General features: G+C 46.7%; 1 protein-coding gene and 2 long non-coding RNA genes across 9 annotated transcripts; all 3 read right to left on the reverse strand.

Annotated features, from left to right (window-relative positions):
- Positions 1-63,571: 63,571 nt before the first annotated feature.
- PLXNA4 (plexin A4) lies at positions 63,572-469,105 on the reverse strand. 5 transcript variants are annotated; one of them, XM_068670106.1, is made up of 32 exons: positions 468,833-469,094; positions 441,169-442,432; positions 421,639-421,821; positions 271,898-272,029; positions 210,085-210,185; positions 173,777-173,900; positions 170,322-170,475; positions 167,609-167,708; positions 164,294-164,408; positions 149,365-149,565; positions 141,301-141,397; positions 138,665-138,855; positions 132,987-133,138; positions 132,266-132,383; positions 127,082-127,218; positions 125,233-125,400; positions 119,503-119,596; positions 117,481-117,720; positions 116,510-116,656; positions 111,086-111,320; positions 110,532-110,674; positions 107,488-107,756; positions 104,949-105,015; positions 103,238-103,384; positions 98,020-98,179; positions 91,769-91,872; positions 89,004-89,103; positions 87,175-87,365; positions 83,658-83,827; positions 80,188-80,400; positions 70,061-70,211; positions 63,572-69,593 (listed from the first exon to the last, which is right to left on the reverse strand). In XM_068670106.1, the coding sequence occupies exons 2-32, from the start codon at positions 442,345-442,347 to the stop codon at positions 69,498-69,500; spliced, it is 5,679 nt and encodes a 1,892-aa protein (XP_068526207.1). In that variant the 5' UTR covers positions 442,348-442,432; positions 468,833-469,094; the 3' UTR covers positions 63,572-69,497. The 5 variants fall into 5 exon arrangements, with proteins under 5 accessions (XP_068526207.1, XP_068526208.1, XP_068526209.1 ...); XM_068670107.1 differs by lacking the exon at positions 468,833-469,094 and adding an exon at positions 467,613-467,904; XM_068670108.1 differs by lacking the exons at positions 63,572-69,593; positions 70,061-70,211; positions 80,188-80,400; ... (22 more) ...; positions 170,322-170,475; positions 173,777-173,900 and adding an exon at positions 207,991-209,714 and having other exon boundaries at positions 468,833-469,102.
- LOC137849938 (uncharacterized) lies at positions 248,893-251,427 on the reverse strand. Its single transcript, XR_011092187.1, has 3 exons — positions 249,854-251,427; positions 249,239-249,318; positions 248,893-249,121 (listed from the first exon to the last, which is right to left on the reverse strand). It is a non-coding gene; the product is annotated as an uncharacterized lncRNA (long non-coding RNA).
- Positions 469,106-511,794: 42,689 nt separating the features above from the next.
- LOC137849939 (uncharacterized) lies at positions 511,795-527,639 on the reverse strand. 3 transcript variants are annotated; one of them, XR_011092190.1, is made up of 4 exons: positions 527,272-527,639; positions 520,104-521,716; positions 516,224-516,638; positions 511,795-514,230 (listed from the first exon to the last, which is right to left on the reverse strand). It is a non-coding gene; the product is annotated as an uncharacterized lncRNA (long non-coding RNA). The 3 variants fall into 3 exon arrangements; XR_011092189.1 differs by lacking the exon at positions 520,104-521,716 and having other exon boundaries at positions 516,224-516,320; positions 516,505-516,638; positions 527,272-527,617; XR_011092188.1 differs by lacking the exon at positions 520,104-521,716 and having other exon boundaries at positions 527,272-527,626.
- Positions 527,640-564,691: the final 37,052 nt, after the last annotated feature.

A 564,691-nucleotide genomic window follows, 5' to 3' on the forward strand; every position in this document is an offset into this window, starting at 1 on the left:
TTGTCCAGATGGAGGAGCTTTTGAACTCTACTGAAGGAGACAACGACATTTCCTAGTTGTTCTTAAAAAAAAAATAAAAAAGAAGAAGGAAGAAGAAGATTGCTGATTAATCACATCTGGCCTGCAGGGTAACAATTATCATCATGTTAATTGGGGAAGATTCAATAGCGAGGAAATAAGGAGAAGCTAGCCTGGTCTTCTGCCGGCCAGTTTCCACCGTCTGTGGAGATTACTCTAGCCAGTTGTGTGGACAGAACTACATGCCAGCCATGGAAGGGGGAACAGGACTAGAGAAACCCCATCAGATTTGCTGGTGAGGGAAAGGAAAGCTTCAGTGGAATGTGTTGTATGTTGGGGCACCCTTTTTGCCCCCCAGGCTGTTGGTGAAGTTGGAAGTGACAGTGCTCAAACACCTCACTGCAGTGCATCAAGGGGGGTAGGGTGCTGACTCAGCATGGGTTCATGATGCTTTATCAGACGTTTCAGCTTGCTTTCTCCCAATATTTGACATCATGTATGTTAAGTCATGGGAGAAGGGTCTGTTATGCCTGGTCATTACACAAAGGAGCCATAGTGTTGGGTTATAATAAGAGAGGGAGAACACCATAGGATGGTATTTCTTTGACATCAAAGCCCACTTTTGGTGATTCTTAAAGTATCTGCAACTTCTGTTGCCTTTTTCTGCCAAGTTCCTTGTTCCCACTGTCTCCCATTCCCTTAGGAACACTTTCTTCAAGGGATTTGTTTATTCTCCTTGAAGGCATAAAGTCTTTTGATGGGGTTCAGGGTTACCCCAGTCTTCTCAAAACAGCCACTACGACTTTCTCCACACTGCAAGGTGAACCCCAAGCTTGCAAGCTGACAAGAACATACAAAACTTTATGAAAACTTCTGTCCTTAATTTTGGTTCCATCTCAGCCACAGAATGACCACTCTGCATTTAGGAAGGCAAGAAAATGGCACTGAGACACATCCGCCAGTCTCCCACCACAGAAAAAACAACAACAACCTTCTACGTCTTCGAGGATCCTTGAATATAATCCCCCATACTAAATCCATCCAGCATGAAGGGCTGAGTTGGATGTCAGTAGGGTGAGCTGCTGAGCATGTTCAGCACTGTCCTCAGACCCTTCTACCATTGATGGATTGTTGGGTTTTACCTCAAAAGTGACAACAAAGTGAGCAAGCAGACTGAGGAGGCCACGATCTGTAAGTTCAGAGGATATGAGCTTGTCCTGAGGGCAGAGCATTCATTTAGGAGGAAATAAAACTTCCCTGTGATCCAGCTCTGGCTTCCTCTGGGCCATGTGTGGGAGCAGCCTGTGACACTGACAAAATATTTGGTCCCAGTGAAGCTATGCTCTTTGGCAGCAATGAACTCCATGCCTCTCAGTGTGTTATTTTCAAAGCTTGATGCCAGGGTATGTGTTTTATGACCCGGAGCGTGGCAGAAACTAGCCTGAGTGAGCAAGGCCCGCAGGGACGAGGCTGGGCCTAGTTAGTGCAAGGCATGCATTGTGTCTCTCTGGACTGGATCCCAGTGAAATTATCCTGTCAACTTGCCCAGCTTCTGCCTGCTGTGAGCCACTGGTTTGCTCTGGAAGGCAGCCCAAGAGCACATGTGTAGGATGGAGGCCCAAGGGACCAGGGCCTTTGAGGAAGGGCCCACGCTTGGCTGCGTGCATACTCGTCTCAGGAAGAAAGGGGATGGAGCAGGTCCCTCTATCCCAAAACTCCCACAGTGAGCATCTCTTCAGATCCAGCAGATGGGTCCAGCCAGGAGCCAAAAGATCAGAAATAGCTTTGGTGCAGCTCCCTGGGTGATTTCAGACCGTGCCTTCTCTGGCGGTGTCACCAAGCTAGAGAAACTGCTGGAAAAAGTCAACCCTGAGCCTGCAGAGCCAAGATCTCATTAGGCATGGCAGAGAGGAGCAAGGCAAATAAATACCTGGCAGAGTGACTTCTCCTTAGCAAGAGGGCATAGATTCTGGTCTGGAGGCAAACACAGCTTTTGCAATGGGTCCTCCCACCTGTCATGCCCTTGTACTGATAGGAGGTCTCATTAAAGTAATCGGCTGTGTAGATGGCATTATTTTGTGCTCTTAGCTTGGGCTCTGAATTGGCATCGGGGGCTCTGAAATAGGCAGGCTGGTGAGGATGCTGCAGCATGCATGAGCAGTAAGAGGGGTCTCCTATTAGCATCGACCTTTGGGGAAATGAAAGTGGAGAGAGCAGAGGAGAAATACAAAAAATATATCAAGTCCAAAACAGTGGAATGTCTCTGCTTCACCCAGTTTATTCATTGCTGCCTGCTTCCTTATTTACTGTTTATTTATTTACTTGGAGGCGAGGTGACCTTCAAAAGCTGCTGCTTGTCACTAGCAGCCTTTTGGTTGCAAGTTGCATGTTAATTTTGGCTTGGATACTGAAACTGAATGTCCTAGGCATTCTGCGGTGGATTTAGTGCCCCTCATTTTCTATGCTATTTAAAAGCAGGAGTCCACACTGGGTAGTCAGGCTGGCTTTACAGGCCTAAATAATAAAAGGCTGTAGGGAACATGTGGCCCTGATGATGCAAACTCCCCTCATTTTTATTCCACTTCAGCCCACACATCTCAGGAATGGTAGGACTGGCAGCCATAGGGGGATTATTTGCAGGTCCCACGACAGATGTGGAAATGTTCTCTTTCTCCAAACTCCGTCTTTGCAGGGAACAATCATCTGTGTCCCACAGACTCAATGCGACAGATTTTATTTTCATTTTCAACAGTTTAAAACTAGGCATCTTTCCTCCCTTCTTTTTCACCTATCAGATAAGTCCAAACAGGTCTTCAAGGTGAGTTTATTGCCTCCAGGGCAGCAAGATCGCTACAATGACAACCACAAACGCATCCAAATTGTGTCTCTGGAGGCTAATCTATAGAGTGACTCTACTCATACTGGCATGATGAACAGAGGGACTTCCAGGGCAGAAGCCAAAGGAAAATATCGGATGTCTGTGGTATTTGTACCACTGCCAAGATGACAGCAATGATTTGTTGGCAGCCATATGCTTCAAGCCAGGACCCTGCAAGCCAGGCACCTTGTATGCCCTGGACATGTCCCATTTGGGATGCTTCCCTCTGCTTCTTTATTATTCCAAATAAATGTAGTGCTCTGTTTAGTATCCCAATTAAGGCAGCCAGGTCTGGAGTAGGGGCTGGCTCTGGACTGTTCTGAACAAATAATAACCTTCTCCTGTGCTGTTGTACAGATGCCACATTTCACAGTTTTACCCAGAGCTGGAGTTTTTTTCTTCTGGAAGTGAACACTTGTTGGGTTTCACTTGCACATATTGAAAATTTTGCTCTTTTGAAAAGCAGAGGAAATGAAAGTAGGAAATGAAGGCGGGCAAAATAAATAAATAAATAAATAAATAAATAACATTAATTTATTGAAGGAGGGAGGTGTGAATGGTATGAAGGCTTCTTTTTCTAACCTTCACAAAAAAAAAATAATTATCGTGAAAATTGCCCTGAACAGTGGAAATATTTCACTCAGAGGTGACTTTTGTGAGCACACAAGCTTAACTTGATGAATCCTGCCCTTAATTTAGGAGGAAGGGCCCTCTAGGAGGAGCTATTTCTTTCCCTTGGCAATACGGCCTGCTTCAAAGATAAGAACAGACAGCTGTAATAAGGGGAAAGGAGCTCTACACCAAACATTAGGGAGAAGCGTTACAACAAATGAGTGGCAGCACAGATACAGCCTGATTTTGGCTGAGCTCTGATTACTAACACAAATCTTGAGAGCCTACTGCCAGTACAGAGAAAGAGGGAATGTCCAGAAGAAAATTCAACCAGTTGGGGTGCCCCTGCAAGACTTACGGGGCAGTCCTAGTGATGGGGCTCCTGCCAGAGGCTCTTCAGCTCCATGTCTTGAGTCAGATCGATGATCCCAGGGCATAGAAAGAGCTTGCTGCAAAGGTTTGTTCTTCTAGACAAAGAAACCCAGGAGCATTGGCCATAAGCAGTCCAATGATTTGGAGCAAGGTCTCAAAAAAATGCCCTAAGTTTTCCAGAATAGCTAATGCAATCCTCAGATGTATAAGCTGGAGCGTGATGAGTTAGATGTGGCAAGTCATTTTATTTTTTTTTAATTTTTATTTTTCCTGGGTATGGAGGAAATGTCTGTGTCTGCAAGGGAACATCTGGTGCTTGCAGACACATCAGAAGAAAGTGACAAGAAGTCACTCAAGTGACTCTACCTAGTGGAAGATATCCCTGTTTCACTGTATTTATTTCCTCCAGCCTGACTTGAGTTATGCTTTTCTTCATTTCAATAACAGCTCCTGCTATTCCCTGCCTCTGAAGCTCTCATTTGGCTTAAAACCATTAACCCCTGTCCTATGGGCAGAGCGGTTGGTGTTGCAGTTTGCTCTCCTACACAACTGCCCCCATCACCTGTTCCTAGACATGGTCCTGGGACTCAAGAACTCAGCTTAGGTTTCACCCCCTACCTTCCCTAGATCTGAAATTGGGGCTTTTTAGCCTGTGTCTTCCTATATATATGTGCATATATATATATATTTAATTTTTATTTTTTTTGTACCAAATCACTAGCTCCTGTCTGCTTCCAGACACATATTCTCCCTGGCCCCCACCAGCTTGCAAAGATCTTGTCCTCCCTGCGCAGCCCTGCCAGGCTCATCTAAGGCCTCATGATCTGCTGTCAGAAATTATAAAGACGTTCCCAATTTCCAGGCTGAGCAGCCAGGATCACATTTGCAATCAGTTTTAATCACAAGTGTAACTGAGTGGATTGCAAGTGATAAGCCCTGTCTGCAGACAGCTGTGATGTAATGAATATGACAGTTCAGAATTGGGTCTGAAGGTTATTTTGGGGGAAGGCAGAGAACCACAAAATTAGACTTAGTGCAGGGGAAAAAGAGTAAGATAAAAAGAGAGCCAGGGCTTCAAACCCACACAGCTAAGAGATCCCCTCCCTGCCAGACAAGACAAGCTTAAATAATCAAAATTAATTTGCGGAGGAAGGCAGCCACTCAAAGAGAAATCAAACAGGTGACCACAGCTGGCATGAAATTTCACAGGATGAAAAGGCGAGAGGGCTGAAATGAAATAGCTACCAGCTGTCCCTGCCTTCGTGAGCCGGGAGGAATAGAGACTCCTGTTCTCAAAGTACTTGGCTGTTGAAACAGCCCTTTGGAAAAAGTCCAGGCAAAATCACCTGGGAGCAAACCTGGTGTCTTCAAATGCCTTGTTGGCTTTTGCCAAATGCAAATTACAGGCTAGCTGAGTGGCACATGTTGAGTGGCAGACACCATAGGCTCCTGCCTTGTGTTTCTCTTTTCCATGGACAAAGATCAGAGAAACACAGAACGGCTGAGGGTGGAAGGGACCTCTGGGTCCATCTGGTCCAATTCCCCTGCTCAAGCAGGGCCACACATAGCAGGGTGCCCAGGATGTTCACACAGAACCTCCTAAATTCTCAATAAAGCCTGAACCACCAGACAGAGCTTATTTCCTCTTCTTCATATACTTAAAGACATTAACAAGATCCCCTGAGCCTCCTCTCACCCAGGCTGAACAGTCCCAGCTTTCTCAACCTCTCTGCACACCTTGACAGTTCTTTTGGACTCTTTCCAGTATGCCCAGGTCTCTCATGTACTGGTGAGCCCAGAACTCGACACAGCACTGCAGGTGCAGCCTCACCAACGCTCAGTAGAGGAGAAGGATCGTCTCTTGACTTGTTGGCAATACTTCACCTAATGCAGCCAAGAATACCATTAGCCTTCTTACTGGCAAGGATCTACTGCTGACTCATGTTCAACTTGGTGCCCACCAGGACCCCCAGGTCCTTTTCTGCAGAGCTGCTTCCCAACTGGGTGCTCCCAGCACCCAAATTGTTCCTTCACAGGTGCAGGACTCTGTGCTTCTTCTTGTTGAACTTCATGAGCTTTTTGTCAGCCCACATCTCCAGATTGCTGAGGTCCCTCTGGATGGCAGCACAGCCCTCTGGTGAGCTACTTCCTCCAGTTTCATGTCATTTGTGAATTTACTGAGGGTGCACTCTACAGATTTACAGAGCAGAGTCCTTGCCACTGCTTCTCCCCTGCTCTGGTGGCCACATGCTAGATCCAACCTTGCCTACAGCCCACCAATGTCCTGCATCTCTATACAAAGCCTTATTGAGCAACAGATGTGCCACAGAGCAGTGCAGAGCACCTAGTTCCTGCTGGGGGATTTCTTTCCCATCACAAAGCCTGGCAAATTCACAGACTGAACCATCTCACCAGCTGTGCTCCACTGCCCTGCCCCAGAGATGATGTTATTCATGATGCCTGGGGTCATGGTATAAAAAATGTGCTTTGTGGGAGCAGAGATGGAGGCAACTGGAAGGAGTTGTCTGAGTTGCAACAGAGAGTAGGAGAGACATCAGTCCAACAGCTAAACACTGTCTTCTCATCACAGAATCTACAGATTTGGTAAAGGGAGAAACCTGATTCACGGTGCCACAAAATCTTACAAGATAAATCTGTGGTGACACTATAAGTTAAGGAAGATGCCATGGATGTGTCTAATTGAAATGTGGATACAGACCAAAGGTTTTCACTCCTGTACCTGCCCATGGGTCTTTCTATCCTGACCTTGCTGGGTCATTTCAGGCCATCGGTCCATCCACCCACTACTCTCCCCTTGTCACAAAGGATCATGGCATCACCCATTTGTGCATCCTGTGTCCTGCTGTACCACTGGTGTGCTACCTCCTGGCCTGTCAGATCAAATCAGGGGCTGCTCCTGCCTCTAGCCACTGCTAATATTCAATGAGTCAGAAAGGAGCTAAGATCAACTTGACCTTCATCAATAGGACGGTGTCACATGTTGAAAGAAATGACAATAAAGGTATAAGCAGGCAGCCTGTTCGGTCTTGTCTGACTTTTGTGTTCAGAGTTGTAAACCGTAATAAAAGTATCTAGTTCTAACTAGAATTCAGCTGCCTCTGCTGACCTCCATCTGCATGCTAGGAGATCAGAGACAGGCGTCATTGCAGAGAACAGAAATTCCAGAGAAGTGAAATCTTTCACAGACCCACCCCCTAAGTAAATTTGTCCATAAAGCAGAACTGAGTGAAGGTCTGTCTGAGTGGAGCAAAAGGAGAAAGGTGACCAACAAATTTTGATTAAATCAGCTTTTGTCAAAAATGTACCCAGTGCTTTTTTTTTTCTTTCTTTTTTTTTTTTCCTAAAATCCTTTGAGCTTGTGCGCTTGCTGTCATAGGGAAGTAAATCCAACTGAACTGTTAATGTGGATTAGCTGAACTGCAAGCAAGCACAGGAATTTTTATTCAGTTACACTATTCTTAGTCTGACTCATCCCGACCCCTTTGGGCAGAGTTCTTTTTCCCACAGAGGCTAATGCTGTTTAGATGAGATATTAGGAGAAAATTCTTCACTCAGAGGGTGCTGAGGCCCTGGCACAGGTTGCCCAGAGAGGTTATGGATGCCCCATCCCTGGAGGTGTTCAAAACCAGGTTAGATGAGGCCCTGAACAACCTGATCTAGTGGGTGGCATCCCCTGCCCAAGGCAGAAGGGTTTTGGATGGAACTGGATGGATTTGATTTTGGATTTGAAGGGAATTGGATGATCTTTAAGGTCCCTTCCAACCCAAGCTCTTCTATGATTCTATGATAATTCCTGGTCGCATTTAAAACCAATATAGATATGTTATCATTTTTAAGCCATTTATTTTTACTTCATCCTGAATGTTTGCCTCCGGCCAGATGTATTATGCCCTTTTTGTCAACTCTGACCATGGGGGGAGTGCAGGGTGAGTAGTTCACATGTTGACAGCTACCTTCCAGATGACTAAACTCTGGTGAGATATCCCTATCCCAACAGAGGTGAGACTGTTTGCTCCTACTCAAGATATGATTCATTACGGGGAGCTGCAAGTTCTTGTTGGCTGGAGTAGTGTCTGGGCTTAATGTGTCTTAATCAGATGCCTCAATAACATGACAAATATTGGCTGGGGTAAATTAAGAACTTACAATTTTCTTGACCAGTCCCGTTCCAAAAAGTGTTGTTTATTATTATTATTATTATTATTATTATTATTATTATTATTATTATTATTATTATTATTATTATTATTATTATTATTATTATATTTTTTATTTTTTTCTGAAACCACTGTTCTTTTGTCATGCAGTTACTCTGGAGGACTTATAAACCCACAAAAAGCCTGGGCTTCATCTGCACAGACAGCTTCATCTACTGACAGACTTCAGAAGGGGTCCTAAAGCCCATTACAGTAGCACACAAAATAGTCTCCAGCCCTCCAAGAATATCCATCTGGAATTGGAGACCAGAGCCCTGGCATGTCACCCTATGCCATATGGACTTTAAAAATGAGACCTCAAGCCACAAGCAAGGTCATCTCCATGTTCATGTGAATGCCTGGTCCAGAAGCTGAAGATCTGCCAGCAGATGTTTCTTCCCTATGTATAGAATATCTGCCCTGCACTATGCTATCATGTGCCTCTGAGTTTTTCTTCCTATAATATAGATCATACCCTTTGTGTCACTGCCTCCAGAGACCCAACAAAACCTTTTCCAGACTTGGCATCCATCAGACACTAATGCTGTGAATAAACCTTTGATGCCCACTGATCTAGTAGGACCTAGCTACTTAGTATTTTGAACTAGTTAGGACTGAAACTGAGAGTCTATAATGGTTGTCCCTGTGGGTATTATTAATATTGCATTTGACATGTGTGGAGTCGGTCAGCCATACTCAATGAAAAATGGTCATGACATTATCAGTTTGGGCAATCTTTTAACTCAATTCTCCTGAAAGAGAGGCAGCTTCACAGTAAATGGGGAAGCTTCTCTGTATATAGGGAAGCTGAAGAACAGGGAGGTGTTATGTCATGGAGAAGGTCATATAGAAAAGGCCCTTTCCTTTCCTTTCCTTTCCTTTCCTTTCCTTTCCTTTCCTTTCCTTTCCTTTCCTTTCCTTTCCTTTCCTTTCCTTTCCTTTCCTTTCCTTTCCTTTCCTTTCCTTTCCTTTCCTTTCCTTTCCTTTCCTTTCCTTTCCTTTCCTTTCCTTTCCTTTCCTTTCCTTTCCTTTCCTTTCCTTTCCTTTCCTTTCCTTTCCTTTCCTTTCCTTTCCTTTCCTTTCCTTTCCTTTCCTTTCCCTTTCCTTTCTTTCCTTTCCTTGGATTCCAAAAGGATCTGCTCTTTCCACTGTGACTGTGTCTCCCAGCGCTTTATATCGTTCCTTGTAGAGCTGTTTTCTGATGTGGTCAACACTTTTTGTACTGTTATATCCTTTTCTTCTCTTGACCTGACTGTAATACTGAAAGGCAATGTTCATTGCATAGCACAACTGCACAGCAGTGAGGTTTGATTCACAGTCATTTCAAAAACATGATGAAATTTATAGAAATTCAAATCTTGCATAATATCGTAAAGCAAATGTGAAGCATTATTGTAAAAATATAATAATAATAATTCTCCAGAAGACCTGAAACTAATCCAAAAAAAGAAGTTAGAATCCTTTCTTCCTGTGCCACTGTGATGTCCCAGTTCTTTAGCCACAACCATCAAGTTGCTGTCTAAGAGTCACAGCCACCAGATAGTGGAAAAAAGGGACACTAGGGAAGCACTCTGATATAATGATCTAGTACATGATGAGATGGAACATCCCAAGAAATTTGAGCTAGAAGGAAGATGGACATCTCATGGAATCACAAAATGGTTGAGGCGTGAACAGACCTCTGGGTCCATCTGGTCCAATTCCACTGCTCAAGCAGGGCCACACAAAGAAAGATGCCCAGGATCATGTCCAGGTGGCTTTTGAAAATCCCAAAGGAGGAGACTCCACAGCCTCCCTGGGCAACATATTCCAGTGCTCCATCAACTGTAAAGAAGTGCTTCCTCATGTTTGGACAGAACCTCCAGTTTGTGCCCATTGCCTCCTGTCCTGGCACTGGGCACCACTTAAAGAAGCATAGAAGAGCATCTCTGCAACTAGGATGTCAAAACTCTGACTCTGAGATGAGCACTCTTGGGAGAGTGGGGTTGGCCATGCCAAGGACAGAATGACATTTCCATCCTTTAGAGAACCTAGGAAATTAGCGTGATGGTCATTATCATAATACAAACACTGACAAGATCCATGGTAGATCACAATGTAGATCTACCTTGCTCAGTGTAGAAAAGACTGTAAAATCAAAGATAGCACAGAGAATGTTTTATATATTTTTACAGTCTCTGGAGACAGAGTGATAAATATTCCTAAGGTGTCTTTATGTTTCCTAGGATTTCCATGAATCTTTTTCCTGTCAAGTTGTTTAAAACTTTTAGATCAAGTAAACTTTTAGCACTTGCAATATCCCTTGTAAAGGAGGGATTAACTGCAGTCTAACTGCACATTTTGTGAATTTTTGTGAAGTGAGTTCTTTGTTCTGACCTGCTGTCATCTCAAGCATCCTTTTTTTTTTGTCTTTTCAAAGAAACAAAAAATAGGTTCTCCCTTTCATCCTCTTCATTCCACTCATAATTTGATAGACCATTATCATATCCTGCTTCTGTCATCTCTTATTCAAATTAAATATTCCTAGAGTACTTTGTTTTTCAATATTTCTGATCGGCCTGTGGCCCTTCTACATTTCTTTCCCAGTTCTGCTGTATCCTTTCTGGGATGGAGACACCAGAATGGTTCAAAATGTGCAAACAGGCACACATTGAGTTTTCCCAGGAACAAATTAATGCTATCTTATTATTATTTTTTTAATCTTTACTCATTTTCTTTTTATTCTTAACATTGAGTTTGCTTTTTGTCACTGGCATTGAGCACTGAGATGACATAGTCATATTATTAGAAACACCAATTCATTCCTGAGTGCATAATAGTCCATTCAAAGCACATCACTGTATGCAAAGTTAGGATTGCACTCTTTCGTTCTTTCTTTTTTTTTTCTTTTTCATGTGTACCACCCTATACTTACTTCCACCAAATTTTAGTTGCTATTTTATCATAAAATCACTCAGCAGTGTGATGTTCCTCTGCAATTCTTCCACATTGTCCCTCACCATTGCTACCTTGTATAGCATCATTGGAGGAGTTTGTTGCTTCATTCATTACATCACTCAACGTCACCACACCTGAGCCAGATCTCCTTTAGGGGAATTTTCCAACCTTTCCATATTGAGGACCAGAGCCTGTTGTAAGTAGCAGTAATGCAAACCCCTACAGAGAAGACACATGCTATTTTTTTTTTTTCTCCAAATTGTCTGGTATGGGTAAGTAGCACTAACAGAAGTAATGGCTTTGCCTGTATGTGATCTGTGAGTGATGAGTGCATGTGCTGAATTCAGAAGAAGCTATTTTGAATAGGCAGTGAAAGGAGAGCCTGTGTGTGTGTGCTTGCCTGTGTATCTTTTAATCTGCTTCTTTTTTTCCTAGTGCACATGTGACTTTGTGTGTGGCCTTCTTCTGAATTTATTTTACTTTCTTTTTGATTGCAATAATAATGCTACTGTTAAAAAGAAACCTTTCTCCTTTAAATTCCCCAATGCCAAGAAATGAACTTTGAAATATGAAGGTTAGCAAAGACTTTGGGAACAACTTTGAAAGCAGCTAAGCTGTAAGCGATCGCCTTGTCCTTTAATCAGGTGCTTGGCTTTGCAGCTCCAGCCATCTTCACGGATTAACTCCCATGAACTTTCTGAACTGCTTTTATGGAAAAGCACATCAAACAGATGACTCTGCTAGGAAGGAATTAATCAATTAAGCAGAAGCAGAGAAGTCTACTCTCTGCTGAGAAACTGTTCTACTGCCACCTTTCCCCTTCCCACCTCCTCCTTTCCACCTTGCTCAAAAATTTGTTTTCTTTATAGGAGGTGACACAGCTTCCCTTCTTGCCATTTTTTTTTTCTAAGATAAATACATCTTGTCTAGTCTGTAACTGTGAGCTCTGCAGGGATCAGCAGTCTCCAGTTGTGGAAATATCACTGGTGAGTAGTTCCCTGCACCTACGCTGATCAGACTGAATGAGCTTAGGGTGCCTTGGGTGATGCACGTTGGTCTCCCTGTGGTGAAGAGTCATAAGATTTCTCTCTGCACCTCCAAGAAGAGCTCTTTAGGATCTGAATTTTCCATATCTGGCTTAGAGGCTACCTGTGTGCCCCGGTAAATCTGTGAAGCAGTCTGGATGGTATCTCCTCATCCTGAGTGGGAACTACTTGCATGCTACAGGCACAGTGGGGTCTCCCAGCAGAGTACCAAACCCCATCTCTCTCTCAGGCTGAAACTCTCAAGGTTCCTATATGCAGTCATAAATACCTGTGCCTATTTATGACATCCACAATTGTTCTAGAATCGGTTTTAAGCTTTTATTTGCATGTCAGTGTAAAGAAAATAGGGATGCAAGCTCAGATTTCTTTCTTTATTTTTTTTTTTTTTTCCCATATTAATCTTCTTTTGACTTGAAAAGTGATGATCTTTCATGACAGAGAGAGTTACAAAATTATAGTGTTGCTGCAGACAGCATTTAGGGGAGGTTTCTCCCATCTGTTTTCTTTTAAGAGTGTTAAATTCCTGATGTTATGGATTTTTGTAAATGGCAAAGCATATTAACAATGAAGTCCTAGCTACAACATCAGTCTTCACAGCCACATGGACAATAAGCAAGGGGGAAGTGTGCAGAAACTTGGCTTTATGGTCAAGACAATTCTGCCTTTCTTCTGCAAAAGACATGCAAGTGGCATGCTCCTAGGGAAAATCTACCAACTGTTTCAGGAATAGTTGGAATCCAAGTCACAGCTGAACTACGTTGTTAATTGAAGAGCTGGAGTTTCTCTTGCAGAGATGAGATCATTCCCATAGTTCTTTATTAAATATTTCCAGTTTGGTAAGAACCTTTCAGTTTAGGCTAGGATAGACTGCTTCATTAAGCTCTTGTCTCATCCCTCACCTTCACTCCTTCATATAAAGTGATTAAGAGTCACCTTTATATTTATATTTCTTGTCCATACTGCTCCTACAGGCACCTTTATATTTATATTTCTTGTCCATACTGCTCCTACAGGGAGGCTGATCTGCAGGAGATGGTGAGAAGTTTGCTTTGCAATCCCACCCTAAAACAATTCCTGGTTTATTTACCCTCATTTTTATTCCTGTTAGCACTCTCTTTCTTAAATACCTCTTCATCCTCCCTGGCGCTTATCCCAGGTGTATTTAGAAGAGCACTTTTAAAAATTGAAAAGATCTGTTGGTTTTCAGCTTATTTCCAGCTGGGTAGGCATTTGAAGCATGGCAGTGCAAGTCTCCGGTGGTAGGAAGACAGAAACATATCAAAGAAGTAGTTAACATCAAAGCAACTCCTTCGCAGAGAGATCTTTCCTTCTTCCAAATAGTACCTAGTTAGATCCTATAAGATATCTCTTATTTCAGAATATTGCAAGAATATCAGCAGTCTAAGAACTTCTGCTAGCCGTGCATGGCTACTTTCCTGCTGCCAGCTCACTTCTGACAGAACCTTCCAGCACCAAGGAAAGATAACATAACCACAACGTGGTTGAGGTTGGAGGCACCTCTGGACATCACCTAATCCAACCCTCCTTCTTTAGCAGCAACAGCTGGAGCAGGTGGATCGGGCCCCTGGCTCATTGAGTTTTTAGTATCTCCACACATAGAGACTCCACAGCCTCTCTGAGTGACCTGCTCCTGTGTTCAATCACCCTCACAGGAGCTTTTATTTATTATTATTTTAAATAAAATTTATTGTATTTCAATTTGTGACCATTGTTGTCTGTTCACTGAGCACCAATGCAAAAAGTATGGTTCTGTCTTCTTTACCTCATCCCATCAGGCAATCACACATTGATAGGGTCACCTTCTGAAGATGAAGCCTTCTCTTCTCCAGGCTGAACATTTTCAGCTCTCCTCTTGTGTACAGATGCTCCAATCTCTTCATCATCTTTGTGGTCCTTTGCTGGACTCACTCCAGTATGTCCACATCCCTTTTCTACTGGAGAAATCAGGCTGGACACAGCTCTCCAGATGTGGCCTCACCAGACCTGGGCAGAGGGGAAGAATCCCCCTCCCCTCAACCTGTTGGCAGTGCTCTTCCTTAAAAAAAATCTGCTTTTTAAAAAAAATTGACATGAAGGCAAATTTGTGTTATCTGTTTGAGAGCTACAGCACAGCACTGAGTGGTTTCCATGCCTAGTACACGCAGTCCTCAGCTAAAATATTTTAGTAGTGGGGAATTCTGATAAAGTTAGGATATCTGTAGCATTTTTAAGATTTGTCAAGATCACTCTCACAGCAGTAAGGGCTGATATAATGGCTTGTGAAGAAATAAAATGGAGAGGAAAAGGCGCATTTTATTTCTGGATTGAGAGTTAAGACCTTTCAAACAGTGTTATTCCTTGACTTTAATGAGCAGGATATCTTGATCCAATCTTTTTCATTGCTTTTTTGTCCCCAAACATGGACTTTTTATTTTAAAGGACACAAACCTGCAAACATTGTACCCAACTCTGCTTGAGTTTTCTGGAAAATAAAATGCCAGTTTTGGAGGGGATTGCAAAGAGAAAATAGAAACAAGACTGGACTTGTGATTTTTATTTTCATGTCATTTAGAGAAACAGAAAGTAGCTGATCACAGAGAGGACACTGCAGCTTCAGAGCCCCTCCATTTTGTGGCACTCAAAATCTTGTTACCAACAAAAAGGACATGCTATATTTGTAGGAGAAAAACACACATGTACTGTTAGCCTAATTACAGTCTTAACAGTAGGATCAAAATATAACACATATTGTTAGCACAGTTACACTAATGCTAACACTCACACTCCAAAGCAACACAGAAAAGCATCATTAATAATAAAGGCAAAATCTTCTTACAAAACAACTTCCCTTTTCTCTGTTGTGACAGTCACCCTGCTAGCATCCCTCCAGTGAAAGCACCCGTCTCCTCCTTCAGAAACATGGGTGTTGTCACTATAATTATCATCATCCTGAGGTCTTCCCCAGGAGGAGTGCCTTGTTGGTGCTGAGGCTTCTTCCTCCTTGCTTTTGAGACCACCTGGGGGTATTTTCTCCTCACTCTACCCACCTCTTGCTTCCTTCCTCTGGTCCCCAGTGCCCGTGGCAGAGCTGCCCAGTGCCCACCCAGGCACATGAAGGGCTGCTGTCCCTTGGCCATGGGACACTTGTGTCACGGGGATGCCCAGCTCAGCCCGCAGAAAGCCCAGAGCCACCCGGAGACCCTGTGGTGCTGGGTCAGTGCATACCCTTTGGCCTTATCCTACTGATGTCCAAAATCATATTGACTGCTCCACAAGTTATTTGTGGCTTCAGGGAGAAAGCTGGATTAGGACCTTGGTAACACTGTGCAACAACTCAGAAGAAACGACTTGTATTGGAGACACTCTCATAGCTGCTAGTGTTATTAAGATGCACAGCTACCCAATATCATTCCCATTATTGACAGCAGGATGGAGTAGATGCCATCCTACAACTGGTAAAAATATTGGGTCAATAAAATTGAACACAGAAGAATCTCAAAAACATCATGTGCTTGTCTAGAAACACCCTTTCTCCATTTGAGCAGGGGGTTGGACTGGAAGACCTCTGGAACTCCTTTCCAGCCTAATGTATATATATTTTTTAATTCAATGAATGAAGCCTGTGTGCTTATTATATGGATGGCACCAATATCTAGGAAAGAGTGTGCACATGCCTGGAACAAGTGGGAAACCATCATTTCTGTAGGTATCAGTGCCAGGATCTGGACTGGCACACACAGACCTGGCAGAGAACAGCAGAGGGTTTAGAAATAAATAGATAACACACATTGCTAGCACAGCTGCAAGGCATTGCCATCCACAGCCAGATGCCCAGACTGGAGTAGCTCTGCTTGAGCCAATCCCACAGAGTAGAAAGGGCTGAAAGGACGAGTTCACTTTTGTCTTCAGCAGGCCGTTTAGTTTATCTGCACCATCCTTCCATCACATTTCAGTAGAGGGAAGTTCAGCTGCCTGTCCCAGTGCTCCGTCACCCTCACCGTGAAGAAGTTCTCTCCCATGTTGGTGCGGAACTTCCTGTCCTCCATTTTGTGGCCATTGCCCCTTGTCCTGTCCCCACAAACCACTGAAAAGGGGTTGGCTAAATCCCACTGTCTCCCACACTTAAGATATTTATAAACATTGATAAAGTCCCCTCTCAGTCTTCTTTTCTCCAGGCTGAACATACCCAGGTCTCTCAGCCTTTCTTCATAGGGAAGATGCTCCAGGCCTTGTATCATCTTTGTGGCCCTCTGCTGGGCTCTTCCCAGGAGATCCCTGTCTTTTTTGTATTGGGGAGCCCAGAACTGGACACAGTACTCTAGGTGAGGTCTGACCAGGGCAGAATAGAGGGGAAACCAGAGGGGATAGGGTCCAGTTGCCCACACAAACAGCGAGTACAATTTGTGATGCCCCATGGTGGCCTGCCTGGCCTCTGCTAGGCCAGAAGGACACAGCTCCCAGCCTGTCCCATGCCATATCCACCGATCTGTGGCTCCCTGGGCTTCTCAGGTGGTACTTGGTGACACCAAATGCATCATAGCTCCTCTGACCTCCAAGCCAGGTGGGCTGTCTGACATCCATTGCTTTTCTAAGCACGGGCAGCCTCTGGAGGAGACATCTGAACTCCGCAGCGTTGATCTCTCTCTAAACTGTTACAAAATCAGAAATTTAAAAAAAAAAAAAGTTCTTGCTAACTGCTGGGCACAGAGGCCTGTTCATCTCAGCTCCATGAGAACATAATTGAAAGCATGGCTGTTTTTCACTTCACTCTGTTTGTGCTCATCCCCTCTGCCACAACTTCCCACAGCCCTTTTTAATGATGAGCACAAAGCTTTTTTTTTCCCAAAGAACATCTTTTCCTGTGGCTTTGGTCCTATGATATCCTAAAGAAAGAAGGCACGGATTAGCAGAGAGCGTATCAGTCTTCCACACAGTAATGGCCTCCTCCTACTTTGGTCCTTAGTTTAAAAATTTCTTAAGCCTCCAATTCCTTTCAGATATCTTACAGAAGGAGGATAGTATTTAGGATCGGCACTCTGCAGAGTAGGCTCTGCAGAGGTTTGTAGTCGATGGATGTCACACGTCCTTACTGGCATGGATAGCTGAGTTCACACAACCAGAGCACAAGCTGCAGGCAGTCGTCAGTGGGGACTCTGCCTCTTAATGGAGGTGCAAGACCCCTGCACTTGTTTTTCAGCTGGTGGATGATATAAAGCCTTCTCTAACTACCCAGGGACCTCAGTACCACATTTGTTTTCTCTAGACTTTAGTCTCTTCTGAATAGTTTTCAGTTTTGTTTTGTTTTGTTTTTGTCCTGATCTTACCTTTTTTTTTCTTTTGCCTCTGACAGAGTTACACTTTCCCTCAGCAGTGTGGCATGCAAACGGGAAAGTTCAGAAAACAGCAAAGTCAACAGGAAAGTTCACCTTGTTTTAAGTTGCTAGAAGAAGTTTTCTGCTGAAAATAAAACTACACCTTAAAACATGCTGGCCTCATATTGCAATCCTGGACAAACCTTCTGTATCCATCCCCAGAGTGAAACCTGACGTTTCTGAGTCCACAAGTCTGCTTATTCCTTGAAAACTGCTCACGTGGGGCTAGTAGGTCCTGATCTTGGCGTTGCTGAGACAGCCTAGGAGTTCAGGAGTGGCACAGGTGAAGAGAAACCTCCTCTGCCCTAAGTCTGGTGGTGACCTGGCTTTGAAAGATGGCGCTTTGGACTGAGACTCCCTGCATCTTCCAATCCTCACGCCACTGGTTGCAGATGAAGCACTCACCTCGCTTTTCTACAGAAGCCTATTTGCACATGAAATGGGGAACCCTCCCAATGTCAACTGGATTAGAAAGATCTAATTATAGCATGTTTTTCACAGGCAGCTTTGTTCAAAGACTTCAGAAGCATGGGGGAAAATCTGTTGCATCACCTCATCTCTTGATAACCAGCTTTGCTTTGCTCTAGCCATTAGATCCTGCTGATGTGCAGTGTTCACAAACATGTTCTCCTAGCTGAAGCATGGCACACACCAGAGGTGGTGATGAGACTGCTTCCTGCACACCTGTGTCTAGTGGCATCAAAGCCAAGGGCTTGTTGCTTATTGGCAACTTCTCAGCCTGCTCTGGATGGATGAAGTGAAAGGCTGACATGGTTAAATGACACGAAGCCCAAAGCATAAAAATTAGGACCAAACCTGTGCAGAGGGGAGTTTCACAACCTCAGCTCCTTCTCTCAGCCCTGAGAAGATGTGACACAACTGCAGTTCCATGAGGCACTGGGTTAGGAACAAAAACACCTCAGTTTTATTCCATCTTGAAGTCTTTCAGCAAGCTTTTCTGTTTTTAATCTTGCAGGGCGTTGGTTCTGGTCTAATCCCATGCACCTCTCCCTGCCTCATCCTTGTTGACCCTCTTTTCACAAGCTGCATTCAGAGGCCGTCTCCCAGCCCCATGTCATGTTCCTGCACCAACAGCCTGGATTTCACCTTAAGAGCAATGGAGCCTACTGAGCAGATTTGGTGTGTGGGGATAAGGGACTGATGGGCTTTATTCCCTGAATAACTCCTCCCTACCTTCCAGATCCAGAGAACCACATCCTGGAGAAAGGGCTGGTGGGTTTGGCTTCTTTTTCCCTTCTCCCCTGCTTCATCCTCATCATGACAAGAGAAAGGAAGGAGCAGCAGAGAGTACACTCAGTTCCTTGTCTGACAGTACCTCTGGAAGGTCATGGAAACACCAAATTGTGATGAGACTGGCACATTTTTAATTCCCTCTCATTACAGCCCCTGTTAAAGCTACATTACAATAATTGCTTTAGTTCTGCTACGGTATTTTCAGGTCTCTTAATGTAGCTGTCAGCTCAGTGTGTAGGGAACTAACACCAGCCAATTTAAAAAAAAAAAAAAAAAAAAAAGAAACACTCAAATGAAAGCCTAGTAGATTAGCAGAGAGGGTTCAGGGGTGAGACAAAGTCTGGGTGAGGGGTTGGAGGTGGTGAAGTCTGGGCTTGCTGAGAGACCTGCTCAGGTCCTGCTGCTGAGGGACCACTATGTGCTGGAGACAAGGTTTGGATTCTCATATCTTACATGACAGTCTCCCACAAAACCATCTCTGGTGGGAGAAAAAGCTGCTTTTTACCTTCTGTAAGAACAGGCACTGTGAAGAGGAGATGCTGCAGTGGCATTCTGCATTTGCTTGTGATGCTTTGAAGCACCCCTCCATGCCCAGGCCACTATGGGACGCTCAGTCTGACAGCCATCTATTTTGGGCACCAGTTTGGGATTAAGACACTTTATGGATCTGGTGCTGGACAGATTTACAAAACAAACCCCACGTTCCAGTGCATGGAAAAGGAGGATTCATTATCCACCTTGAGATGCTCACTCAGCTCAGCAGCCCTCCCAGGAGCTCTGCTTAGCCTTGGTCCCTTTTGCAGCCACCCCTGGCTTTCTCATTGCCATCCTCACAGTGAACCATCTGTGAACCTGGCTGCAACTCTCCTGGCTTGCAATGCCTTGATCCTTCTGCAGCACCTCTCCTTGAAGACAGACAACCCTATCTCCCAACCCTTCATGCTTAGTCACCTCTGCATTAATCCTGCACCCTGACCTACAGATGTTCCTCTCTTTGAGCAAACCCTCCCTCCCACTGCAAGAGAATGCATCAACCTCCTTACAACCCCCAAAAAAGCTGGCCTAACCACTTCAGAAAACCACCAGCATGCCATAGGGACACCCTTTACAAAGTAGACACTCCTCCCTCCTATATGACCAGGGTACAGCTGCAGGCAGAGCACCTTTTGCTTCCAAGTGTGCTTTCCTCCCCCCATGTGCTGTGCACCCAAAAACATGCCCACCAGGAGGACATGCCCAGCCCAAACCCCTCCGCAGACAATACAAACACACAGTCTTGCACCTTCTCCATTCCCACAACCATCCCTTATTCATTAAGGTCTCCATGGGAATTTTTGACTATGTGAAGAATTGCTCATAATTAGTTAAAAAGAATAAAAAAGAAAAAAAAAAAGAAAAAAAAAGTCTCCTAAGCTGTCAGCAATCCTCCAGAAAACCAGCAACAGATCTGAGCACCATTTGGTCTAATTAGTCTCGATATTTCGCACAACATATTTCTCAATTTTCAGTAGAGAAAGGGATAAAAAAAATTCCCTCTGAGGAGAACAACAGGAGTATTTTTGTAGAAGGATACAGTGGCGTAGCCAAAGGGAACTCTTAATAAACAAATGTGCATTAATATTCCTTTACTGATTTCTTTCACAACAGTTGCCTTGTCTTCAGCTCCTATGGGTACGTGCACAGCCAGGGTGGGGCCGATCTGCAGCTGACATGAATCAAAAGACTTCTTCCCTCAAAAAAAATTATTTTTTTTCTTCTGCAGTGAGGTCAAAGATCATTGGCAATTAGTTTGCACTCTCCGTCCTACAGGCTGGTTGTTCTTTTGGTGGAAGGGTGCTGAGGTACATATCCACATCTTGCCCATCTCTATAAAATTGTTGACATCTGGGGACTGCAGAAAGAGTTGGTCTGAAATGTACCTGAGCAAAACTATACAGAATATGTGAAATTTTCCTTTTTAGAAAGGAGCTTCCCAACCCACCTATGGGATCTCCAGGGTTCCTCATAAAACTGCAGGAGCCATCGGTGGAAGGTCAGGTCTTGTGGTAGACCAGACCCTATGGACCACAATGATGCCTGTGTTCCTTGGCTTGAAGCAAAGCAGATTGTCTACATGAGATACACAAGAGAAGAGGGTCTCCATCCCTTCTGTGGCATTAAGAAGATGTGTGCCCTCTTGGTGTGAGATATCTAAGACAGAGTCATGGACTCACCCCCCATAAGTGCCAATCTCATCAGTGATTGTGAAAGGAGTCTAGACAATTATCTAGGGATGGGATCCAACAATTACAGTGCAGCATCTGCCTCTAAGCATGTCATCCTCAGCTCTCTTATCAGAAGAGACAGCCAGTGTGGGACATGAAATGTAGCGTGATTCATCTCTCCCAGAGATGACACCCACTTTTCATCAGCTGAATGACAGCTTAAACTCTTCTGATGTATTGACTCAATCTCAATTGTCTGCAAACGAAGCCGGAACACCTAGCTCAGGTGCAGACTGTACACTAAAAATACCAAAAGACGGGAACAGAAATTCTGCTGCATTAAAAAAAAAAAAAAAAAAAAAAAAAAAAGAGGCATTTGAGAGGCTGTAGACCAGCATGGATGTATGAATTATGGATGTATGAATTTGCCCACAAGTATGTTTGTGAAGCTCCCATCAGGACAGCCATTGGAGCCCAGAGTTCAACAAATCCTAAAGTCAACTGTAGGGTGAGATAAAACATTTTTTAGGATCCATGGCTCACAGACTCCAAAGCTTAAGTGTTTGCAGCTGGAGCTGACTCCCACCTTAGCAGTTAAATGAGGCAGAGCCAACCCACAGGAGATGCCCAAATTTTAGATGGAAAAAGTCATCTGAGCTCAACCCAGCACTCAATGTGCAAAACAGAGCACAGTGGAGGGTTAGAATCCAGACTCTGTGACATTTAAACACTGGTTGTAGGAATTTGATGGATGGTTTAGGAGATTACTTCACGAAGATATAATATGAGTATCCAAGCTGTCCTGGTGACAAACGTCCTAGCATCCCAAACATCCTAAGGTAGCTGATAGTTCTGATGAACTAAGAAATTGTATACAGGTTCCTCCAAAAACAATCTCTGCAGGACGTCCAAGTAAGACCTAAAAACCTCACAGCTTTTATTCTGAGAGCTTCACAAGGAATTGTGTTATATTCTCAAAATACTTTTAATTGATTTTTTTTTCCAGTGATTTAGAAAAAAAATATAAGGGAAAAAATCAAGCTGTGCTGCTAATAGACCCTTTGGCAGCTCCAGAAAAATTGTGGCATGGTTTATGCTGAACAGTGGAAAACCTGGGAGAAAATCAGCCCTGGATTTAACACTGCAACTTAGGCCTCTGCTGAATTAGGTCTGAAAGAAGTAATATACCTATGAGTAAGCAACAGGTAGCTTTATTTGATGTAACTGCAGAATAATAGGCCTTTTCCATCCTAGAAGGACAGTAGGTCTCATAGGGCTTTGAAAACAGATGTAACAAGAATTTCTCCCTCTGGAGCCCCAGAGAGGAGGGGCAGGTAATTTTCCATCCATGAAGAGAGATGTTGAGGTGTCTTCCCATCTTTTGGACACCTGATGAGCCCAGTACTTAGCATGCCAAGCTGAAGAAGCAGACAGGTCCTTAGCTAGTGACCACTCACGGGAGTCCTTTATTTGCCCATGAAACAAGCAGAATCATGCTGACACAGAAAAAAGGAGGGCATGGAGGAAAAAAGTGTGGTCTTTTGCCTTCAGGTCCTGTATCCTGATGGGATCATTGGATACCACTCTTTTGAGATGAGAGGTGAAAAAGTCAGAAGTTACAAACTGCCAAAGGCACATTTTCCAAAGTGACTTAAGTGATTTCAGTCCTATTTTTTAAGCACATTTCAATAGTTAAAAGTGAAGATAGCCACTCAGTGGTATTTTGAAGGTGTTTATATGGTTTTTAAAATATCAGCCTTAAGCTCTTAAGACTTATTATGACCTTAGAAGTCCACTGTCTCCTGATGGACTAATAATCATTAGTTCAAGCAGCACAGTCACATAACGTACGATGGGATTAATTTAAAGATTTCCCCATTTGAGCTTAAACAGAGGATAGCAAAAGAGCTGGGTGTTTTATTCAGAGCTTTCTGCATAGCAGCAGGGAGGGAGGAGGGGGTTTCATGGAAGCAGAAGCATGAGCAGGGGGAGACATTTGGCATCTGGGTTGGAACCTGACTGCAATTTTAGCAGCTGGTTTTACCGAATGGGAGCAAACCTCTCCCAGAACAAACCAGCCTTGGCAAATAGATTTCTAAATCCCCAGAAAATAAATAAATAAATTGGAAAACAATAGGTGAGATATAAAACTGGCCTGCTCTCACCCTCAGTGATACCACAGGGAAACTGGCAGCTTTGTTGGGAGGTTATCCTGGGTACTGCCTGTCCACCTGGCTCAGGTGGACAAAAAAACTTCTGTTGGACAAAAAAACTTCCATTTGCTGCCCTCAGGTATAGTATAGCACAGGTAGGGACTAGTAATGGGTCTCAGCTGCATTCATCTACTGCTTTATGGCTGGAAAGTCTGGCCTAAAATGCACAGGACAAACTGAATCCCTCCACACCCAGGCCCTTCATGACCCTCTCTATTTTTGGTAACTGTATGGAGCTAAATCAGAGAGTGGTGCCTCATTTTCTCTTCATTCTCATGAAGAGAAAAGCTCTTCACTTTGGTTTCTCACCTGCTTCTAAGAACAAGATCTCTACTGGAGCAGAAAGGATTTTTATTTTATTTTTTTATGGTTACACTTACCATTTTGGACAGCCTAGGTTCTAGAAAAAAGAATGACACACATTGAGCTGGGTTGGGGTACGGAAGGCCTGGCTATGGTAGGATCAGTCCCCACTCTAGTTTTGGGCACAACCACAAAACAAAACAAATAAACAACCAAACCAACCAACCAAAAAAAAAAAAAAAACACAACACTTGAACACAGGACTTCCAAAGACCCAGACGGTTTCCCAGTTCAGAATGCACACTCTCCTTTTTCTCCTCTTGCCCCCAGCTTGTTGTTTGCATGTGGAGAGCCCTCTTCCAGGGGGAGAAATATCAATACCTGCATAACCCCCAACCACAGCTGGCAGGCAGCATAAATTTTATGCCTCCTCTCCAACACAGCTGTGTCATACTTGGGTTGATCACCAAATAACATAAGGGTAGCAAGGAGGCAGGAGGGTATTGATATCTCCCGGTCTACTGCCTTGCTCTGTCTTTGATTTGCATTTAATGTTTTATTTTATTCAGTGAAAATAGTTGTTCTTCATAATTGCTGCAGGGAAATGTTAAGAAATATAATGATTAACAATATAGATGGGAAACAGTAAGAAGAGAAGAGAGAGAGAGAAGAGGAAGAAAGGAGAGGAAAAGAGGAGAGCAGAGGGTGAACAATGAATAAGGTTGGGAAAAAGAAGCCAGGCATTCCTAGGGGAGAATATGAATAGATTATATGTTTTTGTTTGTTTCTTTGTTGATTTTTTTTTCTTTTGCTTTCCAAGAATGTCTGAAAAAGGAAAACATCCATTCTTTTTGAATAAATTTATGCCCACAGGGTGTATGGGACAGAAGTCTCAGCCTAGGAAAGAGCAATTTTGCTGTCAGAGCTTCCTGGGGTGTTAAAGGCTGCTTGAGTCTCCTGCAGAGGAAAAAAAATCTTCCAGGAAGAAGAGGATGAGATAGAGAGGTCCTTCTGCTTGCCCATCTCTCTGGGGAATGCCCGTGATCCTCAGCAGATGGATCTCTGGCCAGAGCTGGGCTAAGCAAAGGGTTTGGCTGCCGAAGGCAGCGCAGGAGGGGACAGGGAGGAGGCGTGCATCCCACATGGCCGCGGGATGGTGTTGCTATCAGATGAGGAGCAAACACTGTGGGAACAGCCCGGGGCTCCAGGGAGTCTTGGAAGGGCTTCTCCACGTTTCTGCCATGCATCCAACAGCTATCATTCAATTCATACAAGGAGACAGCTTTGGGATTGAATCATTTCCTTCTGCGATCATCCAGAACTGTAAGAAACAAAACCATTGAACAGGGAGAAGTCTCTCTCTATTTATTTTTTTATTATTATTTTTGTTTTGTTCTTTCTTTCAGTTAACCTTTTTCTATCCCCTCTTTTCCTCAATCCTGAGGACAGCAGAACCGAGTGCTTTATGTGCCTTTGTCACCAGGGGATTAATGAAAGCTGGGAGGACAGAGGGGGGTCACGGCACGCTGAACCCTGACCGGATCCCATTGCCACCCACCCCAATAACACAGCGATGATTTCTAGCCCAATCTCTCACCCTGCCAAGACACACAACAAATGGTGGGGACTGGTGATAAAAATAACCCCCTGCATTAAATGAAGGGCTATCAGAGTCCACATACAGGAGGGGAACTCAATTCCCTGGGCTTTTGTGTTGTGGTGATGAGGAGGTTGGGTAAATTTTGAGCTATCCACACCTAATTGTATAGGACAGCACAGCCTGGCTTTATTTTGCAGCTCCTTTTGACAAAGTCTTTGAAAATCCATCTTCATTCCTATTAAGACAAGTATTATACATTTCCTTGCACATTTCTCTTGTGCCACTTGAGTTGCTCTAGGATATACAGGCTGCCACCGCCTCTGAGACTCTCAAACCCTTCAGAAATGGTTCTGGGGACAGGTAAAAAATGGGATGTCTAAAATGGCACCCAGCACCCGTCCAGAGACAGCCCAGGGGCCTGGCTGCTTCCATGCTCAGCAGGAGCTGTGTGAATTCTTCCCTGTGCTGGAAATACTTCTGATTTGTGCAACATTGCCTCAAATTTCACAGTGCCATGCAGGAGGGAGATGTGAACTCAGCCCTGAAAGTTTTCTTCACTGAATGAGTGACACCACCACGGCTGTCTTTAGGACTTTCTGGCAAGGAGGAAAGAAAAATATCAGCAAAAAAGTTATTCTAGATAATTAGGGTCCCCACCAATATGAAAATCTAGGATGAAGTCACAATGCTTCTTCAGTATCCCTAGCCTCAGTTTTGCTGCATCTCACGTACCTCTTTCCAGCATTTGTAGACTTAACCAAAAGTTACGCAGAAAAAAAAAAATAAAAAAAAAAGGAAAACTGGAGAGAAAGGAAGACAAATCTTGAAATTTGGGTAAAGTGGTCCTGTATTTGACTTTCCCCTGGAAATTTGCAATTTATTTTGTCAGTCCCAGCTGTTGGCTGTCTGGAAACCTCTCAGGCGGAGAAATTCTTTCTCAAAGAATTTGGGCATCTTTTGCCTGGAGGTCAGGTGGATTTTGGAAAGGGCAATGAGGTGGCTGAGGTGCTCCCAGGAGCAGCTGATGGCATGCTCCCAGGCTGAATTTTCACTGGCAACAGAAACAGTAGAGGGTCTGGAGAATGAGGAATTTCAAGAGAAATTAGACGAGGAGGAAAAAAACAAATCCCTGAAGACATTTCCACTTTGCACATCTGCTAGGAGGGAGCATGGAGAAGAAAATAACAATAAAAAGAAGACAAACGGAGAGGAGGTGATTTATTTCAAACTCTTCCCTTGGCACCAGGCGAGGATGCTGTTACCCAGAGCAGCCAAGCAGCTGTGGCTCCGTTGCCTTCTTGGCAATCTGGGGATCAGCATGCAGACAGAGCAGGCAACACTGTCCCCACCTCTCCTTGCTGGTGGCATCAGGAGCAGCAAACCCATCTCTCCTGCCCCCTGAATCCTGCTTTCTCTCCTGTCCCCCTGGCAGGAGTAACCTGGCTGAAGCTCTGCTCGGTTTCCCATCCCAAACTCTCTGAAAGGAAGGGGAAGATTCTGAGTGACTTGAGCAAGATTTGCAGAGCACACAGTCAAGGTGGTGGATGCAACAAGAGGTCTTGAAGGAGAAAGAGAAAAAAACAATTTGCTCAGCAGAGCATCAAAGGCAAATATTCCTTCGCCCCTCTCATTGATTCCACACCTTCTCCAGAAGTTAGTTACCGCTATTTAAATCACTTTATCCTGCTAATCCACCAAAGGCAGGTGGGATCAGGATGGGTTAGCAGAGAATTGCAAATATATTATTGGGATATTTTCTGTGAAGACAAATAGACCTTAAAATGCCTTAATGTCCAATGCCAGAATGCTGTGCTTAATTAAGCAGCTTCCAGGAGCCATTTACAAGTGTGATTTCTGGATTGATTATCTATAACTCTCCTTGCAGCCCCTATTAACAGCCTCCTATGAATAGGATTGTTTCCTATAAGCGTCTCATCCAGGAAGATGGGGTGGCTGCATTTGCCAGGCATCTTATTCCAGAGGATCAAGCTGAAAATATCGATTAATCTGCAGCAGGGGTTGATAGGGGCAGAGAAGGAGGTATAAATCTCCTCAGGGTCTTGCGGGGGGAGGATAGCAGTGATGAATCTGTAGATTAAAAGGCTGTTGCATTACTGTTGAGAAAGGTTTACAACATGTGTGTGCGTGTGTTAGGCTAGATCCAAAGCCTGCCCTGTATGTCTGTGTCTGAGGCTGGATAAAAAGCTCGTCCAAAGTAATGGGGTGAAATTCAGATGCCCTGTTGAAATGGTCCAAGTCATTAAAGTGTCCAAATGGGAGTCTGGAGCAGAGGAAGACATCAGAAGGAAGTGAGCCTGGTTATAAAACATTTCCTCTTGGTCTCAGAACAATATGCAAGATCTTCCAGTGTAACTGCAGAGATTTCCATGGACTTATTCTGCTATCAACCACCTGCTCTCCGTCCTTAAATAATCAAGTTTTATATGTCCCCTGTGAGGAGGGATAGCCAGAACAGAGCTTGTTCTTCGTCTTTCCATCAGTAACTGCTAGCTATCATTTTGAAGAACAAGAAATTTAGACAGAAAATCGTGCAAAGATTTGTTCCCAGCACGGCAAGAGCATCCAGCCAAAAGGAGAACCCAGCAGGTAGATCCCATGGGCACCTAGCCAAAGGATGTGACAATCCTGTAGCCATAGGGACCCAAATAACCAGGTTTTCTGTGGTTCTAGCTAGATGCACCCCACATTTCTAGAGTTTGCTCATAAAAACATACCAATTAGTGGGGTGACCGAAGTCCTAAGGTCTTGCAGCCCATCTTTAGCTGCCATTCTCAAACCTTTGCTCACCTGCAGTGCACGGACTGTTTGTAGCATGGGGCTGGGCAAGCTGTTAGTGGGGTTGGGGTGATGAGGTGCAGCAGCAGGTTGTATGGCAGAGGTAGATCAGCAGCATTAGGAGAAATTTCACAGCAATGTGACATTCAGGCTCTGTCCAGGATCCCATGTAACTGCTCCAGCTGGCTGTGTAAAGGATGTAAGCAAGAGGCCATGGCTCTGTGTGCATGCCACTTGGCTAACTGCACCTCTAGCAGTGAAAATATCACAAACAAGCGCAGAGAAAAACCTCCAGACCTCCACAGGAATTTTTCTGGTGGAAAAGGGACGTATCCTGCTCTGGAAGGAACAGGCTGCTGGTATCTCACGTAGCTGAAGCTGTTTTTTTTTTTTTCCATCCCTTTCCTTTGGTTCCCTCCTGGCTGCAGGACCTGCTCCCTGGAGGAGCATGGAGCGGTCTGGGGGACGAGGTCTGCAGCTCCCCACTTCCACGTATGCCCTGGGGAGAAGCAGCAGCACACACACTGACGCTCAGAAGAAAGAAATTCACAAAGAAAGAAGAAAAAAAAAAAAAAAAAAGCTGTCAATAATTTAAGAGACAAAGCCTCTGCTGCAAAACCCAATCTATTTCAGGTGCCTGCAGCAGGCTTTGGACACCTTGATTAATCATAACTTGCTACTTATTATTTCCCTATAAACAAACTACAATGTTACTCATATAAACAGCTTTATCTTGACAGCTGCAAAATGCCAGGATTTAATGTCGAACGAACAGAGTTTCACCATATGGTACCACTCCAGGCCTGAGACGTTATAATCCACAGCATATTGCCTTCCGGAAACAGCGATTACAAGAAAGGCCTGTCTCCCCTCTGCTTTTAATTGCATTTGTTGTCTCTAGTTCACATTGTCTCCTTTTTCTTTTTTTTCTTTATTTTTTTTTTTTCCCTGACAGCTTAGAATAAATCAGAGTTGCTCAGGGGGCTTGGGCTGGGTCAGGTTGTTTGCTGGGTTGTTTTATTCTCTCTGTCTCTTTTCTCGTGGCTTTGAAAAGAAGCTGGGAGGTTTGGGGAGCTCTTTGCAGGGCTCGGGGTTGCAACGTCCCCGCCAGATGATCCAATCTCCCAGCCCACTGCCCCACAGGCTGGCAGATCAGGAAGGGCTTCATGATTATATCTACATTAACTCAAATTGCCAGATGGCTCATGCGGCGGAGACTTCCCATCCCCTGCTTGCAAATCTCCTTTCTTTGATAAAATCACATGGGACATCAATATTAACTTTTGCTTTCTTCCTTCTTGCTATGAGAAGATAGTGGAATTAAGTTCTCCACTTCTGGGGACTTAATAAAAAAAATGTTTTGTTTGTTTGTTTGCTTGCTTTGTTTTGTTTTGTGTTTTCTGTAAGGAGATGTGAGAGTGTGAGTATAAACAGAGGGCAATGCCTGGGTGCAGGAAGAGGTAGGCTGTGATGCTCTGATCTGAACTCCTCCTTGGGCTCAGAAGAGGAGAAATTGGTTGTTTTATCCACGTCTCCACCATGGTAAGAGTCGTGCCTTAGTTCTTCTAGGCCCACACTTGTGCTCTGTCTCAAGACCTTGCTCCTTTAGTGGAGTGTGTGGAAAATGCAGCAGTGCTTCCTGGTCTTCCATGGGAATCAGATGATTCAGGCACCATCTGGTGTGCCAATGGGCAAGAAGTGAGGAAAATCCACTATATTCTTCTTTTTCAGCATCAGGTAAGACAAGAAATACTCAATCAATCCCAGCTTTGACAGAATATCCAGGGAACATGTGGCTATTCTAAAGTGACCCAAGCTAAGAGGAAACCAGCCATGTAGCCACTCTCCATGCACAATCTCTACCATGCCATTGACATGCCCCGATCCTAGACATTTCTGCCTGTTCAGTGCAGTTTCAGGTGGCCATCCTTAGTGATTGAAAGAGGGAAGAGGATTTTTTTTTTGGTGTTGTCTTTTTTGTTTTGTTTTGTTTTTAGTTTTGTGTTTTTTGCAAGGTTTTTTGTTTGTTATTTGGTTTTGGATGTATGATTGTCATTCGTGGCTGCTGGAAAGGAAGGAAGTTATTACAACTAAGCTACTACAACTCCTCCAGGCTCCCTGAAGATTTGGCTACAGTTTCTGGTTCTGTTGCAGAATCCCAGCGTGACCTAACTCATGTATTTTTCATATGTTTCAGTTTCTCCCAGCTGAAAAAGGAAGATAAACAAGATACCTGTTTTTCTCTCTGATCCATCTCTTTTCATGCATGCCTGTTCTGCTTTCCTACCTATCATTCTGGCAACAGCAAAGTGACATCCCTTGGGTGGATACAACCCCAGGTTCAGGACTCTTTTTCTGGCAGGGATGTTCATCTTGCAGTTCCCTTTGTTACCAGAAAGGAAGGATTCTGTATGGCCATCAGAGACAGGACAGGAAAGTCATGGGGTTAAATTGCAGCAGACAATATGCCTTGATATGAGGAAAAATTTGGTAAGTGTAAGGAGAAATGAGGAGGGTTGCTCTGATCCTTGCAGAAATGCTGGTTGCTGCTTTGGCAGGGAGCGTAGCCACTGCCCAGAACAGTGCATGGACAGGCAGGGGGAAAAACCCATCCTGATCCCTGCAAGTGAGCCAGTCAATAGCAATGAGTTTTAACCGGGAGCATCTTAGACATGAAACATAACTATGCATTCACAACGTGCACAGAATTCAAGAGATCATTGAGAATAGGGCTGACCCAGTGCCTTCATGCTGATGTCCCCCTTGACTCAAGCCATGCTTTTAATCACTATTTGTCCAATCTCTTCCCACATAGATCTCTGATGACTGAGGGTCCTTAGCACAGACCAAGACTCTGGTTCCCCCATCCTTCACTGGTCCTTCCTTCCTTGTGGGCTCCTCCTCTGATGCAATGTAACCTTGAACTTTGCTCTCTTGTCTCCGGTAGCCATGAAAAGGATCCACAATGCTCTCCATAAAGTGGCTGAAACATAGAATATTTCATAAGCAGGATACTCATTGCCACAAGTCAAATGATGGAAAGGCATTGATGGTGATACTTTGGGCTAAATAGTTTATATTAGTGTATGGTTTTCTTACCTGTTTTCACATATATATCCATAACTCAATCTTGAGAGGGGGAAAGAAGGTGAACTATCCAGTTGACCAAGTGAAATATCAATGGGATTAATTTTCCCCTCTTTTTGATGTCTATTGGAGATAGTAGCTCTGAAATACTTGTCTTTTATTAAAACCTATTACTGTGGAACAAGGACACAAACATAAAGAACTGGAAAATCACTGAGCCCATTTCCTAAATGACATCTTTCTATCCCCAGTGCCTCTTGGCATGGTGCAATGGCTTTGTCCGAGCCCAACTTGTGAGCTGCTGGGTGGGAGTTAGAGTAGCTCATAACTCAGTCCCTAATCAACACAGCAGTTAAGTGCCTACTTCAAGGTCTGTGAGATGCCTCCAGGAGTTGGTCCCACATGAGGAAACTCTACAAGATGGTAGGTGTGTGAGAGCAGCTGGTTCAAAGGTTCAACCAACTCAGGCTGCAGCCACAAAATTTGTGCTGGTGTACAACCAAAACATCAAGTTTATGGACAGCTATTACACTGGTTTTATGTTTTTTCCCCAGGATGGTGTGTTAGCATCCTGTCTGGACCATGGTCCAACACCGATGTTAAAAGCCTTCAAGCACTACAGAAGCTAGGGGCTTCATTGCTGTAGAGATACGTGCTGTTTTTCTCCTAATATTCTTAAAAAACCTTGAACAAAGCGGTCCTGCTTGGCTAAAGTCACCCTATATCACTGCAGTCTTCCTTCCTTCCTCATCTCTTTTGATCTAACTTAAAAAGGGTAATTAAAATTCACAGCCAAAGCATGAAATAGCTGGGGCAGGATCACATTCTTCCCATGGGGTGAAAGATGAGCAACTGAGCCTGATGCTGCAGATGGAGGACAGCAATGAGTACGGAGCCCAGTCACATCTTGATGAATTGCAGTTTGATGTCTCCAGGCCATCTGGAGCCGATCTCTTGACATGTTGCAGGATCCCAGGACCAAAAGGGGAAGGAGAGCTCATCACTGAGAGGGGAGCTCATCAGTGAGATGCAGTTAAATGGACCCAGGGTTGGTTGAAGTACGAGCAGGCAAATACAGGGTATGGGTATGAATAGCAAATAATCAATCCCACTAAAGTGCTAGGAGTTTGCTCTTGGGTAGGGATGGAAACTGGAGCTCATTTGGTGAATCTGGAAAAAAATAACCCCTATGAACAGAACAATTACAGACTAATTGCATGACAGCCACATGAGCTACCAGGTAAGAGCACAGAGCTGAGTGCTTGCTGGTGATACCACCTTGCCCGTATGCTTCGTAGCCCCTGCAGCTCACTCCTTACCCATCCCAAGCACTTGAAAACCCTGTTTTGATTCTCCCAAATACTTGTCTTGAAAGATTCTGAGCACCCAAATATCAACAGTCAATGGGATGACAGCTTCAAATCAGGAAAAAGCAAGCCCAGGGTATGGTTGTTTCTGAGCTACTTGGGGATCTTCCATTTGCCCATTGGTCCTGGTTTAATTAACAAACAACTCTCATAAAGCCAACCTTTGCCCATTTTTTTTAGACTACCATTATAAGCAGTGGGGGAAAGCAGCACTTCCAGACACCTTTCATCCTACAGTGACCGCCTCAAGGAGAAATTATGAATTGCACCTTATGTACTGGAAAGAGGTCTGAGGGTGATTGATTCAGACACAGGCTGTACTTTGAGGGCAGAAAATGTCTAAGGTTAGGCAAAATGAATTCCAGCTGTAATAACCACGCCAGGTCACATCCATTCTCAGCTGCCCTTGACACTGGAGCTGCTGCCGAGCCTCACCAGGCAGGTTGTGGATAATTGTCCAGGACTCTTTTCCACATTTTTTTCCTGCTTTTTTCACTCTTCCTGGAAATAGGTAAAGTTGATATCTTAAGCATAACGCATTTTCACACAAACAGAGATCCGTGTTATGAACAGCAAATCATGTCTTGGCTTAGCAAGAGTAAATGTACACACACCTTGTTACTGCTGTCCCTGGGGTATCCACAAATCAGCAGCTGCCAGCTATGTAAAAGTGCCTGCACACTGTGGAAAAAATACTGCCTGTGACCCACATGTAGGTAATTCTTGTTCAACAGCATGAAGCAATGTTCAGTAAAGTATAAACCCCGAATTCGATCGCTTTCAAACGATAAAACAATATTCTTCGCCATTATTGAGAATATTAAGAACCGCAGCAGCATATAGACTGCTAATCCTTAACTAAAACTGAAAAACTCATTTTTCTTCAAAATGCATAGGATTGTAAAAGTGGAATTCATAGATGTTATAAATTATAAAAAAATATTTTGCCTTTATATGTATGTTTAATAAAATACTATTAAAGCCAATTACCCCACAAATATTTTAACATCTCATTAAACAGGTGAACTATTTATACATTTTGCAAATAATATAACATTAATTTAACATAACACAATCTGTACACATGCCTTCAGATTTGCTTTCATTTGCATATGCTTGAATTTACACAGTAAGTTTTGCTAATTAATTTTTATCAAGAGCTCTATAAAGCTAAGCTGTATTCTCACTCCTCCAAGGATGGTTTTCACGGTCTTCCCCTCCCAGGGAATGATTTAATAAGGGAGAGGACTTTTCCTGGAGAAGTTAATGGGGATCATAAATTCAAAGCTAAGAGTCTTCCTTAAGGTTTGGGTGGCTTAAACAATGCAAAAGATGTTCTCTGGCCTTGACTTATGCAGAGGATAATGTAGCATTTGTAGCCCTGTAAAGAGCTACCTGTGAAGAACAGTATCTCATCTGATTTCAAAATCGCTGTGATCAAGTCTGAATTTTTATTCTTGTCTTTGGTAAAGCATTAACAACGGTATTAGTCCATGCAAAAGTCAAAACTCCTCCAAGTTCTTTGAATCCTTCAATTGCATTTGGAAACTCTTAGTTTGCAAACTTTCAGAAGTTAATAGACAAAAGAAGTTGCTTGTGTGTTAGTTTGTAGAGGCCAACATTGGAATCTGGTGGCATTCAGCTCCAAATCCATCATAAAATCTAAGAAGAAAACAAAAAAAGAAAATTTTAGCCAACAGAAGTTTTCCCATTATTCCCTTCATAACCAGTTATAATGCAGTTATGCAATGGCTTTATGCTTTAGTGCAAGCTTTTAATAGTAATTTCATCCTCAGAACTTTAGCAAAATCAGCTTAAATCCTTGCAAGTCAGAAACGTGTAGCTTTTGGAGAAGTGTTCTCCTGCCTTTATGATTGCAGTTAATTAATATAATGCACTTTCTGCCTTCCAAAATGTTAATTTTATCCACCCCCCTGAACTGCACAACAATTCACCGAAGATTAATCACTGAGTGCAGCATTTCTATTTAAAACCAAATAAACCAGTGACATTATAACTTCCCAAACGCTACTATTAATAGTCAATACGAGTTGATGAATCTTGAGCGGAGCCCCACCATGGGGCTCAATTCATAGATCCTTTAATGCAGGTAACTTGAGTTAAGCCCTGAATGTCAGCACCTCCATCTGAGCTAAATGCTCCTTTTGCAGGAAATGGAGTAAAATTACTTTATACCCTACTTTACCTACATGTACTTTTATACCCTACTTTTTACCTACTTTATAACTGCATCAGGGTGAGATACATCATGCTCTGAAAGTGCTGGGATCTCTCCAAAGACTTTAAAGGAAGTCTCGACAACAGGCTCACAAGTACACTAATCTACATTCAGCTAAGTGAATCCCACCCAGATCTCAAGTATTCAAAGGGTTTGCCTTTGTTTGTCCTCATTTTACCCTCGCAGCAGGCATGGGAGGACCTACCACTCTCGCAAGACTGTGGCTGAAGATGATGGGCACTCTGGGAGATCATTTTTGAGCAATTTTTGGCTGATAGATGGGGTGCAGTCAAGAATCCAGAATAAAAGGGAAGCAAAAAATCTGACCTGTCACAGTCCCTGATCAAGACAAAGCTGTGTGATGGTCCCTCTGCTGTGCTGAGCGTGGTCATGCTGTGAAACACCATGGTGTTTTCATTAGGACCATGCTCTGTAGTTGTCCAGAAGCATAAGCTTGACACCCTGATGCCTGCTCCTCCTTCCCAAACTCCTGCCTCCAAACCCTGCTCATTTCCATGCTGACTGTGGACCCTATGGCATTGCACCCTATGTGATGACCCATGGGGATTTTGTATCAGAGCTTTTTAATGAAGAGCACTCTGTGGAACAGCAGTGATTGACCCATTTTTGGCCGCAGTGGAACGATGGAGAGATGATACAAGAATTAAATTTGGACCGGGAAGCGGGAAGTAGAGGTTGTTTCTTTAGATGTCAGTAAGGAGAATGAATCGGTCACAATTACTTAAGGAACCTCGGGGAACAGTTCAAGCATATGTGATGCATGAAGGCAGACCTAATTGGTGTGATATTTTTTTTTTGGAAGAGGTTTGTAAAAATGTGCCTGTCTCCATGGTAACTGAACATGTTAGAGTGCACTTGGTCCGACTGACCACTGGAGTCCTCAGCATGTGTCTGTCCATCACTTAAATAAAGGCTAATTGGTGTTTCCGATCTTTTTTTCTGAGGCAGGCATCTGATTCCCTTCTACAAGCATTACATATGAATGACTTCCTCCACCAAAATTTACAAAAGCTGTGCTTTCCAGAACAGGTCCAGTCCACTGAAAGGACTGCGGTGGGGGAAAACTTATATGTTCAAAGCCCTGGTCTCCAAAGACATCTTTATCTCACACATTTATCATGCACTAAATCTTCTCCAGATGTGGTATATTTTCTAGAGATCACTGGACCAACACATACAGGGGATGGGACAAGCAAAGTAATCATGATCTCACATTGAATCTGAGTGCTACCTGTATGTTTTTCATTAGTTAATTGAATTATATCCCCGCATGGATCGTGACCATGACTGCATTAGTCTTCATCAATCACCAGGTCAAAACACACTCAGGCAGTACCTTATGAATGAAGAAATGGATCAATAGAGAAAGAAAAAGGCTAAAAAAAAAAAAAAAAAAAAAAAAAAAAAGCCTATTTGTTTGTGCAGATCCAGTCTCTCAGTCACTTGGAGCAGCAAATATGGGAAAGTATGGTGATTTAAAAATAATAATAAAAAAATAATAAAAAGTCTATTCAAGCTTCTAAAAACAAAACTCTTGAAACTTTTTGTTCTGAAGGAGTAACAGAGGTGCACTGCAGTGTTATTCATAGTTCTTCATATAGAACATCATGGATTGGAGTAGTTAATTATTTGTCAAGATCTGCCCATAGATAAAATCATACAGATTTAGAGGACAATGCTTTGTGTATTGCCAACAATGTATTAGTTCCTCTTTCAATTGATAAAATAATTAAGGGCTTGGTTGAAAAGGACATATTTCTTTCTGTGGCCAGTGGTGCCTGAAAGCATGAAATTTCAAAATGTTTCCAATAGTTGTTCATTGAAAGGGGAATAATCCATTTTCTGCCTAATTATTTTCAAGAGAGCAATAAAAACTGAATTAGGAATATTTAAAAATGTAAAGAGTGCACTACATTCAAATTGTTTGAACTTTGGCAATGTACCATCATTTGCAGATGATAATGAAAATGTTAACCTTGGGAGAAACCATTTTTGTCTACAAATTAATGACAAATAAGACGAATATTAGCTTCTGACTAATTGCTAAGTTCATATACTGCCTCGTACTGCAAAGTATGCTATATATAAGCAGTCATTTGGTCCTGCAGGTTATATAACTGTGTTTTAAATCGCTTTTCCTCATCTGGCAAAGGGTTTCAAGATGACAGAAGATACTTAATAGCTCTCGCTGTAGAATATATGAAAACATCAAGGAATGTCACCGTTAAGTGGATGGCTGTATAACCTGAGTGGGTCTTGAGATGTTTTCCAGTTATTAGAAATTAACTATTACAGCAGAACAGAAGAAGATTGCCCATTTATAATTTTCAAACTCCTGTAAGGTGATGAAGATGGAGACGTTACAGAGCCACTTTCGGGAACGGAAAGCTAACTGCTCTATTTCCTTTCACAAAAAGTTAAAACCGTTTCATTTTATTTATTTATTTATTTTAATGGCGCAGTCATAAAGTAAAGCAATCTGATCTTGTATGAGAAGTAATTTATGATATAATGAGTTCACTGATGAGTAAAGTTAAAACCAAGAAATGGTAAATCCTTTGGTCACACTAGTAACTCCTATCAGAAATTAGACCCTGAAGAAGTAGAAAATACCCAAAATGATTTCATTTCTCTAAAGCCTGACTTCCCAATTTGATTTCAGCAAGTAAAATCACATTAATCAGGAACCTATCTTTAAATCACCTTCCTCTGGAGCTATTTCCAAATCTCAGTACCCTCAATTTCTTAAATATACATGGAAATTCTGATATCCAAATATATCCTAAATACAGAAGTAAAAAGGACATTTTCTGAGCATACAAAGTCCTGCTGGGGGCTGAGCTGGGTGTCCCTGTGACACAAGTGTCCCCTGGCCGAGGGACCCAAGGACTCAGCCCAAGCTCAGTGCTGGGGACACACAAAAAACAGCAGCCCTGTGTGTGCCTGGTGGGCACTGGGCAACTCTGCCATGGGCACTGGGGACCAGGAAGGGGACAGTGGAGGCAGAAAGGATGGAGATAGCTCTGGGGGCCAAAGGGTGAGGAGGAAAAAAACCCACTGTGAACATCATACTCCTTCCAGGGAAGTGTTTGTTGCTTTTGATTAGAGTGTTAAGACTCTAGTTAGGCTAACAATAAGGCCGTGGTTCCAGATGTGTCCCTTTTGGCCATAACAAGATCTTGAGTGTAACACACTGAGTGTAACACACATTCTCTTCTGGACCACTCTGTCTTATTTTTTCCAAGGTTTTCTGTCTACTCTAGAGACAGCATTAATCAGTCTGATGTCCGTGCCACATTTCTGGGCACTGGAATTGATATTTTGGCTGTTTTTATTTATGAGCATAGATTTACAGCTCTCTGGATAAATTCATGGGTGCAGTGGGTTCTACACATCTGTCTTCCAGCTTGAATTTCACTTTTGCTGTGGTGGTAGTGTATACTGTGTATGCAACCCATCTCAATATATGGAGCAAGTGGACTACATGGTGGTCAACTACCAGGTGTCCCATGCATGCCAACACGAGGACTGATGATTTGAATGAACTGTGTGCTAGGGGTTAGCACAACCTAGGGCAGCCTGGCAGATCCCATCATGAGCTGTGTCAAACCATGGGGATCTTCTGTAGGTGTTTTTTTGTAGGGACTACATGGGAGCTGAAGCCCAGCAGCCTGGCAATGGGAATGCAAGGTGACAATTCAAGCTTGGATAAGATCAGCCCTGTTGGCAGCCCTGGCAGGGTGGACAACTTGCTTTCATTTCACTAGTCCTGCTCAGAAGTCAGCTCAACCCAGAACATTTTCGTAGCCTGAATCAGGAGTAACAGCCCTGTGCAGGAGAAAGTAAAATCATATCTATGGAGGAGACCTATCTGGCCATGGAAATAAACTTCTCTTGCCTAATGGGTAAAACCAATGGACTACAAATCCAGATTACAGCAAAAGAATAACAAAAACTATTGGAACTGATCTGTGGTGAATGATCAGCACAGGTACAGTAAGAGATGCCTCCAGCTGCTGATCTTGGGATCTTAGGATGTGAACTCAGCACCAAAAGGGAACCCAGAAGGGTTTTAGTCCCTTATCAGAGACTACGGGGATGTATTTCATAGCTGTTTATTTAGCAACAGAGGACTACCAAGGCTGCACCGTGAGTTGTTCTGCCACCAAATATTAGAGTATCTACTCCAGAGGGCTCCCTCTGCCTCCCTTATATTTAGGGGTTGATTCTCTGGTGTCAGATAAGTGCAATTGTGACTGACATGTCTTGTGTGGCTGGAGCATCAATCACTGTGCCCTTCATATGGACTGTATTCGAGGATCTCACAAGGGTCACGCTCGTATTGCTGTATTAGGGTCTCTCCTGACCATGCAGCGATGTGTTTCCACAAAACCATTCAAAATATAATGTGGCAGTACCTGACTGTTTGGGGCGAGGGCATTAGCATCTCCAAAACGAGACAAAGGTGAGTAGATTGATTGCTTCAGCTAATGAACAAAAGAGGTGTCAGTCTGTAGGAATGTTTGAATTTGAATATCCCCAGGGGTGGATATGGGCTCCGGTGCTAGACTCTTTTCTGTCAAGGCACCTCTGAGAAGTAGGAATTGTGTAGAAAGGCAACAAAATGTCTGTCCTCCTCCTAAACAAACCATTCAGAGAAAAGAAGAAAAAAAAGTCTTTCCACTTCATTAAAATTCCTTTTTTTTTTTTTTTTGTTTTGTTTTTTTTTTTGTTTGTTTTTTTTTTTAAAGCTGTATTGTTTAGTTCAGATTTCATAAATAAATACATGTTTTTATCTATCTTCTTCTGAAAGTTAGGGTAATTTTAAGACAGGATGTCAAAGCTATCTCCTTATAGGCACTGTGATCCTAACATAGGGTACAAACTCTGGGCCCAAAACCTTTCCACAGGCTATAAAATCCTTCAAAGGATAATAGGATATGCATTCACTTTCTCTGCATGAATGAGCCAGTACCGCAGAGGTCAGAAGAAGGAGAAATGTCTTCTAATAACCAGCAATAAGCAGAAAATCTCTCTGTCGCGTTGCAAGGTAGACAGGAGCACGCTTAAAATGTTAGGGTGCTGCGAAAAGGCTTGACAGGGAGGTGTCAAAGCACTTTTCCTCTTCAAGCAGAAAAGGGCAGCAGAAATGGTGCTGTGGCCAGGACTGGACGACGAATTCAGAGGCACAGCAAGAGAGCAGCTGACTCATAAAGTTAATTGATAGCCGGTCGCTTTGCCACTTACATTTTTCAGCCAGACCCCCTCACGGAAAGAAAGAAGGATTCTTCCTCTTATAGACGTTAAATGATTGTGAGATTAGTGGCCTAGGAATTATGAAGTCCTCCCTTTGACTCCCTCTAGCTCGAAGCATTAATCAGGTAATTGTCTGGGATGTGAGATAATTCCACCTGCTTCTTCCTCCCAGGCCCCAGTGCTAAATCTTGCCTCTGCGCTGGGCTGACTTCACCCAGGCTGTTTTAACCACTGTAGGTTTTTCTGCCTCCTTTATTTTGCATATTTGCATGGAAATAGAAGAAGGAACGGAGAGAAAAGGGTGGTTTTAGGAACACAAGACCAGATGAGATGCTTTTGTCCACTGCTGTTATCAGAGCATTATCATAATCTCTGAAATGAAGGAATCCAGCTCCAGGTACATTTTCTTTCTTGTCCCATTTCCTCCTTTTTGTCCCATGCTCCAGACATTCTGCTTCTGATGGTTTGACCCCTTTTTCCCTTAATTTTCAGCCTAAATTTTTGACAGGCTCTCTGAATTCTCTCATTTTTGTTCACCACCTCTTCTGTCCTCCCATCCCCGCCAGCCGGCTGAGGGAATTTTGCCACCTTCCCTAGTTTTCATGCAGTCCCGTGAATTTTTTTTCTGAGCGTTAATTTGTTTCAGGAAATGAAACGAGGTGAGTTTCTTCTCCTAAAATCAGCTTTGCTTCTCCTTTTTCATCTGATCATCCCTTTGTTGTGCTTGTTTTGAGATAAGTCAATTTACAGAACATGGTTGCACATTGCATTTGCCTCCCTACCTGCATGAGCTGAGATTGTACTGACCTGCAAAGAAACACAATTTTACATCAGTTATAGAGAAAGGAGCAGTTGTCAGGGCTTATATCGGAGTGGAAAGCAGGCAGAAAAGGTTGGATATTATTCCCAAGATCCGTGCATACGACAGGATCCCTCATTTCCGATAGCAGATTGAAGCGTCACCAGCACAACTTTCGCACGTAGAAGTCCCTTTTCTGCATTTTTAATCAGCATTGAAAAACAACCGGCAATCATGACATGTAACACAGCCTAAGAGTTAACAACCCCTCGAGATGAGTGAAGACAGCTGTGCTTCGGCGATGAGCATTCATGCCCTCTGCAGATGCTGCTCTCTCTGTTTTCATTTGCTTCATGATTGCGGGGGCTCTGAAATTTCTCTGACTGGAGGTGGGCATCTCTCTTCGAGCCAGTCACCCTCAGCTGCCTTCACAGATAGAGGAATGAAAAAGGCTTCTTTAGAGCACGACACACCTCCTCCCTGCATGCAATTAAAACAGAGTGCCTGAGTTATGACCTCTAAGTGCCTGCCATTGACTATACAAGGGTGAGATGCAGGCAGGGACCCTGGATCTGGTTAAAGGGATGTTGTATGAGTCCTGCTCCTATTTTCCTCTTTGAATGATATCTGATCAAACGCAAGGTAGCGACATCCACCAAAAAGCTTCGACTCCTAGAGGCCCAGCAAACAGGACTTGCTGCAGCCCTTGTGCTTCACAGCTGCTTTTCTGCATAGCTGTGTTTTACCCACAGATCCCAGAAATATTTTATATGCACATGACATTTCTCACGTCTCTCAGCCTTGCATGCCCAGTGCAGTGTGGGGAGCAATTTTTCTCATCATTGCCACGAAGATTTCAGCTCTGACAGTGGAATACACCTTGCTGGATGTAATCTAAGAAGCAGGAAGAATTTTGAGTGACTTTTTATCTGCTGAGCAGAGTTTGCAGCTCTGTAATGCCACATAAAAAAAAAACAAGTTCATCGCTGATTTGTAAACAGAGTGCATTGGGGTAGGAGGAGCTATAGGATTTTCCATTGAAAGCTCTTGACAGCAATGTCTGAATGCAGCTGGCAGACAAAGGCAAAATGAGATCCAGCAATTGGAAGGAGAAGGTGGAAGGATTTAAAATGAAAAATGTTTTTAGTGGGGTGGATCACTAGCAAAATGAATCATCTTGGACAGGGAAGCTTCTGCCCTTGAGATCTTTGTAGGTTGAAGGATCTAAAAACCTTGCTCTGCCCTTTTGTATGAGCTCCTGGGCCAGGAGTGAGTGGGCAGATGTCTCTGGAGGTCAGACAAGGTCAGAATGGTCCTTCTGCTCTTCACACCTAGCCTTGCAGGGGAGGATTAGCATCCGTCTTTATACACAGGGAAAGCAACACTGAGGAGCAGTAAGGGGCTTATTGAGAACTAACTCATCCTGCAGTGCTGGCCACTGTCACTTTCTAGGGAACAGCTTCTCCTCCCACCTCTTGCTTGGTGTTTGGTGATCATAAACCCTCAGTGGGCACAGAGCTGGCTCTCCTGCAGGCATTCAGCTACTGTAATGTCAGCAGGGGCCATGCGAGGAAAAATCCCCACTCGCCTGCCAGAGACAGAACTGACCACGAGCTCTCTGCTCTGCTGCAAAATTAAATCAGGGGTAGAGCACAGGTCCTTCATCTCCGTCCTCGTGCATCTGTCACATCGCATGGAGTGTGCTTCACTGAACGATTTCATACACCAGCTACAGGTCCTGGCACTCTGATATAACCTGCTGCTCCACTGGGAGGCTCCAGGTTGGGATCCTTGGAAAGGACAATGTTTTTTCCAACTCCCTGATCCACCCGAGTGACCTCTGGGCCAGAGTCAGCGTGTGATATGAGCACATCGCATCTCATAAAGAAGCCTTCCAGATAATATGCAGAATGTTCCAGAGGAGAAAAAAAAAATCAATCCAGCTGACACAGCCCTGGGAATCTGTGACTGTTATCATTACTTTCCTGGTAAGAAGTCAAGACCATGCGGGGATCTATCACTGCCAGGAGGCACTTGAACATCTGTTGCAACTGCAGCATCATCAAAATGAGTAGGAAAAGATTAATCATGCTCTGGACTTTACTGGCTAATGCATCTTCCCTGCTCGCCTGCAGTCAGTGACAGGGGTGTCCTGAACTATGGTTTGCAGCAGGCTCAGCAGGGACATCCAGACAGCTGGGAGCCACTGACCCTAAATGACTTCATCTAAAAGTTGCTCTCTGGTTAGATTGTTTTTAAATACTGCTAAATTCTCCTCTTTTTTCCTTTTTTTTTTTTTTTTTTTTTTTTTTTCTCCCTCTCAGTCTCAACTTCAAGAGGGAGGACTGAGCCTGGGAAGAGATGCAAACAAAGTCTGGAGCTGGAACCGAGGTTGGCTCCATCTGCCCAAAAGCGAGCAGCACAGCCTGTAGAGCTCCTGTGGCTCTCCAGAACAGAAACTGGGGGTGCAGGTGTGGTTCTGACACATCTAAAAGCCCTGTTTGGATAAAAGGTGAGGATAGAAAGCGGTTGCAGCAACCGTAAACTCTCCCACTGTTGGATCAAGCAAGGAGTGTTTGTTCAGGAGAACACATTTCTAGCATGATTTCTCCATGCCTTCAGGAGCTATCACGTAGCAGGGGGAGGCTGGCTGTGTGGTCAGGGATGCAAAGGTCTTCTGCTCACAGCAAGCTCAACTGCCACGCGTCTGCCTCTTCTGGCTGTTGCTCCTGCATCAGTGAAGGAAAGTGGAGGGGATGAACGAGGTCTGCCTGGGTTTCTTCTGCATGCAGGGTGTAGGTAGACACCATCAGGAAGATACCCAGGGCACTGGCTGCACGGATGAGAGCTTTACAGAGCTGTTTTCATACAAGGATTTATTGCTTATAGCTACATTTTGTTAGTGGTTAACAGGAATCTCCCGATCTCCTTTTCTGAGTTGGTGCATTACAGGATTTTAATGTCATCTTGAAGGTACTTGAGAGTCTTCTGTGCCTCAAAAGACCCAAATGGACAATTTCTTCATGGGCCTTCCTATGGAGTGGTTGCTGGCTACTGATGGTGATGGCTCCACGATGCAGGAGGCAGATCCAGTCCCATTCAGATAATTCTTATACTGGATCAGTTTTGTTTCAATAATCAGGAGCTTCCTGGAAGGCCAAAGTCGCCTCCACGGCTTCACCTCACACATGTAAGATGCTCTCAGTTCTTGGCATCCCTTAAAGCCTTCTCCTCTTTGAATTCTCTGAAGGGGATGCAATTGCAAAGGATCCATCCCAACCCCATGTTAGGAACAACCAATCTGCCTGTGCAGATGGGTTTTTACTCAGTTTTGACAAGAACAGCTCTCCATCTACAAGACAGGCTGTTTAGGAAATAAAACCTGTATAACTGCACTGATCTGAGAGTGGTGGAAGAAGGAAATGGAATAGAACAGAAACCTCTCTGTCTGGCTGTCCATGAAGACAAAGTACAGACAGCACAGACCAGATTCAGCCAGCCCCTACTTAGTCCTGTTGGTGTTTCCTACTGATGGATCAAAGCCTTCAAAAGCGAATAAGCATCCAGACTAGTGAAAAGTATTATAAGGCCTTCAACAGAAGTTAGGTCAATGAAGTCTGACCTCAAGGAGAAGAGATCTAGAGCAAGATCTAAGCAGTTTTATTCCAGATCCATATACCACACCTATATGCCATGCCTATACACCATGTCACCCCACCTTTTGGCCTTGTATTCAAACAGAATTAAATCATTTGAGGGATTCAGGTAGCTCTGACTTCCATGTAACCCAGTGACAGGTCCATTACCAAATATGACCACACAAGGTTTGTCTGAAAGCTGTTAATATACATATTTTTTCTACTGCAGTGGAAGAGTTTTCTACTCAGATATAGAAAATATTATTTGGAGTCAAAGTGAGATATTTTGTTTTGTTTTTAATTATTATTTATTTATTTGCAAAAGACCCTGAAAAGAAAGTAATGATGTGTTTTGCTTTTCCTTGTGGGAAACATAGTTCCTATAGCTCATTCTTCCCAACGTTTTTCCCATCATCTGGGATCCCTGCCTGCACCCCACCTCTGATGAGGAACCAGAGCAAAGAGATTGCCCAGCTGCTTGGCCATCCCGCAGCTGGAGAAGGGGGGTGAGGGAGTATGATCATCCAGCAAAATGCCCTGGGCTCTGGAGAGGAGCAGTTTCCCAAACCACAGTTCTTTAGGGCACAGGGTGAGGGATTTCAAAGCCATCTTGGTTGTGAAATGACGGAGTAGCGAGGAGAGGAAGGTGGTTCACTGCCACTAGGCATCCTGAGCTGGCTGGTGGCAGAGCTTTTGACCATGGTGTGGTGCACAAGAGGAGTCTGGGTGCCCTCAGCAAGGGCTGAAAAACATGATGTGATCTTTCCAGAAGACTCAGCACTGTGCTGCAGCATGAACTGCTCCTTTCCCTTCTCCTTTCAACAGTTTTTCTACCGAACCCACCATTAAATACCTCCCTGTTCCCTTGAACATCCTCTTCCCTTCCTTCACAGAGGCAGAGAGAACTGCAATTAGCATCTGTGCCCACTCTCCAGAGCAGGTTAGAGGGAGAGAGAGCGGCGTTTCAGGCCATTAGCCCTGGCGCTGTGCCACGAAACCCTTCCACGGTGTGTCTGCCGCTGTGATGGATGGTGGCAGGTTTCAGAGCTCGCCTCGTTCCCAGCTGGTGACTTACGGTAACTTTCTCTGGGGGGATGAGGATAAGGGAGGAGTAAATGGTCCATGAAGCATCAGTGGGGGAAGGAGACAGCTCCAGGGGGAAAATTCACCATCATGCAGATGTGCAGCATCTCTCCCCGACCACCCATGGACACCAGCTACATGCGTCCATGGAGCTAGGGGGTGATAATGAGGGATAGGAGCCAGGGGAGGGACTGTTTGCTAAAGGATGGAGGTGCAGACAGCTACTAAAGGTTCAGGACATGTGGGTGGAGTGGGGAAAAGGTGCCAGGGTGAGGTAGGGCTCTGGAAGTGCTTGCAGCCTGCTGGGTGGTGGGGATAGCACAAGGCAAGGAGAAAAGTGATGTTGAGGGAGAGCCCAAATGTTGACCCCGATGAGGGTCAGACCTCTGCCTCACATGAGGGTGAGACAAGCAGGTGAATAACCTGACTGGTAAGATCTGATTGTTACAAGATGCCAATTGCTTGCTAATAGAGAATCCCAAATAAATGCATCTGCCTTTGCAGTGCTGAAGGTATCTGTCCCAGGTGGGACAGTGGTGCAGAAAGGTCATATCCAGATTGGCTGGGGAAGCCTTTCCCATGTCTTCACCCAGCACAAAACTTGGTTGTGGCACTCTGTTGCCCTAAAACCTAATTATTATTTCTACTGTGTTTTGGGGGAGCTAAACCCAGGGAAATGTTGGCTCTAAATGTTCTCCCAAGCAAATAATTCCTATGGAGGCCCTTGGGTTTAAGCACAGGGAGATGCTTAAATGAAGAAACTGTGAGTGATCTAGTGTTTAGGGGACCAGGACCTATAAATGGTCTTAGTAAACATGGAAATGAAGCAATCCAAAATTTACTAATGCCAAGCTAACCTGCTTAAAACTAGCTAGGAAAATCCTGTGCTTCGATTGCTTCTTGAGCAGAGAGTGACAGCCCCGGTGGTGAGATGCGCTTGCATTGGTGTGTGAATCATTTTTCCTTCTCCTTCCTACGAGGCACCCTATAACAAGCAACCACAGCGCAACAACAGCCTCAAACGCCCCCGTTGCAGTGATCCTGATTGTTATTAATGATAATAACAGCACTTACAAGTCCTAATCAGGACTAGGATGAGATGTTGTATGCAGGGTGGCTCCTGACCTGAACACCATACAAATGGTTCATACACCTCATACACCTCCCTGTTGAGATCATAAGGGAGGTTTAATTAATCTAACATTGGGAAGAAAGCTGGTTCTTGCTACTTTCCCAAATTATTCCTTTTTCCAAACAAAGTGTGAGATTTGGCCTTAATTTCCTCTATGCCATGCAATTCTCTGGAGACCAAAGAGCTGTTACTCCCTTGAAATACTAGTAATGCCACTCTGACACCAGAAATTTTGTTTTTTGTCAACTTCTATAAATTGCTACCCAGTATTTCAGCACCCACATGGTTTATGTAATTCTATCAATTTTATTCCAGTGTAAGCCCCGTGAGTTAAAACAACAATTGCTCGTGATGTGCCATAAATTTGAAAGCACATGAAACATTTGTGCCCAATTTGAGAGCGCGATAAAAAATCAGAACGGTTTGCTGCATTGGAAACTCTAATGGCAGCTTCGCAGACTGCACTCAGACAGTGAAGAAAACTGTAAATGGAGAAATCACATATGCATTATAATTCTGCATATACATGGGGAGACATGCTTAAGAGATAAAGAGGATGCTTTGCAAAATTGTCAGAGGCTATGCAGTGTTGTCAAATTGTGCAATTTGGCAGACTGAGTCCTCTTGACTGCTGAAAATATTGTACAATTCAGCCTTTCCAGGCATCTGATGTCGCAGGGAATGAGCTCCATAGGCTGCCTGTGGTGAATAAGGACAAGTTAATGGCTGTGAACCCAGTGGCCCCCTGCTGACAGATGACATGGGAGCCTAATGAAGCTGTGTGAAAGATGCTCCCAGGTGACCAGAGAAATTAAAGCCCTCTGGATCCGCTGCTAGAAAATGGGTGAGTGCTCTGAACAAAGAGTCCTTCCCAATGGGTTTGGTAGTATACTTATACCCAAAATACCCAGCTTGTAGCATCCTAGAAACTATTGTTGGCCCAGCTCATGAAAACCACGTGGCATCCCATCACCTGAGCTGTGATTTCACCTCCCTCCTACCCAGCCTTGTCTCCCTCTGCCAGATCGGAGGATTCAAAGCCCACGAGCCCTGCCGATGTTCCCAAGAGCTAATGAACACGTTTCAGGCAATCAGTCATCACCAGCCTGTTTGCTTCCACTTCTGCTACAGCTGAGTCCGGGGTCCTTGGGGAAAATGCCTCGCTTGATTGCCACAGAGAGCATGGGTGTTATGTGACCTGGCTAATACTGTGGGCCAAGCCCAAAAGTGCATAATCATTCTGCAGGCAAACTTACTAGGCAATTTCCCAACAAACACTGAAAAATTTCTGTCTTGGTCCAGATTGCTTCCTCCCCTTTTCCCATCTGGGAAATAACCAGCTTTATTTTTTATTTTTTTCCTGATTGTGAGGGGAAAACAGTCTTTACTTTTTGAGGCTGAACCAAGAAGCCAAACATACCCTCTTCAGTATTACTGCTGTCTTCTCCTTTGTCCCCATGGGGTTTTTCTCAGCTGTCTCCTATTTCTGGCAAATTTTCTGAACTGCGAGCACTGGGCTAGGACAGCTCCCTTAGTACATGCAGGGCTTCCAGTATAGGAAATTATGCAGTACAAAAAAAAACAAGAGCCCTGCTGCAGTGCACATTCCCTGGACAGAGAGCGGAGCTGTCTACAAAGAAAAGGGGAGGACCTGGCAAAGTTTGAAGAACTTTTTACCATGAAATTTTGTGCTCTATAGCATCCCAGGTCCCATATATTTTAGTGTTTGTTCTGTTCCCAAAAGGCGCTGTTTTCCCCCATTTCTCAGCATATATAGGGCTGAGTATTATGAGCTATATCCACCTTATTTTTGTTATTCTCATGGAAGAGAAAGAGGGGAGGAACAATGCTTGGAATTCAATGCCTAAAACATTTTAACCCCCTGGATTATCTGCCTGGCCTCCAGGTGTGACTGCAAAGAGTCACAAGTGTCTGCTTCACATGTACCTGGTGCCACATTTACCAGCCCTTTGTGGGGCTGATGGCATTGAAAATGTCACTGTTGCTTTTGGGAATGCAGCTGAAAGCTCAGTCTTGCTGATGAACTGGACGTCATCGTTTCTTGTGTTAGGCATGAGGTGATCAGGGCTTCTGAGAAATCTGAGACCTCCTTGTTCATCGACAAGGGATTTGGAAATAGCGGTAATTCTCCAATAGCATGGGAGAAAAGCAGATAGCTTCATGATTGCCACAGTGCACCAAGACCTTATCCAGTATTTGACATGTGCTAACTGATTCTCTGTTCTCAGGCTGTATCACAAGAGGGAGGGTATGCTGCATTTCACTTTATGAGGGGATAAGGAGGCCAGAGAGCCAAGGAGATGGGGCCTCAGCTGGGAGAAAGAACAAGCAAACAGGAGGGGAAGTCTGAATTAGAGAAGGAAGTTTGAGGACAGTGCATGAAGCAATGCAAAACACACAGGCGTACAGCTGACTTCTTTGGGAGAAGACTACCAACATGGGAAAACCTCTCCTGCCTGTGCTCTCTGGGCACTTAGGGTGCTCATTGTAATTAGTTGCAGATGGAGGCTGCAAAATGAGGTGTGGAGGTTCCTCCAACCCCCCCCCCCCAAAAAAAAGATAAAAACAGCAGAGGCAATAGGATGTGCAGAAGAAGAAGGACTTTTCTCTTTCCCCCTTGCTGACCATATATCTGAAACTGTTCTGGTACAGATACTTCTTTGGAACAAGGAGCAGGCAAGTCATACCCTAGCTGACTGCAAGATGTTGGGTCAGGCTGGGACCAGGCTGCCGAGGGAACATCCCTTCCCCAGACCCCTGGAGGGGTATTACAAGTCATCTTCCAGCACCTCCTCTAAGGGGGCCAGGAAAAAGTGAATGGATCGGTTTAGAAGACAGGGAAGAGGAGAAAAAAGAAATCTGTCAGCATGTTGTGGGCTTTGAAAGTTTCAGCACAGGAAGAAGTAAGCCCTGGAGCAATACCTTAGCATAAGCTATTCCCATTTTTCTGTTCTTCTCCCTTTTTCTAATTTTCTTCCTTTTGATCTTGATTTGCTTCTTCTGAGACTTGCATAATCTCACCCTTGGGCAAGTGAAACAGATGCAAACCTTCTCTTTCCTTCCTCAAGACAAAACCTCCAGGCATTTTCCTGAATTTTGGTGCCTGGGAATTAGATTGTCCTCCATCATCAGGTCACCTCTGATCTTTCTTTTTCTCTTTTTTTCTTTTTCTTTTTCTTTTTTTTTTCCTGGGGTTGACTGAGGAATTTTCATCTGGTAAAGCTGCATCAATAGCAGCGGCCATGGCAGGCACCATGTGTCCATCCAGTAATTATTGTGGCCCTAAAACCCTGCTGCATTATAGGGTAGGCATCCTTGCAAGTCCAGAGGCCATGTGTAGTGCTGTTTCTTTATGATGTTGTTGGCCGGCACATCTGGGCTCCAAGATGAAGTCAATATAGGTACAGTGTGTGAGGTTTAAGGTCCTGTTTCAGCTCCTTTTTCATACACCTGAAAGATCTGCTGATGTCTTGGAGCAATATAATCCATCAAGGTTACTTGGGCTTGAAACGAACTGAGTCTGAGGTGTTTCCATGCATTGCTGAGCTCATGGCAGCAGGGAAAGGAGCAGAGCTGAGGTATTTTGGTTCTGCAAGGCTCATACTGCAGACAACCCACAGTGATTTCCATAAGAGATTTCTGGAGTGATCTCCAGGAAATATTAGTACAGATGGATAAATGCAGTCAGCAGGACTTCTTTGCTGGAATCATGCTGTGGCTGGAAGAGGAAATATTGTCCCATTAACACTTATTGGAGCTCCGATTTTAGAAAGAGTTTTGGCATTTTTCACCTCCTCTCGTGTCTCGTATAAAGGGCACAATGAGACTTGTTTCTCATAGACAGGAAGTTGAACAAAGATGATTGTGCTGGCCTCTTCTTGCAGCACCATAAGGGTTAATTCTGGGCTCAAGCCAACCCACAGACCCCAATAACCCACTCAGCAGGTCTATGGGTAACTCCAGATCTTCCTCGTCTTCAATCTTTCTCCTGCTGACAGCATCTCTCCAGATTTGTGCGTTCTCTGTGTGATAGAAGACAGTGGTTTCCTCTCCTTTGATGCCACTATTTTTAGGTACAGTTTGTCCCCACTCTTCTGATATGAAGATGAATTGGGATTCCTACCCCATCACCAGGAAATACCTGCTGTTCTGAGAAGAGCCCAGAAGTCGAATTGGAGAGAAAACTCAGGAAAAAAAGTTCATCCTTCAAAAACTGCTGCCAGCTTCATGCAAGCTTGAATTCTGTGATTACGCAGAATATTTTGGAAGTTTAATTTATCCCACAGGCTGAGCATTTGTCATTCTTTCTGTGAGTTATGTCGTATTCCTAACCAACTATTTGTTAGTCACACGCTTTCCAACACTTCTGCAAACACGCTTTTTAGGCTCTGAATGGCTTGGAAAAGTGATGACTGCCTGTTCTGCATTTTTTAATTATGATTGTTGTTTCTGCCTCCCAACTGGACAGACTTTTTTTTTTTTTTTTTTTTTTTTTTTCCTCTCTCTTCTGTTTATGAATACTGAAAGACACTGGCCAGGTGGCCAAAGCTGTGCATCCTTTTCTGTTACAGTTTATTCTTCCTGAAGATATTTAGCCATGGAGATACTGGCAATATACAAACATAAGAGTGAATACACACCCTCTCTCAAGGGCATTCACTAAATAAAGAAAAAGAAAAAGAGTATTTTGAATAACAGGAATAATGTCTTTGGTGTGAGAATGCTCATTCAGTTGCAACAGTGATAATTCAGAAAACAAGATTTTGAAGTCAAAATCTAAAATAAACTGGCCATGTAAGGTGTCTCACTATCAGACCACGATTTGAAAGCAAGCATAAATGTATTTTCTTTGCCACTTTTATCTAGACTTAGATGGCAAATGCTGTAAGGACAAACCCTGGTGGTGAATCAAGTATGCACAGAGTCCTGAAAAGCTGCAGTCCAGACCTCAAGTTCTACCTCCTAACAGCACATCACAAAAACATCCCTGTATTTTTGTAATATGCTCTAGGTGACCCAGCTTGAGCAGGGAGGTTAGACTAGATGATCTCTCAAGGTCTCTTCCAACCTCAACAATTCTGTGATTTTGTGATCTACTTTTCTTCTTTGGAGTGAAAGTCTGCAGCAGTGCCCTTGGAGAAAACCTTCAGCAGGGGTATCATGAATGGTATCAGCCCTCTCTCCTGGAATATTTGCTTCCTTCTGCCAGATATTTTGGCCAGGTGATGGCATCTTTTACTTAGCCTGGCCCAAGTTAATCTGAAAAATTCGCCAAAGGGTGTTTGTGGCTCCTTTGAATTTCTGGAATAGATTAGCAGGGGCCTTCACAGCATGTCCCTAACCCCAACACGGCTGAGGCCACTACGCAATTAGCCAGCAATTGTGCCGCAGCAGATTGCATTGAAGATAACCAGATGTGAGCAGATAAAGGAGCCGGTGGAATTTGGACCATGTGTGTCTTATCTCTGAAAGCTTTCAATAGCTTCTCCAGCCCTGAGTTCAAACAGCAGTCAGAGGCCTGCAGTGTCTCATGCCAGGATGTTTATTAGGCACCATTTCTGGTGATCTAAGCCCGTAAAACTTGCCAGGTGAATGAGGAAGGTCAACAGTTTGAAGGTGAAGGCAGAGTTGTGTACTGCCAGATCCTTCTGATCACAAGACGTCAACTCCTGCTCTCTCCTCTGAAGGGATCAAAGCACTCACAGCAGGACAGCCACGGCCTGAGATGAAGATCACAGCAGCCATCTTGGCCAATGATTGCATGCTCATTTGACTCTTTCCATAATAAAAAAGGTTTAGGAACAGATACAGCACTGCAAGGCAACACTGATGGGACCTTTACTTAGAAGATTTGTAGATTTTCAGTCCTCCTTGTTGAGGGGTGACACCAGCACTTGAGCCCTACTCATGTGGGTTGAGGCTAAAGGCAATGTTCCCTCATCCAGAGCTGATGAGAAATGGGATGGGAAATATGGCTGGTAAGAAACGGCCCCATTGCATCAATTCCCCAGACATTTTTATTTTAATATTCCTGACACCCTTCCCTAGGAAATATCCGTGCTCAAGACCACTAATACAACATATGGTGATTTTAACCTGCTAGGCAGCTGAACTCCACCCCAACCACTCTCTCATTCCCCCTCCTCAATGAAAAAAAGGTGAGAAAATACAATGACAAGGGCTCAAGGGTTGAGATAATGAGAGAAAGATCACTCAAAAATAATCACCACGGGCAAAACAAACTTGGCATAGGGAGATTAATGTAATTTATTGCCTATCACTAGCAGACTAAACAGAAACTAAAAGCAAACTAAAAACACCTTCCTCCCTCCACTTTCTTCTACATCCTCCCCACAAGAGGCACAGGGGAATGGGGAATGGGGGCTGCACTCAGCCCCTGAGGCTTTGTCCCTGCTGCTCTTTCTCAGCCCCTCTCTGCCCCTGCTCCATTTGGGGTCCCTCCCGAACTGATCCTTCAGGGCCCTCAAGAACTGCTCCCCCATGGCTCTGTCCCATGGGGTCCATCCCCCAGGAGCAAACTGCTCCAGCACAGGGCCCCCATGGGCTGCAGCTCCACCCAGCCCCCTGCTCCTGCGTGGGCTCCTCTCCATGGCTGCAGCTCCGGCCCGGGGCCTGCTCCTGCGGGGGCTCTCCATGGGCCGCAGCCTCCTCCAGGCCACATCCACCTGCTCCACCGGGGGCTCCTCCATGGGTTGCAGCGTGGAGATCTGCTCCATGTGGCACCCATGGGCTGCAGGGGGACAGCCTGCTCCACCAGGGGCCTCTCCACAGGCCGCAGGGGAACTGCTGCTGCCTGCCTGGAGCACCTCCTGCCCTCCTGCTGCACCCACCTTGGGGGCTGCAGGGCTGCTGCTCGCTCCTCACTCTCACTGATGCTGTTGCAAAGCAGGGTTTTTTCTCTGTCTTAAATTTACTCTCACAGAGGCCCAACCAATATCACTCACTGGCTCGACTCAGGGCAGCACCAGCTCCCCTTGGAGCCTGCTGGAGCTGGCTCTGATCTGCCATGGGGCAGCTGCTGGGTTCTTCTCACAGAGGCTACCCCTGCAGCCCCCCTGCTACCAAAACCTTGTAAACCCAGTATACATCTTGAACTCCTTACACTTTCAGGGATTTCAGGGAAATGGTCTTTTCCCCAGCCTCCTATACTGATAATATCAACAGTAGTATCAGAGATGCAGCACACTTCTGATTAACCCACAACACAAAGCCCAGCTTTTCAGTGAAAGGGATTTTTTATAAAGTAAAACTAAAATAAAGAACTGTCCAATATATCAAAAGGTTCAGAGGCATCAGGAGGAATTTCAAAACCCATGCACATTTTTAAAACTGTCCTCCTGTATCTAACTTTATATGTCCAGTCAGCCCGGGTGTATTTTATGTCTAACACCCTTCACAAGTGAATCATCAGCAGGGACAGATGCAGGAAGAGGGGAGGATGCTGCCTTACCGTAAAACCCCTGATTTTTAAAAACCAGAAAAGACGAAAAGAACAATTCTCTGTGCTCAGAGCTTGGCTGCTCCAGAGCACAGCTCAGTGCCCTCTACTCCACAGCTGTAACTCTGTAGCTGTAACTTCCAGTGGCCTCCTTCAACCCTCTTAGGAATGAAGGTTCAACAAGAAATTATTTCAGACATCTGATGAAAACTATACCTCAAGTTTATCTACACATTTTCTCCGTCAGATCCAGCAGTTTTGGTGTCCTTAATACAGTCTCTTTTCTTTTATCATCCTCTTTTGCAGCTGAACATAGCAATTCAATAATCAACCTCTTTTCTGCCCCTTTCATTCCCTCTCTGAAAGGCAAACATTATTATTATTATTTTAAGAGTAATCTAAGATTTACAGGACCTCTACTGTCAGGCTATTTCAGATATTCCATTGGCAACTTCCAGCTAGATTTATCTCCAAGGATATTCAATGCCTCCTGATAGCGTTATCCTTCTAATTGAAATTCTGTCCTAAGGAAGAAAAAAGGAAAGATTTCCAAAGGGGACAAGAAACAAGGCAAAATAAATAAATAAAAAAATAAACCAAGACAAGCCTCTGAGGCAATTCCCCAGGCTAGAAATCTGGAACAGTATTTTGTGCTTTTCTCTTACAATCAACTTCCCAAAGGAGTAGAATTATCAAACATTACATGGGACAATCATAATAATTAAAACATTTATACATACATGTGAAACACCATAATGCTGATCACAGGAAACAATACAGTTTGCAAAGTATTTTTCTGCTGGGATTCACCAAGACACTTGCTGTTTTATCATGGGTTGGCTTTTAAAAATGATTATTTTTAATCTACTTTTTCCAGATGTTTTGCCTCATAGCATTGCATGTTTTACTATATCATTTGCTGGCATAATCTGTTTCTCTCTCTGTGTCTCTCTTTTTCCTGCCTAGATTTTAGCATGTGATTTTGGAACATGCTTACAGGACTGCACAGTAGACCAAATAGACTTCAGTGCTTAGAGGAAAAATGAAGAAGCCTTGAGTGAAGACCATGAAGACTTTTGAGTTACTCACACAATACAGTTTTTAGAACCAGATTGAAAACAAAATCCAAACCAAACCAAACACAAGCTAACAATACCATCAATAAAACCCTCAAGGATTCAATTTGGTTAAGAAAGCAGAAGTTCAGATGACAAACCTTGCCTTCCTAGTTGGCCAAATCTGTAGGATGATATTTAAAAACAAGCAGTTAGAAGCTCTCTTTTCAATTATTGCTGAAAATCTCCCCTCTCGTGAAGCCCAGGAGACGTGTCATTCCCACATGGTCAGATCAGTAACCCGTGTTCCCATGAAAACTCTCTGAAGTTCAGAACTACATCCCTGACTTAAAGCCCACATATGACCTCGTGCATTTATGCACTGGAATATTTTTGACCTGGTGAAACAACCCTCACAGTGTGCTAAGTCTGTGTCAGTAGTTAGCATAAGATACCCTCAAAATTGGAACCACTTGTCTGAAAAAGGCTTTCCAAAGATTTTGGAGTCACTGCCTAAGTCAGAGGAGCATGAACCCTTTGGTCTTTAAGCTTTAAATTCACATAAAAATGTGAGCCATCTTGGCCTAATTGAACATGACATGAATGTTGCTGATTTCTCTATGGTTTGACAATAGTGCAACTCCCTCCTGACTTAAATGGAGTTTGTGATCCTTTATGTCATAACATATATGAAGGGTAATGAAAATGACAGATAAGGCACAGAGAACTGTGAGCCCCTGGGAAACAGTGCCCTGTCATTTCTCATATGTGGATGCCCAACACTTTCAGGGTGTGTTTCTTGATTAGGATAACTATCACATGACATTCCTAAATGCAGTAAGTTTTGATGGAAAGAGAAAAGGGGATGCTTTTATAATGTAAAGTGCTCAAGTAGTGTTTATTCTTATCTATGTGCACTGGCCAGCTGGCCCCTTAAAAGAGGTGGTGTGACCTAGCACATCACCCAACCTGTGGACCAGCAGGTTCTAGTCTCATCTCCATGTCTCACTTGAGCAAATCACTTTATTTTTGGATGATCCAGACTTTGACTCAGAGTAAGTTTCCTCTTTTCTGAACTCATGGTGAGGTTGTTTATCAACCACTGAAGGCAAGCTTTGTGAAGCATGGACCACCTCTGAAGTTCAGGCTGCCCAAAATGGTCCACGAGCAGACCCAGGTTGCAATATCTTAGTTTTGTTTAACTTGAAATGCTGAAATGTTCTGGACTGGCTTTTTGCTTTGTAGGTTGAATGTCTGAATGTAAATGATGGTAATAAATAAATAAATAAATAAATGAAAGGGGCGGGGTGCACCATTATCACTTAAACCATCAAAGAATGTAATTAAGGGAAACTACCTGGTTTGGTCAAACTTGAACCAGGATAGCTTTCGTTCGATAGCTTTCGTTCAAATAAATAAGTAAATAAATAAAATAATGTGGGTTAGATGTTTGCAATATGGCTTGTGCTAGACAATGTTTTGTAGATAAACAGAACTCAAAAGCAGACTGAGCGTTGCTCTCACTCTTCAAAAGGGAAGGGGACAGGATACAAGTAGTTGCCTGTTGGATTGGTCCATGGGACAGCAACTGCTTTTATGTCTCTATTGAGCAGGACAGGAAAGAGGGAGGAGATGAAAGGAAGAAGATAGGCTGGATGGGAGAAGACAAAAGGCAACTGAAGTGAAGTGACCTAGATACAGTCTGGAAGCATCATCCTGTGCAGTAGGGGATGGGGGAACGGCAGAAAAAAAGGATGGATTTACAGCCTAACACCCTCGCAGATGGCTCCTTGCATTTGTCCCCTTGCAGACAAACAGACCCCAGTTGAGTTATGGGGCTATAATTCTATATGTGGATGGTGGACGGGAAGAGGGGGGAGGTTGCCAGAGTCGTTCAGTGGTTTATGACCTCCCCAGAAGCCCTTGATGGAATTCCAGCCCCATAACTCACAGCTGCCTTTTCTGGATCTAATTCACTGGAGGTCTCTGATGTGGTAGTTGAGATCGAGTTCGGTGTTGTGTCTTGCCCCTGCTGGGGATTTAATCAGATTGCCTTTGCTAATCCAAAGCAGGACAGTTTTATGAGATAGTTTCCCTGGCGAATGCATTTTGATTTGGCTTGGGTACTGTGAAAGCAGAGAGCAGACTTAGGTACCGTTAACATAATTGGATCACTGTTTGCAGGCTTGTTTCTTTTATACTCATCCATCAAAAAGAAAACACAGGACAAGAGCCATGGCACGGCCATCAAGGCAACCCTGGTGTCCTGGATGCTAGAAGTTTTCCATTTGACTCTCAGAAATATCAAAGGCTGTGTGCTGCCTGCAGGTCTGCCCTAAACAGCAGCTGGTGGGTGAGGTTTAAGTCTGGGACATGAGATCTAACTCAAGACATGAGATCAAACTCATGTCCATGCCTGCAGACCTGCCCCATACCAAGACTTAGAAGCTCAGATCCTGACTGTGCCTTGCCTCAAACACAAACTGCAGCACCTGTAGGATCAACCAGGCACCAGCCAGGAGGGTCTGAAAGACAAAGGTGGGATGCCGTGGGAGGACATCACTTTCTCTGGCTGATGAATTCCTCTCTGCCATCATTCCAGCTCTCAAAAGGCCACATTTCTAAATTCAAATCCAGCTTCACAGCCAAGAACAAACATTTCTTAGGGCTCATTCTATGCCAGCACACAAGCCCAGAGCAGGTATGCGTCACAGTCGTAACAGGCTGAACCTCTTCAGCAGCTCCTTTTCCAAGATTTGATTACAAACATCTCCTGACTCAGAAGACCCCTTTTCCGACGTGTCTTTCTGTGATCTTCCTCTGTGTATTTGTCCAAGTGAAGCAACCGTGTCTAAAAGCACGCAGGGCAGAAGTGCGTGATCTGGTGCATCCCTGATGCATGCTGTTCCCAAAATGTGTCTGGGCATTGCCTGGCACTGCCCAAAATTGTGGTGGGGAGCACGCTGACAGCTCAGCATTGCAGACAATTTCAGCACAGTGCTTGATACTCTACCTTGGCCTTCTTTTATTTACTAGCACAGATGTAGCCAGGAAAAACATAATGCCTGGTGGTGTTATCTGCTTGTCATGTTCCTGCCCATAAAATGTTTGTGTGTCATGAATTGTGACTAACTGGTGATCTGCTTGCCTGTGTTGTAGGAACAAGGGCTGCATCCCATATGGCGCACTGAAAGAAAGCTGGCCTGTGGAGATATCTTGGCATAATGTTTGGATTTGGGAGTTGTAAGGTCAGCGAGTACACCTCCCATTAGAATTTATGAGAAGGCAGGAAACATAAAGCAGCAAATAATAATAATAAAAATAAAACAGTTATTCTCCTTTCAATTTTTTTTTTCTTTGAACGTCTTAGCTGAAGGCAAAAGACCAAACTGATTCCTGCTTTCCTCCCAAATGCTGGCTGGGCTGTGGGAACACAAAGCACAGCGCAGATGAGATCAGGGCTCTGCTGCATTTACAAAAGCAGCATTTTACATTCCCTTTCCTAAAACAATTACAGCAAGAGAGGTCAAAGCAGACCCCCTGGTGGGATTCATCCCACCTGGCTTCAGAACGGCACAATGTGGCCATCCACAGCTGGGCTCATTCCTCTCCATCCTCCCTAGGGACAGCAACAGGAAACAAGCATTTTCCTTTGTCATTCGCCAATCTGTTTTGGCCAACCAGTTGTAATGAGGCAAATTGCATCCTGAAGGACGTGCAGGGTTTTTTTTTGCTGGTGACTTTATGGGAAGACACCTACAGTCATTCATATGACTCCCAGGCATGAAGAGAGGTGATTTTGCAGACAGCAGATATAGCCTGCTTGAGGATGGCTCTGAATAGAACCTCATTGATCCCAGAAATGCTTCTTTTTTCTTTTTTTTTGCCATGCTGTGTGCTGGCACAGCTTGATCCTGAAGACAGCAGGTCTCTCCAGGACAAGAAGCTCAGATTTATGGTCCCCATCTCTCTCAGAGCCTTAGGAAAAATGATGAACCTGAGGCTGAACACGGGCGAGGAGCAGTCCTGCAGAGTTTTTGAGTTCCCTTGTACAAGTGATACGCAGTGGGCACGAGTGAGCTGATGCTGGAGTTGTACGCTGCTGGACCAAAAAACCCTCCAACAAGGAGACTGGTGGGGGGAAGAGTTTAATGCGATGCAGGCAGCTGAACCTGCGAAGTGTCAGAAAGCGGGCGAGGGAGTCGGGAAATAATAAAGGCAAATTGAATTCTCTCCAGGCTGCTGGAAGTGGTCCTTCTCAGCTGACATCTGGGATTGCTTTGGGAATCTGAGCTGTAGGCGAGCTCCCAGCTTTCCCCTGCCCTTTCCCCTGCCAGGTTTTTGGGGGCACCTGGGGGATGTCATTTACACTGGGGACGTCGCAGAGCTGAGGGAAGTGGTGACCATTTGCGCAGTGGAGGAGCTTGAAGGAAGAATGGAGTAAGATGCAGGAAATGAACATCACTTTTCGTAGACAATGTGAAATATTTTTTGTAGCTTGTGGGTGGGAGAATCCAGCATGGACGGAGAAACAACGATCTTAGTGAAGAGAAATATGGCATGATTTGCCATATCTGCTTTGCACATAACCTGTTTGGCCTTGGATATCTAGCTTAGATATTTGGAAGCTGACCAGGGACATTTCAGATCTTTTCAGGGAATCAGTAGGTGAATTCTCCACCAAGCAGTAGCAGGCTCACACATGTAATCCCTCTGAAAGCAAACATTTTGAGCTTGCAGCTGACAACAGGGAGTTACCACAAGCCTGGAATCTGCTTGTTTGGCTGTGCTAAGTAATCGCAGCCCCTTTTGGTGCTTGGAAGGGTGTTTTTGTGGGAATAGTCGGTGCTGTGCAGTTTCCTGGTCTTGGCACTGAAGGCAAGAAGAAGCTGTGTCCCAGTATGTACCACGCATGCCCTGAGATCTGGGTTGGATTCTTGCAAGCATGCAATACACTGAGATGTCCAACTGCAAAACTTGGTGGCTGGACTGACTCCTGCCTAGCAAAAACAGACTGCAGAGCCCCTAGCTCTGCCCCTGAGCTGCTAGCGTGACTGTGGGCAACTCATTTCACCTCCTCATGCCTCAGTTTCCTCCACACCTCTTCCTTTTCCTGTCTTGTCTCGCTGGCATGGAAGCTGCTATTTCTACAGGGATTTGCTGTGTTTGTACAACGCTTGGCAGGCGCTCAGCCTTACACTGCTCTTGTGCAAATGTTCAGTGCAGCCCTTGTGCCTTTGTGACATATTTTAGTTTATATTTAAAAAAGACCCTGAAAAAAAAAAAAAAAAAAGTAATCCTTTATAATTCTTTTCTTTTGAAATGTCATTTTATTTTATTTTTTTTTTTTCCAAGTGTGTGCTAGCAATTCAGAACAGCTGAAATCTGACTTTGCATGTGACAGTTTCTATCATCAGTTCCTGCAGTTCACCCTGCTTCCCTGACCGACTGACCAGCTGCTGGGATATGCTAGCAGGCTGATGTGAGTCCCTTTGGGTGACAAGGACTCTTCCTCTGCTGCGTCCCAAGGAGCAGCTGGCAGAGATGCCTGATTTCCATGGCCAGAAGTGGTTAATTCATTATCCTATGTATTGCTAGGTATTGCTCATCTGCAGGTACCCAGACTTTTCCTAAGTGGCATCACACTGAAGTCTACTGCAAAAGCTATCAGAGTTTCATCTGCCTTTATAGGAAGCCCGTTTTATTGCTTCCTTTCTATGCTTTCCATCGAGATGAGCCATGTAGACCCAAGTTCAGCAAAAAGGTGTTTGCTTTCCCCAAGTATTATAATGGCACCATGGCCTGCAAATCCCCTAAAACCTGCCAGCTGTCTCATTCCTCAGTGGGTGACACAGGCGTAGCAGTTTGGAGCATGGCAGGAGTCACGCCAGCTCCAGGTATGCAACCATAACACTGTTTCCCTCTCTGCTGAGTGAAACATGGGGCAGTGTTACAGGTCCAGGAGAAGGGGAGCAGTGGGAAATGCCCTGGAGAAGGGCAGGCAGAGGCAGAAGATGCTGGTGAGGATGCTGATGCCACACACACAGGCAACTCTTGGGATGCTATTGTCATACACCTGTTAAATTACGAAAGGTGGCAGTTTTGGGTGTCCCCATCATCTCACCCCCCTTTCACCTCCAAAGGGCTTTGTGTACATCTCTTTTCCTTCAAGAGCAGGGTGAAAAGAGCAGGTCAAAAGCACTTATGAAACTTTTATCTCTGGTTTGCTTTCAGTGGAGGTGTCTCAGGTCGTCTCCAGTCCCTTGGGGTACGAGATGATGCTGATATGTTAAATTCTGCAGACCCGTGTCAATGCAGCACAAACCCAACCCATGCTTGGCCAAGCCCATTCTCAGCCCCGGGGACTCAAACCTCCTTCATTACAGATTTACCCTTTGCAAAAGCCATTCAAAAGATGGCATCATAAGACAATAACCATGAGATAAGGGGACCACAGTGGTTGGCGAGTAGCTGTGGGAAAGGGAAAATGGATTTTCATTTATTGGTTTAAGCTGAGCTGTCTAGAAATCAGTGTCCAACAGCTGCTCCTTGTTCCCTACCTGGAGGACAGCAGGGGTAGGAGGCAGGGGAAGGAGGGAGGCTGCAATCCTCACTGCCTGGGGAGTGTTTTTAGCTCCAAACAGATCCTCTGAGACCATGCCTGGTGGTGAGAGGTCTACAGGTCTGCCCGTGAGGGCATCTGGTCCTTGGAGAGGGATGTGTCTTCTGCCAATAGCCAGAATACACAGAGAACACCTGAAGAAACATGATTTCTCTTTATTTCCGTGGCCAACCATGAGTGCTGGAAGCAGAGCTTACCCCAGCAGCAGCCTCAGACCTGGCATGACATCCTGGAGAAAAGAAGGACGTGGGCTGGGGTGTTTGCAAGCCCACCTAAGGCTGCCCACATCTCTTGCAGGTTTCAAACCTGGTGTGATGCCTCCTACTCTGCTGTAGAGGCTGGTTCTCATCAGGGACTTTCTTTTTAAGGCCACAGGATTTGGTTCCTTTTCTGGCATCCCTGACTTCAGCAGCTTGTCATCTGCCTTCAGAATGAACTCCTGAAGGCACCCCAAAGGCAGATGGAAAGAAATAACCTTTGAAAAAACAAAAAGTTTCAAGCTTTTCCTTGAAAACAAACAAAAAAATCAATCCAATGAGTTCTCGTGTGAGCAAGAAAAGGAGAGATGGAGGGACAGAGGGAGTGAAGAAATAAGGGAGGTTCAAAGGAAGGAAGGAAGAGAGGGAGGGAAAGAAAGAAAAACGGAAAGAAGGAGGAGTGGTGGCACACTTCAGCCAAGGCCAAAACGCCAACAGGAGCTGATTCCTTGGAGTGCTAAGGAAGCTCCAGAAATGCATCGTGGATGGTGGGAGAGCCTGATCTTGGGCTCCGATGGCATTGATGTGGACTGGCTTTAGGCACTTGCCTGCTCTCCAGTAATTCCCCTTTGATTGAATTCCTTTTCTCTGGCTCCGTTGGAAGCAGCAATCAGAGCCCAGGGCATTTTTATTTCTTTATTTTTTTTAATAAACTTTATTCTATATTACAAATATTTTTTTTTTCCTTTTTTTTTCTTGTTCTGGACTGCAAAATAGGAATGCCTTATATTTACATACACAGGTATACAATTAATTATAACAAAGGTACAGAAGCTTTGCCTTTACCAAGTAACAACGGGATTCCAATTTAAATAGTATAGATTTTATTTATTTCTTTAACTAGGATCAATTCAAAAGAAAAAATCAAACCAACAACAACAACAACCTAAAAAAAAAAAACAAAAAAAAAGGATCCCAACCTCCTTTCTAATGCTGTCTTGACATCTCTTTGAGGCTGTTAGTAACACTGTAGTGAAAGGATATGTCTTTACAATGATTTTGTACTTAAGGTGGAAGTTTTAGCAAAACAGAGTAAGACTTCTGGGCTCATGTGTATGTCCAAGACACAGGGTCAGACACTAGGAAGGGCCTGTCTTTGTGGCATTAAATAATCCAGTTGTCTCTTGATTTCGTGGGGAAGATGCTGGGAACATTTAGCTAGCACCTAACCTCTCTGCTTCCTTACCCCACTCTGGGCTGGAAAGTGTTTTTTTTTTCTTTTTTTCTTTTTTTTTTTTTTTCTCCAGGGAATGGGGAAAAAGCAGGGAAGAAATTTTTAAAAGTAACACCAAGTTTCTTTCAGATACTTCAGAAAGGACTTCAAGCTCGGATGTGCCTTGATTTCCCCGGCTGGTTCTTACGTTCCAGTCGATCTGGAAGTGAACAGCAGCCTCTCCTGCTCAGAAATACTGCCCTCAGATTCAGCCCACAGCAGCAAGAGGAGGGGATGCTGGAAGAGCCTAAACGTCCTCTTCCCCCGTTTTCCATAATCAGGTTCACTTCACTGAGCTTCCCTGCACACTGCTCTTAGTGTCTTTGAGGTGATCTGTTTCCAAGCAGAAAGAAACGTTTGAGGTAAACTCTCCATTTTTAGAACAGAAGATTAACAAACAAGCAAAAAAAAAGAGTAGCCAATGGACAAACAATGACGACGACAACAGAAATCACACATGTGACAGGTTGATTAGACTAAGCAGCTTTACATCCTCGCTATTTTTCTTTTTTTGGTGGTTTTATTCTTTCCAAGTGTAAATCTGTTTTCTTCTCTTTTTCTTTTCTCGACCAGCACATCAATTATCCCCCACAGGACAACACAGAGGGGAAGGGATTCTGCACAGTGGCAGAGGTGAGGGAGAAACTGCAGATCTCTCTGGACCCAATGGTACCCTGAAAAGGGGACAAAGCAAGAAAATTCGGGCGGTGAATGACCAGGAGGCTGAGGTTCACACCGTGATGTTGAGGTTGACTGGATTTATCACTTGCCTGCCCCACAGCACACCAAACGTGGATGGCAAGAGCTAGGACAGTCCAAGACCTCCATCTGCCCTGGAGGACTGTTCTTTTACTACTCATCATGTACACACAGCAAATTGTCCTGGCATCGCTGAGGTTATGCCAATACATCTTTATCCAGCAGCTGTCATAGCGAGGCCTCTGCCAACACAGAAACACGATTTACTGTGTAAATAATCAAAGCTCCCTAGCTTGCAGGAAGAACTCCATTCCTGGGCTCCCTATTCATCCCAGGAGAGGAGGTAACCAGGGGCTGGGCAGAGTTTAGACAGCATTGCTGGTTCAAGAGCTGGATTTTTGTACTGATTTGCTCATTCAAGGGTGGGAGATATATAAAATAGGGCTCCTGGCTGCAATTCCTGGTGAGCCACTGAAAAAGAAAACAAACCTGGTGGGGACAACATGCACATTTTTATGAGCATGAGGGACCTCTGACCAGGTCTTTCAGCTATGTGCTGAACCAAGGAGAAGAAAGGACTAAAACCACCTTTTGGGGACTGATGGGGTTATAGTTAAGTGCTTATCTGGTCATGGCATCTTCCCCTATCAGCAGTGGCCACTGCTCACCTGGAAAACAACAGGTTGCTATGGAGGAGCATTCCTGCTCACTAGATCCTACCCCAGGAATTTGGGAAACAGGACCAGTTTTCCACCTTTCCATCATTCCTTTTACAGCAGTGAAAAATGTCTGCAGGCTATCAGATACATCTGCTTCATGAGCTTCTACAGGCTGATGGGTGAAGCATGACTTGTTTTATAGATGCTGTGATGTGAGGGAGGAGTTTTGGTCATCTCCAGTAGCCCAAGCTTGTCTTTTTGGTATGAGATGGTCCTTGGACTTGAGGGTCCTTTGTGGAGCCAACTGGATGCCCCACTAAGAGGAGCCCTGGAACTCAGTCCTTGCAGGTTTCCAGACTTCCTTTGGAAGAGTCTTCCACGCAATGGTAAATGGTATCTCCTTTCAATGCTCTTCACGTCTTGTGGAAATACAGATCTGAATTTTGCGTTTTGGCTTACTTTAAACAATTTTGCTCTTGATATTAGCTGCTATTTTTTTTTCTTGGGTTGTTACATCATAGGTATCCCAGAATTTAGCAGATGTATGATCTTTGTGTTCGGTGACTCAGCAGTGAGAGTAGCACCCAAATTCCTAACTTTCTTTTTATCAGCTTTCGACAGAGTTATTAAAAGTAATAATAACAATAACATGATTTACTTGTCTTTTTCCCTCTAATGCAGACAATTCCCTGTGGACTAATGCACGAAATCTGGAAACTTCGGTAATCATATCCCAATTAAAACAGATACTATCTCCAGTTCTGTTTGTAAATCCTCTTTAAGTTATAAGAATTAGTTATGCTCTCCAGTGCTGAAGTGGCATGAAGACAACTGCAGTGGTGAAGCGATCAAACTACCACTGGAGAAAATTGGCTGAAGCCCTGTGACCCAATGGAACGAGGCTGGCGTATGACATGATGACCAAACCTTCAAATATATTTGGGGCAGAGTGAAGAGTGGAAAAATAGGACCGGTGTGTGTTAGGAAAGGAAGATGCCTTTGTGAGTCTACATTTCTCCTCTTCCCTAGTTCTCATGCGCTCTCTGTTCAAAAGTGCTATCAATCTCTAACACCTTCTTCCAGACAATACACAACTTTTCCCAAAATTCCATTTACCAGGAGAGTCAGTCTGCAAAAATATGTGACACGATGTATTCTGGCATGATGGGTTATGCCTCAGCTCAGTGTGACATTGATAGGTGAATACATTCATAAAGAGCATGTTGCAGCACGGCTGCTCACCTTTGCTCCTCAAATCCAGCCTCCAATCCCGGAGCAAACTCTACAATGGAGAAATAATCTCAGCTCTTTCAGCAGAACCACAAGGAGTCTTCACACATTCAATTTCCTTATTTCTTATTTCTGATGGTGCTGCAAGCATCAGCATTCATTGTGTTGATTGTAGTGTTCAAGAAAAAAACAACACAAAACAAAACAAAACACATGAAGATCAGCCTATCATTTGGTATGTTCTGAATATTAGGAGCCCGTCTGTTGACTACAAGGGACTTTGGCTCCTGTCCTCTCAGTGTAATTTGAAAAACAGTGAAATGCCACTCACAGAGCACTTTTGGTCAACTGTGGAACAGTGAGTAGTTGGGGGAAACAAGGGAAAATAAGAGGAAAAAAATTCATTCACGTCGTAGTAGGGCTCATTCTTCTGTTTGTGTCATTGTTTTTAATTATATTTTAATTGTACATGCACTTATAAAAATAGTTAGCTCAACAGGTGAGGCTGAGAAGAAAGATGCCAAGACCTCTCATAGACTGGGGGGGATGCTGGGACAGTGGATGGAAAGGGGAAGGACACCAAATGGGACAGGGGAGGAAGCCCACACATTGACATCACAATTCTGGCACATTTTTCCAAGTGAAAACCAAAACCAGCTCAAGCACCAAATTAAAAAATAATAATGAAGAAGGTAAAGAAAAAGGAAGAGGAGATGAAAGAGAATCAAAATATACATTTTCTTTCAAATCCTGGGGATGGGGGAGAGAAATGGGGACTTGGGAAGGGTTAAGACACCAATCTCATAGCACTTCCCATTTCCCCTAAGTGTTTCATTCTCAGTGTCTCTGAGGTGTTCAAGTTTTCCTTGAAATATATATATATATATATTTTACAGCTGAAAAACTCCGTACCAGCAAGAAGAAATAAAACAGTGACAATGGAAAACAACAATAATAATAAAACAAAAACACAGCCCTGAAAACATCAAAAAGAAACAGGGTGAGTCCCAGATTTCCCCTGTGGTGTTCCTTTGACTTCAGTAACAGTGCAGGATTACACCAGTTCACTTTGATACTTTTTTTTTTTCTTTTTTTTTAACAGCTTCTTCTTCCTTTCGTGTGCGCATGTCCAGGCAGTATAGCCCATCACTCATAACCACTTCCCTCCAAGCCAGCTATTTGTCCTCAGACTCCTACCATCCAGCTGCGAGTACAAGGCATGACAATAGGGTCCATATTTATCTCTTGTGGCACTTTGTTTGTCAAAACCTTTGGTTTCTTCCTTTTTTTAATTTTTTTTTTTCTTTTTATGTACTTATAAAAAATATTGTGTTTGTGTTGTTGTTGTAATTTCCTTACCGCTGGCTCTGGTGGGACTTCCACCCCACTTTCACAGCCATAATCAATGGATCTGGAACATGCGCCAACATTACAAAATGGGTCAACAAAACCACGGCAGAGCCAACCAAACCAAATCATCCCCATTGCGCAGGCCTCTTAAAAATGCTGAGATGTCCATAAGGTGCATGATGAGTCCGTCAGCTCAGCGATCAAACAGAAAGCAAGCAAAATCAAAAAGGAAACAACACGCACGCGCACACATATACACACACGCACACGCACAAAATAATAATAATTAGAATCAAGAGAGAAATGTCTGGGGTTTTAAAACCAAGACGTGTCCCTACGTTTTGCTGTTTCAACGTGACTCTTGTGATGTTCTCCCCGCACACGCACCGAATTTTGGACTGGTGTTCTTGAAATGGTTTTAGAAAGACTTGCTTACGTGTGTGTATCTGTTCAGCTGAACGAAACCCGCTTGCTAACTGACTGCTGTTTGCACCACGGCCCCCTTTACACACTCTCATGTGCCGTTGCTCAGAAGAGGTTCGGGTTTGCTAGCAAGAGGCATGAATAAAACCAAACACGCTCGTTCCATAATCAATTTACACACCCTGTCTTTACCCCTTCCGCCCTCCGGGTGCAAAGAAAATCCAGGCTGTGGCTTGGAGGATGGTGTAAGATGGATGAGGGTTAATTCTCCGTGGCATGAGGCCACTCCTCCACTTGCTAGTGAGCACCAATTATTCCTGGAGAGATGAACACAGACCTCCGTGGAGTACCAGACACAAGGTTCTCCAGTTCCCCTGAGGCTCTGCAGGGCTGATTCTCCCACTGTGCTGAACCACAGTGTTAAACAGGCTGGCAGCTGTACGAAAAAATAACCAGCCAAGTGCCCAGGAGATGCAGGAGCTCATTCCTATTTGAAACAGGTTGAGGCGTAGTTCTTCTGGAGGAGGTGAGCAGAGGAGAGAAAAGGGTGATGGCCCACCCTCGTCCCGTGGTGACAGTGATCTCTGGAGGGATGGGAAGTGCAAAAAGAGAGCAAATCCTTCCCAGTCGGCAACTGTGCCTTCAGCAAGGCTTTGCTGGCTCCAGGAAAGGATCAGAGCGAAGGCCAGGAGTTGGCACCAAAAGGCAAATGAGCTTACAATCGGTCAGGGTTCTCCAGAATACATGCAGTTTGACTGGGAGCATCTAGATAGAAGAATATTTTGAAGTGTTTCATTTGGGTTTCCTCCAAGATTTCCTTCCAAGGTGTGTGACGACATTTCCTCTTAGGAGTGGCGTTGAAGGAAGCTTCTACCATCAGTCCTATGCACCACCGTGCTTCACGGCAAGCCCTTTAGTATCCTTCTGATATTCCACCACAAGAAAACAACAGCTTTGTTTCAGTTGAGGAAACAAAATGGAAAGAACAAACATCTTAAAAAAAAATAATTAAAAAAATAAAAATAAAAAACACCCTCTGGCTGGTTTTTGAGGCCAAGCTCCTTGTCTGGAATAAACTGAGACTTGTGGCTCTTGCTTTCCAAGCTGAGGTGGGGACAAGGGAGATGCTGTGCTGTCCATTGCCAGAAGGAACAGAAACACCACCAACGGGATGCCACTGAGCAGAGAGAGCTTTTTTTTTTTTTTTTTTTTGCCGCAGTGCTACGACCAACAGGACACAATGGGAAAGACGGAGGGGAACACAGGTCTCTTTGAAAAATAAGAATAACCATATGAAACAAATGGGCGGGGGAGCGTCGGTCTCCTCCTCCCTTCTTGACCCTTCTCCTGCCCCGAGAGAGCAGCAACACCACTTTGCCCAGGCAGATGAGAGCCACAACATGAGGTCCCACCATGGACGGAGCTGTGGCATTTTGCGGGGAGCTTTGGGGTTCCTCTCCCAGTGGGGTTCCTATCAAGAGATAGAGTTGCAATGGCTCTGAAGGAGAGGGTCTTGATTTTCTCCTGCCCTCCAGGATCCCGGCAGGCAGGCTGCCTTCCCCCGGGGAGACTTTTCGTAATACTGAGTTCTTTTCCATGTCCACTCCAGAGGTTATATCCTTAGGAGGGCAGTTAAAGCAGCATGACAGAGGTGACCTCCCAGTTTCCCATCTGTAGAGTAATGATGCGATGTTGGGGGAGGGTTTTGTTTTGCTTTGTTTTGTTTTATTTCGTTTTGTGGAATATTTTTTTTTTTCTCTCTAGGGCAAAGGCAGAGGGGAAGCTGTGAAAACAAGAGCTCCACCTGAATGTCTCGATGTCCCCAGAGCCGAGATTCCTCTGCAGTCTTTTTCTTTTAACCCCTGGGGATTTGTCGCTTTGTCCACAGATTTCGAAAGAGAAAGAAATGAGAGAGAGAAAGAGAGAAAGAGAGAAAGAGAGAGAGGAGCGCTGTTCAGGTGACTCTGCTTACAGCCAATCTAAACTTGCACTTGGTAAAGATGATGATCTTGAGTGAGGCACGACTTGGTTTATCCCTCCCAGGGTGTCCCTGGCAGGACAGTTCTCAGCTGTCTATGCTCATGAGGGTTATGACTTGTTCAAGTTTGTAGGCAAGTTTCTGTTTCCCAGCCTGGTCGTCTTGATCAAGGGCTCCGAGGATCTGGAAAAAGAGAGAGAAAGAAGTGATGGGGCTCTATTTTTAAATTTATTTTCCAAAAAGATCAAGTGCAGCATCATACAGCAGCAGATAGGGGTCAGTTTTCCCTTCGGGTGGGCCCCAGACTTAGCTTAAATAAAAGGTCAGTCAGCCAGCAGGGAAAGACACAGGCAATTTGGGCTTGATGTGACTAAATGCAAACCCCTACATTGCAACAGATCAAGTGGTTTCTCATCTAGAACATCAGTTACTTGGTAGATGTATTTATTTCCTTGCCATATTTCATATGTCCTAAGGCATCTCACGTTGTCTTCAACACCCATGTTGGTCACTTTAACTCCTGTGTCATGTTTGCTGGACCATTCTTGGATGCTTTAGGGTGTTGCTATTATAAATGGCAGTGGGCACATATGCCTACACAACTTCTCCACAACCTACACAACTTCTCCTCGCCCTTCCAAGGCTCTTACCTCCTCGCTGTACTTGCCAACGTAGGAGTATATCTCTGAGAGCGCACTCATAGTGTTGAACTCGTTCATATGCATGCGAGACTGCTCAGCCAAATATGCATTCATGTCCTGGTCACTGATTGCTGGCATTTTGGCAATGTCTGAATAGTACCTGGAAGAGAGAATTACAGGTATTTCTTAAGGGGAGAGAGGAGAAAGTCAAAAACTAAGCCCATAAGGACAAAAGACACGCTTAGCACTCTCAGGCTCAATGATATACCCTGTCATGCTCTTCTTTTACAACAAAGGAGACAACTCAGCCAAAATACAAATTAGACTGAACCATTATTCCCGAATAACAGATGCATGTTGCAGGCAGTCAACCCTATTTTGAGAGCGAAAACCCAAAGAGCATCCAGTAAACATTTCCCGTGCTATCAATGAAATAGGCAGTACCTTTTGGTGCCAGATTCCCTTCTCAGGCATTCAAGGGCACTGCCTGAAGCCCCATGGAGAAGTCCCACTGATCTTGCTGCCCTCTGAGTGCTCTGGATTTTGCTCCCATACACCAAAACCCTTTCAGGCTTGCTTGTGCCCCCCACACATTTGCATCTGCATGCATTTTGAGATCATCCACCTCCTCCAGTCAATCCAGTCTATCCCAGCAACTCCTGTGCTGCTTGACAAATCCTTTTTGCCTCTAATTTTAAGCTAGCCCCTCATCATAGTTTGCATCAATAACATTCAATATCTTCATCCCCACTTTGGCTGGGGAAAAATCTGCTTCCCTTGAGTTCAGGAGGACTGGGGCTTTATCCAGAGGACATGGAGACCCCAGGACCACTGCCCAGGCTGATTTCATCAGCAGAGCAATGTCTCTTTAAGGAAGTTGCTATTTTCGATGTCCTTCGTCCCCTGGGTAAGGCAGGTCTTGGAGGACAAGGTTTGCAGAAGGTAATCAGTCACTGTCACTCGCAGCTGTGCTCCGCTGTCAACTGGTTAATTAGACGCCATCATTTACATTTTTAATTTCTGCAATTTGACATTTTGTGCACAAGGAAAAAAAAAAAAAAAAAAAAAGGAAAAGAAAAAAAGCCCATAGCTGCAGCAATCCACAATTTTATAATTAGGAGGCAGAGGGGACGGGGAGCCAAAAGAGCTGACAGGTGTCCTGTAAACAGCACTGAGACACCTGCTGAGATGGAGGCTGTCTTCCACTGCAGAGAAATTGGATGCTGAAGTGCTGTATGATAAGGATCCTTCAGACATACGAGTGGGAAAATACTCTCTACAACTGAGCAGGGTAGGCAGCTGTGGAAGTCTCCTGTGAAAAACAACACGGTGCAAGAGGGCTGGGAGGAAACTCCTTCACATCGGAAGGCTCCAGCGTCACTTCAGGCTGGTTTTGTGCCCCAAAGTCCTATCCTCATTGCCATGGGTTGGTCTCTTGTCTTCTGGACTCAGGAAAAGCCTCAAATCCTGGCTTAATTCCCATGCTCTAACTATTGCCCAGTGATGGGTGGTCTGAGCTTGATTTTGCTGGATAAACTGCCTAAACCCCAAACACCCAAGAAAACCCGAACAGTTGTCTAGGAGGGAAGGAGCCATCTGGAAACCCCATGAGAACCTGTCCTACAGAACCATCTCCAGGAGGAGGTGGTGAGCAGGATGAATAGATCTTCCTCAGCCTTTGCCAGTCCCAGAAAAGTCAAACTGCTCTCTGCATCACCAGCTGGACAAAATCAGATGTATTCTGCCTGCATTTCTGACAAGATAAAGTGTCAGGGACTGGTAGCACCCATGAGAATGCTGTTTCAGGTTCCTCAAGACCAAAGCACATTGTTGTGGACTGAGGAGTCCTACAGACAAAAAAATAAGGTGTGCCTTGGCACCCAAAGCAATTTACATCCATGTGCAATAGCACATTTCATAGACTTGTGGGCAAAAAAAAGAGCCTGCAATGCAGAGAAATGCATTGATTTATGGTGCCTGAGAAGAGCCCATGGAGAAGAGCCCAGCTCCTTATGAATATTGCATAGGCACCCTCCTGCTGGGTGAAATGAAAAGTGAAGGGGATTACATCACAACAAAAATAAATAAGGCTGGTGGAGGAAAGCAGCAGCACCGTGCTCTGTTTGTCACCCTGGCTCTGACAACCAGCTGAAATGCTCCATCAAATGGTGATGGGAGAGTGGGTGAGGGGATGGGACCTTTTTAAAAGTGAAACACAGGCACCCATTGTCTGCTTCTCCAAATTTCTCCTGTCTCCCTTTCACTTGGCAGCAGTGCTCTCCTGGGTCTGTGAGTCACAAGGGTCTGAAAGCTCCCCAGTCCTCCTCCCAGCTCTGCAGAAAGATGCTCCGAGCAGCATGAAATTTCCATCTGAACAACAAAAAGCAATGCACAGCGCTCCCCCGGAGGGAAGATCAGGATGCGATGACCTGAGTTTCAGGTCCTCCTGATCTCTCCAGCCATGACAAACTCTCAAGCTGTGATTTCGGCGTGCTGGGTTCACAGGCCATCATCCGCTGCTATATATACCAAAGTGTACCCGAGTCTGCCACATCATACACCTGAGCAGTCAGTTCCCATTAAGACTCTAAATCAAGATACTGTGGAAGTGTGTTTGGGAAAAATAAATAAATAAATGAAGGAAAACAAACAAAAAAAAAAAGCATGTACCAGTAATCAAACCTGGCTGCTAATACAGGAAGAAGACATATAATCTTCCACCAGAACTCTGCGATGGGCAAATGACTTATTTATACAGAAGTGCTCCTAATGAAGCCATCATTCTGCTATCTCAAGAAATTATAAATGTGTATGTTAAAGCATCCTGGCAGGGAGATGACAACATCCCTGCTGAGTCTTTATTTACCTTCTATTTGAGCCCGGATCCTCAGAGGTACTTAGGGCCTCTCTGCCATTTACATACCTCTAACGCCTTCAAAACCACCGTGAAGCTGTCACCAAACCCCAGAGGTCCTTGAATTTTCACTGCCAGCATTTGCAAGGCTGCCTGCGTGCTTGCTTGTGCCTTCGCCCTTGTGGCTGACAGCGCTCACTTACACTAAAGCTGAAATGTGACGGAAGATGCTCTTTAACCATGCTGCTCCTGGGAGCACAACTAAGCTGATGGCCACCAGATTGAGAAGGGAATTTGAAGAACATCCAGGTCCAACCCCCCTACCATGGGCAGGGGCACCTACCCCCAGCCTAGGCTGCCCCCCAGCCCCATCCAGCCTGGCCTAGGGCACTGCCACGGATGGGGCAGCCACAGCTCCTCTGGGCAGCCTGGGCCAGGGCCTCACTGTCCTCAGAGTGAAGAATTTCTTCCTTATATCTAACCTAAATCTACTCTTTTTTTAGTTTAAAACTGTTACCCTTTTGTCCTGTCACTACACTCACTGATACAGGGCTTGAGACCAAAGCAGATGATGACTACTTGGTCAAGGTGCACCACTTGCTGCCCTGGTGCTGCAGATTTTCTTCTTCTGTACTCCAGTTTTGGATAGCTTTGGTGGACCCTCACCCAGATGTTTCCAGGAGAGGCTTAGGTACTGTCTGGGGTTTATGTGGCAAGGATTTGGTGGTGGGGGGCTGCAGGGGTGGCCTCTGTGAGCAGAGTCCTGCAGCTGCCCCATGGCAGATCAGAGCCAGGACCCATCCTGGAGCAGTTTGCTCTTGGGGGACGGACCCCATGGTATGGAGCTGTGTGGGAGCAGTTCTTGAAGCCCCTGAAGGATCAGTTCGGGAGGGACCCCACTTGGAGCAAGGGCAGAGAGGGGCCAAGAAAGAGCATCAGGGACGAAGCATCAGGGACTGACCACAGCCCCCATTCCCCTGCACTCCTCGGGGGGAGGAGGTGGAAGAGGGTGGATGGAGGAAGGTGTTTTTAGTTTGCTTTTAGTTTCTCACTGTTTAGTCTGCTAGTGATAGGCAAGAAATTACATTAATCTCCCTATGCTGAGTCTGTTTTGTCTGTGATTTCCATGTCCTTTTCTCAAACTGTGAACCTTTTTTGTCATATTTTCTCCCCCTGTTCTTCTGTGGAGGGGGATTGAAAGACTGGTGTGGTGGAGCTCAGCTGTGAAACCACCACAGACACATACCTAAAGACCCTTCCTTACATACCAGAGCTTCTCCTGAATCACAGGGGAATCACAGGCTGCTTATCCTCTGATGTGCCGGGGAAATTTGTTCATCAGACATCAGAAACGATGAAACCCTTGAGAAATCTGGGGGAATTTGTATCAACCTTCTCTGAAGCACATCAGCAACTCAAATGGATGGTGCGAGGATTACTAGATCATAGGATGTTATTTTATAGGTATCACTAGCTCAGCAGCTCACCTCATCTTGGCTGGAGCAGGAGAACCTGAGACCATCCCCTGCCACCAACAGATGGGCAAGTACTGTGGCCACACTGGTGCATAGTAATGATCCCTTTTAGCCTCAGTTCTTGTTCCTTACACATCCTCAGCTTTCCCTGGGAAGTTCCTGTTTTGTTTCGTCTTGTTTTGTTTTCCTAAGGAAACAATACAGCAGTGACCTGGGAATACATCTTGCCCTCTGTTTAGTCAAGGGGCAGGGCGAATGTTCGTCTTCATTACCAGCCACACAAGGCTCCTTAGTGGGGCTGTTTCACAAGAATAACTGTGCCTGCTGCCACTCAGCAACTCATTAACTCATCAAAAGCACAGAGAAAAGCTGTGCTGCCAATGCTTCCTCTCCAGCCTGAAATTTTCCAGCACGGGCCATGGTTTAGGCGGCTTAGCATGGAGCTAATTGCCTTCCAAAAGATCTTTTTGTCATGGCTGTTGTTGTGCCGTCCTGGGTTGGGACTGCGCTCATTAATAATCTTTTTAGCATATGAAAAGCTTGTAACGAATCCATGTGCTGCAGACGGCAGACGCAATTACAGCAATAACATAATTAGTGTTATGCAATAGCCGGCTGTATCCGGACCACTGAAGGAGGAAGAAACGTATGAAAGGGATCCAGGGGACTGCTACAGCAGGGAAGGGCTGAAGGGAGGCTGGGGAGCATCCTAGCGGCCAGCCCTTTCACGGGATGAAGTGAAGCAGTGCAAGGACACGTTGTCGGTTCCTCTGTTGGCAGGGCAAGGCAGTTTGAGCTTGCTGGGAGGCGTCTGAGCTGCACCTTCCGTGTTTGTGCTGATTCAGCTGCAGGAGCCACAGGACCGCGTTACTCCAGATCGATCCCATTTCACAGAAAGGTTCGAGGCCAAGCTGCTGGACACTAATTGGACTTTGGCACGAACAGCATGACAGCTAGGCAAAAGGATTTTCTTTTGCATGCGCATGGCTTTTCCTGCAGGCTTTTTTTTTTGTCTCAGAATAAACGGCAGAGGATGGGTGGGCTGCACTGAGTCAATGGCTGAAGAATGAATCGGTGCACAGGTAGTTTTTCTGTGAGAAGAAACTGTCCATCATCTCAGTGCCGAGGCTGCAAGGGTCTGAGGTTGTATCCCCTGAGCACAGATGTGTTTTCATCTTTGCTGCTGAAAACTGCACTGTGTGAGAGCAGCGTGTTACTGCAGTAAGAAAATATCAGGGGTATTTTCGAGACAAAAAGTAGGGGAAGACAGGTGAACAGCCTTCAGGCACAACAAAAGCTGCTGCAGAGAGGCAGGGAACGAGCTGTACCCCATGCCTCTGAGGATACAATGAAGTCTATGGGTTTTAACTAAAGCCAGGAAGATTTCTGGCTGACCATCAGGGAAAATATCCTGATGGGAAGGAGAGGGGAGCACAGCAGTGGATTGCCCGAGGAAAGCAGAGGCTCAGTTGTGGGAGGACTTTAAGAAAACATCTGTCAGGAAGGCTTGAGACAGAGCTGATCCAGCCCTGAGGCAGGAGCCGGGCACCTTGACCTCTCGAGGCCTCTTCCAGCACCGTATTTTATTATCTCTACTGACAACACCCTCTCCCCTTGACCCTTGGCACGCTGTATCTTCAGCCCTCTTTCTGTCAGGGAAAGGAGATGAAAACTCTTGTTTTTGAAAGTACAGCCAGGATTTCCACCTGCCATTTGATGCTCTCTTTTAAAGCCCTTGGAGTTAAAAGGTCACCCCAATGTACCTGCTAAAAACCTCACTAACTTGGAATGTGCGCAATGTATAACCTTTATTCTACTAAACCAGTACATTTTGTCTTTAAAAATAGCTGTAAAATGGCCAACAGACAGCACAAACACTATTGGAGGACACCATCTATTGACTACAGAGCCCTGATACCACAGGCTGACAAGAGATGTAGGTTTTAGATGTCAAATGGAGACAGACTGTACATTTTGTGTCATCCAGACACGCTTTCACAATTTTCTAACAAGCTGAAGACCTTGACGTCAAGTGGTTAACACCATGCAAACCATGGTTGCTTAAAGGAAAGGAAGGAGAAGAGATCGCAAACCCAGGCTCTGGGTGCCAGTAGCGAGGGCAGGTAGTGTTTGTGCTCAGGTTAACAATAAACTGCAGATGGATGAAGTCACTTTAAATGCCCTTTAGTCTGAAACCTATCAAACCTATCAAGCCTATTTTGAACATTCTTGACTGGAAGATTCTCAAAGTCTTAATAGTATTTGCAACGTCTCCTCTGACTTCTAGCTTTTCTTAAAGGGGCTATTTTTAAGCCACATTAAGCAGCCAAAGCATGTCCGAGTACCCACAGGGATGAGAAAAAGCACTAGCTCCTCTCCTTGCAGCACTGCAGGTATTTTGGGCACACCTGTGCAATGGAAACTCTCTTTGGCTTCTGCTTTTTGTCCTCTGCCCCTTTTCAGTCTCCCACATTCCAGCCTCCATGCCAGGCTTTGGTAGAGAAGCTTGGTATTGATTGTGATGCAGGCAATTAAACGGTGTTAATGAAGTTCAAACAAGTGTTATCATAAGCCTGGCAGCATGGAGAGAAATGAAAGGTCAGCCACAGCCCTTTGTCATCTTTTCAGTGTGGTGTTGAATGCTAATGAGACAGCCCCAATTAGAACCGGCTCCCCTTTGTATTGCTTGGGGATTGCATCAAATGCTCCCAAGTTCTCCAGATTTCTAGGCTCAAAGGGGACATTTGAAGTAAACTTGAAAAGATGCAGATCTGAAGCAGCTCTAATGTAAATTCAGCAAGGCCTATGGAGTTTCACTAACAGAAGTCAAATGAGAATCTGGTCTATCATTCCCATTCTTTTCCTCTTCTTTCAAATTACGATATTTGAAAAGCTGCCACCTTGTTTTAGGACCACAGACTGACTCTTCGTGGCTTCAACAAAAGCCAAATAGCCTGTTCCCATTCCTGGGTTAATTCTTCTGCCTCTGTCAGGCCTCATCTTCTGCCACAGGACTCCCAAGTTGTGGCTACGTGCTGGTACTTTTTAGTCATGTGTTTTCACAGTGAAAGAGCCCTGACTTTGTATTTGAATGCTGAACTTGTTTTTTGCAAAAGTCAGGGTGTCTCAGTGGGTTTGCTTCAGCAGGCAGAGTCCAGCTCTGCTCCCAGCAGCATTTAAAAAAGACCAAAAGATTAAATTTAAATTTAAAAAAATAAAAATCAAACTTCTATTAACTCCTGTGCAAAGAAAGACCATTGGTGAGGCCAGAAACTGCATCTATGCCCTTCCCAACTTGGAGTTGGAGAGCTATTTTTTCTTGAATTGGAGATAGGTACTGTCACTCATGCCTGCTACTTTCTCTGCTACTTCTTATGTCAAGATAATCCCCAACAGTGAGTTTTGTGAGTCCTGAAGGCACACTCCACACTGAGAAACCAATAGTTGCAAAAAGATTGCTTGGAGCAGCCCAGCTCAGGTACCATCTCAACAGGCATGTTAAAAGAGAGGAGTTGGCTCTTACTCTGGAGTGCCTTCAAGTAGGGTTACAAACCACCACTGACTAATTGCCCTCTTACAGATTCTTCTTCATCAAAGGAGATCATTTGATTTCAAGTTCTTCTCATTTACTCAACCGCTTCTTAAACTCTCCAACAGAATATCTTTTTATCTTATGATTCAGTCTTTGAAGAAGTCTAGTGGTCTTGAATGATGCTGTCTCCAGGTGACGTTGACTACAGAAATAACTCAAACCAGTACTGGAAGCCATTGGAGTTGGAATAACTCCCTCAAAGCACAGTTGCAGAATGGAGAAAAGGAACTCATTAACTCAGAGTAGAATTGAAATTATATTCTGTTCATCTTTAATAAGTTTTTCTTTGATCTGCAACAGCATCCAGGTGCCTTGAGTCAGTGGCGTTGACACAGGAAAGTATTATTAGGGCAGAAGTTCTAACCATATTCCAAACCCCGCCATCTCCCCTTGGGCTTCAGCTCAAGCTTTCAGACATCAGTGCAGATAATAACTCAGCACATGCTGGGCCCAGAAATCCAGTGTTCTTTACTAGCAGCAGGAGGTGTTATGTACCTCGTTTGTTGTTCAGGAAAACTTCCAGAGAAATGCAATACATATTGCTGAAGATCACTGGGCAAACAGATTGAGCTCCAAAAAGTTTTAAAGCGAAATCGATACTGGAAAAATACATTTAAAACAAACAAACACCCACAAAACAAACAAACAGAAAACCCTGCCACTTTCTGTTTATCCAGGAGAAAAAAAAAAAAAAAAAAAAAAGGCTTTGCATGAGGAAATACCCTGTTCTTCACCCATGTACCTCAGTTCATCACTCAACTGTACCGTCTCCAAAGGTATAAAATCCAACAAAGTCATATGTAGGAAACTACCCACCAACAACACACACTTCACAGGTTGCTAAAGAATCTCTGGAGTATGATGCCATTGGGTCACTGTTAGTGCGAATTTATGGTTTCTAAACAAATTTCAAACATTTCTTTCCCCCTATCCAGGTCAATCCAGCAATCAACCTCAATACATATCAAGAAACTTGGACACGGTACCAGAAGTAGGTCATAATTAAGCAAGGTAGCTCATAAGAGCCTTACAGGTTGCCTAGAAACGACATTTGCAGACGTGTTTAACCACATCTAAAAATAATTGTCCGGACAAATCAGAGACCAATGGGAGCATTATTGTAAAAATTTCACCTCATGCTGACTAGGGTACAGAGCTCTTTGATCAGCCGTGCTCTGCTTTCACAGAATGAGAGAAAACCTTCTCCACCAAAGGAAATAGTCTGGTTTACAGCACAGTATGCCTGCAGCAGCAGAGGTCTTATATCACCCGCATGATGTGGTATCAATTTTAGACAGTGCCTATGAAGTCATCCAGACAAATCATTGCTGAAAACTGGATGCCATTGTGCAGAAATGATCTGTAAGATAAACCCATTATTGTATTTACAGAGCAGCAATCACTCTCCAGCTGTGCTGTTCCCAAACCTGTCCATAATACCAGGCAAATGTGGCATGTTGGAAAACAAAGCACAGATCAACTTCTACAAGGCTTGTTCCAGCAGACAGCATCCTGTTGAGTGGAGTACAAAACGTGCTATAGTTTATCCTGTAAAAAATCTTAGGGAAACTGAAGCCCCTGTGTATTGCAGAAATACTTGCCTTGGTTGTATTTTCTGTAAAGTAGGCCTGTCAGACCCTGCCCCTCTGTGCAGTAGTTTCTACAGGTTCTTGCAGATGTGGATAAAATGTTTAGAAGACCTCTGACCTTTCAGAAAGTACCTGCAGAGCTTCAGTCACCAGCCTGTCAACCCTCTGGCATCTCATCCAAAGCACAGAAGAGCTGCCATGGAAAGCTACTGAACTCAAACTAAGGGATGATAATTGTGTGATGCCTGGGATGCAGGCAGTGTGGGGACTCACAACAATGCTGGGAGAAATCAACCACTTCTTCTGGTCTGTGTGGGACGACTGAGAAGCCCACGTAGCTCACAGAGCTCAGGCACAGTCACCTCCCCTTCCTTCACCTCTCTCTCTTTCAACAGTTTCTCCTCAAGAGATGATGGCTTCAAATGATGGCAAACACCTTCAGTTCACACCTCTAATTAAATTTCTACCTCTGTTGTAAGGCACGTGGGAATAAATGTCTATCAGAGAGCTTTCTACTTGGGCAATAATCAAAGAGAAAAAGCCCAGAAGCAGCTAGGAAGCCCCAGAAGTAGGGCCTCATTTTACCACTTGCTTATGCCATTCGTGTTTCTAGAGCTAAAACTCACCTTTCCACCCAGTTCTTGTAGCTGGGGATATCCTTGGCATAGAGAAGCTTGTTGGAGGGTGAGTCTTTGCCCAGACGGTGTTCTGAGGTTGAACAGGAGTCCATGAACGTCTGAGCCACTACGGAGAGGCAGGCATCTGTGATGCTGTTCTTGTGGATGTCGAAGACAAACTGGGGGTTCTTGATCATGTTCACCCAGAACCGTAATGGCAAGCTGCAAGAGGGGTGGAAGAGGTGAGTCAGTAATGGTTCAAAAGCTTTGTCTTGCAGTGTTATAGTGCTGACTGGTGGATAGGAATCAAAGATCGAGGCATGGAGATACAGATTCTGGGATAAGTTTCAATTTTGTCATTTATTTACGATAAATTCCTCCCCTGAGGGCTCTTGAGATGGTGTTGGTCACCTCAGGAATGAGTTTTGTTGTCCTTGCAGACCTGATTTTGTCACTTCTAGTGTCAATGTCATCTTACTGGAGTTGCACATAAATTAATGAGATTAAATTAATGAAAGTATAACTGAGATGATGACATTACCTCCTAACTTCTCTATGCTAGGGTGCAAATGTAAGGTACTGTTAGCTAACAGCTAGAAATTGCATTCACACAACTTTGTGTGCCTAGACAATGGTACAATGTACACTAGGCATTTGTAGGCTTGGCTTTTGGCCTCATAGTAAATCCAGGGCAAGAAAAGGTAGGTACAACTGTCAGGCTGAGCCTGGGAATGTTAATGGCAGGCATTTTGTTCTGTGTATGCCATGCATTGTCATGCTGCACAGCTCAAGCCCAAGCCCCTGTATGATCCTAGCACCTTCTGCATGAAGCAGACTCCATGTGGCAGAGAAAACCCTGTTGCCTCAAGGAGAAAAAATAGGAATGGGGAACAAGTGTTGCAACCTTTGAAATGAAAATTTGTCTGTGGAAATGCTATTACAAGTGCAATTCAAAAGTCTTCCTCCCTCCCCACCCCTTATAAGAGCTGTTCATTTGTGTGAGTTGTCCTGAAGTGTCTACATCTAGACTCTGCCTCAAGGTTTTTGTGTGTGTGTGTGTGTGGGCAAAGTTATTCATACGGCTGTGGTCTAGGAGCTGAGATGTGTCACCAATATCAGAGTCCACTTGTCTCTCTGTCTTCCTGCCAGGCAGACTGTTAATCCTACCTTCGGTGTCTGCATCTTCCCAAGAAGGTTATTCAGTTAAAAACAAAACAAAACAAAACATAATAAACTTATGTTTAGGCTAAATTCCCCAGTTTCTCCATTTTTCTCATTACCCTCACCTGTACACAGCACCATAAACAACCCATTTCAATGTCTGATGCCTTTCAGGCATTTTAGCATGTCCTCACAAAGTGACAGTACCATATTCTCCTAAACAAATTGTGTTATCCTCAGCCACCAAAATCACAGACCAAAAGTAAGGAAAGCCTCACACGGATATTCTTCTCAGCCAAAAAACATCCTTTTGGGAAGGGTCTCTGGTTCAGGAGTGGGAGATGCTGGCAATGAGACCTGACGGGAGGAGTGGGAGGGAAGCTTTTTAGGTTGGGAGTGGAGGTTCATCTGCTGGAGGAAGAGCTGGATGAGTGAAGAACTTCTTCTGTAGTTTTTTGGATGATAAGTACAGCCACAGCGAGCACGAGCACAGGCTGCATGTATGTATGGCTGTGGGGAGGGGGTCGGGGGACGATATCCCTAGCTGGGAATAATGAAGCCCATGATGTGACTTGGAGTTAATTTAATCTGATTGAAAAGATTTCTTCATGCTGCCCCGATCCCCCCCTGCAACACATACAGACTCTGCCTTCGTCCCTCCCCCCTTAAGTAAACCTCCTGCTCATTTAGTCTGAGTGGCTGCAATCAGCCTTAGATTAGTGCCGCAGATAATGTTAATAATATGCTAATGTTTCATTAGTTGAAAGCCTCTTTGGTGCATGGGGTTTCTTTTTTTATGTCACTGCACTGTGACGATCTGCCATCAGCATGGCTGGTAAAAGGAAAAAATGCATGAGCTGGGAGCCCCATGGCTCTCCTCTGCTGTTCCTTTTATAGTCCCTGTGTTTGCACAGGGAAAGGGGAGGGAGCGATTCCCCAGGGGTCTCTTTCCAACAGGGAGACTCAGCAGAGAGGTGCTGCAAAGATCTTTTCTCTTCACCAGTGCTGGCTTTTCCCTGCTGTCCCATTACGTGTACAAAGAGGGACCGCTGCCTGGCAGCTAGAGCAGGGGGTTGATGTCAGCCTTTGTCACTCACTCAGAAGGGGATTCACATCCAACTTCAGGCCCTTCAAGTACTTAATACCTTTTAAAATTCTCTGAGGTATCTCTTCTGGCCCCCAGCTGCCAGCCCAGGAGGGCACAAGTCTCCTGTGGGTGTGCACATTCCCTGTGGTACACCTTAAAACACTGCAAATGGCTCCAGATGCCTCTCCGGGCAACCAAAAGGAGCTCCAGGCCCCCACTGACTACAGTGGGAGTTCAAACTCCCTGTGCAGATGAAGACAGCAATGCTGAATCCTCTCCCATGAATCCCTAGAGATCCCTGTGGGCCTTCACGCTAAAGCAATTAAATACTTGACAATTTTTCCTCCTATATCCTCATGAGGTCCCTCAGAAATAGCACTATCTCCATGCAATACTGGGATCTACAGCCGAAGCACTCCATCCTTGATGGCACCCTTTAGATTCTGGGTACGTCTGACTTCTCCATCGGCCTGGGATGATTGAACCTGGCATGATGAACCCCACACCAGCTTCCTCAGTTTCCCCAGCATCTAGAATCCTAGAATCATTAGGGTTGGAAAAGCCCTCCAAGATCATCTGGTCCAACCATGTACCACCAATGTCACCCACTAAGCCATGTCCCCAAGCACCACGTCCAACCTTTCCTTGAACACCCCCAGGGATGGTGACACCACCACCTCCCTGGGTAACCCGTCCCAGTGCCTGACTGCTCTTTCTGAGAAGAAATGGCTCCTCATTTCCACCCTGAACCTCACCTGGTGCAACATGAGGCCATTCCCTCTTGTCCTATCACTGTGAGAAGAGGCTGACCCCCAGCTCCCCACCCCTTCCTTTCAGGCAGTTGCAGAGAGCAATGAGGTCTCCCCTGAGCCCCCTCTTCTCCAGACCAAACAACCCCAGTGCCCTCAGCTGTTCCTCACCAGCTTCGTAGGTGAGGAGCTCCAGGACCTCCAGGCCCTTCACCAGCTTCGTAGCCCTTCTCTGGACACGCTCCAGGGCCTCGATGTCCTTCTGGTAGTGAGGGACCCAAAGCTGAACACAGCACTCAAGGTGCAGCCTCACCAGAGCTGAGCCCAGGGGGACGATCACCTCCCTGGTCCTGCTGGCTACACTATTCCTGATACAAGCCAGGATGCCCTTGGCTTTCTTGGATCCCAAATCTAGATCCTGAATCATATGTCCATCTCTTCCCATTCCAGTCCAGGATTTGGTACCAGGCTGTCCCACTCACCAGTTGCTTTTCCAGGTATGCCGCACGTGGGGGTCATGGATGTTGTGCTTGTCAGCTTGCTCATCCAGGAAGTCGAACATGTATTTGATGGCCAGGGGAAGCGCACTGCCACGGTGAGCAGTGCTGAAGATGGTCTCAAAGAGGTCGTCTACAAATTTCTGGAGAGTGCCCTGTTCGGAGAAGGAGAAAAGAATGTGAGATGCTAAGTAGCAAGAGGATGGTGAATTATGATGAAAATACAGTATATCTGTAAAACAGGCTCGGAAAATATATTGAAAAGCAGGAGCCATTTAACAGCTTTTAAATGTGACGTGAGTTGAAATTTCAACTCAGACGTCTTTAAGCAGACATCCGCATCTTCATAATATCCATTACTTATGTTTATCAGCTGAATGGGGTAGGTCAAGACATGTCCTCTCTGTTACTAGCACTCAGGGAGGGAGGCTGAGATGTGGTGGGATACCTCGCCCCATCTCAGGTATATGGTGATGGGCAGGTACTCATCTGTTCCCACTGAAATTTTTCTGCTCTGCATCCTATACTCAACTGCTTTGGTGTATACATGAGCCAAAAAATAGCCATTTTCTACACTGGTTTTCGTCCAGGGTCTGTTCTTAAGCTGAGAATAGAAGTCAGATGAATGTAGAGGAGAACAGAAAGTGTCATTGAGACAAATAGGACAACAGTGACTGGAGAAGATGGCTGTCCTGTATGTGTAAGTAGCATAATAAATAACAAGAATTTCATCTTAATTCCAATAGGCCTCCTTGCTTTTTACCATCCATCTTCATGGGACCAAGACAAGCCCTAGGAGCAATGCTCAAACCGGTCAAGTACTGCTCTGCAGTGATTGCAGCAGTGTCCTTAAGCTTCTCTGGGAGAAGAATTCCAGATCCAGAAGAACCACCCTAGCCAGATGATGAGGACAGTTGAGGACTGTGAAGAGCTGGAATAGCAAACGGTGACCAGACCTGGACAAGCGGGCTGTTGAGGAGCTGTGGTAGCCTGTGTAAAGCTCTACTCTGCCACCAGAGCTGCAGAGGCACTTGTATGTGAACAAACCACATGGCTGCTAAAATAACAAAAAATCAATCAAACCTCCAATAAACGTTTCCTGATACACAAATTTCCCTCAGCTGAAAAATAAAAACCTTCCCTTTCTCTGCAGATCCAAGAAATTCCTCCTTACTAGAAATGAAGCACCAGGTTCCACCAGAGCGACACACGTTTACATAGTGCTAACAAATACTTAATTAGAAAGCTGGTGTCTCTTGCTGATTCACCACTTGATTTATTCTTTGGGAAACAAACAGAGGTGCCTTTTGCTTGTGTGAACTCCTACAGGGTGAATAATCCCTGCAGTATGTCTGACTCAGAAAGGGCCCCTGAGGAGAAATCTTGTTGGTCTGACATGGAAGAACTTGCCCTCAGGTTCAGTTTCTGGAGGGAATTAGTTCTCTACATGCTCACCCACACAAATACAAAGAAAACCTCTGAGGCTTTTAGGCAAGAGACTCTAGGTCTCGGAGGTCAGGGATTTAACAGAATAAAAATCATTGTCAGTTTAACTAAGTATTCCCTGGGATTGTATTACTAGCAATTGGGCTCTCTCCTCTTTCCTCCCCCCTAAAATGGTCACGATGAGGAAAGAATATTGCTCAGCCCAAGAGGGGAAACAATAAACCCCCAGCCTTTTTGCTCTCTCTCTTGCTGTGCAAGTTTTGCAGCTGCTTTCCTGCTGTCTTCAGAGAAAAAAAAAAAAAAAGAAAAAAAAAAAGGTAAAAAAAAAAGTGTTGTTTGTGATCCGAAACAGAAAGCAAAAGCAATTCAGTGGTGGGGTAAGGGACATATCCCCAGACAGGATAGATCAGCACTGGTCCAATGGTTGCTCATTTACACCAGCTGGGGCCCTGGCCCTGGGGAGCATCATTTTCTTTTTACATTGTGTGATCCATAAAAGCATCTTAATGCCACGGAGCTGACAGTGTTCCAAGGCTAAAGGCAAAGCCATTTTATGTCTGAATCTCATTGCAACACAGAGAGACGGAGTGAGGCTGCAGGGAGAGTCAGAGACCATAGGCTGGAACAAATGAGTGGCTAAAACTTATGGTAGGACTTAAGCATGTAACGGAGAGCTGTCTGATGGGCAAACTCAGATTTGAGTGAATAAATGTAATTGTGTTTGTGCCTGTTGACAGGAAATGGTAATAGTCAAAACTTCAGAGAAAGGAAGAAGATCAGGCTGTTTGATTGCTGCTTGGTTTAACCCTGCTCAGAATGGGGTGAGATTACGCTGTGATGAGCCACACCTGAGCCACAGCTGCAGTTTTGACTTCTGAGATGCATCCAGATAACTCATGTGTCAGAGATTCAGGCACAGGGATGCTCTGCACTGCAGGAGGATGGCAGGATTGTAAAGGGACCCTGTTTGATTATAGTGCCTGCCTCCCCACCTGCCCTGGTCCCTGCTGGGGCACAAAAGAAGAACATTGCAGCCTCCTCATTAATGCAGGCTTTTCCAAGGAGAGCACCACCAATGATGGATCCACAGGGTGGAAGAGCAAATAGTTGTAAAATCACACGACTGCTTTTGCCCACATTTTTGTAGAGCCTTTAGAGAAGAGATAGGTGGAGAATAGTCTTGGTAAGAGATGAAAGAAGTTGAAAAGCCTGGGAGCAAGCCAACTGCAATGAGAGCCAGCCATTCCTCTCCTAGGGAAGGGACAGAATGGTGCTGACTGACAGTGAGCTGTTGCTGTGCAGACAGTGGCAATAAAACCACTTTCTGTAGCTGTCACAGACCCAATGTTCACTGCAGTAAGTTATAAGTCTATCCCCTTCAATGATCTCCACTTGTACAAGTGCCCTCGCATCAGTGCAGCATCCTTAGTTATGCTGAGCACTAACATGCTGCGTCCTTAGAGAATTTTTGCAGGCTGTGGCAGGCACCCACAGAGGAGGCTGATTTCTAGCATTTGGGGTAGTATGGATTGAACAGAAAGGATATGGGCACATTCAGACCCTGATTCTTTATTTGCTCAATTTTGATCCAAACTACAAGCCATCATCGACAACACCAGCACATACCTACCCCTGTTCACACTCTCCATCAGACTCATGGCCATGGCCACTCCTCATTGCTCTCCAAATCCCAGCTCTCTGTGAGCCCTTTCCTTCTGTTTTATTACTGTCACTGTTTATTCATGTGTTTATTGTCTATTTTTCACTGATCACTCCCATTGCTCGTGACATCCCCACCTCTCGATCCTCCTCAGTCGAGACACACCAGAAGTAGTACCCTTGAAGTTATCACATCTCTCTTTTCACCATTTGGCCTTCTCATGTCCCTTTCCTGACTTTGTTCTCTAAATTCTTTGCGTTCCTCTTGCTCTACTTTCCTTCTGTTTATTTCCCCTTTAGCATCCTCTGAGCAGACTCTTATATCTTGTCTGCAAGAAGTCCCACTGTAGCCTCTAGAAGCCCATTCCTCACCCTTTTCCCCGTCCCAACCATATACCTTGGTGGCAAGTAGCCTTGTCAGGTAGATCTCAGAAACCATCTTGCTGCCCCGATCACCCTCTTTTTGGTCGCCGTGCTCGTGGTTCTTCACCAAGTGCCACATCTTGACTCCACTCTCAAGGTCAGGGGTGATCATGGGTGTGCGGGAACGGAGGCTGTCCGGGCTGCCCGTGTAACGGATCATGTTTTCTGCAAAGAGAGGTGCATGCGTCTCAGGTTAATGGGTTTCACCAAGGAAACATGCTAATGATGCATCTCCTAATAGAAGTTCTTCATCAGGGAGTAGCACTGTTAGTGTCAGGCACTGCCCAGGACTGGTTCGGGGACAGCACCATCTACTCGTGGTAGCCAGTATGGGCGGGTTCAATTTGTTTTACCTGTAGGGTGTTAGCCATATCAGACTGAGCTTCTTGGCCCTATGGCCAGAGAACAGGTCATGGGTTATTTTATACAGTAGTATTGATGTAACTGATGTGACCTTTTGCCTATCTCTCCATCCCCAAGCTCAGGAGGAACTGCCTCCTATCCCTCCTATGGCATCAAAGCAACCCAAAAACTCCTACCCCACTATCTTCTGCAGTATCTGCTCCAAAATCTTGTTTTGACAGGAACTAGACTCTGTTTCCCTTTGCCTCTGAGTGATGGCATGAGGCATTCTCCTCCCCCTGACCTTCCACAAGGCTCCAGACTGAGTCTTTTCCAACCATAATTAACAGAAGAGTGTTGCACCTTTCTGTAGCAAGATCTGCATCAGCCTCATTAATGCATTACCAATCTCTACATATTAATTATTAGATGGAATATCCTTTTTTTCTCTCTGGATGCTGTTTTCTTAATTGCAATTAACAATCACTTCTGACCCACTACATCTTCTCCTCCCCCTGCATTCCTCCTCACACCCTCCTCCTGAAAAATCAAACAGCAAAAGAATTAAGGAAATCCAACAGAAATTAACCCCCCTTAAGTCTTCCTTTTCAAAGGTCACTGTGTCTTTCAGTAATTGCAACAACATGGCAAAGAGGATGAATATTAATAAGATCTGGTGGATTGCTTTATGCCCTTGGAGAAAGAGAAAGGGGGCTCCTTGGACATTGAGTAGCCATACTTTCCTTCAATCTGAAGTGACTATAAAGGATCAGAGATGCTTTCACACATAACGAAAAACACCAATGAACTGATATGATAGGTGCATCCAGGATAAGGGGTGGTTTTGCAGCACTCTGGTTGCGTGTTAGAGACATTTTTCTTTGCTGTCCCACACCATCATAGTGTCCTGGGTTTGCTTACAACTGTCTCATGGTATGACTGAAGTGGGAAAAACAGTGCACTGCTTTGAGATACACTGATAAAAGGTATCAGTAAGAGATTTTTCTTGTTCCAGGTGCAAATTCCCTTGGGATAATAACATAGCTGTGTGGGATACACAATACCCACACTACGCTATAGCAGTAGACAAGCAATGCCCTCTGTAGGTTGCTTTTTGTTCCAGAGGCCTCTCCTCTGGCACAACAGACCATTCTCCAAGGGCTTTGCCCACTAGAATGACTGAGCTTTTCCACATTGATCTAAAATGTTAATTATTTAGGCTCCTTCTTTCACTAATAGGGAAGGAGAGGTACTTCCAAGGGCAATCCAGTAACTTAGATTGACATCTTGGACCAGATGCCAAAGTTTTAAATGGCTAACTCCTCTCCTCCTGCCATCCATCAAGCAATCCTATCAACTTGCCATCTGCCTTTGTTTCTGGTGCTTGTCTTGTAACCACCTTGGTGTTTGGGATCTCTCCTTCAGTGCTCTCTTGAACCTTATCAGCACACCGGCTCTTACCGTACTTGCTGGCTGAGGTCCGGGACACCGTGGAGTTGTTGACTGCATTGTAGGCAGTGACTTGCTTGGAGACCAAAGCTACCACAGATCCATCTGGTACCTACAGAGAAAAATGGGCTCTGTCAACAAGCTTCTGCGAACTGGCTGAGGAGCGTGCCAAGGACAGCTGGAATTCAAGCAGCAGAGACTGAACCGTAAGCCTGTGTCACTGTAAGCAAGACAGAAATTTTGTACCAAAGCTTTCAATGTTTTCTTCAGTGGGTTTATTAACAAAAAGGGGAAAAAATCTGTTGTTGCATCACTAGAAGCTTGGACTTGGGCATTGGGACAACTGATGGCAAAGCAGAATGACCCACTAGGATCCTGAGCCCAGAGATGACAACGTGAATCTTTGCATTGACCTCTAAAACTGACCATAGGCTCTTCGTGAGGAGGCTTTCATGCAGGACAGGAGCATGAGTAGAATGAAACACCTTCTCTTCATCCATAACTGAAGTGATTAAGGTAGCTTGTGACCACAGCATTACTTCAGGAAAGGTTAGAGATACTACAAGGTCATTTTTCACAGAGGAGAACCATCCACTTACCTGGGAGCTAAGCTGATAAAAGGGCAGGACTATGATAGTGAAACAGGAATTAGAGATCCCAGGTCCCATGAGTACAGGGAAACTGGAGAATCTAGGTTAGGACTATGAGTTTGGTAAATGTTTTATACCAAGAGCTATCAGAATTTAAGGATCAGCTATCTAGGTCCCCAAATCTCACAAGTCATTCCTCTACTATTTCAGCTTCCAAGTGAAGGAAATTTGTCCAAATCAGCCACTCTTATATGGCCTGACATAAGCACAAGTATCAGCCTTACAGAGGTGTTGCCGAGATTTCCAGAGAAGCATATTTGATAATGAAGGGATAGGTGAAGGGAGGTTTCTATGTTATGTATATATTTAAGTCAAACTAGCAGTGGTGTCAGGGACCAGAAGAGATTACATCTTATTTAGTATCTTAGGAATTTGGATTTTTGTGATATAAAATTGGGAAAACTAATGTGAACTTTTCTATTCTTCCTAACTTGATTGCAGGTAGCATCTAGGTACTTGGGTCAGAGGGAAATACCTACATTTTCCACTTTGACTGACCCTGCCAACCTCTCCGTGCAATGACAAACGCACTGCTGGGCAGATCTGACCACCACGACTTCTTTCTTTTTGCTGTTTCAGAGGGTCTCAGCTTGGGGAAAGCAGCAGAGCTAGGGGGGTTGTGCTCTAGGATGTCATGGGATAGCATTTCAACAGAAAACGGCTTTCTGAAATGAGCCAGACTTTCCATTTCTACGGATAGGTGATTCACGTGGGTCCCATATCAGAAATGTTAACAAGCCATTGGCACAGAGGAGCCATATCAGGAATATCTGTGATAAATAAGACATCATAAAAAAGGAGATGGGTGAAAAAAAAATACTGCTAACAACTTTTAACTCTTGTCTGTGTAATAATAATAATTAGCACTTGCATGGAGTTTTTGATCTTCAAAGCACTGCGGAGGCTAATTAAATAGCCCCTCAGCAATCGTGGAAGGCAATTACAGGCTTTTTGTAGTTTTAGCCCCACACTCCAGATGGGGAAACTGAGGCAGCAAGAACATCAGTGTCTGTCCCAGAATGATCTGTCTGCCCTCAGGACAGCCAAGCTAAGCAATGCAGAGCTCAGCACCCCAGCGGTTGAGGACTTGTTCTGCCCCCGCTCATCCATAGACCTGGGAGCTCATTGCCTGGAGCAAACAACTGGAAAAAGCACAGAAAGGAAAGAAAATCATCCTTGGTTTGTTGGTGAAATAAAATAGAAACCCTGCCCTGTCCCCCTTGAAAAGTCTTGGGGAGTCAGCCAGCAATTCTCAGTCAACCTGAAGTGAAAAGTTTTGTTTCCTTTTCAAATTATTGCCTGCTGCTTCCTCAGGTCAGTTCTTAAATGAAAAAATATATATATAAAAATAAATCTTGTTTTAAAACACACATTGCTGAGGTGTGATTGAGGAAATGATAGAATTGTCAGCATCGGATTAAACTTAATGATTTTTTTTTTTGTTTTGGTCAAAGGAGGAAAGAACTGGGGGAGCTTTTGACCTAAACTCCATTGTTTTCATTAAATCTACCACTTGTGTGAGATATTTTTGGACACCTTTAGCCCTCTGTTATGGATCTCAGTGTAACGCACAGATGAAGAGAAGCCTTGTCCCAAGGCAAATCACACAGAGATTAAAACCAAGAGTTCCTATACCAGCGTCACCTCCATCGCACTTCTGTCTCTAGTCATGCTGCTTTCCTCCTCCTTCTTGCAGACAACAAGCCTCCTTCTCTTCCGTTTTGTCTTGTCCATCTTTCTGAACTCTGCTGGCATTACAAGGCCTTTGATGCAGTGGAAAAAAAGGAGGAGGGAAGAGCTTGTTTGCTGTCTGTCAACATAAGAAATGTTAACTCATGCTGTCCTCATGACTAACGCTTCTCTTCACATCCTTTGCTCACCAGGGCTGTCTCTCCTTGGGGAGAGACCATCTTATTTCTTCCCTTATCTTCATATTTCTTCCCTTATCTTCATCTCCAGTGAGGTTCACAATGGTTCCTACAGGATGGATGTGCTCATTTATAGGAGCTCTGCTCGTTTATTGCCCACTCAACCACTGTCTACCTCTGCATCTTGGAGAACAACATTTTACCTTCCTTTTCACTTTCCTGACTGATCTACCTGTTACTCATCCTCTCCCTCAGTTACCTGATAGTGTGCCAGCGTGTTGAGTCTCTTCCAGTCGTTCTCTATCTTGGTTGTGATGTCTTCGTCCTGCAGGATCATCCTTGCCCCGCTTGCTTGCCGCCACTCTGCAAGGAGAACAGGGACATGGAATGATTAAATTCTGCCCTTCAGAGCATCTCAGAGCCTTCTAAGTCCTGTGCTTACAACTCATGGTGTCACACGTGCAGGTTGCACCCATGTAGCACTGTATCAGTCATTGCCATTGTGCTATGACTGATACTTCCAACCATACACAACGTATAAATGTATAAATGTCCAGAGCCCACAAAGGAGGGAGAGAAGGGACAAAAGAATTATGAAAGGTTCAGATAGATGGTTCAGGGAGTACACAAAAATCATAGCCTTGTGGCAAAGTTCAGAGTCAAGTCCTCGGTTATTCAGACCGGTTTCTTTACCCTTAATAAAAAAAAATACTGCTATCACAAAGCCACTTTTGCACATGAAACAGCCACCCCTTTAAAGAGTGACACCGAACCATGCAGAGATCAGGACACAGAGCAGTTGCCTACAGAGATGAGGGGTCCGAGGCCACTGCACAGCAGCACACAGCGCTGAAGATCATACAGATAAATAAATCAGTGACCAGGGAGCTGTTGTTCCAATGGCACAGCCGAACAAAGCAAGTCCTGGTGCTTTGGCTCCCTGATTATCCCCAGTGCTTAACTCGTAGCTCAGTCCCTGGCTCAGTTTTTTCTCCAGCGTGGCTGCTTCCAATGCCCACCTGCCCTTGCATATTTTAGCCACCACCAAGTGACACAAGCAAATATCACTTGCCTCAGGGACAGAAATTACTCACCAGCCCTCTTTCATTTAACAGCATGGACATTGACTTTTTGGATATTTGAGATATAACTCCAAGACCTAGCCACAGACAGGGCTCCCCTGGGGCAGAGCAGAGTCTTGATCAGTGCAGCACCAGACCCTTTACTGGGACCAATTTGTCTCCATCGGGGCTCACAAAATACCTCTTGCCACTCAAGTCCAGAAGTGATGGAGAGCAGGAAGCCCTTAGCTTTGGAATTGGGACAAAAAGGGGGGAAATGTAACATATTTTTGTGATACCAGCCATTGTTGTTTTGGTTCACCACAACCCATCTGAACCATCCAAAGCTTCCTTTTTGGTGGTCACGTCTCAGTCACAGTGACCCAGCCACACATAGTTGAGCAAGAGCCCAAGCAGAAAGTCTATTCAACTGCTGGAGTTAATTAAAATGAACTCTTGGATACAGAGACATCACCTGCCACCCCTGCTTATTTCTCCTAATATAAAAATGCAAGGACCATTGCAAATTTCTTCTGGTTTCAGCAGTTTTCTTATCACATAATTAAAATGCATTGGGAAAGAAGCCCTTGCCTTTATTATTCATTTAAATTAGCAGGGAGAGGTCAGCTGCTCTGTTTATTGCTGGGTGTTACTTTGGCAGGAGATACTCCAAGAGTAAGCAAAGGTTACGTTGGCTAAGCACTGATCCTAAACTGCCCTTCATTTACTCCAGCTCCTTAGGACCTCACCGATATTATCCTTGTGATGTCTGAGGGCGATACTCTCTGTCCGTTGCCCTCTGGACAGGATCCACAGAAACTAACTGGTCCCAGTGTTGTTTGGAAGAGTAAAAAATGAAGTTTGAGCTGGGCTGGGAAATGGTGCTTTTACAAAGCGCTCTGCAGGGTGCCAAAACCACTTCTGCTGTCACAGTGTGTCCCTTGTGTGCCTTCCTCATGGTCCCCATGGTGCCTCTTTGACTTCTCTCCATCAGGTCCCTACATATTTCCGTAGTTCCCTTTTCTGACTCGTCTTTGGGGAGGGACACAAACCCACATAGCGTTTGGACCCCAGGTGTGGACCCCCAGCTCACCCTAACCTCACAGCTCTCCCCAGTCTCACAACTCCTCGTCTCTACAGGTGCCACCTTAGGTGGCCACGCAAGGATCTGCAAGGAAATGTGATGGCTGGGAGCAGATAAATGGGTAGGGAGGGCACGAAGGAGGGAAAGGTGACCCTGACATCCCTATTCACAGCACTGAGTGAAAAGTGTTAGCTTTGTCCTCGCTGGCAGCGCCCCGGCCCCTCTCTCATCAGATCTGCTCACTCCTCTGCGAGGCGGCACAAAGGAGAGACACACTCCAATCCAATTTGTTACACTTCCACCTTCCGGAGAGGGGGAGGGAGGTAAAAAATCCCATTATCTTTATCAAGCCTCCCAATCAGGAGCAGCGGTAAATGCAAACTCAGGAGACAGCTGCTGTGAAGCCTTTATATTTCATTCAGCAGATAGTGTATCTTTTTATTGCACGCAGGAATTACTTCTTTTTTTCCCCTTCTTCTTCTCTTCTTTTTTTTTCTTTTCTTTTTTTCCTTTTTTTCTTTTTTTTTTTTTCCTTTTTTTTCCTTTTTTTTTTTTCTTAAGGAACAACCTTTCTCTTCAACTTGACTGGGAAAAAAAAGGAAATTCCAGGGAAAACTGATGAAGAGGGGTTTGTCTGAGCTGTAGCAATGCCTGGCTAGGGAATGATTCTGTGGGGATGTGGGAGAGGGGGAGATGTCCTCCTGCACCCCATACCCTAAAGAAAATGCCCCACTTCCCTTGTGCCTTCTCTCTGATCCAGGTCACCCTGAAGATGCCCAGTGAACAAGGGAGAAAAGAGCAACAGAGATTTTTCAGGGGCAACTGAAACACCCATGGCTAGAAGACCTCTCAGCTTATTCCAGATGTCTTCTTCCGAGCTGGTCATCATCAGTTACCCTGCTTTTTACAGGCACTTGTGGGTCTTAGTGCATGCAACTCATTTTGGTCATCTGTATTAACTGCACAATGCTTCCCACACTTTTCCTAAAGACCTGAAATCTTATTTGAAGGGCTATGAAAACGTTTCTGGCTGTGCCTAGCAGTGGCAAGTGGAACAAATGCATCTAGCTTGTCCATGATTGAAGCCTAGTTCACGATCTCTTGTGCTCAGGAAGGATTTGTCTGAATAACCTGGCATGGGCTGCTTTTAGTCCTCCATTCCTAGGAGTATTTCATCACTTCCCTATAATTTCCACAAAAGATTGGGATTAGAAATATGAGAATAAAACATTTTGTTTCCTTGTTACGGGTTGGAATAAAACCAGCTGGGTGGGAAACAAAAGTGGGGAAGTGCCCAGTAGGTGATGACCTTGAGGAAAAGAGGAGAAACTCAGCTCTGCTTCTAGCATGGAGAAAAGACAATCATGGTTGCAAAGAAAAAGTTCATACCAGAACACATAGAGACATGGGAAATATTTCATCCTGTATACGCAAGTTCTCTGCTTTACCTTATATATCCTAGAGTTAGACTCAGTTTAAATGGCTCCTTGAGATTAAACTCAACACATAAGTACTGCACTGCTGGTGAGGCACTGAAAGCTTGTCCTGGCCTGAGCCAGCATCACTGAGAGCAAGGCACTCAACCAGCATCCCCCACCACCTCAGCAGCTCCTTCCAAAAGGCTCCGGGAAGAGTGAATGCCTCAGCGTGGAGCCAAATTTCTGTTTTGTGATCCTCACACCCTAACGCTTTCCCAAAGATGGGCTCTTTTCTTTGTGGAGAGGGCTTTAAAGGATAATAACAACAGAAATAGCCACGGTAGAAAGAAGCCTGTACTCCGAGGGCTGCGGTTTGGGTTTTGGACTAAAATGTAACCTCGGGGTGTCCAAAATGAGTGCTTTCAGCTGACAACCCCCTCCATGAGTTGTCTGGGTAACTGCAAAACATTATGACATTTGCCACACGTACAAGTCACTCTGCCTGCAGCTACCCTGCATTTAACAACTCCAAATAACTCATTAGCTTGTTTGCTTTCTTCATGTGAGCAATCTGGCCTTGGTACGGACAGAAAGCCAGGAAAATTGCAACGGTAATAGAAAACTGTGCTGGTGTGTAGGAAACCATCGATTTCAAAGGCAGATGATAATCATCTGCTCCGACCCACTGTTTAGCATGGGCTGGCGGGGCTGATCCAGCCACCTTTGACAATTCTGAGCATTCAGCCTGGGGCAGGTTGATCCCGAGAGCTCCGTGCTGCTGTCTTTTGTCACCGCTGCTTTCTGCTTCCCCCCTTTGTTGCCTTCACTGTCCCCAAAGGATGCCAGGTGCCAGCAAATAGCTTTTTCCTCTGAGGAGGCTGGGCAGGAGCTGTGGCTGGATGTACGTGTCCTCTTGTCCCTGCTTCACTCATGCCAGCCCTGCTCCTCCCACCTTATTAACTGCTGTGCTAAAGGAGCCTGCAAATATCATTGCTGGCAAGACTCTTCTCCTAGATGAGAAGATATTAGTTTCTTTTTTTTCCCCTAGTTATTTTTATATATGTATTTTACCAACTGCATCATCAGTGCTAGAGGCTAAACAGCTGCTCATCAAGCAGTCTCCCGTCTGTATGGACAAGTCTGTGTCCAGCCCTTCTGCTAGGGATGTAAATGCTCATAAACACTTTCTGGAACTTACTGGTCCTTGGAAGGTCAAAATAACTTACATCTGCCAAGCCCTGGATGCAAAATTGTCAGACTCCAGTTAAGACCCTGTTTGTGCACTGTTCTTTACCTCTCAGCTGCCAGAGCTGCAATAAAACTGTGGATTCCAAAGTCTTCCTTGTATTTGCAATATGCAGGGAAAACTCCTGCCTTCAAGTACATATTTATCCCAGCAGTGGAACAAACCACTCTCCACCCACAACCAGCCCGAGACTCAACCCTAATGGGCTCTGTGCTCACCATCCAGCATCAGCTAGGTCAATGGTTTTGGCTGTAAACCCCATTCCCCACATTTTTTGTGTTCTGGTTCCCTGCCCTACCTGGCCTGATGCTCACCCTTGCACTCAGTGTTCCCCTGCTGACTCACAGCAGCTCCAAAATCAACTCGGGTCCTTTTTTTTGATGATGTATATGATCTGCTCTTTATTACTGCTGGTTTTGGCAGCTCGTTTTGTTATTCTAACTGCCTTTCATGAGCAGGAATCTTGCTGCAATTTCTGTCAGGAATCCCTCCTCCCCTACACAAATGCACACACATAAACACACTTAACTTTAATCCCTGACCTCTCATTTCTGCCTCCGTTATTGCTGTGAATTGTTTCTTGGCATCAGTCCATTCCTCCTCCTTTTGGTTCCTCCTCTACTCTGCCGAGTTTTATAGACTCCATCATTTTCCACTCAAGTCCTTTCCACTGAAGGTCACTGAGGGCAAATTCTGGCTGATGGCCTCACACAATACAGCCCTGTGCCAGACTCCTCATTGGAGTCCTGAGCAGATTGCTCTGCATCCTCTCATACCAGCCTCCAGGTGTGGTATCAGATCTAACCCGGACTCTGCTTCAGATATCTCACTTCCCCCAGTGTCCTTGCACCAGATTTGGGGCAGAAACTGATTTTGGCCCTAAATGCATCCCTGTGCTAGGCTGTACAGCTCCTGTGTGCCCCAGAGCTTGAAATCCAAGTGAAGCTACTGCAGCTCTTTCCACTCCCCAAGCAGAGCATCTCACGAAGGAGCAAAAAAAAAGCCTGAATTCATAAACAGAGGGACTGATCTTTCCTTAAAACATGACTGCTGATCTCCTTGTCCTCTGCAAAAAAAGAAATGTCAGCAGCAGCTCCCAGCCCTGCTGTTGGTGGAGGGGTGCTGGCAGGAGAGGGAAGCAGTCAAGGGTGAGATGGATGCAGCCCACTGAACGGAGGATGCTTCATCCTCTTTCCTGTGCCCACATGATGAGAAATTAATACTGCTTGGGCTGTGACTGTCTCAGCAAGAAGACATGCATAATCCAAGCCCTCACTGCTCAGAGAAGAGCTAGGAATAAATCTGAGCTGCCTGAACACTTCTGACAACACCACCCTGTGTTTTCAGTGCTCTTCTTCCAGGGGATTTGGGCAGGACATGCTTTTTCCATACCCTTGATCAAGCCAAATTCTGGGCAGAAAATCAGGGTGGCTACTGATCGTTTCAAGTCCTCAAGGTCAGAGCAGTAGAGCTTTCATAAGCCAGGAGTGTGCGCATCAATTTAATCAGTTTCTTCTGCCCTCTCACTGTTGCTGATGCTCTGCCCAAGTACCAGGGTTACTCTGAGTCTGGAGAGGTGGCACTTGGCACAGCAAATTGTCTGGGTTGAGTTTGACTGTCTCTTCTCTCCCTTCTCCCCTCTCCCCTTTCACCTCTTCCCCCAGCCCTGGGGCATTCAGGGCCCATTGTGCACTCACGTACCCAGGTCCATATCGGCAGCTTTGGGCCGGTGGGAACAGGGCACATTCTTGAAGATGGCATCGAGGATCTTCTCCTTGACCTGGGTGATGGTGTCACAGTTCAGGATCTTCACCGGGATCTCGGGGCTGTTCACGTTGTCAGGGTTCACGCAGCTCAGGACCTGAGAAAGAGGCATGAGACACCATAAATTTCACAGCAACGCAGGTACCCTGTGCTCAAGCTTCCACAGCAACCTTCTGGCAGGTCCCCACATCCTACAAACCAGAGGGATCTAGGATGGATTAAGGGGAAAAATGTGTACCAGGAGTATTCCCTTTTCTGACACAGCAGGGATTTCACTGAGGGGTTTTTCATGCATCCAGTTTTCGGCTGCCCTCAATCCCTTGCCCTGGGGTCATTTCTTATCACTTATCTGTGCCCAGTGGATTAAGGGTAAGCCAGGACCTGCCTGCCAGCTACGAGCTGTGAGCTCCCAGATGCTACAGCCAGTGATCTGGGGGTAATTTGAGGGTTTTTCTGAACCTATATCTCATGCCATTTATCTCTCTGAGGTGAACCCATTATACTTGTGGGAGCAGTCCCTTAGATTTGAGCCTCATCTCCTTGGCATCTTCGCTATTATTAATAACAAAACACCCAAGAGTACCAGTTCAGGTTCTGGTGTGATCAGTAAAAATGGCACTCACCCAAGTGGTACCAGACATTTGTCATTGACACACTGTTTTCATAAAAAACATTTAAAAATGCTATCAGCCCAGGCTCTGGTTGAAACTGACCTGGTATCCAAAGGGTTTCTGCAGAGATTTCCTTAGCTTCTGACCCATTCCCTGCTCCCTAGAGATCTGGCAAGGTGACCTACTTCTATAGTAGTCTCCTTGCATTGTCACCTGCCTTTGACAATTTAGGTAAAAGTAATCTTCAGTCTCTCAGCTGTAAGTTGGGCCTTCTTCTGAGCAGTCATAGGACAACCCAAGACCCTTCTCATTAAAATGTTATTAATTTGAAATGCAGGGATTTAAAAAAATAGATATACAAAAGAAAAACAACAAAAAGTCTTATAGCTTCACATATAGAACAAGAAAATTGACCCAACTAGAGAGGCCTTTGATTTCTCAGAAGAATATAATTTTCTCTAAAGACTGTGTCCAAGAATAAATGCAAAGCATATGAGGTGGGGAGGGATGCTTTAAACAGAGTGTCTAACAACAATTTGCCCACTAACACTTGGCTCTGTCTATGTCAAGTGTTCTGCTCTCTTCAAGTTACAGGAGTGTGAAGTCTATAAACTTTTATAAACTTAGCACACCTTTGCACTTGGAGTGTTCAGTGGAGCTTCTGGCTACGTAGGGTCATTAAATTTTCCTGTGCAACTTTTACAAGTGCAAGCATGTTAGTTTTGGTGACCTGGATAAATTCTACCTTGACCATAAATTCCTGTCCGTAGTATGCAATAGGTTCTTAACCTACTGTGGGATCTGAAGGTGGCTTGAAAAGGGTGAAATCATATCAGTATAATTATGTATTGGCTCACTAGGCTCCCTTTGGTGCTGTTATGCTCAACTAAGAGGGACTTGTGAAGATACTGCTTACAAAGAGCTCTGTGATCTTTCTGGATGAAAGGGTAGATATAAATATGAGATATTGATTACATCATAATGCTATTATTTATATGTCACTTCCAGGAGTATTGAAGAAGCACCAATTCAGATAATAATGACAATGGCAGAGATTTACAGTTCTGTGGCATCTTTCATCTCAAAGGATCACAGAGCTATACATAAAAAGCACTGCTGAAATGCATTCAGTGTTGAGGTTATTAGTGGCCCCCCACCCACTACACATGTGTAGGGAAATGAAATGCTGATGAGAGCCTAGACCAGCTCTTTTGAGAGTGCCAAGGGGGTCACATATGGCTCTGGTGACCAGGTTACTCTGCAAGTCTCTGCCATTGATCTGAGCTCACCTGAAGTAGATTGAGCTGATGCCAGTCAGAACAAACTCTGTGGAGTGATTCAGCACCAATACCAACACCTTGGGTTCAGGTCAGTTGCCTGCATGAATGCAACTTATGCACTGAGGGCTGTGTCAGTGTAGCAAAACAATGGCGATAGTCATGGGGTCAACATGAAAAGATATGGGGCTGTGAGCAAGCGCAATAGTAATCTCTGAGCCCTGCTCTCCCTCTGACTCTTCATGACCTTGGGCCATGTCATCTCACTCGGTTTATGTTTATCAACCTTCTTCTACATCCTTGGGCTCTTTAATTTTTTGTCTGTCAGCCCTTCTAGCCATGAACTGTCTCTAAGTGTATATAAACATGCAATACTTAGCACAACTAAGCCCTGGTCTCTGCTGTGGATTACTGACATTTAAATTACAAATGCATGGTTTAGGATTAAAGGATTCAGGACCCTGGTCCTGAGCTCTTTGCAGTATTTGGGTGGATTGCCCAGGGACCAGGGTATCAATACAGTTTCTGTCCCAAAGAATCTTCCTTTCCCTTCTACATTATGGTAAGAAAGGTCCCATGGGGCTAGCACACAGCAAGTCTTGGCAGAGAGCAAGGAGAATAAGGAACCCCCAAAGAAGCCAAGCACAAGAAACCCCTCTGATATCTCGTTTGTGGCTTAACTCCCTGAAAGGCCTTAACCAAATGCAGCTCAAAACATATTTATCTACCCTGGAGTATGTTGTCAGAGGAGATGATCCGATTAGACTCAGCGCTGGAGCCACCGAGGTGTGCAGGGACCACGCCGAGCATGCCATTGCTCAAGATGCATTGGGCAGCTCCCTCCTGCCACCCCCGAGCACTAATTATCCAATCCTCTTGACAGCTTCCGACACACATCGAGGCCTTTGCTCCTCTGCATTATTTGTGTCAAGAGAAATGAAGCTGATGCAGGAGATGGATAGTCTTTCATCTCCCGGTGAGAGCGGAGCAGTGGCAGGAGGGAGCGAGGTTTTTACAGCTGGGCTCTGGTTTGGTGAATGGCTAAAAAATCACAGATTCTGGCAAAGGCAGATGGTAGCCAGCAGGGACGAAATCTTCTCGTCTTTCATAGGCGCGATAATCTAGCTGGGCTTTTAATAACACTGCCGACCAGAGATGATGGTCGCTGACTGTTAGAGAAGACATTAGCACCAGAGGGTGCTTCTCTGAGGTATACAGCTTGGGAAAAGACCTACTGCTTAGCTGCTGCACATTTATTCTAGCAAATCACATCTGTAACTACCTTAGTTTCCCCTGGACTGAAAAATCCCTTGTATGTACAGAAATTGCTATGCAAATATCAAAGACCTTAGCCCACTGAGGACTGCTTCTTTGGAGAACTCTAGGACCTGGCACACAGCAAATTGGAGCTATCTGGTCTGGAAAGAAATCAGATCAAAACAATCTAAACTTAGTGAATGAGGTGCATATTGTAAAATCAGTAATTCCAGATGTTTGAAATTGCTCTGTCTCCTTTTGTCTCCTTGGATAAGTCAATTTCTTTGGATTTGCTTTTCATTCAAACCATATTTGAAATCGTGCCTTAAAATATTTGGTCATGATTAATGAAAACTATAGAATAACCCCCTTCCAACGAAGCCCTGGTCTTGCCTTCCTGGAATAATGACAATAAACAGACTGTTTCAATGTGCCACGTTGCTAGACTTGTGATTTAACTCAATTCAGCAACCATCTAGCACTCATGAAACATGAACAACCCAATGAATTTTAGCTACATGCACTACAAATTCATAGTGGTGACCAGATGCTTGGGAGAGAACAGGAGACATTCAGGGGATTCTTATATTACAAACACTTGAATCAGTTCTTGCTTTATTTCATTACTATATATTTTTGACAAAAGATGACAGAATAATGCCTGCTTAAAAAAGGTAGGGGAAGATCAAATTATAAGAGAAATAAGTAGAAACAGAAAGGAAGAACAATCTTATTCATATTCTGTTTCTTCTTAATCTCCTTCACCGAAGCTGATCTCTGTAAATCTGCTAAGATTCCTATCGGGATATATTTGTCTGCTCTTGAGATGTAAGAGGGAGAGCTGATTAACATCAAACAACACAAAGCGAATGGAGGAGAGCTTTGTTCAGGCTGATGTATAATTACTACCCTTTGCTGGCTGCTTTATATCAAGCCTAAAAGGATCGGAGGGATTTCCTTCGGTGAAAGTGATCACTCTGTGCCTGCATTTTTCTCCCTTTTGCTCACTCTCTCCATGTAAGATCAGGCCTCCAAATTGCCAGACAACCACATCTAATAGAAAAGAAGCACTACCCTGGTGATTTAATAGGAAAGTCCCATTTTTAGAATGCAAATTAAATTGCAGTCTCACTTAAGAGTGAAGTCTACCCGCTCATTAGACTTGGATTCAACTGAAGCTAGGCTCTAGATCGTAGTCAGTGAAGAAAAAGACATTTGTAGAGTCAGCCCACCTGAGCTAAGACCCAAGGAAGGTCAAGGAAATTGTAATGGTGTGCCCAGGGTGGGCACTGTGCAGATCTGCCACTGGTGCTGGGGCCCAGGGAGAGGATGGAGAGAAGGGGGATGAAAATACCTCCAGGTGGTCTCAAGTGTGAGGTGGAAGAAACCCCACTGTGGACATCACAGTCCTCCTGCTGAAGATCTCAGGGTGATGACAATTGCAGAGACAACCCCATGCTTCTGCTGGAGGAAGACCGCTACCTTCAGCCTTAGGACTCAGAGGGATGGGCATCACTTCAGGGAAAAGGAGTAAATGTAGGAAATGGTTTGTCTACCAGAACAGAATAAACTGTTCATACCCATTGTCTACACTTTCACAGGCATTCACATGATGCAAGGTTCACACTTGTCTTCCAGTGCTCCTGAACCTCACCTAACCCAAAAAAATGGTACAGGATTGTCAGCCTAACCTGCAATGAGTGCAGACCTCTTCACCCAACAAACAATGCCCTTGGGGAACTGGAGATGGTCTGGGCATGGGATAGGGCACAGTGGAGGTAAATTGGAAGCTGTCATCTTTGCAAACATGCTTTGCAAACAGATACTTCAGCCACAAACTTTGCTGTGACAGGGGATGCAACTAGTGGATCCTCAGCAGGGTTATCCTGCTGGGTTGCAAGAAGAAATTGTCCAGGAGGTCAACGTGCCTTTCACTGACTCCTTTCCTCAAAATGATCTTTTTCTAGAAGAAGGTGGGACAAGCTCATAGAGCATGCTCAGAGCACTCACCAGTGTCTTGTAATCGATCTGCTGTCGGATAAGTTTGTCCTCACTCAGCGAGTACCGGGCCTCCCCAGTGATTGAGTCGATGGGACCCTTTTCCATCTGCTGCTTGATGGCACAGAAGAGGGAGAACAGAGGTTCACCGGCACATTCCTGCAGGGATGAGAGTTAACGACCAGGTCAACCAGGAGGTACAGAGGTGAAAACCTTTGGGCCAGAGCTTTGCACCAAAACAGGGAATGGGATGGGTCCTGGAGGACCTGGAGGCAGGGACTGGCAGGGGTTAGGACCACTGGTGCCCCATCCTGGGGCACTCTCACACTGGAGGCAAGCAGGGATGCTTGGGCAGCAGCAGCTCCTGGCCCAGGGGAGATGCACCCCTGGAGCTGTGTGGTTGCACCAGCGATTTTGGGTGTATAGGGACCAGCCTGGGACAGCAACAAGGAGCCCACAAAGCACCTGCTTTCCTCATGTCCCATTCCCTCCATTCACTCCCAATCCACCCTTCCCACACCTTTCCTGTCCTCTCCTCTTGCTGCCCTCCCTCTGCACACTCATGTCCATGCACCCCTCCTTGTTCTTTCCTCTCTTCCCTTCTCTTTCATGCCTCTGTCCTTTCTCCCCTCCTTCCCACCTTGCCCTCCCCTCTTGTGCTGTGCCCCAACTCACCGAGCGAGGTCATTTTCCTCTGGTGTAAATCCCAGCAACAACAAGTTAATAATCTGAAGCCAAGTGGCCCCTTTCTCAGTTCCTACACCTGTCTCCCTCTTAATTAGCTTATCTGCCAGCAACATATTGCTCGTGTGTGCCTGTCTCTTGCCCTTATCAGGCCACCGCTCAGGCTAAGGCAAGAAGACAAGTAGCTGAGTGGGGGGGAAGACTATTATAAAAGCAGTGCTTTAAAAAATCACCTCCTTGTATCCTTTCCTCTCAGCTGCAAGTGTGAATCTGATACTAAAGCCACTGAAATTACCTTCCAGGGACCTTCAAAACTTCCCCATGCATTCAGCCTGGTTGTTCCTGGGGTTTGGGACAGCTCAGGGGAATGGGACTGGTTTGTAAAGCTTTGAATTTCCAAGCAGAGGGTGGCTATCCTGTCCAAATGGTGTCATAGGGAGATCTAGCAACAGTGCTGAGAGTTAAGGCAAGGTGAAAAGTCACCTCCCTCCAAAAGGCTTGGTCTTAGTATGGCACAATAGCAATTATCATGGAATCCCAGAATGTTTTGGGTTGGAAGAGACCTCAAAACCCATCTCATTCCAACCCTTGCCATGGCAGGGACACCTCCCACCAGCCCAGGCTGCCCCCAGCCCCATCCAACCTGGTCTTGGGCACCCCCAGGGATGGGGCAGCCACAGCTCCTCAGGGAAGCGTACAACAGGGCCTCACTACCTTCACTCCAAGAATTTCTTAGACAAAAATCCAAGAATTTCTTCCTAATATGTAATCTAAACCTTCTCTTTTGTAGTTTAAAGTCTTTCCCCATCCTACCCCTACACCCCCCAACAAGGAGGTCTCAAAGGCTGAAAGCTTCCTTTTTATTACCTATCACCCAAAAGAGGCCTTCCAGAAGTAGTGGGAGGGCTCAGAGGTTGTCACAGCTGATTTCACTCATTTGCTGATTAGCATCCTGCAAAGTCAATGCTACCCCAGCTGAACCCTGTCAAGAAGCAATGCATTAAAGCAGCTGTTCAGCCAGGCCTGATGCTTCTCTTACCTTAAGGAACTTGTACAGGAGGAAGGTGAACCAGTTGGTGAGCATTTTCTCAGCCACGGACTCTGTCCTAAAATCAGACCAGGACAAAAAACAAATCAGAAATGAATTAGTCATGTTAGCCATATCAAAGGGCTGGTTGAAAGATTGGCATCTTGCATTTTACTGCCCCGATCTCTAGCCCCATGGAAAGTCAGGCATGACACCATCAGGATTAAGCACATCCCAGAATCTCTGTTTTAGCTTTGGAAACCTTCAGGCATGTCCTTACCGCCCTACTAATTCTCTTGTGACCAGGGAAGTCCCTGCACATCTGCTCTGCAGTTTGTCCATCAGTGAGAGAAATGACAAGTTAGGAAGCCTTCTCAGAGATGCTCAGGGAGGATAAATCTATCACATACAAGGAGCTTTTATCAGGTACTGATAATCTCCCTGGTATTTGGGAGTGATTATACTCCCCAATGTGCCAATGTAGCACATTCACAGAACTATTCCTGTAGCCCTTGAACTCTAACCTCAACCAAGGAAAAAATCCATCCTGAGTCTTCAGGGTGAACTTTTCCTACAGAATCACTACCTTGGACTTGCTAATTTGGTTTGGACACCAGGAGCACAGGATAAGCTTGTGTTGGCTCCAGTACATGCAATGATTTTGTTCAAGAAAAAACAAGAGTCTTTGCTTGAATGAGCAAAAGTGGGATTTGCTGGTTCCAGCTTTCACCAAGGCCACCCAAGGATTCTTGCTTAGGGCTGCAGCTTGCTTTTTAGGTTCCCTAGTCCTTCAGCATAAAGTTGGTCTCATTTCCTCTGCCTACAGCAATCATTGCTCTGTCTCTGTCCAAACCAGCCTGTTTGCCCTGTATTCCTCTCAGTCACGGTCACCTAGCCACTGTTCCCCATTGATCATGGCATGAACCTCAAGTCCAGCACTCTCCACACTTTATCATCCTCGCAGAGGATGTTAAATTATTGTTGCCCAGGCAACTTTGATCTTTTGGGGTCAGTGGATGTCATCTCTGACTTCTCCTTGTGCTTTCAAAGCTTGACACAGTGGAGGTGTCTTCAATGTTCACTGTCTCTCCTTCTAAAGGCCACGTTGCATTTCCAACAAATAGGAGTATAGTTAGAAAAGAGCTGGAAGAAGGGGAAAAAAAAAGGAAGAAGACAGGAGAAAACACAAATGAACAACCAGGAAAGACAAAGAGATGCAGAAAGGAAAAAAGAAAGGAGATCAAGTGAAGGCACAACTGGAAGAAGGCACTGCCATCCAGCATCAGAGGAGAAGCACAGAGAGGAGGCCTGAGGACAGCTTGGGGGAGGTTTCCAGCCAGGCTGTAGGACTCAGGGAGTTAACTGGCAGTAAAGTCTGGTCTCTGCCCCTGGCTTTGCTGCCCTGAATGCCAGGAAGTGCCTACTGCTCTTTTTTTTTTTTTTTCTTTCTGTTTTTTTCATGGTGGGCTGTGTGCCAGCAGAAAATCTCTCCATCAGGCTCCACAGACCTCTCTTCTGCCTGAGCCATCCATCGTCATCAGCTCAGGGCCTGTCAAACACAGCTTTGAGCAGTGGCAAAGGCCATTTGTACCCAGTAGACTCCCTCTGGTTTTACTTCAGGTGCTGGCTTGAATCAGAAGGGTTCATTCAGACCATGGAAAGGAGAGGATGAACGTCATCCTAAAAGGAGAAAGGGCTGAATTTCCCTAATCAGGGAAAGTACATTAATTGCAGAGCAGTAGGTTTGTAACTCAAGGTGTCCCACACAACCCTGGCCTTTAGACCTTGGATTTGGCCAGGAAGCACAAACCCAGACTCGTGCCATTTATGAAACCATTTCTGTTGTCCTGATTAGCTCTGCCTTCTGGTTTTAACCATCTCCCAAAGCCAATACCCAGGAAGGGACAGGAGATCCCATGATGCAGCTGAAGAAGACTCCACATGTGTCTGGAGACAACTCAGACACAAAAAGCACGGCAGGGCAGTCCAAATCTCAGGCAAGATAAAGCAACAGCCAATTTACTCACCTTAAAGACCAAGTATATTATATGGTCTGTTCTTTGTGATATAAGTAGAACACAAATCCAAAATAAGGATTATGAAACATGGGATCTTGCTGCCTTTATGAAGCTTTCCAGAAAATCCACATTAAAATCTATTGACAGTGGAGCAGTGAAACTTTAATTGTCGGCTGGTTTTTGGTTGCAGATGAAAAGGAGAGAGATCTACAGACACACTTACTGAAAAAGGGAAGGAACCCGCTGCTGGGAAGTCTTGAATGAAGCCAAAGAGCAGCAAACCAGTAAGGGAAAGCAGTTCAGCTTTCATTCAGCCCTACCTGCCTTATTCACACCTGCCTGCACGCAGCTTCATGGCAACCCTACAGGGCCACGTGAGCTGTGGCTGTACACCATCCTGATTTCACACCCTGCTGCAAAAAGCAAAATCAAGCAAATTTGTCTTTTTCCTCCAAAATGGACTATCATGCTCATGTTAGATAGTAGAGCACAGGTTGCCCTTCCCAGCTTGGTCTAGCCCCAGGTCTCTTTACCTCCGGAGCAGCAGCTTGGGGTGGTTCTTGCTCTCCAGATTTTTGTCTATGAGGTCAGCCAAGAGCTGTTTGAGGACATCAGTAGCGTACTCCAGCTTGCTCTGCAGCACTGTCATGATCAGCGAGGCCACATTGCCACGGTCCCTCATGGAGAAGCTGCGCTGGGACTCCAGCGTGCGGATGAAGGACAGCAGGAAAACCTTGTTGTTGATGAGCTGTGCAAAGAGCTTGAGGCCTTTCTCCACCCGTTCCTGCCTGTAGCCAGGGACCTGTATGAGAAGACAAGGAGTTTATATCTTCCCCTCACTGCCCACCGTCAGGCCATGCCCAAATGGGTTGTGCACCTGTTGATACTTCTCTGCCCTCAGCCCTCCATCTCCTCCAACCACACACTTCAACATCAAGCAGAAGGCAGATCTAAGGCAGGAAAAAGGAAAAGCTGCCTCAAACAGCAAAGACAATTTAAAATAAAAAAAAATATATATATATTTTTTATCTAAATGCAGGTAAGCACTTCCTTCTGTTCTACAGGATAGTCCTGTTAAAAGGAAGCGAGTCCATACATCATCTGAAGATTAGGGAGCCAAAGGGACCTCCTAACCACAGCCAGATGATTATTTTCCATCCCTGCATCCCTGAACATTTAGTGGAGATTGCTAATGCCTGGATGCTGTACCACAGCATATTGTGTTTTTATTGCAGTCAGACTGAAATCTCACTCTGTCCTCCCCTAACACCTCTTTTTATCTCTGCAAGAAGCCTGCTTACGGAGAAAAACAGCCTAAGTCAATGCTGGAAAGGTTATGTGGGTCTCCTGTTGGTCTGACCTGTCTAGGTCTCCTCACCACCACATCCCAGCAAGTACCCACACATCAGCTGCCCTTCAGTAGCTGCTTGGGTACAGGGAAGATGCAATGTGGGGACTACAGGACACGGGTTTGGGGTTCTTCTTCAGGGAAGTGGGGGAAGTAGTAAGAACGTGAGGGGAGAAAGAGGTCCATGAGTCATGTTTGGAGGAGATGAAGAGATGCAGTGGAGGGGGTGAGCATTTAGCTGGGTCTTGGTTTGAAAAACTAGATAGAGGACGATGTGAGAGGGCACAAAATCGGGGACCTATTTTGGAAGTCCTACTGTGGTGGGACCCCAGGGCTTGGTAGGTGAGGTAGTTCAGAGGCAGGGATGTTAATAAGTCTCTGATTTATTTCTCATTTGTGACAGACTAGTGAACTATCTTTTTATATACAATAATTTAGGACCTCAGCACTGGACCCTAGATCCTACAGTCTGCAGTGGGCACTACCCTTCCCTGCTCTTCTGCCTCTGGACCAAAATGAAGCCATACTCTGTGGGTATATACTACATCCCTTTATCTGCTGCACCAGTGTGGTCCTAAATAGAGAACTCCAAACTCATTCCTCCATGTCACTGAAGCTCTTTCAGCCCTTCATAAAGTTTCCCTAGAAGCTGGAGAGTCACATCTCAGAGAAACACATGCCACTAAGGCAAGTACTCATTAACCACCCAGTTTTGGCATTTTTAATCCAAAACAAGTTAGCATGCTTAAACAACCGAGTAATGCAAGTCCCCTTAAAGAATCATTACTTTTTTATTCTGGAAATTAAAGAGATCTTAACTCTTTTTGCATACAGCAAATAAATTACTTACTAAATAGCTTGAGACAACCAACCAACCAACCACCACCACCCATCCTGCTAGTAATTATTTTTAACTCACTTGCTTGAACATTTAATATTGTCTATCCCCGGGTTATTACGGAGAAATAAAAAAAATAACAAGAAAAGTATTTTGTAGTGCATCTGGAAGCAGTTAATTAGCAAATGAGCTGGAAATAAGTAAGACCTGCTCACTGCAGGATCTCTGTTGGGGCCTTTTCCCAATAAATATAAACTCCTTCTAGGTGCTACAGAGAAAGGAGCAGAATGGAAACTGTCTTCCCTTGTTTGTTGGTAGCCAAAGATGTTGACATCTAAAGAGCTACAGAAGCTTTAAACAGGATTAAGGGGAAAAAATACAATAAAATAATTAAAAAAAATGAAATCAAGGGAAGGGAAGATCAAAGGTGACAGATAGAAATATTGGCTGTGTCTCTCTGCATGTATATTCATATAGGAGCATCTATGGTAAAACCTCTGTAGGGTTCAGATGCTATTCTATGGTCAGCTGGCTGAGGCTGATGAATATAAGTTGAAACTGGCCATGGGTATGATGAAAGTATTTGTATGTGTGTATGTACACAGGGAAGAAATTCACCACCCCTCATCTTTTGTGCTCACTTGTTGCATTTGCTGAGCTGCTTTTCCAGAGGGAAAACAGCTCAAGGCTACTCTACCTGCATCCCAAAGGCAAATCTCTACAATAACCAATGTGTAATGCAGCCTCCCACCCATTCCCAACAGTCCTCATTGCTTCCAGATCATTTTTTTAATGGTTCTCACCATACAGTTTGATGAAGTTTGGCTCTCCTGAAGGGCAGGAGCAGGAACCTCTGATTACACAGACAGCCAAGCATGGTACTGCCTGCGCCAGCTTCTATTCCTCCTCCCTGCCAACTCACCCCAGTCTTGGCCTCCAGCAATCTCACCATGCCAGAGCCTCTCTGAAGCACAGAGCTTGCCAAAGACTTTGCAGAAAGCTCAGCCAAAGACCTCCCTGGCCTTGGCCGTAGTGTGTTACCCGCTTCTCTAGGCCAGGTATCCCTTGAGCAGATCCTTAGGACTGTTTTTCTGGACCCTGCACAGTCTGAAGAATAAACCCCAATAGGATGGAGACCAAGGAGGATCTTAAAGCAGCAGACCTAATGCACATAGATGTATGGGACTCTTCTAAGTAAATGAGTGATCAAACAGAATTTAACATCTAAGATAGGAAAAAATCATCCTCCCTTTTCAATTTGGACTTTTAATGAGGTGGTATTTTGTCCCTGGGAAGACACAGCATTGAAAGCCATAATGTCCCCACCACTGGCACATCTTTTGCATTCAGGGCATGAGAGGAGCTGGCAGCTGGTGATGTTGATTTCATACCTCCAGGTCTCTCAGGACTGGGTGATCTTCAATGCCAGGGAAAAGCACCCTCATGGTGTAGGTTCGGTAATCAAGGAAAGGGATCCCAGCTCCATCCAGGTCACTTGTCAGCTCATGAATATCCGTCTGCAGCTCCGCAAAGGCTGACACAAAAAAGGAACAAGGCATGCATCAATGACAGTCCAGCTCTCCCTCATCATAATGGGAAAGGCCTTCAGACCCATGTGTATGAGATTAGGGTATAAATGCAGAAGCAACAGATGGAGAGGAAGAAGGTGGACAAGAACAGGCTCACCCTTCCCACCACATAACCTTTCCTCAGGACCATATACCAAGGCTCCTTCAGGACAGTGAGTTAACCAGTGTAGGTAAGACAAGGTGGAGGAATAAAGGATTCAGGGAAAATGGGCAAAGTCAGATCAGCTCCAGGCCCAAGCCAACCCCACAACTCCCATTTCTTGGTGATATTTCAGCTCAAAGCTTTGTGGCTGGATCCCTGTCTCCTGACACTGTGTGTGTCTTCTCCCATATCACACCTTCTTCCCCCATCATACCTTCTTTGCACTCCAGTGCCACCCTGGACTCCAGGTTGTCCATCTGCATCTGCAGACGCTTGAGGGTCAAGTCACTTTCTCGGGACTTGCGCTTGTAGGCAATCAGCACAGCCACGATGAAGATGATGAGCAGGCCGCCAGCCACCGCAATGCTGACGATAGCTGGCAAGCTGAGGGGGCTGTCTGGAGAGATGTAGACCATCCCCGGGGAGAACTCCATCCCTCCTACACGAGCCTAGAGGGAAGGCAAGAGAAAGTTGTGTTGAAAATCCCATACAAGCAAGAACACAGAGGAACTTCACCATCACCCCAACTACAGCTGCTATGCAAGTCAAGCTCCCATGATAGTACATGAATGATGACCTCTCAGATTAAACAGGGCATTAAGTACTTGGACATAGAAAGGCTTTAACAACCTGAAATGTCATGTAGAAGCAGCTCTGTTGGTAGTGTCACCATCGTCCAAATCAGCAAAGGACTTCTGGTGAGACAAATCTTACCATGCCCAATGCCCTCCCTACATAATGGGTTCATTTAGGGTTTTCCATCCTATATCCTGAACAGCTATGCTCTGTTGCATTGCCTTGATGTCAGTTAATCCCAGAATGCATACACAGGACACATCACTCTTCATTATGGACTGATAGGTCCTAACTTCATTATGGGACAGGACACATTTGAACCAGACATCTGGGACAGGAGAGGCCAGAACATTGGGAATGCCAGAATTAGAGTCACAATTTGCTTTTGACTCTTCAAGTTGAGAAAAAAGTATCTGGAAACCACTCAAAATAGGAAAAAGAAAAAGAAAAAGCCCACAGAGCCTGGTCCATCCCCTTTACAGCCCTTCTCCTAGCCACGTGTTCTGCTTGATCACATTAGCTAATGGACTTCACCTGGACAGGGAGCCAAACAGAGCTTTCTGTTCTCCCTGCACTCTCAGAGGTTCTCAGGCCTCCGGGACACGTTTCTTTGTTAAACTTTGCTTTTAAAGGCCAGAAAGAAACCCTGCAAGTGGTGCTGTTGCATGCCCAACTAAACACTCTGCTCTGTTGGGAGCCCATTTATCCAACATGAACACTAATCCCAACAGCAATCCCACAAGATGCCATTTGTTCAAGGCTACTACAAAGCTGTTCAAGGCTATCTGTAAAACGGGACATGTTGGTGTGGCAGGGGGAAAAGCACTGCTGACTAGTCTGAGATATAAAAGGATGGCTTCTAGGACTGGGCTGTGGTAGGGGGACACTGGTTATGGATCCGCGTAAACCTAGGAAGATGTCATGCAAAGTGCTTGAAGAATTATGAAATGGTGAGCCCCATCACTTAATTCCAGCTGAGCTTTGTCCTGAAGAAAAAAAGCTGGTTCTGCACAAAGTGAAAAATCTGTCTGCCAGGCAAGAGCCAGGGCTATGTGCTTCCTCCTCCCACTGCAAGTGGGATGCCTGACAATTGAATCTTTACCTATCTCCTTTACGAGGAGCTCTGTCTCCTTCTCAGCACCCCTAGAAGTCAGTGCAAACAGCCTTCATCTCAGCCTAGTGTCCAGCCTTGCCCCACATCCCACTGGCTCTCAGTTAATCAGTCTGTTTCCAGCCTGCATGCATACTTGTTAATCCCAAATTTTCCATGCCTCAGCTCAGGCACTTACTCAGGTTTCTTCCCTAGGTTGCAGGAGGCTGCAGCCAGCAGAAAAGATTATGAAGCACAGAGCTGTGAATTAATGGAAAGCTGCTCTCACTCCTCACCACCACAGCCCTTGCTGGGGACAAGAATGTCTTCATCATCTAGAAATGATTTATGGAGCCACGTTACAACCACTGAGAAGGTGGCTGTTTTGCTTCACCACCAGCTGTAGGCTGTTCCACAGTGGGTCCTGGTCAAAACCACCTAACCAGAACCCTTATATCTTGCACAGAACAGAGGTGAATTTCTGGAAATATTTAATTTCCATCCACAAGGTCCTCTTATGACCTGAATACTCCTATACATTTGGAGATGGACTCTAGAAAGATAACGGTGTCCACAATGAGCAACTAAACCAAATGTAAGCTCATCTGACAAGGCAATGGAGTTTGATGACCCTATTGTAGCATGATATTGATGATTTGTAAAGCATCTTCAGTGGCCAAGGAACAACCTAGTAAGTCAAAGAACCATCAGTACATAGTTTTCCTGTCTATTCCAAGGTATAAGGCTCAACTCCACTTCAGAAAGCCTGCAGATGTTTGGTGTTGGCACGTGGCAAGCTCAGCTGAGAAGACAAGCTTCCAAAGTCAAAAGCTAATCTACTCACTCAAAACTATTGCCGTTTGACCTAGAGACCAGTGTCCCAAATCCTTCCAAGATGACAGCAAAATTGGCTCACCAGTTTGCACAATTTCCTTCCTGTCACAGTGGATCAATAAACTGAGTCATTATATTTCATTTTCTGCTTCCTACAGTGGCCCTTTTCGTCTGGGCCTGGCAGTGAAATGAGTCCATTGATGGAGTTTCAGACTCGAGTCAAAAAACCCCATCCTGGTCCCCAATGTAGGTCTGTCCTCAAAGCCCACCGAAAAGCCTGGCTCTGTGGGTGGGTTTCCTCTCACCAAACTTTTGACATTCGCATCTGAGTTGGACATTACAGCGTGCTTTTAGAGTCAAGGCAGAGAAAAGGCACTTTCAGCGTGTGATTCATGCCAGCTGCTTTTGACACCTGCTTTGACATTAGGATGAGACGCTTTATTCAGCAGAAGTTCCCATTTCTCTCCATTAGCTGTAAGAGAATTTGGACTCCTAGAGGGAGGCGTCTAGCAAAGTTCCTCTCTAAAGATGTTTTCAACACTGGAAAAGCCTCACAGTCCACAAATCAAACTGCCAGGATCTAATGGAATCTGTCTCTTGGAGAAGAAAGCCTGCAAGTTTTCAGTGCTATTTGTGAACGCTTCAATGAAAATAATAAAATATACAGATATGGCCCTACTTTTTTTCTTGGGCCCTGAATGTTTACCAAGGAAGCTAGTAACACCTCCCAGACATGAATTCCATATCATCAAACAACAGTTTGGCATTTGTTAGGCCTATTAACCTGGCATTTGCTCCAAACGGCACTACGTCAGAGCCCAATTTTCTCCAGCAAAGTTTTAGGGACAACTTGTAATGGTTCAAGAGAGATTTTCTTAGGTCCTCTTCTGTAAAGCTTGACTGTGGGTGGTGTCTTTCCTACTGCAAGTTTGCCCTGGCAAAACATAAATGTTTGCCTTAGGATAATATGATTTGTGCCCTGAATTTCAATTGCTAAATTTGACCATCTCTCCATACAAAGACATCAAGGTGACTTTCCACATGTAAGTGAATGCACAGAATACCAGCATCCCTTCGAGTGTACTCTGTCTCTTCATTGCAAACCTTCTCTACCATGGTTACACATGAATCTTCCTTATCTCTGTTTCTCTTACTTGGAAAAGAGCTTGCCTCTGCATCTTATACTATACTTATAAACCATTTTTCTAGCCTTGTTGTTCTTTTATATTTTTTTCAAGTATTTAGCTCATTTATTTTATAAAAGATAGCTGAACTACAGCAAAACCATCTTGACATCAACATGTGGCACTGTCATCATCCCTTCCCTTTGAAATAATCACAGCATTACACAGGTTAATTCATCCCCATGGTCTCCTCTCAGATCCAGGCCACTTCCATTTGCAGCAAAGGGTTTGTGGAGCAGTTTTCTCAACGTTGCACAGGAATTCGTGGGCAGAAGGAGAAGAAGGACCTGGGAGAGCTACCTGTCAATTGTCCTGACCCTCAGAGTGACTCTTATGTGAAACATGGGCAACAGAGCTGCTGTGCCATGCTGGAGGGGCATTTCCCAGCCCAGCTGTCCCCCAGGTAACTTCCAGATGCAAAGTCCATCCTTGAGCACTGGCCTCCATCAGAGGTGACCTTCCCTGTTTGGTTCCCAGCCCAGACACTGTCAAAGGTTTGTCTCAGTGTTGGCTTTTGACAGAGAAATCTGTAACTCGTCCCTAACAGTGATGCTCATTAAAAGGCTTCAAGAGGATCATCTTCCCACATTTCCAGCAGAATCTCTTGTTTGATCAGCATCCTCAGAAAGGGATTATTTTCTTCACTTAAGCTGTCCCAAGCTGCAGGAACAGGGGACACTTCCCAATTAGTAAGGCCCAGCCAGATGTTCATCCTCCCTGATCCCCAGGGGTTGATTATTGCTCACCTGACTTTGAGCTCTCTCTCTCTCTAGGGCTGTTTTTGTCCATCTCTGACTAACCATATGTTTAATTATATTCATGAAAATGACAGGGAACATATATTGTCATGTTCAAAAGCTTTGGTATTCACACAGAGAAAATCTCTCACTTCATTATTGCTCCTCTTGGAGTGTCTTAATGTGCTTTACAATGAATTGAGAGCCACAGCATATTTGCATGGCTGAAAAGGATTATTACCTCTATTTTCCAGATGATAAACTTCAGCACAGAGAAGTTAAATAGCCAGTGTGAGGTCTCCCAGCAGCAGTCACAACTGGGACCAAGGATGGTCACCATAAACTCTCTATTCTCTAAAAGACTGCAGAAAATTCTTTCATTTTATTTATACTTTTTAAGAGCCATACGGTGCATCTCCATCAAATTCTACAAATCTCACTGTATCAAATTAAATAAATACACGACAGATTTGGGAGGGCAGAAGAGAGGTGGAAAAAAAAAAAAGGTGATCCCAGGCAATGAAAAACATTGATCATCCACATGTCTGATGTCAGTTATTAGTCTTTGTTGTGTTTTCCACCCACAGCTCCGTACAAGTCAGATGAGTTTGCTGATGTGCTGTTTATCGAGCAACAGCACTGAGGCATGCAAATTGCTGAGAGGCAAGTAAAGGAGTGAATAAATCAGTGGATAGAGGAGGAAGCTCCCTCTGATGTAATCACCAGGCTCATTTTTCATAGGTTCTAGGAAGGATATGCAAGATTACACTAAGTTGTATAGATGTCAAAATCTCAAAGTCACACTGCAGTCCATATCCTGCACGTTTTTTTCTCCTACATTATGACAAATTTTAGCCACCAACATGCTGGTAATTGCTGAGGACTGTGATGAAGTTAAGTACATCATGTAGGGAATATGTTACATGTATGAACTCACATGTGCATCTGGGATTCTTACAGGCTGTATGAAGAAAGAAGAGAAGAAAACTTTCCTAAAGTGTTGATTGCAAAAGGTCCTTTACTGTCTATAAAGATTTCCAAGTCACTTTTCTAGGATTGATGGGGATATTATATCAAGAGGAGACTTTGATATTTGTAGGCTGTACATAAGGCAAATGATGATGCATACTCCTGGGAGACCTTTGCCAGCTCTTTAGCGTTTTTGTGCCCTCACAACTCACCCAGGGAAGAAAAGCTGACTTTCAGGCATCACTTACCATCACCTTGTGCCGTCCGATGAGGTTTGGGGACTCACACAGCAGCTGCACATCTGATACGGTCACCACACAGGGCTTCTCACCAACCAGGACAGTGTAGTTCAGCTTGGCATTCCCTCCTGCCACTGGAGGGATCAGGTTCTTGCCCTGGATAGAAAAGAATATCATCCCCCCCCAGAAAAAAAAAAACACATCAGAAAAGAGTTTTCCTCCCAGTTTTGTTTTGTTCCTGTTACACAAGTGTTAACATTGCAGTCAACATTTAAGCTTCACCGTTCACTAGCTTAGCAAGAAAAAGCCACTTAAAAAATCCTACAGAAGACAATAGGGATGGATAGACTGTCATCAATCAAAAAAGCTTGTCCTGTTTCTGTCTCTGGAACTAAAGCATTGCATACAAGCCGTGAACAAACAGGACCTCAGAAAACATTCAGGCAATATTGAAACATATTTCCAAATGTGCAAGCAGGTATTCTGTGTGCACAAATACTTCTTTGTGTATGTGCCACATTCCAGTGCTGATATGGAAATGTTCAAGCATAAAATTCCTTCTTTGTGTAGCTGCCCAGATTACAAAACTGACAGAGGACTGCTGTGGGATTTGCCCAGGAGTGAGAGGAAGGTCTCTAAAACCCAAGAAAGAAATAGGTTTGGGTATTTAACTGCCTGCCCTGCCACAGTGGTTGAAAATTTTCTTCCCTGGCAAACAACAGTGGTTGCAAATTTAGGTGGCACACATTTAGCTGCAGCAGGAATTTATATTTTGTAGTTTTGGGTATTGGAAGATGCTGAGCAGTGATTGGTGCAGTGTTTGCTGATGGTGACTCTGATCTGATGCAATAAGATGGGTGCAAAGAGTGAAGAAAATCTCTGGGGATGCCACTGTGATTAGTGGGGTGCTAGCAGACACAGAAAGACCACAGGCAGCATGTGTTTGCCCATCCTCATCCCGTCCTTGGTCCCCACCTCACCTTCAGTATGATCGGACTTCCTGGCTTCAGCTCCAGGATCCCCGAGGGATTGAAAACCTCAAAGACTGGGTTTGGGTAGTAGGTGAAGTTGGTTTTGTTGAGGATCAACAGGGACTGCACGTTGTCGAGAATGAAGCCGAACTCCTCTGGGCGCTCAGCTAGCTCAGACTGGTGATTGGGGTCAACAGCCAGTGCTGGAGCCTGGCAGGTCATCTCCGTGCTGTTCTGCACCTCGCAGTTCTGGGGAGAGAAACCCAACACAAGGAGAGTTTATGGACAATGCCTCCAGCTCTGCTGCAGGGCTGATATCTCCCAAGGAAATGCCAGCCTAGCAGAGGACACTGAGGAGCAGATCTCCATGGTTATCAAGAGGCCAACTGATGCTTTGCTGCTTCAAAGCACACCCCAAACCCATCAGCTAATCAAGGGAAAGATTAGGGAAGATTTGCTGGGACTGGTGTGTAGAACAGTTTTTATTGCAACTGGGCATCCTGTGCCTCTGCTCTGAGGGAGTTCAGCCTTTGGGGTTGCCAGTTTTTCTTTCCTTTTGAAATAAGTAGTTCCACTTTATTATTATTTATTTATTTATTTATCGGAAGGTGGAAGCTCATCAAAGCCCCACAACTGTCCTGCAGTTAACTCTCACCCTCTAAAGATCATTCCACAAATATATGTGCAATGCATGCTCATTTGTGTCCAGGATATTCCTGTTTACACAGCCAGCTACAAGAAATGATGCCCAACAAGCTGGAGTGCAGAAGACAGTGGGGTAACTTTCAGGACACACTGAAATTCAGTTCCAACCCTGACTACTAAAACCTACTTTTTTGTATATCTGATAAAGGGTAATGGATTGTGAAAGGCTATTATACCTGACTCCCATTTTAAGGCCCTAGAAATTAGGTCTGATTCATTTTCAGGATCTGAGCTTTCACCTTTCTATGACATGGTTCCTAGCACAGTGCATCCTGGTCTCACCAGACACCACCAGGCTTTGAGCACCAAAAGGCACCAGAGCACTTCCAGTGCCAAACTGGTGGGCAGTTCGTCACGAGCACGTGTAAGATGATGAATAGGCTTCATCAAGTGCACAATGGCTTAATTGTTCGACTCTGTTGTGCCATGTAAGAGCTGGAGTCTGCAGGAAGAATGTGATGAAGCCTTGCAGGCTTCTAATTCTGCAGCAAGCTTGAGAAGTGTTTGGCCGTGCTGTGCCCAGAAATACGACACATTACCAAAGCATACCTACATCCATACATAATAAACTGGACCGGGGTTTTCCCATAGTTCACAAGGGCCTGGAAGATTGCCCACTAAGATTTACATCAGACCAGAAACCAACATCAAAAGGCATTTCCTGAATCTGATGGGATGTGAGAGGTGACAAGATTGCTTTGGATTTGGCTTTATGAGGGGCGACACAACAGAGTTCACAGCAGAGCTGGGGTAAGACCACAATTTAAGTCTCTCCATTTGCAGACTGCAGGCTTTCTGCATTAATTTACCCTCTATTCCCGTATTTTCTTTTCGGATCTCCCACAGTTTCGCCATTGTTCATGAGGCAATTGGTCACCGAGAGTTGAGCTGGATTGTAAATGTAGCTGATTAACCCCGGATACACTTCTGCAGGGTGCCAAATGGGTCAGGGAAAGGACAGAGTAGTACTAAAGAGTACATCTATACACAGTCCCTTCTCCTCCCAGCACACCCTGAATTTGGGTCTGTGTATGAATAGGCATGGATAATAAATAGCATCAGATGTACGTAGGACAAGAGAGAGGACAGGTATCCTCGAGGCAACAGAAGAATCAGGCTCAGCAGAGACCAGGAGCTGAAGGACTCCTCTCTCTGTTCCTTCCTTGGTCCAGTGCTCCTTTGTAGAGAGGATGGGGTAATCTTAAAGGAAGCAATGCCCTTTTTTTTGGATGCAACAGCAGATTTCAGCCTCCACAGCTGTTCGGCAGCCTCTGCCACCACCCTGGACATTTCTCATGCAGTCCCCAGCCCAGCAGCAATACTCACGTTGACGTGTTCCTTTCCACCGTGCTTTGCCCGGATCTGGGGGTTCTGGATCAGGTCTAGGTGAGTTCCCCACACAGCAATGGGCGTGTTGCCACTAGAGGAGATGGAATGAAAGAAAAGCATAAACCCACCTAATACATGCCAGTCCTGATATTAAACCAGCAGTGGGCTGTCTGTTTTCCTAAATGTTTATTGCAAAGTGCCTGACCACATCTCACAGACCTCTAGGAAAGAACACTAAGCAAAGTGAAGCAAACCAAATAGGATTTTTTCATTAATTTATAGATGGAGAAAGAAGTAAAACTGCATGCTTGCCAAAACTGACACATCAATCAGCATCTGTGTGCTCCTCATTGTCAGGACTCAGCAACCACAACTTTGGCAATGAGGAGTAAATCTAGAAGAGGCTTTTCAGAATGGTCCATAGATGGTATTTTCTATACCATGTAAATAAAGGAGCTTAAAAAAAACCCTTATAGAAACCATCCAGTGCAAACAACCCTTGAGGATTCAGTTCTGCCTTGTTTGGGGTCTGTATCTCTGTCTTTCATATTAAACTTGCTACAGAAATCATCATTCTGAGTAAGGAAATGCCACTTCACGGAGCCACCTACTTCAGTCCCACCACGTCTAGAAGAAACGGAGCCAAAGTCTTCAGACTTGGTCTGAATAAGGCATTTGCTTGGCTTCATTTAGTGAACCAAGCAGATATGCTCTGCAAAGTGTGTAGCACCAACATTTGACAGAGTAGAGATTTCTAATCTCTCTGTCCTTTTGCTCAGCCAAAATGTGATTTCCTGAGAAAGTTGATTCATACAAGCCATGACCCTACATTTAGTTGATGTTATTGCTTTTATAACATCTCCCTCAGCCCAGCGTCAGAAGGGGAAATGGAGACAGAGCCTTTTTCATTCCCTGCAGTCAGCCTCACCAGAAGGAAACAGCTTTCAACCCTCTTTCCATTCCCTTGCCTCTTGCGTGTAGGAGAGGGAGGAAGGAAAGTGCAAAGGAGCATTCAGAGGCCTCAGTAGGAATAAATGTGTGGGTTGGCTTTGAACTCTGCATGGAGGGGAAGGGTTCACCACAGGCAGGTTTGGCCATCCCAAAGCAAAGCAGCCCATGGGTACCCGCTGCAGGGGGAAGGTGGTGCAAGGGCTGGATGGGGAAGAGTTATCTGAGAAAGAAAAACCTCAGCTCTTAGGGCTCAGACAGCCAAGGGAGGGTGAGGAAACATCATCAATGCCCAGTCTCTGCTACGGAGCTGAAGGTTTCCCAGGGATGAGGAGCATTCTCATCTGTTTCAGCACCTGCATCTGTAACTCCCCTTGGAAACCGTCCAGGCTTCAAATTATTTCCTGGAGCCCTTTGCTGAGAATGGGAGGGAAAGCCATGCAGAAATCAGCTGGATTTATGAGGGACTGGGAAAAGAAAGCCCAGCATCCCTTTCCTGCCTGTAGGTAAACCTCTACATGCATGAAATGTGAAACAAGTGCATTACAAATGAGACCGGAGAAAGCACCAGGGAATAAATAAACTGTAAGGCAGAAACCTAGGCTGGTCAACAAATCTCTCCCAGTTTTAACTTTTGTTTTGCATGTTCCCCGTTTATGTTTTATTATTAAACAGATGAGGTAGGTAGGAATTAAGGCAGATATACACCTCTGCTCAGCAGTGTGGCTATCAGGTGTCAGCAAGCTGGCTGCAGCTAGATGGGACTGTGCTTCAGCCATTCTATCTGCTTCCACCCCGATAACCCAAACAGGGCCAGGACACCAGCCAGGACACCATCATGGTGGCCATCCATGCTTTTAAGCTGTTAGCAGTACCCTGGCTTGGTTTAAACTGCCTTACTACCCTCCCAGGCAATGCCTGGTCATGTTCAAGGCATGGCAAAGGCCAGGGAGCACTCCAAATAATCAGAAAGGATGAAGCTATACTGCATTTCAAGGAGAAAGATTATTTGATGGTATGGACGGGGGCTATGCAAGCTAGCTGGCTGGCTTCAGGTCTGAGGATAGCCCTGAATTAAGTATTTACTAGTTTAAACATGATTTTGACCAAGAACCCTGTAAATTTGAAGTCATCTTAAGAACAGGTGCAGGAAGGGTGGTGTGAGGACAGCGACTTCATTGCAATAAAAGGTATAAAAAATAAAATAAATTCTTTTCAAGACAAGGAGACACTTTTTTTTCTAAACCCCAGCATAGCAAAGGTGTGATCATAGCTCTGACCACAAACCCCAAATCTTTCTCAATAGCTTGTGGTGAAGCCATGAGCTCTACCCACGAGCATTGTCACAACAGTAACTCCCTGCAGGTGCTCCTGTGATACTTCTCTGAGAGGTTCCTTATGGTCTTGCAAGAAAAGGCTGTACAGACTGATCCATGGACCATGCTTTGGGACCATGTTTTGAGTTCTGCAGAGTACCTCAAGTTCTTATTCATAAGAGAGCTTCCCATCCCTCCCTTACAGAGAAAAATACACCTTCCCGAAAATGCAACTTCACTCTAAGTGTTCCTGACATTATCCAGGGAGACCTGGCTTGTCAAGAACCAGACGAGAAGGGCATAAAGCAAATTTTTGTTTCTCCATTGTCCTGCTTCTTCTGGACTTTTGGCTGTGGGCCTTTATTATTTTAATTAGTATTTATTATTTTTATGAATCTCTGCTGATTCAGACTAGAAGGGATTTTGTATATTTACTCAACAGTTTTATGTGTTCCAGACATATCAAATGTGTGTGCATATATACATATCTATATATGAGTGTGTGTATATATAAATAAATCCTTTTATTTAATCAACCGAGTCTGTGCACACAGTTTTTAAACCACGTGTTAAAAATTCTGTATTTGTTTTGGAAATCGAGCTTGCAGGCTCCAACCACACTTAAAAAGCAAAGCTACAGCAGAGGAACAGAGAGGGGCCTTCTCTCTGAAATAAAAAATAATAATAATAATAAAAAAGCCAAAGCAATTCTGTTCACTGGAGACATCACCTGAAAATTCACTCTGGCTTGCAAATCCAGCAAATTCAGCTGCTGTTTGCCTTCATGTGAAAACTGGTAGCCATTGCCTTCTGTGGCTGTGGGTGAATGCCCAGCTGTAGCCACTTCTCACCCAGATCAGAGTAGTGACAGATGCTCCTCAGCAAAATGTCAGAGGTGCTAAGACTAAGAGCTTTCTTAATTTAACTCTTTTTTTTTTTCTTTTTTTGGTCCCAAAAGCTCTAAGCGTAATTTTCTCTCTGCAGACTTGGATAATTGCTGGACGTAATTCAAATCAAACCCAGATCAAATGTATTAATGGAGCCTTATAAAATTCCAGGTACCTGCCAGCCCAGCGTGACTCATTTTTTTTGGCTATGTGAGTAAATTAGCAGTAATCTTTTCTTTATTGTCTTGGAAAATGGCACTTGAGAAGGTTTTAAGCCAGTCTGGGTACATTCATTCACTAATTTTGCAAAGCTGGTTTAGTAGCAATCATCTATCCCTCAAAACAGCTTAGCCCCACAGCCAGGAGTGATGAATCAGAGATTTGCTGTAATGAATCATACTGCATAACAAATATAGCAAGGAAGAGCCTCCTCGGTCTATCTCCAGATCCACGTGTCTCTCGGCTAACTTATTTCTTGTTTGATTCCCAGTAGCTGAGCTGGCTGCACTTTTATCCAGCTCTCTGTGGATGCCTTGCTTTGTCTCCATTACAACCTCACTATGGAGCTCCGCGGCTTAAACAGTGACAGTCCAAAAAATGGTCTCAGACGCCCTGAACCACAGAGGGAATCCTGGATACTGCATCTTCTTTCTCTGCACCCCCCTCCAAGGTTATAATTCAAAATAATTCGAAAGTGCAAAAGAAAGGGCACAAAGGCAGAGGTGCGGTGGGTAGATCTGGTTAAAATTAGTCTCCTGCTAGTGATCAAGTGGATGCTTTCTATTTTAGAGATACCAAGGAGAATAAAAGCTAGAGGCTGTACCTGAACGATGAGACAGAGTCCCAGTCATCCACCCTAGCAGCTACACACCCTGCAAATAAGCTGGCACCTATGAAACAAGCACCTCTTGCTCTTAATTTGCTTTATGCTGGGAGGAGGATGGGAGATCTGTGGCAGAAAGCAATGGGATGCCCCTCAGGGCCAGGCAAAGCTTGGCCATTCCACCTCCAACCTCTCCTTGGCTGCTTCTTTGTCTCTTGCTGGGAGCTTCAGAAGAGAAACCAGGGAGCAAAAAGGCTCTGGAGAGCTTCTCCTCTCACCTCCCAGCCAGGCTCGAAGCCAGGCGAAGGAAGGGCCCCGTTCTGTAACTTTCCTGGGGATAAAAGGGGAATTCACTCTCCTGGGCTGTCAATCTTACACCTTTTAAGCAGCACTAAACTCACTTTAATAAGGAAGGGAGTAAAGCGATTTCTCATTTCACTGATAACCTGAACTCTGACTGAAAATAAAACCTCCAAATGGAAAATCCAGACACTAAAGCTCCGAGCCCAACGTGTAAAGATTCAATCCGGCTAAATCGGTAAATTCCCTCATGGTAATTAAAGGCACTAATTGATTTGTGAAAACATCTTCTGGAGGGGAGCTGAACTGAGGGGATTTACGAGTCCTGCTCCTAATCCCCAGATACTCCAATCAGTCCGGTTTGACAGGGGAGCAGAGAGCTAAAGTGGATGAATGAAGGGACACTAAGATTTCTTATTTTGTATCTTTTCAAGGAAATACCAGTGCATTTAATGTCTATTTCCTCTTTCTGAGACCATTTCTGCAGGATTTAGAGAGCATTTGGGTAACACTTTGATGCCTTCCACAACCAGAGCAAATGCTGTTCTCAGACACATCACAAAACTTCTGAATTCACCAAAAAAAGCATCAATGAGTCGAAGAGCAAAAGGGATGCCTAGCAAGGAGGAAGACCCTTTGATGGGGCAGGGATCTGGGCTCCCTTTGTATTTCATCTCAGGAGATGGCCTTGGGGTTTTCAGGCATGATAGCCAAACAAGCAATACTTATTCCTAAGCCAGCAGGTACACTAAAGCTGTGAGAAGGTGGGAATTGCTTTCAAACCCAAGGGCTATTCCCTTCTCTAAGCACAGTCATGATGTTTATGTCTGGGTCTAAGAGGCTAATGGATATTTGACTGGTCCTGTCACCATAAAAAAAAAGTGGACCCAGCCCAAAGGAACCCAAAACATAGCCATGACCAGGAAAAAAGAATTGCAGCCTTTAGGAACACAACAGCCCCAGGGGACTGTGATACCTCTGAGGGAGTATCTGGGTACTGGAGATGAACACCAAGCTGCAGTAAAGAGGGAGAAAGCTTCAACATCAGGCTGGAGACCTGCTGTACCTGCCTTTGTAATTAAAACATGAAGTCCCCAGGGCAAGCTTCTGGCGAGATTTTGCTGCATTAAGCCAGCAAGGAAGCTGTAGTCTGCTAATGAGGGTTCATTTAGCTTTGGACTGCACCAAGTTGATTTTGAGAAAGAACATGACTCCTGCCCATCCCTCACAAGGCTCTTTGGAAATTTTGTCCTAAGAGGCTATGGAAATCCAAGTTGCTACAGTGAATACAGAGAGCATTGTTGGCATTTATTGTCTTCCCAAGAGGCAAGTCCACCAGATCTGGAAGTGGGATCTTGGAAAGCACTTTCCTATATCAAAGACCATCACAAACACACCAGTGCTGCAGGAGAAAATGAGGGAAGCTGGTAGGGTGTGTTCCTGGGATGCTCACCTGAAGATGCTCCACTCAGGCTCAATCCTCAGGATGGTTGGATCCTCCACATACTCGTACTGCAGCTCCTGATGTATCTTGGCCTTGTCCACCCTCACAGACACCTTCACCTTCTCAAAGCCTTCGTCCGAGGCAGTGGTGTTACAGACAATGTGTTTGGTGGATCTCCTGTGAGCAGAAGTGAGTAAATGTAAACCAGGCTCTGCCAGCAGCAAATCAGTAGTGCCAATAACAGCCCAGCTTAAGTCCTCTGACCTTAGCCTATTCCCTGTGAAGTGGAGAAGCTCGCTGCTGCAGGAATATGCTGGGAACAGTGTGACACGTTCAGCTGAGGAAGTGACATTGCCTTTTCACTGGTTTAAACAAAACCACAAGAGCCACCTTTACTCAGGTCTCAGAATATAAACCGAATCCCAAGGGAAGTCCAAACCAGACCTCGCTCCAGAAATGTTTCTGTGCGATTAAACACATGATGGATGTTTCCTTCCTGCCTGCAGGCACATGCAGCAGCAGCTCGTAAAAGGGGGTGTTTGCACCTCAGCTATCCAGTCTGGGATAATAAAGTTGACTTTGCATTAGGACTGTAAGGCTTGTTTAACTGCAGTTTGCAACATGCCTGAGACTTCTGCATGGGAAGTGCTAATGTAGTGGGAAGAATTTTATGGTTTTACTTAAAATGGATTCCGCATAAAAGCCTTCCTTTGGGGACTGGCTCAAAACCAGCTCCAGGTCTGAATTTTGCAGTGGCATTGCCTTCCATAAAGAGCCAAAACTTCAGTCCCCAAACACCCCCAGCCTTCCCAGCACTGTGATTTGTGACACAGATTCATCTTATATCCCTAGAAAGATGAAGAAGGGTTCATCCTTCCCTTGCAGCATGGCATTCACCCTCCAGGTGCTCTTCAAATTTCATCAAAAGTCCAAGCATTGTCAATGCCTTCTAAAACTCCCCAGCCTCTTTAGTAAGCAACTCCAAGCAGCTGTGGTTCCCGCTTGGCCTTTTAAATCACAAGCTGTGACTTCACCCTCCTGAATTATAGATGTTAAATCACGCCACAGTCCTGACAGGCAGCTAAAGAGGATTCCAGCATCCTGGAGAGGGAAGCGCTTTGCCCCAAGACCTTGGTCCCAGGTCCCAGGTCCCCTCTGAATGGACCCTTCTTCTGCCAAGGAGAAGCAGGGAGAAATTGTGCCAGCTTTGTCTTGAGCTTCCACCAATACTGGCAGCAAAGTGCATTGCACTGGGTACTTTGGAGCTGCAGGAGCCCCTGGGAACTGGATTTAGGCTCATTCTCACAGGGATCAGGGAACATTCAGCAGGTAACACTGACATTAAGCCTCTCTGAACTGCAATTGAACAGGAGCCAACCCCGAGATGAAATGCTGCAAGTCATCCATTTCTTAGCACCATGGGACTATTCTAGGCTAACAGGGAGGTGTTTTAATACTTAAAATTGGTGTTGTCAGATTTTCTTTTTTTTTTGCCTCTTCTAAAGCAGGGACATGAAAATGAATCTTTTAAATTATGTACCCTCAGAGCAAGTAGCAAAACATGGGACCATGGAGAATTGCAGTGAAATTTGACAAGGGGCCATGGAAAAAGCCCATCAAATACCAATCAAAATAATGAAATAAATACTCTTCTCCCCCCCAAAAAAAAACATGCCAATTGCAGTTGTACCGATGGAGCACAGAGCAGAATGCTCTTTTCCATGGCAGAACAGACGTGGTTACAAGCAAAAGAGTCACTCGAAGGATGGGGTATTTGGGCTGCAGGAGAAGTCTCCTGTCTGCGATTGCTCACATCTTTCAGGTTGAGGTATATAAGGTAGGAAGGACTCCTCTGTACCTGTAGAAGAGGCAAGGTTGTCGCCCAAAGGTCACGATGACGTTGCTGCCTGCGTTGAGGTTGTTGCCCGTAATTGTCACCTGGGTGCCACCCGACACGGGTCCCCGCTTCGGCTTGAGATCAGAGAGCGTCAGAGTCTGTAAAAGCAAAGGGTGATGCTGAAAACACAGAATAACAAAGGTACTTTCCCTCTCTCTTTTTAGTGCTGGAGAAAGGTAGGCGCACCCAGGGGGTTAGCCACGTTAGGTGAACTTCAGAAGATGCCCATATTTTCCTGCTAAAAGAGGAGAGTTGAATGACTCCAGTCCTTTAATAGAAACTGCTTGAATGCTGACTTTGGTGAGATGAACTCAGACCTAACCCCAGTCTGGTTTCACTTTGCAAAATAAGGCCTGCTCTTATACCCACTAGGAAATACTGTGTGCTTCCAAAGTCATTTCCATGCCTGGATCAGCTGCAGCCACGACCTCCCATCTCCGCTGCCCATTTGATAGAGCTCAGGAGATTTTTTGCTATTATGCAACGCCACTTTTGCAAGATAAGCTGGATCTCAGACTGCCTTGTTTGATCTTAATGGTGGCCCTTTGCCTCTGGAGAAAACTGCAGAGCTCACAAGTGATAAAAGCCAGCAGGTGCTTAGGGACATGGCTCAGTGGTAGGCTTGGTAGTGCTAGGTGAACTGTTGGACTTGACGATCTTAGGTCTTTTCAATGATTTCTATGATTTTAAGATTACTCTAAAGGTTATTGATCTACCACGGGTAGAGGACCTGCTGTACAGCTTAGGAGGATGCCTAAAAATTTCCCCGTGCTCACAGCCTTTTCCCTGGGAAGGAAGAGAGCTGACCATCTTGTAGTCCCAAAGCTGGGAGCTTGTGTTCTGTCTCTCCCATGGGCACACCACACGACCCCAGGTCTTTCTCTTTCTCTCTCTTTGCAGACTTTGACTCTGAAACAGTCTTGTACTGCATTTGTGTCCTGCACTAATACTGCACAGCGTCACTCATGTTAAGGTGTGCTCTGAAATACTACAGCCATAAGAAAGAAGAGCATTGCCCATATGAACATTTTTTTTTCTGTTTCTGCTGATTGTCTCAGCCTCTTTTCCAAACATAACACAGTATTGCATTAATATATCAAAAAGAGGGCATAATTCCTTTAGAGGCCCCAAATCTCAAACCTTTTTCTTGCCTTCCTACTCTCTATTCTTCCCAAAAGCAAGATAAAATGCTTGTACTCTGAAGGCACAGATCACCCTGTTACCACAATGCAGAGAGGAGACATCCATTTTCAGGGAGAAATTTGGAGTTACAGTTTATTCTTTCATTTGCATTTTAATAGAAAAACTTTCCACTCAGTCCCAAGTGAAAAGCCACTATATGCATTTAAATGAAGGTGTTTTTTTCTTTTTTTTCTTTTTTTCCTCTCTAAGAATGATGACACAAATGCTTGAAGCTCTCCTCAACATCTCCGAATGAGCAGGTACATCATGCAGTCACCTTATTGAGCTTTGGAGACCATTAATCCCCGTTCATAAAACTGCCTGACACACACCAGAGCTCCCCCTTTCACACACACGGAGCTCTCTCCGTCCTTGTGCCCTTATGGCTAATCATTTTGAAAAACAGCGGCAAAGTTTCCACTTTGCTTTTGTTCAAAATGAAGTTACTGCTTGGAGACAGAGCTGAACTCCAAAATCAGAGATACTGACCAGTAGAAAAAAAAATATTGACAGAGCTGGACTTTTCTTGTGTTCACACTTGCCTGTTTCTGACATGGTGAATTTAAAACTGTTTTGCCTCGAGAAGTTGCTCACTTATCAGTTTCTGAAGGTTGGGAGGACATACAAGAAGAAAGAAACAAGAACTGCCCTAAGTGGTCACTGCACCGAGCCTGTCTGAATTTAAGAAGAGATTGGACTGTGCACTTAGTCACATGGTCTGAACTTTTGGGTAGACCTGTGAGGTGTGAAGAGTTGGACTTGATGATCCTTAAGGGTCCCTTTCAACTCAGGATATTCTATGATTCTATGATTCTATGATTCTATTTTTTACACTTGTCTAAGAATATTCTCCAGCAGATGTTATTGGGATACAAGGTGCAAAAAGAGCTGGGTCTTCAGTATGTTGTGCTTCTTTATCTTTAGGGTACTGCCTCGTGCTGTGATGGCAATTCCTCTTTCTCATTGATGGCCGTAACTCAAATACAAGTTGTGGCTGACCATGAGGTTTCTACTGGGAGATGACTTCCCATCCATAAAAAATGGGTTGAGAATTGCCAGCTTGGTGGCACACAACTGCCCAGCAGCAGTATTTACTTTATAAACCACAGCGGGACATTTGAGTTAAAGATCCAAAGCCCTTGTCCCAGTACTTGATGGGCACATCTGCCCTTCTCCTCAATAGCTGATAAAATGGTCATGCTCAATTCAGGGTTCTTGCAGACCCAAATTACATCAGTGATGCTCCTTGGCAAAGCACTGATGTATCTCATGCCGATCTTACAAAAGGCTTTGTGGCTGAGCTTTCCAAGTTGTGATAAACCATTAATTATTCACAGTGGCGTTCATAAATATTGCACAGTGTGTTTGCAGTTAAACTCAGCCTCCAGACTGTTCACCATCTCCTGGCTGGTGAAAGGTGATGGAAAATGCATGGGGGTCTAGTGGATCTGCAACAGGCCGAAGTGGGCAGTGACAGTGAGGGAAAGAGGAGTTCAGAAAATCTCCTATATCTTTCTAGGGATTTGACCACTTTCCTCTGCTCCCCAACCTTTTACTTGCCTCTTCTACCTCCTTGGCAAAAGCTGTCGGCAGAGAAGCTGCCCTCAGAGCTGTGTCTAAATTGACCTCATGGTGCACATCAAGACCTTGGTTCCCAGGTAATTCCTCCTGAGGACAAGGGCAGAGCAAGACATGGCCCACAGGCAGCTCATGCACCCCATTGTCCTTTCTATTAGGTCAATGGCAGCAGCAGGAGGGGCAGCATGCAGCCCCCTCTCAACCCAAAGTAGTAGGGAGATCTGCTCAAAATGCTCTCCTGGAACAAGGATTATAGGAGCAGGTCCAGAAGAAAAGCAACCAGATCACCCCACAGCACCTGCACTGAGCCAGAGACAGAATACAAACTCAATTTTGGGAAAAAAAAAAAAAAAAAAAAAAAGAAGAAAAAAAAAGGTAAAATTTCTTGGATTGAAAGACAACAGCAATAAAATCATAGCAACAAAATAAGTAACATGAAAAGAGGGAGAGGAAACAAAGAAATGATTTTCATTTAGATCATCATAAATTTCATTTCAGCCCGCAACCAAAAGCTTTGTTTCCCTTTTGGCTTACTGAACTCTCTAATGCAATTTGCATTTTTGATCACAGACCAGTTAAAAACAAGCTAACAGCATTTTGAATTCAAAAGTTCTGGTTAGAAATGTTGGGAAGAACGGTTCTAGCATCTCTAAATTAAACTGCCTCTTTTTTAAAGCACCGAAATTAAGGATTCTGTTGAATTCAAAGCATCAGCCTTTCCATTTCTCGCAGGAGAGGGGGAGGCTGAAACTATCGGCCAGGTTTGACCTTGCTTGGCTTCATACCTTTTGCAAAAGTAATTTCCAGAGGATTTGCTATGCGTCAGCAAGTGGCATTTAACTCCCGTGAGATGCCCTGCTGTAGCTCTCAAACATCTTCCTCCCTGTAAAGCTGCCACCCACCACTGCCAGATGCCAAGGTGTGCAGTGTGTGCAACAACATCTCTACTCTCCTGGCAGAATATGGGAGGGAGCCAAGCCACGCCAATGAACACAGCTCCTGCTATGAAAGCAGTGGACACGGGAGAGGGCGTATGATGGGCAGGCTGGGGAGCACCGGTGTTTTATTCTGTCTAGCACAAAGGTATCAAGGTATGCAGCAGAGAAAACCCTGTTGGCTTCATGCTCATGCACGGCTGGGAGAGCTGGCAGCCGGAAAGCCAGCAAGCAAAAGGAAAAGCTGTCACAGATGGACACGGATGATCAAAGTCAGACAGTAATTCCAAGAGTAGCAAAGGTGACGTGCTGAAGTGTAATGTCCTGGAAAGAGCCCTTCTGTCGGCATGGTGGGGGCCACCTCTTGAGGCATCTCTGTGCCCCAACCACTGTAGCACCTGAGTGACATTGGAAAATACAGAGATCCCTGTAGCTCAAGGGGGAAATCTGAGAGATTTGCATTCATTGCTAGTTCCCTTCACCATAAAAAGATACTTGGGCATGTGAATTATTTTAGAAAAGGCCCATTCCCTTGCAGGAGTTGAGAGATTTTGATGGGAACAAAGAGACCCTGTCATCTCAGACCTTCACAATCTGCACAGAGCAAGGCCAGTCAATGCTTGCCTGTCCCCAGCAAGGGGTGTTACAGGAATAAGCAGATCTCTTGGGCAAGAAAGATGGACAGAAAGGGAGAGAATGGAGCAAAACAAGTCGAATGCACAACATTTACTGAGAATGTATCACACCAGTCTATGAACCCCACCAGCATCTCTAAAAAGAGAAGGGTGGTTACAATTTGAGTGCTGTTTAAAAACAGAGCAGACTCCAGATGACCTGCTAAAGGTGGCCACTCACAATAGGAATCTTTCTCTGTTTTGGAAAATTTGGAAATTTTTAATATTTGGGGCTGGAGATGGCCCCAGTAATACCTTACAGCTCACTCGCAGCCTCACCTCGTCCCTCCTGATCTAGTGCTTCTAGCCCTGCTTCTCCTGGACACCTAGAAGACCACCTAACACAAGCACCCCTTGAATTGCACACCTTCAGGATGCTGGCAGGGCTAACATCCCACCAAGGAAAAGAGAGATACCAGAAAGGTTTTTTTTTTTTCCTTTTATTCTTTCCCCCCTTTTTTTATTTAATTTTCTATTCTATATAGCACTTTTAACTATTAATGAGGATTTTTTGTACTAATTTGGACCATGGCTGTATCTAACTGTAACTGGACTAATAATCTGGACTATTATTAGACTGTTAAAACATTAATTAAGCAAGCTATTTTTGCTCATGAAAAATTTTCAAAAGGAAATGAAAGGAACAACTTGGAGTGCTCAGGATGGCAGTGAAGGGCTCAGAGGCTGAATTTGGTCAAGGAGAACAGACGGACACAGAGAAACGAACCAGGTGTGAGGACCTTCAGGGCCCAGGATATCTTCCTGCAGGATCTTACCATGAAGTAGTAGAGCTGTGAAGACCTGGCCATGAACTCGGGTTTACATTCGGCCACACAGATCTCCACGAATCCAGCATGCTGGCTCGGCTTGGCCTCCCCCATCTCACATACTATCCTGTGAAGGAAACAGAACCAGAGGCAAGGTTTTAGAGATGGTTTTGCAGTCTGGGTGGGAAGAAAGCAGAGGAAACAGCCCACATTCTTGGGGAATGGGCTGTAGACTTAATCCATCTGCTGCTTTCTAGTCCAGGATCTAAACTGTGCACTAAGTTAGTCTTTAAAGAATGATGTTTTTTGTCTGTTGGCACTGAGCAGATACTTAGCTGGTGTAAACCACCATACCTTCACTTCATTGTATAGACAAATTCTGGGCAGAGGTCATGTCTGTGTATGGTGGACAGCTTTGCAGCTGTAGGACTTGATCATTTCTGCACGGAGAAAGCTGCTTTTTGGGGCTGCTGCCCCACAAACTGGGATTGAACACCCTTGTGGTGGCTGTTATTTGAAAAATAGATAACCACCCAAAGGTATCACCCAAAATATGCAATCTAAATACGGTAATAAATGGATTATTAGCTCCTGAGCTGTTAAGAGAGGAATGGTATCTTATTGGGATTTCAGGAAAAAGAAGGAGAATTAATTCCTCAAAGACCCTACACGTGATAATAACTGGTAGTAGGTGTGCTGTGGCCCAGTGTCTGCCACACACCCAACTTACTGCTCTGCTGGGATGTACCCTTCCACCAGTGGTTTGCACTCCACTCCAGCCACCTTGACGTGAGATGCGATGTCTCTGAACTCCAGCCCCAGATTCTCCCCCCGGATGGTCACTTTGGTCCCTCCTTCACGAGGGCCTGTCACTGGATTGATCTGGAGAAACAAGTCAAGAAATGGGAGAATAATCAGTCTACCTACGTAAAGATATCAGCATCCTGCTGGGTGAAAGAAGAGGCAGTATGAGGCTTCTTTGTGACCACTAGACATTCATAGTTATGAATATTGCTCAACTGAAGTAACCAACCTACTCCAGATATATCACTGGGTCCAGCTCCCTTGTAAATGCATTGTTTCAGACATGGTCCAGCCTCCTGCCTCATATCTCATTTCTTCTCTTTAGACTACTTGCAAAACAGCAAGAGAAAGAAATGTCTTTGAGATAGTACCAAGAGTTTCTAGTGTTGCAGCTGAGTTCCGCATTTTATAGACATAAATTGTAAAAAGTCAGGAGTGGGCCACAGTACAAAAAAATGTAAGAAAGAACAAGAAAAGGGCATAGTGAATTTATCTGGAAAGGACGTAAGTGGCTTTAGCCAGACACTGTACAAAAAGTACAAAAAACCCAAAGCACAAGGAGTTTTTGATTTGTTCTGGAACGAGATATTGAACATTGCTGACGAACTCAGCTAAAAATGTCCATCAGAAAACAACAACAACAACAAAACAGCTCAGACACAATGGAAACAGAGTGCCAGGTTAGGTATGGAGCAGGCAGACAGTGACAGGGTCAGTAGCAGCAGCTGCTATGTGCCAACACTTCTCCAAAAAAACCCAGCTGCCCTCATGGAAGAACTGGGTCCAGTGGAAGAGCAGTGATGGTAACATGGTGTTTGTGGGGTGGAGGACTCTTGGATCTTGGTCCCTGAGCCCCAGAATTAAATGGATGGATGTATTAAGAGTTGTGGTGGTTGGTGGCATGACATTTGCTCACCGGTCTGGACTTTCACCAGACTTTAAGAGGGGCAGGATCACTGCATCTCACTCAGCACACCACCCAAACTCCAGAGCTCACTTTTTCCCATAGCAGATCTCCAGCCTTCACCCCGAGCTATCTCCACGCAATATTTCCAGCCCATGCAGAGTGGGGGGTGTAAGTGGGAGAGCACTCTGCATTGCGTCTATCACCCTGGTTCAGAGGAGGGTGAAAATTAGCCTTGTCGATGTCTCCTCAACATTGAAACAGCACGGAAATCATGGGGCCGGCCCTTAATTATCTCGTTTCTGCCTTTCCAATTATTTACGGTGCCCAAATGTTTTGCCATATGACTGGCGAGCTGAAAGGATCCTCTAATGCTGCTTTCAAAGGGTATTTCCTGCCGCCCATTCGGGATGTCGTGGCTGCCATCTGCCAGCACTGGCAAGGTTCTCCCTGCAGTGAGGACGGGGGAATTCCCTTTCTGAGGTCAGTACCCGATGGCCAATGGCCCTGCCAACTGGGAATCCAGGTCTGGCAGCTAGACCTTTGCCTAGCAGTGTGACTGGCAGGCAAAGCTGAGGCATTGGCATGAGCAGGACTGCCCTTGACCGCTTCTCAGCCCTGAGTCTGGCACCACAGTTAGACTAATTTTGACCGAGAGGCTAATTTTTAGGCTGCAGAATCACAGAAGCATTGAATGGCTTGGGTTGGAAGGGACCTGAAAGCCCATCTAATTCCAGTCCTCCTCCCACTAAATCAGGTCACCCAAAGCCCCATCCAACCTGGCCTTGAACCTTCCAGGGATGGGGCAGCCACAGCTTCTGCAGGCAGCCTGTTCCTGTGTCCTGCCAAGTCCATCTTTAATAAATGGAGACAGGCCCTGGAACCTCTAGAGGATACTTTATTCTAGGGTATTTAATATTAGGTACCAAAAAACACCTCCCATATGACTATGTCTTTGCTTTGACTATACAGAGAGCCTACAGATGTCAACAATTTAATAACACGGATGATGACAAGGGCTGGATCCTCTAGGTTTGTCTGGTGTTGACACAACTTCTGCACCACAAGTCCTCTGCAACGGTCTGGGTAGGAAACCATGAAAGGAAGCATTAGCATAAAGCGAAATTCATCAAAATCTTTGCTTTTCATCCAAACTAGAGATGCTGAGGGATACTGCTTAAGCCTGAAAAGAAAATATCACAACATTCATAAAACAGACAGATGAGATTTATTTGGGTTGGCTGAAGGTTTCACCTTTGTGTGGCCTATGATGATGATAGACAAGCAGAAGATGGATAAAAAGAAACAGAAAAAGAGAGGCATTTGTGATTATCATCCAGAAAATGAGGAACATATCTTAAAAAAAAAAAAGAATAAAAATGGAATTTCTATTCGAGGATAAACTAATACCGATTGTCTCAGCTGGGGACTCAGAAATGAAAACTTGAGCTATTTCCCAAAAATGGCAATTCCAAAATATTTTGATTTTGAATCTTTAATAGGTATCTATTCAAGCAAAGTTTTATATTTGAAATATTTATTTCGCAGACATCAGTTAATCCCCTTCCGATAAAACAAAACACTTTATATGAATGATGATGAAAGGCTAGATAATACCTAGATAATGGTGCAGACCGCACCATATCATACAAAACCATCCTAAGATGTACTAAAAGTGAAAAGAGAAAGTTAAATCACAATTTCAAGGTTTTATTTTATTTCCTTATGTATTAGACTCTTTTTTCAGAAAAGAACTCAGTTCCCCATGAAATGTTTTGCTACCTTTTTATGGTTATTAAACTTGCTATCAAGTAGTTTTTACCTGTTCCAGTAAGGTAGGTGTCTAGTAAGGTAGGTCTGTGGCTAATTAGGGCTCACCTATCCTTGAAAGCACTTGCTAGTATGTGGAATGTATCCCACAGCATGTCAAGAGAGGATTTTTTGATGGTATAACTAATGTCATTACAAAGAATAAAAGGATGTGTAGTGTAAAAAGGAACATCTTGCTAGAAGAAGTCCTTTATTTTGTAGAACGAGGGGTGAGTTTGAGACAAAAGTCACAGAAACTCAGCGGAAACATTATGATCCTCCTTCCATGGGAATTTTAAAAAATTGTGATGAATCAAAAAGTGTCAACAGGAAACTTCCTAGATCGAAGTCAGCACAACACCCCTGAAAATCCCCAATTAAACAATGGATTATTTTTTTTTAATAATTTTTGAAGCTGCAAAGCCCACATATTTCCTTAAAACAGGTGGACTTGGGATTCTCCCAGGAGCGTACGGGAGATTTTTAACCCCAGCTCACTTCACTCCCACAGATGCCTACAACAAGAAGAAGGTGCTACTGCACTGTTTTCACAGCGAGGGAGAAAGAGCCTGTTCCTATCACAGGTGCAAAAATCTGGAATGAGACCTGTCAATTTTGCAGAGGGGAACGCAGCCAGGGATACGAAAGCTGCCAGGGAGCCTCAGCTTTCTCTCCGAGACCCAGAGCTATGACGCCGCATCACAATTTACGCCCCCTGCTAGCATCAGCCTAATGCCACCGCTTGTCACTCCGACGGAAGGTTTTCATGGCTGAGAGAGCCCCTAAGTCCTTTAATTTCACTGAGTGGCAATATAAATGCAGGAGCCAGGAAATAAGTGCAGGTTGTGGGAAGCTGTGTGCTGGGGTGCATGCGTGTGTGTGTGTGCCTGTGCAAGTGTGAGGACACGTGTTATTTCTCCTCCCTCGCCTCCACGGATATTTCCCTGGCTCCTGGCCAGACTACACTTGCTCTTACCAACCGCTCCAGACGTGCCATTAGCTGCAATATATATCCAGTCACTCGAGATTACTTCCATGCTAATGGCTCAGAAAAAAAGACTTTCCAAGAGCTACTTACGATCTCACCAGACAGTTGGAATATTTCATGAGTGAATATTGCAATGATCTGTGCGAGCTTTGGGAGCTGCTGGAGGAAATGCCAGCAGAATTAGAAGTGTATCCCTTCTGGAGCTGTAACATGGAGAATGAGTGGTTTTCACTTTGTAAAGAGACCGTAGGTGCAGGGTTTGGGTTCAAAGCATGGTGGAGAAATATGGATGGACCTTCAGAGCAGCACGTTACTGCACGGTCAAGCCCTTGTGGTTTGGACTTCAGCTTTGGTTGGCCATCTGACACCTCCCCAGTACTAAAATCTGTGAATCTCTATAACAATTCTGAACCTTTCCCAAGGTTTGAGAATTGGAAAAGATTCAGAAAAGGTTTCCCCTCAGCTCCCTATAATTCAAAAATGAACTTTCAAAGTAGCTGTTCATTCTGGCTGTCTCTGGGCTTAGCTTCACAGCTTCGGGTGGGTTCAGAAAGACCAGCTGCAGACAAATGCAGGTGTGGTGGGGATCTCCACCTTGGAAACACCATAATTAGTACAGTGCTTTGGCAATCCAACTCACTGGGTACTTTGAAGAGTGACAGACTGCAGGAAGATGGACAGAAACAAAATAAGAGGTGCTCCTTTCAATGGCATCTAGGAAAAACAGATCCTCCCCAGACTTTGCTCACACAAAACCTCCATCCATGGACACTATTTAGGGCAATAACACCCACATCTTTTGATTCTTAATTAAATACAATTGGAAAAACTTCTCTTAGTTTCTAGGAAAATAACCCATTTATTATTTTATATTAAAGCAGAGGCGCCATGGAGGCCAGATTTTCCTCATTGTTCTTTCTCTTCTCTGTCTCATTTTCTTCCTTGCTGTCCTCAGTTGCAAATAAAGCCTTATCCACTCTTAAAGTTTACTCATGTTAACTAAAGTACGGTGACTGGGAAATGCTTATGGCAAGGGGCAGTTGGTAAGGGTGTACTTCCCATTATCATTGCTCAGATATGTCAATCTGCATGGCTGTGACCTTGCAAATGCTGTCCATCATGATGGCAGAGGCATCCTAAGAGCAGATAAAATCACTTTAGTTTTCCCCCCTTGCTGTCTCTACCTTCGTTTCCTCTTTCTATCACCTTTTTATTCTCTTATCTCCCCTTTGCACCTTGCCCCTAACTCTTCCTTTGGCCCAGTCAGCACAATCAACAGGAAACCTTCTCAGGGACCTTGTTACCTTGCAAAGTCCACCTAGCCTTGCCCTCACTCTCCCTTTATCACTTAATAGGTGATTTCCAAATTTCCCTTAGACCTGGCCAGAGCCTGCCTTCTCCTTGAGCCTTCAGAAGGGAAGGTTGACAATCGCACAGGGCTTTGATTGATCAACAAGGCTGTCTTTCACCTTGCAAAGGCAGCCAAGCAAACAGAAGAGAGTTACTCTGCTGGAGTTAGTGGAGTCTTGTTTTTGTTTTTGTTTTTGTTTTTAATTTTATTTAATTTTATTTTTTTTTCTCCTGGACAGTGATGCTGTCTGCATCCTGCTCCCAGGAGGCATGAACTACACCCTGCCCTCTTCCTCGGCCTCCTGTCAGCAAAGCTCCAAACACTCTGGGATCGCTCAGCTTCTCCTCTCGACCAGTCTGGCCAGAGAGGCTTTTTCAGCCTTCATTTGATAACTCCCAAGTAGTCCATTTGAGATGCCCCCAGGCCTCCTAAAGGCCTCACGCGGTATCTGCCAGCCCTGCGTGGGCAGCTCGCAGGCTCTGTGTTACCCAGCACTGACCTTCCCCAAAGCCAAATCAGGAAAATAAACCGGCTTGCAGATCCGTGACTTACATCTGTGATCTTGGGGTTGGTGCATTTGCCCTTGGTGCTGGACAACTCCAGCCACTGGCTCTCCTGGGCCGGGCAGTGCTGCTTCAGCGTGCACTGGTTCTGCCCCTCACACCAGCCACACTCGAAGTCCGGGTCGGCTTTCAGGCACAAACCACAGCTGTCACGCATGGCCCCACACTTGTACAGGTGAACTGTGGGGATAGGAAAAGGGAGAGGACCTCAGAGATGCAGACAAGATGGGTGAGTGGTGGGATGTCGGGGGGCGTAGTGAGGTGAGAGGGGGGAAGGAGTTCTGGGATGCTCGTCCTACAGGCAGGGTGGGACTTCTCCAAAGGGGTAAATAATGGGGGATAAAATGCTTAAATTCTCAGTGAAATAAACTGTGCTTGTTGGAGTTCATCCCCCATGCAAGATGTTTTTGGGAGGTGAAAGCAGAAGGGGTGCTGCCCTCAGTAAGGCGATGGGCTGCAAGCAGGAGGTTGGGAAGAAAAGGGCTTGGGCAGTGATGTGGCCTTGGACCCATCCTTTTTCTTAGAATATGTGACCCTACCACCAATCTCAGCCTCAGCTCTCCATCTTCAAATGCTTTCCTAAACCTGCTCTACCCATAACCTAAACTTCACGCCGGGGAATTTTCCTGGAACACCTTACCCACCACTCACTGGCAAGGTACAGTCACTCAGGTTTCTCCCTTAACATAAATCCCAAGAAAGAATAATAAAAACCACAATGGTCTGGTATGAGGCTGAATCCAGGAATTCGCAATCAGCTTTTCCCCTTTCTTCTGCTCCAAAAATTCAGGCTGTTTTACACTTTGAAGTACTAAGTTGATCCTCCTCTAATACAGACAGTAAAGATTAGTGCTTAGCTCCGTCTCGGGCTGCTAATAAGTGATTAGAGGCAGTCAAAGCTTTTTTTTTTCCAAATAAAGCTTAACATTTTTGCAGTGCTATGACATAAGATCCTGCTATTTATCCTTTTTTTACAGATGTGTAAACTGAGGCCTGAGTTGCACAGGGGGCTGATAGCAAAAGTCTCCTCCCCGAGGCTGAAGATGGCAGAATTGAGGCTTTCAGGCCAGCTTATCTGTGTATTTGTGTGGGTGTTGATGGTTTTTGTTGTAAGATGGGGGATTTTCCCTTTGTACTTCTGTTTTGCCATGTCGGTAAGTGACTAAAGTCTTGTCTGTGGTTATTATTATGCACAGTTCAAAAGCTCGAAGGCTTTGGATATGTGTGCTGAAAAGCTTCAGCTCTCCATACCTGCACCCTGCTCTCCCAAAAATCAGCAGGTATTGGCGAAGGCAAGGAAAAAAAAACCTTTTTATTTCTCCAGGCTGGTTGCAAGAAAAGTTTTCAGAACATCTGTCAGTCGCCGTGTGCTGCAGGCCTCCTGGGATGCTGATGCTTCCTTATTTTTCTGTTACTTTCCCTCCTTGTTTTTGAGCTGATCTGCTCACAATTTTTGGGTGAGTTCAGCCTTTCAGCCCACCAGCCCAGCTTATGTGATGCTGGCTATAAAAGTGGTGAATGATCATTTTGCAACTGCACGGAGAAAGACACTGGATCTAATCCTGCCTCTGCCTCTCCCTCTTGATTTTCCAGAGAAGAAAGTTTGCTCATTTGCAGTGCTGTCAAAAATTCTGCTTTTAACCACTACTTTTGTGCTAGTAAATAAAGCTCTATGCCCATGTGGGGCTTCCACATGCATGTGGCTGTTGCCTTTCTGCCCCAAAACATGATGGTAGAATCCAGACTATCCCTTTGATGGAAAAGGGTCATGCAGCGGGGAAAGGGGTCAGCTCAGCTCAAGGATGGGTGCGAGATGGTGTGAGAGGAGCAGGGGTACACCTGATAGGGAGTGGGATGAGTAGTAGGAAGTGTCCAATAAAAAGGGAAGGTGAAGGGAGGGAGGGAGAAACTTCTGAGGGGTGGTAGTGTGAGGAGGAAAGACTGCAGGTCTGAGCTGTAAGAGGCTGAGCGGAGAGGCAGCCTGATGCAAACAGCTCCAGGTGGGTGAAGGTGAAGGACAAGAAGAAGAGGATATGGCTGGACCCTCCATCTCCAGCTAAAATCCCTGTTGGAGAAGCAATGACCCTCTGCGAGAGACACATCAACCCTGTGCCATCCATGGTAATTAAATAGAGCTGAGCTCTGGGCAGGAGGTGGGTCTGGGTCCTTTGCCATTGCGGTTTTGCTTTGTTCAACCTTTTCCCCCTGGCGAGGCTGCAGCCTTTCTCCTCCCCCTCGCCCTTGCCCTGTTCATTACCACATCACCTCTGAGCAGAGAGTGCCTGATCTCCTGGCGTGTTAACTCAAAGGGCATCATTGCAGGGGAAATAAAAGAGGGGGAGAAAGCACGAGAAGGAGGGGCAAAGACACGAGATACAAAAAAAGTGGGGAGAAGCGGAAAGAGGTGATGAAGGGGAAAGCCATGCGAGTGGGAGGGAGAGTTGTACTTCTCCAGGGGAAAAGCACAAAAAAAAATAATAAAAATTGGTAATTTGCAGGGTGCAGAGAACAAGTCTGCACCAGACAGCACGAGGAGATGGTGGCGGCTTTGTTAAGCGTAGGGAGCGATGAGGCCCGTTGCTAAGGTTACTGCTTCCAAGGACAAGTTGAAATAATTCTTTTTACCTTTGTTCTGTGCTGGGTTGTCGATGTTGAAATTCCCGTTCCACACAACCGTCAGCTCCACTGGCAGGCTGTTAATCTCCATCCCTTCGTACGAATACTAGAAGTGGGAGAGCAAAAGGTTAAAAAAAAAACAAAAAACAAAGCCAGCCTTACTTCATGCCCAAAGGTTGGGAAGGGTCCTGGGGTGGGCAAGAATTGATACCACAAGCTGTGAACAAGAGAAATGGAGCTGTCACCTACCTCCCTACCTGTCGTTACCTCCAAGAAGGCCACGGGAAGCTCTCAAAGTTGTGGTTCTCAATGGAGCAAGCCGTGTCCATCTCAACATAAGTCTTATCTATCTATTAGGTGAATATTCTGTGATTTCAGCATATCTGCACATTATAGGGTTGGCAAAGTACCTTCTGTCACAGCTGTGAGGAGTATTTTGCCAACTCTTGGGTGCACCTCTAAGGCACTGTGGATGTGCCATCGAAATATACCTCTGCTGTGTACTCTGTAGGTGCTGGGTTTGTAGCTAAGGTTATCTACACGAGTGTTAGTTTGAAGAGCTCTTGGGTGCTGAGTGAGGTCTTAGAAAGCAAGGAATGAGCGTAACTTGGAAATGCCTTAAAAAGGGGGAAGATGGAGGTTCTGTGTAATTATAGACCTGTCAGGCTAACTCGGCTTCTCAGAAAGAAAGTACATCAAATTATTAAACAATCAATTTATAAGCACCTGCAAGATGATAAGGTGATAAAAATCAGCCAGCATAGATTTGTCAAGAACAAATTGTGTCAGCCCCATCTAATTTCCTTTTTTGACAGGCTTAATGGCTTTGTGGATAAAGGGGTGGCAGCAGATGTGATTTATCTAGATTTCAGTAGAGTATTTGCTACTGTCCTGCAGGAGATTCCCATAAACAAGCTAGGGAAATATGATCTAAAAGAATCAACCATAAGGTATATGAACGGGCTGCCAAAAATGGTCCCAAATCAAATAATTCATTGTTGGGCTGGGAGGGTGTTTCAAACGGAGATTTGCTCTGGGTCTGGCATTATTCAGTATTTCCACTGCTGACTTGGTTGACGGACTGCAGACCATGCTAACAGCTTTGGTGAATGACTCTGTTCAGGGAGAAAGTGGAAGAACATCCAAAGGCAGGGTTAGGAATTGAAAACAAACTTGACAATTTGTAGAACGGGGCCAAAGTCAACAAAGTGAAATTCAGCACAGGCAAGCAGCGAGTAGTCTTCAGTAGGAGAAATCGATGCAAACAAATACGAAATTGGAGTGACTGGCCAGTGCTGCAGAAAATGGTCTGGGGACTGCTGGAGATCGCAAGCAGATTGTGAATCAACAGTGCCATATTGCTGCCAAAAAAACAAGCAAATCTCGTTTGGGGATGCACTAGACAGAGTTTCTTACACACACAAGCCCCAGGAGGCAATTATTTTTCCCTGTTCAGAACCAGAAAAGCTTCAGCTGGTGTAGAGGGTATCCAGTTTCCAGCAAAATGAATTAAGAAAAGCTTAGAAATCTTTTGAGAGAGTTAGACAGACTTAAACAAATACTTGTCAGGCACAGTCAAGGTACACGGATCTGGCCTTAATGAAGGAAATGGAAGCTGGTCTCTGGGGGCTGTTTCCAGCCCCCCACTTGGTGAACTCTCAGACACGTGGTACTTGGTGTGCTTTTTTTCAGCCAGATTTTGGTTTATCCTAAGTCAGTTCACACAGAGTTCACTTGGTTGCCCGTCAGACCCCACTGCTTGTCTCCACCAGCGGCTTCCACCCAGCACTTCACCCAAAGGCAAAAAGCCTCCTACAAGGGAGAGGATGCATCACAGTGATGGTTGCTTAAAGGACAGAATGGGAACAAGGCACAAAGGGAAGAGACACTGCTACCGACCCCAGTACTTGTAAGAATTTACTATCTTGAGATCAGGAATATCCCACAGAACTGGGATCTACAGCAGGACAAACTCCCTCTCCTAAATAAAGAAGCGTGTTCCCCACTATGAGACTAAATACAGTTCAATAAGTTGCCTGGTTTTCCTGGATATGTCCTAGGGACCACAAAAAAATCCCCGTCACTAAGGTCTCAGCATGGTTTTCCACAGAGATGTCAAAGCTCTGAACCTTCAGAGGCAGGTTTTCCTGTATCCACTAATTGCCATATAATTGCAGGGCAAATCATATATGGTGATTTCTGTCCATTACGGCAGAGTGAGTGCTAGTCGCACGGTAATTTCTGTTTGGACAAACTAAACACAATTAGCCGGTAATCCGCAGGCCCCTGTGATTATGATCTAGTTGTAGGGTATTTATGGACATGAGCTTTGTGGTTACCATGGAAGTAAAGAGCTGCCGCGGGTTATCCGAGTCCTGCGTGATAGGGCTGTGCCCGCCAGCCTCATCCAGTATTAGCATTTTTATGACACTCCTCGGTGTCACTGCCAGCAAGATGCAAGATGATGCGGAGCCGCTTGGACTCACAAGGCCGACTTTTCACAGCTTTACGGAGCGAGGAGCAAGGATGGGGAGGCTGGAGTGGGAAGGAGAGCGACTGAAAAGTAAAGAATAATTAATCTGCTGCCAGTCAGGAGCTTTGCTAACACCTGCTTTGCATGGCACTTGGCAAACGTTGATTGGAAATGGGAAGGAGCGTATGTGCAGAATGGCTGGTCACCCTTAAGTCGCAAGTTGAATCCGTAGGTGCATGAGAAAGCATTAATTTCTGCCTCGGAAGATCCTCATCTGTGTGCACTGGGATTTATCTGTTAGCAGAGCCTAGGCAGGGCTGCCAAGGGACAGGCAGCTGGAGTCCCCCCGAGCCTTTCATCCCACTGAGAATCCCAGTGCCAACAGCAGGAGCCCAGCTGGGATTTTACATCTTATCTGCCTGTGGCACTGGGGGCAAACACACATTAGGGTTGTTAACTCGGTAGAATTGATCCAGAACTGGAAACGGATGCGAGGGAATAAGCAACAAGATCCCCGTGGAAGAGCTCCAGGGATGAAACCAGCTGGGGGCTGGAAGGAGGACGCTCTCTCTGCCTTGCCTGGTCTGCTCAGACAGCTCGTGGGCTGCAGGGCAGCAAAACAGAGCAATTTGCAAAGTAACGGGGAGTAGATGCTCCGTCCTGCTCAGACCACAGGAGCTGCTAACTCATTGTGGTCTCTGTTCAAAGCCCGCTGAACTCGAGAGGAGTCTTTGAAAAGGATTTGCTCGGCTGTAACAATAAGATGGAAATATGTTTCAGAGGAGAGAAAAGGGCCGAGGCATCGATCTGCAGGACGCACAGCAGAGCTTCCTGGGCACTCCTGCTACGAGCGTTCATGCCACTAAGGCTTGTATGTACGTGTCGCCGTGCACAACTTTCTCCAGCACAGGCAAAAATTGCTCTAAAGACATAAATCTGACCCCGAAGTCTGCGAAATCTGGATCCCCACCATGCATATCAAATCAAAGTAGAAAATTACAGGCAATTTAGAGGCCCGAACTGAGAAAGAGAGGCTGCCCTCCCAGAAAGGCAGGCTGGCTCCCATCAGGAAATGCCAAAAAGCTGCTAGAAGGAGCTGCTGTAATTCACAGGAACAGCACATTGTGTTTTGAACTCTTGAGCACCGGGCTCTTTGTCTCTTAAACTCTTTGCTAGTATCAGATAGCCTTACAACAGGGGCTGAGCCCGTGGCACCGCTCGGCCCTTTCGCCGTGCTGTTAGCGGTTTAACATATTGTGCACAAGCCACCGTAAACAGGGTGCCTGATTGTCTCCTGGAGGTTTTCACCACTAAGTTCCCTGTCCTCAGGCTGCAAAAAAATCACAGCTCTCAGTTTTGTAACAGCCATGCAAACATTAGCTGACTGAGCGGCAAGATGATGGTTTATTTTTCAGTAATCTGCACGTTCCTGGCTCCTCTGGGCATCCTGTTAGTGACTACAAGCGCCCTGAATTAGAGGAACTCAGCTTTGCAGACCTCTGAGCCTTGTGGTTTGTGCAGAAGCAGAGGGATGTGACCTCTCGGTACATCCTCCTGAGATGCTGTGCAGCACAAAGACCTTTGGAGGTTTGTCCTGGGCACGCTTAGGACAATAAACCAAGCATGGTTACGTGATGCACCTCCAACATGTCCAATAGCAGGGAAACATTTGTAGACAAACAGCTTTTTGGTTTTATTTCAGTGTTAGTTTTCCTTGACAGCACAAAGACTGCTTCTGTGATTAGAGCTTGGGCCTGGGAACTGATTGCTGTATCTGGCTCTGCCACCAGTTCCTTGCGTGACCCCATGCAAAGCATTTAATCCCTCTTTGCATCAATTTTCCGGCCATAAACAGGAGGCAGAAACCTTCTTGCTCAAAGCCATCACCTTGACCTCTTTGCTTACTAGTGCTGGGACTGAACCTCTGTGTCTGTGTTATCACCCACGACAAAAGAACCCACATCATGACTGGGGTCCCTCTGCGATATTTGAACATAGATAAAATAATTTAATAATGTAGATAAATTAATTTAATAATTTAGCAATAATTGAGAGGCGTATGCATGACTCAGCCCTGGGCTCATCTGCCTGTGGCCTCCTGTTAAGTGTTTTCCCATCATGTTTGGGAATAGTTGCTCTTTTTTTTCTCTTCCAGCTCTGTTTTTGTTTTTGTTTTCTCACTCCCTCCCTGTGAGCCGTGCCACAGAGTCAAGTGCTTCTGAGATCTCTTGCTCAAGTGCAATAATGTGACAAATGCAACGTGTTTGCTTTTCCTATTCCTCTCTCACCCAGCGCTTTGAGCTGTCCCACCCCAGGTCTCGCAGCACACGGACCCGCGAAGGGCTTCAGGGCAAATTCTCAGGGATTTCACTGCTGGAAATCAGCGCGTGCTGCCTGCACGTGCCAAGACCAGGCACTGGGTCAGGCTGACAGAAAGCAAAACGTGTGCTTAGGTCTTTGAAGCTGGTGATGGCAGTGATCATGGCACGGTCAGGCAGGGCATTGCTCACCCATTTTCCTCTTCTTTTTTTGCTGAAGTTTGCTGACCCTGTTGGGCTGACTGCAAGTGCTGGGTCTCCCAGTGCTTCCCACTGGGGAGACTGCTCCCTGCGCTAATAGATCCATTCCAGCCGTTTCTGCTGACGTTTTTACTTACTTATTTATATGCCTCCTTAGCTCTCCTCCTTTTCATTTCCTCCCATCACTCTGTGTCCAGACTGTCGGCGGAGCTATCATAAGTGCAATAAGGAATGGCAGGCAGGGTCTCTCTGAGTGATAATTGTGTGCCTTGGGTGGTGTGATAGAGGACAAAGCCCAGAGCTGAGAGGCTCAAACCACTTGACAAGAACAATAATTGTCCCGAAGCGTGCTGCCTGCAGTGACTTATTGCTGTTATCAAATGAAATATCTCCAGGAAAGACAGGGAGAGAGACGGGGCCGGCTATTGACTGGACCAAGCACCTAGGCACCATCAGTGCTGAATATGACATTACTGACAGGCCATCAGATAGGCTGGCCCCACCTGGGTGTCCTTAAAACATCTCTTAATTGAACTTGGAGCCACTTAGCAAAGTGCCTGCCTAAGATGGATGGACCTGGTTCTCATCTTGGCTCCCCTGGTGTAGATCCTGAGGGACCAGGCAGCCAGAAGCAAGAGTTAAAGCTTCTTTTTTCCTGCTCCTATCCTGGGTAAAAGCAGGAAAACTCCTGCATTTTGCAGAAGGTGTTCTGCAGGAGCTGGATTTGAGCTCCTCGGTGCCTCCTGGACGACGGGAGGGGACAGAAGTGGAGGCTTACGTCGGAAAACAAGCCAAGAATGATTGCTTAGTCTAGCATGCATCGCCAACAGAAAGATCTGCTGGCAGGATAGCATCCCTTCAGGGACACACCATCACAACACATCCTCCCACCCTCCTTTGGACCTTCTCCAAGCCTGCAATGCAGGTGCTACGCTCAGCGCCTCATCCAGCTACTCTGCTGAATAAAAAAGCTCGGCTGAAGGGGGCTGATTCAATTTGCAAACAAGATCATACAGCTGTTCCTAAAGCCAGGTGACCCTCGGAGCAGGGGCTCATTGTATCACGGTGGCTCCAGGCGGAATGCTAATTTTGGCAGGAAAGGAAATAATCATGATGGAGACATACCTACAGCACTCCTTTCCCATTGTCTGTGTCCTCTGCCACCTGCTCAGAGCCTGGGCATCTCTGTTCCTTTTTTTTTTTTTTTTTTTTTTTTTTTTCGTATCTGTGTGAATGTTTCTTTCTTTTGTCTGGCTCTCCCTTGCACATCTCTTTCTCTTAGCATCTGGTAAATTCAGAGCAACAATGAAACAACATTTCTCATAGGGGAAAAAAAATAGCCTCAAATCAGAGAGCCAAAGTGCCTTTAAAAGAAGAGAGAAGAAAAGAGAAGAAAAGAGAGGAAAAAAAAAAAGAGAAAAGAAGAAAGGAGAAGAAAAGGAAGAGGTAGGATGCAGAAGAGGAAGGAGTAGAGATTATTCCAAAATAATCCTCTCCCCATGGAGATGCCAGAAGCCCACCTGAGCCACCACCAAATGTGGGGCAGGCGTGATACAGACCCTGCAAGGTTATGGAGTGCCCTGCCCATGTGAGCAGCTCAGGAGTAGCCTGCAGTGTCATGACATCAAATTAAATGTTAAAATCAAGTGTTGTCACAGCACTCAGGCATCACATGAGCAAATACACCCAGAGATTCATTGGAGCCCACTTTGTTGGTTGTAGGTACTACAGCTTCTTGAAGCATGCAGGTAACGTGAGAACAGTCACCATTACCTCTTCAAATCAGGCTCAGTTATTGAGTAACACAAACCAGGGGGCTAAGAGAGACTCTCCAGGGCTGCTGAGGCAGTCAGTCCCCCATTCAGCCCAACTGTGCTTAAAATTACCCTGAGATGCCCCATGCTGGTGCTTGTTTCTGCCAGATAATTTGTGACTCTGAAGGGTGGCTCCGCTCCTCCCTGCTAAGATGCTTTGGATAGACATGTAGACTCTGCCCAGGTGCATATAATATTCCTCCAGCCCCAGGCTTTCACTTTGTAACAGAAATTCGTTTTTAAGATAGCGTAATGCTTTCTTATTTTCTCAACCCTTTTTTTTTTTCTGTGAAATCTCGAATCCGGATGCTCACAATCCACTAACCAGTAATGAAAATCAGGGGGAGGGAGGGAAGGAAAAGAATAAATATGACAGTGTCATTGGGAAAGTTTTGTGTGTGTGTGTGTTTTTTTGTCTTTTTTTCTGACAGATCATGAAACGTGTGAACTGCCTGTAATCTCCAACACGCTGCTTAATGCAGCAGAATATGTTGTGATGGGTTTTAACAAGCCCTGCCCGGCATGGAGTGGCAGAGCTGCAGTGAAGTGGCTAAAGCCTGTAATTAGCTCTTTGACTAATAAATCATCTCATAACAGCAATGCGAATTACTCAAATGCATGTCTGGGAGACACAAATTTCGTGGAGAAGCCTCCAGAGGAGCTGTGCTAGGTGTCCACCACCATGTACCTGCATGGCTCCTGCCCCAAAACCTCACGGGGGCTACCTGGGGTTGGTGTCACCGGTCCTGCAGGTGGGGAAACAGAGGTGTGAGGAGGGCAGAGGGACGAAACAGAGCCTGGGGAAGGCTTGTCTCAAGCTTTTAGCATCTCAGCCTTCCTCGGACCCGTTGCTGGCATTTGTCAGACTGTTTTTATGCTGTTTGTGTCCCTTTGCTAATTCCCCCACATAATAAATTTAATTCTCAGTGCTGACAGGAACATTAGTCCCTTTGGAAACCCTTTTAGATGCAAACAAGGATGTGGCACTGTGAGGATACGGACATTTTAACTGGAAAATAATGTCTGTGGGTCACGGCTAAGGTGCTCCAGCATGGCCAAATGCTGGGACCCAAGGCTTTTTGGTAACACAACCCAGCCCTAAAGAGCAAAAGGGGCAGTTTGCAAGCTACCAACCCTGACTGTAGCTGAAATCAGGTATACAATAAAGTAAAAAGGGCTGTAGCACAGCTCTAGATCCCATCACTCATGGTCCTCCCTGGTCCCTGCAGCTCGCCTGGGGGTGCTGAGGGCAGCGGGGTTTGCTCACCGACGTGTTCTGGCACTGCACGCTGGAGCTGTTGAACCTCAAGGCAGGCACCCGCTGCTCATTGCCCTGGATGTTCAGGATGCACTCGTAGCCTCGCTGGCCAGATTGTGGCTGGGGCAGGTTCTTGGCCTTCAGGGTGATGGGCTTGATCACCTCCACTGGCACCAGGATCTTCTCCGCCTGCAGCAGCTGGGGACAGTCCTGGGGAGAGAGGAGGCAACACAACAAGTCAACCCATGAGTTTCCCCATCCTCTGATGCTCCTCAAACTTCTCACTTGATGCTCTGCAAAGCCTTTGTGTCTCCCTGAGACTCTGCTTGGTACAAGGGGATTCATGGGGCATTGCTGAGGAGGCTCAGATAAGTAGGTGAGTAAGGATTGCTTTTACAAGCCATCCTTTCCCACCTCCTTTTCTGCACTGCATGCAGTCCCTTGACCTTCAGGACTCAAAGAGGTCCTCTGGTGCCTCTTCCTACCTGCTCCATTAACCCCCAGGGTCTGAGCCTGGTTATGATGCCATGACCCAAGAAGTGAATAAAGCCAAATCCGAGCATAATTCCTTGCCTCCCCAGCAACCAATGCACCGGTGTGCAAAAGGCACGGCTGCAGCAAGACATATTGTAAGCCACAGAGCATGGGCTGCTAAAAAGAGAGTTTGGTTTGGCTTAGAAAGGGGCAGAATATTTATTGGAGATGGATTCAGATCTCAAGAAACAACTTTTGCATACTGTGTGGAGATCTCCAGGAAAGGCTTGCAACCAGTTTTGAAAAATGCTGAGTTGGCAATGGGTCCTGGGTTGGGGCTGTTGGTAATCCAGCCAGGTGTGGTGCATAATTTGGGTGTGGGCACCTAAATGGGCAATGCAGAAAGCTCTGTTCAAAGTCAGGTGAATTTTCACAGCTTTAGTTAGAGCAGCAGAGCACTGCTTCTTCATGGTGCAATCAGACAACTGCAAGCTGTGAAATCCGCGTATGCTAGGAAGTTATCAACAATTTAGGAAAATAGTACAGTGTTTGCCTTGCTAATCCAAGGCAGCTTGATATAAAATACACAGCCACTACACCAGGCTACAAACATAAGCATGCCATGTGCACCAACCATGCCATCTTGGTCACCTGTAAGAGCCTGACTGTCCTTTTTTTAAAGTCTTTCCAACTCCTGGATGTCAAGAGAAGACCTGTCCACTGTTTTTCTTCTCTGCACTGTTTGGCACTCTGCTTTCCTTCTTGAACACACTACTGGATCATGATGGCACAGCCACCTTATCCAGAGCAGAGAGCAACACCATTTCAGCTTGTCCTGCCCAATGTTACAGCAATTCCTTGAAGGGAATCCCTGGCCAGGTCCAACTGGTACAAACAGAGACAGGGAAATAACCTGAAGAGGTGAAAGCTTTACCTGAAGTTGTGGGTGAGGGACAAGAGAAGGAAAACAACAGATCCAGGGCTGGAGAATAAGGCAAGTGGAATTTATGGCTTATGAGAGCCTGGGAGCTTGTTAGAGCAGATGGTGGAAACATCTCAGTGAAGCAAATAGCTTAGGAAGATAAAGAAATGGATTCGACGTGTAACATCTGCAGTTACACCAGCCAGGGACAGAATTACAAGAGCCATCAGTCATGACACTGTGGGTGTCAGCCAGCCCATGGCCAGAGGCAGGAGGAAAATCCAGCACCCACCCAACGTGCAGCTGCAGTGAAGTCCTGAAGCCTTCCTCCGTGTCTGTCTGTGCCAGGGGGGATGCCAGATGAAAGAGCCCTCTGTGGCAACCTGATTTCTCATCTGTGCTTACAGGGTGATGCTGAAGGTGTAAGAAATTACTAAGTGCTGATGAAGTTCAATTAGCACAGCCCAGGTTAACACCAGAACCAAGACAGCCAAGCACGCAGTCACTGGAGCTGGATGGAGGCAAACCACCCTGGGTCTGGTTATCTGATGATGTTAACCTGACACAAGATCTTCTTTAATATGTGCTATCATGGTCTGAGGCTAAATGGACTATCACGTTAACTTGTACATGGATCAGAGGTGGCATGCCCACACAGTACTGCATTGCAGTGATGAGCTCTACCACTGCTATGCTGTTTTTCCTGGGGTCCTGGTGCTGTACAAGCACTTCACTGACCAGACACATCTGAGGAGGCCCCAAGAAGTTGAGTGTATGAGCAGTGGAAGGTGCCTTATGCTGCATTATGCTAAAGACAGAGCCAGTGGGGAAAGAGGCTTGAGGGTGCTGGACCCCCAGGTGTCCTCGAGGAGCTACACCTCATTCCAATACTCCCTCGTCTTTCTGTTGTCCTATTCCAAGATGAATTATCCCCAGGGAAATAGTAATGCTGAAATGCAATAGCTGAACTGGTGCAGAAATGTTTGTCTTAGAAAGAAGGCAAGGCTTGATGGTGCAGAAAGTCTTTCCCCCTTTCTGTTCGATGTTTTTGCTCTATCAAGGCACACCGGTGTTAGGGTTAGCCACAGGATTGAGTAGCTACTCAGCATGGAGAAGTGAGAAATAATCTAACCCCGTGTGATTTAGCCCTATAAAATCCTAAGGAAGGAGGGGAAACACCGCCCCAATAGTCTAAGCTATATTAAAATGAGTGAGAGTCCAGTTGTTATCCCTCCAGAGGATGCCACGCATAAATACCTTTTGGGACTGCATAGCTTCACCACCCCCCAGATTCTTCCCTTGCACAGGCTTCCCTACCTCACATGTCCTGGGGCCTCGAAATCAGCTTCCTCTCTCTCTTCTGGCATAAGAACAGACCTTGGCATCATCAACTTTATTATTTTCTTCTCCCGGTTGAGGAAGAGATGCGTTGGCAGCGCATCGTCGGGACAGAGGGGTGGCAAAGCCCTATCTGCCGCCGAGCAGCCTTTTCCCAGGAGTGGGCATTTTGCTTGATGTCTGTCAAACAGCAAAGCCTCCAAAGGGGGCTGGAGGATGGGGGTTGAAGATAGCCCACGACGGTACCTGCAGGCTGGTCTTGCCCAGCTTTATCCCGTGTCCCCCCCCCCCCCCAGCACCACTGGTGCTGTAACCTTTTCGATAACACTTGTTTCAAGTTCATTAACAAGCCGCGATTGTGGCAGCCCCAAAACAGGATTCGTTTGCATATAAAAAGCTTTGCAGGGCTGCGAGGAAGTTCATTATAGATAATTGAAGAGGCAAGCGCCATAAAGAGGAAATCCTCCCAATGTGGCTTTATCTGATTGACCTAATGTTCTTTCTAATTGAAACAGGGGGGGGCGGGGAGGTGGGGGAAGGCAATTTCCTTGCGTGATGTGCCACGGAAAACTGAAGAGCTTGGGCTAGGCTCTGGGTTCAAATTCAACCACAGTACTCATTTTGTAGCCTGTGTCAAGCCCTATCCAGCTTTCTGTGCTTGCTCAGGATTATGTTTTTGAGGTTATTTGAGAGTACAAAACCTGCTCAGAGCAGACTCCGCACCAGGACCCAAGCAGGAGGGTCCTTAAAAATTCTGGGTATTTTCTCTTTACCCTTCCTCTGTGATGTGCATCACCTAGGCTAGAAGAGCACTTTTGGCACAATGTAGGAGAAGCCAAAACACACACTGACAACAACTGGACCAAGGAAGAGCACAATCCCATCCCTTTTGTCTTTGGGATATAATAAATCAAACCTTACCCTTGACTTTAAGGGGAGCTGGTTCAGATTCCAGAGGAGCTAAAATCCAGTTTTATCTGTACCAGAGCAACTTATTTGAAAGCAGACTCTGGTCGATCCATTTTGTGTACGTATTTTCATTATATCCCTTAAATGCTTCCAAATGAGTCAGCCCCTTTAAAATAATATCCTCCACCCTTGCCAATTACTCGTATCAGCAGCAATGCACACCTCAAATCACCAAATTTTGCCAGCTTTCAAGTCGGAGAGCTTTTGTAGCGAAAACACCACATTAAATGGGCTGTGCTCATTGGGTCGATGGTAGTTTAATTTTCCTTATTTATAACTCCTCGTAGAGTGCCTGCAAATGTGTTTTGCTGCAGCCTGCAGAAATAATGAAGTCTCAGTAATACGAGAGCCCCCTTCTCTCCTCTTCTCTCATATATGTGTTATGGCTCTCATCACTGCCCCGAGTCCCTAGCGAGTGCCATCCTGAGGAGTCTGCTAAAAGAGGGGATGAAACCTCTCTGAGGCTACGTGGTCTTAGCCCTGAGCTAATTGCTTTGCTCCCTTTATGGTGCTCCACGCATACGGAGTTATGATTTCTTGGGGATTTTGTCCTGCTGTTTTCCAGGCCAAGCTGGAGACTGACCAGAAACCCTGAGTTATCTTCCTCTCCCAGGTACGAAGCATGTAGGAGTCTTTCATGGTGTGGTGATATTGCACGGGGTTTCTCCTAACCTTATTCTGTGCAGTTCCACACTCTGACATTATTTATGGCCAGGACCACGAGCCCAGGTCTCACCAAAGCTTTTTCCATTTCCCAAAGGAAAATGGGTTAGATTTACTTTGAATGGCAGGCATCCTACATGGAAACAGGTAAATCAGCTCTGAGTTTTAAACACAATGACCCTCCCGCCTACTAGCAGTCTAATACTGGGGTCCCAGTTCATTTATCCTTCCCTGTGCACCCCTTGTCACCCAGAACATTCACATGAGGGAAGCTTTCGTACTTTCCCTTTGTGCTGCTCCCTCGGGATCCCTGGCAGCATTGACAGGATCTCCACCTTATGGGGAGGAAAACTGGAGCTGATCTATTTCTGCCTGCTTTGTAGGTGTGTTTGGCAAGGCAACCACCTCCTGGCAGGAGTTTTTCATCCTTCTTTTCCCAGGAGAGTATTCTCTTCATTCAGAACCAGACACAGACACCAACACCAATTCCTTCACTGTTAGTCTCAATGCATCTAGCTCCCCTTTCCTCCTGCTGTCAGAGAATCGCAGAATCCCAGACTGGTTTGGGTTGGAAGGGACCTCAAATCCCATCTCATCCCAACCCCTGCCATGGGCAGGGACACCTCCCACCAGCCCAGGCTGCCCCCAGCCCCATCCAGCCTGGCCTTGGGCCCTGCCAGGGATGGGGCAGCCACAATTTCTTCTTTTTTGTTGTAGTTATTTTGTTTTTAAAAAATTTCTTTACATATCCCTTGTTCAATGGCCTTCTCTGCACTTGTCTAAGCCATCTTGCCCAGAAGGAACATGAGCACAAAGTACATCTAAGTGGGGACTGTTTCTTCCACACTCAAGCCCTTCTGGATCCCACAAGTAATGATACTCAGATTGTTATTTACCCATATATTATGTAAATAAAATACTTTTTAATGTTTTTTTGTCCATCTGCTCTGCTAAGCTGCAGTGAACTGTGGCTTTCTCACCCTCCCACTCTGTACTGTAACCAAGCCAAGAAGGTAAGATTTGAGACAGGGATTGGTTCTTCACAAAGATATCTAGACCACAGCCTCTGGATGTCCTGTTTTTTAGATAAGATTAAAAATCACTTTAAGAAAGAAAACAAAAACCACCGCCAACAACAACATAACAACAGGGAAAGAGAAAGAAAAGTACGGGAAAGAAGGAGTAAATAATGAAAGCGAGCAAACAAAAAAAGACAGATTTTTTTTTTTTTTTTTTTTTAAATCATTGACTTTAGAGGAATCAGATTTCCCCTGGATAAAAAAGCAGGAAAACAGTAAGATGAGAGGCAGCAGGGACTGCCTGAAACATGTTGCCTGAACTTCTCTCTCGCACCCTGGGTCGGGGCTGGGACAGCACCCGAGCAGCATCACCCCCTTGTTTAGCATCTCCATCTCTGCCACGGGGAGCTTCGGGCTCCGTGGGTGACAAACTGGGTCCTTCGTGAATCACTTTTAAACTCTGACACAACCTCCCAGGCCTGGGATAATTTGGAGAACAAAGCAGCCACGAGCCCGGCGTTCCCCGGCGCGGGAGGCTAGGGGGTGAGTTACAGTCCGCGCTGTGTTTACATTATTACACCACTAATTCTTAGCATCGTAAAATTATATTTAAAATTTACACAAACAGTGCTGGGGAACATTATTAGGTTATAAAGTGGATTCAGGTCAATGCTTCGCAGGCAGGCTTCCAAGCTTCATAAATTTCTGGATATACTTCCCCCAAATTTACATCAGCACCAGCAGCAATCAAACCGGCTACAAAAAGCTCACCCGGTCAAAGAATTTTTTAATGCACCATATATTTTATCTTCACTTCCTAAGTTTACAATGCTGTTAGCCTGATTGATGGCGTACTTACTTATTGGCACAGCAAAAGTAATAATACGCGGAGAAAATGCTCAGAACTTTAAAGGCAGCTGATGAGGAGAAAGCAACAGGATTTATGGGAAGTGTAAACATCTGCAGAGACAACAAAGGAGTAATTGAGTCCTTGCATCGCTGTCACTTCTGGTGGTTACTTTCTAGTTTAGAGCCTTCCATGCACTCAGGATCAAAAAAAAAGCTTTCTTTTGACAGATATTGCAAGAGATTCTGGGAAAAGGTGGAGGAGCTGTGGTCCTGTTTAAGCTCTGCCCTCTCTAGTACTACGTAGCTCGATGGTGGCTCGCACAGATTAGTGTACAGCCATCACTGCTGGAGCACGGGACACGATCAGATCACCAGCAGGTCATTAGCCCAGCTGCCACAGCCTCCTAGGTCCCTGGTTTCAGCAGTGTGAAGGTCAGTGGGCGATGACTGATGCTGGTCAGCAAAGGGTGGGAGCTCAAAAAAAAGAAGATAAATGAAGATGTAACCTCCTCGTGTGGCTCACGGCTCAGTCCCTTGATGGGGAGCAAAGTGGCACCCCTAGGCCATGCAGGCAGTGCTGGGAAGTGACCCAGGGCTGCCAAGAGCTGGATGCCGACCTAGGACAAGTCTGCCTCAGAAACCAGTCCACACATCTCTGCTGATCAATGTTAATGATTTTACCCTCCTTTAATTCTTTATTAATAGAGCCCTTCTCAGCTGTTCCATTACTTCGCTGTGATCAAGGTCAGGCTGCCATAATTAGCCAAGCTCTGCATTTATCCTTTTTAAATTGAGACACAACATTAGCTTTTCTTCAGCCCTTTGCCACTTTGACACATGCTCAGAAGGAAAAGTAATGATCCGGAGAGCAGGAGCCTTCTGGTCAGTGGATGGAGGGAGTGGACTGGCGAAAAAAAATGTAGATAATTGTGGTGTCATTGGGTACATCTGCTCAAAGGAGAGATGTGGAAGCAGTCTCTTTTCTGGTATTTCCTTCGTGAAAATTGTCTGGTTTTGAAATCGTAAGAAATATGAGTGTGTACATTGAAGAAGGTGATGTGTGTAAGGGAGACAAGATAACTTTGTGGGAAAAAAGTCCTGAATTCGTTAAATAAAACCCTGGTTAGGTAAGCCAGTCCTCTCAAGATATCACACAGTAAAATTGTATTGTGCAAAGCCATGGGAGGCATGGGGCAGAGAACAGCTGAGTACAACCAGCTTCTGATGCATTAATGAATTTCTTCTTTAATTAATATTCCATGACTCTGAATGCTTCTGCCTAGCCTGACTTCTTCTGTCCTTCTGCAAGGACTTAAATTTGAGGTTCTTGAGACCTTTCATGCATAATAAAGCATTGCATATCCATACCCTGCATTGTAATCCTAACAAGGCTGCAACATTTCAGCACTGCAATCGTACCTCTTACTGCTTATCTAATGGGTACCAATAACAACGACATGTAATTCTCCAACAAAGATAAGTTTTCAATATATTTGTGCCCACAAATGGGTTTTGCATCCCGAAGGAATATTCTCTAACCAAGGCTTCCTCAGAAGGAATGGGGAGACTACAGCTTTGAGGCCAAGCTGTAGTGTTTTCTTCATAAGAGAGGAGTGAAAGTCTCTAAGTTTTTAGGAACTTAGTACCTCTGGGAGCTCCACTCAAGGCTGGAAATGGCCATTGAGTTCAGAAGTCAACAGAAGGACAAGCAACAGATGGGTTGGACGTGCACACGCAGACCACGCTGACACTATCCTGCTTCCTTCGGAAACCAGGACATAAGTCCAAGGAATCATAACACCCCAGGCTGCACGCTGGGAAGGTCAGGACAATGATATCATGGCTCTTATCACCCTCCTCCTCACTGAGGTCTGTGACAGCATGAGATAACACCCAAGCCAAAGCAAATGGACTCGTACGCAAAGACGCAGCAGGAGAAGGAGGAACTGGGCTCAGCCTCCTGGAGATGCCCCAAGCAGAACAGGAGACACAGTCCAGCACTGCTGCTTATCTGTGGCTTCAACATCCTGAGAATGTTTCTCCTTGGCCAGATCCCAAAAGCTCCCAAGTTCCAAAGCAGTGAACACAATTGATGCTACAATGGAGAAAAGCAAAAACTTCCTGCTTGAGGGTCAGGCCACCACTCCACGCTAAGACCGAACAGGGAATTGTCTTTCCTCTTTGACAACAACTTTTCCCTCAAATTTCAAGGTGTTGCACAGATCCTAGCTGTCCTAACAGATGTTCAGATAGTCTGAAAGCCCTGTAGCCACTTGAGGCATCGCAATGACATTGGACTGAGTCAGGCTATCAAAACAGCATAAGCTCTTCCTGATGTTATTTCAAGGGTGCTGTGTTGGCGGGGACAGATGAATATTACCCTGTTGCATTCTGAGATCACTCTGTCCTGTGGGATAAATAATCTTACATTACATAGATGAACAGCCCAGCTGGTACGTACAGCATTTAGCAGGGACACGGTATTGAGTATCAGATGCTTCTTACATCTCCATTCAAAGTAATCTCCCTGAAGAAGCTAAAGCCTATGACCCAAGGAAAAAATGTGTGTATTAAGGGAAGATGAATTGCTCATAACGAGGCCTTTTTCCATCAGCTATCAGTTCCTGTTGTGGTCTGATTCCTGGTCTCAGCATGGACATGATGGAGCTGCCCTGCCCCAGGACAGATTTCCTGCAGATCCATCTCCATAATAACCAGAAAACCTAAAAGTAATTGCAACTGAACAAGTTACTAGCCTTTTCCCCTGCCAGCTGGAACACCGTGGGGCAAAAAATCTCAAGAGATGACAAAAGGTACCCCAAAATAACAAAACATGCCTTGTCACACACAGACCTTCCATCTTCTTCACCTAAGTTTAAGTCAGGGCAAATGCTGGCTTACCACAAAAGCAAATTGCTTAATTAGTTTGCAAAGACTCAGAAATTTCTTGTGAACAGACCCAGCTCCAGGTACTAAGCACTGCACAAGCACATATGATCAGAAAGTGCTTACCCAAAGCACAAGAGGCTGTGAGAGACACAGAGGCACAGAAACCTGAATGTGTCCAAGCCAACGCAGAGGTGGGAATAAAATTTTCACCTGCTGAAATAAAATCCGTGGCCCCATATAATGCCTGATAGTGTCTCTGAGCAGCTTTCTCTTATATTTCCATGCTCCAACATGCTTACATGAACAAGGGGAACACTTTCTGCCTGCTCTGCAGATGCTGCATTTAATTTCTTCTTATTATTGTGTAAACGACCACCTCTGGAGTGGAAGTATCCACAACAGGACACATCTCCATTTCTGAGAAAGGGCTTAAATGATGACCAAGGGCTGAAATTCCACAGCCTGGAATGCCAATCCACCGGGAGCCCTGAGCTACAGCTCAATCCAAACCATCAGCTATAACCCCCTCCTGGATCTCCCCACCATCCTCCGGACAGGATGCCAACAGGACAGGACACACGCTTGGAAACCCTCCTAAAGAATTAAGCAGCTGATAAACACCAACCCCCCCGCTGTTAAAATGGATTTGCCATGAAATGCCTGCACCACTATGCCCCATCCTATCCACATGGGGTGCAGACACTGTCTTTTAGGGTCTGCATGCTCTCTGCTGCCTGCCCGGAGCTGCTCCTGGTCCCCACGCCTCCCCTGCTGGTCCCCTGCCTGCTCACAGCACTTGGGTGCAGCAGGTTTTCTGCAGTTTCCATAGAAACTACACCTCACATCCTCCCCTTAATGATAGACAGGTGCCAGGATGAGTGAGAGGATGATCAACAAGCAGGGAAGGATTCACTCCTCTGGTACTGGCCTTGCTGACACTGTCATTAGCATCCCTGAGAAATAAGAGAGACATTAATTTGATTATTTTTTTTTTCTCCTCCCTGCACTGATGCTTCCAGCAGCTGCTTCTCTGGCCGGGTTAACGGGGGCTGGAAACAGGAGCAGGAGGGAAACTGAACAGTTGCCACAGCAACGACTGAAGAAGCATCATCAGAAGGTTTGTCCACGCAAGGGAGCGAGGAGGTCACCAAGCTCATCAGGTGTCCCTGGGGGTCCTCTGCCCTTCCCTGGTGAAGCCACACGGGTGTTTCTGCAGGGGTGCATTTGGAGGGAGCTGGCACCATGCCTTCCCTGTAAAGAGCATGAAGCAGGACATTTGGGGTCCCTGGAGACCTGCTTGCTCATCTGGAGCAAGCTGCCTGCCTAAAGCCTTCCCTGAGCCAAGCGGAGATGCACCAGCAGGGTGGCCAAGGGTGCTGAGTTTCCTACAAAGCCCGTGATAAGGAGACTTGGGCATTACTGGTGGCAAGCTGAGCTGCCCTTATCCCTCCCTGCCTTCTGTTTCACCCCTTTCTTCTCCCCAAAATCACCCCCAGGAAAAACAAGCAGCATACCATGGATAAATCAGTGCATTTCATTGCAGACCCTGCTCTCCATTCAGCAAGCACCGGGCGAAGCAGTGCTCTACTCAGCAGCTGCTTTCCAGCATGCAGCTCACACAGCTTTCTATCGCTTTTGACAAATTAATATTTGAAGCAGTCGTTGCTTTTATGTGGGTTTTACTGTCATTAGCACGTACAACTCGACATAAAACACTTTGGTGCGAGATCTTTTCTTCTCGTCTCTTTTTTCGGCGGCAGATGAAAATCCTTTTAATAAAAAGCTTGTTTGGGGGAGGAAGAAAAACACACACACACAAATCGGCTGAGCAGGGAAAGATGAAAACCTCCTTCAAGGTAATTAAATGATTATGTATCTTTTAAACCCAGCAGATAACAGATTTGTTATCTGGGCCTGCTTTTCGCTTTTGCCTTTTTTTTCCCTCTCTTTCCCCCCCACAAAGCTAAATTCCTTGCAAGGCCCAGAACAAGATAGTGTTCATCTTACAGAGGACAGCACAAAAGAAGCCTTAATCCTTTATCCCATCAGCTCAAGTAGGCTACCCCAGCTTATCCACCAGCCCAACATGTATAAAACTATGAGAACTATGTCCCTGGATCAGGTGTGTTGGGTAACAGACAGCAGGAGAGGTGGGTGAATATATCAGGAGAGAATAGGCATCAGGAGAGATGAGATCTCTTCATAACGGGACCCTCACATCAATTGATATATTCCTCCGTGCCTCAGTTTCCCTCCGCTATTGGCTGTTTTGTGCATTTACAGAAGAAAATGAGTGAGCTCTTACCCGGTGGTTGTGTCAAGAAAGGTTGATTTCACAGGGTATTAGGCTACAATGCAAGGCTTTGCAGGGTAACGTTAAACCTGCACCATGACTTTTGCAATAGTCAGCAACAAATGTCAAAATCAGAAAAAAAAAGGATGCCCAAGAAACACGTATAGACAAAGCCTGCTCCCCTCTGAACTGTAATTCTCTCCATTTTTTTTTGCCACCTGCTCTGTTCAGGAAAAAAAAAAAAAAAAAAAAAGACAAAACCACAAGCAAACAAACAATAAAAACAAAAATCCACTTAAGTATTAAAATATCTTCCTTTCATCCTTCTCCCCCTTCCCACCCTCAATAGCAATAATATCAGATCCCCTTTATAAAGCAAGAAGTCACTCGGTATATTTCAAGTGAGTGCACTTGGCTTTCAAAAACCTGCTGTAAAGGGAAATTATACGTCAAGGTGAAGCATTTCTGCCGCAAATCATCCAGAGACATCGTCAACCCTATTTGATTGAGTTCAGCACCATAATCATAAATACTCTTGCTTTATGGCCATGCTGGAGTTCTTAACCAGGAGCAAACACGGGCTTTCCCAAGGCTCCCAGACTGGTTGGTTCAGCCCCATTATGGGCCGAGCTGATTCACCAAGCACCTGACAAATGAGAAATATCAAGTCCTGGCTCCTTGCTGACAGCGAGGGATGTGTCTCTTCTGCCTTATCCTCACCTCTGGGTTGGTTTTGCTGGGTGATGCTAGGACAAGTGGCCTGCCCCAGCCCAGATGGACTGATCACTGCCGTCCACCGTGTGATTCAAAAGCCACCCTGGACACTAGATCACGGGCTGTACAGGGAAAAACAGCATTTTCCCTTCTGAACAGCATGGTTGATGGCCAAGGCCTTTCTGTTCTCCATCAGGGTCAGTCTCAAATTCATCCTGTGTTCCGCATTCACCAGCAACCCATACTTCAAGCAAAAATAAAAATCAGAAAAACACATTTATTATTATTATTTTTTTAAAGACTTGCAGGGCACCTGTAAGAAGGGCAAGCTGATCCCATGGGAATCCAGAAACCTGTGAGATATGCCAAGGAAATAACAGAGCCAGAAGTACACAAGGGCACAAAACCTGCCTTTAAAGTGCCCCAGGATGGCCCAGGGGTGATGGATATCAGCCCCACCGGTCCCTTTGCAGCCCTGGCCATCTGGAGAGTGGGAAGCCTCAACCCACATGGGGCCAAGATGCTGTACAGGCAAAAGGAGAAAAGAAACACCTGGAGGTGGGTGTACCAGCAAAGAGAGAGTGAAGACCACGGTGTGGAGGAGGGGGAGCAGGCTTCGCACGCCAGCAGTGATGATTACAGAGGGAGGGAGTTGCTGGCACCGGTCCATACGGCAAAGTAGCACTAATATTTGTTTGCTTGGCAGAGAGTCTCGTGGTGCAAGCAGACCATACGATCCTGGAAGCCGGCCACGCTAATCTGCTCAGCAGACTGATGGAAGGACTGCAAATGGGATGGTGCGACCATCCCACGCTGGGAGGACAGTTTCCCACCAGAACCTCCTGGAGACGTACAAAATTTAGGAGACAGCCATCCCCAGATGGTACCCAACACACCCTTCGTGCATCCTCGGGGAGCCGAAGTACTTGTGGAGGAAAGCAGAACTGCAGATGGAGATGAAAGGCCAGTAAAAATAGGCCCACTCAAGATGTTGGTAGGTTTGGGGCACTACTGAAGACAGCATTGGGAAGGCTGGAAGTGGACCTTGGACTTGTTGACCTGATTAGTTGAGTTGCATCATCGGGAACTGGGTGGAGGTCTGAAAAGGCAACGAGGAGCCAGGTACCAAATGGTTTCTATTGTTCAGGGATCCCACTCAATGAATAGGCCCGATACCGAACAGAAAATGAAACAACTAAAGGCAAAACCAAAAAACTGGAGATTTAAATGGAGGTAAGTCAGTGAGAAGACGGTTTCTCAATAGAAAGAAGGTGATGCCTTTAGGAATCCCAATGAGAGGTCATAAAGCAGTGATGGAAAAGGAGTGCTCAGATGGGGTGGTCTGGAGAGGACAGGGCCCACTGCCTCCTTCCCATTGCTTCAGATCAAAATCTTGGTGGGGATAGAGTGAGGATCAGGTGCTGTGTGATCCCCAGTCTCTTCTCAAAGGAGCTGGGATGATGCAGAGCGTCTCATGATCTCCTTTCTGATGGAAGCAAGTGTCAGAAATACCAGGGATATGATGGGACCCGAGGGAGGAGGAGATACACTGAGATTTGTAGGCCTTCCACTGTGCAGGGGCTGGGGGAGAGAAGAGATGGGAACTGGGAAGGTAATCCTGCACTGCCAGATGTGGCAGATGTGCCAGCAGGACTGACCAAATTCTGCCAAGGCTTCATGCAAAGCCATAGGTGTTGTGTGGTTGGGACAGGCTTACCAGAAGGGCTGGACCCTGGGCTGCCTTCCTGCACCACTTCACCCCCAGCACGGGGTGTCAAATGTCCTCTCTCCAAGTTCTCAGCAAGTTTTGCAGCAGAATAACAGCAGATGCTGAATCCTGCTAGACAAAGAGCTGGGAACCTCCCTGCTCATGAATTTTTATGGTTGTCCCAGTGCCTCTGCAGTTCAGGATGTCTGATCCGGGACATCTCAACCAGCACATATGTCAGGGGAGGATGGAGAGGGAACGGGGGATGCCATAGGGGTGTGAAACCACTCCACACGTGTTGTTTGGTGCCACAAAGCTGCTTCAGACAAGGACTGGGGTTCAGGCAGGGGGGCGTTTTAAAAACACCGGACCCAGCAGGCAGCTCTGGGAGCAGCGTGGATTTCAGCCTCCGAATGCAGCACACGTCGGCGGAGGTTTCAGCCGCCGCCTCCGTGCCCGGTGGTTCAGCAGATATCAGATCTCTTAATGGGTACTGGTCCCTTGGGCCAGGCAAACAACGAGCCATCTCAGGTCATTTAGCAGACAGGCCGGGATGCTTTCAGACCGTTCCTGACCAGGAAGTAATTAAGTGGCTTCCTATTTGTATTCTCCGGAGCTCCACTTGTCTGCAAGTGCTCGTTAGTTACAATACCAGCCAGACAGTGTTTGCAGCACAGCAGCCAGCTCTGTATTAAGCCCCAAGGTCCAGTTCAGCTCTAGCTCAGTGACTGGCAATGAGGCATTCCCCAGCCCCAGCTGGAAGCGGTTTGATATACTGGTCATTAGGCTCCAAACCCACAAAGCCACTGACAGGCTCAAAGCACTACCGAAATCCACTGCCGCCGTGAATGTAGCCCTAAATCCCCCCAAGATCTCAGCAGCTTGGAGTATTTGCTTAGAGGCAACCTCCCCTCCTTCTCTCCAGGTGGAGATGTACACCCAGCATTTCCCATCCTTCCCAGTCCCTCGGTGCCAGGAACTTGCCATCAACTGCTTGTAGCTCCGAGGTGGGACCAGGGCTGGAGAAGGCTTCATGGACTGTTGTTCTGACCCATATCAGCCTTGGAAAGCCTCCACACGCAGCACACACTCCTACCTACCTCAGGCAGCTTGACTCGTCCCTCCTGGAAGGAGCAGGAGCTGGGGTCGTGAGTGCAGACGTGGCGGTACTTGCACCAGTGGCACCGGTAAGGGCTCTCCACGCAGGACAGACACCTGGAGACAGAGATAAAGAGTGGTCACTTGGCCAACCCAGCCCCTTCAGCCAACAGGACAGACCACGAAAGTTTTTCCTGAAGGGAAAAATAGCCCAGCAAAGATTGCTGTAATGATAGGAGCAGAAGACCACGGGCTTTGAAGTGGTCTGATACTGTAAGGTCTCAGGAAGGCACTTGGCTTGCCATGGCCTGAGCTGGTTGTTGCTGTGACCCATGTGTCTTACATTAATTAGATAATTGAGACTGCTTTAATACTGATTTAACTAGACTACCAATATTTTTGTTGTGTTTTGGTTACCCTGTTACTACTTTTAGTTAGATTAACAAGCTCTTGGCTTCATGCATGTCGTGGTTCCGCTCGAGTGGGCAGCCGAGCTCCACCACAGCCGCTCTCTCACTCCCCCTCCTCAAAGAGGAATGGGGAGAAAATATGTGAAAGGGGCTCAAGGATTGAGATAAGGACGAGAAAATCACGCAATAATTAGTGTAACGGGCAAACCAGACTCAGCATAAGAAGACAAATAGTAAGATTTATTGCTCATTACTAACAAGCTAGAGAAGTGAGAAACAAAGGAAAGAAACCAAAAGCACCTTCCCCCCCATCCACCCTCTTCCACCTCCTCCCCCCGAGCGGCGCAGGGGAACGGGGGAATGGGGGTTATGGTCAGTCTACAGCACTTCTTCTCTGCCGCTCCTTCTCGGTCACTCTCGTCCCCTGTGCTGTGGGGTCCCACCCACGGGATGCAGTCCTTGACGAACTGATCCGGCGTGGGCTTCCCACAGGCAGCAGCTCTTCCAGAACTGCTCCAGATATGGGTCCGTACCACGGGGTCCATCCCTCAGGAGAAAACTGCTCCAACCTGGCTCCCCTACGGGCAGCAGCTCCTGCCAGATCACCTGCTCCTGCGTGGGCTCCTCTCCACGAGCTACAGGTCCGGCCCGGAATCTGCTCCGGCAGGGGTCTTCCACAGGCGGCAGCCTCCGTCGGTGCAGGGCCACCTGCTCCACCGTGGTCTCCTCCACGGGCTGCAGCGTGAAACCCTGCTCCACCGTGGTACTCCATGGGCTGCAGGGGGACATCCTGCTTCACCATGGTCCTCACCACAGGCCGCAGGGGACTTCTGCTCCGGCGCCTGGAGCACCTCTCCCCCTCCTTCTACACTGACCTTGGCACCTGCAAGGCTGTTTCTCACTCCCTTGACTCTCCCGGCTGCTGTGTGGCGCAGCGTTTTTTTCCCTGTCTTAAATATGCTCTCACAGAGGCGCAAAACAACATCGCTTATTGGCTCAGATCTGGAAAACAACGGGGCCCTTCCCAAACATGGGGCGGCTTCTAGATCTTTCTCACAGAAACCACCCCTATGGCCCCCTGCTACCAAACCTTGCCACGTAAACCCACTACAATGCACAAGGTGTGTTCCCCTTTTGATCGTAACAAGATTCGGAGTGTAACATGCTCAAAGCATGCTCAAGAAATTCAAGAACAGAAAAGGGGTCGAGGTCAGATGGGAAACTCCTGTGTTCTTGCTGCTGAACAGCATCAGTGCCTTGGGAGCTGCAAATGCATCATGAGAAGGTGCCCGAGGTAGGGGCTGGAGGGCAGCATGATGCCCATGGAGGGCATGGAGGGATGCAGATATGCTGACTGTACTCTTTTCCTCATCTCAGAAGAGATACAAAGACTATCACAGCACTTGGCTGGGAAGCAGAGGGCACGTGTAAGAAGTCACCTATTCAGCTTGTAGGAAAGAGCCATTCCCACCACCTGGGAAGGCTTTTTTCTCCCATACCCATAGACCCTGTAGAGTAAGAGCTACAGACACTTTTTGTGGCTGTTTTACAGCACTGACTTCTACCTACATCACACTTTTTTTTTTTTTTTTTATCTGATATGATGTCTGCTCACCAGGAACCAAACTGAGCCGTAACAAGCTCTTTACACAAAACAAGCACTGGATGGGAGCAACTCCTGGCTGCTCACACTGTCAGAAACCTTCATGTTGCTACAGTCTCTGAAGTACCTGGAAGGGACCTGGGGGGGAAATTCCCTGGCCTGTATGTGCTGCTGGCTTTTTAATAGGCAGGAGTGAAAAACCTGCCTCCAGTACATCTTGGCTCAACCCAGTAGGCAGACACACACCCCCTCTCCCCTGTCTTTGCATGAAATCTCGTTCATCTCCAATCCACTTTCAGCTCTGGTGCAGCGAGCTGTTCTTCAAATTGGTAACAAGTGCTTGCTCTGATACATCAAATTAAAAATGGATAGTGTATTATAGTTTGTCAAGTAGGAAACCAAAACATGCCATAAATATTTAACACCACCATCTCTCCTGCTCTCTACCCCCCCCACCCCCAACACTTGCTTTCTGACGCTGTTTGTCAAAGCAGCAGGAACATGGAAATAGGATTTGCCTTTCCTTGTGAATTGCTGAGCTGTGGTAATTATCTGCTTTTGGCACTTCTGATGGCTCAGTGGTGGTGACAGAGCTGCTCAGCCTTGCTCAGGGGTGGATCAACCTGCTGGAAGAACATCCTTCTGCTTTGGCAGACCTGTGCTAGTGGGGCAGATCCTATACAGCCCTGTGTGCCAGCTAAACCCCAGAAAAATGGGGTGCAGGGCAAGAAAGGAGCCTGCAGGATGGAAAAGATGGGCTTGAGGAAAACAGCTGGGTGTTCCCTGCTCGCTTCACATCGCACAGGAACCAACAACTCCCATCTTTTAAGATCTGAGGGCCCAATCCCATGCTAACCACCCTGGGACAGGCTCCAGCTGGTGGGACTGACAGCATGGAGGAGGGCTGGAGGTGCACGTAGCTCGGCAGGATCCAGCCATCCACAAACAACCTTTTACTAGGAAGATGCGGGGCCAATTTGCTGAGGTCATGGTTAGTTTTTTACTCACTTGACTGGCAAAATCCCACTGATGCTCCTCTACCTGAGGGACACATGAGGAGGTACCCTACTCAAGGCAATGCCTTCCTCCATAGCAGGCTCAGAAGCAGAATAAATGTTCACCGTACTACTTCTGGTCTTCCCAGAAGGGATTTCACCATGCTGACCATCACCCAAGTGACCCTGACTGCTGGCATCCTCCCAACTTGACCAACTTCCCAAGGGACACATTCCCCAGCCAGCAGTGGGTCCTGTGGCAGACCCAGGGGTGGGACAGAAAGCAGGTATCAAAGGAAACCAACGTACGAGTTGTGGACGCTGCAGTTGTAGAAGACGAAGCTGGTGCTGGCAAAGGTCATACCCGTTTCCTTGGACTTGAGCTGGAGCTGAACGATGTGATGGTCTCCTGAGGAAAAAACAGATACATCAGTGTGTGACTGCTTTGTTAACTGAGCCCCAATGGCCATGAAACCCACTACCTTGGCTAGTCTATCCTCAGTAGATGTAGGAAGTACAATAAAATCCTTCTAGAGCCCAGTTCTTCAACAAGTTCATCTCCCCCACTCATGGTGCTGGAGTGATGGATCAGGTCTTCACCACTAGAAATTATCCTACTTGGGAGCAGAGTCTGGGCTAGATGATACCAATAGGTCTAGGCCACATCTCCCTAATTACAAAACTATGATAAGTCACTCTGGCAAGTAAGAAAGTTAAGCTGAAAGAGAGGGTGGAGAAGGCTGGAATAAAAAAGCCGTTAAAATGGAATACTGTCCACATAGCTCTTCACTTTTGCAGGTTCATCTGAAGTCCCCAGGAGGAAGGGGCTGTAGAATATTTCACCCCAAGCATTGGTGGCCTGTGCATGCACTGCTTGAAGGATAAAGACACCTGCTTTCCTGAGGGGATTCAGAAAAATATACTTTCTTTTCACCATTACTTAGCATTTCTGACCCAATATCCAGGACAACCATGCCTTAAGAAGGCCACCTCCAGATCCTGTCCCCAAAGGGCAGTTATACCTTGAAAAAGCATAACGAAGAAATGAGCAAGGAGGACAGACACAATAACAGAGATAGGGTAGGGGTTCCCTGGCTGCACCAAAGGAAATGCTGATGGACAGAGAGGTTCTCATGTGAACATTTCCTCTGGGCTCCTTCACTCTACTCACCACAAAGTCCACAAGCTCCAGTTTTTGGCTACAAAAAACCGCAACTCAACATGAGAGACATCCACTACGCTTCCAGAAGGGCCAGTCCATCTCCACAGCAGACCCATCTGCAGCAAAACTTGACCCTCACCCCCTACATACCATCTCCCCTTTCCCACTTCTCCCATGCCAAGCAAATTGCTACCCCTTCCAACACCAAAGCCCCATTCAAAGCCCGTCAGCTGCTGGAAACAACCGGGTGGAGCAATTGCAGTAATTTGGTGGGGAAAGGACCCCATGTTTATTTCAAGACTTCGACTTGGCCAGCCCTTTCACCTCTATTATTTTCTTTCTCACCTGAAAGATTCATTAATCAATCAGGCCAAAGCAAACGTGACAACATGTGTGTGAGCCCGCAAGCACGCTCGCCCACCTCCGGGCACACACGTAGCCATGCACACACACACACACACATCACACACACCACGCACTTCACTAAACACATTTTGCTGCCAGTGCTCGACTCTGCTGCCCATCTGCCACCGCCGGCTTTGACAGCTCCGTTAACCACTTTGTATTTAACAACTTTGCCAGCGTCTTGCATATATTTTAAAACAGGATGTGAGGATTGGATGGCTCCGGGGATCAGATGTGCTGCAGAGCCACACATCCTCTGGTTCAAATCCAGTTTCTGGCACTGTGTGTGGAGGACTTGGTCTTTGCAGAGGTGCAGAGCACCAGCTGCTGAAGCTGATACAAGCCGCAGGTGCCCAGCATTTCTGAAAACCATGCTTCGTATAAATCTCTCCCTCTTGTCCTTCTCTGAGCTTCCATCGCTGTGTTTATTTGTTCATCATTTAGAGCCTGACAGATGTCCATACCAAGGAAATAGTTCCTGGCAGTTATCTCGGTAGGCAAACATGAGTGATGATTCAGTGGGACCTGAAAATGGGAAAGGCCCTTTGGGGGCTTGTTTTGGGTTCTCAGTGGAGAGCACATGCAGCTTGGGGAGAGCAGAGAGGGGATGGTGGTGACAGCTTGTGTAACTTCATTTCTGTGGCTTGAGAGGATCCTCAAAGACTTTCCAGTAAAATTTCACAAGAAGCTAAGGAATAAAACAAGAGTATCCTCTCTGAGCTGATCAACAGAGTTGTGTTTTTTATAGCAAATCTCTGTAAAACCCACGGGTGTTTTTGGAAGTACCAGAAAAGTGATTGGAAAAGGGAAGCCAAAAAGGGCATGAAGCTGAGGGTAAGGGGTCTGTCCCTGGAGACAAGGTATTAGACTGTTTTGGGAGAGAGCCAGTAACAAATCTGGGACAGATGAAGGGAATAAAAGCCAGGGGCAGAGACAAGGAACTGAGCATACAGAAGAAAAGTTGGGAGGAGCAGGATGAAAATATGTGAAGGATCATTCGTGTCTGCACGACTTTGTGGTTGCTGCGTGGGATGGGGTGTGCTGAGAGCATTTACAGGCATTCCCTGGGCTGTGTAACACCTGCCCGGGCAATAAATGAGTGGAGATCCTGCGTGTCTCTTGTCTTTGCTAGATATATGCAACTGCCACTCGGTGGCAGTCTGAAGACACACACTATCACACATATAAGCACATTAATGCAGGTACTGGTATTGCAGCTCAACGCTTACACATGTGCACACATAAACACACGCACATCCAGCTCACTCGTGCTAGGGGTATCTGCCACAGCAAGCAGCAGCACAGCATCCCACCTAGCCCTGTGTTGTGCCTGCCCTGTCCTCAGGCTCCCAAAAGCCAAATTCTGCTTGGAGAAAAATCAAAAGGAAAGAAGAAGGGTGAAAGGTGAGGAAGGAGGGAGCAATGGGACAGGTAGGGGGGATGTGGGGTACCCACCATTCTCAGTGATGATCTGGGGCACCTCTTTGGCAGCCGGTGAGATGCATTGGATCTGACTGCCCACCACCAAGCCATCCATCTCCGAAAGGTCCTCAAAGGTGCAGTTGACTCCTGCGGACAGCTCAGGGACGTTGTAGGTCTCCAAGACCAGCTGCAAGCAAAGAAGGAGGGAGGGGAGAAGAGACAGGAAAAAAAAAAAAAAAGGAGAAAATACTGAGCTGACCAACAGAGCTAGGCCAGCAGGAGAGAATTACACTGGAGAGGTCGGACAAAGAGCCTCTTGCTAGAGAGAGCATCCTCCTTCAACAGAAAGCAGCGATTCGGGAGAGGGATGTGTGTGCGGAGGGGGAGAGGGATGAGATGCCAATGCTGACACAAGTGATGTGTGGCTATGCGGGGACAACTGCACTGCGTTCCCAGTGCTGGTGGAGGGGAGGGAGTGCTCGCTATCTGTCATGCAAGTGTAAGGTTAGACAGGGAGCTTTTGGCTGTGAAGACCGGGCCTTTGGTGGCCCCACGGCACGCGGTTTCTGAGGAAGGTGACCACTACTCACAAGAGGCACTCTGCAGACTACAGAGAAACTGTAGCGCTCCAGTCTAACTCTCTACGGCCTGCTCTCCTAGCATCAGCAGATGGGGGAGCGCTCTTGTCACCATGTTCCTGCGTAAGGAGAGTCTAGTTACAGGCTTCAGTCCACCACACACGGCCTCTGTCCCTAGAGGCACAACCAACTTCTCCTGCCCATCCCACCGAGGAAGAGGTTGGCCTTGGGGACATGCTGTAACGGGGTACGGCACACAAACAAAGCTGTGAGGGAGGGATTGCCCACATTGTTGGAGGTCACAGCACCCACTGGGTTTGCCTGTGGTCACGAAAGAAAAGAACCACAAGGCTGTTGTCAAATGTAGTCGTGCTTTGGAGAAAGACCCTCTCGATCCTCCAACTTCCCACACAAACTGAGGTCCAGCACCACTTCTGTCCACCACCAAGAGTCCTGCCCAACCCACCCCAATCACAGTCAGGCCACATCCAGAGGCAGAGAAGCATGCCAGGGTACTTCTAGCACCTGCTAATTGACCTAGTAGTTAGCACAAATTTAGAGCTGTTGTGACCGATTGCTAAAGGAAACACTTGAGGCAGGCACAAACACTTGTTCCTCCTCTGTGAAGAGGATGAGGCCCCATCTGTGGTGGCAGCCACTGAAAGGAGGCAGGAATGCGTGCTGAAGTGTTTTTTTCTACCAACACAAAGAACAGAGGAGGTCAGTCCAGGTGATAAGGCAGGAGAGGATAATAGCATAACTCTTGTTTGCTGCCTCTCCATGCTGTGTTTTCCTCACTAAGGCCTGGGGGCCTGTTCACTAGGCACCATCAGGTAGAAAGGCCAAGCAGACAGGACTTTGTTCTGGATGACATAAAGACTGTGTGAGAGCATCTTTATATTCAGGAGGTGGGAATGGCAACAGGGAAGGAAATTTTGTCTTTGGGGAGTAGGAAAAAGGTATGGGTATCTGATGGAGTCATCACTCAAACTGAATCTGTTCTCACTGCTAGCAATGGAGAAGAGGAAACTTCTGCCTGAGGAATATAATTCTTTCAGCACAGAAGATGCAGAATGAAGATGTGCCATGCAGAAGATGATGCCAATGGACAGAGCAGTAGTGCTTGGCCACAAACCTCATCAGCCAGGGTTCACTCTGAACAAACAAGAAGTCCTACATCCTACAAGCCTGCTCTGGAGCTGCTGCACTGAGGGACGAACGGAGTCCCCAGCAACCTCTCTTCTCAGAGATCCCAGTTACAGACTGGACTGACACAGCCTCAGACACAACTTTGCAAGTCTCTGTCCATAGAATTACAGAATATCCCGAGTTGGAAGGGACTCATAAGGATCATCGAGTTCAGCTCCTACAACAAACTTCTGTTTGAAACAGAAGCTAGAAGACTGTCTGGCCACAAGGATACCTTCTCTGCTCCTGTGTGCAAGAACTCAACATCACCGATCCTTTGCTAGAACCCAAGTGAGACTCTATAAGGACACCACCAACCATTCATTCATTGGTACTTCCCCCTTAGATTGCTGTGGTGACTGTGGATGAGCTGGGACACCAGTCCATCAGGGACTGGGATGAGACTCCCATGGCAATGTTCATGCAGATGACTGGGCAACGGTCAGATGATGGCAACTTCTGATCCCAGCAGCTCTGGATTGACTTGCCATGCCAGAGCAACCCAGAGGTAAAGGTCTTTTATTCTGTTATCAGTTTCAATCGCCCTGAGCCAGCTGGTCCCGCAGGATTTATTCCAACATAAAAGAATTCAAAGACTACTGAGAGAATAAGAAAAAGAAACCTTGAACTCCCAGAAGAACAAAGGACTTAAGATGTCTCAGATCAGTTTTGTTTGAAGCCTAGGAAAGTAAAGTCATAGCAAAGTTAAGAGGCTGAAACAAAGCAGCAATGATTGGACATGCAGGCTTTGAAAGGCTGATTTAATTACCACTGAAGAGACCCCAGCACTCCAAAAGCTATCACCTGGAAGATGTCTGGCAGATACACCTTGAGCAACACCATGGAGACCATTCGGGGTGTGGGTCTAGCCACCAACTTATCAGAGATGGAGTTCTTTGGGTGTGAGTTATAATTTTGATTCCAGCCCAAACTACTACGGTGAAAAGGGCAGAGCCCTAGCCACCTGGATGAAACGGGTCTCTGCCTCCTTCTTAGGGCATGCTGTGTCTTCACCATGCAAGGTGTTGTTGTGTGTCAGGAGAGAAACCAGGAGCTGGATAGATCATCCATAGAAATTTCTTGCCACAGGTCTGGACAAAGATCAGGATCATCCGCTGCTCTGCCAGCACTCACTGTGTGCTGTGCTGGCTGCTGACTTGAGTAGCTCTAGGCCATAAAGGCTAAATATTGTGAGGATGAAAGTCACATAAGCAACCATAAACCTTGGCAGAGCAATTCCTCTGCATTGCATCCCGCCTCTCTGCTCTGCATACTCAGTGATGGAGCTACAGCAGGGTGGAGGTGGTGATGGAGACACTTCCAGCCCAGAAAAAAGCTTATCAAAATAATCCATGCTACCCCTCCCTCGTCCTCCTTCTGGTAGGTCATTTCTAACTTGCCTAAGCTCCATTCCCAGCCATTCGCAAATCCCTTTTCCATGGAAGTAAACAACCTCACTGTGTGTGCACAACACTCGCAGGGCATGGAGTCCCTTCAGACCTGCCCTCACAGCAAACAAAACCCAAATGCCCTCCCATGGTGAGTCTTTTTTTTGTGCCGGGGAAGATCAATGGACTAAGGAAGTCAATGGACTCTGGAGAACGTCTTGCACGGAGCTGCCAGTCCTTCCCACTCCTGTCGAATGCAGGTTGCACATATCTGGGTCTATCAGACAGCATGGGCAGGTTAAATGCGAGGGGGACAAGAATTAAGGTTCCTCACCAACACGTTGTACTGGGAGACAGAGATGTTGTTGGGATGCACGGTAAGGCGGACGCACTGCTTCATCTCCGAGGCGAATCTCCGAGGCTCACTGGAGCGCTCGCACCGCTCCTTCCTTGTGCACCTGAGCAAATGGGGACAGAGATGGATAGGGTTAAAATGCAGCCAGGATTAAACAGTGAGGACATAGGAGGAGCAATTACTTCTGATAGGATGTCAGCATTGTACCCTTTGGTGCTGCACAGGTGGGAAAGCCTTCACAATCATCCTTGAGCTCTCTTCACCTGGGGAAACCCACAGCGCTGAAAACTGCATTTTCCAGTGGAAGTGGGGCATCTAAGGGATGGATATTCTTATACAGTGGCTGTGCAGAGTCCATGCTCATTAGCCCTTCTGAGGAGACCACAAATCTGTGATACTTCTGGGTTCCTGGTACCTCCATGCGGGGAAGGAGCAGCCTCCAACCCATTACCCAGTAACTAGAGTAATCCTTACAGGTAGTTTTCTTTAGCATCTTGTTTGAAAGTGCCTGATTAGAAGTGCCCAGGGCTGAATTTTAAAAAGTTCCTGTATTCCCAAAGAGTGACAGCTCAGAGAAAGGGGTGGGCATGTGGCACCTGGGCAGCACAAGCCCCCAACCCTTCCACTGCTCACTCATGGCCATCGGTGCTTTCAGCACTCTCACCATCTCTTGTCTTCTCTGCCAGGTGTAAACACAAAGCAAAAATGTGAATCGGTAGCAATGCATCCTGGCTCAATCCAGGTTTGCATTCCCTTGGCACAAACACATTTGTATTTCACTTAACATGTGGTGCTGAGTCCACAGCTTCAAAGAGGACGTCCGCCTAGAAACCCACAGGGTTAATACAAAAGGACAGCTCCAACTGCATGCCAATTACCTTTTGCCATTAAGCTAATGTTATGGACTTGCACGGGGTGTCTTCAATGGATTTTGTTATTAGCAATGCTATTACCCCCCATTAAAATCAGCTATAAAGACTAAGTGCGGATGTTAAATTATTCACCCACTCCCAGACTTTGGAGCCTGAGTTGTGAGAACACACAGGGGCTGCTGGAGGGTTAGCTGCAAGATCACCCCTCAACGTCCTTGCTGCATACACACACACAGGGATTTGCAGACAGAAATACAAGGCAAGACACGCAAAAACAAACCCAATACATGGCTGAACCTGAGTGTTACAAAGCTTGCGGTCTGGACTGAAACTTTAGGGTTTGGCTTCTCTCTGGGGGCTGACACTAGATAAAATGAACACCCCAATTTAAAACTCAAATTGCTCCATTTTTCTGGTGCGGAAAAGTTCGGTGTTTCCAGCGGCAGGAATCATAAAGGGAGATCTCTGCTGTTCTCAGCAGGCTCTGGGTTTGCTTTGCAGGAGAGGGAGAGCAGCGTTGCAGCTCCCGCTCTGCTCCCTGGGAGCCTTCATACCGTTAAGTCCCCTTTAGTGCTGCCGCATGCTGGATCAGGAATTTTAAACGTGCAGTCTCCAGAGGGCCAGGCGGGTTGGCGATTAACTGCTCTCAGAACTCTTGAGTCCCCTAGCACGGAACGAAGGGCCCGGCAAAATGCTGACCTGAGATTTTGGGAAGCACTTCCATTAAACAAACAGACACAGCGATCCCATCAAAGCTCCGTGGGGCGTGGGAACTCCTCCCCTGAGGAGAGCTTGGAAGAAAACTCTTTTGGGCTCGGTGTCAAAATGCAAGTGCCCAAATTCCACAGTCCAGCCCCTTCACATTTATTTTCTCCCTATGCAGCGTGGCAGAAACATCTGGGCTTCCTAAAATTAAATGGGCAGGCTCTGTTCGAGCGTAATAGCTCAATAGGTTGCAGACACATCCAGCACACGGGAAGGCAACACGTAGGTAGAGGCCAAGCTTCGAGGAACCTGGTTTGCATTCCCAGCCCTACCACGGAGCTGCAATACGATAACCACCACTTTACCTTGCTGTTTCCTGGTCACAGGCATTTAAAACATGTAGCCCTTCAGACCAAAGACTCACTCTATTAGACTGATGTGTCCTACAGCCCTGATGTCTGTTGAAAGGTGTATTACCATACAAATGATGAAATGATGAAAAACTGCCCCAAACTAAGCCTGGTTTTAGTTTGAAGTTAAGGTTGCAGTGTCAGGCTCTCAGGAATTAGGTACTGGCAGGCTGAGAGCAGTTCCTGCATTCTTAAATCTGCTCCCTGCACTGACACCCTGCGAGCCAGACTTTAATTACAGGATCACACATTATTATTTCTTTTTTTTCCGTGTATGACCTCAGCTCTGCCACTTCGTAACATTTGACTTTGGCTGTCTGACTTTTCCAATGTGATTTCTCAATTTAAAACAAAGGAGAAAAGAAAAAAAAAAAAATCACCTGGTTGTAGCTGATGCCCGAATGTGACAACTGGAGGAGCTCTGCCAAGCAGAACCAAACCAAGCCTGGCTCTGGGTTACTGGAGGGGCTCAAGCCCTTAAATCAGCATCACGAACCCTCTCCTTGAGCCAGCAGCATAACTGATAACCAGGTAACCGATCCCAGCTGCTGCACAGATCAATACTAAAGGGATAAAGCCTCCTGCCAGTGTGTCCTGCAGCTTTGACCATGCGGGGAGGAGTGATGGAGGCTCTTCTCCAGAGCCTTATTCCCATGGTTTCACCCCTTTCCCTTTCCTGAACCACCTTTTTATCCTCAGCTGGAGCACATGGAGCATCCGAAGTGTTCACATGCTATTCTCTCACTGGTGTCTGCTCAGCATCTGCAACTGTGGTTCTTCAGAGGCAAAGCGTGGTGGATTTTTAGGGGAGCAGAAAAAGACATAGACCCGCCATAAAGAAATCTTCTTCCTTCTGTCTTCTTCTGCCCTACCAGAAATATTACATCATCCCACAGGATGAGCAGAGGAAGGATTGCTCTCTAGCATCACTTTCCCAAAGTCCTCGAATGGTCTCAGCTGAAAAGCCAAAACCAGCAAGGCAAAGCGCCCAGCTGCTGAAGGCAGTTGCCTAGAGGGGACGTTGCAGCCCCAAAAATGAGCTGCACGCTCCTCTGCTCTATCTCCTGCCCTCTCTGTTGCTGCTTATGCAGAAGAGTACCTTGCACAGCCGATAATTGTTTCCCTTTAATAAAGTATCAGTAACTCCAACATGCTGGGTCTGTCAATATGCCGAGATCACTTTCCTCTGCCATATAACCCAATTTGGTGCTATTCATGCTGTAATTAGCTGGTGTGTAACTCCCACCCGGTGGCATCGCATTACACTTAAGACACCTAAAAGAGCATATTTCTCTCCCGGACTTATTTGCATAAGATTATGATATAGACATGACACCTCTCTGTATATCTTAATAACACCTGCTATATCATTATCAGCTGCATCTTTAACAATTGGAGGTGTCCTGCCGCTGTCTAACCCATTAGTACAAACACTAAGACACCATTCCTACCACTGAACCATGAGGAATGTTATTTCCCCCTCATCTCCCATTAAAGAATAAATACCGCTCGCACCAGCCCTCTGTTCACCATCCACTAACCAATTATTTTAATAATGTTAAATTAATACTTTGCACTTCTGTAGCATCTCTCATCTGAGGATCTCAAAGGGCTTTGCCTGGAGCTAATTAATCTTCACAACACCTCTCTGAGGTTGAAACATTCCCATTCAGAGATGGGGAAGAGAAGCATATACACGTGTCAGAGAGCAGAGTAAATCCCAGGTCTCTTGAGGATGCCATGTAGGATCCAGTATTGCACCCAAGTGATCATGGTTAAAGCCCAGCTCTGTAATCTGGGACCTAAAACAACCTCCAGGGTCACATTCTGCAAGCATTTGGTGCAGAAACATAAGGAGAAACATTCCACATCTTCAGTGAGATGCCAAAAGCTCTTCTGCTTCGCTAGGGCTTGGTTGGACCAAGCCCAGATTCAATCCACCACCTCCAGGGTTTGTCCCTAAGTGCCCAATGTTAGCAGGGTTAATCATGTTAATAATGGGTTAATAATGATAATAATGGGTTAATAATGATGATAATGTTAGGTTTTCCATGTACCTGGCTAGACAAGACGTAAGAAGACCCAAGTGGGGTACTCATCCATCTGCAAACCCTTTATTTTCCCCAAACACAACATGGGAAACAGATTTTTCATCCCGGCCTTTCTACATTCTGGGCCGTACATTTATTTCCTCCATGCCCAACGCAGTGTGGTCCTGATCCTTGCTGTACCCTCCCTACACAGTCCTACAGACCATCGTCCTCATCCCATCAGTCCACCCTCATGAGTTTCTCTTGTACATCTCCTCCCTCCCACCTCGGGTTCGTGCCTTTGCCACCCAGAGCTCACGGGACCTCAGCTAACGGTGCTAAAGTGGCTGTGATGGAGATTGGCTCAGGAAGCTGAAGATGATGGTAAAAATGGCTCTTCTGACCATGTAGGGTCCAGGAATGGGGAACAAACTTGGGAAAAGATGCTGACTGCAGAGCTAAGAGCAGTGGGGTGAGACAAGTGTCTCCAACAGAGATGCTCCTCTGTTCCTGGTGCTTTTTGCCCATCTCTCCACCTGACTACTGACTGAAATGCCTAACTTTGCTTTGGGTGACTCCCATTTTTTTAGCAGAGGGAAATGAGAGGGATGTTGCTCGTGTCCCCTCCCCAGCAGGGCTCCTGCAGGCTGGCAGAGCTGAAGATGCTCTTGGGACCTGATGCAGATCCCCTGTGCAGCTCTGCAACCCCCCATCTCTTACACCACGAGGGAGACACGTGTTACACTGACACTACAAGGTCTCCACACCTCCTTCCAGCCATCCATTAGGGCCAAACCCCTCAGCCCCCTGAGTTGTGCCCTTTTTCCTCATGCCCATACCTATCAGCATCACTTGGGATGCCAAACTAAACTCATTCAAAATGCACAATGTCCCTTACACCCGGCCTTTCTAGTGGTAATTTTTTTCTGTGCCATACAAAACCCGTATAAAACCACACGTCAAGTCTCTTTTTGGGCTTGAGGAATGCCCAGAGCTCAGCTGCTCCGTGGCGGTGCCACGTTGTGTCCTGGGAGCTTGTTCTGCTAATTCCCACCATCAGCCAGAGCTGGTGGGCACTGCTGGAGCCCAGCCTAATTGACACCCTGCGTGGACAAAATAGACAGAGACTGATAGTCTTGGGAGGAGAAAGCCAAGGAGGAAGCTTCCAGAAGGCTTTTTTGTTGTTCTCTCCTTTTTTTTTTTTTTTTTTTTTTGGAGTGTGGAAACAGCGCGGTCAGAAAAACAGCACCTACTCCTGATGGAGCCTGTCGTGTTTATACCCATAGCTGCTGAAACGGGAGACAGTTTTGATTCTGTTTTTCTTTTCTTTGCTAAGTTTTTCACAAGCAGATTAAACGCCCAACTTTTCTAATATGAGACAATGAAAAATGTTGTCAGTTTTCTGGCAATAGAAAAGGCCTGATATGCAATTTTGTCAATTAAAACAATTTTCTAGACAAAAGAGTGATGATTGGATGTGATCAGAAATTGCTACTCAGAACAGTTATTTTGGTTTTGCTGTTTTTTTTACAGATTGCTGTTAGCATACTACAGATTTTATTTTTTTTATTCAGAAAGAAAAAAAAAAGACTTACCATTAAAAAAAAAAACATATTCCCACCAATGAAATCCAAATGAATTATTTCTCTTTTTAGAGGCTTCACAACTCAGTGCACAGCGGCTCTGTTTTGATTGCTCTTGCATTGCAAAACTCATAAAGCGACCGGGGAGGTGGGCTCCCAGGGAGGAAGAAGGACACAAAGCTCCTTCCTTGATGCCGAGGGTGAGGCAGCACCAGGTTCAATGACTTGGGTCTGCTCAGCAACCCGAAATGACACCCTGCCACCGCCTCCCAACGGGTAATTGGCGGGCATCGCCGTTTTGCAAAAGGTTTTGACATTTCAGCTTTCCTTTCAGCTTCCAAACGGTGACATTTCCCGCAGGGGACAGACTGGCTCACCTTTTGACAGAATAATCACAGGCACCCTTTGCTCACACCTTCCCCCAGCACTGCTGAACTGACCCAGGCACCAGCGCCCAGCAAGGACAGACCCTTGGTCCAGGATGGGATGCTCTGTTGGGTCATAGGACCATGTTGGCATCCCCATTTGCATCCCCTCTTCAATTCCCCAGCCTAACCATTGCTTTTTGTCATGGTGTGGAGCACGTAACATAGAGGTGTTGCCCCTGTCCCACTCCTCACCCTTTTCCAGTTTCATGTTTTCAGCTTGGACCCATTTGCCCATGGTTTTCAGCTCATGTCCTTAAATTCACTCTTTATTTTGGACCTGCCTTCTCCTCTTCTCAAGCTGTCTGTCTCCTTGAATTTCATCACCAGGGTTGCCATATGTCTCCTAACCACATCGGGCTCAACCCTACAGAGAATAGGATATGAGGAAAAAGAACACAGACCTGGGCGAGAGGAAGGATGGGGACATGGGGCGAGGGCAGGAAGGTGGGGACAAAAGGACCAGCAGCCACCTTGCATGCCCCACACTCTCCATGAGTACAGGGATGTGCAGGACCAGTGTGAACGTGTGGACACCCCCATGGTCAGAGCCACAGCACCGCAACCCTTCACGACCCGAACCATCAGCTATCCCAAGTGGTGGGACATAACCCCAAATTGAAGACTTCTCTCTGTCCCTGAGAAGCCCAGATGGTCCCAGCTGCCCCAAAGCAAGATGAAGCACGAGGAGGGGATTTTTCCATTTCTTCCAACACTTCTTATCATAGAACCAGAAAATGGTTTGGGTTGGAAGGGACCTTAAAAATCATTTAATTCCAGGTATCTTCCACCAGGCCAGGCTGCCCCTAGCCCCGTCCAGCCTGGCCTTGGGCACCCCCAGGGATGGGACAGCCACAGCTCCTCTGGGCAGCCTGTTCCAATGCCTCACCACCCTCAGAGGGAAGGATTTCCTCCTTATATCTAATCTAAACCTCTTTTAGTTTAAAGAAATTTCTTCTCCAAGGGCAATCTGAGATTTCCCAGCCCAGCCTCGCTGTTTCCCAAAACCTGCAGCCTTGCACACCAGCACTTTTGGTTCAGTGTGTCAAAAATCCTGCAGAGCCTGGGAAGCAGCAAGGAGCCTTTCAGCATCGCCGTATCACCTCAGTTTTCTTCTTTCTGCACAAAACCAGGCAGTTTCTGGCAGATCACGACCCCCACACCAGCATGGGGTGCTCGCCTTGATGTCCTACCAGATCCAAGACCCTGCCGTGCTGAAGTCCTTGCTCGAAAGCAGAGGGGATGTCCACAGAGAGACCAACCAGCTAGGTCTGTGAAGCCTTTTGCAAGGTGGTCAGCAGAGGGAGCTCGGTGGAAGCCAAGTGCAAAGCCTCCTAATGGCATTTGCAGCCAGGGTTGGGGACAGGAGGCTGGGAACGGGATGGCAGGACACAGAAATGCATGGCTTGGGGTGGAGATGCCCGCAGCCTGGATGTGGAGGTCAGAATCAAACTGATTAGTCTGGTCCCTCTTTCAGGATGGGATGCAATGTGACAGCTTCAATTTTATTAAGGGAAAAGTTTTGGGGTTTCCCAACTGGAAAGGAGGATGAGACAGGATGCAGAGCAATTAGAGAGAACAAGGGACATAATGAGAAGTGTGTTTAGTAAGAGTCTGATCAACATGCACAGCTCAGTGTCTCCTGAGATCGCTTCATCACAAGGGGGGAGCAAGGCTGGGGAAGGAGGGAGCAGCTGAAATTTGCCTTTCCCTCCGCTGGAGCCAAAGCAATTTTGTGGCCGGAGTTCTGAAAAGGAAGGAGATTCAGTCCCACCAACATGTAAAGTTTAAGGTCAGTTTTAGCAATGTTTTGACATTTCCAGGTTCCCTCGGGGTCCTAAGAATAGGGATGCCATAAATGTCGAGACGCAGGCATAATTGACCTTAAACTTTTTGTGGTTATGTGGTGAACAGTCATCCTTCCCTGTCTGTTCTTCCTGGCCTCCAGGTTGCCCTCCATCCCTGCTAGGAGAAAACTGAAAAATAGCTCTCCTTGGCACAAAGGAGTTAAATTTTATCAACTGCCCAGGATACTCCATTCAGGACTAAAAGGCAGGAGATGCTACAGGAAAAGAAGGAGAAAACAGAGCTGAAACCGTGGCAAGGATCATTCCTGGGAACCCTGCCCTGGTAGGGAGAAGTTGGGAAGCTTTTCCAGTGACTTCATCTGCATCCAGGGTCCTGCTGAGCTCAGCACGGCTTGGGCATGGCTCGATTGGAAAGCATGGCAAGGTGGAAAGGGGGCTACTGCTCTGATTTCCTACAGAAGGAAAGGAGCAACAAGGGGAATATGTGATTTAGAAGTCTGAGGAAGGAATTGGACCCTCATTTCGACCCTCAATTGGACCCTCAATTGTTTTAGGCTCTGGCTCTAACCACCAAGAGGCTCTCCTCTCCAAGATGCTTTCTGGACATCAGAGATGGGTCTGGGTTATAAAAAGGAAAAGGGGTGGCCTGAGGAAGTGGTGGTGTTGTTTTACTGCTGGTTTTTGAAGCCTCAGAAGGCTGTGGACTGTTGTAAAGAGACCTGCAAAAGATAACCTCAAAAGGTGACCACCACCAGGAAACCAAAATCCATTTTTAAAAGTTCTGCGTTTCCCCTGGACATTTTTTTTCGGAGACCACGAGCCACAAAAACATTCTGACCAAAAACCATATCTCACTTCCATCCCTGCTCCTTTCGGTGTCTGGCTCAGAGCCCAGCAGGGACAAACCCCGAGGCGAAGGAGCACGAGTCCCCTCCATCCTGGGGCAGCGTTGGGCTGCCCTGCCAAAAGCCGGCTCCTTGCCGCGTGCCTCCTGCCCCGCCACCACCGGCCCTGTCACTTGGCCAAACGGAGCGAGGCTGCTAATTGCTCTGCCTGCTAATCTATTCTAATGCATGGTAATAGAAGCTGAATTTCTGCCCTGATAACTCACCCGGCTTACGCTGCAGAACGGCAATCCCGCCGCCCTCCCGTTATCTCTGTCCCCAGGTGGGCTCCTCCCTCTATCCAAGCAATTCAATAAGCCCACCCTGGGTGCCCTGGGGGGGCGTGGGTGCAAGGGATTTGCTCCTCCACCTCCCACCCTACAAAGCCACGCACTCAATAAACAGCATCCCTCCCCCTTGTGCTTCGGGGGATTTCATGCTCCTTCTCCTCGCCTTATCCCCCCCCTCCCCAAATTTTCAGAGATGAAGACCTCCTTGGCCCCACTAATCTTGCCTGGGGGGGGGTCCTGGGATGCACAACCTGCCCCCTGGTCCCATTCTGGGAACAAAGGTCGCTGTTTCAGAGGTGGCCCAAGGACCACACGGGCTGGGGTGCAGCCACGGATGATTTGTGTGTACGTGTGTGTGTGTGTGTGTGTGTGTGTGCCCGCAGGAGAGATCCCCGACGAGCATTTTGATGGCTCATTCAAGCCTGAGATGAACGGGAGCATTTCACATGCAAATCCCTGGAAACTTGGAGCTTTTGTCCGATGAATAATTGGAAATTGTTGGCTGGCACCAGGGGAGGAAGAGCGTGGAAAGGAGGGAGGGGGACTGCGGAAGGTGATGTGGACACAGACCCCTCAGCTGGTGCTGCTTAGCATTGCAGAAAAACCTCGTCCGTCCCCTCCCAGCCATGTGGCAGCCATCACGTTCAGAAACACCTCAAAAATAATAATAATATATAAATAAATACCCAAAGCTCTGCAGCTTCAGTCAAGGATGGAGCTGAACAGCTTTGGGTTTGGGGCAGGACTCCAGGCGGGTGCCAGCCCCAGGCTGCAGGCGATGGTGGCATTTCAGTTTGGGCAACTTTAGGTGAGTTTCATTGTCTTTGGGTGTCTTTAGCTTCCAGTGAAACCCCTGCTGCTGCCCTGAGGAGGGCTGGCATTTCCCAATCCCCACCCGACACTGCAACCTGCCTTGAAGCAGTGCCTAGCAGCAATTGTGCTGGAAATGTGCACAGGTCGCTGGAAGAAAACTATTCCCTGCTGTAGAAACAGTCCAAAAAAAAAAAAAAAATAAAAATAAATAAATAATAAAAACGACATGCATGTTTGACATCTGGGAGCACGCGTACTACCTGCCTTCATCCACTGACCCTTTCCAACACCTTGCAAGGGTCAAAGATGCCAGAAAAGGACCTCTCAGAAGCTGTAGGGGCCCTGCTCTGCCATCCCTTACACCACAGCCCTCTGACTCCTTTGTTTCCGAACTAACCAGGCAGAACACAAGCCTGGAAGCTAAAGGCAGAAGGTGAAGCTCAGAGCACGAAATCACAAGCAGCAGCCAGGGCTGAAGCCAAAGGCACACGTGTGAGCTGATGCAGAGCGCTGAGGTGGTCCACACAGAAGAAATCGCAGGGATCTGCCAGCAACCACCTTTTGCCATCTGCCGACAAAAGAGTGGGCTTCAAACGAAGATGGAAAAACCCCCGAAGATTCAGCTGAAGGCTACCTGAGTAATACCAGCTCTCCTCCTGTCTCTGAGGAGGCCGTGAAATAACTTTCCCAGCCCTGAATTCACTTACAGTCGTTTTAAAGAAAATTAAAAAAAAAGAAGAAGAAGAAAGCGAGAAAGGGAACAAGGTTGCTAGATAAGGCAAGTAATTAATGAACAAAATTACTTTTCCCAGAGAGCATCCTATCATGGTGCTTCCTATTCATGTTAATAATATTTGTGAGTGTCTTCCCGAGAACCTGGGTAGATAACACCTACGCTCTCCCTCGCTCCTACAAGCTCTCCTCAGCGAGGGATGATGCAAAATACTTTTTTTCAAAGGGGCTGAGGCTCTTTGTTCATGGCCTGATTCGGATTCCTGGGAAGCTCTTCCCTGAATTCTTGGTGGGAGCATCTCTCGTCTCCCAGGTAGCTCTAGAGAAATGTGTTCCATCTTTTCCCTGTCGCCGTGGCTTAAGAGCCAAGTATCTGCTGGTGAAGGTGACGGGAGGTGCCCAAGCCTCCAGAATGGTAAAATCTGGAGTGTTTTGCCCAATTCACACAGAGATCAGGGCTAATCCAAGTCGGTGGGCCTGACGCTTCCCTGTGAACCCCTGCCAAGACCACTGCGAGACCCAGGAATCCTGAGAGAAGGGTAGGACGAGCTGGTGTTTCTTCAGCCTCACCGCTTTAAGGATAAATAGGGCAGGAAAAGTGCAAAGGAGCGCAGCATCTGTGCTCAAGGAGGTTTGCAGGGAGGTTTGGGGAGCCGTGGGAAGCGCACCGTAAGGGGTCCCCCACTTACGCAGCACTGAATCGCTGCCAGGCTCAGCCAGCATGTCATTTAATTGCTCTTTCACTGCTAGCATCTGCTGTCCTGACTTGGGAAAATGTAGCGAGAAGGAAGGAAATATTTCCACAGGACGGACTGGCTGGGCTTGAGCACTGATTACCAAAAAAAAAAAACCACCTCACCTCTAAAAACCCCGCAACCCAAAAAGCCCTACGCTGAAGGCTGCAGGGGACGAGGGACCACACAGAGCTTCTCAAACCAGGCTCTGTGTCCCCACTGCTCCTTTTTGACCTTCATCACCACCTCCTCCTTCACGTCACTCCTCAGCTCCTTCCCTCCTCCTCCTGCCCATGAGCATCCATCCATCTGCCACGTCCCCCGGCAGCAGAGCCAGCAGACAGTGACGTGAGCTGGAGCTCCGCTACTTGCTGCTGGCAGAGACAGTTCCTTCCTCTGGGCACATTTCTTTTTTTTTTTTCCTCCTGCTCTGCAGCAGTACAACCTACAGCTTGAGAAACCACGGGGCAGCACGGACAGAATTACACCGAGTCCTTGTTCCCATACACGGCTCCAAGGAGGTCTCCGGCTGCACCGTGGCTTGGGTTGGCAGGGTCAGGACCTCTGCATGGATAGTTTGGCTTCACTAAGGAAAAAATAACAGACCAAGCACCTCGTAGCCTGGCTTTGGCTTTCTCATAGTGATGGGAAGTCCCTGGTATGGGATTTGCTGTCTGAAGGATTCAGACACCTGTGCAGAGCAGCACCCAGACTGTGTCTCAAACTCCCTTCCCATCTCTAGAGCATCCATCTTTTTGGAGAAATGAAGCACGCAGTGGATATAAAGATAAATTAACTATTGCACAAGCCACAAATTAAACAGAAAATATATTTATATGATTGTTTTCAGATCCTCAAGTTACTGATACCCTGGGTTTCAGTCAAAGGCAGAGCTTCCCAGGTACCTAAAATAGCATTTCAGCCCAACGCAGACCCAAATAACACTGAAATCCCTACTCAAGGTATACCTTATCCTGACTACCACAGCTCAGCTCCTTCGTGCTGTGCACTAGGAAAGAGAACTGGGGGAGCAGAGAAATAAAAAGCGGGAATGTTTCTCATCTCAGTCTCACTGCCCAGGCAAAAAGTCAGAGATCAGGTTCAGTTCCCTTCCACCTAAGCCTCCTTTTCCTGCTAAAGCCCATATCAACCAAGTGTCAACCCAGAGCTAACCCTAAAGAATTATGAGGACCAAGATTTCAGGCTGCTCCAGGAATGACCAGCTAAAGCTCCAGCTGCAAGGAAAAGGCTGTTGGCATGTTATGGATAAATTTCCCCTCTGCTGTGCGTGGATGAAGGGATGGGTTAAACGCTGAAAAATTGCTGTGGCGGTGTGAATGACCTCCAGCAGGCCGGGCTGTCAGATGCATGGCAATAGAGCCGTTTATTACGTTTATTATACATTCCAGGTGTTCATCTCCCACACATATTTTCCTAGTTTCCTGCCCTTTGAAATCACGTAGGGTCTGGAGGAAAATTCTGGGGCTGTTGGGTGCAAAGGGTGGCTAGGATGGGCTGGTAGGTGTGTGGGGAATCACTTGGGGAAGGTATCACTGGCTGTGACAGCACCCAGAAGGTCTCCAACATGGGATGTGGAGACGTGGTAGCATGGATCCAGTTTGGGAAAGGGTTAAGGATGTGGAAAAAAGTAGGAATTCAAGCGCTGGTTTGTGGATTTGGTTCTCTTGCATGACCATCAGGACACATCTCCCAGCACAATAATTTGTGATGGACAAGAGTTCAGGCATGACCACAAGGAGCAAGAGGCTTGCTGGATGTGGTATCCCGCAGGATCAACCCCAAAAGAACCAAACAGGATGCTGCTGCGTTCAAACAACCCATCTTTCAGGTTGGTTGCAGGACTCAGGCTTTTGGTTGTAGATGGAAGATAGAGGATGCTCTGGTACTGGGCACTGAGGGAAAGAGCAGGAAGCAGAAGCAGAGCCCGTGGTGTGTTTGTGCTCTCAGGTGGGTTGTAAATCAATAACAGGACTCTTTGAGGAAGCCTGTTTGGATCTAGAACCAGGCTTATTCCTTGCATGTAGTGAGATGGTGGAATAGGTCAATGATTTCTGCCTACGATGTGAAGGTAAAGGGCAGATTTGGCAACAGGCTGAAGCACATCAAGCCCCAGGACTTAAAAGATCCTGCACAACTCGCTGAGGGAAGGCAGAAGTGAGGACATCAGCTGGTGGGACAGGCTGCAGCATCCTCATCCTCACTCATTCCTGCCCCACGGAGCCATCCCTGTAGCCGTGAAGCGTGGCGTGAATCCCGTGCAGCACACGGGGTGAAGGTGTTATTATTCAAGCCACTGGTTCCAATGAGATTATCCAGTCTAATGGAGCAGCTTGCATGGACCTCCTCTAAGCCAGCCTGAATTTTCACTGTCAGAGAATCCCCAGTCAAGTGGAAAATTAGAAGAAGAGGGGAAGAGGGGGCTGTGGAGGGGAGAAGGGAGGGGATGATTAAGTTCTCTAGAAATTAATTCATATCTAGAGAAATGGAAATAATAACTCCCCAAGCCGATGGACAATCCCCAGCAAACACATTTCAATTTGGAAGCCAGCTTTGCTGCTGTTGCATTGCTTGCTTTTCTGGCTCACACTGCATCGCTGATTTAATTTTCCACCCAAGGTGTTGACTTCGTCCTCGGATTGTGGCTCCTGCTTCCTCCTTGCCAAGGCTTCAGCAGTTCACAGCCCCCCTCGCTACCCCTGGCTGCCTGACCCCCAGTGCTTGGCCTTGGGCAGGCTGGAAGTGGGGCTAGAGATGGAGTAAAGCACTGGGAAAGAGAAAAGAGGAAAGGATTGATGTTATTTTATTTTATTTTTTAAAGGAATGGAAGAAAGGATCTCACTTTTTAGTCTTATTTATTTATATATTTATTTTTCCCCAAGGAAGTGATTCCAGCACTCTACTGCTTTAGAAGCTCTTGAGCATTGCATACATGGATGCTTGGTAGAGTTCAAGGATAGCAGCAGCCTGTTTCAGCTTGACACACAAATGTGCACATCTTTAGGTTGGTCTTGGGAATATTGGGACCTCAAGCACCACCCAAGTGCAGGACGGGACTTGGCCAAGGCCTCCAGATATCAAAGCTGCAACAGTTTTTGGGTGCAACAAACATCTGGATGTTCAAGGTGGAGTCAGCAGGGCTCACCTCCAGGACCTCATTTAATAGCAGTGCTGCATATGGCATTTTTTTCCACAGTTGTGTGAAAAATCACACTACAGGACCATGGTGTCCTATGGCCTGATGCTCAACAAGCCATGCCCTCAGACGCCAAAATCCAGAGCTATTGCCCAGCAGCTGCATGGACCTGGGAAATGGCAAAATAACCACACAGAGATTTGGGGTTCATGGATTCAACTGAAAACCAGTTACTGAACACACAAATTGGGACATGAATGCTGAATTTCAGCAAGGGATGGCTGATCTCCAGCAACAAGGGGCTCCAGAGCACAGAGCTCTGCTCAGCAGTTCAGCAGGGTATGCACACAAAACCGCCCCAAAATGGCACTGAAATGGGGCTGGAGAGAGTTAACATTGTTTACCCGGTTCCCCAGTGCAGCTCGGTAAAATGTTACTGCTTCCCAGAGGCCCGAAATATAATTTTGCCTTAAAGGTTAATAGTATTCTACTCACCAAGGAGAGAAACGAGGGCTTGAAAAGCTCTTTCATTAGGATCCCTGCCCGCTGCACTTCAAATGGTACCCAGGGCTCTGACCACCAAGGGGAGCTGGCCTCTCCCAGCCAAAGCCTACTCTCCCTCTCCTCCTGCCTGCACAGCATCAGCAGCTCTGTCTGCAAGAAAGCTCCCTTTCCAGGGATGCAGAGGTGTCTAGCTCTGAATTTAAATTACAGGCGATGCTCATGACCTTGGGCAAGAGTGAGTCTCCTGCACCTGAAACGCGAGTGAGGCTTGCCTGTGTTTCAGGATGGCGTGGCGGAGATTTATTATACTTGCTAACAATAAATGCACCAAAACACAGCAAAAGAAAATAAAAATAAAATAAAAAAAAATAGAAAAAAAACAGTAGATGAATCTGTGTGTTAGGGGAGAAAGCTGAGAGCCCTCTGCAAGTACGCCCAGGAAAACCAGCTGCTCACACAAGGAAGCTGAGACCTGTGTGTGTTTTAAACCCTTCCCATAAGAAAAGGATGCTGGAAAGAGAGGTTGCTCCTACTTGAGGTGGAAATATTCCAGGCACGATGATCCACTTGCTTTCTGCAGCCATAAAGGCTTTGGCTCAGGCATGGACTGCCTGATCAGAGGGTGTCTCATCGTGCAGACACTTCTGAGGTCCTCCTGGGGGGGTGAGAGGCATCTTGACGTGTCCTCCTATTTGTGCAGCATGTTTCAGGGGGGGTTGTTCTGGTCCCTGGCTGAATCAGAGCATGGTCTGCATGGGTTTGTTTGCTTCTCATCCACCCAGGCTGCCTCTGCAAGGGAGCTGGGCTGAAACCTGGGTGCTGAGGGCTGGTGAGAGGCTCAGGAGAGGATGTGAGCCACGAAAGGCAGCAGAAAGCTAATCCCTTCGCTGTATAAACCAGCCAATAATATGCAGGACGTTTCCTATTAACCACCACACATCCAGACAATTACTCTGATTGATTCCAATCAGGTTTTACACCGCGCTTTATCCATCAGCACAAAGCTTCACTGCCTGTTAATATCATGGGGCAAACCGTTCTTAATGGAGGCTGCCAAACAGCACAGTGTCAGCATTAGCAGTCACCAGAATTGATGAAGTCAGTGCAGCGTTGGGATGGCTGGGCTTTTGCAGGCTCTGTATGGAAAGTGCAATAAAAAATCTATTACAGCACCTGTACAGCAGCAAGCTCACCGGTAATTCTTCTGTATAAATTTCTAATTCGATGGGAAGAAATGAGGAGATTTGTGTTTTCTATAACTAGGACCATTACCCGTGAATGATGGTAATGTGATGGATGGATAGATAGATAGATAGACGGGGAGATGGACAGACAATCTGGATAACTCCCTGCCTGCCTTTTAGCTGGGACCAGGAACTTTTCTCCCCTCTCAAGTCAAGCAGAAAGGCTGCAAGCTTTGCGGTTGCTCTTTTTTTTTGACGTGTTTGTAGTCAGCACAGTGATCAAAAAAGGAATCTGTCAAAGAAATACAAAGGTCTCCGTGAAATTTAGAGATTAACCAACTACCACCGATTCCACGGGGGAGGGAAAGCTATTTTTGCCCCTGCTACAAACAACGTTTGTCCCTGCCCCCTGCCTTGATGCAGCAGAAAATAAGGGTTTGTGAGGAGGAGGATGTGAGCTGGAAGAGGAACAAACAGCCAGCAAGAGGCTATTTCCCCAGATACACTCCTGAAACCACCAAATTAATGACACAATTAGCCAAAACCAAAAGTTTTGGCTGTACAGGCCAGTTCTACCACCACGGACACCTCTGACTTATTCAGCCCCCGAATCTGGAATTGGGACAAATCTCCAAAATCACTCCCTTTGCTCTGTGTATGGTTTTCAAGCATCTTCTATAGGATTTTTTCCCCTACTCTTAACCTACACGCCTTATCGATGTGTTTCAGCCTCTCCTATTAGGCAGAGCACTCCACGAGCACATGAATCCCCGTGTCAGGGATTTCCCTGATGGCAGTTTCAGGTGACAGGTTAGTGCCAGTTTACCTCCACTAAGGCACACTGCTCAATGTCCCCTCGTGACCTGCTAATTGATTTACCTGCAGTAATTTAGGCACTTTGGTTGTGAGGATGACATGTTCCTGCAGGCACAACCTACTACTAAGCAGGACTTTATTTGGACTCGTGGCCAAAAAGCTGGCAGAATGGGGGGTTATTCGTGCTCATCTCATAGTTGAAGGGGTTCCAGCACAGGTTAAAGCCTCGGTAGCACTAGGACATCTTGTACAGGTGAAGTCTTGATAAGACTTCTTGTATTTTGAGTTCACCAGAACTACACTTTACCAGTACTGGAAACTAGACCTTGAGCTCCAGCAGCTGCTTGTGAACCCCTTTAGAAACCATCTTCCCCCAACACCAACTCCCTGATTACTCCATTACTCCTTTTCCCTGACTCCATCAGCTTTCCCAACAAATCACTTCTTTTTGTCTTTCCTAGCAGGAAAAAAAAATAAAAACTTCCCAAAGTGCTATCAATGGCATGCAGACAAAATACCTCTGATGAACAAAGTGTTGGGTAATTTTACCAGATGTCAAAGAGATGGAGGAATGGCAAAGAGCCCAGAGCACCAATCGGAAAACCTGGTTCAGCTTATTAATTAAACACCTGGCATTGGCTGCCTTTTGCAGCTATGTCCATAATATGGATTCCAAATAATTAGAGGAAGGTCATGGGCAGGTACAGACCTTCTGCCTTCACTGAAGCAGCCGGCTTGGGCACACCGGGTGGGGAATGCTGACTCCAGATGTATGTGGAGGTCTTGTTTCTAGTCAATGATTCGATATCTAATTAAAGTGTGCACAGCACCCATGTAGTGATTTGTTGGTGTTGCTCTAAAGATTCATTGGCTTTGTGAGGGATCAAATCTCTGTTCCCACCCGACAATCTCCTACTGGCTGGTCTGCAAGCCTGAAATACAAATGTTTCTCTCGTGTTTCTGTAATAGCCTTGAACCATTCCTTCCTTTTCATGGATACGCTGATGTTTAAAGGAAAGAATTAGCAATTTCTGCCCATTGCAAAGGAGAAAATGGATGAACTCAGAATATCAGCTAGATACAGGGAGCCTCTCCTATGCACAACACATCATGTTCTGCAAAATTCAGAGTAGAAATCAGTAAATCAGGTGAAGAAGAGAGCTAGTGCAGACTGACATGCCTATAGACTCACATGGAGGCAGGGGAGAGACAGAGGTTTTCAAAGATAGTGAAAAACTTTACTCTTTTGGAGCAATAATAATGGTACACCTTGAGAAGCACAGCTAGGGAGATTTTCTTCTAATGTAGGATGAAAATCTGCTGCCACTTACACTACTGCTGATTGTTGACTTCTGAGCAAAATAATTCTGGGTTTGATCTTTTGGCAGAAAATTGTTACGAGCAAACACTTGCCACTGCAGTTTTATAACAGAAGAAATTCTTTTATCCATCTTTAACACTGATAACACTGATTCAGAAGGCCTCGGGATCAAGTCAAAACCCACAAAACACATTACTGCAGATGTTTCACCAGCAAGGGTGAACTTCTGCCAAAGAAGGAAGAGAAAAACACACAAATCTCACTTCCAGGAATGTGATTAGAGAGCACAAAGAGAGGAAAAGCTACAAAAGTAGAGACAAACACAAATACTCCTGTACATCTTTTGAAGACTTGGCTATTTCCAGCAGTGTCCAAGAACTCTTTAGGGGTTTTAGTTTGAAGGTATCTGCCTTTGGGAGATAATGGCTTGACCTCTCAGGGGCTGGTTGGATCTGTGCACAAGATAAAAGTTTGCCAGCTCACAATGACACCTGTCCACAAGACAAAATAAGTATTAATATAGCTAATGATTGAAAATGACAACTTGCCAGTGAACTACAGGAATAATTGCCTCCAGAAAACACAGGGTCCGTAGGGTGCTGGGTGATGTAGGCAGTCAGTGCCTATTTCTATTCTGCTGATTGTTTCTTTATTTTCCTTCCAGTTTCCTCCATCCCTTCAGACACAGCTCAATCTCCATTTGTGCTGATTTTATAGATTTCTTTCCTTATTCTCACACTCAAATCACTACCAATTATCGCATGCAAAGAAAGCGGATCCGCAGTGCCAAGAAGTCAATGTCTGGAGGCAGCTGTGAAAGAGGAGCCAGCAGCAGCAAGCCAGACACCCCCTTGCCACAACGGACTCCTCTTGGCAAAATAACTCTTCCCCCATTCCCAGGCTGTCCAGGATGGATGCCCAACAACCCAGTCACTCTATCCATCCTAGAGATCACGATGGACAAGGCTCTTACATGACAAGTCGAGATGCAGCAACAGCAAAATTCAGATATTTCTCAAATCTAGGAGGAACTAAGTCTCAGATCCAGAAGGATCCATTCGGCAATTCCCCGAAGACCGCCTGTAGCTCGGGGATTTCTCATCCCTCCTATCTCTCACGACCTTGTCACGGTGACTGGCAGGTTGGATTTCAGACCAGCTTGTGGCCGTGACACTGACACACCTCACACTGGCATCGTTTAGATGAGCGGATAAAGCTGCCATTCAAAATCTGTCCTTCAAGCATCACCCATCCAGAAGAAATCAATAAATCCAGCACACGTCCCCCCCAGTATGCTTAGAGGGAGTGTAACTTTCGGGTCACTGTTGTTCCGCGTAGACAACCTGGGATTTGCAGGAGAAAAACAGTTGCCCAAAAGTTGCATCATGCCTCACCGGCAATTTTAAACAAAATTAGGAATCCTGATGCCTGGTCCCCAGGGAAAAGACCACTTTATAACACGCTCACCATGACAACACTGATATAAACTTCATCAGCTGTAATCAAAGGCAAAAAAAAAAAACAACAAAGGATGAAACAGAGGGAGGCAAAAAAGTAAAAGAAAGGAAAAAGAAATCTGACTTGAGATGAGCAGAGCACACATTTTAATGGGTATTTGGACTCCCCGCTGTTGCTGCTGAAAGGCTTCAGTGAAGATCTTGGCTCCCCCTTCCTGCAGATCCTGAGCTAATGAAACAACTTCAGCCTGGTGCTGGCCGGCTGTCCGACAAAAGCTGCGGCTGGTGAGAGGGAGCTGGAGCTTCTGAGCAGGACCACAGGTGGATGGATGGAAGAACGAGGCCAATTGCTAAATATTGTCTCATTCCAACGCTACACAAGAACCAAAGCCAACCCCAAGGTACGCCGTGTGCTGGGCAGGGTGGGGAGCAGGTCAGTGACTGCATCTCTGCACAGGGCTTCCAGGAGCATCCTGGCTGGGATGATGGCAGAGATGCTCATCATGCTCACCCTGCACCAACTGTGCTGTGATTCCCAAGTGTCAGGATGATAAAGCCACAGGTCTTTGGACTCTTTATTTAAGAGCCGTGCAAACTCAGGATGAGAAGCCTTTGAAAATGTAGGGACATAGAAAAAAAAATCAGCAAAAAACATAAAAACTCAGCCCAAATATCCATTTAGCCACTCACTCGGACCCTGTAGCAGATATTTAGATGGAAAAATAAGAAGACAGAGATTACAGAGTGAAACTCCTCCTGCTCAAAACTCCCAGCTTCCAGCCAGCAAGGAGATGGGGACTGCCTGACCCGGAGCCTGCAGTGATGTAATTACAATGAACAGCCCTCAACAGATCTTTCTTTCATTAATTTGTCTAATTGCTTTCCAGACAGTTGTATTTTCTGGCCCCTGTAACGTTGCCTCATAATGTGCCACAGCTGAGTGATACAGTGTATGAAAATGTCCTTTCTTCTGTTTGTTTTAATATTCCGCCTGATAATCTCATATAAAGTTCCCTCGATCTCGTGTTATGAGAAATGGTGAGTAATCATCCCCTATTCACTTTCTTCATTACGCTCATGATTGTCTGGATGTATTATAGCCCTCTCAGTCATCTCTCTTTTTTTTAAGATGAAAATTGCCAAGTCACACAATCTCCCCTTGTCTAAAGATCATTAGAAACCCGCGTTTTTGCTTCCCACACTTCCCACTGCCATTTTTATCCATTTTAACACGACACGATCAAAAGTGTCCGGTGTGCGCAGCATGGGAGAGCACCACAGATGCCCTGTAATGATGTTCTCTGCTTTGTTCTCCAAACATTCTTGTGTATTCCTTCGACAACACGTTGCAAACTTCCTTTTGACAAGGGTGAAAAGCCCTGTGTCACCAGTTAACTTTTCTGCTTCACTCTTCACCCATTTTTTGCTCATTTATGAGCACCAAACCCAGCCAGAAGAGATTCCTGTGGGACCCCCTCTGCATTCTCTCCCCCCATCATGAACCCTTATTTCTGATCCTTATTTCCCATTTTTATTTCCCATCTTTGAACTGGTTACTAATCTACCAGAAGACTCCTCTTTGTGTCCCATGACAGCATAGTTCAAATTCCTTGCTATGGGAAAAGCATTCATTCCTCTGTGTTAGCCATATTATCCATGTCACATGAACTCTCATTTATTAAAAGAGCAATAATAAGCTTGTGACACTCACCCCCCTCCTCCAGCAAGTCAAATGTTTTGCTTTATTTTTCCCACTCTAATTTTAATCGTGGTTCAACAAAATTGACAGGTAAAAGGTCAGACTGATAGATTCTCATTCTTGGACCCCTCGTGAGTCCAACTTAAAAACAACAACAACACATTTCCTACCTTCCATTCCTCCAATATCAAGGCCAGCATAAGCAATGAGATGTAAACGAGATTTAATAACGTGGCAATTCCATACCAGAGTTTCTTGAGGATCTTTCTGTGAATATGACTTCTACACTCTAAAAACATTTTTTACTACACATATAGTGGCAGACACTTCAGCCACCTCAAGCCCGTTAAAGAAGTAAACTTCTAAGGGAACCTTGTTAAATTTTAGTCATTCAGTTTTACAAGGTTAGAAATGTGTTTCCCAAAGAGGTTGCCTTATGATTGTTTTGCAATTCATGTGATACTTAGCAATATATATTTTTCCTTTGAATATAACTTACAGTTTTGAATAATGTCTCCTCATCTTGATGTTTAAATGTGTTTTTTTTTTCCATTTTATTTTACAGTCTTTCAGTCCTTTTTTTTCATACATCATATAATTTCACAGTCAGCCTCTTATATGATGTCTTTATGCAGTCCTCAGGACACCACGAGGTACTTTACCCTTGTGGCTGCTCCTTTTAACGAGCTTCCTCATTTTTACGTTGTCCATTTTGAAGCCGAACTTCATTGTCATTTTTATTTGCTTATTTATGGGTTTTATTTCTATGGGACAATGAACCTGAAGGCATTGTGGTCACTCTTACGGAGTGCCACATTGATCGCCGTTCCCTGAAGACAGGTGTAACTCCTGACTTGTTTCTCTTTTGAAGGGTTTACCACCAAAAAGGCTTGAGCTCCAAGCGTTGTGACATTTGCTTAGGGCAAGTGAGGCCACTTGAAATCCTTCATTACTGCATTTTCTGCCCTCCCAACCTTTGGGGTTTTTCTCAGCGTGTCACAATCGCTTTTGCCATCTTCAAGTGGTCAATAAAAGAGTCCTAACGCTGTTCCCGTCCCAAGGGATCCCTTGTCACTTGTGCACAGATTGACCCTATTTTCTTCCTTTGATTTTACATATTCTTTAACATAAAAGCCCTTTCTTCAACATTTTGACCTCCCCTATTGTTCCCGTATCATTTATGCACAGATGAGTTTCCTTCTATCACCGTTTTGGGATATGTATCCTATTCATATTTTCATTTAAAGCAGACTGCTAGCATGTGCCCAGAAGCAAGCATATTTTTATTTTGTCTGACTATTTCCACATGCCCTGATTAAAAGAGGTATTTATTAGGACTGCTTTTTGTTGTTTTCTGCTTGAATTTTGCCCAGTCCCAATCCAACCACTTGCCAAGGATATAGGCATTTTATGACCACCTTTAGACAATGAGCTTCAACTTTTCAAAACCTCTTTCCAACCTAATTTTTATTTAACTGGCAACAGCCAGGTTCCTTCCTGTGTCAGATCCTGCTCTTCCAAAGGTTTACTTATTCCTCATAATTTTTTCCTACTTCATTTTTTTAACCATGCGTTACAACTTTGTGTCTGTGCCTAGTTTTGCATTTGAGAAAATATTCCTATAGAAGCCCTGGTTTTTAGGCTGTTATCTAATAGCTTGGGCCTTTCCTCCAGGATTTCCCCCTTAGTGTCTCATTGCCATGGGGAGCCATGGCTTCGTCTCATAGAATATTAAACAATACCAGGAAGCATTCTCTGATCCTGGGGCCAAATTACACGATCTGATCACATTCCTGCTATTAAACTCTATTAACTTCCAAAATACCTAGTGGAAGTCCTCCCTGACCCATTTCATTCCAAAATATATCCAGGAATTGTTGGAAGGAGCAATAGTTGCCCCAAGCCAAACTATATTCAAGTAATTTTTTAGTGTAGGAAAGTTGTGTTCCAGTGCCTAATAACATTCCTTACAGTTGTTCCACTTGCTACTGCAAATATATATTCCATGGAGCAGGACCCCAGGACTTCTCCCATTGACTCTAGCTGGATGCCCCATGAGAGCTGTCATGTCTCTACCTTGCCAGCACATTTCTGGTCTTATTGGCCTCAAAAGCACATCTGCATGTTTACCTGCTAATTAAATCTGCTACCACTCAGCTTGTTTCTCCTTTTCACCAGTGGTCTATGTTCCTGAAAACATATCCTTGGTGTGAGAGGCCACATGGGCATCACCTTGGGGGAGATCTTATTTATATGTTGCTCCATCCCTCCTCCATCTGATGCCCATGTGTTACAAAGCATCCCTTTATCTTAAATCTGCCACAAGGGAGCATCCCTGCTTCTAGCCTGAAAGAGGGATTGCTCTATCTAAGTGCTATATGTTTCATCAGGGAACTTCCCTGTCACCTCAAGTCCTTTCAGTCTGACCACTTTGATCTGAAAAATAAAACCAAAACATCTTCTTGAGGGTTATGCTCTGCCAACACCACTTGCACCTATTCAACCTCTGCCCACGGGGCACGAGCTGATGTTTGATGATCCAAATGCTTCCTAAATGCTCCCTGGATGCTTCCTAAAGAGACGTGGCAAACCAAAGGAGCATTATATGGTGATGTTAGCTGGAAAATCTGAAATCCAGAGGTAGTGAAATCCAGGGGTGGAAGGGACCACTTTGATTCACACAGTGCTTCTGCAGGAAACCTCTCCACACCAGCTTATACAGAAATGCTATCGAGCTTTATCATAAAGCCAGCTATATTTTTAGCACTTTTAATCCTAGTGGAAGATTACTTCAGATATTCATTCCCCTCTCAGCCAGAAACCTCCTTCTGACTAACACACTAAATGCCCAATTTATCCCCATTCAGTGCTGGGTCAATGCAACCCACACCTTAACCCCCCTTTTCTCTTTCACGGGCACTTATTCCCAAGCAGCATCCCAACCTCTGCCCACCTTTGTTTTCTACACTCGGGGAGAATCATTTCAGCCTCTCCTTGTGCAAGGAGCTCTGCTAGCCCTGCTGAGAGTCTGCCCTGCCTCTATTTCTTTTTTTCCTCAGTGCACAACACAGCGGAGCTGCTGTGTCCCAGCCTGGTGCCTTAATCCAAAGAAACTCCGTGCCATTAATACCGTAAAATGTAAATCAAAGCAATGGGAGAAGATACCTGGCCCACATCCCCATTCCACGGGGATGTCTGTCCAGCTACCAGAGCAGCAACCCCCTGTCTGGAGTCCCTCCAGCGTTATGCCAATGTAATCTTGATCAGATTTTCTGCTCTGTTTGTGTCCAAAGTGTTGAGAAAAGTGATCTAACCTTCACGCCAAGTAACCCAAGGGGGTAGCTGCAGGAGTGACAGGCAGGCCAGCAAATTACCATCCGCTTTCTGAGACATGTTTCATCTACAAATAGCTGGGACATGACAGAGATAAGTTGTTATTTCACGTATTTAAAGATACGGTACAACATGGCCTTAATTTTGGGCATCAGCAGGCTATTGATTTTTTGATTCTTTATATCATGTTAATGATGTCATGATCATATCAGCAGAAGTGTACTCCCATAAAGGTCCAGAGAGTAATGTGCTTAATAGATACTGTAAGCTTTGATTGATTTTGCTATATTTCATTCTCTATCTGTTTTCTCTCTGCATATTTTACCTTTTTTTTTTTTTTTTTTTTTTTTTTTAGGGGTAAATGCCCTATACACTCAGGCAAGATGAAAAGCCAAAGCATTTACTTCTGCCCTTAGTTTTTAATTTGGGAATGGGGGCAGTGGGGGAGGCTGTCCTTTCCAGCTCACCCCAATCAATAGAAGATTAAGTACAGCACTCAGTAGCTGGGCTGATGTGTTCCTGAGCAGCTCAAGAGGCGGCTGAATGATATTTTGTCAATTGACCAGATGAACTTATGCCATGGGTCTGCTCTCCTTCCTTTTTCCCCAACCCCTGCAGATTCTCCATCAGTGAAAGCTGGGAGGGTCAGTTTTCGGTCCTTAAAAGCACAGAGGGGAACAGAGAGCAGAGACTTGTTGTTGCCCTAAAAAATATCAGTATGAATTGTCCCTGCTGTGCAGAAAATCACGTTCATACCCAGGTATACAAAGCCCCTACCCAGAGAGGCTGCAGAATTCAGACAGACACCTGAAAAGAAATGTTATGGGTTAAGATGGAAAAATCCTTCTACTTTCTGGGTTGCTCGTACTCTCAAAACTATTTGCAGGCTTGTTTTCAGGATGGAGGCTGGCTGAAAGCGAGGAGGGGATCAGGCTGGTTCACTCTGCTCCACGTTTGCAGTTTCTCTCCTCCCTGAGAAGAGCACAGAGTTAAAGCCCCTGGCACCCCTCCCAATGCCCTCCTCCCCATTATTATGAACTGTCTGCCTCCTCAGAGGCTCTGGGTGGCAATGGGCCTGGGCAGCCTGCAAGGAGTTGGGAAAAGCCACCTCTAGCCCAGCCACGTCTTAGTGGTGGCTCCAGCAGAGATGCTCTGCTCTGATAGCACCTTATCAGGCCAAGTACACAGAGAGACCAGGAGCAGATAAAATAGGAAAATGCTATCTGAACTGAAATCCTGCCCCTTTGCCCCCAAAACCAAGCCAGTGCTCGCTTGGCAGGGCTGACTGGTTGAAGCATCCCTCTCCAGCAGGCGCTGGGGGCAGGACGTGTCTGGCAGCCTGCTCCCAGCTCACGGGGTGCCAAGGGAAAGGGCAGCTCAGGGGGGCTCCTGCCTGACTGCTGCAGCTGAGAAAGTCTGCAAACAGAGCTCATGACTCTTCCTGGGGAAGGTCTTGGTCTCTTCTGAGAGTCTAAGGTGAGGTTTAGCTAGTGTCTCATCTGATTATGAAACCACCAGGGAGTGAAATCGCACTGACATGGAGAGGGCAGGATCCAGAGCAGCAAGCCCTAACTATGCCTAAGAAGCTCTTATCAGGACAGGACACAAGTACAGACTACTTAAACTTCCTTCCTGCCCTGCAACGAAGCAAAAGGAGCCTGGTTTTCCTGTGGTTTTCCTCAGCCTGAGCAACCAGAGTGGGACAACATTAATACAAGCAAGAAACTAAAGACTCCCTTCCCTTCTCCACCCCCCTGCAGGACAGGTTGCATTGCAGACATATGAAGCATCTCGGTTGCTTTTCCATTCCTGGGGTCAGCTGCCCTCAAAGACCCCATTCCCAGGGGATCCCAACCTCAAGGGGCAGTGCCAAGCCCTGCAGTGCCTATGCTTGGTGCATGGCGTGACTGGGATTTGCAGGACACTGCTACTTGCAAGCAGGGGGAAAAGATCTAAATGAGGTCCTGTCATTTTCTGCTCTACTTTTTCCCTGCCACCTCCTGCTCTCTGCCCTCCTCTCCAGACCCTGGAATGGAGCAGGGCTGAAATAAGGAGAAAATCAGCCACGTAACAAACACCCTCCAGCCCTCAGACCTGCACTCAGCATCTGCGCTGAGCTAACAAGGGAGAAGCCTCCCAGGCATGGGTGAGCTAGATTGTGATTATTTTCTTCGTGCGTCTCAATTAAAATGTAGATCTCCTCTTCTGCCTGGGGTGAGAGGGGCAGAGGGCATCGGGAACGAGATATGGGATGGCGAAGCAGGGTTTTACTCCATCCCTCTCTGTCCTGCCTTAACCCTTCTTGTGCCACCTCTGCTCTAACAGCCAGGCAAGGGCACGGGGTGATTTGGGCAGGTTCGATGGTTGAAGCACCTGGGCACGTCTGCTGCTGCTCCTTTCTGCTTTAATTAAACAAACCACAAACTTACTCGTGAGATAAAATTAATACGGTCGTGCTTGATAGCCAGCCCCAGCTGGGAGTCTGCCATCACCAAGTCCAGCTCCCTGCAGGACTTCTGCAAACTGCATTCATAGCCAAGGTGCTTTAAAGCCTCCTGCAAGGGCAAGAAGAGCTCCTATTCCTCTCTTACAGACGAGATGCTCAGACACGTGGAAATTAAGGATGAGTCGTTAAAAACAAGGCATTTTTTTGATGTGGTTATTTAGGTTTTCCTAACAGCCAGTGAGAGAAACCAGCACTTCCAGAAGGCTGCTCACCCCACTCCCATAAACGCCTCTGGGTTACAGTGAATGAGCTCAGAAAATGCAAGAAACCTAGCAGGAGGAGAAAGAAACCCCCTCCTAAGCAACTGGTTCAAAATCATGCGAGGTATCTGATACAATTTACTAATCAGGAAAGCAATCAGTGGGGAAAAATAAGCAGAAACCTGCCCTCTTCTTCATTACTAGGGGTTGGTGCAAGCTGCATTACAGGACCTATCCAGAGGACATGTCCCATGTTCCTCCTGCATGTAGAGAAGCCCACAATCAGTGGCAGAGGAAATTCACACCCCATGTGTCTGTTCCTGCCCACAGAAGCTGTGGATGCCCCATCCCTGGGAGGTTCAAGGCCAGGCTGGATGGGGTTTTGGGCAACGTGGTCAGGTGGAAGGTTGGAATTAGATGATCTTTAAGGTCTCTTCTAACCCAAACCATTCTGTGATTCTGTTATTCTATGATTCTTCAGTGTGAAATGAAGCTAGATGGGAGGAAAATATGTTTGCTTTGAATCTCCTGGCTCCCTGCACCCAGCCACATTGTCCAGCTCTGCATCAGGGTTGAGCCTGTGTCAGGGTTTTGTTTCCATTAGCTCTGGAAGAAATTAACTTGGTCCAATCTCCCAGGCATTGGAACGAAAGGCAAGAAATGTTGTTCCATTTCCAGATCTGTCACACAACCACAGCCATGTCAATGTGTTTTTCTCCCCTGCTCTTCTCGGTGGCTGACCTGTGCCGCTGAGCCCCGCAGAGATCTGCAGCACGGTGGCACCCACAGCTACGGGGAGGAGTGGCAAGGTTCACGTGCAAGACATTTTGATGTGAATGATGTGTTATACACGAGGGAGACATCTACATCATCCCACCAGGCCAGAGACTGGGCTTGTGTAATTCATAGTAGATAGGTGTAAGTGTTAAAACATCTGTGACTGTCCTGGTTGATGATCCCTGATCTTGACAATACTCTTCAAATGTTGCTGAAGAGCAGGAAAAGGTGGAAAGTGATGGAAGACAAGATGCTCAAGAAGGGAGGGTGATGACTTGCTCAGCTCCACTCACCAAACAAAAGAAATAAATATGTTTTTGGGGAAAAGAAGAAGATATTGTGCTTACAGCCAAACAAGGAAAATCTTCCCACCTAAACAAAACCCCAAAGGCAAGATGAGATTATCATCTTCAGCCTCATGCAACCAGCTTCCATTCCTAGGACCACGGTGTGGTAAAATCTCATTTCTGCTTGCCTGAATGAGTGCAGAGGAGGTTTAGGAGCAACAGGGAAAATTAGGGGCTGGGGACATGTATGCCAGTAGGAGAGAAAGAGGAAATTTGGTGGCAGATCTCTGAATGTGGGAGTGTGCAGCAGATGATGGAGAGCATTTTTTGGGCAGGAGTGTTTGTGCGCAGACTCATGGAGAACATAAGTCCAGATAAAGAGATACTTTAAAGGTTTTCTGTCCTTTTCTTCAGCAAGGAGAACTTCCCGATGCCTGCCTCCCTCCACCCTGTTCCCTTCTGAGACCTGTCACAGGTCGAGGCTGATGAAATGTCACAGAAGAAGCGGTGGAAGGCAGACATGGCCCACCCTGGGGACAACTCATTTGGCCATGCCATTTTCCCTCATTGGCAGATCACGGGCTGCAGAGGCACCAGGGAGCATCTGACAGCAAGAAAAAGCAATTCCCTACGAACAGCCTGAGTTTCTCAAGCCAGACATACACCGCATCACTCACCAAGTCCACGCCGGAGCATGGCACAACCTAGTGGGAAGCCCTAGCCCTGCTGTATTGCAAATTAGGACCCTGGAGGAATTTAAAATTCATGGGAGGACTGGTTCAGGTGGCAAAACCCAGACCCACGTCTCCTGACCACGTTCAGAATACACGAGGAGATGACACTGAGCTGGGATTTGGCTCTGTTTTGCTGCCCACTCACAAGGGTCTAATGTCCCTTGAGATGTCCTCAGGACTCCGGTTGGTCTCCATCATATCCACCAGAGGAAATGGATGGATCTCCAGTAGGGTCTGTGTCATATTTGCCAGCCTTAGGTGAATATCCCAGGTACCCTGGGTTATTCCAGTTGCAGCAGACAGCATGGATGAGTGACTGAACCAAGTTGCTCGTGTAAATAAAACCAGCTATATTTTAAAGTCTGCTTGTGTGTTCTCCATACACCTGTGTTTAGGCACCCAGCTTAAGTCCTTACGTTGCTTATCCCTTATCCCTTTCTCATCGCTTGTCCTGGCATGTGAGACGTCCCTCCTAGCCCCTGGCAGACCGTGTGGCTGCGTTTCATACCAGAGAAGAAGAAACCTGAGAGATCTCTCTGTGCAAAGGCTGAATTTTCTGCAGTGCCGAACCCAAGCACTAATATTTCTGCGGTGCAGCCAAATCCCAAGTAGGGCACCTAACTCACAGGGCAGAAAGCTTCTGCTGGAACCCGGGTGCACAAACTAATTATCTTCCCACCCCTCCCTGCTGCCCTCTAGCAAAATAAGCTAATCAAGGAGGAAGGTTGTTATCAAAACACATTTACCACACGCCTGCGTCTTGCAGTCCGCACTGCCCAGTGCTGGCCTTGAGTTGCCTGAGGCACGCACGGCCACTGAGATAATCAACCTGTGAAGGGCACGGCTCTGCTTTGTAGACCAGAGCATCCAAAGTGCTCCCAAAAGGCACAGGATGGCACCTCGGGGATGGAAGGACACTGCCCTGCTGGATGCAGGGATTGCAGGCACGGAGATGGGTTAGGTCTCCAGGTCTGGTTGATCTGCACAAAGGTACAGGGATGGTTTGGTTTGTTCATCACCCATCTGTGGTGAAATGGGATTCCCAGGAGCTGCTGCTCCCCTGGGGGACTTATCACCATCAACAGGCTTGCTCCCCATCCCCAGGATTTCATCTTGCTCTCCGGACTAAGAGCCCCGATCTCATTTCAAAGGGCCATTGCAGAGCTGTCACATTCGGGGCTATTTCCTCCGCACTAAAGGAGAAGCAATCCCCAGGTGTGAAAAGATGGGTACTTTTAGCTATAGCACAGCAGACAGATTAAAGATTACCCGGGCTCGATGCAGAAAGCTTAATGGGTCGCTGTCCCTCCCCGGAGCCCCCCTGCCGTGCGCTCCCCTCGGCGCAGGGGCTGAAACGCCGTCTCCGGTTTCGATAACTACCTGGGAAGGAGTGGGAATCACTCCGTGCCAAGGCCAATTGGGGGAAGATGACTCCACTTTCCCCTGCTATCAGGTGGAGAGGCTCACAGGCTGTGGGTGCTGCTGTCTGAGCGCCGGCTGTGAGCGGGGAAGGGCCAAACCAAGCCCCGTTTGGAGACCAGGCACCCTGACAGCTGGGTCCCTCCTGCCTTTGCCACCACTGATGGATACTTGGACTCCTTGCACCTCTGCTGACACTGCCGATGGACTGATTGGAGACTGAAACAAAATGAAATATTTCATATTTCCTGCAATTATTTCTCCCCATCATGTATTAGCAAGAGGTGCTGGGCTCTCTCCCATCCCAGTGAGAAACGTCCCCCAGGTATCTCGGACACACAGGGGTAGTGCACACAGCAACTGCAACAGCTCTGAGCATCCCTCAGATGGGGAGGATCAGCCCAGCTGGCTACAAGTTGCCAAGGCAATGCAGGATTTGAGTTGAAATCCATTTGTTCTTCATGTGACTGACCAATTTTTTTAGGAAGACTGGGACAATTTGTGTTTACTTTTGTCTCCCACGTCTCTGAAGACACTTAGGGCTGGCCTAGGACAAGATGATGCTGAGATGGGAAAGGACATGGAAAGCTTTTCTTATAAGCAAAGGTCTCAGCCATAATTGCCAGGATTTACTGATTGTGCTAGACAAATGCAAAATGCTTAAAAATTGTCCTTTCTGAAAGGACTCTAGCTTGCACCCTTGGCACAAAACAGCACGAAGAGCACGGCTGAGGCCCTGGTTCCTTACAGTGGAAGCTGAGGGTCTATAGGGTCGGTAGCTCCTGCGGGAATCAGAAAATCATATTTTCCTCATTATTTGTTAGTATTTGTTGGCACTGGGTGCGATATTCCGCCCTTCTGCCTTGTTGGGTCCTATCCATGCTGCCCTTCCCAGCTTCCTCAGGCAGCATTTGAGAAATTCTCCCTCCCCTGCAGAAGTGGAGGGAAAGGCTGGGAAGGAAAAAAAGAGGAGGTGAAGGGGAAAAAAAAAAAACACACAACCTCAGCCTGAAAGACAGGCGCAGTCTTTCAGACGGCAGAAAGTCAAGCAAGAAAAAGACCCTTCAAAAAAAAGGTCTTATTGCAGCATCTGTAGGCAGCTTGGGTTACCCGAGACTCTCTAGTGATTCAGAAGACTTTGACCAAGAAAGTTAAAGCCAGGGACGATCAATGAGCCTCTGCAAGCAGTATCGCATCGGGTTACCTGCTGAGACAAGACAGTGGGAGCTGCACTTTGTAACACTTATTTTTTTCTTTTTCCCCCCCCCCCCCAGTCTGGCAGCGAGTCTGAGGAGGAATTACAAACCTCCCTCCTCCTCTGTGCCGATCTCTCATTCCCTAGAAAACAACTTGTTTAAGTGCCATTTTCTTCCATACCCATTGTAATTGTAATTTCTGGGTACAGAAGCATCCTGCAGCTACGAGGTAGGACAACAGGGGACGTGGAGGGCAAGTGGCTGGACACCAGGGTTGCGAGGTGACAGCATAAAGCCCTTCCAAATGTGGTTCTCCTTTTTTTGGAGAATCCAAAAAACCCTCATCTGGCTTCTCTGGTCTCTCATGAATTGTGGTCAGCTCAGCTTAATGGGTCTTGGTCATCCCCCAGCCAACCCAGAGTTCACCAAAGGGATCCAGGAAAGTGGCTGGCACAGCACGTGTATTAGGGCCCTCTGGCATCCCTTCTCTCATGGGGTGAGGACAGCTACAGGAGGTTCCTGCATCCTATTCCCATAGTTTAGGAGCAGGGAGTCTCCTGGAAAACACCCTGAAGCTGGGGGGCAAAACCAATGGAGCCAGCTCAGGTCCCTCAGTGAAGTTCTTGGGTTCTCTTTATTCTGAATTTTTAACCATTTTACTAAAACCTGGAATAAAATTCCTAAATAAGAATGGCTGAGGTCTTAACGAATCATTCTCCAAATACTAAGCTGTATCAGCCCCCCCTAAAATGGCTTTCTAGAACATTTCTTATTAAAAAATAACTGTTCCCCTTCAAGTTGAAACAAATTTTTTTTGCCCAACATCACAAACCCTCCCTGAAATTGGGACCATTTTCCTCTCAGTTTGCAGCTAATGATCTGTGGGCCAAGGAGCCCCCGTAGCAGCAGGGGCAGATCCCAGAACAGAAGGAGGGACAGTTAACAAACAGTTAAAACTTTTCATAGAAGTTTTATATATGTTACTTCTCCCTGCGGGGATGCTGCTGCTCTTCTGTCCCAAATATCCATTTTTTTTTGGGCAGCTGGGGTGTTAAAGACAACCCAGAGGAATTATGCAGGGCTGAAAAGTTGTGTGGTCACCACGTGCATGTGGACTGGAGCTTGTACATCTTCTCTGGAGCTGGTGGTGGGTCAGGCAGGGATAATGAGGTCTCCAGGAGGAGATTTGTCCCACCTTAGGGGCAAAGAGCTTCCCCACTCCCCGTTTCTCTCCATGCTACAGAAAAAGTCAAAGGAGGGCAGAGGTTTAAATAGGGATGGAGACACAGGAAACTCACAGGGGGCAGATATCGGATGGCATCTTTGGGCACGGCTGCACCCAGCATGACACGAGCAAGCTGTGATTTATTCCAGGCTTAGAGAAGACTTTGCTCTGCTCTTGTCCCTCTCTGCAGCCCCCTGTTTGGGCTGGTGACATTGCCGTGACCTTACAAGCAGGCACTGTGTGCCTCGGTGCCAGCAATTTGTTTTTCAACCTCGTTCCCCCACTGCTCCCCCCAGCTCCCACCCTGGCCCCTCTCCCTCCCCTGCAGATCCGAGCGCCACGATTTCAATTTGCACCACCTAAATGATTCATTGCTGCCTAAAGAAGCCCTAACCGAGCCCAGGAGGGGAGCTGAGCTACAGCAGGGAAGGGGAGGGAGGGACAAGATGGGGACTGGAGATACGGCAACGAAGAGCTCCGGTGACCTGCTCTATATTGGCTCTCCTCGTCTCGGGGCAGAAGGCAATCCATGTCCCCCCCCCCCTTTTCTCCTGCAGCCGTCTGTGGGTCTGTCTGCCTCTTTCTCTCTCAGCAGACTCGAGTTTCTCGGTGTAAGGTTAGGACAGAGGAGCCGTGGAAATCGATTCCCCAGCCCTGGCACGCCGCCCTGCGCGCAGGCAGCCCCGCTCCGCCGTGAGATGCTGGGTGAGGAGCTGTCCCCAGGCGTCCCCAGGCCTCCCGTGTGCTTGGAAATCAGGGTCTGGGGAGCAGCCCCCGAAAGCGTGAACCCCAAAGTAAGCGTGGCCCATATGAGAGAGAAAAAAAAGAGAGAAGCTGCACCTATCCTACAGCTTTTGCTCATTTCCCAGCGCTCCAGTGGTGGTTTGTACTGGGAGAGAAGGGTGTGGGAAAGGGATGGCTTTGCCTACAGGTCTGGTTTCCAGCCCTGATTTACCCCAGGACTTAGACACCCCATCTGCCTCCTCCAACCCTGCCAAAAACCAGCTCCTACATCAGCGTGGCTGGATTCAGCCGTGCCCTGAAATTCTTCCTGGGAGGGAAAAGAAAAGGGTCAGCACCTTCCACAGGGAAATATTTATGGCAGATTTCCCCAGAAATCCTTGTACAGTTGCTGACAACGCATCACGTTTGAGGAAATGGCTGGGGTTTTGATGTACAAAAAAAAGTTAATAATGGCCTTGGTATTATGGTACTGTTACCCTGAATATCCTGTATGGCCAAACACTGCTGAATTGCATCCTCCTCTGCTTCCAGGGCTGGAAGGATGAAGAAACCGAGGCCCAGAGAGGAACACATGAGGCTGCACAAAAAACCTGTACCACACTCTATTTTACAGATCAGGAAACAAAGGTTAAGTGACCAGAGGGAGGAGGACGTGGGGACCCTGCTGTCAAATTTCAGCTTGAAGGACCAAATTTGCATGTGGGTCTCTTGGTCTAATGGACTCGGGCTGCCACCCTCACTTGTCACCAGCCACATTTCTGTCACTCTTTCAGGCTGAGCTGCTGGGCAATCTGCAGTTGTCTCTGCCCCTTTCCTCTCCTTTGGGGGATTTATTGCTGGGTGTATTGATTGCTTGTTGCCAGTGACCCTGGCCAGCAGGAGATGAAATATCTAGCATTACTCCGGTGCAATCAATGCCCAAATTCATGCTTGCATCCATGCTGTGCTGCCCCTCTATTGACAACAAAACACACAGTGCTCTACAGGATGGATGCAAGCTAAGATGAGACAGAAACATGTTACAGAGCTGTATTTCAAATAAAAACAGCCTCAGGCCAGCAGGGCTATATGGGTAAAAGTTGCATGGGTTCATACTTAGAAGACCACAATTCAGGACTGGTTTGCCAAGGATCTTTTGAATTATTTCAAAGCCAGAGTCAAGTTTTGGTTTGGGACATCTAGGTTTGATCTTAAATCTTAAAATTAAGCAGACTGACATGGCTTTGGATGAGGGTTATACAGGCTAAAGAGCTTCTGCAGAAGGTTGGGATATGGTACGTGTTCCTGTTTCAGAAAGGAGGGGTAGCAAAGAGGGTCTCCAACTGGATCTCTGTCTCCACAGGTTGACTTTGCAACACAACAGGAAGGGTTTGGGGAGGAGAAGACACAACTGCAATAGCAGGGTCCAGCAGAATAACCACCCGTCACTGCCAAGGGCACTGAGACTTGGAGTGACAGCACCCTGCAGAGCCACGCTGGGCTGGAGCCGTGTGGTGAGACAGATCCAACGCCCTTTCCAGCCACGGTCTCTGCTGAGAGGTTCTTGGCAAACGAGGCCACCCTGCCACTCATGGCCAGGAGCTCAGCCAAGCTGACACCTCCCTCTCCACGGCTCTGACAGAGGAGATCACTGGCAGGGAAGGCTGCCGAGAGGGGACTTGGAGATCAACAGCATCATTAAAAAAAAGCCTGCAGAAAACAAAGCCAACGACCAAATCTCCCAGTCCTGGGGACACTTGGATGTGGTGCTCCTTGCAAGGGAGTGCTGTAGAGCAGGGAAATGGTGAAACCAGGTCCTTTCTTGGTCTGTTCAACAGAAGCCCAGGGATGTGGATACAGATAACTGCTTGAAATCATGGCTGGATAAGCCAAATGAGCAGTGCCAGCCCAGCTGAGATGACCCACAGAAGACAAATGCTCAATTTCAGGGTCAGCTTTGTCCCACAGTGAGGTTGCAGGCTAGAACATCCCCCTGAAATCTAACTTGGATCAGATCCTTGGGTGCTTCCAGGAACCTGATTCCCCTCCAAGACCAATAGGGATCATGACAAATGTGAGAGAGGAGAGGTTCAGGCCTGCAGTGGAAAATTGCAGGTGCTGAGACAAGTCTCTGAATCTGGCTCTTATCTAGGGTCAAACTTCCATAATCATTGGAAATGAGAAGGTCTTTGGCACCCAGAGGGAGCTGCTGGAGGTTTTTCTTTCAAAGCACATCAGGGCGACAGGTATTCCTCCTGCAGCCAGCAGAATATGGATCTGGTGGTTAAGGAGACCAGTCTCTTCTATCACCCTCCTCTTTCATTTTCAGCCAAAAAAACGCCTCTTGGTTAAACAAATCACCCCCAGCAAGTCCCAGAAACCTTGCTGGGGCTTCCTGCATGACTCCTAGGCTCGCCTAAGAGCCATTTTGGGGCTCTGCCAGGTGTTATCACAGCAGGTACTTACGTGTTGTGAAGCACACACCATCCACAGTGGGGGTCTCCCGAGCCCAGGCACTCGCTGCAGGTCTCGTACTGGCTGCACGACTCCACAGGAACCCGGGTGAGCTGCAAGGAGAAGGGACAAAAACCTGTCAGGCTTTTCGTGGGGATCTGCAATGACCTGAATGGCTCGGCAGAGGTGCCAACCCTCCTTGTCCTCTTGTCCTGGTGTCAGGGAATGAGCTTGCTGTCACCCTGACTTTGCAGAGTCAGACGCGGACCTGGAACACCCACCCACTGCCAAAATAACGCATTTTGCCTTGTTCTTTATTTTTTTTTTCTCCTTTCTTTCTTCTTAATTAAAGCATTTCAGTCGGAGATTTCAAAGACAGAAGAGCCTGACCTCCCCTCTAACGGACCAGAGCTTTTTGATTCCTATTCGTTTTCCTAAGCCCCTTACTTCTTTTGAAGCCAAATACACAATTTGGGCCCAGTGACCTGATAGCCTCTTTTCCATTGAATAAGCCTCAGAGAGCTCCCATAATACACAGTCAATTGCCAGTGCCTTCATCCTGGCTCGTGTCAGCGGGGAGAGTTTATTCCTTCAGATGATATAGTGTGGTATTATCCTGATGAAACACCGCTGAGAACTGCCAACTATAAACTGCAGAACAGTTACTCGTGACAGATGACAAGGGAATACACCTGGATCCGAGTGACAATTTTTTTTTACTCGTTCAAGAGAATTCGAACTGTAAAGTGAAGATTAAAATTCATTCTGATTGTATCTGCAAACAAAACAAGAACAGGCTCTCTCTATATATACGAGGGGGGTAAGGGAAAGGAAGAAAAAGGAATCACAAGCAAAATTCCATCTATTTATGAAGACCTTGTCTGTTTGTATCAGAAATTGGCTTCCTAACCACTACACAGACACCCCACGTGGTAGTAGATAGTCTATGTGCAAATGCTGAAAATCTGTATTTTTACTTCTAGCAGGTGGCAATAGCTTTAGCAAACTTGAGACAGAAATACAATGGGGTTTATTTACCACTGCACCACTGCCTATGTCAAGTCACCCATAGAAATCAACTGTGGATGCTGAAAGCTTTTAAGGACAAAGGGAGAATGTCAAGTAAAACCTACCAAAACACCCTTCTCAAATTGAATCTACAGCCACGAGCATAAGAACATAATCAAAACAGACCACAGCAATGAAAATGGGAAAATCAGAACAGGTATCGACTCATTCCAACTCCTCCAAGTATCAAGAAGTTTCAAAGGCAAGATGACTTGGCCGTGAATGCAATTGTTCCACCTCCCTTTAGGTCAAGACTTCATGTCAAGAAGGAATCAACACTTCATCAAATATAAACTTCTGTGTGAGCCAGGATTTCGCCCAATGAGACTTATATTGAACCCCAAAGTCTGTCTTATATTGCAGTCCAGCTTTCAAAAAGGCGTACAGCTTTGACAAGAACATAACAAGGGGGGGAGATCATATTATTTTTATGTGGGTCTTTTCCTATTTTTTTCCCCTATTTCCACCCAGCAAAAATGTCTTGTGAATTATTTTTCCTTGATCACATCTAATTGAAGATATCTGCCCTGTGAACATCAGAGTACTTGAAGAGGAAGCAGATAATTCCATTTTAGAAGGCTGTAAATCTGCCCTTCCTTAATCCAGATACAATCAATTGTGTAATCTCCACCTTTTAATTAGAAAATTGTGAACACAGTTGGTAATGACTACAGAGTTCCTTATCCAAACTACCCCCACTTTAACATATGGTACTGCTGGGTTTATCCGTATTAGCTGTAAATAATATTTCTGAACCTGAGCTTCTGAGCTAGTTTACATCTGCCTTAGAAAAGTGAGCTTTGGTTAATAAGTTCAGAACAGGCACTGTTCTAGAATCTAACGATGTCAGGTTTGAATATTCTGAGTCAAAACCCACTTGTGACTATGACATGTGAACAATAAAGAAGTCCTGGAGGACTGAAATTTGCAATTTCTTTGCAAATTGCTACAAAAAAAGAAAAGTTAAAATCTGTCTCTGTAGGTTTTATTATTGTTATTATTTAATTAGCCATCAAAGGATATCTAAGCTCCTCTTGGAGGCAGGAGGAACCTACTGGGAGCCCAGATCTCCATCTTTACAGGAATGCTTTCTTTTCAGTGTATTTAGTGTGTTCTTTTTCGATAGGATATAGTTAGTAGGTTGTGCAGGAACACATCTTGCTTCTGTTTATGTACCAGAAAGCACAGCAATGCAGTGTGAGCTTACAACCAGCCATATCCCAAATCTTGTCAAGCCACTGTAGTAGGTGTCCTCTGTCCCCATCCACATTTCTGCGTGTTATTCCTGCTATATGAGACCTTTTCTAAGTTCACCTCAAGTAGCTTTATTGTGAGATTAATTAAAATTGTACCACGCTGATAAATGTCTTGGGCTGGAAGTGTCAGACCTTCTAATTAATAAAGGAAGAAACTACAAAAAAAACAAAAGGAGCTGCAACTGAAAGGAAAGCCACCTAGGGGTCGTCAGCTGAAAGGAAAAAGAACATCAAGCAAATAAAGCACATCAGAGGTCTTATTTTCCTTTGGAACATAAGCTGTAATTAATTCAGCTCAGCTTTCCAAGCTGAAAGTTTTGAGAACTGACCATGCCCCCCGAGAGCAGTCAGCTTTTTATGCTGCCCCTAAAATATCTGAAAAAGAAAAGTCCATGCTACCTCCCCATTGCAGTTCTTTGCCATTATTCATAACGATGAAGGGACCAGACAGCACTGAAGGCTGAAATCTCCATTGTAAACCAGACGGTGATTACTCCCTCCACTCATTTCCCACCCTTGGAAAGCCCAACAAACTTCTCAAGGTGATTTCTTACCCTCAGGGGGGTTCCCTACCTCCGATCTTTCATCGGGGTAGAAACTTGATTCAACGTTTTGCAGCAAATATAGCCAGCTCTCAGCAGACGGAGGATTAACGAAAGCAAAACACCCTTCATTTTGGGGCACGATGAGCCAGGTTAGAGCCATTTGCATTCCTGCAGCGGTCACAGCTTAACTGATAATTTGGCCTCACTTTGCTAGAGCAAAATATGGATGTAAGAAGAGGCTGCTGTTGCTCCAAGGGCTTACAGCCCACAGAGCTGAGGCACATATCCCTGTTTTATCCATGAGAACCACAGCTGAAAGTGAGGTCTTATGCAGCTGAAGTAGGTGTTACCTAAATGCGTCGCAGATGTGGGTCTAAGGCATCTGAGCAAGCTCATGCAGGAAGAGTGGGTGTTAGCTAATTATCGAATACTAAGTTATTAAGTACAAACTATTTAGACTTTGGGCTCTTTGGAACATCAAGAAATTAAGATAAAGCTCCTGACGATCCCTGTTCACACAGCTGGTGGACATCTAGGAGCTGCTGTGCTTCCAAGGCTTTATCCATAGCACGCTGGGGAGCATCTAGGCTGTCCCCTGCTCGCAGCTATCTGCAGTGAGATGCGATCCCAGAGGCAGGGTCAGACAAGTGGTAAATGAAGCTGGTGTCCTTCTCAAGGGCAGCAGGAAAGCAGCGAGCACGTCCAGCTGCCTTCGCTGCAGCAGGGTCTGAAGGGATATTTCACTTCGTCAACACATTCATTCACAAGTCCCCAAAGAAATCGTGCGCGCGTTTCTGGCTCCCAAGGACATCTCAAAAAAATCTGGCAAACCTGCAAACTGCCGTACAGCGTACAGCTCACCTGCTAGATATGGCTCGGAGGCTTTTCACACAACACCAGGGCCATCCTCACCTCTGATCCGGCTCAAATTCCAAACAGCAGCTCCCAGCCTTACTTTCACCCTCTATTCCCAGCATGAATGAGTTTCAGAAAGTCACCTAAAACAACGTGATTGAGGTTTTGGATCTGATAGACAGTAACAGTTAATCCTGTTAGAAATTTGGCTCCCGCTTCTGCCATTATATATTCACAAAAGCTCCTGCTATGTGCTCAGTCATAATTTTCTGGCTCCCATTTTTGACTTTTTTTTTATTTCAATATACATTACTTTTTTTTTTTTTTCCCCTTAAACTGCCAACATTCTGGTCAAAACGTGAATCATTGCTCAATCTCTGCTGTTATAATTGGATGTTAATACAGCAGCGGGAGTTATTCAGTCTGATGGACTAAGTTAATTTAAATGTACAAAAAGGCATCTTAAGTAGCCAATTTCCTTCCCAACAGTCAAAAGATACATTTCCAAAACACTGAGCAGTGACTGTCAAGCTATGTGGGTTTGGTGAATGCTGCTATCTTTCAAGACTCAGCCCTGAGAAACTGCTGCAAGATTAAGAGAGGAGCTTATTTGATTTCAAAGCCTTGAACAGATTATTCATGATAACACAGTTTATTAAATAGAGCAAGACAAAAAAAAAAAAAAAACAACAAAAAAAAACACCTACAAGACCACTGGTGGGTCCAAATTCTGCATCCTTAACAGATTTATCGAGGATATTTGGTCACCTGCGGGGCGTGCCAAGATGCCAATTTTAATTTGGCCTGAATTATGGACAAAGGGACCTTGAGTTCCTCTGGGTTGTTCCAACTCCTGTGCCCCAACCAACAGACCTGCAAACTCAGCAAAAAGCAGGGACACGGAGAAAAGAAAAGCTCAAGGAGCTGAAGCAGGGCTTAGACTGGTAAGAAATAGGATATTGTGCATGTGGATGTCTGTACAAGCGGTGGGAGAGGAGATGCTCCTGCGGGGATAGAGGCGAGGATCTGAGTTTGATTCCAGCCTGCCACTCCGGCGTGATGAGTAAATAACTTGCCAGCCCCGCTGGGACAGGCAATGTCATTTCTCATCAGACACCCCCAAGCTCTTCGTCTTCATTGCAGCACTCTTCCCAGTAAATCCATGCTTACACACTTGGAAAACTGGAGGCTTTAATTAAGGAGAGTTAATTGGAAGCAGCAGTAGCTGTCAAGGACAAATGACACAATAATTAAACTGGGGGTCAATGTCCCCCTGCGTGGCAGGGTAAATTACCTGTCCAAATATGCTTGGTCACAAAGGGCTTCCTACCTACATCTGTGTTTGTGCTGCTCCTCCTCCTCTCCCTTCTCTCCCTCGGGTTCTCCTGCATGTCTTTGGTGAGAGAATTCCCATCTGTGTTCCCAGAGCAAAACCCCAACCACGTCCACAGGCCACTCACACAGACGGAGATAAAGCAACAAGAGGAGACACCGAAAGATTTGGGGAAAATGGGTGATTGCAGTGAAATTTTCTTCCCTAAGCTTCCCTTAGCAGGACCCTGACAGCCAGCTCAGATGGAGACATTTACGACATACAGGGTGAACGCTGGGTGAGGTGAATCCCCCATCAATGCCATACTTAAATTTCTGCAGTTCCTTTGATCTTCTTAATGCTGCAAACATGTTGAGGTCTCCCCTCTTCCCAGTTACAGCACCAGAATAACCAGTCAAAGTGCAAAATACTTTTTCTTTAATTATTAGAAGGGCAGTGCTCAGCCCACACCCTGTAGTGACCCTTGTGCAAGGCAGTCCCCCATGCCTCAATGACACTCCTTCCAAAAGCATCAGTGCTTGAGAAGAAGCTAGGGACACGCCATCCTGATACAATATGGCCAGAAACATGGAAATTCAAGAGCACAAGTCCATGTTTCAATATTATATCTCATACAGCATTTCTCTATCTTCACTCTCGTTCTTCCTTCCCAATAATACTAAATATTTCCCCAGCTGGGATAGCAACCACCTGCTCCATCAGAATGCTGATATACTCTCCCTACAAAGCAGGAAATTTTATAGGAATCCTTGCCCCTTGTAAGAATAACAGCTTGGAGGTGTGGAAGGGGTGTCAGGAGATTTCACCCAAGCATGATGAATCCAGCACCTTCCTTCTCACCCTGCAAGCCAGGTCCAGATAGCCTCAGATCCCCCCTGTTTTGTTTCCTTCATCCCACAGTTGAGTGTTTCTGTCTGTAAACTGTAAAACAAATGAGGTTTGGCTAAAAGTCTTCAAAATAGAGCCTCATGTCGTAATTAATACAGAGCCAGCTCGGGCTTAATGAGAGCCAGTGCCTGTGTGGTTACTGAAACAAGCCTGCTGAGCAAGGGCTAGGTTGTTACCCAGGCTCTATAAAGACTATATATAGATATAATTGGGACCCAGAATGGGATTTATGTCACTGCAATGGACTTTCACAAAGTCCACCATCATTCGACAGCTCCTGGTAGAGGTGTGAGCAGTTACAACACACGGGGAAATAGTTATAGTTATTTCTAATGGTCCTGACTACTTTCCAGGTCACCTTCTTCCAACATCTTATCCTCTCCCTCACTGGGACGTGGTTCATGAAGGATTGATGGTGTTGATCTACGGAATTGACTTTAATTCTCTTGTGCTGGACCAGTTGGATTTGATGATCCCTGTGGGTCCCTTCCTACTGGGGATATCCAACGACTCTAGGGTTAAATTACCCCTGCAAGCACTGTCAGCTACAGAGAGCATGGCAGACAGACACTTTGAAAAATTTCCCTTTCTTCACTCGTGGTCTGACTTAAAATCTCCAATAATAGCACCTAAAAACAGCTGTACATGTTGGCATCAACAGCCCACATACCCCAGTTCCTTGTCTTCAGCCATGCCCTTATGGCGCTAAGGAAAAAATCAGAATAGAGTGAGCATATTTGATATGTCCCCAGCAATTGCACAGCTTTTGGCTAGTTTCCTTCAGGGGAACTTCTGAACATCATGCGTCTCTATCCTGTAACCCAAACAGATCTTTAATTTTCCAGTTTACCTTGAAATCACATTCACTTTTGTATCCACAGCTTGCTCTGGCAGGTCCAGAACCCACTGCTTGAAGGAGTCGCATCCTTTCGTTTGTTCAGGACCTGATTTTTACCAATTTAAATTCATGCCCTGCAATACTTCTATGTGAAGAGGCGGTGAACAGTCACTTCCTATCCATCCCCTTCAGCCATTCATAATTTCGCCAAATTCTACCATTCACCCCTACTCCTAACTCCCCAGGCTGAAGAGTTCCTGCTCCTTCCACTTCTGATGTGGAAACCATTCCATACCTCTGATCATCCATAATGAGTTTCTCTTTTAACCATTTATTAACTCTTTTAACCCAAATTTAGTACATAAAAGAGGGCCACCCGGTGGTCCAGGTCACCTCCTTACAGCTTTCTCCATCTCTCTCCCTTAACCACATCATCAAAAGCAATTAAGCTGCTGCCTTTAGCAGGGTGCCACCTCTCAGCTTGAGGCACTCGACCAAAGGCAAAGGAAAACAAAACATTTAAACCTTAATTAAGACTGCTTTGTCACGGGCTCAGTGAACCTCGGGTAACTCCTAAAGGTGCGTGCATTATAGATTTTAGATGTGTGAGCACAGAGCGGTGCTGAGGTTCATGCCACTCCTCAGAGGTGCTTCTAGCCGTGGAAGGGGGCACTTGTTTTATTTCCAGACACCCTCACACATATCCCCCTTCAACCACTCTCCTCCCATCACTGCCCCCTGTTCATTTTTAAGCAATGCTTCACACCGTGCCATCAAATCTCAGCTGACACAGCTCAGCCTGCTACAGCGAGCACCAACAGAGGTGATAACACCAGCTGAAGAGCTATGAGGCCACGCCGGTTAATTTGCAAACCCAAAACACGAAATCTGAGCCACGATAACCCATGCTTGCAGTTCACCCTGAGCTGCAGCAAGCACACGCTAGCCTAGCTTGAGGGACAGATTTGGGACTTCCCGGAGTTATTACAATACCTCTGCCTCCGTGGAGCGCTCAGCACTGATAGCTTTAATGAGTGCTGTAGCCAAGAGTTATCCAAGATCCAGGGAGAAATGTGAAACAGGCTGTTCCCGAGTCCTTAAACGCATGTCTCAGTTTATTAAGTGAGAGGAAACCAGGCAGAGCTCACTGCTCAGCCGACGCCTGCGGGAGCTCGGTGTACTTTTAGGGTTTGGGTGGCAATTAGCGCTGCCAAAAAGGCAACCGCCTGGCAGAGACGGGGCCAACTATTTTGGGCCATATCTACTTGCCTTCATCTGGCTCTGCTGTTTGTTTCAGTGCGGAATAAGCAAAAAGAAGTTCCTATAAAAGCCTAGCTCCTTCCCTGCAGGATTTTAGCTCAAGGAGGGCTTGAGATGTAAAATTCCTCCTGAGTGTAATAAGGGTTGCCCCATCCCAGCCCCATATTTCACCGGGTTGACTGCATAACCTAGTGCTGCAAGCACTACACGTGTTTTCCCAGCTTTCTCAGGCATTCATCCTGCCATAAAATGAAGGTTCAAGGACATTTGGTTCAGGGATCGTCTAAATGCATAGCATTTAAGGTCAGAAGGGACCATTAGATCATCGGTTCTCGCCTCCTGTACACCACAGGCCAGTAAATTTCACCCACCTACCCTTGTACTGAACCAGATAATATGGTTTCAGCTAAAACATGTTGCCTAGAAAGACCTCCCATTATGACGTGAGGATTACCAAGAAATGGAGAATCCTCCATTTCACGGGCAGTTTGTTCCAGCGGTTAATCACTCATGCCATAAACAGATTGTGCTTTTCACGTGAATTCAGCAGGCTTTGGCTTCCAATCGCCAAGCCTTACTCTGTTTCTCTTTTCTAGCTTGATGAACCCTTTTGCCCTGCTGCTTTCCCCAGGTGAAGGTACTTTGATACATTAATTTACTCATTCCTCAATCTTCTGATAAATTAAGATTGAGCTTCGATCTTAAAAATTAAATTAAAAAATATTTTCTTTGGTACCCCCTTTGCTATCTCTTGGGGCTTTTTTACAAAAGGAGACCCCAGAGCTGACCACTCCTCCAAGGATGGTGCCAACCTGTTTCTGCTATGGGCTAAGAAAAACCTCTGCAAATTTCCAGGGAATTGCCCCGCTCATCCATCTCAGTCATTGCTTTCTAGGACACACCTCCCACTTTCCAGCCCGACCTCCATTCCTTCTTACGAGACAGAGAAGTTTCCATTTGTTTTGTTTGAAGGAGCCAAAGTCACTGAACTGCTCTGTCCTCATCATCATTAATGCTGAGCTAATTGTTGCACCACTGAATATTTTATACACGGGATTTAGCACCAACTTCGTTTTCTTTCGCGAACATTTTCAAAAGCTTTGGGCCCAATATTGATCCCAGGAGAATACTACTGGGAAAACCCTCAGGCTCTTTGGGAGCTGCCAAGTATTAAACCATTTTAGAGATGTCTTTTTCCTATTTTTAGCTTTTTTTTTTTTTTTTTTTTAATGGGAACAGGCTGTGGCGATGTCTCAGTCACCATGTGGAAAGGCAAAGACAGGGCATCCACACAATGCAATTTCATCATTTCCTTAAAGATTGAATCCCCTAACTCCTCAAAGAATGAAAAAATCTCTTATTTTTCCTAAAAATACACTACCCAGTGGCCATCTGGCACAGTTCAGGAGTAAGCATGAGAAGCTTCAAACTTATCCAGGGACTTTAATGCTTAATACTCTCTCTTCTAACCACCATAAGTCACTAAAGCAAGGATCTCACTGATGCACCTACATCATGAATATCATCCCCAGGACATTTGATGTGGGGCAAAGAGAAGACCCCAAAGTTAGATAGGATCAGCCAGATCACTCAAACTAAAAGGGCTGTTAGGAGATGTAGTGCCTGAGGCTGAGATGACCCCAAAATTGTGGCTGTGCTGTGACTACAGGGACTGCAGTATTACAGCAGCACTAATACAACTGGCTCTAAATAGCATCCCAAAGCGTGCCTGGTTCATCCTTTCTCCTGCCTCCTGGTGATGAATCTCAGTTCAGGCCTTTGCATGAATCCCTGAGCTTCTGCAGCAACATGCGAGGTGCTTCATTTGTCCAACCAGTTTCTCCTTCCTTGATGCTCCTGTAATTTTTTCATGATTTTTCTCCCACCAAAGCAGAAGCTGAGAGTCCCACTGCACCTTCCTTCACGTGGAAAGCCATACACAGGACCCAAACACCCCCCGGTATCACTTCGGTACCACAGGAAGAGGCGAGATCCCATTGCAGCTCCCAGCTGCCAGGCTCTAAACTCACAAAAGGTGCTGCCCAGGGGGGGCAAGGACGGGATCTGTGGGGTGATGGAGTTGGATGACTGTGGGGTGAAGGCTGCCAGCTGGCTTGGGCATAAAGCAGGGAGCCCCGAGGGACCCACAAAGCCTCTGCCAGCTCCATCCAGGTGGTTTTCGAGCTGGCATCTTGAAAAGGAGAGGAATTAACGCACTGAAGCATCTTAAAGGAGCCCTCTGCACCCAAGATCAAAGCCCTGCGGGCTCCAGGTCTCCTGTTACACCTGCCCCCCTCGCAGACATCCCTTACAAAAGCAGGCCATCTGATTTGAACCAGGGAATTTGCTCGGGTGCATTTCACCGTGCACGCCACTCCACGGAAAGGAAAAAAAGAAAATAAACCTCAAAACAACCCTTTTGTCCCTATCCATAAAGAAGAAGGGAGGCCCAGACCAGCACACAATGCAAGGGGAAAGAAACAGGAGCAAGGAGCAGGGTCGGCCCCGCGGGTTGCTCCTCTGAAACACAAACCGTGCCGTGCAGCTGGGACAGCAACGCCCCCGCTGCTCCCAGGGTAGCTCCAGCATCTCTGGCCAGGCAGCCTCTGAAGCCACATTTTATTTATTTTTACTCTGGGATGCAGCTGAGACCTGGTTAAAAGGTTTCAGGAGGAGCAGATGGGCTCTGCACAAGTGTCTCTTGCAATGCTGGTGGTGTGCGCAAGAACCCAGAGAGCTCGGGGCATCTGGCTTCCCTACCCTGGCAGCAAGAGCTGTGGTGTCCCCTTTGCACCCCTCCACTCTTCCTTTTCTTCAGGTCATGGAAACGTGCACAAGGACAGCACTATTCACCTGGGGACCTCAGATTTATTCAGACAGGGAACAGGGAGCAAAAAGAACCAGGGATGAGAAGAAAATCAGGCACAGCACTGAAGTCACTGCCCCACGGCCCAACACAGACCTTCATTGGCATGAGGAGTGACACTAGCTTTATTAAATCAACCTACCTACTCTTCCTAAATATCTCTAAATACCTTAAATAGTGTACAAAAGAGTTAACCACCTGTTGCATAAGGACACGCAAAATCCCAGCTGACAGCATGTGCAAGCACAGGCAGGTTTATTTTGTACAGAAAGGGGCCGTGGGGAAAAAAATACTTTTTTATTTATTTTTTTTTTATTTCCCAGATTCCATTTAACACCATCAAACTGTAAAACTTGAACTACAGCTTTTCTCAGCCTTTTGCCCAGCTGTGATAGCTGTCTGTCCATCTCTTACCTGCCTGCCCACGGCAGCAGCAATGTACGTCCTGGAGGAGCAGCATCACCTCTGCTTCCCGTGGATTACAGCCTGCTTCTTTCAAAAAACAGCCATCCCTGCCCCAAAACGGCAGGCATTGAGAAAAACCTTCACCTGCACGATCAGGAGAGTGGTTTTCTCAGCATTTATGGAGAGCAGGAAATTAGGGACTTGTAATAAAACCGGAGGACGGCTGAGGATCAGCTTCAAATCTCACCAAAATTATAGGTGAGGAGGAGATTTTCCTTCCAGTTCCCTGGGATTTTATCTGAGGAGAGCTTTGTGTCTCCTGCTCTAACTTGGTCAGTAATAGCCACCTTTTTGGCTCAGGTTTTAGAACAATTCAAGAGCTCACGTCCTTGTTCCTTTACTTTGTCCACAGGACAGATTTTATAGGTACCTGTCTGGAGAGGGGTGAAGGAAAAGCAATGTTTTGTGCTCTTTTTATTTCTTACCTCAGCCATTGCTCCGGAATCAGCATCTCCAAACACCTCTCCCTGTTTGGAGACCTCATTTATACCTCTGAAGGCAGTTTGTGAGGGAGGGAAGCCCAGCCAGGCAGGAGCACAGCTCAGGTCCTTCCCTGCCCAGGGACCCACATCAACCTCCAGGATTCACTACACCCAGCCAGAGTGCCTCTGGAAGGGACAGGAACGTCACCCAGGACCATTTTCCTCCATCATTTATTAAAGAAGCCTCGTGTGACTGTACAGGAGGTGTGATGAATTTTTTCCACTTGCATAATGAAGGTTAGAGCCTACCTGCGTCTCATAAGGCTGCTGTGAAGCTCTGGGACCAGGGGATCGCCTGGCTCTAATGGTGATGTTTAGAGAGGCGTGTGCTGAATCCCTGGGAACATTTAGCTCAGCCGGTTTGTTTTCCTAAAAGATAGGCAGCACTGCTGAGCTGGGGCTCAGAGCAGACGTCTCCCCGAGGGGTTCTGTGACCTGAGTTATGCAGATGACATTAGACAGTCACGCTGGTCTCTTTTGGCTCTCAATTCTATGAATTTACAAGTAGTTGCCAAACAGTTTCAATGATAATTGTCAGCCTGTGCTGAAAAGAGCTTAGCTAGGCACACAGACCTGATGTGAAATGTAAACTTTTTTTTAATTATTATTATTATTATTACTATTGCAGATGGGTTTTGTCTCGCTCAGCTTTAAACTACATTTTCTCCATCAGGATTTAGATTTTGGAAGATAAGTTGCCTGACCCAACGGCCAGGCCTGTAATGGGACTGCTACTGTAATTGCTGTATCTGCCAGACAAGGAGGAATTGCCACTTCCAGATTAGCCCCATAGACAGTGGAGATGAAGTTTATAATCACCGTAAATGTGGTTTGTTTTCTGCTGATGCATGAATGTTCCAGCAATTAGTTTGCTGTGTCAGGGTCCCCTTTCCCACATAAGTTATTTTTTTCTTGAGCTTTTACATTCGAGCTTTTGCAAACTCTTGACAACACGGGTTTTTAAGATAATTCACAGCAAAATGGCCATTCCGACACCATCGAGTGATTGTGCACGAGTCTGGATTTTCTGCTGTTTTGTGGTGCATTGCAGATCTAGAGCATTTGTGCTACTGGCAATGCTGGGAAAGATGAGGACATTAATTAGTGGTGCAAGTGGGATTTGCCAAGCCGAGATTAACTAATTGAATTCCTATCAGTGATATTTATAAACCAAGGGGAGTGCAAAAAGGAATACAGCAGCACGGTGTTGAAGAGAGGACGGATCTCACAGAATTTCATTGCCGGTCACCTGCCACGGATTAAGTTTGTACAACCAAAACTGAGTCACATCTGGCAATGTCCACGCGGTGTGCGTTAATGAAAAGAACAGCACAGGAGGGGGTCTCACCTGTTCTTCCAGCTACTACACTGAAAGACCTGAAAGATAATAAAAGCCAAAGGATTCATGATCCCCAGGACATTTTTTACGTTGCTTCCTTTCCTTTCTTTTTTTTATTCTTTCTATTGCATTTCTTTGTGTTATTGCAAATTTTGCAATGCCATTTTTACTAATTTCTCATCTAACAAGAATCCTAAACGCTCTCATACATGCAATTAGAGAAAGGCTTTCTGTATTTAAATTGGCTGTAGTGCCATTGACACCATCACTGATGACTCTTACTATTCGACTTCTGATAATTTCCTGAATTTGAAATCAGAGTATCCCATTAAAATTCATCAAAAACGTTTCATTCTGAATCAAAATTAAATTGACTCAACATCCTCCCCCCCAAACTCTGTCTGTTTTCTACAGAAATCTTAATCTTGTCATAAAATAATCTGTAGAATTAATTTTCCTATGAATAGGTATAATTTACTGGTCAGATCTCAATAAAATTCCATTTTAACAGAGAATTAAGCCATACTTCAGCATTACCTTCTCTGTTTCCTGGAGTTTGTTTGTGATTCTTTTTAGTATTTGCACAATTTGTCAAGCAGAATTTGATGCATGGCTCTTCTTGAAAAGGATAGCATGGAGACCAATTAGTCAACCTAGAAACTGGCAAACTCCTCCTAATATGACTGCTTGACTGCCACAAAATGGCAGATAATAGAGATCTATCTAGCTTTTAAAAAATATTAACCTTTTTGTTGACATCGCCATTTGTCAGAAGGTTTATGCGTTGAATGATGAGCCAGACACAGCAAAAAGCAGAGCTAAAGGCCACCAGCTACCCCATCACCATGCAGTTAGGCAGCAAATGCCCAGGGGTGCTTTTTAGGAATAAAGGCTAACTAAGAAAGCACTTTGGCAAAATAACCGAGATTAAAGAATGACTTAGATGTTCAATTTGTATAAAATAATTAATTAGGAATTGACAGTCTTGATAAAACCTACCATATATATCCCTCTCTGTCTGCTATGTCTGTTGTTGAGTGAGCCAGATGTTTCAGAAAAGGCTCAATCACCCTACAAAAGTCAGGTATATAATTGTGTTAGGTACTTCCATATCCTTTAATACCTAGAGACCTGTTTATAATCTGAAGAACTACAATCAAGACTTCTTAAGTTAAGATTTCTTCCAAACTTCTGGATTAATATGTTTTTGTTCTGTTTTGTTTTAATTTAAATTCAGGATAAAACTTTAGGTTCTGAAATTATTATTTTTTTCTACCTTTTCTTGCATATGCTAATGGATGCTATATTTAGAACAAAAGCTTGAGGGGGAAAATAAATAACCACCTAATTCATTACCCCAGGGAACCCATCTCCTGCCCAGAGCCTGCAGAGTCCCTGCCAGTGCCCACTGCAAGGACTGAGATGCAGAACTGGTTGTGGTCGGGGCTGGATGGGGAAGGACCAACGGGAGAAAGTTGTATCAGAAGAGGCTGGTTCACTGAATTCAACTCATAGAGAGCTGACACTGCACAAGGAGCTGTTATTAGGCTCCGTGCACCAAAGAGGGAGTCGAAAACTTCCAGTAATTTGCAGGTTGTACTCCTGAACTTAGAAATGCTGAGCTGGTGATGGAGGAAAAAATATATAAATAAATAAATATATATATATAGTTATTTCAAAGAAACCTTTCTTCAGAAAGGAATTAAAGGATCAGATGTAGTGCTTAAAATACCTGTGGTGGTGGTTTAACCAGGAGAGGTGCAGCGGTAGGATGTGAGCAGGAACTCAGACCCAAAGCATTAAAGGATGAAGGGTCTTAGAGGAGCCTTATACAACAGATCATCCCTTGGATAAACATATATTTTTCACAACCATTAATAAACAGAAGATTAGGAGAAGTGTTAGAGATCTATGTGCAGCAACAGCTATTCTGCACCCATTTGGGAAAGCATTGCCTCTGTTACAGAAGCCAAGATAGCTTCACCTTCTCAGTGGCAAAAATGGGGAGTGAGCATGATTAATTCTCTCCCTTCATGAATTCATAAGGCAAGCAGAAGGAAAGGTGAGATTGAGAGATGTTCTTCAAACTATCCAGCAAAGGGAGGGAAATTAAAACAGCATCTACTGGTAGTTAGAGCAATCCCCAGCCTGCTAAATAAAGCTGAATTCCCCAAGCATCCTTTAGTTCCTCTAGCCGCCAGCTGTTGATAAGCTCAGGACAAAACCTACAGACAATGGACTGGGAAAGGAAGACCAGAGTGCATTTCCACCCTTAATGAACTGTTTTTCATTTTTACCTTTTCTATTTTGCTTTCCCCAGCCCACTGCAATCCCTGCTTCTTTGTCCAGCGAGGAAACTCGAGTCTTCATGGCCAGGCTTGTGATGCAAGCAACCACGAGCTCACCTCATCTGTGGGATCTTGAGCACAGGGAAATGCTAACCACAGTCACACTGCAAAGCAGTCCCATTTCTGAAGGTCCACGCTGGCATTGCTGTGAACTGAGGATAATTTCTTCTTCCAGGGACAGAGTGCAACAGAAAACACCAAGCTTATAAAGTACGCTTGCCACTGGGACAAGCGACCTACTCCTGTCCATTAAAAATGCCTGGCTGTTTCAGGGGCAGGGTTTAATAGCTCATCCGTGGGAAGATGCTGGGAGGGATAGGAGATCGGGTCACACAAAAGAAGTGGGTTTATCAAACTCGTGGTGCAGCCTAATAGCTCTGGTTTTATCCACAGACAACCTGGAGAGGCTAAAGGAGAAGTCTGTGTGCGCCACTCCCCAGCTCCCCTGGGAGTTTCCACATTTATAGGCAACATCAAGAAGAGAATAAAACAATTTCCATATAGAATGTTGGTCAAGAGAATAAACAGAAAAGGAAATGAAGACTGCAGCAGTGGATAGTTTATATGAAGGGCAAGGAGTCCATCCTTGCCTCCTGAGCCTCTGATTGTGGGAAATGGAGAGTGTATCACTGTTCTCTCTGTTTTGAAGTTCTTTGCTGTGTGTTCATGACTCAATCTTGTTAGAAAAAAAAAAAAAAAAAGTTTCTGGGCTGGAGACGTCTTGGTAAAGGGAAGGACGGTCTTGGCCAAGGTCAAGGGAAGCTGCGCTGCCTGTCTCCATGCCACTGAAGAAGGGAACAGACCAACGTCAGCATCCCCTGCTGGAGATGTGAATCTGAAGGATGATATAATGAGGTTTGGGAGACAAGGAGAGCAAATACAACAAGATCAGCATTAAAGACAGATTAGGAGAAGCTTTAGAGAAAAGTCTTAATTTGCCAGGCTATTTTGTAATCACCTTGATGGGAAAATAAAGGCAGGAAAAGACACCTCTACCAGAGATGGGCCTGCCTCGATAGAAACCTCCTCTGCTTTGTGGCAGGGGGTAGCAGTGGCATTAAGAAATTTATCTTTGGAAGATGTGTGCCTGAGGACCCAGTTAAGGCAGGCGTGTTACCAGTGCTTGTATTTTCCCCTGTAGCACCACAGACGTGTTTCTGTGTTAAGGGTCACTTGCTTTCCATTACAAACCTCATTTTCAGGAGGCCATAACTCACGTTTTACACTGCGTGTAGCTAGGAAACCCACCGCAAAAAACACAAAACAAAACACAAAAACAACCTCACAATGATGGCTCCAGCTCCCCTGCACTTGTTACTCAGGCATGAAGACTGATTTGGGGTAGGTGTTGTTTAACATTTTGTAGGGGTTTAAAGCCTAGGCCTACAGAGGAGGTATTTGCTACAGAGATAGAGAAGCTGTTCTGCTCTTTTCTTCCTTTTCATCTTTTCAGTTAAACTTTAAGGAAAGGCTAAAGATTGCAAATGTGATATTTGTCTAGGAAGGCTTCCAGCATGAGGAATCACCACTCTTCCTCTTCGTTTTGAAAGACCAGTCTATTTAAGGTTCAAAAGCATATGTTGCTCCTTGCTTAAATTCCATCCCTTTTGTTGCCTGGCTGCAAGCGAGAGGATGCCACTTTTCTTCATCTGGCTCAAAATCATCGTGTTGCTAGATTGTACATCACGGATTATTCACTAAATCTTGGTTATGTGACAATGTGACATCTCAACAGAACTCCCTGCCAGTACTGTGTGAAAATATTCTCAACTGATCCCACCGTCAGAGACAGAGTCATTTGCATCTGAAATTGCTGCTGTCTTTGAAAACAGAAAAAGGGCAAGCAAATAAACCTCCGCCTACCCTGCTCCCACCTCTGATATTGCCTCTTACCTGCCAGAATCCTCGAAATGTGCACTCCTCTTCCTAGCCCACGTGTACCACGTCTTGCATCTGATGAACTTGAAAAAAATCCCAGACTTTGGTCTCAAGACCCTGGTCTGGGATGTGAAATATCCACTTTTGTCTTTGTTCCTTATATCTCCCTACCAACCATAAGCCCAAAATCTTTTGTTTAAGGCTCCCCAGACCTTAAGTCCCACCTCTCCCTGTGCTTGCACTCATACTACAAGCAGTACTACAAGTACTACTCCTTCTGCATTACTCCCTCCTCAACCAGAAGAAGGGTTCAGCTGACAAGTGGGCATTAACGGCAATAAAATCCACCCACAGCATCCATGCAGACTCACTGCAGCTAAACGAACTCCACCAGCTTTGGAAGCAACAAGCACACAACTGAGTAAAGTCTCATGTAATAATATTTTAGCAGCTCTCAGGTGACACGGGAGCTCTGCAAAAAAAAATGTCAAACCCAACGCCGTTACTCAAAAATAGGAGCGTGTGATTAGACAAGCAATTATACACCGAGTAGCTTAACATAAATCGTGGGTAAAAATATCAGAAACAATTTTTCAGGATTTAGTGAGGGAGCACCTTGTAAAGCATAATTGGATTAGAGGAGACAGCCAGCATGGATTTACAAGTAGGAGGTCTTTTGCTTAACTAACTTGTTGGAGTTCTTTGAAGCTGCAGCATTACTGCCAAGGTAGGCAAGGGAAATGTAATAGATGTTATGCACTTAGATTTCCCAAAAGCAATTGGTGAGGATGTACAGTGAGATTATCAGCTAATGGAAGAAAAGTTGTGCTATAAATGCGGGCTGGCTTAGAAAAGTGGCTCAGAAGCAGAAAACAGCCAGTGCGTGGGCTGGCTTGCCGTGTACGTTCTCAGCCTCAGAAGTGAGCTATTTCAGTGCTTGGCCTGGGGAAGAAGGAGATGGAGGGGATCACGCTTGGACGTCTCTTCTGCTTGGATTTCAGAAGAGCTCAGCTTATCAGCCCCGAGGATGAGAAGAGCCCAGGGAGATTGTTCCTCCTCCGGACAAGGGGGAATCCAAAGGCGGTTTGACTGCGCAGGCTGTCATTTGCCATCCTCCAGGCCGCTTGCAGAAGGAAAACCAAACATTGCTTCCACTAAATAAGCTAGGAAACCAAGGCACAAGCAGGAAAAAAGAGTGATCCTACCCAAATCAGGGCCGTACGGCACCCAGATCCAACAGTGCTGGGCTTTGCCTTCTGGCTCATGCTGCCCTGGATCATGTTTGAAGCAGAGGACTTTATACACGTGTAGGGTGAGCACAGTCAGGATTGGCACCACAACACCTAATTTCTGCTGTCACAGGGAAAGGAGTGATTTTTTTTAGGGGATGGGTGCACTGAGGAGTGGACACATGGGGTGTTGGCAGATGTGGGCAGATGCTTTCCTTTCAGCCTGTGTCTTCAGCCAGCAGATTAAATTCCATGGATTTACATCAAGAGCAGACTAAGTAGGAGACCTGAGTGGCTGGATTCATATCACAGACCCCAGAGCATTCCCCAAAAGCCAGTTCTTCCTTTTGTTCCTTTTCTGTATCACTTCTTGATAGCAAGTAACATCTTCTCCCAGCTCCAGCTGCTTTTCTTGGTCAGGTTCTTGGTTTTCTTGGTTGGGTTGGGGATCAGCACATTCACAGGCACAGCTCAAGGGTTTTGCTGGATGCTCCACATGTCCCTCTCCAGCTTGCCATCCACCACCATCCTTCCATCCCATCTTGACATCCCTGCTCGACTATTCCCTCCTCCCACCCCTCCGAACCTGACCCAAGTTTGTTATGGATCAGTGTATTTACAAAGCTTAAGCTGAAAATCAATTTTAATTACCAAAATCAGATTGCCGTATCAATGAATCACTGGGGACCTCTCGGAGACACAGACAGCAGGTTCCACCTGGAGGTGGAGGCAGGGAGAGATAATGACTCATTGTCCCTTTGGGCCCCTCCCCGCATTCAATGGGCAATATTCATCAACGTCATTATCTTTTGTATTATTGATGGCATGAAACGGAGATGAATGGAACTAGAGTCAGTTTTAAACAAATAGTGTTGTTTGAAACTTGATTTCCCAGTGACCTCTTGACAAGAGATCTCATTTTTTATATTTTAAGATGCCGGGGAGGAGGGCGGCTGGAAAATCTTTCACGGTGTCCCCTTCATCAGGGTAAATGACTGATCAAATTTCATCCTGGTAAGCTAATTAATCCTTCCCAACTGGACTGAAAGGAGGCAGCCCAGGGCATCACTCTTCCTATTGCACCAAGCCTACCTAAATATATGATTATTCATCACCATAATGGCTAGACGCACTCATGGATGTGAGATCATTGTTTTGGGCCTGGGAAGCGTCACAGTAGCAGCATGGTGCCCATTTTTTTTCTTTCTGCCCTTGGGCCAAAGGGCTTCCTATAAACTCCCACATGGGCTCCAGGCAGGCCCAAAGTCAGGAAGGGAAAGCGGCTGTAACCAGATGGTGGTGGCATGAAAGAGGAGGCTCGAGCAGGTCCAAATCTAGTTGGAGATTTGGTGAGTAGAGAAGGCATGTCCAGGCTCTCAAAGGCAGATACAAGGCACCCCTCATCTGTAGCCAGCTCTCACCCCAATAAATTTGATTTTAATAGATTTTAGACCATCAAAATTGCTGCTGGCTTGAGTAAGTTCTTCTATAACTCACTCCCAACACCCAGTGGGGCAGAGATATGCTGATATCCCCATTTATAGATGAGACACAAGACATATCAGCAAGGGTACAGACTGCCACCACCGAGCACTGGTACCAGAAGACACTTGGCTTTACCACATCATCCTGATGGATAGGACTTTTTTCAGAATGAATCCAAGCCCTGAAAAATGCTGACCTTTGGGAACTTAGAGAGGTAATCAGGATCACGTCAAGCCCAATATTTAGGCACACGCTTGTCGACATCCACAAAGGGACATGGATCTATCTACCACTGACATCATGAGGAAGAAAAAACTTTAAAGAATCTTAAATCCAACCCACAAAACAAGTGAAGAAACAAACATGGTCACACAATTTGAGACAGGAATAAGAATTACAATGTTCACTTGAGCCCCAGATGAACCCCTTGGGTTCTGATCTACTGGGTACTACACGAGACTTGGAGCTGAGCGTTTTGAGAATCTACATCATTGCTGAGCCAAACCCAAGTACTTCTGAAGATTTTCCCCTACTGGGGAAAATCTAATTCAAATAAAAGACCATGTTTTGTCTCTTGTTCCATGCATGCCTGCCAAGAGCTCATGGTGATCAGAGGCAGGGACTTTCTGTGTCTTCCCTCACAAACCCAGACCAAGTTTTACAAGGCTGGGTATGAGAGACACCTAGAAGCTTGTCTTCAGAGCGATATCCAAAAGCACCTAGGAACAGACTCACAGTCTTGCACGTCAAAGTTATGCTCCCTTGCTCTCATCCCTCTCCGGTTAACCATATGTCAGGCAGGCTGTAAATGACTTGGAACTTGCAGCCTTTGCATGTTAGTGGTAACAGTCCTCTGACTACCCACCAGGGGGAAAATCCAGTAGAAATAGACAGTGCAGTCCTTAAAAGAGAGACGTGGAAGCTGATGATTTTGGGAAAAGGATACAGCTCAGAGACTTCCTCCATGCTGGACCCAGTGGCTGCATCCCAAACCTGAGGGAGGCAGCCAAAATCAGACTCAGAGGAAACAAAGAGCTGTCCATTGCCAGTGAAGAGAAAGAGCTTCCTTGGCAGTCAACGGAGATATTTCTTGCAAAGATACTTTTTTTTTTTTTTCCCCTCCCTGACACACTCTGAGCACCCAGATGAATACAAGGAGACACTGCCAGAGACACGGGGTCAGCAGGGGACGAGACAGCCCTTCCTGCTGGAGGTGATAACAGCTCCTTGCTGGAGCTCTGGCAGTTTCTTCTAGTGCTAAATCCTCAGGAGTTATCAGAGGTGATAACTTCCCACTCACAGTCCATCTGCTCATGCTGTCTTCCCTTATTTATTCTGCATATACAACATGCACCTGATCCCCTGCTAAATGCAGTTTCCAGAACTTGCATCAATTTTACTGTGTCCTCAGCAAGCCAATTTAGTTCTCCACTCAAGGTGCTCGACCACCCATACCTCTATTTGGAGACAAAACCTCTGCGTACACTCCCTGAGTGACTCAGGACCTAGGAGGATAGAGGAGACCCCATCCTGTGTTGATAAGACCCTACTGGAGATCATCCAGCCTGCAGAGCCAGACCAAGGAGACTACTGCCATGGTCTGGTTTCCAGAGGAGCAGAGGGGATTTGGGTGCTCATTGCCCTTCTAAGATGCTGATATAAGCTAGGCATATCCTTCCCAGGCTTGCTTTGAAAATTTTATTGTAAGCATCTGCAGGAAATAGGTAAATATCTTGCTAGATTGTTGAAACGACCTTGAACCAGAAAGTTGAGCTCTCAAACACTCCTCCCACACACTCAGAAGTGAGAATAATTTTCTCTTTTGTCTCTCTAATATCCCTAATACTTGGCAGCAGGCAGAAGATATATATATATATATACACACATATTTTTAGAGCAGCAGAAAGGTCTTTTGGTCTGTGTTTGTGGAAAGGAGGAGCAGGAACTCACCTGGGTGGACAGGTGTGATGAGAAGTCAGTTCCTTGGGATACTTTGAAAACCCATCTCTCACCTCCAATGAGCAAGATGGGGGAAATAAAATTATTTTTCAGACATGGGCAAGGAGGTCACCTCTAACTATCATTCCACCAATAAAACATGCAGAACCACATATATGGGTTGGGTGGGTTTGTACCTGTGTTAGCAACACAGTGCATCCAGCATGAGAGGGGTTAGGTAGAAATATGTCTTGTGTCCACACTTGGTGCTAAATGGTGCAAAATTTAAAAAATCAATTTCACAGAGGACTTTCCTTTCTGGTAGGCTCAAGGTCATGGTTGTGTACAAAGGTGCTGTCACAGAATTACATAATCATTAAGGTTGGAAAAGCCCTCCAAGATCATCTGGTCCAACCATCACCTTACTACCAATGTCACCTACTAAACCATGTCCCTAAGCACCAGCTCCAATCCTGAATACTTTCAGAGTATGGACTTAAGATAAGTCCTTGGGGTGTAAGAAAGCTCCGTGTTTCATGCGTCTTACCGTAACCACATCCTCTGGCAAAAGCAGTTGACATTTACTCTTGGCTCTCAGAGACAAGCCTTTGGCTCCAGCAGGATGAACCAATAACACCCATCTGTAAGTGCCAGGGACAAATGGTGACACTTTTTGCATATTTTTTAGTGGAAAATAAGTTTTTCCACAGAGAGGGGAGGTTTTTATTTAAACACACACACGGAAAAAAAAAAAAGTGTTTGTTTTTTTTTCCAAAGAAAATACTTTGTTTCTTTTGGTAGACAGGAAAAAAATTATTCACACAGAGTACTTCTTTCTCACTGGAAAGACACAGAGAAAGACTAAAAATTCACATAAAACTAGTCTTATTGTCTTCCTCAAACAATGGTGGATAATTTTCGTGTACAAATACAATATTGATATTAATAGAAAGAGGAATACACTCATGGAAAAGTTTGAATGAGGTAAAAAAGTGTAATTGTGTTTGTGACCAAAAAATATATGCTTTTGTTGGTGTCTCATTCCAACTGTGGGCACAGTATCCTTTGGCATATATGTGCTGTTTTCTTGCACATGTAACTCATCACCAAGTGACATCCTTCTCAGCACACACATGTGCTTCGTTGCATGCAATTTTTAGCTGGGTGAGCGTTTGACCCCATGATTCATTAGGAGGGCAGGGCTGGTTGTTTTTTAATGACAGTGATGGAAAGAGAGAAAGAAGAGAGAAGAGAGAAGAGAGAAGAGAGAAGAGAAAGGAGAAAGGAGAAAGGAGAAAGGAGAAAGGAGAAAGGAAAAAAGAGAAAGGAGAAAGAAGAGAGAAGAGAGAAGAGAAAGGAAAAAAGAGAAGGAGAAAGGAGAAAGGAGAAAGGAGAAAGGAGAAAGGAGAAAGGAGAAAGGAGAAAGGAGAAAGGAGAAGGAGAAGGAGAAGGAGAAGGAGAAGGAGAAGGAGAAGGAGAAGGAGAAGGAGAAGGAGAAGGAGAAGGAGAAGAGAAGAGAAGAGAAGAGAAGAGAAGAGAAGAGAAGAGAAGAGAAGAGAAGAGAAGAGAAGAGAAGAGAAGAGAAGAGAAGAGAAGAGAAGAGAAGAGAAGAGAAGAGAAGAGAAGAGAAGAGAAGAGAAGAGAAGAGAAGAGAAGAGAAGAGAAGAGAAGAGAAGAGAAGAGAAGAGAAGAGAAGAGAAGAGAAGAGAAGAGAAGAGAAGAGAAGAATAGTCATCGTTGCAGGAACAGAGTCCAAATAATGAGAGTCCAATTAATTGTTTCTTTCCTCTTGGCTTTTACCAAAGCTTCAGTAATTTAGTGTACATTTTGATTTCCTGCTTCACTTGAAGGACATTTCCTCCTTATTTCCTAGAGAAACTTTTTCTATGCTTGGTATGTTTTACCATTTTCAGTCCTTTTTCTAATAACTATGGGGACTATGTTTTACTACCCACAGCTGAACATCCAGGATGTACAGTGGTATCACTGAAGTCCACTCTGCAGAAATCTTAAATCTCCTTTAAACAAGATGTCATGGTCTCCCCCTAGGTGCTGACTATCCTCTGCAGGATGTCTTTGGATTCTGAGTTTAAATCATACACTAAGAGATGCCGTCAGTGCAAGAACTGTATTGAACGTCATTGCCCAGATTGGTCTTTTCTAGCCCAGAACAGACAGCTTAACGTGTCCCCTGTCTTTAGAAAGATTGAAGTGTCTCCCGTCCTTTTGCTCTGTTTCAAAGACGAGTTGATTCAGGGAAGTCCCTGGTTTAATTTCTGCTTGTTTTGCAGAAGATCAGACAAGGTGATTAGCGTACTCGCACCTTGCAGTATTGATATCTCATCAGATACTGTGAACATCCTCAGGAAATAGGAATCACCAAGCCAAGTTATCTCAACTCATGTCCGAAAAGAAGGCCCTTTCAAATACTTTCCTCTGGTATATTGCACATTCAGAATTTGGTGGGATACACCGGGAAATTAATTCTGCAAAAGGAAATCTGATGTTTGGGGACAGACAGGGGAGATCAACAAGATGTGACACTGCTGTCCCAACCAGAAAACCACATACAGTGCAATACTGCACGTAACTTCCTCTCACTTGCACAGCACTACAGCCATCTGGTCCTTATCCTGACTCCATTTTAGTGACAGGTCAGTTAATTCTTGTTTCTGGCCATGATCAGGAGGAAGACACAGGCATAGCTGGGCTACAGATCTGATTTGGCAAAGCAATGCCTGCCTTCTTAAAAACAAACCCTCGAGCAGTCTGAGATGCTAGAGAACAAGCGGGGCTGTCTGACAGCTGATGCTATTTTATGTGATAAGCTACCCTTTCATTCAGTGGAAATGTATTACGTTCAGATTTATTAAATTAAATTTATTAAATTAAGAAATAAACCTTAAGCAAGCTTCCTTCATTTGCATAATGGGAGGCAGTGCAGCAGATGGAGAATGAAGACCGTAGGCAGGCAACATAACACAGGAGCCTGCATGTTTTGAACATGAACATCCTCCTGAGCACTCTCCCAGTCTCTGGATGTTAAATAATCATAATTTCCATGTACTAGGTGCAGACAGTGGGGTCAGAGACAATGAGTGAAACTCCTGAACCCCAGCTGCCTGGTAGAGCCTTACCTATTTAGCATGCTCATCTGGACTTTGCCAATATTCCCCCCAAAACTTTGGAGGATTTCTGCAAAAGCAGAGCAAATACGAAGAAATATAATTTTCCAAAAAGGACAAGTGCTGCCCAGATATTCCTACAGGTTTGCACAAACAAGCTGGCAGGGATTTCAGTTCAAATTCAGTTAAGTGCAGGAGAAATGCTTGCCAATGAAAATCCTCACTCTTCTTTTAATTAATTGATATGGAAGCATTCATTTTGATACCTAGACCTTAACCCACCATTCACCTGATTCAAATTTGCTGGTTAAATAACAGAAGTCTGGAAGACAAAGAGGGGTGCACCAAGGAACAGCTCCTGAGGTCACTGAAATGGAGGCTCCTTACAATTCTCAATCCTAATCCTGCTGTATCAGACAGTTTCGTGCCAGGTAAGGGTCTCACTGGTGACATGAGTTGGTCTGTCTCAACACAGACAGAGGCAAACTCAGCAAGAACTCCAAGAGTTGTAAGCATTAGGCAATCTATTACCTGATTAATTCTCTGTTAGCTGCCTATCAGATACTCATCATTGATTTTTTTTTTTTTTTCTGGTTTGCTTGCACTGTAATGGGAAAGTGCCTAAGTTATAAGGGCAATCATATTAAACACCAATCAACAAGTGCTCCAGTATTCAGCCAGAAAATGCCTGATCTGCTTGGAAAATAAATAACTAAATAAAATAAAATAAAATAAAGCCACAAAAAAAAAAAAATCAGAAGGAACTAATCTGCCAGCAAGAAAAAAGCTTAACTTAGAGAAATGAATGCACAAAGGAAAGGCATTGCTCAAAGCTATACCAGTTGGAGAGACAAGGAAGAGACAAGGAATAGGCCCTTACAACTTGGTACTTAGACAAGATGTCTGGAAAACAGTTTCTCCTGGATCCCTTCCTGCGTAGGTGATACCATCCCAGGACTCAAGAGGACTAAGCAGTCTGTGTTACCAACGCTGAGCTGTATTTGGGATGTACAGATAATATTTAGGTACCAGAGAAGAACAGTGGCACTATAAAGAAGGGAAGAAGGGACACTGAAGGCAGAGCAGAAAGAAGAGGAAAGATGAGCATCAGATGGGGGTAAACAGTTCAAGACAGTAATAGCAAAGCCCAAGGACCAGCAGGTCAACATGGAGGTGAGGTCCAAGGATGCAAATTCTCGCATTCTTGCAAGGATTGACCTAACTATTGACTTGATTTTCTCTATTTCCACCAAGGTCACTTGGCACGTTGGGAAATCAGGCCATGTCTGTTATTACTGACAGTATGGTTCTTTGTATTTTATTTTTTTTCTTGTGCTAAGTCAAAATGGAAACTTCCTTATCCCACGAGAGAAAGAGTTTGTAACTGTCTTCGACCCATCGCTGATTTCCAGAGCTCACTGATTATTAAACAGACCTTCCTCCACACAAGGCTATTCCTTAATGACCTCTAGAAGAAACAAATCTGATCCTGCCCTTGGGAGCCAATTTCCAGCACAATTGATTTGACCTGAACCTCCGCTGGCCACAAGGCTGGAGTGGAGCTTTGACGTGGAGAAGTGGCAAGACCGACATCAGCAAGTCATTAGCCAAGAGCAGCAAAGTCCTGAGCTGGGACAACTGCAGGTCCCCAGCATGGAGAAGCTGCAAAGAACTTTATCCAACGTGCCTGTGCCCCAACGGGGAACGTGGAGCTGCCACGGGGTCACCTACAGAGTTAAATCTCCCAGCCCTGGTCCGTGTGCTGGAGCATCTGGCGTGCAGATCTCCCCGGTGCTGACTTCCCCGAGATCAACCTTCATTAGAGAAAATACCTGACAAGTTACAGCCTGTGCTTTCCTTCGGTGGAGTTATATATAGGTCCCCATTTCAGCCATATCCTTGCGTTCATTCCCCGAGGCACGTGTTCCAGCGAACTCCAAAATGCTGATACACTCGAGGTGTTGGTGACAAGATATAAAGCATGAAGGACTGCTTTTGCAACAGCTGATTGCAGAAGAGCTCCCAACCCCCATCCTGGGACAAAATTTTCTGCATTTTTTTTTTCTATTTTCTAGTCTGCAATTTTCTATTTATTCATTCTGCTCAGTAAAAAATATAATAAACCATCAAAAATAAAGGAAAACTTTGTTCCTGAGGGTGTTAAAAATTCAAATTTCAATTTTCCATGGTTGGTCCTCTTGAACAAGACGGTAAAAATGTGACCTCCACCACTGGTGTTTACACAAAATGGAACAAAATTTTACTGATATAAGTCCTTTGTTTGAGTTTAGTGTCATAATGCTCATGTAACAATACAGATGGGCCCACCTATTGTGTCTGCAGAAGAAGCTAAGTTTCAATATTTGGATTTGCCCACATTCAAGAGTTGCATCAATTTGAATTAAACCAGCACAATTAAGCCAGAACATTGTTTGTTGGCTTTTGTTTTAAACTCTTTTTATGAGCTAAACTAGTTCTCTGGATCATTCAATAGCAACTATACAGATGTACAAGCCATGATTAAACAGATATAACAACATCCACATAAAATGCTGGGTAGATCTAAACAAATCAGTATAAAAATGCACCCTGGAATGAACTAATATAAGTGTCTGGGGTTGTCCAGGTTTTGGTGTGGCACCAAAGATGGACTTGAATATCTCTTACTGTACTTTTTCTGGACAGAAGACTCACAGCAGTGCTTAGCCAGGGCTGCCTGACACTGGTTCCCAACACAATCAATGGAAAGAAAGAGCTGGCAGACCAAATTAGCCACCCGTTATACACATTATTTGGTTAGACAAATTTCAAGTGGACATTGGGAACTAACAGAGGCAGACAGCGCTCTTGGGCTTAAAGGAAAGGATTGGGCATAAGAAGAGACAAACAAAGTAGCATGATTCTTTGGACAAGTCGGGCATCTCCGGCCATACTGGAAGCACTGGCATGTGCATGTTGTCCCAGACTATTAAAATGAAAACCCAACTTCCAGCATATTTTAATGCATGACTCACCATTTGCCCTGTGATTTATTTTTATGTGTTCCCCTCCAGGCTTACAATCTCCGGTTCTGCGTAAAAACACCTCCAAGACAAATGATTTTTTTAGGGGCAGTTATTTAAGTAAAGGCAAGGAACGTGCCATGCAACATAAGCTGACATCTGTAACGCATGGCCTTTCCCAGAAAACTAATAAAAGAGAACCAAGCTCACGCCGGGAAGGCTCTTCCTCTGCAGAGAGGGGAAAAGAGCCAGAGCCTTCCTTATGCCCAGCGTCGTGTGCCCATTCTGTATGTGTGTTGTGCTTGTGATATATATCCATATGTACCGGGCATCTGTTCGTGCGCCTGCTGTAAAAATATGTGCTATGGATATAGCTTTCTAACCGTACACGCTGTACGAGTGCGTGAGACACGCATTATGTGCGTTTGATGTACACGTGCGATGTGTCTCTCCCGGCACGTAATGAGGCACATGGTAGGTTTTTGTGTATACAAACAAGTGTCACATTCATGACGAGCCGCGTTTCCCTTCAGTCGCTTGGTGCTCGGAGGCAGGATGTCGGCGTGCAGCTGCAGGCCGTTATGCACACCATCCTCACACGAGGAGCACGAGATGTGGAAACGAGGTGCATGCTGTCCTGGCAAGGCACAGCTCTATCAACACGCTGTGCTTGCTGTGTTACACAAAACTCTGCATGCTGCATGCTTTGCAGACCTTATGCACCCTGTATTTTATGAGCACGTGCCCTGTGTCATGCACTCAACCTCTATTTGCAATCTAGATTGAGGTGTGCTTTCCATATCACATGGATTTTGTAAATGGTAATATTCACTATGTGCAAATAATAAAAGTAATATTCATGATGTCACTATGAATAACAGTAATATTCACTAGTGTCTTGCATGTGTGTGCAAAGCACTTAGGATCTCATGAATTCTGCAGCCTGGAAGGACGCAGGGGTACTTGATAGGAGAAAGTCCTCTCAAAATGCTGTCTGGAACCCTGTAAATATGCCTGTGTCACCAGCAGAGACACAGAGCAACATTGCCCTGCCTGGAGGGAGCATAATTTATGTGGCTGCACATTAAGTTTCCCAAACAGGTCAGACAAAAGAAGATCCATCTTGCATCTAATCTCCAGGATACGGACAAAAGCAGCAGTCTGGAAACCTCTGCATGCACAAAGCTCACTGAGCCTTCACTCGCTGCCTCTCTCCTTCCAAAAAACACTATGAGCAATGTGTCAGGAGAAGGAGAGGAGAAACAGGTAAAAGAGGAAGTTATGAATATGAACAAGAAAAATAACAACAAAAAATAAAGGTATGGGGCCCCTTTCAATAAAAGATCCAGATGTGAACGTGATCAGAGCAGAGGGGGTTACCTACCCTGGGAAGGAAGGGTAAGTAATCCCCCCACTTACTTCCATCTCATCTCTCACCTCCTGAGTAAATTCAGTTCATAAAGTGACCAAGAGATCAATGCAGTATGATAGAAACGTGTGTTTTCCTAGCCCAGGCTGTGGTATCCTGGACCCCCATGGGAACTCAGGCTATGTAGGTCCAATTCCCACCTGAATGATGCCCATCACCCAGCTCCAGCACACTCCTCTATATCTCAGTTTCTTTGTGCGTAAGATATTAACAGAACAGAACAAACCACAGTCTTGTATTAGATAAACTCTAAATTGAAAAAAATCAGGCACAGTTTGGGTTAGACTTGAATACCCTGAGGTTTCCAATTCTGAATGCACGTCTGTCTTTCCCAGACATATTAGCTGATTATTAGATCTACTAGAGGGTAATGCTTCTATTTAGATCGTTTTCCCTAAATAAATTAGCTGACACTTGAAGATACAGAGAATTTCCCACACATTTGCCTGTGGTACACAGACTACTTTTTCTGCTTTGTTTAATTATTAACTGTAACTACATGCTGCATGGCATTTTAGCACATCGCTGGGTTGTGTCAGATGAGTCGTTTCACTGCGTCTCCCTAATTCTGACAAGATCTGGCCAGGACATATCCGACATGTCTCTTTTCCTCTGCTAATGCCACCAACTACCACCACTGCAGCCTTTTGTGTTCCAGAAGCCTACCAAACCCATTCTGCAGATCATCGTGGTGGTGATTTTAGCCAAAGGCTGTGACTTTAGGGGACACACTGGTACAAAGACGAGCAAAAATCCCGAAGTAGTTCACATGCACACACCCTGATTCACCTGCTACATGCTTATAGTGTTTGTGGATGATGACCTTTGGGATACTACAGAGTTGCAGCTCTGAATCTGGGGTCCACAGAGCATCAGTGCTCTGCAAGATGACCCACAGCACCGCAGAGCACTCTAGTGCCTGTGCAGTGTCATCACTTGCAAGTTTTATCATGGAGGGCTGCGGTAACCCACAGGAAAATGCCAGAGCTTGTTAGTGGATGATGTCTGGAATATTTAAAACCTATTAGGGAATAGCAGGGGTCTCTTCTGCAGGTTCTGTCACTGTACATGTCTGGGATGCAGAGAGATTCTCAGGAGAGGAATGAAAATGGAAAAAAAAAAATGACTTAGAATTGAGGATTGTTACAAGAACCTTGTTTAGTAAATGATGACAGTGCAGCCAGGAAAACTAAGTCATCAATATCATCAGGTATGCCATGGATGGTGCTTCATACACTAAAAGAAGATCATCTTATGGCATCTTGTGGTCCATGATGTAAGTCCATTTTATGTTTTTTAGCATCTCTGTACCACCGTGGGAGCTGGTGGAGGAGCTGTGGTGCCTGAGCCACAGCTGGACACGTAACATCCAAGCTGGTGACAGTGATGACCCATTCAGCTATCCCCTTGCCCCAAAATGCCAGACTTTGGCTCCTTGTGCAGCTAACAGAGAGAAACAATCATGAAAAATGTCTTTGAAACATGTGTAATAGGTGGTTTGAAGGCAGTCCCTACTTTTCTCTGCTGGCTGTAGAGACAAGGTCTGGCAGCGCCCAAGAGCTGCAGTTGGGATTGCTTACTGCCCCCTCAAAGTTATCACAGTTGGTGTGAGGAACGTGGCTTGGGGCTGTTGAAGGATTTGAGAAATTCCTGCAGGGTCTGATCACAAAAGCCCTGCCAGCCTGGCCAGTTCTGTGTGTCCAGCACAAACCAGACTGCTCTCGCTGGGACAGCTGTCCTGCAATGGCTTAGGGAAGGCAGAGTTTGTTGGAAAGTGAGCTGGGACTGCTCAGCTCGGCGTGAAATCCCTGGCATTACACAACACACACGGCACACTCCCTGCTTCTGAAACAGATGGAGTTAATTCCGGGCCAGCGTCTGCTTTGCAAATATTCTCAGGAACAGCTATCCTGATCAGGAGCGTGGCTGCTACGCTCCGAGTCATCGCAGCATCCAGTTACTGCATGGCAAGGCTGAGCACAGTGCTCGAAAAAAACCCTGGTCCATGGCCCCACCAGCTTGTGGCTGCTTCCCTGGGGATCAAAGAGCCGAGCTGGCATGTTGTGGATGATTTAAATACATCCCTGCTCCTGCACACAAGCTGCATGAGGCTGGGATGAAAAGGGCCCAGGCATCCACTCCTGGGAAGGTGGTAGGAAGATGATGGGTTTGGAAGCTCCTGGCTGTTTGTAGCTCTTGGCTCTGCCTGGTACATCATGTGCCACACAACTCTCTCAGCACCCAGAGGTCAGAGCATCCTTCCTCCAGACAAGATGCAAGACTTCCCTGCAGGTCTTTCATATAGCCACATGCTTCCAGCTCTCTCCTTCCACCCCTGTGCCTCCTTTGGTGAAAGAGCATTGTAAAAATCAGACCTCCAGTTCTTGTTGGAAAATCTGCTTTTCTTCTTTGCAGGAAAATTAGTACAATTCACAAATGATCCATCCATCCACGCAGATATATTTGGAAACTACTTAATAGAATATTCACCCCCCAAATAAGCCTCTTTGCTGTGCAAATAGCCACATGAGGATACATGGCAGCTTGCAATAGCCTTATAAATATTAGGCACCTTTGCTTCCTTATCATTATTCAGCTCCCGGTGCAACGAAAGTACATAATAAATGTAACCATTAAAAAGTTGTAGTGAGAACTTCAGTCGAAAGAATGTGAAGCTTTTAAAAAAAGTCTGGCTTGTCGATCCAAGGGTGCAACCAAGGAGAACTGGATGAAAAATACACAGCAAAAGTGTGCGGTGGGCACAGGATATAATGGTAAAAGATGGGAAAAGGTTACAGCTGTTCAGGAGGAGAAGTTAGGAGAAAAGCTAACAGCAAGCAATTCTTCCTTTGCTATGTCTGCTAGTCCTCAATAAATACAGCCATTGATTGGGATCAAACTGAAACAACAACAAAAATATCTAAATTTTTCTCCTCTCCTTACCAAAACAAAGAGTGAAGATGGTTTAAGTGATCTGTAAAAATAAATAAATAAATAATATAATTTTATTTCTCCAAAGAAGGGAAAAATGTCTCTTAAAAAAAAAATCTCTAAAGAAGGGAAAAATGAGCAGATAAGGTTTAAAGATGGGGCAGACAGTGGCCCTTTACCCAATAGCTTGGAAGATGAAGTGTGCACCCAAGACGCAGGAAAATAGCTCTGAACCTGCTGACAGACCAAGGAACAAATGGCTCACACTATTCCAATGAATATATTAATAGTGTCCACTTCAAGAGGCCACGGCATGCATTTTGCTGATCACAGTCATCCATGTACATGTCCAGTGGAGGAGAGAACAGAAATGTGACTAAAGGCTGCACGAGGATCAAACATCTGCATCTAGCACAATGAAGAATGAGTTCCCATTAATTGTTCTCTTGGTTGTTTTTGTTCCACAAAAGTAAATACATATATACCCTGTATTCTTCCAAACCAATTTAACAGGCTTTTTCAAGCAGACCAACTTAGTTTCAACCAGGATTTTTCTATTTCTAGAATACAATGAAGTTTTCTTCGCTGCTTCCCAAGGAGAGTGAAAAATGGTAGTTTCTACAGAGGGCGAAGTGTGTTTTCACACAAAAACTTGAGCTGATGGTTTGCGTGCCGGAAGCACAATGAAAGAGCATTGGAAACTGGGCAGGGTTTCGGCTGTGGCTTTATCAGAGCTAGTTCCTTTCTGTATTCAGGAGTCACAAAGGACATGCATAGCAGCAAAGAGAATGCCCATGAAGGCCTGAAATTCACCTAATTAGGCCACTTTTTGAGCTTGCTAATGGTGGTCTCCAAGCTGGATCACAGCTGGCTTTCCCGGTATAAATACCTCATGAGATACATCATGGCATAAGAATGACTCTATCAGTTGGATCTCAACTGACAAGTCAGATGGAGATTTACCCATGGTAGACATAGGTGGGTTGAATCTCACTTGCTAAGTCTCAGTTTCCTAACAGCTCTCTCCATTCAAGCATAGGACATCAGAAGAATACCAAAGCCTGAGATTTGTTGATCACTGCCCAAACTCCCAAATTTCTTACACAGCTCCAAGCTCAGAGAATAATGCACAATGGACTAACAAATGACTGGTGTTTTCTCTATATATTGTTAAGCTCAGATTCTAGAAGAAGTATCCAAGAACTTCAGCTGAGATATGCTAATCCCGTGTTGTCAAAGCAAAACATGACTTCCTCACATCCCTACTGCTTCAGAAATGCCACCACAATTCCTGTAAACACATACTTGCCCAACGAAGGTGTCATGATGGCTTTTGAGATACCATCTTAACACTACTAAATTATCGGACTTAACACTACCAAGTTAGAGGACTGAAATTGGTGAAGAACAAAACTGAAGACTGGTGGATTCGCTCTTCTCATCTATTTGACATCTCTATCTGCATATGGCCTTTCTTACACCTGGTTATGGAACAACGCCAAATATTTAACAATTTCTGTTGGGTATTGGGGCATATTTGCTATACGCTGAGCAAACACGCCATTTGCAAGCAGATCTGCAGGCGGGTTTCCAACACCTGAGGTTAGTCTCCACATCTCTTCCAGAATGAGATTTTTTTTAATCTTCTCCCAAGCAAAGAACATTGCCCAACATCAGCCATTGCAACACCCATATATGAGGTCACTTCTGATGTGTTTTACTGACAGTTGGGAATGAATCCAAGAATTACTGGGGGATCAACAGGAAGAGTTCTGCAGAAACTTTTTTTTTTTAGTTTCTCTGGCTTAAAACTGACAGGTTTAACCCAAAATAAGGTATAGACCAGCCACAAGGCAGGAGACAGCCAATGAATAGAAATGATGCTGCAGGAGACACAAGGTAACTCTAAAAAAGTAAGGCTTGGTGGAACCAGAAATGGGACAAGGATGAGGAGCACTCAGAATTAATACCCAAGTTTCCCCTGAACATCCCATTTAGCCCTGCTGAGGCTGTGAATTGTCAATGTGTTTGGAAGTCCAAAATTCAATAAAGTACTTAACCTCCTCCCTATGTATATTCCCGTTCAGTGCGGTACTCCAGTACCTGCTTACATTTAAGCAGGTGCTTAAGTGCTGTCCCCAACAGGAGCCTAATTGTGTTGTGATTTGTCACCCTGATGCTACAGGTAGCCTCTTCTCCACAGGTGAGTTTTACTCAGGGATTTGAAGGACCACAACTGCTTTAGCTCTATTTCTATTCTACCTATGGAGCCTGGGGATCCAGTTAAAGAAGGTAAAGCCATTAAAATTACAGGCATTTTAATTCTGTTCTGAGCAATTATGTAAGCCCTATCTGCTTGTAGAGAAAGCCTCCCTGTGTCAGAGCTAATATTAATTTTAAATCTCCAACCTTTTCAAATTAATGTGAAACTGTAAGTTTCCACATTCTTTGATTAAACATTCTGCTGTGTAATGACTACTTTATTATTTCCCCCCTCCAAATTACTGATTGTTGTCTTACATTACAGCCTCATCGGTACTTATTAAATTAACAAGACTGTGAAACACTTAATGAATCAAAACTCATCAAGTGTTTCCAAAGTTAATAACTAATCTAAAGATTTTTTTTACACTATATCTGCATGTGAAATTTATACATTCCCCACACAATCGCTGAAGTTCAGATGGCCCTAATCTCATGAAAGATTTATTACCGCACAGCTCTGTGATTTATTCGACGTTTGCTGAAGCAACACGTAGTGTGTGTGGGGAGGGGAGGAGTGTCTTCATTTATTATTTAATTTCCAAGGCTCATTCCAAGTTCTTAGGGCCCCTTCACGTACGTGTCTGGAGACTCTCGCCAAATAGCGATTCTGCAGTTGGAAATTGGAAGTGGAAACTGGGGTGCACAAGGAATGGCCTAAATCCAGAGAACAGCGATCGTGCAATGATGGGGAAAAATAATGGAAAATGTACTATTTCAGGTTCCAAAATAGAAGACTGAAAGGAATAGTGGTTTGGCTTTTTTTTTCAGGATTATGGAAAAGTAGACAAACCTTTCCATCAAATGCTAGGAGTAAAATTAATATAGGGAGGACAAGCAGGCTATATTATTGGAGGTACAGCACGTAATTCAGAATGAACCTGTGTGACAACACCCCTATTCCTAGTAACTCTACCTCTGGGTAGGCAATACTATGCTCTACAACAGCCATACCTTAAACCTAAAGAGTCTAAACATCCCTGAAAGCAAACACTGTGCCCATAGATCATGACCATGAGGACAGTGAGACACTGGGAGGGAAGAGACCGATGACAAGTGACCGTGGGGGTACATGAGGTAGGGTAGGGTGGAGACCCACGTGGGTGGATGTGTTTGTGACACAAGCACAGTGACAATGGCTAGGTTCAGACAGGGCCACCCCACCTGTGTGAAAGGGACCTCAAAGCCCATCTAATCCCAACCTCTGCCATGGCACAGACACCTCCCACCAGCCCAGGCTGCCCCCAGAGCCATCCAGCCTGGCCTTGGGCACCCCCGGGGATGGGGCAGCCTGGGCCAAGGCCTCATCTTCTTCAGAGTAAAGACTGTGAATTTTTTTGGTAGTCACTAGAGCAGAACCTTCTCCAGGTTCATAGCTCAGCCTCTGCAACGTGAGGAGAAGCAGAGGTTTTCTTGTAGATGCTGTAGCTCCAGTAGAAATGTCTCAAGGAAGCAAAGCAAGGGGAAATGTCCTTCCCAGTCCCATGCTGCCACCCCAAAAGAGCCAGATCCACTGTACAAGAGAGGGGCTGGCTCTGAGGTGGGGAGATGAACAGTACCTAGCAGTGAAAGAACTGAGAAAAAAATAAAAAACAACAAGGGGAAGGATGGTGGGATGGTAGGCAGTAGCAGTAGCACCGTTGCAGGCCCAGCTTCCAGCACCACAGCGGGCCCGAGCGCTCAGCTGCCCATATGGAGCCTCCAACAACTCCAATGGGATTTATGCTCTGTCCATATAAATCACACCTCTCTGCCAAGAGAGTGATAAATGTACCCCGCAGAGCTCCTCTAGGCCCCACTCCCCTTTTCCCCCCGTCCTGCACCATCTCCGTTCTCAGCTACCTCGGAGCAGCTGGATTTGTGATTACCCACTCCAACGCTCCATCAATCCCGGGCTCTTTTTTACACGTGTAGGAAGAGAGATCCTCCTGTAATGACACTGCTGTAAAACACCGAGCCTGCTCCATGGCCTTGCTCGGCGAGGGCTCACACGCAGGGAGCAGGGCTGTGATGAGAGACCAACGACCAAGCCGAGAGAAGAAACGCGACCCAGCCATATGGGGCTGGATGACAAAACCCGTCAGGCGTATATGGGAGGGGAAAAATATTCATCCACAATTTGTGTTGCAGCAGCTGAGACCCGCGAGTGGCCTTTTAACTGGATTTTACACCAATTCGCTATGATGCATTGTGAGGGGAGAGACAGGCGCAGAAGGGCCTTGGCTCAGCCCCGGGGGCAATTGTGGAGGAAAATGCAATTACATCTGGCTGCTGAACTTGCCCTTGCCTTCCCCTGGCTGTGTACATTGTGCTCTCACCTGGGAAAACTCATATGCAAAAGAAAGAAATTGGAATAAATGGCCCTGCCATTGCCATCAGTGACCCTATGCCCCTGCTCCCCATTTCCTGAAAAAAAATGTTCACTCAATCCCAAGCACTGTGAGATTGCAATCAAGGGAGGCAGAGCTTGGACCAAACCTCATCACCCCCTGCACCTTTCTCATCTCACAGGTGACAGGACTCTTGTCCTACTCTTTGGTGGATCCCAGAAGCATTCAAGACTGGTACCTCCACTGAGTGTGTTGGATTTCCAACCTAAAACTCCTCACTTGTCCTCCATGACGTGTCTGCTTTCTGGAGGGGAGCTGCAGGAGGTGACTGCACACCCAGATGTTCACAGAAACACAGACACCGAGAATGGTTTGGGTTGGAAGGGACCTTGGAGACCACCCAGTTCCAAACCCTCTACGTTAGGAAGTGCCTGGGGCTGAGCTCGTCTTCAGGAGATGTCTGCAGCACACATTCCCCTTAGGGGGGCCAAGATAACTTTCCTGCCTCTTTTCCATCTTCATCACAAGCATATTCATGAGAATTACTTAGCTCAGAGTGGGACCAAGTAAATTAATTCATGCATGCGATCAACTAAGCATTATCACCTTCCGTAGTTCAGTTATATCTCCTGATCCAGAGCATTCATTTGTCTGGAAACACCAAGATCTGAGCTGAAACAGTGGCAAAGTGGAGTTTAGCTACCTCTCAGTTATCTAGTTGTATCTGCATACCCGTTCCTGAACAAGAGCAAGTCCTCATGTGCCTGGCACTGTACAGCTTCATCAAACTGTGCCAGCCCAAGAGAAAACGCAACCAAATAAATAAGGCAAAGTGGTTTCATGCTCATTTTATGGATTGAGAACTAATCTAAAGGAGAATTGGTGATTTTCTCAAGGTCATAAAATAAATGTCTTTTTCTGCCTTTCTGGCACAGTCTTCCCCACTACTGGTGGGAAGTGAAAGCAGCTATCCTGAGCCCCAAGCCGGTGTCTCACCTAGGAGTCCAGACCCCCTCAAACCCAGAGCCATCAAACTGAGGGATGAGGACGGATCTGGATGTGGAGCCCTCCAAAGAGGCAATTTCAAGGCCGAGACCACACGGAGCCCTCCAAAGTAGCCTAACCTGCCAACAGTGTCAAGTAGTCCATAAATTATCCCAGAAGCCTTCTGGTTTTAATCAGTCCTACTCCCTGATTACCCTTAGAACGTGACTCTGGGCCCCAGCACAGAGTATTTATCTTGCATTAATTAGATTAGAAAAGCAAGGGTATTCGATACACCAACTAATCAAGTCGAGGGATCAATACAGCACGTGGCAGAGCATTACGTTACCCTCACTCTGCAAGATGACAAGTAATGAATTGGTTCTGGAAGATGCCCAAAATAACACTTTGTGACCTAACAAAGGGGAAACACGAACTTTCATCCCTCTCCCCACTGGAGAAGAAAGAGAGAGTGCCAGCATGTATGTACCATTCCTGTAAACCACAGCTGGTGAGGCTGAGTGGTTAAACACAGGTCATCAGCCAATTTTGAAGGATATAGTGCACTTTATCAGCATTAATTACAGCACACCAACATGCAATGTCACTGTGCACTGCTGAACCCGCTCCTGCCATTTCAGCTGAGCTCCGTGTCCATCACTTGGCTGTCCCACACATCAGTGCTGTGAGCAAGGCACCTTGCAGGTGTCTGCATTTCAAGCTGTCTCCAATCTGTTGCAGTCACACTCCAGCAAAAGGCACCAGGTATTTTTGGATGGCTTATTAATACCATCTTCGGACAGGCTGAGTGGATCCACACCCCGATGCAGCAAGTCTAGGTCTGGACCTTAGTGAGGATTTCTTATGGTCCTTGGTGCTTTGTAGTTTGGGTATTGATCCATGACTCATGACGCTAGTTATTTTGTGAGCAGTGCAAAGAAAAAAAATAAAAGAAAACAAAAGACTTTGCAGCAGCCATCAGCAGATGATGGAAGTGCAGACTGCTCTGTTCCAGGCAGTGATGACTTACCCATGGAGGAATGGGCTTACTGATCATTTCGGGTCAGTGTTTATTATGTTACAGGGCTGAAGGGGGGAGGAAGTCCTAGCCTGAAAGACAGAAACACAGAGAAAGGTGACCCTGAGTTCACGTCAGCATTAAACTGGGGGTGAGAGCCTGTCTGGTGATGCCCTGTGGGCTGCTCTGCCCTTCCAGGAGCAGCTGCAGAGCTCCTTCCATCCACCAGCTTTCCTCTGACCAGGATGAGTAGAGAGGAGGCCCTGAGTTACAAACACAACTTCATAGTGAAGGACCGTCCAAGCAACCTTCTCCTCTCTCCTTCCCTCACCATTAGAAAATACATCTTTATGAAGCCACGTTTGGTTGCTAAATCAGTAACTGCTCTTTTGTTAAAATGTCCTCGGAAAATCCATACCGTATTAAATTGTCCTGTTGGATCATTGCCTTATTCGCGGCAACGATCAGCCAAGGATGGAGAGCACTCATCAGATGCTATCTTCATTCTGCACGGGCTCTCCATTCACAAGTTTCACAATCTCTTACAATTAGCCCAAAACAGCTTCCTAACCCCATCCACAAAATTTTCCAGCCAAGGTAATGCCTCTAAACTAACCCAGGGGTTACCTTTAGAAGGGAAATGTACATGAGGGTGAAGACTCTGCCACCTCCCTGGATAGGACATGGAGATAGCTACCCAGAGCAGCAATGCCACTCTGCAGGAATGTCAAATTTCTGAGCAATTAGGGTCTTTGTAAAATAATCAATTCTCATTTGTCTGTCTTGTATGAACCCTAATCAAACTGTTTCTGTTAAGGGAAGGCACAACAGTGAGACAGATGTTGTGACAAGCTACCTCTGTGCTCTCAGCCACCATCTATCTCCTCCATCCTGCAGCCTGGAGCTCTGTCCCAAGACCTGCAGCACTCATCCTGCAGAGCCGAGGCTCTCCCTTCTCCCACTCATCTGTCACACACAAAAGTTTCACAGCATTTCTGCAAATTGGGCTCTGACTCTGCTTAATTTTCCTCGCTCCCCGTGCAGCCCGAAGCACTTGGAGCCTGCACGGAGATGTAATGATCTCCTGATTTTGTTCTTGTGAGTCAGCCTCTGCTCGGTACAAGCCTCTGAGCTAATCCCAGCATGAGCAGCTGTTTCTGGCAAAATGAGGTACAACAGGCAGACAAAGCTGCTCCGGGTGTTTGCTTCCTTCTTCCTCGGGAGCTAAATCTTCCCAGTTAAAGTTCTCGAGGATGTCCATTAAGTTTATCGAGCTCGCAGGAGGTCTCAACTACAGCTCACTGTTTCGTGCTCAGCTGTTGAGATCAATGCAGCAAACATTTAACAATTTAACAACCTGGTGGGAGGGGAGAGGCGAGGAATGTGATTGCAATTAGAAGGGTGTTTGTTTGTTTTTTTTTCTAGGCATTATCATTAAACAGCAAATGCTCTACAACTGGAAACATGGCAAATGTCAGGAAAGCAATTGCAATAGGCACAGTCATCTGAGGCCGTGTCTCTGCTTGTCTCCAGGAGGGAGGTGGAAGAAGTAGGCGTGGGTATTGCAGACCCAGGAGCTAGTTTGTCCATTTGAGGAGCTTTGGGTGAGGTGTAAAGCTCGGATCCAGTTTGATTACTACCTCTTCTCCCCTTCCATGCCTGGGAGGACAGATCCCTCTTGTGCCTCCCACGCTCTGAGTGCAGTTCACTGATGCTCCAGATCCCTCATCCACCCTTGGCTGTTGAGGAAGGCAAGTTGTAACCCTCATCCTCTCACAGCTCTCCTGCCATGCACGGTTCCCTAGTTAAACACAGACATAAGCCTGCCTCCATTGGCCTCCACAAGAATGGCTAATTGAAAAAAGATGGATTAGCATGATTTGAGGAGCCCAGGGATTTATAGACATCAAGAAAGAAGATGCTCTCGCTGGTGCTCCTTTACAAACAGCAAAGCTTCCATTTCCCTCTACTAACTGTGTGGCTCACATTAGTGCACAGGGCTGCAGCTGAGATCAAAACCCCACAGCTGAAGTCCTTTACAGCCTGCCCGGTGAAAGACTTCTGCTCTGTTCCCAGCCTACAGCCTGGGGGAGGAGATGTAAAAGAGCTGGAGAGATGTGCCCACGATCCCCAGCGAGCGTGTGCCTGAGGCAGAAACATGGCCCAGGTCTCTAGTGTCTCGGTCCCTGCTCCTCTCTACTCTTCCCTGTCAAATCCCCTGAAAAGAAGAAGAAACACAGACATTGAGATGAAAGGGATGACTGGGACGATGCACTTGCTAGGGTCACTCCATGGTGTAGCCTTCTAACTCACTCTGCTGTTACTTCATCTTCCCTTCCTGGGAGCAGCTGATTTATCTTTATTATCCTCCTCTGTTGTCACCGTCATTAAATTTTGTTGAGCCAAGAGACTCCACTGTGTGCTTTAGTAATTCGATCAGAAAGGAGGGGAAGCGGAGCTGAGGTAATAGGCGGCGTGAAAGAGGTCAGGAGAAGCAGCCGTGGCACATTAAGGGAAATACAGATCCAGGCTCACTTGGAAATGGTAATCATACAGAGCGTGCCTGAGCAACCGGCAGCAATAATCTAGAGCAACAGTGACTCAGAGCCCTGCTTATTCCCCGCTTTTTCCTTTCCCCTAGCTATAGCCTCATCTCCCTAAGACCTAATCGTGCAGGGATGTCACATCCCAGGCTCCTTCCTCGGGCTTTAGTCTGTCTTTACCAATGCAAACCAGCTGCTGGAATTAGCGAGGGAAGAGCTCCGGCTTTGCTCTTCCCAACTTGCTGTTTTACATGCGCCTCTGCATGAATTTGTGGGTTGTTTCATTTAAGTTTCAGCCGTTGAACAAGCCCAGTGGCAAAGCAATCGTTTATCTGTGCTATTTTATTTATATTGCAAGAGTCCCTTGCTGAGAGAAGAGCCCCACTGTGCTGAGCCCTGCTGCAGACGAGTAGCAAAAGACATTTTGGTCCAATCTGAGTGGACAAGAGTGGCAGAAAGTGCAGGGAGAAAGGAGCTCCGAGGCATTGGAGATGAAATTCATTGATCTCTTCAAATCAGCATAACAAAGAGCAGAAATAGCAATTAATTACCTTGGGGGTCAGGAGCAAAGCCCTGTTTCTTAAGGCCTAGAGCAGCACCCTGGTCGTGCATGCATTTATATTTGCACCACATCTCCTGCTCCTGTGGGTAAATCGTGCCCCTGAGAGTCATCCCACGGAGGACATGGGACCATTTCCACGATCCAAGACCCAGCACAAGGCAGAAACTTCACCAGGGTGCAAATACCAATAATGGGGAATATTTGGGGAATACTGGGGAATGGGCTTAAACTAAAAGAGGACAGATTTAGATTAGACATGAGGAGGAAATTTTTCACTGTAAGGGTGCTGAGGCACTGGCAAGGGTTGCTCTGAGAGGTTGTGGGTGCCCCATTCCTGGAGATGTTCAAAGTCAGGTTGGATGGGGACTTGGCCAAGCTGATCTAGTGGTGGTGTCCCTGCCTAGGGCAGGGGGGTTGGAGTTAGATGATCTTTAAGGTCCCTTCCAACCCAAGCCATTCTAGATTCTTTGATATTGCAACAGCCTTGGATAAGGCTTTACAAAGAGGGCAGAGAACCACCTTTATCTATGTCCATGTGGATCAGAGCCTTACAGCTTAAACTGTGCAACACACAGCACACAGCTAACCTTAGATCCTCAACATTTACAACAGGCTGGGAAGACAGCCCTGAACATCATTATTTTGGTACTTCTAATAAGATACACCCTCAAGAGAGACACAGATTCATCTTTTTTTCCTTTCCTTCTGCTTTTTCCTAGTGCCTCATCACCTTGTGTAACATAACGTCAATATAGTTATGCGTCCTGTGGTTGGACCTACACATGTACATGCTCTCACCTATATGTGCAGAGTAAGCAAGACTATAATCTGGGAATTACGCAGACACAGAAAACCATATTATTATGGTCAACCACATAAAAACCACATGTTTACACTGTCTGCATCTGTATATATAAAGAGGATAAGTTCATCTGACTTATTATAAATGTTTTTTCAGGATAAAAAGAAAAGCTCCCCAGGAACATTATGGACTACAAGTGATGTGTCTTATTCTGAAGAAGTAAAATGAACCCCACATTTGCTTTGAATAATAAATAGATATTTATTATAATAAATATATAAAAGAATATAGAGAATATATAGGGAATAGAAATATATAGATGTGTATATCTATATATATAAATATATAGATATATTCCCTATACATAGAAATATAGGGAATATATAAAGGAATAAAGGGAACCTGCATATCTAAATCAGAGGGCAAGACCTATTTGCACATACATGTAGAAAACATGCACAGATTGAAAGAAACTGTTTTATCCTGTCTCTCACCTTCACCTATACATGCTCATGTACATGCACACACATGGAGATTTTGTGGATTCCCCAAAAGAAAAGCAGAAATAACACCATATACAAGAGATATCCAGGATCCCATGTGCTGCCTGAGCTAGCACAGGTCCAGCATGCAGCATAGTACGCAGCAATTTCATTGGAATAAATTATTTATTAGCTTTTGAGGCTTTTTTCCTTGAAGCTTATAAAGGGAACAATGAAAAATTACTCCAGAATTTATTCATTCAGCATGCTGGGAGAAACGCTGTGTGTCTGTATATATATATGCAGATATGAAGGAGGCCATGCTGTGATCTTATTTTTTTATGAGCAGACTGCAAGTTTACACGCACCACAGAAATAAGCAGAGTGCCATAAAAAATAAAGGAGCAGTGCAGAAATCCAGTACCTTTTCAGACATGTATAAAGAGATAGTATAGTTTGGTATAGTTTGCTTTAGACGATGCAGGCGGATATTCACTTTCATCTTAACTAATCTGGAGCTGATCTCTGCCAGATGAGCACTTCTGTACCTTGAGGCACTCGGATGCTGGGCTAGACTTGGCCACCACCACAGAAAATGCAGTGATGTGATTGCAACTGTCCTGTAAGGTGTCTATATGCTTAGTTTCAATGAAGACTCCTAGATACTTTTAATTTCTTAGTGCAGTTTCCTGTATAAACCCCAACCCTAATGATGCTTAAAGGTTTTCAGTCGCATCATGCTGATATTGGTAGCAACACCGTGCTGGATATGCCAAAAGCTCCAATGGACTGATGCTGTTTTGCATCTTTTACTGTTCTCCTGTGGTTCTTCATTATTGCTTTCATAGGCTATGATGAAACTTCCTACTGCAAGACTTGGACATCACCTTTGAGGTTTCGGTCATGTTCATGCATGTAAGAAAATAATCTACATTTTGTTTTTCTTCAATTAATAATCAAACTTGAGGTCCATCCCTCACTGTTTCTAAATCTTTAGTTCTTGAATTTAATTTCTGTATGATCTTCATCCTACATATAAGAAGAGCTTAATGCATAGAAGTACAGCTCCAGGGTACAACAGGTCATCCTCCTATGGGTAAGGATCAGAAGAGGTTCTCTGCAACTCCGTTTTTGCAAACCCTTCCCAGTACCAGATATTCTTTTGCTGAAATTCAGCACAAAAGCAGTCACTGTGTTTTAGATATACACTTCTGGGCTTCTAAGCTTCTTGGCTTGCAGGGGTGTTTTGATGTGGACACGTCCCTTATCGTATATATATAGCAGAGAGATCATTTTGGGGAGGTTGGTCCCGGTGGCTCATGCTCTGCTGAGTGAGGACAGGAACCACCGTGACGTGGTTTGCAGAAGATTGTTTAACACTGTTTGTTATTGGGAGAGGTTATTTCAGCTCACCACAGAAGCTGAGGCATGCCAGGGTTAACCATCTTACCCAACTTGTCTTAGAAAATGGGTAGAGCAGCAGGGAGCAGGACTCAGAAGCATGGACCTCCCCAAAATTGCTCCCTTTTGGGTGGTTTGGATGGTGACAGAATCAGGCAGAGGCTGAAAAATGCTGCCTGCTGCCCTTTTGGCAGGCGATTCACAGCTGCTGGTCCGTCATGCTCGCTCCCCATCGACTAAAGATCTCCCTTCTAAGAGCTAAGTGCTTGAGGGACACCCCCGGTGTGTTTGCAGCTTTGCCCCACCGGTTTTCTGGTTATTGGCTATTGCCCCAGCTTCCTCAAAGGAACCCAGCATTAAAGCAGCTTTCTATATTCCTTGCGTAACTTCCATCGTCCCTTGGCAGCAGCCATCCTTTCACGTCCTCTCAGTGATGTTCCTGGCATCAAGCACGGAGCCAAACCAATCCCAGCTCTATGGTGCACTTAATTAAAGCAAAATCGATCAATAATTGTGTCATGCTTTTCTGGGCACCTGCTCATTCACCTCTCACATACACTAGGCAATTAATTTTTAGTTTGTCAGCGCAAAGGGATTGAAAAAAAGGATATTAACTCCGGCCCAGCAGAAGGAAAGGAGAAAGTTTTGCTGGTGTTTCAGTCCCCCTGCGAGGTTGTCCCCCCAGATGCTGAGTGCCCACAACCCCCACAGGCCCCCCAAAGTGTTGAAAGTTGGAAGGGGGGGAAGGGTTTTGAGACAAAGCAGTTCCCCTCCTGCCCACTCCCATTAATATCGTGGATGAATTAATAACCCTGTTGTGCCTGGAAAGCTCATCAGAAAGAGTGGCCCAGGGTGCTACATAAAAATAAATGCCAGACCCTGCTGCAAAGAGCCGTAACGTGGCCCCCAGTGACTTGTGAAAAATCACACGAAGACTATGTAGAAATCTCAGCCCTCAAACTCCAGATCCATGGGCTAGGGCATTTCTCTTTAGTTCATCCCCGTCAACTTTAAAAGAAAAAGAAAGGCAGAACAGAATCATCGTTTTCCCCTGGCATTTATTGAAATGTCATTTGAATGAGACCAAACAATGCTTTATGTCCCTTTGGGTAACTCATATGGACAAAAGTCCCTAAGAACAGGGAAATTGCAACTCTGATCTAGTTAATGGGTATTAGAAGCACAAAACGCTTTCAAATGCACACAATTATTTTCATCTGCTAATTAAGTGAGGGGGTGGAAGCTTCTTTCTAGCAAATATGGTAATATATATTGATCAGAAAAAAGAAAAAAAAAAAAAAAAGGAAAAAAATGATGCTTCTCTACCAAACCCTGAGCACGATGCAAGGTTAAGGGACTTTAATTAATGAAAAAGCTTTTTTATGAAACGGTGCCACCACTCAAGCAGAGTGTGGACTCTGACCTCCAGTTAAGTGGAGACACCTTTTAAATACGACACCGCTCTTACGAGCATCTGTCCAGGCCAGATAAATATTGAGCAGCCGGGCTGACAGCCCAGGCTGTCCTATTCTACCCTGCATGGGTGGTGGGTATCCACTGCTGAGGTGACCACCCCAAAAATCACAGTCCAAGGTATGGCTGGCTTTATACCACTGATTTCTGAAGGCATCACCCAGCAGTCCAAGCATCCAGGTTGGACAAGGTGGGTGAGGATCCAGGAGGGATCAGCAAGCTGTGCCCAAAGGGCACGTCTCAGACAGCCCAGAGCATCGCTTCTCACCATTACACCCAGAGCAGGAGGCCACGTGTACACGCACAAGGAGGCACAGCAGGGGCAGATCTATAGATATAAAGGACCTCCAGACCCAGTGTGCACATTTCAGAAGGGTTACCACAAGCTGTACCCAGTCTAAAAGCCCCCTGGACTGGCCACGTATTAGCACTGTCTATAGTCTTGGATCCGATCTGCTGGTTTGATCTGTTCGAGAGGAGCTGGGGTCACGCAGGCTGAGTTATTCTGAGATGAGGATAAAAGCTGGCAAGTAGAGATAACTGGGAGATGTGTTGCAGAGATTCGCTCCTGATCTGAGTACATTTAAAGCAGCAGTGTGGATGCATCCACAAGCCCTGTGCTGTTTACTACCGAAAACAATTCTTTTGCATTTATTTTTAAGTCCAGACTCCCACAGCTATCAGACGCCCAAGCTGCCAGTGAAATTAAAGGCTTCTTTCTCTTTTAGTACACCTGGATTTAGTTTCTTACTCCTCCAAGCACAAACAGAAATACAAATTAGCTCTTTCTATTATTTACTTTGATATCTGCCCTGCTTGTCTTGTTAACAGAAATATAATGAATTTCAACCGCAGCCAGGAACAAGTGCTTTAATTGTTCAGTGCTACACTGTTTGCAGGATTATTTTTCTTTAGGAGGCACAGTCAACTTAGACTGAGTCCCACATGGATGGTAAACTTGCAGAAGCTAACCTGCAGCGTTGTTTTTGCTACCTGAAAGGTAATATATTTACTTTCACCCCACTGGGATTCTTCTACAACTCAGACCTGTACAGGACAGATGCCAAATTGCCCAGGATGGCAGAATTATCATACCACAGGGGTGGAGAGGAGTCTTTGCTGCAGGATTTAACTGATTAGCTTGAGGACAGCAAGGCAAGTACTTCTGTGTCTTCTACGAGCAATAGATGGACACAGCCCTACCTAAAATCTAACCTGGAGCTTCTTTACCTAGCAGGACAGACCAGAGCTGCTCGAGTCAGCTCCTGGTGCAGTGTCAAGATTGTTCTGCCATAATCTCCAGTGGGAAGAGGAACAACACTCGTCCTGCAAAATTCTGGTGGTTTTGCATTTATTGTGATGTTTCTGCTGCATTTTGTTTGCCACTGGTGGTACCTGAGCACCCAAGTTCCTCGGCAGAGTCATGGAGACCCAGCTGGAAAAGGATTGCTCGGGGCTGGAAGTGGTTGCACCCAGTATGGGGCTCACAATGCTGAGCTGAGCGGGGTGCACCCAGAAATAAAAACTCAATAAGGCAGGGAAAAGTAGACAATATTCAACAGTCCTCCGAAGGGAAAACTTCCTTCTAATCACAGGTTTTTATCTTGCTCCAGATACTGTGCGATGAATTTGGTAGAAGCCAGCAGAGCCCAATGGAAATCCAGAGAAAAGCAACATTATCCGGTGAAACATCAGACAAATATCGACTTCTCCGAGAAAGGCTTACTCAGACGCCCTCGGAGAGTCAATATTTGGTGGGGAGCATTAAAATTTCACAGGGCCTTGGCCAAGGTGACTTTCTGCAAGTCGGGCTGAGCTCTCGGGCAGCAGATCTGCCACCCCTGGGCAGAGGCAGCCCAGCTTTCAGCAACACCTGGTTATTGACAGCAAAGCAGCATCCATCTGCCTTTTGCTCTGCTAGGGATGAAAATATTCTGTTTGTGGGGAAGAACTGTCTCCTTTCTGCCTAAGAAACAAGCCCAAGATCCCAATTCACCCATTGCAAAGGAGGAAAGGGAAAGGCAAGCCTAGAGACCACGCTGATGGGCGCTTCATAAATACAGCTGACAGATCAAAGAGATCGGTAGGAGGATTTCTGGCACATTACCCCATGAACATTCCCTGTATGGCCAGGCTCACATCCAGTTGCAGTGAAAGGGATATTTCCTGCTCCATGGGAATTGCCAGTCCCCATAAGCTTTCAGGAGCTCATGACTACATTTCCTGTGCATTACAGCCCATTATGCAGATGCCTTAAAGTAAATGTAAATCACATCAAGACTAATTATAAGGAGCTTTTTGGCTGCGAGAAGCAAAGTGCTTTGAGATGGCTCCTGATGGTTCAATGGCCACACGTCTTTGCCCTCTTCCCCCCTCTCTCTTCCCCCTGCCTCCGTTCACCCACACTCTGTGATGTCCCGAGCCCTCGGAGACGAGGCCAGCAGGGCTCGCTGGGTTAATTAAATCAGCATCGTTTGCTGTCTGGAGCTCAAGTGACAAACACGTTTCTGACCTTGTCCCGATTGAGGGAAGGGTGGTTTGTGAAGCATGACAGCAGGGCAGTCCTCCTGCAGCCTGTGCTCACACGTCTCACCCAGATGAAGGCATCGCCACCCAGCTCCTCGTTTTCCCCCTCTTGTTCATGGGGACAGAAAACACCAGCACATTTTTTCCTCTATATTAAGGCTCCCCATTTCCTGCTTCCCTTCCTGGGCTGTCGTGGGGGAATAAGATGTCAGGGGATGAGGAAGACTGAAAGGGACAGCTCCCCTCCTCCCCGCTCAGGCTGTGAACACGAGGCTAATTCTATTAGCCCAGGCTGTCCATTAGCCAAACAGCCCCTCACCAGCCCAGCCCGGAGTATTTGCAGATGCATTAGTGTAATGGTGCTGTGCTTTGCCAAACACATGCTGCCTTCCATCCCAGACAAGCCTCCCAGGCACAGAAGGTGATTTTCATATATATGTATACATATATATATGTATATGTATATGTATATGATATATATCTAAGTTTATACTGGAGCATCCAAAGTTGTCAGCAACTTCAGAAGACACCCACCACACAGAGGGGTCACAGAACAAAGTTCGTGTTTTGTAACATCCTTTGAGGTCCGATACAAGTAGGAATAGATGTGTACATGAGAGTTCATCACACAACTGCTAGGCTTATGTGCTTATGATTTGCCAACTATTACAGCTAGGAAAGAAAAAAAAAAAAAATATATATATAAATCTGATTCCCTATTTTCTGCCTTCCGTGCTTTGAGGTTTGCAGAAATCTAGCTCGTGCAGGTGGTGACTTTCTTATACTAGCACAATGGTGTTTCCTCTTTGAAGTTGGAGAGGGAGGGATGTAACTCAGTGGTGGGTAATATCTATGTGACACGGCTTTTCTCTTGCTCTGTGATCTGGCATGGACAGTACAGCAGATCCACAAACGTGCTGGATCCACCAGTAGGTCCAGCTTTTGTGTATGATGTCCTATAAGTTTTCTGCAGTGCACATCCCTAGGAGAGGCTACAGCCAGAAGCTGTAATCACAAGAGTTTGTGCATCATCTTCCCAGTCACCCACAGCACCCCACCACAGACCTGTGGTACGACAGAGGAAAGATGTAATGGGATTTCTGCCACTAGGGCAACTCATCCACTCCCCATCTGCACCAAAAAAAAAAAAAAAAAAAAAAGGGAAGTCAGGAAAAGCCTGTGGCCTCTTAAGAAATCTAAGAAAACACTAAGGAGACAACAAAATTCTACGTCAGGTCTGAGTTTCACTTGACCACTGTCACAGCCAACAGGAGAAAGAGCAGCACCCCAGCCTAAGAGCAAATCACAGAGCCAGAACAAATATTTTTCCCCGCAAATTTGGCAGTAAATTCAAGGCCGCTTTCCAGTGGAGAAACAACAACAACAAAAAGTCATATTTTTGAGAGGCAGTGACAGAAAGGAAAAAATATAAGGAAAAAAAAAAAATCCCATTGAAATACAACAGGTATTTCCAGGGACCTCATCGAGCTGGGAAAGAAATTTTCATCAGCACAGTAGAGCAGCTGGCTATTTTTCTAGGATCTAAGGGAAAATGGTTATGCTAAAACCTGAAAATAGTGCCTTTATATAAGAAAAACACTATTCAAAACTACAATTATTTATCAGGTATGATTTGTCCTTCCTTCCCTTAAATAGTTGGGTGAAGAAGCAAACACAGACGTACACTAAGTCATCTGCATATATCAAATGAGGATATTTTGGAATTCAAAAGGTCATTTTGTACCAGGACCAGCTCTCTGCTGTTCCTCCAGGTAGGAGGTACAACAACCTAAATCTGCCTGAGCACATCCCCAGGGAAGACAGGGGCAAGGAGTCAGTGCGATTAGTTGGTTATATAAACTTTGTGCCACAATTAGTAGTAGCTTGATTGATTGTCAGCCTAAAAAGAAAGGCTAGGAGAGAGAAAAGGAAGGCTTGTGTGGGAGCAGGGAGAGCCTGCAATATTTGCCCTGAGCACTTTTATCTGTTTAGCTATGAAAATTAATGAAAACAAATGATAGAAGGCGATAAATGGATCTGCAGCTAGCTACCCTCACAGAGGGATGCTGATGCACTGTTTGCACATCTAATGTTTGTTTTGAGACTCCACGATCTCCGCAGGATGCTTCAGTGCATATGGTGTTGTCACTGTATTTCTTCTGCCTTCTTAATTTATTGATCCGGGGTAGGAAAATGTCCCCAAAGCCCTGGATGGGTTTCTGACCCTCCCTTTGCTGGGAAGGGGGTGATGCACCCCAAGGACACCAACAGAGCTCGAGCACAGAGTTGAGTGAAATCCTGGGTGCTGAACAGCAGCAGGAGCCACCATCAGGTTGCAAAGCCAGAGTCCCCCCATTGACACACTAAAAAAATAAAAAGCAAAAAAAATAAAGTCTTTCTGGTCAACGACACAGTGTCTACACCTGTACTTTTTTGGGCACCACCACTGGCTGGTTGAGAGAACATCACTGCTGATATTCCCAGCCTCTTCTAGACTTCTTAGTACACAAGGACAAACAAACAAACAAACAAAACATCATCATCATCATCATCATCATCATCATCATCATCATCATCATCATCATCATCATCATAATCATCATCATCATATTATTATTATTATTATTATTATTATTATTATTATTATTATTATTATTATTGTTATTATTGTTATTATTGTTATTATTGTTATTATTGTTATTATTGTTATTATTGTTATTATTATTATATTTTCCAGCTGTCATCAGTTTAGAAGCACAAATGCAAGGCTGGGAAGGGATATCACAAATCCATACTGAAAAAGACCACGTTCCCCCAAATAGGGCCCATACCTGCCTCCTCAGTAGGGCACAAACAACTGGATTTTGGGGCTGGGGATTGCAGAAGGTGTTTTTCTCTTCGCCAGCCCATGGTTAAGATGGACTGTGCAGACGTTGGGTGTGTTTTCCCAAAGGTGTGAGCTCAACCTTGGGAAAGTGCTGAGTAAAGGGGTAAGTAATTAGTGATGGATAGCATGCTCACCAAGTCCATTAGCTGGAAAGAAAAGCAAACCCACAGCACGCTCAGCTGGAAAGAAAAACAAACCTACAGCATGCTTTGCATTCCTTCCCGGCATTTTCCTGCCTCCTGACAGCATCCCAATGACCCCCCGCATGTCAGGTGGCTCCCCCCAGCTCGGTGCAGCTTCACGTCTCACGGGGGACTGGCATTTCCAATCAATTAGACATGTCACTGGTGAATTTCTCTGCTAATTACTGGAGTTTATTATGTCTAAAGCCAGGTTAAATGCAGAATTCCTGAGGTCAAACGGGGTCACCCAGACAATCAGTTCCACATTTGCCGTAGCAAAAGAGCCCCCCCGTCATCAGTCACTGCCAAGTGGTTCATAATGACCAACCTGCCAGTTAATGGCCTGAGGTGAAAGTCTTGGGGGTTGATAATGCTCTTAAAGAGGAAAAAAAAGACGGAAATGGTGAAGAAAATGGCCACCTGGAAGTGGATTATAGCACAGATGCACGAACCCACAACCTTTTGTTGGTCTGTTGGGGTGCCAGGAGATGGGTTTCCTTTAGAATTGTAGAATCATTGAATCATTAAGGTTGGAAGAGGCCTCCAAGATCATCTGGTCCAACCATCCCTTACCACCAATGTCACCCTCTAACCCATGTCCCTAAGCACCACGTCCAACCTCTCCTTGAACACCCCCAGGGATGGGGACTCCACCACCTCCCTGGGCAACCCGTCCCAATGCCTGACACCTCAGGCACCTCACAGAGAGCAAAAAGAGTCTTCCATCACACTAGTTTCTGATTCTGATCCAGTTGCCAAATCCCCTGAGGTTTTAAGGGTGTCAAGTGAAGCCACAATGAAAGCAAGGGTGGTCCCAGGTGAGGACCAGCAGGCCACATCCCATGAGTTGCTCAAAGCTGTGCCGTGAGCTCTGTTACCTCCTTTTTCACCCCTCCATTGGCTGGTGATGGACACAGTGGTTGGGAGATAATTTTAAGCCAGGGAGAGCCTGAGAGGGCTGTTTATAAAAGGCAGAGCTTCCTCCAGAAGGAAAAGAAACCCATCTCCCCATCTGTTCTGGAGACCGAAGGCTTTCCAAATCTCTCCTGGCTCATTTCCATGCTGCATCCTGTGGGTGAAAGACGTCCTGTCCCTTACCAGCATTTTGCTCGGAGCCGACTGTAGCCGAGCATGAAGCAGTTCAGCCCAACCACAGCACACGGGGAGGCTCAAAGTGCTCAGTGTTTGCAGTAGCAGCTGCCTGAAGAGCCCTGCCTAAATGTCAGAAACACATAATTGTTTTCAGAAACAATTACAGGGAATGCAAAAATAGCAATCAGGGAGTTACGTACATCATTTCCATTCACTGGCTGGCAGATGAGTTTATTTCATGAAGAAGCCAAAAGAGGACCCCTCTAATTGATGGCACTTCAAGCTCAACCTAAAATACAACAGGTTTAAAGGCTTCGGGATGGCCAGAAGCAAAACACCTCCTACAGCCAGAGAGGTCAGAGACACTGTCAAGTTCTTCATGGTTTCTTGCATGGATTTGGCTGTCCAAAACTCTGTCCCCCAAACACTGCCCAGGAATGGCTTGGGTTCCTTTCCTATTCAGTCTGGATGGGGCTAACCCCTTTGGGGAGAGAAAGAGCTGAGCTCTACCAGCACAGGTCACACTGTGACATTTGGTTTTGGCGTGACTCTGATTTACTGCATTTATTAGTACAGGTGTTGGGAGATAAGGATACCTAGTCCTGATGGAGATAAGGCTGGTGCAAATGTCTGCCTGCCTCCTTTGTGCCAGTACTCTGTGAATTCAGGCAGAAAAACAGGAGTAGTGTGAATCAACCTGGAGTTAATACTCCATCAAAACATGTCCCTACTGTGATGATGGAAGGAAACTGTGCTTTCTGGGGCAGAAACTACCAACAAGTGAATTTCAGAAGTGCCTGGAAGGTTCCTTCCACAGAAAGCTTCCCAAATGATGCCATGGGAGCAGAGAGTGTGAATGAACATTGCCTTTCATTCTCAAGAAACCCAACATGCTTTACAAGCTCATGGGTACACCATAGTCCCCCGTGGACCTAGGCTCTTGGAGAAGGGGTACAAGAGTAGTATTGCACATAGGAGTTCAGGACTATAGGAAAAGAAGAATCCCTTCATCAGATGAATTAAAGGAGAGGATTTCCAGGTAGACAGAAAGCCATGAGCAGTGCTGGGATTGAGATGATACAGCAGGGCTAAGAGTTTAAAAGACCATTATCTCAAAGAGCCCCAACATTAACCTGACTCAATGTCATGTGGATAACTTGGCAGAGAAATTGTCCCGTCCACAAACAACACCCACTGAATGGGCAGGCAGCCACCTACTGATCGATCCACGCAACCCTTTGCATTGATTTACTGCCCCCTCAAAACTGCTTAACCACATGAAAACCCCAGGATTGCCCTGTTTGTCATATGGACACAACCTCGTTACAGTGCTGGGTGTCTTCCTGGGTTGTCAAATAAGAATAGTAATAATAATAATAATAGTAATAATAATAATAATAGTAATAATAATAATACACCAAAAAATAGATTTCAGAGACTCCCATTACATCATCATCCTGTTAGGAGATACTACACGAAAATCATTTTCAGGGCAGTTGAGTACACTTGTAGCCAAACACAACTGGAAAATACAGCATGACATCAAAGTTCTTTTTATGACAGAAATGAGCATAAAAGCCAGCTCGCCTTTCAAGGGCAGGTTGTGGAATGGCTTCATTTTCCTGGTCCTACTCCACTCATCTATGATGATAATGGCTATATCATGCAGTATAAAGTGATGAGAGGGATTTAGCGGGGAAATAAAGCAAGAAAGGCCCAAGGCAAAGCAGGCAAAAGGCAGCGAAAAATTCTGGGGCACTTTTAAAAGTTCTCTCTGGGTCTGACAACAAAATGGTTATTAATCCCCATTAACAAGGAGCAGGCTTAGGAGTTCGGGAGTATCACACACAAAATAAATACTAGAAAACAGTACTAGAAAAAAAGCTTAAAAATTAAAATTAAAAGCTTAAGCCCAAGAGGCATGAAAGTGCTAGTAGTGAGGATTTCCTGAGGCAGGGTCTCTGTCCTGCCCGGATCCTCCCTCCCTGGGAGCACTGGTGCCCAGGCTGGGCTGGACTGGAATACCAAAGCAGGGGCTGATTAACCGCTGGTGCTTTCAAGTGACCTGCAAATGTAAGGTCTGAGTGTGGCAGCGGAGAGGAGGAGACCTGGCTGTCACTGAGATTGGAGGAGACAGATGTTTAATGGAGTCCAGGATTACAGAGCTGCCAGGCTTCACATATAATCACCAGCTTCTTCGGTTTCCTCTTTTCTTCTCCCCTTCTTCTGGGTCTGTTACAGGGTCAGGGGCTGGGGGAGGAGGGGATGGAGATTTTCAGATTTCCAGCTAAATTCCTTGAGCTGCCCTTAATACTCTAACCTATTCCCAGCTGAAACCACAGCCTAACAGTCTGCCAGGGCTCAGAGTGATGGGAGTGGATTTTTTTTTTATTTTATTTTTTGAAAATAAGAGTATTCCTCTGCTCAGCAGACTGTGTTTGGCTCACCGAGGCCACACCACGGAGGAACAACACCGCAATCGATAGTGCCCAGATGACCCCGGGCCCCAGGGGAGGCATCTGCCCTACTTCCCACCCATCGCCTACCCATGAGGATCAATAGTCCCTGCCACTTCTCACCTAGGGAATGACTCTACAGATGCTTTTTGTATTTAAGGGCATTGCTCTACCTTTCCTCCAGTCTTACTCATTCAATTTTTTTATGATTTTTTTTTTTTTTTGCTTTTTGTACAAAGGAGGAGAGCTGGTGCTTTTTGAAAGCAGAGCCCCAGATGAGAGACACTGAATTAGAAGGATGAAGGATGAATGTTCCCACTAATAAACAGGGGAGAGGAGGAGGAGGAAGGCCTGGCTGCTGCTCAGTCCAACCAACCCATCTCATTCCTCACACCACAACCCCCAAAAAAACCCTACAATTGTGCTCACCACAGGGATACCTTGAGGCAGATTAGTCCCAAAGCTTAACCACACCAGGAACACAGCACCTCCAAAGTCCCAAAACTTAACCACCCCATCCTTTATACGAACACAGCACCTCCAAATGCCTCTATGCATCCTCCAGCTCCTGTGCTGCCTCCTTGAGCAGCCCACGGAGGGAGCAGCTTGGCATGGGGAAGTCTCTGTCACGCTGAGAGATGAACGCTGACATTAGACATTGCTGAAGCTCAAGCCAAATTCAGCTCCACAGATGGCAAAGTGAAAGCCATAATTCTGCCCCCAAATGGAAGAAACATATAAGAGAAAGTAAGTGTAGAGTTTAGGCATAAATAATGCCACCACCAAGACCAAACATAGGTCCCAAGACTGAGGGACGGTGGGAGACGCAATCTCAGATGCCCGTGCATTTCACGGGATGGAGAGACCCTGGTGGAATATCTTATTCCGCCATAGATGGCTCATCTGGGGCATTTCCAAGATCTTGAACTGGCTCCTCACCCAATCACCCCATTTTTCTGTTACATACATCCCTCCTGGAGCACACAACAAACCCAGAAGGAGGTGTAGCGCGTCCCTACTCTTACAGCTGCTTGCTCCTAGGATACCCAAATGAGTTAAAATCAAGCTAAACTCTGACTTTTTGCCATAATATGCATTATGCTGATAAAGAATTATTCCGAGGGAGTCGGCAGCACAGTGTACTGCAGTTTTGCCAGTGGGCCAAATTGCTTTTATCATTCTTGGCTGGCATATACGGGCTCTCACACAGTGTCTTTTCCATCCTCAGCTGAGCATCCATGCGGGTTTTTCCAACCATGCAGTCATTTCTCAGAGGGCATCTGACCTTATTTAACAGGCCCTTAATTGGGTGAAAGCTAATGCAAGGGAGAGCGGAGTTCAGCCTCCAATATTGCTGAGGGTGATGAGTGGTATTTTAAGGGCAGGCAAGAAGAGTCAGAGAACAAAAGTTGCCTCCACCGCCAGCTGGGATTACACTCACCGCTTGTTAGAGATTGACTGAACTCTAGGAACTTCTCTTCCCTACGTGTTTTGTCCAGGAATGCCCCAAAGCAGGGTATCAGGGCAATGAAATGGTCAGTTCAGAGCCTCATTCTTTTGAGGATGTAGAGAGAGCCAAACATGACGCATCTTCATAAAGAGAGTTTATTTCTGCATTTTATTTGGGCCTCTTAGAAGCTCTGATGACCCTGATCTTACCTAGCACGTCAGCTTGGCCAGGAGCAGCCAATTACTCCAACACAGAGACCATACTGCCAATATCCTTCCCTCCTAGCTTTCAGAAGTTGAAGAGTAAAGTCCTGCAGAAGACCTGAGCATCTCCAAAGAGTGAACGTGCACAGAGCGATCACCTTCCACGCACAGCAGCCCCTTCTGCAAGACAGCAGACACTGCCCCCAAAACCTTCAAGGCAACAGAGTTAATGATAGACATCTGCAACAGCAATGCCAATATTTATGACAGCTTATGGGTGTCTCTTTTAAATCCCCGGGTCAAAAAGTCAGATTTATTAGGCAATCTCAGCATGGCGTTTTCAAACACGATAATTCCCGTCTTTTCCGGTGTCTTGGACCAATGATGAAAAACATGGTCCGCATGCAACCTTATGGCTCGCAAACAAACAAATGCAAATTAAAAGGAAAAACTCTTGAGTTATTTTTAAAACTTGTGATCTTGAGCCAGTGTTTGTGAGGACAGGCTCAGGCTGACAATCCCCTGGAAACAGCCACTCCAAGCCGAGGAGTTAATGCTAATTGAAATCTTGTGCAAAGACCACATTTGAAGAAATTAAGCTATAATTAGGTAAAGTTATTAATGATTGCTTTAACTAATTGATATGATAACACAAGCAGCAGACAAGATTTTAATCAGTGGTCACGAAATCAGAAGTAAACCAAGCAGTCACCACCTCTTCCTTTGCAGCTAATTTGCACACAATAATTCTGTTGCAGATAGTGACTCAGAGGCAAAGGGAAGAAGAATAAATCTCAGGAGACAAATAGGTAAAAGCTTCCCCCGTTTTAATGAGAAACAGACAGAGAAAGGCCAAAAAGAGCCTGTCAACATGATTTGTGATACCGTTACTTAATTTTTACCAAATGCTTTTTCTGCCATGCTTTAGTTGAAGTACATATTTATTTGATATTTCATTGGCAGCGTTTAAAAGAGACCCCCACAGTACCTATCTGATTCTGCTACGCATGGCCCTCCCAGTCTCACCTTTGATATATTTTCATTTTTGGGGGCATGATAGCACAGATATGGGTTATTCTCAGATCCTGGATGCCTTTCTGCCAGTTTACAGGGAAGAAGCACAACTTTCCACTCACCTGCACAAAACCAAACTGCCTGCACAGACAGGGACAGCAAATCTCCTTCATTGAGTAAAAGACAGGGTTACTCATAAACCATTTGCAGAGTCTTCTCTAACCATTAGTTAAACCAAAAGGAGGAGACAGCTCAAAGCCTTGGAATTTTAATAAAATAAAGTTGGGGCCTCTTGCTGTTTGCCTTCTGTTTTTTTCAGCCTTTAAGTTCGTTTTCTCTAGCTCTTCCCTTTGATCCCCCGATATCAAAGGGAAGAGCGAAGTTTCTCATATCTTGGAGTTGCTTCCAGGTGCTGCATCAGCTCTGCGAAACCCAGTGCTGGGAGAGACCCAGGAGCTTGACATGCTGAAATGGAGGTACTTAGGGGTAATTTTCCAAAAACTAGTCCAGTGCCACAATATAAAATAACATCCTGCCCCTCCTGACATGCAGAGGTTGTGTGTAAATACCAACACTTCAGAATTTAAGAGGCAAGGAGAGCTGATCGTCCTGCGGTGTGGGGACAGCTGGAAGAGAAGAGAGCAAAGGAAAAGGGGTGCCAGGAGTGGAGGAGTAACAGAAAAGCCTGAAAATGAGAGGACAGGGCCAAAAAGAGGGATAGGGATTGGAGAGAGGCAGAGAGAGCAGGAGAGGGCTGAAAAAGGGATTTCAAACCCTGCAGAGAGCTCCAGGGAGCTTGTAGGTTCAGGCTTCTATCTTGGTAGGAGAAAGAAGGTCAGAGAGAGGTGAGAGGAGGAAGAGGGACCTAAGGAAATGTGCGTGTGTGATGGGGAGCAGAGGAGATGCAGAGACACTGAGGATTTCCTTCCCCTGCTCCTCCAGCATTCCCCATCTGCTCCTCATCCCCTCACATCAGCGTGTGAGGCACCAGGCTCTCTGCTGTCTGCACACCAGAAAGAAAGAAAAAGAAAGAAACAGCCCAAGCCTCCAACGTACCCATATCCCCAAGCCCCCAGGGAACACGTCGATGGAGGGACAAGTGACATTCAGAGAGATAAGCAGGGAATTAAAACCCCAGAGCAGCTCCTTCCCTGCTGTCACCAAACAAGACCTCCCGGTCAGTGGGAAACCCCATCCTGCTTGTAGGTTTGGTGACAAACCTTCTCCTCTGCTTCATTTGATCTCTTTCCCTGTAAATTATGTATTTATTATATATGGCAGAGCCCTTCTGCTGGTGACAAGCTGCTGCCTCCTGCTCCTGAGAGCAGGGCATGTCTCAGGTAGTGCTCGGCATTCAGGGGGCCTGCAGGGGTGGACCACAGGGCTGTGGTGGACGAAAACCATCTGGGACAAGATGAAGAAATTGGTTTGTCACTGGGGTTCCCATTCCCACTGAGGGTTGACGAGTGATGAAGCCGAGCCCAGGAAAACTATTTTTGATGAAGTAGTTGAACATCCAACAGAACTGCTGGTATCTCTAGGGCACGGGCAAGGTTGAGCCCTGAAGATTGAGGTTGGAGAAACCTTGGGCTATGCCTGCCTTTGGAAGGTCAGGTCAAGCTTTCACCCTCCTGTCCTCACCTCCACAGACCTTGCAATATTTAGGGATTTCTGTGGGCATTGAAAAGTTTTGGTAACTCAGGGCATCGTCCATTTATGAAAAGGACCATACTACAAGGCTTGTACAATGGAGCCAACACATCCTCCCCAAGGCCAGCCTCTTCCATGCCACTCTCCATCATGTCTTCAACCCCCGCACCTTCTCCGTGCCCTTTTCACTAACCTTTGGGTTTCAAAGATGGGTGGGTGGACGTGGTCTAATAAATGACAATGAAATCGGGACTGAATTTTCCGTGGGGTTCCATGAACAACCTCTGTGGGGTCCCAATCATCAAAATGAATCTGCTCATGTTATAGTGGTCAGGGAAGAGCAGGTAGTTAAAATATCAGCAAGAATACATTCTTGGAAGTTTCTGGAGGAAAAACAAGTTACTTTTCTTGTCCCAAATTTCATTTCTTTAAGGAAAGGGGGAGTAGGAAGTGAGTGAACAGTGGTAAAACTGGGACTGATTTCACTTTGGCACTGCAGAAGACATCCCATCCTTCCCAGAAAAGAAATCCCAGCTCTGTCGCCACCTCCTTGCTCCTGGGTTATCACCATCTCACAACCTCGCTTATGAAGATGAATGGGCAGAGTGGCTCCACTCCCCACGTAATATTTGAGGTACAGATGCTCACAGCTCGGAGTGAGGGCTAGAAACACGGGAGCCCTCACAGAGACAAAACATTTAAAATGAAAAATGAAAAATTTCAATCAGAAGAAACGACCATCATAAATAGCTTGGAAATGATCAACTCCAGACTACTCCAGCCACCTGAAGAGGATGTGAGGAAGGTCTGTAAAATCGAGACAGGTGAAGAGGGGACAATCACTCACTCCTGCTTCTTATGAGGCAGGAATTAGTGGGTGGACAAACATAATAGTGGAAGAGTGGAGAGGATACCATGGCCTGCTGGAACACTGCTGGAATGTGGCCTCCTAAACACAGACACTTCAGGCAGTTCATAGGAAGCATTTCAAGTTGTTTTTTTGTTTGCTTGTTTGTTTTTTGTGTTTTTTTTTTCTTCAGTTTGGTGCCATTTACATGGTGCAAGGTCAGGAGAGTAATACTTACTCAATGAATCACTGAACTCTAACACATGGGTGAACACACCACGCTTGGACTGGGCGCTGAAGCCATGCAGTAGGGCACCCACATCACCCTACCACATTCCCTCTTGTCTCCATTTTTTACCTAGGGATCCTAAAGATCCTCACAAGCACGCACAAATTAACCAGTTACAATAAGTCCCTGCATGTCCACAAGGCTAATTGCAAAATAATTAATTTCTTCATGCAAAACTAGTTCTCCCAACTCAAAGAGCAAACCTCCTTAAGGTCAATCACTCTGCTGAAACCAGCCACAATTCCATGTTGAACACCCAGACTGGCTCTTCCCCAGTCTCTGGCTGCTAATATTTTCAATAATACAAACACTAATAACACAGCAGGAATGTCACAATAAAATTGGCCTGCACCCCAGCAGGCAGTGTCCCACACTCCAGATCACCGCGTCTCAGAGAAGCTCCAGCTTCTCCAAATACTCCGTTTGGAGCCAAATGATTCAGCGTTGCATTTACCCACCCTATCCATGTCGGTGGCAGATGCAGCCGCAGTTTGAATGGGGGTGGAGAGCAACGTGGCACGCAGCAGATGCGACAGCAGCTCCTCGTCATGTAGCCAGCAGGACGTGGACCGCATAAGGCAACACTTAGGGGTATTTTCTTCCCCCCATGGTCCGTGCCCCAGCCCCTCAATAATCTCCATCAGTGTATAAATGCAATGGTTTCTAAGCACAATCATTAGATTTTTAATACAGCACAAGGCTCTTTTGTAGGAGTTGTTTTCACTCTGAGAATTTCAGGCCAAATTCTGCCATCCGTTGCATGGCCAAGCCAAAAAAATTTCCCAACAGCGTGGTCTGACAGGGTTTCTTACCTGCTTCTCGGACATGATATAGAGGTGTTCGTGATCCACTGAGAAGGCCATATCCCGTAATACAGGGCCGGTGTCCACCACCTGCACGATCTCGTACTCCAGCGTGTTCTTGGTGGTGCCATCCACACGGATCTGCAGGAAAACAAAAGCAGGCAGGGAACATGAGTGTTTTTCCTCCTTCCATTTAGACTGTAGGACAATCCTTGGAGAAAAGCATTCTCGTTACATTTTTCAGACAACAACCACTGTCATCACAAAATAAACTTTCCCCCTGCCTCCCCACTTTAAGGATAAAGCAGTTTAACTGCTTTTTTTTTTTTGGTCCCATCGACACAAGAGAACTGCAGAAGAGCAATCCAGAGCCTGCTCGTTTTTCTCTGGCACTATCAGTGTATTACTGTTGTTGACTGGACAAATCTAGCCGGCTGAAAATGGTGGCACAGAGGGCAGAATTTGTGATGATGATGTGCAAAAGAGAAATAAAAAAACACACAAGAGCCTACCAGACTGACTCACTCAAATGCTAGTCAGATGCTATTATGGTTCTTATTGCTAATATCCCATGGGGCAATATATTACTGCAGAACGCACAACACAACACAGGCTATTTCTCTTCTTGATGATCTGTATCTGATATTGAAATCTGTCCTGCGCAAATACGCGACCGTACGATTCCAGCCACATCTCATAACAAGGTGTCACGGAGGAGCATCAATAACTGGGATGATGAGAACGGACCTGATACACAGCCCTGGTCTACCCCTGATAGGAAACCAGTGCTATGGAAGAAAGTGCTCAAAACTGTAGGTTTCTGTCTTTGTTGGTCTCAAGCCAATTCCTAAAGATTGGGCTGAAAACCAGCTGGAGAAGGTTTCTAATCCTTTCCATTAGTACGATCACAATTCAGGATAATCTAGCTATCCATAGGACTGTTGAGTCCCTCTGGATATTCAGGAAAACCCATGAGCATGTGTTTCAGAGTTGCATCCACATTACTTCTCTCCCTTGCTATCTTCACCGTGTTCCCTTGCAGTTTCAGAAAATCTTCAGTTCCACAGCAACCCAAACATTACAGTGCCCTTCTCTAGAAGAAACCGAGTTTTAGCTAATTTGCTTTGTGCTCCACATCACGACCTCCATCCCATCCTGAGTAAAGCAGGAAGATCACAGTCCCTGGCTTCCCTGATTTGTAGTTGTGTAGTTTGATAGTTGAGGGGAAAAAAAAAAAAAAAAGAAAGAAAAGAAAAAAAAAAAAAAAAAAAACACCCAAAAGGAAATAACAAGCCCTGGAGAAGTGATGGTATCAAGACCCATTCCCACTGTTCCCTGGCACACAGTCCACGAGCTCGTTCCTTCTGTCTCAACCTTTCAGCCAAGAAACTGAGCCTGAATCATCTTCTGTGTTAGAAAGGCAAAGGGAAAGGAAGAGAGGGAATGACAGAGGGTCTGGAAAGCCTAAAAAGGGCAGCATTGATATACAGATTTTTATCTTTGTCCTTTCCCTATCTACCCAGCCATATGACAACACCATATGACAAGAAAGAAACCTTATTCTGGAACGACGGGGGACATGAGGACCTGGAAAATAATCTTCCATAACCCTGGAAAGACAGGGGACATGAGGCTGAGAGGATTTAGGGGGCTCTCTGTGACAGCAAAGGGTGTGGAGGGTGCTCAGGGATGCTCAAATCCCATGAGACTGCTCAGCCTACGTGGGGCCGGGCATTGACCATTGGGCTGGGCAATGCAGAGGGGAGGATTTGAGGTTGGTTTGTGGTCTGAATGGGTCTGGTGATGACAGCAACACACTCCACAGCCTTAATGCAGATGGAGGTTGGGGACTTAAGGCCAGCACCAAGCCTCCCACCCGCTCTGGTTGCCTGGAGGAAAGGGCTCACTCGTGTTCCTCCTGGGGGCCTTGAGCTCCTCCGGGTCTCTACTGGAAAGCAGTCACTGGTGTGTCTTACCCAGGAGGTTAAGGGACAAGATGTCAATGGGATTAGGGTGAGACATTCCCTTTAGGACAGCCAGAAGATGGGAAGGACACACGGAAAGGACTGAAGGTCAAGAGATGCGGGTGCCTGTATGACAGGGCTCTGCCCAGGGCAGCCCAGATGCCCCCACAGCAGGACCCTTTCTGATTTCCCATAGGGAATGCACCAAGTTCTCGCTGGCAGGGAGCAATGTTTGGGCTCTGCCTCAGCTTTTCCTCCTTTCCCCATCCCCGTTGGGTGCCCGTGCCCACAAGAAGCCCCTTGATCTCATCACTGTGCTAAACAAACCTGACGTCTTTGTCAGGTCTTTTCTTCGACCTTGATTTCTCAGCACCATCAGGGTCAGGTCTGTAGGCCACTGGGTATGTAAGCAGCCAATTATCACTGCAGGCTCAATCCCCATCCTCAGCCTTTGCCAGGTCCCATTAGAGGAGAAGGAACTCAGAGATAGAAGAGGCAGGCTGGAGAAATCGCCGAGCTAACAAACGCCAGGCACAGCCCCCAGGGATCCGTGCTACGGGCTTGGGGCAGGTAAAAGACTCAGAAAGGTTTCACACTAGGAAAACAGTGACACTCGGAAGGGATTTAACAGCTATCGCTGACCTAATTGGCTGCAAAATCATTATTTTGCAGAGAAGGGGGGGGCTCATTCCACTGTACGTGTGCGTTTGCACACACGTGCGCTCGTGCCTCCCGACAACAGCACGGAGATCTCTTCCTCTAAGCTAAAAGCTACGAAATAAAGGAAAAAGAAAATTCAGAAGGCGGCCAGAAAGTCTGGCAGGCATTCACCCACGCCACACAGGCCGTGCGAGCCCCGTGCCAGCAAGGAGGTGATTATCGCGGCTCGCAGCCAGGCGTCTGGCTGCTAACTCAAGCCATCCCCTACCCCCTTTTAAACTCTGCCCCTCATGTGTTCGACCCCAGGCGTAGAGCCCGGAGGGTCCCCATCTTCCCTGCACATTCTTCTCGGGGCTGAACATCAAAAAAAACTCAGCAGCGGTTGGAGGGTTTTATTCCCTGCTCGCAGGCATCCATTAGCAGCAGAGCAGTTGGGTTTGGGAAGGAAAAAGAAAGTCAAAGAAGAGCCAAAGAGCCTATAAAGGGGAAATGAGAAGATTCTCATCAAAGCCTGCAAGTGATCGGCGGTGATGTCAGGGACGCAGATAAGATCTCTGCTAGGAAATCTTCCCAGCCTGATGATTGTGGGGAGCTCAAGGCACGTCGCAGCGTTTTGCTCTGTTCCTGCTCTCCTTCCTTGGCATCAGCCACAAGTCCTAGGTGGTAGAGTTTTCTTCTGACTAAGGGATGGGTATTCCTACCCTAAAGATGTTCTTATCAGGCTGTAGGATTAGAGCCCAGAGGATATTTCTCCTTGAATCTTGCCGTGAACCATGAACCATGAGCACCCCAAGCCCTCACCCAACCCCACCACCACCTCGTACACCCCCAGGACCATCACCCACCACCTCTTACCCCATACCCTGCTAACCCCAAACTACCCCACAGCCCACACATGTGTGCAGAGCTGACGGGGACCCGTTGGTTCAGGCTGCATGTTAATCCTGCTTCCTGGAAGGCTGCACTCACTGGGCTTCGTTCAGCAAAGCCGGCTGCTATTAAAACATCAGCATGATGCTTCCCGAAGGTCAGCCACCAGGGGACCCATTCTGGCAGCTGTTTGTTTGTTTGTCTGAACATTATCTAGGCCTGGCTGTTTATTTACATCCATTGAAGTATCAGACAATAAATATCCTCTCCCAGTAGCAAACAGATGCTTGCACTCGAATGTTCTGGCTAGCGCCGGCTTCAAAACGATCTCCTTAATGAGCAAACAACACTATTAATCTTTAAAGACACAGGCTCTGGCCTTCCCCGAGCTCCCACCCTGGCCGTGGCTGGCCCTACAGGCATCCTGGCAAGGAGCCCATGGGTCTGGAGGATGAAAGAAGGTAAAAGATACCTCCCGTCATTTTACCGGTGCCTTTCAGTGTTATCTGGGTCCCTCCAGCTGCTGCGGGATCCACAGGAGGGCGATGCTTGAACGCAGTCTCCTGGGCAAGCTGGTGGCAGATGTCTCAATCAGGCCTTAATGACAGACACAGGTTTTCAAGGTTGGGATCATATGGCTATTGAATTAAGGGGCACGATGAATCCCTTCAAAGCATGGGCATGATCTTAAAAGGGCCAACGAAAAACGTTGGGGTTGGAGGATTGAGAAGAAACCGGTGCCTGCAAGCACTTAGCCCCAGTGTTGGATGACAAACCATGGTCATGGCCAAAAAACAATGTTCTTTCAGCTCAACAAAACAACAGAAACACCTGCCTTCCAGACCATCATGACCATGGAGCTCTTTTAGCGTGCTCATATTTTGCTAGGCTGGATGGGGATGGCCTCTTTTTGGCATTGGCCAAGTTGGGAAGGCTCTCCCAAATTGCATGTCTACATATGCAAACAGCACAGGTTCATCTGTAGAACACCATTTCTGCTAAAAGCCAGCAACCACACGGCTTGTGTTTCAGCCATGGCCTGATATCATCAACTGAATCACAGTTTGGAGCACATGAACATCGTCCCATTTTGTTTTATCCAAGAGAAACCGAGTCCGTACACTTTGTGCTATCTGCTCTGATGTGTAAATCCCAGCAAATTAAGCATGGACAAATAGTTGTCTTCAAAATTGTCTTCAAAAGCTCACTCCGTGGAAATGCTCACAGCACTCCTGCTACCACATCAGCTCTATTTTCCTGTCCCATTAGCCCGGACTTGTCACTGGCAGCAAAAATCGGCATCGTTTCCACCGTGCCGATTGAGTTCAGCTGCTTCCTACTCATCTAGAGCCATCACCTCCTGCCCAGAGCATCGTTCCTGGCCCTGTAGAGCCAAAATGACACCCACGCCCGCACGCAAACATTAACTCCTCTGGATAAGGCATTTTAAACCCATCCAAGTCCTCTGAGATGTGGTCAGGAGCAGGATCACAGGTGGGTGATGGCTGGCCAAGAAGACAGCCGCAGACACCGGTTGGCTGGTTGTCATTGCAAATAATTAAATCGTGCAGAATCAGCAAACCCCGGGCTGATGAAAAAGGGAATTCATCATTTCCAGCCCCAGTGCTCGCAGCCGGCACTGCATCAGCTCCCAAATCACACTGCGGGTTTACTTTGGACACAAAAATCACCCCGTTTCCCAGGGGAGGTGATTAGGCGGCTGCAAGGAAGATTGCAAGGGTGGTTTGCAAAGGCAAAGCCCAAGGGATCACAGAATCTGACCCCTCTGCCTCCACCTGGGTGCAAGGGGGCAAAGGCGGTGGCACCGGCTCTGAAAGGAAGAGAAATATTTTTTGGACAGGGAAAACCAGAGCTGGCAGCACTGCCTCCGTCCTGGCCGTTCCCCGAGGCCTCCCTTCTTTTGTCCGCCCTGCCTCTCCTTCTCCCAGGGCTTCTGACTGAAATCACCATCATTATTTCTCAGTATTGGATTAAGGCTCAGCAAACCTCATTTCTAGGAGATCCAAGCGGCCCCGCACATCAATCCAGGCTGCTCTGAGCAGTGCCCAGCCACAGCCTTACGACTGCACGGGGGCCTCTAATACTTTATTGCTTTTCCAATATCAGTTCCTCCCCGTTTTATGAACCTAATGTCCCCCAGCGGACTCTGGGACTGCTGGCTGCCGTTCCTGGCACGGCGAGGGGGGCAAAAGCACAGCAGACAGAACATGATCTAACGTCAGGCTGTTATGATGATAATCTATTTCTGCTCTTCCATTGATTTGGGTTCCATGAAGTAGCTGCATTGATCTGGGCGAAGACGGGGAAGGGGCTGGTGATGCGCCCCGTTCCTCCCCTTCCCCTCCGTTCTGGCATGTGTTTTCCAGTCGAATCATCCGTCCTAATTTGCCTAAAGCCTATTAGCAGGAGATCAATTTCTAATAACACCCGGTATTTCAATAACCCTGTCCATCTACCGATCCAAGAGGCTTTTAGAAACACTAATTGAAAAAAAAAAAAAAAAAGAAAAAAAAAAAAGCGGAGGGTGAGGCATCTCCTCCTTGTGCCTGACAGCCAGCAGCCCTCTCACTTCTCCCGCACAGATGTTTCGAGGTGCTGCTTGTGCGAACGGTGCCAGCCCCTCCAAGCACACGTCTCAGAGCGCCTTCAGCCATATGGAGAGCAGGACCCTGGCAAACCAGGTGTTCAGCCTCAACCCTCACGCTTTCAGCGCTGCCCAGGCCCAGATGTGTGGTGACGGCAAGCCAACCTGGGGAGGAGACCAACCCTGGCATTTGGCTTCCAAGGCAGCCTAAACTTGCAACTTTTCCCCAGTTTTCACCTCTAAATCTCTGTCCCATACCATCCGCAGGCATTGTACCATAATCCTCCCTCCACATGAGTATGTGACATGACTCCTAGATGCTTCAGGGGCACTGGGTTACAAGGGATCAAGCCTGCAGTGATCTCAGATCCACTGAAACGAACCTTCTGCTTTGGTCCTGCAAGCCAGGAGACCAACTCACAGCAGGCAGAGTCCTTTCTTTCGTTGCCCACCGCAAGTGACTACCGTGCCATTCCACTCCATCTGCCCACCAACACGTAGAGCAAGAGATACTTCTGCCTGCAATGGATTTATGAGCTAAAATGGACGTAAAAAAAAAAAAAAGCCAGCCTTGCACTCTGGGCTTGGACAGCACCTACCACAGCAGCTTGATGGTATCTGCTCCCAGTGCCATAAAAATAATACTTAGAGCTTGAAGCTGCAGGGCTTGCCCCAAACTGAAATACGTGCACTTATAGCTTCAGAGATGGACAGAGGGGGGAAAAATTCAAGGAGGTGACCGGGTCCTTTTCCTCCCTTGGTAGGGAGCACATCAGGTGTGTGCAGCTCTCACGTCCACCAGCCCATTCATTGACAGATGACATCATTTCTGAGAGCATGGTTTACATACGCTCCCCTGGCGCTCCCTGATTGATAAATTAGACACTCACGAGCCACGTGCTAATCAATGCAAATCATTAGTTTGTAACAACACCGGGCAGGCTCGGCAGAGCTCATTTTTCAAGGTAATGGCCTGCCAAGTGATTGGTGTGCAGCAGCGAGCCCTGCCAGATCTAAGGGCAGGCTCTTACCTATGGCATGGGGCTGAGGCCTCTGCTCTCCTGTCCCCGTGCTGAGGACTGGGCTGTACTGCTTGATTCAAGAGCCAAAGCCCCAGATCTGTTCTTCCTTCCCCTTCCTTCGCATGGAGCATCACAGCTCCTGCCCCTTGCCTGAGCTCTGGTGACAGTGGCCACCTTGGTCTCAGGTATCTCGGATCTATGTATCACACTGCCAGGCACCCCAGGAACATTTGTACTTATTTACTCCTAAAATAAAATCCATTTGAGACTGAAAAAGCATGCTTTGCCCCCTTTCAGTGGGAAATGAAGCAGGATGCTGAAAGCATCGACCTGCAGCTATGTCCTAGGAAATGTCATCCTGACCACAGTGACATCTCTGAGATTTGATGCCTGCATCAGGCATGTGTTTGGCCAAACCAATAGGACATTTGAACACTGTAGCCACCAGATTTTGTACCCAAAGTTTTGTCTTCAGGCTCTTAAACGTGTTGCCCAGCTGAGCGGGTACTTCGGGAAAATAAAACTACATCAGGGAAAGGACCTGATACCACTGACCACAGACAAGGGAGGGCAGGAGCATGGGACAATTTTGCCCGTTCCTCAATCTGCAAGGAGCCAAACATCCTCTGGGTCTGCTTCCTGAGCACCACGGGGTCAGCCACGCTGGAAACAGAGCAGTCTCTTCATCCATGGGTTAGGATCCCAGTGGATCACCCCAAAGGCCATCCTGGTGCCACGCTGCTCGTGGGGTTTTTCTAGGATGCCACAGAGTTTTAATTCTCCATCATGAAGGAGTTGGGATGTACACAAAGCCACTGGCCAGGGCAGGAAGGGCACAGGTCCCCAGCTACTTCAGTTTCTCCCAAATTGGTGGAATTTCATTACAGGCAACATTTTTGGGAGAGGACAGCTAGCTTTTTAACATTTACCCTGTTGCTACCACAAGTCCTGCTTCCTCTTGCAGAAAGCGTAAATAAAGGATTTCAGTCAGAGTGGATTTTGGTTGATATTAAGGGAGTAACGATTAAAAAAAAAAAAGGTGAGAAAATTGAATTTCCATGTACAAGAACATTCCTTGGGTGGTGGCTCCCATGATGCACAACCCCAAAAAACTGCTCACTTTTGGTCAGCAGGGCTCAAAGCATAGATCAACACAATTCAGACAAGTAGCATGACCAGAAAGGCTCAAAACCTTACAGGCTTTGGGGTCAGAAATACCCAAAAGCAGAGCCTGTGTCCGAATGGCCAAAGATATCAACACAGTGTTGGTCTAGGGCACAAATCCCTCCACGGCACCGCTCGGAGGTTGTGGCAGAGAGTTGTACGGGATGCTCTGAGGACAGATGGACGGCAGCAGGGGCTGGCTGAGGGATACAAGTCCTTTATAAGGGTCCGTTCATGGGGCTGAGAGACCAGAGATGAGCTCATCCTGCCGTGCCAGGAACGCGGTGACCCGGAGGGCTGGGAGCCCCGCGGGGGGCTGCAGAGCAGCTCCACAAAGGGCTCTTTGACTGCGGCCAGACGGGGCGAGCTCTGAGACACCCACGGATCCTCATGACTCCATCTGCCTTGAGAGGCAGCCAGCTGCCCTTTGGCAAGGGGAGGAATGCACAAACACAGGGACCCGGGCACTTTCATGGGTACATTGGCAGGAGAGCACCAAAAGCAGGCACAGAATGGCAAAATTCATCACAGCACCGTGCCATGGGGGGGGAAATATTCGAGGAGGTGGGGGAACGAAGGCACCCAGTGACACCCTGCCCATCCTAAATCCATCGGCATGGATTTAGGGTATGCTTTAGGGGGTCTTGGTCAGCAGCAAGGGGTCCCGGAGTGATGTGAAGATGTGCAATTTTCCTTTATGGCACATCAGAGGCAGACCGAAGCTCCTGTTTTGCTGAGGATTTGGGCACTTTCACCACTTTCACCAAACCATGCAGATCAAAAATCTTATCCTGGAGATTATCTCTCTGCTCGAGTCAGGCTTTCTGGTCTTGCGGTGATGTTTGCGTCAGGCACTGGTGCTAAATTGCAGCAGAAAAGGCAGAGAAATGGGCTGACGGGCTGGGAGTGAATAACTAAAAGCTGAGAAACCCAGGGGCCGGAGCTCTTTGCTCTCTCCTTTGGGACAAAGGGGTCTCAGGGTGAACGGACAGAGCAGCAGTTTGGGAACAATCCCTGCCAGGGGTTGTTATCTCTGAAGCAAAGGGGAAAAGGGACCCTGAAAGAGAATCTCCCCGAGGAAATCAGCCAGCCCAGCCTCTCTGTCCGGTTCTTTTTGTTGGTTGACATCCCCGGGGCTAAGGTCGAGATAATGAGGCCCCACATATCTCTGGGCCCCAGACCCACGACCAGGTTGTGCTCTGCAAAGGTTATCGTGATTCAATTGCTGCCTGTTTCAGCTCCTGGGCTTCTCAATGCCAAGGTGACCTATTAAGAACCTAATATTAGATAAAAAACACAGCCCTTGAAGCCTTTCTAACCTTCATAATCTATGTTTATCCACAGGAGAAAAACAAAAAGGGGGGAAAAGAGAGAGAAAGAGTGAAAGCTTATCTTCCAGTACTGCCTCAGATAAGAGGGAAGCACCATCTGGGGACAACGCTCCACGTTTGCCCTTTCTCCCTTTTCAGGAACCTGCCAGAGGAATGATCCAGCCCTGTCCTGGAGTGCCAACCCTCCACTGAAAGCTGCTCTCATGTGCCGACCCACCACCAGTTCCTCTTCTCTCATCTCTGACATCTGACCACGGGACATATCTCTGCTCAGGCTGTCCTCAGCATGGACACCTTCTTCTTCCCAAGGCTTCCTCTCATCTCCCATCAGCCAGCCCCTCGTTAGTGACCCAAAGCCATTTCCTACTCATTTCGTCTTCCAAGACCACTACAAAATTCTTGGTCCTACCATCGCTTGGCTGGACTCACCTTCAGTCTGCAAGGTGTTCCCAGCCACTGCTTTGCTCTCCACATTTTTCATCAAGCCACCTATGGATTGGATGATTTTTAGGGGACAGCTTCCACGATTAAAGGAAATGGCAAATGGAAGCTGTTGAGATATGAAGAGGAGACCCCAAAAGATGCCACCAAAGCAGCGTGCGTCACTGCACAGCCCTCAGCTCAGAGGGTTACACAGGGGAGAGAGCGATCACACAACCACGGCTCTCAGCCCATTCCCACGAACTCCTCTAGACAGGGCTGGAGAGAGGCAAAAAATCGATTGGTATTGGAAATCTTCAAATGAGAAGTATTGTGTAAGTCAAGTAATTATTACCTGCGATAGCAGCGTGTATCGCCAGACCCTTAATCACGGGGATCCCTTGCTCATCAATCAGAGTGAGACAAATGCGTATTCAAAGCTCTGGATTGAATTATCTAAGAGACAAACTTTAAAATAATGTCAAAGTTGGCACATTTTTAACAAGGGTAAATGGAAACCTGCAAGGAAATGCAGCCTCTGAGGAAGGCAGGGAGCGCCTTCCTTCCAGCCAGGCACACCTCATCCTCTGCAGAGCATCAGCACAGGGATACAGGGGCAAAGCTGCCCACCCCGTGGAGGAAACGGAGCCCTCTGTGTGCACTTAAAAGGATTAGGAGGTCTGCTGGGAGCTGTCCTAAAGGAGCTGTACGGCACCAAGGGCAAGACATAAGGCGCAATCAAGAGAGAATTAAGAGAGTCGGAGGGATTTAGCAGGCAAGTGCTGACAAATTATTCCACTTGGATGGAAGCAGGGGATCCCTGGGGGAGGAGGGAGGCTGCCTGAGCCATTCAGGTTGGGGCCTGATTGCTGATTTGGGATTCAGATGCTACAGCGAGCTCTTGAGCAGATCGGGCTGCCCCATGGAAGGAGTCAGAAGGGTTTTCGTGAGTCTAACATGACCCATGGCATTGAGCTGGTCCAAAAACCTCTCACCCAGAGGAACTGCAGATGAAATAGGAAACGGAATGAAGAAAGCCTAAGAAACCTGAGCAGAAAGGGAGCCCCAAGGGACCAGTCTCTAGGGATGCTCACAGCCAAGTGATGCACAAGGACCACAGCCCAGCAGAGAAGCCTGAGCAGAGGCAGTGAGACGTGCTCCAGGCCTCTACCAGCCCACACATCCGCAGCTCCCTTGGTGCCCCACAGCTCCGTGCTCACCTCTGAGCTGGTTAGGTGATGTGATGGACCACAAGAATTTGTCCTGGCCCAAAACGATGTCATCGCCCAGGTCCTTTATTTAATTTTTTTTAAGTATCAGTCTTGTCTGAGGCGAGACAGCTAGTTACTTTTCTTCTAATGTAAGAGATTAAGATGTCTGAGCCCTACAAAGACCATCCCATATGCAGTTGCCCTACGAAGTCCTGGAGGTCTGGAGCTTGCCACATACATATCCTGCCCCAAAACCTCTGGGTGACACAGTGCACATGCCCCTGGGTGGTGTTTTCCTTGCAGAGTAGAAACTGTGCCCCAGATATCATTGCTGTAGTTGGATGCTTCAATAGAACAATTTGGGACAAAATATAGGATGGATTCCCAAAAGTGCTGACCACACTGCTGTGTCTCAGGACCCCAGAGAGCCCAAGCTGGATCCTTCCTCACTACCTTGAACGTGTCAAGCAAGGCAGGAGCGTGCAGAAATCTCATCTGCTCTTTCAGCGATGGGAAGGGGATAGAAGAAGAGCCAGGACACGATCCTCTCATGTCCCCATAGCCCTCGCCTACGTCCCACGGGCTTGGGGGAGTCAGCAGGAGGGTGCAACTCCTGGGAGAGGAGGGATCACTTTCCTCTGGGACCTCGAGGTAACCCGGGCAATGAAACTCTACCCGAAGCCGTTTCGACAGGAGGTTGCAGCACAAGGCAAGGCAAGGTCAGGAGTTCATCATCAATGCAGCGAGTGCCCGTCACCACACAAAAGAGCCGGGGATCAGATATACCTGCACGGCGCTGCCTGGGAGGGAGGGTATTGAGATGTATAATTACTGCTGCTTTCATCCCTGCTGCTCTTCCCCACAGTTCACATGGCTCTGCTGGCTTTGTCCTTGCTCAGGTTGTCTCGAGCACGGTCCCAGCCAAGGCTGGAAAAGCCTCCAAGGGGCTGCATCCTTCCCTCTCCTGTCTCCAGCTCCAGCACAGGGCTCACCAGACCCTTACACCTTCCTCCAGAGCATCTCCCTGGCACAGATAGTGGCTTGTTAATATGAGGGATGTAAAAGCACAGTTGTTGAAAAATCATAATTCTTCGTTAAAACGATGGCTCGGATTCAGCAAAATCACTCCAAAGAGCAACCAGTTACTTCCATGATCAATTCCAGCTTTGTGCCGGAGTAATTCAACGAGGTTACCCCAGATTTACCCCAGAAGTAGCAGCGGGGACTCCGGAGGAGCTAATGCAGACTGGAGACTGTAAGAAAAGAAACAGGACCTCAAACCTCCAAAGAAGGAGCAACTGCTTTCCCTTGAAGTCCTGCCAGGGCGTGTTAGTGCTCTATTTTCATATCCCCAAAGTTCAAGGGGTTACTTAGTGAAATTCTAAGTTGGGGAGGTTTTAATATGCAAAACCCCGTGCATTTCAAGGCACGCAATGATCTTCGTCCAAACAACAGCTTGAAACACCAGAAAAAATGAGGATTTGCTTGGAAACATATCCCTGACTGGAATTATCATTTGCTAACCCTTTCCTGAAGCCTGGTCTCCTTTTGGGGGAAAACCTTCCGTATTTCCAAGGGTTTGTTGAGGTGAGCTTGGATTAATTTTACAAAACTGAAACAAAATGTGGCAAACTCGGGTTTGGAGATCTTCACCTTCCCTTGAGGGTACTTCACAGTGTCCCGATGCTCTTATCACAATGGTCAAAATCATGATGACCATATCACAGATGATCCTTGGGACACCAGATTCATGAGTGCATGAAGCTCACTTGTGTTTTTTTTTTTTTTTTTTCTCTCTCCAGATCTCTCTCATAGGACAGAAATGGAAAAAAAATGAAAAAAAAAAATAAAAAAGGGCATTTCAATATCTGCCTAACCAGTCCTTACCAAGCTACACGCAAGGTTTCCTTGGTCCACGGGACGAGCCTGCACACCCAGTCCAAAAGAAGGGGAGCGAAGGAACTGGGGACGGGCTGCCAATTATTTTTAGTCACTTCCAGCCCAAAATGCTCCTTTCTGGCCGAAGCTTCTCGGCGTGTGCAGCAGATGGCGCAGCTGCAGTGGCTGTCCCGCTGCCACCCACTGTCCCCAAAGCCACCCCCTGTCCCCACAGCAGCCCCAGGGCCATGGGGCAGGACATCCCACCCAAGCTGGCATCCCTCACGAACTGGTGCTTAAATCCTGCTCTTTTTTTTTTTATTATTGTCTGGGTCCTGCACTGTGCATCGTATTTTAGCACTTTAAATGAATTTTACACCGACGAAAGTGGGCCACCAGCTGTCCCAAAGAGGGGGGACACCTCCACAAAGGATGCAGAAGGCACAGCTCCGTCACGCGGAGATGGATGTGCCATAAAACCCCACGTCGGGGCCTCGGGGGACACAGCATCATTGATAGCCCTGAACTCAGCCTGAGCCCTCCCTGGCTCTCCTTGGGACGTTCAGAACAGATCAAGACAAAGGCCAGGAGACAAAATGGGCCACGGGGAGCAATCCTGCCTCGGTGCAGGTGCCTCATTTCCATACCAGGAGGCAAAAGCCAAATTTCCCATCACGGGGCTCGCCTCCACAAGCGCTGTTGGTCCGGGTGATGGAGACCAGAGCCCGAGCAGCTGCCCCAGGAGCACCCTTTGGGCTCTCCGCATTCATCGGAGCAGACTGGCTCCTCTCATCACGGCCCTAATGGTTCCCACTAGGCTACTATTTCTGTCCAGGACTGACAGAGGAAGGCAGTGTGAAGCCTTTATTTTTGGGACTCCGGGCTATCTTTGAAGGCTTTGTGGTTTAAAGGGACGCGCTCGCTCTCCCTATGACAATCGACTGCTTCTTCTCTCATCTTCAAAGGCCGACGAGAAAACTTATTACCCTGCCAATTTTGTCCTGGGCCAACAGCTCCCTCCCAGCCCTTTGTGCGTGTCGGAGCGGAGCAGGGATGAACGTGCCTCTCCTTCTTTTTTTTTTTTATTATTATTTTTGCTCCACTTTTGTCAGGCTCTCTTGGAGGAGGAATAGACGAGCGCTAAGAAAAGGGAGAAACTTGTGTTTGTACACAGATCTCTTGGCAGTCGGGGAAGAAAATACAGAGGGGAAAATATTATTCCGTGCCGAAGCAGCTTGGCACGGGTGGCAGTCAAACGACGAGAGGAGGGACACCGAGGGGGGGGGAAGAGAGACTTAAAGGAGTTATTTTGGTGGCCGTGGCCTACATCTCTGCCCTACATCGCCTTTCCCTTTCCGTCCCCCAGCCTCGGAGCCCTTCAAAGCTGCTCGCCCTCACCCCATAGCCCTGGGAGCAGAGCAGAGACAGCCACAAGCAGGCTGCCAGCCAGCCAGCTGCCACCTTTGTCCCTTGCGGTAGCACTAAAAACACAGCTGGGAAGTGTCTGGGGAATCTGTTTCTCCCTTTATTTATTTATTTATTATTTTTTTTTACCCCTGAGAACAGTCGTTTTTTTCTTTTTTTTTTTCCCTGAAAGCACGTTTTGCAAACCCAAGTTCGCCCAACCCTTGGATGAAAGTCTCTGCATTTCTTCCCGACAGCCACAGGGTGTCAGCAGCTAGAAGGAATGGTCCCCATAGGAATCCCAGCTCCCCAAAATGTCCCAGCACAGCACCAGCCCTGCTGGGACAACACTATGGGGTTGGTCTCATCCTGTCCTATCCCACGAGCCCAGTTTTTGCCCCAAACCCCAACACACTGCAACAGGGCATTGGGTTTTTAGCGTCAATTCTTCCCCAAAATGATCCGTGAGCTGGTGGCATGTCCTGGCACAGTGGGACTTGAAGGGGCAGTGGGGTGTCTGGGAGAGGAAAAGCTCCCAGTGGTGACAGGGATGACAAAGTAGGACTAAATTTCCAAATTCCTGTGCTTCTGAAGGGCTGAAGTCAACTTCTAGGAAATATTGGCAAGGGGACTTCAGTGGGATCATGGGCAGACAATTCAGACCCCAAATCACCACCTTTATGGCCTCATTAGTGCATTAGTTGGGTTTTTCTGACCAGAAAAAGAGACCTTTGCTCTGTTCCACCTATGAATTAAAAACTTTCCTGTGACTTTCCAGCTTCACCCAGGGAGGGGAACAGCAGTAAAAAGCCGAGTCTATGTGCCCATCCAGCCATAATCACAGAATCCCAAAATCCCAGACTGGTTTGGGCTGGAAGGCACCTCAAAGCCCTTTTTTACTTTAAAACCCCCTTCCCCCTTGTCCTACCACCATCTGCCTGTGTGAAAAGTCTCTCCTCATCTTTCCTTTAAGCCCCTTGTAAGTACTGAAGGCTGCAAAAAGGTCTTCCCAGAGCCTTCTCTTCTCCAGGATGAACACCCCTGGCTCTCTCAGCCTTTCTTCACCAGGAGGAGAAGCCCTATGCAAGTCCCATGAGTGCCTTTGGCTACAGCTCATCCCGTTTTGTGCCTCAGTAGTCCCATCTGTAAAAGGAGAAGAGTGAAATCTCTTTTTTTTGAAAAGTCCAAGCAGCATGGGGAAGGAGGTGAGGATGGAGCGATGCAGAAGCTGTGCAGCCCTGGTGTTTCTCTCTAATAGCCTCATCTATTCTCCAAACCATGACAGGACGTGCCACTTCTGGACCCAAAAAAGATATTTGGGGATGCAAAGGCTGGGGAGAGGCAACCAAAGTCAACCTGCAAACAAATAGATGAGGACTGAGCAGCTCCTCTCTGCCTGGCTCCAGAGATGCCTTCCTGTCACCAGCAACCCGTGTGCCTTCCAGGCAAAGAATTCATCTTGTTCAACATGGTCTTCCCGAGAATTAGACATCTCACCTAATGAGTCGGGCAGGCTTCCCCTCCAGTCAATGGGAAGAGACAGGTTTCACCACAGGGCTGCTGGTGCCATCCTAAATAGGTGTCTCGGGCAGACGGAGTGAATTGCTTTCAGGTGATGCCAGTCTCTCTCCATTATCTACAAACGGCGACTCATTTTGGTTCAGCGCTGATGACTGACACCAGGCGAGACGAATTTCAGCCTGAGTGACTGTCTGGCATCTCCCACAGATGGGCCCTTCACCCTTTCCTTGCTGCCCACAGGGGAAAAGGTGTGTAGATGGTTTATTACAGGAATGCTTCATTTTGAGGGCAGAGTTTGTTTGCTGAACGTGTCGTACTAAAAGAGCTGGGTTGGAGAGACCTTGATCTCTGTCTTTCTTGGGATCCTACGCTAGCACACACTTCTGAACCAACCCATGCAGAGATGGAAGAGCTGCAGACCTAGAGCTGTTGGTTCTTTGGGGTGAGCAGAAAACAACCCACTGGGTATCTTGCAGGTACAAGGACTGCCATGGGTTGTGATTGCTGCAGTAGTGGCAATAGGAAACAAAGGAAAAGCACAATGGTTTTGCAACTACAACCCCTTTTGCACACACACAAACCTTATCCTAGTCGAAATTTCCCATGAACTCATGGTTTCCCACTTATATCACACTGCTGCAGTCGAGCAAGGAGGCCAGCTCACGGTATATCGAGAGTAAAAAGAGTGTTAATCAGCTGGGAATAGTTAGAGTATCCGATCCTGAGGGTATGCGTTTAACCAGAGAAGTCTGTGTCACATATTCAGTGCCCTCTAAAAACATTTCCACCTTGCTTGACTTAAGCTTAAACCATGGGCAGGTTTCAGCTGGTACTGAGGCATCTTATTCATACACAACGAAGGATTTAACCAGCTTCATAGTGTTGGAATTTCAATAGTGAAACTGTACGGGTTCATCTGCAGCTCACTGAGTTTTGCATCATGATGGGGTCAGCTTTTAACACACCTTAACCCATTTTCAGGCCTCCATGACCCTGGCTTCCGCACTTTAGGCTTGGAATTAAAATGGTGAGGGCAACCATAAGCACAGCTTTAGGTGCAAAAACACACGAAGCAGCCAAAGAAGAACCTACTTATGGCCAAGCTCCTTGCTGCCCCGCTCACAAAAGCATCCCCTGGCTCGGGCTGTCCCATCAAATTCCTCCTGATGGGGACATTTTCCAGCCCTACCAGCAGAAGCGGCGCGTACCGGGGCTGCTGGTCGCCTCCCAACATCTGCCGTGCACATTTCCCATCCCCTGCGAGGGGCTTTCAAAGCAGCCCTCTGCTGGGATGTTTGTACAAACATGTGTATTTACTGTGTCAACACACATTAGAGAGCAAACACATTAAAAGGAAAAGGAAACAGGCGGCGAGCTGAGGCCTCTCCAAACCTCGCCCCACCGCAGCTCGTCCCGGGGACCACAGGTTGATGGGGAAAGGCCTCGTTCGCAGCATCTCACCCCTTTTTTCCCTGCCCAGACAGCCACAGGGATCAGTCACTGTGGCTGGCAGACATCCCTAAGCAGGACACGTGCCTGAAGATGGAAAACTGCAGGGTCTTTGTCATAGAAAACCGCTTGGGCGTTTTGGGGTTAGCCTGGATCAAATTGGGAAATAATCACGGAGTGCAAGGGGTACGGCGGAGCAAGAAAAAGTGGCATGCAAAAGTTAGCTGCAAGGAGCACATTCCTGCTTCAATTCCTACTCCAGCTGCTTCCAGTGCTGCTCTGCTTTGCCTGCCACGAGGATTAACTTGAAGGCACCCTCCCCACACGCGTCCCAACCAGCCCAGCCCCTGGGCAATTATTCCGGGACACACGATCCCCAGGCATTACTTCTGCACAGGCAGAAACAATCTTCAGCAAACTTCCACTTTTTTCTTTTTTTTTCCAAATAGGCCAAGCATTTCAGAGATTATTCATTCTTGTGATGCTCGAGCTGGGAAGAGCAGCGCGGGGATGTACATAAAAAGATGCTTAAAAAAAAAACACAATTCCTCCTGCCTTGTCACAGACCGGGATCCAGCTGTTGCTTGCATTCACTGCTTCCCCTTCAGCTGCACGTGTGTGTGTGCATGAACATATAAGACAGACAGAGGTAATTATAAAGCTGAAGCCACCTAGCACTTCCCAGCTGTCAGACTCTCCCTGGAAAAAAAAATGAAAATAATAAAAAAAAAATCATGATTTAAATGCAGAGACATCTACCACTTGAGTAAAAGGAGAATCCCTGTTAGGAGGTGTAAGGGGAGCAGTTTAATTATATCTCAGAGAGGACGGGGGTATAAACGCTGGCTGTTAAGCCCAGCAAAACCATAGGTACAAAAAAATACCGAAACCCAAATCAACCGATGTGCAAACACTCAAAAACATGGGAAAAAATCATTCTGAAAATCCTTCTTGCATGGAAAAATTCCAAGGCAAGACCGCCTGGCACCTGGGAGGGAGCAACAGAGCCCTTAAAAGAAAAATCAATGCCACGTTATGCGATCAACGCTTCCAAAGGCATTTGGCACCTGGCTGTGGGAAACTCCCAATGGCTATGCAGGGCCCAGATCCACCTCCCTGCATCCAAACCATCCTGTTTTGTGTGTCCATGGCCCTGCAATTCCTGGGAGATTCATTCTGCCCAAGTCCTGGATGCGCTAGGATGATATAAGAGGATGGTGATGAAAGAGGGAGTGCTCCTCGCAAGGAGGTGCAGGTGTACCTCCAAGAGACATCACCTGTCTGTTACTTCTGGGAATTCAATGCCTCATTTACAAATAGATAGGTCCAGAGCTGATGCAGAGCAACCTAAGGCTTTCTTAGGGTGCATCAGCTTACTGGGAGCTGGGGAAAGGCTGCTGTGCTTGGGCTGGCACCGGTTGATATGTACCCGAATGCCTAGAATAAAGGCATAGGCTTGGAAAAATAAAATGATCAGGATGAATTAAATAAATAGCTTAGGAAAAAAAAATACAAAAGGATTGAATTCAGGTAGGACAAATATTCTCAGGCTGGAATAACGGAGGGCATGGAGGCAGACAAGGGAAGCACAGACCCAATCCTGCAGGACAAAGGTAGGAGGTTTGGCATACATCATGTGCAGGGACAAGAGGTACCTGAATGTGTGAGCAGCTGGCACAGCCCAGCTGCCTTTTTGGATGGCTGAGGCCATAAGTGGGGCATTTCAGGAGGCCATCTGGGGAGGACAAGGTTCATGGAAGACCCCAGATTATATGGTAAGGCAGAAGGAACTGGGGCTGTTTAGAGAAGATGGGGAGAAATTGAGACAATCAGCTTAAAGTGCGGAGAAGAAAGAAGGAAGAGAAACCTTTCAGCACCAGCAGCCTGCAATTGCCCCCTTTTTTTTTCTGGTAAGGATGAAGATAACACAGCCATGAAAATGGTACCACCATCCAAAGCTCCCTTTTTGAGATGTCTGCCCCACCACCTGCTCCTTTTTTGATCGCCTGACAATACCTTAGAGATAATTCAGGGGGGACAGGATGAATCTACCTGGATGAAATCTACCTGGATGAAATCACCCTTCAGGTATTTGGTCTAAGAATAACTACCTGGTTAACCAGACAAGAACCATGACATACAGTGGACCCACCATGACACACGGATGCTCCTCCCCTAGTAGAAAACCAGAAGGAGCTACACAGATGAAATCTGGGGAGAAAAAAGGTGATTCCTGCAACCTGCACTGGAATAATGTTCTCTGTTTCACTCTCCACACTGACCACAGCCTGGTGCAGGCTGTGGGATGGAGAACGATCCATCCCCTCCTGGCACCTCCGACAGATGGATGGCAGTGAGTCGGGCTCACTGTTAATAACTGTACAATTTACCTAACAAATTCAGAGCCTGTAGCACAGCTTCATTAATACGTTGAATTTATTGTTGCGTTTCCTTCAGGTTAATGGTCGGAGAGTCCGTCAGAGTTTAATCTCTGTGGTTATTATGAAGTGCTTGTTTGTAGTTCAGATGCAAACCGGAGCCAACCAAGGAGAGTTACGGGTGATAAACCACAGAGTAAATCTCCCTCCCAGGTGAGCTGGGGAGGCAGGGAAGGAAAGATGAACAATAACTGTTTTAAGTAATACAGACACAGATGACGTTTCCAAAAACGTCTCAAACACTTTACTGTCTCACAAATTGTTCTCTGGACTTCCACTGCTGGGATAACTACGTAAATCCCCAAGTCCTTTGGGCTTGCTAGACCACAGTCTCCTGTGCCTCTGCATTAACACTTCCTTTCCTTGCAGAGTTGTTGGCATGTAAAGATCCAAATCCTTAGGATATGGTCAGCCTGGAGATGCTTTGGGGGACTCATTTTGGAGTCACCGTCCCTGGGGGTGTTGAAGGAAAGGTTGGACATGGTGCTTAGGGACATGGGTTAGTGGGTGACACTGGTGGTAGGGGATGGTTGGACCTGATGATCTTGAAGGGCTTTTCCAACCTTTATGATTCTAGGATTCTGTGTCAGAAAGAAGCAGACTGCCTGAGCTCATCCTCTTTGGGCACTCAGAAAGACAAAAATATGATGTGTTACCCCAGAACTTGTGTCCTGGAGAAACGCAGGCATGCTGCAGGCTGGAGCAGCATCCGCAGCAAAACAGCTGCTGAAGGCTGAGACCAGGATCCCCCAAGAAACAGCCAGATGTCGAGAGGTCACCCCCATCCACCTCTGAAATACAAGGCCGGAGGACACACACCTTGTACAGAGCTTCACCGTGGCTGCTCTGCCCAGGGCCATTTGGGGAAAAAAAAAAAAAAAAAAAGCAAAAAAAAAAAGCAATGCTGTATTTCACAGCGCTGAGCATCTCTCTGCGGCTGCAGCACGAGCTGCAGTTAAATTGCAGCCCAGAGGCACAAGGCCGGTGTATTCCTCTGAAAGGCAAGTGGAGGGTGAAGGAGAGCGCAGGGGCGGGGATGCTTAATTCATGATAAATTGTCGGGAGACTCCGGCTGCCCTGAGGTGGGACAGGAGCCAAGAGGAGTCAGCAGGAATACCTGCCACCCTCCTAGGGCGAGATGCGAGCGTGCAACGTGTACGGGCACACATTGTCAAAGCTCTTTCCCAACTCTTTCCCCGGATTGCACTACTTTACGGGGAACCTGAGGGGGATTATGAGTGATATTAACTCAGGCAGGAGAGTCAGTAAAGAGACTAGAGGTCAGGGAGGCCAAACAGGCAGACAAGGGAGCCTACGAGCTTTGCTGCGCCGTGTGTCCAAACCCCAGGCCGAATCGTGGGCTGGAGAAGTGCAGCGATCTTATTTAACCCCCGCTAAATTTAATCCAGAGCAGAAAGTTGGCCGCAGCACAGCACGAGCTTGGGGTTGTGGGGTAATAAGATGCACGTGGAATCTCTAAATCAGGGCCCCAACCAGGCAGAGGACTGGAACAGCGCGGCTGAGCTAAGCGTGCACACATGTCCCGCGGCAGTGCGCAATGTTCAGCCCTGTGTTTAACTGCTCTGCCAGAGGGGAGCATCCAGCAGCAAGGCTGGAACAGGTTAGCAGAGCTGGGACACGTCTGGCACCACCGGGAGTGCAGGAGACACGACGCAGATGGCACGGACCGGGGGCGTCTTGGGGACTGGGTGGGGAAGGAGAAGGAGCTGGGACGGAGTCCCGCAGAGGGCTGATGTCCCGTCTCAGGGCAGATAACGGGGGTGCTTTGTCACTTCTCCGTGCCATAAGGTTTTTTGCAAAGCCTGCCCTTAGCCCTGATCTGTCAAAAGGTTTATTTAGACAAAGCATTCGATTTTAAGGACGCGGAGTGCAGGATTGGAGCTGGGTCCCTCTGGGAGGTGGCTCCAGGGAGCCCCGTGCACAGCAAAGTCGGGATCCTTGCTACGTGACATGCCTCAGCCCAAAGGCGCCTACAGCAGACCCTGAATATTTATTTATGAGTCCAAGATAAGGATCAGGACATCTACAAGGCACGGGTTGCCACTTGGCAAAATAAAATTAAAGCTAAAAATATTTAAGGGGACGGAATATTGCTGCTGGGGTTGCCAGCCTGGAGGCAGTTGGAGCCAGAGAGGTGCAAGGCCATTTAACTGCTGGTTGTCCCCCCCCAAAAAAAGCATGCAGACAGTGGTACACGTATGAAACCTCCAGCAGGCAATTTTCCTGCTCAAAGAGCCATCTCACACACCCCCAGAGCCTCCAGCCTCGGTGTCTGCAGGAACACGGCCAGCCCATGGAGCTGGTGCCGGTGCCATCACGAGTGACCCCACGGGATGATTTGAGAGGGAGGGGGACTTGGCTGGGCCAGCCCTTGTTTTCCTCCAAAAACGCTGTTTTGAGTTTTTCCCCTTCTCTTGGCCGGCTGGAAAATCTCCTGCAAACCAGGAAGGTCTGCAGCATCCAAGGGGCACCGGATCCCTCTTCTCCCCCTGGGATTTTCAGCTGGAAAGAGGCAGAGCATCGCCAGGAGAGAGCTCAGCTTCTGCTGGAAAGTTATCAATGTGGCAGGCGGAGCTCTCCCCTCCCTCCAGCATTCCCCCGCTCCCCCCGCCTTGCCTGGAGAGCTATTTTAAGTCCCACTTGTGGCTGTCTTTGTGATTTCCCTGGCAAAGCTGCCTCCCTGACATCAGCACTGAACAGCGAGCTGCTGGAGATCCTGGGAGCAGGGAGGCACCGCTCCCCTCCCCATTACCCCAGTACAGGGGATGGAGAACAGCAACTGGATCCCACTTGATCCCAGATGGTCCCTGCTCCAAACGGCCTCCAAATCCCCCAAAAATGTGTCTTCAAGAGCTCAAATGGATCTCTCTTTGGTGCGGACAGCTGCTAGGACACGGTGTTGTCCCATCTGGCACAGATCTCCATCGAGCATCCCAATGACCCAGCTGGTGTGGGATGCCTTCAGCTTCCAAGGAACCCCAGCCAGTGACAAGACAGCAATTAAGGAAAGTTATTGGTTTTATCAGCAGGGGAGGAAGGCAGAGCCACCCCGTGCCAGCGGGACACAGCCCTGGCCACAGCGATGGGAAAAATTCAGGCTGCTGTGCTCGAGCACGGCGTGGTGCTGCTCGTCATTTCAGTCGCTTTCAGCTCGTGGCTCCCAGCTACCACCAGCTCCTTCCGCTGGCTCGGCTCATGGGAACACGATGGAGAGCCAAATCCTTTCCCCGCAGGGTGTTCTGCAGAGAGCTTTGCTCGCTCTTTTGCCACTGCCTGATGTCGGGAAGGTCTGGAAAATGTTTGGGCTGATGTTCTTGTCTCTTTCCAAGGTCTTCTTCAGGGTGATGACAGGGAAGGAGCAGGAGATGGACCAGAAGGAACACCAGGGTCACCCCAGAGAGAAGATACCAGTCATCAGGCTCAGCACACCAAGCTTTGGGGTAATTTTCCTACTAAGCCTCGCCCTGAACCAAACTCTTGAACACACAAGCAAGAAGCTACGTAATCATCTAACATGAGGTCAGAGGAATAATTAAAAATGGGTGTGAGGTATCTTAGAAAAAAAAAGATGTGCTCGGTGAACCCCTGGTGCAACACCCCCAGGTGCAGAAGGCTTTACCCTGGCTCGTCACGTCCCATCAGAAACTCCCCGTGTTGCAGTCTGACTGTCTGCCATATGGCAGGAAGAAACACGTTGTGTCCCAACTCTTGCCAATGCTGCCTAACATCACACATTGTCAGTCTGTTCCCAGGTTTCTTATAACAAATAATGCTTTTTTTAAAAAAAAAAATAAATCTAACAGACTATTTTGGAGCTTCCCAGCTAACTTACTCTTTTTAGTGATATTTCTAGAACTATTATTTTTCCAAAACATCCAGTCCCCAGTTTAACCACTGCCAGGTATCTTGCTGGTGGATAAACCTGCCCCAGGATTTCTGCTAGTTTCCTGTAAGTGCATTTCCCAAAGGCATTCAGGAGTTAGGGAGCCCAGGAATTACTGGAGAAGATGTTTTTCCTTTCTTGGCATGGTTCAACCATTGAATAGTGGCTGTATAACAGCCTCATGCATGCACCTCCCAGAAAAAGGAGAGCACCGACCCCACAAGGGTCTGTCCCAAGGCTCTAGTGCCAGTCTGGCCCAATGTCACCCCGGCACAATGCCCTGTTCTCTTCCAAGCCAGGCAGCAGCCTAAATACCATCAGAAATGGCACCTAGGAGAGAAGGGAACTGCAGCTGGCTATTGCCACTTGCTTCTTTTTTTTCTGGAAGGCACTGAAATGTCTCAAGGACACGGATAGGGACAGCAGAGCACATCCGTGCACGCTTTAGGATTTGTTTTGATTCTGTGCCTTGCGCATAATTATCAGCGGAGCAGAGCCTGAAGTCTCCAGCTGGTTATCAAGGCAAGTCAGAGCATCTTGGCAGCATCAATACGAGACAGCCCTGTGCTGAGGGCTCGAGCCCTGAGCTCAAGAGTCAGCACTTCAGATGAGGGATCCAGTGCCAGCAGCTTGACTGGACATCAGCAGCCAGAGACGTGGGCCAGAAACATCAAAATGTATCCCAAATTGTGACCAGACCCTGGGGTTCATCTGATGGCTCCTACCTGAGATTTCCTTGGGACTTTGCTGCCCCGTTGGTTACCCGTTAACATGGGATGGTGTCTCTGGCACCACTCTTTTTTTTTTTCTTCCCCTTTTTTCTTTTTTTTCTCCATCAACTTCTCCAAGCTAGAAACTCCCAGTACCTCCGAATCCATCCCTCCTTTCCCAGTGGGATGCCCACCGTCAAGTGGTCACCTTGGAGACTTTCTGCTTGTGAATGCAGTGGCTCCCGAGTTTAGGCACCAGTGTGCCTGGTTTAATACATAAAAGGGGAAGCAACCAGCTCAGGACCATCCAGAATCCCATCAGGACACATGGTACGTACACTTCCATGTGTGGTGCCCCAACGTGGTGATGCAACACAAAACTGAACGATAGGTTGGGAATAATATTTGGGAAAAATTGCACTGATGGTAGTAACTACACGTCTCTGTGGGTCAAGAAGCACTGCTGGAGGTGATTTTAAGGGCTGGATGGCTGTACAGATGGTAGAGTCCCAATTCATTGATGATTCACCCTGATTAAAACCGCCTGCTCCACAACATCAACCATGATTACAGGTGACAGCGACATTTCATTGACATGCAACACATGAGCGCCACACCACATCTGGTCTCATCGCGAGCAGTTTGTGTTTGTTTCTTCCAGACCTCAAAGGCTCTGGTTGGGCTCCTGGCAGGCACTCAGATCCGTGTGAAGGACAGGCAGATTTGCTGATGGTGTAGAAAAAGAGCTACAGCCTTCACAGACCGATGGAGATGCTGTTAGCAGAACATCAGGGATGAGCCTGGGGTAGCTGCACTCCCTTTTTTTTTGTCTATAGGGCCAATAAGAAATTCAAGCACATGTTTGTTGAACCTTGTAAGGCAGAGAAGTGAGGGAAAGGAAAGAGGTTGTAGTGTCCAACACCAGCAATGTAATTTCACAAGACAAACAAGGAGACCAGATGTGGCATGATGGTCATGGGTCTCGCTCTTCTACCACTAGGGGTTTTTGGTCACCCAGTTCTGGGTCGCTCTTCCCACTTCCCACCCTCCTTTTTCTGGTTTGGTCCCGTCCTCTCCCCACAATGTCAAGGACACACACGCAGGTCTTCCCCACCTCCTTCAGGTTATACAGGCACTGTGCCTGTTGGCAGGCTGTAGGAAAGGTCAAACCAGAGGGGACACCACCACGTTCATTTAGGGTCGGAGACCTGACCCACAGCATTTCCATCCTGCGGACAAAGTGTCAGACCCCATAACTCACCCCACCACTCCTGGCCATGGGGGATACCACAGTTTTGGGACCACCTGGAGGGACCCTTGCCCAGCAGAGTCCCTTCCAAAATGCACCATGAGGATGCCCAGCGCTCCTCCATGTGCTAACGAGCAGCTTCATTCTGCATCATCTCCCCATGCAGCAGCAACAGGAGCTTATCCAACCACAAATTAAGAGCACGGGAGAGCAATCAGTGAGGGATGAGATACATCCTAATGTGCTCGCTGGAAGGGGAAGGGAAGATGAATGGTGGGGACACAAAGTGCTCGCCGCAGCCCCCGAGCCCTGCCAGCCACCGCTAACAAGTGGCTTCCCCCTGCCAAGGATAACGGAGCCGCTGGCACCCTCCACCCCTTGCAGAAGAACCCGAGTCAGGAAGGATGTTTCTGCACTCGTCATCTCTCAGGGAGGGAGGGACGTCTCTCCCAGCTGCTCCGGCTGAAATCCAGTCTTTCTGTAATCAAACATGACCTCGAGCTGCCTGCGTTGGAGGCTGCGGCACCGTTCGTACGGTTAGGGCTAAGCCATCCATCTCCTCAACCATAAATACCTGATCATCACCCCAAGGACCTGCAGCACTTCACAGACGAAGACGCCTGGAGAAAAGGGGGGGTTTGGTTCAAAGCATCACTTCACTCCTGAAATGCAGCTGTCCCTTAGTGCAAAGAGGAGCACATTTTTAACATCTTCCAGGAACTTTTTTGCAGCAGAAAACCTGCGCGAAAAAGCCCAAAGGGTGGAGAACCAACCCCAGGCACTGTGTGGCCAGGACAACGAGCTGTGTTGATACAAGAATATTTGCAGAAACTCCATCTGGGTCATCTCTGCTCTTTCTCTCTACTCTTTCACTCCCTGCACGGCAGAATCGGGCGCAAATGCAAAGCATCAAACTTTCCAGCTCTGAGTGTAACATCCTGTACTGCACAGAGCAAACCCTGGGGTGGCTGTAGAAGACAACCAGTGTCCTCCCAACCGAGCGAGGGCAAAAACCACCCGTGCTATTTAGCCACCACCACTCCCTCCTGCAGTGTGAGGGAGGAAAAGAAATCAGCGCAGGCACACAGCCCGCGGAACGGGAGCGCAGGAGAAACCCAAACTGCCGACTTTTATTTACTCACGCTGCACAGTGTGATGTTAATTTGGCAATTAATGCTCCGGGCTGATAATAGCTGGTCCCCACCTCCTCCCAAGCGTGCACCTGCTCCCCCTCCCGATCCCGCACTCCCCTGGAATCCACAATGAGGTGAGGCCGCAGCCGCATTGTGCCGCGGCTCAGCCTCGCAGCCCTGCCTGGCAGGGACAGAAATCCTCAAGTTCAGGCGAGCTGGGCCTTGGAACAAGTTATTTGCAGCGTGTGGCAGCAGCAGCTTCATCAGTTTGGTTAATTCATAGGCATTTGTGTCTGCTCTTGTGCACCAGGCACCTCTGTTACCTGCCATCCACCTGCACTTCTTGCCTGGGAAATCATTTCCTCCTCCTCCTCCTCTTCCTCCTCTTCCCTCAACTGCTAGGGGAGCTTTGGAGGACTTTTTTGGGGGAAGAGAAGAGCCTCAGGAGCAGGGAATCTCTGAGCATCCTCTGCCTGCCTGCAAGTCATCGCCAGCAGCCACAGCCACGACGGGAGGCTGATTTATTTGTGGGCTGCTCAGCTGGTGGCTCGGGGGTTTCTGTTTTGTGGGAGGGGAGGAGAGATTGCATCGTGGTAAAAAAGGCACATCTTCTGTTCCCCGAGAAGAGGCCAAGTGGTCGCAGCTATCAGAGCAAGCCTGGAGGCTGCCGAAGGGTGGTGTGGCCATCACACTCGACAGAAATTCATAAAACCTCTTTCCAAGGGTGCAAGACATTTTTCAAGGCTGTGGGTGGACACAGGGGCTGGGATGTGCTCAGGGATTTGCTCACAAAGGTGTCAGTCTCCACTTTTCCCGAATACACCCTAAGTTTCAGACCTAAACCCTCTCCACGGGGTGCAGCATCTTGGGACACTGGGGAGGCGCTGGGAGAATGATGAAGGGAGGATTGGTTGTGACACCACGTGGAAGAGATTCCTCTCCAACCTGTTGCAGCTGTATTACGTCCTGCAGGACCCTGCAGGAGCTCTGCAGTGGGAATCCCCTTCCTCTCAGCCCCTTCCCCAAAGCCTGTTTAAGGATCAAGGGCCCTGGTTAATGGAGAGAAGGAGGAAAACCATGTTCTGGTGAAATCACCTCCAGCTCTCCATGCCTTCCTACCTGCTCATCCCCTGTTTCTTTGCAGGCAGCTTAATTCGCTTCATTAGCAGTACAAAAGAGAAAGCTAAGGGCTTTGTTTTGTTCTGAGTGATAGTTATTTGCCTCCCTGGGCGTTTGCAGGTTGGGGTTTAGCAGCAGGAGCTGCTGCTGGACCTGCTCACACTTGCAAAGAGGGAGCAGCTCTGCCCTGGAGCACTCCAAGGATTTCCCCATGGGGAAGCCTGGGGGATGCTGGTGAGGAGCTCCAGGATGGCCAGGAGTTGATCTACAGAAGACTGGTGGTTGGACTTGATGATATAAAGGGTTTTTTTCCCATCTAAATGATTCTATGATTCGGATTTTAAAGCTGTGCATTTGTGCTCGTGTCTGTGGCAGCCTGCTTGCCCACATCTGGGGGCTAAGCACTGAGCATCCAACCACAAAACCTGCCTCTTGTTCTCCGCTCATGCTGCAAGATTAACTGCAGGATTGTGACTGTGGGACACGCGGCTTTAGTGTTCCCCACTGCTCCTCGATGGGGTTTTCAGGTCGGTGACAAAACAAGGAAAACACACGAGATACCACCCAGGGAGAGCTGAGCTTATTCCCAGCCCGGACCAAGAGACTCAGTGCTGGATGCACACCCACATACACACCCCTGCCTGAAAAAGCACAAAAATTGAATGCATTCCTCTGCAAACCCAAGGTGCAGAATCACACCTCGTGCTCGGGCTCTCTCACACATTCAGAGTGGCCGTGGCATGCACTACACACGCACACAGCTGCATTTAGCCTCCTGCCTTCTCTAACCTCTAGCACGCAAAGGTGGACGTAGCACACACTCCCTGCATACACGCACCCATACAGATGTGTTTTCATGCACTCCCTACAAAAACTAGCATGGATAATTACATCCAGTTCAAATAATAGTCATGTGGGTAGATAAAAATCCCAATTTTTCTCTCTTTCCAGGCACTTCTAGCCACAAAAGCACACCAGCATAACACTTGTCTTGCGCAGTGAAACCAAGGCGGCACCACCTACGTATGTAAAACACAGATGTGTCTACTTCAATCTGTCCACAGGTGGATATTTGCACAGAAACAGCCCGTGACACATCCAAAAGTGCTCGGTTTCACATGCAAATTCCCAGGCTTTGCACCCGCAGCGCTTCCCCTTCTGCGATGGTTGCAATCATCTCCAATTAGCTGTGCAGTAGATCACCTTGGTGGGACAGCATCAAGTCAGCTGCTTCTCTACGAGCCTCTGCCTTTCCCTTCACCTTCCCTTGATGCTGCAGTCGCACATCCTAACTAAGTATTTTTCACTGCAGGAGTGGACACAGGGATCAGATGGGGTGAGCAAAGGTGGTGATAGATATAGAGGTCAAGAGATACCAGATCAACTGACCTGCTATAAACCATTGGTAAGTTCCCAAATAATAGAATAATGACTGAAATGAGCATTAAACCCACAAAAATGCAGCTATACCGGGGAATTATGAATGTTACAACCGTATATTCCATATAAATTTATGCTGAACACCTCTAAAGCTTTCCAACATTTTCCAGCACAAGCCCTAAAAACACCGACTGCAGCAAGGGAGATGGCCCAGGTGCTGGGAGTGAGCAGACCTTGGCCAGACAAGAGAAATAAGTGCTTTCTGTTTGGATGTTTTCTTTCATTTCGTGCAGTTAACATGACGAAACACCTTTTAGCACCTAGCGCAGAGGCAGTTTAACACCTCCGCAGTGGTATCTGCAGGTCACGGTGCACCCCAGGAGGGAACAGTGGGGGGGGGGCACAGAAGTGCGTGCACAAACAGCTCTCTGCAGAGGGCTCATCTCCCTTTAATAAGAAATCCCTAGCATTTATTTTACACCACCTGAATCCTTTTGTTCCCCCGCCATTTCGAGGTCTAGATCTTGGGGCCTGAAGATGTATCCACGCCAGCATCCCACCGTGTTGCACATCAGGTGCTGGCGAGCTGGATCCCTGAGAGATGAAACCCAAGCGAGGAGAGAAAGGCAACAGCCAGGATCTGGTGCCCTGCCCCTTGCCAAGGGGCACATCTGTCCCCTGCCTGGGCATCTGCGTCCCCATCTGTCACCCGAGCCCCAGCCCCTCCTTGCCATGTGGCCCCAGCCCTGTGTTGCCCCAGACTGGAGAAGTCTTTGAAGTTTGATGCTGCACGGGATTTATCACAATTAAGGGGGCAACGGCATTTATCGGGGGCCCTCTGTGATGGAAGAAATACAGGCTGGGGCTGTGCTCGTGCCTCGGAGGACCAGAGGCTGTGTTACCAACCCTCCTGCTTCATAAATCTCTTCGGGGTGGGGGATTGTTGGTTTTCTTGTCTGAAGGCAGATGCCTGGTGGAGCCAGATCAGCCATGGACACTTCTCCTGCTGCCAAAGGACATGGCACAGCTGGGTTTTGTGCTTATTGACTCACCAGCTACCCAACCAGGGTGACTGCCTCAGCTCTGCCTACTGAGGATAGGTGTTGGTGGACATGAACCCTTGAAACACGTCTGGGCTTAATGCTGAGGCACTGCCAATTGGCTTAGGATGAATCCAAACCCGCAAATATGCTGGGAATTAAGCAACAAGGTCACTCAGACACCATCCTTAGTGTCCAGCCACAGAGATAATCTGCAAACTGCCTGCAGCAGCACAGCCCCACCATCCCGGCTCCAGCAGGAGGGATGGAGAAGATCCGACAGCCAGAGGCAATGCCAAGAAACCTACTCCAACTTTCCAGCTCTCTTGTATGGCCAACAGCCCAGAAGATGCCGCAGTCCCCTCTCTGGAAGCTGGCTGAGGTGTCGGTAACGCGGGGATGAAACTCTGACAGTCTGCCACCTCCCTTCATTATGCGCAAAACGCTCCTGCGGGCTGCTGGCGAGATGCTGCTGGAGCTTGGTGTCGAGCAAGCAGCTCGGCCACCGTGTCAGCAACCTGGTGGGATGCTCCAGAGACCTCCCCAGGAGCTGCAGAGGGGACCCAAGGGGTAAAAGTCCACCAGCACTAGGATGGAAGATGGTTAAGAGATGGCTGGGTGCAGCCGGCCATGGATAAATGCGTGGCCATGCTGGTACCCGGGTCAGACCCTGCTCTTGGCAACGTTGATGAACTCAGACCCATCACAAATATTTTGCTTCAGGAGCATTGTATCTGTCCTTAGGAGCCCCAGCACGCTGGGTGTTGTCCTGACATCCCTGGCACAGCTCAGAACCAGGTGCGATATCTACGTGGCTTCCCCGAAGCATCCTCAGAGCTCTTAAATGAAAATTCAGCTCTCCATCTTTCTTGAGCTAAGGTTTTGCAATGAGTTAAGCTTCCCGTAATTGCAGACGTGATCCCACGACGGTGTCTCAGGAGGGGAGCCCTCCTTTCTCTCCAGTCTCTGGCTGAGTTGTGGCTTACCTACACGAGCCACCAGCCCGTGCCTGTCCCTGCTGTGGTCTCCGCTCAGCGCCTTTGCTGTTGCAGCGCCTTCCACCTGCTTCTGGTTTCAGGCCATTGCTTAAAAACGCCTGCAAGTGTTTAAGCAAGCAGCACACACCACTTGGCTTTCAGATCTGAGAGTGGCACTGATCACAAGCACGGGGCTGTCAGCCTGATGTGGGCAACATCTGCTCCCGGAGGCCCTTCTCCAAGACGCTCTCCATCACACTCTTCCAACTGCATCACAAAGCGTGTTGAAGGACGAAGGGGATTTTTTTTTGCATGTTTAGCCCCATTTGAATGTACTGCAGCTTTGATCCCAGTGGCTGGGTCAAATTAAAAGGAATCCAGGAAGTGGCCAGCGTAAAGGTCAGGTTTTCCTTCTGACTGCTCGCACAACATGTTGGCATATGGTAAAGGAGTAAGGAGTACCCATATGCTGGAGGTTCGTGTTAGCACGCCTGCAAAATTTTAATAATATTAAGGGCACGATGCACATTTGAAGTGGCTCGTTACTCCTATGTCCTGCAGCAATGTAGCGGTGTTGGTTTTCCTTTTTTCAGTTCACCCAGGGGCCTGTGCAACAAGCTCGGAGAGCCAACTGTTGCTGGGCGAACTTTTGAACCGCTGCGAAAGCAAAATGTGTTAAATTGCTAGAAAAGGGGAAAACAAGTGGATGATGTTTCGTGTCATCCGCAATCTGGGAAGCTTCACTTCTTTGGACTTCCCAAGGAGAAGAAAGGGATCAGGGAAACAGTTCCTGCGTTAAACATTGCGAGCCCTGCAGTAGATCAAGGCACTACGGCTCCGTAAAAGCCTTCGGTTGTTCGAGGGAGCTTTAAAACAGAGTCAGCTGAATATGACCAGCTACAGAAATGATGCTTGCAAGGGGCCTGGTCACTAAGAAGGATGGGTAGAGAAAAATCCCAGCCTAAAGCCGGGAATGTCCCCAGCCCCCAGCCCACGGGGTAGTGTCCCACAGCCGAGGCTGTGTTTCTTGGCTGTAGCCTCTAGAAGCTTTTGTGCCCGGCTTTCAATAGCCCTGAATAACTCCATCATTCACCTATTTCACGAGGCAGTGAAAAAACAGCTCTTCAGATAAGAAGAAAAGCCCAACATCACCCGAGGGGGAGGGGGGACACGAGGCTGGCTGCTTCCCCACGTGCCCCAGCCTCTCCCATCCACGCCCCCCGCCTTGGCGAGCAGACCCCAACACTTTCTGCCCCCACTGACCCAGCACCAGCCCCCAGCTCCCCACCAGTTCCCACCAGTACAGGCACACCGGCCACTCCAGTTCGCTGCATTGATTTGTTTTCCCGTCAGGATGCTCTCCAAGCCAGATTTTGGAAGAAAGAGTTTTTTTTCCTGCTTTTCCCAGACAGAGAGGAAGATTACACACCATACCCTTCGAAGGAGCCCTGAGCCTCCTACCCCGATCATAACCACAGGCGCTCGATCCCGCAAGGTGCTGCTTGCTTTCATCTCCCCCTGAACCCAACGCAGGCTCCCTGACTCACGAGACGAGGGATCCCAGATGGGAAAACAATTTGACAGATGCTCATAGAGGATTTAAGAGTTTCCAGGCACTCGGAGCGATGCCTGCACTGGCAGAGACACAGGACACAATCAGAGGCAGAACCTGCCCTCAAACTCAACGGAGAAACTACCTCCAGTAAGTGGATTGATGGGACGGAAGGCAAAATTTTAATAATCTGTGCACCTGGTGCAGCAGCAGCTCTGCGACGAGATGAATGAACCTGCTGCTGACTGGCAAGGAAAACTTTGGGAAACAATTCTTCCATTTCAATTCCCCCTGCTCCGGGGCGGTGGGGAAGAATAGGTCTTAATTCGAGAGGAATTTGGGGCCGTGCGTCGGCATTTCCCATGCAAAGAAGGAGAGGCTGGAAAGGCTGGGAACTTGCTCAGAGGCACTTAACTCCGGGATTTCACTTCCCTGCCTCCATCGAGAGCAGTGAGGAGTGTGTCTGTGCACACGGATGGCCGTGAATGCCAGGTTTGTTCCCAGGCTCCAATGATCTGGTCGCAAGCCAAGCAAAATGTCTCTCGTTCTGAATTTTGGGCAGGGTTAACCCACGCCGTTTTGTCTGAAATGAAAGATTTCCGAAGGGAAACGGGTCAGGTAAAACACAACAATTTGCTCTGTCTGAACAAACAGATTTTTTTTCCCTCTTTTATTATAATCCTCAAAACCAATGTCACTATTATGCTGATATTATCCAGTAATATTACAGCTGCTTGGTTTATTTCAGTGAACTTTGAAGATGAGCTTGATTTCAAGAAGAATAATTCACAAGTTTAATCCCAGAGTTTCTGGGCAGACAGCAGCCAGACCAAAGATGCTCTGTAGTGGATCCACTCACACCCAAAGCAGAGAAAGGCACAGAAAATATATATGAAAATCAAATAAACAACAACAACAACAGAACTAAGGAAGTGGCACATGGAAAAAAAAAAAGAATAAAAATTCCAACGCCACCCAGATGGCATTTCAAGGTAGGAAAAGGAAAATACATGCCCAGAAACCGAGGTGCGTGGTAGCCCTAACCTGAAGGCATCTCTCTCAATCCATGACAGCAAATCCATGCGTGCAGCAGTTGTGACAGCTCGTGCTGCTCCCCACCGGCTGACACAGCGGGAGGAGAGCTGGCATTTTGGAAGGTGGCACTGTTTTCACCGAGCCATCACCATCTGGGCTGCTGGAAAAAATTCTTCTCGGATCCATTGTGCTTAATCATGTAGTAACGAAGCTCTGCCCAGGTAAATCAGATGCGAGGAGCAAGGTCTTGAGTGGGCAGTCTCCTCCCTGAGTTTTTTTGGATTTCTGCTTGTGGTGGGATGAGAGATGAAGGGGAAATCATAGTTTGGAGAATGAATGACACCAGGACGCTACCATGTAATTAGAAACGTCCCAGGCAGATGCGAGAGGAGGTAATCAACCACTGTATTGTAAGTGGTATCATCAGCCGTGTAATTATTATTATTTGATTCCTAGACTGCAGTGGGTCTCCTCCATCACACGAGGTGCTGTACAAAGGCAATCAAAAATTGCAGTCCTTCTTCAAAGCCACTTACAGCTCTTGTTGTTTGCTTCGTGCCCCCCAAAACTCACTGCGCTGCTGTCCCAGGCCAGCCCATCCCAGCCTGGAGCATGCTCCCGAGGAAAGCACCTGGGAATCCTTCCCAAACAGCAGGATGGCATCGAGGCAAGGTGTTAATAAAGTGTCAGTGGCTCCTTCGCCCGGAGCCCTGCGTAGCAAAGATGGTTGTGATGTCAAAAGCAGATGGCTATGTCGTCAGGGGGGAGGTGAGCTGCGCAGCAGATGGGCACTTCAGATACAAAGATCCCTTTCATGCAAATTGCCCCCGATGATATTTTTTTTTTCCTTAAATTACAGAGAGAGAGAACTGGAGAAAACATCTGATGTGTGAGCAGTACGGTCTCTAAATAGAATATTTTCCCGTTTTCCCATGAAGCTTCAGGAGGTTTTTAAGCTCCAAAGTGTTCATTTAACTCCTTGAGGCTCTAGACATTTCCTTTGCACCGTGCTGCCCTAATATACAACACACTCAAAATCGCTCTTTCTCCAAGTTTATTTCTGGAAAGGCAAACATTTTGCACCTGTTTACACACAAAACTTAATATAGAAATGACTTTTTTAGCAGCTTCCCTCCCAAGCTCCTCCAGTTGACTTGCAGCCAACACACGCACAAAGCTTGAAGTCAACCAGTACGTACCAGTATGCCAGGATTCAAACGGGTACGTTATCTTTGTGTGCTATGCATTATACTTCTGAGAAGTACATTATAATTTTAAACAACACTACCAGGCTGTTTTTTCCTCTTAAAGAACTATGGATGGTGCTTTATGGATAGGAAAGTTCAGTGGATTCAGCAACAAGTCGCTCCTGCACGCCAGGTTCATGCCCCGTTTATAGCGGTGTTGAGGGAAGGGAGAACCAGGAACATAAATGAGGATATCCAGGGTTGCTGTAAACTACAAGCTCTAGAAAATCACTCAATCCAATGAGGAAATGCACATAATTCTGGGGTGAAAAAAAAAAAATAGCACTGAAAGGGTATTTAGCACTGGAAAATCTCACGGGTGTTTGCAGGATGTCTGAATGAGCAATGGAAGGAAGGGTGTAAGCAAAGCTACTTACTCACTGATATGTGCTACTACTACTATGTGTTAACCACGCTCCTGTGTGCCCAGAGAAGGGAAGACGTGAGCTGTCTTTCTCCTGAACTACAGCAAGCCCCAAATGCTTGGTCTTTCTCCGGAGGATGGCAACAGGTGAGGCTTGGGAGGGTGTTTGCAGGGACCGCAGAAGTAACACAGGTAGAAGTAATTTAAAAGCAAGGATGGAAGAGCCGCCCTCTCTCAAAAGAGCCTGTCTGGACCATAAGCAGACAGTGATAAATTCGGGTACTTACTTTGGGCAAGGAACCTCAACCCTCACCGGCGCATTTGCTGCAAAAACCGGAGCAATCGGCTCACGCAGCCCCAACACCACGGATGCTCTCGGCTCCTTCATCCGCCTGGTCCCCGTCCCTTTCCTCTCCCTGCGATGCACAGGCAGGGAGGATGCTGCCATCCACCTCCTGCCCTGGGCATCGTCTCATCTGCCGTGCTGAACCGCCTTCCCCCGGGACCCTGGAAACCACCATCTGAATGGGGTCTGCGGATAATGAACCCTCAGCAGCCAGTAAATAAACAGCGGCCTGCCCACATGCCCAGCTGCACCCAGGACCCCGGTGACAGCTCGCTGACAAGGGTGACAATGTTTTCTGATCCTTTGCCTGCGAGGTATGGTACTGTCAGGCTCGAAACAGCAGGGAGCCGAGGCTGCGAGCGCCAGGGAGCATCCTGCATTCAGAGAGCACTTTTATTCCACCCCGGACCCGAAACAGCAGCCTGCACACCCACTCCTGCCAGCTCCGAGGATGAAAGGGCAGAAGGCTGGGGAGATGTAGGAAACAAGAGGGACAAAAATGCATCTGTTGGGTGGCCCAGAAATTTGGGATGCTTTGGTGGTCTCATTGCTTGAGATGCTGGCTGCAGAGACCCTGGGTAAATCCCCACCGACAAGGTGGCCCAAATCGCAGCTCATTTCTTTCCCTGCCCATGAAACCACATCGATAGCACACGAGGGCATGGCCAGATGTGGTGTAGGTGCATGTCAGATTACGTCAAAGATTCAACCTTCACCTGGCTGAAGTTGGTCAACGCAATGGGTCGGTCAGCTACAGAGCCCCAGCACACATCCACCGGGCACCAGACCAGGCAGATGCTCTGCTGCCATCCTCCTCTGTAGCCAAACTCGGCTTTTCACAGCAATAATCACACCTTCAGACGTGAATACACCTGAAGATAGCTCAAGGGCTGGGTACTCAAAAAGGAAATAATAGCTGGGACTAAATCTTTGAAATTCACATCACAGGCACCAGCACATCGGTGGTAGTTGGGATGCTGGATTTTGGCCCAGGATGTTGCAGTGGCCAGGCAAATTGCCTAGTTCATGGCTGAAAACACCTCAAAACAGGAAAATTGGAGATTCTTGGGCTCTGCTTTGAATCCATCATAGCTAATAGCAAAACCAACACAGACTTGCCCTAAAGACAATCTTATAGGAGACATGGAAAGACTACTTGACTTAGGATGGAAAGACTACTTGACTTAGGAATTTTTACTTTTTTCCCCAATTTCTACTCTTTTCTACACTTCATACAATCCACTTTTTTTTCCCATTCCAAGATTTTACCGTTATTTTAACAAGAAGTGATCGTAGCATAGAAAAATGAAGTCACGCTTTCATGTTGGGAGGAAAAAAAAAAGGGGGTTATCATTGGCTTCCTTTCACCCCACTGAGTTTTAGACACTTAACATGGTGCTGAGTTGGGAATTAAGCCCTCTTGGGCTCCCCATCAACAGCAATGACAGGCACCTTCGTGGAGCAATTGAGACCTGAATTGCCTTCTGGAGTTTGTAACCACGGAGTAAGTGGTGAGTAATTCCTCAGCAAGTTCAGCGCCGCTTTCATAAGGGTCATGTTGTATGTAGGCTTAGAGAGAGATCCACGTCGTCTCCCCAACATCCCAGGATCACCAACTACCTGGCAGCAGTCTCTGCTAGATGCCTTTGAAAGCACTGCTGCAGCATTTACCCGGAACATTAACAGCAGCATCACCTCTACAACAAAAAAAAATCACTGAAATCTCACTCCGCTGTCCCATGGCAAAGAGCACGCTGAGAGCGTGTCAGGACAAAGACAGCATTATTCCCTTCACCATTCAAAGAGCGGGTCTCTCCAAAATTAACCCTGGAAGTGTGCAGCTAAAAATCCCCTACAAACTAGGAATTTTTCCTTCCAATCCTTTAACAATGTTGGTTGTGTTTTGGCTTTGTCTTCGGTCATGCCCATCTCATGACTGGTATCAACCACCAGATCTAATTAACAAGATTATTTTCAGATATTTTAAGGAAACATCAGAGATAATTCACACAAAACAAACTTCACCTGCATGTCTGCAACAAGTTCCCCTATAGAAATTTGATCCCAAGAGTTGCCTTTATCCCGTTGCTAATGGATGTTTAGCATGTGAGAATCCGTATCTCCCGAATTTGGAACATAATAAGCTTTCTGTGAGCTTTTCACGAAAGAGATATCGACTGGAAGTAATTCAGAGAAGTTATTCAGCAATTGTTTGCAACAACAAAAGAGCCTGAAACAGATTTACTGCCTGTTGACAGTCTGCACGCCGCGCTTGTACAGCTCCCCACATCGACGGGGGAGCTCCTGTCTTGCTGCTTTAGGCTGGGCTGGAGAGGCGAAATATCTGTAATTACAATGAGAAAACTACCCCAGCTGAACCACTCAATCAAACGATCCACTCTGCAACCAAGAGCCAGATAATGAAATAATAAAATGCATTTATTAATGCATTTGTAGGGCCTCGTATCTCTGTAGGCTCCATTGCAAGGCAACATTCAGTCCATGAATTTGGTCTCAAAATCCACCAGGGAAAAAAAAAAAATCCAGCAAGACTCATGCAGGAGCAAACACACTGCAAGATGATTTATCTCTTTTCCCATCATACACCATTGGGATGGATGGATACCATCCTTCCAGCTCGCTTCCCATATCAGCCACCCTAGTTCAGCATTTAGCTAATTTTACACCCGGTGAGGAGTATCCTAGTCCAGTACCTGTCTCCCTGGTGGCTTTGAAGTGTCTCCATGCACCGATTATGGCAGTTTTTGAGCAGGTGCAGCATCATTCTTGCTTTTCAAGGACGTGTTTTTTGCCTCTTTGCTCCGCAACGTGGTGCTTCAGATCTGAAGTGTTTGTGGGCTTGCTGCCAGGCGCTGCTGTAGCCCAACGTAACATCCCCTGCCCTCCTGCCCCCCACCAGCAAATGCCATTTCTCTTCTAAAAGGCCCCTCTGCAGAAGGTGAAAACGGGGTGTGGGCTCATCAAGATATCCATGGGAAAAGTTGGGGAGGGAAAAAATATCAGGGCTGCTTCCAGCACCTGCTTTTTGCATGACACATCGGAGGAAATGAACCCAAGGGGTTCCTTATCACAGGGGTAGAGGGGAAGGATGGGGGAGATGGAAAGTGGGAGACCCTTTTCCTCCTATCCTACAAGGAATAACCTCACCGGTCCCTCATCCGATCTGGAAAACCCTCCTGGCTTAGAGAAGAAGAAAAAAGATTTTGTAAAGGTGGTGTGGCAAAGCAAAGGACCTGCATCAAGAGAAGGAAAGACCAAAAAAAAAAAAAAAAAGTGAAAAATAACCAGCATCAAAGAGAGGAGGGAAGAATAAAAGCACTCCTCTGCTGATCCACAGCTGAGCAGGGCAAAGTTTATAGAAGATAAATAAGGCTGACATTACAAAGCTTTGGCTAATTCATTTTTCTACTTGTCACCACTTCGGATAATTGGGCTACACAACGAGTGTAGGGAAAGGAGGTTGGCTTTTCTGTCTCCTTTTCCCATCCTGAGAGGTACAACCAGGATTAGCCGGTGAGTTGCACTGCCAGTAAAACAAAGAGACTGATCCACACCCCTCAGTCTTTAATCTGGAGGGGTCAACAACGAATTGTATCGGTGCTAGAGGATGAAAAGAGAGAGAAAGCCTTAAAATATGACCTCACTTGCTTCGAAAAGGGGATGACTGGTCTTGAAACTGCCACCAATTTTATGTATGCTACAAACATAGAAAACGCTGGCTTGGAGAGTTCAGAGCACAAGGAGAAACCAAGCCATGGGAGAGAGGCTGGAAATCAGGCACATACACACAGAAAACAATAAGACAATTAAAAAAAATAATAATTAAATTCAAACTATTTCAAAATTTCTTGATTTTCGGGGCCTGATTCATGATTTCAGGCCCTGAGGGGTTTCACAGCAGGTGACCTCAGGTAGCCACTGGCACTCAGGGCTGCTTTATCTTGGTCCTGTTTTTCAGACTGTTTCAGGTGATCAGATCCATGCCAAGCCTCAGCCTCAACCCTGACCCTGCCTTGCCAGCCTGTGTCTCCTCTAAAATGTCCAAGAAGAGAGGATGAGGACGCGTTGTTTGGTTTTAAAGGCAATTTCCAGAGCCCCATGCGTAACCCTTCAGGCGTCCACCAGGCATGGTCCATATCTGGGCAGGCTTCCTGACAAGTTTTCTCCATTCAAAGAAGGGTTGCAGGACAGGGGGAGAAAGTTTTCCAGTTCAAAACCTTCCCAGGGAAGGAGCAGCTTGCAACGAGAGCAGCAGCATGCAACAAGTGCTGTAGGAACAGAGGCATTTGGGGGGGAGGACGTTGATGTCCCCGTCCCCAAAGGACACAGCAGAGAGGATGCTATGCACAGGAGTGATGGAGGGGCTGTAAGGAGACCCTGGGGCTCTGTGACCCTCTGAATTTTCCCCTGCACAGAGCAATTCAGTGGTTCATTGCTCCTCACCACCAGGAGCAGCTCGCTGCCCACCCCAGTGCCACTGCACACTGCTGGGAACTCCCTTCCCTCCGACACCGTGCTTCCCTTCCCTCTCCATTTTGGCTGACGGCTCCTTTCTTGCCACTAATTAATAAATAACAATAACAAATAGCACAGGCACGTCCCACCGAGGGTGTTTCTGTACGAGGAAGGGCTGCCTTCTGCATCATCTGCAAAGCAAGCACGTGCTGAGCCCAGGGTCCCAATTTCGGATCTCAGGTGCTGCCGAGACAACTCAGAGTCCAACCAGCCAGGCTGGATTCATCTCAAACACCCATTTCTGGAAAGAATTGCTATTCCCGGGTGGAGAATGAGATGTTTCCTCATGAGATTAGCCTGCCCTAATAGGAAAACTATGACTTTTTGCTGCTATAAATTAACGCATTGATTGTAATGGTTTGGGATGTGTTTTTTCGTTTGTTTGTTTGTTTGCTTGTTTGTTCGTTTGTTTGTTTTTCCAGACTTGTATCGGCTAAATATTCAGGTACACCAGGCAATGTTCTGTTTGGCAGTGGGATCACAGCACTCATCCTACTGGGTTTCACAGCAAAGGTCAGCCCTTCTGCTGCGGGGCTGCATCCACCTGCCTGGGGTTAGACAGGGAAATGAGGAATGGAGGAGAAACCCTGCACCAGAACCAGGGAAAGGCAAGGTAAAGTGGAAGGGAAAGACCCAAATCAGGCCCTGGTGCATATCATATTTCCTCAAGAAAGAGCAGCTTAAAGCCCAGATCTGGAACAGGGTAGTGCAAGGAAAGCACTGCAGGATTATAAATGAGTATGACATATACGCAGCCCTGGATCTGAGAGATTCCACTTCTCCATCTCCTCTTGTCTCTGGATATAAAGACATTTTAGGCCAAAGAAAATTTGGAAAATCTGTCTGTCTTGAGCTTTGGGAACAAGCAATGTGAGAACTGAAGCTGCATACTTGGGGGTAGAGGAGGAAGAGCAATATTTGGCAGATTGACTTTGGGTTTCCTTGGACCCTTCTGTCCACGATGCAGAAGTTTGGGGTGTCAGAACAGATTCAGTAGGACAGATGAGTATTCAACAGGCAGTGCAAATAAAGGCTGTGTGCTTCCCAAGACCTAGCTTGAGATTATCATCAATAGGGAAGAGCATTTTGGGGTGACGAATGCGTACCCTTCACCACCTCCCCGTGTTTTTTGCACTTCCCCAGCCTTTCCCTCCCCTTTTGCCTGCCGTCTTCCCCTCCCCCCCCCATCCCAAATGCCCAATTTCAGGCCTCCATCCCCCACCCCTTCGCCTCCTGCCCCCCGTCCCCGAAGGATGGATGAGCTTGCCAGAGCAATCTGGCCCTCGCCGGAGAAACAGCTCAAAGCCGGCAGCCGGAGCGAGCGCGGCAATCAATTGGACACGGGACATTACGGGGCTGCGAGCGCGGCCGGGGCGAGAAAGTGGCAGCTTTGTGAGGCTGAGCACACGTGAAGATTACGGCGTTAACAAAGCTCCCTGAAAACCGATCAGCCTGCCCCTAGGTAGACGGGGAAACCAGGCTGGGCTGGGGGGGGTGAAGGGGATAAAGAAGAGGCAGCGTGAAGTCGCCGTGTCCCCCCATCCTGGTTTACAAAAGAGCATCCCAATGAAAAGTCCCAGAGACACGAGGTGCCGCCTGGGACACGGAGCCGTGGCATTGCTCTTCGGGGCTCTGGGCCAAATTTCGGTTCGATCGATGCCAAAAGAGTAACTCAAGAATGAGTCGGAGCTAGTGGGGAGGGTTTCTTGGCATCAGCTTGGGCATGAGAGCGGAGCCGTGCCAGCTGGGGTGCCAGACTGCGGGGCTCAGAAGGGCTTAGGCACCTAAACCCATTAGGTGCTCCAAAAAAATGTGCCCTGTCTGATTTAAGGGTCAAAATCAGTCTTTTTTTTTTTTTCTTTTTTTTTTTTTTTTCCCAAAGGCAGCTTTGAGGACCTCTGCTTACCATTGTTCCTAATGAAAAAAACAACGGTAACAACTCGTGAGTACAAAGGGCCTTTTCTGTTTCGGCTGAGGCTTTTATCTCAGTGAGTTTTAGTAAGTGCTATATCAAAATCACTCCTCCCAGCACCAAAACCCAGCCATCTCTGGACTGCCGAGCAGCAGCTGTTTAGCAGTGTGCGATAAAGCAGCGCAGCAGCTCGGGATAGTGAGCAAAGGAGAGCCCCGCGCGCAGCTGAAGCTGACGTCCCCCTGCAGATCAGGATGCTGCCTTGTAGCAGATGGGTTGAGCAAATAGTTTAGCAGCAAGAAGCATGCCCGAGCGTTTAGCATCTCGGGGAAAAAAAATGTACCTGTGGCTGCAAGCTGAGCCCGTGCTCATCTATAGGTTCAGAGGGGATGCTCCTTCCCTGCTGGTCCCGAAGAGCCTTGCTCATGGGCGCAGGTGGAAGAGCTCCCTTCCTACACGGCCACATGCTCATGCCATGGACATGAGCAGATCTCAGCCCAAATCATAATCCTAGAATCATACATGTTGGAAAAGCCCTTCAAGATCATCAGGTCCAACCATCCCCTACCACCAATGTCACCCGCTAAACCATGTCCCCAAGCACCATGTCCAACCTTTCCTTGAACATCCCCAGGGATGGTGACTCCAAAATGAGTCCCCCAAAGCATCTCCAGGCTGACCACATCCTAAGGATTTGGGTCTTTACATGCCAACAACTCTGCAAGGAAAGGAAGTGTTAATGCAGAGGCACAGGAGACTGTGGTCTAGCAAGCCCAAAGGACTTGGGGATTTACGTAGTTATCCCAGCAGTGGAAGTCCAGAGAACAATGAAGCAGTTGAGACATTTTTGGAAACATCCTAAATTTTTTTTGGAAAGCCTGAAGATCTTCCAAATGAGCAATAGAAGAGGGTACCGAGAGCTGCTCCCTGACATTGCAACGCTGGAATAGAGGCAGAGCCCAGGGAGGGGCAATGATGGGAAACCTAAAAGAGGATGGGGATAAGATAAAGATCTTATCTCCATGGACAGAGAGGCTTCAGCCACGGGGCAGCCATGCAGGAGCAAGGAGAGGCTGAAACTCTTGTCCCCATGAAGGGGATGGTGTAGTAGCTGAGGATAAGGCTGGGAAAATTAAGTTTTAGCTGTGTGGATGGATAGGAAAGGTTGTTTCTCTGAAACTGGCAGCAGAGGAGAAAAAGGGGAAAAGGTGGCTTGCATCTGCAACCTTAGGAGAAGGTCTTATCCTGCACTGAGCTACAGTCAAGTTGATGCCGTTGTCCACAGGGACTAAGGAAGGTCAGGCACGGAAAACCTGGAAGAAAAACCAGATGCTCTGCAGGCTGCGGTTCCCTGCTTTGCATTACAGATCCCAACCCGGGATGTCTTTAGAGAAACTTTCCACGGCCAAGAAATGAAGCAGCTGGAAAAGAGGGAACCTGCTGAGGTGTGCTGCCTGCTGTCCACGCTTTGGAGCAAACCTTCCCTTTGCTGGAAAGGAGAGCGAGCATGTGGAGCCCCGTTAGAAAATAAAAAGGGGCCAATTCCCTCATATTAAGCCTGTTATTAGGCTCAGAATCAAATTAAACCACAGGGCTTTTCACTAGCAAAGTGCTATTTTAAGGCTTATTAGACTATATTAGGATTGGCATAAATTTCCACTGACATAATATAGGCCTTTAATTGGATTTAAGGGCGAGGAGGCTGCATTAAACTAAAATCAGTCCTCGCAGGGGGAAATTGGGTATTCTCCTCACACTCCTCTGCTTTCCCTTGGCGTGAATCCCAAGCAGCCAGGCAGGCTGGGTAACCCATTCAAATCCAGATGCAATTGCTTAGAGCCTCCTCTATCAATCTGATAAGCGAGCTGGCTGCCAAAACGTAACACCCACCCACTGCCTCTCGGTAGCCAAAACCCCGCTGCCGTGGCCAGAGCTCTGCTTCGCCTGCAGCTCGGGCAAAACTGGCATTTTCTTGGCCACGAGCTACCTACTGCACCTCGTGCACAGCGTTTGCCTGCAAAAGGTTACGACAACAAAAACCTCAAAGCCAAGACCTTGACTTAACCTCCGAAGAGCCGAGAGCATCAGAGCCGCAGGCAATAATGAAAACATAACCCCGCTGCTCCTCCCGTGCTGGAGACGGGACTCGGGAGGCACCCTAGGAGCTGTTTGTTGTTTTTTTTTCATGCATCCCCTGATTAGACACGGGAGGCTTTCAGGATCTCAGAGGTCAGGGGCTCTTTCCACTCTCTCCATGGCGTGCCTCCTTTCCCAGAGAAGCTGACAGCAGCCCCGAGACTTGCACAGAGAGTGCAAGTCTTGGGAATATTGGGAAATGTAGCGGGTTTTACACCCACTAGTCCCCAAGTCACTCTCCACTGGAGAAGCAGAGCTCCTACAGAAACTGGTGATTTTTTTATTATTTATTTATTTGTGTGTGTGTTTATTTTTGTGATACACAGAAGCTCGAGAGGGAAATAACAAAACCCACGCAAATATTGAATGGGATGCACCACACCTCAGGTTTAATAAAGGCAGGGATTGAGAAATCGTTCATCCTGTACCCTAAGAGATGTCCCTTACTGGGCACCTAATGCTCCACAGCTGGCTCCCAGTAATAAGGCTCCATCAAGGGATATCTGAGCTCTTCTGAAACCCCAGAGCACAGACAAACCTTCCACTATGCAAAAAGTTGCTTAAGAAAAAGCCTAAGAATTCACTAATTTGTCTTAGTTTCATGGTTTTCCCAAGAAACTGCTTGGAGGTCTATCCTAATTTTACACACACAGAACTCCTAGATGGAGTTTGGAGACTTTTCTCTCCCGATCCAAGGCTTTTTAATTATGGGGCACCCTCTGAACCCTTCCCTTCTGAACCCAGCAGGTCCCACGGACACCAGAGCCACATGGCCATCCTTAGAGGAAAGTTAAGAAAAGCAAAAAGTTTGCTGCCACTGTTAGCAGAAACTTCAAAGGATGCTCCCAGGTGGGGGCGAACGTTTTTGACAAGTCGATTTTAGCAGAAAATGTTGGTATGGCACTTTCCACGTGGGGGTGCATGTCGACGGGGGGGAGTGGGCTTTTATTGGGGTGTGTGCGGTGAGATCTGATATGGCACAGCTCTGCAGCTGCATCCCATTAGCACAAGCATTTAGCTGCCCAAGATGGTGATATTTTTCACCAGATGAAAAAAAAAAAAAAAAATCACACAACTTCATTCTTTTTGTGATAGTTTTGAGATTACTTCAAGCTGTCTCTATGAAACTCAGACCAGCCAAATAGGGTTAATGGGTTCAGGGTGGTGACACACCACGTCCCTTGTTAAGTGACTGTGGTGGGCACGGTGTATCCCTAAAATCCCAGCTCCCTGACACTCGTGCAACCTAATCCCAAGTGCTGGGGCTCTACCTGCCACGCAGGCATGCCTTGGCAGCCAGTAAAAGCCACAGGAGAGCAGCTTGAACTGGACAGATAGCTGTGATTACGCTGAGATCTCAATATTCAAGCAAAGCTTTAAGCATATCTGCTCTAGGAGCTCATATGGCTTCATTGTGCAGCCCCTGAGGGAGCACAGCCAGGGAAGGAAAAACAAGGCTGGGAACTCCAACGAGCTGCCCAATATCAGGAGTGAAGCTGGCTTTGCTGGCAGCAAAGGGAACTGAGACCTAAAGATCTACCTAAGCACGTCTCCCATATTCGCTTACCTCGCCTGCGACCAACAAAGCGATCTTTGTAACAGAGATATCACGGAAATCATGCACTTGCTTTGGGGGTTTATTTCTCAGTGGTTGTAATTCCTTTTTGTTTCAGTTCTGACTGAAAAAAGTCTGTTTGGGAGGTTTAGGAGTTTTTGGTGACGCGTGGAGCTCCGCAGATGAGTCAGGGATGGGCCACCAAAAAGGCTCAAAATGCTCTAAAGCCATTTCTGCCATACCCAGGCTCTCACAGGAGCATTTTCTGAAACCCATCCTCAAGAAAAGGCTGCTCAGCCTTCAGCCTCAGCCCCAGACAGCCCCACACCCCTTGGACCCAGTGGGAAACAGGCAATAGAAATAACACGAGCGAGCACAAGACTGGAAGCAAGCAGGAGCTGGCTCCTCGGGGCTTTCCTATTTGAAAGGCTCCGCGTGATTCTGCACTTTCTGGCTCCAGATGGGACCCAAATACCAACGGATCAGGGAAAATGCTGTCCTCATGATATTTCTGAAGTAGCCGAAGTCAGGGAAATTCTAGACAGGAGATGGATTTTCCAGCTGGAAAGAAACTAGGTCAAACATTTGAACTTTTGGATGCTTAGCTGTAATAAACTTCCCCCAGCGCTGGGCTGCTCCTAGTTATTGCCAGCTGTGCCAGGACCCGTCCAGTCCTGCCAAAAAGCTGAAGCAAGAAGGGGGAGACGATTTTCTAGTCCCACTGCACTAACAGACAGCTTTGGGAGATGCCTTACAAATGCGTTTCTCTCCTCCTGTGCCCTTGGATATGACCTTTCTCAAGACGATTTCGCAGCAGCTGTCTTCTGCCTCGGCACAAAAGAAAACAGAGGCTGAATATCGAGAAACATTTCTGTTAGTCTGCTGGCAGATCCCTCCGTCAATATAGGAGAAGTCCCATTGCTTGAGGCACTCAGAGTTAGACCAAAGCTCCTGGGAGTCTTTGCGGGGAGACAATCTTGCCCCAGCCTCTGGAGAAGGCCCCGGACCTAATGAGCCTTCTCCGTGTCTGATTCCTCTGATCCTCTGATTAAAGAACGTTCCTAGCATTTGCATATGAATCTGCTTTTATCCAGCCCCCGATGCCAAAACGTGTAGGCAGGCAATTCGGGAGATGATGTGTTTATGTAACTGTAAACTAGGTTTATAGCAGTTTAATTAGTAATATTAATAATGTCACCTAAGCTTAATGATACCAATTAGAACACAGTAAATATTGCTTATTGGATTACAAGTAGCAATGTTGAAGGATGAACTTTCATGCTCGGTCAAACTTTCAAAACATATTATTTAAAAAGAGAGATAAGGCGGTTTACTTTTTACATACGGGCAGCTCTTTTAATCTCAAAAAGGGATAATTATTGCAAATAAATATTTGCAGACGGGAGACGCTGTCCCATTTGATGTATCATCATCTCTCCTATCCCCGGTTTTGCTTCCACATGGAGATGTTACAGCGGGTTGTCCAAAGGCACCAAGTGAAAAACACCTTCGTGATGCCCCAGACAGGTGATTCTGAGCTGCTGTGAGTCACAGAGGAAGAGGAAGGATTAGACATCTGCAAGAGAGGAAGGCCAAGGTCACATTAATCTGCTTATGATGGGCCGTGTCCTTTTAGGAACTGCGGATGCAGAAGACAGAGAGGAAAGACCCTTCAGGTCATCTGGGATGGGCTTTTTATAAGACTTCCACTTTGGCCCCAAGGCATGTAATGAAGGTGGCAGATGGAAACAGTTAAGATAACCGAGCACTGTTTAAAATCCTATCACCAACACAGCCCTATCCCTCCCTAATGCAGGATTATCCTTGGCAGCATCCTGCCTCTCAGGACCGCACAGGTGCTGCTAGGTATTTTCGGGGCTTGGTGAGTATGTCACACTTCTCATTCCTGTGCCTAGTGGGCCAATACACTCTGGACTTCCTCCATTTGGATACTGACAATGATCTGAATTAAAATCTCTGGGATAGGATCCTTATTTTACGAAATGATATAATAGAAGCAGATTTGCTGCACCCTGACTGCATTGCCTCAATTCTCTCTTCCTAAATTAGGATTTAGTAGGCCTGCTCCAGCTTAAGTCTACACGTATAAAAGCAAAATACTTCAGTTTCCAGCATGGAGGCACTCCTCAGACTTTCTCAGAGCATCATCTTCCTCCTGTGTCTTTGGTCCTCTCCTCACCACCTCCCTTCACCAGGAGCTTTCACATCTGCTCCTTACCAGCACTGATGCTTCACACAGGGCCCCGCTGAGCAACAAGAGGAGTCTTTACTTCCCCTTGTCTTATGGAAACTGGGAATATTTCAACAGTAGTTAAAAGAAGCTGTCCCCCAGAAGGGGTGAAGAGGGAAGGGGAGTCCTACATGAGATGTGTTGCCAGTCTAGTTAGCAGAGCACTGGGGGACCAACAACTCCGAGGCCTAGCTGGAAACCATGTCTTCAGGTCACGGTTCAAGACGAGATGTTGTACATCGCCCTCAGGAAGTGCCTTTCTACTCCCATTGATCACAGACCAAGCAGAGGGTTGCTGCTGTGCCAAAGATAACAGTTTTCAGAAGCCTAAAATAAGGGGATGGGAATCCCAGCGTTAAGGCACCACTGTGAAAGGCAGCGAGGCCTGCCAGGAAGCCAAGGGATAAGCAGATCTCTCAAGTCTGGCTTCTCACGGCAATGCCCCCACAATGTATCTGATATTTTTCTCCCTCTGATTATTGGATTTTTGATCTTGCCTGCACAAAGGTGTAGAGGGAGGGAAGAAGGAGAGGAGCAAAAGGGCCTGCGAAGGAGGAGGAAGGGGTAGGGGAGGAGAGGGAGCGAATATGTCTCTATCCACCGCCTCACCACATAATTTACAAGAAGGGGCAACTCATCATAAATAACCCAAAGCTCCTGGGAACAGTGACCTAATCAAGATGTATAATTGCATGCCTTATCTAAATGAAAGCATCATTTCAGAAATGATAATGTGCATCACCGTGGATTCAATTGCTATAGAGTTCAGCACTGAAGGGTAATTACAATGTTTAACAAATATATTCCCTTTGGGGGCCTGCAGTTAAAGATATCATGTCCTGGTTTCCCCTCATGTTGCATGCCTTCTACCAAATTATAAGGGTTTCCAAAATACCTTTCCTTTACACAATTTCTCATTGATTTCCCAAAAATGTTCTATTGTTCTGTCCAGACTGGCTTTTAGGATGCCAAAAGAGAGTGATTACAGGACAAAAAAAAGTTACCTAAGAAATGAACCAAGGAAAAGAGCAGGTCCTAAGAGAGAAGAAGAAATCAATCCACCTCTCTGCCTGCTTGGCATCACCTTGCACAGCGAGCACTGCAGAGATCTGATGAGTTAAACACTGCCACCAGCCTCCTATCACCCCGCGAGGAAACACATTATCCTCTCTGACAGACCCCACTGCCTGGATATTTGATACGATTCTTCAAAATTCTTCTTTTTTTTTTTTTTTTTTTTTTTTTTTCGCCTTCTACCCATCCTCATCTGAATAATGCCTGTCCCTTACAGGAGAAAACACGCGTGAGATAGCTCCAGGTTGTTAGCACGCATAATTGATGCGTTACACTCAGCATGATGAAGGTCTAGCACAACCAGGTGCGTGCGTTATATTTATGCAGAGAGGCAGCAGAAGATAAGCAGAAGTATGAAACGGCTTCCCACCAGGAGATGCTTAAGCGGACCAGTACCTTTTAGCCTGGAGAAGAGACAGCTGATGAGGTATCCGTATAATCACACATCAGAAAGGGAAGAGAGAGAAAGGCTGCATCCTTCCCAGAACGCAGGAGCCTGCAATTAAGCAGTGCAGGGGATTTGGAACAAACAAAAAAAAAAAAGGACGTATTTTTTTAGGCAGTGTGTAATTAAATTGGAAAACAGGTCGGGGCAGGATGTCAGGCAGGCCTAAAAAATGTGAATGAAGTGAAAAAAAAAAATTAATCAGAAGACTTGAAGGGGGATGGGGGCTATTAAAGGTTATTAGACACTATTCAGGATATAACCTTCACCTCAGGAAGTCCCTACACCACTATCTGCTGGGAGATCAGAGGATATTCAGGACGAGGATTATTTGGCACATGCTGCTTTCCAGGAGCATCTCCAGCCCCAGCCAGCACTGCTCCACAGACAGACAACTAAACACGAGCCAGCAGTGGCCAAGAAGGCCAACAGCATCCTGGTTTGTATTAGGAATGGTGTGGCCAGCAGGACCAGGGAGGTGATCGTCCCCCTGTGCTCTGCTCTGGTGAGGCCGCACCTCCAGTGCTGGGTTCAGCTCTGGGCCCCTCACTACAAGAAGGACATCGAGGTGCTCGAGTGAGTCCAGAGAAGGGCTACGAAGCTGGGGAAGGGCCTGGGACACAAGTCCTGTGAGGATCGGCTGAGGGAACTGGGGGTGTTTGGTCTGGAGAAGAGGAGGCTCAGGGCAGACCTCATTGCTCTCTACCTGGGAGGAGGCTGTAGAGAGGAGGGTGTTGGTCTGTGTTCTCAAGTGATAAAATGCAAGGAAACTGCCTCATATTGCACCAGGGGAGGTTGAAATTGGGTTTCAGGAAGAATTTCTTCACAGAAAGGGTGGTGAGGCACTGGATTAGGCTGCCCAGGGAGGTGGTGGAGTCCCCATCCCTGGAGGAATTTAAGCGATGTGTGGATGTGGCACTAAGGGACGTGGTTTAGTGATGGGACTCAGGAGGTCAGGTTGATGATTGGACTCAATGACTTGAAGGTCCTTCCAACCTAGATGATCCTGTGTTTGTATTATTCTATAATAGGTGGTGCACTTCATGTACATAACATGTTTCAGCCCCTTCAGAACAAGGTGCAATCGCTAAGAAAGGCCCAGAACCTGCTGCCCAAGTTTGTTCCAGTTCTCACTCAGAGACACAAGCAAGAAAGACCAACCTCTCCATGGAGATTTCTTAGGAAATATCTTGCAAGCCATTGCCCCAGTGAGCCCCTGCTCTACCCTGGATGCACTGGCCAAGCATGAAAACAACCCCAAAAGTGTGTCCTTGTTATGCCACGGGACTGTCATGGTGAGCTCTCACCACTGCTGCAGGGAGTGATGATCCCACAGAAAAAAAATATTTTCATTCATTCATTTTTTATTTTATTATACTTTTTGCTACTCATGATGGATGAATTCAGCAGGAAAGACAATCTAGTTTAGAGACAGATCTGTCAGCTGCAAAATAGCTGATCCCGCTCTGGGTTATTAGTTGGGAAAACAAAATTGAGCTAGCCTTGTATTTTGAGAATCTTTTTTAAACCCACATTAATAAAAAGAGAGAGAGAGAGAGAGAGTAAAAGAGAAGGAAAGAGTGAGAGGGCAACTTGGTTAAATGAATAATTTTTGTGTCGTCTCCAACACTCTGATTAAAGCTGTGGTACCTAAATCAAAGATACCAAGAGAAACCTTAAAAGAGGACTGAAAACAATTTTGCGTGCTGCCATTTTTTTCACTTGCCTGTGTTCCATTATATATAAAGTTTTATTTTGTCTTCTTTTGATCTCTGAAAGTAAAGAAACAAGACGGAGGTGGAAAAAAAAAAAGAAAAAGAAAAAAAAAGAAAAATTGACACCAATCTTGTTTGCTTCCTTCTCCTCGCCTGCATCGATAACTCAATTGGATCAGAAGTGAAGCGCAAGCAGAAATGAACTGAGCACAACCACCAAATGAAAACCAAATGCTGGCTTGCAAAAGCAATATTTCCAACAACGTGAAATTACTGGGCAGCCTTTCCTCCCTTCCCCCAGCACGTTGCAGCCAGGCTGTTGTGGGGACTGCTGCAAACTTTAGCTGCTTACGGAGGGTGCAGGGATACTCTGCAACCCTGGAATTGTATTTCCTGGCCATAGACCAGCATCTGCTGTGGGAGAGCAGAGCAATTTATGCTGGATGTAAAGCTTCGATCACGGACTGCCTGATGGGTATGGGAGCAGGAAGGGTGCATGAGTCCACCTGCATTCACAGCTCTGGTGCCATGCACATTGGATGGGTCACAGCACCTTTCTCTGCCCCCAAAGTAGGGACCACAGCAGCCACACCTTTGTTAAACCTTCAGAGAGCAATGTGCGTGTCACATAAAGCTGGGAATTTTGGAAGTGTTTAGCCCTGATCCTCTGTGCACACACATGCACAGAAAAAATAAATAAATAAATAAATAAAAATACTTCTGCTTTCAAAATCTGCTTTGGTCCCCATATAGCACCCAGTAATGGTCCCCACGTGAGATCAGCTTCTCAAAACCAACACATCCAACAACGTTGGACAACACTTTAACTCCTTGCAACTCATCTGCCATTTGGATACGTCTCCCTGCCCTGTCGTGCTGGGACAAGAGTGACTGATGAGGCACACAGTGGTTGTCATCCTTCACCCTACCTCTGCCCTCCCATGGCTGCTGTCATTTCTCTTCTCTGCCACTTCTAGAGCTCCCACTTCCAAGATACGTGCTTGCTATCTTGCCTGTTCGAGCCATGCCGTACTACTGACTCTAGACACATGGCACACAAGTGTGCTCACATCACCTAAACTCTGAATGACAATTCAAATGAAAATTTGAATGACAATGCTAAAATTCAGGGGGAGGACCTACTTTTGCACCCAAGGAGTTGGCCTGTTATGATCTATTCATAGCCAGCAAAAAAGCCACAAGCTTCAGCTGTGTTTGCTTTTGCATGCTCCAGGTCTGAAATAGCAAGGGGGTGTTGGGTGCCCTTGCATTTTTTTCTCTGATAATGAGTCATTTGGACTTTCTTACCCAAAGCACACCCCAAACTGCTTGCAGCAGGCCCACAGCTTGCACGTGGCAAATACTAAGCGTGATCAGCGCCCATCTACTATTCAGGCTGGGAACTGGGAGGACTGAAGAGCTTAAAAGTTGGATTCTTAAGCAGTGATTTCTCCCTCCTAGATGTTCCCGGGTTCGAATAATGCCTGGGCAATACGTCTGCGTGTGGGTTGTGAATTGTTTGTGTGTGCGTATGCGGAGGGAGGGAGGCCAGTGGGAGGAATTCATTAGCATTTTGGTTGTTACATGCTTGTGCTCCGAAACGAGCACGTGGAACAAAGAGGAGCCACATCGGGGAGCCCTGCTTTGCAAAAAAGCCCTCTGACATTCGCAGCTGTTCAGCGTGCTGGTGGCCAAACCCGGCCAAACTGCCATTCCTCGGGACACACCAAGCCAAATCCTAAGCAAAGAGAAGCTCCTCACCCACCGCGACCCTTTTGTGGCTCATCACCCACATGGTGCCTCCACCCCAGGTGTTTTTCCCCCTGCTTGAACTGCATTTTTGCTGCAATCTGAGCTGCTGATTTCTCATCCCACCTGCAGCAGGCACAGAGAGATGACTCCCTTCCTCCTCAGAGCTCTTGCGGATGTGTGCAGGGGTGGTCTGCTGTTTTATTTGGGCAGCTCAGAACATCCCCAGTTCTTCCAAACTATTCTCAGGGGGTCACGTTTTGAAGAAGACCCAGCCAAGCTCCTCAGTAAAAGGGATGCAAGTAAACACACCAATAAAAACAGCATCTGTCTCTAACACCAAGTGTTCATCAGCATCCACGTTTATTTGGTTTTTAGGGACAAGAGAGCCACAGGATAATGCTCAGAAAGACTGATTCAGGATCAGGAGTAGCACAGATTCCCCAAAATCATATGGTTTTACTTCTTTTCTGCCTCATAGCTCACACTGTTAGTGGGAATATAAAGTACACATCCCAATTTCTCTCTTCCACTGGGTAAAAGGCACGAGAAGTGATAGGCAGAGTTGCCCAAATAACTTAACAGCAGTATCACATCCCAAAAATCCCAGCTCCTCACCTCGCCATACCACACATCGCTCGCAAAAACCTCCTGCCTACATTTTGATGCATTTCTCTCCCCATCACGGCAATATATTGTCCCCACCTTTTCTCCTCTGCTCTTCCAGGAAGTTCATCAGAAAAGGAAAAGGAAATGACCTAAGGAGCAAATGAGGTCTTCTGGACCATGCGAGGGAGCAGCGAGGTCTCTGCAGGAGCTTAGCACAGGAAGAGGCAACTGTCTCATTAGTTTCAGTTGTATGTTTGTTTTTCTGACCACTGCTGCTCCTTTCAACTCTCATCTTCCCCTCGGGCAAAAATCAGTTGCACAGGCTGTATTAAGCTTTCCACTAAGCCTCCTCTTTGATTACAATTCCCAGCAAACCACCAGGGTGCAAGCAACATAATTAAATACCTTGCTTGCTCTGTAAACAGATATTCCCCCGAGAAGGCAACCCGTGACTCCCCAGATGGGCTGCCCAGGAAAAGTCTCCCCAACTTCAAGGTGAGGCTTGGGGAGCCGTAACGGTTGTATTTCGGTCCTTGAGACGTTATCTCAATGGGCCATGCAAAAATACCAGTAATGGAGTACCCCAGAAAGGGATAAAAGGAGCTGTTTAAGCGATAAGTGACTCAGGCTGATAAAAAGGAGTAACTGTGCAAACTGTACAGCCAACTCACGTTCCCTGCCCTGAATGCACGGCTTTGAACATAAAGCTCATGAAAGGCATTTAGGTTTCCTATAATATCTGCAGAATGCCAGATCTGATATCTGATCTGCCCATGGCAAAGCCCTGGCAATGGTAACCCAATAATGATACAAAAAATTTCCTCGCTAGAGGAAAGAGAGAGCAAATCCTCTTGCAGACTTCACCTGTCTGGACTATTCTCTGGGAATGCAAAGGGTTTCCCTACCTCTATCTTCTTTGCATCAGTCCTTGCTAACACAAGGCTCTCAGGAGTATAATTAAGGCAGCAGTGACGCATGGAGGGGAGTGCCTTGGAGGAGTGCTGGAGGGGTGGTCTCTGGGGGTGGAAGGTCTCTGAAGACTTCAACCGTGTTCAACCACATGGTGTTCAGTGAGTTTCAGTGATTTCTGTAGCTATATGAGGTTAGGAGACAAGAGTAGGGGAAAACAAATAAATAAATACCCCCCACCAGGCTTCAGGAAGGAAGTTCACCACTGAGGTTTGTATCACGCTGTTGGGAAGATGAATTATGAAGGCCTTCAATTTTCTACAGGGTCAGTGCCAAGCTGGATGTGTCACCTTCCTGGTATGGTCCACCACTTTATCAGCTACATTTCCACAGGGCAAAGAAAAGCCTTTAAATTCTAATGAGAGCAGCTTTTTGAGAAGAGCCAAGACTGTCCAAGTGATCCCATAACCTCCCGATATTGTCCTGCAAGAAATGTCATCTCAAGGTGTGTGCAGGCGGTTTGACCACAGGATGCTCAGCTGTGAACACGACAGTCTGCCTGGATGAAGCTAAGAAAGAGTGGAAATCTAAAGCTTTCTCCATGAAAAAAAAAAGTGGAAATCTGAAGGTCTCACCATGAAAAGAGCTCCAACAGATTTCCATGATTATCAGCAAGGTACCTGTTGTGCTTTCAGAGCAAACCAGCCAAGGGGCACGGCACGCCTGGTTGACCCTGGAACCCAAATGCCCAATGACTCCACCAAAACCTGCAGAAGTCTTGCTGAGAAGTACCTTCAAAGACAGGAAAACGCAAAAACAGAAGGAATCCAGATGCAACACGCAAGATCAGCTGTCCTTCTCGTTGCATGAATCCCTTTTGCTCTCCTACGTTGCATCTTCTTCCCTCTTGGAAAGTGGATCATATGGCCCATCAGGTCCAGTAGGAATTTTTTACATCACTGTGTTAATGTAAAAAGTCTACAAGACCTTTGTTAAAAAAAAATAAATAAAAGATTTTGGATGCAAACTTATTAATTGCTTTGCTTTTTTAGCATTTGCATTAAATAAGTACACATCCATATGGAACTGGGGGAGGGGGAAGCCACAGTAGCATAAAAGAAGGGAAACCAGGGAAATGTGAAACTTTCATGTGAGATAAGAACCTCATAACACTGTTATTATATCCCTCTGCAGTCAGGCGGTCTCCTGGTTTTAATAAAATCTCATTTTCCTTAAATTTTCCCATGTGGCCAACGTATTATGTGTGGAGTTTAATGTAGAGGGATATGATCTAAACTTAGACTCAGGTGGTCCGGGCCCTCTGGAACAGACGGGGTGGATTGTTGAACCTTGGATGGGGAATACAAACAGCACTAGAAAACGCTTATTTTAATTTGTTTTTTTTCCTTTTTACAAGATCTGAAAATACCTCACTATATTCAATTAATGATCCAGCCAGCCCAAATCAAAGAGACATGCATGCAGCCATGAAAGGGTTGGGGGCGAGGGGAAGAATAAAATCAACCCTCGCTTGTTTTTGTTGGAAGTAACAAAGAAATTCGAAGAAGAAAAAAATGTTTCTTTTTGCAAATGGTTAATATTTGTTTTGGTGGTTGTTTGTTGTTGTTTGTTTTTTTCATTTTGTTTTATTTTGGTTTTATTTTACAAGGTTATCAGTTATTGAAAACCACCCCAGCCCTATTCCCCGCAGAACTCCTTAAGGTTTTCATTAGGATAGGGATATCACGTTCATTAGGATCGCTGGTCCTGATGAATTCATTTTTGTTGTCACATACGATTCCACAAATGGACTTCACTTAGAGTTCCAAGGGTGATCCTCTGCCACACAGCATCACTCACTGGATACTTAAGAGAGAAATATTCCTGAAATATGATGTATTTCGGTATAGAGAAACATTCTTTGCAATAGCTTCACTCAAGAGCATTGGGACTTTCTGTTTTGTTTTTTTGTTTGTTTGTTTTTCCTTTTTTTTTTAATTAAAAAAGACACACTACTAAATTGCATGTTCCTAACAGCTACTCATTAAGAGGTTTTTCCAGATAGCACCAAAGCAAATGATTTATTCTGCTTGCAAAGCTTAGTCCAGCCAACTCCTTATTTTATTTGCAATATTTCTTGCCCTCTGCTATTTCTCTGTGCATTTCCAGAAGGCATAGTCAGGTTGTTGCTGCACGACGGAGAACGTGGGGCAGTTAAACACGACATAATGGATCTGCGGTGCCCTGCTGAGCATCGATTTAACAATTTCTGTCTGTGGCTGTAGGCTTCCAAATATAGGATCTCACAGGCAGAGATGACCAGGATTAACTGGCAGGGCTTCCTGAATCGGTATTGACTGGTCATCCCCGTCAGTGTCCCAGCAGAGCCTTCCCTGCTTACGGGCTGGGACAGATGGACAGGGAGACCACCCAGAGCCCAGATTGCGACGGGGATGGTCGTGTACAATGGTTGGGATCAGATGTTGAACGCGGGCACAAATGACATACCCAAGCACGTCGGTTTTAGGCTGCAAAGGAAGGCAAGAAATCCTGAGCAACCCGCTGTGTGTCCCATCTGTTCTCCTTGCAAAGCACCTGATAAACCTGAGGGAACTTCAGCCAACCCTATAAAGCCAGCAAGACCCCATCCGGAGCGTGAAGGCGGAGAAGCCGAGGCAGGGAAAGACATCGGGGTTTCGAGCAAAGGTCTCAGAAGAGGTCTCCTTAAACACTCCTCTTCAGTAATTTCCTCAAGCAGAGCCTTTATAAAGCAGCCTTCATCAGCAACCGTTGCTGCCATGCACCTTTTCCAGTTTTGAAGATAAAAAGTGGGCAAAGACACGCAGAGGAAAGGACTGTCTCATGTCACAGATAGGGGACAGGGGTCTCAAGAGCAAAATCCCAAAGGCACTCATCCTGCTCCTTGCAGAGCTGCAATATTTATTGCTGAACCCTCTGGTTTGAGCTAGTCCACACCAACATTAAGCTTGGGTAAACGGTCCCGGTCGGCGACTGATATCCTTTGGGGATATATCAAAAGCCATGGATATTTTACACCAGAGCTGGGAATTGCACCTTGATCTCCTAAATTGCAGCCCAAAGCGTTAACCATGGGCTCATCTTCTTACATTAAAACAGTGGAAGCGTCGCCTCCCCAAGGACTTGTCTTCTGGAAAATTTCTCTCCCTTTAAATTCACACTCTGCTTTACTCTGGAAGAACTTTCATGTGTCAACAACTAAGTGAAATGATTAAAGATAGGCTCTTTTCTATTTCCCTGATTTAAAAAAAAAAATATAGAGAGAAAAAAAAAGAAAAAAAAAAAGAAATCAAGTCTTATCAGACAAAGACGACCTTAAAATCCCTTTTTCCATTTCCTAGATCAATAGGCACAATGGGGTACCCCAAGCCCACAGCATCACCGATCAACCTGCTGCAACAACTCATTCAGACTTGGCTCTGGTTTCAAAATAAATACTTCTGGGAGGAAGAAAGCCTCTTTGAATGGGCACCTTTCAGGCCGTGTCAAGTGCAATCGGGCTTTTGTGACCGAAGGGGCGTTAAGCAAGACGCAGCTCATCGGGGCTCACAATTGCAGCGCCTGGGCCGGTTCCCTCCCAGATACAATGCTCCGAGGGTTTCGATCAATCTCAGCTAACTCGGAACCCCAAGAGGGAAAATTAGCAAAAACTGGTCAACTGATCTCCCAGGCTAGCGGCAGCATAGCGGTTAATCTCCCTTAATCTAATTCAATGGACTCTACTTAACATCCCCTGCCCTTTCTTTCTTCGTAAGGGAATAGGGAAGGATGAAATGAGCTCCTTTCCACCCCGACTGTTCAGATCTTTCATTTCCCCCCCCTCCTCTCCCACCCACCAAGTGCTACCCCGAGACACTCGTCTTCCACCGCCGCCTCACCTCGCATCCCCCTGCTCTTGCACCCCGTGCTTTGAAGTCTCCGGGAGCTAATTACATCACTTGATTGGGGCAAGATGGGTGGAATAGAGCCCAGAGCAGTGTTTGCTTACGGAGGAACTCATCCTGCCTACGTGCTTGCTCTCCATCAGACGTGAATGTCAACAAAACCTCGCTTTCTTCTTTCATGAATTTTGAAAGAACTCTTTTTTTGGTTTGTATTTTTTTCTTTTTGCTTTTTTTTCCTCCTCTTCCCCTGGGATTCTCAGGAGGGAAATGGAAGACCTTCATTACAGAGGTCACTACACGAGTTTGATGGTCCTCAGCCTTCCTGGTTGCCATTTGACCCCCTATAAAATTATTATAAAAGCCTGCCCACGTGAGCCTGGTCAGACAGCAATCCCCCCCCGACAGAATATTGACAGCATTTGAATGTGAACCTCAAAAGCAGCAAAGAAAAGGAGATTTGCTAATTGCTGGAAAGAGGGAAAAGGCACACCTTGCTTCCAGAGAGGCATGCAGCTCGTGTTAGACCTGTGGTAGAGGACAGCACCTGGACAGGGGACATCCCTAAGTGCACCCTAATGAGCCAAAAGCAACGAGAAACTTGCAAACAGTCAGGGTGTGAAATTGCAAGTTGTGCATCTGGATTTAACCTATTTGCAGCGCTGGCATGCAGTAAGGCCGGGCTGTGGGATTTCAGCTGGCTGCAGGGCCTTACCCTGATAGTTTTGAGCTGTCCTACCGAGAGAGTTTTCCAGACCTGAAGAGCAACATTTTAATTCCAAATGAGAAAAAAAAAAAAAACATACTGGGGGGAGACTTTACAAAACCGTGACTTTTCTTTAAAACATGCCAAACTTGATAGGTTTTTACCTTAAAATTATCTGACAGCGCTGAGATAATATTTTCACTGCATACAAAGTCCTCATTAGGAGAACTTTTACGCTTAACAATTAAGGTCTCGCTTATCATTGCTTCTTAATGCTTCTTTTTTAAAGTGATCTGTTCATTACGCTTCTTTTATAACCCTCTTTCATGACAAATATCAGAGGCGAGCTCTCCTCCCTGCACACAATTCTCACCCTATCCCTTTGTTTCTATTCCTTTTTCTCTGCTTATTGATTACAGCAGGAATAAACCTTTTTTTTCCCCTTGTATTTCTTTTTTTTTTTCTTTCTTTCTTTTTTTAATGGATATATATCACTAAGCCTCACAGCCATGCAGTGCAGGGCTTCTGCAGCTGGCCTGAGCTCCCCGTGCTGAGTGGGCCAACAAGGATTTAATTCGAAGGCTCCCAGAATCAATACTAGCCTTTGACTCGTCCTTATTTTATCCTTGTTGATGGTTGATGTCTGTTGTCAAAACTCCTGGAAGGTGTCTGCTGTGATTTGCTGTGCCAGCTACGGAGACTTTAATGAGCAGAGTCCCTCTTATATTTGAGATCACCTTCAAAATCCATTACGCCGGCTCACTGGAGAGATCCTGGAAATCTTCCATGTGGAGAAACAGCCAAACCCCTCCTGTTGCAACGTTTTCTGCTTTATTGTTGGACTTGTGCTGCCACAAATTGGCCACTTTGCAGCCCGTGGCAGCAGCTGTGCACCAGGTCTGGGGACATTCAGTGTCTCCATCCCCAAGCTGGTTGCCCATAGGTGTTATTACACTTCCCATTAGCCTAACGGTCTCCACGGGAAGATTTCAAAGAGCACACCAAGCCAACAAGGAGGCATTCTCCTCATTGCTACGCTCAGGAGAGGCTTTCCTTTCCAAAGGGAAAGATTCACCCCAGGACACATGCTTCAGTGAGTCACACAAGCCACAAACCCCATTCCCAGCTCCTGGTCTAGCAGCTGAGCTCATGAGCTGATGTGAAGCAGGAAGACTTTAAAAAGCACGTAAATCCCTTCCCAATTCTTCTTTTATTCAGAATGAGCAGCTCGATCTCTGCTAAGAGCCCAAGATAAGACCGGATCCCTATCACCCTGTCCTCAGCAACCACATCCTTCCCGGCACAAGTTGCCCTATTTCCACCGAGCCATAAAAGCCACCACACCAGCCTGTCCACAAGCAGCCCTGCTTTGCTGAACGGGGGCATTTAATGTAATTTACCTTCTGCTTAATCGTTCTCATGCACACGTTAATTGTTCTCCGACATGAGCAGGATACTAATCGGCGCTCAGATAACCTCTCTATCCTACTTTACATGCCGGTTCACGCTTTGCCTTACTTTAACTGGAGCCATTTTTAATTCCAGTTAGGAAATTGATTATTCACACTTTTATTTGCCTTCTTTAAGAAGAAAGCACGAGGAGCGCGAGAGGAATCGTAAATGCCTAGGTTAAGACCGGGGATGGAAATCTTGCATGTCAATGTGTGCGCATGGACGTGTTGTGCGCGTGGACGGGCTGCCAGGAAAGCGCCCTCATCATGTTCCTGATCAATACTTGGGAAGCTTTTTGCAGCAAAGGTGCTGAGGCCAGGTCACCGGGGCACGGGGGATATACGTCTTACTGGGCTGGCAGAAGGGCAGAGCGCAGAGCTCAGGCAGGCAGAGAAAAAAACGTCGCAACCAATAACCCCATCACTAAAACCCTGACAAGGTCAGGGGCTGCCTTGATTTGATGCACAAAGGCTGTGCGTGTCTCAGAGGCTGTGGAATTTGGGATATGAGCTCAGCTTGGGACCACGGAGCCTGGAGGGGAGATGGAAGTGGAGCTGTGCAACAGATGGGTCAGTGGAAATGGTCCCCTGGCCTTGGGGCACCAGCAGGAAAGTGCGAGGCTGGTTTGGTTTTGGTTCTACCTGGTAGTTGGCCTATAAGCAAGTGGGCTTCAAAGTGGGAGTGGTGGTCCCAAAGCTTTTGAGATGCTTTGCTGTCCAGAAATTCCCACTCCTCTCCACAGACTGCAGAAGCGTGGAATAATCATGTCCTATGCAAACGTCACAACACGTGAGAATATTCTACAAGATAAGCCAGGCATCATAAGACCTCTCCAGGGCAGTGGTATTTTTCAAAGGGGTTAGGGAAAGGAGAAGGAGGAAAAAGGATTTGCTGAAAACCACAGAGCAAGAATGAATAACGTCAACAGCGAGGTTAAACATGCTGGTGTCTTTCCTTTCCCATATTCTTCTTTCCTTCTTCTTAATTCTTTCCTTTTTTGTTTTTGATAGAAATAAGAGCAATCTCTTATGAAAGAGATTCTTTTGAAAGCAAACAATTAACAAAAAGTTGGTTTGCTGCTAAAAGAAACTGTAATAACAAATATATATATATATATATATATATATATAAAGACTGATAACGTTTGGCTGGTCCTTATCAAAACCTAGAGGAAGGACCCAGAGCCTGACTCTGTATTCATATTCGTGGGCAGTCTTAGCTTTCTCTTGCACACTTGATCCCACTGAGGTCAAATCGTAGTTGGGTTGATTACATGATGTGGCCCAACTTCATCACCTAGGGGCTAAGAACACATGAAAAAATGAACTTTTCTTTCTTTTCTTTGCCTTTGATCTGCATAAGACTCAGAAAGCAGCTGGCAGGTAGGAGTTAGAAGCCAGCATAATGCATTAGCCCAGTATCCAGCTATTTAATCTCTGGCCAGACATGCTCCGATGGAGTAACTCCAGCCACAGAGGCCAGATGAGTCGAAGATAGGCTGCGTGCCCCTGTGCATAATGCAGAGAACCAGCTCACCAAGCCTGGCAGAGGCAGGTAGCATCTTTATTTCCATCTGGTTTCTACTTTTCCACTCGAACGCACCGGGAAGCTCCGTTATCAGCCGGGAGGTTTGGTGCCGTCGAACTGGAACCGTGTCCCTGATACCATCAGCCATTAGGAACCAGGCTTTGCTTAGGATTTCTCAGGCACCTCCAGGTCTCTATTAAATAAGAGCAAGACTGCAGCTGGCAAAACTCCTGGGAGCTGCGGGGATTTGACTGCCAGCAACGGAGCTCCCGTGGTGCCGGCGCGGACAGGCGAGAGCTCTCCTTGCCTGAGTATTCACAGCATGCTTTAAGCTCTAATTCCAGCAACCTAGAAGCAAGCAAACTCGATGGGGATCCACTTAATGCTCCTTCCTTGAAGCTTCCAGCAGGCAGCAGTGCCCGGGATATTGCCCACCAATTTGTCCTTCCACTCCTGGTCCCCTTGGGTTGTGCATCGCCAAGCCTCAGTGGGATGCAAGCGCTCAGATGTGGGCTGAAAACTCAAGAATTGGGTCTGTTTTCCCCCAAAAGTTGTGGTCTAGAACCACCAAAGCCAGACCCTGCTGTCCTCCCCTCCCCAGACTGTAAGTCTGGGAGCTACTCCATGCGAGCACAGCAGGATCTGGCCCATAAAAAAACATCTGCCCTAAAATCTCCAAGTAACAGATAATTTAGAGACTCTGCATGTAATGACGCTCTCTAAATAACATCTGCTCTGGTGAACATCGGTTATGAGTTCCCTTCCTGGAAGGCTCCATAAAAAATATCGTCCTGAAGGTTGACTGAAAACTCATTAAATTCAGCAGGCCGGGGAACTGCTCTTTGCTCAGGACACGGGCAGGGGAGCAAAGGAGCAATAGAGGGCAATGCCCCAAACGAAGTCCTTGCAGGAAGGAGTAATTAGGAATTCCATTCAATCAGGAATAATAACCCCCCTGGCACAGCACTGGGGGCTGGACTGCAGGGCACGTGGGCTCAGGGACTGGGGATCTGAGGGATCTTTTCTTCTGGGATCTTTTGCCAGAGGCAAACGTACCAGAATCGGTCTGGGACCCACTGGAAAAGGGGAGGGGAAGATTTTAGGCAAAGTGCTAACGAGAAAAAAAGGAACCACAAGCAAGTTTTCTCCTGTTGTCTGATCACTAAACGCATTCAGGGAACAGAACTTTATGCATCCTTTGTGTGAGAGTGGGATTTCATCAAAGGGATAATAACTGCATCATCAATTTCTCCTCCGAAATGAAACCCAAACATTGCCTGAATGCAGCAGCCAAAAGCGGCAGCAATAACAGTGCTGGAAAGACTCTGTAATTGCAACTCCGTAAACCATAATCTTTGTTTTAGAAATAACACCTGCTCTCCCGACTGACTTACCCTCCGTGGTCCCACCTCCCGAAACTCCCTGCAAACACTGTCAGCCAGCTTAGGAGCTCATCTAAAACGCTCAAGCACACCCGCTTCGTGAAAACATATTAACTAAATGGAGCTGCAGGCTTCATTCCCCTTTGCCAGGAGATGATTTCTGCCTCCAGCTCCACTCCTCATAATTTATTTCCCTTTCCTAAGTGCTGATATGCACTCTCGTACAAAAAAAAAAAAAAAAAAAAGTGCTTTTCTGATTCCACTGGCAGCAAGGAGGCTGCTTGCTGCTCGGCATGGGAAACTTCAGCTCACGTTTCTCCAATTCGGATTTCTTTTTTATCTCCTTTGGCTGTTTTCTTTTTTTTTTTTTTTTTCACTGTTCAGCACGAAGTGAAGCAAGGGCTCGTGGAAGGTACCAGCTTGATGGGATGGGATACAAAAGGCAGGAGATGCTGCCTTACCCGCTCATCTTTTGTCTACCTGTGTCTATGATGAGAGTTTAATTGCTTTTTTTAATCCAGAATGTGATAAATCAAGGAGAACTCACGCTGCGGAGGAGCACAACCCCCATTCAGCTCCCCGAGACTTTCTATTCCTCATCCTCTGGGAGCTGCCATCCTGATCCAGGCACCAAACCCTTCACCGAGAAGGTTTGGGTGCGAGGGCTGAATTTCTTTCTCACCATTTCCCTCCGTGGGGCCGGCCAACAAATTTCCTAACGACCACAAGGCCGAAAATTGTGGGTTTGGAACCCTCCTGCGGGCACCACGGGGGGGAAATTGGAGACTTTAATAGGACTCACATGGTCAATAAGAGCAGAAGGCACCGTGGGGGAAGGAGGGAGGGATGGGTAGATGCTGGCCTTTGCAGCAGGAGGGGATGCTTGCTGGGGTGGAAACAAAACTCACCCAATGTTGCTGCAAGAAAATCGCTCCACGCATTGCCTGGAGCCTCCCGAAGTAACACGAGTTTCCCACCGACTTCAAAGGGCCGTAGACAAAGCCCACAAGGAGTTTTTCACAGCAGACAGCTGAAAATTGCAGGAATTGGATGGAGCAAGTCTTTCCTCCTCTTTTCGTGATGCACAGGCATTCCCCAGATGGGCTGGGGAGGAACGAGAGCATCCTCCTGCCCGGTCCAAGGGCACGAGGTGTCCTGCCCTGACGCCAAGGACCAGGTTCTCTTGGTACCCATGGGATTACAGCATCACCTCCAGCTTTCTCCTCCTCCCTCTGCAGAGCTGATAAAACCCAAGCGGCCTTTATTTGCCTCCAGACCTGGTGCTCTTTTCGCAGCTCTTTGCAGGACTTTTGTCTCTTCTAAAGAGAGGAATTTGGACCACGGAGGAGGAATTCAGACCTTGGTGAAGAAGAGCAGGGTGTTTTCCCCCAGGGGCAAGCAGCTGAACTCATCAGTCTGCCTGGCCCCTCTCCCCTGGGAGCCCTTTGGCCCATCAAGCCTCCCTCAGCTTCTCTCCATTTTTCAAATCTCAAGGTGGAAATGCATATTGGGTCTGGATACCCCAAATAAATCACTCAGCCACTTCTACAGGGTGTCCAGACACACAAATAAGCAAGCTTTACGGAGCTTTACGGTGCGCCTTCCAGCTGGAAGTAGTAGTGTAGGCTCAGGCTCTCTCTCCATTTCTCCACTTTGATTTATTTCTTATCTGGGCAGTGATGCCCTGAAATTTCTTCATTTTTTTTCTTTTTTTTTTTTAGTTCAATAGGCAGTGGAGAAGGAGTTTAGCCACTGAGAAACTTCCTGCCATACAAAAAGCGTGTGCAAGCTCACGGTATATGTGGGGGAGAGGTGACTGCGGTTCTCCCTCTCTGCCTTTAGCTCTGAATTGAATCCATCGAGAGCACTGAATTCACTTAAGGCCAGACATATCTGAGGATCATTTCTGGCAGTTTGTCCCAGCGATGCTGGACTTGGTGAGAGTTTTTGGCCAGCAGCCAGGGCTGCCTGCAAGCCAAAGGCAGGGCTGCAGCCACTGCAGGTCCTACGGGGGCTGCACATGAGAACTGAAGGGAAATTTGGTGCCCAAACCAGATCATAAGGACACCAACAGTCAGTGATGCTCACAGAGAGAGAGGAAAGGGCAATTTATAAAACAGTCAAAGAGAGGAAAGAGTGAAATCCAGATCACTAAGGGAGTGTATAGGACCGAGAAAAGGATGGAGTTCCTTCCAGCCTGGCTCCTCTCTCATACGTGAGCAACAGCAGCGAAGCAAGAGAGATTTGGGGTTTGTTTGTTTGCTTTGGGCCTTGAAACAGCCACCGTGCCCAGTGAAATCTCTGTGGCTTTGGCTGGACTCAGGCAGGCGGCGGGTGCCAGGCTGAAAAAGAAGCCAAGATACAGAAGCAGGACTGAGGGCGGAGAGAGAAATTCAGGAGTCAGCAGCTGTGCTCTCTCCAAAGCTAAGGCTTAGGCTAAAGAATTCAAGAGTTAAATATTAGGTCTGTTCATCCTGGATGCACTATGAGTAAAGTTTAGCTTCCTATTTTTTAGGTGAGGCTGTGCAGCTTGCCCACGACTTCTCTAAAGCTCCCACGAGGCCGAACCCAAGCTTTGGTTCAGCTCACAGCAGAAGCCACAATCCCAATCCATTCCTGGGTGCGGGCACCACACCTCCCACCCGGCAGCATTCAGATTTGTTGGGTCTATCCCTTTTTAAACATCCTGTACCAACACGAGATGCTCGGAGAGGTTGGCTGGGCAGATTCGAGGCACACAGGTTGGCTCTGCCAGCTTGCCCACATGACTGCAGCCCCTCGTAAAGGTATTGGGGTTTTGCAAGCTGTGGGATTTCCTTTCCCAGCACAGCTCATCAAAGCCCAAGACGAGGTTTCTCTGAAGCTTTGCCCGACCAATCTCCAGCCCGCTCGAAACCCCTGGAGGTGCTCAGCTAAACATGGTCCAGATGGCACTGGGAGACACGAGACACCAACAAGTCGCAGCCTGGCTATGACAGCGATGTCTTTACCGGGGCTGCCCAAGCTCAGAGGATGCCAAGTTAAATCAGAGCCAACCTGGAAAAAAAAAAGCAAACTGAGCCTTCCCTCCCCACCACGCCGCCTCTGCTTCGTGGGGCTGTTTCTAAACCGATCCCGTTACCTTGCTTCTCCTTTCACAGTTTCCTCGCAGCTCAGAAGCTGCATTTAAATCCTCTCCCTTATAAACTCAAGTTTTCTGTGTTCCTGTTTATAACTCAGCTGGCAGTGCCAGCTTGGGAGGATTCGGTCCCAACCCGAGGGTCTCGTGGTATTTTTCAAACGTTCGTGAATACCCTCGAGAAAAAGGGATGCAGTAAGCAGGCTCTCTTATACCCCTGGTGAATTAATGCAGAATAAACCACGCTGGCTGACCTTCCCCGTGAAGCAAGAGGCTGTGGCAGCATCCAGCACACCAGCCTCACCTCCCGGCACACGATACAGCTGCTGAGAGCTCCCTCTCCGTGTGACAACATAGTAGGCATGGATTGAAACCCCCTTGGCATGAAATGCCCTCGGATCACCTCGGAGGACCGCCGGCATCCCTCAGCCTGCTTCGTGCTGGAAGGAAGCTGCTGCATCAGTTTGTAGGGGAGAACTGGGAGTCACCTTCATCATACTTCCCTCCGAGCATCCCTGGCTGCGAACACATAGCCACAGCTCGGTTTCCACAACTGCATCAAGCAGGGTATTTATATCCCTGGTCCTCTCTGCATAACCAAAAGCAGCAATTTATACCTTGCAGCAGCAATTGTGCCTACGGGCATCGATCAGAGAGCCCTGGGTGCGAGTTTTCAGTGATAAAAACACGGAAACGCCACTAAGAGCCCTGCAAAATCTTCTCCTTGTGTCTTCCTTCCCTAACAAGGGTGATCGCTCACCACCCAGGGATTGCAAACCAAGGGATTTGGGAAGGTTTATGCGTGGAAGGGAGATTAGCACGGGCTTGAGCCGTCTGGCTTGAAGACGGGGGAGTCATGATAGCGGCATTCACGGCGACCAAGAGCTCAGCCCAGCCCTTTTTTTTCCCATTTTTTTACCCGGAGAGCTAAGACAATTTCTCGTGTGCATGTTCCTTAGATTTAGCCATTCAGGGTCTTTTTATTATTATTATTGCTTACTTTTTTCTCTCCTCAGCTGGGCCACGAGTGGATTATTATCTCCCTGGAGGGGCTGCCCATGCAGATGGCTGGTCTGGGTCCCACCCATCCCACTCGGGGGGATTACCTGAGCCCTAAGCCAGGTGAACAGAGGATGCTGCACGCTCGGGGCCCCACAGATCTAGGTTAGCATCCCCTTGAGACAGCCTCCCTGCGTGACCTTGAGCGTGTTGCTCAGAGGTTCGTCTCAGAGCCGATTAGGGGATTTAACATCATTTTCCTTCAAACTAGCAGGAGGGGGTTGCTTGTGGGGTTTTTTGTTTTGTTTCTCTTAAATCTGTTAGGTGGCTTCGGGTATCTCAGCCATAATCTCCCCGGGTTGCAGACGCAACCATCCAGCAGATGCAACTGCTCTACATGCAGCAATAATTAATGAACTCTGAGCTCTTCTGCCTGAACACACGGCCCCTATCTTATACTTCCCTCCTCTGACGAGATTAACTGACCTTTCAGAGCCTTGTGGCGAACGTAAACACGAACCATGCTATCTAAAAACATCCTCTGGAGGAGTGCTGTGGCCTGCAAACATTTTATTTTTTTTGCAGGAGTCTCCAAACAGGGCAACTGAATGGAAATGAGGTGTGAAGACCTGCACAGCACATCCCTTTGAGTGCGTTCACACCAAACATCCCTCCAGTGACCTGGACTGATTTACCAGGCTTACCAGTTCTCCTGGGTCCTCCCGTTGGGACCAGAGCTAAAGTAGCTATGAGATGGCTGCTGGGCTCCTCCAGAGGGAAGAACATAAGCCCAGAGAAGAAGAAAAGCCCTGCAATCAGATGGCCAAGAGCTATATTTAATTTCCGTCTCTTAATGCTCACGTCTCCTCCGTGCCCAAATTAAACCACGGGATTTCGTGATACTTGGGTGCGAACTCGTATCTGGGGTGGAGAGAAACTGAAACAGGGCTGTGTGAGGGCTGATGAGATAAAATCCTGCCTTACTCCTGATCACTCCAGCTGTGACATTTTTGCCCTGGAGCTACAGGGCCTGGCTGATCACAGGCTTTGCTGCAGTGCTGCAAGAACCGAGTTCAGAGCTCCTGTTGCATCACCGATGCCTGTTTTGCTCTCATGCTAGAGGAATGCTTCAGACAGAAAAATCATCGCTAATCTTGAAGGAAAAGGACACCACCTTGTGCAAACCTTGCTGGGTGACCTCCCCAGAGAAGGCCATGCTCTCAAGTCCATGGGTTGTTAATATCCTCCACCAGTGGGGACGAGCCCAACTACTGATGTGCAAGACTGCGGACAGAAGAAAAGCTTCAGCCAGGGCTTCAGTATCAAGGGAACAGGGAGAGGGGTACAGAATTAGTCCAAACAACCCCAGGGTTTTGATGGAGGTGGGTGAATTTCATCATGTTTCTCCTATTTTCTGCAAATCCAGGATTATATCACTGGGACAGAGAGGAGCAAAGCAGTCTTTAAGAGTAGGTATTTAACGCAAGAATGCCTCCGACGAAAAGGTTTGGGGTTTGGAGATCGTTTGGAAGTGCAGGTTTGTTGTCAAAGACCACCAGAGAAAGAGGGAGAAGAACAAGAGCAGTGAGACACATCTCCACTCTGTGCTGAAAAATGGTCCTGAGACTGGTGTAAAGCAATACAAGGCATCCAGCTTGCTTGCTGTCCTGCTTTCCTGATGCTCAAGGGGCCATACTCATGCACAGGTACACCACCAGGCACCCCACAAGGCCTTAGAGTTTAGACTGAGAATCCTAAGTACCATACATTTTTAAGGGGGATGCTGAGCTGGAGAATGGGCTGAAAATAAGAGACAGAGCCTCAGAATAAGAGGGAAAGTCAACCAGCAACGCCTCTGATGGCACTCAGGATTTCCTTTATGCTGAATCCAGCACACCATCCCCATCATCTTCTGTAAGACCTCACTCGTGCTCCTAAATTTGGCAGCTGTCATCTCTGGGAATTACGTGATCTGAAGCTAATGCAATTAGCTGTGACTTTGAAGGCACACAGCAGCTTCTCATCACTCTCCCAAGAACCTTAGACAACTTGGGGACAGCAGCCAAGCTCAAAATGACTGCCAGGAGTGTCATGTGCTGTTCCAGAGCTGAGATAGTGTCTGCAACAGGAACAGAGCCCCGGACAGATTGGGAGAAGGATGTGGGAGGGAGAGGAGATGAGAATGAATGAAGACAAAGAGGGATCGACATCAGAGGAGGGATGGCCACGTGGCTGCAGGGCTAGAGTGCAAAGGGGGGTGAAGGGAAGAGGAAGGACAGTGCAATATGAGACATGGTAAACAGGGCAGGGAAAAACAAGAAAATAAAAGAAAAATTGAGTAGATTAAAGAGAAGGGCTGGGAGGAAGCAGAGGGGGAAAGACAGTGCATGGAGATCAGGGCTTCCTCAGTCTCATTTTTGCAGCGCCAGCGCTGTTATCTCAAAGGAGATGTTTCAGGCCAGGCTCTGGAGACAGGACATGACCCCGATGGTCTGTTAATGCCCTCCCTTCAGGACAACTTAACCCTCGTCCAGCGTGCCCCACGCAGATCTGCTTTCATCCACACATCTGAAGGTTGCTGCCAGTATCCGCGATGCTCGGTGCTGAATCAAGCGCTGGGACAAACTTTTACAAACGCTGTCACCAATGGGTCGTGATTAACCATGGCCTGGCAAGGAAGGTGAGAGGATGAAAGCGTGATCAAAGGCAGAAAAGAGAGTCTGGCTTGCAGGAGATCAAGCAAATAAGAAATAGTCTCCACTGGCCCATAAAGCTGCTCCTGTTCGTGTGGTCGGCTCTTTTATGCGTCTTGACGTATTGTAAAAAGTTACAATAAATACTCCCAAAGATGAGATTCTCTGCTAGAGGCCTTCAGAGGGCATGGCCCATTCTTTTCTTTCATCTTACTGCCAGGGAGGCACTGCCTGTAAGAGACACCCTTACCAGGAGACCCCTCCCCAGCTGGAGGTCCCACACACACCTTGCTGGTGAGTTTGTGGGTTTTGTGTTCACTGCATGACCCCAGGACTACTTCCAGATCCCCATTTTGACCCTGAGGTGCCTACACACGCATAGGTTGATTTGTACAACCCCTCAGCATCCCTCAAAGGGGCCATGAGAGCCATGCAGCCTGTGCAGGCACAGAGATAAAACTTAGTGTGCCTGCCGTGGGCAGCCACCACGTGCATACGCTGCGGACATCTGGGTTTCTTGGCCACCCCACAGCCCTTGGTGGGACGTCTGTGCTTGCAGACAGCGAAGTGTATGGCACCTGCAACGCAGACACAGGCGGAGCCTTTCGTGGTGAAGCAGCCTGCCAGAACCTGGGAGCCCCAGATAAATGCAGGACTGCCTCCAGCTCTGTGCAAGCCTTCATATGTCCCTGTATAAGTTATAAGGAGGTGTTTTAAGACATTTTTTTTGCCCTGAGAAAGAGCTGATCTTCAGAGACCGCAGCTCAACAGCCTGCTGAGGGTTTCTGCTGTGCACAGAGAAGGTCCTGAGCGTTGTTCTGTGGTCCACAAAAAGGTGTTGAGTGTGCCTGTGTGTTAGGTTTTTGAGAATATAATATACATACAGTGTGTAGAAGGGCAAACACAGCCTGAAAATAGGTAACCCAACCAGCATGGCTTGGTTTATGTGGTGCAGAAAGGAGACGTGAGCACAGAGCTATCCCTGAGCTGGGAGCACATTCAGCCCTGAGGAATCCCTGGTTTGACACAGCAAAAGGAATTCCCAGCCCCTCTTTTCCAGGGGAATGAACACATTAATACGAGTCATTCCTTGAAGACTAGAGAGGCTGGTGTAATTACAGATCAACCCAGCAGCACGCTCAGACCTCGTAAACCTCCTCCAACGGGCTCAGCTTCACCTCGGCCAGCCCGCGCACTCCGTGCACACCACGGTAACCAAGAGCAGATGCTGAGAAGCCTCTACAAAGGGCTGAATGTGTCGAGGTTGGGGTAACCGGGCACAGAAAGATAAGCAGGAGTCAGCGTCGCATCACCTCTGACACCATCCATCACGCTGTGATGATGGCTCCAGATGGCACCTACCCCAGCCGCCGACAAAAGGGGCTGCGTCAACATGCACCACGGCGGTGCCAGCCACGAGAAATCTGAAAAGGACAGATAGGGATGGGAGAAAAAGGCGTCCTTCTGTGGCTTGCAAGAGGAGTCTGCCTCTCTTCCTGCCCAGTCGGCCTGGATGCGAGCAGAAGGAGATGGGAGGATGCTGGAGATGTTCCGGAGAGACGCGTGGTTCACCAGCGGTGCTGAATTTCCTTTCCCACAGCAGCTCAGGTAATAAAAGCTGCACAAACACTGTCTGCAGTGCGGGGGGACCGGGAAGCTAATCAGGTTTTGGTTGGAGCTTGGAGACAGAAAGAAAGCTTGGGAGCAAATGTGTTTTTTTTTTTTCCCAGAGTGGCATTGCTGGGCTTGCTGGAAGATGACAGCTCCGAGCCTGGTCCCGAACAGCATCATGGAGTGACTGCAGCTGGGGCACCTGGGTGAGTGGTACCCGGCTAAATTAGAAGGGACAGAGGAAAAAAAAAAAACGAAGCTAATATTCCCAGCGTCGTCACGACTTGGAGGTTATTAACCCCAATTTTCTTGTGAAATTCTAGCTTAGGCAAACACTTTTCGCTCGTCCCAGAGAGCTGAGTCACTTCTCCTTCCCATCCGCAGCTGTCAGAGCGCTGCTGGGCTCTCACCCTGTTGCAAGGAGAGCAGCTTCTCCCTCCTGCCTGTCACCCTCACTGCATGCACGATGGACCAGGGACCTCTTCTGTGCCCTGTGGTCATTTGTCCCCATGTCACATTTCCCTCGTGTCAACACAAATCCATGCCCGCAGCACCGCGCAGAGAACCTGATGAAGCCGAAAGCTTACTTGGTGAAAAAATATGTGTAGTTTACATCAGCCCCTGCAGTTTTGCACACCCAATGACCTGTGATGATGTGATAAGTGCCTGGCAGGTCGGGGGCAGGTTTTTTGTGTTGTTGGTCATGTTGGTTGAAGCACATGCAAAATCAGAGAGCGATGGGCACAGGGATGCTGCACGCATGGACTTGGCAGAGCCGAGCACCCCCACCCCACACCACCATGAACAAAACCTTCCATTTTAATCCTAAAACCATGAAAAAAGATCCCGTTGGTCATGCCCAGCTCCCTGACATCACAGACACCCTGCAATATGCCTTAACAGAGCACCTACTGCTCAAAACCATGGCACGTGGGCACCACGAAGCTTTTCCCAAGACCTGCAGCACCTGGCTAAAGGCTACAAAATGCAATAAGCCACAGGAGGAGGGAGGGTAGGGCATTGCCAACACCTTAGGGTGGCTTTAGAGCAAGGGGAACATAGCAATACTCAATGTACATATTCTGTGACATGCCAACAACGTGGTTCTCCAGATAGCAGCCGATTTGTTTTGTTAACATCCCCGTCTCCTTCTGAGATTGTCAAAAGGCAGGTGCTGTCATCAAGGAAAAAAAAATTACAGTTGGGGATGGATGGATGGGACTGGTGCGTGCCGCTTGCAGGGAAGGCACTGAAAAGAATGCTGAAAAAAAAAATAAGAAAAAAGGGATTTTACCATTTTCCTTCTGATCCGTTTATGAAACGTCTCCCAGTTGGGAATCATTGGAGCGAATTATTCTTCCAAGAACATGCAGGAGTAACTCAATTGATTTTTACGGAGTGCCTCCAGCCCAGGCTGGAGTAAAGGCGGTGGGAATCCAACCGTCCCTTTTTAATGTAGTCTGGCCTCAAAAGCTGCCAGCCCCAGGGAACTGGGTGGTGTGGGATGCTTCTGAGCCTGCAGGCACAGCCTACGGTCCTAGACGGGCTTCAGGAAGAGCTGCTTTAGTTTTCAAGCTCCTAATTGAACTAATTGAGCTTCTGCAATTTGCCAGAGTTAACCCTCCCCTCGCTCACCACAGGAGGCCAAAACCTTGCTGCCGATTCATTTTTGCACGACGTTTTCCACAACAAAGGGGAGATGAAAACTGTTGTTGCTCCCGGACCTCTCAGGGTCTCCCTTTGATTGTTGCATTTCCTACCCGTGTCAGCACTTGTGCTATTAATGATCTAGACCATGGGTCATTAAAAATCATTCGGGGGGGGGGGGGGGGAAGGGGGGCTGCAGCCCCATAAGGAAGGATTAGAGCCCCCTTGCTATTAGAGAGTGAATATTCACCCCATCCAATTAAAAAGATCTTTGCCTAATAGCGGGAACGCTGCTCCTCCAACTCCCCTCTGGCAGCAAGGCTGGGAAGCCATGGAATAATTTTATCTCCTCCAAATAAACCAAGGAGGTACCTGACAAAGAAGCCGGGATGTTTTCCTGCATCCGAGGTGCCCACTCCGAGACGTGAAAGCTGCTCGGGGAATCACAGGCTGACGAGGTTCATGGAGATATTTCCGACGAGGGGGTTGCAGAAATGGGGTCCTCCAATTTCAGTGTCCTTTCATTTCCTTTAGACACTAACTGGATTACAATTTCAGTTGGGTGGAGGTGCATGTTTTTGCACGCGGGAGATAAAGATGTGCAAATGCCAGCCCCGTCGACAGGAGAGTGAATGGAAAAAGAGGAGGAGGAAGAGGCCACGGTGGCTGGAAGAGCTCACTCACATCCTCAGCTTCTTCCCTGGGAAAAAGAATTGCTTGGGGAAAGCTAGATCTCTTGTGCTCAGAGCTGTGAACGTGATTTTCAGTCTGGAGTGGGGAAAAATCCCTTTTCTTTCCCCAAAAGCACCATTAATACAAGGCAAAACAGCGCAGGCACCAAAGAGGAGTTCAGTGAAATGAGTCCTGTGCACACAGCTCCGTATCTCGTGCCCAAACTACTTACGGATAATCTTAGAGAAGAAGGAAAAAGGGTTTCAACAACCATAGTCCCCATCGTCCCCTCAGCACAGCTTCCCCCAGAGCTGCTCCCAACTCACAGCAGCTTCCAGTACGGCCAGTCCAAGAGGTCAGTAACCACCAGTGCCCCAGGGGAGACGGTGCACAAAGAGAGGAGATCCCAGCCCATTCCCTCCTGTGTCCCCCAGCCTGCACTCCCCTGACCCCCAAAATAACCCTGCTTCATCTTACTTCTCCAGGTTCCTGGCTATAACCTCCTTGAAAGCAAAGAAAAATGAAAGGACACGACATTATTATGACTGCTTACCCCAGCAGAGCTGCATTTATGGCAGGTAAATAATTGGCATAAGAGGGTTTTTTTCACAAAGCAGACCTCTGGACCTGCTTGTTTGTGGGTTTCTAGCAACCGCCGTGCCAGGCTGACTACAGAGACCTGCATCACCACCACATGGAGAGAGAGATTTAAAAAAAAGAAAAAAAAAAAGCTCTTCTATTTATTATAAAACTTTAATTGGCTTTAAAGAGTGACTGTCGTGCTGTCTGACACTTGAAAGTGTTCTGTACAGTAGGAGACATAAAACATGAATCATTGCACTTGTTTTTCATCGTCTCTCTTGCCACATTTGCTAATTATTTAATCTCCCGTGTCAGAGGCAGGACTTTTGCGCCTTTTCCTGCCCGTTTTTTTCTTTCCTACTTTCTCCGGCGCTAGAACACGGCACAGGTGTTGCCCTGGTGCAGTTTGGGTGCAGATGGCATGGGTTAGGGTCACTTCAAGGGGTTAAAGACTTGCACAGGCAAGGGATGTGCCCATAGCAATTAAACACAGCAGTCCCAGCACAACTTCTTGCATGAGACCCTCATCTTCTGCTTTCTGGAAGCTGGGCTCTAGGCACCAGGTCCAGCCTTTGCTCCTTGCCCGTTCCCAAAAGCATCTGCTCTTGTTGGCCATGGGAAACTTTACCCAAGCTCATAAAAGCTGTTCCTTACTCCTTTTGCCCATCGTAGTCTAGGCTTACAGATCATGGTGCCTGCACAAAAGATGGTCACAGGTGACCAAAAGGACCAAGAACCATTTTTGGAACAACTCCTTGAAGCACCCCAGGTGTGTGCTGCACCCTGTGGGCAATAAGGAAAGAAAAACCTGGATAGATGGATGGAGAGAAATCCCATTAATGTTTCTGTCCCCTGTAACAGAGTCCTCCAAAGGTCCACAGCAAGCCAGAAAACCCCCTCTCCCCTTCCCACTGTGCAGGGCAGGACCTGCAGGATATGGATCACTTTCCACATGGGCTGGAAAATTGGGATTTCTCCTCCGTCTCTAGCAATGGGGCATCCTGGGGGGCTGCTCCCCTTTTCCAGCCTGCATGCCCACGCTGTGATTCCTCTCTTGGCTGCGGTGCTCGGTGGCACAGCGGCTTGCAGTGCACTCATCGCCCTCCTGGAGAGATTCATCTTGGAAGGGAACAGGGGAAAATCCCTTGGCACGCTCACCTGCAGGCTGGGGATGCTGAACGGGGCCTCTGATTGCAGCTGCCTTCAAGCACGGGAGCGAGGAGGGAGCAGGGCAAGGAGGGAGGATGAAGAAGAGGCTCAGATGTGTGCGGAGAACAAACGGTAATACCGCTCATAAGGCTGCAGGATTTTATGGTGCTGGCTTCCACCTCTTCAAAGGGCATCCCACAGCTTTTGGCAAGGCCCCGCCAAGCAGAAGCTGGTCGCCAGCCCGCTGCCAGCTCGGGGTTTAGCATCAGCGGGATTTAAGGTGACTGTGGTGTATCATTAACACTGATGCTGGAGCACAAACGCCGGCTGGCAGCCGGCAGCAAGAGCGTGGGCCCAGGGACTGCTCACCAGGGGAAAGCAACCTGTGCAAGGACCAGCCTGAATTTTGGGAGCTTTGGAGGCAGGGGAAGGGATTTGCTCCCCAGCTTGGCACTGCTTCAAGCCTATCACCTTGCAACGAGAGAGATCCAAGCAAATTGGATGCCAAAGCAAAAAAACGATGGTGCTGCCCCCCTGCCCATCCACCCCCTTGGGCTTCCTTTACCCTTTGCAGGTTTACACGGGCTCTCTGATCTTTTCCTCACTCTCCTTTGACTCCCAGAAACACAAGGTGAGCACTCTACTCCTAATGTTGCATGGCTCATTGATGAGCTTCATGTTGAACAAGCTCAAGTCCCAGGTCATCTCTTTTTCCCCTGAGCTGAGGTTCCCCGCTCACTCCATCGCCTCCTCCAAGGCCCTCAAGCAGAAGGGTTAGAGGAGCTTTAAAGATGCAACAAGAAGAAACTGGACACACATAGGATCTTCACAAGATGCTCTTTTGAAGTCACAACCCTGCAGCGTGTTCAACCTGACAATGAAAGCACCTGAAGAAGGGATTTCGGCACCCCCGGAGCCTCTCCAGGTGCTGCACCCCTCTCCAAAAACCACACAAAAAGCCACCAGAACTGCAAAAACGAGGTGCAAAGCATCATCCCTGGGAGGCTGCTGGGACAACTCACCGCCCCGCACGGGCAATCAGCTTATGATATGAGGGATGGGATCGTGTCGGTTGAGCAGGCACAGCTGCTAATGTTATTCTTGTTCATCGGAATACTTAATCCGACTTTTTTTTTTCTTTTTTTTTTTTTTTAATAAAAATAAATCCTCGATGACTATTTGCCTGAGGCTTTAGTCGGAGCAGCTAATGGGGCGGTCACGTGCGCTGAACCCTCCGTACGGAGCAGTGAAGTGCATCGGGAGAGCAGAGCTCGAGGAGGGAGGGCAGGAGGAGAGCAAATGGAGGAGGAAAAAAGCGTGTGAAATGATCTGGACGTTGGCACGGAGCCTCTGGGTGAATGGGTGTGAGCAGGACTGGGAGGTCTGTGTGTAATCCTGCAAGGGAGCAGTCAGGAATTGCTACGGCCCTTGGAAAAATCCCCCCAAAAATAAGGTCACAAGCCCTGGGGATGGGAAACATGGTAGACAGATAGGAGCAGAATCAAAATGAGCAAGCGTCCAGGCAGACAGATGATGAAGAGACCTCAGGAAGGTGAAGGCCAGAAGGGCAAGTCCAGCCCCGAGCAGGAGGTGGCACCGTGCAAGGGTTTTTTGTAGCCTTTTTTTCTTTCTTTTTGCTTACAGTCCTCAATTATCCACCTCTCCTGAGCAGCCAGATCAGTTCACACCCATTTTGGCTCAAAGTAGGAGCACGCTCTGGGCACAGCATCCCTCCGAGCCAAGCCCTGAGCCCATCCATCAATGCCACCCACGTCCCGCAGCCAACAGGTTTCTGAGACACGCACGGCACGCAAAGGAAAAGAAAAGAAATGCCAGAAGATCAGACCCGGAGCTGAAACTAATTGTTCAGTAAGCCACGAACAACAAAGCCTTCGTTGGGTTTGTTTCTCTGCCTTTCATCTACGAAAAATAAACAGTTTGGGGAGAAAGGAGAGAGGTGCCAAGAGACAGGAGCTGGTGGCACCATGAGGACAGCCGGCAGCTGAAGCCACAGGGGCTCTGATGCTCTCTCCTAGCCCCATAGCAGCACTCCATGCTCACACAGGACTTATTTCAGTGATGCTGTCGGTGCTTTGGTCCAAGAGGGCCTTGTTCAGCTTCGAAGAAACCAGCAGCACAATGCCCACACCAGCAATATCAGAGCCTGGTTCCAGAAGCAGATGAGAAATAAGACCTCGCATTCGGGGCTATTATTCCGGGAACAGCAGCGTCTCGTTCAGAGTAGATTAATTGACAGGAATAATAAAAAAAAATATGTTGATAACTCTGGACATACAGAACATTTTTATTCATGCTGGAAAGGAGCCCAGATGTAATAGACTCACACAGACACCCCCCATCTCCTCCCCTTCCTCGGTGCCGTAGTAACTATCGGCAATTTCTTTCCTGATCCTTAATGAACCGAGGGTTGGCCAGGATCTGGGGCAGCCAGCGAGACAAAATCCTAGCAAGCCTCGGCACAAGGCAGATTGCTGGGCTTCGCCCGACCGCAAAAATTAACCATCTACCCAACATATGGGTCCCAGAGAATCTCCTGCAGAGCCCGTTCCTCCCTCCACCCCCTCAAGCAGGCTAATCCCCTTATTGTTATTTAGAGGCACAGAGAGGGGTCTGCTCCACAACCCCAAAATCCCCGTGTCTAGGAAGAGAGCTTAGAGATTGGCCTCCCATGAAGGGGAAGAACTGAAGAGTCGGATCCAGACAGCCCCGAAATCTGCGAGCCTCTGAAATTTGGATCCAGCCCCAAATTTCTCAGACGCAGCCCAGCACCATCAGCACGTTGTGTGCCCGTGCGAGGGGCTCGCTGCAGCCTAGCAACTAACAGGGAGTGCATCGATGAGATCAAAGCTTACGGGAGAGAAAAAAAAAAAAAAAGAGGATCAACTTCAGAACAAGGCCAACCACAAGACAAACACCGAGGTGTTGGTGCACGGGAAATGGAGCAACATGAAATCTCCCTGCGGTTCCCTGGACAGGGGAGCAGCAGATGAAAATTTTGAGCAGTTTTCCCATCTCCAGCTTTGAGTTATCAACTCTTCCAGGTTGAACCAGAGCATCTTTTGAGGTCCATTTCAACCAGGGCTGCTCCATGATCCCGTGACTCTAGATTGGGGTGCCTGGATTTTCTCTATGAGTAAATGCACAGCACGACCCAGAGCAAGTGAAATCGCTGCAAATGTTCTGCATTCAGAGAAGCTTTCCTGAGGAGAGCAAGGAGGTAACAGCCTGACTTTATACAAGCACCTGGGTGTGGAATTGCCTGCACAAGATCCCACAGTGTCCCCAGAGATGATGCTGCCCAACTGGATGGAGGTCAAGGCAACTGGAAGGACCAAGGGTCTCGGGGATGCAGGGCTCACAGAAATAAGTTGGACCAATGACATTAAGCTAAATGTTTTCTCTCCACAGTCCCACTGCCCACCCATATGGCACGGAGAAGAGGGATCTCACGAGGACAGGCCCCAGAGATGGGTGACACCAGCCTGGTGCAATCCAGCTTCTCTCCAGCTCCACGCCTCAGTGTGCCAGACACATCCAAGAGCCAAATCCCAGCTCAGACTGACCAGCTGGGACCTGGCAGGGGGGCAGGGGACATCTGTGGTGCCACAACATGTACCTGTAGGGGATAGATCATCACCTGAACAGACACACATTATCCCACACAACATCCTTGTCTCTAAATTAGAGAGATGTGGATCTGATGGATGGACCACTCGGTGGGACCTGGGCAGGTCTGAGACGTGGGCCTGTGTGAGCTTCATGAGGTTCAACACGGCCAAGTGCAAGGTCCTGTGTCTGGGTTGGGGCAATCCCAAGCCCAAATCCAGGCTGGGTGGGGAATGGATGGAGAGCAGTCCCGGGGAGAAGCACCTGGTGGATCCAATGCACTGCCATGTGCTATCCCCAATTCAGTGGCCAAACCTATTCTGAAGTTTACACATTCCTTCCTGCGATTAAATTTCTACCTTTTCCCAGCTCCTGGGACTGCGCTGCTGAAGCAAACCCATCCCTGCTGTCTTCCCAGATGCCATTCGGCATGCCCAAATCTTTCCATGAATCAGCAGGGAACCTTATTGATGTGCTTGTTGTGGCAGCAGAATTAACTGCCGAGGTGATTTTACCCGAGCAACACGTCAATCCCATTTTCTATTATTAGGCATCTGCGTGTTATGTTCATTGATCCTGGACACTAAATTTCCTCGGGGGTTAACAATACTTTCAACACACAGACAAAAATCCATGGAAGCTTAAAGAATACTCAAGCGCAAGATTCCCAGAGGTCCCCGGGGACGGTGTGTTCTTCAGTTTACACAGGCACATCAATACATCTCCTTAATTTCATTTCATTATTCCTCCCATACAGTGCGTACGTTCCCCCTAGACCGACTTGAGGGAGTATTTTTTACGAGAGGCAGGAAGATGCACTGCCCAGCTCATTCGGTCTACCCCGTGTTTTGTGAGCTCGATGGTCAAGCTTCAAGACCAGAGTGAAAACTTGCTCAATTCCTTTGGTTTTCACAGAAATAGGATGTAAATATCACAGGAATAGCATGTGACTATTGTGAAAGCACCAAGAAATGGGCGATTCCAATGGGATCTTATTATAAAAGTCTAATTAATGTCCTATTACAACATGAGACACAATAAATATCCCCAGTAGCTGAGCAAAGATGGGCAGAGATTGTAAGAGACCAAGACCATAGAGCAAGTAAAGGGGTGGGAGATCACCTGGAGGTGTAGGGATAGAAAACTGTAGGGAGAGGAGTGAAGGAGAAGGGGGATGAGGGTGCAGGAGAGGGTAACACACCCTCCCAAGGCATAGAGGCATGCAGTAGCTGCAAGAACACGATAAATGGGTGGGTGATCAGATGGAAGATGGGCATCAACCTCAGTTGCTCCTGGCCTTGGTGTCAATCTCTAGGCATTCCCCTACAAAGGGCCTTGAAGACCAGATCAGGCTGGCAAGAGGAGGCTGTAGGAGTGAAGGTCCTTCTCCAGAAGTGGACGCGCTCCCAAGTAGGATCCTGATGTCTGAAAACCTTGCCCTGGGACCTCACAGATCAAACCATGTCCTGCAGAGAAAGCTTAAACAGGCAGCTGGTGGTGTATCAGTGATGAGAGCCCGTTTGCTGCCTGCTTTGAACCCAGAAGAGCTCCTCTTGCTTCTGCAAAGTTAACACCGGCACATCCAAAATCTGGCCCATTAGAGCTGCCATTTACCTTCTGTGCGGAATGCAATTTTCTTACATCTGCTCCAGCTAACAAGCAAATAGAAAGGGTGAGGCACTGAAGGCAGTGAAGATGGGAACGGTAGCTAAATGATGGCTAATGGGCAGCTGATCGAGTAGAAGGACAGATGCGGGGAGAGATGAATAGAATAGATAAGCAGGCATCAGACCCCAATCTCCCAGCAATTACAGTCTGCTCTGGAAATCCTAATCTTCTGCAGTGTCACTCTCCAATAATTCCAGTTAAATTAGTTATTATCCCCCGTTTGTGTTTGTCCCCGGCATTATTTTGGTGGCGCGGATCAAAGAAGCACCACGGGCTGCCATGCAGCGTGTTGTTTTAAGCAGGCAAAGCATTAGGAGGTGCTCCCCACGTCACGCATCCCCCTCTCGTGCTGGAAAGTGGATCTTTAACTCCTAATTAGCGCATCTCGGGATCTGTCCAAACAACCCTGCCACGGCTCTCCTTGCAAACACGAACAGATGAGGTTCCCTGGGGAGCCTGAGCCAACTCCGCACCTATGAGGGGGAGCTGGGCTATCACAATTAATAAAAAGTGAGCAGGCACTAAGCAATGCTGAATTTAGCCCTGGAACCACACCCCAATCATCCGTACCTTATTTTCCCACCTCATTCAGTCAAAAAATCCCTTCCACAACTGTACCCAAAATAAATAAATAAATAAATAAAAGAAGAAAGAAAGAAGAAAAAAGATCTCATTACATGTTTAATTTAAATCTCTACCAGTGATTAGGATATTTTATTGACTGATCGCCTGCCAAATGTTCTGGTTTAAATCAAAGCTGCTCCAGAGGTCTTCATGAGCCATAAAAGAGACGCAGGGTTTGGGGATTTTTTCCTCTGCCTTGGAAAGTCACCGGCCCACACCAGACACTGGGAAGGGCTAGGAGAGCGGTGGGCAAGGGAGCGACAGCGAGATGGATAAATGAGGGGGGAGTCTGAGAGGGTGAGGGGCTTAAATCCTTGGCTGGAGGAGTTCCCTCTGGCAGACTGGGAGATCAGCAGCGACCAGCACGTGCAAAGCAATCAGCATTTATTTATACAGGGCTATTATGTAAAGAAAACACAAACGTGCAGGGGTATTTGCTAGGGTCAGCCGGTCATGGATGTGAGAATGGGATGAGTCCCATCATAGCAGCACACACAGCTACCAGGAGAAGTGAAATGGAAGGAGAAAAAGGGCTGAGATGTCTTCCCTATCAGCCAAGCTTACGGGACTGCAGGGCCAAGAGAGGCACCTGTGGCAAAGGGATACCCCAAAAAGAGGAGTTAGGGAAGAGCAGCAGCCCTGAGGTCGCAAGGAAATACCATTTTATCCATAGAAATGGCAGCATCCCCTCCCAAAACATATTAGCAACAATGGGGGCGATGTCCTTCCACCCCAAAACTCAAACACCGCACCTTTATGGATGGAAGTGCAGCAAGGGCTGATTTGGGGGCAGGAGCCAGGTTTGTCAGCTGCGAGGACATCCCTGGTGTCACCTGAACCACAGAGGCTCACTCACAGCAACACGGCCAGAGATCTGTGCCCAACCTGACCAGGTTCTTCTTTTTCCTAAGTTTAATTTACCAGACCAAACCAGGCTCAAGTCCCAGCCCATAGCAGGAAGGTCTGATTGGGAAGCTGAAGCCAAACACCCTATACTTGCCACCTCACCCATATCTGAGACCAAACCAGACAAACCTGGACAAACCTCTACACCTTCAACACCCAGAGCTGCGAGCACTTCGTATTTCTGGATTTATTTGCAGGTTATCACTTTAGAAACACACAAAATTAAAACTGATCTTGAACACAACCCATCCAGTTCATGTGCAGAATAAGTCAGCGTGGAGCTCAGCAGCTCCAGTAGACCTACAGATCCCAAAGCAACTGGCCGGCCCCATCAGGAATTGCCCAGGGGACAGCCATAATCTGCCTTCTAACATGCAGAGGGCCCATAAACAAATGATTACGCTTCTGTGCCTGAGATTCCCTAATTTGCAAAATGTTGATAACGATCGGGGCTAATTGAAAATTTCCCATCAAACATTATTAGGATGGGGAACGGGGACTTTGAATGAACCGATTGCAAAAAGCTTGATTTCCCCCGTATATCTAACTTTGACAGCAAGGCAAGCAAAACAAACCAAACAAAAGAACCCTCTTAAGTCTTGGGATAAAAGGAAAAAATAGAAAACACCTCCTATTTTCTGGACAGTCCAATGACCTACCAGGCCTCCTGGGGCTTCTGAGGTTTCTTTTACTGCTCTTTTTAAGTAACTGCAGATGCCTAATTGAAAGCTAAGTAGAACGAGCTTCATTTCAAATGTTCACGCAACAAAACTGCAGCCAAGTCTGAGTGAAGTCTTTGACAACGACGCAAGGAGATGACAATTCATGAATGAATGAGGGAGAGACCGATTATGGAAAAAATTGCACGAGAATGGCCAAATTCTGTTGCTTCATGTTGTGTTTTTTTTTTTTTTTTTTTTTTATATCTCATCTCAGCAGATTTTTAAATAGCAGTTTCTGACAGGTCTGGACCCTGCCATCATCATGTTTTCATGAGGACTGGGTCGTTACATCAATAGGTAAGTAAATAAATCAGGTCAGAGCTTATTACCTAATCCCAGTACCAGTTCCCATCCACATGTCCACCAGCATAGGGGGCTACACTGAAGCTGTTAACTAGGGACAAGCTCCAGCCTGATCTATCCCCAAAACACATCAGGGAACCAGCTGGGAATTAAACTGTAGAGACCACCATGGGTCAGAGCTTGTGCCTGGTTGACTTTCTGCATCTGGAAAGCCAAGCCAGGCTGGTGGCCAGGACTTTTCCATGCTCCAGTAAGGGTAGGAGCCCTCAGCAAACCATCATCAACCTCACCTCTGGAGGTCAATGGACTTCAGCATCCCTCCAACACGACTCCGGCTGTTGGCTGCCTGCACCACTGGACTAACAAATACACACACACAAGGATGTAGAGCAATGTTATCGAGCAGTTAATAATGTAGAATGATTAGCAGAGCCCTGACGAGACACGAGAGCAGAAACCCACTGAAGGAGAATAGGAAGACTTCCAACAACACCAGGAGAGGCTTTGGATTGGACCCCAAAATAGGCATTCACGCATTAGACACCTAAATCCCTCCCTGTTGTATGCCTTCAAGCCTGGCCTTCAGTTTTGCTGCAGCCTAAAAGAAGAAGAGAAGCTGGGAAATCCAAAAGAAGAAAATACTGCCAGCCAGGGTTGCGATTTCAAGGAAAATTGGCTCCAGCAGGACAGGATTTGCTGCTGCCTGAGAACTCAGGATCCTTCTGTCAAGGACAGACCAGATTGGAAATCCCAGCTCCCACCTGTCTGCGTCGTAGGGAAGTTTAAGTCTGAAACCCTGCCCAAATCCTGCCTGTACTGGGGCTTGTAGAGCAGTCACGAGGCTCTCCTCGAGCTCAGGAGGCAGCTCAGCGGTGCCAGGATCACCAGGACCACGTGAAAGCCATGCCTGGAGGACAACAGCCTCCACCTCGCTTCGGCTGTGCTGGTGCACAGAGCTGCTCTGCTCCTGAAGGACCACGATGCTGAAGGGCTCCGAGAAAAAGAGAGGAAGGAGAAGAAACGTCAAAGCATCTCGATCATACTTTCAATCACTTTCTTTGCTGGATTTTGGGGAGAGTTTTTATTTTGTTAGTTTTTGCGTGTGCATGTTTTTTTGTTTGTTTGCTTTTTGTTTAATGGAAAACACAGCTGGGATGGATGGAGGATCATCTTTTTGGAAATATTTAATGACACATGCAAATGAAGCCATGCGGCACAGGGAAAATGGGGACTCTTCTGCTGCCCCAAGTGTAAAAAGTCCTTCAAGCTAAGGGGGAAGAGAGGAGATGTTGTGCTCTGCAGCTGGAGATCAGATTTATGTTACACCCCTGCTTCTGATTCACAGCAAATCCCACAACTTTGGGCTTCTGCTTGCTTGCTCAACTGGATAAAATGTCACGTTTGGAAATTTTCTGCAAGTGAGAGTGGGAGGCTTGTTTAGTGTCAGCAAGGAGGCGTCACTTTGATTTTCTTTTAATTGAGCATGGCAGAAAAAAAAAACCACTTCTCGCAAGGCAAAAATTCATTAAAAAAATGACAAACTACACGATCCTGACTGAAAACAGCAGTCTGCACCTTTCTCTTCTTTAGCACAGAAGCCCTGCATCAAAATCAGTAAGCCCTAGCACAAAGTTCTGACGAGGGGACATGTTGTCTTGTTTTGAAAAATAATCCACTGGAAAATTATGTATCTGCCTGCAAACACAGCAGCAGCGTGTGCCAAAGGCTAAAAGGAGGTTTTGAAAATGCCATGGGGTAGATGCTCTCCTCTCTGGCAACTGCATCCCGTTGGAAACCCAAGAAATGCATGGTGGTGGGCTCACATCCCCCTGTCCTCAGATGCTGCTTCTATTTGGGGAAAAGGAGCAGAAAATGATGTGCTCCTTCCTGCTGGCTGCAGATCCTTCTGCCGCTGCAGAAGGAAATTAGGCAAACTTGAAAAAAAAAAAGACGTGAAGTTTGCAGAGAGGAAAGAGTTGAGGGGGAGTAAGGGGGGATCGGCTGCCACACAGAAAGGCAGGGGGAAGGAGCAGCAAGGTGAGCTGCAGCAGAAAGGGATTAGCTGCAGTGCAGAGCCTGCCGGAGCCTGATCCGCCGCGCTGGCGACCTTCTCGAATCAATTCGGTTCTCCTGTTCTGCCTGCCTTGAATAAAGAAAGCCCTGCTTCCTCCCTGCCTGTGTCCCCAGCCCCGTGTCACACACTGTAGGTAGCATTTCAGACACCCAGAAGGGCCCCCTGTTTTGGGAGGAGAGCAGGGGAAGCTCCCTTTTGGGGCTGTGCATAGAATGGGGCAAAGTGGTGGTCCCTATACTCAGGATGTTCACTAAATATATATATATATATATATATTAAAAAACAATAAAACATGCTCTCCTGAGCCTCTGACAAAGGACTCGTGAACTCTCGCAGTAATTCATGGCCTTTGCAGATCTCATCTCCTCCTGTCACACGTGCAAGGCGAATTTCTCAGCCCCTGCCTTCCTAAATATGAACAGCTGGCCACACATATATTAAAAAATACCTGGGTGTGCAGCTTAGCTTTATAAATCCTGCCTCCTCGTGCCAATCACTCGGCACACATTTCCCTGCCAGCCCCACATTGTGAGGTGTCTCTAGTGTCCCATAACGTGGTTTCGCTCATGCTGAGCTTTGCCCTAAGTTGCGGCGCTGATTTGGCTTTCACTCCTGCACTCAGCCACCTGCTTTCAGAAAACTCACATGAGCTGAAACCCTTGGAGCCCTTTCCTTCTTGGCAGACCTGCAAAACGACACGGAGATAATTTCCTAATGCCTCTTCATGCAAAGAGCAGCCACTGGTCCAGTAACGGCGATCAGCTGCAGTTGGACTCAACGATCTTCGTAGATCCCTTCCAATAGAACTATCCTATCCTATCCTATCCTATCCTATCCTATCCTATCCTATCCTATCCTATCCTATCCTATCCTATCCTATCCTATCCTAATCTTATCCTATCCTATCCTATCCTATCCTATCCTATCCTATCCTATCCTATCCTATCCTATCCTATCCTATCCTATCCTATTCTATCCCACTCTACCCTATCCCACCCTGTCCTACCCAACATCACCAAGAAAAGCAGGGACAAAGCAGCAGGAGAGCTAAAACCTGTGTTGCCCCAAGACAACGTCCATTTATTAGGCCATGCTGCTCTCCCTGCCAAGCCATCTGCAACCTCTGGGTTAATGTGTGCTGAGAACATGTTATGGTTCCCTTAACTACCCAAACTAGGTGGGATTTTCAAATCAGCTCTTCTATGGGTATTGCAGCCTTAGTCCAGACAATTATCCCCAGGGTTGGTCAATGAGCTTTGATAGTTATGTACAATAGAAAGGCCTGAACCCTAAAAAAAATCACAGAATCACAGAATCATTTAGGTTGGAAGAGACCTCCAAGATCACCAAGTCCAACCTCTGACCTAACACTAACCAGTCCTCCACTAAACCATAGCACTAAGCTACAGAATCACAGAATCCAAGGACAGTGCAAACATTTAAAACCCAGGTGAAAATCCGCAAAACAATCATCGCTGAAAATGATTATAATTGTATTCTGGACAAATAAAAGTTGGAGTTTTCTAGCCAAGAAACTGCTTATCAGACATCACTGGATGCCTTAACGCCAAGATGAGAAATCTCATATAAAGAGCACGTTGTCATTCTCGCAGTTAACGTGTAGGCCAATTTCTCTCTAATAGAATAAGATCTTCCTTGGAGGAGATTATATGGTGCTGATAATTATCTGATGACATGTTGAGGTTTAGCAGATGGATTGATTTCGTTTTACACTGTGTTGTTTGTGCCGCTGAAGGGGTGTGTGGCTGCATCCTTTCGGGTATTAAGCTGGAGCTCTCGTTGTGCACATTACAGACAGTGGCAACTGCTGGGCTAAAAACAAGCTTTTCTGGGAAAATGATCCTGTGGCATCGTGTGTGGTAATGCCAATCACAGGGAAAGGCCAACCTCAGCCTTTTAACTGAAGGGGAAGGATGCTCCAGGTGTCCGAGTCCCAACCAGAGTCTCGAGAGAGCTAGGCGTGCCACCAAACGGTGCGGCAAATGACACCGATACGAGCCAACCAAATATTCTTGAGATGCAAAGTCCTCAAAGGTCTCCTCCTCCCACCCGCAGCACCGGGAGCAGGCCAGCTTTCTGCCCTCCACAGCACTCGCTGCCAAACAGCTCGGACCTCTGGATCTTGCGGGAGCAATTTTCCGTGCCCTCGGCTGCGGTGTGTACATGCAGCACAGCGAATGCCTCCATCCACCATGCAGAGTGCACGCTTGCTCAAAAGACACTTCCCGATCTCTCCACCCCTGCTCCCCCGAAGAGTTATTATACACGGGCACATGCGACCAGGGAACCAAAAGGCTGCTGCTCGCAGAATATTAAGCAAACAAATTGGTTGCCCTCTAACATAGCGTCTTTCTCCCAGGATGACCCGAGCTACGGAAAGGCTCATCCAGCTTTCTGCAGGCTGGAAAATGAGTGTGTGGAGTTCAACGGGGCCCGGCTACCGAGCCCAGCTGAAACAAGCAGCAAAGGTGGGAAACAAAATGACTCTAACGATGGGTATTGACTGATTAGCATGCAGGGTGTCTGGAAGAAACGTGAGCGGTATCTACAGACAACTGTACTGAGAATATCATCTAATACACTGTGAAATGCTCTCTGGGGGGAGGAAAGAGAGAAAACTCCATTACCCTCAGTTGGAGGAGTCAGGTTAGACAAAATAGCCTTGCAACGAAGAAATAGCCCAGCCTTGACTTATATTTCCATCCCCTACAAGTCTTGGAGTGCTGTGACGGGACCCCAAGGAATAAAGTGGGGCTTGGAGATCACTGCCTCCTTGAAAGCTTTGCCATCGTGAACCAAGCCATGCCAGGAGCAGCACGGGGCTGTTTGAGTAGGGGTTAAACCCACTTATTGGGATGTATTGTATCCTTTTTATTCCTTTATCTATAACCTAGAACTGGATGGGGCAAGGTAGAAATATCCAGTAGGTTGGGCAGATAATGGAGCAAACTATGGAGGCAAGGACAAGGTGACGAAGTTGGGCCTTGCCAAGAGAAGCAGCTCTCCACACAGCAGCTCCTTGCATCATCTTGAAGGTCCCGGGTGCCCAGATGGCTCTCACAGGACCTGCTCCCCAGCCCCTGGCAGCACGTGGAGGCTGGGAGGAATTTAAGCATTGCTCTTGAAAGAGAAATGACAGGCCCCAGGGCCCAGGCTTGCGATGAGAAATGGTTCTCATTTTTACGAGTGCAGCAGGTTCAGCCAAGGTCGACGGTAGCGGTGCCAAGGGAAAGCCACTGGAAAATATAACTAAGTTTTCCATCACTCACCCCCCTCCCTCCACAGAAGGCTCTGGGCTTGCTGGAGAAAGCCAAGCAGAGCCAGGTGAATTAATAGGTTCTTAAATAATGCTGCTGGAGCTGTCTGTGGCCTTGGGGCTTGGGTTCCTCTTCAACCACAGGTATACCCACCAAGTACACAAGGCACCGAAGACACTAATAGACTAAGCTACAGCACATATCAGCAAGGATATATCCCGTCCAAGCCTAGATCTGCTCAACCAACCACCTGAGATTCACCAAATAAGCATAAGAGATGCCATAAAGCAAATATTCAGATAAATAGACACACAAAGAACACGGCTCAACCTTCATCCCCTGATGGCACCAGGCAGAGATGCTCTGCGTGTGCATGCACCCACACGCTTCTCCCTTGAGCTTCTAACCCCTTTAAAAGAGCACCTTTGAAGCAAGTTGAGAAATCTTTCCTTTCTCATCAGCAGACCCCCCAGTGCCATGGCTGGCAAAATATTCAGACAAGTCACCCGTCTCAGAAATTGCTGGGATGAACTCGTGAAGCCAGAACGAGCCCAGAGCAGAAACAGTTTCATTAATTCTAATGAAACCTTCACCGTTCCTCTCCTCCCCCCCCAAAAAAAAAAAAAAAATTCCTCCTGCTTTTATGAGTTTCTAGCATTAATAATAGAGGGGAGTGAATGACTGTGATGACTGAAGAGTGAAGTTAATTGGATTTAGCCAGAATTGCTCATTGCTGCTGCCACGCAGCCTCTGGTTACAGCTGACTCCTTGCTGCTGGGGGCTCACCCCCAACTTCTTGGGCACCCCAAACTTCTTGTGATGGAGGTGCAGGTCTGGGCCAGGAATTCTGCTCGCCTGGGGTGGGATTTCCTGGCAGTGTGTCCTGAAACACTACAGGGAAATAAATAGGGAAGGGAGAACAGGGGACTGTTGCCAAAAGAAGCATGACAAAAGCCAGCCTCAGAAATCCGGTGCCATGTCGAAGACTAACCTTGTTTCTGAGACCAAATGACTTGGGTTCTATAATTGATTTGATTTCTTTTTGCCCTTAATTTGCTGCCATAAAAAGGGCCACCAGTAATACATTGCAATCAGGTTGCTTTTTTTAATTGCGGGATCCTGATTCAATGCAATGGTTTCCCTTTTGCCTCAGAGGTCTCTGAATTGGCCTTAGGACTGAATCTTTTACTTGTGCTTGGCTCTGCATCAAGAAGAATATCCATTATTTTTGGGGCTGGTGGGGTCACATCTTTAGCTTGAGCAACTTAATTTCAGTGCTGAAGGTGCTCTGCTCCTCCGAGATGGTCACTACACCCTCCCCCAGTGCTGATTCCAGCCATGTGTTGGGGCTGGTTTGCAGATGTGGAGGCAAAATTGATTAGATTTTATAGGAATTATATATTAAACTTCAGTCCCCAAACTCTTCTCGTGTTCCTAACAAGCTACCACCCTGCACTCACGCAACGCAGCAGGACTTCTGAAAGGACCACGACGGGTTTTTAACATGAAACCACGGCAGCAAGAAGACGGACAGCCCATCCTTGGCCATCCAAAATTCCCCCGCAGAGAAAACACCCCTGAAATAACCCCTCGGTGACGCTTTACCTGGCTGCAGGAGCCTCCTGTCACATTCTTGGCAGGCCCTTGTTGCCCTTTCCCAACACCAGCTCCTCCAATGGCATAATTCAGGCGGAGCAGGGCTGGCCCCCGGCCAGGTACAGTTGGCACTCGGTGCCTGGCCAGGACTCGGGCTGCTCTGTCCTGGCTCCGACACGGCCACAGAGGGAAATGAAAAGCAATCCAGCCCCTGCCTGCACATAACACCCAGCCCTGCATTGTGATGCTCAGGGTATTGTGATGTGCGGTGTCACATCACCCTTTAAAGGTTGACGCCTATGGTCCCAGGAGGAGGAATGTCCCAATTGAGCAGTGTGCTTCTCATTTTTTTTTTTTTCACATCTTTTCACCAAGCTGGAAAACCAACGGTAAAAACCCAGCCCTAGAGAAGTTGGGGTGACACTCTCACCACATTCAAGGCAAAACTTCCCCCAGGATGTCAAGGAAAAGTGAGTAGACTCCAGCTCCACTTTCACCTCCAGCCATCCATCTATTTATTTGATCTTCTGTCACTGTGACATCCACGTGTGTGCAGCACGCCACCATTCATGGCAAAGCTGAATGAAAATCCCTAACAGTGCTTACGTGCTGTGACGCAGGACGAATGCAAAAAGGGGGTTCCTCTCGTCCCCTGTACTGCCAGCGTGCACAGGGAGAGACTTTTGCTGAAGTCTCCCCGGGTACAGATTTGTGATCTCGGGTGAATAATGGTTTAGGTTATTGGAAATTCGCTTTTCATTTTGCTTCAATTAAGTGACCAGTGAAATCAATCACGGACCTTCTGCGAACACTCTGTCTTGCAGAGGAAAAATATTTATCAAGCCCCAAGCCACCAGCTTTACCCACCTCATCCTTCTAGTTCTCTGGAATTGCTTCTCAAAGCAGAGATAGGGGAAAAAAAAAAGAAAAAAAAAAAAAGAAAAAAGAAAAAAAAAAGCCAACTTGACAAACTGGAACTTCAGGGGATAAAAAACAGATTTTGAATCAGCAATGAGAGAAACGAGTCCAGAAATATCCTATGGGCTTCAGCAGAGACAGAACAGGAGGTTATAAGCATGGGTCCAGGTGGCACTGAGATGGCACTGCTGAGGACGAGCCCCTCTGCATGGATTTGCTATATTTATTTATCTTTAGCATCCCCTGAGACCTCTATCATCGGCATGAAACTCCTCAGGCCAGAAGATGGTTAAAATAAAAGGTCCAAGGGAAACAGTTTGCTGTTTAATTCTGCAAGACTCCTCCGTATGGCACCAGCAGGAATCTGCCATCAGGGAGCTGAAGCGGAGATGTAAAAGCTTTGGCAGGCTCAAAATGAACTGGGTTTGTCTCAAGCTTCAGGTCATGGTAAAGTCTCTTCTTATTATATTGTTGAGCCTAGCTCACGGAGCAGTGGTCAGGGACGGACGGGTTGTCTTTGGCAACACCCAGACCAGTATTATCGGAGATTTTCATGTCTGTGCTACCTTTTCATCCCAAAGGCACTGCTTTTGAAAACCACAGGGATCCAATTCCCTCTTCACAAGCATATCTCGTTCTCTGTAGGAGCATCACCCACAACCCAAACTGAGCTGAACAGGGAATTTGCAATTGCATCCTTATTTCTTTAAACTGGGAGGAACAGAGTCCCGATTTGCCTCCTCAGGCCCATGACTAGCTATCCTTGCTCATGTTGTTTGGGATTTTCCTCCAGGTTTGGAAATGCCACCCACCAGGAAGGTGCAGTGACTGTAGCTGTCTACCACAAAGAAAGGATCCTCGGTGTAGAATCGCCCAAAAGCATCTTTTTGAGAACAGAGGCGTTTTGGAGAGAGAAGTCCTTCCTAGCAGCTAACAGCCTCTTGTCAAATACTGCTGAAGGAAAATGGAAACATCTGGGGAGACTCTGCTGTGTAATAAGCAGAAGCACTAAAAGATATCAGGAAACACCACGTGCAAACCACACTCTTCTATCTCAGGAGTCCCATTGACCAAATTGCGTGAGATCTGAGTGAAAACACAGGTCTCATCTCACGTGCTGACTCCTGCAGTCCCTATAAGAGCCTTGATACAAGGAATGGGAAGCCAGAGGGAGGATGTTCCTCAGTCTTAGTTGGCCTTAGGCTGGTCCCCATGCAGCTGCTGTGATAGATTGCTCACAAGGAGCTGGTGAGCACAGATCTGACCTGAGATACCAACCACGTGCCATGGTTCCTCCTGTTTCTCCCGGCTGACCCATTCCTAGGATGGATAATGTAAACGGGCTATCAGGGTAGATCAGAGCCTGGGAGGAACCAGCAGCCACCACCAACATACAGGCACCAAAGCTGTAAGGAGGTGGAGGGACAGAGGCTGAATAAATCTATCCAAAAACTGATGGGCAGAAGCTTGAGAGCAGGAACTGAGTTTAAAATGCTGCTCAGTGATCAGAAAGGGATTTCAGACAGGCAGAAATCAGCAGCAGAGTATCAGAGATGGCTAAAATATTCTGACCTAAATGTGCAGGCTCCTGCAGCCCCACATCCACAGGATCTTGGGATCACAGAATACCCTGAGATGGAAAAGGCCCCCAAGGGTCAACAAGTCCAAGTCCTGAGACATAAGTGACTCATGGAATATATTCCCATATATAAGTCCTCTTGTTTCCTTTGTCCTAAGTTTAACATCCTATTTCCACCCCTCTGCCCACTCCATAAACTATTTTCATATGGCAATTCCTTTCTTCATATGCTGTTGTGTAACAGCCGTACCCTCACCCGTAACACCCCCACACCCATCGTTCTGAGCTAACACTAAGCTTTTTTCTCTGAAGCTGCACTGTTTATATGATATTCCTCAACCTTTGCTGCCTTCCCAACCTTCAGCCTGCCCAAGAAACCTCCAGCAGCACCTGAGAAGCAGAGCTGGTCCTGCATCTCCCCTCAAATTAGCAAAACCCAAACTTAAATTAATGACTTCAGTGTTTTGATTACAATTTGGATGCCAGTAGACTTGAGTAAACTTATAAGATGAAAACCCAAAGCCTTTCTTCCAGTCTCATCCCAAAATAGTCCATTTACTCCAAGAACATCTACTATATCATGGTGAATTTTATACACACAGTAATTTTATACACACAATAACTGCATTGGTGTGCAGTTATTGCAACTACCTGCTCAAAAAAGCCAGAAATCCACCTGCCACCTACTGCCCAGCCACAGCAAGGTCCATCGATGTCTGTGTGACTGTTAGGGGAGGCTTCTCCACCACAACGGACTGGGAAATACTGAATACAGAAGAACATATTCAACCAGGCATGTGTTATTTTTGCCTTCACTCCTTCCCCTCATCCTTTCCCCCTGCACAGCTTTGTCCTCACTCCTCCCTTCACGGAGATGGATATTGAAGTGCAGGGACAGAGACAAATGGTCACGTAGCGAAGATGCCAGCCTAAACCTCCCAAAGGTATTCTTAATCTCACCTCTCACTTGAGGAGAAATCCAAATTCTCCCAAAGTTTCCCACAACTGGTCTTAAAACTCTTTGCCTCGTCTCTGTGCGCTCCACTTAATGCTCCTCCATACACAACAGCTCAAGCACTTGAGAATACCGTGACTCAGTGGTTATCAGGCTGTGGCTCACATGCTGCTTTTATGCTGGCAGGAGAGACGACAAAGAAAAGGAAATTCATACATAGCTAGTGTAAGAAAAGCCCTGTGCATTATATTCCTAAAGGGGAAAAGATTAGGGTCTGTAGCTTCAAGAACTTTGAAAATGCCTATGGAACAGTTAATCCCACTGAAGATGTATTGAAAGACAAAGCTGGGTTTGGCCAGGATGCTGAGTTTTGTAACCTCAGTCTTGGCTTGGGCAGTGGGGAACTATTGATCTAAGGCAACCATAAAGAGGTCAGGACTAATATTTTAACCACTGTTGCTTAAAGTCATGCCAAAACAGTAGTGCAGTCCAGACCACCTCGCTCTGAGCAGCAAATGCCACCCACCCAGTTCTTGCACAACTCCAGTTTCTTGCTCACTGGGGTTTTAAAACTTCTCTCCAAATGCTAACCTAGTCCTCATTTAAGGACTGCAGCAAAATTAATGCTCTGGGATCCCTAACTTCAGCTAACTACACTGCTTGCAGCAAAACTGCTTGACCGAGGACCAAATAAATCCCTTGCACAACTCCAATAAAGCAATTCCAGTGGGCAGAAAGACTTCAGAGATTTATCCGGTTTCAGGACAAGGTCATCTTTTCATGCAAAAATCAGCATCTTTCCTGTGAATCTCATTTAAGTTACATGAGATTATCAATTTATTTCAGTTCTTTATGGATCTTCACTCACCGCTTCCTGCGGACAGAAGTTCCGCCAGGCGTGTCCAGTTGCATGTTTTTATCAATGGCTATTGATGTTTTCCAATTACTTTGGTGACACGTTTTTGAAATACATTTGTATGCGGAAAGCACTTGGTATAATCCCAGCCCAGCTCTTCCCGGGCTGGCATCCTCTTACTGCGAGCCTTGCTCACATCCCTGCAGCTTGCACAGCAGCTCTTTGCTGCTCTCAGCCAACACATCCCTCCGTACCACCCCACTGGTTTGCTCATTGCTACAATAACTCCACATATCTCAGCAGTTGCAACCAATACAGGTTCCGATTGGAGACCTGAGATGCTTCCCTACTATCCTAGCCCATCATCTAATATTTATTTTATTTCAATTTTTCATTGCGTATTCTTTTCATGAGATTCTGAGACCGCAATTAATTTTTCCTTGCACAAGCTCCCCACCAGCTAGGTACAACCACGCTACAGTACCAAAAGAAATCTAACGTCTACGCACTTCTTGCTACCAAATGTTATTCCATACTGGAATTTATGGGGAGAATATTAGATAATGACAAGCTCTGCTGAAGAAGACGGTGCCTTGAAAGCAGTGTTCCCATAACCCCTGTCCCTAGCTTCCCAGCAGTCTAGCCAAAGTGTTCACTTCTTCCATCAAACCTTCTGCAGACCAAGAAATGAGAAATGAAACCAAACCTTGGCATTCTCCGTTTTGTCTTGTTTCTCTGGGAAGAAGCTCAAGACCTGCTGTAACTGCTCTAAAAGATATCCATGCAAACCCCTGGATCCTGGGCATGATCGTTCCAAAACACAGCACATTTCATCCAAAGCACCAAATGCCCTCATGGAAACTACGTGGCTAGCGCAAAACCACAACTCTGCCATAACTTGAACTAAAACACATCACAAACTGAGCTGGTGGGAGGAGCACTTTGCACAGAAAATAATCTTTCCTTATTTATTTATTTTTTTAATTTCTGACCCTTACCATTCATTTATGAAATACAGGATCTTCAAAACTAACTTGGGGAGCTAAAGTCCCTAGTCCCTGTGAAACCGAAGACCATGAACTCAACAGAGCTATTGGTTTTATGGCTATCTACAGCCCTACAGATGGCATCTCCCTTCTTACTGGTACTAAAAACATTTTCTCTCTCTCCCACTATGGCTATGGACCTGCCTCCTCCAGTTTCTATCACCCTTCTCGGCTTTTCAGATGCTAATTGCTTTTCTCACTAAATTGAAGGCTTAATTAGATTAAATGAAGAACAATAATTGTGTCTTAACTAGTATTTAACCGGGATTTTGCTGTTTCTTTTCAGATCTCACGAAGAGATTTCTGCACAAAAATGGGTGCCCATTTCTTTTCAATTCCAATTTTATTCTGATCCAATAAAAGATATTTGACCTTGTCTTGTAAACCCCACAGGCTCCTGTCCTTCCATCTCTCTGGATACAGAATCACCACTGCTAAGCCCACGTTAGTCATTTATAGGGTCGTTACTGCACCCTCCACTTTTGTCTTTGGTTTGTTTCACATATTCACAAATTAGGCATCTCCACTGGAAGTGAGCAACACTAAATAATAAATTAGACACTTAATTATCGTTATTGCATTCAGTGTTTTGCAGCATTTGTCACTGATGGACACCCCGGGGATTTCTTTAGCAATATCAATGAGTTAAGATTATTTTCCAATAAATGGAACCCAAACACTTGGGGCAAAAGGGCTGCTAGTAAAGAAGGTAAACCCCAAAGGTCAAGTCAACCATGGACCCATGAGCAGAACCTTTTAAATACCTTCTCCCCTCACTTTCCTGTTCACTTCTGGACTCTGAGCGTGTCTCAGATGCTTGCACAGCTCAGACACGTGCCAAATGCAGCAGTTTTTCTAGGTAAGCCACAGCAGCCCCGTCCTTGGCAGAGCCTGGCAGGATCCATCAGAAGCTGGAAGCCACTTTCCGACTCAGACAGAAACAACCACATCCCTCTTTGATGCTGCCTCAAGCTTTAATTGTTAATAAGGAAACCAGCAACTGGCTGGGGTTCTTCCTGACTCTTTTCTGGCCCACTTCTGCATACTTAAGACTCTACTGAGCTTGGCAGGAGCCCCTTAAGGGAGCAATAGACACTGCTTAAGATCCTCCTTTTAGCAATCTATAGGGATTAAAAGTGGTATTCCGAATAATGTGGCACATCAGCAAAACCCCAGTATTTCAAACAACAAAAAAACACGTGGAACTTTTCCTTTTTTTTTGCAGGAAAAGGCAACCATATTATTGTGTTTGGGCTGTAGTCCTGCATCACATCTTCCCAGAAAGGGGGTGCAATGAAGAAGCTGTTGTCTGCCAGAATCTTCCTGGGGAGTAAGAGTGAAGGGAGATAGGAACATTATTCATGCAAGCCAAAATGAGATCTGAAGATGTTTAAATCCTCTGGATAACCAAAATTAGATTAAAGTCTTGGTGTGGGACCTAATTGGAAAAATGAAAGTAATTACAATGAAATGCTATACAATAAAAACATTTTCTTACAGGGCTCTTTTACCTTAAAAGAAACTCATATCACCAGTGCAACTTGGTTTTCTTAGGGATGGGACACGGTGAATACACAACAAACTTCCCACATAAGGCAGATTATTTTCCAGCTGGAAAGAGGGGAAGCAGGGAGCAGAACAAGCAGAAAGCTGCTGCCGTTTAGCTTGGACCCTGGCTTATCCTTCCCTGCTCAAAGTGCTTACAGATCAAATCACCAGGCAGCTCTGCAATATCTCAAGCAAATGGATTGGAGTCAAGGAGAAATCGCTGCGAGTAGATATCATGTACCCTGCCCACAGGGCAATGTATGCTGCCCAAAAAATTGAACCTCTTACTACCTCAGAAGGTTTTTTAGGAAGATAGCCAGACAGATATCAAACACACCTGACTTTGGTTAGCTATGAGACCAGACATGGAAAATTGAGACTTCAATTCACATTAAGGCTTCCTTACGCTGCCTACTGCTCTAAAATAGATATAAAAAAAGATATAAATATGATGAACGTCCGGTCATCATCCCAGTCAATCTCCGTCCTGCCTCCCAGAATTGAGCAAGGCAGCCTCAGCACATTAAAAAATCAGTTGACATGGGACACGACTCTTGTCCCCTCTTTCTCTAATAGTTTTGTGTCTATAAATCATGTCAGCTCCTCATTCAGCTAACTCACATTGAGGCCCGTGGTCCTCACACCGTCCTGAAGGACACCTGCCTTTCCAAGACAGACCAGTGGATTTCTGCTTGGTGTGGCCACACGAAAGCAGATCTCAGCAAAGCCACTTCAGGAGGCTTTGCTCAGCACTGGTTTCCTCCAGGGAACAACCCAGACTTGTTGCCTTTCCTTCCCATGGTCCGGATCAGCCAGGGCTTGCGTACAAAATTCCTGCAGTTTTACCTAATTTAGTACAGGCTCTTCTGGCGAGTGTCTCCAGTTCCTCCTGGATGGCTTTGATGAACGCGATGTGACTGCTCTGAGAACTGAGACAACTCTTCCAGAGCACTCAGTTTCGCTGTGCCTTTCTCTCCCTGAAGCATCTTCCGAGCAGGAGGAGGACGGACGAGAGAGTGCTGTCAGATCAAACAGCGCGCAGGCATCTGCAGACTGGCCTAAGGAATGGGTCACTACTCAAGGCCCGAGTGACCAGAAGCATTTGGGTCCTCGTTTGACAGTGAATAGCTTAAAGAAAAAGAACATTTTCATCTTCAGAGAAATCGGTGCTATCTCCAAGTCAGATGCTTCCAGAGCCAGCAACGCTCCCTGCCCCTGACCACGGAGTGAAAATGAATCTTTCTTCTTCCCTGTGTAAAGGCTCAGAAAGGAAAGATTTGAAAGATTCAAAATCCTACAGGCTCAGCAAGCAACACTCAAACCCCTTCTCCTCCTGTCTGCCTCGTCCCTCATTGCTTCACATGTTTCTTTTTACACTGTCTTGAGAGAGGCGCTATCACACCAAACGCCTGACGTGGTGGCATCAGCAGGGTCAAGAGATCCAAGTCTCGTGTCTCGCATGTTCTTTACACTTGTCCCTACAGAGGAAAGACAAGAAACCTAGCTAAAAGCAAGGATGCAAATCTTACATGCAGCACAGTGACCTGCAACAACCCGCTTGCCTCTGTATTTTCTGGCTGTCCCTGTTATGCTACAGCAGTGCCGTGCCTGTACGAACATGAGTTGTGGCTCCTCAGACCCTTGTGTGTCCTGCAGCAGCAGCACTGACTGCAGGCTCCTTGTGCTCTGGGATCCCGTGGATCCCATGGATCCCATCAGGCCAACCAGCCCAGGTGAGACCAGCACGTGGAGCCCCAGTGCTGCATGAAGATAAAGAGGGATTTGGTCCCCAGAGGGTCTCCCACATTGATCCTCCTCCATTTCAGAAGCTCAGGCGTTGATCCATCATGCGGCTGTGCATGGTCTCCTAGCCTGAAAGAGAAGAAACTTCAGAGATTTGCAAGAGGATGGCTGGAAACGGCGTGACATGAGCCAGCCTGGGGAACAGATCTCCCTGAGAACAGATCTGAAAGCGGCGGTGTGGAAGGAAGGACGATGGCAGGAGCTATCAGCCGTCCCCCGAAGATCCAAGGAGCGCTAATGAAGAGAAGAAATATGTCAGGAGCCAACGTAAAAAAAAAAAAAGCACCAGAGCCACAGCTGTAGGCTGGGGACTTATTTTGTTTTGAAAAGCTGTCCACCTCCGCTGGCTTGATTAGGGAGTGTTAATTAGCTGAGCAGAAAGCACTAGTGAATACACTGAGCTAGGTTTGCTTGTTGTCCACAGAAGAGCATAAATGGCTATGAATTCTTTCAGAAAAAGGGGAAACCAACACAGTGCTTCTTTGTGGTTCTTCCTTTTCTGTCTCACTCCCTCCTTTCTACCTTCTCACCAAATACTTCAGCAAACCTCAGAAAATCGGCTTCCTTTTCTCCCCTCTGGCAGGCTGCGTTTCGTCTTTGTTCACGATGACTGTAATTGTGTTATTTCCATAACAACAGGCTGTGGGATCAGAGAGCTGCAGATGATGGGATGGGAAAGAAAACCAGCCAGGTAGATGATGCAAACCTCACCGGGTCTCTTGTGAGATGGATGGGACTTGTCGGGAGAAGCAACAAGTGTCCACCCGAGCTCTTTAAGGGAATGGCAACTGGCAGGAGAGGATCTCACCTTGCACAGCAAAAGCTGCCTCAGTCCTCTCCAGGATTATTTTGTCCCTTCCACCTCTGCTGGGGTGAGCAGAAGGACTTGGCAGTGGTGCCATGAGAATACACATCAAAAAAAATAATAATAATAATAATAACAAGAGGATACACCAAAGGCAGATCCCAATGGTAAGTCAAGCTTGGTTGACAAGGGGTCACCAAACCAAGTGTGGACACGGCTCCAAAAAACACTGGTCAGGACAGCAAATGCTCCTGGATCTCAGGTGCAACCCCAAGGTGATACCAGCAGCCACGCAGCAGGCACCAGGCTCAGTGGGCACCTCGGGATTTCAACCCAGGCAGTTCCCTCTGGCAACCAGCAGAAGGGCCACCAGGGTCTCACAAGCAAGCCGTGCAACAGACTGTGGCTGTTTCTTAACACTTTTGAGGAAAGAGAAAAGAACATTTTTCATCCTCGCGCAGTCCTAGTCAGATTTTTCCCCCCAGCAAGTGCCAGACACTCACAATTAGCCTGAAAAGAAAAATATCTCCAAGACGCGCCCAGCCAGACTGGCTATTTCGTGGCTTTCATTTAGGGACCAGGAAAGGGAGAGGGGGCGAGAGGTGTTTCTACTAGCTAATTAGATAGCTTTCTCAAGCAGTCATTAAAATCTGCTAATTATCTCATGGTCTGAGTAAGAAGAAGGAAATCTCTCCCTCCGGATTCTTCTGGCAGTGGTGAGAAATCTTCGAGGCCAACAGGTTGGCCACTTCCAAACTCTCCAAATGAACCCTACAAATTAACCCGGGGTTCTCACGGCATTGCTTCTGCCTTGCAAATGTTTCCTAAGCCATCAGAGGTGAGCAGGCATCCCCAGGTGCTTTTAATGGCAAAGTAAAGGAGTTTACAAAGGTTACTGGCCTTTGTGTCGGGGTTTACTGTGGGACTGGAGCACGTGGATGTCTGTCCTACAAGAATAGGCATCATGATGGGTTGGTGACCTCCTTGGCAGGACCTGCACCAGCTGCAGTAGTGTCTGCTGGAGATGTGGCTAGCAGTTCAGCCCAACCAAGCTGCATTTAGCCCAGAAAGGAGGTACACGGCTGTGTGGTTTGATTTAAGAGTCAATTTTGTACCGGGAAGACTGAGAATTTGGGTACCTTGCATCCCTGTTCTGGCAGGCAGCACTAAGCCACAGACAGATTGAAACTAGTTGTGAATAGGTTTTCCCCTTTTGGGACTGTGCTGTTGATGGAAGCCCAGACCTCACTGTGCCCTAAGAGAGCAGCTGAACATCAAGATGATGTTCAGGCCAGTGTTTTCAGAGAGCCCCGTTCACCGCCCTGGATTTTGGGTCATCAGGAACCAAGGAGATGTGCACCTCCAGGTTCACATGATGTCAGACCGTGCCCCTTAATGCCACATGCACACAAGTCCCTTAAATACCTCCAGGGATGGGGACTCCACCACTTTCCTAGTTCGTTCCAGTACTTGTCTGCATCCTGTCTATGAAGAAATTCTTCCTAATATCCCATCTGAACCTCCCCTGGTGCAACCTGTTTGCCAGCAGTTTCAATGGTAGAATAAGGAGAGACACAGGAAAAGCAGAGCACTCCTGGAGAAGGAATCCCCATATGGCTTTGCAGGATGGAGTTGGGAGCACCCTAAGAGGTTACAGGACCATTAACAACCAGGCTGGAACCACAGAAGAAAGGTAAACAGCATTTGGCAGGTTGTGAGAGTCTTCCACCAGGACAAACTGAGCCAGCAAAGCTTACCCTTCAGGGGAAAAAAATAAAAAATTAAAATAATTTAAAAAAAAAAACAAACAGCTTATTTGCTTAGCCTCCCCAAAGACAAAGGCATTAAACCAAGCAAACAAATAAAAATATTGCTCCTGAAAAAAAAAAAACCTTGGGATTTGTACTGTGATCCAGGTGAACAGAACAAAAGCAAGGTCCTGCTTAGGAGCCCGGCTAGCAGTGAGGAGCTGTTTTTCCCTAGCTCTGGAAGAAAATTACTCTGAATCTTTTTCCGAGCAGAAGGTGACACGCTGATCTTTTTCACAAGTGAGGCTGCTTCCCTCCATGTCCTCCGTAGCCTCCATTTGCCGCGCTGGAGCTGAGAAGGAAAAGCACCAGCTCATTAACACCTTCTCTCTGCAACACCCGTGCAGTCCTGGGGATTTCCCATTCAAAGGCTCAGCTCGGGAAGGCCGAGGAGATGCGGACACCACGGGTACAGAGAAACAACGCACTCCTTCAGAGACAGAAAAAATGAGAAAATGAAGAGCTAGGGTATCTCCGGGAAGAGCAGAGCAAAGATGGGGAAGGGATTGCCATCACTTGCCTCTCTTGCCAGAGCTGACCCCATACAAGACTTCCAAAGGCTTCGGAGGAGCTTTAACTATAAAATAAATGGAAGATCCCAGCCAAAAAAAAATCACGGGGAGGGATGGAGAGGGAAGTCAGGGTGCCTACCCAGGGCTGCTGATGCAGGTGAGGTGGTTTCTATTTTAATCTGTTCGTTAAAATCAAAGCCTGGGGTGTAATTCAACCTCTTCCATTAACACCCGTGACCATTCAGCACGCTCCTGAAATGTGGATGACCCAGAAGAGCTCTTGTAAACCCCTGGACTTCCTAAAACAGGCTGCTAAGAGGAGGAAGGGAGACAGCGTGGTGAGTTCTCGCTCTCTCTTTTATTTTTTTAAATACTCGATCAACCTGCAGGCTGAGAAAACAATAAAAAAATATAGACTCTATTAAGCTACTTAGAAGAAAAATCACTGCCTCTGGATCGTTGAAGCCTGCCAATTTCCTGCCAGTCGTACTGTATTTGTTCTAGTCTGAGAAAGAAAGGAGGAGAAAGGAAGAAAAAAAAAAAAAAAGACTAATAACAGAAGAAAAACAACTGTGTGAAACATGCTGAAATAATAAGAGTTGCTCTGATTGTATTTCCCGGCAGCTAGTCCTTGGCTCGTGTTCTGCGGCACAGAGAAGAACGTAATGCAAACATGTAATGAAAGTAAAGCAAATATGCACCTCACCAAAGGGGAAAAAAATTAGAAAAAAAAATAAAAATAAAATTGTGATTCCTGGAAATGGAGGGAAGAAGAATTTGTCTCTGCATGAGGTTTGCAGCTGGGAAGGAAGACTTCCTCCCCAGCATCCAGCTGCTGGCAGGTGAGGACTCCTCCAATGTCCTCGTTTTGACACCAGCCTCCATATCCCAATGCCACGGGATGCCTCCCATCTAATAAACCACCCCTCTCCAATGTATGGGGCTGTTTGAGGGCCTCTATGGGATGCCACATCGCCCTACAGGCACCTGTCCCCTCCTCCTGCCATGAGAAACTGGTGCTCAGTTTTTATGTCTAGAAGATCAGGGCTTGTTTTTGCCTTCTAGCCAAAAAAAATAATAATGTCAGCAGTCCTACACACCCACGCCCACAACATGGGACTGAGAGAAGAAGAGCAGGGGGTTATGAGGTCTGGTCCCTTCTGGATCCCCAGCCACCTCTGCAGTGCACCTGATTGCAACAAGAAAAAATCCCTCAGCCACATGGGGAGCGAGCTGGGGGTGAAGAGCAGCAGAGATTTGATGCCAACATAAGAGGAAATCTCACCGCGATGCCTGCCCACAACCCGGTCCCTCCTCCTGCCCCTCAGCTCTAAATGCCGCACGCCAAACTTCTCCCTTTTATTTTCACATTTCTCCCCCTCCAAGAGAAGCAAACATCTCAGTCCCGAGGGGAGAGGATCACAGAATCCCTCAGCGATGGGCAAAACCCCCCGCGAGGGTTCGACCTGCGTCATCTGAGTACTGGCGAGGAGGAAAACAGCAAAGCTCCTGGGGAGGAGAGGTGTGCTGGGGGCGGAGGGGGAAGGCTTTTTATTTCTTTAATGTAACACAGATCACATATGCACGAGCCTGAAGGAAGCATCCCCACGCCAGCACCTCCCAGCCTGGCGGCGGTTCAGGTGTCCCCTTGGTTCGGGTCCTGGCATCCGAGTCTCCACCGTGATTTTTTTTTTTATTATTATTTATTTTTAAACATTTTTCTTTCCTTCCCTTCTCTCTCTCTGCCTCCCTCTCTTTCTGGAAAGCGTCGTACTACGCTGGCAGCCTGCCACGCTCACGTCTGCCTCCCACTTCATCCCCGTCTGCCATTGTTTCCAATCAGTTTTAGGAAACAGCGCTGAGAACAATTAGAAAAGATAACGAGGAAGAATTACATAATTACAGGCCACCGAATCCAAAGCATTTGCGCAGGCTGAGCTCTGCCCGAGGGAGGGAGGGGGACTTAATCGTGCTCTGTCTTTGCCTTAACTTGGCGGTCTTACCATCATCATCGGGAGATAGCCGGAGAAAGGTCCACAAGAAAGGGTTTTACCCCAAAACGATCGCTGTCCTGGGCTGGGGAGGGAGGGATATCTTTCTTTCTGCCCCTCCTGATGTGTCTGGGGGCTGCTCCAGACCCAGCCCTGCCCGGCTGTCTCCGCGGATCACATCCGAGCTGCAGACTTCACCGGCGGCAAGAAGGAAGATGCTCAAGGAATTAATCTGCTGGGGAGGTCCCCAGTGAGGCTTATGCAACCGTCCCCAGCTGAGCGAGGCTCTGGTGTGCCAGCAGGAAGATATCGGGAAACAGCAAGCAAGAGAAGAGGCCGAGAGCATCCCTGGAACAAATTCGTGCCCACGGTGTGTGCGCCCCCCTGCCAAAAATTGGTCCCACCACCAGGCCTCCTTGCTGCAAGGAGCTGGCATTCAGGTTGGATGCATCTGTAGCTAACACCCCTTGGGTATTTCACCCGTGTGGCCCAGACCACCTATTATTTCAGGGCTGCTTTTCCCAAATTACCCTGCCGTGCCAGCAGAGCACACGTTTCTCCAGGTGGCTCGGAAGCGAGGAAACCCAGAGCTGAGTGTCCGCCCTTTAACACCTGCCTAATTCCACCTCTCCGATTCCCCCACCCCTCCCTGCACCATGGGTTCTCCACCTGTCCCCTCGTGCATTAGAGCTACCGGGGAATATAACACCAGGGAAGGAGACCTTTACCCAGGAGGGCACCGTCCTAAATGCTTTTTTTTGGGAGGATTTCAAAGCAGTTCCGCTCTCATCACCGCGGTGTGGCTGGAGGCAGGGACAGCGACGTGCCCTGCTATTTGATCCGGCTTCACAGAGGCTCTGCGCTCACTGCCAGGGTTGATTTGCCACTCAGCTGCTATTTCTGGGAGCAGAAAAGCATCTTCAGATTTAAGGAGCCACTTCTTTGGCTGTAAGCGACTCTTTAACAAACAGCGGAGTAATTAAAAATCTCCCAGAAGCACGAGATGTGGGAAATGCCTTTGATATTTGCTCTGACTACGGATGCTCTCATCCTGACTCAGTGTGTCACAGATGTTAACTGTCAACTCCCCTTCGTTCTTGAACCTCCTGAGCTCAGCAAATCCACCACCACCACGTCCTTCCCGACGTAGGTACAATTAAAAGCTTTGGAAATTAACCCCCTTTCGTGACACCTCTGATTGAGATGTTCCCGTAGGAGGACTTCAGGGCTTCTCCCTTCCCTTTTAGGATGCAGTGAAAGCAAGAAACTGTCCAAGCTTTGCAGGAGGGCTCGAAATTTAACAATCTGGCCTGCGAAATAACAAGCACTGCATGGGTGCAGAGATGTTCCTACAATCTTGGAAGAAAAGCAGCTTCTTGGAGATTCCTCCTCCAGCCTGGCTGATGGCCTCCTGCTCCCAGGTCTTGTTGGGCAGGTGAAGCATTCAGAGATCCCTTCACAAAAGGGATCAGACGTTTCCAAATGTACTCCGGGAGTCATCACAGCGAGTGTTCAGCCCTGAATTCCCATCACATAAATTAAGGTAACATAGGAAACTAGTCTAAGCAAAGAGGTGAAGAAAGCAACCTTTGGGGAACACTTCAGATCGGAGACAGACACAAAGCTCCTCTGGATGCAACAAGGGCTCTGCGTTGCCTGCAAAAGCCTGGGAAGCCCGGTGGCTGGGCAACCAGCTTGGGTATCTGCAGTAGGTGGGACTGCGTTTCTTGAGGATGTAGAGCCCAAATGTTAGAAAAATAAATATAAAACCAGGATCAGAGCTGCTGAGGAGGTCTGGGCTGGGACACGAGGTGATGCTTGGTGAGTTACAAGTGTCCCCACATTTTTCCAACATTTTGCAGAGTTAGCTTGGATTTCAGAGAGGACCTAGGCAACAACTCAGCCCAGACACTCAGCTTTGAAATAAAACCAGCCAGTGTGCTTCCCTAAATTGCTGTCCTAACACAAAGCCCTGGCTGTCCCACAGGTTTGGAGATGGTAACTGCAAGATCTTTAGAATGAAACTAGGTGGACTGACTGTATTTAGCATCCCCTTGGCTCACTCCAGCTATGGGAACATCGCTGCAGGAAGGGTTGTGCCATGCAGGACTTGAAATGTTTGGGCTAGCTCTGGGAAAGAGCCAGGGGGCTTCCCAGGGAGGGAAGGAAAGAAAAAGTGGATGAAACACTCCGGCAGGGAGAAGGCTGTTTCTGAATGTGTCTCTATGGCTGAAAACAAACCACAAAACAAACCAGGAGGGGAGTAAAAATCCAAAAAGCCAACGTAGAAGACGTGAGCTGAGTGACCGCGTGGAAAAAGCTCCTCCAAGCCTTGCACCAGTCAGCGGCGGCTCTTGAGCACAGCTGCACGGGAACAGACTAACAAGCAGAAGGTTTGTTGTTTTTTTAACTATTTTCTTTTTTTCCATGCACTTGAGCAAAACGAAAGCCCCTCTCCCAAGGCAGGGAGCCCGGGTGGAAGGAGGAGGGGGTCCCTTACGGCTCTCCAAGCACTCCTGCTGGCACTCGCTCCATTTCCCCTTGTTCAGCAGATGGCCTCCCACCATCACCGCTCTTCCCAAAGGTAGCGAGGTGATGGACGCAGAGTTTTTAGATCAGACGGGCACCCTGGGGAGGGAACCTTGCCCTGTACGAGCCCACAGGCCCCCACAGAGGAGAAGGGCCCTCCAGGTGCTGAGAGCATCCCAGTTGCTTGCCTCCAGGAGGAGGATTTCCCTGGGACATCCTCCCCTGCTCCCTTTGCTATATAGCACCCTGCCAACACCGTGGCCACCCCTGGGTGGATTCGTTCAGGCTCTGTCCCATCACTGGGCCACCAGGGAGAGGTCCCACCTGAGCAGCCATCCCCGAGCCGAGCAGCTCATCTCAACGCCTTCCCGGTCCCGGGGGGTCCTTCTGCTACGCGCTGCCCCGTGAGAGCAAATCTCCGACAAAACAAGAGCAAGAAAAGAAGCCTCGAGGAGGGGGAGAGGAGGGAGGGAGGGTTTTGAAACCTGGACACATCAAGAGGCTGTTTCCATGGCAACTTCGCATTCTTACAGTAGCTCAAGTCTGTTTCCATCAGCGGCGGCGTTTGCCAATAAAAGTCTGCCCGGGTCTGTGCTTCCTCCCCGTGTATCCACGCTGGGACAGACAGGGACGTGTGTCCCCAGAGGGATGGGACAGCTTTGGGAAATGGCAATTATTGTGGCTGTGGGGCTCTGTAGGTGCTGAGAGCTGGGGCCAAGCTGCTGTGATAACTACACGTACCACAAAGAATGCAGTGCAGCGCTCTGGCTGCCCATATCTATAAAATCAGCCTCCCCTTCCAAAAAAAAACCTTCATCCGAGCTGTTTTCCATCCTCCTCGACCTGCTGTGGCGGCAAGCTTGGCCCTTGGTGGCTTGCAAAGCTGCCCCGAAAACCAAAAGTTCAAGTGCGCTTTGTTCTTTGCTACCTGGAGCCTGCAAGGTGCCAAACTGCAAGACGATCCCTTAGGGCAGCTTTCACGTTGCTGGTTAACGCTGTTACATCCAAGGAATCCGAAAAGTAAATGTTTAAATTCAGTTCTGCTTCAACTCCAGCACAGCAGGTTTAGTTTAGAGGGCTTGCGGCAGCTTCCAGTCCAAGCTCAGCTCCATTCCCCCGGGATTTTGCAGCGCAAATTTGGACAGTGCAGCCCCAGCCATCAAAAATGCCCAGCACCCACAGCCTCAGATCTGAAACTGCTCTGCAAAAAAACAAGTCCTCGAGCAGAAAGTGCCACAAACCTCTAAAAATACTCACAATTGCTGCTTGCACGGTATCTGCCACGTTGCCGTCTGGGTTAAAATTGGGCAGGAATTGTTCTTTCTCTGCAGTTGTTACCGATCAGCGCAGCGATAATCCTCTGCGTGGTTTGGAAGCGTTTGAGAAGTTTTTGTGCAGAATTTCAAAATAGATGTTGATATTTTTAAAATTTATTCTTAATGCCGCAGCAATTAAAAATATCAAACGATGAAAAAAAAAAATATTAAGTTTCAAAGCCACCACTGTGGGTTCCAAACCCGGTTTGGAAGCAGCATACTCTTTTGATGCTTTTTTAACGCTTTTATTTCAACAGAAAACTGGCAGAAAATGCTTTACAGCAACCCAAAGATTTTTTCAATGTGTTTTTGCTTTCAGCCAGCGAACCTAAAATCAATTATTTGTACAGGTTTAGCCTTGATCCGTGACTAGGGCTCCTCCAATAATTCAAATAAACACGAATTGACAGTAACCTCACTTTGTTTGGGTTTCCCTTCTGCAGATGTTTTAATGGGGCCAGTTGAGCACCAGGAAATTTTGCAGGCGTGAACAGGGAGCGAGCCTCGGTGCCTGAGAGTGGATTTGGCACTCATCCACCCACCCTGCCTCTGGAGAGTGCCCAAAATGAACCCCATAAAGAAGTGGCAGCCACGTCTGAGCACCGTAGAACAAATCCCGTGGGCTTGCAGTAAGGTTCCTGGTGGAGAAACGGAAAAATCAGCACCCAGTGGGTGCTGGGTTCAAGACGACAGAGGCACATCCACAAAGTTCCCTGCCCCTGGATGCTCGGGGTCTGCGTGGCTTCCAAAAGCACTCAGGTGCATTTGGGGAGGAAAAATCCACCGCAGGCATTAAAAATAATAATAATATAGCAGCTTATTAACCATCCCAGCCTTCTGAACGCCGCTCCCCTGCTGGCAAACCCTGCCCCTGATGCCTCCGTGCACCTTCCCTTCGGCTTCAGCTCGCCGTAAATATTTCACAAAGCTGCTCTCTCCGGAGACCCCCTTCCCACCGCCGCCTGGGCCGAGCGCTGTGCAGCTGAACACAAGCCAAGGTTAACAAATTTGAGCAAAATGTCACGGCTTAGCCCTTCCTTCCTTCCCTGGCACCCTCCAGAGTGTAAATTCATGCTCCACGAGCCACGGGGTGTTGTTGTATTTGTTTTTTCTCGCGGGGAGCTGTTCCCGTTTAATGCTTTGCCTGACAGCTGCTGTGATTAATAGGTGATGTGCCAAAAGCCACAGACTATTATTATTATGATGGCAACGTTTAGAGGTCATAACCAAGAGCGGGGGCCCATTGTGCCAGGCACTGCACGCTGCTGGGTGCGCTCCCTGCCTGAGAAAACCTCCACCTAAGCAGGCATTTCTGGGAACGGGGAGAAAACACACACACAAATGGAAGTGCTGCGATTCTTTTAGACAATGTCAGGCACAATGCAAGCAACAGAATAGCTCTGCCCACCCCCTAGGCCCCCATCCACCCAGCACCCAATGCATTGCCCTCTAGGCCATGCTGTTTACCAGCTGGGGATTAACTTTCATGCATTCCCACTCTAGTGTTGCAAAGGACACATGCATACAGACAAGGGGTTTTTGCCCTTTAGATTGCACCTGCGAGGTTAGACCAGGACGTTCATGAAAAAAAAAAATAAATAAATTAAAATTCCTAAAGTTTTGGTAGCCAGTGTTAGAAATCCATGACTTTGGTGGAAGTTTTCATTTCCATCCTGGAGAACTCAACTGCCCTTCATTTGCGATGTGCAAATTAACATAACGAGATGGTTTATTCTCTAAAAAGATGAACCGAAACACCAGATCAAGTGATTTCACCCAGGTTTCAGAGCAATGTGGTAGCAGGTACCTAAATAAGGCCCTGAAGTCCTCTCAGCTTGTCACCTAGATGACATCCCTCAGCTCAGGAAGATGCAGCATCCCTCAGCTCCTTCCTGGAAGTCTGCTGGCCCCAAGACGGAGGCTGCAGCTCCTGCTCAGCTTTTTTGGGCTGCTAAGAAATGAAGGCTCAGGTGGTCAGTCAAAGCAGAGGAAATATTATGTGTCCTATAGCCCCGCAATTCATTCCCAAATCCATTCAGTGGCATAACAGGGCTCAGTAAAATGTTATCTCCAACAGGACAAGGCTATTCACTTGTCTTTGACTCCAGGTATCATTCCATCTAATGGTTAGAGGGTGAGAGACTACTGATAAAAGGATGAAAAATACTGGAGGAAAAACAGAGGCATAAATGATGTAAAAGATACAGTTCCTGCAAACTGGAAGCTCCCCACCGCCCTGAATTATTTGATGTATTGGCTTTGCTCAGGTCTGTGCCCAGGGGCTGAAAGCTGTACCCTGATATCAGAACCTCTGCCCCCATCCCACTGGTCAGTGCTGGGGAAGAACCAAAGGGCTTTTCACAGATACACGCATTGCCACCACTGGGAAACATAAAAATAAGACAAAAAAACAAGCTACCAACAAGACGCCCTCCTAGCCAGACCCATGTTGAGAAGGACGAGACTTGGATCCCTGAAGAAGTGGCAGATTGGTTTTAGGACCAACCTTTTTTCCTTCTAAAACCCCACATTTTCAAATGGGCAGAGGAATTTTCTCCAAGTCCATGAATCCACTCTAGAGGGACCACGCAAAGGCCCTACAGAAGAGGATGGCATCGGTCGGTGTTCTCTTGTATGAACCCTCTACCTGGGGTTGTTTCCTATCCTATGCAAATGCAAAATAAGTGAAAAGAGCAAAAAGGGAAGGATTTCTGAAAATGCTTATTACAACACACAAATAACCATCATGTTGTTAGTGACTGGTGATCTTTTCAACACCCAACAGGAATAAATCCTCCACTGCCAAACAGCAGTGGGATCTCAGTATGATTTTATTACCATTAAGCAAGAGCCACCTTCATTTTAACACAGGATAAATAAGTAAAAAAGAATGAATATCACCACAGAACAGCTGCCTTGGATCCTAGTAGTGGGATATCGTATATATGGGCCCAGAAAACCACATAACCTTGACCCCTAAGGAAACCACATTATAACACAGCACTGCCAACTCCGGAAAGAAAGAAAATTGTCCCCTGAGAAACTCCAGCCTTTTTTTTCTTTTTTTTTTTTTGGACAAACCAGCCTAAAACTGCCTGATAGAGTCTGATATAATTTATACAATGGCAGAAGATAATAATTTCACTTAAAGAGAAGGCATCAGCAACTGAATCAGAAAATGCTTACCCCTGTGGAAGACGAGTTTAATATGATAACAGCTCTGGAAGAATGCAGTAAGCAATTCTCCCTTATATATTTTTGCTTTAAAAAGAAAAAAATAAAACAACAGAACGCAAACTTGAGAACTGCCTTCAATGCTTCTGCATGGAATCAATCAAGTATCTCCCCCACGGACAGTTATGAACTGTCCCTTGTTTGTGCAAAGGACTTTCAAATAAGAGCTGCGCCTTGGAAGTACTCCTGAGTTATTGGCTTTTCCGTGCTCATGAAAAAGTCATCGCATTTATCTCTGGAGAAGAAAAAAAAAAAAAAGACTTAAAAAAAAAATAAAGCCAACAAAAAAAAAAACTACAGCTTAAAGGAAAGAGAGGGGGAAATGGCATGCAGGGCACAACGCCATCCCAGCACAACCCGAGCTAGCAACAGCCCGTGGAAATCCTTTCCCTTTATTACCGATGCAGCTAAATAGTGTTGAAAGAGAACGAAAACCAACAAGGAGCAGGGACGGGTTTTATCAAACCTCCACAAAAGTTGCACTGCTCTCGGGAGCCGTTTCTCTTCCCTTCTGAGCCATTCAGCTGCGACAGAAAGGCTGATTTCTCCTGTGCACGCCACCCGTAATTCCGTCCTCGCATCTGATGTTTCAAAAGGCAGCTTCAATCCTTCCGAATAAAAGGGACTGCTTGAAAGAGATCATTCACCTGCCTTGTAACCTAGATGGGAGGGAGCTGGCGGCTCGCAGTGGGTTTGTGATGGGCCAGCCTTTACTCCTGTGAGCCGAGATTCAAGCAGGGAGATCAGGAATGAATTTCCACCGAGTGCCGATCGGATGGAAGACATCTCCAGCTCTTCCTCTTCTTTGTGGCCTCCTCACATCTTGAGTACTAACCACAGCCCGTCTCCATCTCCTACAGCTGATATGGTCTTGCTTTTTATTTTCTGAAGGAGCAAGAAAAGAGGGACAAAAACCTAAACCTCCACACGCAGAGCTCCATCCCATGGCTGTCAGAGGCTTCGTTACTCTCCTCCTGCTTGGATCCAAGGCCGTTTGCTGAGCTTCCCTCTCACACTCCCTGATACTTGACTTTCCCCAATTACTTGTGTTACAGACCTTGAAAAGAGACAGTCGGTGATAACCTTGGAGATAACTCCAGGTTTTTCATCTACTGGGAGGAGAGAAAATAGCTTTAAATAAAAATGGAAATTTGAAGTAGAAGGAGGACAAGAGGTGATAACAATGCCCAGGTCTTGCTGTCAAATAGCCTAGTGTAGCATTTACCCTTCGTATAAAATCACAAAATAGTCAAGGGCTTTTTTATCTTCAAAAGAGTCAGCAATGAACCCAGTTTCGGCCCATCTATTGTGCTGGTGCTCTCCGAAACATGAGCGACAGAGCCGATGCACTGCTATCAGCAAATTCCTGCCTTCCCCTTTTCCTTCCAGGCAGTTTTCCCTTAGCTACTCACTTCACCCTGCTGCCTTCTCGCTCTCTGGGATAGCAGGTCTCCTTTCTGATCCCAGGGAGGATGCAAGGAAGCATGGAGAAAAGAAGGGAAGACCCTGAGGGAGCAGCCCATCCCCGCCAGAGGGCAGTTCCCATCTCCATTTCCCCAGGAGGCAGCAGCAACCTTCCTAACCTTCCTGCCCCCAGGGATGCTAAGAGACTGCAAAGTACTCTCCTGAAAAAAGAGAGAAAAAAAATAAGATTGAAAGGAATAAGAGCCAGAATTAAGACAGTGGGCCTTAGAAGATGCTTTGCCAGAGCTGGGATTGCACTTTGAAGAAGGAAGCAGCTCGTCCCCACTCCACTAAAATAACAACCCACGGTATCATATCCACCCCAAAGCCTTACGAAGCATTTAAAAAGAGGGAACAACACCTTCCCTGTAGACCACATCAAAATTTCAACATGAAAATTAATCATCTAAGACTGATTTCCAGCCTGATGACCAAAACTTAATATTCTTTCAAAACTTTCTTTCTAACACACACTGCTGGAAAACAGGGAAATGAATGATGAGGATCACCGAGCACCTGGAATAGCACAGCTTCCAGCGCAGATGAGAAAAACTCTGTTTTATGGCAAGTGCAGCTTACTTTTGCCTGAAATCACAGCTTGTTCCACAAGCTTTTTGGTTCCAGTGATTGGAAGCAGAGACAATTCCCCAGGACAGCTCGTGTAGCTGAAACGTCTAGCTAAAGGGGAGATTGGAATTCCCCTGATGTGCAAGAGTTTGTTTTCCTGAGTTTTTTTTCTCCCTGATTTTTTTCTATATATATTCTTTATCGTTGAGTCTGTCCCTGTTGTCCTCTAGAACCGAATACATCTCGACTAGATAGACGCTTTTCTTTGTGCGTTTAGGGAAGCAACAGGGAAAAGAGAAAATGGAAGAGGCTGAAAGCCATGGGAAAAGGAGGCAGAAGGGGAAAGATACAAATACAGAGAGAAAGAAAGGGGGGAAAAGGCATTGCTTTTGGAAGAAAAAAAAAAAAAAAAAAAGAAAAAGAAAAGTCAACAACAAAAAATATATAAATAATTACGTGTATATATATAAATATCAGAAACCTACCCTGACACAAATTAACCCTGCTCATCTAGGCACCTTTCCAAGGGAGAAAAGAGCAGTCAGGAGCCCAATTTTCTGTTCTCCTTCAATGGCAACGGGAGCAGAGTGTTCAATTGCAGAGATTCCCAATGCCCACATACCTCCTAAACACCAAATTCTTCTTCGCATGTTGGTCTTTGCCTGGAAAATCTGTGGGGAGCCTTGGTTAAAAAGCTGCTTAGTGCAGTGGGTACTGCTATTCTTTCTCTTTTCTGTGCCAGGCATGGAAGTGTTTGGAGAAATCCAGACATCCATGAACTTGCTTTGAAAGAAAATATGGATCTAAGTGACTCTCGATTCACAGGAGTAATTTCTTTGAACCCTTCCCTGAATGTGTACATTACATTGCAGCAATTTATGAGCAATGGCTATCATGGCTTAGATGGATGGGACACCAGAAGAAGCAGCTCACCAACAGCCTTGGTGCTCAGAACCAGCTCATTGCTCTTCCACAGCAAGAACACAAATCACAGATAATCCTTGGGATGCTCATAAATGTTATTCAGATTCCCAATGGGTCATTCTACATCACCTGTTCTCCCGTGGTGCCTTAATTTCTTTGTTCTGACTTGGAAGAGGCCCTAGAATTTGCTTCTCCTCAATATTAGTGGAAATAAATAAAACCTGCTATTCTGCCCTCTCACCCAGAGGTCACAGTCTGTCTCCTTTCCAGCCTGTAGCCCAAGACAAGCTGCCCCCATCCACCTTTTGGGACTGGAAAAATGAGATTCAGCCTTGTCCGGTTCTTGACCAAAGCTTTCTGTGGGGCCAATAACTCAGTGACTTCCATTGATGTTGGCACTGATCTAAACATTATTTAAAAAATAACTTTATTTAAAAAATCCAGCACCCTGGATTTTAAGAAACAATCAGAACACTCCTTCCAAGAGTTTTAGGCTCATGGATGTCCCATGCCTAATGTAGAAACTTCACAGTTGATGGACCTCCATTGATTTCTTTGCTACAAATTTGTCTGGTTGGTTTTTGAAACCAAAATACATGTATATCCCACAGCAGAAAGTTTTATCAGTCAACTAGCTTTTTTTATGAATGGAGAGATGGCTTTTTCCCCCCATTTTTCCCCCAGGACAAATTGCTGATTTGACCCTGACACCTGCTAGTTCCTGCAGAAACTCAGTAGCTCTTGCACTGGAAAACACAATGAACAACTGAGTCCTGTCCACTTTCCATGGAAAGGATTCCTTCTCCGTCCTCAAAAATGAAAAACAAATTAAAAATAAATAGAAAAGAACAGCGTAAAAAGCTGGATTTCTCATCAGGAAAATAATAGAGAGGAATGATGCTGGGGCTGTGTATTTGGAGACCTTCCTCAGTTTTTCAGATCATTTTTAATCTATTCAGTCTGAATACTATGCCCCCATGCTTGTTATTTTCACAGGACGGTTGACCCATCCATAATAACAACTGCTTCTTTATTAAAACCTCTACTTCCCTGGCAAAATATATATAAATAAATTTACATGCATTTCACTTCCAGGCTATCCCAGGGCTCCGTGGATGCCAGACCCATCCTGGCTACACCAGAGCATTTTCACATTTCTACAGCAAAGCCTAAATCCAGATCCCCGTCTCCTCAGTGCCACGGATACCTCGTCTCTCTCCCTCTTGGTTCTGCACATCTATTATGCGCATTTTCATCAGGAGCATTTTGCAAGCGATCTGTTGATTCATTGTATTAGAATTGCAAACAAATGGTAGCATTTTCCCTGCACGCTCTTCTCTGAGAATTCGGCATTGATTTCCCGGCATTGTCGGGCTCCTTGACTGACACTTCTGGTTGATTTGAACCCTTTAAGACTTCTCCCTGCAACCACTCCCGCTCATCAGTTCTTCTGCTAGGACTCGAGAGCTTCCAGGAGCTCTGACACCTGTATTAGTTTACACAAGGCTTACGTTTCCCTGCTCCGTACATGCTTCCGAATGCTTTGCCTTGAAACCGTAACGTGACAGCAAAAGTCGGGAGCAAGGGGCCAAATTCAAATCCATCCCTCATGTAATTCTATTGACTTCAATGCCTGCTGTGTGTCAGATGAGCACATGTATTTCTATCGCATCCAGACCTTCAAAGGGCCCTTGATGCTGTAGGCAGTCAATGCACTATTTAATCCTTCAAGTGCGGGGATTCTTTCATTTCCCTGTGTGTTTTTGTCTTTTTAATAGACAAATGTGATTTTGCCGTGGCTGCTGTTACATCTGAAACCACTACAAAATGCTTCCAAATGCTGTCATATTCTTCACTGACACGGAGACCCACATTGATGGGCCTTACACACTTTGAGAAATACTCACGGATCCAGGTTTAGCATCTTGTGGACAAAAACAGGGTGAGCAGCAGTAAATAACTTCCCTGCGGTTGCATAGCAGGGTGTCCAGACCCAAGAGGGCTCAGTATGGCACTTTCAAGAGTCCAGTTACCTTCTCATTAAAGAAAAACAAGATAAAAAGCCCATTCAGGATCTATACAGCTCTCAGGGAAATTCACAGGATTTTTTGCACTGCCTTCAGTGGGAGCTGTGTCCTGCTGTAAGGTTCTCAGATCATTTCAGAACATTAAAGCTGCCTTAAATTAATGGGATTTGGGCATCTTAAGTAGTTAGATGCCTTCACACTCCTATGAACTTGGGCCATAATGTCCAAGATTGATTCTCCTTGCAAATGCTCAATTAGGGATGCCAAGATCAAATCCAGCTACTAGCCCAAGACTTCAAATCAGGGCTAGCTGCACTCACTACCATTGCTACTGGTGGGAAAAGGGCCTTTGGATGCCCAGGAATTAGGGTGTTAGGCTCAAAGCACAAAAAATCATCTTTCAGTGCAAGAAGAGGACTTTTCAAGGCAAAGTGATGTGATTTCAGATATTTTAAACCAAATTGTGCCTAGCCCTGTAAAGCACACTGATTTGGTGCTTGCTCCAAGTTGCAGAGGAGATGACTGGGTAGTTTTCATCCCTTTCCAAAAACCCTTTCACTGCTGCCTGGGTAACAGAGACTTAATTCAGCTGGATTCACGGTGGTCTTGTGCAGAGCCCTGAGAGCATCTCAGTGCAGGAATGCAAGCCCCTCTCTGCCCATCTGCCCCCCGTATGGATCTCGGGAAGCCTGGCCCGGTGCCACGGACGCTGCTATCTCCTGGATGTGTTTCTGTTCAGAGCAGCTGATTGATTTTATTGCAGTGGCAGAGAATTGCAAATATGAAGTGCTCCCTGCACCAAAATGGCATTTGTGTAAGTTGTATTGTAAATACACACTGACACGCTGACGCTGTTGTTAATATAAGAACGCTGAGAGGCTATTAATTTCATTATTGCTTAATCAGCAGCAAGCCCCATGTCCTCCTCTCCAGCCCAGCTGCTTGGCTGGGGAGGTGCTCTCCAGAGAGGAGACTGGGAATGCGGGACAGCAATGACGATGCCAAATGTCGATGCACGTGGGGCAGAATTCCACACATCATCTGTGCACATCTGCAGCCGAGACGGGAGGACAGCTGCTTTTACGAGCCCTGAGCAGACAGTGTGTTCAGATTTCCGTGGTGGCCCTGCCTTGGACTTTCTCCTTTAACTGGGGAGCCTTTTCGTGCTCCTTCAGATGAGCGTCAGAAATGATCGTTCTCGTTTTGTGCTGTTCTTTGTTTTTCTATCTCTTTTCTGTTTCTCCTCATCCTGAGAAAACAAATCTGGGAAATGGTTTTCCAGCACCAGAACAACCCAGCTGTTCCCTCTGCCTCCAGAAGCCGTGCGCATCCAGGACAGAAAAGACCCCGTCTCACCCCTCCTCAGACACGATTCTGAAATTTATGGGAATATCTAAACCCATGGGATTTATGAACACCGACGTCTTCATTGCTTATTCTATCAAATCGATTCTTTTCTACCCTCTGCCAGGGTTCATCACAGGTCAGATCTAGAATCCCTCAGACTCCAAGAAGTTACAGTAGGAGGGGAGAGAAAGACCTGTGAAGTCACACAGCCTGACCGTCTTTTCCTGCAAGAAGAAAGAGGTTTCCTTGGGGAGACGGGGGCGAAAGGACATGGAGAGACAGCTCTTGTAATGGGAAAACTATTAGCCCAATGAGTTGAAAAAGTGACAGACTGATAAGAAGTAGCCTGAGTATGAGGAATAACTTCCTGACAGCGAGATCTATCAGCCTGCAGGAGAGAGGCCCAGGGGAATTGTCGGGAGGCCCTGGGTTTGAGCCACTTAAAATGGAACAAAACATATTTGGAAGCAAACCTGCAATGACCAGGAGACTAAACAAGCTACAACCCCTTAGCAATAATTCTTTTCCGTAGCTCATAATTCAAGGAGGGATATCAGGAGGCACAAACAAAGCCCAGAGAGGAATGCAGCTGACTTACCCGACTTCACCTAACAAGCGTGCAACTGCTTCACTTCGTCAGTCCCCTGGGCCATGGTGAGGCCAAACGAGGCTGGTCAGAAAGATTTGCAAAATCACTAGAATGCAAATCCCTTCCCTAGGACTGGCCAGAAGCAGGAGAAATGCAAAGTTCACCATTACACAGGTTTTTACTGGTGGAAATGCTGCCATGCTACAAGGCTAACTAATTTCCAAGTCATCCCTTGTCACCCCGGGGAGCCAACGTGTATCATCCCGTGGGCTTTTAAAATTAACCCTGAGTCTTTATCAGTGGAAAACCATGCAGGAAAGCCTCCACCTGACTTCTTCCCACAACTTTCTCCCAGCGTACCAAGTGGCAACACAGCCAATTAGAAAGTGTTCATCACAACTGTCCCCGGGGAGCTGACCCAGCAAGGACAACGTACTCATCACTAGCTTCATGCCCATCTCAAGGATCAACCAGACCTTCTCCCAGGGCTGCATCCCTCACGAAGAAACAATAAATGCTGGGACATCAGGACCATGAAGACTTGGAGCTTCTAGCTTCAGTGATGAAAGATGTGAGAAGCACTTGTGGAAGCCACGGCTCCCAAATCAGGACTCTCATCCATTCACCAGTTCTGCCTCTGACTTGCCGTCTGACCTTGAGAAAGTCATTTAATCTCTCTGTGCCTCGGGATCTGCATAAAAATAATTATTATAGCCGATGTTTTATGGGAAAGGACTGCTGCCGTATAAAACATCGCTCTAAAATGCCCTTTTCAAATCCTTCATTAGAAAAAAAACTCTACGGGGGGCAGAATTTCAGAATCTTATTAAGCCCTTCCCAGCGTCTCGGTGCATTTGACTAACTCTCCATACACGCTATGCTACATTTAGATCAGGACTTGAGACTAGGAATTGTTCATAAAAATCTTCTAACTTATTCCAGTGGCAGCTTCAAGTTCTGATGATGAATTGTATCTAATTAGTTATTTTGTCATTTGCAAAGATAGCCGGATAATAAATCACTCTTTCCAGCTAGAAAACTTTGACTTTGTATCTCCCCTCCTTCTTAATCAACTTTTGAGTCATTCTTTAGTTTCTCATCCAGAAATCTTTTTTTTTTTTCAAACAATTGTCAAGCAACCAACATTTTTCATGTTAAAACGAAGCTGAAGACTGGGCGGTTATTTTCTTATTTAAGGGGGAAAAAATCCCCGATTACTATCAGCCAAAAATATATATATATATTCAGCTTAAAGCTTATCTTCTCTAAATAAACATTGCTCCAATTTTTCACCCTGATCCAAGCCCTTCAGAACAGCGAGCAGAGGCACTGTTTTGTTGACAGCTCCGTTTGTAAGAACAGCTTTCCTCTCTCTGTTTCAGGTCAGCAACTCTGAGGAAGAGTCAAAAGGAAAAAAAAATAAAGGTTGGGGATGTGGCTGAACCTTCTTGGACCGTCCTGGTGCCCTACCCTGCACAGAAAGTCAGGATGGCCAACTTTGGAAATTCGGCTTCACCAGGACCAAGAAAAGTGCTGGATGCAATGACTTTTGAGGGAGTTTTGTCATATGAAGGCAAGAGGACATCCCAGCTTCAAGCCCTTCAATGAGGAGGGCCACCCCCCAACAAGGGGAGGCACATTTATGAAGGGTTGCACCCAGCTCCCTTTCCCTGCACTTGTCCTGAGTTAATCCCAAGAAAATTAATCAAGTGACGGAGTCCCAGGTCAACAAAGGAAAAGAGAAGCACCCTGCTGAATGCCTTCAACACCCTTCCTCGTGCTAATTAATTGCTGGATGCAGGGTTATATTGAGGAGGGGGCTTGATGTCTTTCTCGCTGATCTCTGTGCAAATTAGGGTCTAAAAAATGAACGTGGAGAACAGCACCACTGCACAGTCACTTCCAAGGAGAATGACACTCCGCAACAGGCAGAGGCAATAAGATCACAGCAAGCCTACCCTGCTTTGCAAAGTTCAAAATGAGCCCTGGGTTCATCCGCATGCACTTAAAGGCCTGGCATCTTTACCGTGCCCGGAGGTTTTGCCATCTTCTGAGCTTTCCACTTGAATTACAGCAGCTGTGTGGGAGAAGACCGAGTGAGTCACAGTCTGGAGCCCTGTGCTCACACAGATAACCTGGTGCAAGCACAGGGAGCTGTGATTTGGGGGCTGGGGGGAATGTGGGGAGCTGTGGGGGAATGGAGAAATGCAGCCTTGGGTGGACCCGAATCCCATGAGAGCATCCCACATGCTGCTTCCCTCACAGCCCATGGGCTCCCTCACTCATCCTGCACACCTTCTGCTTATTAATTCTTGAAAATAAATGCTCTAAGACCAAACTGGAGATCTGCAAGGGATGTACAGCTTCGTGTTGCAAGGCATAAAGCCAACCCTATAAGATGGGTCAAGGGGAAATACTCCTGCAGGCTGGAATTCTCCTGCACCTTCTCCTGAAAAGAAGGCCAGAAAAACACCAGATGAGCCCGGCTGCAGATCCACCCTGGTTCTCTGGTCGCTGCTGATTTTCATCCCCCCCTTCCCGGTGAAGTACTCAGGTGTCATCTTTGTAATGGGAATTTTGGTCAGGGGGATGGGGAGCGGAGAGCAAGCCAGAGGCTGACACTTCTGCATGCACCACATTCTAATTGGGGTCAAGGGATGCAACAGTTGGAGAGCAGCAAGTTATTTTCTGCATCACTGGCCTGTCAAAATATGTTTCTACCCAGATATAAGGAAGGAAAAGGACCGAGACCAGGAACGGCTCCCCAGCGAGGCAGTTTTAGTAAATTTGGGGTGCCGGCAGCTGCCACCCTGACCTGGGCTCAGCAAGGTGCTTCACACCCTTGGCAGGTGAAAGGTAAACCTATTGCAAAAGGAGGGTGAAAAGCATTTATGGCAGAATCATCCAGAAATCCTTTACCCGAGCAGCTTTTCCCACGAGGTAATCTGAGCCATCTGTTGACATTCGGTGGACTTTGATTTCCCAAGCACGTTTACCCCAATCTCGAGGGCACCGGGGTTCAAGGCTCACCCTAGCACAGCCAGGCGAGTTTCCCAAGGCCCGGGCGATTTAACCTGACCCAAACATTAAAAATAAAGCAGTTCCAGACCTAGCCAGCTCACCCCAGGAGAAGGATCATGAGCCGAAAATCCTCGCTATGTGTTTGGAAAGCTCAAGAGCTATCGAGCGGTACGAGCCCCAACCCCCAGGTGGGAAAGCTCTTTGATGGTGGGAACAGCTACGATTGTACAGACTCAAGGTAGAAAAAGAAAGAGCAGAGAGGTCTTCCTTTGATGGTTGCTGTGATGTAGGGCTTTGACTGGAGAGTGTGACCAGATCCTTTCCTTCACCTGATGTGTGTCCCCCGCTGGTCCATTCCAGCTGAACAGAGCAACTCACGAAACCTTCACAAAGCCAGATGGGACACTGACAGAGCACTAAAATTCAGGAGGAGCAAAATACGGTCCTGTAAACCATAGAACAGCATCTCTGGGATCACACAGCTAGCTGGAAAGGCAGAGAAATATTGGGGCTGTCACCCAAGTGTATACACGAGTGAGGAGAGGGGCTGAGCTGGTTATTTTGGGGATGGACATCCCTGTGCACACCCATGAAGGACCCTGCACGGCCCTGCCCTAATACTATGGCTCGGGTTTGATCCAGAAACACCACACCCAGAGGTGAAAGCACAGCTCAGTGTTTAGGCTGTCGATAAACCAGCACCCAAATCTACCATCCTCAGCACCCCAGGGGATGCCCAGCTCCCCACCACGACCCAGCTAGAAATGAATCCCTTCCCTAGCACGGTGCACACAGAGACATTCCCCTCCTACAGCTCCTCATAAGCCTTCCCCTCCTCATAAATGAATGATGAGGCCCCTTTAATTGAATTAATTCTAAGCGCTGATCTCGGGATGAATTATCAATGTAAAACAGCGGCGCGAGCACGGGGCGTTTGCACAGCGCTGCCAGCCACGGCGGCTCGCTCACCGCTTGCAGGCGGCTTTCAAACAATGGGATGTGAAGAGAGGGAGGGCTGGCACCCAAGGGCTTCCCCAGCGGGATCACCAGGAGCTCCTGCTGCATCGCTGCTCCTCTGCTTGGTATCACAAAGGCATCCAGGATGGGTCCGGGAGGGTCTCTGGATGCTAAAAGTCTCTTAAAACTGCGTGTTAAGGCATGATTTTATGAAGATGAAATAAGATTAGCCATAAGTGAGACAGTCAGGAAGATGCTGCCGTTGTCCAAAGGGTGATGAGACAAAGAAAGACCAAGCGTGGCCGAGAGCTTGGTGATGGGGCAGCACAAGCTGAGTTTCCCCAGCTCCCTCCTGCATCAGACCTGCAAAAACACCCACCCTTGAGTGCCCGGCTGCTGGAAACATCATCCAAGCAGCAAATTCAGGCAGCATCCCCTAAAACACCACCTCAAGGGCGCTGTTCCCCTCCTCCTGCCCCGTCACCCTACCTAAAGGACAAGGAGCTCCTTCGGCTTGCCCCAACCTGCCACCTCGGGGGGCTCGGCGTGGGGTCACGCTGCACGAGCATGGAAAGCAAAAGCAGCAAGGAAAACTGTTCCCAGGCCTGCTCTGGCCAGCAGGTAGGTGAGAGAAGCCCAGCCATGCAGGAGGAGCCAGGAATGTGTCAGGCCACGCTTTATTTCCTCGGGAGCTGGCACAGTTGGTGGGGAGGAGTTCGAAGGGGAGAAAAAAAAAAAAAAAACGCAGTGGAGATAACTGAGATGTGAGCAGCGGTGCAGAAAGCTCAATGGAAGCAGGTGAGAAAGAAATTTCCATTCCCCTCCGCCCACCAGCACTTTTCCCAAAAAAAGATGCATTGCTTCAGCAGCACGATCTGCTGAGCACCTCTCCACCAGTGTGGGCAGGTGGCCCTGGTGCTGTTCGCTCCAGCTCCGGCTTCTGCAGACCCAGGATGTTTTACCCGTGGAGTTAAACCAAACACACGCAGCCCAGACACCCGTCCAAAACAAACAGCCCTGCTGGGAAAATATTGGCACCTCAGCAGCTTAACTGCTCGCTTGAGAAGGGTTCTCCATCCCCCAGGTTCAGGCAAGCCCACCTGCTGGTTTGGGATTACCTCCCCTCTGCAGCTAATCCCTGGCACTGCCCTCACCTCCTCCACCAGCTCATCCCTCTCCCCACGCACAGGCTCCATCCCTGGAGGTATTTTTGAGGCCTTTTCCTGAAATTTCCTGAATTTCCCTCCACCGAGCAGATCGCCAGTGCTTTGCTCTCACTCCTCCTCCGCAGCCGCTCCGCTCCAGCCCTCCGAGGCCCATCAAGCTTTCTTCAAACAAGAGTCTAAATAAATAAAAGGGAAGCAATGGTCTCGCTCTGAAGTTTAGGGTAAGACTTCGGTGATATGAAGTCCATCCAAGGCCCGTCTCCTGTCTCCACAAGCAATCAGAGCTGGCTTTTTTATGGCACGAGGAGCGGGGTAAGCGCGGATTGATTTTCCCTCTGCTGCATCCCAGACCCAGGCAATAAGCTCGGGGAAATCTCCGTGGGCGCATCACACCAAACCACAACAATAACGAGGAGGGGAAGGGATGATAGGATCTTACAAATCAAAGCTAAAGGCGCTGGCAGAGCCGGAGGAGGTGGTGTCCAGGAATAACGGGGGGCTCACGCCTTATAGAAAGGGTCCTGCACTTACCAGGGATGTAACCCTTCACCAAAGCCTCCTCGATACAAACACCATGGCTGGATCTTTCATAATCCAACTGCCATTAATTCCTATGATCCTAACAGCAGTGCCAGGGCTATTTTCCTGCTCCTTGCACCCTTAAGACCACCACAAACAGGTTTCTTCACTCCCCCAGGTTTATGGAGTGCTCGCCTGTGCCACGAACCTTCTGCTTGGGCAGCTGAAATAAACCGAGAGGAAAATAAAGCCAAAACTGCCACGGCGTAATTAAACTCGGATTGTTATGAAAACGTGACCCAAACGAGGTTCCATCTGCGCAATACCCTTTCTTTAAATACACAACCGTATAGAAATAAACACAGACAAATCTCTTCCTCTGTAGGTGTAATTACACGGCTCCATCACTGATGCACCCAGCCCCACCGCATGTGTATTCCGCAGCGCAGCTACAGTAGGCGGTACATGCACGAGGAGAAAGTTATAAACTATATTTAAAGCACGCTCATTACTCAAACTATTTGACACCTCGGCTATCAAGAGATGCATTTGCTCTGCAATAATATTCTGTTTGCTAATCACTCAAGCACAAGTTCCCTACGAGCTTCTCCTCCTCGACAGCAGGGTCCCAGAAACGGACCAGCCGTCAGAAAAAGGCCAAGGAACATTTCCTGCCTGCCAATTAATAGCAGAGAAGAACTGGCTGTGCTCAAAATAATAAACAAAACCAGTGCAAATTCCTCCGAGCAGGGGCTGGGTGCTGAACTGCTGAGTCAGCTCCTCCAGAACGCGGCGCGAGATGTAAAGCAGCCAGCAGAAACGCACTTGGGGGAAAAGAAAAAAAAAGAGAAAAAAAAAAGGGAAAATGAAAAAAAAAATCATCCACAGAACAAAATCGGAGAAGGCAGCAGCAGGAGCACGTTTTGCTAACAAATCCCTTCATCAAATTTGTCTGCTTTGTGCATGTGTGTGAGGTGAGCATATGTCTCCATCAAATATTTTTGGCGGAGGCATTTGTAGGCTGGACGTGCTTCGTGCCTGCTTGCGCTGCTCTTTCCGAAGCGGCCGGAGGAGAGGCAGGGTTTAAATGCTGCTGCCACACGTCACTGGAGACACTTCCACTGCAGCCAGTCTCTGGGCTTTGGGGTTATCATTCGGTGGCCCTCTTTGATTAAAAAGCCCTCAAACACCTTGGAAAATGCAGCTTTGGGGGCTCGGGGATGCAGCAGCTCTGCACGCATGGATGCAATGTGGTCCTCGTGCCTGCCTGCCCTCACCTGCTCTCTCCATGCTGCTCAGTCCCTTTGGCACAACTTCTAGGATGTCCCCTGCATGTCCCAGAGAGGACACAAGGTGCTGGAGGAGGTCAGCCTCAGGGATGTCCTTTGCTCAGCTGGGGTGTTGATGTCCCACCGAGTTTTGGTTTTCATTGCAAAGCACCAACTGGGCAGAAATAACTGCGGAGAGGTGGCTGGCAGTGACCCTCCAGGGCAGCACGAGTGAAATCCTGGTGACAAGGGACTCTGCAGAAAGAGGCAGGAGAGGCAATAAACCACAAAGGGGATAAACAAGATCCCACCGACACGCCAGGAGCTGAGAGCAGGGAGGAACGTGGCCGCCCATGCACGGAGATCGAGAAGGCTCGGTGCTCGGAAACCAAAAAGCACCAGCACACAGGATTAAAGGAGGGCAGAGATGTTCCCAGGAGGAGAAAGGTGACTCCTTGTTCGAGCATTTCTCTTGCGGTGGTGATTTTAGGGAGAGCACAGAGCAAGATTTCAGCTTGACCTTGCAGATCTTTCACTTTCCAGGAAAATCACTTCTCTTAAGGCGCTGTAATAGCTCCAGGGCCACGCAGGCTGGGCTGCTCGGGCAGCGAGGTGAGATGGCTGCACCATCCCCTCTGGCTTGTAAAGATGCCTCTCTAATAGCAGAAGAATCAGAGAGTCCAGGAGGAGTGGTGGCAGTGGTGGCAGAAGCATTCAGGGGACACAACCTGTGGCTGAGGTGGGAGATCCTATAGGTGCTGGCCCATCATTTGGTGCACCAAAATGCTTTTAGGGGATGCTGGAGAGATTTTCAAGCCCCTCACCTGCCACCAGCCATGGCTTTAGAAACACCAGGACACTCCTCTGGTCAGCACCCATGTGAAAGGTCCAAATTTCACCCAATATGAAAAATAAAAAGGGTCCAAAACACCACCACATGAGCACTCAGATTGCTTTTTGAGCACCAAACCTGCTTTCTCTGCCTGTGTGTGTGCTCCGAGCACTGGAAGGCGTACAGCTTTCCTCCTAACTTATTCATGATGTTCTGGCAGCCTGGCCAAGTTCACCCCAACTCGGCTCATGCAAAAAACAAAAGCCTGGAGTGTTACAAAGGGCACTTCACCAGCGTGGTGGAGGGAGGGGGGGAGTTCACAGTGGTGACGCTGCTCTTGCAGAGGGAGATCCAGCTCCAGGAGCTGCGAGGGGCAGGGAGGGAAGGGTAGGAACTCGAGCCAGCTCGTAGCTGCCTCTTCTGGGAAGCCAAAGGCCTCCTGCTAGGATGCAGAGCCAGCTACGAGCAGAAGGGATTGAAGCAGAGCCACTGTGGGGAGCTGGTTCTAAGAGGTGCTCAACAAGCCCAGAAAGGGATCGGGCAGCCAAGCTGCAGCCCTTCTGCCTCCGGTACCCCTGTACATCCCTCCTACGTGCACTCAGGCTACAAAAGGAAAAAAAAAAAAAAAGTGCTCGCAGCAGCCTCTTTTGCAAAAAGCATGAGCTGGTTTTTGCATATTAGAAGAGAAAAGAATAGATATCTAGCTTTTACGTGCTCGAATGGAATATTAATCTGGCTGCTGGCCTCGGGTTCCTGCCAGCTCGTGCACACAATCGGAGTTTGCATCTTCCAGCTGAGCAGACGCTCAGATAAAGGGTTGCTGCTTGGTGTCAGCACAGGTCAGCACAGAGGGTACAAAGGGGAGCACTGCGGGCACTTTTGGTGTTCTCCCTGCGCTGGGACACTGCCGAGCTGGCATTCAGTCTGGCAAGGAAAGAGTCGAGGGGATTCGCGTGCTGAGGCTTTGCTCATCTGCTGCTTTTCCTCCTTGTCAACAAGCCTGGGAGATGTCCTCTCATGTCAGCGCTGCGAGGAGGAGATAGAACAACTGCGATGATGCCAGATGTTGCTGATAAGGGAGGGAACAGAAGCAGGTAGGACTGCTCGCTCCCCCACGGGGAGAAGACACGAGATAAAGCTGCCTGTGCACAGCAGCCCACTTACCTTCACCACGAGGACCCTGCCTCTCCTCCTGACTTCCAGGAATGCTTGGCCTTCATCTGCAGCATGCCTGAAAGATCTGCTAGAGCTTCAAGAAGGCAACACGGCACAAAACTCCCCTGGAGGGTTTCACCCTCTTATAAAGAGCATCCTACAGAGAGCACCTCAGGGCCTGGCTACTTCTTGCTCCAAGGGGAGGATGGGGACAAGAGCCATGTCCCTTGGGCAGGGCAGCAAAGGTTCAGGGTCACCACCCCACCCCAGCCTGAAATCCAGCCCTGCTGCACCCTCCGAGGCAGAAAAGAGGAACTGGGAAGGGAGCAGCTGATGGTAACCCAACACTGGCCCCAGCTGCCCCGCTGCCAGGCCGTTATAAATAACACCAAGGCTGCAGAAAGCTGATGGGGCGAGCGCAGACGGCGGTTTGGAAGCAGGGGATGGATATGTGAACCGAGGCATGGTTCGGGGCAGTCCAAGCCCGTGATGAGTCCAAACCTCACAAAACCGTTTCTAGCTCTCAGCCAGGCTGCTGGGAAATAAAACCTTTGAAGTCCTTTTCTGCAGGGAAAGTGCCACGACCTCAACATTTTAACTCCTTTGCACCTCCAGCCAGGAAAACGGAGGTGCTGTTTCGGCAAAGAGCTGAGAGATCCACCACGGAAAGCATTCTTGAAAGCTCCTCGTATGTGCAGGGTACCATGAAAGGTCCCGTGTGTGCACGGACAACCACACAGGGTCACCTGCCCCGGAGAGCGGCTGGCAAACACCCACCAACCTGAAAATCAAGGAAGGAATAACGTGAATTTTATAGCTTCCAACTCCTCATCTGTCTTCTCCCAGCTAATCCGGCTCTACCCCTGACATGCCAGCAGGTTCAGCACAGCTGTCACTTAAAACAAGCCTCCTCACACGATTTAAAAATACCCCGTGCTCACGCCAACAATAACTCCCCACCCCGCCACAATAGCTCTGTATTTATAGCTAGGCTTTCTTCGCGCTGCTCACCCTCGTATTGTCCCCGGCAGCAGAGCTAAGAATTGCCATCTCCAAAAAGAGGGATTCGGGTGTTTTTAGCAAGCTGTGGCGAAAGCCAGACCGCTCTCCCGTTCCTGCTCAGGACCGAATTTCAGCCACGCAACCACAAGCCACGTCGGCGCGGGCAAGAGAGAATTTCTCCCCCCTCTGCTTGCTGGAGATGACAGGGCGAAGTCTCCCGGGGGTTGACACAAAGCTACAACTGCTTCCATTTGAGCAGTAATTGAAAATCAATAGGATGGGTAGTTTGAATGCTCGTGTGCTTAGAGCAGAGGTCTAGAAGTCACAAGCGGGAATGATTTCTTCTCCTGGTCCTGATTCCAAAGAGGCCTTTCGGGTTCTCAGGGCTTGCGATCCACCACCAATAAACTGGAGGTAATCCACTGCTGGCTCCTAATTCACGAGGGCTGAAAAAGTGCTGAGGGACTTCAGTGCACGGGACGCACTCATGGAGAGCAAATTATTACCAAACACATTCAAGCGAGAGGCAGCGAGGGGTGCCGAGTCTGCTTATTTCTTTTTTTTTTAAAGGAGTGTCAAGGAAAACTCGGCATCAGCAACCTCGGATCCACTTGACTAATCCAAAGACACAGAGCCAGGACACCCAAACTGCGACAGCTGCCGAGTGTGCGAGGTGCTGTGCAAGGCTTGCAGCCCAACAAAGGCTTCATCGTGCCCATGGGGATGAGGCTGGCTCTCAAGGAGATGCTGCTGACGACCTGCTGAGTGCTGTGCACTCTTCTCTCTCCAACGTGTACCCTTCCTGGCCAGCTCTGCTGACCAACACAGATCTTCTGACCCACCAAGAAGTCAAAAGCCAACCTGGTTGTGTGCTCCCTCTGCTCGTTTCCAGCTCACTTCTCATTTCTGCGTGACCTCGAGGATCCAGAGAGGGAACAGCAGCGTGGACAGATGTCAGGGACTTATCCCGTGGTGCTCAGAGCATTGGGAACCTCCACTGGGAGGAAGCCCACCTCTGCTGTCAAAATAATGGACACTGCTGCGTTACCTGACCTCTGCCCTGCGCCGGCTGGGCCCCAGGAGCGGCGCTTTTCTCATTATGTATATTGCAGGCAGGCGAGATTCATTTCACTAAAGATTATATTGAAGGGGAGGGGGGAGGAAGGTGGGATTATTGATGCTGACACACCTGAACTGCAGCATTCAGATGCTGACCCTGGTCACAACAACAGGGACGGACTTGCTGATGGGAGACAGAGCATGGGGAGGGAGCAGAAAGTCCCCCAGCCCGACTCTGCGCGCCCCAAGAAAGCAAGAGGCACTTCAGTCAGTTTGAATAATCAACACCAAATGTGGAAAATACGACCAAATACATTCCTAGCAAGGTTGTGCTGCAGAGGAACAGATAGCCATACCTCCAGTCACATCTCCTGCTGCCCTTCCCAGCTGCAGGGAATATTGCCGCACGCTGCTCCAAATCACCCATCACCTAGAAGAGGCTTAACACCAATCAGTGCTCCACTCCGAGCACTTACACCTTATTCCAGAATAAGCATAATAATTCCGGTTACATTTATTCCAGCATAACACCTTGTTCCTCTGTCACAGGAGCTGCTATGCTGGTACTTTAATAACACCAGCAACGTCAAAGAAAATGTCTCATTTCTTTACTACAGCCCAAGCAGCACAGTTGCTATCAAAGCCAGGACCGATGGTTCATGCAGGAACATCTGAGCTGGCTTCACAGCCGCCAAGCAGCTCCGAAGCAGCCTCCCAGTTCATGCTGGACCCAAATTTCTGCAAATCCGGAGCAGGGGCACAAACCTTGTGTTCCCAAACGCAGGCAGCCTCGGTGGAAAGCCTCATTTTTCACAGCCCTGTCCACAGCACGGCTTGGAGGTGTCATTAAGAATCCAATCAAGGTGACGTCACGGATGTAATTGAATTATATGTATGTTCAGCGGACCCTTTCCACTTGCTATCCCCATTGGCTAATGTTGAATTATGATGGATCATACGCAGGGCTATATGAAGCATGCATGAGTAACCCAAGCATGCATTTTTAATGATGCAATCCTGATAACTTCCCCCTCCTAACGAAATCAAAATGAATTAAACACAAGTAGCTGTCAGTGGCATTAAAAAAAAAAAAAAATCTCATCATTTAAATGGCAACCTGAAATGTTCGCTTGAATTGCGGTGTGACTGGGACCGTTTGTTGTAATGATACCAATTAACATATCTATCCATTTACAATTTCCAGTGCAAAAAGGAAGAGCAGCCTGGGTGATATTAATGGTAGGGAAGAAAGGTGACACTAATGGATTGCAGGGAGTCAACGGGACTGAACTGAATACAGTCACTGAGATGAATTGTGTGACATTGGCTGGACAACCCCAAGAAGAACATATTTCCAGTTACTGGATAGGTCAATCCTGCTTTGGACCTTCATTAAAATAAAGTCAACACCTGCAAACCCAGCAGTCAGAAAGACACAAGTCAGACAGAGACCACCAGAGTCCAGAGCTCTCCCTCGAGACACTACGATGGCCAAGTTAACCCGAACATCCCAGCTCGATGGTTTAGCTACAGAGGCTTTTCTTTAGGACAGGAGGGATCAGAAGAATCCTTGAGGTCGGTTCCATACCTGAATTTTCTGATTTGACAGATCTTGAGCAAAGGGAATTGTTTGCAGAGTTACTTTGCGTCTTGGATTTGCACTCTGCATAGATATTGACCTCTTACAGATACAGTGCAAGAGTTGGCTTGGACAACCATGGCCCCAGATCTGCACGTTCCCATCTATCAGCATCATCTGGATACTCTTCTTTTACCTCTTACCCTGTAAATACATCAATACCAAATACCTAGCATTCCCTCGTAAAGATTATAGCTTCAACTACCTGGGCTACAATTATTCTGATTCCTAAATACCTAGAAAAATAAGAGGCAGCTCTGTTAAAATAATAATAACGATGATAATAAACAGTTTTAGAAAGTAAGTCTTTGGGGACTTCTAAAGAATTCAAGTCATAAAGAAGAAAAAATTGTTCCTGTTCTATAGACCGTGAGTTTCTGCTACATTCCGTGAAAATCGGACATTTTGGTCTCGTTGTAGATCAGTATAAAGCACAGTGTCACAGACCTTGTTCTTAATTGCAGACAGGCTGGACACGGTGGCAGAGGACAGAGCCACTAGGGATACCAATCTATGTCTCCTAACAAGCTCATTAGCTCTAACACCAGACCCCATGTTCCTCAAAAAACTGTCCCAGGGCCCCTCTCAGGCTTTATGCCGAGCACGCTTAAGCAGCATGTCTCTTGGAAGACTTGGAGAGAGGAAGCCAACACTCTCCATAATATACAAGTGAAGGGTCATCCCTTGCAATTAATAGCGAGGGAGTTAAATAAATAAATGAGGCGTTGTTTATCCTCTCCGAGTGGGAGGCTAGCATGCCTTGCTGCTGCAAAAATTCGGCGTGTCAAGCACCATCAGCAGATTTTGAAGACGACTGGAGCTGTGCACGAGCAGTAATAAAGAACAATTCAGGGTGGAAGCAGGGTCAGGGAAAATACCTCCTTTACCAAGTGCAGCAGGACAACTCATTAAGGGAATAATCCCGTTGTCATCCTACAAACTTTGAGCTTCTCACCCTTCTCCTGCCCCACAGCTCTTGCAGCTTGTGGAGGTCACTTGACTGCAAGGCACATTCGGACTTTCTGCCGCGGTGTCTCACGTGGAGTCAGATACCCCTGCCGTGTGTCTGCGCTTCCAGGGCATTTCATCACTCTCTCCTTAAGCATCTGAGTTACTTATATAGGAAACAGATGGGCAGCTGTCTCCAGGGAGTGACAGAAGCAGTGCTTTAACCTCCTCTGTCTATAGAAAACCTGGTTCGGAGATGATCTAAACCACTTTCTTAAACTTCAATACCTCTTTCCAGGTAAATCCACTTCTTGAAGAGCTTTGCTCTCTCTGCAGCTCAGGGGCAGTGCCACTTCCATACCTGTAAGCAGAGCTGGGAGGATAAACACGTTCTGGATTTGTTCCGCTGGGCAGACAAAGCCTACAGCTAGAGAATCCCCAAATGACCCATTGCGTAGCATCCACAACAGGCAGCAGAAATGACCACAACCTTGGTTGGAGAACCAAGATTTCGCTGCCCTTTTAAAGCCAGCGAACACTTAAGGAATCGGTGTTGAGCCAGAGAGGAGGACAGGGAGAAGACACCTGAAACGAGCTTGATTTTCTAAGGATGCACACTGCACGTGTGCTAAAATGCCAGCATTTTGGATGCAGCCAAAGCTCAGGGTCCAAAGACACCATTCACTTTTTGTGGTCTCGGCTTTTCACAGTGGACAGGAGGTTTGTGAGAGGGTGGAAATACTCTCTCAAAGGACTCATTGGTGACCACAGATGCAAGTTGTTCTTTGCAAACAAACCCCTCCTCCATGCATGCCTCCGTCCCTCAGAAGTGCATTATAGACTTCCACTGAAAGAGTTCAAGCAAAGGGGATATTTTCCCTTTCTCTTTTTGCTTTGCACCATCTTCACTGTTGTGCGTAAATGTCAGATCATATTTAACATTAGATGTATAAATTTAATGTTGGAGCATGTTTTAGAGATGGGTGTTTATTATACAGAAGATGAATCGTCTCTCTTTAAAGAAAAAAAAAAAAAACATTTAAGAAGAGGGAAAAAAGATGCTTCAGCTTTGCTAAATTTCAAAAGTGAAAGCACTCAATAAAAGCTGCTCAGAGATGGCACATCGCTGGGAGATGTTTAAAATGCAGGCGGTGGGTTTTTAACTGTTCCCGAGAAACACTCCCAACGAACAGAACGAGGGCCAGGAGGTTAAAACACAGCCATCATAACCTTTATTGCTTCATTTTTGTGAAGCCATTAACCACAGGAGGACCACAGATGTGCCACAGCTCCAGCAGCTGGAGCGAAATCCAATACCCACAGCAGCCCCTAATTTATGGTCAACCTGTTGGGAGGGGGCAGGGAGGCCACGACGCCGAATTCCTGCGAACCACACGGCAGGGAAATCAGAGATGCACGCGGGTCTACGAGAAAATTGCGTGCTGGAAAGAGCTCAGCTGATAAACCTCGCATGAGCACGTGCATCGTGGAAGGAGCTCGCACCAGCGGCGGGGGTTTGCAAGTGGAAATTTTGCACCTGCAAGCACCTGAGCCCCAACAACACCCAGTTTGGAACTGGTAGCTCAGTTGCCCGCGAGGCTTTGAGCTGAGATCAAAGTGCCAGCGGGCTCGGCGCAGGACGTGCTCATTGCAAGTGACAGTCCATTCCCTGCAGAACTCCCGGGCTATGCAGAGAAGAGCGTGGGAGGCATGCAGAGAGGAAAGCGTTTTGCCTGAGGTCATGCTGCAATCAGCAACAGAGCCAGGAATAGATCAAGGGTTCCTGCTCTGCCATTATGTCATACCACGGTTTTTCGGACTACCCTTCGTGCCCTCGTGTTCTCCCTGTCGCCCCCGATCCGAGCTGGCCTTTCGAATCAACCACCTGCTCTGCTTCGCTCAGACCCTTCTAAGGAACCTGCTCCTTTCCACGCTTTCCCCTTTTGGCATCTGCCTGCTCCTGTTACTCGTGTGCCCTTCTGATTGCAAGTTCCTGGATATAAGGACCTCCTGCAACTGGAATCGCGCACCTAAGCACTTCTGAAAGTATCTTGATTGCATCTTTGCATGCTTAAATACTTCCTCCCTGCTTTAATCTGTCCCGTGTTACTAACCTGATTCTCCAAATCACCTGGAAGCATGTTGAGCATTCAAAAATGTAATGCCAAAACGTGCCCTGGCACCTCGAGCTGCTGCGTGGTGATGTGATGGAGTGTCCTGCCCATACGGCGTGGCAGAAATCTCCAGGATAAAAACATCAGAGCCAGCCCCGGGATGGCTGCGGCTGTCAGATGTGCGATCCCAACGAGAGACCAGGCTGCTTACCCACTCGGAACTCTGAATTTGCTGGCAGTGCCCCCAGTCGCTGCAGATGCCGTAAATCCTGCAGGCTCCCTTTCCCTTTGCAACGAACCTCAAGGTTTTTTTTGGGGCGTTTGGTTTCTTCCTAAGCTTTTAGCAGCGTAGGGAGCATTTGTAAAAACATGAAAGGGAGTCAGTCCTTTAGGAGCATACACACGTGCCAGGTTTGTTGGCAGCCCCTCTTGCCTCCAAAGCCACATGAGATATGTTGCAGCTCATCTTCTGTTTGCTCTTTGCAACCTTCAGGTTCATGGCCCAGCCAGGTAAGAACATCTGGGCTTTACAGAAAGGATTGGGATAAGTCACCTGCATTAGAGGGAAGAAAATACAGGACAGTGCAAAGGACCTGGAAAAATGGCCCCATCTGAGGATGCCAATGAAATTCCAGCAGGAAAATCATGCACGAGATAACCCTGCTCCGAGCTCTTCTATTATCACAATGTTGGAGCACCTCGCAACCACTAATTGTTCACGAGCCCCCTGCTAAAGCAGGGGAACACCACTGCTGTCACTTACAGACGTGGAAGAGAAAGATAAGAGGTGTTTACATCTGAACAAGTTGCCCTCGGCTCCCCTCGTTGTTAATGGAGGGGAAGAGATGTTTTTAGGACTTGGCTCGTCTGACATCTGTTAGGGTAATTTCAGTCTCCGGCAGGATGAGATGAGATGTGTCCTGTGAGGTTTGATTTCTCTCCCTGACTGCAAGGTGAGAGGATATCTCCACCCATGGGAGGAATTGCCAAGGTTTTGTGAGATAAGTAGCCCACTGCCATGAAAATGGGTCCGTAACAGTCTCTAGCAGAGCCAGACAGTCAGCTGGAGAAGACATTCGACTTGAAGGAAGCTACTTATGGGAAAGGAAAAAATTGGATGGAGGAGGGAGAAAAGAAATATCCTAAAGGACAAAGTCAAAGGAGAGGTAGACAAGGGGCCCGATTACAGGGCAATAGAGGAAACGAGGCCATACACTGTTTATAAGAGGCAGGAGAGATGGGGAAGATCGAGGAACATGCACTGACTGTCCTAGTGAACTGTTACAGGGCAAACTGATGACACCACATCCCCACTCTAGATTGGGTCTGAGGAACTCAGTCCTTTCCCAGACAGCCTCTCTCCATTTATCCATTATTTTTAATAACTATGGGAGAAACACAAAGATCGGACAGATGAGTCCAAGACTGCCCACCCAAAGAACTCTTGGCATGCTGAAGAGCACCCAAATCCTACCAAGGCACCTTAAAACTGGGCACAGGGGACAGGACTGAGCTGAGATCCTGAAACTGAACTTTCTGGGAATTCAGCTCCAATTCCAAACTTTGCAGCCCCATCCCACCCAGCTGAAAATTAACAGATAGATTAAAAAAAAAAAAAAAAGAATTAAATAAAAATGCAGCAGTAGGCTTGGAAACAGGGCGACAATGCCAATCTGCGCATCTTGGAGGAGGGAACCCCAAGGAAGCCGCCAGCACGGGAGAGCACACCATCAGGAGAGAGAAAACAAACAAATAAAGGGCTGAGCTCCTCTCCAGCAATTAACGAGCGGTTAATGAAATCACCTGCCACCGATGGAATTGACAAAACATAGAAAAGAAGTCACGTCGGAGCCTGCCAGAGCATCTCTGGCACGGACAAGGGGGCCTGCTGGCTGGTGTATATTTAGTGCCAATGATATCATCTTTCCGAGCCTTGCGCAGCGTGGGGAAGGGCAGCACTTCCATTACAATGTCAATGCGAGCTCTACGAGGAAAGCGCCGGAGATTTCCTTAACAGGGAAGGGAGCAGCACGGCAGCAGCCTGGGCTGCATCACGGTGCGGGAGACAGGCAGGGGCTGCAGAGCGTGATCGAGGTGAAAACCCAAGGAGGGAAATATAAATAATAATAATAATAATAATACCTACGCTGGTATCTTGAGCACCCGTGGGTGGCAATGTGATAAGTTTGTGTTTTTCAGGTCTTGTTGGCTGTTGCTACACCATAACGTGGGGCTGCTCGGAGTTTTGCAGGAGGGGTAGGGCTGAGATGCCCCTAACACACCCCCCTGGTTCAAGCTGAAACTGAATACTTGTTAGCCGTGTAGGGCACACGACACCTTGGTGAATGGTCCTGAATCTGCATGTACAAGCGTTATGCCAACACTTTGTTTAAGGCAGAGCATCAGAATAATAATTACAAGGGGTCTTTTCATCTCTTGCCCACCCCCCCAGCCAACACTGCAGCGCTGCCAGTCACCAAAATCCAAACATACACAAGTCAGACTCCCCTAAAAAAAAAACTAAGACAGGTTCGAAACCCATGAATTAACAATCAACGCTCAGCTTTAGCTTGCTATTATAATTACTAACAATTAGTGTCAGGATGCTGTTGGGGCTTTTGGCATTTCGATGTTACGTTTTCCTGCATTCCCTCAGCCCGAGCAGCCCCCTTCCCTTGAAATAAAGATTTCTCAGTCACGCAGCTCAAAGCTGAAGCAATATTACAGCTCTAAATGAACAGATGTAATACACCAGGGTAGCCCTGCACCATTCACCAGCCTAAAATCTTTTCTTTTCCCACTATATTATGATAATTTATTTCACTACCGGGGCTCCCAGGTGAGTTCAAGTCTCCAGCTTCTGAGCAGACAGAAATGCTAACCCTGCAGAAGAAGTATAACTAAGAGCTTAAATGCAGCAGCCTTATAAGATCTTGCACCTCTCCACGTATCACGTGCTAAGACAGACATGCAAAGGAAAAACAGATACAAATTTGGAAGCATTTTCTTTTTCTCCAGGAATAGCGAGTTAACTAAAAATTCAGAATTTAGGTGGGATTTGGGGAATTAATTTACATTGTCACAACGGGGAGAAAGGGCTTGAAAGCATCAAAAGATTTTGACTTTCCCATCTCACTGTAGAAATATCTAAGAAGAGAGCTAATTAAACAAAAGAAAGAAAAAAATAAAACTGAGAAAGGGGGAGGTGGAGAGGTCAAATAACCATAAACTCTCATTTTGTAGTCCATAAAACCTTCATTTTTGCAGGTTTGTTTGTTTGGCTGAAAATGAAGAGGGAAATTGAAGAAGTGTTGATTGAGCGCAAGCTTTTTTAATTATTACTATTTGCAATTTTCTCAGTCCTGTCAGAAAACAGCAAAATGAGTTATCTCCATCGTAAGAGCCAGACAAATAGTCGAACCCGATGCGATGCCAGCGCCCTATCACTTACCAGCACAGAGATGCTGTCTAATGGGCAGAGAAAATGCATTAGCATGCATGACATCTCCTTATCGCTCAGGTTAGCTCCATCATCAATATGTTCCCTTAGACCCCAAGGAGATAAATCGATTGCGTGCGAAATCCAAGAGAAGCCAACAGAAACTGGTAAGCAGTGGGGAAAAGATCAAAGAGCCCGCAGCGTGCGAAACCACATCCACCCCAGCAGATATCACAAGCAATAACGCCCCCAAAAACCCAAATCTTCAACAGCCATAGGACAAGCAAGGGAAACACGGGGAGATTTGCATAGAGCTGCTTACTCTGTTTAATTAGATTTCATTGGAAAGGTTCCGATGAATTAACACGACAAGGTCTCTGCCAGTCCCGGTGATAACCTTTTGTCTGACATCACTGAGATTTATTGCCAGAAAAAGTTATGAGAAGTCAAAGGGAAAGCTGATCCCAAGGCCACAAGCATCCCAGCAGGGTGAGCCACCAGCACGACTGGCAGGAGAAATAGAGGTCTGCATTGCCAGGATGCCACGGATACGACAGTATCCTAGTGTCCTCTGCCAGCATACCACACCAGCTAGAAAAAAAAGCACCAGGGAAGCTTCCAAACCTCACTGAGGTCCCTTAGGAGTTCCTGCTTTGTTACCCGAAGTGTCCCAGCCCTGTGAATCATCAGCAGAATATCTCTGGCACGATGGACTGAAACCGAAGCTGAAACCCACGGATAAGTGGCTCCCAACTTCTCTTTGCTTCTCTTGGCACCTCCAGGGTCCCAACCCACCTCCCATCAGAGCCCGCAGCTCATTTCCAACATTCTTCCACGGTCACCACGTCGAGGCTGATCCCAGCTCGGAGGCAATGCTGCGTACTCGACACAGCCCCGTTGATATGGAAGAACAACTCCTACCAGCAGTGATCTTCCATGGGATGTGTACCAAGGAAGGGATCCTCCACAAAGACCGTCCCACCGTCTCCAGTCCGGTATGGATATCTATTTCCTCTTGAAGTCTCACGTTGAAAACCTTATCCAACTCAACCCCTTTTAATTTAAGAGATGAATGATCCTGCTTGGGGTCAAAGCTGGTGTAACACTGGCCAGCACACAGAAAGCCAAGCGATGACAGAGGCAAGTTCATGAAAAAGTCATTACTGACATTAACCTAGAGTTAACACTACCAGGATATAGTCAGATCTGTGGCGTTAACTGCTGCTGTCACAGCTAGCAAGATGTTTTCTTTTCACCCTGGGCATAGCATCCCAGGGGGACTTTGCTAGAGCCCCAGCATTGATTAAAAGTCCTGGTTTAGCCTTCAACGCATACCTCTGCCCCACACCCAGCAAAGAGCCTTTTTTTTTAATTTCAGAAAGGGCTAGGGGGCCTGCAGCTCTTCCGTATGGTTTCATTTAGGAGAGGTGAAAGGCTACCGACAGGGTTTGGGGGGAAAAAAAAGAAAAAGACAAGTGCCAGACCGAGCAGGAACAGATCCCTGAATCCCACACGAGAACACACATATCTTCACTCCCACAGACACCAGATGGGTTGGGGTCTACAAAAAGCAGCACAACTCTCTCATGCTCCCCCCAGGCACATGGGTCCAACAAGAAATGATCAGAGTTTGATTGTTTTCCAGCCAGGCTGCCACCAAGACAAAATGACAGAGAGATGATGCAGCGCAGCAAGCCAAAGGAGTTAAATAAAAATGCTTCCTTCCACGAAGGGGAAGAGATCAAGTTGGAAAGGATCAGGGAGATTTTATCTCCACTTTCCTTCTCGTTGACTTCACAAACACCACAAGACTCAAACAATATTGTCGGGGCTTCTTTCTTTGAGTGTATTTGACAGTGTTCCTTTGCAAAAGGGATGCTAATGGTCCACACAAATCGAGGTAGAGCAAAATGTGAGTTAGGCAGCAGCATTCACAAGTGGTGGACACACATGAAGCTCCTGAACAGAAGAGGACAACGACCACGGTGATGCTGATGGGCTGCCATGCTCTGACGGGCCTGGGTGTATGCAGGGAAGAGGCTCTTTGAATTAGCCGAAGCCAAAAGACTCATCCAGATGAAAGGAGACACACTCCTTTTTGCTTTTTAATTAGGAGCCGTATCATAAATCAAACCTCTTGTTCCTACTCTTCAAATTTCAGCTGAGTGAAGGGGTCTTATTCAACAGCCAACAGGCCCCTTATGCAAGCTGTGGTCCTTTCTTCAGCTCCACTAATTCAGCTAATTACACTACTTTTGTTTGCTGTTACTAACCCAACCTTGTCTTTCCTAGAAGCTTATCAAAGTGTTTTCTGGATTTTGGAGACCAAAAGGGGTTAATTAAAGAGAAGCTGTGGCTGCCCCATCCCTGGGGGTGCCCAAAGCCAGGCTGGATGGGGCTGGGGGCAGCCTGGACTGGTGGGAGGTGTTGTACCCATGGCAGGGGGTTGGAATGAGATGGGCTTTGAGGTCTCTTCCAACCCAAACCATTCAACGATTCTATGAATTGTTTTGACACAGCAGGTAGATCTGCAGAGCTGTGGATCAAGGCTGAACACTGCATCCCCATCTGTCCACACTGCATGGTCATTTGGTGACCCTCCCAAGACAAATCTGCCCTGCTGGGATCAGCCTCAAGGAGTGCAATGTGAGCCAGCCTCTGCCCCATGGACCACCAAGGCAGGAATTTGCTCCCTGCTTGCCCCCAGAAATGCCCAGTTATGGGTGACAAGCTGAGCAGATCCTCCCCCAGTTTGAGCATCAGCAGCGGGGAGGAGAGCTATAGTTAAACTAAGCACTTCCTGAAGTTTACTCAAGGGCATCCACAACTTATTTAAAAAAAAATGTTCCTAGAAGTGGGCTGGGAAAACTATGTGAGCCAACTTGTTTTTGCAAAGCAGTAGCCAGAGAACAAAGCCCAAAAAAACTCCTCTTCTTCATGCACAAATATATATATATACACACACACACACATATATATGTATATATATACATACATGGAGACACAGTTTTAAATACATTTGAAATTTCAGGGAAAAATCCTGGATCTTCTCCCATGACTATTGTGGTCCCAGTCCCTGTGTGCCCACCCTGCTGTCTCTGCACAGCAGCCACTTGTAGCACGTGGGAGATGAAGCACAGCGCAGCAAAGTCCAGCTGAGACTCTCAACAGAGGCTTGGGTGGGTGAGATAACAAGTGAAGAGTGGGAACAAACTGCTTCATGCCCCATAAAAACAACGGGATCCTTAGGAGGGGAAGCAAGCAGATTGCTCTGGAGAGCATGGGGAATTGAAGCTGGACCTTGTGGTCATGGTTATCATCTTCACCAGGACTCAGCTCCCATCCTCTGCACCCATTCTGCTTCCTTCCCAAAGACAGGGGCTGTCAAATGTTGATGTCTACATCAATACCTACCCGCAGCCGAACCTGGGATCAGCCAAAGGAAGAAGACGAAGCCGACAGACTGCAGAGGTGATGCCGGGCACGGCTGAAGCTGCAGGATGGCGAGGAGGATGGTGAAAGGAAGAGATGGATGCGCGGTGCCTTATCAGGGACTTGCTGTTCTTTCAACTGGCTCCCTGATAACATATGGAGCTTAATCAAATATGCAAATGATGTCCTATCTAGAGACACGGGAAATAGAGAAATAAACCCAGAGACCATGCATTAAAGCAAGCCCATGAAATGAGGGAGTGGGTAGAAGGTTTCCTCTTTTTGATAAAATTAGTTCAAAAGATTAAATTAAAGCAAAACTAATTAGGAGAATCGCACTTAAGCTGACTTCCTGTAAGAAGGGTCAGCAGGCAGGAGGCATTCAAATCAAAGGCAGATGCAAAAGGCACTTCAAGGGCTCCCTGAAAAGTCATTATCCCCGTCAAAAGGGAAGGGGACAGAGAGAGGAGGAAGGAATGACAAGAGCCATTTTGGCTGGGCATCCGTCCGGGCATTAGATGTGGAGTAGGGGAGTTAACAGCCTCTCTTTGTCGCCCTGGAGAGCACAAGTGGCAGGTGAAAACCAAAGCTGATCACCTAATGTCCCTTCCAGAGCACTTCTCGGGGAACAGAGGGATGAAGGCAAACAGAAGAACACAGACCAGAGGCGTAGAGATGTGTTTTTTCCCCTCATATCTCACCTCTGTGTGGTTTCCATCAACAACACAGCCGCCTGAAAACACATCTCGCACAGAGCCAGCATCACCACGCAGAGAATCATCTGCTGTGACGAGGCAGGTGACAAGCAGTGTCACTGCAAACTGTCCCCTGGGCCCGTGGATTTCGGCAAGGTAACCTACCGCAGGACCTGCAGTTGTTACCTGTCCCTTTGTGCCTGCTGTCGTCACAAACATTCCCCTGCCTGCACCGTGCACATCCTCTACACTGCTGGGGAACCCAGCTCAGCCGCTTTGGGAGTAGAAAGCTGTCAAATTTGAGCTGCAGCTTCCTCAAGGAAGGCCTTGAGGAGCTGAGGGTACAGCTTCCCTGCTGCAGTGGGTCTGCTGAGGCTCCCTGTTTCCCCTGGGGTAGGAATGAAAACGCATGGTGCAGCCCCAGCATGCAGAGTGCACGGCAGCACCTCTGGATTTTGAAGCACAGATTTCATCTGGAGGGGTCAGCTGGTCGTCTGAAATCTCATACGATGGTCACAGGATGCCATCTCTGAATGCGAGGCACTGTTAAACTAAAACCTCAAAAAAAAAAAAAAAAAAAAGCACAGAGATACTGAATAGTCAAGAAGCAGAGAATCAAGCCTCTCTTCTCTCACTGTCAAAAAAAAATACGTACTAAACTCGTGTTGGGAACAGCTAGGAAGGTTCCCAGCAAGGGTTTAGAGCATTTTAGGGAGGTTTCCTACTGCAGTTAAACACTGCAAGGAGAAACAAGCTCACTGCAGCATCCTACACTGACAACTTCTAGCTGGAAGTGCCAACGCAATGGAAATGAGGGCAAACACCTCCTTACCATGACCAAACAACTAGTGGGGGTTTTAAAACCAGTGTCAACTACACCAGCTCAGCAGCAGAGCCTGGATACAGGTACTCTGATGTGGTTTAGAGCCTGGAATTTCGCAGCAGATGATGGAGCACAGGGTGATCCGGGCTGGAAGGGATCTCAGGAGGTTTCTGTATCAACCTCCCGTTCAAAGCAGGGTCAGCTGAGATATCAGACCAGGTGGTTTTGTCCATTTCAGGATTTTGTCCTGAAATCTTCCAAGGATGGAAAGTGCACCACCCACCTGGACAACCTGCTCCAGTGCTTGCTTGTTCTCCTGTGGAAAAGGCTTTTTATCCAGTTGGAAGTCCTCTCATAGCAATTTATACCTGTTGTCTCACATCCTCCCACCACCCACCACTGCGAAGAACCTTTCTGTCTTCTCTTTAACCTTCCTGTAACCATGGGAAGGCAGCTGGGAGGTCCCCCCAAGGTTTCTCTTCCCCTGCTTGAAGAAGCTCCATTCTCTTATCATCTCCCCCCAAGGCAGGTTCTCCAGCTCTAGGCTATCCTCATCACCCTACCATGAATTAGTTCCTTTTGATAAATATTGTACTGAGGAACCCAAAAGTGGCTGTAGTATTGAGATACGGTCTAGAATTTGAGTAAAGGGGAGAAAATTGCTTCTTATGAATCTACCAGCTCTGCCCTTCAGCACCCAAACACCCAGCATTTTGATGTCATGCTAGACTCCAGCATAATGAGCCCAACATGAGTGTTTTTCACTGACCCATGTCCATGGAGATTCCCATCACCACCCAACACGCACACCAAGGACAGATCACACCACGGCTCCCAGCTCCCAGCTTTCTACTCATCAGGCACCCAAGCTGGCTACGACTTCTCCAAAAAAAGTGACTGTACATCAATGTAGGACACCGACAGCTGCAGCCTTCACAGACGTCAAATACAGATGGGAAGTTGCACCGCTCCATCACAACCGAGTGAAGCGCTCGGACTCCTGCTGGTTTTGGAAGCTGTGAGGAGAGGCCAGGGTGAACGAGCCCCTCTTGCAGAAACCAGCTTCTCAGCAGGAGCCGGAGCCTCTACAGCATGTTTTCAGAGCAGTCAAGTCCACTTGCCAAACAGTTGGGGGAAAAAAAAATAAAAAAATAAAAAAATTAAAATCTGACTCCTACAAAGCAGCAGAGGGAAGGAGAAGGAAGCAGAGTTTCCCTGCTGACATTCGCACAGAGCTGTCAGCAGCAAAATATCCTCCAGGGAACATCTAAACAGGGCAGGGTTTCTCGTCTTGTGCATATTCAGAAACTCCCTCGCCTGGAGAAACAGCGAGAATCTCTCTTTCCCTGCAGTTATCAGGAGCCCACAAAACTGTGTGTGACAAACCACGGCTCACTCTCATTAGCTCCAGCTCGTTGGGTAGAAAGCAATGTATCAGAGGAGAAAGAGGAGATATTCCTCCCTTCTCCATGTGGGTACACTGTGATATCACCAACCTGGCCAGAGCTCTTTCACCTGCGGGGTCTCTGCTCAACTATTGCCCCATTTTGCCTTCCTCAAACTGTTTTGCATGAAAAACTCGATTTTATTCCTCTGCTGCACACCCGTGGCACTCACTGGCAGCCCAGCTTTGTGGCAGCCCAACTCCCTGCCAGTCCCACCAGGATTTAACCCACCAGGACGTACCACCTTGTGCTGGGCAATGACTGCAGCAAGAGGGAACCATCACAGAAATCGGTGGTGATGATACAGCTGCAGGCTTGGGTGACCTTCAGGGCTCCCTTACCAACACTGCCACAGACCAAGGTGCATCTTCGACCAGCAACTGGCTGACTTCTCCTGTAGCTTTCAAGGCAGAGAGGTTGTAAACGGCACACAACTTGAAGAACTGTTGGACAGGTGATGGGACCAGGTAGCCACAGCTACACGGCCAAAAAACAGCAAAATCTAAGCTATACAAGGCTCCCATCCCAATTATTTATCTGAAAAAGCCAACCTTCCCCAATGCAACTGAGAGATGGGCCCAAAATGAGAACTGGCAATCTGAGCTCTCAGATCTAAAATTCTCCCCTTGCATGTTTTGCATGGGATCCAAAGAAAGCAGGATCTGAACAGTTCAGGATAATCCACAGGGCGGTTCACAAAATTGGCTGATATTGAAATTTTTCTACTAAATAGCGGTGATAACGGGTGGGAAGAACTGTCTAATGTGAATGAAAGCCTTTACCCAAAATGGCAGTCCACATCTAAAATGCCCTCAAACTGATGGGATTTTATGAAAAATGGAATATTGGCCGTGGAGTGAAATTATTGCTTTTTAAGCCCAATTTCTTTCTCTGCAAGCAATTTAGCATTGAGAAGGCTCTGAATGAAACATTTAGATGGAATATAAAGTATTTCTTACAGGGAAGATTCAAACAAATGTAAAGGATTACTACTCTGGCTTCAAGTACGCATTTCAAAATGGACAAATAGCTTTGTTTTGAATAAAGGTGCAATTCCTAGAGCTGTTCCCCAGCTGACATTTGTAAATGTTAAACTGCCCTTTACACCTGCACATGTACAGAGAATAATTGCAGGTAAGTTGTATTTTTTTTTTCCAGAGTGGAAACTATCTGCACAAAAGCGATGACCTGTAAGTTACATATCTAGGGAAAATGTACGAGGAATACTGAATACTGCTACTTTCTCTTGGAAATGGCAGCTACTAGGAACATCATTTGGCCAGACACGTTAGGAACAAAAGAGCTGAAACAATACAAAATCATGCTGAGCATCTCCGTGGGTCCTCCTCCAGCTTTCTCCTGCCACCAGAGCGAAGAACGAAGCGTGGAATGAAGGAGAGTGCAAAGGGGAAGAAAACCAGATGTTTCCCAGCACCGTGCTTGTAAGAAGTGCACACCCAGGAATAGCTCCTGCTCCTGACAGGTGGCTGGGCTGCAGCTTGCAGAGACAAAACAAACCTTCAGATCTCCTGAAAGCAACCACTAAAAATTCAAAGGAGTGAGGATCGAGCACCTCTCACCATACGCAGGAGCTCACTCTGCCTTCAAAGCCCCCCAAGCACCCTGGAGCATCCAAAAGCGGTGGCAATGCTCACCAGCACAGCACAGAGGCACAGGGGACACTGCAGGACAGCGGGTAATTAGATATGGGATCTGACCAAAGCATGCAAGATGAAATATTTCTCATTAAAAAGTACCGCAGCATCTTCAATGCCCACAAGTGGTCAGGAGCTGTGTTTTCCATCTCATCTCATTTGCCTGTTGGAGCTGTTTGATACGACCCTAACGCTTCGTACCTGAGCCCCCTGCAACATTTAGTGCATTAATTTCCCCTGACACTCCTTGAAGCAAACAAAGCACTTCCTTCCCTTCGCAGGAGGGAAACAGAAGAAGACCAGAAGCTTCTGGGAGAGCAAAGAACTGAATGCATCCATTTCTCAACCCACTTATCCCTGGGCCACCTTCTCCACCCCCAAGAGGACACCAGCACCCAGCAGCCCTTTAATCAGGCTGCGGTTTCCACCACAAGATACGGATGGGGACAATTTTTTCTCCTTTTTCATAGCTCTGCATTTTTATCCTATTTATATCACCGTTCTGCAGGGCCACGCTGTGCTGTGGACGAGCTGGCAGACTTGTAGGGCATATTTCTACAGCACATTATTCAGAACCTTCCTGTTGGTCTGCACATGTAGCTGTGTGAATGAGAGAGGGTTGCAAAATGTATTTTGCCCAGGGCAGTGAAATAGCTGGGGCCAGCCTTGTCATTCTCTTTCACTCCCTCTTTTCCTACCCTATCTCTATCTCGGTTTTTCCTTTTCTTTCTCTCTTTGTTGTCTTGGTTACACGGGCAGATTCCTGATATGCTGCTAGTTTTCATTTTAATGATATGTTCCTGTAAAGCACAATATTTTACTTCGGGTTTGTGTGCCACTGGATAAATTCCTCTGACACGTGACATTTGTGTATCAACTACCAGACAGTGCTTGATGACTGCGAGTATTTCGCAGCGCTTCCACGGGTTGCATGCATCAAAATCCGATACGCGATCTGGATCTTTCATATAAATATAGAAACAGGGAAAAAGGCTGAAACTGGAGGAAAAAAATAAGGGAAGTTTCTGCAAAACCGTCCTCTAATTACTTGCGGTGAGTTTTCACACAACAGCTGAGCAGATCCTGCTGTACCATGGATAATCTAATAGCCCATCTCTTTGTGCTAGCCAGAAACTCTTCACCATGGCTTTTCCAAGTACCAGGAGAAGCAGCAGTACGTGCTGTGCGTGGCAGGACCCAGCAGGCAGCAAGAAAATGACAGCCCCTGGGCTTCGTCCACTGGTACGCAGCACTTCATCTCATCTCATATAGCTTATTTCAATTTACCCCTATGCATTTTTTTAAAAAAACATAAATCAAACTTCATTTCAACGTAATGGATCGTGCAGGAGTTGCAATTACCGACGCAGTATTTCCCTTGCTTCCTATTCAAAAGCACCTGTTTGATGAGCCAAGATGGAAAACAAAGCTTCGAAAGGCCATGAAGCCTTGGCAGGGACCAAGGAATATCAAGTGAAAAAAAAAAACTGAGTGCCAAATTGGCCTCGTATGGCCCTTGGAGGAGAAAGCAGGCTGATGTCCTGAGCTCAGATACCTTCAGGAGCCCTGGAGGAGTCAGTGATTGCAGAAGTCATAGCAAGGCCCAGGCTGAACCTGTGGAAAGTGAATGTTTCCAGGCTCAACTGGTCCAAAACAACCCTTTGAGTTTGGGGGAGCTTTATTTTGCACTGACAGCTTTGCATGCCGCCTCCCTGACGGAGAATTACTCAGCCCATGAAGATCTCAGCCCATGGCTCCAGCCCTGCTCTGACACACACGCCCACCGCACTAACTACCGCAGACAGAACATTCATCATGTTAGGAAAAAGAGAATAAAACGCAGCTTTCTCAAGTTACATCAGTTAGTTCAGCTCGCCTCTTCTCATTCTTTACCCTATAAGGCTGTCCCCACTCCTCACCACGCTCGGTAAAAAACAAAAAGCTTTCTCACTCCCATTTTCCCCTTTTAAAAAAAAGATGAGATGTTGGATTCTGCAATGTGACCTGCAAAGGCAAAGACAGAGCTACGTCTGAGTTTGCTTCTCCTGGAGCCAAAAGAAAAAACAAATGCTTGCAAGTGCAGAGAAACAGCGTCATTCTTAACCATTTAGGTCTTTTGGATATTTACTATTCAGATCTCAGCTGTCCTATTTCTTTCCCCAAGAGACTGGCTGGAGAACTGAACAGCTTATTATGATATCACAGATGACAAGGAAGCAAAACCTAATTAGTCAGGGGAGGAGATTATTTTTATTACAATGGTTTAAAAAACAATTTGGCTCTTTTTCCACATGCTTGAACAGACTGTTAAAAAAAAATACACACACCTTATTCTTTGTAAAAGCATCAGCAGCCTTTCCTCTGTTGAACAGGACTGGAGACGTTTGTCAGTGGGCACGATCCTGTTCCCTTTACAAACCTCACACAGCACGGGGGCCATGCCATCTGAATTTAAAACTTTGATACCATTTTTAAGTGAAGCAGCAAGTGGAGGAACAAAACCAGAGATCTTAGATCTTCTTTATGTATCTGTGAACAAATGACTCCCTTCCTCCTTTCCACTCTGTCCATCATACAACCCATATGGGCAACCTTTTAATAGCACCATCATCTCCCCAGTTTGAGGTTATTATTTGTAAAAAGGAATTCAAAGAGGTGTCAACACCCAACATAACGCCCAAGGCTCAGTCCAACCTCCCCTCCCAGTGTACCACACATCTCCATTATTCCTACAAAGCCACAATCTCCTCACACACACAATATTTTGCAACATGCCCAGCCCAAGCATTCAAACATTGCCAGATTGGCATGAAGGTGTTGAAAAGCATGTGGTGCCCATCATTAACACAAGATCAGTTCTACCACCTTCTGCTGCTTATAGAAAAGCATCTACCAAAAGCACCAGGTAAAAAAATCCCAGTTTCCACCTCTGAAGGCCTATACAACTGCCTTACATGATGAACAACAGCAGCTGTTACACGACAGCCACGCAACAGGCGTATTTTTAGTGAGAATGCAGAGTGAGGAACATAAGCTCAAACACAATAAAGGATGAATTTATTTCTGTGGCATCAGCCATGGTTACTCCACCAGCATAAAGCTCATTATCATTCAGATAGCTTCCTTTTGCTGAAAACACTTCCTACAGCACAAGCACCCAGCAACCACTAATCCCATGTTGGGGCTTGTGGTAAAGTCATGGTCCAGTCACATTGCTCTGAAGAAAGATCTCCGGAGCATGAATCCCATTCCTTAACAAACTTCAGGCACAATCCTGTTTTCTCCAGCATGCACCATGTGATCAACTACTTAATTAGTGATGGTCTGAACACACACAAAAAAAAACTCTGTTGGATTTAAACTGCATCAAGTCTGCCCGCGGTTTGACTTCAGACATTCTTTTGCAGATAAAACCAATTTGTGAGTCTGCCTTTCTCGTTTCTCACGTCAGCTTTACTCTTCAGGGGTCAAATGCGATTGTTTGCCAACCAGAACAACATTTGCTATCCTCAGTGCAGGTGATGCACCTTACAATAAAGACTGCACTCACACACAACAACAACACGCTACCAATCTCCGTAAGAACGTGAAAATAAGAGTTAAAGGACCACGTTAGGTCTTACCTTCTTGAGCTTCCCACTCTTGGTTCCCACAAAAGCCAGGGAGTGGTTCTTGTAGACGTAGGCAATCACGGATGTCATTCTGTCTCCGTCCTCAGTGAAAATGGGGAGCCCACGCACCATTGATGATACTCCCAACGGGGCATTCATATCCAGGCCACAGAAATTGTCATCAATCGTTAACAGCTGTAAACAACAAGGAAGACAGCATGAAAAAGTGAAGCCACTAATTCTTTAGCTATCTGCGAAGTATCCATCCAACCACGGCCACCGTTATGCAACACGTCTATAATTTATGCAGACTGACAAATTGATGACAAAGGCAGGACTGGAGGATTACAAAGGTGGAAATAAATTGTCCAAAGTCTCATGATGAGTTACAGACAGAAGGCGCACTGGAAACTTGTTTCTCTTGAATGACAGCCCAGCAGGATATATTATTTTAAGCATTTTTCCTACTACTTTACCAGTCTCTTTTAGCTAGCACTCAAAGTCCATTGAAAGTTTTAAACATTTCTAGGTCTGTCAAAAGTAATGTTTGCACATCATTCCCCAGGGATCCAGAATAAGAACCACCGAGCTAAATCTACATTAGCAAATAAGATGGTGTTTCCTTCAACTTGAGGGAGTTACAGAAAAGCAACAGCAGAACAATGTGGGCAACTCTTCCATCCTACCTCACAGCACGATCTGGAAAACAGGTGAGGTTAATACAGGTTGGCATTGTGAAGGTCCCACAGAGTAACGCAAATACAGATGAAGTTCCAAATATTACAGCATGCAATTGCCAAAGCAATTAGACTTTATTGACTTCAGTGTGACCACTTACACATCTGAAGCTAAGCACCTGCTTCATTTTTTTTTTTTCTGGACTAAGGCCTATAAAAGCAATAATTCAGTCTACAAGAAAGTTACTTGATCTTCTTATATTGATAAAGAAGAGCTATGACCGTTTTCTTTATCAGAGATCACATCTTCTGGGAAGCATGGCTAGAATATGTGCTGCTCCTTAATTGAGTTCACACAGGCAGCAAAAGCCTGAGTGTTGATTCATTTTGTCCTCACCCAGCAATTACGGGAAATAATTACAGATGTTTTTGCTGAATGGAAGAATAATGTGTCCTAAACATATTTATAAACAAATAAAATCTACAAGGAATTCAAACAGCCATTAGTAAGGAAGAGCTAGCCTGAGCTCTGGCCTGCAAAAGTCATTAGTGTTTGAGGACTGCCCTTTTGGAGCTAAAACACCATCTCAAAGTGCAATTACAGATCAGATCAAGAGCGTTTATGAGCTGCAGACAGGATATTGCTAGTCTACAATGCTAGCACAAAATTTAAGATAAATCTGCATCCCAGATCCAAAGGCCAAATTCATCTGAGGTCTAGCACCACCGCGCTGATCACCACACTGCAGACCCCCCTGACAGCATGGCTTGCTGGAGTAAAGCATTTCTGTGGATAATGAGAACATGCCCAGTTTCATTATGTAGCTCGGGAAGAAAAGGAGAAAAAAAAATAAAAAACACAGCTTGATTACTCGGTAAGTACCAAAGATGTCAGAAGCAGCAACACTACCCAGATTTTTCGGCGAGGTGTGGGACACCGAGGTGGAGGAGCAGCACGTTGGTCTGATGCAGTGTCACCAGCCTTCTGTTCCCCAGTTTGCTACCTAACACATCGCCTGGCATGGGATCCACCTCACCTAGCTTCAGCCACATGAAATCTTAAAAAGTAGCCTACAGCAGTCGCATAAACCACCCCCATAATCAAGGGAAGGAGGTATGCCGAAGATCAAACCAGCCTTTCCACCCTGGAATGCACTGGATCACCTCATGGTAGAGCAAGTGGCTGCAAAAGGACTCCAGAAGTCCCCCAAGCCTAGGATGCACTGTGCTTTGAGCAGGAAGCTGGACTGGGTGACCCCCTGGGGTCCCTTCCAACTGAATTATCCCACTAAAGCAGGATTTGAGAAAAATCCAGGATTTGAAGTCAGTTTGCCCAGAAACACTTGACGAGCTGAGGGAAAAATCATTTCAGATTGAAAGCAAAAGATCCCCACACCTTCTACAAACAGCAGAAAAGGGGGCAAGGAAAAACCCTGCTTTGCCATGGTGCTGGAAGAAAATAAGAAACACAAAACAGCTTTCTTCTCTACCAAAAGTGAAAAACTCAATAGGACCAGCAGACAACTTACCTAGGGTGCAGCACATCCACCTCAAACCACAGCAGATGACACCAGCAAGCAGTGAAAAAGGAGAGCAGAGCAGGCACGGGCTTAGGGGTCCCCCTGGCATAGCAGAGGCCCCGGGACACTCAAGAGACCAGCAGCTCTCATTAGTTGTAGTAATGGTGTCCCTGCAACCTTTTCCCTGAGGCAGGGGCTGGTGGCAGGCCTGCCTGCTTGCCAAAGGTGCAGGACCTCCTGCTGCTGATGGGCGAGCTGTAGGAAGCCATGAGGAGGCCATTTAGCAGCAGGCAGGCTGAGGAGGAGTTATATGGATCCTAGCAGTCAGCAGCCTGTGCCCAAACAGCCCAAAATTCCCCCAGCACCACTCACAGAAGGCGCAGGGGGGAGGGAAGGGGGCTGGGCAATGACACCACAAAGGGGAAGCTGAAAGCAAGGAGGAGCAGCAGGAGGAAGGGCCTGCCCCCAGGTGTCTGGTGTGCCCTTACAGCCTGAGGTGGCCTTACAAAAGCACTTCACCCCTCTGCTGACCGAAAAGACCCGTTGCAGGGGGTTGGGGCTGAGTAAAACAGCCTGGCCTGCTCCCCACAGAACAACCAGGCCCACTAAGAAAAGGCTGTGGGTGATAGCAGCAGGAGACTCTCCTGTAGAGGTACAGAGGTGCTCATCTGCTGACCTGAGCTGCTCTTGAGGGAAGTCTGCTGCTCACCAGGGGCTCATATCAAGGTTATCACTAATAGACCACCAAGCCTCGTACAGCCTAAAGACTGTTATCTGCTGCTGCTGTTTCCCATGGGCACCAGTGATGCAGCCAGAAGCAGTCAGAGGAGTATCAAAAGGGATTACAGAGCCCTAGGAGTAGCAGGAAAGGACTCAGAAACACAGGCAGTTTTCTAAATCAGTTCTCTCAGTCAAAGGGAAAGGGACTGAAAGAAAGGGCCAGCTGAATCTGGCAAACCAGCAGATGGTTACAGGACTAGTGCCACAGCCAGGGGTTCACCTGCTTAGACCGTGGGTCTTGCTTTAAAAACCCTGGTCTGCTGAGAGCTGATAGGGTTCACCTGTCAGAGAAGGGTTAAAACATCTTTGGTTATAGGCTTACCAGGCTGGTGAAGAGGGCTTTAAACTACAGTTGTGGAAAATCCCAATCCATCCTACTCCTCCCAGTTTGCTGCCAGTGTCAGCAACAGATGTCCAGAGCCTGGAAAAGGGTTGTGGGTCAGCAGGAAAGCACCTGAAGAGCAGCATGAAGGAATTGCAGCCACTCCAGCTGGGAAGTCAGCTTCATCAGGGTCCCCACTCAAATGTCTCTATCCAAATGCAGGTAGCAGGAGTAATAAACAAGAGGAGTTAGAGATGTCATAGCCTGCAGGGCTATGACTTCATTGGCATTGTAGTCATGGTGGGATTGCTTCCACAACTGCAGTGTTAGGATGGCTGGACACAGGCTCTTTAGGAAAGACAGGCAGGGGGAACAAGAAGGGGACATTGTCCTCAATGTCAATGAACAGCTGGAGCACAAGGAGCTGTGCCTGGGGATGGATGAGGAATTGGCAGAGAACTGATGGGTCAGGATTAAAGGGAGGGTAGGGAAAGGGGACATTGTAGTGGTGGTCTGCTACAGGCCACCTGGTCAGGAAGACCAAGCAGATGAGGCCTTTTATAGACAGATAGAAACAGCCTCATGTTTGCAAGCCCTGGTCTTCATGTGAGACTTGAACCACCCTGATATCTGTTGGAGGGACAGCACAGCAGGGCACAGGCAATCCAGGAGGTTCTTGAAATGCACTGATAACTTCCTTCTCCAAGTTATAGAGGAGCTAACGAGGAGAGGTGCTATGTTGGATCTCATTCTCACCAACACGGAGGGACTGGTGGAGAATATGAACCTCAAGGGCTGCCTTGGATGCAGTGACCATGACATGGTGCAGTTTAGGATCCTAATGGCAGCAAGGAGGGAGCACAGCAAGCTCACTACCCTGGGCTTTGGGAGAGCAGACTTTACCCTCTTCAGGGATCTGCTTGGAAGAGTACTAAGAGACAAAGCCCTGAAGGGAAGAGGGGCCCAAAAAGCTAGTAAATATTCAAGGATCATACATCCCAACAAAGAAGAAGTCAGACAAAAGCACCAGGAGGCCTGCATGGATGAACAAGGAGCTCCCGGACAAATTCAAACAGAAAGAGGATGCCTACAGAGGGTAGAAGAAAGGACAGATAGCTTCAGAGGAATGCAGAGACATCAGAAGATCTTTAAGGTCCCTTCCAATCCAAAGCATTCTATGATTGTATGCTACCCCCCAACAGCACAGCCCAAAGTAATTTAGAGACCAAAATGGGCCCTGCAAACATCTGCTCTACCTTCCTGCATGACCCAGGATATTGTATCTCAGACAGGAGTTTCCTGCATTATTTTTCAGGGAGATGCAAGCCACTTCTGCTTGTTCTCCAGGCATCCAGACAGGTCTGAGCTTGTGTGGCTGAAAGAACACAGCATTGAGTCCTCTGCAGTGCACTCTATCAACAGCAGGGATGTGCTAGCTAGAGCATGACTGCTGTGGATGCATATCGGAGCTTACATAGCCAGAATAAGCTCTTATCAGCCTGCAAAACCCTAAGAGGATACAGACCCAGAAATCCCAGCATCAAACACAATAACCTGTAGTTGATCTACAGCACATCCCCAGCCTGTTGAGGCTTAATTAATCCAATTGCCACAGGTTAGTTCCTCCTCCAACAGATTGGGCCCAGCTCCAGCTGAAGTCAGACCTAACCTTAACGGGGCTGAAATCAAGCTTTTCCCACCTACAGGCACAGAACTAACTTTAAGCCCACTGATTTCATCTCACTTCTCTGAGATCATTTACAGAAGGACACATCCAAACGCCAAAACAAGTTTGAAGAGTGAAATCAGTGCGTTAAAAAAATGAGGTTCAGATGAGAGCTAGGACCATCACAGCGCACCTTAACCTCTGAGATGTGAAGGGATGTTTGAGGGCAGATCAGGCCAAGCTGTATAGTCATGTGCCCTTGCACAGATGCTGGAGAAGCAATTGCACAGTTACAGTTTGAAGGTAGACAACAGTCCCCCAAGAAGAAGCTTGGAGGAAGAGTAAGGCCAGCAAGTCACACATTGCATGAAAACTATTTTCATTTAACACATTGGGATGATTTCCTCAGGGGATCATCTACAACAATAAAATAAAAAAATAGCAGTGAGTTAAACCCTACAAATAAACATCAGCTAACTTCTGTGCAGCTGGGGCTCTCAGCTGCATGCACAACATCTTTGTAAAGGCAGAAATACAGTCATCTTCTTCAGCAAAGAGAAACACGTAAGGAAATTTGGATTTATGATGAAAGGGTCAGGAGTTGCAAGCGCAGGTTTATTTTCAATTCCAGACACTCCTAACAGCAATATAAAGTAGCCACGTTAAACTCTCTGGAGCTTCTCTGCTTGGCAATTTCACGTTAACGACTTTCCAGAATGAAAGCGGAGGTGAGGACATGAATTCACTCTGCTCGCAACACTGCTGGCACGCCAGCTGGGATATCAGGGAGGGGCAAAGGGAAGATCTAAAGAGGCAGGAAAGCAATCAGCAATTCTTGCATCTTGAGCAGTTAAATCTAACCCAGAAATTCACAGCGTGGTCTGTAGGTAACTCAGAAAGGAAGGGGGGGGGCCTTGTGGTTGAGATGCTGGAATGGAGTCAAACCAGCATCCTGCATCACGTTCCACCTGCTAGTGAGGGAATATTACTCACTGCCCCTCTGCCCCAGGGAAGCTGCTAAACACAGGTTTATTAGGTGCTTTACATATCCAAAATATCTTCATGTGAGAGTGATTGGCAGCTCCCAGGGCATAAATGCCCTCCCGAGTCCCACCAGCTGCCTCTCCATCTCAGGCTGATGCGCAGTGGGGAGCCAGCTGGTGAGAGGCTGCTGTCTGCTCCTGCCACCGCTCCCTGCATCGGCAAGCAGAGGTTTCATCTGCAGCAGTGACACCATGGCCAAGTGTCACGTTTGCCAGTGAAATAGGAAGGATGTGCAAAGAATGGCCCTGATTTACAGGAGGATCCTGGCAGGCATCTGCCTTCTCCAGGATTAAGCCTATCAAATAAATAATGAACGCATCCAAACCCTCCTGAAGAGGATGGTTTTACAAGGCTCGTGCTGGCTTAGGTCTCTAGAGATTCACCGACTCCCCAAAACCCCCAAATTCAGCAGAAGGGTTAGAGCTCTGGTTACAGCACCTCCCTCATTGATCTCATCTGATTGCCCAGCAGAAGTGCTGGGCATTGCACTACAGGCTGAAGTGCAAGGTATTCGGGGGACAGTGCAAATAGTGCTCCTACTGATCTGCAGGTGTCCCTTAAACATCTGCTTTAGGAATTTGCCTCCGAAAGAGCCCCTGATAATCAAATACAGCCTAATCCATATTTTGGGAAAAGCTTCGGTAAAGGATTAGCCATCCCTCGTTCCTCCTTGCTTTCACTCATGCAAAATCTTCCTTCCCCATCAAAGCACAAGGGCCTTTTTCCAGATATCTCAGCAGGCTCCAAAGCAATTCCCCAGACTCACCGGGGATAAAGGCTGTCCCAACGGCCAAGTCTCTCGCCTTTGATTTACAGCTAATGCCTAATAGCCTTGTCTTCATACAGTGGCAGGTACTTGGCTTCTCACTCTTGTTATCTCAGGCTTGGCTACTCCAGATGATGGAGGGAATGCATACATTACGGCTGCGTGTGTTGCCAGCAGAGCCAGGGAGCCAAGAGCAGTAAGAAATTAACAGCAATATGCAGTTGAATCTTTGCAAGGTCCCAGGGTCTCTTCATCACCCGTGTGCATGATCTTCTCAACAGCAAGGACTGAGCTTCCTGATGAGGATGGACACGTGTCCTGCTCCACGATATATTTAAAAATCTAGAGAGATGGACGTCCTAGGGAAATCTGTCGCCAGGAATTTTCAGTACCCTTAAGCTGCATTGGATCTGCCTCTGACCTCCTGCATTCTTAGCAGGATCTCTGCTTCTGACCTCTAGCTCTCCCTTCTGACCCCACTGGGACACATGGACTTGGCTCATCCAGCCTTCTCCCAAAATTCTGTGCTGTGAACTGTGGCAGGACCACCAAATTACAGGCAGTGCCTAGCAGTGTCTAGCCATGAGGTCCTGGTGCAGGATGGAGACAGCTCCTCCGACACTCACCTCATGCCACAACATTCACATAATTTGATGCCTGTTACTGCCCTCCCATCACATGCATTCCTGACACTGGGTGAGGAAAAAAAAATGTGGTCTTGCCCAGTGACCACCAACAGCTATAGACCTTTGTCATCTGCAATTCAGGGCCTGGGGAAATTTTGTGGGCAAAAAGATGGGAACCCTGGGCCACCGACCAAAGACAGCACAGCTCACCAACAAACCCACTCTTCAGCAGTTAGCCCGCAGTCTAACAACATACAAAAATATCCAGTGCCATTTCCCTAGGGTGCTTAGTGATATAATGGAAGCTGGATAAAGAGCCAGCATTTGGAAATACATTATAATTGCACGCTGCTTTTCACTTGTGCAACCACAGCAGTGGTTACCACGCAATTACATGTCACCATATACAAATGACAGTGCAGTTACAGTAACTTTACCAATTACAGGGAAATTGTACCCACTATGCTAAGAGGTTTTCACTCAGATATCATTCAGGAACACAAGACCGGGGAAAAGTTGCTCAAATTAACTAGAACTTGTACCAGCGTTTGGTTTTGGGGTCTGTAGTTTAAGCATCAGTTCAAGGGCTGGTGTCAAGTTTCCAGAGTGCTGCAGAATCTTAATGTGGTACAGACTTGTTATGTCTGCATTTATGTTCCTGCTGGACTGAGAGCATAAGGCTTCCCAACAGCCTCTGCCATCTACCTCCACATCGTAAAATTTGCAATTTCCTGAAGAGGAGGCTGCCTCTCTTATGGGGACCAACAGGTTTCTGTAGTCTTCGGGCCTTTTGCTCAGCAGAGCTCAGTAATTATTGCTAAGAAGCAACAGTGGCTATTAATTTAGCATCTTCTAGTTCTGAATTTCTGCATGATTACTGTGCCAAAAGATGTGTACAATATCCATTGATCAGTGAACCCCTAAATATACTCTAGACCCCAATACTGCAAAATTTAAGCAACGCTGGCAGTAAGTTGGCTTTTCTTATTTCTTGCTGCAGACCCTGGAGACACAGACCACAGCTGTGTCGCAGCCACAGGACCAGTGAGCAGCAGGTGCAGATGCTTTTCAGCCCGTGGCATGTTCCTCAACTCATATTCTCACTTTTGCTGTGAACATTGCCTTACCGCAGGCATGGGTCTGGTCAGCAGCAGGATTTCTGCTCTGGAAGCAGCAGCAGGCTATCAGAAGGAAACAGTTCATGTCCTCCAAAGGAGAAAACTAAGACTGACTATGTGCTTTTGTTACATCACGTATATTTCATTTTCGGGCCCCCAGGCCAAAACAGTCCTCAGCAAAATGACATATTTGCTCCTTGGCCACTTGCAGAGAAGACACTCCTAGCATTACGAGCAAAGGTGCAATTAAAAATCCAGCCTGAAAACACCACCAGGTTAATGAATCCGTGTTACTGGCAGATGGTGTACTGATGTGACCTCCGCTATATCCTTCAGGTCCTTCATCAACTTCAATTCCAAGTGTCTGCCATGAAAAATAGTCACTCTGTGTCAAGATAAACAAGATGAGGTGCGGAACCAACTCAGATACCTGGGAATATATTTCCGTGGGATATTTACACTCTCTCTGTTATGATATTGTAAGTTAAGGGATAATTCAGAGCCTTGGTTAGAGCCCAAGCAAGTGATGTAGGCAGGGAAGAGGGGCAGTACCTCCAGCAGCAACGCAGGCTGTCAAACAGATATCCCAAACTCTCCCGTTCATGGAAGCCTTCACACCCCACATCCCATTCATCACCGCTGTGTCAGCCAAATCTCTCTTTCGGAAATCATTTCCACCTCCTCAAAAAAAAAATAAAAATCTGGCATTACAATTCCAAACCTCAATATTAGCACGCCCAGCCATGCAGCTGGGGTGAAAACCAGATCGCTGAGGTGTGTGGTCCCTGAGGTTCCTTCCCTCCCAAGCGGGAAACTGTGTCTGCAAACAGGAAGAAGGGATGGGACCTAAAGAGCAGCAAATGTGGCTGTAAAAGGAAGCTGAGCTCCTCTGCAGTCCCATAAACTTCCCTCTGCTGGCTGAGAGGCTGGAGGATCGTGTGGATGAGGCACCGAAGGATAAACAGAGGAATATGATCTCTGGAGCTCTCAGCTCGGTGCTTTCCGTGAGCTTGAAGAAATTCACTTAAAAAATTTCACGCACCCCCAAAAAAGAGATTATTGAGTGTGGAGACTCTGCCTTTGAAACTGCCATGGTCTATTGGGTAAACAAACATTTGGGGATTTTTCAGAAGTGAAGTATTGATCAAATAAGCTGCTAGAGCTCTCCTGTAAGAACATATTCCAGCTGCAAAGCTGTGTTACGCACCTGAAACACAGCAGCACTGACTTCCCCTGGTGCTGCCGGGGAGCAAATGTCACAGAGGGAAAATCCTGGGTGAAAAGGGTTGTTCTGTGTAGGCAGAAAGACGCCTTTGGGAGAGGGAAAAATTGCCCCTAAAGGACATTGGATTTCCGTGGTAAGCCAAAGGTGATCTGTGTAACAAATTCCATCAACAGCAGCGGTGAAAGAGGTGAAAGAGAACTGAGCTCTGTGCCCTGCCAGCTCTGCCTCCGTAATCCCGAGCATCCTTGCCATAACTCGCGTTTCCCTCAGCTGTGTCCACCTAAAAGAGACACCCAACAAGGAGACCTTCCCCACATTAAACTCTCATGTTCGCCTTCACCCCCGGCCCATTATCTCCTGCTACTTGCTGGTAACAGAATGGTTAAACCTGGGCTGAGATGGAGCATTTCTGGCAGCTGCCAGACACCCTCATTCCTATTCCAGTGACGCACACCAGCACCTTGCCGGATAGAGTCCAGCTGCCTCCCCTATGCTGGCACCACCAGACATTCTCCGCTGAATCACAATTACTATAATTATTATTTTGTTACACAGGCGAAATTATCATTTGGGCTGCAAAGTGCCACGCGCACCAACAGCGCTGGATAAATTAAACAACAACGCTGCTTTGCATGCAGGCGACACCTTCTCCCAGAGCCGCCTAAAAGCATTAATTAAGCCTCGCTGTGGTCCTGCAAAGGTAAGCTAAGTGTTGTAATGAACAACATGTATCTGTTGTTGCTCTTCAGCATGGGGAAATTGCTGGGTTGGGTAGGAGAGACCCCAGCATGCTCACCAAATAACGGAGAGTCGAAGGCTGCGCGTGTGTATCAGGGAGAACCGCCTTGTCTCTGGTCCTATACTCTGGTGGAAAACAGATGTAAATAAGCCTGGTTCTCATTTTAAACAACAAAATACATCGTGCAGGCACCGGACAAGAAAAATCTCCCACTTGCTGCCTCTATCTGTGCAGATCTGGGGAGCTGAGGAATTCAGAGCACTTGTGTCAGCCACGTATAAATTCACTCAAGCCATTAACTCCAAACTCTTTTTTTTTTTTTTTTTTGCAGCTGAAAGCAGGCCTGTGCGGCGGACGGCCCTCAAAAGCAGGGACACCATGACAATTACAGCCCTGTGTTTCTTGGCGCGGGATCCCGACCAATAGCCCTGACCCACTGATGAGTGCTGGGTCATTCCCTCATTAGGAGCAGCGCGTTTTTTATTATTCCCTTCTGCACGCTGCCTTGCTCGGCCTCTCCCACTCCCTGTCTGTGGCTGAATGCGCGCCTGGCTAATATTGCTTGTTTACAGGATAAATCAGCTGAACAAATCCCATTATATTTTGGACCAGTGACAATGACGGGGTAATGACATTGAAACAGGGTAAATACGATGTTGTTCCTACTGATCTAATGTCACCCACATGCTGTATCAGCTATGCCAGCTCCAATACTGCATGGAGGAAACAGAGGTCTCTCTGTTTGTCCGCGGCATTACCACTTAAATCTCTGGGTATCCTGTGCTTCAAGTACTTCTGTAACTACTCTAAGTATTATCTCCACAGAATCTGCACCATAAAGCAGAAAACACTAGGGATGAAACAGTGTCTTGTCCCTAAATTTAAGCAACTGGGTGCTGGTGGCACAGGGCAGGGTTTAGGTCTTATGGGTTTCATGGCTATTTTATAAAGCACGTACACATCACAGCAGCAGAGCCAGAACAGCTTTTGTTATTCAGCTCCACGTCCCCATGGTCTCAGTCCCAGAGGTCTCCAAGTTGAAACCTCACTGAAAGCTCTGGCACCCCATGTCCTCGCTGGATGCTGGTAACGATGCAACGTGTCACACACACACAAACATCACTGTGCATGCTCAGGTGGGATCAATGTGAGAGCGTTTGCTACCTCCAGAATAAAGATGCGATAAAGGTTTGCACTTCAGCAAGCACAGTGAGGCCACACTGCTCCACTTCCTAACATTTACCTCCGCAAAGGAGTAGAGCTGAAGAGACGGATGGTTCATAGGTAGATGCGAGCATGACACCCAGCTCCATCCCGGATTTGGGCATATTTATCCAGCCAGGTCTGCGCCGGCCCTAAAAACACTGTGTTTGGTCCCAAAGTTGTTTTAACATCACCCAGAGTCTGCCTATGCCACTGCAGCACGGCCACGCAGATGCCACACTGGGAGCATCTCAGGCAGAAATATGGTCAGAGGAGACCTGGACACGTCTCTGTATGGACAACACTCTTTCCTGTCCCCATCATCATATCTTGTCCCCATTTTTTTTTAGTGGCTACTCCCAGCATCTCTATTAATGCTGCCTGATGTAATGCAGACGCATGCTTCTGTGCAATTCAGGTAAACGCGGTTATTTCTGGGGCAAAAATAATGCCCTGTGCCATGTGTGTGCTGGAATATAAAATAAATGCAGACGTGTGCATCGGACTGTTCCCAGAGGCTAAACATCTTCACTGATTCCCCAAGTACGAAGACAGACCCTGCACTGTTTTTCACCCCAACAACTCTACTCACATCAGGCCAGTGAGAAGGGGTCTGTGCAGGATTTGGGCTGGAAAGCAACGCTGAATCCAGCATACCCGTGACCCCCTCCTCAACAGAATGGTTATTGTACAAACCCCAGCTGCCCCCAGTCCGGAGGTGCTTTAAATAGCATCAGGCTCATGCAGGGAGACGCAGTCACTTTGCTTCTGGCTCTTTGCAGGATTTTTCTGAGTTTTGCTTGATGCTTTTTTTTTTTTTTCTTATTTTTTTTTCCCCAAATGTTGCGTAAGCATTCCCCTTGGCCTGGGAGGCAATCTCCTGGTGAGGCAATATGAGGTCAGGTTTGTGAAATAGCTGATCAGCCGGCGCGGAAGCGAACGCGAGGAGATCATATGGAGCCCTCTGAGAACGCGAGGCTGAGCCACGTGTGACCGCGGGGCTCGACCGCAGAAGAAAACAGCCCGGGTCGCTGGCAGGGGAAGCGGCAAAGATGGGTTCCCAAAAATAAAGGCAATCGAGGAGCACAAAGCAGATGGCCCAGGCGGCGATGTGGAAGCTGGCACCTCGCTCTCCTGCAGAAGCATCTACCTGGAGGCCAGCGGAGGATGCTGAGAGATGCTGAGAGATGATGCTGAGCCACAGAGGCAGAGCCGGCGCGGTCCGGAGATGGGACTGATGGCTGGGGGAGGGAGCCGAGCCTGAAATATCTCAGACACAACAGCGAGTCAGCAGCCTTGGGCCCTGCTCCGTCTTCAATGAACATTTTGTGTGAGCAGGGTCAAGCAGACGCGAGGAGCCAGGAGGGAACAGCGCAGCGCGCACGGGTTTGGCACCCGGCCACTTAAAGGCAGAGGATTTCCTCGTATGTTTGGGAAGGAAATAGACAGCTTCACGGAAGCTTTATTCAAAGCTTGATTTTTTTTTTTATTGCAGCACAAACCATGAACATTTTGGAAGGAGAGGTTGCAGGGAGGGGATGTGATAAGACAATTAATGACAGGCAGTGTTATTTCTGATCTGGAGGTATCCTTTCAAGGACAGGTGTTTAATACTGAGGAGCACACTTAATGCCTTAAATGCAATCATCCTCTCGGTGCAATTAGGGCCTGGTTTACAGCCCTTAAGTGCAAGCTTCAGTTTATCTAGGTGCTTAAGAGTTTTTGTTTTTCTCTCCCCTGGGGCCGCTGAAGCCATTTCTCCTGCCTGGAGTGCAGAGCACTCTGCAGAGGCAGGGACGTGTCCTTATCCCCACTGGCAGAAAGCAGAGAGGTGGCACTTGGGAGGAAGGACTGCAGCCAAGGAAAAAATGAAGATGAACCCATGCGGTGCCTAAGGAGCCCCTGAAAATGAGTTTTCATCAGGTTAATTTATGCACACCCACCTAAATGCTGATCATGGCATTTTAAGGATATCCAGAGGTCAGGATGTTACCAGCAGCTACACCCAGGCTGAACTGGGATGAGGATACTGGAAAAGTCCCAGTGCTCACCCCGAGCTACCCAGCTGCATCTACGTACACCGACTGGAAAACCAGGAGGGTTTCACTCCTGCAACTCCGTTATGTCTCAGCCATCGTGTCCCTGGCACACCACGAACGCTGGGCTTGCTCGTCAATGAATTAGCGCTAATTAACGAGCCTGCCTGGTCACATCGCAGTGGAAGAGGTGGGGAGCCTTTCCTAATTCCGGTTACAGAGGGGCCAGGACCTTGCTCAGAGCAGTGGAGATTTGAACTTGGTTGCTCTCCATTAGCCTGAGGAGCACGGCCTCAGATGTCTCTGGTCACTTCCACCACTGACAACAATCACGAGAAATACCAGCCACATCACTGGAGCGAGCTCCCCGCTCTGCTTTCGCCTGAGCTGCCTCACGTAGCAAGATAATATGACATTTCTCTCTATTAAAGTGTCTTTCACCCCAGAGCACGGCCGGCTTTCTAGGAGAGACAACAGTCAGGCCGTGAAGGGATGGAGAAAGGGAAAGGAGGAGGGTTCAGGGGGGAGATTTGCAAATTGCAGAGCTCAGCTGCAGAAATCCTAAGCCAGCACCCTACCCCTTGTCCAAGTGACATCCCCAATAAAACCCTCCATCCACTCAGGCTCCCAGCGCTGGCAGAGGACGCTGGTCATCTCTTCTCGAAGCGCTGGGCCCAGCAAGTCCCTCCAGCACACGCTGCACACACACGCTGCCATCCAACACAAACTGATGTGACCAATTATACAAATAGAGAGCTGGCAGGCGCAGCCTGTTTGCTCCGTCTCAGCGGCTCCAGTGAGCATTCCCAGAGAGGCATTTCCCTATTTCTGAGGCTACTGCTTCTGCACAGGCTGCTCCCTGTCACTTTTTCCAGGATTCCTGCTTCTTTACAGAGGAAGAAGAGGAAAACACCATTAAAAGTTGGCCAAAAAGTGCTCCTCAACTGACTACGAGCCCTTTGGATCAGGAACATAACCCTGTGTGATTTGGGCTAAAGGAGCGCCTGCAAAGCTTTTATGTGTGGTATATCCAGTCGAGATGAACAAAAGTCCCTATTGTACAAGCATGAGTGGCATTGACCTCGCAGAGATTCACTTTGGATAGCCCTGCTGGCAAGCAGCGGCGCTCGGAGGTCTCATGAAACCGATAGCTCGTTCCTGTGACTCTGAGTCATTCCCCAGGGAAAGCGGCAGGCTCATGCCATGGCCAGCCCCACCAGGAGAAACAAGCACACGCTGTGTGTGCAAAATGTCAAGGCAGCAGCACCGCGTGGACCACCTTCCCCATGCTCCTCTCCCTTAGGGCTAAGCAAACGTTAACATTCCTTTTTTTCCCCAACCTTTTCCTTCTAAGGGAAAATGTAGGGGGAGTGATAGAAAGAGATGATAATCCCTGCCTTTTGGTTGATAAAGTGATTTTATTTTTTCCTTTGAAAGAGCCTTCTTTTTCCAGCAACTCCATCCCATGTCCTTTTTAAATGACTCTGTTATGCTGTTCCCCATGATAGAGAGGAATGAAGTAACAAGGATGTGATTCCCTCTCCCTGCAACAGTTGGGAACATTGGGCACAACACTAGGATCCAGGAGTCCCTGAGCTGTAAATGAGCTGCAAGTCACGTTTTCCTGTGCCTTAGCTGCCCCTCCTGTAAAACAGGGGTAATGCTCTCCCCAGCTTGGTGTCTCAAAGTGCTCTGTCAGACCAGTGTGTTGCTGAAGAGGAAAATAATGACACACATTTTCTGTAGGAAAATTATGGCCACTCCATCATCAACAGCAGCCTCTCCAGGAGTCAAATTGTTCTTTATACCATACGCACTCGAGCTAGAAATGGCTCTTCCTGACCTGGTGGTGCAGAGCATGGATCAGTCTCATCATCTAGAATGGGCAGGGGGAAAGAGGGAAGCAGGAAGGAGTAGGAGAGCAGAGTCCACGTCAGGAACAGACATACGGAGGAGATGCAGACCTCTCAGGGATCCAGGCAGTGGTAACCACAAGGATATTTTGGAAAGCTGCTGATTTAAATGTGGCTTGAAGCATCAGAAGGGGAAGCCTTCATGGCTGAGTTCCTTGTCAGACAATGACTTGAGTCCCAAATGCCCCACCTCGCCTGCCCTCTGTTAGCAAAGCGTTGGAAAAATATTGCCCAGCTCTTTGCACAACGCCTTTTGTTAGCTGGTCAGCTTCAAAAAAAAACATTTCTGCTCTCTCCCACCTGACAACGCTGCCATGAAAAACAGGAAGAGATTGAATACAGTAATTTAAGCAGTCAAACTCCATTTCCTGCCAAAAGGAAAAGAAAATACCGGCGAAAGGCAGAAACCAGGCGATAGTTGGGGACAGACAATTTGATTATCTTGGGCAGATATTTGCACTGTGTATCCGGTAAGAGCTGCAGCGGTGGAGGTGACACCTTTTCATTTCAGGGACTGCAGTCTGTTAGGCTGCAGAGCGGCGGGTGATGCTGGGAGGCAGATCAGGCTGGCGAGGAGGCTGGGACCTCCCCAGGTTACAGCCCTGGGTTGCAACCAGCTCCTAAGCCAGCAGTTGGTCCCTTCAGTTCATCCCTTCCCCCAGAAATGGTCCCTTCACACCTCCATTCTTCCTCCCAAACTGCCTTTTTTATGTTTCTAAACAAATTCAGCATTTCCATCAATGGTTAGTTATAAAGTTTACGATATGCATTCGAACCCCAATCTTCTTTACCCAACATAAAGATTGTTTTCTGCCTTTATAAGCATTTTTTCCCTCTAGACCAGCCCTTCCTTCTGCAAACACTTTGAGAATCTGTACAGCCTTGCTCCATAGACTGATGCACCACACTACACCGCAAAATTGGTTGCATTTTGGTGGCACACAACACTTTTGGTAGATAGTCAAAGGGAACAGAAGTGCTTTCTGGGGCTACATAAGTAGTAATGGCTTCAGTATCAGGAAAGGAGATTTAGAGTAGATGTGAGGGAAAGCTCCCTAGCAGCAAAGACAGATCATGTAGGGAGAGAGGGGAGCCTCCACCGCTGGAGGTTAAGAACAGGTGAGACAAACATCTGTCAGAAATGTTATAAGTAAGGCAGAAGGGCAAACCAGATGACCTCATAGGACTCTTTTTTTTTTTTCCCCAGCTTCATTTTTCTCTGGTTATATGAATTTCTAAGCATTTGGGGTCAAGTGTGCTGTTTAAATATAAGCTATTATCCTGCATTTGCAAGGTACAGGCAGAGAGGAAAACCAGAGGTATTACCTGAAACTATTCATCACCTTGGTGAACATCACCAATTTGCAAATCAACTGCCCAGACATAAAAATCCATCTATTTTTCCTGATCTATGCTGAAGATTAAGAGGAGGACAGCTGTAGCAGAGGGATAGGAGAGGAACGAGCATCAAGGATTGTCTGTTCACCTCTGGTTTTTCACAGGTCAGGCCTGACCGTGAATCAAGATGTGAGGACAGTGATGAGCCCAGCTCCATAATCCACAGTCTTAGGGTTAGTATCTCAGAGAAGGGCTGGAATATGTCCTCTAAGAGTATTTCTCTGTGATGCTCAGTGGAGGTATCCCACAGTTTCTTTCTACCCATCTGCTCCCTGCCCAGTGTACGAGCTGTAACTATTCACGTGCAGGATTTTGGCTGCTGGAAGCAGGGCAGCAGAACTGAACTTCAGGTTCACAGGCAGGTTGAGCCTGCACCAGCAGAGACACATTTGATATCTACAGAAAAAAAAAAAAAAAAAAAAAAAAAAAAACAGGAAAAATCACACTGGTAGCTTTGTAATTGGTTTTATAGCTGCTGCAAATCCATGTTCTAAAAGGCAGAGCAGCAGTACTGGTGGCTGGCTAGCAAGCAGGACATCAGCAAAGAAGACGAGGTCCTCACGGACATATGCCCAGGCTCCAAAATACTTCTCCAACCACCAAATATTTTCCAAGCTTAGCGGCTGGACTCTGCAATCCTTACAGCAGCCAAGCCACTAATACCTCGTCCCTCGGGCAGCACAGCTGATCTCAAGCAGGGCTTGCCAGCAGCTCTAAGTAGACTCATTTAAGGATAGCACAGCCCATTTAGTTACCTTTTCAGACCCTTGTTTTTTTCTCCAAGGATCTCCAGGCTCCTTTTCCAGCTGTGAGGAATTAGTATCTCTGATTCACAGTCACAAAGATGCTCTTACAGTTTTCCCTACTGTGTCACTCAGTCCCTGATTCCTTGTCCTCTCCCCAGTATCTGCAGCGCTGTCCCTCCAAATTCAGCCTGATGTATCCAGGATTCACCCCAAGAGACAGAGGAAAGCTGTTGGCCCTTTTTCCTCTTTCTAAAGCCACAGAAGCCACGTGATTGATGGGTTTCAAAATTCTCGATTTGACAGGTCCTGTGTTGCAAGCATTAGCATGGAGCATGAGCAGAGCAGATTTACAAATACAAGGAGAGGCTTAAGAGCCCAGGAAAGTGACTCCAGTGGGAAGCTCCCAGCCTAAATCTAAAGGCAGTTTTTTGAATGTGCAGCAGCCCTGAGGCTAAACACAAATAAATAAATAAATAATAATCAAAGCTGGATCCGGGCACAAGACTTTCTCCCTGTGCAATGCTGCACAGGGAGTTTCACTACTGGCACAGGCCTAGACAGCAGAAATCCCACTAAAATTAACGGGTTTGTCCCTCTGCACCTTCAGTGTAGGAGTGTGAGAGCACTGCAGTGTTGTGCAATGACGCTGAGGGTGCTGGTACAGAGAGGAATTAGGACAGGGTAAGGCAGAATCGATCTCCCTGCAATGAAATTTCCATCTGCCTTCCTCTTAGCGTGTCCTTGTCCTATAAAGGAGCAACAGCAGGGATCCCCCAGCAAAGAATGCTTGAGTACAAAGGACAGCATGAGTGATCCTGTATCCCAAGCCCTGACTCTGCCATGAGATGATTTGGGCAGGAAAGCGCCCTGGTGTTTCTCCATATTCCCTTTGCTCAGTCTTAAACTTGCCTCTTACTTGAAAGAGCTAATTAAGGAAGGAAATCAAAGCCCAGAGAGGCGGTTAGTGCAGCAGCCGGGGTGCAGTGCCGGCTATAATGCTGATTTCTGCGCATGGTATCAAAGCCAGCCGCATACTGCCAGGGCTGAGGCAGATTTCCGCAATGACACTTCACTGAACTGGCGGAATAAACCAAGACAATTTCGTAAGACCATTTGTAGGTCAGGTAGACCAACCTCTTCCCCAGACCTGCACTTCAATCTTGCAGCATTTAATCCTTGATCTGTAGCCAGGCCTTAATTTTTCAGTGCACAGACACCACAGAGCTGGCTAGAAACAGGAAGACGAGGGACTTTGATGGTTAATGACCAGCACTCCTCAGACACAGAAGAAATGAAGCCCTGGCTTCACAAAGCTCCCGGAACAAATCCTGCTCCAACTCTAGCCCAGAGAGATAAAATTCCACCATCAGACACAGAAACCAGCACAAGCAGCCGACTTTATCTAAGTACTGTTTTGGTTTAGGCTTGAGCCAAAACTGCAGAAGGAAACATGATTTCACCCCTGATGAATTGCACAGTGAAATAACAACAACAGACCAATTCCTCCTAAAGATTTTAAGGTCCCTTGGCATAATCTATAAAAAACATAAGATTGCTGGGAAGGTCGGAAAGTGATACATTCCCCAGCTCTTCCATGGCAAACTAAGTCATGGAGCGGTTAAAGTAGGTGGTGTGGTGAGCCAGAGGCAGAACCAGGACTGGGACAAGGCAGCTTCAGTTCCTCGCTCTAGCCACTGAGCCACACTTTAAGCTCTGTGAGCACATGAGGAGGTTAAACTCAGGTGGGTAGAGGCTTGACTTACCGCACTGCTACAGGGAATATCCTTGACTTTGAGCCAGGCCAGATCTAACGTCCCCTCTCCCCTGTAGCAGGACTGCAGCCTGTCCTTGATGCGATCGTTGATCTTTTTCAGGACAAAGATGCAAAGAGCAGACTCATCCAAGGACTTCATCTTCCTTTTCTGCCCCTTGGAGAAGACTGTGAAGAGGATATCATCCTCAGGGCCTACACCCAAAGACCTCGCCAAAATGGCTCCAGCCTTGGACAAGTAGGCCGCCTGGAGCAACCGGTACTCGACCCCGTTCTTCTCACAACCAATGGGCACCTCGACATAGGAGTTAAAAGCTGTGTCCTCCTTGCACAAACGGACCAGCTTAGAGGTATAGACCTGCTCCTTTGTGGTGGAGCCGGGTGGTGAGATCATCTCAGGCTGCAGAGTTAGGAAATAGACAAAGTTTCCGCTGCTGAAGCCATAGATGTAGTAGATATCAAAGTCAGGTATGATGGTAAAGGTGTCTGAGGGGATTTTAATCATGGAGGCCACAAACTCATCGTGGAAAACGTATGCAAACATCCCATCTGCCTCAGAGTTCTTGGTCAGCTTTCTGCTGGAAATAGTGGGGAAATACTCAGGCTTGCCATCCACAGCAGTGGCAATGAACAACTTGTCATCCATGTTGCTGTACGAAACGATGACTCCAAAAACAGAGCCGCTCTCGTTGACACCGGAGAGGTAATGCTCCTTCTTGTGGAAGGGCTCGCCCAGCTTGAAGAGGTCATCCAGCCTCAAAAGCTTACAAATGCCCTGGTAAAGGCTCCCACAGGCTATCAATCGATTCTCCTTGTAGTCTATGAGGAGCATTTTGTTGATGTTGTTAGTGGGTGTCAAGGGTTCGTTGCAGGTTTGGACTATCCTGGGAGGATAACACTTGGGATTATCTTCATCGGGACCAGTCTGGTGGGTCACCAGGACCTTCAGGTCACTGGAGAGTTTGTAGATCCTGTTGACAGCTCCCAGGTAAATGTGCCCAGTTCTTTCATCAACAACCAAGTGGTTGAAGTTCCCCTCCGCTTGGTCTCCAGTGAAAGTGATGAAGGGCCTTTTTGGGAGGGGTGGCTGCTGCCTACCAAGAGGCGACACCGTGGCAGATAACAGGAGGTGAGAAATCAGGCAAGTCCACTTCCACATGGCTGGTGACATGTTTAGAAAGATTTGTATTCCCAAAGGAACAAAGACTGAAAGCTGTAAGTGTCTTCAAAACACCAATTCCCTGGCAGATTTTGTCCTACAAGCAAAGAGAAAAGAAAACAAAAGTACGTTACTATGGAGTATTCCTTCCTCCTCCCTCCTTCACAACCATGCCATCATCAGAGCATATTTAATTGCTAATCCTCCTTTTCTCGTCTCTGAGCTCTCTACTTACAGCCAGCACAAAGGGAGCCCTCCTGAAAGAAAAGATGCTGGTAGAAAGAGCAGAAATCACATAGCAGAATAACAAATCAGTGCCCTCTTAACCTCTGCTACACACACGTGTGCCCCATGGTGCAGCACAAGAATTCACTGGAAGCCAGAGCAGTGCAGAAGGCTAATGGTAGAATCATCAAGCAACATTACTGTTTGCACTGCCAACTTTGACCCAGTTGTGTATTTGCTAAGACAGGGTGGGAGAAGGATTATTCTCCTGCTCTTCTGGATGAGGGACTGAATTCTGGAGAAGGTCAGGGACCTGCCTACAGGGACAAGTCCAGATGGATGCTGAGCTCTTTTGCAGCTCTTCAAGTTTGCCAGGAAGAAACCAGCTCTGGCCTGACATTAGCATCCTTTCAGGGAGACGCTGGTTCAGAGCAGGCCTGTTTGAACAGGCTCTCTGTGGCTACCAGATCAAAGCTGCCACATGCCAGACCAGCTTGGAGTACAGATGTAGGAGCTGCGGTTTGCCAGCCTTCAGAGCCACATCTACGAAGGGCACACAGCCAAGCACAAAGCAAACTGAGCACCAGGTCCCCTCCCTCCCTTGGGCCATCACCACAAGACTGCTCTTCACCCACTGCACAGCCAAGACCACATTGTCCAAAAAACAGAGAGTTCCGCTGGGCAATTTGGAGGAGGGAGAATAAAGGGGCTGCCTAATTATTAGCACTAATAAAGTCTAAAGGCTTTATTATTAGCAATAATAAAGTCTAAAGGAGCTTTCTTGCACCACTCCGTCTCTTAAAATCTCCCAGGTTTTAACTGGGGTGGTGAAAGCTACATGGACTTCGAACAACTGCTCTAATTTGGTGAGTGTATCACCAACACCCCATCCTTGTGCTGTGGAAATACATCTTCCCATTCAAGAAATCCACCTGCTCCCTGTTCCTCCTCCTCCTTTTCACAGTTGCTTCTGTACTGAGAGAAGGTTTGGCCTTGTATGGCCCCACAGAGCACCTGGAGGATGGAGTCCTGCCACCTTGGGTCCTGCCAGCCAAGCTCTTTGCTAAGTGCTGACTGCACAACCCTTGTTACAGGTGGCCAGGCTAAAGCACATGGGTCTTCCCTCCCTCCCTTTTTAACATTCATATCAGAATTGCACAGAATTCTTCTTGCTTTTTAAAAGAAAACAAGTCAACCCCCAGCCTCAGAGATCGTTGTGATTTGGGTGCACTTCTGCAGGCCAGTGTCCTCCCATTTCTCACAGAGAGCTTTTGCTGAAAACAGGGGTGTAACTTGCTGAGCAAAGGTGACGACAGCAAGCCCTGTGCAAGGAGGAGACAAGGGAAAATCACTGTTTGCAAATCCCAGCAGGGAGGAAGGGGTGGTAGTGACACGGTTCTGGCATTCACAGCTCTTTCAAATCTGTGCAACTCTGCCAGCGCCAGCGGAACTGAAAATTTTACTTCAAGGAATAACAAAGGGAATAAATCCTATCTTCTTTTGACCTGCAGACTGATTAGATCTGATAGTGGAAAGGGTAAGTCTGGGCTTCCAGAGTATCCACCACTTTCATGCCACCCCAAATATTTCAAAGTTCTCACAGGAGGCAGAATTTCAAAGCAGCTGTGTGATCACCTTCACCTCCCACTGCCCTCCCTACCACAGCAGCCGCAGGCACTGGATAGATGACAGCCAAAGGTCATTTCACATTTACTTTAGGCATGTTTATCCTGCTCTGCTTTGCCTTCCTGGTCAAGCAAATATTTAATAAAATCAAGCTTATACTGCAGAGTTCGCAAGACTGTCTTGCGAGCTGGAGAGGATTTGCTCTACAGGAATACGCAGGCCAGTCACGTAGGTTTTTAATAACCTTTATTATGATAGATAGAACAGTGATGGGTTGAGCTCTCCTACACAAGCATTCCTCTTTCAAAAGAGGCCATCCTTGAGAGAGCGGCAGAAGAGGGAAGCTGTCCCTGTTTGAGTCCTGTGTTCAGAAACATCACGTGGCGACCCTGAACACCAGCTCCCTTCACTTATGACTTATGATCCATATTTCTAAGAGACACTGGTTTGATCAGGCACTAGGCAGGTCTAGGAAGAAATTATTGTTTTGAAGTACAAAAAAGATAGCTATTTTACCCCTCTATTTTACCGTATTTTGCTCTTCTTAGCCCTGCAGAGTCAGCACAGCTGCAGGACAGGGAAATGGGAACTGCCGTGACCCCGAGACTGAAGAGGCAACCAAAAACCCCTCTTCTGCAACAGGAGCTGTCTGCCCAAAGATTGTTACAGAGCCCAAAAACTGAGTTATACCAACAGGAGGAAATGTCCCCTTTAAAATAGGCCATCAACTCAAGAGGAGATGCACTCCAGATGTGAAATCTTTGAGGCCCAACCAAGTGAGAATTGTGACCCACTTTGAGATCTGTCTGTCACTTATAGGGGGAGAGGGAGGTGGGGGAAAACTTCCTCCAGGTAATGACAGCAAATTTGGGCTGGAAACTAGAGTGACCCCAGGAAGGTTAGGTGAGGAATCCCTTTTGCAGCAGACAAGGAGACTTTGAAAATAGCGAATCTCCAGGGGAAAAATTTATTCACCTGAAGCTGGAAAAGCCTAGACATTTTACCAGCACTGATAGTCACCAAGCAAGCCCAGAAGCAGCCTTTCAGAAGGAAGGAGGGGGCCTGGGGCTATCTTACCATCTTCCACCAGCAGTCTGAGTGACCTTAGGAGGAAGGTTTTTCTCTTTGAACACTTCTGGAGTTTCCCTTCTCACCCGTCTGCTCACTTTTTTATTCCTGCCTCCTGGAGTCCCAGTCGGTACTTGGGCCTCTCAGGGCTATCATTTATAATTTGGCTTAATTATTAAATAACAGCAGAGGGCAGAGGCAAGGAGGATTGGTTGTTTAGCCTGCAGAATAGAGCAGGGTTTGCACTAGTCCTTAGAGGATGCACCAGTAAGAAGGGGGTTTTATGCATGCGTCTTTTTATTGCTCACATTTGGATAGTGGGAAATCACAGCAGCTGGGAAGACAAATAATGCAGTGCCGTAGACATACCCAGTCTTTTAAGCTGCTCAGTCGTCAACGGTCTAATTAAGTTATAAGAAAAATAAACAAAAGGCCAAACTGAGCAGGCAGTGAGGTTTGGCTTAGGCTCTGATGTGGGCATTCCCAAAATAAACCAAACCACCTCCCCACACTGACCACATTCCCTCTCCTCCCCCCCCCACGAAACGTGGCCAGCAGAGATGCCACGACCCAGTGCAGGGCTCCCATGTGAGACCAGACTGTCCCTCTGAGCAGAGCTACGTGGCTCCTGCCACAGCAGTCTCTTCAGCAACACATTCAAGGTCCCTGGAAAGGTCACACAGCTTCTACAGCCCCAGGGATGTGTAGCAAATGATGTTTTGGTAGAAAACAGCCCTTCTTTTTCTCCATCTATCAGGAACGGCTGCCCCTCTGCTCTGCTGGACTCTTCACATGCAGCAGCTGTGCTGAGGGGATGCAACAGGCCATAACAATGCCCTACAAGTTTTATTTTGAGGTTGGGTCTCCCAGGTGAATATCTTCATCTCCCCACTGCATGAAAGAGCAGAGAAATTTCCTCCTTCTTTATGTCTTGGGAAGTGATGCTACACAACCTTAATGACATTCAGCAGTCCTTAAGGAAAATACCATTCGTTTATCCAGAAGAGGAGCTACACCAGGTCTGAACCTAGATTGGACATGAAGGTGGCACAGAGGAAGCCTCCTCCCAAATCCATCTGGTTCAGACAAGGCTCCATCCATGCTCAGCACCAGGTATATCAGAGGATGTTTTCTGAGTCAGCTCTCCCAAAAAGTCTCACACCACCCTCCTGCATGTAGAACTAGGGTCTCCACTCTATGGCTTGCAAATGACACATTTCCCATAAGACTCCTTGTTTTTGCACAGTTTGGTTTAAAAACTTGTTTCTTCCTCAAGGACAGCAAGTTATGGTGCCACCCTACAGCACTGTTACCTGATTGCCGCTGTTGACCATTTCCAGCAAAAGTTGGAGACCAGTGAGTAAGAGAACACAGGTTGGTCTTGCTCTGACCCCTGCAAATGATCCCAAGACTCTATGACATGCAACCCTATGGGCCCTGGACAAGAAAAAAATGGGTGCAAAAAATCCTAAGGGAAAGAAACTTTCCTAGCTTCTTTGAAATCAACTGGTGGTTGTTATTAGATAGGAAAGCTAGAGGGTGCTGAATGTATCCTCAAAACCTAGCCAGTTTTAAGGGGAGAAAGTCAAAAAGGACTATGTGCTATGTCTGAGGAAGTAGGAATAAAGCAGGAGTAAAGAGAACACAAAGGACTGGTCTGTGCAGTGAGAGAGAGACAGACTTGGGTAGAAGAATATATGGAGAAGGGAAAGAGAGAGGTGGGACATTTGGTTCTGATGTCAATCTCATAAAAGCCACGCTCACATCCCTCTATTAGAGACCACCACAAATTCACCCCACTGCAATGACAGCTCCAAAGGGGAACGTGTCCCTGGGTGCTGATGGGAGACAGCAGCATCTCACCGTTTGGTTCACACACACACAAGCCTCCTGCCACCAGAGGTGGCAGACAGATCCAAATCAGCAGGTCCCCTGCCATCAGTGCCTTCTGCAGCAGGGACACCACAAGGTCAGCAGCACCATTTCCTGAGAAAAGCCACACATGAGAGCCTGGCTGCAAAGAGCCATGGAAGAAAAACTACTCTGGGTCCAGCTCCAGCCAGGGACTCAGAGCGAAACACACATTTAAACCTAGAAAAGGACAAAACCAGGCCCAAAAACAGCTCCAGGAGGGGAACAAATCCACCACCCCCTCCTGCAGAGCAGGTCCAGCACCACCCCAGGGTCCCAGCACATGGTGGAGCAGGCTCAGATGGACCCCAATGGGTTCTTCACCAGGGAGCACCTAGTTAGGAGGAAGCCAAGAGCACCCAGGGCAATGCCAAGAGCACAGGCTCAGCGGTTAATGAAGCCCAGCATTAATCAGGCAGCACACTCCTCTGTTTGCTTTTGCTCTGCTCAGGCACAGCTATTCATTTGCTGGGACACGGGAGGCCACGCACAGATGCTGACAAGGCAGACGTCCAGCCATGGAGCCAGCACACAGCAATTCAGCACCAAGTGCAGCTACACAATCCCTTTAATCTCAGCTAAAGATTTTTTTTTTTTTTCCTGGCTTCCTTTAATAAACCCTGATTACCATGGATAGGCGCTTTTCTTTGGGAGCCGGCATGGCAAGAAAACCCATACAGACACATTGTCGACAACTCCCCCGACAAAGGCCGGCTTCTAACTTCAGCTAAATCCTTTCTCCCTGAACTTACAACCTGTCTGATGCCTTTTTGCAAAGCAGAAGCAAGTCTCTCTTTGAGGGCACCCAGCACCAGAGCATCTTTTCTTTGGAGCTCACCACAATGAACAGATCCCAGCACAAGCTGCAGCTTGTCCCAAATAGAGAGATTAATTTCAGCAACGGGTTGTTTGCAAGGCACTTAAGCCCCAGCGACACAACGTGGCATTCACTCATCACACAGATTATTCCATTCAGGCACTCGGAGGGTGCCCATCACCTTGTTACCTGTGCATCTGCCAGGAGCGTATTAAGGGAGAGGATTAACATTTGCCATGAGTGGGACTTTTATTCCTTTCTTCCTGATTCACCGTCTGAGAAAACTGCATGTGGATGCTGTTTCTCCCTGCGTTTCAGACTTGGTTTCCTACCAGCAAAATCAGGTCAGAGCTGCGCTCCTTTGTGCTTGGAAGGGAGACGGGAGAGGCTTGTAATGATTACTTGGTTCCTCCAGGAATTTACTTACACAGAGACTCGAGTGAAAGAACACAAATAGTCGGTGCCACAGAATCAAGAATGGAGTTTTGAGGTCATGGAAATGACCTACAAATCCAGAGACCGGGGTTAAACTCTGTTTTCTGGAGCAGCCTTGCCTGTGAGTCTCCGTGGGTGAGTTCCCCCCTCCACAATGCAGGTTACTATTTCCCAATCTCCCAAAATTATTCTGAGGACATCTATTAAAAATATTACTTATCACAGCACTGGGTAACACCCCAAACCATCAAAGAATTGTAGGAAAAGCACACCATGTCACAACAGTGCCTTACTTTGTTGATCCCAGTCTGAGGAACATCTTTATTACAATGGATAGGTCCAAAGCACCAAGAAAAGTGGCGAAAGCCAAAATGCAGAGTGACAGGTTAATTTCTGCTTCAAATTCTCATTCTTCTCCCCTGAGAAAGCCACCCTACACTCCTGGAGTTCTGCTTGCCCCACTACAAAACGTTTTTCTACTGTATTTCACTGAGGTGCAGCTCTCACAGGGATGGCAATGGCCAAGAAATTAAATGCCACTTGCAGTTCAGAAGACCCCAATCGGATTGTGACTTTAGACACAAAGAGCAATAACCACAGCCCCTGCCCCTAAAGGCATGATGCATATGGAAAAGCAAATGAACTGGGTTTTATCCCAGCAGGTTTTCCCGGCTGGTGTATCAAGTACAGCATCATAGGACAGCCATGAAGAAAATGACATCGTCTTCCTCACAGGCTGCACCTACACTTGCAAATTCCCTTTAAGGCCTCAGGGGCTCTGAAAAGTGCTCAAATGAAGCCTTAGAATTTTCTGGACCTAGTCCAGAAGTGACCCCTAAAACCTTGCACAAGGGGCTCTGACCTCAGGTTCTCCCCTGAGCCAGCAGGCAGCTATTTTGTTTTTGGCAGAGGCTGCAGAACACAGTTTCTGTTGCATTGAATGCCAGTGGGTGGATGTTTCCCCCTGCTTTGCAATCTTAGGAAGATCTGTGAGACACAATTCCTCTCTCTCAGGCTGAAGTCTTGTAATTAGCACTGTATAAATCCATGAAGAGCCAAATCTCATAAGACAGAGACCATACTTCAGCTGTCTCCTGAAAGCCTGGCACAGAGAACAACTCCAAATTCACAGTGACTTTGTGATCCCTGGCTATTTCTCTCTCTAGATCTACATGAGGCACCAGCAAGGATAAAACATGGGGCTTGCAGGAAAAACAAAACCTTTAAACCTTGATCTGCTGCTTGCTGGAGCACCGAGATCTATATTTGGAGCTGCAGAAACCACTTGCAAAGAAGCCAGGAGAGAATCCCCAATCTTCAAAGCCTGCGATTTTACTACATATTCAAAAGGCAGCTGGAGCAGAGCAGCCTGAGAAGCATAGGGTAAAAGCAGTAGGATGGGAAAAATCAAAAATGATACCATGATGGGGAATAAAGCTTGGAAATTAAGCGGGACAAAGATCCAGTGTATTTGCTGGGTAGGATCAGGCTTTCTGCAAACAGGACGAGCCTCAATAACCAGTTACCTGTGCTTGATGGCTCAGAGATGCTCACTCGTATAATGACTGCAAAATTGCCCAGCTTAAAATGATTAATGCAGAGCAAGGGTACTCGCCGAGATCCAGGATCCTCTGGAGTAAGGAACATCAATCCTGCAAAAAACCTTACGCTCAGAAATAGGCTGAACACACAGCAGGAGCAGGAACAGAAAGAAAATGCCATTAACGGTCCTGTATTGCTGGGAAGGAACAGAGAGAGGGACGGTGATTTCTCTTCAGTGACACAGGGTTTGCAGCACAGGCAAGAACAGAAACTCCCGTAATGCTTTATTCAGCATAAAATTTCCTCCTTTCATTCTGTGGCAGGTATCCAAACTGTTTTGGAGCCCCAGCCACTGGCCGTGGAGAGGGTCAGTGGAAAGAAAGATCTGAGGCAGCAAATCCTTCAGCCTCATCTTCCCACGTGAAAGGCTAAGGACAGGGATTAGTGAGTACAGTCCCATAAAGCAGGGGTGGCCGGACCATCTCACATCTCAGCCAGCTCCTGAGTCCAGCACACACATTATCACTAGCGGGAAGAAGCAGTGCTGACTGGCATTTTCCCTTCCGATCCTAAATAAAAGCTTTGGTTTACTGAAGCCATTAGCGATATTTTTATGGTGACGTCCGTACTGGGGATCATGGAAAAAAATATTGGACTCCTTGTTTCATACTAATTCTGGCCAAATTCTGAAATGCTTCTGGGTAAGTCTTAATGCCCCCATGAAGCTCCTGGGCAGACACATGCCATTCATTTTATCACTCTGCCTTTAACGTGACAGCTCTTCCACCATCTGTTCTGTCCTTCAGCCCCTGAGCAGGTCACATGAGGGACAGTCTTCTTCCACGTTTCTGTAACACCTAGGGCAATTAGGTCCCAAACTCATTAGTTCATAACCTCATGAATCAAAGAATGGTTTGGATTGGAAGAAACCTTAAATGTGATCTCATCCCAGCCCCTGCCATGGCAGGGACACCTCCCACCAGCCCAGGCTGCCCCCAGCCCCATCCAGCCTGGCCTTGGGCACCCCCAGGGATGGGGCAGCCACAGCTCCTCTGGGAAACTTGTGTGTGTAAAGTCTTTACTCCATTCCACTTAAAAGTATCCTATTTTTTTTTCTGGCCCTGTGGGCTTGAAAAGAGGTTGTTAAGAGATCTCAGAAGTCTGCCTGCTCCATATTTCTGCCCCAAAGTTCACCTTCTCCAAATTCCAGGTGTCTTCTGAGATTGCTACAAAACATAACTTCATCTTTACAAATGGAAAACTACAGTGGGAAATAGACATTTTCTGAACAATATTAACCTACTGCATGCTTTACTTGGTCCTCCTTAGCAAAAGTAATAAAAACTACATTAAAATTGTTTATAAATTGCAACTGTACTGCCATAAGAGAACTTCTTGTTAAGTTCTAAGCAAAGCACTGCTCAGTGCAGCTTCTGTGTTCAAAGATTCCCCCTGAGAAAAAAATATCTGAGATGAGCCTAAACGAGAGATGTCCTTTCAGAGGACTTCCCCTCAGAGTGTTTTGGCTAAAACCTTCCATCCCCACTTGACTTGGAGCTTTTTGAGATGTCACCCGATCCAGAAGGCAAACAAAGTGGCAAGGCTCTGATGGAGAGCCCAATGCTTGCTCTAGCAGAGACCTCCAGCTGAGACACAATTTCAAGCCCAGCAGCAGCAAGGGGGATTGACTACTTGTTCTGCTGATAGCTGTAATGAGGCGGTGTGGACACGACCCTGATAAGCAGCAGCTTTGTGATCATTTGGGGGGGAAAAAAATGAAGAAAAAAAAAAAGAAAAAACAGCAGTTACACATCCATCCCTGAAGTCAGTACCACCACAGTCCCATAAAACCTCATTTTACAGGCTGGGAAGAAGACAAAAGAAGACCACAAGCAGCTCTTTCAGCAGAGAATCAATAGCACAACTCCTCCTCTTCCAAATTAATAACTACAACAACAATAATAACACGAGCAAACTATTTCAAACTTGTCCATAATTTTCTCTTCCAGTGACTTTTTTCACTGCAAGGCAGAGGACAAGCTAGCTGCTGCCAAGACATACATAGGCCAATGGGAAGTTATTCTTAGAGCCCTGCCCAGCTGTTGCTGCAGGATAACCAGCTCCTAATTACGCCTCGAGATATCACTGAGCTAGACAGGGCACCTATGACCGGGATCTGATCTAGGCAAGAGACAGGATTGTGTTAATACAGGCCAAAAAAAAAAAGATAATCACATTGCTCTGTTTGTTAACAGGAAGATTAGAAGAGATCTGATGTCGTATACATAAACCCAGGCTGCGTTTGCAAGGGGATACACAAATGTGTCCTGTACAGCATGCAGGCATTTATTTTTGCACAGAATTAGACGATTTCTCTACACCCAGTTCAGGGCAGGTATGCATACATAATTACCCCAGGCATTAACAGCAACACCTATAGCTCAGGTTGCCTGCCATGTTCTATAGCAGGACTCAGATTTAAGGTCCTCATTACCTTGACAGACATTAACCGCTCAGTGGACAATTTCCCCAGCTCGGTGTCTGCCTCGGGCTAACATCTCTGGAGGAAGTTGCATTCACAATTGCTTGGGCAATTCTGAGAACTAAATTAGGAGAAAAGTTTTTGCAAGTTAACAATATTTTTGTGTGTGTTTGGCCTTGGTTATATTCTTTCCACTGTCTTACAGGAAAGATTCCTTGCTTTGGAGCAGGTAATAATAATTGGGAGAGTCCTCTCCTGCTGTCAAGGGGATCTTCTGGATATGCCTGAAAGTGTCTGAATTTGACCAGGTTACAGCACCTAATAATTGGTAAGTCACAGGTAGAGGATTTGCCCTTGCCACTGCTCCCAGGATGGATCAGATGGCGCTTGGGCTATCACCACAGGATGAGTAAAACATGCCCAACATTGGGGATGAAGGGACTAAGCAGGTTTTCCCTACACTTATTCCCTGTGTCAGCTGGAGGCTGCTGTGGTGCTAAGCACTGCAGCAAAGGAAAACTCTTCTGTGCTCCCTGATGGAGTTATGCTGCAGCTCAGCTTAATTAACCCAACTGGCAAGCACAAGAGGAGGAGGCTCTGACACAAGGAAGGGAAGGCTGGAAGTGGAGGAGGGAGAAAAAAAAAAAAAAACTGGGTAGAGACAATTTAGTAAAAGGGATATGAGAAGAGACTGGGACACGTGGGCAGATTGCAGATTTGCAAGTTCTGTAAGAACTAAAACATTCCCTCTGCATGAATAGTGCATTGATCCCACAGCTCCTGACTCTCCTGATTCCCCTGAGATGGGCTTCCTCCAGCTACTGACACATCTGAGGTCAAATCAGTTATACAAGATTAAAGTTCGGGGGAGAAAACTCCATTTTTGGCTTGCTCGTGAGCTTGGAAAACATGTATTAAAACAAGAGGTGCAACTGCAAGGAGGAGAAAGAGGGGGTGAAAAAGAGCAGGTAATTGCTGAACTTTAGAAACAAGCAATATTCCAAAATGCACAGAATATTCCTGAGCCCTTCTACGTGTGTTTAGAAGAGGCTGCATGAGCAAAGGACAATCCTATCTCCTTCCAACTCCTTCTCAACACCAATATTTAACGCCAAGCCTAGAAGGTGTTACCAAATCATGAGACTTCGCAGAATCAGGAGCAGCAGCTCTCACTTACAGACTATATCTGAGTATGTTAAAACCACCCGAACCTTGGGAGGAGCAGGTGGTGCAGACCCTGATGCCGTGACCTTGCTGCTATTTTGCCATCCTGTCGTACATCACCCTAGCACATCACACCTTGTCCTGAAGGACCATTTCATCCCCGCTCGGTAAAATAACACATCGCTGCTTGCAAAAATAACCAAATAATCCTACAAATATCCAAACCCTATCTCCAAAAATTTCCATCCAGAAACACCCCAAGGAGACAGAGGTCCAGGGAGCAGAGGGCTTGGCCAAGGTGACACAGAGTCAGCACGGATGAGCCAGGCCCACAGCCCATGTGTTCAACCCCCAGCTCACTGCCACAAAGACACAACAGTTATTCCGCAGAGCCATGTGTGCAGCACCAGGGGAACCTCCTTTATAGCTGATTTTCTCAATTATTTTCTCCTCCGGTGCAGTTTTTTAGAAGCACGCGCATGCCCTAATGGCTCCGGAGTGGTAAATTCCCATCAGTCTTAAACCCATCCGCTCTGCAAGCACTTTGCCAGCCTCAGCAGAATGGGTGCATTACACGCTCAAGTGTCATTGTTGAAGTTGCTTTAAATAGTCCGGTGGTCACTGTACTCAGCCATGTGTCTGCACGGACGCGGCCAGGGCGTCCTGAAATGATACAGGCTGCTGGCACCCAGCCTGCGGAGCTGGTGGGAGGCAGGGAGGAGGTGTCTGATCAATCCCCTCTGCTGCTAAAGCTCTCTGCAATCTATACGGGTGCATCCCTGCAGGGACAGACACCGGGAGGAGACACTGCCAGGCAGCCACCAGCAATGGCACTCGGTAGGCAGCTTGCTGCTGGTGCAAAACACAGCTGCAAAAAGCAAATTCTCTCTTTCCCCTCCCATAAATATCTTCTCTGGGCCAGGCTCTTGGACACGGATGGAAGGTGCAGATGCTCTGCACTTTGCAGGATCCTTCACTTAGCACGATGCTATCAGCAGATCAACAAGTCACCCCAGAGCAGCCACGAGGAGGACGATTCAATTGTTTCAGCTGTTTGCACAGCCTCCCAATTGCAGATGCATCGCCACAAAGCATCAGCTCTATAAGGATGGGTGTTACAGAGAAAACCCAGCACCACAAACGATCCTACGAGCTCTTTCATTCTGCAAAAGATAGTTTAGGGGGTTGCAATAACCACCGGTTTCAGATCTAGATCATAACTACCCAGAAGAAAGTTCCTTGTTTGCTCAGTCAGCTGTGAGCAAAATGTCACCCCAAACTCTAATTTAATCCAGATCCAAACACCATCTGCTTTAGCCTTGTCTGCTCACGCACGGTCTAAAGGCACCTGTGTCGGAGGCATTGGGGAGGTGGGGGTGCGGGAAGGTCATCTCTGCTGGTGAAATCCTGGGCGTTAGCAATGGAGGTCTTGGTAATAGGATGCAAGACACGGAGAAACACTGCAGAGCAGATGCGCAGGTGCTGAAAGATCAAGAGCCACTGAGGACTGCTCTCCACATGCCCTTCTGCTCCCCACAGGGCATCGCAATGCAAGCCTGCACTGAGCTCCCTCTGCTCCTCCCGCTCTAGGACAGAGGGAGATCCAACATAAGGGCCAACAGCTGCGCTTTGAGCAATGCACAAATCCTAAATACTGTCAAAAGCATGCAAGCCCATGCCCGGGAACCCCTGCCTTTTTTGGGATGTGGACAAAACCGCTCCGATTCAGGAGCATCATCTGGGCTGCAGCCCTGGCTCCTGCGGGGCTGGGACACACAGCCTGGGGCCGGCAGGGAGGCTCGGGTGGCTGCAGATGGGTTTTCATGACATGAGACAAGCTCTCCAACGGGAAGCTGGGCTCAAATTTGCCCCGGTTTCAAAAGTTGTAGCCTGTAAATCTTTTGCTCGCATTAGGGAGGGAGGGAAATGCAGTTTGCATTGCTGGCGGTGGGGTTAGGCTGAATGCAGCTTTGGTTCGCAATGGGTGCTGCTGAGCTTATTAGGATGGGCCTGGGGAGCACATCTGGGTGCCACCTGTGGGTTTATTTGCTTTTTTTTTTTTTTTTTAACTTACTAAAACAAAAGTGAAACACTTAGGATGGACAGGGACTCCTCCAAAAAGCAGCAAGCCCACCTAAAACCCCTTTGCCAGATGGACCCTTGTGAGGTCAGTGCTAGCAAACACAGCCAGGCAACGCAGGAGATGCCTGGAGCAAATCAGGCTCCAAATCCATGGCCATGGCTCAATATTATGGGCCCATCACACCCTGTTGTGTGCTCTGCAGGTAGGAAATCCCCATCAGCTGCCTGCACGGGGAGCCCACACCTTGAAGCTGCGGTCCTGCCCGATGCCAGAGGGCTGGGATAAAAAATTGTAGCGGTGTCCACAGGTGCAAAAAATGCTCTCGCAATTCAATGGGTTATGAATAACAAAATATTTCTGCTCTGTGGCCATCTGCATGCCATCCACCCCCACAAATCCGACACATTCCTCCTGCAGCTACAATACTCGTTTTGGGAAGAAAATTCCCTCTTTTCTCTGCCTTCAAATCATGCACGAAGGTAGCACTCAACAGCCAGTTTCAGTGGTAGGACCCATGCAGACTAACATTGTGCCAAGCACCACGACCTCAGAACAGAGGTTTTTCTACAGAGGTGCCAGAAATAATACAAATAAACTCTTCTTCTCTCCTTGGCTTTATATCTACAGCTCCCACACATCACTACCAGCGGGGCTTTAAAACTAAAACAGACTGGGTCTACGTGGCTTGAATTTAGCCTGGAAATTTATCTCTTCTGCTGAAAGCTCTGTGTTTGCTTGATCTTCCTGCCTTCCAAGTTCTACAAGTGCCACATGTTGCACAGCTGGATTCCTGACAGAGAAAGAAAACAGGAGGGAAGAGAGAACAGATTAATATATATATATATATATACACGCATGAACGCAATGGCCAAGGTTTTCAAAAGTCACCTGCGAACTTCAGCAAAGTACCTTCAAATAACTCCAAGGGACCTATGTGTGGGAAACAGAGCTCTTGAGTTTCCAAAAAATCTGCTCTCCATGGGCAGAAGAGGAAGGAAAAGGACCTGGGGCTCTGAAGGATTCGCTGCTCTGAAGATGTTCCTGACCAGCTCTTGCAGGAAAGGATGTGCAGAGAAGTTTGTGTCGGGGAAGGCTGCGGATAAGGCAGCCAGGAGAAAGGATAGATGTGTGCAGCAATGAGGGAAACACTGACTGCTAATTCTCAAGCTTGCTGGGGTGTGACTATTAAAATATTAACGTGTTTGTCCAGTTCCAGGAGAATTTGTTCACCCTCAGCAGCCGTAAGAGGGGAATACCCCCAGGCTCCAGTAAAACTGATGGACTCGCACAGGCGTGGGCAGCACAGGCCCGGAGTGCCAAGTGAACTATAAAGCAAGGAAAGCTGAAGGGAGGAAAGCTTGATCATCTGAACCAAGATTTAGAAAACAAAAATCAAAAAAAAACCAACAAAAAAGTAACCCCACCACGGGAGAAAATGAAGAAAATATTATTTCCTGCGAAATGAAGTATTGCACTCCTTCTGCAACAGGAGGGGGGAAAAAAAATCAAAAACAAAGCAAACGAGAGACTCAGTTCATAAATACAGGAGAAGGTCAGCTTCCTCCTCACCAATAACTCAGTCCCACAGGAATCGAGCATGATATTTGATATAGGGCAGACATTTGATTCTTTCCTCTGTGTAGGAAGGCCGAGACATTCATCTCCCACCCTTCCATCCATGTTCCCCACCATGTAGCAGCATCACCGCGGGCAGGTTTGGGTCCCTTCTGCTGAGCACCCTGCTGCAGCAACAACATATTGCAGCTTAAAATCCACTCCCTCTTAACCCTGACCTGAGGCTTTGTCTTGTGTTTGGGACTAGGCAGTTGCTGTAATAGCCTTCTGCCTACAAGGAGACCTTGGAAGAGGCAAATTATGGGTGGCAAAGCAAGTTGCCCATTACAGGGAGATGCAGAAAGGCACAAACCCACACCTGGAGACCTTTTTGCTTATTATAAAATAAAGCTGCTTCTGCGTTACCAGGGAAGGAGAAGGAAAGATGGAAAGGGGAGAGAGGACAACCACGAAATGAAACTTATTCATGGACAGGACCGTGTTTTTCTCTTCCAAGTCACTATTACATCTCTCTGCATCATGCTGTAACTTTTGCAGATACCCATGAAATTTTCCTCCACACACACCCATACCTAAAAGGAGGGAAGGCAGAGCAGGTGAGCATCCCCTGAGCGACCCCTTTGCCATCAGGAGTGCCTGCACCGGGCCAGCACTTTCTGAAAAATATTGCAGTAACCCAGCTCACTGGGAGCCACGTTCCCAGACATTAAGACTTTTTCAGGGTCAAACCTTTTATTGCCAGTCCTGTGGTGGAGCAAAACCTCAAACTTTTTCCTTTCTTTTCTCTCCTCTCTACAAACTAGAAAAAAAAATATCCTTCCCCCTCCAGCACCTGACAGATTGCACAGAAATCAAGGGATGGTGAAGGAATAAGAACTGGACTTGTCCTAAACCCCCTCTCGCTCTGGCTGTGCAGCCAAACTCCTGCTCCAGAAACCTCATCCTGGACCTTCAAGACCTTTCCTAACAGTGGGCAGAATTGGCAGTGACCTGAGAAAAGCACCGAGTGACCAGAACAGCATTTTCTAAACATGTTTATTTTCCAAGTGTGTGTAAAAAAGTGTATGTTTTATACACATACTTATATATGTATGTGTGTAGTCTTACCTAAAGGAAAAAGGAATTTCAGCTTCGAGTGCAAATGAATGAGAGATTTGGACAGGTGCTGGCAGTGCGATGCCATGAAAAACCCAGATCTTATACACAGTCAAGACTTCTTCTCTAAAAATAATGCAAAAACAGACCCAATCATCAGGAAAAAGGGCGGTGCATGCAAAAAAAATGCCTTTTCTCTGGCTCATACTTAACGCACAGCGCACGTGCATGTGTATGAGCCTCGGCTGAGTCAAAGTCTGAGGGCTGCCTGGTGTCAGCCACGGACTGTGCCAACGACAGCAGTTTCTGACAGCCTTTAATCACACCACTTACAGCCTCTGGAGCAGGGGGCGGGCGAGGGAGGAGGCGAGTGCTTCTCCTGTGGGGTGAAGCCATCCCACGTCCTTGCCAAAATGTGTTGCTTTCACCCGCTGATGGGTTCGTAATTACAGCCCGCGCTGGGACGCGTTATCCTGAGGGGTAACAGAGGGCGCAGATGGAAGAAAAACCTGAGGTTTGGGGGAGAAAAAAAATAAAAAAGAGGGGGTCCCATGGGTGGAAGGATGTGGGGATGCATGAGGGTGGGCCAGGTGGTGGCTTGGGGGACTCAACCCTACCGTGCATCAGGGCATCTCTGGGGGTTCAACACTGCAAACACCCCAAATGTTTGGAAGCAACTGGGAGGTAAGGAGTTATCTCTATTTCTATGCAAAATAGGGAAAAAAAAGTGAGAAATATGAACAGACAGGCGGTCACACCAAGAATGTGCAAGCCCAGCTACCCACCTGTACCTCGGTTCCCCAGCACAAACATAGGAAATAATTTCTACCAGGTCTCACAGATGCTGGAGAGTTCAGCTGGGCTTGTGAAGATGCTAAAAAATCCCCAGCTTAGTCCAGATTTGGAAAGCTTTGGGAAGAGTTTTGCAGTGCACCGTGTTCTGATTATTTACTTCTTTGTGCTAAGGAGACACCTACTTCACACACCGCCTCCTGGAGAGGCGGAAAAATCAGGCACGTAAAATAAGAAGGAAATGGAAATCGACTTGATAGCTCCTTTCCCTTCCTAATGGGTAATACTTACCTAATTATGCCCGCTTGCCATTTCCTTTTCCTGCTTTCTTTGAGACGTTACACAGTAAGAAATTTGCCCTAAAAGTTGCTACTTTCATTCCAAGGCATCCCTTTAAGCAGTTTGAATGGGATAGGCAGGCAAGGGCAGCAACACCATTATAAGGGAAGGAAAAAAAATCCTTTCTGAATGGCTCTGACAGGTGCTGCTTTTACTGTCCAGCTCTTTCCATATTCAGTTCCCCTCCCGTTCCTCCCTTCTCCCAGCTGGGCAGAGAGGTGCAGCTCCAGGGATGCCCCGTGCCTCTTGCCATGGTGAGAAGCTTGGCCAAGGAAGGAAAGACAAAGACTGCAAAGATGCTCTGAGTCCAGCAGTCGAAATGACAGCTCACAGCTGGTGTCTGGGGAGAAACCCAAGATCTGATGCTCTCAGAGCTGGTGGGATCCAAGGTGGCATCCCACACCGGTGCCAGGTCCTTGGTATCCCTTGAACGACCTCTCTCCAAGCACATCAGGGCCACAACCAAATTTCCAGGCAGCTCAGGATGGAGAAAAGTGATGGCAGAAGCAAAATACGATCCCCTTAGCTCCACCTTCACATGGGTAACCCTACCAAAACACAGCAAGTTTTCATTATCTCCCGCCTCCTTCCTTTAGGGTAGGTCCCAAGTAGTGCTACGCTTAATTGCACTGGGAATAAGAGGGGGTAGCACATGCAGGACACCCAGGAGCAGGGGAAATGTGCTCTGCTCCTCCCCTGAACACAAGGGGATGAAGCTCAAACAAAAACAAACCTTCCACACCTTGCATCCTGCCTGGGGATGCATCCAGCCACTGGCATTACACCGAAGAGCTGCAGGAATCTCATGGGGTCTCAGGGGATTCAGGCAGGGGGAAGGCTGAACATTCAGCCCCCCGTCCCCATCCCTCCTTCCACCTGCGCCCCTGCTCTTGCACCCCAGGTGTTTTTCTCTCTTCTCCGCAGGGAGCTCGGCTTCCAAGAAGGGAAACACAAAGCTCGAGGGGATTGACTTCAAGAGATGAAACGGGCCCTGTAAAGGAAGGTGTTTTATTCCTGCTCGAGGGGGGTGCTTTAAAAGAGCCTCCTTTTGTTCCCTCAAAGGCTGGGAAGGATGTTCCCTAGTCTCAGGCTGGGGAGACGGAAAGCAGGGGGGGAATTCAGGGAACTTCAAGGGCCACAGCCTGCAAGCAACAGCAGAGATTGCCCCACACATCACGTGCAGGATCCTGTGCTGGTCCAGCCATTCCTGCATCCCTCCCACCCCACAGGGCTCATCCCTCTGGGGAGCATCTGCTGCAGGTGCACGGAGAGCCCAGAGCAGCCCAAAGTCTGGAAAACCTGTGCCGTTTCTTCTTATTAATGTTTATTTTTGGTTTTCCTTTTTTTGTTTTGTTTTGGGGAGGAGGAAGAGGAGTGGTTTTTAGGGTTTTGGGGGGCAAGGAGACACAGGTTTCAAATGCATTTTGCCCTTCATCTCCAGGCTACACTGCACCCGCCCTGGCTGGAGGGAAAAAGCATCCCTGCTGCTTCCCATGCCTCTGGACACCCCATTCACCTCCCAGCCCCACTGAGCCACCCCCCTGCAGCAAATTCAACATCCCCAGAGCTGCTGGGCCATGAAGGACAGCGGGACAGGGGGAGGTTTCCTCACAAAGCCACCTCTGCAGTGCTGCCAGCTTCATGGGGAAGCCATGAACCCAGGCACCCAGCCCTGCATCCCTCCTCTGTTGCCCAGCTGGGCACTCCCCAGACTCCCCAAACCGACCCCAAAGTGTCGTTGAAGGATGCTCTGTGGATGACCCATGCTGCAAAACAGAACACGTGGGTGCTCAGCACCTAAGCCATACAGGAGATACTTCTTCCTACTGCTCCACTCACTCCTGGGGAGCAAAGGACAACCCCAAACCAGGATTCATCCCACCCACAGCATCTGGAAAGCGATAGTTAGGGAAGGCAGAGGGGTACCCCTAGCACGGCATCACCCGTGGGTTGCAGCCAGCACAGGAGCAGCAGCATCTCCCCACACAGCCTGGCAGGGTGCCTGGCTGCAGGGGGGCTCGGGAAGAGCAGGAGCCCGGGATGGGAGCTCTGGAGGAGGTTTCCTGCCTGCCAGCACGGAGGGATGGGTTTGCAGAGAGGGCAGGACTTCAGCAAAACAGCAAGGAGCAGCGCATGCAAAGAGATAAGAGAAGGTATTTACTCGGCAATCGCTACAAGGTCCTGTGAATATGGTATTTGTGATGGATGAATAGACATATTATTACAGGACTTAATGCAAACCCGTCGCACCAAATGGCGACACGCGATTACTAGTTGGGAAATAACTAAGCTCATTATAATGAAACGCTTCGCTCAAATCCCCCTCCAAAGGAAGGATCTGACGAAGGAAGGGACCTGTGACGGAGCATACTGGGGGATTTGTTTAACCAGCTCAGCCCGCTGGGCTCGCTCAGCACGCTCGCTGAAGCCTGGCTCGTGGGGAAGGATAACCCCCCGACCCGCGCGGGCAGCACCCCGCACCCAGCACCGGGCTCATCCTGGCACCCACCCCGCGTTTAGGAGATGAAAAGAAGCACCTTTGGCTAATAAATAATAATGCTAACTACGCGTTTCTATAGCAACTCATCACCATAGCAGCTCGGCGCAGGAGGAGGACTTAGGGGCTGATCCTGCCTTCTTCAGGGTGAGGAGGCAAATGCCCTTTTGGGGTGGCTCTGTTGGGGGAAGAGCTGGGGTGTAAACCCATAACCGCCCCTCCATGCTGTCCCTGAGTGCTCACAAACCCCCCTTTGGCCAAGAGGACACCACGGTGGGGAGAGTGGGGCCAAAAAAAGATGCCTTGGGGCAGGCATGCACCTACAGGGGAGAAATCAGCCATGCAAATACCCCCACACGCCCCCCAGCACACGCACGGCTCAGGGTAACGCTCACAAAGCTCCACCTGTTGCTCAGCTTTGAGCAAGAATTTGGAGACTTATACCAAAATCCTAACAAATCAAGCAGGCTTCACAACACTCTCCAGCGAGTCGCATTTTTAAGCTAGTAAGTCATGCTAGTAAATCGTGCCCATTCTAATTTGCCTTTTTTTTTTTTTTTTAACTAAAGTACCAAAATTACATGGAAAAGCCTTTGGTTAGCTCCACAACCAGCATGGTTATGTTCCCAGCTCACCTCCTCTCTCTGCTTTCCCCCCAGCCTAGAACAGCTCTGCTCATCGCCACCTCCAGAAGCCTTTTCCCTGCCAGAAGAAGGGGACAAGACCCTAGGGATGGGCCAGTGGCCATCGGTGACTACTAACTCTGTCCACTGGGCTAGTCCTCGTGTCAGAGAGTGAGCTCCCAGCCAGAGCCTCACCAGTTTTATCATCTCATTGACCAAAAGTGAGTCATTTGTAAAGGTCATTAGGGCAAAACGCTGTGAGAGGATGACAGTCACTTCTATGAAACCAGGGTGCCACAGCCCCCCACACTAGATAGATGGGGAAAAACGAGACTTGAAGAAACCAAGGGACCTGCTGGGGGCTGTGGGGCAGCGCTCCGGCAAATCAGTCTCCCCCTGACAGCCCAGAATAAGTTTCCTTAAAATAAAACAAAGCCGTAGCGCACACCGAGCACTTGCTGGCCCATCAATAGGCAATTGTAACCGGACACACCTCCTTAGTCTCTAAATGAGTTTTCTTTCCAGCACTACATTATGGACAAATCCCCGGTCACAATAAAAAAATAAATAAAATAAAATAAAATCCTTTTTCACGATAAAGTCAAGCAGGGCCACGCGTGTGTGCAGCAAATCTGCCAGCCTTTTCCCAACTTCCTAGCACAATGATCTTCCTTTCGGGGGGTAGAGGGGGGGTGAAGAGGAAAGGAAGGAAAAGCAAAGACAGAAGAGAAGAAGAAATGAAGTAGCAATTTCCCCCTTAAGCTGGGGATCAATACGAGGGCTCATCCTGGTTCTTGTTTCACAGGGGCACAGCTCTGGCTGCTCAAGTCCAGACTGACACAACTCCAGCGCTTGACGTATGAGCTCTTCGAGATATTTTTAATTTAAATCTCGCCGCAGCCGGGTACGGAGCCATCCAGGCTTTGATTTACTGCTGATTCGCCGCTCCGATTCCTATAACTCTATGCTCAGGCACCAAACAGTTTAGCGCTGAGCATCGGAAGAGCATCGAGGGGCTGCTGGTGGCAAGTGCTCATTCCTTGTTTCGCATGCAACGAGTAAATAAATCGTGATGGTTACATGCAGTCCCCAAGTCCAGCATCATGTCAGGATTTCAAAGGAAAACAATATTGAGATGGAAGAACTCCACCACCCTCCGCCTTCCTCCCCCGTGTAGTGTTTAATGCTCAAGGAGAAACAACAGCTGGGTCAGGGCAGCTCATTTTGCAACCATTTACATGCGTTGGGTGCAGCATCACTGCAAGGGTTCACCAGGCATTAAGATTTATTCCCCTGCCCCTCACAAGCTGTGAGGAGGGGGAAGCGTGTGAGTGTATATCATGCAAATGCCCGCGATGGGAACCTGCCCCATATTATCTGCATTAGAGCCACACATTCGCCCTGTCAGAAGGACAAGGGAGATTCGAGTGCCAGTCAGCTCCCGTAAATTTATGGCTGATGGCTTGGAAAGCCCCGGCAGACTGCTCGTGTATGGATGAGGCAGCTGGAGGGGAGCTCAGAGCCAGGGCTCCCTCCTGGGTCACTCCAGCCCAACTCACTGCAGCTTTGCTCTATTCCTACTCAGAAGAAGCTCGTGAACTTCAACCTCCTGCCTCATGGGTCAGGATTTCTGTTTTACAGCCTTAAACACTTCCTTGGCAGCAAGGTCTGGAGTAAAAGCAGGTCCCAGAGTTTGCGGGCAACCTCTCTATTCCTGGCAAAATCCCCCCAAAGTAAGGTCCAAACTACCTGTTGATCAGCAGCATAGCAGGAATGGGGGTTTCAGCCCAGTCACTGCTCCTGCTCAAGCCTTCAGGCTCTCCTCCAGCCCTGGGGGTCTCCTGGCATCAGCATTGAGGTGGAAGCAGTGGTCACCATCCTACTTCAGCAAAGATTGAGTCTCCAGCAAGCTTCATGCTGCTGGAGCGCTGAGCCGTGTGTATTAGTGGTGTCTAGAATGGGATGACCATTGGGTTTTCAAAGCAAAGGATAAACTTTCGAAGTCCTCAGAGCACCTCTAAGGTGCTCAAAGAGTATTTTTTTGTTGGTCTGTTTGTCTTTTTCCAAAGGAAAGGGCTGCAGGATAGATGCCACCTGCAGTGATTCCCATTGTAGGGGATGCAGGGCACAGACCTGGAGCCTCTCACCTGGCTGCCTGTTTAGCACCTTGCAAGATGTGTCCAAGCAAGGAAGTGGACAATTTGGCAGAATTGGCGATGAAGAATTTGGCCAATGAAAAACAAAGAAAAACAGAGTCAAAATAAATAAATAAATCACAGAATGAAATACCAGTTGGAGAAAATCACTACCCAGACTGTCCGCATCACAATACTACCCATTTTTGCAACGATCGCTCCATTGCCAAGGGTCATTAAAATCTTTTTATACCCAATTTTAAATATACAGGAACCAAGCTTCATGGGAGCACAGCTGCCCCCTGGCCCACGTGCTCACCCAAGGTGAGCGTTTCTCATTTTCCAGCACCCATCTGTCATTTTACCTGCAAAAATTGCAATCCTAAAAGTGCTCTGCCCTGATCTAGCACTACTTCTGGCCGTGGAAGCACGGGCTCAAGGGCAGGGGACCACTCACTGCTCCCATTTCCAAAAACACCTTGGGGTTAATTTTGCATCCCATGGTGCTGAGGGAAGGGTCCCACCAGTAAATGGGGTCAGAAAGAACCTTTTTCCACTCTGTGCCTCAGTTTCCCAATCTTTTGCAGAGGAATGAGGATACTTTCTCACTCTTTAAGTACTTCACAACCTGAATGAAAAGCACTTGGGGAACCCTGTGCATTTATTTATGCTTTGAGTGAGGGTTTTTTGGTTCAGTCTTCTTGAGAACTCCAACCCCAGGGGTATAAAGTGCTTTTCAGCCCAGTGGCAGCCATGCAGGGAAGCACGCCCACCACTAGCATCCTGCAATAAGTCAGCGTGCTGCCCAGATGGGAAGTCTCATGGCCTTGGGCGCCTGCAGGGGCTGGGGACTATTAATGCAAGCAAGAAGGAAGGAGTCAGAAAGAGCCCTCTGAAGCCTCTCGTCACAGTGGTGGGGAGCAGAAAGGGCTTTGTTTTTTGAGCCCCAAGCCATCTGAGGGCTTTTTGAAGGGAAATGGTCATATCCCCAAAAAATATATTCTTTGCTGGGGGGGGACAGGACACAAAACTTTGGAGACCCACCACTGCTGCAGCGCAGGGGTGATGCTGGGGCTCAGTTGCTATCAGCATTGTAGGAGGATTGTGGCTAATAAATCAAGAAGAGGCAAGTGACTCCCAGGACAGATGATCACAGCGTGCCACTGTGCTTGAAAATGCCTGCACACAATGCCAAGCCACAAACTTTGGCACCACCACCTCCAAAACTCAAAAGCCCTACCTCCAACACCCTCCCCAGGCAGGATCCCAATGCACTAGCACGTAGAGCACAAGCCTACTGTGCCAGCGTCATCCTCAGCTTTTTAGGAAGCTTTTCAGAGTTCCCTTCCAAACAAGAAATTAATTCCTATGCAGCGTTAACCCTCGGCACACCCGAGCATCCGAAGACCTTGCAGGGCTTTTCATCCTGGGGCGCATCGAGCGCGCAAATCAAAGCCCGGCGCTCGGGGAAGGAGGTTGGTTTCATCTCAACCCTTCAGCCTCGAGGAGATCGGTAGACAAAGCGATTGAGCAAAAGGAGAAAAACGCAGCACAAAAGGGGCTCCGGAATCCCTCCTCCCCTCCTCGCTGCCCCCTCCCGGGATTTGGCTGCCGGAGCCGGCTCCTGGCTCCCCCCCGGCAGGTTTCAGCAGCGCTGGCGCTGAGCGGAGCCCTTCCCTTGGCCACATCTATAAGGCTGCCTAGCACCAGGCTCACCGTGAGTGCTGGCAGGTGAAAGCATGAGGGAAAGCTCGAATATTTCCTCTCCCGGTGGAGAAGTTCAGCTTCTCTCCTAGGATTTGCGATAGCACTCATCCCTCCGCTAGCCAGGCAGGCTGAACAGACTTAACACCAGTCTTCAGCGCCTGCAAGGCTGAAGCAAAAAGCTTCAAGCGAGCAAAAGCTCCCCAACAGCAGCGTGATTGATCGTCAGCCTGTATTTTAAAACACCCGTCTTGGACATAAACAATGCTCAGAGCGGGTGGCTGTCATTTATTTTGCATCTTACGGATATCACCGAGCGCCGCGCATTTAAGATGGGATGGAAAGGAAAAGCCTCGGACTGGTCCTTTAGGAAAGGAGACACCCCCCGAGAGGATGGGTCTGGGCAGAGGAGGGAAGAAAATCCCAGGCGTTCGTGGAGGGGCTGGGGTTGCGTATTTCAACCTGGCTGCGCACGGAAAGCAGGCACACATCTGTTGCACCGCTTGAAGCCCAGCTCCGGCGAAGGGTCCCGCACACAAACAAACACACAAATGCTTCCCGAGGCAATCAAAGCACAAACGAAACGCGGCTCGCGTCCCTGAGACCTTAAGGCAGTGGCTTAGCCAGGGGGAGGAAGCACCTAATCTCACACTGGGAGGCACCCGCTGTAATTAAAATCACAGAGACCCCACGCTCCACCGGTCCCACCCGCTCGCGGATTTAAGCAGCTTCCATAAACAAGACCCAGGTGAAACGGAGGACAGATAAAGAAAATAAGTTAGCACGCCTTATGCCTTCCAAAATATTTGTGCAGGGCTGGTGCACGCTCCAGATAAGTCCCCAGAAAGGCTGCAAGCAGTCGCATCGGCTGCAAAAAAAATCCCCCGACACCAGCATTGTTCCCCTGCAGTAAGAGCATCCTGGGGGTCCCGGTGCAAACCTCCCTCCCGGCATCGCTCTCCCCCCTGACCCGAGCATCGTTTTCCTCCCCAAAACCTCACATCCCAGGTGCCGGAGGGAAGCCACGAAAGACCCAGGTGCTTTTCCAGGCAGCTCCGTGGCACGGCTGCCGCTGGCTGCCCGGCGGCGAGGCTGCAGGGCGAAGCGGAGCCAGACGCGGGGTGGAAGTTGAAGGGGAGAGGAGCGCGGCCACACGCTTCCCACCTGGTCCCTTCTTCCCAAAGCGAGTCGTGAGGGTCCTACACCCCAATCCAGCAAGGCGAGGGCTGCCTTCCCTTTCCCAGAGCGGGGGGAGCAGATGGGGCTCCAGCAGGCAGGTTTCCTCTGGGCTGGGGATGCAGCAGCCACATGCAGCCACTCCAAACCCAAACAGCGCTGAGCCCTGCTGGGGCTGAGCAAGTGGGTTTGTTTATCTGGGAGGAACTCATCTGCTGCCGGAGTATTATATTTCCACCGAAACCATGTGCGGCTCGGTGTTTAGATCACTTCTCCCTGTCTGCATAATTTAGGGGCATATGTCTGATAAACGCGGAGCATCAATAGGCAGGTTTCGGTTGCAGCACACACACACACACACACGGAGGGAAGGAGGGAGGGAGGTTTTTACAGCGCTGACTCCGCAGCCGGGATTTCGGCAGCCCAACTCCCCGGCACCTTGCGGGAAGAGGAACCACGGGGGTCTCCCCCTTCCCAACACGGTGTTCCCCGACGGGGGTGGCCCCTCTGTCCCCCCCCGTCCATCGGTCAGTCTATATTTTTTTGGGGGGGTCCGATCCTCCCTGGGAAAAAGGCTCTGCCTCCAGCCCCGTCCAGCTGCAACCTCATCGGGAGCAGGAAAAGTTTGCGAATGCCTCCAGCCCGGGGGAGGCACTGGGGCACCGAGGGAGGGGAATAACCCCCCGGGAGGGTCGGGGTGTCCGGAGGGTGGGTGATTAGGGACAGGTTGCAGCGCTGAAGCCGCTTCCTCAGGGGAGAAAAGTTGAGCTTTGTGCCTGGGGAAAAAGCCACCGGGGACCAAAATATCTGGGTTTTGGGGAGGGGGGGGCACGCGGACAACGCTTCCACCACCCCCCCCTCGATGGGGATGTGGAGGGTGGGGGACACGGAGGCTCCCCGCTGCCACCCCCCCCGAGCATCCTCCTGAGCAGGGAGCAGCGGAGGGGCCGTGCCCGAGCCCCCCCGGCTCTGCGGGTCCCTGCCCGACAGCCCCGACCCCCTCCCCACGACCCGGGGGGGGTGGAAAAAGCACCGGGGGGGGGGGGGACTCCTCCTGGGATCCTTGCCCAGGTGTGCAGGGCAGGTACCGCTGCAGCCCCGCCGGCCCTCCCGGGGCATCCTCCGGGGCATCCTCCCTCCGCTCCCCGCTTCCCGAGCAGGGCGAGGTGAGTTGGGGTGGGGGGGGTGGGGGGGGGAATGTTCCTTACCTGGGAAAGCTCCTGGCTTGCTTTGGGTGGGTTTATTATTATTATTTTTTTAAATATATATATATAATTATTTTTTTTTTCCTCTCCTTTCCCCCCACTTCAGTCTTCAGAGCAGGCGCCGCATTGACACTGCAGATGGTCTGTGTGTGTGTGTGTGTGTGTGCGTGTGCGTGTGTCTCTCTCTCTCTCTCTCTCTCCAATCCCAAATACTCCACGGAGGCGGAACGCGGAGAGCCCCTCTCCCTGCACTGGGCAAACCGCGTCTGGCTCGCCCAGAGCACGGGGGGGGGGGGGGGGTGTATGGGGGAGGGGGGGGGGGGGAGAGAGAAGAAAAAAAAACCGCAGCTCCACTTCTCACTCCCCCCCCCCTCTCACCCCCTCCTCCTTCCCCAAATCACCCCCTCCCACCCTCCCCCGGCCCTTCCTTCCCTTCCCTTCCTTCCCCCCCCCTCCCCTCCCCAGCCTCTAAATCGAGCACGGAGGGGGGGACCCAGGAGCCGAGCGGGGGATGCGCTCCGGGGCCATGCCCGGCTCCGCGGCCGCCTCCTGCCCGCCGGGGAGGGCTCGCACTGCGGCTGTCTCGCCAGCCCTTCCTCCCCAGCCAGCCCTTCCTCCTCGCCAATGGTGGCTGCCGAGCGGGCTTTGACACCCAGGCTCTTTTGCAAACACGCACACACCCCTCTTTCCCCCCCCCCCCCGAAAAAAAAAATACTGGGAGAGGTGTGGAAGCACCAGCCCAGCACGCCCGGGAGGGATAATAATGATAATTATTATTATTAATAAATAAATAAAATCGGGAATACAAATCCTTTTACGTTTCTCTCCTTTTTTTTTTTTTTCTTTTTTTTTTTGCAGAGAGTGGGCCAGTTGCTCCTCCTTTCCCCAAGCCCACCCACCTCTGAGAGAGGGGAGAAAGCGGAGGGGGCGAAGGTTGTCGCCGGAGGGGGACCCGAAGCTGCTTTTCCTCGTCCCGGAGTTTGCAGGGGATGGGGACGGGGACGGGGACGGGGACAGGGATGGGGACAGGAGCGGGGCCGCCGCCTCCGAGCGCGCCCGGGGGCTGCGAGCGCCGCCGCCGCTCTCCCACGGCAGCAACTCGGGGCTGCTGCCTCGATTCCTCCCGGTGCCTTCCCTCGCTCCCTACTCACTACTGACACCTAGGATCTCCGAGCCTGATTGGGCTAATTGGGAAATGTCTCTGCCCAAAAAAAAAAAAAAAAAAAAAAAAAAAAAAAGAGAGAGAGAGAGAGAAATAATCTCAGGGAATAATCAAAGGCGTCTTGCTGGCTCCTTCATCCCCAGAAAAGCCCTTCCAGGCATCTCGGCTCTGGTTGGCATCCTCATCTCTCCTCCTTCCCCACCCCGTGCCCCGCTGCTCTCCTCCGGCTAGGACAAAACGAGGAGGGGAGCCCCTCAGAGCGGGCGTGGGGAGGCTCAGAGGAAGATCAATCCCGCAGCTTGGGTGAGCAGTAATCCTAGAGAGAGGCTGCAGGCTGCTCTGCTCACCGGGTCTTCGCTTAATTCTTGACAGCCGGAGGAATAATAGTATTTTTTTAATTTTTTTTTTTTTATTTATTATTTTTTGCAGGCTGTTAGTGCGTAGCGATGGAGTTTTGTGTCCAGCCGGCTGCTGGCCTGGCTGCCCCATGGAGCAGACCCTGCTCTGGAGGTAGTAGCTGGGCTCCCCTCCAACCAAAAGCAAAGCAGAGCAGCTTTTGGGAAGGGAAGAGATGCTCTGGGGTGTGCCCAGAAGCTGTGATGATGGGCAGCGAAGAGAGCAACCAAAGGGGGACCCAAACAGGGAGCCCTCCTCTGCTTGTAGGGCTGTTGGCCATGCTCACATCAACATAGGGAGGGGAAAATCCTAGAGGTGCTCCTGCTGCTCCCCCAAACCCTAGGCACGATGGTGGTGAAGGGGGTCCCAGTGCTTGTAGCCAGCAGCTCTGTGCTCGGAGGCAGGGCTTGCCCCTCGGAGGTGCATTGTACAGCACCAGGCACAGCAGGGCTCCCCCTCTTCCCCACGGCTTCTGCCATTCACAGAAAGCAAGGATTAATCCAAGCTTTGTATTTTTAATTATCTCAAATTTATGCCACAAAACACGGGGGCCGGGGGCTGTCTATTTGCATCCTCCGAGATATTTATTTTTAAACAATGTCATGTTTTCCTTAAAACAAGTTTTATCTCCCTGGCGCGTGCCTGTGTGCGCGTGTGTGTTTTGCCTGAGCTCTGGTTTACATTTCCTGATGGATGGATGGGGATTCAGAGCCCTTTTTTTAAGGTGGTGCATAAAATGTATTTATTATTCTTTATCTCCTGCCTCTCGCAAGGAGTCATTTGTTTTCATTCAGAGAAATGAATGCTATGTGAAGCCTGAAGAGTAATAACACAGCAAAATGACAACGGAAGAGCGAGACGGAAATCTGAAAGATACAATGGCAGGTTAGTAACCTCTAAAGATCACTGCTGTTGTGAGCAGTACAGTATTATTTAATGTCCAGTCTGGCTTGCAGCTCCATTTAATAAAACATATGAAAATCTCGGGAAAATTTTGTCTTGCATTTAAAACCAGGCTGTTCCGCTGAAAAGTGATAATCTGGATACGCCGGGATTACTTCCCACTATCTGGTGGGGAGGAAGAAATTAATACAAACTCTTTCCGCTTCTTAAGACAATGACATGAATCGATATATCCCTGGGTTCACGCAGGAGTGACAAATGAGACTTTATTTATAGGCCTCTCTATGAACTAGGGGCTGGAGGAGGGCTAGGGCTGGAAAACCCAAATGTCCCCTCCACAAAAACTGTGAGTAGCTGCAGAAAAAGGACCCAGGGAGAAGGGGGGCCCAGGCTCACCCCGCTGTCATCAATGGGATATTTCACCCAGGGCTGCAGTGATGGCAGAGATCACGGGTGCCTCTGGACAGGAGCTGGGCACCCTCATTGGGTGAAAACTCAGCTGGGCTCAGCACCAGACAGCTTCAAGGCTGCCCCCAGGATCATCTGGGAAGAGCCAAAAGCAAGTTGCTTTCATGCAGCCCAGCTGCAGTGACCCGTTTCCCCCAGCTGCTGTCCCCAAACACCCTTTGGTCCCCCATTTCTCACAATGTCCCAGATGCTACCGGCATCACTGCGGCCCTCCGCCAGCAAGCAGCACAGTGGCAAACAGCACAGCCCCCTTTCATTTCATGCCTTGTTACCCGAGGCACACACAGGGATCATTTCCAACAACACCCAATGCCTCAGATCACAGAAAACATCTATTTTTATTGTGGGTGTACAGCCACATGCTTTAAGACTCAACTGCCCCCAGTGACAGAACGTGGGGAAGGGGAAAGGGAAGGGGAAGGGGAAGGGGAAGGGGAAGGGGAAGGGGAAGGGGAAGGGGAAGGGGAAGGGGAAGGGGAAGGGGAAGGGGAAGGGGAAGGGGAAGGGAAAGGGAAAGGGAAAGGGAAAGGGAAAGGGAAAGGGAAAGGGAAAGGGAAAGGGAAAGGGAAAGGGAAAGGGAAAGGGGAAAAGGAAAGGGGAAGGGGAATGAAGAAAAAGGAAAAAGGAAAAAGGAAAAAAAGAAGAAGAAAAAGAAGAAGAAAAGAAGAAGAAGAAGAAGAAGAAGAAGAAGAGAAGAAGAAGAAGAAGAAGAAGAAGAAGAAGAAGAAGAAGAAGAAGAAGAAGAAGAAGAAGAAAAAGAAAAAGAAAAAGAAAAAGAAAAAGAAAAAAAGAAAAAGAAAAAGAAAAAGAAAAAGAAAAAGAAAAAGAAAAAGAAAAAGAAAAAGAAAAAGAAAAAGAAAAAGAAAAAGAAAAAAGAAAGGAAGAAGAGGGTTATGCAAGAAGTTTATTTGGTGTCCCCCCCACCACCATTTCACAAGTTTGTTCAAGCAGCCCGGGGTTTGAGTTGCTCCAGGAGCCGCTTGCTCTGTTCGGGGCTGGTGCCGAGCACAATCCCTACATTGCAGCGCCACCTGCAGCGGCCGCGCTTCGTGGCAGCCCTGCACATCCCCGCAGCAGGGCGAAATCTTCCCAAAAAAAAGCCCAGGGAGGGGGCTGCTGGCTGCAGAGCTTCTTCCTCCGGGTGTTTTTTCACCACTCTCCCTTTCCTGCGGTCTTTCAGGCGTTGGAGGTTTGAGTAACTCCCCCTGCTCTGCTGACACCTGAAAGAATTGGGCTCTCCGTGTGGCTGTCACTGCCCTTGCTGCTGACAAAGGATGTCTTTATCACGTTTTGGAAGGTGGAAAAATTAATTGGGAGTTGTTTCAATGCTGTGCATTAGCATTCCTGACACCCCAGGAAGGGATGGGATCAGCTCTGCCCCAAAAGGCAGTTCCCAGTCCGGGTGCTGGCTGTCGGGGTTGTCATGCTATCAGCTTTGCAGCAGTTTTACCAGCCTCAGGAAGGGTGATGCTGATACAAAATGAGACAAAAACACTATGAAAAAACATTAAGGATACGGAGAGGCTCACCAGGAAAAGCAGGGGTTTGCCATTTGGCCACCAGCCACTGCCTTGCCCTTCGGTCCAAGTCACTTTATGCCCAATTCCCAAAGACAGGTGGAGAAAAAAGCCCCTGAGAGGATCCATCCAACCCTTCTTCCATTTTTCCTTGGCCAAGCATGTATTTGGTGACTTGGGGCTTGTGCACTGGTTTATTTGAGACCCCTGGGGTCTCAAATTTGAGGCCACTGGTTTGCTGCACGACTTCTGGCCAGTCCCTTTGCCTCCCCACCAGCCCTCACAGGTGTGCTTTTGGGGGTGGATTTCTTTAGTAGGGTATTTCTGTGAATAACATCTACACCAGCTATCTCATATCATCTGAGATATATAAGATATCATCTGGATTAATGCACCAGGTCACCAGGTGAGCTACAGGGAGCTTTCCAGAGTTATTCCAGAGTTCCCCTGTTCCCGTTCACCCCTCCCCATCTCTACATTTCCAGTGCAGGTAGAGCCCATCCTTTCCAGGCAGACTCTGGGATAAGAAAAATTCTCATTCCCATGTCCCCTATCCACCCAGACTGGATTTATGATGCATGCAGGGTGACAGCATCATCTGCACCATTTTCCCATCCCATCCCATCCCTGTCCCAGCCTCCCCCCGCCGACTCAGCAGCCATCCCTCCACTCTCCCCCTGCTCTCCCCCTCGAAACTCCCCTAGGAACAATTTTTCTTCCTCTCCCTTCAAATATTTGTCGACCATTATCGCCGCCGGTCACACCCAGGCTGTCATTTGTCCAAAGAAAACAGAAGGGGGATGGCCACAGAAGAGGGGCAGATGGACGGAGGCAGGGTGAAATGAGAGCCAGGGGAGCAGTCAGGCCATAATGATAAGGAGAATATAAAACACAGGCTGGGGCTGTCGAATTAAATGAGGGGGGCACATGAGAAGGGCTACTTCAAGCTGCAGGAGACGAGCAAAGGGAATGCTATGGGAGTAGGCAGGTGGAGTGCTACAACAAGAAGTAGTCAGAAAAAATCATGTATTTTTCTTTATTTTGGAGGACAATGCAAGAGAGAAGAGCAATCAATGACTGTTCCAGAGGGCTGGAGAGAATCGGGGAGGGATAAGGAGTGAGAAGGTGTTGGAGGTGGAGGGATGAGATGGAGAAATGGATAAAAGAGGTGGAGGAAAGCAAGCAATGTAAGAGGAGCTGGAGAGTACCTGGAAGGAGAGAGCAGGAGGCTGGATGCCAACATGTGTGGCACATGATGTGAGAGGGGCTGCTGGATCCAGCCAGGGAGATGCAGCACTCAGATCAGAGGAAATCCAAAGGAAAACAGGACAGGCTAATGAGGGGAAGGGCCAAATCCAGAGATTAAGGTTTTAATTTCAGATCTGAGAACCCGGGTTGGGCTGGCTGCTCTGATGCTTCTTCTCTGTGATGTTGGTCACTGGGTTCTCAGGGGGTCGGGGAGGAGATGCTCCCGTGGGTACCATGAACACGGGAGAAGGGACAGAAGCCGGGTCAGATGCACAAAGATTGCCCCAGGAAGACCCAGAACTGCCCACGCCTTGCAGGTGGTGATAAATCTGGAAGGGCATTTCAGACAGAGAGCCGGGAAAGGAAGTGTGACACCTACTTTCCAGCCTCCCGAACCTCGCCGCTAATTGCTGATGTCAATCGAAGCTACTTCTGAACTAGGGGTATTTATAAAGCTGCTTTCCTACGTAGCTTTGGCATTTTCCTCGCTCAAAGAATAGCTACCCAGACACCTACTTCCACAAAACTTTTCGGAAGAAGATCATCTGGCTGGCTGTCAAATGTGGCTGAAACTGCCCCAAAACCAGAGGTAGGCGTGGATGGACAGCACGGTTGCGAAAGGTTTGTGTTTTAGCAAACCAGGCTAAAAGAAAAAAAATAATAAATAAATAAATAAAGAAGAAAAAAAAAAAAAAACACATACACAAGAGACAGCAAAGCAAGCCCAGCATTTATGATTTTTTTTTTTGTTTCAACTCATGACTTTTTATACAATTGCATGGAAACGGGAGGGAAGAAGAAGGAGGGAGATTAGCCCATATTTTTTAGCATGTGGGGTTGGCAGCACACGTAGAGATACCCACTTAGTGAACGTGGGAGACAGGGAGAGGGAGAAGCATAAGCTGATATAGGGATGTTGTGGGAACCCCAGTGAAGAATAGCTATTCTTATATGTCAGCTTCATCACCATGGTATCAGAAAGGAAGAACAGAAGGAGAAATGACAGAAAATGGGGGGGAGTGGAGCAAGACAACTGAAGAAAGAGAAACAGGAAGGGGAAGCAAAAGCCATTTCCCCCATGAATGATATCACCTGTTAAATCACCGGTGTGTGGTCACCCTGGTACCCTGAATTTACAGGCAGAATGATGCCATTAGTTCCTTTATAGAGTACCCCGTAAAATGCTCCCACATTCACATCTTAATGCAGAAGTGGGGTTCATTCAACCAGTCCTTCCCTAAAGCTTCCAATAAATATATATAAGCATATATCCATTCTAAGTCCTATTGTTAAAAACAGGACAGCTGCCTTCCCCACTTTATTTACTGGTAGGACCTATACAAAATCGGCTTTGTTGCCATCCTGTGCCCATTTATCTGTGGTGAAGATGGACCTTGCTGGAAGGCAGCTTCAAAGAGCTGTGACATCTTTGCAGTTCTATAACTTGACGGTGTAACATCTCAAGAGTGCAAATTATAACTTTCTTTCTTCCAAAAAACTATTTTTCTTGCCCTCCTTTCACCTCTGAGTGTACAAAAATTGCCAAGCAGCTCAGGATAATGGTCTGTGAAGACTGAGATTCAGCCTTCAGCCATGGGCACTGAGGATGCCTAGGGCCATCACACAAGAGGTTTTCCCTCTGTAGAGGAACACCTCCGTACTTTCCATGACACTCCTACGGATGTTCCCATCACCAATGTTTCTTTCCTTTCAGAGTCATGCTGAGATTTCCACCTCCCTGCTCTCTCTGGCAACGAGCTCTGCAGGCTAACGAGGCTCCATGGACATCAGATGGAAGAAAACACCTTTCAGGTTTGCTCCCTCACAGCTTCTTGGGAAGATCTGTCTCGTTCATCTGAAACAAAAAAAGGGGCATGACTGATTATTTTGGTTACCTTCCACCACTCTCCCAAACCATCATGTGCTCTTTTAAGGGGACTTTTCATCCCAAACTCCTCCCAAGTCTCCAATCATCAGCAGTTACTTCTTTCCCATTCCTCTTTCCATCCAGATGCAACTCTCCGGATGCAAGAGCTGTCTTTGCCTCATGAAGTTGCTCAGCACTTCAGCCAGGGCCTTTGAATAAGATGACCCCATGTTCCCTCTTTAAACCCCAGTTGTTTTGTACAGCTCCTGGCACCGATGTCTGCTTTAGGGCCCTTGAATTAAATAGCTCAGCTCCATCTCTTTGAAACCATTTGACTTCTCACCCAAGCGACTTGGCTTCATCCCTCCCCACCTCCTAACACCTTTTGTGCAAATCCCCACCGAAGAAATAAAAGCTGCTGGAAGTGTAAGCTGGCCACACATGTTGTAACCCTTTGTTATCTTGGGAGCCCCACTCAAATGTACAGAGAGATAATGTTAATGGAGTGATGCGTTTTGTCTGATCTGGAGCTGTCTCTGAAAGATAAATGCCAAGACAAAGCAGAAACATTTAATCAAAAATAAACCACCTCAATGTGTCGTGTATTTTTTTTTTCTCCCAAAGAAGCAAACCTTGGTCCTGTCACGGCATATTATTTTGCCAGCATTATCTCTGTTATTTCTAAATAATTCCATTTAGTGCTGGTGACGGGTAGGAGGGCTGAGATACAAAATCAAATTAATTAGAGTGACCCAACAAACTTGTGTTTGCACTGCAAGATTCAACATGGCAGCATATCTAGCAGAGAACAAATTGCATTCAAATTAATTTAAGGGAAATAATTTGGGGCATATCAGGTTTATTTAGGATCAATTTTAATAAGCTAAAATAAAGTCAAGGCAGTGGGTGATACCATCAGCCAGTCAAAAGCCAGCTTTGATAGAGGTTTATACAGCTGAATGACAGTTACTTTCGAAACCATTATTAGAAAAGCTGTTTTTTGGATTGGCTTGGACAATTAAAAGAGCACCTCAATTACAGCCACTGGAAATATTAGTAATGAATAAATTATCCAGTAGATTTGACCCTCCCTTCCTTCACATCATTTCCAAATAATTAAATTCCTTGCTGCAATTTGAGGCATTGTATTAAATTCACCTGTAGCAGGGGATCAGTGAAAGAGGTGATCTCTGCTTCATCCATTACTCCAGCTCAAATAGCATTGTTGTGTGCTCTGATAGACCAGGCATGAGATTTTGGGGGTTTTCCAGAACAGGGTTATATTTGTAAGCATTTTCCAGGACAGCCTTAAAAAATACCGTTTCCTTCTGGACACAAGCCCTAGTACCCAGGGGATGTACTGCCAGTACATCTTTATTAGCCTGATTTAAGATTTGCCTTCATCCTTTCCCTATTACCCTTTACCTAGCAGGGGACCAGCAGCTGATGGCCAATATTCGGAGGTACATGTCTCTTACCACTTCAGCCAAATGAGGCTGTGATTGCAAATGGTACATGCCAGGACAGAAGACATTATAGAAATTTAAAGGCTGCTCACTGATTTATGGCTCTTTAATCAAGGGCTTTTAACATTTAATTAAAAAGTTACAGGAGTTGTCTTTATTTCTGAAAAATCTGCCTATGGTTGGGGTAATTGGACAACATGAAGCTCGATATATTCCACATGTCCTAGAATTGCAGCCTGCTCTAGAGCAGAGAAAGGGAGGATGGGCAGCAGGAGAAATAAAATACTGTTTTTTCTTATGGCTTTAAGATTCTGAAGCAATTTAAGGTGATAAATTAACTGACTTAATTTTCAAGGATCTTGAGAAACCATGAAAGGCTCATCAGAAGATCATGCTAAAGATGCAATAGGCAGCGTCTTGCAAAGAAAATGCACCATGCAGCAGAAAGAAGGGTCAAAAAAAACGTGGTGGCCAAGGCTGAGTCTGTCTCACTCCTCATCCCTCCTGCAGCCCTGCATGCTGCTGCCCTGTCAGGAGGGAGAGCTCCCTCCAAATTTCTGCTGGCTTTGGGAAGAGAGAAGATTTGTGTGGGGGTCATTCACCTACAAGGTGATCATTCCTGGCACCCACCTTGGGCAGCACCCTGCTCTAGATGTCCCCCTTGCTAACAACCAGCGACTGTCAAAAAACGTCTGAATATTCCCCAAAAGGCTAAAAAGTTTTCACTTTTTTTTTTTTTTTTTTTTTTTTTTTCTACTGAGCAGCAAAGGAGGCTGAGATGTGTCTTTTAAATGTAAACATCACTGGTTAAATGAGATGAATTCTACCCTGTGACTGAAGTAGCAGGAGAAAAATGACCATGTGGGCTTCTTGCTGGGACACCTTGTTCACTGTTCCTGTTCAGTGAACATTTCATGATTTCTAAAGAGCAGAAAAGCACCGAAGGAGAGATGGAGACACACACCAGTGTACCTGCTGCTGGGTGGTTCATAAACTCAGGTCTCCCATGGTCACAGGCTGAAAAAGGACTTTTACCATTGCCGAAATAGCCCAGGAAGAAATTCCTTTTTTTTTTCTGATAATTTTATTATATGCCTGAAATAAAACCATCTGCCAGTTTAATCTCATTCACACGCTGTGCGGTGGAGATGGATCAGGAGGGCTTAGGTTTGCCCTGGCAGGCTGGTGACCTTGAGATGGGAGCATGTTTCTATCTCCACTCCTGCTCCTCTCAAGTCTGGTTTTAGTTTGGGAGCTCTTTGCACCAAGGACTGCCTCTCATTACGTGTGTGGGTGCTGCCTGGCAGAACAGAGTAGGGATTCTGGTTGTGGCCTCTCCAGCTCCTCTAGTACAAATAATAATTTCCATTCCATCTATTCTTTTGTTTGCTACTGATCTATATTAAACAGTTGGTGATTACTACATTTATGGGTGATTATTGCACTTATGCTGTGTTAAATCTAAATGTTTGTTTATCTTTATGTGGTCTCTGTGTATGTTTGCATGGCTTTTAACTTTATGTATTGCAGAGTTCCTTAATTATAAAATCAATAAATTTTTTAAACTTATGACTATCGCATAGATAGAAACCCACACAGCATCCATGTCTGTATGCAACAATGATTCTTATCTTGTGCCTGTGGCAGTATAATATCTCAGCTACAGGAATCAGCAGACTTTTTTTTTTTTTTTTTTTTTTTTTTGTGCTAGTAGCAATTAATTCTTTGTTAGCTTGGCTCATTCTCTGTTTCTCATCAAGACTGTCCTCTTGCAAGCTGTTCTTGTCAGGCGGACTCCCACCTCCCCGGAGGCTTGTTGACTTCAGTTAAAGTCACTGGGCAATGGTGTCTGTTGAGCCAAGGCTTGGAGAAGAGGCCTCGGTCCTCAGTTCTGCCACGGGGTCCTGCCTGATGTTGGTCAAGTCACCTGAGATACATCCACACCACAGAGCAGCACCATTATAGATGCATTGGCTCTTCTGATTTCTGCCTCCCCCTACCCAAAAAGGAGGTTACAGGGGAAATAGGATCACAGAACCACAGAATACCCCAAGTTGGAAGGCACCCACAAGGATCATGGGGTCCAAATCCTGGCTCCACACAGGACCACCCAAAACCAAACCCTATGTCTGAGAGCATTGTCCAAATGCTTCTTGAGCTCAGTGCCATGATCACATCCCTGGGAAGCCTATCCCAGTGCCTGACCACCTCTGGGTGCAGAACCTTTCCCTAACCCCCAGCCTGACCCTCCCCTGTCCCAGCTCCATGCCGTTCCCTTGGGTCCTGTCGCTGTCCCCAGACTCTTCTCACAGATTCAGAATGAACAAAGAAGAGACAATGGTGACAGCTACAACAAGGAAAACTCCAGTTATTTGTAAAGAAAATATTCTTCACAGAGTTGCAAAGCCCCAAGGCTGTTGAATCTCTGTCACTGGAGATTTTCAGCACTTCGCTGGACAAGGGCCTCAACAACCTGATCTAACTCCAGAGCTGTCCCTGCTATGACCAGGGGATGGGCTGGAAGCCTGGAGAGGTCCTTTTCTATGCTCTTCTAACCCTGCTGGAAGACCTGAGAGCTCAGGTGGAGCCAGCTGAGGCCTTCGTGCACCAGGCCCCACTGTGTGGTGCAGGCACATCTCCTAGCTCCAGTCCCTCCATCTTGGTGCACATCATCTCCTTGATGATAAAGGCATTAAACAGGATGGGCCCTGGTGCTCTGCTTTTCAACAGCTTCCAAGCAGGGTGCAACCCTTTGAGCCCAGACACTCAGCAAGATATTTAACCATCCAGACGACTGCTCATCCAGCCTACAATGCCCTAACTAGGCCTCAAGCCCCTACAGATTTCTTGCATCCCCACTGTCCTTGGCAATGATTTCCACAGCCTTGTTTTCAAGCAGTATCACATCACAGATGGCTTCTATGTGTTTGTTTGGTTTTTATTTGTTTGTTTTGGTTATGCTGGGGGTGGTAACCAAAGCATGGCATTAAAGCATGTCCTGCAATGACATACCTCGGATTATGCACCCAGAGAAAAGGAGCTGCATTTGCTTGTAGTCCATGCAAGCGAAGAGAGAAAATAAGTCCTACTTGGGTCACTAAGGACAATTTTTCTCACATGACATTCTACATCCATGGTCTTCTGAAGCAACTGACCAAGGGAGCTTAGGCATGGCCTCATGTCACACTCTAGTGCAATGCTCAGGAGGCAGCAAGTTCATGAGCATATTCTGCACATAGGTGCCAGGACACAACTCTAAATCTACCAAGTTAAGTGACGGTGGGAGGTAAAGACATTGCTGTATACCCTGTCCTGGGAAAAGAGGGTTCTTTATTACGACTTTTGGGGCAGTACTTGGGGTCATAGGTAGAAAAAGGTCTGCTGCTTGTCTTAGGCTGCCGGCAGTGAATGGTACTACCTGAAAAGTGTTCATCAGTGCTAGCATGCATGGTGCTGAGAAAGTGGATCAGAGAAGAGGCAGCTCCTATGTGCACAAAAGGCTGGTTTTACAGAAAGGGAGCATGTCTTGGTGAGACAATATTATTTTCCTATTGTCATTCTAGGAAATAGGCTGAGCTGAACATCAAAACCGTCTCTCCATTATTCTGAGGACAATACACAATACCTGAAGCAGACATCTTCTTAATGTGAGCTCTGCTCTCACTATAGCTTCACCTGGCTTTGCCTCAGTTTCCTCCCATATCATTGTAATAACATGTGAGTGTGTTATAATCAATATTTTTTAATCTCTACCAAGAGCCCCAAAGTTCCTTCAGACAATTAAAACATATGAATTGATAAATGCATCAAGAGATGCCTGCTGCCCAGCACTCACTGCCTCCTGCTGTTGATGAGGAGCTGAAAACCTCCCATGGAGGCAGGAGCTGTGGCCGCTCATGTAAACACAAGCTAATCAACAACCAGCATTAAAAAAGTGTAGTCAGGTGATGACCCCAATTTCTTTTATTCCAGGCTATATTTCTCGAGCAGTGGCTTGCAGCAGCTCTTACAGTTTCTTTCTTTGCCACTTACATCTAATTAGGATCCGTGCTCAGAAGGAGCAGAAGCATCTGTAATTAAACCAAACTGCAGCACCGGGAGCGAGCAGTGGGGAAGAGTTCTCTCATGCTGCTGAATGCGGCAATTTTTGGCGTGGCTGGAGGCCAGGACTTCAGTGGGAAAACACCACCAAGCCTCCTGCAGTGGACAAAGAGCTGTCAGGAGTCCTAGAAATGCACGTCAACAGGGACATGCACTCCTTTCCAAAGTGCTGCCCATGGGATGGGCCTGGAGTGGAGGTCCCAGCATTGCCTGCAATGGCATTGCTGGGATTTCTATAGGGCATGTGTGGGCATAATCAAGCTGCAGACCTGCACTAAGCTATGTCCATAGTTTTGCAATGTTATTTTACCATTTTTCAGGGGGAAACTAGAAAAGGAAGGAAAAGCCATGCTTGGACCAAAATTAAACCCATCTATAAAGGAGATATTTAGCCCCATATAAATGCACTCCATATCTGCACAGGGAGCTTGCCCATCAGCAGAAGATAATCAGTCATTTCAAAATCATATTTGGGAATATGCACATCTAAGATCAGCCTGGACAATTTATTTACTTATTTATATCCCATCTTTAATCACAACAGTTAAACCCATAGGATATGCAGACATAAATATGTTAAATCTCATGCTGACTTGCCTGAGATCAGGCAGATGATCTGCAGAATTGTTTTGTTTTGTTTTGTGGTGTTTTTTTTTTTTTTTAAAAAGAATTAGAGAAAAAAAAAAAAAGAAAAAAAAAAAAAAAGAGAGAGAGAGAGAGAGAAGAAATCACCTAACAGCCAAAATTTACTCAGTGTCAGTATGCAGCCCTCACTCCATCCAGCACCAACTTGAAGTTACCTTTTCCATGTCAAATCAGGAGCAGCAAGGGGTTATAACTGCTGCTGTTGGCTAAGATGAAAACCAGAGACAGAGAGTCCCAGATCCAATTGCAATTCTAGGGAAAATGTAGGAGCATAATTGATGTCCAAAAGCAGTCTGTGGATGTAAGCCCTGCTTTGAGCTGAAGCCAGCAAGTCAGGTGTCGCAGGGTCTCTGTGGCCCTGTGTGGTCAGAAATGTAATATTACATCTCATTGGAAAACCTCGATGGGTTGTAATTTTGTTACGGCATTAAAACACACCAGTGGTGGAGGTATCCCAGGGATGGTGTAATTCGAAAAAGACACATTCCAGCAATGATGGGTTTTTCCTTTGAAAGAAAAGCTGATCTTAATGGTTTCAATTATTTTTTTTATCTAGTTGCTGCCCTAGTATGATGTGGAGTTTTAAATATGGGCAGGAAATAATTTCAAAGGGGACCTTAAATGTATGTTTATGTAATAAAATATGTATAAATGCAGACCACAAGAAATGGACTGCAAAGCACTGCATGGGGCTAATTCCACCAAAAGAGAAGGAGCCAGCAAGTTCACCCACACACTTTATAAGGTCAGAGAAATCCCTCCCCGGGACTTGTTTGCTTGTAAATAACCACAGCCTGACTATTTTGCTGCATCAAATCCCACATCTTCTACATGGCAACTGACATCAGGCTAAAAGCTTTTCAGCAAATTGCCCGATTTTCCTCATACAAAGAGGAAATGTGGCCTCCTGAACATGCGACAGGAATCCAGGACCTCTGATATTCCTGGGCACTGGAAGAAGTCAGAAGCTTCTTTGCTGGGTGACATTGGGAAAGGCATCTCCAGCTCCAGCCTGCCTCCTTCTGCAATAGCTGGAAGGAAATGTTTCACATAACTCAACCCACACTGTTTTAAGAAGTCAATCCAGGAAGATATTTGAGGTTTTGATAATTTTCCAAAGGCAAGGCAGGATTTTTTTTTACTATTTTTTTTTCTAAATCTGGAAGACATCTCCTGGGACAGGAACATGACTTCCAAGCTGGCCCAGTTGTGCTTCATGCACTTTCAGATGACTTCCCTGCGAATTATGAGGCTGTAGGTGCTTTGCTGAAAGGAGCTGCATTACCTGTAACCCACAGGTCTCAGCTCCTGATATCCCACAGCAGGAGACTCACATCCCAGCAATTTAGCCATGCAGAGGAAATTGAGACACACTTGCATGCAATGCAGGGCTGGCACCACTGCTCCTCCACACAGCAAACACTCCTTATCTCCTGCTGGGGAGCTCCACTGCTCTGACATGAGAATACCTCCATCCCCTGAGAGATACTGCTGACAGATTGGCCAAATTAACAGGTTCTTGTGATAAGGTTTCTACCTTGCAGAGACCTCATGAACAGACTCAGAGAGCCAGGGGATCCTGCTCCAGCTGCTGGATGATGAATTAACATTTTAAGCCCTGCATTTTGGTCCTGCCTCTGTTTTTCCCATTGAATCCTATACTGTTTTCCACCTCCCATTGTAGAGCTGCTCCTGCAGCTTTGTGCATACCCAGAGCTGACACGCTCCAGCCCAGAGGCAGCTGCATTTTAAAAGACAGTGAAATAATTCACTGTATAAACCATATGATTAAATTCTTCCTTACAGTCCTCGGGGCTCAACATCACTAGGTGAAGTCAAGGCTACATTAGAACTGAAATCCATGGCAATTTCCAACAACAGACAGCTTTTTTGGATACTCATCCCAGCTGTTAATAGTCATAATTCCCTTTATAATCCCAGTGAAGATGTCTCTGTACTTATACAAGAAGGAAAAATGTTGATGGGATGTTTAGTAGTTTTTCTGTGGCCGTTCAGTTGGCCTTAAGAAGAGCAGTCATTTTCTTTATGAGAGTTTCACAGGGATAAATCAACCACACTGACTCAGAGTAATCATGCTAGATTCTAGGAGACTGGAAGAGGCACAGAAAAGATAGACGGCTTTGTGTTTAAAACACTGGATTATGTCAACTGGAAGAGCAATTCCTGACACTTCTTCCAGTGCAGTCCCTCTGTAGATCAAATTACAGGTTTTGTCCATTTGGACTGTGAACTGCAAGGGAGTGTGGAGGGCAGATATGTTTGCACACTTCCCAGCAGGTTGGGATTGTAATTCTGCTTGGCACTCCTAAGAGTTACCGCAATGCACTGAATAATAATAACAATTTGCCTTCTTCAGCCTTTGGGGATTGAGAAAAACAGCAGTGCTCTGGCAGAACTGGAGTTTGACACGTGAATATCAGTTGGGACTGATTTTGCCAGGCTCTGGATGAGGATGCTGCCCAGATTTGGAAGCAGGTAAGACAGAGATGAAGATATGGCCCCTTTAGTCTGTATTGGAATTGGTGCCTGGAGGAGAAAGAAAGAAAGAAAGAAAGAAAGAAAGAAAGAAAGAAAGAAAGAAAGAAAGAAAGAAAGAAAGAAAGAAAGAAAGAAAGAAAGAAAGAAAGAAAGAAAGAAAGAAAGAAAGAAAGAAAGAAAGAAAGAAAGAAAGAAAGAAAGAAAGAAAGAAAGAAAGAAGAAAGAAAGAAAGAAAGAAAGAAAGAAAGAAAGAAAGAAAGAAAGAAAGAAAGAAAGAAAGAAAGAAAGAAAGAAAGAAAGAAAGAAAGAAAGAAAGAAAGAAAGAAAGAAAGGAAGAAAGAAAGAAGGAAGAAAGAAAGAAAGAAAGAAAGAAAGAAAGAAAGAAAGAAAGAAAGAAAGAAAGAAAGAAAGAAAGAAAGAAAGAAAGAAAGAAAGGAAGAAGAAGGAAGGAAGGAAGGAAGGAAGGAAGGAAGGAAGGAAGGAAGGAAGGAAGGAAGAAAGAAAGAAAGAAAGAAAGAAAGAAAGAAAGAAAGAAAGAAAGAAAGAAAGAAAGAAAGAAAGAAAGAAAGAAAGAAAAAAAAAAGAAAGAAAGAAAAAGAACACACGAGAAAGAAATTAAAAACAAACAAACAAACAAAAACAAAACAAAACAAAACAAAACAAAAAAAGCAGAACCCTTTAGATCTGAAAATGGTTTTTCCCTGCATTTTAAATACCTGCCTTGTACTACACCAGAAAGTCCCCATGGCAATCAGGTCTTTTCCCAGGCTGAGTCTCTCTCAGCTCCCCTTGGGAGGTCAAAATAGTCAGGACAGATCCCCATGATCCCCCTAAGAGGAGAGACATCTCTCTATACCCAAGGGAAGTCTTCACCTCCCTTTATCTCATTCTCTTTTCCTCTCTCTGCATGTACTGGCTGCCTGTGCAAAGCTGGTGGTCTAACAAAGCCAATAGGTCACCAATGCATATTGAAGAATGTCACTTAATATGTTAATAATGCTATGCAGACATTTAATAACAAATATATATATATATATATATATATATATATATATATATATATATATATAAAAATTAAAAATAAAAATAAAGTATTACTTAAAAAATCTGAGACCATTTTGTTCTGGAATATGCTTTTCCCCGTCCCTGCAAGGAGGATGCTTTGCCTCGGTACAGCTTACTGCATGCCATCTCCTATTATGCCCACCCATCCCAGTGGTGTCTTACAGACTTTTGACAGTCGTGACCTATTCATTATTTCAGCCAGGCCATAGGTTTCTGCTCTGACTGCACCTTTGTGCCCTGGGGCTGGGTCTCCTGAGCCTCACGATGTTAACCATCTCAGAGTCCTCTTCAACAGGGGCAATTCCCACCTATGGGTGCATAGGGTGGCATGCTATGGGTGCATACCGGATAGATCTGCAGATATGCTCTCTGGACTGACCCTGGGAAGAAATGACATCTTAAAGCTCTGTGGATGAAATAAATACAACACAAATATTGTTTGAAATAGAGTTCACCAAAACTCACCCTTCCTAGGTTCCCCATGAAGTGGAAACAACCAAAACCAGTTCGGTGAGGGTTGATCTCAACAAATTCCTACCTTTCATTTTGGATCATCCTAAAGAAATGAAAAGGTTGACAAAGGAAGGCCGTTCTCTCTCCTCTTTGCACTCATATATGCCCAGCCACACAAGGCTGCTCACCTTGGCTGTGGGAAGTGATCATACCTGGATATCCACAGACCATCTTAATTTGATTTTGAAGAAGGGATCTAAAAAAGGCCTTTCAGGGAAGGTCTACAGAGAAAAAGGACTTACAGCCTTGGGGAATGCAATGCCTTCAGCTGAGAGAAATTGGAGTCTTGGCCAATGTGAGGAGCAGCTGAAATGACCACACATTGCTTTGAGTTCACTACTTTGAACATCCAAGTGTTACTTTGCTTTCTCTATTCTATTTGTTTGTCCATTTTCAGGCTGAAAGTTGTGTGGGTGCTAGAGAACACGAAAAGGAAAGGTTTGCAGGTGTTTCCCGGGTCTCCTTTGGATGTCTATGACAGCATTTAAGGACCATGACACACTGAGCCACCTCTCCATCCCAAGGTTTTGTTATTTCCCCAGTTGAGATGCGGCGTTTGCATCCCAATGGCATTATTTTCTCCAGTGCCTTCTACCAAACAGGAGAGGAAAAAGATGGAACAGGATGAAAAAAACCCTTGTGGCACGAAAGGGAGAGAATGATGCCTAGCCGGGTTTCATCTGTCTAATTTTATGTGTTGTCAGTTCGGATGCGTAAATCTGAGCGAGTTGTCTAGACGACTTTTATAGTCAATGGAGAGAAAGAAGAACTTCCCAGGCACAATTCAGCCCAGCTGGGAGAGATGAATTGTGCTCTAGGAGGAACCATCCCTCTTTCCCGACCGTAAAGCAAAGTCGCGGCGATAAAGCAGCTCAGACATAACCGCCTACCTCTCAGCAAGCTGCAGTTAGCTGAGAAAAGTCCCACTCAAAATAACCCACAAACAACTGCCAGCTTTCCTAAACAGCTCCCACAGTGTAGCAGAATAAAAGCAGCCAGAGGAGAACCGCATATCGGCAGCGCACTCCCCACCAAGCCAGCATGAGCCCCCAAATATGATTTTGTTATCTGAACCAGGAGAAGACCTGCTTCAGACCCTAAATACAGAATTGGGGACCTTTATTTGGGGCTGCATTGTGGGAGAGGAATCCAATGAGCTGCACGCACTTGGGCTTGGGTTTTGCAGCAGTAGGGAGGTTGGGTGGCATAAAAGAGGCTGAAAAGCCTCCCGAGGGGGTGTGGGCTGTGCCATGCCACCAACAGCATCAGACTCCTGGGGATGCAATGGTGGGTCACTGAATTACAAAAGGGATAGGCTATTGCTGTGGATTTTCCAAATGAGCAGCCCTATTTTTTCCAAGCATGGGGAAATTTATGAAAATACTTCCCTTACTCCATTGGAGGCTCCACCAGCACATACACACTCACACACTAGACACACAGTTCCCCAGGTTTGCTTTTCAGATTGCCTATTGACATTCCCCCTCCTTCCCTCCTTCCTTCCCTCTCCTGCTCCTCTTTTCCCCTACACGCATGCCATCGAGGCACTGGTTCTACTCCATTCCTTTTAACATTCCCCATCACCAGGAGACCCAGGGCTGTTTTAAAAAGAAAATATATATCTATAGGGGAAAAAAAATGGGGAAAGAGAGAAAAGGAAAAAAGAGAAAGAAAAGAATGCATGTCAGCTCAAACCCCACTGCTGCGCCAGCATGCACACGGGTTGCCTTTTGCTCGGTGCACATCAATGCCTCTTATCCTCCGAAGTTATTTCCCCTGGAGTGAACCTATCAAAGATTTTCAGCCTCTCTGGAGAGAGCAGTACCAGATAACACTGGATTCCCTTGTCAATTCTTGCCTACCAGGCTCTGGCAGCATTTTCTACCTGACACTCTGATCTTGACACACACGCACAGGAGAGGCGTGCGTGTGTATGTGTGTGCATCTGCAGTGCTTTCCTCCTGCTGTGCAAGCAATGCAGCTGCCTTTAGACTGCAGGGAGGAAGGGAAAACCCAGTAACACATCTATACAGCACCCTCCTCATCCGTGACTCCTGCGGTGTCATGTCCTCTCTGTAATTACAGTAATTAGTATTTTTATACTACTAATAATGATTATTATTTAAGATGTGCTAATTCTTTCTAATACGGCTCTCTCTTTTTAAAACCAGGCCCTATATTTTTTAAAAGAATCCACTAAAGGATTTCCAAAGAAGTGCTCACCTCCAAAATCCTGCTGCTACAACAGTCAGAAATACTCATCCCCTTTCCTCTGCTTGCTGTGGCAATGGGGCTGGAAGGATCAGCCACTCCAGCGGGTACCCAGCATGTCTCTGATGGTTCACATGGATCTTTTGGGTTGTTTGTGATTTTGGGGGGTTTGGGTCGAGGGAAAGGATTGGTGAAACTGATGGTGCTGATGGCTCACATGGGTGGTTTGAGTCTTCATCAACGAAGGCACTTAGGCAGCGGCTGGTGAGAGGAAAAGCTCAGTGCAACCCCTAAATCAGCATCCTGAGAAGGCATGTAATTAAGAGGCTTTACCTAGAGGGCCCAGAGCTCATTAGCCTCAGCAATAAAATAAGCAGTTTATGGGTGCCGTAACTCATGCTGGACAGAAGGGTGGGCACGCCACGGTGCAGTGAGCCAAGAGGCACAGCTGCTTGCCTGCAGCTTTCGGCACCAAGAGTTTTCTAAAGCCCCAGCATAGCTGACGGTTCCATGCAAAATCCTGGGTATCCAAAAGATCTGAGTAAATTCTTCCTAAATTGGTCTTGTGTTGTCTATACTAATTCCTGGCATTATGTGGGCAGGCTTTGGGGACAGCCCTGATGTTCCTCACCCTCCCGCCCTCCAATGCCTGTGCCAGTTGATATTTTCCTTGTGTTTTGTTTGTCTCCCCTGGGTTCTGTGTGCCAGGATGATGTTAGGACCCAGCTCCAACATGGACCTTGAACAGCAGCTAAGCTCCTGCACTGAGTATGAGGAAAGTAGCATGAAATGACTCCGATGTGTCACCCAACTACCCTCCTCTTTTTGTGGTAATGCCATCCTCAGCACTTGCAAGGATGCTAGATATTACTTCTCTGTAGTTCACACCATCTTAAACATCGCCTGCAATTTCTTACACTGTATATATGATCTTCTACCTTTCTGCATGAGAAGTATCACCCAGGTCTTGCCCTGGAAGAAGCATTTCCCCCAAGGCAGCTGTCTTGGTGGTGTGGGAGGAGGATCCGTGAATGTATTTATGGACAGTGTTAGCAACATTACATGATAATATTTCCACACGAGTCCGATGAAGTCCTCTAGAAGAAAGAGAGCCTCAGAGCCACCTCATCACATTTCATCATCACTTGGGTGAACATCCAGTCTTGAAACCCACTCTGAGCATGGCATCAGGATCCCACCACTTTGTGCCTTTGAGCATTCACACTGATTTTGCTCCCAGGACAGTCCATGGCCAGTGGTGCCTGTAGAAGCAGGGGGAGGGCTCGTCTGTGAAGGCTGCAGGTGTGCAAAGAACAAGGAGACCACGTAGGCAGAAGGGCCACCCTACATGGAGTCCATAGAGGTTCCTCCAGCCATTGGGGTCATAGAGAAAACTAGCCATCCCTGAAGATTTCCATGCTGAAATAGAGTTTTGTCTGAAACTCGGTGGTCCAGTATAGCCCCTTGATAACAGATCAAGCCTCGTGGAGAAGAGTTTTAATTGCAAGTCTTGCTCACCTGTGCTATCCTATCCCTACAAATACAGATTTGGATTTACTCAGAAACTAGCCTGGGTTTCTGGCTAGTTCACATCCTTCCCTCTCCAGCAGTTCCAACTTTTATCAATTCCAGGAAAATCCAACAACATTTTAAAGACAGAAAGTTGTGGGTAGTTAGGGTCTGGCGGCCGGAAGATGTCGCGATGTACGGAAAGGTGGAGCCCCTCCCTTGATGGACAGTAGCGTGTGGCCTGTGCTGTAAGCAAGCGGAAGTGACGCTATGGGCCTCGGGTATATAAGCCCATGTGACTCGACAATAAACGCCATTTGCCATCCACCACATTGGTGTCTGTGAGCCGATGGACCGAGCGGCCTGGGGTTGGCCGCCGTGCCGTTCCTGAACCAGGTCGCCACTGCCCCCTGAAGGCAACAGAAAGTGAAACTGTATTAGGTGGGACTCAGCTTCTGAGCAGAAGAAGTAGCTCTCCTTAAAGGCCAACAGCAATCTTTCCTTTTTTTTTCTGCCTAGGACCTTCACTGAACCCTGAATGGCAAAACACGTGGTTATTCCATTCCACCTTGCAGCTAGCTTGCCGTAATTGATTCTATTTGTCAGCTTTTTTTTTTCTTTTTTTTTTTAATAAATACCATGAATGGACTCATGCTGCACGTATGTGTAAACCAGCAACAATAGTTCCCTGTTATTCTCTATTTCGTGCTCACAATGGGAGAGAGACGCATCCAAATAGGACAGAAAAATATTGCTTTATAAAACTGAAGTAGGTGTGCAGCATCTAATCCAGCCATCCATCATCTCTCTGCTCTAATCTGCCTAAAGTCAATGGGGACAGGGAGGGAAGAGGCAGGCAACAATAACAGTATCATGGTAACCGTGAGAGCGATGCAGGAGTGGATTCTCTGCTCCGAGAGCGCAGGGAGCGCTGCACAACCTCGCACGCAGCTTCCCCGAGCTGTGTGTCCTGGGTAAGCATTAATCAGATACCAAAGGGCACGTGTCACACAGGAGTAACGCTGCTATTATTATTATTTATTTCATGTAGTGCTCTAGCTCTCTAGTCAGGTCACGGCTGTGTGGGTTTTTTTTTTTTTCTTTCCTTCAGAGCCTGAAATAGTTGGAGGCAGGCATGGCTAAGAGCATATTCTGCAGCCCCGTTTTCAGCTCGGCTCAGGGGTGGCATTTTGTAGGCAGACAGCTCCTGCTGTGTCCTGAGAAGCCTGGGGAGAAGGAAGGCTCTCGTGCTATCAGAGATGCCATGGAGCCAAGGATCCAGCCCTGATGTGGGAGGTGGGAAGCATCCTTACCCCCAGCAGTGGTCACAACATGCCACCCTTGCTGCCCCTGCCTGTCCTGGGCTGTGGCTTCAAAAAGAAGGGTGCTGGGTCGAGGTGAACTCAAAAACAAATAAACCATTGGGGAGCTGCTGCAGTGGAGTTTGCATTGCTGGGAAATGGAGCACAAATGGCACAATTTTATCTCTTTGGAGGGTTGTTGGGCTCCTCTCCTCCCCTCTGATGCCCACATTCTCAGGAAGGAGCAAAGGAAAACTGCAGTAGGAATGAACAGGGTGCAGAGTAATTAGCCAAGGAACAGGCTTTTCAGAAATACTTCCAACAATTAATAAAAAAAAAAAAAAGAAAGAAAGAAAAATCAGCTTGGGGCTGCCCCATCCTCTCTCTCCTCCCATCCAGGTCACACAGTGCAGGCTGCCCACTTGCAAGAGGCTGCAAAGACAAGAGGAGAGGAGAGACAGTGGAGCAAACACACGTGCCCAGGGGCCAGGCTGTGCTGCTGCTTCTCTCTGCGGCTTTGCAGGGACGTGACAGCAACAAGCAGCAACTGGAGCTCAAGGGCTGCTGCCAGCATCGTGATGGGGGAGTGCAAGGCAGGGGCACAGGAGAAGCTGTTAATGCAGGCTAGATGCTGAAGCAGCCTCAGTGCATTTGGCAAATCTGCGCCTGACACTGCGCAGAAGTGTGCACTGGGAATTAAAGGCAGCGTTTGGTTGAAGTGTGGCAGAGTGTGACAGCATCCAGTAAAGCCGTGCCGTGGAGATCAGAGCGTGCTGCCGACTTGTGCCTGCTAATGGACAGCCTGCAACAGCAAAGGAGAGAAATCCTGGTCTATTCCTGCCTCTGCATCAATGAGGCGTTTTAAGGGGGGCTTGGCCTGCAGATGGATGGCAGAGGTGGCTCCTGTGCCCTCCTTTCACAACAGCCATCCCCAGCCAACATGTTTATGGCTCAGGGCTTGGCTCACCGGCAGATCGTCACACTCAGTGGTTCGTGGATGGGACGGAGCCCAAAGCCATTCTCTGTGGCTCAGTACCCAGCTTGGCCCTTGCTATTAAACTTAAACAGCAAGCAGCTTTAGTGGCTGCTAAAGCTGCCAGGTCATTGCAGCTTTATTTAGTCGCATAGAAAGTGCATTTTGGGAAGTGTTTTTGCTTTTTTTTTTTTTTTCTGCAGTCTTCTTTCATACACTTTTGCCCACAGCCTGCTGGTGAGGTTAACCATCCTCATGGGACCAGGAGTGTGCAAACCAGTCCTTTCCCCCTCTGCTAGGCAGCAGAGCATCGGTTGGGGGTGTCCTTGTGCCAGAGGCATGCAGCTCAGAGGTGTCTCCTGGTGCTGTTGGAGTCTCTCATAGTGGGTTTGAGACCTGGTCACCAGTCTCATGTGTGACCTGGTAGGACCACAAGTCCTGAATATGTGAAAGAGTGCATAGATAGATGCATGAATGGATGATGTCCATGCATGATGTCCCTGCTCACAGCAGGGGATTGGAACTAAATTGTGTTTAAAGGTCCTTTCCAACCCAAACCACTCTATCACTCTACAGTTCTGTGGATGGAGATGTTGCCCAGCAGTCACCATAGCCTTAAACTCCAGGACGTGTCAATGTCCCAACCAGCAGGGCCCCAGCACAGAAGCATGGGAAGAGAACCTTTGTATATTTAGGGAGCCTTCAGATTTGTTGTTTTTTTCCTTTCAGGAAATTTTCCACTGGCTTTTTGAACTTGTGTAAATGTCTGCTGCGAGAAGCCAGCCGCCAGAACAACAACGCGCTGTCTGAAGGATGTCCTTGTGTTTGTTTTCAGCTCCTGCCCTGCAAAATGCTGTCCGCCTGCCAGAGCTGATGCCTCCTTGCTCCTGTATCAGAAGTGGCGAACAAGCTTCATTCCTTGTGGTTTTACAGCCATCTACTGCACCCACTTTCAGCCATCTCTTCTTGAAAATAGTTACATCTCATTAACAGGACCTCATTTCAGCCAAGAGCTGAGCAATATTTGCAAGGAAAGAAGAGAGAAAAAAACAAATCATATTTGCGATGTCCTAGCTTGCTACACCCACCTTTTCCTCCAGCAGTAATTCACTTTGCAGCCCCATATGACCCCTTGGAGCTGGATTCACCTCTCCTAACTCTGTAAAATTGAGGCATTTTACCAACCAACCCTAGATACCTGCTTTAGGGGAGGGGAGAAAACCTTCTGAGACCTCCCATAGGACTTCAGACCTCAGCTCTCACAGAGACACCAATATCATAGCTGGCTGAATCCCACCTATGGGTTAGGGGTGGTAAATTCAGCTTCCCCCCCACCTGCCTCCTCTGGCCCCTCTGTACAAACACAGGCAGCTTCCCCACTTCGTGGCATTATTTAGAAGCTCAATTAGTTAATGGCTTCAAAGTGCTGGAAAGATGGATAGCACTATAGAAACACTGTTCTCAGGAAGTACTTCCACTATTTAAAAAAAAAAAAATGAAAAAGAAAAAAGAAAAAGAAAAAAAAAAAAAAAAAGAAAACCAAATGACAAATCTGTGGCTGGAAAGGCCAGGATGTCAAAAGAGATGGACGGTGAATAACTGAGAAGGGGACGGGAATTATAATTCATCTTCCACTTGACATTTGTTTCATTTTTAGCTCCACTTTCAGCTTGTAAGCTCAAGAACAAGATGGGAGGAAGGAGGTTTGTTACAGACCTACTCACCTCTCTGATGGTGCGCAAGAAACCCTCAAGAGCACAATCGAGACCCCACTCTGTCTTCACATTGCTATTCCTTCACATTTTTACCATTTTTAAGGTAAAAATCAAGCAGAATATAAAACAAAAAATACCTGAATAAGACCTTCTTAGTTTTTTGTTTGTTTGTTTGTTTGTTTTAATATCATAAAGGAGTGTAAAGGAGCATTAACTCTGTTAGTGATGTTTTTTGAGTCACGTCAGGGAGGTGCAAACTTTCCTCCAATGCATTTTTGGCTGTGTTTTTGCCCCACAGCCCTTTCCCTTGCTGCAAACCCGACCGGCGTCAGCAACCAGTGCTGAACGCACGCAGTACTTATGACTTCTTTGAGCTTTTTCTGCAGGCAGCTGCGTGCCGTCATCTCTGCTGTTTGCACAGCTGAATGCCTGTAATACCTGAGTCAGGGCTGAGCACAGTGCAAATCCCCCCAGCTATCAGGAAATCCAATTTTATGGACACGGCTAAATTTGTGTGATGTGTTGGTGGATTAATTCACGAAGATCATTGCCTTCTCAGTACTGTAATTCAAGCTCTTTTCTTGCAGGGGAGAGAGGCAGGCACATGGATATTTTCACATCATGGGGCCAGCCAACAAGTGTCACGGTGAGATGCAGAAGCAGCATGTAAGACTGCGCTTGGCCGAAGGTCAATACGACTATTATCATGCCTCATGGGATTGGTCAAAGGTTTTAAATGAACAGCCCAGATAGGTTAAAGATAGGTTAATTCTGATTTCGCAGGCATTGATAGGTCAAAAGCATTCCAGCAGCTCCAAAGACTGTATGTATGTGTTGCCCGTATAGGGATTGTTATTTATTTATTTATTCATTCTGGGTAGATGTAGACCAGCCTACATCAACAAATAGTACTGGCTTTGTGGGTCAAGATGTTAGAGGGCAACAATCCGCTAAAACTCTGATCCTACCTCATGCCCTTCTGCTCTTTGCATTTGTATGATGCTGTTTTCTTCCGTGCCTTAGGGAAGCTGCAGGTTCTCACTGTGCACCACCCCAAATCCCTTTATCCCTGGCCAGGTAGCACCAGTTCTGCCCCTAGAAGGCCTCCCCAAAACAGATACCTCTATTCTTGTGCCTGTGGAGTCCTTTCCATTAAATTGAAAGCCAGGGAAAGCTTCACCCTTGTGTAGGGATGTTTAATGGTAGCTTCAGTCCCAAACACAGTGAGATCAATGATATTTTCACTCCCCTTTACTTTGATGAGAAAGCTGAGGTCTAGCAGACTGGGATCTGTGGCAGAAGCAGTGTGGGTTTCCCCACAACCAGCATCCCTCCAACCTATGTTATTGCACCTTCACGAGGGTTGTGCTGTGGGTCCATCAGTGAGAGGGCCCACCACAGTCAATGATGCCTCCAGGAAAGTGAACATTGCCTTCCACCTTCATCTGGAAAACATGAGACCTGCACTCTCTCCAGCTCCTGACCATGCAGTATGTCCTGCACGTCCCCTCATGCAACACAGAGGACAAGCTGTTTGAAGCATGGAGAGAAATATCAGGGCAACAGAGACATTACACATCTCAGACCACGTGGAATTAATTCTGGTTTTGGGACTAGATCTAGGAAAACGATGGTGCACATGTGAGCATGTATGTGCATACAGGGGTGGGAGGGAACTGGTCCCACCAAAGGCACAGGCAGAACCTCCAATGACTTCTCCAAGGTTTCATCCAGCAGTTCAACCCAACTGTGACTTGCACAAATACCCTTCATATAATTACTGTATAGCCCGGAAGACCAAAGAGTTCTGATGGTTCTTTCATTTGACCTGAGCCCTCTGTGCCTGCACCAGTTCACAGCATCCAGCAGCAGGGAATCACTAGAGATTTCCAAAGACTGATGAAACCCTGGAAAATGGTAGAGATGAAAGCCTGGAGAAGGTCTGATCTGAACCCTGCTCCATTTAGAACAAGAAAGGAAGAAATACAAATCAGGTGAGGGGAAGAAGGGCCTCACATCTCTAAAACATCCCAAATATCTTACAGAGTGCAATATCCACAGGTATGGGTCTATTCTTCCATCTCCCATTATTTGTTCTCTCTGCACCCATCCCTCTTTCCTTTTAAAAACAAATTTCTCAAACCTTCTGGATGCTATCTGTTCAAAAACAACCTGCCCCATCTATTAAAATCTGTCTGCTCTCTTTCTTTATATATCTGTGTATGCTCATGCTTCTGTCATAGTTTCAGGTGAATGGACAAGACCCACCGAGTGTGTTTTTCTGGGATACTTCTTCAAAAAATGGACCATGGATGACATTAGCAAAGTGTGTGGTATTAAACCGAGTAGTATTTAACACATAAAATTTATTTAGAATGTTAGAGATTGGGATTGGTTTCTCTTCAAAATGCTTAAAGTGCATTTGAAAGCAAGAAGTGCATTAGCAGAAGGATCAGGTTGTGATTCAAGGCAAAAGACTTAAAGCTTCCTGGACCACTGTAATTTTGACCCCTTCTCCAAATCATTCTCTTAGGACACAGGGGCTTTCATTACTTGAGAATATAACACGGGGCTTTGAGAGCTTTAACTCCACATTTTCTGGCTCTTGTGGGTTTGAATCACAATTCAGTGTTCCATTAAGACAGTTCTTCTCTTTTATTTTTCTTCCCAATAAATTAATTTGGAGAGGGTTTTGAGAGTGAAAGGGGAAATGAAAAGTGTGGAGAAAATGGAAAGATTGACTCGATTCTTGTATGAAAGCCTTTTTGGGGGTACCTAAGTGAAGGTAAACACACAACAAAACTGCTTTGTTAGGGATGCATGATGTAACAAGACCTTTTGTACAAATGAGAATCAGATCCAGTGTATTCATAAAGGCAAGGAAATAAATCTACTGAAAAAAAATCTTTATTTTTTTCATGCAATAATATATTTCAAAATATTTAAAAAAACAATGTTTTGTGACTTTACTAAAGAGGACTTTTCTACTTCTCTGCTCTTCCTCTAAGCCCACCCCTCCTCAGAGCCTTCCTTCCTTCTCCTCCCACTGTGACATCTTTCTGTGACATCTTCGGCTCTTCTCTGGTCATACATCATGTGTTTGTTCCACTTCTCCAGTCCATGAAAACTGTACGGATCTGTCTGAGAAGTCTAAAGATTTTCATCTAAAGATCTTTGATAAAGAAAACATATTTCTACTGTTTCCTAGAGCACTGGACAAGAATGCAATTATTAATTTTTCTGACTTGTATGGGGGATGTATTCAGATACAACATTGAGTTACAACACCATTGTGCTAGGCAGTTCTCATCCATTTGCTGCATATCCACTTTATTAGAGACACACAAAGGGTCCATCATCCTGCTGTTGGATGGTACTGTGAGCAAGGACTACATGTATGTTGTAGGTTACATTTCATGGGGTTTTGTGTACTTGCTTGGGCACTGTGATACCTCCCAACTTGTCAGAAAGCAAGCTGGTACCAATTTACAACATCACAGCTATTAAAAGCAGAGACAGCACATTGTGTAGGGTTTAATGGACTAAATGAAAAAAAGAAAAGAAAAAAGGAGTGACAAGTGCTGTTAGCTCACAGGACCCCTTCTATTCCTTGCATCCAGGACCAGGACAGGGATGATGCACCAAGAAATCTAGTGCAAGGCCAGCTCTGCTATTCCCACACATGCTATAATAATGACTTTTGTTTGCAATGCAAATGTATCTCAGATATACTCAGCAGGGAAAACAAATCATCAGGAAAGTGGAGGAGAGAATGAGGTGACAAACATGTGGCAGGCATTGAGGGAAGTTTGCATGGGTTATCTAGGAGCACATCAGGGTATATGTAATAACCCAGCAAGGAGCTATAATCATGACCTCATCTATTGTTATTATTATTATAAGTATTAATTAAATGTAGAGTACTGTCATCAATCCCTTTCCTGCCAGCATGGCCTCAAAATCTGCTGGAGATCCCAAATCAGAGGCCTCTGTTGTTTACAGCAACCTACGGACCAAACTATTTCACCTCTCTGAAAAACTTTTTGCATTTCAGAGCTGGAACAAGAATGCCAGCAAGGAAAAAGCAGAGAGTTAATAGAGTGATCTGATGTGTGAGGTCTGAAAAAAAACACAAATACTTCCATGAAATAAATGGGGACAAATATTGAGTCCGTGGATGGTGTTGGCAAAAATGGCAGCCATTGGTCAATGTTCTCATTCTCATTATTCCTCATTTGTGGAACAAAATCAGGCATTATCTCCAGGGATGTTTTCAGATGTAAATAGATGACTAGGCATGTTCAGATGATTTTTGCCATCCCTGGTGTTTATGTTTCATATCATTTCATAGGCACACTTCAATCAGATTGCATCAAAACTCGTGGCCAGACAAGGGGTGTTTTGACTGAAATGAAGATTAAATGTTACTCAAGATGATTTACAGCCATCCAAAACTAGATCTAGAAGGAAGCTGAACCATTTGTCTGGCACTTTCTCAGCCTCAGGGGTAGGAAGTTCTGTGCAGATTTATATTTTCTATTTCTATAGTCTTACAACCGCTCACTAATGAGAACAATTTCTCACATCCTCGGTGTACGTAGGACACCAGCGTCACAGCCCTTCATCCACAGGGCTAGAAACGAGCACAGTTGTATCTGTGCACATCCAGGGTAGTGGATGGAGAAGGCAGAGTCTGAATCAGACCTGCAGCTTTGGTTCTACAGAATCACCTCTCAGACATGTCCTGTTCAGCATTATCCATGCTTGAATCCAGGTTTGGGCAACCTGGTCTGGTGGGAGGTGTCCCTGCCCATGGCAGGGGGGTTGGAATTAGGTGTGTTTTAAGGTCCCTTCCAACCCAAACCATTCAATGATGCTATGAATTATACCGTAACACAGCCAAGCTTTGAAAAACTTTTCTCTCAAATCAAGTTTTTCAGGCTATCCATAGATTTTAGCATATTTTTTTTCCACTGCGTCTAAGTTACAGCAGGGTTTTGTTATTCAGAAGGAACATTACTTTGGAATCTGATGGGTTCCATCACATTCTGCTCAGAGTTTCCCCAAAATAACAGATTGTTGGTTGCTTTGTGCCAGGGGCATGCTGTAGACAGGGTCACCATGAGTGCTGGGTATTTTAGAGACAGCAGGAACAGGGGTTGTGCACATTCCTTGGTCCATTCACCTCCAGAGGCATTTTTCTTGATCAGATCTGTGAAATTTCTTAGGAAAATTCTTTTTTTCCCTTGGTACACAAGCTGATAGCTAAATAAGTGGTATAAAACATTACGAATTTCTTATGGATTTGATGTCTCCTGGTGGAAGTGTAAGATATTTTTCTTGCTGCAGAATCAGGTGGTGCAGGAAAAAGACAAGCTCAAGGAGTTATGCTGCCAACGGAGAAGCATCTCCTCCATTTGCTGTAACATTGCAGCCCCTGCACAAAGCCATGGGGAAGCTCTGGGACTTTTACAGCTACTCCACAAGATGAGGTGGAGTAGCTGTAAAAGTCCCAGATATCTCCTCAGCATATATAAGGTGAAACCACATCCAAAGAGGGTGCCTCCGTGCACTGCTTCACACTGAATAATTTTAATTAGTTTTTTATTATTATTATTTTATAGTGTCGGTTCACATCTCACAGCACTTTGCTGCTCCTAACTCCCTGTCCTCAGCTGATGAGAACTGGGGTTGTGCATCTGTCTTTCACGGCTGTTGCATGAAGCAAGTCCTCTATGTTGCATACAGATGAGACTTGGCTCTCGCTTGCGTGGCAGCCAGAAGGAAAGCCACGGGAATCACAGCTCTCCAGGTGTAAAAGTATGAAAAAAAAAATAAAAAATAACAGGCTTGGTTTGCAGAGAACTGATGGAAGATGTTAGTACTGCTCTGCCAGCATTTGTGATTTTACAGACAGCCTCATGATGTTTAGTAGTGTCTTAAACTAGGGAAAGGACTCTTAAAAAGCAAACAGCCTGTAATTGTCACTATGGAGCAAAGCTAGGACAAGTGAGTCCTCAAGGGTGTGAAACCAGAGGGCTGTAGAAGGACCCCAGATGTCACTGCTTTTCAAATCCTAAACTGTTTTCTTTTTGCACTTAGGATTGGCAATGGTGAGATTAATGGCTGGATCGTGTCTGTGTTCTCCAAAGTTTCTTGCGATAATGTCTGATCCCTGAAGATTATCCCTACACCTTCTTCAAAATCTTTCTATTTAAACATTGCCTTTACAAAGTCAGCTTTCAACCCAGCATTTGAGAACAATATTAAGCTGTTTTGTCAGAGAAGAGGCACATATCAGAAAGGGGCTCTTTCTGTAGCATGTGTCTCAGGCCTACCTAGCTTCTATTTATGCTGCTTTTGAGCATAAGGATAGTTTGCTTTTATCTGTCCAATGGATTCCTGCTTCTGTGATCCTTTCTCCCCTGGGAAAGGTGTCTGTGGCTCTTTCCACCACCACAGAAACACAAAAGACCCCAGCTCCTTTTGTCAAGAAGCCAATGTCGAGAATTTCCTGCTCTCTCACCTGGGGGTAGTGACTGACCTGGAAAGAACATCTCAATTGAGTATATAGTTTCCCCAAATGAAATATCACTTACCCTCTTCTTTGCAGTGCCAGTAATACGAATGGTCTCCAACCACTATAATTGCTTCGCGGTAGATTGAAAAAAAAAAAAAAGAAGGAGCAGCTTTGCTGATTTGTGGTTTAGAAGAATGTACAATATATGTGTCTCCAACTGATATTAAAGATGACAGATTGAAATCTGAGCAGCCGAAGATGTGCGCTGCAGATGACAAATTGCCCTCCAACTTTGCGAAGAGTTGGATCATGGCTCAAAGTGCACGGGGATGGCCTGAAATGAAAGCCAGAAGACCAATACGTAGTCTCCACAATTAGCATAAGCATCCATCCTACATCTGTAGAGTGCTTTCTATTTCCATATGGATGTAAGTGAATTAGTGTGGTAGGGGCTGATAGCCCCATTAGATAGCTTGCTTTCCTTTAATGGTTTGATAAAAGGAAGGTGACAAGAAGATAGATAGAGATAATACTCCAGGCTTCTTGCAGTAGAACCATTATCATTAACAGCATTAATTAGCCTATAATACACTGTAGAGAAACATCAGATACAACCAGTCTGAAGGGAAGTAACCTGACAATTGTCAGTAACATGATAGGTTAGCATTAGCACGTACTGATCATTGTACATCTTTATCTTCCTAACCCAGCCTTTCAAAATGGGAAGAATTCCCAAGACTGCCTTGCAGGCAACATCTGTAGCCAAGTCATTAAAAAGACACATGATTATGGAGGCAAGAACCACAAGTTTGGGAGCAGACACCAGAACCTTTTGCCCTCAAGTCAGCTTTTCCTGTACTAGTCCAGTTTTACCCTTTGGAGACTATTTGCACTTAAGGGCACATTAAGGTGGACTAAATTGCTTCTAAATCTGTCACTCTTTCCCAGCAGAAATGGGTAGTGCCTTTGGAGAGCACCTCAGAGAGCTCTGGTTAGGAGAAGTGCAGAGAATAACCGCAAATTTGCCCATAAGAGGTAACGAGTAAAGAGACATAGAATTGGAGTATAGCCCTAAATTGGGGAGTTTCAGCCTAAAGTCAGCCTTATCATCCTGCAGCCTAGATGTGTAGGGATGATAAATCCCTACTTTCCCTAAAGGGAAATGGAGTGTGTTACTGTTACCCCAACTGGGCAGCCAGCTAAAACCCCACGGTTCCTACTAAGAGGAGAAATTAATGGTGGAATCAGAATTTCTTTGTGGTCATCATCTCTGTTTTTGCAAGAAATGTATGAAGCCAAAGAATGAGAGAAATATATTTGAATCCCTTGGATGAAAGCTGAACCAGGAGCACCTAAATCATGCTCAACAGAAGTCTGTCAAAAAAAAAAAAAAAAAAGAAATCAAAACAGCAACATTAAAAACCCTAATTAAGGAGTTCTTACATCCTCCCTTGCTAACGTATTTCTAACCTGTTTTAGCATTTTATTGAGAACACGACTTCTGTTCTCCCCTAGTATCCAAACTGAATCTACTTTGCTGAAAATTAAGCTCATTTCTTCTTATTTTTCTCCCCGTAGACCAGAAGAATTGCTCTCATCACTTTTTCAAGTATCTTTTGTCTCCTGGACGGCTATTATTCTATCTCCACTTGGCTTCTTTTTTCTTGGCTAAAAAATACAATTTCTTCAACCTATTTTGCTGATTATAAAAGTAATCAAACTACTAGAGGGGCTTTCCTTGATCTGAACACAAACCCTCTCTCAGCAAGGAGTCCTGAGAAATTCTTTCATCAAGCTTTTCTGCATGCTGCTTCTTCAGCCTGTGTGATGCTTTTCCCCACTAGCATGAATGTGCTGGAAGGAATACTGAGTTTTAATCTAACTGCTCTTGGTGTCTCAACCTGCTCGGGCTGTGTGAACCTTCCTTGGGTTCTGGGTAGGTCCTCAGGGGTTATGCTGATATCTAAGTTGTTGTATATTGCCTGCCACGGGCAGTTATCATGAGATTCTAAATCAACCACAGCTTTGAGTCAACTTTCACAGGAGCTCCCAGAAAAAGACAGAAAGGATTTTAAATTCAGAAATCCACAGTTTTATTTTAATAAAATCTCAGATTGATTTCCCAGATAGACAATGGAAAGAGAGGGATGTCTTCAGTGAATGTTTCATCCCAGATGTTAACCTGAGGTTGGGATGAATCTCTTTTTTTTGGAGAGAGACCCAAGGTTTGCTCAGCCTGGGCACCCAACAGGTTAATAGACTACATCTGATGAGATGAGTTACGTGTCTGGGCTTTATTTTTCTTCTGCTTTCTCACAAGCAGCCCAAGCCCAAACAGAAAGGAAGGGCTGTTTATTTGTTTGTTTGTTTGATTATTTATTTATTTGGTGACAGCAGCAATTTTATGTTCCTGATACCTCGGGTTGCAGTACTTTTATATCTAAATGGAAGCAGTCAGTCTTTTGCACTCTGTGTCTAATCTGAATGAACAGATCTTCCTTTAGGAATAAGAGAATAAAAAAACAAAGTGGATGCTCAGCTGGTCAAAAAGCAAATGTGAGGTTATTGTGGAAAGCTTTTCCAGAGTAAAGCAAGTGATGGGGAAAATATATTAAACTAGGGAAAAGGGGGGGAGTGACAAACTCCAAAGAGGTTCCCGTAAGTGAAGGTTATCCCTCAAAGGGATGGGTGTGAAAATGTATTTTGTAGGTTCCTGAAGTGGGTGCTTTGACCAAATCAATTGTTCCAAGTCTCTTGTTGAAATTATTCTGTACCTGGTTTTTGGCAGACTCCAAGCTCCATGGCTCTGTCCATCCATGCAACCCCAAGCTCCTTGGCACTACAAGCCCACAACTACAGACAGGTACCCACTGTCACCAACAACAGTCCCTGTGGGACCACAAGAAGAATATTCATGAAGATCCTCTAAGGAAGATGAGGGACAGGAGAGACTGGCTCCACAGCCAGAGGAAAGAGCTAGGGCTGATACCTATGGTAAACACCACAGTAAGCAGTTGTTCATGGTCCATACCTTACCCAGGGGCAATTTCCTGACAGGAAAATACACATCCACAAACAGCTGAAAGCAACCTGGAATCTATCCCATGTACAATCAGGAATCAGCTACAGAGGCATTTCTAGCTGAGCAAATCCTCCCTGGATGCCTTCATGGTCAAGGCCCAGAAGTAGGCACTCACAGCCTGAAGTTAATCAGTCCAACATTGATGTTTGTTTTGTGATGACATGGTTCATGTCAGTGGAGCATGAACAAGGGCACAAGCTCAGTCTGGTGGTGAGATGAGTCTAAATTTGGACCTAAGCTCTTGCAATTATGGGACATTGGCACTAGAAAATGGTTTGTACCATGGGGCAGCATCTTGGTGCTGAGCTAGTAGCTGCTTCAGTGAAATGGAAAACAGAAACGCTGCCCATTCTGCCTGGCCTGGGACTGGGGTTTGTAGTGGGGGAGGAAGAGGAAAGAAATCTTCCTTGGGGGATGCAAAATATGGAAAATGAAATAGAGCAGACAGCAGAGAGAATGACAGCTGGAGCCTGCTGGATCTATTGCTATTGACTGTAAGCTTGGCTAAGGTGGCAGTTATCAGCTATAGTATCATCCCACCTAAAAGTGGAAGGGAAATATCAATACTGAAATGTTAAAGGCATAAAAAAGCAGAGCAGAGAGAGGATGTGAAATAATGGCACTGCGATGATTAAGACAGACAGACAGACAGTGATGTTACTGCAATGACTCTCGGCAGTGCTGGGAATGAAAGTCTACATTTCACTGTGAGAAAACATAAAAGGAGATGAATTTGCTCTTGTGCTGCCTGCAGATCTTGGTAGACTGCAAAACAGATTTCATGGGTTCTCTGAAGGAATTGCTTAGAGGAAATATCTAAGTCATTATGGTTATTCTCCTTTACTCACAAATGAGACCTGGATATAGTACCTACACCTCCAGTTTTGGAGAAAGGAGTGGATTCACAACTCTCCATGTACATTATGAGGTCTGAAATGGCTCGAGGTCAGTGTTTCCCAAGGAAAAAAGGATGTGCTTGGTTCTTGCTGCTTTGAACTTGATGTTTATTTTCCATTGCTTGAGGTGAAAATCTGCCCCGAAACAGCGCACATGCATCAGCGTGCGTATGCATATGTGAGCAGGGGTCAGATGGGCACGCAGCGTTGTTATAAATAAAAAGAAAGCGTCTGTCTTCTTGCATTGTGCTTGGAACCAAGGCTTATTTCCCCAGAGGTCCACGTGTCCCATTTTATTTATGATCTCTAATGGTAGCATCCCAGATGATGGCAGCTCCGCAGATGGGCCTGGCTCCCCAAAGGGGACGGTCCCATGAGCGCAGCTTCTCGGCAGCACCAGACACCTCTTCCTCCAAAAGCCACACCAAAATTTGGGTGTTTCACTGCCAGCTCCTTCTTCTCACCTCCACAGTGTGGTCCAGGATTGCTGCTTGTGAGACCACAATGAAAACTGTGGCACTGAAACATCTGGGTAAAAGAGGATTTTTCGGAGATTGTGGGTGTTCAGGTGTTTTGGTGGCTTGTTGTTCCTTGGTTTTGTGTGGTTTTTTTGTTGTTTTTTTTTTTTTAGGGGGGAAGGAGATGTGTGAGAGTTATTTTCAACTGAGGTCACTTCACAGCTTTTCAGAATCACTCCCACTCCAAAAATAAAGCTTGTGATGGGACAATATCAAAACCCAAGTCTATTCACTCTTATTCCTTTACTCCCAGATCAGTCCCTGCAGTCCCAAAAAGGCTATAAAAATTAATAGTGACAGCAAGAAAAAGAAATCTGCCCTGACTATGCAATTCCCCTCCAAAACCTGCGGGCAATGCCTGGAGTGCCACTGATGAGGGCAGGAAGAGCCCTCAGGAGAGCATCGCTGCCATCCCCATCCCGCTAAGAAAGCACCCACATCCCCCTAAGCACCCCAAGAGAGCTTTGCTTGAGAAAAAATCAAACGAACAGGAGGGAGAAATGAGGAGAAAATGTTATTTATACTGATGGTCAGAAGCAAAGCCATGGGGAGCACATTCATACCCAGAAGCACACAAAGCCTCCACATCTGAGGCTTTTTCTTGGTTGCCTCCTAAATCATGTCAAGAGGCATTGGGGTGACAGCAGGCAGCAGCCATCTCCCTCCTTCCCCCGTAGGCCTGGCTCTCATTTTTCTTGCCCATCTTTCAAGACCATTTCAGCTTCTATAACAAATCCTTTGCACCCTCAGCCCCTTCTCCCTTCGTCTTTCACTGTGCTGGGACAGAAATGTGAAACCTGGGTTCCTTCTGCATGGTGAGAGGGGAGCCCTGACTGCAATTAGAGCTCTTGAACTAATTGTGTGCAAAGACTCCAGGTAACGGCAGTCTCCACCCGTAGGATGGGGATATCCTGTGCTGTCCTAGCTCTGGGTAGCGTGTGGAAGAGAGGATATCTGTTTTAACAGGGGAGTATTTCCTCAGCTGACATAAACCAGCGCACACTTGATGCCTTTCTAAAGGCCAGGATGGATGACGATAGCCCCAGGATGATTTCCCACAAAGCTTCACAGAATCTGAATGAAATGAGCACAATTCATTGCAAGTCCTTAACAAAGCAAGCACACAGCTTGGCACTTAAATTTCCCCAGCATCACCACTATTTTTATGTACAGCCAGCCAGTGCCGTATTTATTTTCCCAGCATCATCCCCTGCTTGTTTTACAGGAGCAGGACTTGACGAACAGGGTGTCGGGCAAAAAAACTTGCCCGGTGCTTCAAAAAGTCAGCAACAGAGTCAGGAATCACAGCCTGGTACTGTGCAAATAAACACATCTGTCCTCTGGCTGTGTGGAAAAGTGCAGGCGTGGGATTTAAGGGGTGGTGGTGAGCTGGGGGTAGGGAGAGAGGCGCAAAAAAGGAGCTGAAAACAGTGCCTGTACAATGAATGTATTTGAGTGGGAGTCAGTTAGAGGCTGGTTTATGGTAACTGCATCACATATTCACATTCATCTTTCTTTAAAACATTTCGAGTTTTCTTTACTCACTACCAAGGCAACTAATTCCTGCAGGAAAACAGGGCGAGCTCACACAGAGTGGTTGTAAACAGCAGCGAGAGCAACCGTGCTTTTAGATGCTGAGCCAAGCCAAGTGCTGAGCAGCCCAGAAGATACAGAGAAAACTCCTTGGCATCTAGAAACCCACCACCAGTGACCCCGGGTGCACACAGAGCAACCCACTGAACTCACAGTGCTGTGTCCACCCGCGCTGTGCCTGGTGTGTCAGATGCTGACGGAGGGTTGCTGGATGTGCACGGCTTCAGAGAACAGCCCTGCTGCTGCTGGCAGGCGTGCTGCTTCTCACATCTGAGCCCAGACTTCTCCTGCCCTCTCCCCCAGCTCAGCTGCTGAGGAAGGAGAGGTGGTCCTGGGAGCAGGGCGTCACAGCTCCCACACTTAATGGGATTGATCTAACCTCAGGGTTACCTTCAAGTTTCAAAGCAGAGGCTTGAATCTTTACATCCCACACTGGGAAGGAGTCTGGGCTGTGCTTCTGCAGGTGGCCTGCTGTGACATGGCAGGGAGGGGACAGCTTCAGATGTCATCTCTCCCGTTGGGAGCACAGACCTCAGGGAGAGAAGGGCCAGAGCTCAGCTGGCCGAGCCTTGGCTTAGTTACAGCATCGATGACGACCCTGTGGCCTTTGTGAAAAAGTATGCTCAGCCCTCAGGCTGGAAATGTTGGGCACCTCTGGCTGATTTATCCGTAGGCAGTGACACAGGCGAGCAAGGTCCCAGCTCAGGGAAGTTCGTGGAAGATGGATAACACAGCGCAGATGTTAATGGGCCATAAGGGAAGGCAGCAGAAAAAGGGAGGAAGCTCTTGGTACCTAGTGCTCGCCTTTCAAATCTAATTGCCCCTGAGCTGGTTGATAGAGGGATCTGAACCTGGCATTTCCAACGCTGGAAGCACAAATCTCCGTGGTCTGCATGAGAGAACAAGGATGTCACCTGCACGTCTGACCCGTCCCTTCTGCTAACAGAGAGGTCTGAACCCCGAGTCTCCAGCCAGACCTTCATGACTAACGGCATGCACACACAAGAGCAACTCCACATTAACCTGTTAGCGTTGTCTGCCTTTCCACGAGCCTAAGAACACGTGAGAGTTTCCCCAAACAGCACCCACCCCCTCAAAATCTGGGATGGTTTCAAGTCACCCTTGGCACAGACCCTCGGTTATTGCTGTGCTTCAACCCATAGATGCTAAGGGTGAGTTTCCAACCCACCAGACGTATCTCAACTGACCATCTGGTCCTTCCTCGAGACAAATAAGCATGAGTAAGTGCAGCTTGTTTGAATTCACATGGTAAACAAATCATTCAACTTGAACCCTGGAAATGCTTGTCATTCTCTAATGATGGCAATTAACTACAAGTATCTGTAACATCCCACCATAAAGCCCTAAAGAAGCTAAAGTAAAGTTGGAGTTATGTCTCATGAAAAGGGAGTCTGAAGCCATTTAGATAGCTCAGAAAATCATGCTCTAGAAAAAAATATGGACCAGAAGCCATGAGATGGTGATAAGATGATTGAAAAAGACAACAAATACAGATGGTGCTGAAAGAGAAGTCCACTACTGATTGTCATGTGAAGTCCTGCCCAAGTGGATGGAGAGCACTGAGAAATGCATTAGCCTGCACGGGAGGACAATATAATGCCTCCTTTCTTTGCGTTTTGGCCCTTTTATGGAAAAAGAGCTCTCAAATTAGCAAAAGTAACTAGAGATTTTTGTGTGCTTCCTCTTCTCAGGACCACTGTCAGGTACCTTGAAGGAAGGACAACCCGGCCTTTGGGATGTCAGATCTCTCTGAGTTTTTTCCTAATAGCCACTCAAATATTAAATCCTCCAGATTTCCCTATCAGTGAAACTGCAGTCTCCATGGTTGAGCCTCTACCTGTTTCTTCCATATGTACCATCACCTATAGGGCCTGATCCTTTCCAAGATTTTCCTCCTGTGTCTCAAGTGGAGATTTTGTGAGGTTTTGGGAGCCCTACATGAAGTGGGCTAGAATTAACTCCCTGGTTTCCAAAGTGAAAGCTGGAGAAAGGTCCAGAGAATGTATGAGAATATCTCAAAAGAGTTTGCAGAGATAAAAAGGGTCCCCTGCATCAGAGCCATAGACGTTACACCAGGCAGCACTCCTGTCCTTGGTCTGGGTTCCTCCACCATTTCTCCAAAACCAACGGGCAGCCAGCAGTTCGTAGGTCTTCCTGGCAGGTTTTGACTTCTCCTTAGGACACTGACAGCAATACTCATGGGTTAACCCCAAGAGGGGTAGGAGTAGAGGGTTTCCACTGGGAATCCACCCCAAAGCAGGTTATGAATGCTCCCCTACCCCATTTTCTGTCGATGCTCTGATTTCTTTTTCCTGAGACCTCCAATATTGTGTCATTTTGATTTTGAGATGAACAATGACAGCGAGGAAGATAAGAAGAGAAAGATTCACTTTATTTTCTCTGTTAATAAGATACCTGTTTGCACGCCTGCCTCCCCCTCCCCTTCCTCTGAGCTTTCACTGATTCAAGGATCTGTTACTGGGTGCTCATTGGAAACAGCTCCTCTGTGTTTACTGTCTCTGCAGGAGATGTTATTGCCTCTCACAGCTTAAATTCATGATTTTTTTTACTCTGTTTGTTTGCTTGTTTGTTTCCAGTTCCAGCCTTCCTTCTTGTCTCCGTTTCCTAGTTGGAGGCTGCCTGGATATTCAAACTACTTTTGAGATAAACCTTATTACTTATCCTTCTTATGCAAGGAAATTAATCATGAGTTCAAGACCAGATAGCCTACCTTGGGTGCCTTGCTTTGGTAGCACAATGAGGGTTCGTTGCCACTCAAGGGCTGTTCAGTGTTATCCAGGCCACTGTACCCCATAGAATCAATAGGAGAAAAAAAGTGTAACCCCAAATTTAACCACCTGCAATTTGAATCACCGGTCTGAATATGAGACCTGATTTGTCTTCCAGTGGTGGCAGTGATTCATTTTGGTATGAGAATGGTCTTCCAGCAGGGAGGTAATGGCCTGGTCACTGGACAGAAGACCTGAGTGGCTTAATTTCCATGGGACCTTCATTTCCAGGGGCACCTGTGGGCCTTTGTTGTTTTTCCACACATGCAAATGGAAACAGGCTTTCTTCCCTCACTCTGCTAGCTGTGAAAGAACGGGATCATGGCAGCCTCTCATGGAGAAAGGTAGAGCTGCCTACGTGCTGTCAACACTTCACAACATAGAAAAGCCAGGTGTGAGATGGAAAGGAAATAAACAGTGACTGAACACTATTAAGAGCCTTATGATTTTTTATTCCTTTGGGTTTTTTGTTTTCCCCGCCCTGGGCTGGCACCTAGGAAGCACTCCTGGCTTTGCAGACTTCCTAGGGTCAGACCTGGAGGCTGGGTTCATGGCCAAGGCTGTTAGGGTGGGCAGCATCCTGTTCTCCTCCTCCTCATCTGGCATTTGGCTTTGTGGTGCCAGGAGCCCATCCCAGGTTCAATGAGGATGATGCGAATGTAAAACCAGAGCCAGCCTGAGGTTGCTGAGGAAGAAGGAGCTGAGAGGAAGGCAGCTGGCGAGCAGCAGGTCCTTGCCACTACCACCATGCCCCCACGTTGGGTTAGCTGCTAGTATCTAAAGAGACCTCTTGCAGTAGTGGATGGAAAAAGGGGAGGCTGCCCAGTGTATTGCAGAGAGCAAAAGGGTCTCACAGCCACAGCAGAGCCAAGCGGACAGCAACAGGAAAGCTCGCCAGAGAAATGTTTGCAGAAAATGGGCTGTCATTGTCTCCGCTGACCCCTTCCCTCTGCTGAGCCAACATCGCCGTTTTCATTTCCAGGCAGCAAGCTGGAAACGTTTCCTTCTCCGTCTACAGATGCCAAAGGTGCCTGAGCCGAGACAGAAGCTTTCGGGGTGGCTCATAACGAAAAGCACCGCAGTAAAATGCTCTCGGGGTTGAAGCAGTGCTTTTCTGAGCATCGCGCATGCTTCCTGCCTTCCGCCGCCGCGCAGCAGCCTGTCAGGAGTGGGACAGTCACAGCCTTTGCCTGTCAGACTGTGGGATTTCTCTCTCTCTCTCTCTCTCTCCGTGTCTCTGTGCCTTTGGTGCAATGCAGTATTTTCTGCTCGAGCTGCTTCACTCACTGGAGCCCTGTGAGTGCTGGAGAAAATGAGGGGGCTGCTTTGCGGAGCCACAGCTCCTGCCTTTGGTGGGGCCACGCTCAGCCCAGCCATCAGGCAGGGGCATGAAGGGGACGTTTTATGCCCTGGTTCTGTGACCTGCCCTCTGCAAAGCGATGGCTGGGAAGGGAGGATCATTGAAGACATCCAGTGGAGGAGCGTGATTTCTGGGAAATTTGCATCCAGAGCGGCAGCAGCTTGCATCCCAGAGCACATCTCGAGATGTCTCTCCTTGTGTTGGATGATGTAGGGAGGGATTCGGGAAGACACCAACAGGACACAGCTTATCATGTCTAGGATGAGGAAAAAACAGCATGATAAATTCAGATTTTTGCTGGCCAGTAATAAGGAAAGACCTGTGTGCACCAGCTTAGGGCTAGTTCCTTTAGGTGTGTTGGCCATTTCCACACTGCAGAGCGCTGGACCCATGGCTTATCCATGGCCCTTAGACATAATAAATACGTTTAGGTGGATTTTACTATCCAGAATGCTTGAAATGTAAAAGCTAGCCCCAAAAAGGTGTTTGGGCTTTGTCTCAAAGGCACACTTGGTGATCTTGAAGTCCAGATCCAAATGATTCTGTGATTCTGCTGTATGGTTCTATGCACCTCATTGGCTTCCTAGGCAGAAGCTGCAACCCCAAATGCAAGGGTAGCCTCTGGAAAAAAAAAAAAAATAAACAGATTGTTGCTGCAATTACTTCTGGCAGAAACTCATCCTCTCTGCTTTTTGTGTACACACAGGAATTAGGAAAGTGCATGAACTGAGCTGTGTTTTCCTGCCTTTACTCAGAAACCTGTCTCCATCCCATGTATCGCATCCACCTTCCAGCCAAACCTGCAGAGCTTGGTCCCATAGCAGCAGTACCCTGCTCCTACTCTGCTTCCAGTCCAAAAGCACAGAAAACAGATTTTATAACCCATGCAACATTCAGATGTGCCCAGCAATGTATTTAATTGGTTGTACAGGACCCAGAGCAGCAAACAGCGGGTTATCACCAGCTTTGCACGCTGGCTGGAAATGTCCTCACTCACCCTCACTCCTCAGAGCAAAGGAAAGAAAGGGAGGAAGGAGGTGGATGGATGGCACAAGAAACCACTGTTTCTCCCCTCCTCACTCCTCTCATTTCTAATGAGGAGCAGGAAGAGCTGCTCCTTCCCCAGCAGCCATGGAGCTTGTTTGAAGCAATTTGGAGGCAACTGAAAGAAAAGGAATAAATGAGTGGATATTGCAGTTTATGGGTGGCTGAGTCAACCCCCCAGGCAGCGATTAGAGGCCCACAGTCCCTTTTATGCCCACAAAAAGAAAATGACTTAAATTTGTTCCATTTTAGCTCCAAACAGGAGGCGAAGTTGTAGTGGGCTGGATTGTCAGTTATGCCACCTTCTAATATTCATCTGGAGGAAAAACAAAACAGAACAGATTTTTTATTTTATTTTAAATAAAGCGTCAGTCAATTCAAAGCAAATTTCTCTGGCTTCCATCCTCTCCTTCTAGCTGAGATGCACAGAAACGGGGGTGGAGAAAACAGAGAATACACAAGTGCAACTTCCCTGCCCTTTCTCCCACCTCCGTTTGCCCTACAAATAGTTTGCAACAAGGCTGTTTGCCCAGCCGCCTCCTTGTGAGCACTATCTGTGCTGATTCCTTGGCTTCTTCTTCACTTATTTGAAATCAGCCTGGTTGAACAAACTCAGCTCCGAAGAGTGGACAAGATGAGCATGCCTGCTTCTGCTACTGATTTTCTGAGTGAGCTTGGATAAGCTACGAGAAAATTATTATATTTTTCCGCAACAAATTCCCACTCCCTGCATTGCCTTTAGCAATGCTGAAATCTGCAGGCAGCTGGACTGGAAAAGTCAGGCCAAAACACTCAATGCTTCAGTTACTTTGCTGGGAGAAAAAATAAAATTTAAAAAAAAAATCTCATCTTTGCATCCTTATGACTAACACCAAAGGACCTCTCAGTCCTCATCACTGCTGTCCAGTAGCCAGTGCAGCCAGAAATTCTTCCCACGGGGAAGGTGAGACCAGGGTGAGGTGCTGGAGAAGGAAAGGTGGAAATTTGGAGCTTCTTCCAACACAAAGCTGGGCTGCAACCAGGGTGCACGCCAGGCAGAAAGATTCATCCTTGTCTTTGAAGAATACATGGGCTAAGAAGAAAAAAAGGGAGAAAATGAAAGAGAATCACCCAAGTCACCTGAAATGTCAGTGGCTGGGGTGCTTATTACCCAGTAGTTTTGCCTCTGTCCTACAAAGAAGAAAAAAAATCTTTGTATTCTTAAACTCAATTCTCTCATCTGTGTTACTCTTGAGATTTCGGTTTGTTTATTTATTAATAGGGAAAAGATACAGTAAGATTTAAAATGTACTTGTCAACCTACATCTCTTAGAATCATGTTTTCAAGTCTCCTGGGACAATGGCTACCATGGCATCCGAATCTGAATCCGCCACATCGTCTCCTCCTTTGTGAAATGATGGAAAATTGACATTTTTCAAGTCTTTCAGAGAAATTACAAAACAAAAAGAACAGACTGGGAAAAGGAAAAAAAAAAAAAAAAGAGCTACACACACTTAGAGCAACAGCTGTTGAAGCCTTGAAGTTTTCATCAGATAGAAGAAAGGAGAAAAATCCTCCTGGATGATCAGGCAGAATTCTCACCGCCGATGGTGAAGCTTAGGTTGGTCCTACCTGCTATACGTGCTAGTATTTGTGCCCTTTTTGTATGTTTGTTTTTCAATTTGATTATGATAGGCTTTTTAGAACATGGATTTTACAAAGGCAAAAATACGGTACAGGTTTAGATGGATGGGACCTTCCATGCTAGCAGTATCATGTATTTTTCCAGAGATAAATATGAATTGGCATATACACTGGTCAAGGTGCAATTTGGAGGCCCAGGTCACTCTCAGTTTTATTCAGCATTTATGTAGCATCTCAGGCAATCTAGTTCTCCACTGTAACCTCTTCTGGTCTTTACATGTCCAGTGCCTTCCAAGCAGTGATATATCCCACCAACGTGCCCAAAAGTTCCCACTTCAACCAGCTTTTGACTTCAGCTGGTGCCTCAAACCAGATGCAGAGAACAGCAACAACATCTGCATAGGGAAAGGCGTAAAAGTACTGTATGAGACAGCAACAAGGCCAAGAACAGAGCCTAAAACTTTGGGGAACATTGTGGGGTTTTGCATGAAAAGACCTGGCAAAGGAAGCAGTACACCAGATATCCAGAACCGGTACATGCTCAAGCCACTTGTGCTAAACTTGGATGAAGGCAAGGAGAAAGCAGATGCCTGGACTATTACAATAAACACAGATAGGAGAAGAGACAGTAGGACTTGAAGTGCAATGAAGTGCCACCCTAAAGATAACAAAAGTTGCAGAAACTTTATAATACTTCATGGAGTTGTTCTGTTTCTGCTGTTAGGAAAGCATGTAGAGCATGACAGAAGCTGAAAACCTATGAGCGGCAAGACGGTCTTTTGGTTGCAACTCTTGTCAGCAGCTCAGCAACTATAGATGTCAATCGTGGCTCCACTCTTTTTTTTTTTTTCTGAACCTGACCACTTGCTTACAGCTAGATTTCTCTTAAAAAAAAAAAAAAAAAAAAGCTTCTGAGCTAGCTGCAAAACAATTTTATTTGTTTATCTGTCTTTCCTGTAGAAGATGTTGGGGCTTTCTTGGAAAAAAAAAAAAAAAAAAAAAAAAAAACTTGGAAACAGTATTTTTCAATTTTTAAGGAAAATTCTCACTTCCTTTTTGCTGCAAATTATTTGTAATTAAAAAATTTGCACTTCCAGAAAAAAAAAAAAGACTTTTTTTTTTTTTAAATAATGTCAGCAATAGAAATCAAGCAAATAAATCCAAGAACCCTTTGTGAAAAACCTCTAAGAGGCTCCTGATTAAGCATCTGTATGAGGTCAGATTTCCCAGAATGTCCAGCCTGTGGGATCCCTGATTTGTACCACAAACTCTAAAGTCATCAGAAGCTACTCCTGGATTTTTGTAGGGACTCAACCAAAACTCACCAGAGTCTTTCTATTTCATCCTCTCCTTGGGATGTAAGATGCTGTGGTTAGATTTTGGGTGGCCAGTATAGAGTCTGCATCACATGGGAATAGCTGAAGAGCTTTATAAAGCAACCCCAATCCTACACGATGGTTCAGGCAAGCTGAATATTGTCACCGTGCTGATGCAAACACCAGTCCTGCCAACTGCAGAGCATCAGGAGACACTTTCCCACCTCCTCCCTCTTCATGAACAGTTTGGAGCTCAGCCATGCCCTGGAAGAGGGCCCAGATATTTACGTTCCTGGACCTTGGCTCATGGCAGCCAGTGTTTGGTTTTGAAAACAACTGCTGATTAAACAGAAATCCCCTGCCGAACAAACAGAAAGAATCTTTTCTCCCCCATTTTTGCCCATCCAGTTATATGCCTGGGCTGGAACAAAACTACATTTTGCTGGACAAATCCCTCTTCACCAAATTCTAGCAGCACTGCTTTGGCAAATACCTGCATTGATGTTCCCTGGGAGATCATCTTGTCAATGAGGGAAATATTCTTCCTCAAATGGTTAAACTGACCCTTGATAAAATTGATTGAGAGAGTGCCACATAATCATTAGTGCCCTCTCAGTCTCTGCAGGGTTTGATTTCTGTCCCAAACACCTTTGCTTGCAAAACAACCTTCACTGGTGATGGCCATTTTTGTCCACAAATAATCATCTTAGCCCTTCAAAATGCTTTGCTTTTCTCCAGCTTAGAGCAGTGCTGTTACAACTCTGAAATACTCCATAAAGTTGCCATCCCAACACCAAAATAGTTGTGATTTTACCTCCAAGAAGACACAAGTATTCTTTCCATCCCTAGGATTTTACCCCATAACTGGAGTCTGTGCCTTAACAAATATTATTTGCATTGCAAGACACCCCACTGCTTTCAGTTTTGATGTAGATTCCAGTGCATGGTGCTGTACATGTCCAAATCATTTATAAAGTCAGAAAAGACAATGTATGGAAACAAAGGTAACAATTGGTTTTGAATTTATCAACTGGAAGTTGAAGTCACCCCAATGTCTCTATCCCCTTTGTACCTGCAAAGCGTTGGACTGCATGGACCATGTTCTTCCCACCACTTCCTCTTGTGCTTGACTTCAGATTAAGTTTGTGCTGCCACTTTTTCCAGGTAACCTGGTTAACATGAGACAATATCACACTATCTGAGTAGAGACCTGCTAGATTTTCAAAGAGGTTTTGCAAAGGAAGACATTTTCAGGACAGCTCAGCAGGCTGGGTACTGAGATCATCTGAAAATCCAGGAGCTTTCAAGGGACAGATATTTTTGAAAATCTGAAAATTTTTGGAAATCTTGTACCATAACTTATTCAAAGTGCTCTAGGGAGGCTACCATCTTCTGAGTCCTGCCAGTGCCTTTGTGTCTTGTGGTTCTGATGAGGCTGTTGAGTATTTAATTGTTACATACATCATGTTCCTTTTTCAGCAATGCATCTAGGAATAAAAGCAAATATTCCATTACAAATTATTTCTCAAATAAATCATATTCTTTTCCAAAATATATTGCTTTTCCAGCAGTGTCTTCAATGCCAAAACCAACAGCTTAGTGCCTCAAACCTGAAATTTTTGGATGTGAATACAGTTCAGTTGCCTTTAGGCCCATTTTCCCCACAGTGTGAGACTCCCTGACTGGAATACATCCCCAACAATATACCACTAACTTTTACAGGAAGACTCTGATGACAAAGAAAAATACAGACTAACTAAAACGTGTAGAAAAATTGAGCAAATCTCTAGGCACCAGAGTAGTACATTGGAACCAATGTTTATTATTTCCCATCTTTTCTTTCCCTAAGCTAGTATTTTAACTGAACTCCTTCCAAAAATGTTTAAAGATAGAGACAAAAAGTTCTTCATAAAAATAATGGCATTCCTCTAAAAATAAAAAATAAAAATAAATCCTACTGTCTTTTGTAGTTTCTTTAAAGTCAGCTCTTATGAAGCCTACTAACTTGGGATCCCAGCTCTGAATGACAGAAAAGATACTGGATCAATTGAATGATGCAATTTCTCCTCTTCTTGCTCTGTCATTTCTGCTTTTCTCTGCCAAAACAGTTGAAAAGAGATCCAAACTGCTTTGGACAAGTGACCATCTGACCCAGACAACAGTGCCTGTCATATAACTCATCCCACAGCTGTCAAATATTGATATCCTTCAGTCGGCCGTTGGTCTAGCTTGGATTGACAGTGATCTCGAGGTGAAAGCCTTTGGTATTCCCGTACTAGTTGTGGTCAAGCCAAAGGAATTTGCAGAACATGATTACAGAATACTAGTGGATAGCAAAGCACTTTAACAAGTATTTTGAGTCCTGAACACCAAGGAGCCTCTACGTCTATTGAGAATAACTCCGAAGATTATGTGTTTTGAATCAACTAAGGAAAGGAAAGTGTAAGCTTTATACTGACATATATTTTGGGAGGCACTCTGGGCTACTATCCCCAAAGGGTGAGTAAATACCATGTTCACTAGAATTATTTGAAAGCGCATTGGCCTCAGTGAGTACAGAAACAATCTTGTACAGGCCACGAGATGATCTAATAGGTCTTTCTCTCTCTGCTTTCTAGCCCTTGGTCCCCTGAGCCATCCATTTTATTCAATGCAATTGCTTTAGTTGCTGCTCTGAGGCTGACTTCCTTCTCTAATCTGCAGAACAATAATGCTACGATTAGTTTTCATTCTAACTGCTTGGCCTTTCATTACAGAGCTGATGCTTACTATGGTTACCAGGAAAGAAGAGAGCACACTACTAGCTTCATCTGCAATCTACTCTAGATACTGCTGGTAGACCAATCACACCTTTCATGGTACCTGCAGGCTGCGTTTGGCAGGAGATGGAAAGGCAAACTCACACCCCTTTGCAGAGCCTTCCTCATCCACAGTTCCTCATATCATCCCAGATAATAATATAAAAGAAACCAGGCTGCATTAGGCCAGGCTGGATATCCTCCCATCTGCCTACTTTCCCGTTTCCAATAATGGACATGTGCAAATACCTAGAGAGAAAGTATACAGAACCAGGCAATTATAAAATGATTCATTCTCCAATTTATCCACCCAAGGCCTTGTCTTCTTTACATCGTAACTGTGCCTCTTCAATGGGATGGCACACATGGTGGGTAGGTAGCTTCAGTGAAGACATATGTTCAAATATCTTATTCTATCTCTGATTCACATTATCCTAGAAAATCTGGAGGACACTTGAATTCTGAAGCCATTGGCTTAATGAAGTTAAGTGTCTTTAAAATATGCAAAATGTACTCGTACAGAGTGAGACTCATTGTTTAGAAATACCAGTTGAATCTAGATTATGCTTTTGGACTGAGGTAACCCAGGGGAGGTTCAAGGGGTGATCTAGAGAAATGTTGCCCTCAAACACTTGAGTCCATATGTCTGATAACTCTGAGTACCTAGAATTATGCCTATCCTTGCTTCCACTTGAATGAGAACAAGAGTGTTTTGATGCATTTGATTCAAGAACAAGAAAGTTCAAAAGCCTCATTAAAGTCAGATAACAAGAGCAAAAAAAAAAAGTGGGTGGAGATGGGAAATGAAATCATTTTGATGGTGGAGTTTAGGGCAGGTCTTGCTCTTTTAAAAATACACACACTGAATAATCCCAACTGATTCAGCAGTAAAAACAGCTTGATCTCAAAAGTGACCAAGAAATGGGAAACAATTGAGACAGGCCTTGAACCTCTCATGTTCTTTCAAATAAATAAATAAAAATAGAAAAGGAAATTTTTTTTATTTTTTTTTTGAACAGGGAGGAAGCTAGAAGCCATACCCACACACACACCTCAATGGTAGAGTTTCCTGCAAGTACTTCACCATGTGGATGCTCCATAACCAGACACAAACCCCTACCACTTTGTGCCTGTGTTTTTGGACAAAGAAAAGCAGCTGCCTCAACGTGCAAGCCCGCAATGTTGCCCCTAGTCAGATGACTACTGAACTGCCGCGCCAGCATTTTTTACGGCAGTTTAAAACACTATCAAGGCGGCATCAAACTGCCTTTTACATCCAAACCCAAATGGCTATGGAATGGAGCCCAGAGTGAAATGCTAAATTGGATCCTATCAAATCAGCATCAGATCACACAGGCTAAGCGGTAATGAATGGCTCCTAACGACGGAGTTCATCATTATAAAGTAATGACAAAAGATACATAACCATCGAGGTCTCCAGCAGTGCAACCAGCCGCCACCCATCACCTACCCCCTCCCCTCTGTCTGCCGCCTGCTGATTTTTTCCTATTAGGGTGAAGCTCTTTTCTGGGGACTGTTTTTCTCCCTTTAACTGGCGACGGGTTTCAGGGCTCATTCAGGATAAATTATTCAGTCTAAACAGAGACGCAATAAATCTTAAATGGGAAACAATAGATGATTCTCCCTTTAGACACACAAAGCCTACAAAACTAATCTCCTGCTAAGCAATAGTATGTCCCACCACAGCTGCTGATGGCAAAATTTACAAGGGTAGCATTTGTTTCCTTATGTGCATCTATATTTAGATTGCCGGTGGGCCTCCCCATCCCACAACAACACCAACCAACCATCACTGCACATGTGAATAGGTCACCATGGGAGAGGGAGAGACAGAGGAGTGGTTCACCATCTCCCCCTTTGGAGAAAGACTCAGTGATGCAAACTTTCAGTTATTCCGCATATTAAATAAGAACACTTAAAAGTGGAAGAAAGCATAGAGTGGTTTGAGTAATTGAATTAGGATTAGTGGTCCCACAGATTCTTTAGCTGAGGTTTAAGCCTCTTACATAGCTGGCCTTGCGTTGCTCTTTCTGGAAAGCATGGCCTCAGCAGGAAGGCAATGCTGCTGAAAGCAATTTTACCCACCTTGAACACAGAGAATCCATTTGGAAGCAGGTGAAGCTTCAGACCTACCTATGGTGCCCGGATTCCTGCCCCATCGTCTGAGCCTGCTCCTCCTTTAGCCTCCACCAGGATTCAAGGCACAGGCTAAGCCTGTAGCATCTGGAGGACGGTGCTGCTCCTTAGAGAAGAGAACCAGCTACAAAACACAGAATACAACATCCACTGCGGGTATTGTGCCAGAAACCAGCTGAAACAACACTGTGGCTAGCGCAGGCTTCGGCCACCATGTGGAAATAGCTGTCAGTGGATCCTCGGCAAGCGGCATTTCCACTGGCTGAGGACTTGGCCTTCTGTGTTTAAATCTTTCATCGCATTGCACACCCACTCCTTCCTGCCATCTGCCAGGCACACCGTGCCCCGGGCCAAGTCTGGTGCCGGCTGCTTCTCCCTGCACCAGCCTCCCCAGCCCAGATATGCCCAAGTGCTTCCGCACGCTCCAACTGCTCTTCTCAACCCTGAAAAGAGCCAAGTTGGGAGCTCTGCTGTCATTTCCCCTACCCCCACATCAGCTGTAACAGGAGTGAGCAACTGCTTTGGCTTCTCTTACCTTTCGGGCCCATCTGGAGAACCTCAGACCTCATGCTAAGGGAAATGGAGGAGCGCCAGCAGCACCTCCGTGATGTCACGCGGGAAGCAATTTATAGCCTGGAAGCAGGAGGTTTATGTGCATTCATGAAATACTCAGGGCTTCCTTGCTTTCCTTTATGGCTGCAGAGTCCTCTGGGAATGGTATGGACTCCTAATGGATGCTGCATTAGCTAATCCAGTGATTCAATTACTTCTAAACACTCTCTGGTGGCAGGGACTAGTCTTCCTTCTCGCTTACTGGAAATAGTTGCTCTTCCAGGGGGAGGGGAGAAGAGCTTCCATTATAAGAAGCATTCCCCTTTCTTTTTTCTTTTTTTTTTTTTTTCCTCAGTGACTTTCCATAGGCAGCACTCAGGAAATGGGCACAGATGGATGCAGACAAACCTGAGGTCCACCAGCCCTCCCCTCTACGGGCCAAATGCAAAGCCCCAGCATCATGAGGAAGGCTGGTTGTACCAGCTCAGCACAGGATGCCCTGAAATGCCCTGAAAGCCACCAGTTCCTGGGAGCTGGCACAAATCCAGCCACCACAGGGTGAAGCCAGAGGTGCTCAGTCCTGCTGACACTCAACTCTGCAGGTTTGTCTGTCCAGACCAACATCCAGATGACACCAGGAGCTGCCCATCTATTTGCTCCATGGTCATCCTTCAGCTGGACAGCACTTCCAGCACTAAAGGGGGTGGTAAAGTATGGGTACGAGGCTGGACAGACTCCTATCCAAGCAATCACTACGACTGTTGCTGTCCAAACTCATATTACAGCCTTAACTGGATATTTCTTCATACATTTCTCCTTCCCCTGTGGGTGGCTACAATTCAGTGGAGCATTTTTGAGAGTCATTGTCTTAGGCATGGGCTTCACCTGTGTGTCGTACTGAAAATCCATGCTCTGTTAGCTGGTACTCTGCTGTATGAACAGAGCTATGTAAGCCTAAGAACAGCATCAGTCTTAGTTCTTGAAAGCACGAATGAGATGAAAGACAAAGCGCACTCGGAGGAATGAGAAGCTCGTGCCAGAGAACAGCAGGTTTGAACCTGTAATGAAGGAGGGCAGTAACCAGCTTCTTCTGGTGGATATACACATACAAAATACTGCTCCCCTCTGGAAAGTAATCAGCCAAACCATGGGAGGGTCTGCTGTGAGTCTCAAGTGGGTTTTACATAATAATACATGTACACTTCTTAGAAACAGACAGAAAAAATGAGGAAAGATTTGCACAGAATGGGAGTGTCAAGTGTACTACTTCCTTTTGATTTTTCAGGGATGAGCAAAGGAAACCCACTTTTGGCTTTACCTGTACATTAGAATTGCTATATTCCTTTTTATACCAGGGGAATGCTAAAGCGTATGCAAAAGATGTTGTTTGCGTACCTTAAAAGTAGAATATAAAATTTTACAAGCTTGTACCAAAATCATCATATGGCCAAGGGCACAAGATGCTCAAACTTTGGTTTGCATCCTTAAAGAGCAGAGGAGATATTATAGAAAAATATATGTATAAGCACACACATACAGATGCATATGAAATATTTTCAAATAAGCAACACCCTACTGGGGAGAAGAATCAGTGTTTCCAACATGCTGTTGCAGAGCACGGAGTCAAGTGATGTGGAACTGCATTAATTACAATTTTACTCAGTGTTTGTCCCAGGCTTGGGCTCTCAGGGATGAATTGCTATTTGCAAGTGGTTTAACACCCTGCTGCTGCTGCTCCTGAGTTCCCAGCTTAGAGGGGCAGGAGAAGTGCTGTTTGCAAGCAGTTCAGCTCACTGCTGCTGTGAAACAGGGACAGCACTGAGCATTTCCCTGAGTGACTTTCCCGGGAGCAAAGCATGAGCAGGCAATTCAAATCCTTGTTAATCTCCCCCTCCAAACAGCACAGAACAGAAATCCAAGACTCTGCCCTTCAGCCTTGGTTCAGTACTTTCAGAAACCTCAAGCTCAGATATTAGACTCAAGTTTCAAGAAAATAAAAGATGCCCTTTGTGTGAGAACACTCAAGTTCAGTCCAGAGGACTCTTCAATCCAGAGGCTATCTCTAGCAGACGGTTTGGATGGAGCCACGTTTTCCATTTTAGGTGTGCACAGAAGGTATCATAAATTCAAGGAGAAAAATTCAAAGAGATGCAGACTGAAATTCAGATGTAACAATATTTTTTCTTTGCATTGTAGGATAACTAGCCTGGAGAGAGGAAATCACGAATGAGGAGGGATGGAGGTATGGAGTCACCTCAGAAGGTCAGACAAACAAGGTATGGAAAGACTTTGATGCTCTAAGCCCAGGAACTGCAGAGGTCCTGCCACTTGTTACCTTGGTAGATCTGGACACAACCCTCTGCCTGTAGAGACTGTTCAGCTACAAGTACAAGAAAAAATGTGATGTACATGCCAAAACATAATTAAGCTACCTATTGTGGTGAGCGTGTTTAATTTAGGGCTATACCATGGTGTTTTAGTTCAAGAGAGAAGTGATTCTGGCTTTCCACTTTCTAAGGCTGTAAGAACCTCCTTTCCTGCTGTCAATACAGAGAGCAGGCTATTGGAGCATCCACCTTACTGCACATACACTGGACATGAAGCCTGTGTCTCTCCTTTGACTATGGGGAACCAGGATGCAGTGACCCTACACAACATGATCAGAGCTGCCCAGCTCTATGAGGAAACCTGTTGCATACACAACTAGTGCCTAAGTCCTTCTTGAGAATCTCAGTGTAAATATAACCTTCATTTAATGAAATTCTAGCCAAACTAAATCCCCTATCCCCACCCCACAGCCATAAAGTACTTTCAACTCTCCAGAGCCAGCCTCTGGCTCTTAGGATGCGCCGTAGCCGTTGTGTATGACAGGAGGACTCGAGGCATTGCCAAGCACTGCTTGTGCACCCCGTTGGTGGCAATGATGGAGTTAATACAGCTCCCATCTACATGTTGAGCAGGCACCTTGCCAGAGGCTTGAAGTCTGGTAAATAAGCAGGCACATCTTGGCTCGCTGGGAACAGATTGTTAACGCGGTTCAGCTCGGGGTGAGATGCGCTGCCGCGCGGCTCTCATTAGCAGGGAGGATTCAGTGGTCATGACTGCGTGTCGCTGTCACAGCCAGAGCTGCACGGGATCAGAGACCTGGTAGGAGGAAATGGGGTTGGCTCTCAACCAGGTCTTGCAGCCCTTGCTCCATCAGCACTCCCGTTCCCCGTCTTGGTGTGACCTGCTGTTTGGTGGGTGTCTCACGTTCCTTCCCTACGTGCATGCAAGTCTGTTACAGCCCCAATTATTTCTCAAGGGTTGAATGTTGCCTGAATCAGCCTCGAGTCCTTCCCCTTGTGCTGATCCCAACGCTACAACCTCCAGAATTTTTAGTATTGCTGCCTTTCCTGAGATCCTGCAGACTCCTGGTGGAAAATGGGGCAGAGACCCCACACATCACTGGCACACCATGGCAGAGACAGCATGCAGGATGTTGTTAACCAGTTTCAATTTGGAGTTACAGGACACTGACAGACAACTCAAATCTTGTAGGGAACAAGGTGGGGGTAAGAAGCACATCAACCACCCCATCCCCAGGCAGCCACCCCACCAAAAAGGCCAAGTCTGCCAGCAGCCGTGCAGCTTGAGCACCTCTGTCCCCTTAGGGCACATCTCCCTGAGATGATGGACAAGGTCCACGAGTGGACTGACTTCTTAAGTATCCTTTCTGGGACTAAATCATTGACTGGACTTCAGCTAGTGCAGCCACATCACTAAATCCCCTCCTAAAACCCACCAAATCAGAGAACATGACTATCAGGCAACCTGTACATCACAAGGGCAAATTCTGGAACAGGGTCCATTTAGAGAAACAGCCTGCAAATCCAGAGTTTGCCCTGTGCTGTTCCCTTGAGCCGGAGCTCAGGCACAGAATTATAGACCTATTATCTGGGCTAAAGGAAAAAATCCATCAGAAGTCATTGGTGCAGGGCACGCGGTGCACTTTGGAGCAGTTTCAGCTCTGTCCAGCAGAAAGCCAGTGGGGACTCCATCTGCTCCAGCCAGCTCATCGCAATGCCATGCTTCCGATTTATTTGTGTGTCCTCGGCGCGGTGATGAGGATCTACATGGGAATTTTCCCTCCATCCCCTGTTTGCTCTCGGCATGCTGTGAATTCAAAGCTGTGCCCCCAACATCACAGGGTGTTAGGAGAGAATTGGTCGCAGTGTCGCGAAATCAGCTGGAAAGTTTGCAGAGCCGCAGCAAGGCAGGCTCATTTTTCTCAGCTGATAAAAAGCCTGAAGAGCATTTTTATTAAATCCATTGAGGGAAACCCCAGGATCAGTGGCAGAAGGGGAGAAGGGGTTGTTATGGAGAAAAATCCTCTCTTAAACCAGACAGAAATCTCGAAGAGAGGCTCAGCCGAGGCATGGTGAATTATGAAAAATTACCAATGACTTCTAAAAAGGAAATGACCACAGCACTGTAACAAACCAGCTCTAAAAAATACGCACTGAAACCCCACTAGGAGATGGAATCCAAACTGTGTAATGATACAGCTTTATCACAGCCCATACAGCAGTCAGTAAACAAGATTTCCTATAGCTCTAGCAGCAGAGCTTTTGGGGTGGAAGGGTCAGGAATTTTCCCTCTGCCAAGAGAAGCAGAGAAACAAATGCACTGAAGGCTTTCCAGGGCAAGATCTGCCTCATAGCACATTGGCTACTTGTTTGGTGTTTAAATAATAAAATGAGATGCTGCAGAGTGGGGATGAGTCCTTCCACAGACAGACAGCCATCGCTTGCCAGCTAAGCCCAAAACAGACTCCACCATGGTTCAGCATTGCTCAAAGGGCAAGCAGCAATGTGGTTAGAGTTAACTGGACGGTGACAATGCCACGGAGGTACCATGCACCAAAGTTACCTTGCTCAGAAAGGGGTCTGAGAAAGTTGTGAGCAACAACATTCATCATTTGGGGGTCTCCAGCACTGTCTCCTGTTCAGAGGAGAGCTAGCTTGGATTTCAACAGCCCACATTGTAACAGAGAGAAAATCTAAGTGGCCTGTTTTCATCATAGTATTTGTATTTGCAACCTGACTTCTAGATCATATGCAGAATTTGGAAGCAACATTGCAAAAATAATAGTTTATTGATGTAGAAATTAAATGCAATTTGCCCAAGTGACTTGCCCATAAGGAGCTCCTGCAAAGGAAGCCACCACCACTGTGGGAGACTTTAGTGACGGATGCTCAGTGAGGTTGATTAGACAGAACTGATCTCTCACTCCCAGACCAGCCCTGGCCCTCCCTCTCAAATCAGGTGGAGAAAGGGGCTGTAGAGACAAATCTTTCTCCTTTTAAAATGCTTCCTCCTCCACGCTACAAAGTGGTGTTCTCAGTCTTGCAAAGCCTGTGCAAAGTGGGAACAGGAGGCACATCAACCTCTCCCCAGGAAGCAACCTCCTAAGGAACAAGCGATGCCCTTTGCTGTAAGTGAACTTTAAAGGGGAGGAAGCCTTTGTTTCTCAGACCCTTTAAGGTGCTGATCAATAGTAAAGCTTCAAACCTCCACAAATACTCCTTTCCCTGAAGTCAAACCAAGCCTGGAGGCTGGCTTTGCTCCTGATGATGGACAGCTTTCCTTCCAGCCCTGCTCCAGCACACCTCCCAGAGGGGCCCATTCAGAAGAGGACCCCTGGTCTGCATATTCAGTATTCAGGCCAGAAAACAGCTAGGACTGAGACAATTAACAAGAAGGGATGGCTGCTGGGGGCCAGTAACTGCTCCAGCTCCCCAGAGTTGGGTGAGCAGAGGGAGGAACATGGTGGGTACATGGGGAATCCTGCCTCAATCTACCCATCTCATTCATAATTCAGCCAGGCCATTCCCTTCTTCTTCCCTGTTACTCTCATTATAGACAAACAGGAAAATCACTGATCATTAGCAACAAGATACAGAAGGATTCCCAAGTGCAAATTTTATATTGTATTCATAAAGTCATCTCTCCTCTCAACCAGGCTGTATCCCTGTGGTGGGTCTGCCCCACATAGCTTCTTTAAAAATAAGGTTTTCATTTCAACGGTACCAAAAATCAAGACCTTCTTATGCTAGAGACAACAAAGATTAAGTAGATCATCTCTGCTCTGCAGAGCTTAAAATTTAAGTAGTTGAGACAAGGTGTTAAGGGAAGAAAAGACACAGGGAGGTGAGTTGACTCCAGGACCATAGTGGAAATCACTTTCAGAGCGGAGAATACCACCATGGTCTCCAGCCAGAGGCAGAAACCCTACAGCATGGTGGGATTGTCTCTTCAGTAATAAGTTTAAATAATCTAAATGCTAAGCATCTATCATTTATCTTGTACACTGTCCTGCACCCTGACCATTAGGAATAAATATCTTTAATATTTAGCCTCAAGTACTATTATTTCCTAGATATAGTTAATTTTACTGAACAAAGAATTTTTTGTCTACTGTTTTTTACACACTTTAGAGATCTTTAGTTGCTTAGGTTATGCCCCCACCTGTTACTGTTTTCAAAAACCACAAGTCTGGCCCTCCTGCCACTCTTTCCTGAACTCACTCTGATTTGTCAAAGACATACAGGTTGCTACCACACTAGCTTACCAGCACTGGCAGGGCAGCCCTTTGGAGGTAGTTGCACAAGGGAGAGCATCTCTTATTTGAGGATCACTGTAGAGAACAGTGTTTTTCCCAAAAAATCTATGCCACCACTTCACTGGTAATACAGACACTTTGCAGATCACTTAGAAAGTAACAGAAACGTGTGCAAAGCTGTGTCAATTTAAAGCAAGGCACCAGACTGACGGCTTCTTCTCATTAGATACAATGGGATCAGCTGTGTCTCTCTTTGAGCTACAGACCATCTCTCACTCTGGATTTATAAGGGTTAAAACAATCCCTCTGCCCTCATTTGGGACCCATAAACACCTGATTCCAGCCCAACACTGCCAACATTTTTAGCCAAAGTTTTACGTCATCACTGGATAAAAGCTTACAGTTCATACAACCCTCCACGACTGCAACATGCTGTGATGAGAAGACTTCCTTTGGCCAGCAAAAGATGAAGCTTCTGTGTAGCATTGTCCACTTATACAGACAGAACCTAAATGCAAACGTGACTGTATTATTTTTTTTTCCTTTTTTTATGTATATATTTTTTGTATCTGGTCTTGTACAAAGGTGGTTTTGAAGCAGGTGTGCTCTGCAAAGCTAGCAAAGAATCTGATCATATGAGGATCTTTGTTTGGGCTGGTACCCTGTAATGCTTTTTACTAATGATTTAGACATGAGAGATCATTGAATTTGCTGGAGATAATGAAATAAAGGCAGTGGTTAAAACTCAGAAGGACATAACCATTTTGCAGGCTGATCATAATAGAGGAGGTGAGTGGGCACAGAGGTAGGATATGAAATTTAATGTGGCTAAGCGTGAAGTGATGCATGGGGGTAAGAGCAGGCTCCAAGTAAAAGTGCATTTGAAATGGCACTGAGTCAGTAACACAAAGGAATATGATCTAGATGTACTGACAAAAATCAACATTTACTGTCTTTTGCCATTGTACAGTGAAGTAACATAATGTCTCAGGGTCAGACCTCCTCTGGAGGTCAACGGGAGAAGCAGGTGAGGGCAACAGCAGGTCCAGCTAATGACCATTAGATAGTTAGGGGGAGACTCATTTGCTCCAGCTTTCCCTGATGCCAAGCATCATTCTCAGCTGCTGCTTAAAGCTGTCTGCTCACACCCTCTTTTCTGATCTTTATTACTTTGCCAAAGTTTAATTGGCCCAGCTGATGCTTCCCAAGCTGGGTGTCTGCTGCAGACGGGTTAGTTAGTTATTTGTGTTATTATTTGCCAGAGGAGGTAGAAACAGGGAGGAGGGGAGGAAACTCTGGTTTTAATAAGAAATGAGTGTGACTTGTTCCAAGGCAGAAATGCATCAAACAAAGCATTAGGAAAAAATCTTACAGTTTTGGGAGGGAGAAACACTGCATCTTCCCTGCTTTGGAATAGGGATTTGACATGAGAAAGAGAGAGAGAGTCATTCTGATAGCTGGGGAAGACAAGACAAAAGAACTTTGGAGTTTTAAAATTGAAGATAGGAAATTCCAAAATTGCCAGTGTACATACTTTAACTCAACCCTTTCTGTATATACTCATTATATCATAATCTTAATTACGTGGTTGCCTCAGTTTTGCCTACAGAACGTGCCTCCCAGGATACAACATGCTTATTGAATCAGGCACTAGGTTTCTCCCTGTAATTCAGTGGACACCCCCATCCCTAATTTTAATCCGCACTGTATGAGCCTTGCTCCAAAGACTGTCTTATAAATTACAAATGTTTTTCTCTGCTGATCTTCCATGTCAGAAGTTCTATTAGTGAATGAATTTATTTTCAAAACACTCCTGTGAGATGAAGCTCTAGTATGATCCTCACAGTAAATGCCGGGAGGTGAGACACAGAGATTTAAAAAAATAAATAATTATCCATTAGTACTGTTTGATTTGAGCTTGCTGTGACCCATTTTTTCCAAGAGGTTAGCCTTTTTTAGAGATTTCATTGTTAGATCTCTTAGGTACTATTCATTTTAGTTTCAGTTTTAACTATTCAACATTTCTACAAAGCAGAATGCTCGGTCTCAATGAATGGTCAACAAAGATTTTACTCTAAAGTTACTTCACTTGTGTGCATAGCTAAAGGACTTTTCTGGTGGAGTCAGAGCTGCCACAAAACATTTTTATTTTTTTTTTTGAAAGAGGAGAAATGAATAATTAAGGTTTCAAATAAAAACAACTACGATGATCTTTTGTAAGGAATCTGGGCTCTTCAACAGATGAGAGGGCAAAAAGGAGCAGAGCTGTGGTTAGGTTGAATTTTGGGATGAGCTTAGGCGTAGTTTTAGTCACTGCTCTGAACCAAGCAGAATAAAGCTGTCTTGCAATTGTTCCTAGTTTTAGCAAAAACGAAATAAGTGAAGTATTCACAGGGTAAAAAGCAGACGAATGGGATTAACTAAACTTGGATGATTGTTAGAAGATGGCAAACAACCCAAAGGTATGAGTCTGTCCACACCTTTGAAATTCTGGGTTTTGCCATCTTCAAATGAGCATCCAAATGTAGCCCTCTGTCATTTAAAACTCTATCCTAGTCTTAAAAGCCTTCCTCCTTCATCATGCCTTTCTATTAGGAAAAGATTTTATAACAAAATTTCAAACTAGCTCTACATTTCCCTGTCTAAACCTTAGTAACAGCTTTTCTCCCCTTTGGTATCTCACCCACTTCATCACTTCCACCCCGCTGCTGCCAACCACACCCTTCACATCTCTGCAACAAAGGAGACAGCACTCGTTTGAGAAAATGGGATCTTTCTGAGAGTTTTGCTTCCCTTATGGGTATAAGACATTCAAGATTTGGTAAACCTTTAAGTTTTTGTAGAAAATGCAATGTTGTCAACAGGAGAAAGTACACAACCACAATAACAGAGCTTGGTAGGGATCTCTGGAGGTCTCTGGTCCAGCTCCCCACTCATGGGCAACTACAAAATCAGATCCAGTGCTGGATTTAGATAAGGTTGCTCAAGATCATCTGGAGCTGTGGCATTAGCAGAGAAGTAATCCAGGTATTTCCTTGTAAGGGCTCACCAGCCATGGGCACACACATGTCACCACAGGCTCTACTGTTTCTTCTCAGGAGGTTCCTGAGTTGCAACAGTGCGATAATTTGCCTTGTCCATGCCTCATCTGTAAGGTAGGCATCTCTCCATCCATTGCCCTATTTTAAAAATGGCTCAGCTTTATGAACTATTACCAAATCTGCTTTACTTTGCATGCGGGATAATGGTAAACCACGTTTCCTCCTGTCTCTAAAGAACTTTGCACGCTCTCTGTCTAAAACACAAATGTTAAATTTCATTAGTGCATTCATTAGTGCGCTCAATATAATGCGATGCCAGAGAAACAACTACCGAGAGCGTAACCAGCCAGATATGTTAGAAAGGTGATCCAGCAGGCCATGGGAGCATCTCATGAGATGCAGCCTACATGATAGCCTCCTGTCCCCTACCATTGTGCAATTAGAGTCTTTATCATAATGTGTGCACCCACGTGGGCACCGGCAACCAACATCCTGCCCTTTCCCAACTTTTGAGAGCTCGTCTTTGTAGCCCTAATGTCCTTTTAATGTAGAATTTTGGATGTAATTATTTATTTACATGACCGTGCAGCCTAGAGGGGCTCACTTACAAGGGTTGTGTGAGACAACTGTGATTACTCAGGCTTTGCAGAAGATGATTAAAGCAGCGTGACTAAAGTGTTTAAAGCGATCTGTCCTAAAAAAGGGCAACGCGTTAAGTGCCCTCTTCCTGCAAGCTGCAGCTGCTGTCTGTGTTCACAGACAGATTTGTTAACTACAATGACAAAAGGAAGTTCTTCTTTCTTTTCCTTCTCATCGGCTTGGCAGTAATCGCATTCAGCATGCTCTGGATTTTACTTCTTCCAGTGGCCCGCTCAAATTGTTGACTCATTTCCAGGCAGCTACACCTTCACCAGCCTCTTGACAGCAGCGTGGTGGGAGACGGGTCCCCAAAGGCATAATTTGAAGACAGTATTTTTTACAGAGCTGTCAAGAAGTTCTTCATTTGGGCTGCTGAGCCTTTATTACTAGTGACGTGTTGTAAGACGGAGAGGACCCAACTCGCATCTCAGATTTCAGGATGAGTTTGCAAGACTGATAGAAAAAAAAAAAAAAAAAAAAACACAAACCAAAACAAAAAGAGCTCTTCACTTGCGCGTGGAGCTTATCTGAGCCGCAACTTGCCAAGTGAGATAAACGTGGGCCCTCACAATCTGATTATCACAGTCATTTCTTAGGCTTGATACAATCTTTAATCCGCAGGCCACTATGAAATTAAACTGGCTGATCTGTTCAGATAGAGGCAAGGGTTGAATAGCTAGAGGATGAAAAGGAAGGATGTAAAGGGGAAAGATGAAGGAATTTCTTTTCATTGCTGGGTTTGTATAAAGTCAGCCTGAATATTCATTGTGGGTGGTAAAGATTGGTAGGAGTGGTGAGGGAAAAAATATACAGCAATCGGAAGTCTTAATTTGGGGAAGAGGAGTCTGATCATGAATATTTTCCCTAAACCTTTCCAATGTTTGTTGACAAGCATGCCCTGGGCAGTACTTGCTTTTAGCATGCAGATGTTTTTTTCCCCCCACAGGAATTCTCTATCTGTTCCAAAATAAGAAAGGAAGAAACAGAGGTGAAATTTAAGAGTATTTGCTGGGACTTAAGAGCATTTCCCAGCTGGACAGCACGGATAAGGTGTACTTCTGAATTGCAAAATGACTCCTGAAGAGCAGTAACTGTTTCCTACCCCCACCTGTAAAGGTCAGGCTCTCAAATACATTTTGTGAAAACTCTGTGGTCCTGCAGGAAAAAACATCAGCGCAGCCACAAGCCATTACCCAGGACAAAATGCCCAGAAAGGGGAGAAAAGGATAAAACTACATCTGAACATGTCCTGCAAGGCTTGAGATTTGCAAACGCAGTGCTCATGGGGGGCACCTCGTGAAGGGGCCATTTTTTCCAGAAAGCAAGATGTTTCCTTCTAAATAACCCTCAACCCACCACAATGCCTAGAGCAAAGCTGCCCCAAAGTGTTGTATATTCCAGATTTACCCACCAAAATAGTTGTTTGTGGGTTTGTTTTCATGGTTGGTTTGGGTTGGGTTGGTTGGGTGGTTGTTTTTTTAATGGAGAATGAAAGGAAGGAATTCTTTCCCATCCATGCAGCCAAAGTCTGAATTTTCTGGAAGTGATGAACTCGGTGGATTTAGTCAGGTTTGCACTGATGTCAGTGAGATCAGAGGTTGGGCTCGGTGACACAGAGCTGGCAGAGCAGTCCTCAAATTGTCCCTAACGCTGTGGGCATATGGTTTGCTTCTGGTTCTGTCTAACTTCCACCACAGTAGAGCCAGCTCTGTAAAAAGAGAAACAGCAGGGGACTGACGGAGAGGTGCGTTGGGTTGGGAAGGCTTTCATGAAGGGAGACGGGTTTTTGTCATCGCGCCTTTGAAGAGACAGTGCAGCAGTCGGGTATTCAGACTTGGCTTGTGTCGGTTTTTACAAATGGAGCAATGTGAAGAGTTATAAATGGAGGGAGCTTTTAATCTCCGAGCAAACTACAAATCGAAGGTGAACCTCATTAACTTGGACACTTTGTGTGTTAAAAATGAGAAGCATTTCACCTAATGAGAAGCTCTTAATAGGTGTTGTTTTTTTGCTAAATTATCATATTAACCAGCAGATAATTAACAAGCATTTTCTTAATGTGGTGCTCTACTGATAAAATCTCATTGTCTATAAATCATCAAGCCACTACAAAAAAAAAAAAAAAAAAAAAAAAGAGAGAAAGAGAAAGAAAAAGACAAAAAAAAAAAAAGGCTTTTAATCATGCTGGGCATTTTGGGCAAAATGTACAGGACAATTCCGATTGTTGGGGAACTAGAAGAAAGACAAGGATCTCTAATCTGTTGGGGGGAGGCATGGGGCGTGGTAATGTAAACCAAGCACTTAGGGTTGTTTTTTAAAACACTTTAGAGCACTTATGGACACTAATATGTCATTACTGAAATGGCTTCCTTGGTGGTACAATGTGGGAGAAGTTTGAGAGTAAATGCCACGTCCAAATGATACTTTAGAAGAGATGGTGGGGATTCCTCTAAGAAAAAAAAATAAAATAAAATCCAGTAAAAGGGAAGTGAGACAAAATCAAAGCTGGAAGTTACCTTTTGAAACTGGCATGGGATCTTTAATAACCGCATATTGTTGGGACCTGGCACTGCTGGAAAGATCCTGCTCCAGCAGCACCACAATGGCACGTTGGCTTTGTGCTTTCTGAGAGCAGAGATGAAAATGTTGCCTTCATTGGATGACTTGGACAATAAAGCTTGGGGAGTTTCCATAGAACCCAAGCCCTACACTCAGTCTCTTTCATCTGTGGCCAGCACTGCTCATTATACATCACCCCAGAAGGTCTTGTGGGTGGCCCTCCAATAAGCCCCAGTGCTGGCGAGACAGGCTGAAACTAGTGGCATGGTCATCCCATTTCTACATGAAGATGTTCCAGTGCTCTGTGTTTTGGTTTGGTTTCAACCAATGTCTACTCCTCATGGCCATCAAAATGTAATCTATGAGCTTTCCATGTTAATTCTAGCCCCCAACTCTACAGCCCTTCCTCAAAATGATAAACAAAAACAAGCTGAACCAAAAGTTGACCTGCAGTTTCTTGAGTCCTTCCTGTTCCTCCCAGTCTTTTTAGTAGGACAATGTCTACACAAAGGCATGGCTTTTTCTTCTAGCTAGTTGAGCAAAAGAAGGCCAGAGGTAGCTCTGAGTTCCTAATGCCCCACACCTTCCCTTTTGCTGGGACCTGACAAATCCTCCTGAGCATAACTTGTGACTCATTTCCACCCAAGTGCACCCTTACAGCTTTTCCCTGCCATTTTCACCATGTTTCCTCACCAGGACAAACCCTGACTCATTCTGCATCTTTTTTACAGTCACTGCTGGTCTGCAGAACAACCACGAAGTCACCAGCAGCAATTTCAAAGATGTCCTGGTTGATTCTCAATGCTATCCCTTGAATGGTTGAATTAATTTCAGATTGTTCTCATAGTTTTCTAGCTCATGGCTCTGCCTTTTATATCATCCTTGCTCTCTCTGTCTGCGGGGGAACTGGGGTGAGAGAGGTTTTTGCAGAGGAAAGAGGTGGCTGAAGATGAGCTGAGCAGAGTGCAAGACTCGTCTTGGTTCTCCCTGTCCACATTTTCCTGACACCTGCAGGCTGCATTGGCTTGGAGTGACCCAGCAGCAGTTTTTATCTTGGCGTCCAACTACTTCCACTACTTTTTGCTGGGGCTGTGGGCTCTGGCCAGCTGGCCTGGGTCAGAGAGAGTTCTGCATGGATGGGAAATTCAGACCAGTAAGCAAAGGAAGAAGCTATGTGAACCATGCAAAGAGGAGAGGAGAAAAGCAAAACAGAGAGAAAGACCTTCAAGCCCTAACCAGTTCCAGGGGTCTGGGCAGAGGATATGAATCCTTCATTTCTAGTTCATAACTCATAGCTATCCAGAAGAGCCCAGCTGCCCTCATGAATACTCATGATTCTGTGGGCATGGAAACAGACCTCAGATCTTTTTGCTCTTGTGGAGAGTCACTGCTTGAACAAAAAAAGACTCCCTTCTTACAGCCCATAGTGTTGAAACTATGGTGCACACACTGCTTGGCTGTCCTCAGCCCATCTGGCAAATCTACACAACCCTGCACCTCCAAGGATCCCTGAAAGTTAGTTGAGATATCCCAGCACCCATCACGTGGCTGTGGTCTTCAGCTGCATAAGCCAACATGCTCGGAAAATAGCATGATTTTCTAGCTACACTTTCCATTAGATGAAACTTCCACATGAGATGCATAGAATAGAGAAGAATCCCAATGCAAAAACACCCCAAAAGTTAATTTTATGTCACATCCTAAGAGGAAAATTCTGGAGGGTCTCCAGGCAGTGAGGAGCCCAGATGGAGACTGGTGAAGCAGAGCTTGGCTCCTGCAGGCTGAAGACATGAGAAGCAAGGGGCTGGTTTCACCATAAGACTTTTGCATGGGATGCATGGGATGGCACTTCTCTGGTTTGTCCAGTGCCCCAGCTCTGGTCAAACCACAGAATCACAGAATAATTTAGTTTGGAAAAGACCTTCAGTAACTTAAAGTCCAACAGTCAACCTGACCTACCGAGTCCCATCACTAAACCACATCCCCTGGTGGTGCGTCCACATGTCTCTTAAATACCTCCAGGGATGTGGCCTCCACCACCTCCCTGAACAGCCTATTCCAATGTTTGACCACCTTCTCCATGCAGAAATTCTTCCTAATGTCCAATTTAAACCTCTCCTGGTGCAACCTGAGTCCATGCCCCAGTCCAGCAGTGGGTGGCTACTGCTCTGCTCCTTCCCAGTACCTGTGGGAGAGGGGACAGAGCTGGAGAGACAGGGTGCAGTGAAAATGGATGAAAATGGAAAATTAGGGGGGAAAGAGGACTCAGAATGACCACATGAACTGGAAAGGCATCAGGCCCCGAGCATCAGGCCATGCATTTATTTGTAATACACTTGGCACTCACTTTTACACACAGCCACAGGGGGACTTAGAAGTAACTAAAGACCACCAGGAGTTTTCATCCAGAATACAAACACTGGAAGCTCTTCCATTAGCACTCCCTCCCTCCCAACTCTTCTCCTTTCCTTCTCTATTTCACCTCTAGGTTACGGCCAGCATCTCGACTGGAATTACCCGGGGCTGCTGCTGAACCGGCTCTGACCTCTGCTGCAAATAGTTTTGGGGCACAGGGGATGGCTGGAGAGCCCTGACTGATGAGTGGGAGCCACACACCTCGGCCCGCATCTCCCTGCAGCCACTGGGCTAGGGAAGGGGGGGTGGGGGGGTTGCTTCAGGCTGTTATAGCAAATTTACTCCGTGATTTACGGGAAGGGAAAATCCATTTGGAATTTAAAGCTGCTATTAGCTCCTTCCAGTGTGCATGTTTCTGCATGTATATAAAATATATATAGAATCTAAACCCTTATAAAAAAATAAAACATAATAAAAAGGGGGGGGGGAGGGTTGTTTTCTAGCCTTGCAGGCACAAAGCACTGGAAATGTGCAGCAAGCTTATAATTACCGTAGCATTTCCAGTGCGTTTGGCCACAAAAGCTCTGAATTGAATTGCTTAGCATCCCTCTCTGTCTCCCTGCGCTCCTCCTTGCATCACAAAGCTCAGAAGCACCATTTGAAGTTTCAAAAGGACCATTTTTGGTGAATAAGATAATCAGCGCCGACTAATCGTCCCCTGTGCCCCTTGGTGTAATCCATACACCTCGAGAGCGGAGGGAACAAAGCCACGTCCAGCTAATCCCCGAGGGTCATGCCTTGAAGTGTGTCACAGGCCGGGTGGCAGGAGAAGAGGTGGGGAGGATTACGCTGTCGAGAACAGACCTACCTCTGTGCTCTTACATCAGCCAGGACCTTGATATGCATAATTCCAGGTAATGAATGCAGGGAGCGAGGCTGTGTGGCAGCGAGATATTTGGCATATTTTGGGTCCCTACACCGGTGGCAACAGCAGTGATGAAGGAAAGTATCCATAGCCCCGTGCACCAGAGTCCTGTGCCCTGCAGGTGGGACAATGTGGTTGCTCTGTGTCATCCACAAGACTGTCATCTCGTCCTTGAAAAAAGGTCTTATCCATCATTTTATAATCCAGCCAAGAGGTGAAGTCACTTTCCAGCCCACAGGGAACACCAGGTCCCTATGCCAAAAGTTGTAGGACAAGAGGGAAAGAAAAGACACAGCTGAGGCTGTAGCCTGGCTCTCAGAGTATCAGCTGGGAGGGAAAGGAGCACTACAGGGCTCTGGGCTGCTCATGAATTTCATATAGGGAATCACTGCATCAAACAAACAGCAAAACCTGGGATAATCTCAGAAACTCACAACTCCCTAACCCCTCATTGCTATGGAAGGAGCGCAGGGCAAGGTGAGCAGGAGCATATGAGCACGTGTGTGTGTGCAAACATGCATGCCTGTGGCTGGCAACAAGCATGTTTCTGTCCCAGTGGCTCATCCCGCATCATCTGCAGAGTAAATTTGTAGATAAAAACAGGCTCAGAGCTGCCTGGCAGAACCAAGCTCTCAGGAGCGGTGAGCATCCCTTCTTGGGATCTAAACTTGCTCCACTGGTATCAGATTGCACCTCAATTAAAAAGGGCAAAGGACCTCATTCCTCTTTCCCCAACCACCTCAGCCCCAAAACCCACCCCAGGAAAGAGGAGCTGCTCCGGTTACACTGCAGCCAAACCAGCCAAAGGTCTTCCGAGAGCCCTGCTCTCTCCAGAAGGAGGAATGTCTCTCGCTCTTGCTGACATGCTCGCATACATACACGCTTATTCCTGCTCCGTGACTCTCCAAAGGGAGCCATCACTCTCTTCAAAACACTCTCCTGTAGTCAGCGGTGATAGGCAATGTAATAATACCTTTTATTGGGTCAATACATCAGCTGGAAAACAGAAGCTATTCCTTTCTTCAGGTGATGGCCAAAGAGTGACCTATGTGAGCGTGCAGGCCGGTATATTATAGCTGTTAGGCAGGCCTGATAGGCGGGATGGTATATTTACCTCTCTTCGTTTGTCTCTCAGTGGTTTATTGCATTTCCTGTTTTCTGAGCAGCCTTAATAAAACATCTTTCTGAAGGGCTCTCTGCTGCGTAGTAAATATTCTCCCTCATCCACCAACTTAGATAGGGATCAATCAATCAGAGGAGGCCCCTTGGGACGCCAAGGGTGCATCATTCAAGGTTAGGGACCAGACAGGCAGGGGACATCAGAAGGATTGCAATATTTCTGCTAGGAATTAACCCTCCTGTGGCTTGCCAAATGAAAAAAAGAAAAGAGGATGGGAGAGTCCCATAGAGATAGGAAAGGTTTCATCTCTCGTGCTCAGCAGGCTTTCTTTAAGCAGCCTGGAGGACAACAGGCGTCCCTGAAATCAGCCATCTGGGTGGCTTGTTGTAAAGAGCTGTAACACAGCAAAATGCCTTGGGCTCCCCTGCCAGTCGACATCAAGATCTAACCACTGACTGAGGAATACCATGCATGCGAGTCTTTGTGAACCTTCCCATTGGGTCAGGGCCAGGGTGTAGCAGCCTCCACGGAAGAGGCCCGACATGACATTTTTGTTTCATGCTGCTCAGATATCACACAAATTACCTTTACTAGCTGGCACGTTGAAGGGTGGCAGCAGCTTGGTGGGTGCAGAAGCTACCTAGTGGGAACCCAGCCTGGTTCTGCTCAGTGCTGGACCAAGTTACAAGGTGTCTCCCTGGGTATCCTCCTGCAAGGAGCGTTTGGTTAGTTAAAAGCCATTGACAACAAAATGTTATTACTGCCTTCATTTCCTGGCTTTGCAAGCATCTCTCTTATTAACTCTTCAGTGTCTTCCGGAAAGCAGACAGGCGTCAGAAAGATTCATTTATTGCTGCATTAATAACACATTAAAATTCCAATATTTGCCTTCGGTGCCCTGCAGTGCCAGATGGGAGTGTGGAAGCTCTCGTGTAAGGAAGCTGCAGCCATAAGTAAGGATGACCTTTTAACTGGTCCATTATGAGGTCGGAGCTTGGCCACCACGCTGGGAGAGCTCACTAAGAAGTTAATCCCTTTAGCAGAGCCCGGATCTTTGGACAGGAGGCAAGTGGTGTGGTAGTCATATAAGCTGCATCTGAGTCATTAAAGGGTTGCTTTTTGCAGGAAGAGTCGCGTTTTAACAACATTAACTCCCTGCTCCACCAGGCAAGCCCCTGTGAATTATCGTTTACTGAAGCTGCAAATATAGATTTCATCTTATAGCTTCCTATGTATAATAAATGACAGCTCTCAGACATCCTAGAACAGGGCTTCTAATGGCAACCAACACGTGGGAGCAGGCAGCACATCCAGACTTGGGAGTGAGCTAAAGCCGAGCACTTTGCAGACAGCTCCTGTCCAGCTGGATGCAGGACAAGAGGCTGCGTGCTGGATAATGTATTCACGGGCAGCATTTCGTAATTTGGCTCCTTCCACACTGACCGACTACCCGCACAGTCTGCGAGCATAAATCCAACACGTTTCCACCTGTAGCTTTCATAGACGGTGCAGCTGGTTCTTGGGCCAGCCGGGCTGTGTTCCTCCATCACTGCGTCTGAAAACAAGCTCAAGTGCCTCTGTGCTGGTGCCAAGCCCATGGAGGGCTTGTCCTAAGAGGTGGTCACTGTCTGGTTACAGAAGCCTCTGGCCAGACCTGCCAAATTCTGTCCTGTAATGTGGAGTTCAAAGCATCACGCAGGATGAGACAACGATGGGCTGTGATATGGGATTAGGTCTGGGAAGAGGTTGAGGCTGCAGGAATGAGGGTTTCTGGAAGGGTTCCCTGTTCTCCTAACCTGCACAGTGAGGATAGTTATCAGGGGAAGAATAAAAGGTGTCATAGATTTTTACATGCACGTTTTAAGGGCCTTCAGCAATTTAAAGGTAGCTAAGCCTATGCAGGCAACAAATGCTAAAGTCTGAATGCAAGATTTGAAGCTCCAGGGCATTGCCTAGAGGTTCTGGTGTCTCCTCCTTGAAGATCTTTAAGAGTCCCCTGGATGTCAGCCTGGGCAGCCAGCTGTAGGTGGTCCTGCTTGAGTAGGGCCTCCAGAAATCCCAGTCTCAACCATCCTGCGATTCTGTTTTCTCTACCATGACTGAAAAGCTCCAAACAGTGCAGATGGGCTCAAAAAGCCACACTGCTCTAGGCCATCCTTTGGCTCTGGCCTGTAAATCTGGCCTTTATGGACCCTCAAAACGCCCTCTGTGGAGATAACATATGACAGAGATGAAAAAGCTTTATGAAGGCCAGCAAGAAATATTTCATCAGTGAATGGACCGACTAAAGAGATGCAGAGAAAGACCCCAAGTTAAACCTCAAGGCCAACAGAGTTATTGCAGTGTGTTGCTGTAGGTTTAACCCTGTCTCCTTCCTCTATCTGCCCTCCCTTCCCCTCCCTCTGTCAGCTCTACACTGGGCTGCTGATAAATCAAAATCAAAAATGATTATACTAATGACTGGGGACCCTCTAAAACCTCTTCTGGTCAGAAGAACAACCCCATGCATCTCCTCAGTGACAAAGGCCTCCGGGCATAGACGAAGGGCAAGGGTAGGCCGCAGTGCTGGAGCTGACAAGGAACCGTGGTGTTCCTCTGTATGGCTGCAACCTGGCAAAGTCCTGCCAACTCTCTCCTAAAAATAATGAGAATTATGTTGTACACATCTCCAGGGATGGAAGCTCAGGTTGTGGAGGTGCATGCCTCCCCTGGGTGATGGGCAGCAGGATGCCTGCATTGCTCAGGTGGTGCAAGGCTACACCAAGAGGCAGAATTAGAAGGGAGACTTGAGCTGTTTGTCACTTTCCTCAGAAAGCTAGACAGTGGGACACTCTGCCCCATGAATGGACACCTAACTTGGCCGATTTCCACCCATTCAGCTCTGCACACTCCCGTCTCTCTAAGTTTCTTTTCCCCAAAGCAGCTAATCATCGCACTGCCATGACCCCCTGCCCTGGGCCTCATCTGTATGGCGAAACCAGCTTTGATGCTCAGCGGCGGCCCAGATTAGTGCCTTGTAGATAGAAGCATCTTTGTGCCCAAGCACTGACCTTTGACTCAGCTCCTGATCTCAGTGGATTTGATGTGTCCGGCTATTTGTCTTGCCGCTCGCCGGGAGGAAGAATAGGAGAAGGGAGAAGGCACGCGACCGGGAGCAGGGCTCTATTCTTGGCTCCCTCGCAGACTTCCTCCCCGACCCTAGCAAAATGAGTTACTCTGTCTATTCCTGGGTTGTGTGGGGTCATACCCTGCTGTGATGAATATCCACTGGAAGTGCTCATAGCAGTAGGAGGATCAAAGGGTGGACGATGCAATTTGGCTGGAGCCTGTGTTGCTGCACTGAGCCTAAAATCCAATTCAGGGCTTTCCAGAATCTCAGATCCCTGGGACTGGAAGGAAATGGGAAGGAAACTCTGAAGTTTTACTGCAATACCTTCTTCATCATTGCAGCATAACACTCTTCAGCACAGCCTCCTTCTCACAGGGTAAATCCAGACCCCACATCTGCACCTCCCTCCTCATCCCTGGGGACATCAATTTTATTGTTGTCCCCTCGGCTTACTGCTCCTGCACGCCCTCCTGCCACCATCTCTGTCCAACTCCTGTCCACCTCCCACCCTCCACCAGGTTCCCTTCCTTCTCTGCCCCCCTTTTTTTTAACAGTGGATTAAGAAGCAGACTTACTTCATTTCTAAAGAGCTACCAAGTCCCACAACCTCTCAAACTCTTGCCCTCTCTAAATCTCAACTCTCCCCAAAACCAGGAGTCCTCCCCTTGTTCCAGTCCCTGCAGGAGCCTTCTCTAACAGAAAGCCAAAGTATTTCTTTACCACTACAGTCAGTGTTTCCAGTACTATTAATTGTGTCTCCTGGAATAGGGACAAGTTAAATAATCCATTAAAATGAGGGGTGAGGGTGCGGAATTCAATCTACTTAAAACAAAAAGCTGACATAACCGTGTGATGGGAAACTTGCACAGCTGACCCATGCTGGAACAGGGCTGGATGGGAACATTTCCAGTCCCTAGAGCCATGCCTAGCCTGAATTGTCCAGTTTCCTGAATCACAAAATGATCCCATCTTGGGCTGGATTTGTGACAGTGAGTATCAGGAAATACTCTGGTGTGAAATCTCCACTCAGGAGGTCTGTGCAGATCCTCGGGCAACACACAAATAATATCACCCCAGATGCCAGCACCAAGTGCACTAGCTGTAGAGATGTACTACTGTACTACTCCCTGCAAAGTTTTTCATTTACACAAAGATGGAAAGTGCTTTTTCAACATTTTATCAATGAACAGAATTTGCAAACCACCTCCTAATTACCTGCAGGCCTCTTCAGATGACAAGAAGGCCAACGTCCATTTCCCCCACCTGGAGGCTGACACTCCTGTGCTGGCAGAGGGACTTCACAACTGTGCATTATTAGTGCATGAGTGATGCTCGCCCTGCCAGAATCCTCCTGGGTCCTACTGTTGAAGGCATCGGTCACCTCCAGCAGAAAGGGAGGGCTGTCACTGTGAGTCGTCACCACCCTAAGGTGCTGCAGGGATGGGAAGGACCTGCATCCAAACCCTGTTGTACCAGACTGGTAAAGTGCATTTACTTCAATTATGCATGAAAAGGGTGTCACGTTTTCTATATCGAAGCTTCAGTCAGACAACCACAGGCAACAGCCCATGGATCCAGTCTGTCCTAGTGCTAGAAAGAGCCTTGGAGGCACTGACATTAAAGCTGGAAAAGTCTTTGGTGGTGTCTACCAGGATTATTGCCTTCCTGCCTCCAGGAGACACCAGGGCTTGCCAGTTGCTTCACCACCAGCCCCATAATTACCTATAATTACCTTCCTTTTGAGACAATCACCCACAATATCATTTCAGACAACTGCATTCAGTGGCAGAAAGAACAAGGGAAGACAAAGCTGAGCATGCGCCCAACCTGGGAGTGGAGGGGGGGGGGTTGTCCCCCAGGCTGGATATAGGCAGTGCTCTGCCTCCACTCTCCAGCCCACAAAGGTCAATGCCCAGATTATTAGAACTCATTTAAAGGTCCAGATACAAGATTAATTTGACCGACAAAGGACTAATTGGTTTCAGGACTAATTAAGTACATATACTCGGCTTTGCTTAATCAGTGAAATTTCCAATGGCATTAAAATGTCTAAGAATACAAATCCCCAGAGATTTAAAGCAAATAGTTAAAATCAACTTAGATCCAATTATCATATAAATCACTAATGACCTGGGTAAATTGGAAGCTCTTTGGCTCAGCCTCTAGGGAAGAATAAACCTGATAAAAATGAACATGCTACCTGGATTAATACACAGGCTCTGGGGACTTCACTGCAAATATTACAGTAGGGCTTTTCCAGTGACATTGTTATTCATGCCACTATTTCAAAACAAGGAGTTTTAACAGGAAGGTTTCAATGAAACTTTCAACAACAACTTTCCTATCTTTGTGTTCAGCCTCCAAAGCTATATTCACCCAAGAACAGCCAATTTTCCATGGCTGGGCACATTCCCCTTGAATACTTTTAACTAGAGGGCAATTAGTTATTTCCGGTCCCATCTTCTTGCTCTCTGCCTTTCATCTTGGTCATGGTCACAGTATAATATTTCATTTATAAAAAGAAAAAAAGGAAAAAAAAAAAAAAAAGAAAAAGAAAAAAGAAAAGGAGAAAAAAAAAGTAGATGATTAACGGCTTTGGTTTTGGTCTAATGAAAAGGATCTTGCAAATGCTTGCTGCATGCCCCAAGATACTCAGATCTAGTTTTCTAAATTAATTATGAAATGCAAATGGTGGTGGACAAGGAATGCCAGGTATCTCCCGTGAGAAGCTTAATTTGTCAGATGAACTACTGGAGTTTACATTTCCAAACCTGAGAAGGCAGCAAAAAAAACATTACAGTAACTAAAGCCATGGGATGGGTAAAAGACATAAGATGCTTATAAGATTGGATAAGGTTCAAGAAACAACTGTAATAGTAGTATTTTTCTACCTACACTCATTTTTAGGTGTAGGATACAGGTGGCTCCCAGATGGCCTAATCTCTAGTATCTCCCAAGCTGTCTCATCTCAGTCCATTTATTTTGCCAGCCCAAAATCCAGACTTCTCCATTCATGGGAATCCCAGGCCTCGGTCTGGGAATGGATGTATGTGAGAAGAAAAACAGATGAAATGTGATACAGTTTTTATATATCCAGCGATTACAAATCCTAGCATTTACATCTGCCAAACTGCAATACACATTAGGAAGTGCTGCCAATAAATGAGCATTCAAACCCTTCCTCTCCTGACTCCAGTGTTTAGCCAGGAAACACAGTCAGAATCTCTCCCATTTCATAGTGCTTTAACATTTTCCCAGATTGTCTGCTTTGCTGTGTGATTTCCTAATGATCCACCAAAGAGTTAATCTGAGCGTAATGAAGCATAAATGGGATAAAGAATTAACAGTAAATACCTTGCCCACTGTGGAATAAAGCAATTAAAGAAATGTCCTTGGACCTTTGGCCATGTCTTATGGAACAACAGAAAGAACAATATTGAAGTACACCAACCTACACAAAATTAAAGCTGTGGGCCCTCCTACCCCAAGCGATGGTTACTAAAGGAGCAGCCACTGGAGAGCTGTGTTTGTACACATGCTTTGGCTGTGCCCTTTTATTCCAAGCAAATTGCTCTGGTAGCAAAACACAGTCGCAGAGGTCTGAAGTGGTTTGGATTATGTTGCATCCGTCAGATGGTGGTGAGAGGCACATTAAAGTCGATGGCCAACTGGAGTGCTATGGGTTGCAAGGCAGAGGAGCTGTATCAACAAACACTCCCAAAAGCCGTATCATAGAATCACAGACTGGTTTGGGTTGGCAGGGACCTCAAAGCCCATCTAATCCCACCCCCTGCAATGGCAGGGACACCTCCCACCAGCCCAGGCTGCCCCCAGCCCCATCCAACCTGGCCTTGGGCACTGCCAGGGATGGGGCAGCCACAGCTCCTCTGGGCAGCCTGTTCCACATCCTCACCACCCTCATAGGAAAGAATTTCCAAAATTAATCATCTTGACTATGGGACCTGGTTTCTAAAGGAAGGCACACATTCAAGCTATGTGGGGTAGTTTGTGGTTGACCACAAAACCCTTGTGAGACCCAGATGAAAGGCATGAAAGGAATCCATACCCTTCTCCCTGCCTCCCCTCTTCATCTTTGCCCTTCCTACTACTCCTTTGTGTTATTTTGCTTTGATATGTGCCCAGGAAATCTCTGTGTGCTTAGAAAGCTTCAGTACCCAGGCAAATAATAAATATCTTGGTCATTTCCTGGCACAGAGCACTTCAGTACTCAAGATGCATGCTTGTACCTCTCCCTTGTTTGTTCTGTTTTAAAGAAAAAAGGCTGAGAAAAGGTTTAATAAATAGACATAGTAGAAAACAAAGGAAAACTGCATTCCCCTTTATTCACTGTCTTACTTCCCAGAAATCTAAAATAACTCCAAAACGTGGACTAAGCATCAGCAGCTCATTGTCCTTCCTTTTCTCCCATATCATTAGGAAGAGCATTAGAGGTCAGAGTGGAGTCCTTGTGAGGATAAAATAGCTCACAAAGACATAAACCTGTGGGCAAGCACAGCCCTGAGTTAGCCCATCACTCAGACGCTTTAAATGCCCAGCAGCACTGAAGCATTGAAGGTGTGGGGTTGCAGCAGTCATCAGGTGGAGTTAAAGGTGCCTGGAAGAGGAGGAGGAGAGGCTGAGCTGCAGGGCAGTGGTTGAAATTAACTCTGGCCTCCGTGCTGTTTTTGCTGCTTTTCCTTTCCTACCCGGGTAAAGTAAACCCAGGGAAATTTTTAATTGAAAGTCCCTGAGCAAAACAATCCCAGGCTGGCTGCTGAGCAGATCCCTTCTTTGAAATGGAAGCAAGGGGATGTTGTGGACCAAAATCTCCTGAGAGGGTTGACAGAGGCCCCATGTTGGCAGATGGAGGCCACCAGAGTGTGGACCCCCAAGCTGGCACCATGTCAGCTCCTTGCAAAGCCAAAGGCAACCAAGGTAAAAGCAAGCCCTGGTCTGCAGGCAGAGCCATGAAAGATAATCACGGCTGTTGTCACGGCGGTGTGAATGCAGTTCATAATGCAGCGTACTGACATAATAATGGGAAATACTTGCCCATCCATCACCGAGCAGCACCCACTCACTCACAGCTGACACAGGGGAAGAGACACCTGAAATGTCCTCATGGCCAGGAGGAGCATCACTGGCTAAAACGGGGCTGGGAAGATGCATAGCCAAGGGTTATGGTGATCAGATCTCCTTCCAGACCTCAAGAGGATGAGCTTGCTCTGAAAATAAGAGATCTGCTCTGATCCTGCATCTCCTTATCAGGATCCTGGACCAACTGATGAGGATGGACCCGATCAGGTTCTCACCAAGGGCTCGATGGAGGTTCACCACCACCAAGGCGAGTTACGGGCAGCATTGCAGGATTCTGTGATTTTACAGAGCCAAGCACCGACCCCTCCAGCTGCAGCACTCTCCCAGACAAGGCAATGGCTATCAGTGCTTCGAAAGACTGAAAAAAAAATCATCTGGTTTGAGATGCATGGGCTGAACGGATGATTTCCTCCTGGTCCCCGTGGTTACAATGAGACCCCAACACGGGAGCGTTGATTACCCCAACATTTACTCATTGCAGTGATTACTGATTGCAAATTGTAGCAGAATATGAGCTGCATGCTTTTGACTTTCTGCTTTCTTATTCTGCACCACGGCTGTCACCTAACAAAAATATCCAGTCTCATTTTGTATTCATTTGTGGCCATCAGCTCACTGCCCAAGGCCTCGTGCAGGCACCACGCGCTGAGCTCACCCACCCAGACATTTGTCACGTTGGCAAGCTCAGGACAATTTGAGCCCAGGCTAAGCTGGTCCATGTCTGCTCCGTTTGGCCCTGGGTCTGAATTTCAAAGCTAAATATCTTTACAATATTTTTTTTCTGACCACCAAGTCAGCTTCATGCTGTCAGAGACGCACAAGTTTTACACTTCAGGGTGGAAAATCACATCCTCCCCCACGTGACACGTTACATTTGGCCTGCAAATTTTGCTTTTCTCTGGGGAATCAAGTATTCATCTCTATTCGGTTACTGAGATAAAAATAGGTCAGACCTTGTTCCCCCCTAAGGTTTGGGGACAAATTGCTCCTTACGCTGGAAAAATGAACTGGGGGCTTCCCTGGGGGTTGAGCATCCACCTGCACACTTTGTGGGGCTGCCAGTTTACCCGGCTGCTTATCCAAAATTGTATCACTTGGACAGGCTGGAATTTGCTCTACAGGTTTCAGTCCAACCTGCAAAACCTGAAATGTGCAGGGTGGAGGCCATGGCCAGGGCATTTCATTGCCCATGCAGTCGCTGGAGCTTCACAGCAGGACACCAAGCCAGCCCCATCTCCTCCGTGTAAGTGTTGGCAAAGGAGGATTTACCTGTTGCTGAGCTACACGGGGTTGGTCAAAGCAATGTCAAATATGGGGCTGTGTAAGCTCAAGTCCTGTACCCATGGCTGTCTGGCAGCAGACCAGCCCCAGGACACATTGCTTGCATCATGGATGAGGTTGCAAACACTGATGGCTGCATCATGCTGCTGGGTGTAAAAGCCAGAGTTATCCCAGGGATGGGCAACATGAAAAAGCAAGCAAGGATGCTTCAAGATGTGTCTTTTAAGGGGGCAAGGTCTTTAAAGAGCTTATCCTCCCGCTGTAAAAACAGCATGCAATACTGTTATGTAACTCCAAACCCGTCTAAAGCTTCAGACCTATCCCTTGAAATTAAAAAAAAAAAAAAAAAAAAAGGAAAAAACATTTTAATCTGGAAAACCCCTCAACCATCAAATTAATTCACTTTAAAACAAACAAACAAAAGAGAATTTCAAGCAAAGCAAATAGAAAACACACCCTGAATGGAAGCAGCGGATACCAGAGCTGAGCAGAGCTGAGACCCTTCACCTCCCACTCCTCACTGGTACCTCCCCAAAAGTCACAGGTCGGAGCCCCCCAATATTGGGACAGACCCATGGGTGCTTTGCCTGCAACTTCCTCGCAGTGAGGGCAATTTCCTGACTTTTGCTTTTCCCACCACTGGTACTTAATGAATAAAGCTTAATCAATACTTGGAATAAAGCTTCTTAGGCAGTAGGAGGGAAAGAGGCAGCTCAAAATTATCATAATGGGAGGATTGATTCTCCCTCCAGTAACTCAGCTCTGAGAGCTTTGCTCCTCAGCTCACAAATCTGACCTTTTTTTTGGCTCGGGCTGGTCGTGGCCATGCCAGCATGGACATATGCCCTGCCAGCTCACGGCCCCCATCCTGCAGACACCATCCAGGTATAGGCAGAGCACAAACCAAGGCAGACAGCCCCAAAACTTCACCAGCTGCAGCCTGAAAAAGTCCTCCATCATTCTGGCGCCCCACATAATCTTCCCTTGAAGCTGGCATTGTTAATCTTAAATAAACCCACACCATCTCTTGGTAGGTGCTTCCAAAACCGGGGCTTGGAAGACCAAGGAAGAGATTTCATACTGGCCTTATTGTAGGGCCTCCAAGCAGGGGATCTGGGGGTATTTCTCACTGGAGATCATTTTCATCTCACAGGGATTTACAGCAAGTGTCTTCCGTCTCCAGAGCAACATAGCTACATTAGCACAGATCACACAGAGCCTCGGTGCATCACGGCAGGGGAAGGAGAATTGGGCTCCTGCTTCTTCTGCCACAGCCACCAACCCTGGGAGCAATTAGTGCCACTGTGCAAACCGCTCTCAGTTGGATCCAGAATGAATAACACCAGCAAGAGGTCTGATGGCTGGGGTACACAGAGGAGTGGTGGCATTTTGATGGCACTTACTGTGTTTGATAAGGACTGGTGCTGGGTGGAGGAAAGATGCCCGAGCACACTCACACGGACACCACTCTGGCTGCAGTCAGCTTTGTTTCTCAGCTCGGTTTTTTAGTACAGGGAAACATGTCAGGGCTGAATACACATCTCATTTCTGTGCACTGGTGCAGAAGGTGACCATGTCCTGAGCCCACACAAAGGCAGTGTTGGGTACAGATCTCCTAAGCTGGCCACAGGCTCTGCAGAGCACGTGGTGATGGACACCATGCACCTTCTTCTAAAGGAGGGGAATTTGACAACATCGTTTGTTTCTGGAACAATGGGGTATTTTTTTAGGTTGAAATTTCCACCTAACCCAAGATAGCTGCTGGGACAGCAAGTGGTACAGCATTCAATGAGTGCCATGTGCTCCAGGTTCTCCCTGTAAAGAAGAGAAAGAAAAGAAACTGTAATCTAGCTCATGGAAGAAAATCATTGCCTTCACGGAAGAGCAGGCATCAGCAAAGAAGATAAGGATGGACTCGTTTGCTCCAACAAATTCCAACCCCAGCATCTCATCCTTCCAGGCCAGTTACTAGAGTACCATTAGAATGAGCATCGATGATCAACATGCCTTTACTGCATTTATTATAGTGAGGAAGGGGATAACCAGAGATCACCAGCTGCAGCAACATTCAAGAACTGAAGAGGGAAGAGATGAAGCTCCCTGTGTTCAGGCTGCAAAGGGCTGATCCAAGGGGAGCTCACCCCAGGGAGCTCACCCACCACCCTCCGTGGGAGACGAGCAGCCCCAGGTCCCCAGGTAAGCAGAGGGTTTCCTTTAACATCATGTTTTTTATCCCTGTTTTGCAAGCCTGTGGTGAAGTGTTCCCAGCAACAGATTTAGACCCACCACCGTCTGGCAGAAGCCCGGCCACAAGCCCACAAAGGAGCAGCCAAGATGAAATGAAGACAAAGCTCTTGGAGGTTTTGATGGATGACAGGCAGCGCTGCCTCCAGTCTGAGCCTCTCATACAATATACAAACGAAGACACAAATCAATGCAAAGCATTTGAACTCCAGAAAGAAAGAAAAAATCAACACATCTATCACACTCAGACACCCGTCTGTTTGAGTCCGAATGCTGGCAGCACTTTTTATCAATGGTAGCAGCTGGATTAACACAGGCTGGGCTGTACACGCATCAGGACACGAGGTCCCTTCCCTAAGAGACAAAAATACCCCCCAGCTTCATCACTGAGCAGCTCTCCATCTGGGACACATGAATTCTTTCAATGCACCTTAAATGAAAGGATTTATTCCAAATTTACTAAAGGGAAAGTGTATGTGTGGGGGGATAACCAGCCCCCAATGGCTAAGGTTCGAGATGGAAGACAAAGTCCATGTTACACTAGTGAAGAAATAAGATGAGCACTTGATAAGAAAAAATAAAAATAATTAAAAAAAAAAAAAAAAGGAAGCAAAGCTACAGAAGAGAGAAAACAGCAAAAGGTTGCACAAGCTCTGCTTTGGCTACTGTGTGGGGTCTTGTCCCAGCACGCTCGCTGGGATCCAGTTCTGGCAAACTGGTCTTGCTGGAGAAGGAGATGGGTCCTTGGGACTGTGATCATCCAGACACCCCCAGTCTCCAAATATTCTCTTACAGATGGGGATGGAGAGCAGGTAGTATTGAATATTGATTGAGTCATTCTATTCTGTGATTAGCAAATTATTTTTTTTTCATTTGGTGAGCATAAAAATTAAGCGTTACCTGGATTCAGCAGGGTCAGCTGCTCATTTTTACCAGACACTGGGCAATTCTGCAATACTGAAGGAGGCAGTTGTTTTCTCCCCAGCCTCAGCATCTGAAATGCAAGGGTGTTTTACAGCCTGCTAGTACATCCAAGCTTATCCATCCCCTTCTAATTGAAAATGCACAAATCATCCATCCTAAGAAGCAGCTGTTGCACCAGTTTAGCAAGTTTATTAAGACCTTGGCTATCAGAGAGTTCTAAGCATTTCTAAAAGCCTAAATACAAGGAAGGAATTTCTTAAAAAATAAATAAATAAACATATTTAAGGAGGAAAAAATACTTAACTGTGGAAAAAAAAAAAAAAAGTACTTAACTGTGGGAAAAAAAAATCAAATGGAAGAGCACTTGTTTCAGGCTCCCGGTGGACTCTTAAATTGTTCTTGGCATGATTTCAACCATCTTCACCTGGAATAATGCAGAAGTAGGCATTCAGATTTCAGTGATGCTGGAGAGAAGAGCACCTGGGCCAGCTTCACACTCCCTGTTTAGCTGCTCTGAATCTTGGCCAGAGATCACTAAAATTGTTACGAAGCAAGCTCCAGAGCATCCCTGAGGCTCTCCAGATGAGGAGACCAAGAGGAGCTCAGAATCAAACTCAGATCTAAATGACAAAGTAGTTTCTAATCCTACAGTTCCTTCAGATCATTTCTAATCCTACAGTTCCTTCGGATCATTCCCCAAGCTCACAAAGCCCAGAAACGATTTGATAATAACAAATAATTCACTTTTAATGGGCAAAATTAGAGCCTGAGCAGAGGCCAAATATCTGTTTGATTATAGCTGATTAAGAAGGAGGTGGGCACTAATGCACCTCAGAACTTCCCCAGAGCACCCTGTGCTGTCAGCCTCACCCCAAAACCTGAGCTCTGATCCTCTGATGCCTATAACCCCAGGGTGTCCCTAACCTGCACCTTCATTACGGGAGACCCCCAATGCCAGGTTTTAAAAATATATATCTTAAAATCTTCAATCCTTCTCGCCCTAGAATAACAAGAATAAATTCTGGCCTTTTCCATAAGAGCACACCTGAGGATTCACCGCTGGGGAGAGCCCAGGGGCTGAGAGCAGATGTGTCCCTAGGTCAATGCAAACCCTATTGTCATTCACCACCGCGACCCGCCGCTGCCCTGACAGGAGCAGATATACGAACCTACATCTGTTATAGTAAACGAGACAAGGTCAGGGCACGGAATCAAACTCCAGCACACAATTACGCATACTTTTAAGCTGCTGGCGAGCTATCTGTCACAGCTCAGACTGCAGCTAGCAGCCTCCCAGACTGGCGAGACCTTGGAGCTCTATGTTGGCCAAGGACTGCGTTTGGTCACCACGTTTTGGAGAGCAAGAAAATGTAGGCATGTGGACACAACGATGCCGTGTCTCAGGGCTGGTGAATCACCTCTGTCCCATGCCACGTATGACAATGACACAGCCAGAAGGCCTGGAGCAGGGACTGGTCTCTTCTGCAACCCATCCTTTGAAAATGCCACCTTGCCGTAGGTCTCCTTGCACCAAGGGTGGAAGATATCCAACTGCATTTGTAACAAATAGAGAAGGGAGAAGAGGAAGTCAAAGGAGGAATGCTGCCTTCTGCATTGAAAACAGACCCCCAGGCTGTGCACCGTGGACTCTAGCAGCTGTTGAGTGCATGGTCCTTGAGAGCCATCCTACTGCTCTGAGCAGAGGTTGGGTGGAGGCTGCACAGCTCCTGGCTGATGGCAAAGCCTTGCTCACCCTCAGTACTGCTTGGGAAGAGCTAGAATAAATCCTGCTTGCCTGTCCTTCCTGCACACCAAACCAAGCCAAAACCTTCCCATCTTTAGTGCCTGATGCATTTGTACAGTCCATTTAGTCTCTTAGCAATACTGGGAAGAAAATACCTGCCTCTGAGAGGTGCATTCATTAAATCTTTGCCCACTGCCAAACCCAGAAATCTCCTACTAACAGTGTTTTCCTGCAGGACATGCACAATGCACACAGATGAGAGGAAGGGCACTGGGGAGAACATGGGTGGAGGGAAAGCAAGATGTCCTGTGGGCATTTTACCCACGGCTGTGGGTGGAGGAGATGGCTCTGTCCACCTGCAGGGCTGAGAGTGGCTTAGGGGCCAAGCCAGCACATGGAAAAAAACTCAGCAAGTGTGCCCAGGGGGGATTGGGGTGCAGGGATTGCCAAGGAAGCAGGGTGATCGAGGACCAGGGGACATCTGTGGGGTGGGAGAGCTGTCCAGCAGCCCCCAGCAGGGTGGATGGGGTGATGGGGGGGTGCGCAGAAGGGGCTGAGGCCGTGTCCTACCTCTCCCATCTCCCATCCCAGCAGCCTGCTGAGAGCCTGCGAGGCCATCCTGTGAGGCAGGAGGTGGCAGGGCACCAGGTAGGGATGCTTCCAAATGATGAAAATTCATAATAAACCTCCCTTTGGTCATTTAGTCTGGAGTCACCCAGCAGGGTGTACCTGCTCCTGGAGAGAGGTGGCTCAGGTCAGCCAGAGCATGGGTGACAGCAAGGCAAGCAGTACCCCTAAAATACTGATAAAATACTCAGATTAAAATGTCTTTCTTTACATAGCATCATGTAAATCCATGTCATCTGTCCTTGTGCATTTTCCCATCACAGTGCCCATCTGAGGGCCATCAGTCCCTTCTGCCCACCCCATGCTCATGCCACCACCAGCATGGCCATAAAAAAGACCCCAAACCCCAAGGTCCGTCAGAGGCAGCAGCCCAAATCCCCCTTTTCTGTCTCCCAGGAAGGCGGTGTAGGAAGGATGGATGCAGAGTTCAGATCCCACATTCACATTCTCCCCTCCACCACTTCACCCCACTAATAAAAGTCCTTGCGGGATGGGGTCTGCAGGGAAAGGATTCCTGGGGCAACCCCATCGGCTCTTGGAGGTGCTTCAGAAACACCTGGAGATGGCAAAACCCACCTTAAAATATACACATGGGTTTAGAATAATAACCAGGAGTCCTCGGGGGAACCTGAACCCAGACTTGAGCAGGATTCGTGCTTTGTAGGTGTTTGGCAGTCTCCTCAACATGTTTCATTTTTTGTGTTTGTTTTGTTCTGCGCAGTATTTATTGTGTGTTTGCTGCTGTGTTTTACCAAACTGCAAGAAATATGTAAACAGCAAATGATCAAAGCAATATATCTTTTATATCTCAACGCAGGCGAGCCAGATGGAGTTAATTAATGAAGATGTTTAGCAAGACTAGAATTTAGCTCATATGCAAACAGGTTGTTCCCAGAAGCATCAATCTAATCCAATAAACAATTTGTGGGGGTGTAAGAAGCACTGCTTTGTTCCTTCCTTTCCATCACAAAGAGCCGAGCAAAACTTTTTGTTGTTGCTATTTAATCCTGGTGAGAGGGCTTGTAGTTACCAGCACCACAAGGCTGGAAACGTCCCTGTCTGCTCGCCTTGCTCCAGCTGCTGGAGGCGGAATAGCAGTTGAGTATCTAAAGCAAATTCAGTGCTCAGCCTCGTTCCTCAGACTGCCAGCAAGGGAGCTAATTATGGCCAACAGTAACGACGTGGACATCATCGCAGGCCAGCCTGCATCCAGCCAAGACTCCGGCTCTCGATCAGATGATAATTCAGGATGTTATGTCGGATTTTATCTTTATTCTGCAAGATATTACTAGACATAAAACGCTATAATGCCCCAAGTGACAGCCCGCTCAATCACGCCGCGCTGTGATCCACCCTATAACTCAGATTTACGGGCCAGCTTTATGCCACAGATGATCGATCAATTACCTGGCTCAGGTTGCAGCAGAGCCGGCGATGCCAACCCCTGTTCAGCCAGCAGGAAAAGCAGAGCCGGACGCCTTACGTGGGTGTAAGTGGTCCTGCACCCCCATGCATGCCATTCCCTGGTGATCTAAACAAAGAGGTTATTATTCTGGAGGTCTGGACCCAATGGATTTGGACTTTTCCAGTCATATGGATCCAATGTCACTTCTACTTTTGAAACCAAGGGTGGAGGAGAATGGCTCCAGCTTCCTCTGGCCATGCTTGGGCACCTCAGTGCCTGTCCCAGCAGCCGTGTTTTGGGGGTGGCTCTCATGGGATGCTGAGGTTCGGGTTGAAGGGGTGTGAATTGCCACACGTGACAGCCAAATATAGGATCAACCTCTCAAGGCTTCTGTTGGCCATCTCTGAAGTCATACAGCCCTTTGGCTCGCATGGCTTTTACCTCCCCAGCATCTTCCCCAACCAAATATCCCCAACCCAATGGGCCACCGAGTGATGAGCTGGTGGAGGCTGCACCACAGCCTCCTGGCAGAGGTGAGAGGAGTGGGGGTGGCAATACAAGGCTGTGACTTCAAAACACTTACAAGACCACCAAATTCTCCTTTTCTCCCTCCTTTTTTTCCACAAAACGTGGCCAGCCCAGCCAAAAATGTGAGATGGAGACAAGAGAGGTCACTGCCCAGCCACTGCCCATCTCTGCTCCATCAACCCATGATTGTTGCCTCAAGAGCCATTAAACCCAGCCCTTGTGCTGCTGTTAACAGAGGGCTCAAAGAATTCCCTTACCCAGAAGAAGGCCTCTCATTTGGTATTTTTCCTTATAAAGATTATTACAAACCTGCTTGTTTTGATGGCAGATTGCCCTGAAACCCTCAGGTACCATCACCACCAGCTACTGTGCTCACACCTGGCTACTGAGACAGCAGAGACACAGACACAAATACAGAGACTGCCCAGGAAAGGAAAACATCAAGATAACTTTGTTTTATGGATGTGACACCCCCTCTTAACACTGATAGCTGGGAGCCCTGGGGTCAGTGCTGCTTCTTCCTCCAACTCATCACCCTCTCCAACTCATTACCTTCCTCCAACTCGTTCCCCCTCCACCCCATCACCCTCTTCCAAGGACTTTGAGTTCTCCTTTGCTTTCAGGCAGCAAGTCATTTATCTCCATGTCTCTCCAGACCCAGAAAAAAATATAATATATATATATATATATATATATATAGGTAAGGAAGCAGAGAAACAGATTTCAAACTTTCTCCAAACACAGAAAAATAGGTAAATAAATAAAATAGCTTTTTGTGCTTAGTGAGGACCTGGTTTGTTTTTTTTTCCCCGTGGGATGGAAAGCAGCAAACAGGAGCGAGGCAGAGTTTAAGGAGTGCTGTGTGCACGTGTGTGTGCCCACGCATGTGCTTTCTTTCACTGAACAGCAGCGGTAACTCCAGGACCAAGCAGCCTTCCTCAACTTTTAGGCAATGTGAAGCCTCCAACCCAAAATGGGTCTGAAATCTGAAGATTTGCCCTTGTTATCCTCACACCCGCCGTGGCTAAGAAAGGTCAAAATTGTTTTAGAAACCACTTATGTCTCATCTGTGCTGCAGAGCAGACATCTCCCTGGCTTCCTCGAGCTGCAGCAAGCTTTCAAACCAAATGGATCAATAATAGCTTTTAGAAATTATCATCGAGAAATGAAAGGCTTGGCATTGCACATCCACTTAGGTAGCTTTAACTACAGCAAATTAACATGAAACTGAAGTCAGTCCCAAATGAAGGCACGTCTCTGAGACACTGGAGCCTGAAATGGCCTTTATGATGTAAATTTATATTAAGTACCAGCAATCTTTGTGCTTCCTTCTTTAGCATTTCACTTTCAGTTGGCTCCTTTCCGAGCCTATTTTAGCGGGAGATTTCTTAGACACGGGGACAAAGCCGCTGTCAGTCACTTTTCTATTTACACTTTCTGAGGACATTGATGGTCAGCTGAAACTACAGACTGGGCTTGTTTAAGAGCCGTGAGTGTGCTCAGGGCTTGGGTTGGAAATCTCTCTGCTCCCACTGCCTGGGCTGGGGACCATGGTCCCTGTTATGAGTGGCCCAGGTGGGGTCTGATGGACCTCTGCTTTCCTGATCGGCTGCTTTGTATGGACTTGAAAAACCCAAAAATCCATCAGAGAGATGCTGTGGGGACAGAGAAAGCACAAAACTCTAAACTCTAAGCTCCCAGCCTTGCTCCATCCCCTTTGCTGCTATCCCCATGTTGAGCATCGCTTCCCCGCATCTCCAGCAGCTCCTTGCAATGATCAGGTAGAGGAAACCCTGCAGGTGCCCACCAATTTAAGCAGGATTGGGATCAGTCCTAACCACAGTGCAGGATTAGCCAAGTATCACTCAGACCTTAATTTATCCTGGACCAAGGTGCCAGTAGCAGAGGTCTGAGGGGTAACCCTGCCTTGGCAGGGGGAGTGCAGCACTTTTTTTTTGCCAGCCTGCAGCAAATTGAATGGTCCAGGAATGGTCCAGCACAGGACCTCTTACCTTGAAGACTGTTGCAGTCCCTTCTGGCCCTCCTGGGATTGTGTTACTGCTGCTTCCGAAAGGGTTTTGGCAACTGTAGTGGGGCAGGATTCCCCTAACCTCATCTCCCTGCACGAGATATTTTCCCAAGATCAATAGGAAGAGGGAGAACAGTCACAGGCAGTTTATACCTATCTGAAATGGGTGCCCAGTGCCCACAGCAGGTGGGCTGGAGCACCCTCTGGATAAAACCTCCTGTTCCATCAAGAAGAGAGAGACACAAACTCCCATGGACTGGAAGCTGGTGGATGCTGGACTCCCAGATATTCAACACTGCCAAAATGAGCCCTGTCTGGAAAAAGGAACCAGAGCAGATGGGTCACAGGTCTCCTCTAATTTGACTAATGGAGGAAAAGAAAAAAAAAAATAGAAAAAAAAAAAAAAAAAAACAAGAAAAAAAGAAAGAGAAATGTTTTGTGGGTAAGAACCATGATCCTTTCCCTTTGGTGAAGAGGAGAGCTCCAGGAGTTGGTCGTCCTTGTTTCCTTAGAAGGATCCTGACCAGCTTCTACTGTAAGTTGCAAGATGGGAAAACATCATGGTTTACAGCATTTTTTAAAATTATTATTATTTTTTAAGTTATGGAGCAAAAATAATGGTCAAGGTTAGGGAACCAACTCTCCTCCTCCTTTCCATAGCCCTCTTCCCAGGCAGGCATCACGCTCTGCATCACACACCCTGCACCAAACTTTGGCAGATGCCTCCAGGAGCAAGAGAAATCTTAACCCTAACGGGTCCTGGGTGACCAGGTCACAGGTCTGGGATAGCCCTGGGACAGGGCAGCTGGGACCAGCAGCACTGGTAATTACATACTTAACTAATAAGTTTTGTATAAACATCTTAGTGCTGCCCCTTAGCAATGGCCCCAAAGGCAGTGCACAGAAATGGGATTATCCCCAAAGGCTGGGAACGAAGAACTCTTTCCCCTCCAAAACAGTTCCTCCGTGTTTCCTGCGGTAACATCAAGGCCATTTTGGTCCTTGCTGTGCAATCACAAACACTGCAGGGATGTGAGATATTTTGGCATCAGGGGAGGCACTGGGAAGCCAGGCAGCGGGTTCCCACATCACCACGTTCCTATTGCTTTTCCTAGGACAGGAACATAAAAAAAAAAGGATTTGGGCTTGTTGCTTTCCTCTCCACTGATTCTCAGCAAGGAGAAGGGCATGAAATGAAAGCAGGTTACAGAGAATTTTGCTGGCAATATTTCATGCTGCCCCTACTCTGTTCTTTCCTACCGAGTATTCCCAGCCTGAATATTGAGTAACCGGAGCTTCAAAACACACGTGGAGGTGATGGATTGCTGCTGAATGCAGGCTGAAGTTTTAAGCCAACAATTACTTTTCTCTGAAGACTTTTTCCCCACCAGGAACCGGGGGAACAAAATACCTTTGAATTGTTTTTTATGAACAATGCTGTCTTCTGCGCGGTAGCTGGGATCTTTAAAGGAAGCTGGGTTATGAATAGCTCTCATTACTGGGGGGAAAAATGCCCGGTACCATGTTGGCATTTTCCGTTCGTGCGCCTCCTGTGTGTGCAGGGGATTAATCACCCCTTTTAAGGAGGATCAGAGCTGAAATTATTAACCTCCGAGCACAAACCCAATTTAAAAAATGAAGGAGCCCGCTTTGAGGCTGCCCGAGAGCCCAGAGCCCTCTCCTTCCCCCTCCTCTCCTGTGAGCAGGAGGAAATGAGCCTTCCCCAGAGAGAGCCGAGATGGACCTGGGCAAAACGAATGTCTGGGTAATCCCATAAATCAGCGGCGAGTAACTCCTGTCTGGGGGAAGAGATCATTTGGGACTGGAGGCAGAGGCAAGGAGTGGGTGTTGGGGGAAGAGCACAGAGGGGCTGGAGATACCCCGAGGGCACCGTGTTGGGAAGTCGTGATTGGCATTTTTGCCGTTTAAGATGTCAGGCATCAAGGCTTGGCAAGTTGTACATCACCCTCCAAAAAAAAAAAGAAAAACTAAGAAAAATATCCACCGCACTAAACATTTAATAAATGGAAAGCACGGTGTCCTGGGGAGGAGATGGCGACCACACATCTCATGTCCACGGGCCACATTTGACACAGTCCCTTAATTCTGCTTGTCTGAAGCAAAACTCAATAAAGGAAGGAGAGTAATGCACACAGAGACCGTTCTTGGTGGATAGATTAAAAACTGTGTGCCCACACATTCTCTGCCCCCCTGTCTACAGAGCATTTCCCAGCCTAACGTAGTTATTTCGGCCAGACAGGAAATAAAGGCAAGGAAAGGCTGTAATACACCCAGTAATACTCAAAACAGAAACCACAGACCCTGACGTGGAGCTCTTGGCATCCCATGCATGGCCCAAAAATAATGCTCGGGTTGGTTCAGCCCATGGTATCCTGGGGAAGCAAGGTGAGTGAGAACATCTTCTGGCCTCCTTGCCTTGACGCCCACCACCTCACCTTGTGCACTGGGTCCCATCGGACCCAGAGGAGCTTCAAACCTAGCTAAAAGCATGAGGAAGAGGACATGCAAGACCACTAGCTGACACCAGGTAGGAGGAAACACGGCACAGCAAGAGGCACCGCCTCTCCGGGGAGCCCTGAGTCACCGCGGGCTGATACTCGCAGCTTTATTGTGATATTTGGTTTCTTGGTAACAGCAGACCAAGCTGCAGCAGCAGCAGCAGCAATCAGCTTCGTTCTAAACCCCCAAAAGTGCCACGACATCAGACTAAAAAGCTTCCATTTAAAGAGGGAAAAAAAAAATAAAATTTACAAGGCGAGACTCGGTAGTGATTCATAACGCCGGGCTCCCTAATGGGCGCACTCTCCATTGAAGGAAAAGGCGCCGTGCGGGGAGTGAATGATTTCGCTCGACTCCGTGCCACGAAGGCAGCGTGCCCGGGTCGATAGGCAGATCCCAGAACACTCTCTGCTTACCGTAACGTTAGCAGCAGCCGCACATTACCCATTCGGAGAGCCTGGAGTGGGTCCTCCACCACCTCTCGTTTTACTGGAGGCTGTTTAATATTCTCTCGCTGTTGACACCCTGCCTTCTCCCCCCGCCCCCTCTCTTCTGCTGCTTTCTCCCCAAACCTGCAAGAACAAATAATGTGCACACATTTGCTGCATTGCTCCCTCGCTGCTCCTCTGGGATGGCAAACTGGGACCACGGAGCAGCAGCTGGGAGATTTCCTTCCCACGGTGTGCTGAAGGATGAAGGATATTGCCCACCGAGCTGGTGGATTTCCACCTATCTGCTCCGGCCACTGCTCCCGTGCCCAGCACTTCTGCAGCCCTTTGCACAGAAGGGATCTGTGTGTAAGGTGCCAAAGCACAAAATGTTTTCACACTCTGCTCCTTTTGCCTTTTCTGTGCTCCTGGAGCTGGATGTGGATCCCGCATTTTTCAGGCAAATGCAGAGATTTCCATTTGTTTGCTTGATTCCGGGAACATTAAGCTCTGGAGACCCTTCCCACCTCCCTCGTTATCAGCCAGACCCCACTCCCCGGCTCCTCACCCCTTTTACAAAGCATCAGGCCCTGCTATTTACAGGAGGCTACGGTGGAATATAGATTTCTTGTTTGCTTGTTTTTAAGAAGAGACATTAGAAGACATTCAAGCTGGCTTTGACCTTTTCAAAACAGCCCAAGTGTTAATAATATTAAAACTGAGAGGGGAAAAAAAATCCTCCCTGTTTGACACGAGAAATGGGGGGGAGATCCAGTAAATTTTCAGGGGGCAGTCTGGCAAAAAAGGTTCCTGTCCATTAACGGGTCTCAGCAGCTCATCTCCTTGACCCCCCACCACATTTCTCCCACTAATCCCCCTGCAGAGCCAAATCCCTCTGCTGCAACCACCCAAACAAACCTCTGAATGGCTTTGCAAGGGGAAAAGGACCTGTTTTTTGGGGAACATGAGACCAACTCCTCGAGATCAGGTTTTACAGAACAGCGGAGAAGTGGGCTCTAACATTTGCCAAGTCCCCTTCCAGCTCTGCTATTTTTACGCAAGCATCAGATTAGCACGAAGTTGAGCCTGCTGAGCTTGCAGGGTTTTTGGGAATTTGATCCCAAAACCGAGCCCATCTCCCAGATGAGCACTGGCAGTCGGAGGTGGGCAGGGGGTCACGGGGACAGCTGCTCTGCCCCCGGCCACCCTCGGGACCTGCCAAGGAGGGAGGGATCTTCCTGCGTAGGGTGCTCAGAAAATTATTGAGGTTTCAGGTGACAGCTAAGCAGAAAAGACTCAGCTCCAGCTTGCACCCTAAGCCGGTAGAAGTGCTTCCAATAAGGCAGCCTACGGGCATGAGGGACGTGCAGGATCTTATACGAGGGGTGGAACAATCCTCATTTCCAAGGAGCAGCAAAAATAATTACCCCAAAGGTGCCTCCAGCAACTCGGCAGCGTGCGAAATCCTTGCAGTAAATGTCCCATCACTCCTGCACTTACATCTGCTGCCCTGGGTCCTCTCCTGACTGTGGCCCAAAGACTTGTGGATTTCATTGCAAGGTGCCCCAAAAGCATTTAGGGTTATTTTTCCTCCAGACCATCCAGTTCCTACATCAGACAAAGCCGGGCTGCCCCCAGGACTTGCTGCATCGCGGCCATCCAAGGTGCTCCCTGCAGCAAGGGGCTGCGCGCGCTCCTCTTCCCAGCAGCTACTGGCTTGAGAGAGAATCAAACTAATTACCTTAGTAATTACCCGACTAATTACCTCTCTAATTACCCAGCGTCTTTGTTCGCGGGGAGCTGACGTTCCTGCGGAGGAGCCCTGGCACAGCGCCTGGAGGTCTGGGTCCCCCCCACCCCACGCTCAGGACCTTTCCCCGTCCTCAGGGAGGGTCGGATGCTGGCTCCTGTAGGTTGGCATCGCAGCACCTTTGCTGTGCATGATTTTCCCTGGGGGAATGCCCTCAGCACCGTGCTGTGGGATCAGCACCCCCTTGGATCCCCTCGGGTCTCCAGAGCCCGGGTCTGGTTGCGCCAGGGTTCTGCCGAACTGCAGCGTGGCACGGGGTGCTGAGCCCTAAAACCAGCCCCCGGCTCTTTTAAGGGAGATTCATCACCAGCTGGCACGGGACGAATACCTTTTGCTCCCTGGGTCCTGAAAATGAGATTTGGCTCACGGGACAAATGAATTCGGGCTCCCTCCTTCGTGTCCTGCCACGTGGGATGCGAGGCTTGCCCTGCTCCATCTCTTGGTGGCACCTCCCGTGATGGAAAGCTGAGCTGGGCTTTCCATCTCAAGGCACTGATAGAACAGCAAGTTGCATAAGGGAAACACAAGAAATAATCAGTTTGCCTTGCCCAAACCTGAGCAGCACTCACAGGTGGAGGGAAGACCTCGCAGAGAAGAACACCGACTAGAATTTCTGGCTTTTTTTGGAAAGAAACACAAAAAGGGTAGGAGAGGGAAGGGCTCCCTCTCCCATCAGCAATTCAGACAATGTAGGAGGTATAAATATCACTCAGACTGAACCAAGGGGTAGGAGAACTAACCCCCAGAAGCTGTTCTGTGAATGATCATTAGCGTATGTGACAAAACGCCAGCCGGAGACGGAATTGTGCCAGCCGGCAAACTTCGCAGTGGTAAATAGTTTCCTTGAGCACCACGGGCTGACAGAGTGACAGAGACTCAGGGCTTCAGCTGGGGCTCTCAGCACCAGGAGCTGTCGGTTTTAGAGATCCAACAGGGAAGACGCCAGGTGGATGGGGCAGATTTCCGAATTTCACGCACAGGTATGTTTGTGTGCATGACAAGGGGAAAAAAAATAAATCAATAAAGCCAAGACCTGATCCCTAAAGGGTTTCTCCTCCAGTAGGCTTCAGCTTGAGAGATGCCATGAAATCCATCAGATGGAGCCCACCTGAGACTCCCATCACCCCTCTAGGCTCTCTCCAAAAGAGCACAGGATCTAAAACCGAACAGAGCAGTGGCACTCGGAGCTGTAAAATTTATCCCACCCTTTAGTCATTTGCCTATTAAAGCTAGTTCCAAATATCCATTTAAAATTGTAATGTGGGAATAGCTTAAGAGGTTAAAACCAAAACCAAAAACCCTCAAAAAAACAACTTTGCTAGGTTCTGGGATCTGCCTCAGACACACGACTCCTGAGGAAAGGCAGGAGTATCTGAAGGAGTCGAACACTGCTAAATTACACGGGAATTGGACAGTGATTATTTTGATACTGTCAAAAGACTTGTGATTTGTTCCACAGAAACGGAGCAAGGGACAAGGAAAAGCTTTGTCTTAGCTATTACAATCCTGCTTGTCCATTTAAAACCCCAGGTGAAATTCCTCTTTGGGGAGAACTGATCAGAGCTCATAAATGACCGACGGGATTAGCTGAAGTTTTTCTCCACCATGGGCAGGGAGCATCAGTACCTCCATCTGTCCTCCCCACACAGTGCCATTCCTATCAGCCCTTCTGAGATCAGGTTCCATTAGGCTGAGCTGAAAATCTGTTTGGCAGTGGCAATCTTTGATGTGGTGATTTCTGAGGAGGAGGGAGAGCTCCCCACAGGCTGCCACTCTGTAAAAAATAAATAATAATAATAAAAAAAAAGATAACTTTCAGGGTTTTCAATTTTGAAGTACAGATACCAGGTAAGTCTTGGCTGTAGGAACAGTGTCCACGACAGACCAAGTTTTCCTCCTTCCCTCCAGTACCAGAAGCAGTAGGCTGCACGCTCCTCCTGCTTATGAACCTTGTTTTCTTTTTCATATCATTAATCCAAAAGGTGGAACGTGTCTCTATCCCATACAGACCTACTATTTCCTCAAACAGAAGCGTCCAACATCACCTCTCAGCTCTTGTTTCAATGAAGTTTGTCCTGCTTGAGCTCTGCACCAACAAGCAGGGTGAAGGGAGGAAGGAAGCAGCCGAAGACAGACGAAGGGATAAGGATGCTCACTCCAGAAGAAACACTCAGAACCACTGCTCTACTTTAAAGGCAAAAGTTGTCCACCAAGTGGACTGTTTTAAAGTCTACGCTCCATTTGCGGCAATCAGCATCCTCCAAGCTCAAGCAAAACACGGCAGAGATGACACGACTGATGATACAGAAGATGTTTAAAGAACACATCATCTCAAATGAAGCCTGAAACACAGTTGGAAGAAAGCAAGCAAGACTGACTCCCATTGCTCAAGGCTGTCAGGATGGGAAACCAATAAACATTTGGCAATAACAGAGACCTCCTTCCTGACATAGCTCTTCTCCTGATTTTACAGAATCATCTGGCCTTAAAAACGTCTGCTTTTCCTCTATGCTGGAGTTTGCTGCCAATTCGAAGTCTGGCAAGGACGGATCTGCCAGCTTCTTGGCTCTCTGTTACAAAAGAGAACATTATAAAGGAGAATTTGTGAGTTAGCTGATTTGTAAACACTACAGCAAGTCACCATGTAAACATGTCGCTTATGTCCCTATTATTTCTCTCAAGCAGTTTACCTGGCACCTGACACCGAATGCCAGGATTTCCCTTACCTCGTGCTATTACTGTTCCCTTGCATGTAAAAAAGCCGAGCTCATTTTTTCTTTTATTATTTTTTTATTATTTTTGTTGTAGCATTAAAAACAAAAACAAAAAACCTTAATTAAAGAGTACTCACAAAGCATCTGAATAATTACGACAGGAGAGATGTTGGCAGTATTTTGAATACAAATGAGATCTGCAGGTGCACTCGCAGTTGTACAGTGTGAGGCGGTTCAAACGTAGCCCATTAGGGAAACAGAGCAGGTAAACAGACAGCAGAAGGCTCTCAACACATTGCTCATTTGACACTAGGACAACTGTGTAAAAGT

Source organism: Anas acuta, chromosome 1, assembly GCF_963932015.1.
Source record: "Anas acuta chromosome 1, bAnaAcu1.1, whole genome shotgun sequence".
NCBI classification, from domain to species: domain Eukaryota; kingdom Metazoa; phylum Chordata; class Aves; order Anseriformes; family Anatidae; genus Anas; species Anas acuta.

Coding starts and splice junctions, on each gene's coding strand:
- PLXNA4 (XM_068670106.1), bottom strand. CDS start 442,347: ATGTCACCAGCCATGTGGAAGTGGACTTGCCTGATTTCTCACCTCCTG. Junction 170,476..173,776: donor TCTCCCAGTACAACGTGTTG/GTGAGGAACCTT, acceptor CTTTGCTTGCAG/CTGGTCTTGGAGACCTACAA. Junction 69,594..70,060: donor TTGGCAAGTACAGCGAGGAG/GTAAGAGCCTTG, acceptor CTCTTTTTCCAG/ATCCTCGGAGCCCTTGATCA.